This window comes from Dendropsophus ebraccatus, chromosome 1 (assembly GCF_027789765.1).
Source record: "Dendropsophus ebraccatus isolate aDenEbr1 chromosome 1, aDenEbr1.pat, whole genome shotgun sequence".
Taxonomy (NCBI): Eukaryota; Metazoa; Chordata; class Amphibia; order Anura; family Hylidae; genus Dendropsophus; species Dendropsophus ebraccatus.
The window spans coordinates 89,937,721-90,373,860 of NC_091454.1; the positions used below are offsets into that span (position 1 = coordinate 89,937,721).

Here is a 436,140-nt window from a genome sequence, read left to right on the forward strand (position 1 = left end):
GGAGGTTGAAGAGATTGAAGAGGGTACCTATGCTCAATCCTTATTATCTGTTGAGCATGTATTTTTGGGAGTTTTTCACGCCTGCCTCATCTACCTTGTTTACTGAGTTCTCACCGCAATGCTGTGTCAGGCCTAATTTTTGGGAGGTTGAACACCTGCGTCATCTACCTTCTTCACTGAGTTCATACCACCATGTTGTGAGGCATAATTTTTGGGAGGTTCCACGCCTGCCTCATCTACCTTGTTTACTGAGTTCTCACCGCCACGCTGTGTCAGGCATAATTTATTATTAGGATCCTTGTGTTGTCCATTTCGAACCATATAATTTGTGGATATAAACTTGCTGTGGGTGTCCTCTGCCGTCCTTTCATTTTGTAGCTGTTTCAAAGGCAAAAGTCAGCAGCTCGGTAAAGGCAACGTTATCGACTGTCTTTTTTTAATCTTCGATTTCAAATTTCAATTCAAATCAACTTCGATTCAAGTGCTATTTTGCAGGGCTGTCAAGTCACCTATTGTATCTCCAAGATACACTCCCCAGCTAAAAGAAACAGACAGTGAAAATAGTGGATCCTAATTTAGGATCCTTGTGTTGTCCATTTCGAACCATATAATTTGTAGATATAAACTTGCTTTGGGCGTCCTCGGCCGTCCTTTCATTTTGTAGCTGTTTTAAAAGCAGAAGTCAGCAGCTCAGTAAAGGCCACTTTACAATTTTTCAAATTTCAAATCAAATCGACTTCAATTCAAGTGTTATTCAAACTCAAATGCTACTCAAATTCAAACTCAATTTTTTTTTTTTCCCTTCCTTTTAAACTTTTTATTTTATAAATTCACATAATACACTAAAGGAGGATATCTCAATTTTTAGCATAATACAATCTAAGCGGCATATAAATATTCATCTACCTCCTTACCAAAATCACATAAAAACCCACCCCCCACCCCGCGAAGAGAGAGTCCGGAAAAAAAAAAAGAAAAGAAAAGAAAGAAAAAGGACATCAGCTAATAATACAAGCTATACCCATATCAGCTAGGAATGGTTTGCCCCTCTAACTTCAACCACCCCTCCCAAATCTTTTGATGCCTTCTAACCGACCTATCAGATGACCTCTTGGCCAGACTTTCTTCATATCTCCTTCCCAAATCCATAAGAGACCACCATTCCTTTAGCGCCGCCATCTTAGGGCCCATCCAGTACCGATCGATTATAACTTTGATAATTACACAAGCCTTGTTAATCAGGGTACCCCTTCCCCCATAATTTGGAAAACCACACAGGATTAATCTCCAAGTGTCCACTTCCACCTTTATTTTTAGTTTCTCTCTAAAGAAATTAACCACCCCAATCCATAGATCTTGTACCCTATCACACTCCCATAACAAGTGCATAAAATCTGCATTTTCTTTACCACATTTAGGACAGTTTGCATCCCCCCTCCAACCCCTATTTGCCAACCACTGAGGGGAATAGTACATCTGATAGAGAATTTTCAGTTGGATTACACGATGGGTTTGGGAGAAGGTCACATCTCTAACATTTTTCAGGATCAGCTCCCACTCCATTTCACCCAACACCCAACTCAAATTTTAATTCAAACTCAAAATTAAATAAAAAAAATAATAATAATTCGGTCACCAGAACAGAAGCGGTGGGGAGAAATGGTGAGTGACATGATACTGGGAAAATTACCACAACTTTTAAAGTAGTCAGGGGGTGTCATGCCCCAGCCCTGGTCAGTTTAGTAACTTAAAAAGACAAGTCAGTTATTAAGGGGGGGAGGATGGGAGCAGTCAGCTTGTCAAGCACTTGCAGGGGAACACTCTTCAAGGCCTTTCACTTTTGTCGCATGTGTCTTGCCCATCTTGGCCTGGGTCAGCACTATTGTCTTGAGGTTGACCACCAGGCTGTTGCCCAGAATTTGGCGTAATGGTGCGATTAGGCAGCCTCAGAGGCATCCATTCATGTTGCCCCTGCTGTTTCCTGTCCATTTCCGTGGTGTTTCCATAATTTTCTGCCGAGCTTGGGTCCCCTGCAAAAATGCTCAAGTTTTCCATTGACTTCAATGGGGTTCGTTACTCAAAATGAGTACCTGAGCATCAGGAAATATTCGTCTCGAGTAACGAGCACCTGAGCATTTTAGTACTCGCTCATCACTAGTCATCACTAGTAATCCCACAGATCAATGTAAAAAAAAGGTATGGGGAAATCAGGGGATAAATGGGGAAAACAATGCTGTCAAAATTTGGTGGCATCAGGAAAGGATTAAAAGTAGCATTAGCTCAGATATCATCTAGAACATGCTACTCTGTTCTAAAACATCTAAAGGGGATATGAACATGTTGAACAATAAATAAATTAAATGGCCCATACAAAAATGGCTCAATTGAGTATTTTTTTTGTAAAGCATGATGCTTGAGTATCAGCTCCTTTTTACATCTTTCTTGTGAAAGTATGTGGAAAATACCCAGAAATAAGGAACATGTTTAGATAATAAAAATGCACTATACATTGTTGATGCAAAGCTATTTTTTTTTAGTTTTAGGAAAAGTATTTAAAGGGAATCAAGCACCACCACCTATGAAAATCCGTTGCACTATTCACAAAATGGATATGCTAATGAGCTTTCTTGGTGAAACCAGGTGTGTGTGTGTGGGGGGGGGGGGGGTCCAAAGCCCCCTGTGCATCACTACCTCTGTGCATGCCTTCTCATAAATATGCATGACTGGCTTTGGAGATTATGTGCTCTATAACAATTACTGCACATGTGGTGTCTTATCATTACACAGAACAACTGAGAGATTTGGGAAGGCCAGGACCTACATAGCGTGAAGAGCCAGTCATGCATGTTTATGAAGAAATGTGTGCTGCGGGCAACAGTAGTGGTACACTGAGGGCTTGGAACTGTGTACCAAGCTAGCTTAATAGCGTTTCCATTTTTTTTAATACTTTGTGAATAGCATAACAGATTTATATAAGAATGGAATGGCTGTGATCAGTGTCACAGTTTCTCCACATACTTAAATGTCAGTTTAAGGACTGGTGATGGTAGATTCCTTTCAATGGCATTGTGGCATTCAGTATGAGCCAGTACTGTATTGCATGTGCGGAAAGTGACACCATAATATCATACTATTGTCATAATATGAATATTTCCTGCCATTCTTCTACTGTACAATTCTAATTCTGTCAATTGCAGACTCAGGCTGGGTTCACACGCTGTAACTGTGCGGCTGTATTTTTTATGCGGCTGTAAATGTGCGGGTGAAACTCCGGCCGTGGGAAAAAATAGACATGCGGCTCAAAACATACGGTCATTTACTTGGAAATCTGGTTCAACTAAAAATAACAAATAAAATGTTAAGAAAGTGATGCAAACACCTCTGGATGCATCTGGGAAAGCAGGGAAACAGTTTACATGAATTGCTATTACCGGGGTTTGCGATCCTCTGCAGTATAGCCGATGTCTCTCATGGTTAATATATTGAATTAATAAAACACATTTTCTGTCTAATAAAGTCCCTTTTATTGTTCAATAATTAAATGTAAACGATTCCATCATTTTGCAATTAAATATACTGTTAAAATAAATATATATATAAATAAATGTATATTTATATATATATTTATTTTCTGACAGTATATTTAATTGCACAATGATGGATTCGTTAGAATTAAATTATTGACCAACGAAACTGAATTTATTTAAACGAAAATGTGTTTTCTTAATTAAATATTAATTAGTACAGGAAACTCCATAAGCCGGTAATTCATATGCCGTCAATAGAGCATTCTGTACTAATCATCACTTAACTTTAATGAAAACATCAAATGTTTCTTCTAATTATGTTATGACAATAGCATTATTAGAAGAAACATTTAGAATTATATGTGCGCTCAGCTGATTGGCTGATCGGCTGAGCGCACATATAATGAGCCGGTCCGCAGTACAGTCACTTCATTGTGCTGCGGACCAGCGAAGAGGACACATCGGGGTGAGTATAGAGCTCTCCCCACCCCCTCCCCAGCACTGCACCCCTCCCAGCAAGGAAGGGGGGTCACTTAACCCCTTCCTTGCTGGGATGGGTGCAGTCTGACATCAGTCTGGCCCCCAAGGGGTTAAGGGGGATGCAATACATCCTCCCTTAACCCCTTGGGGGTCAGACTGTAAGCAGCGATCTGTAAAGATGCTGCATACTGTAAGGTGCACAACACCGCTCACAATGATGGGTGTTGTGCTCCTGTTTGTGTGTTTTTTGTGTGTTTCTCCCTTTTTGTTTTTCAGATATCGGTATCCTGGGGATTACGTCGGATTCCATGGACTACGTCGATGACCAGCGTTTTTTTAATGTTTTTTTTAATAAAATGGTCAATGAGGGGTGTGGGGGTGTTTTTATTTGAAAAAAAAAATTTGTAAACTTGTGTCTTGTCTTTATTTCTTTACTTTATAGACTTAATAGTGGAAGCCGTCTAATAGACGGAATCCATTACTAAGTCGGGGCCTAGTGTTAGCCGGTATAAAATGGCTAACACTAACCCCCCATTATTACCCCAGTACCCAATGCCACCAGGGGTACTGGGAAGAGCCGGGTGCCAGTGGTCCCGGAGCGTCAAAATTGGCGCTCCTGGACCGGGCGGCAGCAGGCTGGTAAGATTTAGGCTGGGGAGGGCCTAAACCAATGGCTCTTCCCACCCTGGTGTTACCAGGCTGCTGTCGTTTGGTTTTTAACCCGGCTGGTTATAAAAATAGGGGGGACTCTATGCGTTTTTTTTTAATTATTTATTTATTTAAAAAAAAAAAAACGCATAGGGTCCCCCCTATTTTTATAACCAGCCGGGTTAAAAACCAAGCGACAGCAGCCTGGTAACACCAGGGTGGGAAGAGCCATTGGTTTAGGCCCTCCCCAGCCTAAATCTTACCAGCCTGCTGCCGCCCGGTCCAGGAGCGCCAATTTTGACGCTCCGGGACCACTGGCACCCGGCTCTTCCCAGTACCCCTGGTGGCATTGGGTACTGGGGTAATAATGGGGGGTTAGTGTTAGCCATTTTATACCGGCTAACACTAGGCCCCAACTTAGTAATGGATTCCGTCTATTAGACGGCTTCCACTACTAAGTCTATAAAGTAAAGAAATAAAGACAAGACACAAGTTTACAAATTTTTTTATTCAAATAAAAACACCCCCACACCCCTCATTGACCATTTTATTAAAAAAAAACATTAAAAAAACGCTGGTCATCGACGTAGTCCATGGAATCCGACGTAATCCCCAGGATACCGATATCTGAAAAACAAAAAGGGAGAAACACACAAAAATACACAAACAGGAGCACAACACCCATCATTGTGAGCGGTGTTGTGCTCCTTACAGTATGCAGCATCTTTACAGATCGCTGCTTACAGTCTGGCCCCCAAGGGGTTAAGGGAGGATGTATTGCATCCCCCTTAACCCCTTGGGGGCCAGACTGATGTCAGATTGCACCCATCCCAGCAAGGAAGGGGTTAAGTGACCCCCCTTCCTTGCTGGGAGGGGTGCAGTGCCGGGGAGGGGGTGGGGAGAGCTCTATACTCACCCCGATGTTGTCTCTTCGCTGGTCCGCAGCACAATGAAGTCACTGTACTGCGGACCGGCTCATTATATGTGCGCTCAGCCGATCAGCCAATCAGCTGAGCGCACATATAATTCTAAATGTTTCTTCTAATAATGCTATTGTGATAACATAATTAGAAGAAACATTTGATGTTTTCATTAAAGTAAAGTGATGATTAGTACAGAATGCTCTATTGCCGGCATATGAATTAACGGCTTATAGAGCTTCCTGTACTAATTAATATTTAATTAAAAAAACACATTTTCGTTGAAATAAATTCAGTTTCGTTGGTCAATAATTTATTTCTAACGAATCCATCATTGTGCAATTCAATATACTGTCAAAAAATAAATATATAGATAAATATACATTTATTTATATATCTATTTTTTTTAACAGTATATTTAATTGCAAAATGATGGATTCGTTAGAAATAAATTATTGATCAACGAAAGTGTCTTGATTACAAAGAAAATGTGTTTGATTAATTTAATATATTAACTATTAGAGGCATCGGCATTCGGCATCATTGCCGGCTATTTTTGAAGTACTCCGTACGGACCGCCTGTCAATCCAAGGCCGCATATTCAGCCGCAAACAATGGTCTTGTTCATTTTTTACGGGTCCGTTTACGATAGGGCCGTAGATTCATACATAGTGTGCACTGTGCAGCCGCATATCCTATACTTCCAAGCATACACACGAACCACCAAAAATACCGCCGCACAATTACAGCCGCAAATACAGCCGCACTCTTACAACGTGTGAACCGAGCCCCCAGCTGTACAAAGACTAGCTGTCTGTGGTGTCAGTATAATGAAGCAGTGTTGCAATGGACATGGTGAGCCTCTAGAAAATAAAGAAGGGGACTATTTGTTGAAAACAACTCCTTGGTAGTGCTGAGCAGATCAGTCAAAATGTTTGGGTTCGGCCACGTTGTTTGCGTTTGATTCCCCACAACTGCTGAAGTTGGATGCCACCCTAGTGCTGCCGGGAAAAGATGGATGTTTTCCAGGACTCCCTGGAAAACAGCCTATGGCTGTATCCATGTTTTCCAGGACTCCCTAGGACTGCATCCAACTTCTGCAGCCATGTGGAATCATAGGCTAAGCGTTCAACTTTGGATACTGTTGCCGGCCCCGAACATTTTATCAGATCTGCACTACTGACAACCATATGTGCAGCTATAATTTTACAGCATATAATGCAAAAGATGTACCCAAAGCATCAGTATTAAAGCGTAACTGTCATGTTTTTTTTTATTGCAGAAATCAGTAGTATAAGCGATTTTAAGAAAATCTGTAATAGGGTTTATCAGCCAAAAAAGCCTCCTTCTGTACTCAAGAAGCAATCTCCCAGCCTCCCCCCTGACTTCTTATCTTTGCATTATCAGGCAAACACGTCTTCATTACAGAGAAGCCAGTGAAGACTGGTTCTGCTCTCTCCATTGTAAGCCTATGAAGGGGGGAGGGGCTGAGGGAGATGAGGGAGCAGGAAGAGGTGACATGAAGGTCAGCTGTTTGTAGACTCTCTGGGCACCTAAACCGCAGGATTCTGGGGTCAGAAAGGTCAGTGCTTATCTATGAACTTACTGAGAGAAGATTGCAGGGTGTTGTGCTTTGCAAGACTGCTCTGTGCTCAGTCACTCCTAACAGCCCCTCCCCTCTCCATAGCCACATAATGGACACAGAAATCCTTTTTCTTCTGCAGTGAGGGGGGAGGCTGGGAGATTGCTTTTTCAGTACAGAAGGAAACTCTTTTGGTACATAAAACCTATTACAGAAGTATCAGCATGAATAGAAGGAATAATGGAGTGCACTCACCGGAATAATCTTCATGGCTTTATTTTCTCAAACAGAAAAACATATAGGACCTAGTGCATACACGGACAGGGTGAACGCTAGGAGACAAACAGCGCGGTGACAGGCTGTTTCGCGTGTAACCGCGCTTCTACGGACCTCCCCTTACAACACGTCATGTGCTATACAAATAGACAAGAGACTTAATGACATGCAAGACACCTGTGAAATATAAAAACTCAAAAAAATACAAAAAATGTGAACCAAAGTACATATAATACATGCAATATTAAAAACAGTACAAACTGCAGAGCATCAAATTAAAAAGCTACGATCCACCCTTTCAAAAAAGCTACGATCCGCCTGTCACCGCCCTGTTTGTCTCCTAGCGTTCACCCTGTCCGTGTATGCACTAGGTCCTATATGTTTTTCTGTTTGAGAAAATAAAGCCATGAAGATTATTCCGGTGAGTGCACTCCATTATTCCTTCTATTCATGCTGATACTACTGTGACTGTTTTACGCTTTTGGGAGTTCTTTTGCACCACCTTTTTGGAATATTGTAGCAGCAGATCGTTTCCACCTATTATATTTCCTGTAGGCCGTCTTTTTATTCAGTAGTCTATAGTGCCGCCCGCCTCTGCTTTTGTTTTAAAACCTATTACAGAGTTTCTTAAAATCGCTTGTACTGTTGATATTTAATGTTTTCAGAAAAATGACCCTAAAATGACAGTTACGCTTTAATGTGTGACACAAATGCTTTATAGCAGGTCATCTGCACATTATTCCTCTCTTCACATTGTGTAAGACTGATCAACATGGTTAATGGAAATAAGAGATAAATAAATGAAGGCCAATGTTTCTGTAGAAGGCCGGCCAGAAGTGGCAGTCATGCTACTCAGCACAAGTTCTGTGTAAGATCTGACTTATGCAGCTGGGTCACAGATGAAAATTATGTAAAACTCTCTTGTATTTAAAGATGTTTAACATGGTTTAAAGGAAACCAAATCACAATCAGAAAAGCCATAAACCTATATATATATATTGTAATAAAAGTAGTGCTGTTTCCAAATATAAGTCATCATACTTGGTTTTCCTCATCTCCCCGAAACTCAACATAGTACATTTTCTGCGCTGTAAGTAACATAACCTTATCTAGACATGAGGGTGTTCCCCAGCTCCAAATTTTTCACCAATGGCGTGAAAAATCATCTGTACTCTCTGAGCTTGATTCTCTTTTCAGGAGCCTGCTGTGTCACAGAGGGGCCACCCATATGTTTCCCTCAGTGCTGACGTCTTGTCTAGAATAAAATAAAAAAACAGAAAAGTGCAACAGAACACTGCAAAAGCAAAGACATATGGCAAATATAGATATTTAGAATTGCAAAGCTGCTATAGAAAAAATAGGAAAAAAATTACTAATGGCATTTCTAAATGGCATTAACAGAAAAGTTCCTGTATCTGTGTCACAGAGGAGCCATCCCATACCTTTTTCTCAGCGCCAACATTTCAGGAGCGGACATGCACGGTACAGGAAACAAAGGGCAAGGATTGGAGGCCGATGTTCTGGGCATGTGTGGTCCAGGGAAGACGCCAGCGCTAAGGGGAAATGTATGGGACAGCCACCATGTGACGCAGATACCGGAACTTTTTTAGTAATGCCAGAAATGTCATAAGTAAATGGATATGTACACCTTTACACATACATGTACACTTACACAAATCCCTGCATATGCTGTATACAAGCGCTTACACACAAATGCCATCAAGAAGCTAAGGACCACCCACATGCCTAGAAAAGGTTAGGCTGCATTTTTCCTATCAACATAGCCGTTTTTAATTGGTTACTTTTAATGGACAAAAAAACACTATTTTTGTGAACGTTTAAAAAAAACGCACCCATTTCTATCTGTTTTTTTTATTTTTATAATGGAAGTCAATTAAAAATGGATCCAGACGGATGGCACACAATTGCATCTATCTTTTCCATAAAAAGTAACCATTAAACGGATAGGAAAAACACAGTGTTAACCCAGCCTTAATTTATATACAGTGCTGGAAAGTTTTTCAAGGGAGATGAGAAAGGCTGATTACTATCACTTATATATTTGAAACCAACACTGCATACTTTATTACAGTATAAATATAAGTTCATAACCATTTTGGTGGTAATTGTTTTTTTTTAAATTGCTATAAGCGAATGCCGGTGGCATGCCGGTGCCGTGGCCCTTTTTTTCTTTTAACCGTAGCCCTGTTCCTGCCCACGGTGCTGCTCTTTTCCTGGGGACTGGCCTGGCCTGCAGTACTGGAGGTGGGCCCCCCACCCCCAGTGTGATGTTCTGCCCTCAGCTTTGTGACGTGGCTCCGTTAAAATCAATGGAACCGCATCACAGAGGGGAGGAGTTTTGTCACACTGGGGGTGGGCCTGCCTCCAGTTCTTCAGGCCGTGCCGGTCCCCAGGAATAGACCAACGCTGTGTGCAGGAAGCAGTGCCAGTCTATTGATATAAAAATTTTAAAGCAATGTACCTCATGGTATATTCGCTTGAAAAATGTAACATCCTTGATTTACATTAATGTTATGCATACCTAAATGTTGGGTTGGGGTAGAAGTATAATTACAGACACTACTGTAAAATTGTTGTTTCTGATGTGTGCAATATCTGCCACTACTTTTTCAGACGTATAATAGCATTTTTCAGATGTATAATAGCAAGAAAGATAGTATATTAAAAAGTTGCACACCTGTTTGTGAAGGTATGTCGAAATGCTCAGGACACATTTTAGATGTTCCACAATAAAGAATGTATAAACCACACATTTAAGATTATTCCCCTTGGCACTCTCTAATGTAAACCAGGGTTCTGATGCGGTGCATAGTAGCCATTCTCAAAGCTGTGCTCTGCGTCTGCAAGTCCAGCAAACAAAATGTATTTCTTGAAAAATAGCTGGGGCAGTCACTTCCAATGCAAAAGTGTATGTTCCATCAATTGGTCACAGATGTAAACAATACAGGCAACAACTGTTTCACGCTACATGCATTTCATCATAGCCTACACGTCATTTCCACTTGCATTTCCTTATACAAGTCTTAAAAACACATACATAAAAAGTATTGTAACACATATTAATAAAGTTACATGCACGTTACAAAAACCACTTAATAAAAACATAGAAACAACAGTATAACATAGTGTGACATAAATACAGCTTATAGGAACATGTTATCAATAATGCCAGTTGCCGGTAACTATACCCCAAACCTTTACCATTGCGTACTGAACATGGACGTGTTCCACGAACGACTTGAAAAGGGGTCTAATGGTTTTGCCTAAAAAAGAATAGACTACAATCACAGATATATATACCTACAAAGAAAATCCTTTAAAAAATCAAAAACAAAACAATTTCAGATAATTCATATATTTTATAGACAAAACAAATCCCCCCATAAAAACACATACACTGGAGTCAAGTTAAAAGAACAGTGGAGTCAGGACAAAAATGGTATCTCCGGGGTGTGGCTAAATCATGTGGGACATAAATATATCAAGACTTACTATCCACCATGTAGACAGATTACATGGCCAAGAAAATCCAATGTCCATTGAATGCTATAATCACCCACAAGTTACACCTATCTTCTCATTCAAACCCTCATACTGACCCAGTGGCCATGGGTCCTGGCTCCACCACCTCCACACTTCTATCACAATCACAGATAGCCTGGTACCCTGTCAGGGTGTACATTTATGCCCATTTGCACCAAGGCCCAGGCTAGGGGGGGGGGGGGGGGTGTAAATGTAGGTGTACGTGGTTGTTAAGGGGTTTACATAAATTAAAATATAATAGGAATGTATTACTGTATTGTAGAACAGTGATTTTATATTTATGCCTTATCTATTTATACCCAGAACTATAACTATAACAAGGAAGCATCCTCTATAGAGAGTTGACCGAAGGATTTAGGCTATGTTCATACAACATACTTTTTATGAAAAGAACGGCCATTCTTTTCGTAGTGAAATGGGTTGCATTGAAGGAAAGGCAAACAACGGCCATTGTTCACAATGTATTGAACAATACATACATTTGCTATGGCCATTAAAATAATTCATTTCAATACAACAACGGCCATTGTTTAACACTCAATACAACGGCCATTGTTTTTAATTGCCAAACAACGGCCGTTGTCCGCACCTTGTGTGAACATAGCCTTAGGGTACATTCACACATACCGCATTCACAGCGGTTTTCACGCTGCGAGTTTGCAGCGAAACCTGCAGTGAATCCTTGTACTGTGAAATTCAATGGGGCTACATACCCGCAGTTTTTGCCTTCCTCTGGACTTCCATTTTTGAGCCTTACAAGCTATGTTAATAAGTGTTATTCTTTACAATCCAAGTTTAAAATTCATTATATATATGGTTTATGCCAATGTACAAACTTTATACTCAAGCTTGGTCACTGTAGCAGACAAACTGAACCTAAAATGTATTTATAAATGTATGTATAAGTATGCTGTCAAAGTGTTTCTGAGAAGTAGATCTCAGTATTTTCAGTCTAATGCATAATTAAAGTACAGCGTAATTTAAAATGTTAGTTACACCTACACAACCATCTATAAATAGCAGTTATCCTGCAAACATACATAAAGGCTTTAGTATTTACCTATATACTTTACTGGCAGTTTTCCACTAGTGCTATAATTGAGCATGAATTATTGTTCTTGGTTAATTTTAAATATTTTAAAGATGCTTGTGAAATGGCAATTGCCTATTTTATTAATAAAATAATATAAATAAATAGCATTGTGATTTCTTACAATACCTTGAAATTTTTTTCACTACAGGATAAATTATCTAGTATGGTGTGATAATTCCTTCACACGAATGAATATTGTAATTCCATGCCTGGATATTGCTTAAAGGGGTTATATTTGTGTTTAGTGACAGTAAGGCTAGGTTCACGCTGCATTTTTGCTGTCCATTTAAAATGAATGCAATAACGGATGGTAAACACAGATTCAGCTGTGTGCCATACTGCTTTCCATTGACTTACATAATAAAAAAAAGGATTGAAACTTTTTTTAACGTACACAAAAATGACTATTTTTTCTGAACGCTAAATTCAAACGTACTGAAATAGATACAGTGAAACGGATGCAAAAGCATCTAACCTGCTGACCTGTCCCTATAGCACACAGGGCACTTAGGATAAAGGTAAGCTTCTCAACTTTTTGTGTACTTTGTAGTTTAATCCATATACTAATGCTGCGATGTGGTGATCCGACCTGGCTGGCTTGGACATCACTCCAGAGCACCCGTTGAATATACATTAGAAGGGGTGGGCTGGCCGGAAGCAGATTGATGCAACGAGGGCTAAATTCCCACCCCCAGTGCCCCAAACTGGATTAAACAAAAAAATTACATGAAAACAGGACGAAGATGAAGGCATAAAACTTACTTTCATCCCCAGCGCAGTATATGGACATATTAGCAGGTTAGATGCTTCTAACCTGCTGATAGCTTCCCTTTAAGTAGGTCCTGCTCATCATGCTCTTACATGACAAACTTTCCTGTTGCTTTCCTCTCATCAACTTTGTACTCAAGACTCAAACCTGTCGTTATGTTCCCATAGCTCATGTGGCACAGAGGATGAAGGTATTCGAAAGGAGGGGGTAATATGAGGATGAGGAGACATGTATCATGCTCAGTTGGTGTGAATATGAGGGTAAGGAGATGGCAATCAGTGTCAGGGAGGTTAAAATATGCGGCTAAGGGGGTATGATTCAAACTTAGAGAGTGTAAATATGAGGCTAAGATCATGTAAATCGGGCTCAGGGAGTTGTGGATATGAGGTTGTAAGGGGATGTAAATCAGGCTCAGGTGATGTGAGTGTGAATCTAAGGGGATTGAATCAAGCACATTGATAAAAAAAAAGTTTGGGCTTGCTACTATATCATAAGGAATTGAGATCCAAGGAGGTGGATCACATGTGGCTTACAAGTTTTTGTCTGCAGATGGTATACGAAAGGGAGAACTATAAAGTATATGATAATGAGGCATTTTTGCAGGTACAGTGGTACCTTGGTTTATGAGTAACTTGGATTGAGAGTGCTTTGCAAGAAGAGCTCACAGTTTTTCAAAATTGTAACTTGGTTTAAGAGCATTGCTTTAGTTTGAGAGCTCCCTGTACTGGGTGGGAGGTGGGAGGGGGGAGGGGCATGGTCTGCTTAGCCTGGTCTACAGCACTGTACTCTGAGCCAGGAAGTCTTCCTCATCTTCCAAATCATAGCAGATCCACTTTAGGCTGGGTCTTACATCAGGGGACAGGACTGTGGAGGTAATCTCGCCATCCCCTCCTTGGTTGAACTTGATGGACATGTGTCTTTTTTCAACCGTATTAACTATGTAACTATGTAACTATATAGTTGTAACCCCTCTCTCTCTGGACAGAGAGTGCTGATATACTATGGCCACATCTGCCCTGCTCATTCCTTCATGCTACCTACAGTCTCTGTCAGCCCTTGTGTTTCCTCTCTATTTCTGCTATAATCTGCCTGCAGTTAAACTCAGCTATACACACTGCAGCAATAATGTGTTTTCACTTACACTCCGCTATTCGCACTGTTGTATAGAAAAGTTTTAGTCAATGTCCTCCTGCACAGCTCTGTGATTCTCACTTCCTGATAGGTCCATTCTGAGCACCCCCTTTCTCTATTGCTGTCATGTGACCACACAGACCTCTGTCAGCAGCCCTGTCTAGCCTGTTGTATCTACAAACAGCAGCTGTTTTTCAGATTTATGTAATTACTGTACATTATACACCACATTCTGATTGCTATACTGTACAGTAACTTATAATATGACATATTCAGCTGTTTCTAAATGTTTGTTACATTTCTTTTACATGTTATTCAGAATTTAAAAAAAAATCATTATTTTGGGGTGTGGAACAAATTGTTGGCATTTTAATAATTTCTTATGTGAAAATTTACTTTGGTTTAAGAGTGATTTGAATTACAAGCACAGTCCTGGAATTAATTATGCTCGTAATCCAAGGCACCGCTGTATTTCTGCAACTATCTGAATGGGGTTTGATAAAAATCCATGTGCATGCTACATTATTAACATTTATATGTTTGGAATAGATTTTTAGTTGCTGAAACATTTTGAACAATTCTGTTGTGTTTGTGAATATATAATAAACGAAAGCCTCTTACCATTCTTTTATATCCATGCACATGAGTTTTGTCCAGAAAAGTGTTCTGTTTCAACATAGCAAAATCAAGAAAAACAAAAATCAGAAAAAAAAAGTACATGCAGTCTTAGGGTGGGTTCACACTGCGTTTTTGCATTCCGTTTAACGGATCCGTTTTTTTTAACGGACTTAAAAAAAATAGTGTCAGCAACGTTTTTGCGTCCGTAAAAAAAACAGATCCGTTTTGATCCCTTATTTTTCTAATGGAAGTCAATGGAAAAACGGATCAAAACGGATGCAAACAAATGCATCCGTTTTTGCAATCCGTTTTTCATCCTTTTTTTCAAAAAACGGATGAAAAAAACGGATTGCAAAAACGCAGTGTGAACTCAGCCTTATTAGTAATTTGTTGTTATCTAGAACCAATGTATAGAATGATACTTAAAGTCCTTTGAAAGTTATTTAATGAAGCATTAGTACAACTTACATAGTTACATAGTTACATAGTTACATAGTTAATACGGTTGAAAAAAGACACATGTCCATCAAGTTCAACCAAGGAGGGGATGGAAAACTTAGTTAGTATTATAGTATGAAAAGTAGATTTACCACTAATGGAGCTTAGTGAATTAATAAAAGGCAAATAAGGGAAGTTTCAGTAAACATTATCAATTATTCCCAGCACTAACCTCAGGGAATTAATGCCATTTATCCCTTGCTCATAATTAACAACATTTTAAATAGTATTTTTTTTATATTTTATCCAAAGGGATACAATTTATGTGGTAATTTTACAATTGTCAGGTTATATAGGAAAAGCACAATTAAATGAGCGCATAACATTTATAGTTACAGCAGTCCATCTGTACAATGACCATTGTCTATTTATAATCATCACTCACCCCATTTTTGTAGTACTGCAATTTTGACAGAAGATCTACACTCATGGCTATTGTACAGAGTGAGTAAAAAGTTTTAGAAACAAACTAGAAAATTACATGTCTGAATACCCCAGTAAGTTATTGGTGAGGGGGCCTTTACAGAGAGACATTTATCTGACAGATTTTTTAAGCCAAATCCAGGAATGGATTTGAAAAGAGAAATCTGTCTTTTCTTTATGACCTGTTCTCCGTTTATAGTCTGTTCCTGGCTTTGGCTTCAAATATCTGTCAGATAAATCTCTCTACGTAAATGCACCCTTGGCCTATGTCCAGAGCATGGCGGGCTTATTGATCAAAGGCAAGTTTTTTCAATGGGAAGGTGGTCATGTAGTATATCAAAGACCAATATTGTCTCAGAAATCAATTGCAGCAATCAGATGTTCAATATCTTTTGTGATTTAAAAGTTATCACAGAAAGTTTCAACAATCAGGAACATGCACAGCTATTTGACTTTGAATTTGACTTGAATTCAATATGTTTTCCATGGCACTGATCACAGATATAAAGCTACTTTTTGTGTTGATAACCTAATGTCCCCATTATGGGCTTTTAAGTGTGTTTGGTGTCTTTTTGTTACAATAAAGTATGTGTGGACCCTGAAAAAGGGTGTGTGCCAAATTTGTGTTCTACATCTTTTTCTTGGTTTGGTTTCTGAACACCCAAAGTTAACCACACAGCTGCCTGTGCAGTAAAACAACAAACCCCTACATACCTCACGCACTCCCCCCTTCCAGTCCGTACTCCTGTGTTGTCCTTTCTTCTTCCAGTGACATCCTGCATCCCCCTTTGCTCTGTGATCAGCTGGCTGGAGAACTAGACATAATTGGAAAACGGAAGAACAACTCAGGAGCACAGACCAGTATATATGACAACTGCAGCGCTAGGAGGGATGGCGCTTTAAATATCAGGGTTTTTTGTTTTACAGCACATGGAGACTACATGGGGCTTTCATGGAAACTGCTTGAAGCAGTAGCGTAATTTGGTGGGGGCAGAGGGGGTGGCCGCTCCCACGTCTACATAGGCAGGGGGCCCACTAAAGATTTCGCCAGTTAATGCTGTCTGCAATAGCTATTGCTTTTGCAGACAGACTTAACAAATGTTTATAGGCTGTAGGTGGCCACTGGCCAGCATCCAGTAAATACAGACCCACTGCTCCTGGGGGGCCCACACGGCTACCGAATGCTGTGCCTGACCATTTAACTTTATGCTTTTGTATTTGAGGAGAACATACATTTGAATGCAGCAGGGTGATTGACAAGATGATGAGAGCATTGGCTCTCCACCCTGCTAATCACTGAGGGACATGAGTGATGTCACTCGTGCACTCACAGAGCAGGGAGACAGTCGACATCAGCTTTTTTTTCTATAGAGGAGGAGACCTATGGGGTGGGTGGGACTAATAACCACTGAGTCCTGTTACCATAAATAAGATCCTCTTTACTAAAGGAACACTTAATACACCAGCTGGCAATAGACCACTGACTTGACTGGACAGAATCTGTCCTGAGAGCTTCAGAGGTAGAGTAGTAGAGTTGAACTGGTTGCATGCTGAGGAGTAGAGTAAGTTCAGAATAGCAGAGTAGCTCCTGAGAGTTTAGGGTAGTGGTACTGTGCTCTGACGGAACTTTAGAAGTAGAAGAATTAGAATAATTGAGAGTACTTGAGAACAGAAGAATACTTGTGCATGTGTTTCGACCTCTGTTGTGATACCACCTATTGCCCTGCAGTGACCCGTCCTAACAAGGTGACACAAGCCCCAGTCCCTGTTACCTGCGTTGAGCAAGGGTGCCAAGATTACCTGGTTCCACCTGCGCTACAAGATAGAGTACGTAGGCTTGTAGCAACTTTGCTCTATCCGGATCAGTTCCTGTACCTTTAGAGACGTGGGTTGGGGCGATCCCTAACTTGTCCTCTCTCCTGTCATTTAGCACTGTATAGTTTAAATAAGTGTTGCTTGGATGAAAAGAGTCTTTGTTTCCCATGTACGTCCATCCACTACCACACTCCAGACTAGACTACATGTGTCTCTACACTTCCTCTTCCCATCTGACAGCTTCCTATAGGGTGTGTAACAACTCCTGTGAGTGGTGGAGAAGAGAGTGCAAAAAGAAAGGAGAATAAAGCTAGGTGAAGAAGAAGAATAGCTCTCATTGGTGCACAGATCACAAACAAACAATAACCCCTTGCTTACTACAGCTGTGCAATATACAAGTACACATATACATACTAGCGACATCTAGTGGCAAAACCTAGGCATAACTTCATTACCACTTTGCTTTTGAGTACAGGCTTTTGCGAGGGGTGTACAGACTGGTGGGACACCGCACTTGTTAACTGAAAAGAGTTACCTAATTTGGAGATACAGTCTACTCACGGTGGTGGTGGAGGTGTCTAACCACCAGGAGGATAACCAGGGAGATTACTGCTGGGGGAGGGGGATGGCTGCATGGAGAATACATACCAGGGGAATAACTTACATGAGATGGTGCTGGAGGGGATGACTACATAGGTGATACTACCTGTGGGGGGGATCGCCTGCACAGAGGGGAGTCTAACTTCTATATGAGGGCACAGAGGGCCCTTACTACTACTACATGGACACAAAGGGAAATATTACTATATTGGGGCACAGATGGCCTAACTACTATATGGATGCACAGAGAAGCTGAACTTCAATATGAAGGTACAGATGGGCCTGGCCACTATATGGGGGGCACTCAGGGAGGGATAATCTACTATGTTAAGGTATAGATAATAGCTCTTTTACTATATGAGAGGATGTTACTTTGCTTCACAGTGCTATATATTGGTGTTGTTGCTGTCGCTGTCAGAAGACAGAGAAGGTGGCATTGGAAGAAGTGGTTGTCCATAATCCAGGTAATAATTACTATATCATAAAGGGGAAGGGTGGATCCTAAGATCTAGATTCTGAATGGTGGCCATACACATGTATTATAGGGAATTGTATAGCTGTCATTTACCTCATATACTGTTATTTTTGGAATTGGTCTTGGAATTGTACGATGGAGGGTCTTTACTTTTACCCTTTAAGGCTAGGTTCACACTATGTATCTGTGCAGCTGTATTGCGGGCGGTAAATCATCGGCCGGATTTTTCCGGTTCATGCGTACGCTGGAAAGTATACGATATACGGCTGCACAGTGCACACTATGTATGAATCTACGGCCCTATCGTAAATGGACCCGTAAAAAATGAACAAGACCATTGTTTGCGGCTGGAAATGCGGCCGTGGATTGACAGGTGGTCCGTACGGAGTACTTCAAAAATAGCCGGCAATGATGCTGAATGCCGATGCCTCTAATAGTTAATATATTAAATTAATAAATTTTCGTTGTAATAAAATCAGTTTCGTTGTTCAATAATTTAATTTTAACGAATCCATCATTGTGCAATTAAATATACTGTTAAAATAAATATATATATAAATAAATGTATATTTATATATATATTTATTTTTTGACAGTATATTTAACCCCTAGACGACCCAGGACGTAGGGTTACGTCATGGAAGTCTGTCCCCAGACGACCCATGACGTAACTCTACGTCCTGGGTGTTTCTCCCGCTATGAAGCGCGCTCCGGAGCGGAGCGCGCTTCATAGGAGTGGGGGCCGGCTGCAGTGAGCAGCCGGGACCTCACCGGTAATGACGGTAATGACGCGACCGCGGCGTTTAAGTGTAAGTGACAGGGAGAGTCCCCTGTCACTTACCGATCGGGATCCCCGCAGTCCGATCTTCACAAATATGGTATTAATAAAAACTAGAGATCATGGCGGAAAAAATGACACCCCATACAGCCCCGTAGGTGAAAAAATAAAACCGTTATAAGCGCCACAATAGGCCCATTTTATTAATATTTAATTGCCCAAAAAAAGGATTTCATAAAAAAAATACATATATAACATTAGAGAATCTGTGTAACCTGCATGTGGTTGTGTTCGGGCTGACCTATAGAATAATAGTATCATGTCGCTGTTACCATATAGTGTATTACGTAGACACAGGAACCCCCCAAACATTACCATATTCCATTCTTTTTTACGATTTCACCTATTTATATCTTCATAAATAATATATTTGGATTTACATCATACATGTTATGGTAAAATGAATGACGCCATTACAAAGTACAACTGTTCCTGTAAAAAACAAGCACTTACATGGCCTTGTAGATAAAAAACTGAGAGTGCTAGAGCTCTTAGAAGGGGAGGAGGGAAAAACGAAAGCACTAAGATCAAAATTTGTGCGGTCCACTGGGTCATTTTGGGCCTGGTCCTCAAAGGGTTAATTGCACAATGATGGATTCGTTTAAATTAAATTATTGAACAACGAAACTGATTTTATTACAACGAAAATGTGTTTTATTAATTAAATATTAATTAGTACAGGAAGCTCCAGTAAGCCGTTAATTCATATTGGCGGCAATAGAGCATTCTGTACTAATCATCACTTTACTTTAATTAAAACATCAAATGTTTCTTCTAATTATGTTATCACAATAGCATTAATAGTAGAAACATTTAGAATTATATGTGCGCTCAGCGCACATATAATTAGCGGGTCCGCAGCACAGTGACTTCATTGTGCTGCGAACCAGCGAAGAGGACACATCGGGGTGAGTATAGAGCTCTCCCCACCCCCTCCCCAGCACTGCACCCATCCCAGCAAGGAAGGGGGGTCACTTAACCCCTTCCTTGCTGGGATGGGTGCAGTCTGACATCAGTCTGGCCCCCAAGGGGTTAAGGGGGATGCAATACATCCTCCTGTCGCTTGGTTTTTAACCCGGCTGGTTATAAAAATAGGGGGGACCCTATGAGGTTTTTTTTAAATTATTTATTTTAAAAAAAAAACGCATAGGGTCCCCCCTATTTTTATAACCAGCCGAGTTAAAAACCAAACGACAGCAGCCTGGTAACACCAGGGTGGGAAGAGCCATTGTTTTAGGCCCTCCCCAGCCTAAATCTTACCAGCCTGCTGCCGCCTGGTCCAGGAGCGCCAATTTTGACGCTCCGGGACCACTGGCACCCGGCTCTTCCCAGTACCCCTGGTGGCATTGGGTACTGGGGTAATAATGGGGGGTTAGTGTTAGCCATTTTATACCGGCTAACACTAGGCCCCGACTTAGTAATGGATTCCGTCTATTAGACGGCTTCCACTACTAAGTCTATAAAGTAAAGAAATAAAGACAACACACAAGTGAAAAAATTTTTTTATTCAAATAAAAACACCCCCACACCCCTCATTGACCATTTTATTTAAAAAAAAAACACCAAACAACCGCTGGTCATCGACGTAGTCCACAGAATCCAATGTAATCCACAGGATACCGATATCTGAAAAACAAAACACACAAACAGAAGCACAACACCCATCATTGTGAGCGGTGTTGTGCACCTTACAGTATGCAGCATCTTTACAGACAACTGCTTACAGTCTGGCCCCCAAGGGGTTAAGGGAGGATGTATTGCATCCCCCTAAACCCCTTGGGGGCCAGACTGATGTCAGACTGCACCCATCCCAGCAAGGAAGGGGTTAAGTGACCCCCCTTCCTTGCTGGGAGGGGTGCAGTGCTGGGGAGGGGGTGGGGAGAGCTCTATACTCACCCCGATGTGTCCTCTTCGCTGGTCCGCAGCACAATGAAGTCACTGTACTGCCGACCGGCTCTTTATATGTGTGCTGAGCCGATCAGCCAATCAGCTGGGCGCACATATAATTCTAAATGTTTCTTCTAATAATGTTATTGTGATAACATAATTAGAACATTTGATGTTTTAATTAAAGTAAAGTGATGATTAGTACAGAATGCTCTATTGCCGGCAATATGAATTAACGGCTTACTGGAGCTTCCTGTACTAATTAATATTTAATTAATAAAACACATTTTCGTTGTAATAAAATCAGTTTCGTTGTTCAATAATTTAATTTAAACAAATGCATTATTGTGCAATTAAATATACTGTCAAAAAATAAATATATATAAATATATAACAGTATATTTAATTGCAAAATGGATTCGTTTAAATTTAATTATTGAACAACAAATGGGGCTTTATTATAACGAAAATGTGTTTTATTAATTAAATATATTAACCATGAGAGGCATCGGCATTACTTCAGAGTATCGCAAACCCCGGTAATAGCGATTCATGTAAACTGTGTTCCCTGCTTTCCCAGATGCATCCAGAGGTGTTTGCATCACTTTCTAAAGATTTTATTTGTTATTTTTAGTTGAACCAGATTTCCAAGTAAATGACCATATGTTTTCAGCCGCATGTCTTTTTTTTTTTCCACGGCCGTAGTTTCAGCCGCACATTTCCAGCTGCATAAAAAATACAGCCGCACACATACATAGTGTGAACATAGCCTAAATCTGTTAAAAGAATACTAGGTGCTCTTTATGGAGGCCTTTATTCCTTTTTTGGAGCAGCAAGTATAGCTTATCATAATGTGGTGCCCCACTATTAGTGTTCTTTGCACCTGTCAAAAAGCTTTCTCTCAGGTTAAATGGTGGATGAGGTATTTACAGTTTCCCCACTAGGTGTCAGTGGTTTTTTTAGTTATATGTATTGCACAGATGAAAGAAGGTCATGGGTTATTTTGTTTATTATCTCAAAAAAATTTTGGGGTGTGAGCGCACACTAAATAATAAACTATTCTATGGAGTGCAGACAACCTCAGCAAAAAAGTTAAAGACACAAAACAAGAAAAAGAATCTGAGGATAATGAAGTACTGCACATCCAAAAATATATATAAACATGATTTTATTGTACAACAGATAAGAGAAAACACACAGAAAAAAAACCAGAAAGGCTGTATACAGCAATAAAAACCCAACTCTAAGGGGGGAGAATACAATCAATCACCCCACCAACCGGGATCCCCCACATGAAAGAATATCACATGCCTAAATAGCAGGCATCCCTCCCATAAATCCCTACGGTAAACGGTACAACATGCACAAAAAAGAACATCAATACAATATATCAAAATATATATATATACATGTATGGTATATGTGCAAAAAATGTACAAACCGAATAAAAGACAGGAGGAGATGAGAGTGACCCCGGTACTAACCCTACCCCACGCGTTCCGTCAGCACACTGCTGACTTCATCAGTCCCCTGATGAAGTCAGCAGTGTGCTGACGGAACGCGTGGGGTAGGGTTAGTACCGGGGTCACTCTCATCTCCTCCTGTCTTTTATTCGGTTTGTACATTTTTTGCACATATACCATACATGTATATATATATATTTTGATATATTGTATTGATGTTCTTTTTTGTGCATGTTGTACCGTTTACCGTAGGGATTTATGGGAGGGATGCCTGCTATTTAGGCATGTGATGTTCTTTCATGTGGGGGATCCCGGTTGGTGGGGTGATTGATTGTATTCTCCCCCCTTAGAGTTGGGTTTTTATTGCTGTATACAGCCTTTCTGGTTTTTTTTCTGTGTGTTTTCTCTTATCTGTTGTACAATAAAATCATGTTTATATATATTTTTGGATGTGCAGTACTTCATTATCCTCAGATTCTTTTTCTTGTTTTGTGGGTTATTTTGTTTATACCATGTGTTTCATGCTGATCAATAGGAGGTGCTCTCTTTATCTCAACCTACCCTGGCTCTCTACACAAACTCACCCCCTGAAGGAGGAGTTAGTCAGTTCTATGCGGGAGGAAGTGAAACAGGCAGTTGAGTCTAGCCACAAAAATGAGCAGATGCAGTAAGAGACTAACAGTTCTTTAACAGCAACTACTATCTTCACTATGCAGTGCTAAGAACACCCAAGGGAGTACTCACCAAGGAATACCCTGACCCACGCCAGGAACACGTCAGAAAAGAGCAGGGCAGCATCCTGAACAAGATAGGAACTAGCCTCAGTAGGACAAAGCAACTGTAAAAGTACCCTACTGGGATGGGTTCTATGATACCAGAGGGCAGAAGGCGGTAAGACGTTGCCTATATGTGAGTAGGAGTATCACTTCACAAAGATTTATCTTCTAAAAAGTTCTGGCAGAGTACTCCACTCTCAACTCTATTAGCACCACTACAACTCCCTTTCTTAATTCTCTCAAGCACCTCCTTCAAGAACAACGGTCAAGCACTCAAGTGTGTCAAGATTTATTTACTTATGAAACTGTGTACTGTTATACTGAAAAACCTTACAGTAAAGTTGTTATATTTTTGTACTAACGGGACACTGTCATCCTCTGTCTGCACCGACACCTATGCACACACTACCGTACACCTTGGGTTATTTTTTTCCCCTTTCTGTGGGTGGCAGTACTGACAGTCCAGGTGGGTCATTTGCCACTCAGGACTGCCATGACAAGAGCCCAAGGGATCCACAACAACCCGGCAGGTTACTGACCTTTTGAGGAACACAGCCAGCCATACTACAAAAAGCTGGTACCAACATCACATCTGTGAGCTGGACTAGCAGTGGCATCACGACATATAACATCACTGGCTGAGGCTGAGGCTAACTACCATCAGCAACCTGGTAGCACACCACAAGAAATGCCGAAACAAGTAGAAGTCAGCACAGTCCTGAACTATAAAACAGAGGAGGCCGTGACCAACATTGAAAAAAAAGAGTTAAAAACCAAAAGTTATTGATGTCCATGGAAAGATAAGGGATCCGTTGGCCATAACCCTCTATGAAAAAAAAAAGAAAAAGAAAAAAAAGAAAGGATTCAGGAGGTTTGGCTCTTTATTTAAAATAAGAAAAGAAAAGTCCAGGACCAGGAGTGAAATCAGGAAAGAAAGACGAAAAAACCAAACAAGTCAACCAGTGGCTTGAAAGGAGGAGAGACAGAATTAGGGAAAAAAACAAGAAAAAAGACTGAGAAAAGCAAGAAGTCATCATGGCTGTGCTGCCGATGAGACCAGGATACACACCAGCCATGGACTTATGAGCTCATTTCATATACATGTAGGTTACCATCTAATAAATCTCATACATGTAAATTCTGACTTATTGCCATTTCTTTTTCAGCCTCACTCTTTGGATTAGAGTGCTGTGATTCCTGCATTTATTACTGCTGTACTTTTCTCTTGATTGATTGGCACATGTCCTGTGCTATGATATTAAATAGCTTATCAACAGTAGCATAATTTGGTGGGGACAGATGGGGTGGCTGCAGTAGTGGATTATAATAGGGGCGTTTTGGGCGGCAGCCCGGGGCCCTGAACTCCTGGGGGGCCCATGACCACCCAAAAAGACTTATACTTTCAATGGTGTACTGTCTCCTGGCTACACTTCTGCCATGATTTGAAAAAAATCACTGTTTTTTTTATGGCAATTTTGCACAAATGCAAAATCATGACATTATCTATCCTGTACTATGAACGCCAGGCTAGTGCCGCCATAGTTACAGTGGGGTGGGGGGTAAAGTTAATCCGCCCCTGGGTGGCTGCTCCCAGGCCCAAACAGGCAGGGGGCCCACTGAAGATTTCGCCAGTTAATGCTATTGCTGACAGACTTAACAATTGTCTACTAGCTGTAGGTGGCCCCTGGCCAGCACCCAGTAAGTATGGGTCCCCTGCTCCTGGGGGGCCCACACGGCTACTGGATGCTGTGTCTGACCATTTAACTTTATGCACTCGTATGTGAGGAGAACATACAGTTGAATGTGGCAGGGTGATTGACAAGGCTCCCCACCCTGCCAATCACTGTTGTGGCCACAAGAGGCAGTCCCTCCATTAGGCCGATTTGGCAAATTATCGCTCTGTGTAGGTTTCTTTATGTTTAGGTTTCTTTATCACTCTGTGTAATAGGGCCCTAAGAAAAATGAAAAGAGTACATCCCCCCAAAAAATTACTTTTTAACGAAGAATTGGTAAACTATTTTATTAACAAGCAGAGGAATTTAAAGGGTGTTTTAAAAGAAAAACACAAGAAAGGCCATTAACTGCTGTTTGGCAGGGTGCCAACACACCTGCCAAACTTTTTTGCACTGCCATGGCACCCCAATGTAAACTATGTACTGAGCTGGAAACCTCAGCCTGTATATACCAATTTTAGCCTTTGACTGGTCCACCAGAGAACCAGGGAATCCCATGATGATCCTGAGCAAAAGTGGGTCCCAGTGATGGCATCAGAACCTGAAACTGGGCAAGTGCTGGGGGTCCACTGGGCCACAGTGTGCTGCTCCTGGCTCTTTAAGTGCTCCTAATGAGCGCTTAGGGGTAAATGTGAAGCTCTGATTGGCAGAGCAAAGAGCCATTGGCTCTACACACTGCCAGTTACTCTTGTTGCTGCAGGTAGCATTATGCTTGTGATCACAAGAAGCCACTCTTCTCCCCAGCACCCTGATGCTTGATTGACGTCACTCATGTGCCTGCAGAATGGGGAGGAAGAAGTGATGCCAGGGGACCATGCAGCCAGAGGAGTACAGGTGTTTTATCTGTTTGTCTTTTTATTACAAAGGGGGATGCTAACTACTCAGGGGAGGAAACGAGAATAACTACCAGCTGGGATTACCTATAGGTTCATTTAAAACACTAACCTTTATATGATTTTTAGTTAAAAAATAAAACCACAGTAGTTTTACAATTAATTTACTATTCACGGCCATCACCATTATACCATTATATATAGGGATATATGTTAATGGTTCTAAGTATTGCACCGTACTTATTGCACCATAAAAACTTTATATTGCACCATTATTACATATATTGCACTTCACCTATGGTAGTCCATGCTAAAACATGTCCAATTATTTTCCATTTCATATCTCTGAATAATGAAAATCCATGTAAAAAAAATTTGTGAAAAACTAAACTGAAGATGTTTTTACTTACTTTATGTTCACTTTAGTCAAAAGCTCTCCAGATATGATATCACATGCATGCATGCATTCTTTAGCAAGCAATCCTCAGGGGCCTTACAGCTACAGCTGATGGCTGCACTACTGGGAACACTACCTACTGGGGAGCCTACCTGCAGAAAGAGACCCAACTACTACATTGACACAGATGGGGGCCTAACTACTATATAGGGCAACAGATAGGCCAAACTACTAAATGGATGCATAAAGCATAACTACTATATGGAGGCACATAGTTGACTAATTACTGTATAGGGAAACAAATGAGTATATTGATGCACAGAGAAGGCCTAACTAATATATGGAGGCATATAGAGGCCTAACTACTATATGGAGACACAGAGGGGATTAACTTCTATATAAGCATAGCTACAATATGGGAAAACAGAAGGTCCTAACTACTATATGGAGGCACAGAGGGTTCTTACTACTTTATGGAGACTCAGATATAACCTGACTACTATAAAATGGGCACTGTTAATGTGAGGAGCAATACTGACATTTGTATAGTAAATTTTATTTCCTAATGGTATGGTGGGATTGGTCACTATCTAGTGGTAACGGCAGTGGTCAAGTTGTGGTAATATTTTTATCCTATATACTGGTATATAATGGTATTACTGATTCTTGTATACTGGATTTGGTCAGAAACAGTATGATTGTATGGTGATATGTTTATGATAATATGTTAATTACAACTACAATTACAAGCATTTAATTCCTTAAGATAGGGTTTTGAAGTCAAATGAACAGGCAACTTTGATCACTGCTGGCACTGCATAAAGAATTATTAATGGACTTTCGGGCTGATGGTTTTACTTTTCCTAAAAGATTGTAAACCACAGATTACAGCCATTGGAGTCTCTACAGATTTTTATGTCATCACCATTGTCCTCCCAGAAATTACAATTCCCAGAATAAGCTTCATAAGATTAAAGAGGATGTACCATCAGGTACATCCTCTTTAATCTGACCCAGGGATAGAACGGCGCGACCCACGGGGAAGCCACGACCCGGTTCACGTGTATGGCACCGTTCTATCCACGGGTCCCGTGCCAGAGCTGGCCTGCCCCCCCCCCCCGTGGGAGGAATCCCCCGCCCCTCTATGACGCAGCTCCATTGATTCTAATGAAGCCGCGTCAATTCCCTCCCACTGGGGGCGGGCCGGCAGGCCTCCTGTGCTTCTGCTCCGGCCCAGGACCTATGGATAGAATGGCGCCGTACACGGGAACTGGGCCGCGGTTCAAAAAACGGACCGCTGCATCGGCTTCCCCGTGACGACGCCGTTCTATCCCTGGGTCGTATTAAAGAGGATGTACCTGATGGTACATCCTCTTTAAGGCATTCTGAGAGTTTTTTTAAATATCAAGTCTTCCAGTACTTATCAGCTGCTGTATGTCCTTCAGGAAGTAGTATATTCTAGTCTGACACAATGCTCTCTGATGCCACCTCTGTCCATGACAAGAACTGTACAGAGCAGTCGCAAATCCCTATAGAAAACATCTCTTGCTCTGCAGACTGGAGAGTATACCACTTTCTGCAGGACATACAAAAGCTGATAAGTTCTGGAAGACTTGAGATTTTTTTTTATTTTTTTCTAATTCTTTATTTTGGAATTCACAAGAAAGAAGGAACAGCAACAAACCATTTACTCCTTTAAGCAAAGACAATACAGCAAGTATGAATATATGTTCCCTATATGTGCCTTTAAAAAGACAGAGGTGAGAGAATAAGTATATATATATATATATATATATATATATATATATATATATATATATATATATTATACTCTCACCTCTGTCTTTTTATATATAGTGTCGGACTGGGCCACCGGAGATCCTCCGGTGGGCCCCTCCTCCACTCCCACAGCCAAGGATGATGCTGCCTGTCCTCAGTGGGCCTCCAGCTGCAGATGGATAAATACATGGTTTTGACGAGTCTGCCCGACTCTAAGGAGACAGCCCCGGCAAAACCATGTCCTGGGTAGTCCCGGGAAGCTCCACCCCCGCCGCGGGTAGTCCTGCCCCCTTTCGGCATTCACGATCTCACTCAAGCAGAGCAGGGAGAGGAGTCACTAGGGCACTAGAGGAACCATACAGGTGAGGTAAGTATAGCTGTTTTTTGTTTTAAATACAGATGGAGGGGCTGGAGAATGATAAGGGAGGTACTGGTATGCTGATGAGGGGCAAAAGGCTGAGAGGGATACTACTATGATGATGGAAGGGCAGGAGGATGAAGGGGGAAGGAGGATGATGGAGGGGTAGTAATATGATGGAGGGGCAGGAGGATGAAGGGGGTAGTAGTATGATGGGGTAGGAGGATGATGGATGGGTAGTAATATGATGGAGGGGCAGGAGGATGAAGGGGTAGTAGTATGATGGAGGGGCAGGAGGATGAAGGGGTAGCAGTATGATGAAGGGGCAGGAGGATGAAGGGGTAGCAGTATGATGAAGGGGCAGGAGGATGAAGGGGTAGCAGTATGATGGAGGGGCAGGAGGATGAAGGGGTAGTAGTATGATGGGGTAGGAGGATGATGGATGGGTAGTAATATGATGGAGGAGCAGAAGGATGTGAGGGGTAGTAGTATGATGATGGAGGAGCAGGAGGATGATGGGGTAGTAGTATGATGATGGGATAGTAGTATGATGGGATAGTAGTATGATGATGGAGGAGCAGGAGGATGATGGGATAGTAGTATGATGATGGAGGAGCAGGAGGATGAGAGAGGTAGTAGTATGATGATGGAGGTGCAGGAGGATGAAGGAGTAGTAGTATGATGATGGATGATATGGTCAGGAATAGTGTGATGGTATGTTGAGAGGTACAGTGTGGTGAGAATATATATTAGTTCTGTTTTGGGGTCACTTCCACACACTGAGCCCCCACATAACTATGTATTCTGATCTCCCACAAAGCATTCAGTGTACAATACACAGCTGCAAGCACTACAACTCCCAGCATTTACTGATAGTCTGCATCCCTCAGGATATGCTGGGAGTTGTAGTACATATGAGCTGCCACTGTAGAGACATATAGTGCTGGGCCATGAGGGCTGATGGTTGTAACAGATTACAGCCACCAGAAACTTCTGCACAACAATCAATTATTAAAGGTTTGTTCTGTCTGAAGCTACAACTCCCAACATACCCTTCATTAAAGCTTCATAAGTGTAGGGTATTCTGAGAGTTATAGTTCGACTGAAAACATGTCATTCACAAGGGAGTTGTTGCAGATCCAGATGAATCCAGGATAGGGCAGGGTCAGTATGCAGCTTTTTACCGATTCTTCTTCTTTGGTGGGCCCCAAAGATCATTTCCTCTGGTGGGCCCCAGGTGTCCATATCACATGGCCCTGATAAGAGGAAAATTTAAAATATATAACTTTTCTCAGTCCTTGAATCAATCATTTCTTTTTCTAATACAGTGACCATCACCAGAACAGGGCTGAGCAAGCTGGAAGCCATGTGATGCGCTCCAGCCAATGAAAAGGCTGCTGGTGCGCATGTGCACCAGCAGCCTTTTCTCTCCCATTCACTCTCAATGAAGACGCAGAGGAGGAAGAAGACCCGGACCGCTCCCAGCTCTGACATCACCCGACACCAGAGAAGAGGACCGTGACGACCGTAATAGGTAATGTATATATTTTTTAACTTCCGGGGTGGGGGGTCGGGGGTCGGAAAGTGGGGGAAGGGGGCCAGACCGGGTATTTAACCACATTACAAAGTTATATAACTTTGTAATGTGTGTTAAATAAGCCCAAAAAAATTTTCACCGGAGTTGTCCTTTAAGAAAGCAGAGAGACAAATAAGGCTGAATTCCCACGTTCCGTGATCCTGACGGATCACGGACGTGGAGTGCATGTATCGGAGTCCCCCCGCGCCCGGACAGCATCTGTAATTAGATGCTGGGAGCGGGGGAGACTGTATTCATAAGCGCCGCGCTGTAGTAACTGTATTCATAAGCGCTGCGCTGTAATGAATCAGTCTCCCCTGCTCCCAGCATCTAATTACAGATGCTGTCCGGGCGCGGGGGGACTCCGGTACATGCATTCCACGTCCGTGATCCGTCGGGATCACGGAACATGGGAATGCAGCCTTAGGGGAAATAAAGGGAAAGGAGGGGAGGGGAGGACAGGGATAGGAGAGGGGAAAGGGGTAGGTGAGAAGCTGGTACCCTGATACCGATACTGAATGTCAGGATACCGTAAAGTAAAGACCTCCAAACACTAACCAGGACGGCTGCGCAGGGAAGCAGGCCAGTCGGATGCTCAATCCCCCGGGCCGCCGATCCTCCGCAAAGTCTCTCAACACGCGAGTATAATTCTATCTTATACTCACGTCTTGAGTGACCCCCGGGAGGATCGGCGGCTTCCTGGGGAATCGCGCATGCGCAGGAAGCAGCCTGTCTCAGACGGGCCTGCTTCCCTGCGCAGTTGTCCTTTTTTAACTGTCCTTTCAGTCGTCACTTTCTTAATTGTCCTTTGAACTGTGTCCCAGAAAGATTCTAATACCAGTCAGGACAAAAAAAATATGTAGGTGTGTACCTTCAGAAGCTCCACACCTCCAGCACATAGGATCCACATTTGGCCAAATTGCATGGTTTGGTAGGTACTCTATGCCACCAAGTGAATATTTTTGGCCCTGCCTCCTGATAGCTAGAACACATGGACAACTTATGAACCAGGGTAAGTATTCTTTCCCATTGTGGTGCAGTGAACGTGAGATTCAGGTCCTTCTCCCATTTAATAGAGAAAGCAATAGAGAGTATGTTAAGGACAGCAAATGTAGTAGTTTAGCTTTTCCCAAACAAAGAAACTCAACTGGTGTTTTAGATGAGGTGTATGCTGATGCTAAAGGCAAGGTGTTCAGAAAGTTTCTCATTTGTGTGATTCTTCAAGGACCTCGGGGGCAGGAGGCAATAAAGAGGGATGTTTGTGCAGGATTGTTCCACCTTGACCCTTGGTTTGGTATCTGCATGTCTGCACCAGTCTATGGCTCTGGTTAACAGGGCTGCCTGATTGTAATGGGGAGGTCCAGAAAGCCAGGTCCAGGGACTTAGGCCAGAATAACAACAACCATTTAAGACGTGACATTTTGTTGTCCCATATACATTTTATTTGTAGGGATGCCACAGATCTGAAGAAGGACACCGGTGTTTGTGGGTATGCACTGAAAAGAGTAGAGAAGTTTGGACAAACAGTCATTTTAAAAATTGCATATCTACTGAACCAGGAGAAATAACCCCTGGACCACACATCGTTTGAATTTTAGATAACAATGGGGGGAAATTTAAAGGGAACCTGTCAGCCCGCCCGACCCCCGGTTCGGCCCCGGATACTTAACCTTTGCTGCAAGTCCTGCTCCTGGACCTGGTTCCGGGATGGAGATATCGCCGTCAGCAGCATGCGTGCACGCTCCAGAGATGAGTCCGACGCCAATAGAGAATGACGGCTCCAGTCATTTTCTATGGGCATCGGACTCATCTCTGCTGATTAGCATACAGCGCGCGCTCACCTTCCAGTGCCGATGTCTCCGTGCGGGGACCAGATCCAGGAGCGGGACTTGCAGCGAAGGGTAAGTATCCAGGGCTGCACCAGGGGGTTGGGCGGGCTTTGTGCCGCAATGCCAGGTGACAGGTTCTCTTTAAGGAGTACAATTTAAGGGGGTCAGCTGGGAGGTATATGCCCAAATACTCACCTCTTGGACCCATCGAAAGCGAAAGGAGCACCAGAGCTCAGACACCACCCTAATTGGAAGACCCACCCAAGACACCACCCTAATTGGAAGACCCACCCAACCTGGGCCCCTAACCCCCCCCCCCCATGAACATATTGCCACCTGGTCCCTTGCTGTTGCCCTAGCCCCCCCTAAACATATTGCCACCTGCCCCAATTGCAGCTGGTTCCACTGCCAGCCCAGCCCCCCTCCACTAAGCCCTCAATGGTCCATGTTCCGGTCCCAGCACCCCCCATTTCCTAAGAAAAATAACTTAAATGTTAAAATGTCTCACACAGACACAGGCTGCTCCTGAGCCGGAGGCGGTCGCTGCTGCACCTCTTCGTCATGGGCGGCGCAGACTCAGTCAGCTCACATCACGTGACTCACGTCGCCAGCTTCTTCACAATGCAGCGCCGCGTCCCGCCCACCTGGAGCAGCGTAGTAGTAATACAGTAGTAACTGCACTGTTTGGTGTCATGTGCAGTAAAGTAAGGAGGTATGTGGGTCCCGTATGTAGGATCCTGTGCTGTGCCCCCCATATAGTAATAATGTCTCCATGCTGTGCCCTCCATATAGTAATAATGTCTCCATGCTGTGCCCTCCATATAGTAATGTCTCCATGCTGTGCCCCCATATAGTAATAATGTCCGCATGCTGTGCCCTCCATATAGTAAAAATGCCCTCTGTCCCCATAATAATGTCCCCTGCCATGCCCCCATAGTAATGTCCCCTTCCCCCATAAAAATGCCCCCAGTTCTCCCTCAACACAACACAATAGAATAAAAAAATAAAATCATACTCACTAATCTGGGCGGGGGACGGGTCCTCTTCTCCCTTGTGTGCGCCTTGTGGATCCACCAGCAGGCATGATGACGTCATCGCTCTGCGTCTGCTGGTGAGATCGCATCCACGCAGGGATGAGACTAGAATGGAGTTGTTAGAAGAAGGTCCTCCCCCTGGACTCTGTATTCTAGCTTCTTCACCATAGAGCAGGCCAGAATGGAGTTGCTAGAAGGAGTTGCCAGACATTATTACAATCAGGAGGCATTACATGTGGTATACCAGGGGGAACTACAACTCCCAGCATGGCCAGCCTGTAATTATGGGAGATCGGAGGAAATCACAGGAGGAGATATAATAGGACTACAACTCCCAGCATGGCCAGCCTGTTATTATGGGAGATCGGAGGACATCACAGGAGGAGATATAAGAGGAGAACTACAACTCCCAGCATGTCCAGCCTGTTATTATGGGAGATCGGAGGACATCACAGGAGGAGATATAAGAGGAGAACTACAATTTCCAGCATGGCCAGCCTGTTGTTATGGGAGATCGGAGGACATTACAGGAGGAGATATAAGAGAAGGACTACAACTCCCAGCATGGATAGCCTGTTATTATGGGAGATCAGAGGACATTACAGTAGGAGAAGGACTACAAATGCCATCATTCACAGTGGAGGTTTAGTGAGCCCCGCCCCCTCATGTCACATGACAATGATCACAGGTCCTTCATCCATTAGCATCCTCTCCCGTTCTCAGCCCCGACCCCTTATGACATTAACACAGGTCCTTCCCCATTGCTCTGCAGAAAACATGGCAGGTCCTTCTAACAACTCCATGCTGCCATGTAACAACCTGCATACTAATAATGTGGGCGGCATGGCCCCCCCCCCCGGAGCTTCGGGCCCCGGGCGCCCGCCCAAACTGCCCACATTATAATCCGCCACTGATTAACCCTGATATGGAGTGTGATGAAGTGTGATATAGTGCCTGGATCCAATCCATAAAATCGTGTCCCAGATATTCATGATATCTGGGAAATGGGGCAGTAATTACAGTAATATGCACATGTGTGGAATCCAGGGGCAACTCCCCAGAGCCAGAGACTGTGTTAAAAGCCTTAAAAGAGAAGTCCGGGATCCTGGTCCCCAGGCCTGATCTGAGCGGGGTCCCACTGACTGGATGAGCAGGCCTGACACGTCACAACCCGTGTCCCTGCTTGGATCAGGTAGCAGCCAAGGGAACTGTATTTGGAGTGAAGGACAGTGGAACCCAGCTCTGGAGCCAGGGAGGTAGGTGAATGCTGTTATATTTAGCCACCTCCACCTGGCTCTTCTGAAAAAAAAAAAGTCTGAGCCAGGACTTCTCCTTTAACAAAATAGAGAGCCAATTGGGATTGGAACATCTTATGATATGCTATGGAAAAGCCATCAGGACCCTGTGCTTTCCCAGTTTGGAAATCCTAAATGGCCACTAGTAGTTCCCCAAAGGAGATGGGCCGCTCCAGGGCCTCTGCCACCAATGCCTCAATACGAGGTATGCCGGAGTCATACAGATATTGCCTGATGCTTTCTTGAAAACCTAGTGCAAGGGAGTCAAACTCAAATACACAGTGGGCCAAAATTAAAAAATTGGACAAAGTCGCGGGCCAACCTTGATTACTATTGAAGCGCGAATGCAGCGGTCCTGGCACTGTCAGAGCAGCATGCGGTGTTACTTGCACTGTCAGTGGTCTAAGTCTCCCAGCGCTGTTCACTATGATAAATGACATGATAAATTGATTTGGTATGATTAAACCCAAACCCATGTAACCATGTAATAGCCAACCCCCCAATATTGCCCCATGTTGTAGCCAACCCAACCAAAATTTGCCCACATATTAGCCAGGCCTCCTAATAGTGCCTTAATAGTAGCCAGCCCCCCAAGTGTCCCATATAGTAGTCAGCCCTCCCCAATAGTATCATATAGTAGCCAGTCCTCCCCGTAGTCTCATATAGTAGTCAGCCGTCCCCAGTAGTCTCATATAGTAGCCAGCCCTCCCCCATAGTCTCATATAGTAGCCAGCCCTCCCCAGTAGTCTCATATAGTAGCTAGGCCTCCCCCATAGTCAGGGCCGTATTAACACTTGCTGCTGCCCTAGGCACTAAACCTGAAGACGCCCCATCTTCACGCACCAATTGGCCATACCAGGCCTGACCAATACCACCATAGCCCCCACCCCCCTGGAAAAGACACCAGATTTACTGGCAAGTCTGAACAGGAGGTGAGAGACTAAAAAAATAAAAACAAAAAAAAATGTTTTTCTTTCCCCCTGCTCCCTGGTGCTGCCCCCCTGCAAGGTGTTGCCCTAGGCACCGGACCACGGGTGCCTAGTGGTAAATACGGCCCTGCCCATAGTCTCATATAGTAGCCAGCCTTTCCAATAGTCTCATATAGTAACCAGCCATCTCTTATAGTCTCTTATATGGTAGCCAGCCCTCCCCAGTCTCATATAGTAGCCAGTCCTCCCCCATAGTCTCATATAGTAGCCAGCCCTCCCCCAAAGTGTCATATAGTAGCTAGGCCTCCCCCATAGTCTCTTATATAATAGCCAGCCCTCCCCAATAGTCTCTTATATAGTAGCCTTGGCGGGCCAGATGTAATTCAAACTCTGAATTGCCTGGCGGGCCAAAAATAATGGCACCACAGGCCAGATTTGGCCCGCGGGACAGAGTTTGACATGACTGACCTAGTGGAATCTATAGAGTAGAGGTTGGCATAAAAATTTCTGATGCCCCAGCAATATCTGATGGTAGGTATAATGAAGTGTGTGGATCTGGATGTATAAGGGGGATATATGACCGCGTTTGTTGTGTCTGCAAGGCCCTAGGGAACGCTCTCCTTGGTTTGTTGCCATTCTCATAAAAATATCTTTTACATTTAGAAAGGCTTGCTTTCTCATTATGCAAAAGATGTGATCTTAGCTCTTCCCATTTTGACTGAAGCACTCCTATGGATTTAGGTGTCTGCATCCTCTTATGGTCGACCTCAAACTCTTTAAGTTGGGCCAAGACTTAAAGGGGTTGTTCACCAAAAAAATGTTTCAAATCAACTGGTGCCAGAAAGTGCCAGAGATTTGTAATTTACTTCTTTTAAAAAATCTCAAGTCTTTCGGTGCTTATCAGCTGCTGTATGTCCTGCAGGAAGTGGTGTATTCTTTCCAGTCTGTCACAGCGCTCTCTGCCGACATCTCTGTCCGTGTCAGGAACTGTCCAGAGCAGTAGCAAATCCTCATAGAAAACCTCTCCTGCTCTCCAGACTGTAAAGAATACCACTTCTTGTAGGACATCAGCTGATACTGGAAGACTTTAGCTTTGACTGTCCAGGCATGATGAAAGTTGTAGTTTTGCAACAGCTGGAGAGCCAAGGTTCCCTACCCCTGCCCTATCATATGCTGAAGTAGGAATTCCTGAGTCATAAATGGCTATACATTATTCATACACGTAGAAATGCCATCTTTTATGTGATCCTTTAAAATATGACGCATACTTTTCATATCTGAAACTGGAGAATTGTGAGATTAAACATTATAGCAGGAAACCTGTTCAAAAATGACAGGTGCTGTTTACATTGTTCTGTTATATTGTGAGCACTGGTGTATTTCCCAAACAATAACTATAGGAGTGTGTATGACCCAAATAAATACAAGGCCTGAGAACATAGATGAAAGCAGTACAACCAGTTAAACTAGTCATATCAATACAAGCAAAAAGTTATATTAATAGTTAATTCTAATGAGCCTTATTGTGACAAAGGCTCATTCAGGTAGACATGGTTTCACTATGTGAAGACTAAAGGCAAGTCAGACAGTATAGATATTCCGTATGGATATAAATTTAGCAATATAAATTATGATTGTGCTAATTAATGCAAACCAAGAAAAGATGGACTGTAGCACCAGATATCCCTACAAATCCTCTGTGACGTCTGATGATAACATAATGTTTTTATACGGTACTTTTTAATCACACTTCAAATAATTTTTTATAAGTACAGATATATTTTTTGTTGTTTAACAATGTTAGCTAATATATAAAAGTTTCATCTCTGGCATACACCATGGAAAAGACGCAGATTCTTATATTTTCCGTGGCATATGGCAGCTGTATCCCCCACTCGCCTAATTGGGGGGTTGCTGCAAAGTGGAAAGGAGGTTTGGCCTTTTCCTGTGCCTAATTTATCATGGTTTAGGAAAATCTCAAGAGCAGGTGTAAATATCTGCGCATGTCCTGCATCAGGGGCAGGTCCCACCAACGTGTGGGCAGTGGACACTAAGAGTAAATGGGGGCAGGCCATTATTTACGACTGGCGTACAAGTACACTAGTCTTGCTAAATATCCCCCTAAAACTGGAGGTGCTTACACATTTAGGTTTTGTGATGTAGTTGATGAAGCCAAAATCATAATACGAGAGCAATCATAAAGTACAGGTACTACTTCTGCTCTTTTGTTAATCCACTACTGGTTTTACCTTCAAGACTGCATCTGACAACCAGATTAAAACCTGAACAGGTGAGGGTATCCTAAGGCACTGTTTCCATGTGCATGAAGACACATGCATTTGAAACCACGTTGCCTTGGTTTCATCAATGGTCATTTAAAGTTGTCGGGATTTTCATCATTACCCCGCAGCCATTGGAGAAAAAAGCATGCAATTCGATATATATAATATATATATAAATATATATATATATATATATATATATATATATATATATATATATATATATAGCACACTCATATATATATATTAATCACACTTCATCTTATACAAATCTCCATATGTGTGTGTGGATAACTGGAAAATCTGCTGAAAATGATATATAAATAGGAGAACATTTTGATTTGTGTAAAATAATAAATATATTACAGTATTAAAAGTATAAATAACACAAAGAAGTACGAAATGTAGGCATTTCCAGGTGGTATTTTAACTGCTAGACTAGTAGGGTGTTCTATAGAAAGCAGCATAAAAGACATTGGTGGTGATATAACAACAGCATTGTGCTGTGAAGCGGGATTTTACAAAGATGAATAGCTAACATATAAATGAGCCATGCTGTTCCGCTAGCTTATAAAAAAAAAAGCAATATAATTAAGTACTTCTGATACTATTGAAGACAATGCAGGGATGTCACATGGAAGGAGGAAACAAGACTTTGGAATCTCTGTATAAATAAATGGACTGTGCAGTATATGAGATAACCTTCTAAAAGCTGCAGGTAGCCATAGCTTATTACACTGAAATATCATTCAAGCAATGAAAAAATAATATCACTCTGCAGAAGGATGACCTCTTGCTGCGTCTAGTTTAAAGACCCTTAACGTGCATACATATTTAACGTATTTATGTAAACTACACCATTGTCTAGCTGCTAAGGTTTACACATTATCAATCTCTATTTTAATTTTGAGCTAAAGTGGCTATTATGACAAAAGTGTAATTGTCACATGTGTATTTTAAGACTGTAGTAGCAGTGTATACAAATGTGTCTGAAATGCAATAATATAATTTCTACAAAATACAGTATGCATAAAACAGCTGTACTTTTTCCTAAAATGTCAGGGAGTATGAAGCAAACTCAGGAGCTTAGCCTGATCTCAATTGGCCACTTTAAATGGGCAATGGGCAATAGAGACCACAGCATCTAAGCCATGAGACATAGACCCCCTTTGTGACCTAATTTGTACCACACTAGGGGCCCAGCGATTAACATTGTGGCCAGAAACCTTCATGTATGCAATGTTATTAATCACCTTAAGGGTACGTTCACACTCAGTAAATCAGTCGGGATTCCACTGCAGAACTCTCCACTACGGAATCTCGCCTGTCTCAGTGTGACATGTCATCATATGTACATAGTATATGAAAGGGGAAATAATATTATATGATGTTCCAATATGACCATTAGGAGAAATTGTTTGGGCTTCCCATGGTAGTGGGTCATGTTCACAAACTGCCTTTTTTTTGGTAAAACAAAGGCCACTATTTTCAGTCTTCAGTGATTTCCATTAGAGTCCATAGAAACAATGGCCACTAGTTAACACAAAACATAGAAAAATGGTCATTGTTCACAGCAGCCATCAAATTAATGTTCAGGACATTTATTGGCGGACATTATTTTAAGTCGTTCACACACAGATTTGTTTTTCCATTTCTGGAGCAATAAATTATTATTATTATTATTAGTTATTTAAAAAGCACCCTTAATTCCAGAGCTCTATACAAGCAATAGGGGTAACAAACAGGAACAATACAAGATCAAAACACATTACATGAAGGCAAATGGCAGACTGGTACATGGGGGAAGAGGAGCCTGCCCCACCTAGCACTTCTGGTGATGTGTTGTAAATGCATCCTTATTGTTCATGTGCAGAGCACATAGAAGAGATGTCTGGTGAGCGCTTTCACTATGTGGATGCTGCCGATGCTTTAGAGCATGCGTGGAGGACACTGTTTTGATTCTGCAACTGTACCTACCATGGGGTGTATCCTTGTGGTAATCGGTCATGAAGACTTGACAGAATACCTACAACATCAAGATATTACTGATTGGCTGAGCGATCTAGCAAATCAACACGCACATCAGCAGACATGTCCCATGTAATCATTGGCTAAGCAGTTCAGTGAATTAATACACATATATATTTTAAGCAACCATTGGTATATTGGTTTAGCAAATCAGGACTCATTATAGACGTATTGGACCTGTCAGCAAACAATAGGCTGGGGGAGGTCGAAGCTAGGCCGCACATACTATAGGCTAACAGGGTGTATAATTGAGCTTTTTACACCCATTGGATTGTTTGTGATGCCACAGATTGGCTAATTACTATGAGTGGTTTGGGGTGGAGCTTATCTATGTAAGACAGCCTAGGAACATCAACACATTGATAGCTATGCCTACTGAGGATGTTACGTATAGCAATGAAACATGTTGAAGGGTCTATATTTAGTATTTTAATGAAAAACACAGTCTCTCAGCAGCTTAGTTTAGAAAAATATTGAATTTTGGTGCACACCTCACCAAACAGGTCTAGGCTGGCTTCAAATATCCAAAAAATGCAAAAGAGCACATCCAGCAGAAATCCTTAGGGTTTATTCACACACCAATGCAACGTTTCGGCATAGTAGCCTTTTTCAAGCAGCCTTTTTTTTAGTATTTTAATAAGCTACTCCTTTAGCTCAAGATTATATACCTTTACTACCAATGCAAATAACTGGTGTATCATTAAGAATTAGTACTTACCGTATGAGCCTAGGGAGTATGTGTAAAAGTTTTCAGTTTAGTCATTTACACATTTTAGATTATACAAAAAGTGAAGTTTTGGTTAGATCCCTAAGGGGGCTCTATTCCCCAGGTTTTTTTCTGTGGGATTGATGAAAGTGGTCAATATTGGACCCTTGTCCTTCGACTAAGGTTTATGTGTATTTCAATTATATATTTATAGACTTCTGTGTGTAGCTAAGGTATAGTTGTTTTAAAGAACTTATGTAGTCAAAATAGTCTTTACATGTTGGTGCTGTGGGCTCTGTTTATCCACATTATGACTTTGAGGCTATGTTCACACTGCGTATATTTGAGGCTGTATAGCAACCAAAACAAGGAGTGGATTGAAAACACAGAAAGGATCTGTCCACATAATGTTGTAATTGAGTGGATGGCCGCTATTTAATGGTAAATATTTGCTGTTATTTTAAAACAACAGCCATTGTATTGAAACAATGGAAGTTATTTACCGTTATATGGCGGCCATCCACTCAATTACAACATTATGTGAGCAGATCCTTTCTGTGTTTTCAATCCACTCCTGGTTTTGGTTGCTATGAGGACCTGACATGAGGACCAAATACTGCCTCAAATATACATAGTGTGAACCCAGCCTAAGCAATCGGTCTTCAGAGGAAAATGGAGGCATAAACAACAAGGATCAGCTTTATTGAAATCTTAAGCATTACATGTCATTTACCTAAGCATTAGCCTCATTTTTACAGTAAGATAGAAGAACATTTCTTAAATTTATTTTATAGGTATGAAACCTTTTACAACAGTTTCTGATGAATACAGAACTGTGGTAACTTGTATAACATCAATTTATTTAAGGGTCCTTGTGATAAAAGCTATAATCTTAGCCTGTCAGTTACAACTAAATAAAAGTAGTTCTGAATTCTGACTTTGAATAATATTTTAATCAGATGAATACTCACATTTGGGGCCAAAATGTGGATATTTTATGCAAATGATGCCTATAATTACCACCAAAAAAGCCAATAAAGACATTGGGGGACATTTATTAAGTCCGGCATTTTCTGCGCCGGACTTAAAAATGTCCCTGCAGCTCTGACACTACGGAGATTTATGTAGAGGCGCACTGCCTCTACATAAATCCTGTGCGGGCGAGTTTGCGCGCCAGGAAACCTACGCCAGCTCAGAGCTGGAGGTGGGTTCCTGACTATCTTATTGCGAATAAATTGATGAATTGAGCGGACTCTGAATCGGCGAACCCCCCGCCACCATTCCGCCCCCTCCACACCCCCTTCCCACCTACTTGGCATACCGGGCGGAAAATGGCCAGATGCAAATATTTATTCGCAAAACGGCTATTTGCAATAAATTTATTCTCATCTAGCCATTTTCCGCCGAAAAATCTGACACTTGCAACTGTTGTTCAAGCATGTTTCCTATAAGCTACAAGCTTGAAGTATGAAATGTCAACAGAGTATACTGCTCCATAGTGTGCAAGCACTACACCATCTCCACAGTATGATCCATCAGGGAATCAACCCTATACTCAGCCTGTAAAGATCAACATCCTCAGATACATCAAAGGGTGTAAAATATAGACTGGTGTACACTGCCCACAGCAACCAATCACAGCTCAGCTTTCATTTTACCAGAACTAAAAGCTGAGCTGTGATTGGTTGCTGTGGTCTGTTTACACCAGAGTATATTTTACACCGTTTGATAAATCTCCCCCTAAATGGTTAACTACAAGGCCACCACTCACTTTCAACCCTTCTTACAAATCTCAGGCTTTACCAAATATAAACATGCCATTATATTAAACCTTTCAAAAATGGTGAAACATTTATATATAAATAGCCCCCAGAGCCCCCCCGCCCACCAGTCACGTCATGCATTGGTTATGTTCAGTTAACACACTAACAAAAGTATACTTTTGTAGCCATCCCAACATGCACATTACATCTAAGTTCACACATTAGCAATATGATATTGTTATTTTGTCAAAATGATGTTATTATATGAATAGCGGCCGTTGTTTGCTGTTAAATGACAGCCGTCCAAAAAAAACAGCCATCATTTCGAGGGTGTGTGAACAAAGCCTGTCTGCTTTTAATGTTTGTCAAAATAGAAACAGAGATGGTAAACACTTGCTAAACAGTTTTCTTAAAGATGTTAAAATGTGAAATTAAAGAGGTTCTTGACAACCAAAGTATATACTGCATGTAATTGCTTCCTAGAAAATTATAGGACATAATGTCCTTGTGTGGTTCTTCCTCTTTTCAAATATTTAATTTAGTTGCAGCCCAAGCCAGTATGTTCCTTATTTATTATGTTGGGTTCATTATCTTGTATGTATTGTTTCACTGATGGGACCATAAAAGTCAATGCCATAAGGAAAATAAAGACACACTCAGAAACTTGCATATGATGATGAAGAACATACATACACAGACAAATAAATAGACATTTTTCGGGTAACAATCAAAATCTGAATGTTATGGCTATTTTCCCACACAGTATTTTGGGCAGTGTTTCTGTCAGTATTTTGGTCAATATTTGTAACCAAAATCAGGAGTGGAACCGATAAAAAAAACTATAATATAAAGATGTGCACAGGTTCTGTGTTTTTAACCCCTTAAGGACTGAGCCAATTTTCATTTTCCCGCTATTATTTTTTCCTTGTGTTTAAAAGGCCATAGTGCTTCCATATTTTGGGCTACAGACCCATATGATCCCTTATTTTTTGAGACACCAATTATACTTTGCAATTGCTGACTTATATTTCCATAAAATATGCTGCGAAATTAGACAAAAATCATTTGTACAGTGAAATTTTTTAAAAAAAGGTGCAATTCTTTTTATTTTCAGGGGTTTTGTGTTTATGTCGTTCGCCCTATGGTAAAACTGAAATGTTATCCTCAAGTCAGTACGATTACAATAATATGCAACTTTTGTAATTTTTATTTTAGTTGATGGCTTTTAAAAAATTAAAACCTTTTTTAAAATATAAATAGTTAAAATTGCTCTATTCCCATCGTTATAACACTTTTATTGTTTGGTCTATGGGGCTGTGTGAGGTGTCATGATCTGTTCTTTCTTTCTTGATTGCGTATATGCGACTTTTTGATCACTTTTTATAACATTTTTTGGGGGTTTGATCTAAACAAAAATGTGCAATTTTGCACTTTGGCCGGTTTTTGCGCTTACACAATTTACCGTGTGTGATCAGGAATGGGATCTTTTAACAGATTACGCACGTGGCGATACTAAATGTTAATTTTTTATTTATTTAAATTTTTTACTTAAACCGATCAGCCGTATTGGCTAATACACCCATACACCCGGCCCCTGGCTGCACATAGCAACTAGGGGTCACGCGCTGCAGAAAGGGCTGGCACCGGAAGCCCTCTCTGTTTACCCATAACGGCCACAGGATGAGTATAAATACTAAGACAAATACTGTGTGTGAACATTTCCTAATGCTATGTTCCCACAAAGTATTTTTTTTGCAACCAAAACAGCGGATTGAAAACACAGAAAGGCTCACACTGAAATTTAGTGGCTGGCTGTCATTTAATGGCAAAATAATTGCTGTTATTTTAAAACACTGGGCGTTATTTGCCAATAAATGGCGGCCATCCACTCCTGGTTTTGGTTGGAAAAATACTGACCAAAATAATGTGTGGGAACAAAATATACATGTAATTAATGCATAAATCTCAAACATGAAACCAAGTAATATTTTTCAATGTTTCAGTAATTACACATATAAGTTTCTATAAAACCAAATATGGATTTCGCTATATAGAGTGTAAATTTTATATATATATATATATATATATATATATTTTTTTTTTTTTTTTTTTTTTTTTTTTTTACTTTAATCACCTTCTCTGTAGATATTATAGTAGGACCTGAAGAAGAACTTCACCCACTAGTCTTCCTCTCTAGCTGGCTCCGGATTCTTAATTATTCAAGAGAAGTAGGATACGTTTCTCCATCTATGCATCTACTGCCTAGGTCTTAACAAGGTTACAGTGAAGAACCTGTATCCCCTGCCCTTGATCTCAGACTGTGTGACTGAAAATTTCAAGTTACAAGTTGGGCCCACGGTTTCTTGGACCATTTATGGTGCTGAAATGCATCAACTAAATTACCCACAAACTCTGTCTTCCACCATGACTCCTTTTGTTACATATATAGTGTACACTTACTGTATGATTACATGATTCTATCTATTAGGCAATTTTCCCCCAATGTCTTTTTATGTGAAATAGGAGAAGACAAAAAAATGGAGAGCAAGCTTCGGATCACAAAAGTACATACTTGTTTCAACTTTGATCAACAGAGAAATGGACTCACAATTTGGAGGGGAGCAGGTAAACTCCCCCCACCGATCTTATCCATCCTACCAAGGCATTCAGTGGTGGTGAAGTTGCCGTTCAGAGTGAAGGAGTATATCGTTGTATACACAAACCTGGTGGGGGGGGTATTTTACCCTCTCTCCTCCAAAGTGTGAGTCCATTTTTCTGTTGTTCAAATGCTGAAACAAGTATGTACTTTTGTGATCCGAAGCTCGTTGTTCATCTTTTTTTGGCCGCTTGCACCCGAATAACGGCCATTATTTTTAAAAACAACTGCTGTTATTCCAAAACAAGCCTGTTATTCCTAAATGTGGGAAGGTTATAAAGGGGTAAAATTAAATGAATAATTCATGATAGTATTTTAGCTGTACCTTAACTCCTTTCCGCATCAGTCAGTAAATGTACATCCTGATGTGGAAGGGGGGGTTCACAGAGGGGTCGTGGCGACCCTGCTCTGAACCGCTGCGATCCTGGGTGTTATCTGTAGCCCGGGACTGCAGCTATTAGCGGGCGGGGTCCGATCGCTGTGGCTGCTAAGTATACATTTAATTGCAGCTGTCAAAACTGACAGCTGCATTTAAATGTATGATGTGCCCCTATCCCTGGTGTCTAGTGGGGGGATCTCAATGCCCCCCACCACCACCGTGATGTGATTGTGGAGGGGAGATCCCTTCTCCTTACCGGGCCTGGGCTCGATATAGCAATCGATATATCTGGTCTACTGCAGACCAGAGTAATACAGCAATGATCTAATCGATCATTGCTGTAATAGGTATTCTGCTGTGATCTCTATGGTAGATCACTGCAGTAATAATAAAAGTCCCTCAGGGGGACTGAAAGTTAAAGTATACTGTAAAAAAAAAAAAAAAAGTGTTTTTATTAATAAAAAAATCCCCTCCCCTAATAAAAGTGTGAATCCCCCCCTTTTCCCATTTTATAAATATAAATAAATAAACAACCATATTTGGTATCGCCATGTGCATAGTTGCCCGAACTATTAAATTATCCCATTCCTAATTTCGCACGGTAAACAGTGTAACCAAAGTACAAAATTGCGCATTTTTTGTCACATCAAATTCATATTCAGAAAAATTGTAATAAAAGTGATCAAAAAGTCGCATTAAAGCAATTAAGGTACCAATAGAAAGAACCGAATATGGCGCAAAAAATGACACCTCACTCATAGACCCATAGACCAAAGGATAAAAGCGTCATAAGGCTAGGTATAGAGCAATTTTAAACACATTCAGTTTTTTTTTAAAGGTTTTAATTTTTTGAAAGCAGTCAAATAAAATAAAAGAACGAATGGTCTAAACACAAAACCCCCCAAAATTGAAAACAAATTCCTTTTTTTTTTCCAATTTCACGACACAAATAATTTTTTGTCTGGTTCAACAGCATACTTTATGGAAAAATTAAGCCTGCCATTGTAAAGTACAATTAGTGGTGCAAAAATACAGGCTTATGTGGGTTTGTAGGTGAAAAAATGCAAGTGCTAGCGTTTTAAACACAAGGAGGAAAAAACACAAAAACAAAAATTAACCTGGTCCTAAAGGGGTTACAGCTGTGTCTCCACATAGTTGCTCCCACATGCATTTGAAACCATGCCCTTCTTTCTTTCTCCAAAGGCCATGTGGTGTTACCGAAATCCCTGGCAACATTGCATAACCATTGAAGAATGTAAAGGGCCATGGTTTCAGATGCATGCATTTGCATGCACGTGGGAACACAAGCTAATGCTGAGAGGGATGATTTGTTTGTTGCATCAGTGATTTTACTTTCTTATTCCCATTGTTGATGTAAAAAAAAAACATAAAATACAACAATTGCCATGACCGAAAACATGAACTAGGAAGAAATTGAGATCTAGGTGATAAATACTTCTGTCGCACTTGTAACACATTAGAGCAGTTTGTTACTGAAACTGTAAAATGTTTTTATACAAAGTTTTCTAACATTAGAAATGATGGTTTTTGTGTTGTAAATCATGTCAACCTCTTATGCCTCACAATAGAAAAAGTGCTTAAAATAGTAATCATTCTGCTCTTCTTTCTTCTCATGCCTATCAGTCTGTTTTTGGATACTGCTTGAAATACAGTGCAATGGATCCAGGGCTGTTTTTGCAGTCAGACACTCGTGGTCTAGGGCCTGCTCCTGTATTTGTCTGTTTTGTAATCTCCTGTTTCAGCCCTGATAACTCTAATTTTTATTAATTTTGCATCTTCATTCAATCCATTATCTCCAGTTCTAATCATTAAATGCAGGTTTTTCTTATTACTGCCTGCTGGTCAATCTATTCTGCTCTAATGTAAGTTTATTAGGCATGGCAAATATACACCCACTATGATTGTCTACTGTTTTATTATTTTAGTAGTTGCTGGAGACAGATTAGTTTTTTTGCCAAAGGAATGACAGATTTTAGTTGTATCAGGCTGTTGGTGTGGTTTCTACTTCCCAAAATTTTTAAAGAACCATTAACCTCTGTGCAAATGCTTGCGATATTGGTTTTGCCATTTAGTGTGTCTGTGCTATCTGTCCTGCTTTGTTGGTATAGCAAGCATTTACTTTGTTACCCTTGGTCTGCTGTTAGCTTGCTCTTGTCATTGTCTATCCTTTTTGAGTTTTTCTATATATATTCTATAAAAAGGCCATGAAACAAATATAATCAAAATACAATGCTTTATTCAATGATTTAAAGTGACTCTGTACCCACAATCTAACCCCCCAAACCACTTGTACCTTCGGATAGCTGCTTTTAATCCAAGATCTGTCCTGGGGTCCGTTTGGCAGGTGATGCAGTAATTGTCATAAAACATTACTTTTAAAATTGCAGCTCTGTGCCCTATGGGCCTATCTGTGCCCTAACTTTGCACTACCCCTCCGTCCCTCCTTCCCACCCTCCTCATCATTAGGAATGCTCCAGGCAGATTGCTTACTATTCCCCACCTGGGGCAGCCCGGCACATGGGCTGGATCATTAAGACACCTGTGCAATGTTCAAACAGAAGTAAATGTTCAAGTGGCATTCCTAATGATGAAGAGTGTGGGGAGGAGGGACGGAGGGGGTGGTGCAAAGTTAAGGCACAGATACTCCCGTTTGGCACGGGGCTGCAATTTTAAAATTTATTTTTTATGACAATAACTGCATCACCTGCCGAACGGACCGCAGGAAAGATCTTGGATTAAAAGCAGCTATCCAAAGGTACAAGTGGTTTGGGGGATCAGATTGTGGGTACAGAGTCACTTTAAATACATGATAAAAAAAAGGAGACAGAACCTAGTAAAAAATGATTCTTCACACAGGATGCAATATCGCAGCAGAACAACAGTATCCAAGAGGATAGACAAAACAATGTAATGTACAAACCCCCAGCTTTTTTAGGATATATGTTGTTAAGCCTGGGCAGGCTTGTGGTAGTAAATATAAGGAATATATTTGCGTTTTTCTATAGAATTGTGTCGGCTAGCATATATGGTTCTTGCCTGTTAGTGGTTTGCATGAATCAGTTTGTGAGTACTACTACCCTAGTTGTTCAGTCATCCTGTATATTATATGCTCCTGTCCTGCTGAAGCCACCTTCAGTGAGTGGTTACTTAATCATCCTGCAGGTATTATTGCTGCAATCATCTTGGTGAGTAGTTGTTCTTTATTTCAAATTTGTTCACCCTTCTTGTGTGATTACTGGTGATCTGGTCTACCCTTTAGACCTGGGGGGCAAGAGAGTACAGAGAGCCAATATAAAGACCAGGGAAGGCAGCTGCTTATGGTGAAGCCCCTGGTTCTGCAACCTGTTAAAAAGTTAGAAAAAATATTTCACACTGTTTGAAATATTTTGGAAGATCACTAAGGATTTATAGTAAGAAGGCTTCTACAATGAGACAGGGTATTTTCAGTCAGGCAAAAGATGCCCCAAAAGAAGCATGGCTTTCATTTCCCAATGCCCTTTTACTCGGCCCAATGGAAGCAGCAAGCAAGCGCCAACTAGTGAAGATTAACACAAAGTATGTGATCAGTTGACAGTTTTTTGCTTGTCACCTGATCGCTGGCCCTCTAACACTCGCCTTTTTACATTACCCTGCCTGCCAATAATCAGCCTAGGAACCTAAGGACCCTTAGTCTACTTATTTAAAAAAGACAAAAAGGCAAGAAAATAATGGATAGAAGAATTTCACAAAACATCTTTGTAGTTTATAAAACCTTTGGGAAATGGATCATCATTTTATTTATGCATTGACGAACAAAAGTCAAACATTTTAACCTTTCTAGTTGTGGGGTGGAAGGGAACTTTTGTGTTCTGAAAAATGTTAAATAAAAATTTTGATTAAAAAAAAAACAAGAAAGTCAAACATTTTTGCAAATTGCTTCATTGCAAGTTTACACTGCTCACATCTATCGATATTGTTTCTGTATTTTAGCCAGTCACGGCTTAACAACTGCGATTTTACTTTGTTTAAAAAGGCGCAAAACCACTCCAATTCAGACCACACTAACATAATAACGTCAAAGGCACATGGATTGTGTGAAACAGCACATCTCCGCAGTTGCTCCAAATTTATGATAGTTCCTGTGCCATTTTGATCAATTTGATAAAGACGCCGTACAGCCAAATATAGACATAAACACATTTAGAACTACTTTGAAAAATTCACCCTTTATGTTTTTGCTTTCTGGGTATAAATGTCAATGAATAATAACTATTTCTAAAGTCCCAGCTGTAACTCAATATATACAATAACAATGAGAAAAGCAAATAAATAATCAATGATTTAGTTTCATGTCTCCGGTAATGCAAAAAAGGTATAATGTAAAATAACTTCTTTTATCCTCGAAATTCTGCAACAAGACAGCTTGTCTTAATCTTATTGTTTTATGGTTGGCGGTGTTCAATTAAATCCTACAGCAGACATAGAGAGCTGGTTAAAGTACAACCCAAGCAAATGAATAGAAATCTTTACCATCTTTAATGACCTTTAATGCAAAGCAAATTAATTATTTATAGGGCCTGTAGACTGAGAAGACAGCATTGTCATGTAGACAGTTAAATAAGAGACCGTTTAACTGCTCAGCTCTGTGATCATCGTAGAGCTCTATCCCCAGTGGGATTAATGCAAATCACTAAAGAATAAATATCTCACCTTTCAAAGCTGAAGTACTGACTGCTCCACATTTTAAAGGAGATATATAACCTGGATTTCTTTTTTTTTTTTGTGATTAGAGCCAGATACTAAAACATGTTCTTTTTCACTAATCTGTTTCTATTGTTATTATTTTTTATTTAATTGTTAATACATTATTATGAGGTCTGCTATCTTGTCTTAACTGTTTAACAGCATATATTGATGTTCTTTGCAGCAGGACACAATGAACATCTATTCTTTGTATGAATCACATTTGTAAGCATGCTCTGTGACCTCTGTGACCTGTGCAGAAGTCATTCTATGGGGAAGGGAGGCCAAGATTATATTGGTTTGATCTATATACTAGTGTAATTTTTTCAATTCTTTTTATTATATTTTATTAAGCTTATACAGTACTGTAGACATCACTTTACAGCACCCACCTCCTATAATCACAAACAGAACAGGAAGTTTTAGCTTAGTTTAGTTCTTTATTTTATTATTTATATTTTAAGATATTGATAAAACAGAACATGTCCAAAGATGGGCTACAAAATGGTGGACAGTCTGAATCATAAAAGCTATCAGGAAAGACATAAGGATCTAAATCTGTATAGTCTGGAGAAAAACAGGGAGAGGGGGACATGACCAAAACCTTTAAATATGTTAAAGTGTTTTTAATAAAAAAAAAAAAAAAAAAAAGTGAACTGAAGAACTAGGGGACACAGTGGTTAGCTGCGGGAAAGCAATGTGAGAAAATATTATATTACTGAAAGAGTAGTAGATGCTTGGAAAAAAACTTCCAGCAGATGATGTTGGTAAATCTATAATAACTGAAGTTAAACATGCCTGGGATATGCATATATCTATCCTAAGTTAATAAGAAAGGAAATACTAAAACGACAGACTAGATGGACCCAGTGGTCTTTTTCTGCCGACAATCTTCTTTGTTTCTATTATTTATTCTGATTGTCTTTTTAGGGTATAAACCCACACACCGTATAAGCAGCGTATTTACTGCTGCGATACGCAGCAAATACGCAGCAAAAACGCAGCAGATTATATCTAAATAACTGAACACAGCATCAAATCTGTACGAACAAATCTGCTGCGTATTTGCTGCGTATTTGTTGCGTATCTGCTGTGTATACGGTGTGTGGGTTTGTACCCTTAAGTTGGGAAGGAATTTTTCTCCCTGTGATGGGGTAATTGGCACCTGCCTCATAAAGGCTTTTGCCTTTCTGTTGATCAACACAGTAAGGTTTCTGTAGGTTGAACTTGATGGACTCTTTTTGTCTTTTTTTTAAGGTTATTTTACTATGTTACTATATAGTGCCAACATTTTCCACAGTGTTACACAGAGATTGTCATAAGTGTTGGTTTCTGCCTAGAGCTAATTGTACTTTTGTGCACCACCATAAACATACATTAAAAAAAGAGCATTAGATTATACAAAAAGATATGTTTATTATCATTTACTCTTGTCATGCTGTCATTGCCTTCATAATGATCCCTTAAGCTGATGTCTCTATGTCTGCCCCCTCTCCTCTGTCCCCTGCCCCTGTTACAATCTTGTGACAGCGGCAGGGGAGAGAGGAAGGGGGCAGAGCTCACAGCCTTCCCTCCCCCCAACGGCCTCTGTAGCCTCTGTTTCCATGGCTACATCGCAGAGCCCCGATGGACAGCGGACAGAGAATTCTCCTTCTGTAGAGGGAGAATTCTCTGTCAGGAGCCCTATAGATGCTGCGGTCTTGCTTACCGCAGTATCTATAGGGTTGACTCTCAGCACCGGAGCGCGGCTCCGGTGCTGAGAGTTGCGTCGGGTCCCTGGCTATCAGTGATAGCCGGGACCCGCCGCGGATGACAGGTGCAGCTCCTGCACCTGTGTCATCCTGGATTGTAAATTAACGTCACTGCAACATCACGCATAGGCTGCAGCGAGGTTAATTCACAGTGCGGCGGCGGGAAGAGTTTAATAACCCCTTGCTTTTGAGGAACAAACAGTAAATGTAAATTGCTGTTAGGGCATGATGTGGAGGCAGGCTCAACTATAAATAATTACACTACAGTATTCTTAATATTTGACCTAAAATCTGTAGCTAGTAGTAGTTAATTCATAGATTAAATGTAGAAAATCTTCAAAGTAATTTATCTAAGCATGCAGTATTCATAAATTATGGAAGTAAGGATGCACCTAAAGTAACTTGTGACATCTTTAACTTCTAATATAATAATGCTGTCTGTCTTGATTAATCTTTATGGATTATGTTGAAATTAAACCCACGTCTAACCTCCAAACTCTGTAGCAATCCAAAAAATGCTAATTTAAAATAGGCATGATCATATGTAAATCCATTATAAAAGTCTACTCGGAGACATCTAATTACTTCATTACTTAAAACTTGTTTTGGTATAAATCCAGTACTGCTCAGTAATAATTAAGATACATAAAATTGCAGCCTCTGCAGCACTTGGAATTTCTCCTTGACATTCATTTCCTAATGTCATAAGAGAAGTGATAGCAGGTGTAAATGGCCAAACTAGTACATTACCTTCTGAATGCCCTAGATAGGAAATTACAGTGGGGAAAATTAGTATTTAATACACTGTCTATTTTGCAAGTTATCCAGGTCTGGAGACTAGCTAGTCCACTTCAGGACCTTGAAATGCCTATTACAGAGCTACTCCTTAGATGCCTTGGCTGTGTGTCATTGGATGCTCAGTAAATGGATGGATGCCCTGCTGTAGCCTTTAGTAACCAGATGTTTTGGTTATCTTAAAGACACAAAAAATCTTTTAGAAGCTTTACAATAATTTCTTTCATATGTGGGTGACAAGTAACATAGAAACATTACATTCTTGTATTCCACACAAACTTGCTGTTGAAGCATCATGTCTGTTCAATACTTGCTGAAACACAATTAGGGTACAAACCCACTTGACGTATTTGCTACGTGAATCAGTCTTAAAAATAAGCAGGCAAAATGAAGGTTGGCTTTATACGATAGTTCTGCGTTAAAATACGCAATTGCGTATTTTTGAAGCGTGAAGCTTGTTGTTAGCAAAGCATCAGTTGTTAAAATACGCAATTGCGTATTTTTGAAGCGTGAAGCTACATGCGTTTTTCGCACAGGTTGTTAACAACTGATGCTTTGCTAACAACAAGCTTCACGCTTCAAAAATACGCAATTGCGTATTTTAACGCAGAACAATCGTATAAAGCCAACCTGCATTTTGCCTGCTTATTTTTAAGACTGATTCACGCAGCAAATACGTCAAGTGGGTTTGTACCCTTAGGGAGATTTATCAAACATAGTGTAAAGTAAAACTGGCTCAGTTGCCCCTAGCAACCAATCAGATTCCACCTTTAATTCCTCACAGACTCTTTAGAAAATGAAAGATGGAATCTGATGGGTTGCTAGGGGCAACTGAGACAGTTTCATTTTACACCATGTTTGATAAATCTCCTCCAATTTTTTTAGGTTCCATGATGTCTTTTACCTCCAATATACAGGAGCATCTATGGGTGCTAAATAGTGATGAGCGAACATGCTCGTCCGAGCTTGGTACACGTTCGAATATTAGGGTACTCAATGGTAATCGTTACTCAGACGAGCATCTCGCAATACTTGAGAAAAACTTGTTTCCTGTAAGTTTGGGTGCAATTTCTCAGCCAAACAACATGTAGGAGACTCTTTGGTACATCCTGCGATCACGTGGGATCACGCAGGAAGGGTTTTCCCTACGGTCACAAGTGGCAGCTTTGTCCTTATGGTGTCGGCGCTACAGTGACAGCAGAATGGGGTCTATATACAACTTGGAGAGCACACAGGAGGTCTATATACAAGTGGGGGAGCACACAGGGGGCTATATACTACTGGGGGAGCACACAGGGGTCTATATACTACTGGTGGGGCACACAGGGGGTCTATATACTACTGGGGGAACATAAAGGGGGTCTTTATACTACTTGTGAGGCACACAGGTGGTCTATATATAACTGGGGGAGCACACAGGGGTCTGTATACTACTGGGGCAGCACACAAGGGGTCTATATAATACTGGTGGGGCACACAGGGGGTCTATATACTACTGGGGGAACCACACAGGGGGTTTATATACTACTGGAGGAGCACACAGGGGTCTATATCCAAGTGGGGGAGCACACAGGAGGTCTATATCCAAGTGGGGGAGCACACAGGGGGGCTAAATACCCCTGAGGGAGCACACAGGGGGCCCTATATACTAGTGGGGGAGCACACAGGGGGTATATACAACTGGGGGCAGCACACAGGGGGTCTATATACAACTGGGGCAGCACACAGAAGGTCTATATACTTCTGGGGGAGCACACGGGGGGGGGGCTATATATAACTGGGGGAACACACAGGGGTCTATATACTACTGGGGGAAGCAAACAAGGGGTATATACTACTGGGGGCAGGACACAAGGGGTATATACTATTGGGGCAGCACACAAGGAGTATATATTACTGGCGGTAGCGCACAAGGGGTATATGCTACTGGGGGCAACACACAGCGGTCTATTGTTTTGGAACGCGTGTCGAGGGGGGGGGGGCCAGACGTAACTTCGCTTGGGGCCCCAGAAATATCAAGACCGCCCCTGGTCACTATTACCCATGTGTTCATGGACAGTGACATCCCCAACCAGCTCAACATTGTTAGAAATAACCAGATCCAACATGGCATCACTTCTAGTTGGCTCCTCCACAAACTGGCCCAGAAAATTATCCTGCAGGAGGTTAAGAAATTCCCTCCCCTTTGTGGTTTTAGCTGAACCATGCTCCTAATCTATATCTGGGTAGTTGAGGTCCCCCATTACCACTACTGTCCCCTCCCGGGCAGCCCGCTCTATTTGTCTATTCAACTGGCCATCTACCTCCTCAGTAATATTGGGGGGTCTGTAGATCACACCAAGAATAATTTTTTCACTCTTTACCTTCTTCTGTAGTTCTACCCACAATGCTTCCACATCATCACAGTCATCCCCCACTTTTACACTCACTTTAATATCATTTCTGACATACAGATATACTCCTCCTCCCCTTCTGCCCACCCAGTCCCTTCTGAACGACGCAAATCCCTGAATATTGACAGCCCAGTCATGTGAGGAGTCCAGCCATGTCTCAGTCACACCAACCACATCAATGGACTCCTCCAGAACCAAGGCCTCCAGTTCCCCCATCTTGCTGGATAGACTTCTGGCATTAGTAACCATACACTTTATATAACCATCGTGTTTAACCGCTTCATTATAAGAAATAGGATTTATTACTGTGCTGTGGCTACAATCATCCTCACTGTTCATATGAATCTCCCTATCCACTGCTCTTATCCTCCCCGCACAGGACCTTCTCCTCCCACCTTAATGTTCTGTCCCCTCTCTAACCTATCCGCCACTATATTACACACTACATTGTAATCCCTCCACATCCCTAGTTTAAAAACCCCTCCACCCCTTCCAGGATTCTCTCCCCCAGCACAGCGGACCCCCTTCCATTCAGGTGCAAATTATCTGCGGAAAACAGTTTGTACCCCAATGAAAATTCAGCCCAGTGCTCTAAAAACCCAAACCCTTCTTCTCTACACCACAACTTGAGCCATGCATTTAACTCCCTAAGCTCCCGCTGTCTTTCCTGCGATGCCGATAGCAGCGATTGTTTGGCCAAATCAGATGACCCTGCCATATAAAAATCTCGGCCGCGGACGCTCGGCTCACATGCATGCTGGAAGAGATTAGGGACAGAGCTGCTGCTTGTCAGGGAGAGCTTTAGGGAGGGTACTAGCATTTCAGTAGGCCGGGAATACTAGCGAAAGAACCAATCAGCCCTTGTAAGGGCTTCAAATCGTTTTTTATTTAAATTACTGCAGACTGCTGGCTGGGACTTGCAGTGCAGCTACCACGATTTCAGCAGCACACTGTGGTGATCGGCTGCTGGCAGAAAGGGGACATTAGGTATTGCATATAGACCCCTAAGAAGTGCTCAGTACTCTTTTATGATTTTGTGGCTGGTGGTGCTGCTGTCATAGATTGTATTGCTGTGATTTGTAGTACACCTGCATAGAACTTCACTGGTCATTGTCCTGTGTAAAAGGTGCCATAGACCACAGACCACCACTTACACACAGACTCTATACTCCTAGTGTGACACTGACCACCAGTATATTTACTTATTTCTGTATTTCTTACTGAGGGCATACCCAAGCTCACTGCAAATTGCCCTGTGTTAGGGGGTGTCATACAGTGATACCCTATGTAGGGGGTTTCACACAGTGTATAGGTGCAGCCACCAACAGATTGTATTCCACAGCCTCCAAAAAACTAGTGTGACCACCAGTTTATTTTTTTATTTCTGCATTTCTTACTTAAGGCATCTCCAAGCTCACTACTGATTGCCCTGTATAAGGGGGTGTCACACAGTGTATAGGCGCAGCCACCAACTCCAAGCGCAGCGTTTAACTGTCCCTACAACAGACCTTTGAACGGAAGTGCAAATACACTGCAACTCACCCACATGCACAAGCCCTAAATGTGCATATAGGCAAACTGTTGAACAGGGAGATGCTGCCCTGTTGGCTGGAAGAGAGCTTTTAGTCAGCCTTTCAGGCACTGGCACAGTTCAAAGGAACAGAGAGTGAACATGTTGGATCCTAATTAAGCATCCTTGTCTTCTCCATTTTTTGATAACACCGATAACTGGGAGTTCACCCTCCTTTCTTACGATTTGACACCACTAGTGCCAGAGGACGTAGTTCTGTGGGCCAAAAAGCGGGGGAGAGGAGGGGTGAAGCAGGCAGCTTGTCAATGGGCAGGGGAACACTCTCCAAGGCTTTTGATAGTTTTAATGGCACCCCAGCAAGTCTATAGGCCTTATTCCACAGTAACGATTATCGGCCGGATCCGCCCCATTTGGCCCGATTCGGCCAATTATCGTTCGGTGAAATAGAGAGAACGATCAGCCGATGATCGTGTCATCGGCTGATCGTTCATTTAGGGCCAGACCTAAAATCATCGTTCCCCCACCGCGCATCGCTACGGTTAAATCGTGGTGCCCGGCGGGCGACCGACGATTTGAGAAGAAGCAGCAGCATCATACATTACCTGTCCAGGCTTCTTCTCCGCGCTGTCTTCATCCCCGGGTCCCGCGCGCTCTATCTTCTGAATGGCCGGTCAGCTGACGGAGCGCTCAGCCAATCACAGGCCGGGACCGCTGCGGCCTGTGATTGACTGAGTGTGGCCTGTCAGCTGACCGGCCATTCAGAAGATAGAGCGCGGGGGACTCGAGGAGGAGACGGAGCGGAGGACAAGCCCTGCAGCCAGGTAAGGTATTGCTGCAAGGGCTGCAAGGACATCAGCAACGCTCGCTCAATGATCATCGGGCCGTGGATCGGGACCTCCTCGGCCCATGAAATAGGACCCTATGTCACCAGTCCCCAGTCTAGACAGAGTAGGGGGTAGGCCTTCAGAAAGATAGTGAGGGAGTACCTTGCTGACCATATAAACGTATACAAGCTGTGGGTAACTGCAGCTATATAGTATATGCCATCCTCTTACACAGGGCAATAAGCTGTAAGCTTGGATGTGACTGCAGTCATAAATGAAGAAATAAGAAAATATACTGGTCACACTAGTTTCTGGAGGTTGTCGTATACAATCTGTGGGTAACTGCAGCTATATAGTATATGCCACCATCTTTCACAGGGCAATTAGCATTGAGCTTGGATGTGACTCACCACTTCTCCCCACCGCTGATTCGATTTTGAGTTTGAGTTTGACTTGAAGGTGCTGGGCTGCCCTGCCCCTAGCGTGTTGTCAGAGCGGGTCTTTAGTGCAGCTGGTGGCATCATATCCACACCCGCCTGTCACGTGACAGCGCTGACAGGCTGACATTTATTAATTTTCTTATTTCTTAATTTCTTATTGCAGCCATATCACCCTGTGTAATTAGCAGTGAGCTTGGTTGCGTGTGACAACGGGTGGAACCTGGTGGCGGCTCTGCAACTCGGCAGCCTCACACATGTACCATGCCTGGCCCACGTCTTCAAACCTAGTGTTGCTGCGGTTCCCTAAAACCTACCCAATTTGGCTGACTTAATCACCAAGGTGCACCACATCTGTGCACATTTCCGCAAGTCAACCAAGGAAAGTTACCCCAACTGCTACAGTCAAATTCAAAGTTAAATTCAAACTCAAAACAGCGGTGGGGAGAAGTGGTGAGTCACATGATGCAGGAAATGTTACCCCAACTGCTACAGTCAAATTTAAAGTCAAATTCAATTTAGCATGCTTGTCTTGTCCATTTTGAACCATATTATGTGTGGATGTCATCTTGCGGGTGTCCTCTGCCATCCTTTCACCAGTACCTTCTACCTTCTTTGGATGTTGTAGCCGTTGAAGGAAGGATTGGCCAGGTCTTTTTAATGAAATTCTGGGGCCTCTTAAGAAGACTGTATTGTTATTCTTCGTCCCTACCTCCAAAGATATGCCTCTCATGCACAACTGCATGAGGGTGTGAGGCTAAATCTAGCCATAATCTGGCTTTTTTTATTGGATGATTGTATTGTCCATCTTGGTCTGGGTCAGTGGTGTCAGGCTAAGTTTTTGGGTGGTCCATATGCTACCTATGTTTGAATGGTTCTCTGTTTCCTCACTGGCCATGCTGTGTTAGGCTCAGTTTTGGGGTGGTTCATATGCTACCTCTGTTTTAATGGTTCTCTGTGTCCTCACCGCCATACTATGTCAGGCAAATTGTTTGGGTGTTTCATATGCTACCTGGGTTTGAATGGTTCCCTGTGTTCTCACCACCATGCTGTGTCAGGCTAAATTTTTTAGCACGTTGCCTTCAGTTGGTAGCTTTAGGTGGTGCTCAAACTGTGGAGCAACACCTTCTACCTTCCTTGGATGTTTTAGCTATTTTGAAGGCAGGATTGGCCAGGCCTTTCACCAGTACCTTCTACCTTCCTTGGATGTTTTAGCAGTTTTGAAGGCAGGATTGACCAGGCCTTTCATCAGTACCTTCTACATTCCTTGGATGTTGTAGCCGTTTTGAAGGCAGGATTGACCAGGCCTTTCACCAGTAGCTTCTACCTTCCTTGGATGTTGTAGCCCTTTTGAAGGCAGTATTGACCAGGCCTTTCACAAGTACCTTTTACCTTTCTTGGATATTGTAGCCTTTTTGAAGGCAGGATTGACCAGGTCTTTTTAATAGACAGGCTACCGCACTTGCCCTCTCTTAGATACTCTTTAAAGGATTAAGACTATGTTCACACTACGTAAAGCTATGGCCGTAGTTCTCGCCGCAGAACTACGGCCGTAGTTTTGCGGGGTGGAACATAACCTTACTTTCAATGGGATCCCGGCCGGAGCGTACACACATCGTATACGCTCCGGCTGGGATCTATGCGGCACTGCAAAAAACTGACAGGTCAGTTTTCTGCAGCCGGAATTCAGTGAATTCCGGCCGCAGAAAGACCTGTCAGTTCACACAGTGAAGCGAGCGGCTCCAGCTGCTTGCTTCACTGTGTGCTATGTCAAGCTCTGATGCGGGCGCACGTTGATGCGCCCGCATCAGAGCTCCGCGGCAGAAAAGTTAATCCGGCCAGAGACTCTTACGTAGTGTGAACATACCCCTAAAGTGTATTCGTTTAAATTCCAGGGACTCTTAAGAAGACTGTATTTTTATTCTTCGTCCCCACCTCCAATTATATGCCTCTCACGCACAACTGCATGAGGGTGTGAGGCTAAATCTAGCCATAGTCCAGCTATTTTAATTGGATGATTGTATTGTCCATCTTGGTCTGGGTCAGTGGTGTCAGGCTAAGTTTTTGGGTGGTCCATATGCTACCTGTGTTTGAATGGTTCCCTGTGTCCTCACTGCCATGCTGTGTCAGGCTAAATTTTGGGGTGTTTCATATGCTACCTCTGTTTTAATGGTTCTCTGTGTCCTCACCGCCATGCTGTAACAGGCAAAGTGTTTGAGTGGTTCATATGCTACCTGTATTTGAATGGTTCCCTGTGTTCTCACCGCCATGCTTTGTCTGGCAAAATTTTGGGGTGGTTCATATGCTACCTCTGTTTTAATGGTTCTCTGTGTCCTCACCACCATGCTGTGTCAGGCAAAGTGTTTGGGTGGTTCATATGCTACCTGTATTTGAATGGTTCCCTGTGTCCTCACCGCCATGCTGTGTCTGGTTATATTTTGGGGTGGTTCGTATGCTACCTCTGTTTTAATGGTTCTCTGTGTGCTCACCGCCATGCTGTGTCAGGCAAAGTGTTTGGGTGGTTCATCATATGCTACCTCTGTTTTTTTTTTTTTTTGGTATTCAAATGCTTTATTAGAAAACATCATCGGGTACAAACCTAAGTGTACATTAGTAAGGCATGTAAACAGTACATAGAGAACAACGTTATGCGTCTATGGATCAGGTTGTTACATAAATAACGCTGTGCTGGATAATAGTACGGAGTCCCCGATATAGGGGTCATGATGCATAGGACCCTAGCGGGTGAAACAGCGGTAGTATCTTTTAAGACACAACGTCGTAAATCGACTAGCTATATACCCAAAGCAAAAGAACTAAAACACAGCAAAACTGAAGTTGGGAGTAAAGTACAGTAGAAAGAAGAAAAGGTAGGAGATACCAGCACAGTCCCCGGAAGGGGTAGGGAAGGAGAGAGGGCCCGGTCTATGTAGAATCCACTAAGAGAGAGAGACCATACATGTTTGGAGTTCAGCAGTTCTAGATGCCAGCCGGAGGCGACCCGTAGGAGCGGTATTGGGGGGTGTCCATGAACGCCATCCATAGCACCCACATGGCCGTAGTGGTTGGGGGCGCGCCCATATGGTCCGCCCTGAGCTCCTCCATACGATGGAGGTGCTGAATTTCTGCAAACCATTCAGACACTGAGGGTGGGGTCTCCGACTTCCATTTCCTAGGGATCACGGTCCTGGCTGCCAGGAGTAAGAAGCGAGTGATGCCCTTTCTACACTGCGAGAGAGTGCCCGGAATTATTGAAAGTAAGTAAGTGGAGGGTTGATTTAGAAGGGACACCCCAGCTATCTCACGAATCAGTTCTGCAACTGCCCCCCGAAAGCTTGTTAACTTTGAGCATCCCCACCAGATATGGCTCATTGTACCCGGGCTTTGCCCGCATCGCCAGCACAGCTCCGAAACCGTCGGATAATAGGAGTGCAGTAAGGTCGGCACCCTGTACCATCTCGCCATCACCTTGAAATTAGTCTCCTGGGCCTTGCAAGCCACCGATGCCTTATGGCAGAGAAAAAAGGCTTTCTCCCATTCGATTCTCGAAAAGGTCTGATTCAATTCCAGTTCCCAACCCACCTGGTACGGTAACTTGACATCCGGAGAAGGCTGCGTCAAGAGGGTATAAACCAGCGAGACTACATGGGAAGGCGCTTCCGTCAGTGCACAAAGCTCCTCAAAAGGCAGCAGGTCTCTATGTAGTCGCAGCGAGCGAATTGAAGTGTTATAAAAATGCTGTAGCTGCAAATACTGCCAGTCATAGCGCTGTGAGCGATCAGGTTCAGGAATCAGCGTCTCCAGGGGCAGCAGAGCTGAAGCTGTAGTTACCTGGTGAAATAGAAACCTACTGTCCAATGAGTGCAATAAAAAGTCCGTACCAAGTGAGCCGGGAGGGAAGTCAGGGTTATTGAGAATCGGTGTAAAGGGACCATCGGGGGTAAAAAGCAGTGTCCGGGCTTGCTTCCTACGAAAGATAGACATGGATGTGTGAGTAATTAGGGGTATGCGTCTCAGCGTCGCAGTAGACCATGAAGCCGGACGCACCCATAGAGCAGAGGGGAGGGCATATCTTGAGAGGGATTGTTCCAATTGTACCCAGAGTTTGGTCGAGGAGTGGTGGAAAGCATCCAATGTCCGAGCTGCAGCTGCCGCTAAATAATACTTATAAGGGTCAGGAAGTGCTAAACCACCATGCATCTCTGCCAAGGTCAGGGTACTTCTCGCTATTCTTGGGTGGGAACTCATCCAAACAAATCGTGAAAACATTCTGGAAACTGCTAAGAAGAAGGCCCTAGGAAGAACGATAGGTATCGTCTGAAACAAATATAGTAGGCGTGGGAGTAGGTTCATTTTAATAATATTTATCCGCCCCAACCAAGAGAAATCTTTACGGTCCCACTTAGCGAGGTCACCTTTTAAACTGGCCAGGAGTGGGGCAAAATTTAAATCATGTAATCGGGATAAGTCTGCTGGGACATGGATGCCCAGATACTTAAAAGAAGTGTCGGACCATAAAAAAGGGAAGCGGCGGCGCAGCGCAGAAATTTCATCTCGCGGGAGAGTTACCCCCAAGGCCACACATTTGGTGAGGTTGATTTTATGATTGCTCACGATACCAAATTCGTGCAGGGCAGACATGAGGGCTGGCAGGGAGGCACCAGGATGCGTGACATACAGCAAGAGGTCGTCTGCAAATGCAGAGCACTTGAAATGCAGGTCCCCCACCCGTATTCCTGTGATGTCAGCATCCTGGCGGATGGCCTGTAAGAGGTGCTCCATTGCCAGGACATACAGTGTCGGGGACAAGGGGCATCCATGTCTGGTGCCGTTTCGTATAAGGAACGGCTCCGATAGGGCTCCATTCACTCTAAGCTGTGCCGAAGGGTTGCTATATAGGGATAAAATCCGATGGATCATCATTGGCCCCAGACCCATGTTGCGCAGCACACCCTCCAGGAACGGCCAGCCCACCCGGTCGAAAACCTTCACTGCATCTAGTGAGAGCATCATGCAGGATAGCTTGGTGAGACGAGCGTGATGAAGCAGAGAGAAAGTTTTCAGCGTATTCTCTCGAGCGTCCCAAAAAGGGATAAATACCACTTGATCCGGGTGGATTGTACGTCACAGGAGGGGCGCCAATCTGTTGGCCAATAACTTTGCATAGATTTTCGCGTCCGTGTTTATCAGGGAAATGGGCCTGTAGCTAGGACAGAGGTTAGGATCCTTTCCATCCTTTGGGATAACTACTATATGCGCCCGCATGAATGATGGGGGCAGGGGGGATGTGGGTGATATGTTATTGAGGGCCGCTAGGAGGCATGGTGCAAGTGTCTCTTTCAGGGTTTTAAAAAATTTGGCCGTGTAGCCATCAGGGCCTGGGCTTTTGCCCGCCGGCATCGCCTTAAGAACGCCCGTCAATTCCTCAATAGTAAAAGGGTCTTCCAGGGTTGCTAGGCAATCGGGATCTAAGTCAGGTAATTTAGTGCGAAGAATATACTCCTGCAACTTGACTGGCGTGGCTTCAGGATAGGGAGTTAAATTATACAGAGACTCATAGTAGGCTCTGAATGAGGCCAGAATGTCAGTTGTGTAACGCTGTATTGCACCGTCCCTGCCCTTGATAGACTGAATATATAGGGCCGCTCTTTTATCTCTTAGGGCTCTGGTCAACATTCTACCAGCCTTGTTTCCCTCGGCATAGAACCTGCTCATGCAAACCTGTCGAAACCTCTGTTGCTTCTTATTTAACAGGGATGTGAGTTCGTGTCTAACCCGCAATAAGTCTCTATATGTCTCCTCCCGCAGTGTGGCCTTGTGTGCAGTCTCCAGGTCATGTAACTCAGTCAGCAAGCGCTTCAATTTGGCCGCCGCCTGCCTTTTAAGACGCGCCATGCCTAATAAGTACCCCTCTTAGGACACATTTTAGGGCGTCCCATTGCATCTGAGGGGAGGTAGAGTCATTTACATGGTCTACTTGGAAATTTTCTATCGCAGCGCGCAAATCAACCAAGCACCCCAGGTCCCGCAATAAAGACTCGTTCAACCTCCAGTTGTATGCTCCGCGAGGCAGGTCTGGCATGGCAAGACTACACAGTATTGGAGCATGATCCGAATGAAGGATGCTGCCAATGGAGGTGGAGGAGACTCTAGGCAGGAGGTAGTGGTGCACAAAGATATAATCAATCCTACTGTATCTGTCATGTGGAGTGGAGTAGAAAGAGTAATCTCTTTCAGTAGGATGCTGCAACCGCCACACATCACAGAGCTGTAGGTTGTGAAGGGCCTTTCGGATCCCATTCAGCTTATTATGGGATAAGGAGGAGTGCCCTGAGGAAGTATCCAACCGTGGTTCAATAGCCACATTAAAATCCCCACACAGGATAATGTTCCCCTGAGCGTAAACGGTGAGGTCATCCAGGACTTTAACTAAAAAGCTTTGTTGATTTCTATTAGGGGCATAGACGTTTGCCACCGTATAGGGCTGGTCGGCTATGAGGCATCTTATAAATATGTACCGAGCTTCGGGGTCCACCTTAGTGTCGAGAATTTGGCAGGCTAGGGACTTATGAAAAAAGACCGCCACCCCCTTGGTCTTACTACTAGGGCAGCTGCTGTGGTGCCATACAGGGAAATAACGTGATGAAATGGTAGGCATACTGGCCTGACTAAGATGCGTCTCTTGAAGGCATAAGATCTGCGCTCTCTGCTTGTGCATAGTGTATAGGACCTTGGCTCTCTTCTCCGGAACATTAAGTCCCTGAACATTCAGGGACACAATATTCATCAGCGCCATGGCCATGGGTGGTAGCAGGTAACGGGGCGCCCAGGAGGCGGGAGGGGACTGTGCTGGTGGAAAGGAGGGGAAGAGTTAGAGGGATAGAACAACATCAAACATACAGAAAAGCACCTTGAAAGAGGTTGCAAGGGAACTAACCATATCAGCAACAAGGCTGCCATTAACAGGCGGTGGGAACCCGCCTCTGTACCTATTGGGGGTGGGTACATATTGGCTAACTAAATAAAACAATCTAACTGGGCAAGATCTACGTCGGGCTGATATTAGTAAAATAACAGAAGTACAACTCAATGGAACTAGGGGTAGGCAAATCGAGAAGTATCGTGGGGCTAAATCCTACACTATGGAGGACTATAATACTATCATCATTATAACGGGTCAAGAAATGACATGCAAGAGGGGAACCGGATTGCCAGTGCGGGTGACAGGGTCCCATTATCAAGCCTCAGAGTCCGATCTGGAGGCACTGCGTCGTCTGCGGCGTGTCCGCTGTGGGCGAGGCAAAGCTGCAGTGACCTTCTTCTAGACGTGGAGGGGCCTGCCTGCCAGGCAGCGATATTGGGGTCTTGCAGAACCAGCTCCCAATCGGAGAGAGACACCTCGGGAAGATCAAAGGCAGTCAGAAAAGCCCCCAGGTCCTCCGGGGTACGCAGCGTGGCCGTGGTCTCACCTAGACGTGCAGTGAGGGCAAACGGGAAGCCCCATCTGTAGGGGATGTTCCGAGATTGCAGGTGGGCAAGAAGTGGTTTTAGGGCCCCCCGCAGCCGCAGCGTGCGTCGTGACAAATCCGGGTAAAATTGCAGTTTGGCGCCATCAAAGTCTATTTCCGACTGTAAGCGTGCCTTCCGCATGATCTCCTCTTTCACTGCATAAAAATGCACTCTGCATATCACATCACGGGCCTTGCTGGGGTCAGCGCTTTGTGGCCGTAGCGCCCTGTGAGCCCGATCGATTTCCAGTGGGGCAGTAGGCGAGTTTCCCAGTAGCATGTTAAATATACCAGTGAGCGTAGAAAGAAGATCAGGAGGGCGAGTAGCTTCCGGCAGACCTTTGATCCGAATATTGTTCCTCCTATTACGGTTTTCTAGGTCGTCTAGTTGAGAATAGAGGTACTGTTGCTGGGAGGCCTGAGAAGATACCTTCGCTTGCAGGTCAGAGAGGGAGTGCTGTACAGAGGCTTTAAACAACTCCAGGTCCTGTACTTTCGCTTGTAACGAGGATATGTCCGCCTGTACAACGCCTAGGTCTTTCCTCCATGCACATTTCAAGTCAGAAGCCGTTGACTCTAGGTCTGTTTTAGATGGTAATAGAGTTAACAGGGCCTGCAGTTCTGGGTGCGCCCTCAAGGTGGCGGCAGCCTCCATGTGTTTCATGCTGAAGATAGGAGCAGGTGGTTGCTCAGGGAGAGATATGGAGGGGCCTGGTAGTTGTCCCACAGGGCTGTCAGTCATGGCCAATGGTGACCCTAGGTTGCGGCTCTGCGTAGGGTGGGGACCACCAACTGGCAGGGTGATCAGGGGTGATGCTGTTGTGTCTGCCTCTGAGACCGCCACAGGGATGCTGGCTGTGCAGTGCTTATGGGGCAGGGATTGCTCTGCTGCAGGTTCTGTGGTGGGTGCCAGCGTTGGAGAGGCAGGGGCTGCTGCAAGGCCCAGCAATGGAGGGGATTGCTCCTCTGCACTGACCCCCGCTACAGTCTGGTGCGCCCCCGCGCTTGCTTGGGTCTCCCCCCTGTGAGCCCGTACCTCCACAACCTCCGTTCTGGCAGTCTCACCCTCTGCGTCCACTTCCGGCCGCACAGGGAGCAATGGCGCCGGTCCGCCGCGCACTTCCGGTTCGGGCTGCTGTGCCGCTGAGCTCCGGTCCTGGCCGCCTCCAAGTCCCCGACACCTGCTCCCGGGTGTAGCCTCCGCCTCCGCCACCAGCAAGCTCCTCCGGGCTCCGTCAGTCTGGCTGCGAAGTTGGCGCTGAATGCTACCTCTGTTTTAATTGTTCCCTGTGTTCTCACTGCCATGCTGTGTCAGGCAAAATTTTGGGGTGGTTCATATGCTACCTCTGTTCTAATCCTTTACTGTGTGATCACTGCCAAAAAATTGCCCATAATTTGGAGTAATAGTGCAATTTGGCAGCCTCAGAGGCATCCATGCATGCTGCCCCTGCTGTTTCCTGTCCATTTCCGTGGTGTTTTCATCCTTTTCTGAGGTTGACAGGTTTTTAAGGTACCAGTGTCTATACATAACACCATAAAGATAGTAAGGCCCTCGCAACGTAATAAGAAACAAAAGACAAGTACAAATAGGGCTATGCGTAATGAGATAATTTATTGGCTGCTGTTAGTTAACAATCACTAATATTCAGCAAGGAAAATGAGTCTCCAAATAGAACTATATACAATTATGTACAAAAGATAGTGGGTTGTCCAGGTTAATCACAACCAGTATCTGTTTGTCCTGTTCGTCTCTAAAAATGGCAGCTGAAATCGCAATGGTCCGTATAGCGTCCAGTCAGCTTAGTCATAGTGACCCCTGTCGGTCAAAAAAGCAGGTTTGACAGGTTTTTACATGAGCTTCCCTCTACCGAACTTGGGTCCCCTGCAAAAATGCTTGAGTTTCCCTTTGACTTCAATGGGGTTCGTTACTCTAAACGAGCACCCGAGTATTGGGAAATATTCGTCTCGAGTAACGAGCACCCAAGTATTTTAGTACTCGCTCATCACTAGTGCTAAATTCTCCCCGGCCATAGCTAACTTATATGTTGCTTGGTAAGAGGAGATATATATCTACAACACAGACATTCCCTTTTGTCAAAGTCTAGTCTGGTACAGTCGCTACATAGATGTTGTTATCATGGTATGGACATCAGGAGTAGCGGCCATACCAGACTTTGTAGATTACTGTAATAATAATCCCCTGGCTTTGAGAATTACTTTTGAATAGCATAAAAATATGACAACATACTCCACACAGTATCACTCCGTACATAAAATCATTGAAAAATATTTACCTGTTCTATATCAGGATTGTAATTTAAAATCTGTTTTATAAAAAAAAGATGTAAATTTTCTACAAGCAGACCACCCACTTTAGGTACAATGTTATCCCCTTTACTTATAGCCTCAGATAAACAAACTCCAACATGGCTTAACCCTTAGACGACCCAGGGCGTATAGTTACCCCATGGAAGTCTGTCCCCAGACGACCTAGGGCGTAACTGTACGCCCTGGGTGTTTCTCACGCTATGAAGCGTGCTCCGGAGCGGAGCGCGCTTCATAGCAGGTGGGGGCCAGCTGCAATCAGCAGCCGGGACCTCACCGGTAATGACACGCTGTAGCGATCGCGCTGCCGCGTGTCATTAACTCCTTTAAGTGTAAGTGACAGGGGGAGTCCCCTGTCACTTACCGATCGGGACCCCCGCAGTGTGACTGCGGGGGTCCCGATCGGTAAAACGGGCCGCTGGAGGTCTCTCACCTGCCTCCGTGCGGTCCGATCGGCGCTCTGGTCACTGAGCCTGCACAGGCAGGCTCAATGAGCAGATCGCCGATAACACTGATCAATGCTATGCCTATGGCATAGCATTCATCAGTGTAAAAATCCAAGTAGTGAATGTAAAAGTCCCCCAAAGGGACTTCAAATGTGTAAAAAAAAAAAAAAGTTAAAAACACTAACACACTACCCCAAAACCCCTCCCCCAATAAAAGTTGAAATCACCCCCCTTTCCCATTATATAAATAAAACATATAAAAATAAATAAATAGATAAACATATAATATACCGTAGCGTGCGTAATTGTCCGATCTATTAAAATATAACAAGCGTCATTGCGAACGGTAAACGGCGTACACGAAAAGAGGGGAAAAAGTGCGCGGATTACCGATTTTATGTTACATTATATATATTAAAAAATTTATAAAAAGTGATCAAAACGTCCGATCTTCACAAATCTGGTATTAATAAAAACTAGAGATCATGGCGGAAAAAATGACACCCCATACAGCCCCGTAGGTGAAAAAATAAAACCGTTATAAGCGTCACAATAGGCCCATTTTATTTATAATTAATTGCCAAAAAAAAGGATTTCATTTAAAAAAAATATATAACATTAGACAATCTGTGTAACCTGCATATGGTTGTGTTCGTACTGACCTATAGAGTAATGGTATCATGTTGCTTTTACCATATAGTGCATTACGTAGACACAGGAACCCCCCAAACGTTACCATATTGCATTCTTTTTTGCGATTTCACCAATTTATATCTTCATAAATAATATATTTGGAATTCCATCATACATGTTATGGTAAAATGAATGACGCCATTACAAAGTACAACTATTCCTGTAACAAATAAGCCCTTACATGGCCTGTAGATAAAAAAACTGAAAGTGCTGGAGCTCTTAGAAGGGGAGGAGGGAAAAACGGAAACACTAAGATCAAAATTTGCGCGGTCCACTGGGTCATTTTGGGCCTGGTCCTCAAAGGGTTAATGTGAAGGGCAATTACATTTGTGGAGGCGTGAGATGCAACTGTTGCAAGTGTATAGTGCAGATCCAAACAATGCACAGTGTTGTGGAAAATGTGAAACATAAGATAAGGTCTTATATAAACTTCAACACAACATGGCTAGTCTATCACATTAATTGTACTGCATGTAACATTGGGTTTGTGGGTTGCACAAGTAGACGTTTGAAAGACAGGTCAAGACAACTCAAGACAACATATCTACGATGCTACCCACTCCAATGCCAGAAATCTATCTAATGTGTACTTGCCCGATTACTGGCTGTTCTGGACAATAACTGCTTTGTGAAATAGCTCATGTCGTAAAACAGCTATCAGCCGACATGCACGATCTCGGCTGATCGCTGGTTTACAACAGGAACTCAGCTGTGGTCAGATTTCCAATAAGCCTAAGACTAAGTGAGACTTCCTGTCTGTAGCGTTATGGAGGGGACTATTGGAAAGTAAGATCACACTGCGTTCGAGGCTCCATTTGGAGCCTCCATTGCAGAGTCTGTTTAAAATGACAGGACAAGTAAAATGCTACATGCAGTATTTTTTGTCCTGTTACACTCTGGTAAAAGGATGGACAAGAGCAGAAAATCCAACAGACCCCATTAAAGGGGTTATCCAGTGCTACAAAACATGGCTTTTCCCCCTACTGTTGTCTCCAGTTCAGGTGTGGTTTGCAATTAAGCTCCATTTACTTCAATGGAACTGAGTTTTAAAACACCACCCAAACTGGAGACAACAGTAGGGGGAAAGTGGCCATGTTTTTGTAGCGCTGGATAATACCTTTAAAGTCAATGGGATCTGTCGGAGTCCATTCATGTCCATTGGTGCAGCTGTCCGTTTAGCTTAGATTGTCAGTTTGCCAGCATTTCTGCCTCAGTGTAAATCTAAAAAGAACTGGAAGAATGGCCAACATGGTGGACACAGGGTAGTGCAGACATAAGTTTATTTAAGTGCAGAAGGATAATTATCATACAAATACATTCAATTTTTGGCATAAGGCTAAGGTACTGTCAGGGAGGATACCCTATTATGCCTTGCCTATCATAGAAGGGAAACAGCAGGGTCAGGCGTCCCTTTGCCAAATGGGAGATAACCCCTTCCCTGGGACACCGCCGCAGGTGTATAGTCAAGATGAAGCAGGAGAAAAAGAGGTTAACAAAAGGTAAGTATGTAAAGATATGTAAAGATACAGTAGTCCTATCTGGTCTGGTGATTGTTTGTCAAAGAATAGTCACTCAGGACTGTGGTTTTTACAGGGACACTCTGGGAGATGGGGGCAGTCAGGGGATGCTGTTGGTGGCAGGGGATGATGCCGGGGGAGGGGGGGTGGATTGCTGTGGTGTATGATGTCGGGGGTGGAGGACAGGACTGTGATGCTGTGGGCTGCAGGGGATGAAGTCCTGGAGGGGCAGCAGTCAGGGGATGCTGCGGGGGACGGGAAATTATGTCTGGGGGGGAGAGGACAGGACAGGACAGGGATGCTGCTGGCGGTGGGGGTTGATGTCCGAGGGGGGGAGAACAGGATGGGGGATGAAGTCTGGGGTGGCAGCAGTCAGTAGATGCGGCAGGCAGTGGAGGATGATGTCTTGGGGGGGGGGGGAGATTCCTGCAGTGGCCGGTGGCTGAGGAGAAAAAGAAAAACTAGGTGACATGTTAATTCAAAATTTTACTTGTGGTGTAACGTAGGCCCGAGGCATTATGTAAACAGTGTACTGTTTCTTTAATTTATGCCTGACTAATGATTTTCTCAGAAGAACAAGTCAATGTTTATTTCCTTGGTAATGGAAAACCTTGTTATGTGTACTTGAGTCATTATTTTGATATGCTGTATCTTATGTATATGGTTGTAAATGTACATAATATACATTTGTTTTTGTTGCTTGTTATACTAGCTAATGGTTGGTTGTGCCTGGACAGAATGGCAATGGGGGATTCTTGCCTCATTCACCGTGCTGCTCATCCACATGTAGGGACTTGCTGGAGAATTTACAGAAGAAACAAGAGTCCAAGGCAGCGCTGCAAAATAAATTCTTTATTTACACCTGCAACATTTTGGTACAATAAGGTGTTGTACCAAAATGTTATAGTGGTGAATAAAAGGGATTTATTTTGTGGAAGTGTTGCCTTGGACTTTATTCTCTTGTAGTGAAGAGGACTGTGGCACAGACTGGACCCTCGGAGAACTAACAATGGAGGGGACTTTAGGATGGGTAAGTATTTTGTATTTTTCTATGCAGCCAGTGCCGTTTAGTAAACAAGACTCCATGCCCTGACAAACCCATTAACCTGGAAACTGTCATACACTTTGTGATGATTTTTGTGTTAAAATTGATGTTCTCCATGACTGTTTACAAAGCACTGAATAACTGACAGCTCCTCCATAGTTAACAGCAACCAAGACCTTATTTTCTATTTTTTTAAAATACAAGGTATTAAGATTTGCTTCTTGACTACCAGCAACATACAGAGTAGATAGACATGCCCCTAAGCAGTACAATGATATTCAGACATTAACAGCTATGTACAATATTATATTAACAGATCATTTAACGGGAAGGAGCATAACAAATGATCCTAAATGTAATTCTGCTCTGCAGCATCTGATTTATTGATAGGCATCATGAGGTTTCTGTATCCGCAGCAACAGCAGGGGTATGTGACTTAAAGCAGATCATTGTAAAGATCTGGTCTATGACAAGTAGGTGTAAACAGAAAATGTGCAGGGAGCATAGCTTAATAATGTAAGCCCATGGGAAAATCTTTTAAGGCAGTTTTCCCATGAACTATTATCACAATGAAAAAAAATCTCAAACTTTGTCGTAGTGGATTTATTATGGCCAAAACTTGAAGCTTGACAGGTATTTATGTAGACAGTACTTAATGGTAGACTACAATGGTAGTCTCCTTCCCATGCACTAGTAAGTGTCACAAGTTGTCATTAAGGCCACAGGAATACTACCAGTTTTTATAAATACTATACTGTTAGCAATCAGTTTTATGTCAAATAGGAAAAGCATTGACATCTTGTTAACCCATTTTCCCATACAAGATGTTTGGCAAAGTAGCTCCACATATTTAAAAAATCATAACTCCTAAATTTTTCCATAAAATGCCATATGAGGGTTTGTTTTATGCAGGACCAATAGACATTTTTTAATGACTCACTTCACTATATGCACCTAAAAAGGCAAAAAAGTTGACAGGCACCAACAATAAATAAGTAAAGAGGTGCAAACAATAAACCTCAAGGTATACTAGCATCGATCAAACATACAAAACAAAAAAGTTGTATGCCCATGGAGGCTGCGCTCAACATAACTAATTAAAAATCAATGAATGACATTAAAGGTCAACTCCGGCATGACCTAAAATAAAAAAAAAATAACAGACACCATCTCTCCAGTGACAATCGCCACTTGAATCTCCCGCCGGCCGTGACCTCCGGCCGCCGTCTTCAGAACTCCCTCACTTCCGGGATCAAGTAAAGTGAATGGGAGAGAAAAGGCTGACGATGCGCACCAGCAGCCTTTTCATTGGCTGGAGCGCATCACATGGCTTCCAGCAAGCTCAGCCAATCAGCAACTGAGATAAATACAGGTTAAAGACAATTAAAACAAGACTTACCACAAGGGAAGTAAAACTCAATACATTGAATCTCCCCAGAACTCCAACACCAATCCTTACTATAAGAAGCAAATATACTTAAAGGACAACTACGGCCAAAAGTATTTTTAAATATGTTATTACTTATGGAAAGTTACACAAATTCCTAATGTACATTAATTATGGGAAATGCACATAGAGGGCTATTTCCCTTAATTTAGTAGATCATGGAGTGTTGAAATTCTCTCAAAATTCGTGACGTCACGAATCAGGGTGTAATTCCTATGGAGTGTCCAGAAGGGGGGTGCACTATATATAGAATTCAATGAGTACAATTGACTTATTATATATAGTGCGCCCCAGCTGGACACTCTATGGAACCAATGGCTGTATATGCATAGTATAAGCAGATGATTGGGAAGTAGTACCAGGGTTATCCCCATCACCACCGATGCCGAGCCTGCCACTGCAGTTCACCTGATCCTGGAGCAGCATTCCGGAGCTCCGGATCACTATTCCCACCGCGGCCTACTTCCTCTCTTAGACCGGGGCCTCAATTACAGCAACGGACCCGCCCGGATCCCCTGCGCCGCCGCTGATGCCTGCCCCTGCTGTTACTCAATGCTTACCTCGTGTAGGCTGGGTCCGCTGCTGTAATTGAGGCCCTGGTCTCAGGCCTACTTCCTCCCTGAGACTCATTTACAGCAGCGGACCCGCCCGACACGCCGGAGCTGTGGCCTGCAATATTTGGGTGACATGACACTTTACCTTACTGCACTTCACTTTTTTGCGAGTTAATTGTCTTTAGCATTTCAAAAATTGCACTTTATACTTCCGTACAGCATGTATTTACACATGTTTTCATTACTAGTCTAGTAAGATTGATATTTATGTATACAGTGGTGCATTGAATTACGAGCATAATTCGTTCCGGGACTGTGCATGTAATCCAAATCCACTCTTAAACCAAAGCAAATTTTCCAATAAGAAATCATTGATGTGCAGACAATTGGTTCCACGCCCCATGTAAAACTAATGAAACAAAAATTTGGAAACAGCTAAATATGTCATATTATAAGTTCGGCAATCAGCATGTGGAGTATAATGTATAGTAAGGGCATATACCTGAAAAAACAGCAGGAGTTTGTAGATACAGGATGGAACATACTGTACATGCAGCACTCTCTGTCCAGGGCAAGAGGGGTTACAGCTATAAAGAGATTACCTCCACAGTCCTGTCCCCTAATACAAGCCACAGCCTGAAGTGGATCTCCCATGATTTGGAAGGTGAGGGAGACTTCCTGGGTCAGCGTACAGTGCTATAGACCCTGCAATGCAGACCATACCCCTCCCCCACTCCCCGTCCCACCCAGTACAGGGAGCTCTTAAACCAAAGCAATACTTTTAAACCAAGTTACAATTTTGAAAAACCCACTCCTGACCAAAAGACTGATGGAAATACTATGTGTAAACATGGCCTTGGCATGTAATACAGCCTACAACTCAAACTTACCATATTTGTTAAAGGAGATCTGTCACCCCCCAATGCTGGGGTGAAGGCCTCCCGACCCCCGCTAGAGACCCTTATACTTACCCCTTCTCTCCAAGTCCCGCGTCTGGATCCGGTCCCGGGACGGAAATATCCCCGTCGGAAGCCCGGCGCACGTGGTCCTGAGATGAGTCCAACTCCCATAGAGAATAAAAAGCTCCATTCATTCTCTATGGGCGTCGTACTTATCTCAGGAGCGCGTGCGCCAGGCTTGATCTCTAAAAAAGAGGATTGGTGTTGATGAAGTAACTTTTAAGGATGGTAAAGTAACAAAGCTTTTCTTCAGGAAAATATTTCAAGTCAATGACATGACAGGCAAACTGTCCAGATCTCAATCTAAATAATATTTATGATGAAAATGAAATTAAAATGTAAAACAATGCTGAGAATCTGTCAATGCCTCTTCAAGAAGCATGGAACCAGCTTCATGCAGAACACTGATTATCATTATAAAAACTGCATTGTCCTCCAAATGCTTTAAAAGTAATATACTTGTACAGCTTGTACAGCTTGTCAAGTCATCATAAAAATGAAAGTCTGTCTGTCTGTCCGTCTGTCCCATATAGACTTCCAAACGCCTGAACCATTTGACCCCAAATTTGGCACACAGAAATATTGGGTACCCGGAAAGGTTTTAGCGAAGGTCCCGTCCCCGCCAGATGTACAGGAGGGGAGGGGGGGGGGGGAAGAGAGGCGCCTTATAGAGATGAATTGGAAAATCTCCACACTGCGCACACATAATTAGCTGCAGCTCTGCCCAGAGAAAACGGCAGTTGGGAGCCTTAGCAACCAATAGAATTACTACTTTCATTTTCACAGGGAGTTGTGGTTGTTAGGGAAGCTGCCTCACAATAGATCCACAGAAATAAGTGGTAGACCACCTACTCCATCTATACAGTACAGGTATACAGGACCCCCTACTCCATCTATACAGTACATGTATACAGGACCCCCTACTCCATCTATACAGTACATGTATACAGGACCCCCTACTCCATCTATACAGTACATGTATACAGGACCCCCCTACTCCATCTATACATGTATACAGGGCCCCCTACTCCATCTATACAGTACATGTATACAGGACATTACAGGTATACAGGACCCCCTACTCCTACTATACAGTACATGTATACAGGGCAGTATTACCAGCTGCTGCTGCCCTAAGCACTAAACCTGAGGTCACCCCATCCTCACACCAATTAGCATCAGGATTGGTAGGTAATAGCTCCAGACATCATATTTAACACCGCCACACCAGACCTAACCAATACCGCCATACTGTGACTGGGTAACACCTCCATACCAGACCTGACCAATACCACCATACTGTGACTGGATAACACCGCCACACCAGACCTGACCAATACCACCATACTGTGACTGGATAACAATGCCATACCAGACCTGACCAATTCCACCATACTGTGACTGGGTAACACCTCCATACCAGAACTGACCAATACCGGAACACTGTGACTGGATAACACCGCCACACCAGACCTGACCAATACCGCCTTACTGTGACTGGATAACACCTCCATACCAGACCTGACCAATACCGCCATACTGTGACTGGATAACACTGCCACGCCAGACCTGACCAATACCGCCATACTGTGACTGGATAACACCGCCATACCAGACCTGACCAATACCGCCATACTGTGACTGGATAACACTGCCATACCAGACCTGACCAATACGGCCACACTGTGACTGGATAACACTGCCATACCACACCTGACCAATACGGCCACACTGTGACTGGATAACACTGCTATACCACACATGACCAATACCGCCATACTGTGACTTGATAACACCGCCATACCAGACCTAACCAATACCGCCATACTGTGACTGGATAACACCACCACACCAGACCTGACCAATACCGCCATACTGTGAATGGATAACACCACCATACCAGACCTGACCAATACCACCATACTGTGACTGGATAACACTCCCACACCAGATCTGACCAATACTGACACACTGTGACTGGATAACACCGCCATACCAGACCTGACCAATACCGCCATATTATGACTGGATAACACCGCTATACCAGACCTTACCAATACCGCCATACTGTGACTGGATGAATCTGCTATACCAGAACTGACCAATACCACCATACTGTGACTGGATAACACCTCCATACCAGACCTGACCAATACCGCCATACTGTGACTAGATAACAGTGCCATACCAGACCTGAACAATACTGCCATACTGTGACTGGATAACACTGCCATACCAGACCTGACCAATACCGCCATACTGTGACTGGATAACACTGCCACAGCACCTCCACCAACTCTATACTACAGGTATACAGAACCCCAAACTATACACTACAGGTATACAGGACCCCAAAACTATACACTACAGGTATACAGGAACTCCACCAACTATATACTACAGGTATACAGGACCCTCAAACTATACACTACAGGTATACAGGACCCCCGAACTATATACTTCAGGTATACAAGACCTCCACCAACTCTATACTACAGGTATACAGCACCTCCACCAACTCTATACTACAGGTATACAGGACCCCGTATACACTGACACTTTATACCCAGGCAGCGCCGGGTACATTTTCTAGTATATATATATATATATATATATATATATATATATTACTCTATGGGGGAGATTTATCAAACATGGTGTAAAGTGTAACTGGCTCAGTTGCCCCTAGCAACCATTTAGATTCCACTTTTCATTTTCCAAAGAGTCTGTGGAATGAAAAGTGGAATCTGCTTGTTTGCTAGGGGCAACTGAGCCAGTTTCACTTTACACCATGTTTGATAAATCTCTCTCTCTCTATATATACATACATCTGACCACTACTTTTAGAGCAAAGTGGTGGTCAGTAACCTAGAGAGTGAGCTGCGGTGGGAGGGAATAACAGGAGAAGAAAATAAGTTTGCTAAATGAATGTACTTGCAAAATATTTAACTTAGTCAGCCCTACATGATTAACTGTCACGGCCGCGGCGGCTTCCCGCGTTCCGGGTTGCCGCCGCGACCGCCTCCTGTCCCGTGCAGCCGCCGGGGTCCTTGTGTAGGGACCCGGCGCTGCTGCTGCTTCGGCCCCTGGGGCGCCTCACCTCTCCTCCGTGCATGTCGCGGTCTGTGCCGGCCGGCGCGCGCGTCCCCGCCTCCTAGGGCGCGCGCGCGCCGGCTGTCTCAGATTTAAAGGGGCAGTGCGCTCCTAATTGGTAGTTGCACCCAATCACTCCCCTATAAATCCCAGCATGCCCTGTCCCCTGTGTTGGAGCCTCTACATGCTTCCCATAGCGTTTGGCCCAGCTCCCTGTTGTTCCTGTGTCCTGTCCGTTACCTGGTCCCTAGTCCCTGTTCCTGAGTCCTGTCCGTTACCTGGTCCCTTGTCCCTGTTCCTGGTTCCTGTTCCCCTGTCACTCTACCTGTTCCTGTGTCCAGCCAGTCACGTGCTCTCTCATCTGCAGACTATTGCCTGTACCATCTCCTGCCACGCCTCGCCTGCCGACACCAGCAACCAAGCCAGGGGTAGCGACCTGGGGGTCGCCTGCCGCAGCAAGTCCATCCCGCCTTGCGGCGGGCTCTGGTGAAAACCAGCGGCCCCTTAGACTCCGCTCCCTGGTGAGGTTTGTGCCATCGCTGGTGCCGGTCCAGTGGATCCACTACTCCGGGCGTTACAGTAGGCTCCAACCATGGATCCCGGCGAGGTGCCAGATCTCCGTGACGTCGCCAGAGTGGTCGCGCAACAGGCTCAACAAATCCAGAAACAGTCACAGCAGATCCAGCAACTCACTGCCGCCTTACAGCAGCAGACTACTGCCCAGCGCACACCATCTCCTGACGCTGCTTCTTCACTCCGACTGGCCCTCCCAAGCAAGTACTCTGGGGACTCTAAGTTGTGCAGAGGATTCCTGACTCAGTGCACCATGCACATTGAACTTTTGAGTAGTCAGTTTTCCACCGAGCGCTCTAAAGTGGCTTTCATCATCAGCCTATTAGAAGGTAGAGCCCTGGCCTGGGCCACGCCACTGTGGGACCGTGATGATCCTGTTGCTGCCAATCTCCGGGCCTTCCTATTCGAGTTTCGCTCCGTCTTTGAGGAACCTGCCCGTGCTTCTTCAGCCGAGACTGCTCTCCTCAACCTCTCTCAAGGCAGCTCCTCTGTTGGTGACTACGCCATCCAGTTCCGCACCCTGGCAGCTGAATTGGACTGGAACGAGGCCGCCCTATTGGCCACCTTCAAGAAGGGCCTGTCTAGTCGAGTGAGAGACGTGCTCGCTGCCCGAGACCTGCCTACCTCCCTGAACGAACTCATTCTACTGGCCACCCGAGTTGATACTCGTTTTTCGGAGAGGGAGGAGGAGGTTCGGCATGAACATTTACTAACCCATTCCCGTCGCCATCCCCAGCTGGCGCCGGTTTTCCAGAATCCTGACCTTTCGATGTCCCAACCCTCTCCTGAGATTCCTATGCAGGTGGAACGGGCTCACCTGACGCCTGATGAAAGAATCCGGCGCCTGGAGCAGAATCTCTGTCTCTATTGCGGTGGTTCCGATCACTTCCGGCTGGGATGTCCCCTACGTCCCCAAACATCCGGAGGACGCTCGCACCTTGGTCCGGTGGGACAGGTGTCCCTAGGTGCGAATGCCACCATTCCAAGTCTGTCTATGCCAGTTTCCATCCGGACTCCCTCAGGACAAAATCATCAGACTACTGCCTTCCTCGATTCTGGCTCAGCAGGCAGTTTTATTGCGGCAACATTGGTCCAAAGATGGCGGCTACCCGTGACCCGACTAGCCAGGCCCCTGACTATCTCCTCGGTCACGGGCGAAATTCTTACCGACCGTGTGTACTACCAGACCGCATCTTTAGTCCTCCAGGTGGGTCCTTCACATCAAGAAGAGATATCCTTCTACGTCCTGCCCCATTCTTCCCCCGTGGTCCTCCTGGGACTCCCGTGGCTACAAGAACATGCCCCTCAGCTGGACTGGAGAACCGGGGAGATTCTCAGTTGGGGTCAGGACTGTTCCCACCAGTGTCTCAAGTCACCTCAGACCAAGTGTATTATGTCATTTCCTGTCCCGGCCAAGCCTCTATCCGGCCTACCGGCAGAAGACCAAGACTCGGCGGATGCCTTCTCTGCCGAGGTGTACCCTCTCCCCGTACCCAAGACTAAGGTCGTGTCCTCTCACCACCGGAAGAACTTACAGAAGGTCCTCGTCCACAGACCCACAGTCCCTTGCCACGTTATACCGCCTGATCGCCTAGTACCAGTCGTCACCTCCACTCTTCAGAGAGTACCCCCCGGAAAGACTCATGTTCACCCTGCGCTTCTAAGAGGTATTTTGAAGTGGGGACATTCCTCGTTGGAGGCCGGGCACCCTGGAGTCCGTAAGACCGGCCAACGAATCTCTCGCCACTACTGGTGGCCCAGCCTATCCCAAGATGTCAAAGACTTTGTGGCTTCCTGTGCCATTTGCAGGCAAGAAAGAGGGGGAGGCCAAAGGGGGGGGGTACTGTCACGGCCGCGGCGGCTTCCCGCGTTCCGGGTTGCCGCCGCGACCGCCTCCTGTCCCGTGCAGCCGCCGGGGTCCTTGTGTAGGGACCCGGCGCTGCTGCTGCTTCGGCCCCTGGGGCGCCTCACCTCTCCTCCGTGCATGTCGCGGTCTGTGCCGGCCGGCGCGCGCGGCCCCGCCTCCTAGGGCGCGCGCGCGCCGGCTGTCTCAGATTTAAAGGGGCAGTGCGCTCCTAATTGGTAGTTGCACCCAATCACTCCCCTATAAATCCCAGCATGCCCTGTCCCCTGTGTTGGAGCCTCTACATGCTTCCCATAGCGTTTGGCCCAGCTCCCTGTTGTTCCTGTGTCCTGTCCGTTACCTGGTCCCTAGTCCCTGTTCCTGAGTCCTGTCCGTTACCTGGTCCCTTGTCCCTGTTCCTGGTTCCTGTTCCCCTGTCACTCTACCTGTTCCTGTGTCCAGCCAGTCACGTGCTCTCTCATCTGCAGACTATTGCCTGTACCATCTCCTGCCACGCCTCGCCTGCCGACACCAGCAACCAAGCCAGGGGTAGCGACCTGGGGGTCGCCTGCCGCAGCAAGTCCATCCCGCCTTGCGGCGGGCTCTGGTGAAAACCAGCGGCCCCTTAGACTCCGCTCCCTGGTGAGGTTTGTGCCATCGCTGGTGCCGGTCCAGTGGATCCACTACTCCGGGCGTTACATTAACTATATTGTTAAAGCCACTATGTACCCACTTTGTGACCCCCCCCCCCAACTACTTATACCTTCTTGTAGCTGATGAGAAGTCCTTTCTGCTGGTATGTTTATCAATGCTGGATGTGCTTTCCTGAGGCCGAAAATCATACTTTAGTTGAGCTGTAGCCGTGTCAAAGTGGCGTGACCTAGAGTGATCGTGCCCTAGGCCAGCACCGCCTGTGTGGTGTTGGTCTCTGTCTCCCCCTGCCTCCCGTTACGCCCTCTGTCCGCCTGCACAGTTTTAACTGTAAGTGCGCATGCGCCGCCTCCTGACGCGACCAGCCTTCTCCGACCAGCCTGGTGCATCATTGCGTAACGGCGCATGATTAAAGAAGAGGACAAGCTTTTTCCGGCAACAGACGTCACCATGGTATGCGGGGGGGGGAACCAAAGAGGCGAGGACCTGGCTACGTCATTGCAGCGGCGCCAGGGGGTCCGGAGGCGGCGCATGCACACTCACAGCTAACACTGTGCGGGCGGACAAAGGGCGGAACGGGAGGCAGGGAGAGATGGAGACCAACACCACACAGGCGGTGCTGGCCTAGGGCACGATTGTTCTAGGCCACGCCTCTTTAACACGGCTACAGCTCAACTAAAGTATGATTTTAGGCCTCAGAAAAGCACAACCAGCAATGTTAAACATACCATCAGAAAGGACTTCTCATCAGCTACAAGAAGGTATAAGTAGTGGGGGGTGGGTGGTCACAAAGCGGGTACAGAGTCTCTTTAAGATAGGAATAACCCTTTAACCACTTATGTGTCTTGCTGTATTTAAACATACAAATTAATTAAAAGTTTCATATTATAACAGAATTGACCAATCACTTTTGCATTCTTGCTTTTATTGTTATAATCTCCTTTGACCCTTTTAGCCATTGTAACACAGTACATTGTGAAACAATCTCTCTGGGGGTTAAATTCAATTAAAGATGATTTTTAACACATTTTCCAAGAGCCGCAATGGCAGAAAATAATAATTGGACGTCGGCTGTATCAGTCAGGCTAACTAGTAGGAAAACAATTATGCAGATGGCTTACCCTATGTCCTCCCTGTTTAGAGTTTCATCCTTTTGTTATTTTGTTAAATGTTATGTTCTAAATTCCCTTCTTGTGTAATCATCTTACTGTAGCTTTGTATGTTTTACACACACGAACATGATAAAAAAAATGAATAATTATATATATATATATATATATATATATATATATATATATATATTTATATACATTTTGGATTTGAGACTTAGTATTGATTTTTTTATGCTGCCAATGCCTAATTTAAGGTATGTGCTGAAATATATCTTATTGAGAACACTTGCTCTCGATTAGTCATATTTAATTACATTTATATTGTTACTTTAATTATAGTCATTCTAACATAATGATCTAACATATTGAAATTACACAATCACCATGGAAAAACATTTGCCTATCTATCCAGTATGAATTTAGATATTTTACAGTAGTCTGACAAAGACAGTACTTATGGTGCACTTTACCAAATAGGCATATCATTTAATACAGTGTATTTAAAAAGCAAATATTTGGCATTCTCCTCAGGTGCAAAATAATATATAGAGATGAGCGAAGCAAATCCGATCCAAAACAAGATTTGCTGCAAATTGCGCTGTCAATTTGATTTATTCTATTAAGTGAATTAACAATGATCAGTTAAAGAAATTCACTAAACATGGCAGCCCCAATGGTGGCTGCATATGTTAGCTTACAGTTCTGTCTTTTGGCAGGAGCAAGGGATTATTAAGCTAGTGTGCAGGTGAACACCAGCCAGCTGGGATTGTTGACTGGGTCCTTCAAAGTTCATGCTCTATTGCAGACAGTAGCCAATCCCGGAGACAGCAGTCAACTGATGAGTCATCCTGAACCCCTGGCGCAGGGCTGAGGGGGGCGCCATCGGGATGGGTGAGTGAAAGATCTACTTACCCATCAATGCATTCCTGGTTGCTGCGCCCTGCACTTTAAAGCTGCTTTTAATCCAAGATTTGTCCTGGGATTCGGCAGGTGATGCAGTTATTGTGCTAAAAAACAACTTTTAAACTTGCAGCCATGTGCCAAACTGCTGTGGCCTAGAGTATCTGTGCCTGTAACTTCGACCCACCCCTCCTTCCCTCCCTTTTCAACACTTTTCCTAATCCTCTGCAGTGAAAACTACACAGGTGCCTTAACGATCCAGCCCATGTGCCGTGCTGACACAGGTGATGAACAGTAGAAAATCTGACTGGAGCATTCCTAATGATGAAGAGGGCGAGGATGAGGGACAGAAAGGTTGTGCCTTTGCATAGTCACTCTAGGCCACGGCAGTTTGACACAGGGCTGCAAGTTTAAAAGTTGTTATTTTAGGACAATAACTGCATCACCTGCCAAACGGACCCCAGGACAGATCTTGGATTAAAAGCAGCTATCCGAAAGTACAAGTGGTTTGGGGTGGGCAGATTGTGGGTACAGAGTCACTTTAACTACAAAGCGCCCACAAAAGCACTTGTAGTTAAATACATAAACTGGCCATGTCAGCGACTCTGATGACTGCAGTCACCAGACTGCAAAAACCAGAGGCCGCTCTCCCCAGTGGTCCGGCGGCGCTCAAGTAACGTCACTCAAGCACTGCTTCTGCTTGCAGAGAAGAGCAGAGGGAAGGAGAAATGCAAGCTGCAGCCAGGTGAGTAGAGATCTTTTTTTTTCTTTGATGAACGATGCCTACATGAAGCACAGGGGAAAGGGGTGGAGGAAGGGGGTTGTTGGTGGGACGTCAGAGTTGGGGGTGGCTACCTACAGGAGCTCAATGGGGGATTATTTACAGGAGCCTAGCATTTATTTTGGGACTACCTGTAACTACAGGGGCCTGATATTTACTTGGGGACTACCTACAGGGGCCTACTGGGGAAATACCTACAGGGGCCTACTGGGGGACTGCCTACAGGGGCATTACATTTATAGGGGCATTAACTGTAGGGGTATAACATTTGCAGGGGTTTAACATTTACAGGGGGACTACCTAAGGGGCATAACATTTAAAGGGGGACTACCTAAGGGGCATAACATTCACAGAAGGGCTCCTTCAGGGGGCTACTTGGAGGCATTAAGGGATTTAAAGAGTAACTGTCAGGACAGATGCTGCCGAACTAGCAGCAATGTCAATTCCTAATCTGGAAGTCTGTGTATCCTTGGAAATGTACCACATGTGATCCAATGGAGGATCCATGCATTCTGATCATGCATGGTGCTTTACCAGGGATACACAAACTTCAGGCTTAGGAGTCAACACTGCCACTAGTCTGGCAGCATCTGTCCTGACAGGTATGCTTTCACTACTAAATGAATGCACAGATGGGAATTTACTTCGTTATTAGGGACACAGAGGGGGTCTCCCAAATGAATGGATATGTAAAGAGGGCCAAATATGGGTGCAAAGAGGGGACCTAGGTGCTTTATGGAATAAAAAGGGACCAAATTAGTATATGGGGGCTCAGAGAGAACCTGTTATATGAGGACACAGAGGGGACCTAGGTACCCTATGGGATAAACCATAGGGACCTAATTAGTATATGGGGGCTCAGAGAAAACCTGTTATATGAGGACACAAAAGGGACTTGACAACTCGATGGGATAAACCATAGGGACCTAATTAGTATATGGGGGCTCAGAGAGAACCTGTTATATGAGGACACAGAAGGGACTTGACAACTCGATGGGATAAACCATAGGGACCTAATTAGTATATGGGGGCTCAGAGAAAACCTGTTTTATGAGGACACAAAAGGCACTTGACAACTCGATGGGGTACAGAGGAGGCCTAATACTATATGTGCTGAAACAAGGAAACTAATATGCTTCTGTGGCAGATTCTCAGATTCCCAGATCATGGCCCAGGACAGATGGAAAAGAAAAAGTGTGTGACTCCAATCAGAGATGACGTCACTTGAGTCACTAGATATGTCACTTTCATCAATTTTACAGTGTGGAGCTTGTATGTACCAGTATCTGTATGGTACCAGTAAGTTGTAATATCAGGGAGGTATAACCACATAAAGTGAGACTGGTCAGATTTCAAAAATGGGCTCTGGTCCTCAAGGCACTATCTAGACCGGTCCTGAAGGGGTTAACACTGTATATTCTGAACAGGATCCTGAGGAATTTTTCATCTTCAATCACAGTTAATAATCTATAATAACCCCTTCATGTTAGCAATATGTTTATATACATTGCAACTGCTGTAAAGGATAATCCTACAATAAAGGAAAGTAGAAATAACATACTTAGCTGTGACATTGCATTGCTATACACCTCCATCCCTTATGAAGTGGCACTATAAGCACTGGTGCATTTTATGCTGATATACTGTATAATACCCACTCTTCAGGCTATGTTCCCACACAGTATTTTTGCTCAGTATTTTGGTCAGTATTTTGCAACCAAAACCAGGAGTGGATTGAAAACACAGAAAGGCTATGTTCACACACCGATTTGATGTCTGCCATTTAACAGCAAAATAATAACCATTAGTTTGAAACAACAGCCATTGTTTTAAAATAATGTCAGTTATTTGCCGTTAAATGGCGGCCATCCACTACATTTTGAGGCTATGTTCACACTACGTAAATCTACGGCCGTAGTTCTTGCCGCAGAACTACAGCCGTAGATTTGCGGGGTTGAACATAACATTGTTTGCTATGGGCTCCCGGGCGGAGCGTACACACATCTTATACGCTCCGGCCGGATCCCATGCGGCGCCGTAAACAACTGACAGGTCCATTATTTGCGGACGGAATTCAATGAATTCCGTCTGCATAAGGACCTGTCAGTTCACACAGTGAAGCGAGCGGCTCCGGCCGCTTGCTTCACTGTGGGCTATGGGAAGCTCTGATGCGGGCGCGTGCTGATGCGCCCGCATCAGAGCTCCACGGAGGAAAGATCATCCGGCCGGTACTTAAGTACCGACCGTGATGATCCGGGCTGAGCGGGTCACGGAACGGCCGGTCTCATCCGTAGTGTGAACATAGCCTAACAGTGTGTGAACATAGCCTTTCTGTGTTTTCAATCCACTCCTGGTTTTGGTTGCAAAATACTGACCAAAATACTGAGCAAAAATACTATGTGTGAACATGGCCTACAAGAGTTTATAATACAGGTCACTTTTAGAGATGAGCGAACCTCGAGCATGCTCGAGTCCATCCGAACCCGAACTTTCGGCATTTGATTAGCGGTGGCTGTTGGAAGCTGGATAAAGCCCTAAGGCTATGTGGAAAACATGGATATAGTCATTGGCTGTATCCATGTTTTCCAGACAGCCTTAGAGCTTTATCCAAGTTCAGCAGCCCCAGCTAATCAAATGCCGATTGTTCGGGTTCGGATGGACTCGAACCCGAACCCGGTTCGCTCATCTCTAGTCACCTTTCAACCATTGACACATAGCCATTTTATAATTGATTCTATTTCAAATTCTTTTTTCAGGTTTGTGGGGTGAATATGGGATGAAATCCCTTCCCTTGTAAACCTGGTAATGTCATGGTATGGAGAGAAGGTGATATTTTCTACAAATAACCCACTTTGAGAACAGGCACACTGGTGAGACAGGAAGGTGGTGTGTCTCCCATTCCAGATTTCATATTGTATATCAACAATGATTACAATCTTCAATTCACCTGTATGGATCCCATACTTCTATTGGTAATGCGTACCACAATCACAATCCGCACTAGGATTACGGATGAAAATAAAAAGGCACTGTGGATAGTTTAATGTAAACCAATGTGCTCTAGGCCCTATTCCACGAAACGATTATCGGCTGTATTTGGCCGATATTGGCCGTCACGGCCGATAATTGTCCTGTGGAATAGAAGGCAACGATCAGCCGACATCGTTCATGTCGGCTGATTTTTGCGTCGTTTGTCTTTCAAACATTTTGAAAGACAAACGACTGTGATAGCAGCGATATGGTGCCGTCGCCACGTGGGATAGGAGTGGCAGCAGCAGACCACCGCTATCCCTATGGGCTGCCCAGACGATCGCAGCTCCCTGCGGCCCCCCAGTACTCACTAGAGACGAGCGGACTTTTCGGATTTCTGGTTAATGCAGCGGGTGGATACCTCCTAAGGAACGCCTGGAAAACTGGGATACAGCCAATGCCAATGGCTGTATCCCAGTTTTCCAGGCGTTCCTTAGGAGATATCCACCCGCTGCACGGAGCGAGCAGACAGCGGGAATCTGACGCCAATCAATCTGGTTCTCACAAACCAGAAATCCGAACAGTCTGCTCATCTCTAGTACTCACCCACGGGTGCTCCTTTAGTTACGTAGCAGGAAGGGGGCGATGTGGTTAATTTTTTAATGACACAGCCTATTTTGGCCTTGTGGACACAGCCAATCGTTGGGTTTTTGTTTTTCACTTCTCTTTTCATTTGTTTTTTGTTTTTTTTGGGAAAATCAATTGTACTTTGTAAAGACACCTTTTATTTTCCCATATAAATATAGATTTGGTGGCTCTGAACTAGATAAAAGACAACAATGCAATATTTGAGGGTTCCATTTTTGCACAGTGCACTTTACAGTAAAATCGGCATATCATCTTCATTCTGTAGGTCAGTCCAATTACAACAATACCCATGTTTACATAGCTTTTGTATTATTTTACTACTTTACAAATAGGTGAACAAGAAACCCCCTTGAGAACAGGTTCTTGTACAGTAAGCAGCTGCGTGCAAGGCATTACCACTCTATACTCTCCATGGACCGAGCACTTTGCACTCAACACATGGAATGTAAAATCCACAGGTTTGCAGGGCTTACCAGGACTTGCCCAGGATAGTCATTTGCTCGCACTATCATTATTTGAGATGGTCCCGGAAAATTTGTGTTTGTTGGCAACTATAAATCACATGACCATATCACATGATCAAAGGTTTTTAACTCACAACAAGCATGCCCACACAGAAAGGGAGAAAGGAGGAAGGTAGATAAAGCGAAAGGGAGTGTGTGGCTGTATTACCAGCTGCTGGTGCCCTAGGCACTAAACCTGAAGACACCCCATCTTTACGCACCAATTAGCATCATGAAGAAATGGGAGCCTGGTTTCGGCCACATGCATTTCTCTACATGTAGAAAAATCGTCTGAATCACATTTTTCATGGCTGTTAACTGCTTAAAACATAAAAAATTCACAATTGGCAGATTGGTAGATTGGTAGGTAATAGCTCCCGACGTCACATTTAACACCATCACACCAGACCTGACCAATACCGTCATACACCCCCCCTTGAAAACACACGAGATTTACTGGCAAGTCTGAATGTTGTTTTTTCCCCCTGCTCCCTGGTGCTGCCCCCCTGCAAGGTACTGCCCTAGCCACCGGACTATGGGTGCCTAGTGGTAAATACGGCCCTTTAGTGTATCTCATTCAGTTAGAGGTTGTGTTTTGAAGTCTTGACTCTCTGTTGCACTAGGGCTATAGTACTTGGGTCTGTTATACTGGACTCTTATATATATTATACTGGAGCTGTAGTACTGGGGTCTATTATACTTGGACTGTAATACTGGGATCTGTTATACTAGGGCTGTAATACTGGGGATCTATTACACTGGGATGTTAATATTGGATCTGTTGTTCTGGACTCATATATTGAATCTGTAATGGTGGGGTCTGTTATACTGAAGCTGTAATGCCAGATTCTATTATACTAGAGCTGTAATACTGGTGTCTATTATACTAGACTCCTATATAAGGATCTATTCTACTGAATCTGTAGTACTGGGGTCTGTTGTACTGAAGTCTCTTATACTGGAGCTATAATACTGGGGTCTGTTATACAGGATCTGTAAAACTAAAGTTTTTGGTATACTGGGGTACATGGGGTATGGCAAAGATATACACTTCATATACACTATATAAGAGGTTAGAGTTTTCCTGCAATAAAGCTGTGTGTAAGCATTTTGGGTAGCATACATTTTATTGTAGCCCCATGCAGTAACAAAATATGATTTAAAAAGGTTGTGCACCCCTGCACTATGGTATTGATCTCCATGGAAAAATATTTAAGTGCAGTCATTGTTTTTTCAACTGTTTAAGGTTATTCTACATCAGACAGAACACAGAAAACCAGAATAATCATAATACTAAAAGCTACTGTTCTGCATTAAATAGTCTTGAAAGGTTTTTTCTTTTAGCAGCAAAGCTATTATAAAAGAAGAAAGAGACAGATAGAACATACAGTTAGCTGCTGAAAATAGGCTGCCCAGGTGTGCTCTTTCTAATAGAGTATTATTAGCTTAACTGCTTTGACTATATATATAAATGGAGCTGTTCAAGATCTTATTTGCATTGTCAAACATATAAAACAACGATGTAAATGTTTAAAATGCTCCTGGTGTGTTATGTAAAACATTACCTGAGCACGATTAGCATCCCTGTGATGTGCGAACACACTGGTTATTCAATCTCTTGTACTAGCTAAAACTGTTTGGGGCTATGTTCCCACTATGTAAAGAAAAAAAAAAAAAGGAAAATTCGGCAGCTAAAATTCTTAAAAATAATGGTTGTTACTTACAAATTATAATGATCATCAATGGAGTCAATGGAAGGACGACTGTCAGTGTGCACAATGTATGCAATAACGCCTGTTATTTGATGCGGCCGTCAATATTATGTTCATGCCATTTATTTGCGGCCGTAAAATGTTTTGAGATTTGTCTGGCAACAAAGCCAAATATTAGCCACATAACATAACATGTCACTCACCAGCACTGGGCCTTTATATATGGATGATTTAGCTTTTAGGCGTTATACACACATCAGAGCCATGTGCACTGAGCCGCACTGCTTCCGTATGCTGCTGTACATGCTCTATTGGGCACTGCATGTACAGTGCTATTCTCCTCTAGAAGTGTGAAAAGAATGTCCCTGTACATACACTACCCAATAGATAATGCCATCATTTTTTCTTAGCTGTGAAAAAAACAACAGATAGAAATTATGTAACACAATAAAACTCTAATAAAGCCTAATTCTAGTTTTAGCAAGCAGTCAGAATATGAAAGTAAGATGAAAATTAGAGCTAGTAAAGAGCACATCTATTGATTATTACTGATAGATCAAATATATAAACCAAAGAGCAGAGATGGGAGGCATGCATGGAAGCTGATGGTGGTTGTTGTGAGGGATCCACTGTCTGGAGATGTACTTTGAAGTATTGTCTAGTGAGGCCAACATCTTTTTTTTTTCCCAAAAATATTTTATTAGATTTCATAAAGTAGTCAGGCAGAGAAATAAATAAATAGGGTAAAGTGACAATTATAAAACCAAGTTATTTAAGATAATGTTACTGAGAAGTCCAAAAGATGTACAGTACCTTCCAATGATAGTCCATTAAAAATTTCCAGAGTGGAGATGACCTTCAAGTAGAACCTTCGGAAGAACTCTAGGTATAAAATCTTGATAATGGAAGATGTATGATATATACAGGGCCGCTTTAACCAGAGGGCACATGGTGCACGTGCACCGGGCCCACTGGTTAAAGGGGCCCCCCCGAGCAGGCCGGCCGTTGCTATGTGCGACCAATGCGGTCGCACAGGGCTCCGGCCACCAGCCTGTCAGGGGGGAGCGCCATGGATGGGTAATCTACTTACCCCTCCATGGCGCCCCCTGCAGGGCCCCCCCGTCCGCCGCTGCCCCCGCTCGCCCGCTGCTGCTGCGGCGCTTCAGCGCTGCAGCAGCAGCGACACTGACAGAGAGAGAGCCATTGGCTCCCTCCCTGTCAGTCACTCTTGTGGCCGCACTTCCTGCGGTCACAAGAGGCCGCACTCTCCCTCTAGCGCCCGACGTCACTGGAGCGTCGGCGCGAGGGTAAGGGGAGTGCAGCCTCTTATGACCGCAGGAAGTGCGGCCACAAGAGGGAAGAGAAGAGGAATGCTTGGACCTAGGTGAGTAACAGTGTTTGTTTTTTTCAATGTTATATGGGAGGGGGAGCTATATACTATTGGGGAGCACAGGGGGCTATATACTATGGGGGGCGGCTATATACTATGGGGGAGCACAGGGGAGCTATATACTATGGGGGAGCACAGGGGGCTATATACTATGGGGGGGGCGGCTATATACTATGGGGGAGCACAGGGGAGCTATATACTATGGGGGGGCACAGGGGGCTATATACTATGGGGGAGCACAGGGGGCTATATACTATGGGGGAGGACAGGGGGCTATATACTATTGGGGAGCACAGGGGGCTATATACTATGGGGGGGCACAGGGCTCTATATACTATGCGGGAGCACAGGGGGCTATATACTATGGGGGAGCACAGGGGGCTATATACTATGGGGGAGGACAGGGGGCTATATACTATTGGGGAGCACAGGGGGCTATATACTATGGGGGGCACAGGGGGCTATATAGTATGGGGGAGCACAGGGGGCTATATACTATGGGGGAGGACAGGGGGCTATATACTATGGGGGAGGACAGGGGGCTATATACTATGGGGGAGCATAGGGGGCTATATACTATGGGGGAGCACAGGGGGCTATATACTACTGGGGAGCACAGGGGGCTATATACTACTGGGGAGCACAGGGGAGCTATATACTATGGGGGAGCACAGGGGGCTATATACTATGGGGGAGCATGGGGGGCTATATACTACTGGGGAGCACAGGGGGCTATATACTACTGGGGAGCACAGGGGAGCTATATACAATGGGGGAGCACAGGGGGCTATATACTATGGGGGAGCACAGGGGAGCTATATACTATGGGGGAGCACAGGGGGCTATATACTAAAGGGGAGCACAGGGGAGCTATATACTATTGGGGAGCACAGGGGAGCTATATACTATGGGGGAGCACAGGGGGCTATATACTATTGGGGAGCACAGGGGAGCTATATACTATTGGGGAGCACAGGGAGCTATATACTATTGGGGAGCACAGGGGGCTATATACTATGGGGGAGCACAGGGGAGCTATATACTATTGGGGAGCACAGGGGGCTATATACTATTGGGGAGCACAGGGGAGCTATATACTATTGGGGAGCACAGGGAGCTATATACTATTGGGGAGCACAGGGGTCTATATACTATGGGGGAGAGCACAGGGGGGCTATATATTATGGAGAGCACAGGGGGGCTATATACTATTGGGGAGAGCACAGGGGGCTATATACTATTGGGGGGGAGCACAGGGGGGCTATATACTATTGTGGGAGAGCATAGGGGTCTATATACTATTGGAGAGCACAGGGAGGCTATATACTATTGAGGGAGAGCACAGGGGGGCTATATACTATTGTGGGAGAGCACAGGGGGCTATATACTATTGTGGGAGAGCACAGGGGGGGCTATATACTACTGGGGAGAGTGCACAGGGGGGCTGTATACTAATGGGGGAGCGCACAGGAGGGCTGTATATAACTGGAGGAGCACATGAGGGGCTATATACTACAGGGACACCTTAAAACTATGGAGGCACAGAGGGGTGTAACTATGTAGGAGTACAGAGGGGTGTAACTACTGTATAGGGGTACAAGGGACCTAACTACTGTATGTGTTGGAGCCTAAAATATTTGTCTGGCAGATTCTGGAGAGAAGATTCACAGCCAGGAGAAGACTTCAAGGTGGCCCAGGCTGGATGGAGAGAAAAAGAAAAGGTGACAGACTCTGATCGGAGAAGACGCCCCCGGTGAGTCACTGGATGTAACTGCACTCTGTTATAGGGTTGTAGTGTTAGGGGTCATGATGTGGCGGTATTATGTAATGGTATCATTGGTGACATCTTTCTGTTTTGTTTAGTGCAGTTTTTATGTAATATGTAATCACTGTGTGGTGGAAATAGTGTTATAAGGTAACTACTGTATGTATTGGGGCTCTTGATACAGTGTGGGGGCAAATTCAGTACATTATACAATGTGCCGAAAGGGAAGGGGGGGGCCCACTCTTGAGGGCTGTGCACTGGGCCCACCAATGTATTAAAACGGCCCTGGATATATATATATATATATATATATATATATATATACACTCACCAGCCACTTTATTAGGTACACCATGCTAGTAACGGGTGGTCTTCTGCTGCTGTAGCCCATCTGCCTCAAAGTTGGACGTACTGTGCATTCAGAGATGCTCTTCTGCCTACCTTGATTGTAACGGTTGGCTATTTGAGTCACTGTTGCCTTTCTATCAGCTCGAACCAGTCTGCCCATTCTCCTCTGACCTCTGGCATCAACAAGGCATTTCTGCCCACAGAACTGCCGCTCACTGGATGTTTTTTCTTTTTCGGACCATTCTCTGTAAACCCTAGAGATGGTTGTGCGTGAAAATCCCAGTAGATCAGCAGTTTCTGAAATACTCAGACCAGCCCTTCTGGCACCAACAACCATGCCACGTTCAAAGGCACTCAGATCACCTTTCTTCCCCATACTGATGCTCGGTTTGAACTGCAGGAGATTGTCTTGACCATGTCTACATGCCTAAATGCACTGAGTTGCCGCCATGTGATTGGCTGATTAGAAATTAAGTGGTACGTGCAGTTGGACAGGTGTACCTAATAAAGTGGCCGGTGAGTGTATATATATATATATATATATATATATATATATATATATATATTGTGGACATGTCACGGGAAAAGTGCTCGAGGGGGTGTACATCTCACCCAGGTTAATACGGAACGTGAGATGGTGAGTCCAGGAGGCGTCTGTGCTCAGCAGTGTTATGCTGCTGAGCTATTATTTATTATTGCCGGGCCTGGACTTACATGGAATGGCAGATAGGTTTTGGTAGTGGGATTTGCCATTCCCTCCCCCCCGATCCAGGTCAGGTTTTGGGGTCAGGTGTCTCTGGCCCTAATCAGCCTGACAGAGAAAAGCCCTGCAGAGGATCCTTGGTTTGCTCTCAGCCAGAAGTGAACAGCCTGCAGGCTGGGTTTGCTGCGAGCAAAGGATACTGTCGCTGCTGGGGGCTTACTCAGCGACTCTGCTTACCAAGTGCCAGATAGGTGACCGGTTGTTAGTAAGTGCCCGGACGGGCAGGACCTTTTGTTTTGTTTGTTCTGAAAAGCACGGTATTGCTATTTTTCTGTTATGGACTGTTTATGATACAAATAAACACCAAGCTGTTTGTTATAAGTCCAAGTTTGCTGACTGAACTGTGTCCAAACACACCATCCCCCGGGAAGATCCCTACAATTGGTGCTGCGGAGCGGGCAAAACGGTTGCTAGGGGCAACGGTGTGCATCAACTTGGCTACAGCTGCTTATGTCCTGGGTGAAGGCTGCGGCTTCACTCCAAAAACAGCCAAGCAACATGGAGGAGATGATGAAGCAGTTAATGCAAGTGAGTTTGCAGCAACAACAAGCTCTAACAGACGCTAACCTGCGCCATGAGCAAGCGATGGCTCAACAACAGAGACTTATTGAGCACCTGATAGCAAAGCAAGAGGCGTCTGCAGGTGCTAATCCCCAGCTGGTGGCAGCAGCCACGCCAGAGACTTTGTCTGTGAAAAGAGCCGTGCAGCGTGCGCTGCAAAAGATGACTGCTGATGATGATATTGAGGCCTACTTAACTGTCTTTGAGCGGGTGGCTGAGCGAGAGAAGTTACCCTCCACTGAGTGGGCAGAAGTGATTGCGCCCTATTTAACAGGCGAACCTCAAAAGGCCTACTATGACCTCAGTGAGCAAGAGGTCAAAGACTATCCTCGGCTAAGAGCGGAGATACTCGCTCGACTAGGAGTTACTGCTGCTGTCCGTGCCCGGAGGGTCCGCAACTGGAGCTACAGTCTGGACAAGTCAGCGAGGTCCCAGATGTATGACCTGATCCATTTGGCAAGAAAGTGGTTGGAGCCAGACACCTCTACTCCTGCCCAGATCCTAGAGAGGGTCGTGATGGATCGCTACCTCCGTGCCCTTCCTGCTGATCTACAACGCTGGGTAGGACAAGGTGACCCTAGGAGTGCCGACGAACTCGTCAGCCTTGTGGAGAGGTTCCAGGCGACCGAGGACTACCTCCGTGATGTTCCTGCAGCACCGTCACCTCCCCGGAGTGCCAGATCTGTGCCATCATCTGGTAAGAGACTTCCATCTATTGGGGGAGTGTGGAGGGGTGCTGATAGAGGGAAGAGCGCTCAGGAGATGTCTCAGGGGAAAAAGACTGGTGATGGTCCCCGGTGGCTAAGTGGCCCTAAAAAGGACTCCCTGCCAAGGAGACCAGGCCCTATCCAGTGCTGGAGATGCCATGAGACGGGACATATGTCTGCCTATTGCCCTCTTACCACTGAGCCCATGGAGTGTGACGCTAGCCGGCGTCAGTCGCTATTTGCGGAGCCGTCTTTTGTTGCAGTCACTGGACTAGAGACTGAACCACAAGTCTGCAACATTACTGTAAATGACTTCCCTGTTAAGGCGTTGCTGGACTCAGGAAGCCTTGTCACCTTGGTGCATGCCAGCCTGGTGACTGGGGACTTTGTGCCAAAAAGACATATGAGTGTGGTATGCATACATGGTGATACAAAGGTTTACCCTATAGTACTGGCTAATGTCGGGACTGAACTAGGCACGGTACAATATGAAGTGGGTGTGGTTAAAAACCTTATGCATAATGTGATATTGGGGCGTGATTTTCCTTTGTTCTGGGCTCTATGGGGAAAACAACAATCCCCTGAAAGGAGTGAGGAGACCCCTAAGTCTATTGCATTACCCACGGTAAATGCTAAAAATGTACAGGATGAAAATGATGCTTTTCCTTTGCAGGTCCTGGCTGGTGAGGAAGAGGCTCCTCCCACTGCGCAGAATGTTCCAGACTTAGAGGTGTCTAGGGATAATTTTGGTACTGCACAATTACAGGACCCCACTCTCAAAAATGCGAGAGAGCAGGTCACTGTTATGAATGGGGTACCTCAGGAACCAGATGCTGAGAAAAAATTTCCACATTTTTCTATGACTAATGATCTCTTATATAGAGTCACTAAGATTAATGATGAGGTGGTGGAACAGCTTCTGGTGCCTAAGTCGTACCGGCGTCAGGTACTCGACATGGCCCATAATCATGTCCTTGGGGGCCACTTGGGGACAGATAAAACACAGGAGAGAGTCCTCCAGAGGTTTTATTGGCCCGCGATTTATGCTGACATAAAAAAATACTGTGAGTCGTGCCCCACATGTCAGCTTAGCGCTCCAGTGTCGCATTTTCGCAGTCCTTTGGTCCCCCTCCCCATCATAGAGGTACCTTTTGACCGGATCGCAATGGACTTGGTGGGTCCCATTGTAAAGTCGGCTAGGGGACACCAGTACATTCTAGTTGTGTTGGACTACGCGACCCGCTATCCTGAGGCTGTACCCCTAAGAAACACTGCCTCTAAAACAATTGCACGGGAATTGTTTTATATGTTTTCCAGGGTGGGGATCCCCAAGGAAATCTTGACCGACCAAGGTACCCCATTTGTGTCAAAGGTAATGAAAGAGCTATGCAAACTGTTTAAAATCTCACACCTACGTACCTCTGTATATCACCCACAGACAGACGGGTTAGTGGAGAGGTTTAATAAAACCCTGAAACATATGTTAAAAAAAGTGGTGGAAAAGGATGGTCGTGATTGGGATCACTTACTACCTTATCTAATGTTTTCTATTAGGGAAGTACCCCAAGCGTCCACAGGGTTCTCTCCCTTTGAATTAGTCTATGGTCGTCACCCTAGGGGTTTGTTGGATATAGCGAAAGAGACATGGGAAAGTGAGTCCACCCCATACAAGAGTGTTATAGAGCATGTAGCACAAATGCAGGACCGTATAGCCACTGTAATGCCCCTAGTAAGGGAACACCTCCAGAGGGCACAAGAGGGCCAAAGCAGAATTTACAATCGTTCTGCAAGAGTCAGGACATTTAGCCCAGGTGACCGGGTCCTCATACTTGTTCCCACGGTAGAAAGCAAATTCTTAGCAAAGTGGCAGGGTCCCTATGAAATTGTAGAGAAGATCAGTGAGGTCAACTACAAGGTACACCAACCAGGTAGAAGGAAGCCTTTCCAAGTTTATCACATAAACTTGATCAAGCCCTGGAAAGACAGGGAATCCTTGGTGGCGACAAAGCCTGTTGGTCATCTGTCACCACCAATCCCTCCGGTCAGGATTGGTGACACCCTATCAGTGTCCCAGAAGCAGGAAGCTAAGGAGTTCCTGCAGAGAAATAAAGACAAGTTTTCTGACCTACCAGGGCGTACGCATCTCATTAGTCATCATATTGAAACTGAGCCTAGAAGCAGAGTAAACCTTAAGCCCTATAGGATACCAGAAGCACGGAGGGAGGCGGTATCATCCGAGGTAAAACGTATGCTTGACCTAGGAGTCATTGAGGTATCCCAGAGCGAGTGGTCCAGCCCGATTGTGTTAATCCCAAAGCCCAATGGAACTTGGAGGTTCTGTAATGACTTTAGAAAGTTAAATGAGATCTCCAAGTTCGATGCCTACCCCATGCCCAGGGTAGATGAGTTGATAGAAAGGATGGGTAATGCCAGGTACATAACTACCCTTGATCTCACTAAGGGCTACTGGCAGATCCCACTCACTCCTAAGGCTAGAGAGAAGACTGCATTCTCCACCCCTGATGGGCTCTTCCAATACGTAGTGATGCCATTCGGGTTACATGGAGCCCCTGCCACTTTTCAGAGGTTGATGGACTTGATTCTGCGACCACATCGTGATTACTCCGCTGCCTACCTCGATGATGTGGTCATTTTTAGCCCTGATTGGGAAAGTCACCTCTGTAAGGTCCAGGCGGTGTTAGATGCCATAAGTGATGCGGGGTTAACCATCAATGCAGAGAAGTGTGCACTAGCCTTAGAGGAGGCCAAATACTTGGGCTACATTATTGGGAGGGGGTTAGTGAAACCACAACTAAATAAAATTGAGGCAATACAGAATTGGCCTCAACCCCTCACAAAGAAACAGGTCAGAGCTTTCCTGGGTATTACGGGCTATTACCGAAGGTTTGTGCCGAATTTTGCTTCAGTTGCAGCCCCACTAACTGACCTGACAAAGGGTACGAAGTCCGCAATGGTGACATGGACTCCAGAGGCTGAGAAGGCTTTTCAAAGCCTTAAGTCTGCCCTATGCCAACAGCCTGTGCTAGTTACCCCTGACTTTAGGCGAGAGTTTTTGGTACAGACAGACGCCTCTAACACAGGGTTAGGCGCCGTCCTCTCACAGGTCGTGAATGGCGAGGAGCACCCGGTGATGTACTTGAGTCGGAAGCTATCCCCGGCCGAGAAAAACTACGCCATTGTGGAGCGAGAGTGTCTGGCAGTGAAGTGGGCCCTAGAGTCCCTGAGGTACTACTTGCTAGGCAGGAAATTCAGGTTAGTGACAGACCATGCCCCCCTAACATGGATGAAGCTAAACAAGGAGAAAAACGCAAGGGTGACTAGATGGTTTTTGTCCCTACAAAACTTTAATTTTACTGTGGAACACCGGCCAGGGAAATTACAGGCAAATGCGGACGCCCTATCAAGGGTACACTGCCTGTGGGGACAATACGCTCAGCCCTCCGGTCTGAAAAAGAGGGGGGGGATATGTGGACATGTCACGGGAAAAGTGCTCGAGGGGGTGTACATCTCACCCAGGTTAATACGGAACGTGAGATGGTGAGTCCAGGAGGCGTCTGTGCTCAGCAGTGTTATGCTGCTGAGCTATTATTTATTATTGCCGGGCCTGGACTTACATGGAATGGCAGATAGGTTTTGGTAGTGGGATTTGCCATTCCCTCCCCCCCGATCCAGGTCAGGTTTTGGGGTCAGGTGTCTCTGGCCCTAATCAGCCTGACAGAGAAAAGCCCTGCAGAGGATCCTTGGTTTGCTCTCAGCCAGAAGTGAACAGCCTGCAGGCTGGGTTTGCTGCGAGCAAAGGATACTGTCGCTGCTGGGGGCTTACTCAGCGACTCTGCTTACCAAGTGCCAGATAGGTGACCGGTTGTTAGTAAGTGCCCGGACGGGCAGGACCTTTTGTTTTGTTTGTTCTGAAAAGCACGGTATTGCTATTTTTCTGTTATGGACTGTTTATGATACAAATAAACACCAAGCTGTTTGTTATAAGTCCAAGTTTGCTGACTGAACTGTGTCCAAACACACCATCCCCCGGGAAGATCCCTACAATATATAGAATTGTGCAAGAGTAGCTAAGCAGAACATAAAAACTACAACTCAACTAGAAGAAACATAAAAAGAACACATGCGACCAGCCTGTCCCTCTATAGTGGAGTAAGATATGGTAATGCTCATTGGTGATAAGTTCCTTAGGTAGGAGGTTCGGTTACTTTAAGGTTACCCAAAGTACCAGCGGCATCTGCTGTCAAGTACCATTTGGTATGTTTGAATTCATTAGAGATTGTATTTTAGAAATGGGCAACATCTCAGTCATTACTTATCTCCACTTGGTGAAATAATGTTGTAAAGAAGCATTAGGATAACATAACGCATTAATTTTTTCCAAATGTAGTAGGTGTTTAAGCGTAGTTTTTACCTCTGCGATAGTACAGATAGAATTCAGAATTCAAATACAGGTAGAATTCACTGCCTAAGAATATACCTAACCGCTACTAGTAAGGTAACATGAACACCTTGTGGTAAAGGAACATACAGTATTTGTTATCCTCATTGGTTGCTATGGGATAGTAATGAAAAATACAAGGAAAAGGATCGTCAGGTAATTTAATACCTCAAGTGAAGTCAAATTATTGTCTAATTTCATTCCAATATTTATGGGGTTTGGGACGTTTCCTGAGTCTATGAAGAAGATGTGCTTTTCGCAGGAGGCATTTAGGGCAATGTCTCGAAAAAGGTTCAGGAGCATTCTTCCATGACCGATTAAACACGTTGTTGCCTTATGGAGAATTTTTAAATGCATTTCTCTCCATTGTTCATTTATCATGGCCAATCTTACTGCTTTTAGACCTGTAAAAAGTTTGTGATGAAGTCGAAGATCAGGAAAGTCAGCTTCACAGGATTTAAAGACTTGTAAATTAGTTTTTGGTTGGTCATGGTGTTTAACAATATGGTATATTTGCCTCAGGAATAGGTGAGACTTGTCAGATAGTAAAAGTTTGTGAAAAGTCACAGAATTTAATGTGTTATTATAATTGTGTACTTGAGAACGACAGAAAGTTTTAATTCAGTTATGTTGAAGAATATGAGATGAGGGTAAAGAGTATTGGCCTTGTATTTCATCCCAAGACATCAGTTTAGCGTCATCATCTCGTAAAATATCCCCAACATTTCATTACCATTCTGTTTCCAATTTTGAAACAGTTCGTCCGCACAACCCACAGAAAAAGAAAGCGATTCCCAAAGAGGCAAAATTTCCTAAAAATGCATGGGGAGATTAAAGGGGTTATCCAGTAAAAATCTTTTTTTTTTTGCAAATCAACTGATATCAGAAAGTTATACAAATTTATAATTTACTTCTATTAAAAAATCTCAAGTCTTCCCATACGTATTAGCTACTATATGTCATAGAGGAAATGTTTTTTTATTTTCAGTCTGACACAGTGCTCTCTGCTGACATTTCTGGCCGAGACAGGAACTCTTTCTCAGAGTTCAATGAATCCCCATAGAAAACCTTTCCTGCTCTGGACAGTTCCTGTCTCGGCCAGAGATGTCAGCAGAGAGCACTGTGTCAAACTGAAAATAAAACAATATTTGTGTCCCTCAAAAAAACGAATCTGTTTTGATCCGTTTTTTTTTTACAATAAAAGTCAATGGGAAAACTGATCAAAATGGATGCAGACAAATGCATCGGTTTTTTTTTCATCAGTTTTTTGCAAAAAACGGATGAAAAGAACGGATTGCAAAAACCCAGTGTGAACCTAGCCTAATACGTATGGGAAGACGTGAGATTTTTTAATGGAAGTAAATTTCAAATCTATATAACTTTCTGACACCACATGATTTAAAAGAGAAAGATTTTTGCTGGACAACCCCTTTAAACATCTTCCTAATAGTTTTCCAAGAGGCAATTGTATCCCTGGTGAGATGATTACGCCTAGTTGGACTATGCAAAATATTTGAATGCAGGAGGCCAGAAAGAGAAAAGGGAAAGATTAGAAGAGAAGTGAGAAGAGTTTTGTATCCAATCTTTGTGAATGAATTTGTTGGAATGTCTTTCCCTGAGCCACTGTCATTTTGCATAATTTATACTTCGTGTAGTGTACAGGAGAGGAATATTCACAGTAATGTCCATTTCAAAACTGAAAATCCTGATGATTTCTATCCAGTGCAGTCTCGGGCAGACCGCATGGATAGAATTCAACATGTTGAAAGGGACATCACTGCTTTAATTAATGACACTAGTTATGCTAATGTAACATTACAATGTATCCAAAATTTCTTAGAGATGTACAGTCGTATGGGGACATTGTGATTTATAATGTCAGATAAGGGGGTTAAGTAACAGTGATGAAGAGATCTGATAATGTTGCCCAAAATGAACAATTGTTAAATGATGTTTCCACATACACTAGATTGACATATAATCCTACCATCAAATATCAACAGGAATTACACTGCTTAATTTTGTTTGGTGAAAGTATGGGGATCAGGCCCGGACTGGCCATAGGGCAGTTCTGGCAAATGCCAGAAGGGCCGCCCCCTCCGTGGGCCAGTCCGGACCCCCTCCATACCCGACTACTTCCTCCCCCAACTCCTGTAACCTCCTGATGCTGCCCAGCCAATCACACGGCCCTGCAGCATCAGGAGGTTACAGGCTGTCTTTTTACTGACAGTGCAGTGCGGCCTCCTCTTCTTCCTTTCCCGGGAAGCCCCACCCCCTGCTGCTACTGTCGGCCCTGTCACTGACATGCAGAATGAGCAGGCATCGGCTGGACCTGCTCATTTACATGTAAGTTCTGGGTCCTGCAGAGATCACATGACCTCCCCTGCAGAGATCACATGACCTCCCTCACTGAAGGCCCGGAGCCAGGGGCAGCGTCTGTGTGACTCTCCTCCCCCCTGTCAGCAGCAGTCGGGACAGAGGAGGAACCATCATCAGCAGCAGCAGCAACAGAGTGTGTGAGTAATGGAAGCACTGGGGGGGTGTTATGTATGGGTTCTGACTAAATCACTACTGCACCCACAGACCACTACTACACCCACCATTATGCCCCCAGACCACTACTACACCCACCATTATGCCCCCAGACCACTACTACACCCACCATTATGCCCCCAGACCACTACTACACCCACCATTATTCTCCTTAGACCACTACTACACCCACCATTATGCCCCCAGACCACTACTACACCCATTATGCCCCCAGACCACTACTACACCCACCATTATGCTCCTTAGACCACTACTACACCCACCATTATGCCCCCAGACCACTACTACACCCACCATTATGCCCCCAGACCACTACTACACCCACCATTATGCCCCCAGACCACTACTACACCCATTATGCCCCCAGACCACTACTACACCAACCATTATGCTCCTTAGACCACTACTACACCCACCATTATGCCCCCAGACCACTACTACACCCACCATTATGCCCCCAGACCACTACTACACCCACCATTATTCTCCTTAGACCACTACTACACCCACCATTATGCCCCCAGACCACTACTACACCCATTATGCCCCCAGACCACTAGTACACCCACCATTATGCTCCTTAGACCACTACTACACCCACCATTATGCCCCCAGACCACTACTACACCCACCATTATGCCCCCAGACCACTACTACACCCATTATGCCCCCAGACCACTACTACACCCACCATTATGCTCTTTAGACCACTACTACACCCACCATTATGCCCCCAGACCACTACTACACCCACCATTATGCCCCCAGACCACTACTACACCCACCATTATGCTCCTTAGACCACTACTACACCCACCAAAATGCCCCCAGACCACTACTACACCCACCATTATGCTCCTTAGACCACTACTACATCCACCATTATGCTCCTTAGACCACTACTACATCCATCATTATGCTCCTTAGACCACTACTACATCTATCATTATGCCCCCAGACCACTACTACACCCATTATGCCCCAGACGACTACTACACCCACCATCATGCCCCAGACCACTACTACACCCATTATGCCCCCAGACCACTACTACACCCACCATTATGCCCCCCGACCACTACTACACCCACCATTATGCCCCAGATCACTACTATACCCATCATTATGCCCCCAGACCACTACTACACCCACCATTATGCCCCAGACCACTACTACATCTATCATTTTGCCCCCAGACCACTAATACACCCACCATTATGCTCCTTAGACCACTACTACACCCACTATTATGCCCACTAAAACATTACCTGGTAATGGCACAATTGCGCAGACAGAAGAAACCTTGTGGCAGCTGTGTAGCCATGATATATGTTGTATATGTCTGAGTACAGAGCTGTGTGCGGTGTATGTCTGTGTACAGAGCTGTGTGCGGTGTATAAGTCTGAGTAGTGTGGTGTATATGTTGTATATGTCTGTGTACAGAGCTGTGTGGGGTGGATATGTTGTATATTGCTGAGTACAGAGCTGTGTGCAGTGTATATGTCTGTATTTGTATATTTCATATACTATGTATTTATGTGCTCTAGTACAGTTCCTATCAATACCATTATGGGGTAGAGAAGGTTTTCTGATCCCTTTTTATTTGATGTTTTGTATATGAGGGTCACAGGGGGCCTTTCTATTATATGAGGACATAGAGGGAACCTGGCTCTAAATACTACAAGGGGCATAAAGTGGGCGCTGTAACAGTGTGGAACAATATAGATGGGGAGTTTGTATAGAGGTGATGATGGTACTGGAGCTAAGAGCCTATAATGTTTGTCTGGTAGACTCTGCATAGATGATGCATAGACGACCCCGTACGGTAAGTGGGCCTGTGTGCTTTGAAATGCCAGGGCCGATTTTCAGTCCCAGTCCGGCCCTGATGGGGATTATTACTAAGAGACAAGCCAAATTCCTTAAAGCGACTCTGTACCCACAATCTGACCCCCCCCAAACCACTTGTACCTTCAGATAGCTGCATTTAATCCAAAATCTGTCCTGGGGTCTGTTCAGCAGGTGATGCAGTTATTCTCCTAAAAACAACTTTTAATCCTATAGCGCTCTGTCTAACGGCCGGGGCTTACATTTGTATATGCATTAGGCTGGCACCACCTCTCCGTCCTTCCTCCCCACCCTCCTCATCATTAGGAATGATCCAGGAACATTTACTGCTGTTAGAGCTTTGCACAGGTGTCTTAACGATCCAGCCCATGTTCATTATGCACACAGGTGAGGAATAGGAAGCAATCTGCCTGGGGCATTCCTAATGATGAGGAGGGTGGGGAAAAGGGAAGGAGAGGTTGTGCCAGCCTAATGCATATACAAATGTAAGCCCCGGCCGTTAGACAGAGCGCTGTAGGATTAAACGTTGTTTTTAGGACAATAACTGCATCCCCTGCCGAACGGACCCCAGGACAGATCTTGGATTAAAAGCAGCTATCTGAAGGTACATGTGGTTTGGGGGGGGGGGGGTCAGATTGTGGGTACAGAGTCGCTTTAAAGGAGAACTCCAGGCAGGGAGATTTTTTCAAAAGTGCCAAGAAGGGGGAGGATGAAAAAAATAACATGGACTTAACTCTCCAGCTCCAGTGCTGGTGGCCGTATACCGCCGCTTCCTGGTTAGAGAGGGGACCTGGGATGTGATATTCCAGGCCTGCTCAGGAAGCCAGTGGCTGTAATGGGGTCCCGCTTCTGCTGCTGAATGCCTGAGCTGGCTTAGAACGTCACGCCCCAGGTCCTCCCTCTAACCAGGAACGTCCGAGGACTGGAGTGGTGGTATGCGGCCACCATCACTGGAGCCAGGGAGGTAAATTGATGTTATTTTTTTCATCCTCCCTGGCACTTTTGAAAAAAATCTCCCTGCCTGGATTTCTCCTTTAATGGTACAAGATCAGGTAACCCCAGTCATGTATGCTCTACCAAAGCCGCATAAGGGTGTATTGCCACCCCCAATGTGTCTGATTGTTTCTAATACTGGCTCACTATAAGAATGTCTCTCTTTATGAGTGGACTGTTTGTTGCAACCCTTGGTAAATCTCCAAGATTCCAGGGATGTATTGTCATCTTTCAGAGACATCATCTGGCACTGGTTGACTTGCGATGTCACCTTATTATACACTTGCATCTCTTGGAATGTAGCCTTGAAAGCTCTTGAAATTCATTTACATTAATATAGGCCATATACTAAAAAATTAAACCTATTCTTTGTGGAAGCTACTTAATTCTTTTTAAGTCATAATTGTTTCATGTTTAATTGCACATTTTATGTTTAATGTTGCGGAGTCTCAATGGGGGCAAAACACTCTCCCTCGTTGGCTAACCTTACCATGTCTTTTGGGTAATTAAAGCACGTTTATTCAGTTTCCAATACATTTTCTGTGCATGTGCAGTGGTACGGGAGATTCGTCGATGACATCATACTTATCTGGAGTAGTGATGTGTCTCCTGTACTACTGTTCATGATTTATTTAAATTCTAATACATGTAACTTGAGATTCACACATAACTTTGGATTTACAGCCATTAAATATTTTTTCCCATGTTTTCTAAGCCCACATTGGGCAATACTTTACTGAGGGGTGACAATAATCATTCTAGTAGACTGAATGGGCATGGCTTGGATACAATTTGCCATGTCGGCCCACTGGTTTTAATTGTGCTGGTAGTAGTGAATAAAGTCTTATTAATGAAAGCAGTCCCACTTGTAAATGTATCCGTAGGACAGCAATACAAAGATTGCTTTGTTGCCACACGCATATGTGATAATTGAAGCCAAAATAAAAAGATGAAGGCATTGGATACCTGTGCTCCGCGGCACAGGAAACATCTGTGTTGTTGCATCTGATCTACTCATGCATAGTAGATGGATGTGTCTGGAAATAGTTTCTCTTTGGCTGTCTGTCTGTGCAAATTCACAGGAAGGCTTTTCCTGTTCAGCCCTGCACATGTAAACTGTTCAGTTCTACATAATTCATATTATTTATTTCAGTGTCATTTTACATTCAGCTGCTCTGTTTCAGCAGTGCATTGGTTAATCCAGGGATGTTTCTTCTAATTTAGGAGAGTAGAGCTGGAAGTGTCAGGAAACAGTATATTATCTGTCCATTAAATGTAAGTGCTGACTCAAATCCTACCCTAGTAAAGGGAAATGACAAAGCAGAAGTGTTCTTAGCAATTCTGAACCTCTGACACAACATATTTCCCCTTTTCAATGGCAATAGTTCCATGGCATGTGTATTACTAGGTCTCGTTTAACCATTTCATTACTGGAGAATGTATGACTAGCTTTCCAGTTATGAGCACATTTATCAACATTTCCAACTCTTAGAGTTAGTTCACATTGCCATTTGTGCATGCAGTTTTGCAATGTTTAATGTGTAAACTAAAAAATCCAAAAGGATCCAGTGTAACAATAAAATACAAAATTTTTCTTTATTTAAAAAAATCCATCAAAGTGAGCAAGCCAATGTGCAAAATCAATGGGTTTCTAATGATCCGGAGGGGTTGATTTTGCCCATTATACTGATATACAGCTATTTCTTATTCTCTCCATTTTATGGGGTGGGACTAGAGATGAGCGAACCTGGAGCATGCTCAAGTCGATCCGAACCCGAACTTTCGGCATTTGATTAGCGGTGGCTGCTGAAGTTGGATAAAGCCCTAAGGCTATGTGGAAAACATGGATATAGTCATTGGCTGTATCCATGTTTTCCAGACAACCTTAGAGCTTTATCCAACTTCAACAGCCCCAGCTAATCAAATGCCAATCGTTCGGGTTCGGATGGACTCGAACCCAAACCCGGTTTACTCATCTCTAGGTGGGACCAGAGCAGGGTCATTTGCCAGCAGTACCCACTAATAGATGTCTTTTCTATGCCTCTCTGTTATGTTACAACATTGGAAGCATTGGAGAATGTACACTGGTCTAAGTTAGCACTGTGCTGCAATGGATGGCATCTGCTAAGAAAAAAGGGGGGTTATTGGTGAAGTGGATTTGCAAGGTCCTATGTAATAGGAAACAAACAGCAGCAGGATTACAGCAAAGAAAGGAGTTACATCACAAAAGCAGCAATGGTCTACTTTAAAGTGAATGTACCATCAGGTTAATTATTTTGTTTTTTTATTTACATTAGGTGCTCGGTACTGGCATCCTGGTTCCTTTGCCATCCACTGACCCGGCTCTATGCACTGGGGACAAGCCTGCTGCCCCTCAGAGTGACGATTTCCCTCCCCTCTGTGATGCAGCTCCATTGATTCTAAAGAAGCCACCTCACAGAGGAGAGGGTATATGGTCACACTGGGGGGGCAGCGGGCACTCCGTCAGTGCAGAGCCAGGCTGAATGGTGCCTGAGCATGGGAATCGGGCAGCGTTTCCAAAAAAGGACTGTGCCAGGGGTATTCTTGTGAGGACGCCAATCGCCTAATGTAAAGAGAAAGCGATGTACCTGATGGTACATTCTCTTTAAGCGGTGAACTGCTGATAATTATGATGACTAAAGGGAGAGGGAGAGTGGATAACATTCAGTGAGCAGCACTGTGTTCATAGTAGGAATACAAGTATTTACACAAGGGACGCTGCCCAGAAGTTTATGAATGGTCAGAGGTAAAAGGAAAGCCTTGATTTTACCCTTCAGGAATAGTGTGGACCCTCTGGAGGAGGAAGATGGAAGAAAGTATGAAATGACAGTGACCATTTAAAGCAGGGGTGGGGAACCTTTTCCATGTCGAGGGCCGGTCGGGCCTTAATAAAATCATTCGAGGGCCGCACTCAATGTTATACCGTGCGCGGCAGTTAGTAGCGGGGGTTTGCAGCACCCGAACAAGGCAAAGTATTGTTCCCCTAATGCCCCTGCTATTGTAGTTAACCCTCTGTGATGCCCCTTGTACCTGATTTGAATCCTTAGTGATGCCCCTGGTAGCCTAGTTAACCCCCCAGCCATGTCCCTGGTGGCCTAGTTAACCCCCCCAGTCATGTCCCTGGTGGCCTAGTTAACCCCCCAGTCATGTCCCTTGTGGCCTAGTTAACCCCCCAGTCATGTCCCTGGTAGCCTAGTTAACCCCCCAGTCATGTCCCTTGTGGCCTAGTTAACCCCCAGTCATGTCCCTGGTGGCCTAGTTAACCCCCAGTGTCTGCCCCAAATGAAAAAAATAAACATCCCACTCACCTTTCCTCCGCTCCCACGCTGTCCAGGTCCTCTTCTCCCTCCTCTCTTCTGTGCCGGTCTTCTCCTGCAGGCGGCGCGCGATGAAATGACGTCATCGCGCGCGGCCCGCAGGAGTCAGAAGACGTGCGCCGCTCTGCGCCGCGCTGGTGAGGCAGGAGCCGGCATACAACACATCTTCCTGTGTCTGTGCCAGCTCCTGCCTCACCAGCGCATCGCACGTCACAGGAGGGCAGGAGTCAGAAGATGTGCACCGCTCTGAGGGGAAGGAGCCGGCACTCACAGCATCCTCCTGGCAGCTGTCACAGACATAGGAGGATGCCGTGTGTGTCGGCTCCTTCTCCTCCAGAGCGGCGCATGTCACAGGGGAGCCGCGGGCCACATCCGGAGGTGTCAGGGGCCGGATGCAGCCCACGGGCCGGAGGTTCCCCACCCCTGATTTAAAAGGTCCCCGTGGTTTCAACAAACTTTGCATGAATCATTAGTACAAGCTAATAAACTAACAAAATGGAAACATGGTGCCACATTCCAAGATCCATAGCTTTCCTTTTCTCTTGATGAAGCTCGGTTTGGTTTTTCTTTGCTTTTTTTTACAGAAAAATGTAGAGTTTTTAATTAATTTTAAACATATATAACTTTTTGATCCCTTTTTTGTTGTTTTTTTCTAAAACAAATTGACAATTGACCTATTCTTTATTTCTTTATGACATTGTTTGTGCTGTATAAATTATTCTATAATTTTATAGCATATGGATCCCTACTCATGGCAGTCTCTCTTTAAAAACAGCCGAGTAATAAAATTCTATCTATCTATCTATCTATCTATCTATCTATCTATCTATCTATCTATATATATATATGTGTATGTGTATATATATATATATATATATATATATACAGTTACAGTGGTACCTCTGTTCTGGAACTTAATTGGTTTAGGAGGGCAGTCTGAGAACCAAGCAGTGTCTTCCCATAGGAAATAATGTAAATGTGTTTAATTGGTTCCAGCAGCCACCAATAATTACCTGCAGCATCATTTCTTGGATTGAAAAGTGCCCAGTATAATCTCTACAGTACATTACAGAACAGCACTATACTGTACAGTACATTATACACAAGAAACATTTAACAAAACCAGCAATTATAGTACAGTAGTCACTAACTCTTCACATACTTTACTGTATAGAGTCCCCCACCCCCCATCCCAGTACTGTAACAGATGGGAGATGGTGATGCACTGACTGTACTACTACTGTTCTATATATGCACTCCAGCAGTCTTATATAGTACAGGATGGGAGATGGTGATGCACTGACTGTACTACTACTGTTCTATATATGCACTCCAGCAGTCTTATACAGTACAGGATGGAAGATGGTGGTGCACTGACTGTACTACTACTGTACTGTATATGCACTCCAGCAGTCTCATACAGTACAGGATGGGAGATGTTGGTGCACAGACTGTACTTTATATGCACTCCAGCAGTCTTATACAGTACAGGATGGGAGATGGTGGTGCACTGCCTTTACTACTACTGTACTGTATATGCACTTCAGCAGTCTTATACAGTACAGGATGGGAGATGGTGGTGCACTGCCTGTACTACTACTGTACTGTATATGCACTTCAGCAGTCTTATACAGTACAGGATGGGAGATGGTGGTGCACTGACTGTACTACTACTGTACTGTATATGCACTCCAGCAGTCTTATACAGTACAGGATGGGAGATGGTGGTGCACTGCCTGTACTACTACTGTACTGTATATGCACTCTAGCAGTCTTATACAGTACAGGATGGGAGATGGTGGAGCAATGACTGTACTACTACTGTACTGTATATGCACTCCAGCAGTCTTATACAGTACTGTATGTGAAGCCTCACCAGTGCTAAACTCACCAGGTACAGCCCTGATCCAAAAGCGCTTAAATAACAAGCAAAGTTGGAATTCAGATGCGTTTGAACATCGGGATATTACTGTACTTCAAGACTGGGTGTCAGAAAAGTACCGAGCAAGAGTTTAAGATCTGAAGCAACCTTTCCTTGAAAGGTTCCTACCTACGTCACACCAATCCATCTTCCTGGAATATACTGACTGCATTCTAAGGCTAAATGTAGCTCTGCATTTTCGCAGAAATCGTTGTTACCACTAGAGGGCTCTGTACACATGCTAATGTTTTCACAATTTGAAATCTACTGCACTAAAATTCTTGTATTCACTACTGTCCTGGGTTCTGTTTTTGATGGTAGGAGTAGCCCTGTTAACAGCAATGGCAAATGTTAATTAAAATGTGATAAAAATAACTTAAAGGGGTTGTTCACCAATATTCTTTTTCAACAAAACAATTAATGCCAGAAAGTGGCAACAATTTGTAATTTAATTTTATTAAAAATCCCAGTACTTATCAGATGCTGTATGTCCTGTAGGAAGTGGTGTATATTTTCCAGTCTTATACAGGGCACTCTGCTGCCACCTCTGTCTGCGTTAGGAACTGCCCAGAACAGTGGCAAATCCCCATAGAAAAAACTTTCCAGACTGGAAAGAATACGCCTGCAGAGCATACAGAAGCTGATAAGTACGGGAAGACTTGAGAATGTTAAAGGGAACCTGTCACCCCCAGTACCGGGGTGACAGGCTCCCGACCCCCCGTTAGAGACCCCTATACTTACCTCATCCCGCCGGGTCCCGCTTCTGGATTCGGTCGGGTCCCGGAGATCTCAGCCGCTGCAGCCCGGCGCGCGCGCTGAGAGATGAGTCCAACACCCATAGAGAATGACAGGAGAGTCCAGCGCTCCGTCATTCTCTATGAGCGTTGGACTCATCTCTCAGCGCGCGCGCCGGGCTGCAGCGGCTGAGATCTCTGGGACCCGACCGAATCCAGAAGCGGGACCCGGCGGGATGAGGTAAGTATAGGGGTCTCTAACGGGGGGTCGGGAGCCTGTCACCCCGGCACAGGGGGTGACAGGTTCCCTTTAAATAAAAGTGAATTAGAAATCTCTGGCACCATTTGATTTGAAAGATTTTTTAGGGGGTGTTTGCATCTCAGCTAACATCGTTAAACTTGTAGGAATTATCAAGATAAATATTTTTGAAAATACATTCATTTAGCAAACTTACTTCCTTCTCCTGATATGCTGCTCTTTCCCTCCCATTGTGAACAGCTCGTTGTCAAGGTTCCCAAACACCTCTCTGCTCTAAAAACAGTTGTCTAGCTACCACTGCTTAAAAAGCATCGCTGGAATCCAGGAGGTAGGGGAGTTTGCTGAGCCTCCGGGGATACAGTTTATGCAGAGATGTGTCCTCTTTAAAGAAGTCCCGCAAAAAATTTTAATAAAGTATTGTATTGCCCCCCAAAAGTAATACAAATCACCAATATACACTTATTACGGGAAATGCTTAGAAAGTCCGTTTTTCCCTGCACTTACTGCTGTATCAAGGCTTCACTTCCTGGATAACATGGTGATGTCACGACCCGACTCCCAGAGCTGTGCGGGCTGTGGCTGCTGGAGAGGATGATGGCAGGGGGACCCTGAGGGAAACAGGGCACTGGAGGGACACTGAGCATCCCCCTGCCATCATCCTCTCCAGCAGCCACAGCCCGCACACCTCTGGGAGTCGGGTCATGACATCACCATTTTATCCAGGAAGTGACATCACCATGTTATCCAGGAAGTGACATCACCATTTTTATCCAGGAAGTGAAGCCTTGATACAGTAGTAAAATGGTAAAATGGTGATGTCACTTCCTGGATAACATGGTGATGTCACTTCCTGGATAAAATGGTGATGTCATGACCCGACTCCCAGAGCTGTGTGGGCTATGGCTGCTGGAGAGGATGATGGCAGAGGGATGCTCAGTGTCCCTCCAGTGCCCTGTTTCCCTGAGGGTCCCCTGCCATCATCCTCTCCAGCAGCCACAGCCCGCACAGCTCTGGGAGTCGGGTCGTGACATCACCATTTTATCTAGGAAGTGAAGCCTTGATACAGCAGTAAGTGCAGGGAAAAACGGACTTTCTAAGCATTTCCCGTAATAAGTGCATATTGGTGATTTGTATAACTTTTTGGGGGCAATACAATACTTTAATAAAAATGTTCGCCGGACTTCTTTAAGATAAATAATGTAACATAATTAGAGCATCACATAGCTTTATTTTATCCCAGGAAGGAGTCACACATTGTGGCAGATTTAACAAACCTTAAGGCCCCTTTCACACTAAGGAATTGGCTCCGAAATTGTGTGCGGAAACCACCCACCACCACCACTGCACGCGGAATCTGCGTTGAATCCTGCCTTCAATCTGTTTGAATGGGAGGGCTTGTGTGCCTCCGCTCAAAGAACTGACGTGTCAATTCTTTGAGCTGAGAGGCGCAGAGAGCAGAAGTGCGTGAGACCTCCCATTGAGATAACAGGCGGGATTCGAGCCAGAGTTTCGGACAGAATCTCTGTGCCGATTTTGTAATGTGAATGGGCCCTAAAAGTAAATCACTGTTGCCCATAGCAACCACAGTTTTCATTTGTTCAAAGACGTTGAAATGAAAGCTGATTGGTGGCTATGGACAGTTTTAAAGACTCAAAGCTTATTGTCCTGTCTTATATGCTGGTTTTATGATACACAACTGTGAGTGGTTCGGCAATTTAGAGCAGTGCATGCCCTGTGACTGTGTACACAGAAAGCACGTGATATGACAGTATGAGAGAGTGTTTGCATTTCTAAATTACAGCCCAAGTATAAGCTGCCGCTCCAGACACGGCCGACAATAGAGGCGCAGTCCGCGGTCGCCTATTCCTGGCAGGATCCCTTCTCAAAGATGGCCGCTCGCTCTGTATGAGCCGGAAGTTGGGCGCCTTAACGAGCGACGTTTTCCGGACGCTCGCTCTAATGTCAGCAGCTGCCGGGCGGGAAGTCTGTGCTTGTTTGTAGACAACATGGAGAGGTAAACCGGGGAGCGGGCAGCCAGATTCCGTGGGTCGGTTGTGTGTCTCAGGGCAGACCTGGTGTATGGCGGGCTCCTGTGCAGACAGCACACATGGGGCCCAGTACAGCTGCCATGCTGCACATAGAGCATGTGCCGCTTAGCATAATGTATGACATGTCCTGAACTATCACAGACTGCCGCGGACCACACTGAAGGCGTTAGCCTATGTATCTGTGACAGGCAGTCTTATTCGGGGCTGCAGTTGGCTTCATATTCTGTCAGTTTCCTCAGAGACAGGAGTGCCACAGATCAGGCGCCCAGGGAACGGGCATGGCACTGAAGAAGGGCTTCTCTGCCACCATCTGTGCCTATACCAGCAAAGGGATGATGGCTGTACTGGCAGGGGCAATGCAGAAGCAAATGGCCTATTGCTTAAAGGGGTTGTTCACGAAATACTTATTTTTTCTTTCAAATCAACTGTTGCCACAGATTTGTAATGTAATTCTATGAAAAAAAACCTCCAGACTTCCAGTATTAGCTGCTGTATGTCCTGCAGGAAGTGGTGTATAACACAACGCTCCCTTCTGCCACCTCTGTCCATGTCAGAAACTGTCCAGAGCAGCAGCGAATCCCCATAGAAAATCTCTCCTGCTCTCCATACTGGAAAGTCTACACCACTTCCTGCAGGACATACATCGGCTGATAAGTAGTTTTTAATAAAAGTAAATAACCGCTCTCTGGCACTTTGTGGCTTCAGTTGATTTGAAAGAATCACTTTGTATATTGAGCACTGGTTATTCAATAATAAGGTAGCTTTTGAACTTAGTGATTTCCCCCCCTTTCCATGAGTTTGTTTGTCGTATACATAAGTTTTATTTTACAGGACCCATTTGGATGCGTCCCCCGTTATTCGGGAGGCTGAAATCTCCAGAACAGCTAGGCGCCAAAGTTCCCATCAAAGATTATCCTGTATCCTTTAAAAATGTGTATATAAATAGTAGTGTTCCTTTGGGTGAGATTGTAATGCACAGTCACGGGTAGCCCATGGATGTGCCGTCCACAATCATGGACCGTGAACTTGTGAAAGGCATTAAAGTCTATGGAGCACAGATTGCAAAATGGACCGTATAAGTGCATTTCCAGCTCCAGACAAATGCATGGACTGTGGCATTCGCAGTTGTGTGCATTGGCTAATAGCCTTTAAGGGTTGCTAATTATTTTTATTGCTTTGAATCTGCAACTTCAAATCTGCTGCAGATCCTGTACGTGAGAATCTGTCAGCACCCAGACCCGACAATGCTGCGCAATATAATTTCTTCTACTGTAATGAAGAGTCAGAGGAATTATAGTGTAGTACTCGTGCTATGCTCTGACACTCCTCACCATTCCTTCCTCCTCCCTCTTCCCTGAATATTTTGCTCCATTGTGAACAGAGCCAACTACTAACCTGAGTTTATCAGTTTGCTTAATAGTGTGTTTACACAGACAGATTTATCTGACAGATTTCTGAAGCCAAAACCAGGAACAGACTATAAACAGAGAACAGGTCATAAAGGAAAGACTGATTTCTCCTCTTTTCAGATCCATTCCTGGCTTTGGCTTCAAGAATCTATCTGTGTAAACGCACCATAAAGGGCACCAATCAGCGGCTCCCTGCAGATGACTACCTCCCCGCCTCTGCCTGTCGCGCCCAGGTCATTTAACTGCTTTTTTAGGGGGGTATACAGCTCCTGCTGCAGGCTGCTCAGAAGCTGTATACAGGGGTCCAATGAACCATATCAGCCCAATTGAACTGATTGGTTCTCTTTAAAGGTGGACGTTACCACAAGGCGGTATTTCCACATTTGTGTACATAGTGTACTATTTTTTTAATTGTGATCCCTGAACTGAGTTGTTTCTTTGACATGCAAGATTTAAGAGATTGAATATGTATTGGTATAAAATCCTCCTTGTCTATTCTGTTCATTGTCCCCATGCGGTCATTATGGTTTGACTAGAACAGATCCACATCTACCAAGTGTCAGATTAATATGTTTTCCTTGATGGCTTGCCACAGCTAATGACAGCTGGAGTGCATCTAACCCAGTCAGACCCTCCATTACTTCTAGGACTCCTGCATCTCTTCTGCGACAGAACAGTAAGTAGTTTTGTTTAAAATTGTATGTAAAACAACAATCCCCCTTGTTTACAGCTCATGGTCTTGGTGCTGTATATGGTATATTTCTCCATAAACTATTATCCCTCTTAGATTAGTTAAGTATATAATATTAGATTTTATATAAAACAGGGTATTTTATATATAACAATAGTAAATCATGCTAAGGATTTCTTTCTTACAGTGACTCCACAGCCCTGGAACACAGCTAGACCACCAGATGTGTCTGCAATTCTGGGTTCAGCTGGCAGATCCCCTCGTTTAGTCCAGACTCCTGGACGCCTGCTTGATATTTCTGCGGTGGGTGGTTTCTGTGACTATTTGTCCCAAAATTCATGTTTATGCTTTCACCTTAAAGAAAAGTCTCATGAAATAGAGGTCAGGGGGGTGCAGGAACATAATAAAGTATACTTACCCATCCCCATACCTTTGTTGCGCCTCTGTCTGGCCTCGCTGGCTGTCATTTTCGCCTTCAGCTGCAATGTCAATGCCTTGCCGATTGCTTGCTCAGCCAGTCATTGAATGGGGTGTTGTTTCGCCCTGGTCAATGATTGCCTGAATGAACAACTGATCAGCTGGGGGAGCTGAAGGAGGTTTTGTGTTTGTGGCTATCAACTGGACTCTGGAACAGCACAATGGGGCATGAGGACTGGTAAGTATACCCTTTTTCCTGCACATTTCTGTCTTTTTTTTTTTTCATAGGAATTCTGCATTAATCGTTAATAGCAGTTTGATTCTTTCTCTCTTTGGTGAAAACATGATTGTTCCTTATATATCTTATTTTTGTAGCTTCCTAATCTGGATGATAGTGCATACACAGCCACTTTTTCCCCTCAGCGAACCAGTGCTTTTACAACATTTGATAGTCCCAGCTTTACTGAAGACATCACACTCAGTGCGGTCATGATGAGAGAGGAAGATCCAGGAGAGGCTGGTAAGAAGCAAAGATATATTTGGGCCACGTTCACACAAAGCAGGTTTCCAAAGGATGTTGTGTGTTTATGGCTAAAGTGCATTAAAGTGACGCTGTCACCCCCTTTGTGCATTTTGACATCTCTACACAGGTGTAAAGGGTAAATTTAGCGTTTTTCATCCCTTATTTCATATCATACGTCATGGTGATTGTTCAAGTAAAAAGTGTCCTTTTATCAACTGCAGATTGCATTAAGTGGCAATTGGCCCCTCCCCCTTGACGCCCATTGGTTGGCCAATGTAAAGGGGGTGGGGTCTAGACCTTTCGGCCAGCCTGTTCCAATGGCTGGCGAGGGGGCGGAGCCAACTGTGGCGTTGTGGGTGGGGCTAAGTGGCGCTAATGCAATCTGCAGTTGATAAAAAAACACTTTTTACTTGAACAAGCACCATGACGTATGATATAAAATAAGGTATGAAAACCACTAAATTTACCTTTTTACACCTGTGTAGAGATGTCAGATTGCAAAAAGGTGGTGACAGTGTCACTTTAAAGAATAACTGTCACAGGAATCAGTGTAGAATTCCAGCAAAGAACGGCTTGCTAATCACATTTCCCTGGTTGTATTACATGATGGCTTTGTTCTGTGAATGCTAACCAAAAAAAATAGGGATACACACGGCCACAATACTGGGTGCACAGTCTGTACAAATAGAATCAGCAATACAAACCAAAAAGAGAAGATTATGTAAAAATAGCCACCCCTCAGGAAGTACGAGAGGTGTACGGAAGACCCCCTGCTAAGCACAGCTGACATGGGTGTCTGTACCTGGATGTTTTGGTTTTTTTGTTTTGTTTTTTTTAAAATATCACCTCATTGGTACCTGATCGCCAGGGACCTGCAATGCATTTATCGGTATACAGCCATGCTGAGGCTATGGCTGTGTACATAGCCTGTCAGCATAATATATTGCATCATGACATTTAGGGCTTGGCAGTATACCGTGAAAATACCAATACCGTCACTGGTGTCGGTTAACCGACCAACTTTTCCAGGATGGTATCTGCGGTATTGGTCGCTGGAGAAGCAGGTAGCACGGACCGCAGGGGTCGTGGGAGAGGGTGATAGCGTTGCGAGTGCTGCAGCTGTACAGCAGGTTCAGGGAGGCGCAGCGACACTATCACCCTCCCCAGCGGCCCCTGCGGTCCATGCTGCGACCTGCTTCAGCGACCGTGGAGCTCCATGTGCAAGCTGCCGGGAGGGGAGCGTGTCTGCCCGAGCTGAGTGTGGTATGAGCATGTACCCTACCCAAGTCATCCCCAGGAATTCTCCAAAGAAGTAAAATTTGTAAATACTCTGCAGGGAGTGTTTGTGTGTGTGTGTGTGTGTGTGTGCGGTGGGGGGGGGAGGAGATGTGCTGCATGGGTATGCTCTGCAGGGTGCTCTTGTTGGGGGGGGGGGGGGAATGTTCTGCAAAGACCTGTCATGTAGGATGATATGGGACAGTGTTGTAAGTCAAGGGTTTGCAATGAATGAATGAGAGTAGCGAAAAGTTCTGAATACTATCATCATTTGTGAGAATGCTCTGCCAGGAGTTGTCACATGTGGGAATAGGATTATGGTATCCATGTGTAAACAGAGTGCAGAGGTGACATCCTGTACAGTTATAGGATTATTACTATCGGTGTAGAGAGGTGATGTCTTGTACGGTAACGGGGTTTACTTTCCTAGTCTACACTGCTCCTACAACTGTAGTATGTACGTAGCTGCGTACCTGTGTATACACGTTCAGGTCTCTGCTGAGATAATGAATATAGACTAAATGGCACAATCTTGTGTTGATGTTCAGCGAGTTCCTTATTTATTTTTTTGATTTATTGAAACAAAATATCGCCAGCTTGGCACGGCCAAGTGGGTGTGGCTTGCAAAAAGGGAAGTGTCATAATTATCACTCAATTGTTACCGCGGATACATGTACGATTAAACACAATATTGATTTAGGCCAATATCGCCCAGCCCTAATGACATTAGTAGAATCGCTGATGAAAGTCCCCTTGTAAGACTTTTTAAAAAGATAAAAAGATTTTTGATAACCCCTCTATACATTAATTCCCCTTATAAAATGTAAAATAGCAAAACTTGTACATATTTGATATTGCCACATCCTTTGTGAGTAGTGTTAAACAGACTTTCAATGACTCAGGGCTGCATCCAAGTTTTTCAGCGAACAGCGAGTGAAATGGCGAGTGTACAGGTTTGGGGAACATATCTGAACTATTCAGCAAATTTACGCAACACCAAACTATTTTTTTTTCCCGCATGGTGAATGCTGTCAAAATTTAAATACAAGAATGGCAGAACTTTGTTAATCCACCTCCCAAAAAACAAGATTGGAACAACAAGCCCCCCCCATCCAGCTCTGACAAAAGAAATAAGTTTTGTCTTGGATTGTTCAGACTATTTCTATTTATTATTTGAACAACTTTTAGCAGTAGGCTAATTTTTCACTAACTTAGGAAAACCATCCACTTATTTATTAACTTTTTTTTACATAATGGTTGTGATTTCAGCAACAATGAGTCTGTATGAAGAGTTCCTGAAGTCCTTTCAAAAGCTTCCTTCCAGTGCGGTTTTTGATCTTGTAGGAGAGTATGAAAATATGTGCAGTGAACAGGTAAGCTTTTTAATTTATGTAATGTTGTGTATTTACGTTCTCATTTCATGTCACTGGAGGACACAGAAGATCATGGCTATAGGCTGCTACCAGTAGGAGGTGACACTAGGCAGAGAAAGTGTTAGCTCCTCCTGCACAGACTACTCCTCTCCTGCAGGAACCAATCAAATCACTTGTCAGCTTGGTGTACGTAGGAGGCAAACACGCGAGTTTCTGGTAGCTTCTTATGTTTTCTTTCAATTCCACCATGCTATTGAGACCCTGACAGCAGAGCTCTGCTGTCACCTAGCAGCCTAATGATCATCCAGGTACCAGCTATAATTGACCTAATAAACGTTTTATTCTTGCCTTGCCATGCTCCCCTAGTGTCGTCTTTTGGTGCCTTTGGGCCCCCTGCTGAACGTTGCTGAGACAGACTTGTCTCGGCAGTGACAGTCTGCTTGGCCAATCACTGATTGAGAGGGGACAGCGCTGCGGCCAGTAATTGGCTGAGCAGGCTGTCGCTGCCAATGATGGTAGCGTTCAGCATGGAATCCGAAGACACCGGGGGAGTGTGGTGAGGTAAGAATCCGCAACAAAGAATGGACACTTAAATGATGCACCCCACAAAAGATAAATATGTATATACACAAATTACTTTATTGAGAAACCCTAAACACCAACATGATGATGGACATTAAAAAAAAAAAAAAAAAATCAGTGTACCAGTATATGCCAAGGAAACACTGAGCAAATAGAATTATCCGAGTAGTAAAACACAGAAGTGTAACTATACTATGGTTATGCAGATAATATACAAACAATTAAATATCAGAGTATAAAAAAGTGGTAAACTAGGGACCAGGTGGCTGTCCAAATAGTAACTCCCAATCATAGTCATGTAGGAACCTATATAAAGTGCAATAGTGCTAAAAATATATAACAAAGAAACCTAATGTTGGCTTCTCCTAGTTTACCCCTATTGCTTGCATACAAACTGATTAGCTCAGTCCCTCAGGAGGGGTATAACCTGTGTCGCATGGGGCTTACATTTGTACTTTGCTCACTGTCGCCTCCTAGTTCCAGCAGCCTATACCCTTGATCTTCTGTGTCCCCAATGAACTTGACAAGAAAAGGATTTTACAGTGAGTACTCACAAAATTTAGCTTTCATGTTGGTGGTTTAGGTACAGGTTAGTAATGAGTACAGAATACTCGTGCCAACATTATACAAAACTAGAAGTAGCAGCATGGCCTATTAAAGCAATCCCTAATTCTGTGTTTAAACTTTAGATTTCTTTTATAGGGTTTGTTCAGTTTATTTATTTTTTGCTGATTTTAAAAAGTACCTGCCAGGACAGCTGCTTCCGGGTCAGCTGTGAAGTTTGCTTCCAGTTAGCCTTGATAATGACGCATATTTCCTTGAAGCGTGGGTGACCTTCATTGGATCAGAATAAGGTTACATGCATTTCCATCACACACAGTTCGTAACCAAGAATACCCAAACATCTGGATTGAGTCTACTTTTCCACTGCTGGATGGTGCATTGGTATACAGTCAAAGTAGTGCTGCATAAAATCTTTTTGCCACTAACAGTAATTCATAATTTTGGATCTAAAAGTCCCCTACACTTGTATCCTTATCTGACCATTCTTGGCTAGTGCTTTTTTTTGCCCTTAGGGCCCTATTACACTGAGCGATAATCGGAGGATTTTCGCTCCAAGTAATAGACAAATGATCAGCCGACCACAAGGATTATTGGTTTAGGTTTGGACCTAAAATCGTTGGGGGCCGACCATGCATCACTACATGTAATAGCAATGCATGGCCAACAGCTAATTGCCCAAACACCTTGACACCTTACCTCTCCCACTCTTCTCTCCTGTGCTCTGCAGCTTCCTGGTCCCATCGTCTGCAGCTTCTGAGCTGACAGGCTGCTCAGACACTGCTGCTGGGACCGGGAAGCTGAGGAGCACAGGAGAGAAGACCGGGAGTGGGGAGAGGTAAGGTATCAGGTGTTTGGGCAAGGGCTGCATGGATATCGCTACCTATGTCCATGCAGCCCTTACGGCCTGATTATCAGGCCATGTGATAGGTCTAGTAAACAAGTGGCAATCTAGCAGATTGGTGCTTGTTTACTAAAATTATCCTGTGTAATAGGACCTTTAGAAGACTGAAAACTGTCCCTAAAGGATTTTGTAATTCAGTAACTGATGAGAATAAGGCCTCATTTCATTGACCTGTTCAGTGTTTTGCACCAGGAGTAATACTGACAAAATATGGCCATGTCAAATTTTTTTCCTCTATTTAGGTTAGCCTACTGAAAAAGATTGCCAATCGTGTTACTCCAGGACAGCAAAAGTTTTCTAAAACTGCCAGTGTCTTATGGCTACTTAGACAAGAAATGGTAACCTGGAGGTTGATTGCGTCTCTATACAGGTTTGTCCTCTCGCTGAGATTTGCAAGTGTTCTATGCATCTTATTACTCATAAAAGTATTTCAATTCATTTTTCTTTACAGCATTGTTATAGGAGGGCAGCAACACATTTCTTTGCAGTGATTAGCAAAACTAAGGCAGTGTAATAATCCAAGCTGTATAGGCAGCAGGGCCAAAAGTGTCTGAACTCTATCTTACATCCATTCTTGTTGGAACACCGTCAATTTAAACCTTTACAAAGCTGTGGTCAGTTGTGACATTTAGTTTTTTATTTCTGATATAGCAGCCTCACTTGCTGTCAGCAATTGGATCAAAGATTTTTTTATTTTAAGATTAGAGCTTTCTATTTAGGAGGATTGTCTGGTATTAGGGAATAAATGATTGTCGCATCAGTCCAGAGCTATTTTTAGATTAAATCTTTTATTTACTTGTTGAAACCAGTTCATCCTGTGCCATTTGTACAAGAACCAGAACAATAATGCAGCAAGTCCACACTATCTCTTTAATATCCACCTATTAGGTTATCATGACATACGTAAATGTGTTTATAATCCTGCCCAACTTCACCTTTAACGTATTTGAATGAATTTGAATGTTTTTTTCTCCTTGTTCAGTTAAGCCTATTTTAGTATGTACTGTTCCTCTTATCCTTTTAGTGCTATGAAACTCAGTCATATTATATAAAAGCCACTTTACTGTGTAATGGCTTTCGACAACCTTACAATGCTTTCCGTTCACATGTAAACACTCCTTTTTCATTTAGAGACCGCATACAGTCTGCATTGGAAGATGAAAATATGTTTGATATTGTGGTAAGTTGTCTTTTTAAATAACATAACCAAACTAAAACGCATGATTCAAGGTTGTGTACTTACCCAATAGATCTTTTAAAAGTTCAATTCTTTGCAGATCATCTGCTTCCTTTCACACCACTATAGATTTAAGTCTTTTTTTTTTTTTTTTTTTTTTGGTATTCCCCGCCCCTCCTTTTCTCCCCAAGGATAGGCTATTACTACTAGGCGGGTCTCTGATTCCCAGGACACCTACTGATCAGCTGATTAAAATGACGTGCTCCTTGCAGCCTCTTTTCTTACAAAGTACAGTTCTGTACTTTCTGTAGAGATTGTACCTGTTGCATCTTTTCTCATTCATTGCAGTGCAACATCAGATGGACCAATTACTGAATGTACAAAGCTATGTCTGTTAGAAAAGTAAAGAGTCTGTGTTCACATGAGTGCCACAGCCCCTTAAATTAGATGATTTGGTGTAAATGTGGGTCCTCAATGATCAAATGTTGATGGCCTGTCCTTAGAGTAGGTTTTTTATGCAAAAATTTCAGCACCTTAAAAAAAAATTGCATCTACCATTTTACATGTGCAGTTAGCATTGGAATGTTTTTATAGGGATTGGCTTACTTAAAACGGTTACCCAGGCTTACAAAAACATGGCAGCTTTCTTTCCGAAACAGCACCACTCTTCACTCCAATTTGGGTGTGGTTTTGCAACTCTGTTCCATAGTGGTGAATAGAGCTGAATTGCAAAACCTCACCCAAACTGGAGACGAGTAGAGATGAGCGAACCTTGAGCATGCTCGAGTCGATCCGAACTTTCGTCATTTGATTAGCGGTAGCTGCTGAAGTTGGGTAAAGCCCTAAGGCTATGTGGAAAACATGGATATAGTCATTGGCTGTATCCATGTTTCCAGACAACCTTAGAGCTTTATCCAAGTTCAGCAGCCACCGCTAATCAAATGCCGAACGTTTGGGTTCGGATCGACTCGAACCCGGTTCGCTAGTCTCTAGAGACGAGTCATTCTGTTCCTGGAAGAAAGCAGCAATGTTTTTCTAATCCTGGATAACTCCTCTTAAAATGCCTTTTACATAAACCTTGCCAAACTTACTGATATCAGCCAGACCAGGCTATCTGTTATGACATGTCCTCCCTGCCCTGTTTCTCACCCCCCCCCACCCCTTTCCAGACACCATTGTATTGTAGCTTTTGTTATGACTGTCACAGGTAGAGCTCAACTGTTTGGGCACTTACTTGGAAAGTGCTCAACAGTTTATAGACTTTCAATTGTTATGATTTATTTTATTTTTTTTTTCTCTCCTAATCAGGCGCCAAATGCCAGTGAAAAAATGATTATGGACAAACTCTTTGAACGGGATTCACTTGTAAGACAGAGCCAGGTATGGTATTTTGTCTTTAAGGTATGAAATTGAAGTCTGATAAACATTTTATATATTAAATGGGAGACTGAGGGGGCACTATTTATCCTGCAGCAGGCCATGAGTGATAGCGACAGGTGGAGGGGGAATGCTGGTGATTGGGGACACCACCCTGTAGCAGGCCGTGAGTAATGACGCCCGCTACTCCATCCTGGCGATCCAGCCCTGGGCTGGAGCAGTCACTGAACACCAAGGGTCTGCTGCAGTTCTGTTCCATTCTTTTTGGGAACAATTGTATAATGTAATTTTTTTTCCCCAACAGTATCCAAGACGCCAGGATTCCCATTGCAAAATAGCAACCTTTAGGAGTGGACTGGAGAAAGGGTCCTACAGGACCTCTTCCTCTCAAGGCAAATGTTCTGCCTTTTGCAAGCCCCGCTCCTTCTGGCATTCATGGTCCACTACTTGTAGTTCCTCTAAGTCCAGTTCCTCTAAGCCCCCACTTATGTGTTTGGGTTTTCTTTTGTTTTTGTTTTTTCCCTCGTGGGATGGATTCACTTTCAGTTAGTGTCCATGGAGCCAGACAAATTTCTCTAATCGATGGATATCCAGGACACCTGCTTCAAAGTGTGTGTTATATATATATATATATATATATATATATATATATAATATATTAGTGTGTGTTAAGGGTGACCATGACCTTTTACATTAGACGTCACTGTTTATATGTGCAGACTGTGCTTTGGAATTCTCTCTAGGATCTAGTTATCTATATATAATTTATTTTATTTTTTTTTTTTTTTAAAGCTGGTAGTAGATTGGCTGGAAAGCATTGCCAAGGATGATGTTGGTGATTTCTCTGAGAACATTGAGTTTTATGCTAAAGCAGTATACTGGTATGTAATAAAGTGGATGCCATTGGCACATTGTGTTAAAGTAGCATGTAATTATCTAAATACGACTGCCCTTTGGGGCTGCTCCGACAAACATCTGTTTTTTTTGGAAAACTGTCACTGCAGGTTTTAGCCAAAGCCATAGGTGGATTCAGCAGGAAGCAGAAGGTATAGGTCCTTCTCTCCAGACTTGGAGCCTTATTACACAGAGTGATCTGCCGAATCAGGACAATTCGGACAGCTATTGCTGCATGTAGTAAAGACAACGATCAGCTTAAGAGCCGATCATCTGCTTATTGTGATCTTTTAGCAAGTTTAAAAATTATTGCCCGCCAGCCGCACATCGCTAAATTTAATAGTGATGTGTGGCTCACGGCTGATGATGCAAATTAAAATAATAAAGATATACCTGTCCAGGCTCCCCTGGAGTCCTGCTCCCTGTTTCCCGCTCACCACAGCAGTCTCTGAAGTGACAAGCCACTCAATCCATGCCCGCAGCACTGTCCCAAGTCCTGAGATCGGCACTTGCTTACCATGTTAATCAGGCGGTGTAATGTGGCTCTTGCCTTGATCTGGGCAATATACATGTTTTTATGTCTGGATGATTATACTTCTGCACAGCACTATACCATGTACTGATTATCTTGTAAAAAGTCTTGTTTGCTTGGTGTTTGGATTGATAGTTTGTGTCCATTCAGGAGACTGCGAGAGCCCTCTCTGGGAGTGCTTACTGGAGAGAGCCCTAGACTGTTTAGAGATAAGATGGGTTCACATAGTGTAATTGCTGTGTGTCCCAACTATGTATCAGCATCCTGTAAAATAAAGGGTTTTTTAAAGTGTACCTAAGCACACAGCAGCAGGTCTATTCACTTTAATGGCCCAGGTGTCAGCTTGTGGCTACATTGTTTTTGTTTTTTGGTGTTTTTTTTTTTGCTGTACTTGATAACATGGTACACAGAGGAGTGCTGCAAAACAAACTTGCTCACATACAACCCAAAAGAAAGTCCTGCATAAACAACATACAGTGCAACAAAACCATATAGAAAACCGAAAAAAATTGCACAATTATTTAGAAGTAGAACAGTCCTTTATTTACATGTACAAAAAATTGATAAAAACTAGGGAATTTCATGGGAAAAGACACAGATAACACAAGGCCAGAGGGGGAGAAAGATCTGTGTGGTAAATCAATATAAAATTAGAAATTATAAGTGCTGCAATATTATGTATACCAATTGCAACACTACCATCTAGTGGTCACTGAAATTATAGCAATGACAAGTGTTTAACCTGCAATGCAGTGACAGCATAGATGTAGTATAATATGATTTATAGTATAATGGAGGAGAGACTGTTTGTAACCCCCTCAGCGGCCAGCCAGGTAATGAATAGAGCACCACAAGTAAGGCCCTACAGATTCCAATTCCTATGCGACCACAAGTGAAAAACAAACCCAACACTGAGATCTTACCCCGTCTCCACACACACACACACACACACACACACACACACACACACACACACACACACACACACTGATCTGTGCACACTGCAGATTTTCGGAAGATTTTTTTTTTTAAAGAGTCACTGTCGTATTTTTTTTTTTTTGCAGAAATCAATAGTCCAGGCGATTTTAAGAAACTTTGTAATTGGGTTTATTAGCCAAATCTGCCATTATCTGCATGTAAAAAGCCTTTTCCCAGGTCCCCCCCTCCTTCCTCTTTTTCATCCACTCTGAAAAATCTGAAAATTGTGACTTGTTGCAGGAGACGTCCCCTGTCTGTTCTAGGGAGAGGGGAGGGGGGAGGAGGAAGGAGGGAGTTAGCCGGCAGCAGAAAGCAGATAACAGAGGATTACAGGCAAGGAGCTGGGTGACATCTGTAATCTGAGCTCAGACAGGTCACTGGTGATGGTCAGAACAGATAACGGGTGAGGGATTTGTAGATTAACTCTTTGTTGTCCTGTTTTGGTCTTTTCTTTAGCTCTCTCCATAGGAGAACAATGAAGACAGGGGGGAGAGCTTCAAACTGCTTTTTCATGATAAAAATGCATTTTTCGGATAATAAACCCAATTACAAAGTTTTTTAAAATCGCCTGGACTATTGATTTCTGCAAAAAAAAAATTCACGACAGTGACACTTTAAAACTGCCGCTGCAGTTTTTGTGCCAAAAAACAGAAGTGGATCAAAATGTAAAGTTTAAGTCCTCCCTTTATAATTTCCATCCCATTTGAATTCATATCTGGTTTTGGTACAAAAACGGCAGTAGCAGATTTCCAGAAACAAAACTGCTGTGTTCCAACCTCAGCAATGTTGGCTTTATTCTCTTATTTGCTTTATTCCGTAGGGAAAATACCCTGCATACGTTGAAACAAAAAAGCTTTTCAATATTGGGAAGTAAGCGACCATTGGTCACAGAACTGGTATGTATAAACTGTAAGAGCACCCCAGCTTTGCCAACCATGACTAAGGGTGTTTTATCACTAGAAACACATTGGTGTTCCAGTCTGGGTTCACCACAAGATGTCCTGTTTGATTTTATGCGTCACGTGAAATAAAGCTGAAGAATTAGAGCCATGTTCACATCGCTGATCTAGTTTTCTTCATTTGTGAGCCCCAGCTAGAATAGTCATGTAGTTAGGGATGGATGCATGCATCCGCTCCATTCAAAGTATATAGGATTGTCAAAACCAATCGATATCCAGTTTAGGCAATGCTGTATGAGCAGCAGCTGCGCAAATGTTAGTTCGCTAAAATGCATATGTGGAGAACAGGTTAAGTTTTAAGAGTCCCAATCTACTTAAGAGAATTTTATGGTGCGTACGCATTTTCCTTCTTGCATGTGTCATTGACGGACATAGGCTCCTTGGGAATTTCCAGGGAAAGAAACTGCAAAGACAGCAATTGAGGTTGCTTGGGGTACCTTTACTCAGAGATTTCTGACAGAATTTTAAAGCCAAAGCCGGGAATGGTTTTAAAGACCAATCTCAGTTTTTCCTTTTATGACCTGTTCCCTGTTTATTGTGTTCCTGGTTTTGTCTTCAAATTTGTCAGATAAATCTGTGTAAAGGCACCCTTAATCCAGCGCAGATTGCAAGACCTGATAACCAGAGGTGCATGCACTTAAGTTAGTGTTTATAACTTTGAGAGATTTTATAGTTTGGCTAATAAAATGTTGTTGATCCTGCATGGTAAATTGGGGGGGGGGGGGGGGGGGTAATAAATACTAGAATTTCAGATATTCAGTAGTTGTATATGAGAGAGTAATTCTCCCAGTTTCCCAGGACTGGATCTAGCTCTTTCCAGCACCCGGGGAGGAGCAGCGGCCAGTTAATTGGAAGCAGGCATATGAGTGTATTTCAGAGAGAATGAAGGATATGCTGTATGGAGGATATTGCATTCTTTTACACATAGTTAATCAAATGCATTTTTTGCCCTTTGTTGTAGGATCCTGATGCACCCATAAGACAGAAGCTTCCCTTAGATGATCTTGACCGTGAAGATGACATCAGACTTTTGAAGTACCTCTTCACTTTGATCAGAGCTGGCATGACTGATGAAGTAAAATATTCTGTGGAATTTGGTTGCACGGTTTTATTCTTTTCATAATGAAATCTTGGTTGAAATCTAACCTGGATCCCCTTTTTGTAGCACATATTCTAAAGCGTAGTCTTAGGGTTCCTATTACACTTAGCCATTTTAACGATTAACGTTCGCAAACGAGATTGTTTATCGTTAACCTGAAATCGTTCACCATATTACACAGAACGATAATCGTAAGTTACGATCGTTACTATGATCGTTCATTCCTTCTGATCCCAGAAAAACAATAAACAATGTGCAATTACACTGAACGATTAGTGAAAAAATGCGGAACTTGAGCAAATGTGGAATTACAGCGGAATTTTAGGTTCCGATCTAAATCAACGACATAAGAACAATTTTTCGATCGTTGCCTGCGATTACACAGAACGATTATCGTTTAAATTCGAACGATTTAACGATTTTTTGCACGATAATTATCCCGTGTAATAGGGCCCTTAGTTTTAAAGGATCACTTCCATCCCAAATTTTATCTGATACTTATGCTTTGTTAGTTGAAGGAAAATGGATAATCTGTCTTCCATTTGATGCAGTTTTTCTTTCTTTTTTTTTTTTTTTTTCTTTTAAAGAATAACTAACAATACTGTATTCCTTTTGTTAGGCTCAGCGCTTATGTAAAAGATGTGGTCAAGCCTGGAGAGCGGCTACATTAGAGGGATGGAAGCTTTATCATGACCCAAACATAACTAAAGGTGGTATTCATTTTCTTGGTAATCAGTCTCCTTTGCGAGTGTCATTTCCTATGGTAAGGGCTTTCTTGATCATTCTTTCACTGGCTGCAGAGAAATCACATACTCATATTGCACTGGGACTGCATGATCAGTCTGGTGTTTCAGGAGAACCAGACTAAGGGTGCCTCCACAGCGGATCTCACTTCTGCGGATTCGAAGTGAGAACCGCTGCGGATCCGGTATCAATTCACCCCTATGATAGCACATATTCGCAGCAGGATTAACCTCCCGCTGTGAATGTGCTTTAACTCCCTGGTGCCCGCAGCCCCGCCGTTGCGTCCCCCATCCCCGGCGGCGGCACATCTGCTCCCCCACCCCCCCCCCATCTCCCGGCCACATCCCCCCCCCCCCCCCCCCATTACATACATAGTAACATAGTAACATAGTAACATAGTAAATAAGGTTGAAAGAAGACAAGAGTCCATCAGGTTCAACCTAGGAAAATCCTACTGTGTTGATCCAGGAAGGCGAAAAACCCCTATGGGGCAGAAGACAAACGCCCCACCACAGGGAGAAACTCCCCCCCCCCCCCCCCCCCCCCCCCCCCCTCCCCCGACTGCAATGGCAACCAGAACAATCCCCGGATCAACGTATCACCAGAAATCTAATGCCCATAACTTGTAATATTATATTTTTCAAGAAAAGCATCCAGGCCTCCCTTGAACTTATTTACTGAATCAGCCATGACAACATCATGTGGCAGAGAGTTCCACAGTCTTACCGCTCGTACAGTAAAGAACCCTCGTCGATGCTGATGATGAAATCTTCTTTCCTCTAGACGTAGAGGATGCCCCCTTGTCATTGTTACAGACCTAGGAGTAAAAAGACCACTACAAAAATCTCTGTACTGTCCATTCATATATTTGTACATTGTGATCAGATCGCCCCTAAGACGTCTTTTTTCTAGCGTAAATAACCCCAAGCGTGATAACCTGTCCTGGTACTGTAACCCACCCATTCCCTTAATGACCTTTGTTGCCCTCCTCTGCACCCGCTCCAGTTCACCTATGTCCTTCTTATATACCGGTGCCCAAAACTGTACACAGTATTCCAAGTGTGGTCTGACCAGTGATTTATAAAGAGGCAAAACTATGTTCTCATCTTTAGCATCTATACCTCTTTTGATGCATCCCATTATTTTATTAGCCTTGGCAGCTGCTGCCTGGCACTGATCACTAAAGTTGAGTTTACTGTCCACCAATACCCCCAGGTCCTTTTCGGAAGTAGTTTTACCCAGTGTTTTATTATTTAGCACATAACTGTACTTATTATTTCTATGGCCCAAATGCATAACCTTACATTTATCCACATTAAACTTCATTTGCCATTTCTCCGCCCAAGCCTCTAGCTTCTCCAAATCCCTCTGTAATATGATATTATCCTCCTCTGTACTGATTACTTTACCCAGTTTAGTATCATCTGCAAAAATGGAGATTCTGCTCTGTAGCCCCTCTACAAGATCATTAATAAAAATATTAAAAAGAAGTGGACCCAACACTGACCCCTGTGGTACCCCACTAGTAACTAAAACCCAATCTGAATATGTTCCATCAATGACCACCCTCTGTTTTCTATCACACAACCAGTTACTTACCCATTTGCATACGTTTTCCCCGAGTCCCAGCATCCTCATTTTGTAGACCAACCTTTCATGCGGCACAGTATCAAATGCCTTTGAAAAGTCCAGATACACAACATCCACAGCCTCCCCCAGGTCCAGTCTATAACTTACCTCTTCATAGAAGCCGATCAGATTAGTCTGACAGGACCGATCCATCATAAATCCATACTGGTGCTGAGTCATAAGATTATTTTCATTAAGATACTCCAGTATAGCATCTCTTACAATCCCCTCAAATACTTTACCTACTATAGATGTTAGACTTACGGGCCTGTAGTTTCCAGGATCACTCCTTGACCCCTTCTTGAATATTGGTACCACATTAGCTATGCGCCAGTCCTGTGGAAGAATCCCTGTCGTAATAGAATCTTTAAATAATAGGAATAACGGTCTGTCTAACACAGTATTTAATTCTTGCAAAACTCTAGGATGGATACCTTCTGGGCCCGGTGATTTATGGATTTTAATATTTTTAAGGCGTTTCCCCACTTCTTGTTGTGTTAGGCAGGTGAGATTTATGGGAGGATTAACATTATCCCTAGTCATATCGTCTGTTATGGGATTCTCCTCTGTGAATACAGTAGAGAAGAATGTATTTAGTAGATTGGCCTTTTCCTCTTCCCCCTCCACCATTACACCCAGATTATTTTTGAGGGGACCAACATTTTCGGTTTTAAGTCTTTTGTTATTTATATAGGTGAAGAACATTTTGGGATTTGTTTTACTTTCTTTGGCTATCCTTCTTTCTGTTGCTATTTTTGCTTCTTTTATTTGCGTTTTACACATTCTATTCTTCTGTCTATAGTTGCTCAATGCTTCCCCACTACCTTCTTGTTTTAGTTGTCTGAATGCTTGTTTCTTATCATTTATTGCACCCCTTACAGCTGTAGTTAACCACATTGGATTTCTCTTATTTCTACTACGTTTATTCCCATATGGTATGTGTCGTTCACACGATTTACACAGGATGCTCTTAAATATGTCCCATTTCTCTTGTGTACTTTTATTTCTGAAGGCATTGTCCCAGTCTATGTTCCCAAGGTCCTCTCTTAGTTTTTGGAAATTAGCCTTCCTGAAATTTAATGTTTTTTGTAGCCCCTCTGCTAATCATTTTATTGAAGGATAATTGAAAACTTACTATGTTATGGTCACTATTACCTAGGTGACCCCCCACCTCTATTTTTGATAATCTGTCGGGCCTATTGGTTAAGATCAGGTCCAGAAGGGCCCCCCCTCTTGTTGGTTCCTCTACTAGTTGGGAAAGGTAATTATCTTTTACTATTTCCAAAAACACGCTTCCCTTCCTAGAGCTGTAGGTTTCTGCTTTCCAGTTGATATTTGGGTAGTTAAAGTCCCCCATAATAATGACTTCCCCCTGCTTCGCTGCCGCATCTATTTGTCTTATAAGAAGATTTTCTGATTCTTCCACTATACTTGGCGGTTTATAAATCACTCCTATAAGAATTTTATTATTCTTCGTCCCTCCCCTTATTTCTACCCAAAGAGACTCCACATTATCATCACATATATCCTCCCGCAGAATAGGCTTAAGGCATGATTTAACATATAGACAGACCCCTCCCCCTTTCTTATTTTTACGGTCATTTCTGAATAGACTATAACCCTGGATATTAACGGCCCAGTCATAGGTCTCATCCAGCCATGTCTCGCTTATCCCCACTATATCATATTTCTCTTCAACCATTATGAGTTCTAATTCCTCAGCTTTATTAGTGAGGCTTCGAGCATTAGTATACATACATTTAATATATTTGTCCATATTCCCTTTCCTTTTATCACTAGTGACTATTCTAACCCCTCCCGCCGCTGCACCCCCAGTTCCATAATCTAGGCCCAGCTCTCCATCTACTCTGTCTTTACTTACTATATTGTAGTTGCCCTCCCCCCCGGTCCCTAGTTTAAACACTCCTCCAACCTCTTAGCCATCTTCTCCCCCAGCACGGCTGCACCCTCCCCATTGAGATGCAGCCCGTCCCTACCGTAGAGCCTGTAACCGACCGAGAAGTCGGCCCAGTTCTCCATGAACCCAAACCCCTCTACCCTACACCAGCTCTTGAGCCACTTATTTACCTCCCTAATCTCCCGCTGTCTCTCAGGTGTGGCTCGTGGTACAGGTAATATTTCGGAAAATATCACCCATCTCCGGCCCGCCGTCGCGAGCATACATTACCTGCGCGGCTGCAGTGAGGTTCCTGGCTCCGGTCCCGCTCAGCTGATCTGAGCGCGACCGGAGCCGGCAGCCTCACTGCAGCCGCGCCGCCGAGCAGGTACTGTATGCTCTCGGCGGCGGGATGGGGGGATGCGACGGCGGGGCTGTGGGCACTAGGGAGTTAAAGCACATATTCACAGCGGGATGTCAATCCCACTGCGAATATGTGCTATAATAGGGGTGAATGGTACCGGATCCGCAGCGGTTCTCGCTTCGAATCCGCAGAAATGAGATCCGCTGTGGATCCGGTAGGTGTGAGGGCACCCTAAATGCAGTGGGGAAGAAGCTAGTAGATCAGGATTTTCAAAAGTAATGGAAATAGCAGTATTCTGTATAGCCTCAAAAATTTTAACACTGCAAAAGATTGTTCTACTTAAATATTACTTATTGCAGCTGTTTTAGCTTTATTTTAATTTTTCTTAAAGGAGGTGGAGAATTACAGCAAGTAGAGGGTAATCCATATCGTTGTGTGTGGAAAGCTTGCTGCTGGCGTATGGCTGATGATGTAAGTAGCTGTAATATACTATGTGTAGGCATCACCACAGTGGTGTGTGGACGTCGGATTGGAACTCTAATTGGAGATATCAGTCTGTGGGTCAGAGCAAATAAAGAAGTGTTCTTGTTCTGTGAAGCCTGGCCCCTGTACATATATATAGTTTTATTGACTAATAGGTATGGGTCCCATGAATAGTAGTATACAGAGAGGAAAAAAAGGAATGATAGGTGGTGGATGTAAGATAAAGGATCCTGTGTTTTGTCATGGGTGAATTTGCATACAAACAAGTGTCTCTCCTAGGAGGAGCTAGGAAAAGATCCAAAAAAATGTACATAGGTAGGTATGGTCCTCATTGGCCAAGAATATGACCCTAGTATACCCTGCCTATTGTATGAGGGTAGCCACTGGGTCTGGTGGCCCCTTACTCCATACAGGATATCACTATCTCTGGGAAACCGCCAGATGGTGGGAATATTGGTTAATGGTGCGTTCACACCTACAGGATCTGCAGCTGATTTTCTGCAGCAGATTTCATTTAAATAACTGAACACAGCATCAAATCTGCTGCAGATCCTGTAGGTGTGAACGCACCCTTAAGGTAGAACAAGGATTTTCATATGAAAGAGACAAGTTCTGTCAGCATATGTCTCAAGGCTAGTATTCCTTCCTCTGCCCTAATGTTTTGGGAGGCAGGGCATGTGCATGAAGGCCCTATTACACCAACAGATCTAAAGACAGATTATCTGCCGTCAGATCTGCTGGTGTAATTGGGCCTTTAGTAAGGGAGCCCTACATCCTGAAAGGTCATGGCAAGGGAAGGAACGCTAGCCACCTCCAGTACTCATTACACACAGCCAGAAAACTGCCTGATTGCCAAAGGATAAAAGTCTTTGAAGACAGCTAAAAGTGAGTGAAGTTTCAGATTATCTTTACTCCCATTCAAGTGTTTATGCCGTGGCTTGGGACTGTGAGACATATGCTGTATGAGCCAAGATAAGTGGATATCGGCTGTTTCCTCGAGCACTTATGAAACATGTGAATGAGCACCATACCAGCAACCTACTAATTTAAGACTGGTTCTGTTGCCCAAAACTGAGTCACCAAAAACTGCGTGTAGTCAGCACAGGGCACACGGACAGTCATGTTTATCTGTTAGTCTTCTACAGACTTACAACTTCTACAGACAGAGCTTGGTTCCATTTCCGACGGGCTTCCCCTATTTTGTGTCCAATATGAGTCTGTTGCCTGATTATGCCACTTGTATAGTCAATGCACTGGAATATTGTGAGATGGCGACCAGAGAGGTCCTGAGACTTTTATAAATCCGTAAGTTCCGTCATGCCATAGTCTGGTTAAAAAGCTGAGGACAGTAGTTAATGGATGTATATGATGCTAGGATGCTGTAAGCACCCACTTGTTGTCCCCCAAAAGACTGGAGACCTCAGATTTAAGCAGTTCATGCCACCATCTTTATAATATCTGAATAAAACTTTAGATCTGTCACAATTGTCTTAATTATGGACACTATTTTGTATGTTTTTTGTACTGCTGGCCAATTTCCCATTGACTTCAATAAAGCACATATTAAAATGCAGGCGTATTTTTACCTCAAAATTATGGACGCCTTTTTTTTAAAGATTGTGAGTGTGGTGTGTGTGTATATTGGAAACATACGGTTTGTATATCTGTCTTTTTTTTTCTCAGGAGCAGTTCAGCAGATATGAAAGAGCAATTTATGCCACCCTAAGTGGAAACCTCAAGCAGGTAGGATTTTCATGCTTGAACTAGCTATTATGGATGCACGCTTACATAAGCTCACTGTTTTGTTATACAGAAAATGGTGATACAGTAGTTTGTCTAGTTCTCTTTAGTGAATGTTTTTAGAAGCGCTTGCTTTAAAGTGACAGTCACCCCCTTTTTGCATTTTGACTGCTCTCCTCAGGTGTAAGGGTAAATGTTACAGCTTTAATGACTTTTATATTATTCGTCATGGTGCTTTTTCTGGTAAAAAGTGGTTATTTGTGGATTGGTATGTGGGCGGGGCTTCACGGGCTAAGCGCCACTTAGCCCCGCCCCTGTCTGTGGCGTCATCTCCGCATAGGCCCTGCCCCCTCAGCAGCCATTGGAAGGGCCAGCCTAAAGATTGACCCACACCAATGGCCGCTAAGGGGGTGGGGCCTATGCGGTGATTACTTCACTTAATGTGGGCGGGGCGATGTGGCGCATTAGAGACTAATGGTGCGTTTACACGAAACGATAATTGGCCCGATCGTACAATTAACTATGTCGGAGTAACGATTTTTTTTTCATAACTATCAGCGTTTAGACGGTACAATATATCATACGGAAAATCGTTTTGCGAACGCTTAAGCCTATCTCGCACATTGGTTAAATCGGCGAACGACTGTTCACACGGAACGATCTGCGAATTTTTTGCGAACGACTATTTGATAACATGTGAAAGATCAAAATTAACGATTTCTCGTTCCTTGTTTGATCGTTCGCTGCGTTTACACATACGATTATCGTTCGAATTCGATCGTTATCGCGCAAATTCGCACGATAATCGTTGCGTGTAAACGCACCATAAGCCTAAGCCTGGCGCAGTAACAAGCGGATAACAGTACACTTTTTCACAAGAACAAGCACCATGATCAATCTGAAATAAGGTATGGAGACAGCTAAATTAGTCATTTAAACGTTTTTAATGATGTAAAAATTACAAAATGGGGTTACAGTGTCACTTTAAATGTAATTTTGCTACTAAAGTTACAAGGTTACTAGAACAATAAAGTAGATTCAGGTGTGTTATGCAGCATTTGTAAGTTAAATTATTCATTACTTTTTACATATAATACCATCTATACATAAACCTTAGTGGATTTACACAAGAATTTATTTTGACGTGCAGCTACTTCCTGTCTGTGAAACTTGGGAAGACACAGTTTGGGCACATTTCCGAGTAATGGTTGATACTCTGGTTGAACAAGAAATTCGGTCCTCTTTTATCTCCTCAACAGAAGATGATGAATTGCCCAGGGAGTACTTGGAAGCAAAGTAAGGGAAATTTTATGGCTAAGAGCTGTATTAGAGCGCCCAATTGGTAATGCTAGATCGGCACTCGTTTACTAAGCCTATTACATGGTTTGATGATCGTGCAGCACTTGACTTAAAAGTGTAAAATAGTTTATATATACCTCGCCATACTCCCCAGTGTTCCCCTTGCTTCTGCCCACTGTCCGCAGCTGCCTGTGGATCTTTAGAGCCAGCCTCTGAAGTGACAGGCTGCTCAGCCGCAGCAGTCCCGTCTCCGCCGGTTGTTGGCTGAGCGGCTTGTCACTTTGGAGACCAACTCTGAAGGGCAAAAGCGAGGAGAAAGCTGAGGAATGTGGGGAGGTGTATATAAACTTTTTTTTTTTTAAGGCCTCAGATTTATAGGTTGTAATAAGACAATAATCAGCCGATCATTTTATCAGTTAATCACTGTCTTTATTACACAGAGCAATAATCTACCGAAACAGCCTGTTTTGGCAGATTATAGCTCAGTGTAATGGGGTCCTAAGACTGGCAGGCAAAATAGCCTGCCTCTGGTTCTCATTGTACGGCATCGCTTTGTTTTCTAGCTGGACGTTAGAGAGGGTATTTGAGGAACTACAGGCTACTGACAAGAAGGTAAGCCATTTAGTTTACTAAGGGTTTTTTTTTTCTCTTATTCCCACCGCATGTCAGTTATTTTATTCATTGTAACTTATCTTTGTTCATTTTTCCCTTTTCTTGTTTGTTTTCTGTCTCAAATAAAACATTAGCTTTTGTGTGCACTGTAAAGAATCTGGCATGAAACCATCTTTTATTTTATTTTCCCCAGAGGGTGTTGGAGGAGAATAAAGAGCACTACCATATTATTCAGAAGTATATCATTCTAGGAGATGTGGATGGTATGTGTGCAAATATTTGTGGCATATTCATGTAAAAGTATGTTGTATTTCAATACATTTTAAAGCTAGTGGGCACTTAATTACTATTTAGAGCTACCTTATACATTGCAGTATTTTCTTAAAGGGGTATTCCCGTCTCCACTAACAGTTTAAACTTGTAGGGTTCTTCAAGTTAAATATTTTTACAAATACAATTATTTAGAAAACATCCTTTTCCTGATATGTTGCTCTTTCCATCCCGATGTTGACAGCAAGTTGTCGTCTTACCAACCACCACTCTGCTCTAAAAGCAGTGGTTGGACTGATTTGTGTTTACATTGTTCACAACAGCTCAGCTTTCATTTCACCAGTGTCTAAATCTGCACTGTGACTGCTTGCTATGGGGAGTTTACACCAGTTTTACAGTTTGAAGAATTTGGCTCAAGGTGTACATATACTATATAGTGTGTATTATACGTTATACACCTAGACAAAGCTCTTAACAGGGAGGAAAAGAGCGGCATTGCAAGAGAAAAGGCAAGTTTAATGTATTTGCAAAAACATTTTAACTATACTATAGAAGTTTAACTAAGTTTAGTTAATGCTTTCACTTTTACCCTCTAGTGATCTTATGTTTTATGTTAGCGGTTAGCTTGTAACAACCAGCATAACATTTTACAAGAACTGCCAATATTGCAAAGTGTATAGAGCTAGTGTCACTGTCGTTATAACTTTCAAAATCTGAATAAACAGTAGATGTGATATAAAGCAAGTTTGCAATATATATTCATTATTTTTGTTATGCTGTAAAACAAAGCTGAACTTACCAGAAATCCAGGTCAAGTCTCCTGAGGGCAGATTTTCTGACTTGTGCTGGTTGAAAAAAAACAGACTAAACCCAGGAATTCCCGCCAGTACAGAGAGTCACGGCTCAATGCGTCCATCATACACATGACTGCCTTCTCTCTGTGAGTGCTCACATCTGTTTTTTTTGAGAGTCAGGAAACAGGAAGTGCTGTGTTTTCCATGATAACTAAAAAAAAAATAAATTAAAATAGTATATTACAAACTTGCTTTATATCACATCTACTGTTTTAGATTTTGAAAGTTATAACGACAATTTGACAATTTAAGGTGACTAACACCTTCAATAACTCTGGGTCGAATGATTGTTTGGCTGACGGTTAAGTCTCCTGTCCGCCAAGTCCTTTTGCTCTGGCAATTGCTTTTCTCTCCTAGAACGAAGGGGTTGGGCAATGAAATTCCATTACTACCAGCCTGTCTTCACCAACCTCATCTGTCGGTTAAGTCTCAGGAGACCCCCATACACTTTATACTGGTAACTGAACCTGCCATTTGCAAACTAATTTACTTATGTTTAAAATAAAGGTTTAATGGATGAATTCAGTGAATGGCTGTCAAAAGGAAAGAATCTGCTCCTTGGTCATCTTCTCCGTTTCATGACCCATCTCATATTATTCTTCCGAACGCTAGGACTGCAAACCAAGGTAAACGTTCAAAAAAACGTTTTAATTTTGTCGTGTTTAGTGTAGAGGCTTTTATGTCTTTATAGTACCTGTCATCTTAGCCAATAAATCACGTCCTTCTGTTTCTTTCATCAAGCTTTTGAACACCTTAAAGGGGTACTGGAGAAATAAAATTGTTTTCAAATCAGCTGGTGTGAGAAGGTTGTACACATTTTGTAAGCTGCTAGAAAGAAGTGATGTATTTTCTTGTGCGTGTTATGGTGCTCTCTCTGCTGCCACCTTGGTCCGTGACAGGTTTCATGAACAGTAGCAATTCCCCATAGAAACAACCCCACCCCCCCACCCCTTTGGACAGTTTCTATCACGGACATAGGTGGCAGCAGAGAGTACCACTTCCTACAGGGCATACAACAGCTAAGTACTGTAAGAATTGAGATTTTTTTTAATTTAAATCTTTTACAGATCTGTACAATTTATTTGAATACACTTTTTTTTTTTTTTTTTTTCCTCTGGAGTGAGTACTCAAGCACCTATTCCCTTTCCTACAAATAGGGAGAAGTGTCAGACCATAGACAGCAATTCCATAGACAGCAAATGCCATGGAGGTAGTCCTATCGGTGCATGTCAGTAAGCAAAAGCAGGAAAGGAAGGGTAGAGGAGGTTGGAGATGTGCATGCTGCAGGGCAGCATAACCACCTTTTAGTTCTGAGCATAATGTAGCGCTAATGGTTTTTCTTTAATTTTTACTGTAACTTTATAGTTGTGTTTATCTGCCCCTTTTTTTGCCCAATTTTTTTTTGTGATTTCTGCAACTATTGTACTTTATTTTTAGGAGGAAGTATCAGTGGAAGTGCTAAAGACTTATATACAGGTAAAGGTTTTCTAGATTATTGGATTTTTCTATCTATATATTTTGTCAGATTTTAATGTTCTCATTTTACCAACTTATAACAGAGGCACCTGCATTTACCAAATGTTTGTTTATGGTTTCACATATTGACACAAGATTGATTGTATACAGATCAAGGCATTTTTGCAAAAATACCTTAAGGGTGGGGTCTATACAAAATCTTCAGTTTCACAAATTGTGCACAGCAAAGGCAGTAGGAGTATGTCTGCATCAAGTCACATCCTTTGTGGCCTCAGTGATGGAATTTAGATTTCCTTTTAAAGAAGCATGCTTGCACAGTTGCCAAATGGCTCTACAAATTCCGCATTTAATCCTCACTAAAAAAAGTCTCTAGTTACTTTGTTGGAAAACTTTGAGCTAGGATGTCACCCTCATAGACTTGGTCAATAGAAATAGAGATTTAGGGTGCCCCCACACAGCACTGTTTGGCGTTTTTTTATGCCAGAAAATAGCCACAAACTGCCAATGCGTTTTTTTTTCCCTGCTGTTTTTGACTTTTTTTTTTTTTTTTTTTTAAACTTGGACAGTTTTACAGGTCAGGTTAAATGACCCCTTCCTTACTGGAGCAGGTAGCAGTCACTGCACACAGTTTTCTGTGTGCTTTGTCATTTGGGGGGGGGGGAGGCACAGAACGAACCCCCTGTGGACCAGACTGTTCCGTTTCGGCGGGGGGGGTACTATGGTTAACTTGCCCCTTTGTCTTGCCATTGTCACATCAGTTGCTTCAGCCAGTCTGCCAGCCAGGCTCAATGACCCTTGTGGCTAGCCATCTATCTAGTTCATGCTGCAGTTGCTGATTCAGTGTCCCCCATCTTTGAAGAGGCAGAGACTGCCACACTTGTAGCCAGGATCTGCCAAAGAAAGATGTCAGGGTGAGTATCAATAGGGCCCCCCTTCTCCCCCCAGCAATGCACCCGTCCCAGCAAGTAAGGGGGCACTTAACCCCTTCCTTGCTGGAATAGGTACATTGTGACCTCAAAGTGGCCCCCATGGGGTCCTCACTTAACTTTGTGTGTGCCAGACTGAACAATAAGGCCTCCAGGGGGTTGAGTGTGGATAACCCTTCCTTTTTTGACTATGTATTTCATTAGAGTAGTATGTTGTAGTGTAGATGGATTTCCCAATACCATTTCTTCACTGATGTAGTATTTTTAAGTTTAACATTTAATCTTCAATCTAGTTTACTCATTTGTCTAAATTTTGCTTTAGAAACTTGTGAATGAGAAGCAAGTTGGTCTAATTGCCTTCTATGTCAGCCACCTTCCACAAGACCTGGGCATCTCTCAATATGCTGCATTTCTGGAAAATGTCACAGACCCGGGACAGCGCCATCAGTGTCTGCAGCTTGCAAAGGAAGCAGGTTATTACACTCTATTTTACATAATCCCACTTCACCCAATAGGAATTGATAGTTTATGTATAGAATGTTAGTCTATTCCAGCAATCTGTCTTGCCCCATTCTTGGTGATGTCCTTTATTTGTAGGTTTGGATGTTGCAACAATTACTAAGAGAGTAGTCGAAAACACAAGAAGGAAAAATAGAGGTGAATTTTCTCATCATGACTTCACACCAGCTCTGGATTCTGGCACCAATGAGGTAATATAAATAGATAGCTGTAGCTAAAACCAGATTTTCAGCACACAACATGAAAAGACTCATTTATAGAGGTTTCTGCCTTCATTATCTGAATATTACCTGTCTATAATCAGAATGCAAATCATTGAATCAACCTTGAATTGAATTTTCCTTACAGGAGGACAGAGCAAAGATTGATGCGATAGACTGGCTGGTGTTTGATCCTGCGCAAAGGGCAGAAGCTCTAAAGCAAAGCAATGCCATTATGCGGACATTTCTGGGTATACTTTGGTATTTTTCTGCAAGTTGTGCTTTGGGCATTTAAAAAAAATATAACATTAGCATTAAGAAATGGTTTCCCAAATTAAAATCACCTCCTTTTTCACATTTTACAATTAAAAACAAAAGTAAAAGCATATTTTGTATTGCCGCCTGCAGAATTAAATTGTAATGTTTCTGATTCCAAATGTGATGGGCGTAAGTGAAAGTCAATTTATTTATTTATTTTTTTTTAAATCATAGAAAGTAATTAAAAAAATATCACATCTACCCCACAAGTATACCAATAAGTTACAAATCAGTAACTTATCAATCTTCACAAAGACTTCTGAAAATCTAGTAAAATTTGCAATTGCTTTTTAGATAATATTCCAACTCTGGAATGTTTCCTCTATATTGTGGAAGTAGTTTATTCTGGCTTTAGTAAACCAATTTGTTTCTGTTGAATGGGTCACCAGTGCTTTCACATCAAACCATCAGGCTAGTTTGGTTTAACCTAGTGATTGATTCAATTTTTAAAAGTGACATGTTCTACTTTTTATATATTTTTCAGCCTCAAAGAAGCATGATGCTGCAAAAGAGGTATTTGGCAAAATACCACCGGATTCAATAGCAGAGATTTACTCTCAATGGGAGGAGCAAGGAATGGACAGTGCTCTTCCAGCTGAGGATGACAATGCTATCCGGGAGCATTTGTGTATAAGAGCCTACTTGGTGAGGAGTTATCTTGTGAATGGGGTATTTTTCTATTAAGGAAGTTGATTTGTATTCTGTTATTCAAGAAAAGAGTCAACCAGCAGTTGGTTATTGGGGGAGGGGGGTTCTTCCTTATAGCTAACGGTTAATTTTGAAAGGATGCCCATGTTGAAAAAGCAGTTTTATCTGTAAGCATCCTGTTATAGAGCAGGATTGACTTATGTATAGTATTGTGGAAAATTCTTTAGTAGAACAAGTAACTTTGTCATTTTAAACTTCTGCTCATTCCGGATCCAATGGGGATTCATTCTCTGATTGCCCTCACAAAGACAGCTATCAATTACTAGGACTTTGAAGTCCTAAGCCCAGATTGTAACAAATGATCTGTCTTACTGAAACATTTTCTACAAACTAATATATCGATCTGCTCAGCCTTTCCTGTTCTATAACCTGCAGTTTTGTCCCTGCCACTTAAAAATAAAACTTGCAACATGTGAAATGTTTTGACTGATTAGGGTCTGTGTGTTCAGCCTCCAAACGATCATTGGAGTGAACTTGGAGAAGTATGCAGCTGAGTGCTTTTCATAGTCAACTCACTGCTCTCCTCTTGCTACAGGATACAGATTCTATAGCAAGTCTATGGAGTCAGTCTCCTGCAAGGAACCTGGAAGAGAAGGAGTGGGGATTTATACACAGCGACCCCAGTTGCCTAAAACTTTTGGCCACTTTGACCTTTCACATTTACAGTGTGCCTTTCACTTAAAAGACCTTTTAAATGAGTTTTAGGAAGGTCTAGTCTGTTACTATCTTTTCTGTTGCTTTTTTCCAGGAAGCACATGAAGCATTCAATGAGTGGTTCAAGCATATGAATTCCCCACCCCAGAAACCAGGACTAGTGGAACACGCTTCCTTCACAGAGAAAGTAGCTTATGAGCACAAGGAAAAGAAGTATGAGGCAAGTATTTTTGGTTTTATGTGCCAAATGGGAGAAAAAGATGCTTGTGTTCAGTGGTTTGAACATCCTTTTGGTCAGTGTTACAATCTGCATCTTTTAATTTTAGATGGACTATAGTACTTGGAAGAACCATCTGGATGTGTTAACAGTTGATGTAAAAGAGAAGATTTACAATGTTTTACTGTTTGTCGATGGAGGCTGGATGGTAGATGTAAGAGATGTAAGTTATGCTTTACAAATTTCATACCTAATCTTTAGAAATACCCTCACATTTATGGATAGAAGAGCATGAGAAAATTACTGGAGATGAGTGAACCTCAAGCACGGCTGTGCTTTTCCAGGTGCCTTAGGGCTGCATCCAGCTTCAGCCACTGGTAATCACATGCAGAGTGCAATATTTGTTTGACATTCTGACATTATATCCATGTACTTCATATTTTGGATCTAACCCCTTCCCCCAATATGACGTCCAGGGACGTCATGAAAAGCAGTGTCAGAACGCATTGCTTTCCCTGCCTCCCTCCTCTGTCCCTAGGTGAGATCTGGCAGCGGGAGGGGGCTGTCTCACATAGCCTCCTCCTGCTGCCACTGCCCAGAGAGGAGCTGTGCTCCCCCCGGGCAGTTAACCCCATAGACGCCGCGGTCGGTGCGAAGACTCAGCGTCTATGGGAAGATATGCTCCTGCATGACGATCGGGTGCCTGGGAAGAGGCTGTGGCTCATGCTGCTGCTCTCCCCCCAGGCTCCCCTTCTCTGCTGCTGAGCCCCCCATGCAGCCGCCACCTCCCCGTGCTCCCCTGCCCCCTCCCCGTGCTCCCCTGCCCCCTCCCCGTGCTCTCCCACGCGGGTGCCCCCTCCCTGTGCTCCCCCATCCGATCGGGTGCCTGGGAGGAAGCTGCGGCATATGCTGCTGCGCTCCCCCCCCCAAGCTGCCCTTCCTCTTCCGAGCCCCTTTATAAATGATCCCCTATAAATAAGATACACATATTTGGTATTGCCGCGTCCGTAATGACCCTGTATATTAACCAGTTACATTAATTATTCCACCCGATTAACGCCATTAAAAAAATAAACTAACAAAAATGAACATTTTTTTGTTAATCCCGCCCCCTAAAAAATAAAGGAAAAACCTATCAAAAAGTCACATGTACCCAAAAGGTGAACCACTAAAAGCGTCAGCTTATGCCGCAAAAAAAATCCCTCACAACTCCATTGGTGAAAAAATTTAAATATTACTGCTCTTACAATATGCAATACACAGTTTAGAAAGTATGAATGCCATAAACTATTACAAAAGTTAAATATGGATATCACTGGTAATCGTACTGACCTGATGAATAACGATAACATGTCATATGTAACGTATAGTAAACGGCGTACAAAAAAAATGGTGAAAAACAGCTGCTAAACTGTTTTTTATTCGTACCACCTCATAAAAAAAATAATTAAAAAATGATCAGGGTGTCACATGTCCCCCCGATCAGGGTGTCACATGTCCCCCCGAATGGTACAGATGGAAACGTCAACTTGTCTTACACAAATATTTTGGCACCACAAGGCCTCTGTGACATGGTATAATGGCTAAAAAAAAAACTGAAATAAAAAAAGGCCCCAAAATTCCCCAGGCCTCTGTCATATCTAAAGGTCTGTGGTTGAGACAGGTGACTCACTGCGGCCACATATGGGGGATTAAGCGGAATAAATATTTAGTTCCATTTCTCAGTTATTTGCTGTTAGAGGAAAAAAATGGATTCAAATGGAATATCTGCCAAAAAAATTAAAATGTTAAATTTCCCCTCCAACTTGCTTAAATTTCTGCAAAACACCTAAAGGGTTAATAAACTTATGAAAGGTTACTTTGAATACTTTATGGGGTGCAGTTTTTACAGTGGAGAGATTTATGGGGGTAACTAACATAAAGGCCCCACAAATCCACTACAGAACTGAACTGGTCCCTAATGAAATCAGAATTTGAAATTTTCCTGAAAATTTGAAAAATTGCTGCAAAATTTTGAAGCCCTCTAACAACCTAAAAAGTAAAAGGACATTCACCAAATGACGGCACCATAAAGCAGACATGTTGTAGATGTTGCAGTAATAATTAGTTCATGTGGCATGACTATCTTTCTTAGGAAGAGTTTTGAAGATAAACATACATTTTTCAAATTTTTGCGCAAATGTGTTTTTTACAAAAAACTACTGAGTGTATCAACCAAAGTATACCACAAACATAAAGAGGAATATGTCATGAAAAAAACAATCTCAGAATAATCGCGATAGTTAAAAGCATCGCAGAGTTATTACTACATAAAGAGAGACAGGTCAGATTTGAAAAATAGGCCCTGGTCATTTAGGCCAAAACAGGCTGCGGAGGCAAGGGGTTAAACACATCAATAGAAATTGAGTGCATGTTCCATAGGGGGACGCTGTTAAATGGTGGCATATGGTAAAGACCATACCAGATGTGTTTTTAGGGCATGGGTACAATTGAATGTTAGGGAATTATCCTGATTGTGTAATGTACTGCATTCCATAGAACCAGTGCAGTGAGAGAAAGTGTTGAAGATGAGATTAGGAGGTTTGGATTATGGCGCATTAGACTTAGATGATAACTAGAACACAGAGCCTGGGTTGTGTAGCCGACAGACAAGGGGAGATGTTGGAAGGTGTAGCACTGTGTATGGCTTTGTGGTGAGAGGAACTAAAATTTTTATTCTACAATGAATGGGATGCCAGTACAGTCATTGACACATAGTAGAGACATCAATGTAGCAGTAGGATAGACTGGAGAGAGAGGTATTGTGGTCTTGTATAGTGCTCTAGTGAGACCACCTGTGGAATACTTTGTCCAGCTCTGGAGACCACATATACAAAAAGAAAAGTAGAACAGGTCCGAAGACAGGCAACAAAAATGGTGGAAGGTCTTAAGCATAAAACACATCAGGAACAAAATCTTTATAGTCTGGAAGGAAAGGGGGGATATGATCAAAACTGTTAAATATGTTGGTGTGTTTAATTTAAAAAGAAATGAATTCAAGAACAGAGGTTATTTGCAGGAAAGTTTAAAAGCAACATGGAAAAATATCATTGTAATAGGTTTAGGGATGCACGATGCACCGAAATATCGATACTACTATCGATATTTCGGGCAAAAAAAACTATTCGGTACCAGGATTTCCTGGTATCGATACTTTATATAAAGCTGCCTAATAATGCAGCTTAACATAAAGTATAGAGCAGAGAACACAGCCGGCGGATAGCAGAGCGCCGGCCATGTTCTCTGTGTGCCGCCCCCTGGCGTCACTTCCTCCTCCGCCTGCCCCTTCCTCCGCTCACTGCAGGGATAAGTTATAGCCGGCACACAGCGATCGCTAGTGCCTTTCCAAAAGCAGTGGGGGTCGGCTACTGGGTGTAGCAGACCCCCGCTTCTAATTACCCGCAGCCTGTCGCACCTCAGCCTCCTGTCCCTCCTGGAATGCAGCCGGTGTAAGGAGCCGCGTCTAGGGCTGCGCTTCTCAGTGTGAGGTTGGTGAGACTCTGATGCCCGCTCGCCCTCCGTCCATCCGCGGCGCTGTTCCTATGCATATTCATGTATGCGCACACTAAGACTGGTGGCTGCGCTTCCTGACCGGCCTAAGTGTGCACACAGGAGTATGAACGGAGGCCTGACAGCTGGGAGCTTCCTGGAGCTGGGGGGATCGGGGATTTGTAAAGGGAGCTTATTTAAGGTGAAACAGACAGCCTGAACCTCTGCCAGCAGCAAAGGTTAATCTTCCTGGTGGCCGAGGTTCAGGCTGTCTGTTCCACCTTAAATAAGCTCCCTTTACAAATCCCCCTCCCCTCTGCTTTGACAAGCCTCATGCTTTAAGTGTCCACAGGTACAGCAGTAAGTGAGAGCAGGGGATGTGTGCAGACATTGCAAACACCCCTGACAGGAACTGACCTGCCAGGCAGAGTAACCCTCTCCTGTCTGTCCAGACCTGGCAGCCTTCACCAGCTCTCTGCAGTGTGGGGGTTGTAGTCTGTACCCAGTGGTGGATTAAATGTACCCTGGGCTGTTCACCCAACCTGTCCCCCCCCCCACACACACACTACTGCCCCACCCATGCTGTCCCCAATAAACATAATGTTTGGTCCCTTGCTGCACAGAGGATGTCTGGAGAGGAGGGGGCTGATCTTATAGGGGAGGTCGCAGGTTCCCAGCAGCACAGAGGATGTCAGGAAAGGAGGGTGCTGATCTTATAGGGGAGGTCACAGCAGCACAGAGGATGTCAGGAGAGGAGGGGGGTGATCTTATAGGGGAGGTCACAGCAGCACAGAGGATGTCAGGAGAGAAGTGGGGTGATCTATAGGAGAGGTCACAGCAGCACAGAGGATGTCAGGAGAGGAGGGGGCTGATCTATGGGGGGGTCACAACAGCACAGAGGATGTCAGGAGAGGAGGGGGGTGATCTATAGGAGAGGTCACAGCAGCACAGAGGATGTCAGGAGAGGAGGGGGCTGATCTATGGGGGGGTCACAAAAGCACAGAGGATGTCAGGAGAGGAGGGGGGTGATCTATAGGAGAGATCACAGCAGCACAGAGGATGTCAGGAGAGGAGGGGGCTGATCTATGGGGGGGGGGTCACAACAGCACAGAGGATGTCAGGAGAGGAGGGGGTGATCTATAGAGGTCACAGCAGCACAGAGGATGTCAGGAGAGGAGGGGTGATCTATGGGGGGGCGGGTCACATCAGCACAGAGGATGTCAGGAGAGGAGGGTGATCTTATAAGGGGGGGTGTTGTATTTTTTTTCGAGGTATCGAACTAAAAAATAGAGTATTGGTATTGAACTCAAAATTCTGGTATTGTGACATCACTAAATAGGTTAGATATGTTTATCCCAGGCATGTTTAACCCCTTCATGAGAGGTCATTGATGCACGCACATTGCAATTAATGCAATGTTCCTCCTCGCCTTCTAAGAGCCATGACACTTATTTTTCCACCTACAGGGCTGGCTGGTTTTATAAAACAAAATTATGTATAATTAAAAATAAACAGGAGCCCTGTTTTGTTTTTTTGTTTCTTTTTAAATGCTGTTCACTGTAATGTGGGTACAGTGTTATATTTTCCGGACAACTGCACACAACGATGTATAAAGCGTTTTTTGTTTGTTTTTTCTTTACCTTTTTTTATTTTAAACTTTTTTAGGGGGGTTATAAGGGTTTTTTATGCTTTTTAAACACTTTTTACACACTAATTTATTACACTTTACTTTATTTTACCTTCTAAACACTTATTTTACTGTTAACCCTTTGAGGACCAGGCCCAAAATGACCCAGTGGAAATTTTGATCTTTGTGCTTTCGTTTTTCCCTCCTCCCCTTCTAAGAGCTCCAGCACTCTCAGTTTTCTATTTACAAGGCCATGTAATGGCTTATTTGTTACAGGAATAGTTGTACTTTGTAATGGTGTCTTTTCATTTTACCATAACATGTATGATGAAATCCCAAATATTATTTATGAAGATATAAATAGGTAATATGGTAACGTTTGGGGGGTTCCTGTGTCTACGTAATGCACTAAATCAGGGGTCTCAAACTCGCGGGCCAACTGCGGCCCTCGGGACCCTAGTTTGCGGCCCCCACCTCAATGGTAGCTTTCCTGTAAGTGCGGCCCTCATCAGCTGCTCAGCCGCGATTGGCTGAGCTTAACTTTATGCTCAGCCAATCGCGGCTGAGCAGCTGATGACGCGGCAGAGGGGGGCCGGCATCAGGGACGGCTGCAGCTGTTCGGCCGGCCTCCCGAAGACGACGGAGAGGTGGGCGGCGGTGGTGGAGGGGAGGTGTGCGGCGGCGGTCCCTAGCGTCCCTGCTGCACATGCAGCTCCCCGATCTCTGGAGGAGGCGGCCGCAGGGACTGCAAGGTGATCGCATCGCTGCAAGTCCTGGGGCTGTTCAGCAGGATCGGGGGATGCAGTGCAGACCCCCGATCCTGCTTTACAGCCCCAGGACTTGCAGCGATGCGATCACCTCACCCTGCAGTCCCCGCGGCCTCCTCCAAAGATCGAGGAGCTGCATGTGCGGCTGAGAGGAGAGGGCCGGTGCCGGGGGTGAGAGGAGGAGGAGGAGAGGTGTGTGCCCAGCTCCCCCCAGTCCCCTTTGTCATCCCCCCCCCCCCCCCAGTCCCCTCTGAGACCCCTGTGTCGCCCCCCCCCCCCCAGCACCCCCCAGTCCCGTGTGTCGCTCCCAGTCCACTTCTTGTGGAAAACCTGATGCGGCCCAGCCTCACCCAGACTCAAACTCAATTTACCCAGGGGCTGCTGGAGGTAGAGACCCCTGCACTAAATGGTAAAAGTGACGTGATACTATTACTCTATAGGTCAGCCCGAACACAACCACATGCAGGTTTACACAGATTCTCTGTTATATATATTTTTTAATGAAATCCCATAAAATGGGCCTATTGTGACGTTTATAATTTTTTTTCTTCCACCTATGGGGCTGTATGGGGTGTAATTTTTTTCCGCCATGATCTCTAGTTTTTATTAATACTATATTTGTGAAGATTGGATATAGATATACATAATTTATTTTATTTTTTTCATAAAATCGGTAATCCCTCTTTCCCTTTTCCCTCTTTTCGTGTACGCCGTTCGCAATGACACTTCGGACAATTACGCACGCTACGGTGTATTATAGGTTTATTTATTTTTTTGTTTTATTTATATAATGGGAAATGGGGGGGATTTAGACTTTAATTGGGGGAGGGGCTTTGGGGCAGAGTGTTAGTGATTTTAACGTTTTTTTTTTTTATACATTTTAAGTCCATCTGGGGGACTTGTACGTACATTACTTTCTTTTTATACACTGATCATTGCTATGCCATAGGCATAGCATTGATCAGTGTTATTGGCGCTCTGCTCATTGAGCCTGCTTGGGCAGCAGATCGCTGATCGGACCGATCGGAGGCAGGTGAGAGACCTCCGGCGGTCCGTTTTAACGATCGGGACCCCCGCAGTCACACTGCTGTGGTCCCGATCGGTAAGTGACAGGGGACTCCCCCTGTCAATTACACTTAAACGCCGCTCACGCTGCAGCGCGTGTTATTAACTGTGAGGTGCCGGCCCCCACCTGCCAAGAAGCACGCTCCTCTCCGGAGCGCCCTTCATAGTTCAAGATGTACCGGTACGTCCAGGGTCGTCTGGGGACAGACTTCCAGGATGTACCGGTACGTCCTAGGTTGTCTAGGGGTTAAACATGCATTCATTTGATTGCATATACTGATACTATGCCATAGCAAAGCACTCACTGATCAGTACTATCGGCGATCTTTACATAATCTGCCTTAGAGCTAAACCGACAGGACAGAGGTAAGTGGCTTAAAGGAGACCTGTCACCCCCCCCCCCCCCCCCGTGTCGGGGTGACAGGCTCCCGACCCCGTTACAGCCCCCTATACTCACCTAATCCCGCTGGGTCCCGCTTTTAGATCCGGTCGGCTCACGGAGATATCAGCTCCCAAAGCCCGGCGCACGCTGACAGTCCGATGCCCATAGAGAATGACGGAGCATCAGACTCCCCATTCATTCTCTGAGCGTCGGACTCTCCTGTCAGCGTGCGCACCGGGCTTGGGGAACTGATATCTCCGTGACCCGACCGGATCCAAAAGCAGGATCAGGTGAGTATAGGGGGCTGTGACAGGGGGTCGGGAGCCTCTTTAAACATGGTTTCCTTGTCTTACATCAAAATATGTATCACCGGGTCTCTAGGTGCTACCCTAGAACAGCATAGACTTTGGTTGATTTGGAGATTGGGTTAGATAAGGGTCCATCTGCACAGAAAGATTGTCTGACAGATTATCTGCCAAAGATTTGAAGCCAAAGCCAGAAACAGACTCTAAATAAAGATCAGGTCATAAAGGAAAGCCTTAGATTTCTCCTTTTCATATCCATTCCTGGCTTTGGCTTCAAATCTTTGGCAGATAATCTGTCAGATAATCTTTTTATGTAAAAGACCCTAAAATACATGGTTGACACACCTTTAGGTCTTGGTGTTTTCTTGCAACAGCTAATAGGAAATGTTTTTACTTATTTTATTGCATTGACTATATCTGTACAGTGGTTATGGTTACAGTTCTGATTATATAGTTGTGGCTGTAAACCGTATGGCTTGAAGCGTGAGTGCTTTTAGTACATTTTATTTTATTGCTCAAGCTATGTACCTACATTGTACAATATGAGAGCATTGCACATCATTTCAATGACTGACTTGTTTGTATATGTGAAAATTGCCCAGTAAACTATTAAAACGAAACATGCCTAGAATAAACACAATTCTATCCGAAGATAAAAATAAAGGAAATAGGGGCAGACTAGATGGACCTGGTATTTTTCTTCAGACAATCTATGTTCCTAAGGGAGAGTTTAGGAAGGTAAGACATACTGTAAGATGAGAGCAGCAATCCTTTCTTTTTCTGCATTGTTGTGTTTATTAAAATGCTATAATATAACTTAGGATGCAGATGAAGATCCAGAACGTAAACACCAGATGGAACTGCTACGGAGTCTTTGTTTGCCTATGATGTGTTTCTTGCTGCACACAGTGCTACATAATACAGAACAGTATCAGGATTGCCTCCGTCTGGCTGATGTAATATCATCGGAAAATCAGAAACTATATAAGGTAGGTTGTGTCCATCATGAACTGTGTAATTTATTAAAAATCTGTTAAAATGAGTGTCTGTTTTCTTCTAGATTGCATGTACAGTATATCTTTGTGTCCACAGGTATTCTCTAAACCAGAACTAAAGAAACTTCTGCAGAAACTGAGAGAATCCTCTTTAATGTTGTTGGATTTACAGCTTGATCCCTTGGGTTATGAAAATCAGCCCTAAAGTTGTTTTGAGAACTGCTCATCTGTCATCTTAATAGTTTGTATTTTTGTATGAAAAATAATAAATAATGAAGTTAATTTTTGTGTAGTTGTACCTCTTTGCATATGATAAGGCGATTCATTGGTCTGCATTGACAATTCATTGGTCTGCATTGACAATGTATTCTGAAAGCCTTCAGACCCTGGCCTTGTGCTAAAATAAAACTCATTTCAGGTTCTCCCACCCCCAATTAACTTAAATGTAACACAGAATTACAAAAAACATTTTATAAATCTTTGCAAGTTTTATTAAAAAGGACAAAACATTATCATGGAAGTAGCTGTTCAGACATTTTGTATTGTGCCTCCTATTGGGAGACAGTACCAGTAGGTATAGGCTGCTGCCACTAGGAGGCTACACTAGACAGAAGTGACTCCACCTGGCACAGTATAACCCTCCTGCAGACACCAGGCTAACTCAGAAGTCTAGTGTTGGTAGGAGGTAAACTAAAGTAAGAGGTGCATGTGCATCAGGGGGACCATCGGCGTGGGCTCTCCACACCAGACAGTTTCCCCCTTTGGTAGGACCAGTACCCTACTTCAGTGTGAGGTTACCGAAGGGGTGACCCTGTGCGTGCTTGAAGACACCAGACAGTTATTTTCCGTCCCTCGTAAGCAGTCTGTCCTCTAAAGGGGGCAGAAACCAAGAGGCCAAGGCTCTCTTCCTCTCGGTCAACGTCTGTGTTCCTCTGACCCTCCTTTAGACAAACCCACTGCAGGTGGATCCGCATCCCCTTTCCATTTCCTCGGGAGGCCCCCTCAGACTGCGCTGCAGAGGCCAGCTGATCCTCCCTGTATAACTATGAAGCAAACCTTGAGCCCTGCAGTGCGGGACACCGTACACATGAAGGACGAGTTTCTCTACATCAGAAGTGAGGTAGTCGTCAGTCGCCATAAGTGACAACCTTTGGTTTTTCCTAGTCATAAGGATCTCCTGGCCAAGGAGTGGAAGCATCCTGACTGGCGCATCCCCTTCTCTAAGTTTGCAGAGGCTTTGTTTCCTTTTTTTTTTTTTTTTTTTTTTTTTCCCCTGAATTAGTCATGGACGGTGCCCCAATCTGTGGAAATCCCTGTCTCATGCCCCTCTAAGTTCACCACTCTGCCTCTGGCAGATGACTCTTCTCTCACTGACCCAGTGGATAAAAAAAATTGCCTTCTCAATGTGGGCCCTTATTGCGCTGGTTCCACGACCTCTACATGGATGCTTCTCATGAGAACCTGTTTTCTCTAGTCTCTCAAGACCCTTCATGCCTCCAAGTACTTTTGCGACACTTCTCAGGAACTGGCTCAATTATCTTTTTGTTTATAGTTTTGTTCTTACCTTTAACAAAAAGTTGAGGGAACAAAAAACAGAGCGGATGGGGGCAGGAGAAGGGGAAAGAAGAATGAAGTATGAGAACGTGGTATGGTGCCAGGCTTACAGCTAGGCTGCTAGCCTTAATGTATTTTAAGTGGGCCTTAGACACCCTGAAGATCAGTGGTTAAGTACTATGTCATGAGGGCAAAGGGTTTTTCTACCTATGTAATTTGGGCTTGAGAATAGTGAAACAAAGACCTTCTTACACTCGGTAAAGGTTTTTTTTTTTTTTTTTTTTTTTGCCTCTACCTTTTACGTAATTATCTTTTGTCTTTAAAAAAAATAATAAAATTCTAGCACCACATCTGGCTTGTTGGGTATCTTGGGCTTTAACCACACCCTTAAAAGAACCATCTTTGCTACCAGCAACACCACGAGTATTAGTTTCAGAATTGGGCAGAGGCTTGACAATTTGTCGATCTTTATTGAAAAGGTGCTGTGATCCATAGGAGTGTCTAGGTACCAAAGAGAGAGTCCCCCCACTAGGCCCCAAAATAGCTGGGAGTAGGGGGCATGTCCATAGACCATGCCAGAAGTCTGTGGCTGCGGTACTGCATTTGGTACCTTTTTTTTTTTTTTTTTTTTTTTTTTTTTTTTTATTATACACTCCCATGCATCATTTTAGAAAAGGATTCTCACCACTGAGTGAACCTTTGCCCAACCCTCTAAAATTTTCTCCCTAATATCTGTTGCATGTTAACCTCTCCCACTTAAAAACAACTCTGGCCAAAATGTATTTATTATGTTTTAACATAAGCAAAGTCAGACAAATTTCTAATGTATACTAATTATGGAAAATGCACATAGTGCTATTTCCTTCTAATAAACTGAAGGAAATGGCACTATGGGGGAGATTTATCAAACTGCTTGCTAGGACAATTCTACTTTACACCAATCAGACTCCACCTTTTCATTTTTCAAAGAATCCGAGAAATTAAAAGTGGAATCTGGTTGCTAGGGGCAACTGAGCCAGTTTTACTTTACACCAGTTTTGATAAGTCTCTCCCCATATGTGTGCAATTCCCATAATTAGACAAATTCCTAATGTATGCTAACTTTGCTTGTATAAGAACATTAAAAAAAATATACTTTAAGGGAGAAGTCTGGCGAAATTTTTTATTTAAGTATTGTATTGAGCCCCCCCACAAGTTATACAAATCACCATTATACACTTATTACGGGAAATGCACATAAAGTGCTTTTTTTCCCTGCACTTACTACTGCATCAAGGCTTCACCTCCTGTTTGAAATGGTGATGTCACAACCCGACTCCCAGAGCTGTGCGGGCTGTGGCTGCTGGAGAGGATGATGGCAGAGGGATGCACAGTGTCCCCCTGCCATCATCCTCTCCAGCAGCTACAGCCCGCACAGCTCTGGGAGTCGGGTCGTGACATCACCATGTTATCCAGGAAGTGAAGCCTTGATGCAGTAGTAAGTGCAGGGAAAAAGCACTTTTATAAGCATTTCCAGTAATAAGTGTATATTGGTCACTTGTATAACTTTTGGGGGGCAATACAATACTTGTGCCGAATTTCTCCTTTAAATTTGTCTAAAATCTCCACTGGATGAAGCTATCTTTTCTCCTCAGCGCACAAAGCTGTCCCACATTGGAAATTACCTTTTGCCTTCCATCCTCCAAATAGTGCTATCTTGCCCTTGTGATAATTCGGGGAGGTCTCAAAGAGAGAGCCTCAGACATCGAAAAGGCTACAACAAAGGCTTAATGGGACTCCTTAGCTTTGTTTCTCTCCTCACCTTCACGAGGGCACCATAGGAGGATGGGTTGTACCCTAGGGACAGGAAAAAGCACGAGAGGTTAAAAGCCCCTCCCCTTCCTCCCAGCACCAGTGCTTTATCCTGTCCTGCTAGGGCAGACACGAGAGGGGGGGATCCACATGAAGGTGAAGAGAGATCCCCCAGGAAAACAATCTAAAACAGGCAGGGGTCGATCAGGGCCTAGGTCTCCTTCCTCCCCCGTCCCTTTACCAGGAATGGTCCGTCGTCTCATTGAAGACCTCGCTCCGGACCAGGACTCGCGCGGGCGGCCTCTGGGCTGAAGAGGACGACAGTGCGGGTAACCGGTGCGATGATACTCCTACTGCGATGTGATCTGGCGGCCTCTGGAAGTAGGCTGTAGTCCGGCCGGGTTTCCGGAAGTGCGTCATCAAAGGGATGGCGCGATCGGATCGTCTTGTATGGAGATGGATTCCTCCGCTTCAGAAGAGACTGCCTCGGCGGTAACCTCCCTCAGTCACGCTTCCGTGTGCCGATCTCTGCATGCTCCGTACGCTTCCAATGCTAACTGCATCAAGGTCCACTTTATTGACTTTACACTGTTGGTTCACCCTATGTATAATATTATGGGTCACCATGGTTAATATGCACACTTATGTATGCAGGTGTATAAGGGCTGTAAGCTCATGTGTACTCACACTCATAGATTCTTGGCTCTCATATTGCTTTTAGGAGACTAAAGAATCTACAGCAGCATCCACCTCTGCAGGCAAAAAAGGAACGCCTGCAAAGAAATGTGTGTCATGCAATAGCAAGATTCCATCTAATTATAAAAAGAACATATGTGCAGGATGCATAGGGGATATTATTAAGAAAGATAGATCTTCCTTCCTCAAAGACATCAGGAAAATGATGAGGGATGAGATCTCAGCTTCTATAGCTAAAGTACCAGCAGCCTCTCCTTCAGCTACTCCTCCTCTAGCTATACCTCCTCCAGCCATCCTGCCACAAGATATGCCTCCAGCTGTCCTTCCTACACCTCCAGCTGCCCCTATTATTAGAGATGCTACTCCAATAATTCCTCAGATCATGGATCCTGCCCCTGTGGTGCCAGGCTCTACTGATTCAGGATCAATTATATCTATGTCTTCTTCTAAACGTAAAAGACATTCCTCAGCCTCATCGTGTGAATCTGGTCAAATTTCTGAGTCTTTAGATCTAACACCAGATGAAACCGAATACAGGGAGGAAGTAAAAAAATATTTATTTTCCTCTGACCATACCCTACCACTCCTTAGGGCAGTAAGGAGTGCTTTGGGATTTGAGGAAATGCAAGAGGAAGTTACAGCAAAAGACCAGATGTTTCAGGGCCTTAAACCTAAGAAAAAACTGGTCTTTCCTGTACATGAGACACTCCAGTCTCTTATTTCAGATGAGTGGTCGGACCCTGAAAGAAAACTGCAGGTTTCAGGCGAAATTAAAAGGCGTCTCCCCTTTACTGAAGATGATTCAGCTAATTGGGGAGAAATTCCTTTAATTGTTGCCAAAGTAACTAAAAAGACTCTTGGCATTTGAGGACTCCTCACAACTAAAGGATCCTATGGACCGTAAGGCAGAAAGCCAACTTAGAAGATCATGGGAGACGGCATCATATTCAATCAAGAATAATATTGCATCCACCTGTGTGGCAAGAGCATTACATTTGTGGATAGGCCAGCTAGAAGAACACCTGAATAGTGACTGTTCTAGAGAGAGAATTACTAAAGGATGCAACGGCTTTCCTATCGGATGCCACGGCAGAATCTGTCAGATTTGCTGCAAAAGATGGGACTTTAACAAACGCAGCACGTAGGGCTCTCTGGTTAAAAAACTGGACTGGAGATCCCACATCAAAGGCTAAACTCTGTGGAATTCCCTTCGAGGGAAAATATGTATTCGGGTCTGCTCTCGACACAATTATCGAAAAAAATGGCAGATAAAAAGAAAGCAATCCCAGAGAGTAAAGCGCCACAGAAGAAAGAGCAGTTCAAAAAGCCCAGATACCAAGAATCCTATTGGGGCAAAGGGAAAGGAGGCCGCTGGAGCTACCCAAAGGGGGGCAAAGGGAAAAATATTTTTTACAGTCCCAAGCCCCCCCAAGATAAACAATGACACCTGTCCGGTAGGGGGAAAGACTGTCGGAATTCTCAAAAGCCTGGAGCATTATCACAGAGAACAACTGGGTCCTAAATATCATCAGAGAAGGCTACCAGATAGAGCTTACTCACCCTCCCCCAAAAATATTTGTCATCTCCCGACAGTCCCAAGGTCCCCTACAATCAGATTGTGGCAAGTGTACTAAAACTCCACCACATGAAGGTTATTGCCCCGGTCCCTCGGGAAGAGAGAGGGTCAGGACATTATTCAAGTCTCTTCCTAGTGAGGAAGCCAAACGGAACTTATCGACTAATAATAAATTTAAAGCCGTTAAACAAGTATGTGAAATACATAAAGTTCAAAATGGAGTCGATAAAATCCACCACTCCATTAATAGCCAAGAACGCCTGGATGATCTCACTGGATCTCCAGGACACATACTATCATGTGCCAATTCATTCCCAGTCTCAGAAATTTCTAAGATTTGCTGTAATGATAAACAAAAAATTATGCCATTTCCAATTTAGGGCCCTTCCCTTTGGGATATCGTCGGCGCCCAGAATTTTCAGCAATCTTATGTCAGAGGTAATATCTTTCCTCCACATACAAGGCATAAATGTAGTGGCATACTTGGACGATCTTCTAATAGTAGCGGAGTCTCAGGAGAAAATACAGCAAGACTTAGAAAATACTCGCAGTCTACTTCATTCACTGGGGTGGATTATAAATGACAAAAAATCGGACTTGGTCCCATCCCCCAGGAAAATCTTTCTAGGGATCCTCCTGGATTCAGATCGCCAGATGTTGTTTCTCCCAGAAGAGAAAATAAGAGATCTAAGGGAGAAAATTCAGAAGTTCAAAGGGAAGTTACGTCCTTCAGTTCGGAAAGCAATGTCTATTTTAGGATCAATGACAGCCTGCATCCCTGCGGTGCCTTGGAGTCAGGCTCACTCCAGGACACTACAAACGCAGATACTGAAGGTATGGAACAAAAGACCCACAGGTCTCGAAAAGAAATTTTCCCTTACACCTCAGGTCAGGTCTTCTCTCCGTTGGTGGCTTTCCCGACACAACCTGGAGAAGGGAACAGCTTGGAATCCCCAACCAAAATGCATCATGAGAACAGACGCAAGTTGGTTGGGGGGCCCAAGTAGGAACACAGTTTTTTCAGGGTACCTGGAATCAAGAAACTCTGAAACAATCCTCAAACCTGAGAGAACTCAAAGAAGTTCAAATATCTTTAACATCAGCTGTAAATACCTTGAAGGGTGTTCACGTACACATCCTATCGGACAATATGACAACCGTAGCACATCTAAGACACCAAGGGAGTGCGAAGAACAACCGACTATGGAGAATATCTCAACAGATATTCTCCTGGGCAGAAGTCCATCTGTTGTCTCTCTCAGCAACACATCTAAGAGGAACAGAAAACACCCAGGCAGACTTCCTCAGCAGAAACAAAGTCCACCCGGGCGAATGGTGCTTGAAGGACCATATATTCCAGCAACTAGTGGAACGATGGGGCCAACCCCAGATAGATCTATTTGCTACCAGACAGAATCGGAAGGTAAAAAATTTCTTCTCTCTAAATCCCGCAGATCACCCTACAGGAGTGGATACCTTAACACAGAGATGGCACTTCAGGATAGCATACGGGTTTCCACCAATCCCCTTAATCCCCAAGGTACTCCAAAAGATCTGGGAAGAGAGATTGAAAGTAATCCTTATTGTCCCGTTTTGGCCCAGAAGAGGTTGGTTCGGGCTTCTCAAGGCGTTAGCCTTGGAAGACCCAATTCACCTTCCATAAACACCAGATCTATTGATGCAGGGTCCAATAGTACATCCGGAACCTCAGAAATTCCATCTATCTGCATGGATCCTGAAGAGTTGATGCTGAGAAGTAGAGGATTATCAGAAACCGTAATCTCTACACTCATGAAAAGCAGAAAAAAGGTAACCGCATCTATATATCTTAGTGTGGAAAGTCTTTTCATCATGGTGCCAGACTCCTGCGTTTCCTGCAGAACCAAACATAGCACAGATCTTAGACTTCCTACAAGCAGACTTATCTAAGGGTCTCAAACCAGCTACGTTAAAAATTCAAGTTTCTGCGCTATCAGCGATTTACGATACAGACCTAGCAAATCACCGATGGATCAAAAGATTCATTCGTGCGGCTACAAAAATAAATGCTACAGTGCAAAATACACATCCACCCTGGGATCTAAATGTCGTATTGGAAGGACTGACAGGGGTTCCCTTTGAACCTATTGAGGAGGCAAGTCTAAAGTATCTCTCCTACAAAACAGTTTTTCTAGTGGCTATCTGCTCCGCCAGAAGAATAGGAGAGATACAGGCCCTAACTATACGGAAACCTTACTGTACAATTTCAGAAGACCGTATAGTTCTGAAGATGGATCACTCTTTTTTTAACCTAAGGTGGTCTCCAACTTCCACAAATCCCAAGACATTATACTTCCATCTTTTTGTCCAAACCCTAAAAATCAACTAGAGAGGAAGTTTCAGACCTTAGACGTTCGCAGAACAGTTCTGCAATATATCGAGACAACCGCACCTTGGCGTGTAGACGAAAACCTTTTTCTACAATTTCAGGGGAAAAATAAAGGTAAAAAGTCTTCAAAGAGTACCATTGCAAGATGGATAAGAAATGCCATTACACAGGCTTACCAATCTCAAAATCTTCCATCTCCACTTAAAATACGAGCCCACTCAACGAGATCAATCTCAACCACCTGGGTTGAAAGAGCATCTGCGTCTATAGAACAAATCTGCAAAGCAGCAACATGGTTGTCTCCTCATACATTTATGCGACACTACCGGCTGCAACTACAAAGTAATGAAGACTTGTCCTTTGGACACAAAGTTCTTCAGGCTGTAGTCCCTCCCTAAGGTAAAATGTTGGTATTACTCCTATGGTGCCGTCGTGAAGGTGAGGAGTGAAAATAGGATTAGTCCTTACCGGTAAGCTGGTTTCTTCGAACCTTCACGACGGCACCAGTAACCCTCCCTAGTATTATATATGATGTATGATACTCACGTGGTGCTAAAATTTCTGTTACAAAGGCACTGGTGCTGGGAGGAAGGGGAGGGGCTTTTAACCTTTCGTGCTTTTTCCTGTCCCTAGGGTACAACCCATCCTCCTCTGGTGCTGTCGTGAAGGTTCGAAGAAACCGGCTTACCGGTAAGGACTAATCCCATTTTTTGTCATTTACCCTGTGGTAAAACTGACATGTACTCTATGCTTCTCAAATCACTTTGTTTACAATAGGCTATTTAAACAACTTTATTTTATGGCTTTTAAAAAAAAACTTAGAACTCCAAAAAAAAAACAAAAAAAAACTGTTAGGGTGCCTTTACACATACCGGGTCCACAGATGATTTCACCCTGCGCATTCGCAGCAGAATTCTCTGCAGATCCAGTGCATGCTTATCCCTATGAGAATACATACTCAGCGGAATTGACATCCTGCTGTAAGTATGTAAGTTAACCTCCCGCCAGCCGGAGCATATATTACCTGTTCCCTGCTCTGTCTTGTTTTGGGGGTTCCTGGCCTCTGCTCGTCCCTCTCAGCCAATCAGTGGCTGCGGCGGGGCAGTGCGCTGATTGGCTGAGCGGGACGAGCAGACGTCGGGAACCCCCGGAGCAGGGTACAGGTGATGTATGCTCCAGCAGGGGTTAACTTGCATACTTCCAGCGGGATGTCAATCCCGCTTCAAGTATGTATTCTTATAGGGATGAACAGGCACTGAATCCGGTGTGTGTAGGCACCCTTAAATTGCTGTATTACTATCCTTAATGCTTTTATGGCCATTTTTGCTCCATGACCTGTACTTTATTTTTATTACTTGCATGTGACTTTCTGCTCACTTTTTTTTTTTATAAATCAAATTCTACATGTGAACTGAACAAAAGCAGGCTTTTAGGGTATGTGCACACTAAGGAAACACGCGGAGGACTTGCAGCGGATTCTGGGCAAGTATCTGCAGCGGATTTCGCAGTGAGAAATCTGTTGCGGATATGTTATGTGTGAATCTAGCCTAAAACAATGCAGAAGGAAGAACTGCCCCAACACACTACCCCCAATACATTACAGAGGAGACAATCTCTCCAATAGATTATCACCAATAGCTTTTTTAAGGGTGTTAAGAGGATGCTGTGGAACACTGAACACTCATAATTACGTTGAAGATGTTGCTTTCACTTTAAACTAAGATATAAGGTGTGAAGGGCCTTGGTATGAGAGATGATCAAGAACCCAATGGTCACTATGTCTGAGCTCCATAGGTCCTGTGTGCAAATGTGAGATGCCCAACTGCTATAAAGGCCAAATTAGTATCTTGGCTGTCATTCAACTCCTGTAGTGGAATTAGTGAAACTCAATTCCCAAGAAAATGTTATGGGTTTTTTTATATTACACAAACACCATCTGTTGTATTACTGATATCTGAAGCCAAAACTGATAAACTACTTATGGTTATCAATTTAATCCACCACCAATATAAGATGTATAAGTTACAAGTATTTTATACCATGACAAAAAACAAACATTTAAACAAGACCTGTGAGATGGGAGGTTATGCTGCTGGGACATGTAGTACTACAAATAAAGTTAAAGGGGAACTCCAGGTAGGGGTTAAGAATAAAAATGAAACTTCTCCAGAAGCATATAGCATTACTTTCCTGTTTATCCCAGTTTTGAAACTACCGAAAATCCATTTGTTTTTTTTTGGGGGGGGGGGGGGGGGGGTTGTTCTGTATTGTGTTTCTGTCCTTCCTGGTTGAGCAGTTCTCAAAATGCAATGCTTTCCCTCAGCTGATAATCACAGTCAGTAAAATTAGTGCTGCACCTGCTTCTGGCCATTGACAGATAGTGGATCACTCAGGGGATTGGGGGATCCAGCCAAGCCTCCTGTCTGCATCATCAGCCTGTCCTCAGCAAACACACACACAATGTGAGACAGAGGCATGGAATCTTCTGCTCCCTCTGCTCTCCCACCTTAGGAGAAAGAGACAATGTGGATTTGCACAGGGGCCATTTTTTCTTCACTTTCTGGATTTCTATCAACTACCAGTGTGGCAGAACCGCACAGATATGGTAATACATTATATAGACACATCTGTATAACTTAATAGAAAAAAAGTTTTTCTTATCCGGAGTTCTCCTTTAAAGCCCAATATGTATGTATGCCAATTAGCACCTTCATCTGCATAAATATATGTAATAAAGTGCTTGTGAAAAAACCTTCATGTCAATAGTACACTGAACAGGTTAATGCAATATACAATAATACAAATGCACATAAATTACCCTGTTTCCTAGCAAATAAGACATAGTGGAGGATTTACAGGATAGCTTAAAATAAGGCACCCCCCAAAGGTAAGACCCCCATCTTGCTGCTGGGGGGGGGGAGAGAGAGAGGTGGTGGGTTATCTGGGTATGCTGGTTTGTGATGACAACTATCTATAACAAAAAAAAAAAATTACATTTAAACAATTAGTATTACAGTGTCCCACACTTATGTTGGCATCAAGGTCCAAGTCTGTGGGCATATAAAACGCTGGATTCACTGGTCAGAAAGCTCTGTGCTGGTGTGGAGACTTGGTGAGGTAATTGCTGGATGTTGTGCTGTGCACAGGGCTGCCTTTTCTCCTCTCCATGCTCACTCTTGGCTTCTCCCCCCTCCATAGACCATAATCGACACAAAAAAGTTGCTGCTTCTGAAGTGGGGGGATGCTGCAAAGCAGCTTTTTGAGTACAGAATGAGACTTTATTGCTTAATAAAACCCATTGCATTGTTTTTTTTAAATCGCTTGTTTTGGGTTACATAGAATAAGGTGCTATGTGTTGTTTTTCTCATTCATTAGGTATGCTACCCACTATATATACCTAATCTAGATATGAGTGCTGCGGACTGTAGTATAACCACTGCAAAGATCATACCTATGTGGTAGTAAGGTGGTTGTGAGGAGGTATAAATAATCAAGGTTAAGATGAATAGGTGCAAGCCCATGGGTCTTGTGATCATATAGGTCAAAATCCTAACAATTATTTGAATGTATTTTTAATTATGTTAAGATCCTGGAGGTTGCCTTGATGGTAAGCATACAAAATTACCCATGTGTAAATATTGGATATGTATCAGAAAATGTAATTGAATGCCCTATATGTTATATATATGGCCAACCGTAACTAGCCATTATGATGGTATGTGTGTTGGGCTAGAAAATCACCAATGACATTATACAGCAGCCAACCTGGCACACACGAAACCCAGTGTGCCAGGTCTGGTGAAGAAAGAAGAGCTGAGAAGATGGTAAGTATAATAACACCCCCTACGCTGAACAAGCAAGTAAGGGATTAAGTAACTTAACCCCTTTCTTGCTGATCAGTGCACTTAGCCCAGCAAGTGATGGCAGGTGCCAACACTATTCAGAGATGTCTACACATCACTACTTAGTGTGGCCCCTTCCCCACTTGCTTGGCTGAGTGCACTGAACAGCATCACCACTTAACCCCTTTACTCACTGGATTTAGCAAGTGGGGGAGGGGCTAGGCACACATCAATGCCAAGTGTCTTGACACTTGTCAGTTTCAACAGGGTGTGAACATAGTCTCTGTTTTTCAATTCACTCCTGGTTTTGGTTGTAAACTACGTATCAAAAATACTGTGTGGGAACATAGCCGTAAACACTGCTGTTCACTGAGAGAGTTAATGCGTTCACAAGCCACTCTATAAAACTTCCTTTTCATTTTCCAACAAAGAATCAATAAAGCAGAGCCAAACTAGATAGATGCTCTGTAAGTTCTGGGTCATGGCCACTTGTGGCCCAAAGTGCAACTACATTTACATGAGTGGGGTCATGCAAGTGGGAATTGTTGGCATCAAGGAGCTGAGATAAATCCAGAATACACAATATGAAAACATGGTCACACCAGGCAATTTTAAGTTTAGAACATAGATCATGCCGAAAAATATATTTAAAAATTTATTTACAATGAGCTGTTAGAAAAAAAACAAAAACAAACAACACACACCATCAAAAACTGTACACAAGTATAGAGCGTCTACACGCCACAATCAGTTCATCTATATGTCTTTAGATTGATCGTCTTCTTCAAGTTTCTTAATCTCGTTTTTTAAACAGTTAATAGTCTCCCGGCTGGCTTTTAATCTCTCCTTCAATTCAGAGATCTCAAAACTTGTTTTCTTCTTGGCAGCTTCTAATTTTTCCCTGGTTTTAGATTCTAGTTCTGTGACTAAAAGAGCAAAAGTTAACTCATTTCAGATATCACCTAATTTACGTTAAGGGTATGTGCACACTACGGATTCCGAGTGGAGAACTTCAAGCAGATCCTGCAGCTCACCCTCACTTAAAATTATGCCCATTGGCTCCATTCTATGCTCGGACAGATTCAGCTGTCCGCCCCAAGAAATTAACAAGTACATTTTTGGGAGGATTGTGGAATCTGCCCGAGCATAGAATGGAGCCTATAGGAAGGGGCGGAACTTCAAACTGGGGCACATGGCAGCATCTGCTTGACGTTCTCCGCTCTGAATCCGTAGTGTGCACATAGCCTTCTAATGATTTCTTTTTAGGGTAACAATTATGCAATTCTTTTTGTTGATGTTAAACTTACATTCTGTTTCATGTTTATATGCTCCAAGGGTTAATTGGCGGGAAGTAGTTAGAAGCTGTTGCATCATTGCTGTAGGGTCTTGGAAAATCTGCAGTAATGAGGGGAAAAAATAATTCTTACACAAAAAAAAAAAAAAAAAAAGTCAAGGGTTAACACGCACTGTAGTGCGTCAGAGAAGTATACCTGAGGAGGTGTATGTATATCCTGATCATTGCACAGGCAAATGCACACCCACAAGCGATGTCCAGTAGTACAACATAGGGATGTAAACCTGTTCCCTCAAGTCTCAGAAGGTATACAGGAGCAGAAGGCATTAGCTGTATTTTACTCCCCAGACAACCCCTATAAAAGACCCATTTTGTATGGAAGCTGCCAGACCCAGCGATTATGAAGGGTCCCAGCAATGGATAGAGGATAACATGTAATCTTGGGACAACCAATTTAAGTCTTCTAGCAGAGTTTGTCATTCAGTTAACCACACAGCATAAGAAAGGGACCCATAATTGCAGTTACATTTTGGGCTCGTCTTCAATGCACACAGAGGAGCCATGTGCAGGAGGTTGTACATCAGAACATGGACCCCATTGTTTCAATTTATGCTGCCCTACAACACTGTGTGTAACTATTCTTCCCTTAAAGCAATGCTTCTAAGAGCTCTGTTGTAGCATACTATGAATAATTACAAATGTACAGGCCGCATACACCAAGTGCATCACAGGGACCACAAAATTACAACAGAATAAACTAGGTGATTATCAATCTTGTACAAAAAGTTACTTACCATTTCATCATAAAATTCTGAAACAACAGTCTTCTTCCCCAGCATGGCATTTGTGTCTGACTGAAATAACTTCAGCAAATGATACAATGTAACCTAAACACAAAAAGAGTTGTGATTGTGTGTGCTGAACTGTTCATTTAAAAGGGATTTTTTTCTGGCCAGAGTACCCCTTAAATATCAAGGGTTATTCTACATTCTTACCACCAAAAACAGCTAGTCATTAGTGTTACCAGCAGGAAAACCCTCTAATCAGCTAGGAAGAGAGGTTGATCAATGTGTATAACTCCTTTTGGGGTATGCAAAACATAATCTTCAAGCACTTACATAATGCAAGCTAAGCAATTCTACATGGATGCAGGACAGTAAGATACCATTACTCTTAGGAGAGATGCTGCTTTGCAATAAAGCCATTGTCTCTCACTACATTATTTACACAAGGGGGGTATGGAGCAGGCTCGGGAGCTGAGTCGGCTCCATACATGGCAGGAGTCAGCTGATGATCATGCTGACGTCTGTCATTGAAAACTTTAAAGGGTCCTGAGCAAGGGATTTTTACATCCATATGGCCTATATGCAAGGGTTGCCTTAAAGGGGTAGTGCAGTGCTAAGAAATTAGTCACAACATAACACACATTACAAAGTTTTACAACTTTGTAATTATGTTATGTATGTGAATGGCACCCTTCCCCGTGTTCCCCGACCCCGTTCGTGGACCCGGAAGTGTAGTGCATTATACATACCTGATACGTGTCGACCCCCATCCGCTGTCTTCTGACAGTGATGTAATCTTCGGGAAACCGGCTGACCCGCTCCTGCGGGCCCCCCTCTGCCACGTCATAACTGTGCTCAGCCAATCGCAGCTGAGCAGCTGATGACGTGTGCCTCGGGTCGACACGTATCAGGTATGTATAATGCACTACACTTCCGGGTCCACGGGCAAGGGGGAAATTCACATACATTACAAAGTTGTATAACTTTGTAATGTGTGTTATTTTGTGAATAATTTCTTAGCGCCGCAGTAACCCTTTAATGGAACAAAATGTATTGGTTGTTACCAATGCACAGACGCACAGAATTAAGGTATTCCTATATACTACTGTGTAATGAGCTCCTACTTCTCACACTATTAAAACAGTTTAGTCTGACAGTCTATGAAACAACTATATAATACAGTAGTCATCCAGCATTAGTACTCTAGGTAACTGAAAAAAAATACTTACAGGTCTTTCATTTGGATCAATGAAAAATATTTTTATTATTATCTCAAATTCACCCCATCCAGTCTCAGTAATTTCATAAGGTGGCTTAGTAACAACTACAATAAAACAAAAAAAAAAAATTCTTTTTTAATTTTGTCCCTATTTTGCAGTACACAAGTCGGTACATCTTAGCTAAATGTTTGCCCCACACACACGTTACATTAGATTGTGAGCCCTAATGGGGACAGGAGAACCAAAACTGACAAACCTATGTGAACTGTCGCAGAATCAGTTGGAACTGAATAAATAAAAGAATTATTACTACTAGAATGTGTACAAGGTCAAAACCATATAAAACTAAAAGGGCCTCTCTCAGGGCAACAACCTGGTGAGATGCTAAACTGAATGACTTACTACTTACATCTTTCTATGCAGCCATTCCTGATATTATTGATATCCAGGACAAAGAGCAGGAAAGTAGTCCTCAATATTCATGATGATCTGCTCCCTCCACCCACCAGCCAATTGGCAGCTGTGTGTACAGGCAGAGAGCTGTTCAGCAGCAGCCAGTGGGAGTCAGATACTAGGTGAATGGCTGCTGTAACAGCAATCAGTGTCTGTCACTAGTTTACGATGCCCCCAGATAGGACATTATAAACCTAATGACAGATTTACTTTAAGGATCTGTATCAGATTTGATGTAGTGTTAAATCATTTTCTTACAGGATCTCCTGCAGATGTCAATGTTTGTGTGAATGTACTCTAAAATTCATTGTGGCTCAACACCATCTACTGTATTTGAAGCCTAAAGAACACTGGGAACCTCTGATGTTTATGATTTAAGAACATACCTCTTAAAGGATTTCCATAGCTTTCATGCAATTTAAATTGAATTTTCTTCACATATGCAGACATGTCCTAAAAGCAAGTAAATGTTACATATCAAATCTTTGTACAAATCATATTTGAGCCAAATGGATGGAGTGCACTGGAGAATAAAATGCAACCTTTTGCTATTTCGATTTATTGTATTTGTCATCATACATATATAAAAACGTAAATAACGTAAAAACATATATAAATAAAGCATAAATATTGTTACTGGTACCTCATTACGATAAGGTTTGACATAAACAGTCCACTGGTGTGTATGCCCATCTTCTTCTCTCTTCTTACCAAAGTAACGCGCAACATTTCCATAGACGATAGGCTTCACAATTGTAACTCCCTAAACAGACAGAACACGTTGTGAACACAGAGGGTAAAAATTATACATATATATATTCATTCCCAACGCAGCTCATTTTCATGTACCTGTTTTATTTTACCTACAAGCCATAAAACAAGTTGTAATTTTTTTGGCATGCATGAACATTAAAAAGTTTAAATTTTTGAGCAAAAGCCATAAGTGTATCGATTAGCCCACGTAGCCCTTTTGCATGGGCTGATTATCGGAAAGGCTAGGTTCACACTGCGTTTTCAGCATCCGTTTAATGGATCCGTTTTTTTTAACGTCCAGAAAAATAGGGTCAGCAACGTTTTTTGGTCCGTCAAAAAAACCGGATCCTTTTTTTATAATGGAAGTCAATGGAAAAACGGATTCACACAAATGAATCAGTTTTTTGCAATCAGTTTTTCATGCGTTTTTTGTAAAAAAAACGGATGCGTTAAACGGATGCTGAAAACGCAGTGTGAACCTAAGCTAACAAGAATTCCTAGGGACCAATAATTGTCCTGTAAAAAGGGAATGGAGATCAGTCAATGTTTGCTTGCTTGCCGGCTGATTTGATCTTTTGTGCTGATGGTAAAATCATTGATATTGGCCGCACATCGCTTGTTTAGACTGAAAAATGTGCAGCCGATAACAATGAATGTATTTAAATGGCGCACAAACAAAACATTCTTGCACCTGACCACATAATTAAAGAGGTGCTGCAGGCAAACACTTTTTATGTCAAAATGGTAGGGCTGGGCGATATACTGTGAAAATACTGATACCGTCCTAACTCAACATCATGTACAATACATGTAGCTCCAGTAGCGATAATTAAAAGATTATTATGACACGCGCCTTCTGCAAGCCACATCCACTTGGCTGAGCCTGGTTTGGCACTCTGACACTCCGTGCCGGGCAGGGGGCGCCCTGAGGAATATTTATATTAATCCCTCCTTGTCAAGGCACTTCAAACAGCTCATTTCTGAATCCATTTATGGCTCAAAAACTGCAGTGGCAGTACTATCCATCCAATTTCTAAAGAGAGCCCTTGGTCATGCCACATTTTGTTGCCTTGAAATAAATTAGCACATCCAGCTGAGACAAGGATGGGGGTTAATATGGAAGATGGGGGGGGGGGATTTTTAGCTAGCCCATTCATCTGAAAGTGTCATATTCCTGAGTCTACACATCAGCATTTACTTTCTACCATTGCACATACACACTGTACATTGTGGTGTACTATTTTCTGCTACTAATTGGCAATGTGCCTGTGTTGTTAACCATTACTTACATTCACGGTAATATTGCTTAAGACTACCTGATCCTTCTATGCTTGCCTTCTCTCCCTCCCCTCTCACTTAACTTCTCTCCTTTTTCTTGCCCCCCTGAATCCCTAGGGGAATGTGATATCCATCCCTCGGTGTCTTTCCATGTGTTGCTATGTGCTGGACCTTCTTTCAAATTTTATTTTCATTTGTCTGCAAAGATTTGAACACGGTTGGGGGACGAACCCCTCTGATATGCTGCCACACTCAGTATTCATTGACTTGTATTGTATATGCGACCTTGTTTAAGTAATGTTAACGGCTACCTCACTAACTGTAGTTCATATGGTACTCTGTGTTTATACACAGAAGTGTCAGGGCTTCATTCATAGATTGGGTGGGTAGGTCAAATTAGTTTAGTGGCTCAAAAAACTGCATATGTGAGAAGAGCAACTTAACACAGGAATAGATACAAAAGACAGAAGTATCAGACTTTTCCTTTTTGGATCCACTCTTGGATTTGCCACAAAAACAAAAAGGCCATTTTTCTGGGGTTCAGGGGTATAACATTGAGGGTGAACACCAAAGCCTGTGTCACTCTTTCCAACCTGCATGAATGTTATACTGTACTAATATTGGGTCAGTTTGCTACACATTTCCTATTTTTCTGGCTAGAAAATGATCAGCTGCTTCCAGCTCCCTCCCAGCAGTGATCTCCGCATGTGACAGAAGAAAGAATGTAATGGTGGAAGCCCAGGATAGAACAGTGCGGCCCGGCTTTATATACAGCCATACAATCAGTCAGTAAGGATTCCTACTGATATAAGATCTTCCTGCACCACACTAATATTTAGAAGATGTGCATTAGCAGTCTATAGTAATCAGCTTTTAACTAAATTCTGTAATGTATGTATATGGACATCCGCAGGCAATGTGTGGATTAGGTAACTGTATACTGTGACTGCAGTATCTACCATGTACAGGAGGCCAGAATACAGTATTATCAGGCGTGAGCATCCCTTTTTCTATCATCTGAATGGTCTCCTGTTCTGTGACTACAGAAGTGATTACCCATACACTGTGCACCATGGGAGTAGTAGTAGCAGTCAGTAGTCACCCGTCATGGGAGTAGTAGTAGTAGTCAGTAGTCAGCCGTCATGGGAGTAGTAGTAGTCAGTAGTCATGGGAGGAGGAGTAGTCAGTAGTCACCCGTCATGGGAGGAGGAGTAGTCAGTATTCACCAGTCATGGGAGTAGTAGTAGTCAGTATTCACCAGTCATGGGAGTAGTAGTAGTCAGTAGTCACCAGTTATGGAGTAGTAGTCAGTAGGGATGCACAATGCACCGAAATATCGATACTACTATCGATATTCCGGGCATAAAAACGGTTCGGTACCAGGATTTCCTGGTATTCGATACTTTATATTAAGCTGCTGTATTAGGCAGTTTAACATAAAGTATAGTGCAGAGAACATGGCCAGCAGCTAGCTGAGTGCCGGCCATGTTCTCTGTGTGGCCCCCTGCCCCCTAGAGTCACCTCAGTTGCCCGCCCGCCCACCCTCCGCTCCCGACGGCGCCAAATTCAAATAGCCGGCACTTAGCGATAGCTTGTGCCGGCTATTTTACTGTGTACATGCCGCTGTCACACTGACAGCGGCATATAACCCCTCCAGAAATGATCCTGTGGGCAGCAGTCATTTAAGCAGGGAATGTCCATATGCCGCCACAGGTGCAGCGGCGGGTCGCGCAATGCAGCTAGTTGATCCCGAGTGCTCAGTTTAGAAGCGCTGTGCTGCGGGGGATGAGCCACCGCACGTCCGAGTCCTAACGAGCCGGTGACGCTGAGGGCTGTGGTGGTGCATGAGCAGGGCTGCCTTTTTGACTCCTGTGCTCACTTCGAGGCTGACAGGTGCGGCACTGTAGACTTGCAGATGGTTGTGGCCGGGGGGGGGGGGGGAACACTACATGGGAGTGCTGCCCACAGGGCTGCTATGGAGCTCGTCTCCCTCCTTGCATAGTGGTGGGTTTGGGGCACTCTTGAAGAAAAACGGGCTAGGGACCTGGCAAATTAATGTTTCTGGTACGTCCCGCAAGCCCGGCCCCCGGAGCCCACCGCAGGTGGGATACTGACTCTCTCCATGACAAGTTGCCACAATGCAGCCTTCTATGTATCTATCTATCTATCTCTCTCCCTGTCAGAGTCTGTATACACTGTGGCAATCTACTTCATGTACACTGTTCTGACCCTGATGCTGTGTATACCTGCACTGCCACAGTATATACAGGCACTGGCACCTCTCCTTGCCTTCTAGGATTTTTTTGTAAAATGAAAGGATTTCAAAAGAGAATTGTCCTTAATGTTATTTAAAAACATTGCAAAACTACTGCCCCCCAGCATACCCCAACAGCTGAAACATTGCAAAACTACTGCCCCCCAGCATACCCCAACAGCTGAAACATTGCAAAACTACTGCCCCCCAGCATACCCCAACAGCTGAAACATTGCAAAACTACTGCCCCCCAGCATACCCCAACAGCTGAAACATTGCAAAACTACTGCCCCCCAGCATACCCCAACAGCTGAAACAGTGCAAAACTACTGCCCCCAGCTTACCCTGATAGCTGAAGTGTTATTGCCTCAACTATAAAATGATTGCATTCCTGATATTGCGTAGTAAACAGTGTAATTGCAAAAAAGGCCAAGTTCAAATTTGCTGATTTTTAGTGAAATCACATCTCAGCATTATATTTCTAGAGTTGTGTTTTTCTTGTTTTTTAATTCTTTATTAAAGAGAACCAATCACGGGCAAAAAAGAATTTTTTTTTATTCCCTAATTAGATGTAAATCTTAATTTTAACAATATTTGTAAATATAATTAATTAATTTTAAAGCTGCGTTTTTAAAATATTTCTGTTTTACTTTCCTGCCTCGCGCCGGCTCTTTTCAAAAGAGCCGGCGCGAGACAGGAAACTCCCGTCATGCAGAGCGGCAGCCATCTTGATAACGTCACTTGCGTTCCACCGCTGGAACGCAAGTCACGTCTTCAAGATGGCGCCCCCCCCCCCCCCCCCCCCCCCCGGCCTAGCTACACCAAACAAGCGGATTAGGTAAAGTATAAGACTGTAAAGGCAGTCTGTATCTTCATGAAGTCTATTTATGAAGATACAGACTGCCTTTGCAGTCTGTATCTTATGCCTTACCTACTACTCTGTGCCGGTGCAGCAGGGCCGGCGCCGCCATCTTGATTACGTCTTTGCGTTCCACCGCTGGAACGCAAGTTACGTCATCAAGATGGCGGCGCCGGCCTTGCTGCACAGAACGGAGGATTAGGTAAAGTAGAAGATACAGACTGTAAAGACAGTCTGTATCTTCATAAATAGACTTCATGAAGATACAGACTGCCTTTACAGTCTGTATCTTCTACTTTACTTACTCTGTTCTGTGCAGCAAGGCCGGCGCCGCCATCTTGATGACGTAACTTGCGTTCCAGCGGTGGAACGCAAAGACGTAATCAAGATGGCGGCGCCGGCCCTGCTGCACCGGCACGAAGTAGTAGGTAAGGCATAAGATACAGACTGCAAAGGCAGTCTGTATCTTCATAAATAGACTTCATGAAGATACAGACTGCCTTTACAGTCTGTATCTTCTACTTTACCTAATCCTCTGTTTCTGTGCAAGCAAGGCCAGGCGCCGCCATCTTGATGACGCAACTTGCGTTCCAACGGTGGAACGCAAATGACGTCATCAAGATGGCGGCGCCCGGCCTTGCTTACACAGATACGAAAGAGTAGGTAAGGCATAAGATACAGACTGCAAAGGCAGTCTGTATCTTCATAGATAGACTTAGGGAAAGATATACTTTAATATTAGGGACAGTGAAATTTAGATGATAGGTTCTCTTTAAGTATCGAATTGGTATTGAGTATCGAAATAAAAAAGTTGGTATCGGTATCAAAATCAAAATTCTGGTATCGTGACATCACTAGTAGTCATTAGTCACCCGTCATGGGAGTAGTAGTAGTAGTCATTAGTCACCCGTCATGGGAGTAGTAGTAGTAGTCAGTAGTCACCCGTCATGGGAGTAGTAGTAGTAGTCAGTAGTCACCCGTCATGGGAGTAGTCAGTAGTCACCCGTCATGGGAGTAGTAGTAGTCAGTAGTCACCCGTCATGGGAGTAGTAGTAGTCACCCGTCATGGGAGTAGTAGTAGTCAGTAGTCACCCATCATGGGAGTAGTAGTAGTCAGTAGTCACCCGTCATGGGAGTAGTAGTAGTCAGTAGTCACCCGTCATGGGAGTAGTAGTAGTCAGTAGTCACCCGTCATGGAAGTAGTAGTAGTCAGTAGTCACCCGTCATGGGAGTAGTAGTAGTAGTCAGTAGTCACCCGTCATGGGAGTAGTAGTAGTCAGTAGTCACCCGTCATGGGAGTAGTAGTAGTCAGTAGTCACCCATCATGGGAGTAGTAGTAGTCAGTATTCAGCGGTCATGGGAGCAGTAGTCAGCTGTCACTCTCCTTGGGCTGTCAGGGTAAATGTAATAGGGCAGGCGGCTTATACTGCTACCTCCCCCATGTCCCCACTATGCAGTAGTATATAGATAATAGCTTGTATACCACACACTGACTGGGGCCTCCATTGTTCACACCAGGACATGGAGGCTGCACACATGACCCCTGCCTGGCTCCTCGCTGATAAGAAAGTGGTTTAAACTGAGCCCAAGTCCCCATGGCAACCACATAGAGCCCACGGGTAGGCACACAAGCCCCTGGCACAGCCGTGTGGGGAGTCCAGGGCCCTTCCAGAGCCGGCTACATAGGAGAGTCAGGGTCCCCTCACCTTAACTCTCCCTCCGGAGTCCGGGCCGAATTCAGCCATCCTCTTGAACATATTGAAGCAGGAGGCGGCCGGGGAGGGGCAGGAGCAGCTCACGGACGAGCCAGCGCCACTCACCACAGGAGACAACCGGACAGCGCCTACAAGATAGCGCGCACCGTACAAAGAGCTGCGGCAATTTCAGCGCAGGGAGCCGTGAGCTGAGCGCTGATACAAACCTTCTGCGGCACTCTAAACCCTCCTATTTTATTGTGAGAATGGTACAGTCCAGCCAGCCAGCCACTACAACTAGCGCGCCTCGTGACGGAAGAAGGGGGAGGGGCGACGGAGGGACGTACGAGCTAGATGAGAGACAATACGCCGGAGCGTTCCATCTCTGTGCGGACACAATGGTGGGAGACTGGGGGAATAGTTGCTCTCATCTTACAAAGAAGGGGGTGGCATCTGGTTACCATGGAAAACTACAGCACTTTCCTATCCAGTGCAATTTTAACCCTTTAAGGACATGGCCCATTTTCGTTTTTACGTTTTCGGTTTTTCCTCCTTGTGTTTAAAAGGTCATAGCACTTGCATTTTTCCACCTAGAAACCCACATGACCCCTTATTTTTTGCGTCACTAATTGTACTTTGCAATTACAGGCTGAATTTTTGCATAAAGTACACTACGAAACCAGAAAAAAATTCAAAGTGTGGTGAAATTGAAAAAAAAAACGCATTTCTTTTATTTGGGGGAAATGTGTTTTTACGCCATTCGCCCTGGGGTAAAACTGACTTGTTATGCATGTTCCTCAAGTCGTTACGATTAAAACGATATATAACATGTATAACTTATATTGTATCTGATGGCCTGTAAAAAATTCAAACCGTTGTTAACCAATATACGTTCCTTAAAATCGCTCCATTCCCAGGCTTATAGCGCTTTTATCCTTTGGTCTATGGGGATGTGCGAGGTGTCATTTTTTGCGCCATGATGTGATCTTTCTATCGGTACCTTGATTGCGCATATACGACTTTTTGATCGCTTTATATTACATTTTTTCTGGATTTGATGCGACCAAAAATGCGCAATTTTGCACTTTGGGATTTTTTTTGCGCTGACGCCGTTTACCGTACGAGATCAGGAATGTGATTAATTAATAGTTCGGGCGATTACGCACGCGGCGATAGCAAACATGTTTATTTATTTGTTTACTTTTATTTAAAACCTGGGAAAAGGGGGGTGATTCAGACTTTTATTAGGGGAGGGGGCTTTTTACTATTAACAACACTTTTTTTTTTTTTTTTTACACATATACTAGAAGCCCCCCTAGGGGACTTCTAGTATATACACTTGGATCTCTCATTGAGATCTCTGCAGCATAGATATGCTGCAGAGATCCATGAGATCGGCACTCGTTTGCTTTCGGCTGCTGCAGCCGAAAACGAACGAGTGCCGAGCCGAGGACGGCGCCATCTTGGACGCGTCCCCGGCCGGCATCAGTAACGGAGATCGCTCCTCCGGGACAAGGTCCCGGAGGAGCGATCTCCCCCACTAGACCCCAGGGAAACGTTGCCTCCGGTAATCGGAGGCAGCTGTCAACTTTGACAGCTGCCTCCGATTAGCTAATTAGCGGGCACGGCGATCAGACCGTGCCCGCTAATAGCAGCGGTCCCGGGCTACTCGCGGCACCCGGGATCGCGGCACTTCAAAGCGGGGCCGCCGCGCGGCCCCGCTTTGAAGTGCAAGTGAGGACATATGACGTACGCATACGTCCTATGTCCTTAAGAGGTTAATTTTTTTTTAGTAAAATTGATTCATGAAGGGTTTCAGTATAAGTCCCCATTCACACATTCAGATTGGCTCTATGTTGCCACACAGTATGTTTGCTCAGTATTTTGGAACCAATACTAGGAGTGGATTGAAAACACAATAAGGCAATGTTATCACACTGCGGAGATTTAGTGGATGGCCTTCATTTAATGGGAAATAATTGCCGTTATTTTAAAACAACCGCCATTGTTTTCAAATAACAACCGCAAAAATACTATGACATATCCACTGTTGGGAATCCTATCCCACCTACAAAACATGGACGGTAATTGAGAAATTGTGGCTGGCTCCAATACATCCAAACTCTTACGACTGGTCCCCAGAACCCCCTTACCCTGCCCTCTTCTTTTATACTGAGCACCATTCAATTTACCAGACACATATGGTCTACATGTGCAAAGACGTTTGGCCGTTACTCCCCACATTCCCCTTTGATTTCCTTTCTCCTTACTCCCTCTTTAGGTGTAAAGGCCCTATTCCACGGAACAATTATCAGCCGTATTCGGACGCTACGGCCAATAATCGTCCCGTGGAATAGAAGGCAACGATCAGCCGACATTGTTCATGTTGGCTGATCGTTGCTGTCGTTTGTCTTTTAACCATGTTGAAAAACAAGCGACTGTAATAGCAGCGATCTTCTGCCGTCGCTTAGAGGAATAAGAGCGGCAGCAGCAGACCGCCACTATCCTCTATGGGCTGCCTGGACAATCTAGCAATCACACGGGCAGCTCCCAGCGGCCCTTCCTGCACTCACCCGCTCGCTGCCTCCGTGTGTAAGAGCAATGGCAGCAAACGGGGAAAAAAGGGCAAACGAGTGCTGACAGCGCTCATTTGATCGGCACAGTCGGCCCGTGGAATAGAGCCTTAAGCATGAATCCCCTGGGGGTCTGTGCCTGGTCTGGCGAGGGTCTCTTTCAGTTGGCGGACAAAGTTGACCCACTGACGCATACTCTCCTTTGACAAACTGAGAAAAATATTATTTTCCCAGATCAGAGCACTTGACATACTTGAGTATACACCACTAGAGATGAGCGAACCTGGAGCATGCTCGAGTCCATCCGAACCCGAACGTTAGGCATTTGATTAGCGGTGGCTGCTGAAGTTGGATAAAGCCCTAAGGCTATGTGGGAAACATGGATATAGTCATTGGCTGTATCCATGTTTTCCAGACAACCTTAGAGCTTTATCCAAGTTCAGCAGCCACCGCTAATCAAATGCAGAACGTTCGGGTTCGGATGGACTCGAACCCGAACCCAGTTTGCTCATCTCTATACACCACTATACACAGTCTGCCTTTGGTTCTGCCACAGTCTCCAAGCCTACAGTTTTCGAACAATTGACTAGGGCTGGCACATCCACTGGGAGCCTCATATCCAGCTATATATTCCCTATTAAACTCACCTGTGGGAGACTCGCCAATCCACCACAAATACATGGACAAATAGGAAGCCATATTGTCCAGGACAATATCCCTGGATCTGTGGCAGATAATATGGTGCAGGGCTGCCTCTTCTTCACCATGCACTAATTGCAGGGAAACTCATTATAAATTTCTCATGAGATTGTATCATACCAATAACATCATGTCTGACCAAGGGAGCAAGACTCCTGAAAGCTTACAATTAAATATACTCGGTTAGCCTCCAAAAGGTATCGCCTGATTTCTTCACTATTCTCCTAAAACTATGGGAATGAAGTCTACAAAGTTACTGCTCCAACTTGTTAGTGCAGCTAAATCACTGATACCTCACTGGTGGAAGAAGACTTCTCTCCTATCCTTTTTGGACATGCACTGTGCTATGACTTGATATGATGTACATTAGAGATGAGCGAACCAGGTTCGGGTTCGAGTCGATCCGAACCCGAACGTTTGGCATTTGATTAGCTGGGGCTGCTGAACTTGGATAAACATGGATACAGCCAATGACTATATCCATGATTTCCACATAGCCTTAGGGCTTTATCCAACTTCAGCAGCCACTGCTAATTAAATGCCGAAAGTTCGGGTTTGGATCAACTCGAGCATGCTCGAGGTTCGCTCATCTCTAATGTACATACATTGGTAACACCAGTCAGTAAGGCTTGCACATTATGCCGGGTCATAGCACAGTACAAGCTATATTGGCTGTTGGTAACTGTCAGCAAGGGGGTGAGCAGGAGGCCTCATACACAGCGTCTGTCAGTAGTGGGGCAGCGGGATACATGCAGGTTAGAACTTGGAGGCTCCAGTTTCATGCTCTCCACAATCATGTCTATCATAATGCTTAATTTACCCTCACGTGTGAAGTTTTTAGTAAATTAAAGCCATTGCAAAAATTATGTTTCTTTGCTCCCAGGGTCCTTATCAAACCTGAAGAACAGGATCTTATGCAATTTCCTCTATGCAGCTCGTTCAGCAATCCCCAGACATTGGAAAACTCAGTCGGGCCTTCCATTGCAGAATTCTGAGACATTTGCAGGATGCAGGAGATTGTAACTGAGGCGCTTGACTGCTCTGAGAAATTTGATGCCATGGTAACAAGTTATGGAGTCTTCTGTATTTTCTGATCTAATCCATTGATTGAATAAATATGCTTGCGGGTTACCTGAAGCCCTCTGATAACCCTCTTTTTGTGCCCTGTGATCTTTATTCTTTCTTCTTTCAGCATCTAGTCCTTCTATATCATAGTTAGGGTCCTATTAGACAGGCTGATGACGGCCTGATCAATAATGTAAACGAGCGCCAGTCTGCTAGATCAGCACGCTTTATGGTGCGTTTACACAGACAGATTTATCTGACAGATCTTTGAAGCCAAAACCAGGAACAGACTATAAACGAATCAGGTCATAAAGGAAAGACCGGGATCTATCCTCTTTACAAATCCATTCCTAGCTTTGGCTTCCAAAATCTGTCAGATAAATCTTTCTGTGTAAACGCACCCTAACTGAGCCTATTACACGACTCGATTATCATTTAGCAAGGGCTGCACGGACATCGTAAGCAATGTTCATGCAGCCCTTGCCCTAAACTGTTATACATTACTTCTCCATGCTCCCAGACTCCTGTCTTCTGCTTGCTTCCCAGCACCGCACGCTGCAACTTCTGCTGTACGCCGCTCAGCCAATTTCTGGCCATGGTGGTCCCGGACAGTGATTGGCTGAGTGGCCTGTCAGCTCAGAGAAACAGCAGAACGCGGTTTCCGGGAAACAAGCAGAAGGCAGGAGGAGACCAGGAGCGTGGAGAGGTAATGTATGAACAGTTCAGTCGTTGGCCGTCGCCACACATTATTATTACACATAGCGATACGCGGTCGGAAGCCAATGATTTTAGGTCTGAACCTAAAGAAACGATCAGCCGATGATCGTTTCATCGTCTGATCATTGTCTCTTTTACACGATAGAGTGATAATCGGCCGGATTGGCCTCATTCGGCCTGTTATAGCTTCGTGTAATAGGCCCTTAGAGGAATATATTGTATTCCCTTTTTACCTTACTTTTGTTCATCGAGCATTTACATTTGATGTAATTAGCAGTGTTCTTTTTTTTCTATCTTATTAATATCATAGTGCTTACACTCTGGAAGGGCAGACTATATGGACCAAATGGTCTTTTTTTCCCGAAAATCATCTATGTTTCTATGACATATAACCATACAATGTTGTTTCTTTGGCACAATATGAACTTATAACAAAAAGATTATACATGAAATAGGAAAAAAATGTCTGGAAAGTGTCACATTTGCATTGTAAACAGTGGATTTATGTATCATGTAAATATAGTTGGTCACAAACAACATTTCCCTCAAGGTAGATCTATACTGAAAAAACTTTGGTCATGCTGCTGAACTCCATGTAAGTGAATAGGACTGAGATGCAATACCACACACACCCTGAATACAGAAGTGTTGATGTTTTTGAAGGACGTGGCCATGTTTCTGTATGCCTGGAAAACCCCTTTAAGGGTGCCTTCACACGTACCATATCGCTGTGTATTTATCTCTGCGAGTTTCTCTCACATAAATCCACTGATTGCTATCAAGCCAATGTATGTGTATTCTCACTGCGTGTTTGGTGCGATTTGTACATGCAAGTTTTGATCTTCATATGATTTTCACAGGCGAGTTCAACACCACAAAAACGCAGCTACTTTCATGTGAGTTTGATGCGAGTTTTGTGCGAGAAATAAGCAGCGATACGGTACGTGTGAAGGCACCCTAAAGGAAATTTGTCAGCTGCAGTTCGGGTTCCAAACTGCAAACACTGTTAGATAGCGGTTAGATCAAGAAGACACACTGTACCTTTTCTATATCTGTCTGTGCTTCCAGAACGTAGGAAAAAAGCTTCTATTCGAATGCAAAGAGTCAGAGGCTTTCCCTAACCTCTGAAGTATTGAGCACTGTAACGCCTCCTCAGTCCCCCTCCTATCCCTATCCCTGCTTTGGACTCAATTTCCAGCTGTTAATCAAGCAGTAAGGGCGGGTTCACACTACGGAATTCTCGCGGACAATGTCCGCGGAATTCCGTCAGCTGTCCGCCCGCACATCTGGGCGCCTTTTCGCCGGCGCCATAGACACCATTCTATGGCCCGGCGTATTCCGCTATACGCTGAAAGAAGTGTCATGTCACTTCTTTTAGCGGATCGCGGAATACGCCGGCCCATAGAATGGTGTCTATGGAGCCGGCGGAAAAGCACGTGCCCGTGCGGGCGGACAGCTGACGGAATTCCGCGGACATTGTCTGCGAGAATTCCGTAGTGTGAACCCGCCCTAATAGGGACGGGAGGGGTGCAAAGAAGCGTTCTGGCTAGCTGCACTGCAGGAGTTTGGGTACTCCTCGCTGACTCTCTGCACCAAAGAATAGAAGCATTTTTGTACTTTTGGAAGCACAGGTGGTTATATGAAAGGTACCAGGTGCCAGCAGTAACTGAAGTTAAACATGCCTGGGGTAAACATACATCTGTCCTAAGATAATAATTATAAAGGAAATTAAATAAGGGCAGGAACAGGTGGTCTTTTTCTGCTGACAATTAAAACAAAAATGTGTAAAACTCATGGTGCGTTTACACAGACAAATTTATCTGACAGATCTTTGAAGCCAAAACCAGGAGCAGACTATAAACAGGTATCAGGTTATAAAGGAAAGACTGGGATCTATCCTCTTTTCAAATCCATTCCTGGCTTTGGCTTCCAAAATCTGTCAGATAAATCTTTCTGTGTAAACGCACCCTCAATGTGCTCTTTACAAACAACAAAATAAGCATGACTGTTGGCAATGGTGCACCAGAAAAAGGGCACTGTAGTAGGTAATCATCTAAGCAGAATATATTTGTGATATATTTGTATCTGTATTATTATAGAAGATCAATGTGTTCTTTAGAAACAAAGGTTGTCATACGGTATAGTCATTCTCTAGAGATGTATTTTAGTAAGTTGAGCATTGTTTATTGTTTTTATGTACAGTTAGATGTCATTTTAGCATGATAGAAATTAAACATACACAATGGGAGATTTATTAAGTCTTGTGCAGGGGAAATATACATTTGTTGCCCATAGAAAAAAAAGACCATGTTTTAGTATCAGGCTTTAATCAGTAAAAAAAAATCTAGGCGATACATGCCCTTTAAGCTTTAGTCATTGATTATAAAATATACTGAGCAAAAGCTGTGCAAAAATGAAGGCTACTATAACTCTTAAAAATTTAGCTGGCAACCTCTAATCCACCCAGACAAGTCTTTGCCCTCGCAGTGGTTTCTCCATGCTACCCTGTAGAAGAAATAAGTTTCAATCATTTTAATACATGCAGCAGTTTTATTAGGTGCATAGTATACAGTATCTTAAATAATTAAAGGGTTTATCAGAGAAAGAAAAACATTTAAAGATGGTCCAGGTGCCTTAATAAAAGAATACTACTTGTTTCCTTGTTGCTGTCATTGCTCACCACTTGTCAACACTTTAGGGTCCATTTACACAGATTATTTGACAGATTATATGCCGAAGATTTGAAGCCAAAGCCAGGAATGAATTTGAAAAGAAGAGAAATCTCAGGCTTTCCTTTATCACCTGTTCTCTGTTTATAGTCTGTTTCTGGCTTTGGCTTCAAATCTTTGGCAGATAATCTATCTGTGTAAATGGACCGTTATGCTGGGTTTACACGGAACGATTATCGTGCGAATTTGCACGATAACAATCGAATTCGAACGATAATCGTACGTGTAAACGCGGCGAACGATCGAACGACGAGCGAGAAATCGTTCATTTTGATCTTTTAACAGGTTCTTAAATCGTCGTTCGCAAAAAAATTCGCTGATCGCTCCGTGTAAACAGTCGTCGCGCGATAGTCCGGCCGCCCGCCGCTCACAGCCCCGCCTGCCGCCCGGCCCCCCGCTCATCCGCAGCCCCCTGCGCCGGCTCGATCGCTGCCGCCGCCGCTCTGATCACCACCCCCGCCGCGCCGATCGCTACCCCCGCCGCCACTCTGATCGCCGCCGTCGCCGCCAATCCGATCGCCACCCCCGCCGCCGCCGCTCTGATCGCCCCCGCCACCCCGGCCGCGACCATACGTTACCTGCTCCGCGTAGCAGGTCTTCCACATCTCCGGCTCCCCTCTTCAGTGCACTGATTGGCTGAAGAGGGGAGCCGGGAATTTTAAACGGCTCCTCTTCAGCCAATCAGTGCTCCTCTTCAGCACTGATTGGCTGAAGGGGAGCCGTTTGAAATTCCCGACACCTCTCTTCAGCCAATCAATGCAAGGCAGGACTGATTTGCTGAAGAGGAGCCGTTTGAAATTCCCGGCTCCCCTCTTCAGCCAATCAATGCAAGGCAGCACTGATTGGCTGAAGAGGGGAGCCAGGAATTTCAAATGGCTCCTCTTCAGCCAATCAGTGCAGCCGGGCATTGATTGGCTGAAGAGGGGAGCCTGGAATTTCAAACGGCTCCCCTTCAGCCAATCAGTGCTGAAGACGAGCACTGATTGGCTGAAGAGGAGCCGTTTGAAATTACCGGCTCATCTTTTCAGCCAATCAATGCGCTGAAGAGGGGAGCCGGGGATTTGAAGACCTGCTACGCGGAGCAGGTAACGTATGCTGTGGGCGGGGGGGCCGGGCCGGGCTGGGCCGGGCTGCGGGCGCGCGATCGCAAAACGATTTTTTCGTACAATATATCGTACCGTCTAAACGCTGATCGTTATAAAAAAAAAAAACGTTACTTCGAAATTGTTAATCGTGCGATCGGGCCAATTATTGCTCCGTGTAAACTTAGCATCACTCAGTCAATCTCTGACCACAGAAGTGTCCCACCCCTACCAGTGAATGATTGGGCATTTCCTGCGTGTCAACATAATAATGGGCGCTAGTACCAGGGCTCCTTTAGAATGTTAGTGGTGAGGGATCAGGCAGATGAATTATTATTTTTTTTTTTTTAGGGCACTCTGTCCTCTTCAAAACCTTTGCTTAGACAACCACTTTAAATTTGCTAATGTCAAAGTACTGTGTCCTTGTTGCAATTACAGTCTGCCCTAGGGCTTGTCAGTAATTTTTGGGGCGCAGATGTCCATAAAACTATGGACAGTTCGAACAGCCCAATAGAAAACAATGAGCCCTACATTTGTCCATCATTGTGGCTAAGCAATTACGGACAAACTTACAGGACGTGTAAATGTAACCTTAGACTGTTCTTTATTTTGATAACACAACAACTGAACAATAGTGTGTATGAGTAGTTATTCGCTGAAAGCTGTTACAGTCAGTGTTCCCTTTAAGCTGCGAGGCCATACAACCTAAAGAGGAGCCCTGCTCACTGCTGCCCACTCAGCTCGGGATCTCTGAGCTGCAGCTGGCAAAACTCATTGTATCTGCCTACTTCTCCAGACACAGTCAAATGGAAGAGCGGGCGCTCTAAGTACCCGTCTGCCATTCATTCTCATCAACTGCAGGAACCTCAGTCCTGCAGCCTATGAGAAGCAGGAATGAGATTGCCCAGTATTGGATGGCACAGTGCTATGATGTCATAGACTAAGGTACTGACTTTACTGTGTTACGTTTTTGGTTTGTCCAACTTTGCTCTAATATTGCCCAGCTCTATTGCCATTCTGCTCAGCAGTGGCTGCAGCTTGCAGGAAACTTTGGGTATAATGTCACATTAGTATGTGTGGAGAATCATGATATGACACAAGTATGTGTGTGTTAACTGTGGTTTTACAGCAGTGCATGCTTGTTTTGATAAGCTGCAATGTATTATAATGTATATACTGTGTGTATAGGCTCGGATCTGTATGGATGATGTCAATAATGAGTATTCATAGGCTACAGCCTATTCTGATAACGTCATTATACTGTGTGTAGGCTGTAGTATATAGTGACGTCACAATGTTTGCATAAGTTTATATGCTGCACTTGGCCATGACCACACATCTTTTTTTTAGATGTTTGACAGAGGTGTTTTTAGACGGACGTCATCTTAAACCCAAATAACGGCCATTATTCCACAAGTAACGGCCATTGTTTTAAAATAACGTCTGTTATTTGGGCTCAAAATTATGACCGCCTAAAAAAAATTATGGCTGTCCAAAGAAAGATGTTGTATCGCCTTGGCCTAATTGTAAAGATAACAAAATAAAGTGTTTTATGGAAGTATACTGACGGCAGTACACTTGTCTATGTCACATAAATATGTTTTTGTAGACAAGGATATAGTGTAATGTCACATAAATACAACTCTTTTTTTCAAGAAATAGTGTTAAGCAGTATACTCACCATGCACTCATACCATTGGGATCACTTACAACACGCTTTGCGCATTTCACAGATTCAGTTATATCATCAGACAGTAATGCTGTTAAACATTATAAAAAATAGAATTTACAAGTCCCATTATGGTTGTAGTAAATGCTCTAATATTTATAATCTTACTAATATAAATTTGCATCTATCTTTATTTGCATAATATTGCCTGATAGTAGCCAAAATATATTCAATTACATATATTATTAATGAGCGTACAATTTGTACTGAAGTTATTTTATTTATCCTATTTATCTGTCATAGCTGTGGTCTGTGGTAACTGGCCACATGGCACACTATCACAATTTGTGAACCCAGCCTTATACAGGCTTACAAAAACATGGCCACTTTCCTCCAGAAACAGCACAACTCTTTACTCCAGTTTATGCTGGATTTGCAGCTCATACTTTTTATGCTGTGTCTGTCACTATGTGGTACAGCTCATTTTTTTTCTACATTATAAGCTAGGCTAGTTTTGTTATATTATCTGTACATATAAAGGGATATTCTGAATTAATTCAAAAACAAACGGTTGTTTGTTAGGGCTGTAAAATAATACACTACACTGTACTCCCTTTGCCTGTCCCAGTATCGGCGCTCTGGCCTGCTGTTTCAGTGACTGGCTGCGGTGTATTTAGAATGTCATCAGAAGAGCCAAGACAGTGCTTCATCAGGGTAATTAAACAAAGATGGAACATGCAAACACTGGATGAGGCAAGGGGAGTCTATGTTATGTATGTCTTTTACTTTTAGCACATAATATACTGCTGGGAACAGGTGGTAGTTTATTGTGTTTAAAGTAAAAGAGGCAAAACTTCTACAAGAGTCTTCTGCTCTCTGTTACTTTCTTCCGTCCCATATTGTACAGTACTGTATAAGATCATGTTATTAGTCCTATTATTAAAAGAAAAAAAATAGTAGTCTCACTTTTAACTCCTTACCTTGGCAGTTGATGTTGCAAGCATTGTGAGATCTGGGGGTTTTGTAATCATTACACCACCATCGACTGTTTATCTGAAGAATGCCATAGTCAGTACTGTTGTCACCTCGGTTGAAGTTTATGCTGGCTGTGTTAAAGGAGCTCTCGTAGAATGCAGTGCAAACCCCTGCAGTGATTTTAGTTTCAAGAACAAATGTTTGAACCATATATAATTATCTTAATGGAAAACCAACAGCAGGTTGGAAGCATCTAACCTGCTATGTCATGTCTCTATAGTGCACGGGGCACTGAGGTTGAATGTAAGTTTCTTACCTTGATCCTCATTGCTGTTTTTTGTGTACATTGTAGTGTAATCCATATGCTAATGAGGGTAGTTTGGTAAGAAACTTACCTTCATCCTCAGCACCCCATGCGCTGTGGAAACATAAAAGGTTTGATCCTTCTAAACGGATGTTAGTTTCCCTTCAAATATCAATTATAGCATAGGCACATAATATTACTACTAATAATCACAATATTTGTAGTATTTTTCTGCACAAGCCAGTTAAATTTATTTCTTTAACTATTGTATCAGGGTTAGGGCTTCATTAGGTATTGCAGGCATACAATATATCAAGGAGTGGTGTCTTTAAAAATAAAAATAAATCAATAAAACACAACCTGCCACTACACCCCGCAGTTGCCATCCCAACAGCAATCGATCCCTGCTGCTCAAGGCTTCCTTTACGTTTTTTTTACTTGAGGAAATGCCCACACAGCCAATTTCTTGATAAGACTGGCATTTTCTTAGATATATATATATTTTTTTAGAATAAAGCTTATTAACAATCTCCTAGGTGCAACAAGTGCAAAATGGTGCAACATTTGAAGTGGAATTTATTAAGACTGGCATACTCATACACCAGTCTTAAATAAAGCCCCGCCCCCAAGCACCCTGGCAGATCTACAACAGGTGCAGAAATGTACACCAGCACTGGAGCAGGTATAGATTTTTGCCATGAATAACATCTGCTAGCAAGTGCAAATAATGAGAAATCAGGTGCGCTCCCCTACCTGCCCATCAGGTGAACAGGGTGTAAGTCGGGGAAAAGGGGCAGATTTTTACTAAGAATTTATAGAAAAAAAATTATATTTTTAATAATATCTGAAAATAGTCCATAATAAAAATTTTCAAAAAGAAAAATTTAAACCAGTGTAAGGGCCAGGATATGGAGATGCAAGGCAATATTTTTTAGCAAAACAAAACTCTATAAATTGTTTATCATTGTAACCTTACCCACAGAATAAAGTTTACATGTCTGTTTTACCACATTGTGAATGGCATAAAATGGACCCAGCCCCGGTATCCAATATTGCTGTATTATTCATTGTAAGTAATAAAAAAATAATACTTCATAACCACTTGCAGCTGCGGTGACGCAATTCCCTTCTGCAGGAAAATGTATTTAGCAGACTAAACAAAAGAGACCTGACCTGCATTGAAAGGTGAAGGACAAGTGAGTTGGTAGAATGTATATATACTTACAATTTGGTAGACTATAACCTTTGAAACCATCAAGTCCCATCACTTTCATTTGCTTTGCAAGTTCACATCTTTCAAACGTTTTCCCACTTGCAATTGCAAGTATGACAAGAAGTCCTCCAAAGATAAGCACCTTCATGGTTAAACTAGGAGATTGTGTGGCAGTAAGTTAAAATGTCCTTTATATAAGGGCAATGCGATGCCACTTCCTTCTTTGTAGACAATGTACAAGGTACTGTCAGGAAAGCTAGTTTATCTAGTTCCCCTAGTCTGAGTGACATGGGAATTACCCACAAATATGCTTTTACTATTCACATTTAGCTTTCACATTTGTATAAAATTGTTAACAAGAAAAAGAAAGAAAGAAAATGAGAGAAAAGTGTAATACTAGTAATATTAATATGGATCGTACACCTGATGCAGCAGGTAATCCAGCAGCTTATCAGTGACACATATTAATAAATTTAACAATCATGCCCCTGATGTACAGTGACAAATGTAATTTGCCAATAGCCATATATCAAAAAGAAGCTGATATAAAAAGTATCCACAATTCAAAAGAACAAAGGCAGAAATGAGCAAATCTACAGTAGGAATGAAGTGAATGGCTTCATTCTTATCTGTATTCCACTCATCAGGCTGCGGGCTTTAAAGTTTGCTCTGTCGCTTCTCCCCGGGTGCTGGGAAAAGATGGATCCTGTACTGGGAAGCTAAAAGTTACCAGGACTGGATGCATCTTTTCCCAGCACCCGGAAAGGAGTGGCAGACAGTGGAGCAGTCTTCAAAGCCTGCAGCCTGACAGGCAGAATGTAGATAGAAACAAAGTGATTGGCTTCATTCCTACTGTAGATTCGCTTATCTCTAAACAAAGAGATAAAATTCTTGAAAGTAAACAGTTTAATAAAGAAATACTCATGAAACCTACAAATAAATTACAGTACGCATAAGATGTTTCACAGGTGGTAAATACACAGATATAAAAATAGATGATATTGAACCTTTAGGCCATGAACACACGTCTTTTTTTGGCCGTCTGATGGCCGTTTTTTGGACGGACATTATTTTGCGGCTAAATAACGGCTATTATGTCAGAACAATGTCCGTTGCTTTGAAATAATGGCTATCCAAAATGGTCATTGCACCTAGCAAATGACGGCCATCCAAAAATCTAAGTAATCCTTGAGACAGGTTCATTTTTTGGACGGATGGCGGAATCTGTCAGTGCCTAGAATGGAGTCTGTGGCACGGGTGGAAATGCGTGCAGCCGCCAGAGTCCGAGAGTGGGTGCGAGCTGCGGAATCCGCAACTGTTTTTTTGTTGGCATTCTGTAGTGTGTGCGTACCCTTAAAGCCGTACTCCAGAGGAAAAATATGAAAATCGACTGCTGTCAAAACATTTTACAGATTTGTAAATGACTTTATTTAAAAAATCTCATGCCTTCCAGTACTTATCAGCTTGAAAAAGAACTATATTGCTGCTGCTGCTTCTTCTTCTTCCTTACATTCAATGCCTGATAACATCCACACAGTCACATGTTCCCTAGTAGCCAATAGAAGATGTAGAAGATTTTGCCTCACTGACATATAATACAGATTTCCACAACATTGTCATAGTAACTGAGCAGTTTTCGTTACCATTATAAGATTGCTGTGGATGTTATTGTTAAGGAGTCGGTAATGAATTCACTCTTAAAGGGCTGATACTGAATACACTCTTAAAGGGCCGACACAAAAGTCATTTTTAAAGTTTTCTTTTAAAGAAAATCACTGTTAAGAAGGGGCACTCTTTTCAAGCACTATGTATTTTCTCCTTGAAGTGCTTATCTAGTTTATTATATTAGTTTCTACTTTCTGGATTAAAGTGGAACTAAGTTCTAATGCATGCCCCATACATGACTCAGTACTGCTTTCAGTATAATTTGAGTTAATTTGAATAAATATCCACAAGCCATTGACGGGAACAAACTTGATGTATGGATTTCTTCTGCAGTCTGCAGCTGTAATTTACTTCCTGCTTTGGGGCTTTGTGTAAGAAGAAACGTTGACAGGACCTTTGTAAGGGTAGCTGCATATGGAACTGCCTGGGATTTTCCTGGCCTGGGAGTGGCAAAAGCCTATTCACCCAATAATCGGCCTGTGTAAAAGAGCCTTTATCTTCCTTGAACCGTAAAAGAGCCTTTAGTAAGGGTGACGGGTCAAGACACACATTGGCATGAACCTCTCACTTCTTCCTAGTGGACTATATTCCAGTGAATTTTGAGCTTCTCTACAAAACTCAGCTTGTAATTATTTTCCTAAGGTACTGTATAAGACAACTGGGCATATAAGACGAGCCCTGACTTTTCCTTAGAAGATTTTCAGGGGTCAAAAGTCGTCTTATATGCTGGAAAATGTTAACCTCTGCCTGATCGCAGCAGGGCTTACCAGCTGCAGCCAGTCACCCACTTCTAAATTATAGGGGAAGATTTATCAAACATGGTGTAAGGTGAAACTGGCTCAGTTGCGTCTAGCAACTAACCAAATTCCACTTTTCATTCCTCACAGACTCTGCCTGAAATGGAAGGTAGAATCTGATTGTTGCTAGGGGCAACTGAGCCAGTTTCACTTTACACCATGTTTAATTAATCTCCCCCATAGTCTGTATAGATTATAACTTAGAAGTGGGTGACTAGCTGCAGCTGGGGAGCCCTGCGCAGTCAGGCAGGGGTTAACCCAAGCAGTGCTGGGGTTCGGGAGAGCCTGCAGTGTAGTCCCCCACACCCGCCGACTCCTGCTGGCATTGTCCCATCCCCTCTGAGCAGGACCCCGAATAAAAAAAAAACAAAAAAACATGAACTCACCTGTCCCAGCAGCTGCTCGTCTCATCTTCCCAGGGTACAGAGACGCTGCCTGTGCCAGAACTCCCCACCAGGGCCGCTTTAAACGGAAGGCAAAAGGTGCACCTGCACTGGGCCCACTGGTTAAAGGGCCCCCCGAGCAGGACCGGTCTTGGCTATGTGCGACCAGCGGGGGGAGGCGTCATCGGCTTGGGAAAGAAATTAATCTACTTGCTCATCCATGGCGCCCCCTGCAGGCCCCCCCCCGCTGCTGCGCTCTGCACAGTAACTATGAGTGCTTGTAACGAGCGCTCATAGTTACCTTGCAGCAGCACTGACAAGGTCAGTCACTATTGTGGCTGCAGCGGTCACAAGAGGCCGGACTCTCCTTTTGGTGTCGGCACTTGAGTGACGTCACTTAGGCGCCGGCGCCAGGTCAAGGGGAGTGCGGCCACAAAAGTCAAGAGGAGACGCGTGGACCCAGGTGAGTATAAGTGTTTTTTTTTTTTAAATGTTATATGCTATATGGGAGGGGGAGCACAGGGGGACTATATACTACTGGGGGAGCGCACAGGGGGGCTATATACTACTGGGGGAGCGCAAAGGGGGGCTGTATACTACTAGGGGAGCATAGGGAGGCTATATACTACTGGGGGCAGCACACAGGGGTCTATATAATACTGAAGGAGCACAGGGGGGCTATATACTACTGGGGGAGCGCTCAGGGGTCTATATCTTACTGAGGGAGCGCTCAGGGGTCTATATCCTACTGAGGGAGCGCACAGGGGTCTATATCCTACTGAGGGAGCGCACAGGGGACTATATACTATTGGGGGAGCACACGGGGGCTATATACCACTGGGGGATCACACGGGGGGCTATATTCCACTGGGGGATCGCATAGGGGGGCTATATACTACTAGGGTAGCCCACAGGGGTCCATATACTACTAAGCAAGCACACAGGGGTCTATATACTACTGAGGGAGCGCACAGGGGGCTATATACTACTAAAGGAGAACACAGGGGGTCATTATATCAATGGGGGAGCGCACGGGGGGCTGCATACCACTGAGGGAGCACACAGGGGTCCATATACTACTGAGGGAGCACACAGGGGTCTATATACTACTGAGGGAGAGCACAGGGGGCTATATACTACTGGGGAGAGCACAGGTGGCTATAAACTACTTGGGGAGCGCACAGGGGTCTATATACTACTGAGGGAGTGCACAGGGGTCTATATACCACTGGGGGAATGCACAGGGGGGCTATATGCCACTGGGGGAACGCACAAGGGGACTATATACTACTGGGGGAGGACACAGGGGGCTATATATTACTGGGGGAGCACGCAGGGGGGCTATATACTACTGTGGAGTGCACAGGGGGGCTATATATTACTGGGGGAACACGAAGGGGGGCTATATACCACTGAGGGAGCGCACAGGGGGGCTATATACCACTGGGGGAGCGCACAGGGGGGCTGAATACTACTGAGGGAGCTATATACTACTGGGGCAGCACACAGGGGTCTATATACTACTGGGGGAGTGCACAGGGGTGCTATATACTACTGAGCAGTGCACAGGAGTCTATATACTACTGAGGGAGTGCTCAGGGGTCTATATACTACTGAGGGAGCCCACAGGGACACTATATACTACTAGGGGAGCGCACGGGGGGGGGGGGGGGTCTATATACCACTGGGGGAGAGCAGGGGAGATCCTGAAGACCCTTCAAGGTAATATACTACCAGGGTGACAACCCTGTCCTGGGGCTGTAAATGGGGAAAGTGTGTGTTACTACAGATGGAGCGGTATGTATTTCTGCATTGTGGTGGAGCAGTATTTACTGTGTGCTGTGGTGTTGAGTTATTACAGGTGCTGCAATATGTATTTCAGCATTGTGATGTTGGGTTACTACAGGTGGAACGGTGTGTTATTCTGCAGTGTGGTATTAGGTTAGTTCAGGTAGAACAGCTGTACACCTTGAGAAGAGGAACAACTGCACTCTCTCCAATGGGGTAATTGGCATACACCTGCTGACTCTATGAACAGCAGGGGGGTTAATCACCATCAGAATGTGGACAAGAATATGGAGTGTTCCATAACTTGCTCAAGATAAATCAGCTACAGAACAAACTTTATAGCTTTGGGTATGACGCAGGTAGTCCCAATATGGTCTATCTGCAAGTCCTTGTCATGATGTAAGAGGGATCTCACGTTCTGCATATCCGGGGCATATTGTGTTGGATATGCTAGAAATCAGAACAGTGAATATGAATTATAAAAAAGGGGTGGGGCTTGTGTATTTGCAGAGGCACCTGGAAAAGTACTGTATATATTTTTTATATTTTCAGGCATTGTTTCTTAATGGCTGAGGGGGAAGGCTGCATGGTTAATGAAGTTCTGCCCAGAGGGGCTGATTTAGTCATATGAGATGAAGCCCCCTCAACACAGCCCTTTAAGGAATTTTCTATACCCAATTCCCTGAGGAGGATGGACTCTACTGCTAAGTATCAGAACTTTTTTTTTATTTCATACCTGTTTGCTAGTACTGTATGTCTTTTGTTAATCATCTTTTGTAACCAAGTACTGGACATTTTTATGCATTAAAGGACAACTCCCACGAAAAAATTCTTTTTGCTTATTTAACACACATTACAAAGTTATATAACTTTGTAATGTGGTTAAATACCCGGTCTGGCCCCCTTCCCCCACTTTCTGGTACTGTCAGATTAGTGTGCAGAATTCCTGGCACTGTCAGTGGTGTGCATCTCCCAGCACTGTGCACTATAATAAATAGCTATGACATGGTTAAACCCAAACCCCAATGGTAGTTACCCATTATTTCCCCCAAGCAGTAAGTAATCTCATACTTAAGCCCTGTGCAGTAGCCAACCCCTCCTATAGTGTCTCACATAGTAACCAGCCCTCCCAACATTGCCCCACATAGTAGCTAGACCTACTATTGGTGCCCGACATAGTAGCCATATAGTAGTCAGCCCTCCCAATGGTGACACATATAATAGTCAGCCCCCCAAATGTCCCATATAGTAGCCAGCACTCTTAATAGTGCCCCATATAGTAGCCAGCCCCCAATAGTGTCACTTCTAGACAACCTCAAGATACAAGCTCCTCCTCCCTCATCTCTGCAGCCTCAGTTAAGACTACTAACGACATTTTTAATGATCTACCTGCCTCTGACACGCTGTTAACAATCTCTTCCTTTAAAGAGCTCCTGATGTTGAGAGATACTATTCAAGCCGGCTTTGAGCATACTATTCTCGCTATAAAAGACTCTGTACAAGCCGTAGAACAAAGAGTACAACATGCAGAAGACAATAGCTGAAGTTATTTATGAATACCATATTCACACTTGTGTTGTTTGGCGGCAGCTTTCTGGTACATGAGGCAATATGGTTTGATCAAATTATACACCAACATCCTGGCGTTGGTTTTTAAATGTAGCCGAGAGGCATTAGTGTCAGCCGTGTGATGTGCAACAGCTCCTTTCTCTCTATGTCGTATTTTACTTTTCTCCCTTTTCTGAGCAGTTGACACTCCTCTTTGTAAGACCCATGTGACCCCAATTAGCAGGAAGCACCTTTGCACACATGTCAAGTACCTCCTATTTTTCCCATTCTACCTGCAGGAGCAATGGTGAGTAGCACAACCATATTCACACTTATATTGTTTGGCGGCAGCTTTCTCCACCGGTGGTGCCTGCTGGGTTTTGGAGGCGCCCCTTCGGCTTGGTCCTGTAACATTGGGGTTGCAGGGCATTCTATGGTCTCCCTTCCCTGCTTGTGCACGCTCTGCGGGGTTGGCGGTCACTGACCGACACAATGTGGAGTTAGTGTAGGGACTCATGTGAACCAGGAGACCGGCATGTGGTACATGAGGCAATATGGTTAGATTAAATTATATACCAACATCCTGGAGTTGGTTTTTAAATGTAGCCGAGAGGCATTAGTGTCAGCCATAAGTGTGATGTGCAACAGCTCCTTTCTCTCCATGTCGTATTTTACTTTTCTCCCTTTTCTGAGCAGTTGGCACTCCTCTTTGTAAGACCCATGTGACCCCAATTAGCAGGAGGCACATACATGTCAAGTACCTCCTATTGTTCCCATTCTACCTGCAGGAGCAATGGTTAGTAGCACAACCATATTCACACTTGTAATGTTTGGCGGCAGCTTTCTCCGCCAGTGGTGCCTGCTGTTTTTTTTTTTTTTTGGGGGGGCCCTTGGGTTTGTTCCTGTGACATTGGGGTTGCAGGGTCATTCTATGGCCTTCCTTCCCTGCTTGTGCACGCTTTGCGGGGTTGGCAGTTGCTGACCGACACAGTGTGGAGTTAGTGTAGGGACTCATGTGAACTAGGAGACCGGCACATGGTACATGGGGCAATATGGTTTGATCAAATTATATACCAACATCCTGGCGTTGGTTTTTAAATGTAGTCGAGGGGCATTAGTGTCAGCCGTAAGTGTGATGTGCAACAGCTCCTTTCTCTCCATGTCATATTAATGAATATAATACTTTGCTGGACGTGCATTGGTCTTTGGAAGCTGAGACGCAGCATTTACGCAATATACTTGCCCCCCTGGACTACCGCTCCAGAGGTAATAACCTCAAAACCCCAACATCTGAATTACCTGAATTTGTTCGTAGTTATCTTAAAGAACTGCTACCAACCTGTGCCTATGACGAACTTGCCGTTGATTGGGCCCTACAAATCCCTAGACCTAAACATATCTAATCTAATGCCCCACAAGACACCCTAGTACACATTCACCATCTACATGTCAAACAGGCTTTCTAGCAGCAATCAGGCAACGTGTGGAACCCTCTGGCAAATTCGGCAAGATCTCAGTATACTCAGAACTATCCTCAACGACTTTGAATTGATGCAGATCACTCAACCAGGTCACTACAACTCTGAGGAACCATAGCATATCATACAAATAGGGTCTAAATGTTTTGGTCTTATACGCAAGCACGCTATCACACATTGGTCTGTAACTATGCCTAGTTTGTACATGAACATGATACCATAATCTATGCTTATATTTCAAAGGCCGGTTCTTCCTGTGTACTCTTAATAATGATCCACCATGCACATCATTTGTTTGTTTGACTGCTTGTTGGATTGTATGTTACAAAAATCTTTAAAAAAAACTCTTCAATAAAAAATTATTGAAACATTAAACAAACCTAGTTGGTTTTGTAAAGATTGCATGACCAGGTGGCTTACTTTACCATGTGGGTGTGTCCGTTTGCGAGGGGAACACATTGGGGTTCTCTGTCTCTCCTATAATGTAACAGAAGGGTGGTGGCAGTAAAGTCTTGTGTTTGTGTCTAGCAGTAGCCAGTGGGTCACATGTATGACAGGGGTCGTAGGTTCCCGACACATCAAAGTTTTGTGTGTCTGGCAGCGGCTGGTAAGTCCTGAGACAGAAACGTTTCGTGTTTGTGTTTTGTGCTTGTGTTTGCGACAAAGTGGGTGACTGGGTGTACTAAAGGCATCAAGTGGCGATTTAACAGCACTCGAGAGCGTAATAAAAAAATTGAAGTTTAGGGATAGTGCAACCAAGTTAAACCCTGTTTCCTTGTCACGTATTGCAGTGGGCGTGGTTGAGGTTGGCCGCTGGCTAATGACAGTTTACTACAGGTGATGTATTTCTGCAATCTGGTGTTGGTTTCGTAAAGGTGAAGCAGTATTTATTTCTGCACAGCAGTTTTGGTTTGTTGCAGGTAGGAAAGTAATTATTGCAGCCCTGTGGTGCTGGTTTTGTACTACTAGGGGATATTATGTGCCCAAAATGGCAGTTTTTGGAGTTGTGTTGCAGTATGTGTTTGTTGGTGGGGCCCTTCATCAACATGGATTGCCTGGTGTGAGGAGCAGGTACAAAAAGTTTGATAAGCTCTGCTCTAGGGGCTCTGTTTTAGGAAGAAGGTTAAGGTGGAGAAACTGCATGGCACGTTTTTTTGTGAGGTTGAACAAAAGATGGAAGGGTTCTCTATGCTGGCAGTAGGAGTCAGAGCATGAGAAAGTGGCAGGGATGAGAGGGCAGTGCGGGGAAGTGAAGTGGCTCTTTGAGAAAAGTTAGCTATTATGTGGCAGTGCTCTTTGAGGTGGATAGAACAAAACAGAAGTACAAGGAGTCTTGTCTGTGGGATAAGTTATGGAAAGTACAGAAAACAACAGTGAGGGGGCAATGGGAATATTTCACTTGAATGTGAAGTATACAGTAGATGTACTAGGGCTTTATATGGGAGACAGTTGATGACAGTGTCTTTGTGGGAGAAGGCGGGCACATTCCAAAAAGTATATTATACTGTATATCATTTTCCTGAAACTGCTGTCTGTACCCCCTGCCAGTCATTCACTGACCTCTGTACTTCCAATCTTTACAGCAGGTTCTTCTTCCTTTGGGGAGGAATGGAAGAATGCTTTCCTCTTTTCCTGTCCACCATTTTCCTCTTACTTACTTGGTCATTCATGTTGCCAGGCTGCAGCCTTAAGAGTCTTTTTTAAGGGATATTCCAGCAAAAAATGTTTTCTTTCAAATCAACTGGCGCCAGAAAGTGTCAAAGATTTGTAATTTACTTTTATTAGAAAATATTTAGTCTGCTGGTACTTATGAGTGTTGTGAGCAGTTTCCTTACAATCGGGCCCCTCATTATTTTACATTGGTAGATAGAACAGGCTCTGTAGTGGAGCATTTTCTGTTAAACCATGAGAGCCTAAAGCTCTAATATGGTAGGTAAATGGATTTACAGACAGGCCGATTGGTGGGCAATGGCAGCATCAGACACCCATTCCTTTTAGCTTGAAAGCTTATTAGGTGCCAAAATTAATAGTAATGATAACAGGTAGAATTGGGGGGGGGGGGGGGGGGCACCTGATAAGACTTTAGGCTCATAGACTGTCAGCTAAGCTGTCTCCCCTAAACAACTCAACAGGGGAGAATACTGAGGTTAATGCCCTGTGCACAGCAGTAATGACAGCTCTTTGACAGCCCTCCAGCATAGACTGGAACAATGTCGATAGACAGGACATTTCATTTGTTAGCAGGGCATAGATCCGGAGTTCACTTCCCTTGGGGAACTCTGTCAGGCGTGGTAGTTGATCACAGGATTTTACACTTACTGTTTGATCTTTTGTCTTATTTAACATTTATTTATTATTTAACATTTCTGGCAGGTATAGCTCTGCACTTCAATCATCACTTGTAGTGTAATACTTGGATATATTTAGTTTACTACATGAAACTATAATACAGTATACTTAATCCTATTGATTCATTCTTTTTTTGTACTGTCTTTTTAATTAAGTTATTCTGGCAATATAGAGGGAATTTATCATTTATGATTTACAACTTAGTTCCCGCTAAATATTTTTGTTGGTGTTCTGGTGTATAGTTATTGTGCAACTGACCCATGATTTCATTGCTACATATTAGAAAAAATATTGCTTAACATTTTGTGCAATTACATATAACAGAATATTTTCCAAGAACATTCGAGTACTGTTTGAGTCAGAAGGGGAACAGTAAGACAGTTACGAAACACATAGCTAAGTTTGTGGACAACAAATATGTCTTTTAACCCCTTAGGGACCAAGCCTATTTGGACATTAATGACCAGGCTCTTTTTTCAAAATCTGACCTGTCTCACTTTATGCGCTTATAGCTCAGTGATGCTTTAACGTATGCTAGGGATTCTGAGATTGTTTTTTTCCTAACATATGGTACTTTATGTTAGTGGCAAAATTTGGTCACTGTCTTGTGTGTTTTTTTTGTGAAAAACATCAAAATATAATGAAAAATTTGCATTTTACGAACTTTGAAATTCTTTGCTTCTAAAAAAAGAAAGTCATCACATAAATTAGTTAGTAAGTCACATTATCAATATGTCCTCTTTATTCTGGCATAATTTCGTAAACATATTTCACTTTTTTAGGGTGTTACGGGGCTTAGAAGTGTATCAGCAAACTATAAAATTTTCATAAAATTTCCAAAACTGATTTTTTTTTAAGGTCCAGTTCTTTTTTTTAAGTTGATTTAGGAGGCTTGTATACTGGACATACATAAGTGACCCCATTTTGGAAACTAGACACCTTAAAGAATTAATCTAGGGGTATAATGAGCATTTTAACCCTACAAGGGCTGGAGGAAAGTATTCACAATTAGACTGGAAAAAAAATGGAAAATAGAAATTTTCCAATAATATATTTGTTAAGATTAAAGTATCTCATTTTCATAATAAACAATGGTACCCCATATGTGGGCGTAAACCACTGTATGGGCACACAGCCGGGCTCAGAAGGGAAGGAGTGTCATTTTAGTTAAAGGCAATATGTGAGTGTTTACTGGCTATCTGGGGTGGTAATGGACAATCTCAGGGTGTTTACTGGCTAGCTGAGGTTGCGACAGGCAATCTGGTGTGGTTATGGGCAATCTGTGCCAATCGGGTGGTTACGGGCAATCTGGGGGTGTTTACTGGCTATATGGGGTGGCTACGGGAAATCTGGGGTGGTGATGGGAAATCTGGGGGTGGCGACGGGCAATCTAGGGAGGTTGCGAGCAATCTGGGGTGGTGACAGGCAATTTGGCATTTTTGGGTCTGGACCTGTGATATGGGGGTCGCAGGGCCGTTTCATGGCCTCCCTTCCCTGACTGTGCACGCCTGCGGGGGTGGTGGTCACTGACCGGCACAGTGTGGACTTAGTGTAGGGACCCATGTGTATCAGATACCTGAATGCGGTACATGGGGCAGTGTGGCTTGATCAATTCATACACAAAATTCTGATGTTTTTTATGCAGCCGAGGCACTAGTGTTAGCCATAGGTGTGAGGTGCAGCGCTTTTCTCTCCTGTATTGCATTTTGCTTTCTTTCTTTCCCAGTGTTTTTGCACTCCTCCTGGTAAGACCCACATGACCGCAATCAGCAGGAGACACCTGAGTGCACATGCTTTTAATCCCTCCGGTTTGTTCCATTCTATCTGCAGTAGCTATGGTGAGCGCAATACCTCATGCAGAATCGTGCTGTTTGGGGGCAACCTCCGCCGGAGGTGCTGGCCGGGTTCTGGTGTGGCATTTTTGGGTCTGGTCCTGTGATATGGGGGTCGCAGGGCCGTTCCATGGCCTCCCTTCCCTGACTGTGCATGCCTGCGGGGGTGGTGGTCACTGACCGACACAGTGTGGACTTAGTGTAGGGACCCATGTGTATCAGATACCGGCACGCAATAAATGGGGCAGTGTGGCTTGATCAATTCATACACAAAATTCTGATTTTTTTTTTTATGCAGCCGAGAGGCACTAGTGTCAGCCATAGGTGTGAGGTGCAGCACTCTTTTCTCTCCTGTATAGCGAGTAAAAGAATAGTGGTTGTCACATTCGTTTTCAGATGCTACTTGGAGCGAGACAGCGTGTAGCAGGCACAGTTAGGTGATTTTAGATGGGAAGGACCCCCAAATGCCCTTGTTAGGGCTAAAATTATAGATAGCAGAGCTTCATCCCACATATATACAGCTATTAAACCAGTTAGCAGCACATCAGTGTGTTTAGATGGCAGCTGGAGTGCACTGTGAGGAATAGGCTGCTGTTTATCTACTCGGTGAACACTTTAGATATCTGGTATGCGGCTGTTTTGCCTTCTGTGCGTAACATACACGTGCCTGTTGCCTGAAGGCATTTCTAAACAATAATATATTGGGTATACGGCTGTGTGCAAAAAAACAAAACAAAAAAAACATTTATTTACATTTACTACTATTTTGCATTCTGTAACAAACCGTAGGAACGCCTGTTGCCTGAAGGCATTTCTAAACTATCAGGTATAAGTGCCAAAAAGAAATACAATTTACTACTACTGTTTTGCATTCTGTGGAACGCCTGCTGTCTAATATACATGTATAACCTTGCACCCTTTCCCTGTTTTTTCCCCATTCTTATTCACTCTGGGTGTCTAAAACCATCTAGTCTGGGTCCAATCTGAACATGCTCAGCTCCCACTCCCTCCTTTGTAGTCACAGAACATGTGATCTCTCTGGAGCTGGTTTAGCTGTCTATTAACTTGATAACCTGACCCCTAGGAGACATTATCTGAATCATCTCTGAGTCCCTGTGCTGCTTCCATAGACTTACATTTGTCCCTGAGCCTAGGTTTCTGTAACTTGAAAAGTTTACATTTACGGATTTAGTGATCTTTAAAAGCTGCTCACCTAATTAATCATCTCTAAAAAGTCTGCTGCTGGGTTTACTGCACACAGCTCTGAATGTCCCGCCCCCACTTCCTGTATTTGTTCTAGGCCAGTGTTTCCTAACCTTTTCCACTACGGAGCACCCCCTGCCAAATAATGTTCTTCAAAATACAAGAAATGCCATTTAGTGACCCACAGGTGACGTCTTCAATCTAAGTTGTTCATTTTCCCTTTTCTTCTCTCTCTAAGCCAGACTACCATGACATTTTCTTCCAACTACAATTCATCTCCTCAGTACCTGTGTGATAAACATCAAAGAGTCCATTTTCTGACAGATTATCTGCCAAAGATTTGAAGCCAAAGCCAGGAACAGACTATAAACAGAGAGCAGGTCATAAAAGAAAGCCTGAGATTTATCTTCTTCTCAAATCCATTCCTGGCTTTGGCTTCAAATCTTTGGCAGACAATCTGTGCAAATGGAGCCTTAGGCTCCACACTTTTCAGGCAACTTTTTTCCCTTTGTCCCACTTTAAAGGTTTGTTAATTCTGCTGCTTGGTGTTATGTGCAGTAACATGAGAAGGTATGTGGGTTGCCCCCAGATAGTACTAATGCCCCTTAATGTGCCCCTCAATATAGGAATAATGCCCCCTCCTGTCCGCCTTGCTGCCCTCCATAGTAATATTGTACCCCATGCTGTTCCTCTCATAGTAATACATCCCACCCCCCCACTGTAGTCTTCATAGTAATAATGTCCCCCTGCTGTGCCCTCCACAGTAATAATGTATCCCATGCTGTACCCACATAGTACTAAGAATCCCCCCCCCCACACACACACACACACACAAATGGGAAAACAACAATCATCATACTCACCTCACGAGACTTTCTTAAGACCCTTGAGAAAGTCTTGTGACAGAGACGGAACGCGTGGGGTTTCTCGGACCCCGACATGGACTCCCCCCCTGGGGATATTTGATTTATTTGGCTCCCATATCTTTCCTTACCCTTCTTGTCATTATTTTTTGTTTTGTGTCCATAGAGCTTAGTCATTTATACAGACATTATTGGTTATACTCTGACATTATTACACTATTTTTGTTGTGAGTCAACACCATTAGCCATAGAAGGTTCATAATATTTATACATGTCGGTATGTCCTGGTTCCATGTCCATTTAACATGGGCATGTGTATGTTGTGGTTTTAATTGATTTTATCATGTATGTTTTGCACTTTGTAGTTTTTGTGTACTAATAAAATCTGTATCATTTTTTACTTTCACATACAGTCTATTCCATCATTTTGGGGATGTGCCACCACTGTATGTGTGACATGGCTTTTTCTTTGTTTATTTATACGCTTTTTTTCATGTCATATTGCGTTGAGCACCCCACTTTACAGATATAGTAGTGCCTTGTCCTCTATTTTGTTTTTCTATTTACTAGCCAGGAGAACATAAGCAAAGTGAATATGTTTACAACAGCTTTACACATCACCAGCGTATACATTGTGTTCTACACAGTAGTCTCTTTCAGTGCTTCTCAATTCCAGTCCTCAGGCCTCACCAACAGGTCATGTTTTGAGCATATCCCATACAAAGACACCTGTGAGAATACCTGATGCACTAAGTATAATGATGTGAAATACTAGGTAAATCCTCAAAACATGACCTGTTGGTGAGGCCTGAGGACTGGAATTGAGAAGCACTGGTCTCTATAGCTATACATTTAAGGGAAGCCAGTGAAACGTACTTTAGATAAGTTATAGCACATTCTCTTTCAGGAAACTATTTTCGATCATTTAAGCATACACTGTAGCGTAATAAGTGAACATACATATTTTGGGTGTAATTTAACTATTAGGAGAGATCACAGAATCCCCTGCTACACTTCAGCAGCATAACAGTTGGCTTTTTTCTATGTACAGCGCCGTGTATTATGATTGTTTTTTTAGAATAACTTTTTCAAAACATATCTAAGATTATAAAACCTGTCATGTCCCAGGACCTATTTTCATTTACTGACCTGTCTGTTTTATTTAATTGCCTGTAAGTTTGACCCTTCTGTCTTATTGTACCCTAAGCTGTGATGTTATAGCTCCACCCCTCTATCTAATGTTGGCAGCCGTACTTTTCACACCTTGTAACCAGCATTTCTACAAGATTTCTGCCTGGATAAAACTTGGAACCTTTCTTTATGCCTTTGCAATAGAGTTTGCCTATCTGATAAGTGGCTGAAAGAATACAGATACGGGGACTATATCATACACCCCACACTTACATCCAGATCATTAAGTCAGAATAATCCCACTGTATAACGCTCTAGTGGGATCACATGTGGAATACTCTTGTCCAGCACTAGAGACCTTACCTACAAAAAGATACTGATAAAGTAGTAGGGTCTAAAGACTGACTACAGAAACGGTGGAAAGTGTCAGGCATAAAACATCAGGAATTACTTAAAAAGGTACTTCGGGCTGGGATTATTTTTATTGTATGGCCAGGAAATCGGTGGATATAGAGGCTGCCGGTCACTTACCTCCCCGATTCCAGCGCCAGGTCCCGGATCATGCCACCCCGTTCTCCCGTTCCGCGGCCTCGTCTGAGCTGTGGCTTGAGACATTGATGTCTCAAGGCAGGCTCAGCCATTCAGCGGATGTAGCTGGGTCCCGCCTGAACACTCAGACCCAGACTGCTCAAAACTTTTGGCATGTCTCTGATATGTCAAAAGTTTTTATGGTAACAGTGATAAAAAAAAAAAAAAAAAGCTTAAATATCTGTTTCCACATTGAAAAAAAAATCATCAATACTACAGTTATCAGGCAATTTAACTTCATCAAAGTCAACTTTAATGAAGTCAAGGCAATGCTGCACCTCTATACACCTTTAACTCTACTAAATTTTATAACTGTCTCTATTAAAGAAAAGTACAGTTCATTTTAATTTTGTATCAGCTAACTGCAGCTCCATATAAAATATATGCAGCTTACAGATTTTTCATTACAGTGTTTAGTAAGAGAGGTTGTCTAGCTTTTGGACAACAGAGCGGGGTCAACCTAGGAATTTCTTTCTATAAACGCCCTACTTACAGGAGCGATTATCTGCCAAAACAAGCAGATATCTCCCTGCGTAATAAAGACAGCAATCATCTCTCACTCATTGGCTGATCGCAGTCTTTTACATGTCAAAAAAAACAACCACCAATCTCTGTGTAATAGTCGACATGACCGACTATCAAGCGGTGTAATAGGCTTGCTGATCTAGCTGAGTGATGCTCAATATCAGCACAAGTCGGGCCATCTAGTACGACCTTAAAGGAGTAGTCCGGCAGATTATAAAAACCTGCAGCCAGCAAGGGGGAAATTTATTACAAGTACTAACTTAGGGCGGCGGGACCCCCAGAGCTCACACGTCACGACCCAGCTCATGGACTATCCCACCCCAGTCACTGATTGGCTGAGCAGTCAGTTCATCAGCCTGGACAGGCCAAACACCGCCCCCCCCCCCCCCCCTCCTTTAAGTCAAAGTACTCTGTCAGTTTGGATTATTGAGAGCCAGAACTGGACAGATCTCAAGTTAAATGGTGTGTGTAACATGACAATACCTTTTTCCTCACAATAGTTTGGTTTACTGTTGGCCATAACAGGTACCACCTAGGGCTGAATATGCAAAGGAGTAATGCAAAAGATGAAAGACAAGTTTGTTTCTGTACATAATAAACTGCTTGCATTTATTTAGCAAAAGCTTTTATTTAAAAAAAAAAGAAAAAAAGGAAAAAAATTGTGTAAAAAAAGATGAACATTTTAATAGGACTTGGACAGTTTCTTGCACAAAATATTTGTGTTCCTTCTGAAGTAAAAACAGCATTATATAGCATTATTTGAAAAAAAACAAAAAAAAACACATACATACCACACACCAAATGCATTAATTTAAACACTGACTTACTTTATATATACACAAACAAAAAAATAGAGAGAGCATTAAAGAAATTGATTTGGCTTATATGGATAACAATAAATCGTAGTGCAATTAAAATCGATATTCCTATCTTACTAAAAGCCCTCCCTTGCCCACCACCATTCTATTTGCAGATGCCAGAGGTGATGAGATAACTGAGAAAAGCCAAGTTGGCTGTTTTACACCATTTGTGTAACTTCTTATAAGTCAACAGTGATACACTGCAAGCTAACCTGTTTATGTAACCCAAAGGTTATGTGAACAGCATAGCTTGCAGTGCTAGACTGGTTACCCATTTCTCAGAAATCAAATGGGAGCTGCACAAACTGTAAAACTGCAAGCTCCACTGTTTTGGCCACAAGCAAGGGAGAAGGGGCTAGGGAGGCCTTACAGAAATGGGAATATAACTTTAAGGGTGCCTTCACACCTACCGACTCGCAGCGTTAATAACGCTGCAAGTCGGCTAGGTCCTGGCAGATCACTGTCAGTACATACACGCAGCGGTCTGAACGACCGCTGCGTGTATGTAAATCTGCCGGCTGCTTAAACCCTTCTGATGCCGGCCGGCCGCCTCCCGCTCAGCTCTGTATACATTACCTCCTCGCTCCACGGGGTCCCGGCGTCCTGCTCTCCCGCCCGGCCAATCAGTGGCTGCGGCAGGGCAAAACACTGATTGGCCGGACGCGAGAGCAGTACGCCGGGACCCCGTGGAGCGAGGAGGTAATGTATACAGAGCTGAGCGGGAGGCGGCCGGCATCAGAAGGGGTTAAGCAGCCGGCAGATTTACATACACGCAGCGGTCGTTCAGACCGCTGCGTGTATGTACTGCCAGTGATCTGCCAGGACCTAGCCGACTTGCAGCGTTATTAACGCTGCGAGTCGGTAGGTGTGAAGGCACCCTTAGACAGATTATGAATCCAACCTCAGCTTTGTGAAATACAAAAAAAAAAATGTATGTACAGATTAATTAATGGAGTGTAAAGTCTATAAACTACAAAGGGGGGGGGGGGGGGGGGGGGGGGGTGACGGGTGACATATATTAGCTGAAGACACCCACAGTTGGAAAAAATATATGTATCTGACCACTAATGTTATATTCTTAAGTCAGACATTTAGGCAAAGAACCTTTCTAAGTAAAGGATTTACTAACGTAGTGTTTGATCACAAGAGGCCCAATTGCTAGGATCAGTAGAAAGGATGCAGTGTAACTATGGCCTGCTTTAAAAAAAAAAAAAAAAAGACACTGAGTAAAATCAACACCTTAAGGGTGCGTTCACACGTACAGGATCCGCGGCAGATTTGATATCAATGTAACTAAATGACTGAACACAGAATTAAATCTGCGCCATCAAATCTGCTGCAGATACTGTACGTGTGAACGCACCGTAAGGGCCCGTTCACACTGAGCAAAAGTGGTGGCCGCGCCGGACTCCGCTTGAAGTTCTGCCTCTGCTGTTGTATCAATGAGCCACTTTTGCTCAGAGTAAACAGGCCCTTAAAATATGCTCACACACTGTGGATTTTTTACAGTTTATATACAATTTCAGATTTGAAGCATAAAAACAAGCAATAATGAAGTCACAAACATGCAGCATGTTCTTAGCTTTACTTTGCTGTTTTTTTGCGCTTCATACTCATGACAAAAATACAAAATGTGCAGCATCGAACACATGCAGCTAAAAACACAGCACATGTGAAAGTACCCTAAAGGAGGAGTTGTCTGGCATGTTTTGTCCACCTAATAGGACATATGAATGATACCTGCCAGGTGATAAGGCAGCATTACACACAGACCTTTAAAATTTGCAGATCCAAGGACTACCTAGATTATGTCATGAAGCACTGCCTGTGTATGTATTCATAATATATGCAGCTTTATAGTCTCCTTTACTTGAATTTGTAGCAACTAGTCACTGTCTGTTTTAGGAATTTTTCACATTTTATGGTCATCTTGTAAAATGCACAAAAAAGTGTGAAGCAACTCTGAAGTAAAAATCTGAAGGACTTAAAACTGGAGTAAATCTAGCTCATTAGCTTACTCCTACCTCTGTTGGCTCATATCTGCAAAATTGGTTAATAGATGAAAGGGAGATAAAACTAATTCTTTTTTTTCATAGCTGGTAGCTATCCAAAGTTGTAGAATTAATGTTTTCCATCCAAGCTCAGGTGTCATAGAGGCTGTGCTGAGCTGCAGCATTCACACCTCCTTCCTCCCTGCATGATTAATGAGCAAGGATTAATGCACAAAGACTGCATGCTCCAGCACGGTTACCCTATCTGCCAATGTCTGCACCCTAACATGATATACAGCTTTACTTCACTTACTGTAGTTTCAAATGTATTCACTTACATTTACTCCATGTGTTCCTTTTTTATTCACCAGTAGCAAAAGTTTGATAGTCATGTGCTGACAGTTCCTGTTGGAAGTAGTACATTACTATGCTGTCTAGTCACAACACTGAAGATGGTGGTGAGGATTTGACCATTAACACCCACAATAAGAAACAGGACTGATCTGCTGCTAAAAAGGAGAAGTCCGATGAAAAATTTTATTAAAGTATTGTATTGCCCCCAAAAGTCAGACGAATTACCAATATACACTTATTACGGGAAATGCTTATAAAGGGCTTTTTTCCCTGCACTTACTACTGCATCAAGGCTTTACTTCCTGGATAAAATGGTGATGTCACGACCCGACTCCCAGAGCTGTGCAGGCTGTAGCTGCAGGAAAGGATGATGGCAGGGGGACACTGAGGGACACAGGAGGGATGCTGAGCACCCCTCTGCCATCATCCTCTCCAGCCACAACTCGCACAGCTCTGGGAGTCGGGTCGTGACATCACCATGTTATCCAGGAAGGGAAGCCTTGATGCAGTAGTAAGTGCAGGGGGGAAAAAAGCATTTCCCGTTAATAAGTGTATATTAATGATTTTGTATAACTTTTGGGGGGCAATACAATACTTTAATAAAAATTTTCACCAGACCTCCTTTAACTCTGTATTTTAAGGGTTTAGTTACACAACCCCTATTTTACGGGCCATACAGATGGGAAAGCCCTGTACCGGAGTGTTTCCCCGCCTGGCATGATTTATCAATATCACGCTGAAAGCGGGGAATCTCTGCGGCACTGTAGTAAATGAGCCGAGCAACTGCTTCATTACAGTGCCACGGAGATTCAAACTGTTTAAGATAATACAAAAATAAAGGCAGGACAGTTATTGAAAGGAAACTAAGTCATACATAGAACACTTTAACTTTTGTAATAAAACACATAAAACCCTGTGATTAGGCTAGAAATGTCACAGATTTGTAAAAACAAAAAAATGGCAATAAAGAAATCAACATTTACTTACAGTTTGTGTTCCATGGTTTTGTAAAACCAATTCAAAGAGTGATTTTGATTCTTAAGATGAGTAAACAGTTTATTGTTTTTAAACACTTTTAGCATTATAATGTTAGATGACATGAAAACAACCATCTAAAAACTTTTAATACACCCAAGCTTTACCTATAAACTAATAAAGCCAAAACAGTAAAAATTAAGAACACTCCATTCAACGTAACACACTTCACAGTTCAAAGTATAGGTTCTACCTAAAGGACTGTACCACATTTCTTGGAAAATAAATTTAACGTGTCCACATACATGTGTGATATTTACATGGGCAACATATTGGCAAAAATATAGTACAGTTAGGTTAAAAATACTTTCAAGTCTTTAAATCACAACCAAATTTTCTATAAGCATAGTTTCTACAAAGAAAAGCAAAAAAAAAAAATGACTGGATATGTACAAAAACTGTCAGCCGTCTGTTTATGTGGTATAATGTACTAGATATGACAATTTTTCTTTCTACAAAATATATATACAAATAGCATTATAGGTTTCATGCAAAAAACTGAACATTTAAAGGGGCCATCTGTGCTTCTGCTTTGTTTTGTAGAGAGCTGTATCTGGTATATCAGTTCACTTTAACAATGGTCCATGGACTATGTCTCGTACTGAAAGTTATTAAAGCCAGTGAGGTTTAACTACTATCCAGACAAGCCATAGAAAATAGTTATGATGCTTCTAGCGGGGACAGGCAGATCCTTCAGTTCTAATGTCAAACATCGGTTTGCTACAGTATATATTTAGAACATGATACAACTACAGCTTAATGTAGAGAATAGCATGGTCTGAATGATACCGGTCTGAATATCACCTTCTCAGCTGTTAGTACTCTACCAACCTCTGCAACCCCTTTGCTTGTATAATGCAGGAAAAGGGTGCAAAAAGCAGGGACTGTTTTGTTTTTCAGAAGTCATTAAAGAACAATCAATCAATCTGAGGAGATGCAATAGTTAACTTTTTTTTTTTAGAAATTAAAAAGTCTATTTTCCAGTCAATTCACTTTCACTTCAAAAACCTGTAACAAGTGTGATCAATGAAGGGGCAACACAGAATAAGGGCCAAAAATACTTACCTGGCTCTGTTTGACTGCATTTAAATGTTACTTTTTTAGTGACAAACTTTCAGACAATTTACTTTTTATGAACTAAATGATCATACAGACACAAATGCAATGCAAACTCCTTGGCTTACAGTATTAAAAAGTAAAATATTTTTGCCCTAGTTCTATATTTGTGCACATAGCTTGCAGTCTACTACCACAGAGAAGAAAGTTACTGCTGGAAGAACCTGTAATAGCATTCAAGCAGTGTAAAGTTAGGTTCACATTTGTCTTATACAGACGTGTTTTTTTTAAAGTCTATATTGCGACCACAAGTTCCAGCCCAATCATCCATGTGATGAGCTGAATTGACAGCTGTCCATTAAGTCATCAGGCCCATGGATGGATTAGGACTTGTGGTTGCAACACGGATGTAAAAATACATCAGTAGCAGCTTATGTTAACCTAGCCTAAAGGTAACCATGCCACCAACAGTCTTGAAAACTTGTTAGCATATAGCATTCCAATACAAAAAGGAGGTAGATAAGATCTACATTATATCTTTCACAGAAAGAAAATTAGCAGTGGAAAAAAAAAACAAAAACCCACTACCGTATAATGAAGTTGTGGGAGGGACAAAAAAACAATTCCAGAGAATTCAAGAGATTGTAGACATATCCCCTCTCGACAAGTTAGTTAATTAGAGTGGATCTAACCACCAGAACAGGTACCAAACTTCTCACTAAATGGAGCAGTGGGCCGCCATATGTTTCATTCTTTAAAGATCAGACACCTCTGTGGATAAGGGATACGTTTATATCTCTGGAAAACCCCTTTAACTATCTGTTGGACAGAAACTGGAATTTGAAGTTGAATTTAACCAAAGCAAATTTGCAAAACCAGGTGACACTTTCTGATTAATACTCAAACACAAATTTTTAAAACAGTCATAAATGTAAGATGGAATGGTGGCCTATTAGAATACACAATTATAGCATGCACCAACTAAATGGATTATTTGCGTCTCACACTATTTACTACCAAATATAGTATCTTAATATACATGTGAATTACTAAAATTAAAAATGTCCAACAGTGAGGAAACCAACTAACACATACATCTAATTCAGTTATTTTACATGAAAGATGGGCACCCAAAAATTGCAATCTGCAGTTAAAAAAAGAACAAAGAACAATAAAATCTATATATTGCTAAAACAAGCCTTTCCCTGAGGTGTAAACAGCAAATAACTTGAACAGATTTACACATCAGCCCCTTTCAACAGTTTATTACAATACCACATCTTGGAACTGAGGTGGTGTAATATACAAACATCAGAACATGAACATTTTATAATAGGGACAAACAACAATAAAAACAAGAAAGAACTGGACTTTCAATTGCTTGCACATTATACGTTGTCATTGTAATGCATAACCAAAGTTGCAAGAGCTATTAATGTTTACATCACACAGGTTTCAGTCAAATAAAACATTTAAGCAACTTAAAAATAAAAGTAGATCTACTGGTTACCATGTTTGCAGAATTGCTTTATTCACATCTAGATCTGTTCATTTTTATCCACAAGTTCTCAGAAACACTCAGAGTCATGAAGCAAGCTGAAGGCCAAGTGTCTTCTGTGAAGAGTAGTTGTTGATCTTTGAAGATGCTCCTCTTCTGTCAGCTGTAATGTGTTAAAATTTTGTGATGTAGATTTGATACAGTACAAGGCACATACAAGTCTTGTCAGAACAGTACAATACACTTAACGTCTCATTGAATATTACATCTGTAATGAGTGTTTGGCATGAAGGGCTTTACATGCAGCTATTGTATCTCGAATATTTTCTTATACATTTACACAACATTTACATGCATATATGATTGTCCAGTATCACATAGAAGAAAGCATTTTTATCAGATACTAAAACAGTCTTATATACAGTTAAATGTAAAATAGTCAATGTACACATAAAAGTAACAGCTCTAAACATACCAGCAAATACTGGGGGGGGGGGGGGGGGGAAGAGAGATATCTGAACAAATACATTCTAAATGTAGTAATGTACAAAATACCAACAACAACAAAAACTTTAAATGTTTACCAGGATTGTACAAAGGTAAAGATTTAATAAAGGTATCAATAGCATATTGCTTTACAGAACTATTCTTTCAATTAAGATTGTCTTCCTGTCTCTATATAGACATTCAATTATGGATGGATTAATTATAGAACACATCTAGAGAAACAACCCAAATACAACCAGTTTGCTTTTAAGACATTTATACAAAGCAAAATACTAGATAACTTTTCTAAATTGAACCACATCAAAAGTTTAGCTTAAGAAAAAGAACTGACCAAAAATTAAAATACATAGACCCAGATTAATCAAACTGTGTAAAAAAAGAAACTGGTATAGGCTGCCTATAGAAACCAATCATAGCTCAGGTTTCAGCTCTGGTAAAATTTACATTGAGTTGTAAATAGTTGCTATGGGCAATTCATACACTTCGATAAATCTGGGCCAATGTTTTTCTTATTGGATTTAGCTTTTGAGTTAGAAATTACCTGCATGCGTTGGGGACAACTCTAACAAATTTTACTAACTTTATTAAAGCCTCTTATACTACACCTATACATCAAAATCCTAGCACAATGGGATGACAACATAAACATGTGCATACTGGAACAACCTAATTACTTAAATGGCCTGAACTCAATCAACTAGTAACATTCAAGCCTTTTTCCACACATGTTTATGTATTTAACGTGACTCAAAAGCACAGCAAGCCTCTCTTTTATGTACCAGTATGTATAAGTGTATGTGCAGAAAATGGCCCAAATGCAGTTGACCACATTCAGGCCAATAAAATGAATGGGGCAACACCAGTACACGCACATATATTTTGGCATCCCATTTTGACAGGATTCTATGAAACCCACCAAACTCAATCTATTAATTACATAGAAACTAGGTTGTTTCTAATACCCACAGTTGATTCAGAATAGGTGCATTATTCCTTGCAATACATTTTATGGCTATGTTCACACAATGTACGAACAGCTGCTGCTGTTTGGCACTCAAAAACAAGGGCTCTTGTCTTGAGTTTCAATGCATTAAAAATTGCATTGAAATCAATGCACAACGGCTGGAAATAACTGACATGTAATTTATTTCAAAGGACATATCAAACAAAGGCCGTTGTTCAATATACTGTGTGAACACCACCAGTTGTTTGCATTGACTTCAATGCAACACATTTTTACTATGAAAAACAGCCGTTGTTTTAATTTAAAACAAAGGCTGTTATTTTCATAAAATGTACATTGTGTGAACATAGCCTATCAATGGCACAATTACATTCGAACTCACCAAGAATACATAATAAAAGTTCCATAAAAACATACATTTACAAGTATTAATACACAAATATTTGTACAGTGTGCTAAAATCCTGAAAAGATTTTATTTTCAGCAATGCCTCCACTGAAAAGTGAATTAAAAAGAGCACCTTTTTATACAATATCAGTATGTCAGGGCATTATCTACAAGATATTTATTTTGTGTATAAACATAAAAGGTAGAATGTTATAAAATTTTACAAACAGATGATCGTTCCGCACATTTATCCAAATAACTGATCTAAAAAAAATTACCAACTTGCTCAAAAACTATCCCTACTACTTTAAGGCTACCTTCACTCAGCATTTTAAAAATGCATGGAAATAAAAATCACAATAAAACATCAGCTGTTTTAGGGCATAATTTGCAGATCTTTTAGTTTCATTTGGTGTCATTTTATATATGCATTTCATACAGGGAAGATAATGTGAAGATGCAAGAAAAAAAGCCATACCCTAGGCATGCTGCATTTAAGGAAATAAGCCACTGAACCACCATGAAATGTGCCAGAAAAATGTCATTTTTCAGAAGATGACAAGTGTGAATGCAACCTTAAGAGGATCTGTGATAGAGGTACAAGGAGTAGTAAAACATGTACATCGGTGACTAAGGTACTTTACCATGCTGTGTTCAACTACAGTGGCAAATATAACAGCACATTTACAACGAGCTACCAATTTTAAAGTCAGCTTGTAAACACTGTCAGACTGCATTCACACATTCAGTGTTCGTTCTGTGAATCACGGATGACAGACGGTGAATGTCTCTGTCCTGGACTGTTTACCTGGATGGCATGATGAAACAATATCGTGTCAGGAGCAGGGAAACAGTTGCAGCTCTGTCACTGCAGTGCCGTGGAGATTCAAACTGTTTCCCCGCTCCCAGCATGATAGTTACATCATACCATAAGGGGAAACAGTCCAGGATAGACATACACCATCCGTGATTCACGGAGCGATCATGGAACGTGTGAATGCCGCCAGAGAGGCAAAGGCAGCCAGGTAGATACCAAGCAGCAAACAATATTAGTGCACCTTCACTAGAAAAATAGCAAAAATAGATGAAAGAAGAAACATACTAGATAAAAAAAAAAAAAAGACCCACCCCTAGATAAGCACTGCCCCTCGGTGGTCTATCACTAAAGAGGAGGAGGAAATTAACACTTGTTAATTCTTTACAACACATATAACAAAATGTGTGGAAAATCCTTAAAGCGTAACTGTCATTTCAGGGTCATTTTTCTGAAAACATTAAATATCAACAGTACAAGCGATTTTAAGAAACTCTGTAATAGGTTTTATGTACTAAAAGTGTTTCCTTCTGTACTAAAAAAGCAATCTCCCAGCCTCCCCCCTCACATCAAATGAAGCAGGATTTCTGTCTCCATTATGTGGCTATGGGGAGGGGCTGTTAGGAGTGACTGAGCACAGAGGATTTCTGCAAAGCACAACACCCTGCAATCTTCTCTCAGTAAGTTCATAGATAAGCACTGACCTTTCTGACACCTGAATTTAGCGTTTTAGGTGCCCAGAGAGTCTACAAACAGCTGACCTTCCTGTCACCTCTTCCTGCTCCCTCATCTCCCTCGGCCCCTCCCCCCTTCATAGGCTTACAATGGAGAGAGCAGAACCCGTCTTCACTGGCTTCTCTGTAATGAAGACAGGTTTGCCTGATAATGCACAGATAAGAAGTCAGGGGGGGGGGAGGCTGGGAGATTGCTTCTTGAGTACAGAAGGAGGCTTTTTTGGCTGATGAAACCTATTACAGAGTTTCTTAAAATCGCTTATACTACTGATTTCTGCAATAAAAAAAAAAACGTGACAGTTACGCTTTAAGACTGACAATGCTGACTTGTAATTGTTTCTAGGCTGAGTTCTCTGGACACGTCCTGACCAAGAGGTCAATAATTGTTTTTGGAATAAATGAAAAAGTGCCACAGTACATTTTTCTTAAACCAGAATTACCAAATTACAAATAGTACTTGTAATTTGATACAGATATAGTTTATTTTTTCTACTATTTGCAAATAATCAAATTGCAAACTTGCATCAAGAAAAGCAAAATACACTGAAATTAAACAGACTATTTAACAACATACTGGATCTTCCAACACTAAGCGGACAGAAACACAAAGCACCAGCTTGGCCTCCGATGCTTGGAGGGTACCCCCTGCCGTTTTTCTTTTTAATAAAATTACAATGATTTAGAACTGTGCATGAGAATTCTCTAAACCACATCTATTTTGATTAAGGCTCCCTGCCACATACCACTATACTTTATAAGATAAAGCTTCCTGTGTCTCCAGTATGATGCCTAGCACCATGGATTTATATTACGCTGGGTCATTCCCTGGAGACGGAAGATATGGGAGATGCAGTAGGAAGTTCCTGCTAATAAAGTATAGCTGTATGTGTCAGGAAGCCTAGAGAAATGGTTCTAGAAAAACAATTCTGGTGACAAATTTAAAATAGATGTGCAATTTAGAAATGACTATCATGTACAGTGCCACACAGTAGTCATTTCACATAGATTCCCCCCCTATAAGCTGAGTTTTAAAGCTTAACAGTAGACACCCCCCAATGAAGCTAACGCAACACCAACATGCCCACAGTGTCGTTTGTTTCACCCCAGCTCAGCTGCATCCATACAGTCCTTTAACGCAGCTGGGTCATGTGACTACCAGAAAATAGTGTTTTGATGTTTAACAGGGAGGGTTCTGTCCTGTGTCAGCTGACTTATGGTCTTAGTAAGACAAGTTATTTACAATGTCACATTTAATAAATTCTCATGATACACATCCTCTGCACCTAAATAATCTTTTTTTTACATTGCCAAATACATGTATACAGGTTTTGTGGGCTATTAAGGTCTGATCGGCACAATGCCGACACTGTGTCACTTATCGGTGACTGATGGCCTATCCTGAAGATAAATCTGAATAGGCCCAGAAAACCCCTTTTTTACTGTTGGGTATAAAGTGTGTGGCAAAAGATTTGCGCATATCAAAAACAAAACAAAAAATATATATTTTTTTGCATTTATGGTAAAAAGCAAAGTACACTGTATTTATATGTGCAGCATATATGACAGGTTACAAAATAAGAATGGTATAATGCAAAATGTGTTTAATTTTAAAGTTGTAAGTTTAAAGGAACATTGTACAATAAGATTACAATAAAGTTACAATGTATTACAACAACTTAATGGCTAAGCCTAGGACATTAATCGTTTAGTGTATGTGAAATAACAGTAACTTTATAGTTATAGTATTCTATAGCATACACTAGCAGAGTAAAACTATAGTTAAAATTGCAAAGTCCAATTACATAAATCAAAAATAAAAAAAGTAGTAATTTAGATAGCAACACAATAAGGCTGCAAAATAATACATCTTTTTATTCCCACAGAACATGAATGCAGATGTACACGTTGAAGTACAATGGGCTGTCTTTATCGTTTTTTTTTTACTAAAATGGGAATGTTACCATTGTCATTGTTAGCTATGCACCACAATAATGGGAAGCAAGCAAAAGCTAGTAACTGACATTAGTTCTTAACCTAGTTGTGAAATATGGTTTATTTTCAATAAATTTTCAAATGAAAACAAAAAAATCTTTTTAAATATACCACATATGTTCTTAATGTCTTCTGGACAAGACTGGCCATTCATATAAATGTTTTGTACACATTTTTAGGAAATAAAACTATAAACATACAAAAGACTTTAAAAAATTAAAGGAGTATTTCCATCTCATAAAGTTAACCCCCATCCACAGCATGGGGGTAATAAACAGAAACATGGGGGTCTGACTGTTGGGACCCCACAGATTGAGAATTGTGACAAAATTCTCCAGAATGAATTGTGAATACCACACATGCATGACTAACGCTGACTGCACATGTGAAGTGTGCACAAAGTATTTGGGAGAACTATTTTGCCCTCTTCTCAAAATCTGTGGTAGTCTCGGCACAAGGACCTCCTCATACCTTATTACCCCACTGTCCTGTGGAAAGGTGATAACTTCAGGACATGGGAATACCCCTTTAAGTATACGGTAGAAAGCAGACCTCATAAGTGCCATGTTGCCTTATTTACAAAACATCTGTGCATCATATGTATATGAGAGCGCATTCCCAATTTAGCTTTAGATGCCTACCAGCCTCTGATGGACTAGCAGCTCTCCTTAATTATCATAAATAGAAAAGTTTTGCCTGGACTGGTGAGGAAGACTTATGATACTTATAGTTACCATACAGGTTTTGTGCATGTTTACACTATTCTAAAATGTAGCACATAGCTATGCTATTACTTTGTGGTCAGTGAGTGCCTTACTGTGGCCCACCCGTCAATGACAACATTGAAGAGGGCCCAGGGCTGGTTTAGCACTGCAATCCCTTACTAGAGTTCTTCCTGCACACCTGTTCTGTTAGACACAAATCGTGCAGAGGGCACTGTAGCAGCACCTCATTCATTTAGGCAATTTAAATGTTAACTGTAAGGGGCTAGTTTAAGGTGTACCTCCAGGAGTGGGGGTGAGATTTGTGAGACGTTGTGCAGCATTTTTCTAATTTAGATCTATTTTGTATGTTCCTGAGAAACCATTAAACACATTGCAAATAACTATCCCTTATGGGAGAAAAGCTTCTCCCTGTGTCTCCATAGCTCCTGCCCAAGACCCAGTATAATGTAATGCCCTAGAGAACAGCGCTGCACAATTGTGTGTATAGTTAGATAGAAATGGCTAACAAAGCAGCAGTAGAGGTAAACTTTAAACTAAATTTTATGCCAACTGCTTAAATTGACCCTACATCCCTTACAGCATGCAAAATGAATTTCACATTTCTTACCACTTCCACACATTTCATCTGAAGAAAGGACCATTTAATGTCAGAAGTCTGATTACCAGGTAGCAGAGCTGTTAAAGGGGTTATCCAGGTTAAGAAAAACATAGCCGCTTTCTCAAAAAAAAACCCAAATAGCACCGAACCTTTCCCCAGGCTGACTATGATACTATAACTCAGCTTTATTCGCCGTCATGGAGCTGCAATACCACACATAACCTGGGGACATGCATGATGCAGTTTTTGAAAGAAAGCACCTTTGGTTAGCTAATCATCGTAGCTCCTCTAAACTTTACAAGACCCATGTTTTTCTATGTATATGGGTGTTCTGTGTAGGTGTCATGTTAAGAAAAAATGTAAATGCAATTAGTCTTATTTAATTCCGCAAATACTTTGTTTAAAAAAATAAAGGGGAAAAAAGAAATCCTTAATGAATTGAAAAATGTTTAAATTGACAATTGCTCATGCAGTTTTTACCCAACTTATCAGGGTTAAGTGAGAAGGTGACTAAAACATGAAACCTATACTAAATTATTTATGATTAATGTATTTGATGGCTGCTATTGGCCAAACAGATATATATAAAAAAAAAAAACAACAATACAAGGTACCATTGTTTTCAAACAATACAAGGTACCATGGGTACAGATCTGTTTTTATAGATTAAGAGAAATGTTAGTTACAGGAGTTGAGCTTATTTTTCTATAACCTACATCCTGGTGCTTAATGTCATAAGTAGAGTGAATTTACAATAATAAAGTGAAGCCCTTTGTTATCTCTGCAATCCTCTTATCAGCCTTCTGCCTTTTAACTCACTGCCGCTCCTCGCCAGGGGCTTGGAAAGCTGGATCCAGTCCTGGGAAACTAGGAGAAGTTTCCCAGGACTGGATCCAGATTTTCCTAGCACACAGGGGGAAGCGGCATGGAGCAGCAGTCAGTTAAAAGGCAGCAGGCTGATAAGCAGATTGCAGAGATAAAGGGCTTTGTTAGTACTGTAAATGTACCAATGTATTTTGAAAATTACTATCATAATCAAAAATACAGCAATAGTTTCACCTCAAAATTTTGCATCCAAAAACACAGCTGAAAACAAACGTGTGTACATGGCCTTTACTGTTAAATGTTTATGGCATTTTTGAGATTTATTTAAAATCCTTTTATGTTGGGCTCACACATAGTCAAGTAAAAGCAATAAAAAAAAACTGCAGTTTTTGAAAAGAAAATTATATACATATACACACTATATTATTTAGTGTTCTATACTTCCATACCTGCATTTAAAAATATAAGTGTAATCTCTATAAAAATATATATATTTTGTGTGCACTTTTGACTGTACTTGATAAAACTTGAATGCAAAAAAATACCTATTGGTTTACAGGAGAGATGAGCAAATGAGCAAGCTTGGGTTCATGTAAACCCAAGGGTGCGGCATTTGATTATTGGTGGATGCAAAAGTTGGATGCAGCCCTTGGGAGTCCTTGAAAACATGGATACAGCCTATGACTTTTACAGGCAACCTTACTGCTGCATCCAACTTTTGCAGCCACCAGTAATCAAAAGTCACATGCTCGGGTAGCACAAAGAACCCAAGCTAGCCTGATATTTGCTCATCTCTAGTCAGCAGCTTTTCCAGTGTTGACTCCTGGCATCTACTTTGTATTGTCATAGAATGCATGATTATGTAATGCCTCATGCTAATGGGAAAAAAACACCATTCTGTAGGTCTAAAGGTGGATTCATGCATGCAGTTTTTAGTGCATTCTTGCAGCCACAGAAGGTGATACAACAGACGGGAGTCAGTCATTCCTTTTCCTTCTCTTTGAATCAACAATGGACTTTAGCTAGGAGAAGTGTAAGTGTAAATTCAGCTTTAGACTGGGTATACAGATGTAGGTATTCTGTGACAGAAGGCAAGCACCATGCCAGTGTGGAATATAAAAAACAAACTAACACACAAGGTTTAAAAAAAAAAACAAAAAAAAAAAACGTTCTGGTATTTACAAGTTTTCAATGTTACTGATGGTTCCCCATAGCTAAAAGATGAGCCCTGCTTTACAAGGGCCCTGCTTTGTACTGCAGAATGTCAGGACATTCATAGCAGCTAAGGATAAGCCATTAATTTTAAGTGATTAAATAACATTTAGACTAGATTCAAGCATACCGTATGTGCAGCAGATTTCATACTGCGAGTTTGCAGCAAAATCCGCTCCGGATACCTCAGTGTCATTTCGCTGCGAGTATGTAAATGCCGGCCCCCTTAAACCCCCGCTTCCCAGAGCATACTGTACCTGGTCCACGCTCCATCTGCATCTGAGGCTCCCAGCAGTCCCAACAAGCCAATCTGTGACTGGGGCGGGCTGTGCACTGATCGGCTGTGTGGGACCTACGGGGACCGGGAGCCTCAGATGCAGTCAGAGCACGGACCAGGTAAAGTATGGTCCGGGAGGCGGCAGGTTACATACTCAAAATGGGATAACAATCCTACTGCGGGTTTGGAATCACAGTGAAAATGACAGAAAAGGTATGCGCAGTGGATTTCGCCACAAACTCTCAATGTGAAATCTGCAGCGGATACGGTATGTGTGTTTCTAAGCTTTCAAGTTATTGAAGGAAGTTATGAAAAGGTGTAAAAAAAAAAAGAAAAAAAATTCCAACAGCAGCTAATACAGTGCCTGTCCTTTCTTATAGTGTGCTAAAAAAAAAAAAAAAAAAAACTGTACTGTAACTGTTATCTATGAGCTTCAAAGATGACTTTTGTAGTTTTATAGTTTGATAGGAGACCTATCCCAAAAACACTAGCCTACCCTAAGAATTTATTCTCTAAAAGTAAATTAACAAAAATAAAACCCCACACACAAACAACTATATGGGTCTTGAAACCATACCATTTTATACATAACCCAACTCCCTGCAGTCAAAGTGGGGGCCAAACTTTCTGGTATGGACCAAAAATGGCTTTCATACCTAGGGCCTTCCCGTTACAGTACCACAACCCCCAAAGGGCCCTATTACACAGAGCGATAATTGGCTGATTCGACAGATAATTGCTCCATGTAAAATGCTATAAACAGCACATTTAGTCAGAAAGAGCCTGCCATAATTAGCAAGACTTTATAATGTAAATTGCCAGTGGTGGAATGTCAGGCATATTATGGGGAGGCACTGTACATGAAGTGGATTTATCTTTTTCGAAGACAATCAGGTAAAGTAATCCTGGCGATAGGCGTGCTAAGAATAAAAAGTAACAACTCACCTGTTCCTAGAATGCCATTTGTTAATAGATAATTTTCATTGCAAACAGTACATACACTGAATATAAAGGACATAATATTAATCTTACCCTTCAATACGCCAGCCAAAAATTATCCTGGAATTCTCAAGATGTGTCCTACAGATTTTATGTTTCTATGTTTACTGCAAATACTGACAAAGTTACACTTTCCTTTACTCATAAGCCTAAGTCTGTGCCTATAAGTACTTACCAATACACCAATGTTTTAGAATGATTTTTTTTTTTTTTTTAAACAGATTGTTTCATGTTGCAGAGCTTATCTCCTCCATCATTCAGCCTATGATATACCCACCTGCTTAGCGGTGACGATACTCTCTCTCTCTGTCTCTTTCTCTGTCACGATCACGTTCCCGATCGCGATGCCTTTCTCGCTCACGGCTTCTTTCTCGGTAATAGTCATCATGCCGATCTCTGCTGCGAGATTTGTGACGCCTGCTTTTTTCTCGTGACCTACTGTGGTCCCTTTCTCTCGAACGCTCACGTCTTCTAAAGGAAATCACTCAATTAATTTCCCTTAAAACAACCTCTCCCATTACAAAGTAGTCTTTCCCAAACCACAAATGAAAAATATATTCTAGAGGCTGGTCTCCACTACAAGAAAAGCTGCTAAAGTCTGTGAAGTCTCAGATGATCTTCAAATTAAGGAGACTTAGGCTTGTTATGAAATTAATTGCTCCTTTTCTCCTAAATCAAAAGTCTTACAAGATGAAGTTATTATGCAGCCTTTAGTATTCAGCCATGTTTAGGCAAATAGACACTAGGAGAGAAAAAAACCATTCCTTAATGGCCAGTGCATAAGTTGAAACATACAAATGAGCCTCTTGCATTATAGTGTACTTTGTGCTTTCCTACACTAACAAGTGTATACCAATCAAGACAGAACACATTACCTAGACCCTGAACCATACGATTTTGATTCAATTCCATGAAGACAATCCTGTAGAGAACTGATCAGCACTTTGCAACGATCATCGGCAGATACTTTGGATTGCTTAATTAAAGAAATAGCTGTTACCAAAGTTTCTATCGCGCTTCCATAATCACCTGTGTAACAGAAAACAAAAAAAAAAACATTAAAAAAAAAATGCATATTCTGACCACTTCTGTGTTTTCCAACTTGTATATTTTATTGTAAAAATTGCAAAGGGGAACACACAAATTGACCATTACATAGCCGATGTTAGATGTATGTGATCCTCATGCAGCAGTCCCATTTAAAACCACCACTAATTTGAACACAAGGGCATAAACAATGCTTATTCACTAATCCAGTTTTATTTAAGCGTAACCATAATTTCTACCTGGAGGCAGAAAATTCTGTTGCAGTGCAAGTTGAGAACAAAATTCATCCGGCAGCGCCATTGACTGCATTGAGATTGTATATAGTCAATGGTGCTGCCAGATGAATTCCACCCTCAGTGCACGCCCAAACAGATATGCCAGAGGCAGGATTTTACAGTGTATCCCGCTGTCAGCAAGAAATGATAGTTAGGCCCTATTACACCAAGAGATTTTTGCAGCCAAAGCGAGGAATGAATTTGAAAAGAGGAGCTATCCAGTCTTTCCTGGCTTCAGCTGCAAAAACCTGTCAGATAATCTGTCAGATCTGTTGGTGTAATAACACTTAAAGCCCAGTGATACAAGTCATCATTAGAAACTATTCGTAAACTTTAATTACAAGTTGCAGTATTGCTGTACATTTTTTTAAATCATGGTAAACCTGCAAACTCATGATGGCCTTGCAATGTATCCACATTTGACCACAGCCTTAATGCTCGAAGTCTGATTAGATTCCCTGATTAAGTTTGAAAAGCCGTTGAGTTTTCATGTAAACCTTGGCAGAGACTAATATTTAAAAGTAGAAGTCCGAGCAGACCTCTTTTTTTTTTCACCGTTCCGGTCCCTGCCCGCTTCCTGGTCTTAGTGGGGACCCAGGTTGTGACGTGCCTGGTCTGTCCAACCAGTCAGTGGCCAAGGCGGGACCCGACTGGCTAAGCGGACTTGAGGAGTCAGTCACAACCCAGCTCCCCACTCAGACCAGGAAGTGGCTGGGGACCAGATCGACGGTATGCAGCCACCAGCGCTGGAGCCAGAGAGGTGAGAGCATGTTGATTCTTTTATCCTCCTCAGAGGTCTGCAAGGACTTCTCCTTTAACTTGCTTATCAAAGTGAACCTAGTAAAAACAGTTTCTTAATTAAATGGGTCAAACAGTAATTAAGAATTGATGACATACCCTAAGGGTCCATTTACAAAGAAAGATTATCTGACAGATAATCTGCCAAAGATTTGAAGCCAAAGAGAGGAAAAATCTCAGGCTTTCCTTTATGACCTCTGACCTCTGTTTATAGTCTGTTTCTGGCTTTGGCTTCAAATCTTTGGCAGATAATCTGTCAGAATCTTTCTGTGTTAATGGACCCTTATGGCATCACTGTCAGACAGGTGAGAGCACAACTCTCATCACCCACATCACAATCAGATCGAAAGCTGTAGAAGTCTGGCAAGTACCATAACCCTCATTTTTTCGTTTACACTGCTTTGTAATGCACAATGCACAATTTACAGCAGCTAAGAAGAAGCCATCAATTCTAACTGATTAATAAATAACACTTTCAAATTATTGAGGGTAAATTATGAAAAGATCTCAAATAAAAACTTGTTTCCAATAGCAGCCAATCAGGGCAGCATAAACTAGTGAAATAAATGCTCAACCGATTGTTCTATTTCTTACATCATTTTGTTCAGCCGTTCTCCTATTATGCAGGAGAATAGGATTCTTGCCACACCCCTGCCCCCACCCTCCAGCTGCTGGTTGACAGGTGACTGCTTATACACAGCATGGATAGATAACTGCCAATCAGCAGCTGGTGGTGGAGTTTTCTGCTTCTTATGAATATTGAGGACTACTGGGCTCATGCACATAATGGAGAGGACTACTTATTGTCCATGTTATTCAGGAGGATATCTCTGAATCAGCTGCACAGAGCAATGTAAGGGATACAACATTCTGTTCAGCTTCTCTGTCACTAGTTAATGCTACACTTATATAGTACAGCATAAACCTGCTAACAGAGTCTCTTAAAAATATATACATACACTATATATTATACATATATACACACATATACATTATATACACACGCTACACTGTAATTGGTTACTATGGGCTAGAAGACACTTTTTGTAGTTTTATAAATGTGGCACAGTCTTCAACTACACATCTATGTTTAACTATGTAGCGACACCTGTTGTTCAAAAGATTAGACACAATTTAAGAGGCTATACTCTCTCCCCAGCCAACATCTGTACCAGATCTGGGCAGGCACATATGCTCACACTTTGTTTTGTAATACTCGTTACGCATGTCAAGTTACTTTTTCATACTCATGTTACTCATAAGCTGCTGAGGAATGGTACAGAGGAGCATGAAAATGATCTGTACAGCTCGATGTAATTTACACAGAAAGAACTAATAATTTGATGATCACTATTCTGTATTCATTTGTACATGCAAAAAATGACATTCTAAAATAACTACATGCTAAGAATGCCTGGATATTTATTTTATTACACTTTTTATTATTTAATATACCCGCACTGGCATCAGAAACTGCTCTTGAAATGGCACTGCTTGAAATTGCCCTGTTCCGATTCATTATTTCCTCAAATTCCGCTTCACTTAAGGGAGTTCTGACAGAATCCATGTCTCTGTAAGACACAACATGAATGCAGGTACATAAATACATAAATTAAAAATATAAATCTGTATGTTAGATATTTACTTTATTAACCTACCTTCCTGGTGGACCATAATCTACTCTGTCATATGGAGGAGGTCGTCCATATGGGTCAGACGATGGCGGTCCTCTGCTATCTGATGCAGGCATACCAGCATTTCCTGGTGGTGGGAAGAAGTTTGGATTCACATGTGGAGCTGGAGGAGGTCCACCTGGAGGGGGGCCTGCTAAGTGAGGTGGTGGTCCAAGTGCCATTGGGGGACCTGGAGGGCGTGGAGGAAATGGACCAGGTGGAGGAGGTGGACCTTGCTGAGGTGGTGGAGGACCAGGTGGAGGACCATAGACAGGTGGTGGTGGTCCCGGAGGGAGAGGGACCAGGGGAGGTTGACCATATGGCTGTCCTGGAAATAGTACTGGAGGAGGCGGCCGTTCACCCCTGTTTGGTGGTCCAGTCAATGGGGGAGGAAGTGGTTGTCCAGGTGGAGGGGGACCAGGTGGCCCTGGGGGACCAGGAGGACACATAGGTGGCCTTGGAGGAGTCATTCCTAGAATGAAAGCACATTTTACATTCACTATAAAGCAGCCTTCTCCTAATCGCATACAGTACAAGAAGTCTCAGTTTCAGGCTTAGTGGTGAGAATGAAAATTGCAAGATTTTAGAACCATTTTACGATCGAGATAGTAAAAAAGCCCTACATTTAAAGCGTAACTGTCATTTTTTTTTTTTATTGCAGAAATCAGTAGTATAAGCGATTTTAAGAAACTCTGTAATAGGTTTTATCAGCCAAAAAAGCCTCCTTCTGTACTCAAGAAGCAATTTCCCAGCCTCCCCCCCCCCCTGACTTCTTATCTGTGCATTATCAGGCAAACACGTCTTCATTACAGAGAAGCCAGTGAAGACGGGCTCTGCTCTCTCCATTCTATCCTTATGGAGGGGGGAGGGGCTGGGGAGATGAGGGAGCAGGAAGAGGTGACATGAAGGTCAGCTGTTTGTAGACTCTCTGGGCACCTAAAACGCTGGATTCTGGGGTCAGAAAGGTCAGTGCTTATCTATGAGCTTACTGAGAGAAGATTGCAGGGTGTTGTGCTGTGCAGGACTGCTCCGTGCTCAGTCACTCCTAACAGCTCCTCCCCTCTCCATAGCCACATAATGGAGACAGAAATCCTGCTGCTTCTGAAGTCAGGGGGGAGGCCGGGAGATCGCTTTTTCAGTCCAGAAGGAAACTCTTTTGGTTTATAAAACCTATTACAAAGTTACTTAAAATAGCTTGTACTGTTGATATCTAATGTTTTCAAACAAGTAACCCTGAAACGACAGTTACGCTTTAACCAATATGTATTTAATTTAACAGCTATTAAAGTTCAAATGGAAAACAAACCTACATTTAAATAGAAGCAGAAGGCTGGTTAATAAAAATAAAAAAAGAGAAAATATTACTTTACTGAAAGAGTATTAGATGCTTGGAACAATCTTCCTGTGGTTAATAAATACACAACAACAAAATGTTAACTTGCCTGGAATAAAAGTATACCTATTCTAATGCTACGTTTACACGGAACGATTATCGTGCGAATTCGCACGATAACGGTCAAATTCGAACGATAATCGTACGTGTAAACACAGCGAACGATCAACGATTGATCTTTCAACAGGTTCTCAAATTGTCGTTGACCGTTCGCAAAAAATTCGCAGATCGTTTCCATGTGAACAGTCGTTCGCCGATTTAACCAATGTGTGAGATAGGCTTAAGCGATCGCAAAACGAGTTTCCGTACGATATATCGTACCGTCTAAACACTGATCGTTATGGAAAAAAAAAAGTTACTCCGACATCGTTAATCGTACAATCAGGCGAATTATCGTTCGGTGTAAACGTAGCATAAGATACAGTAATAAGAAAGGAAATACTTAAGGGCGACTAGGTGGACCAAGTTGTCTTTTTCTGCTGACAATCTTCTAGGTTTCTAAAAGAATTATTTGGTTGCAGCACTTGTGTACATGCAATGAAAAATAATTTTGTCACTAATAAAATTACGTGGAAACTTACTTTCAGGTAAGTACATGAGAAATGTAACTGCCAAATGGGGCTTAAGTCTTTACAAGGATGTTTCATAATGGATATTCCTATAACACTTTTACGGACTAAAAGAAATCTGGTCTGTTGCGTAAAATAATCTACCTTTTGCACTTACCCGCAAAAGGTGGAGGAGGCCCTCCGGGTCCAGTAGGTCCGGGAAATCTGTCACCACCAGGACCTGCGGTTGGGAACCGGCCCCTGCCTCTGCCACCCGGTGGAAAAGGTAAGCGAGCATTGATACCAGGGGGGCCAGCCTTTCCTTCTCCAGACATTTGGCCAGCCTGTGTGGCTGCAACAATTAAAATACAACAAAAAGTATCTATACCTCAAAACAATGACAATGCTTTACAAATACAAGAGCTTTGCAGGTATAAAATTTGTGTCCAACAGTTGCCTCTGCAATGAGCCCAACTTTGTTATCCTGCGGTGCCTCCCACCATCAGTTTTCACTTCAGTAAAGCCAGCACTTCATTTGTTGAGCTACACTTTTTGTGGGCTGAAAAATTGTTGCTAATAAGAGCTAGGGAAGTCAAAAGAAATCACTCAAAGCTACATGCAGAAAATCCAGGCAGTAATGAGGCTTTGAAAGAATTATGACATAGCCCAGCCTGAGGAGGGTATCAATGGAGGTCCGAAGTTTTCCACACACCGATAAGCTTTTTGAACAGCCTGCAGGGATTGGGAGTGCTGCAGGCTCTTCATCATGGTGTGTTGCCACAGAGATTATCTGACAAATTATTAAAGCCAAAGCCAGGAATGTATTTGAAATCTCAGTCTTTCCTTTATGACCTGTTCTCTGTTTATAGTCTGTTCCTGGCTTTGGCTTCAAAAATCTGTCAGATAGTCTGTGTAAACGCACCATAATGTACATATGCTTCTACTCTGGTTTGTAATTAGCTGTAACATTGCAGCAGTGTAAACATTGACTGGGCTTCAGCATCACAGCAACTTACAACAGCTCATCAGAAAGGGTAGCTGATCACTCTTAGACCTCCACCAATCTAATACTGGAGGTCTATTTCAAGGGTAAGTCATCAATTGTTAAAGACTGAATAACCCCTTTAGTAGTCTGTACATGTCCTCTAAAAGCAGTAATTAAAGGGGTTTTCCAGGCTTAGAAAAACATGTCCGCTTTATTACACGAAAAGCACTCCTCCTCCTCCTCAGTTTGGGTGTGGTTTTGCACTCAGTTCCATTGAAGGTAATGGAGCTGAATTGCAATATCAAACATATCCTGGGGACAGGTAGGGAGCTGTTTTTTGTTTTTTTTTTTAATCCCAGATAACCCCTTTAAGGAAATCAATTCCACAGAAGGGTCATTTATCTTAGAGGAAACTTTACATGAGGGAATTCTAGTAAGTGCTTAGAGCTCCCAGAATACCACTCTCTTAACCAGAGTTCAGCAAAAGGTATATTGGAAGATCACAGTATCCTCTCTAATTCGAAGAGCTTGTCATGTTACAGACATATTTAAAGAGGTTGGCAACTTTACGGTAAAATTGCTCAGTGTACAGTATTAGTAAGTGCACTCACATTACTTACTGACAGCTGCTCCCTGTGTACCTCATAGAGCTAATATCAGACTCCCCTCCTCCAAGCTGTGCTGCTCTGCTCTGTGGTGTTCCTGTCCATACAATGACAGACATGGAGGAGCATGTGACCATGCCCGCCCCCCCAGTGTCCACCACTGAGCCTGTATATGCCTATGGACAACACTTGGGGGGCAGAGCATGGTCACATGCTCCTCCATGTTGACCATCTTAAAGAAAGAATCACCACAGAGCAGGGCAGCACAGAATGGAGGAGGGGAGTCTGGTTTTAGCTCTATGAGGTACACAGGGAGCTGCTGTCAGTAAGTAATGTGAGTACACTTACTAATACTGTACACTGAGCAATTTTACTATAAAGTAGCCAACCCCTTTAATATGAGAACTACTAGCTTCTGAGAATGCCGCTGGCAGAAAGCTGCTTTTGCAGGTGGATGATGCAGCTGGTAGAATGGTCAAGGTAAGGATTTTAACTAAAGAAATCACTTCCAAAACCTATTTCAAACTGTGAAAGTGAAGATACTTACTTTTTCTCGACTGCATTTCAAACTGACTCAGGAACTGCTTGTTGCAGGGAGTTACAGCAGGATTCTGTCCATGTAGTTCTCTTTTGGGCAACAAATCCATGAGTTTCTTTGAGGAGGACTCTGAGCCAACACATATCAGGGCAAACCTTTGTAAATAAACCAACATATGTAAAGATTAATATAAAGAATCACTATAGATAATGGCATACATAAAAACATTCACACACTACAGACATCCATTTGTCGCAATGCCCAAGTCCACGCATCAAAAACCAGATAAATACACAAGGGTAAAGGGTCTACTGCCTTGCAATGCAAACTTAGTGACCTATAAAAGGTTGTACTGCTTCAGTCTGAAGTCATTGGACAGAAGGAAGTTACTAAAATCACCTACTGATCAGTTACTCACAGATAAAAGAGCAATGTGATATAATGGTCTCCTTGCAGTTGACACTAAAGTGTTACTGTCATTTGCCGGAACTTTTGTAACGTCAAACATGTTAAAAAATACTGATCGCGATGCAATCGCGAAATACAGCTAGGGGAGTGCATGCCTCTCCCCAGCTCTCAATCAAACCCGACTCTTTTGCTTCATTACAGTCTATGATGCAGAAGAGTTGGATGTTCAGGTGGCCACAGTATGGAGTGCACTGCCCCAGTGGATTTCAGGAGCTAGACCCACTGTGATTAACTTTTGATAGGTCTTATTTTCCTACCAGGGCCAGCACACACACATTTCGGGCTTATTTACAAGACTATATTTTGGAAATATTACAGAAGACATATATACAGAAGACAGCTACAGTAATTGTTAGTTCTCACTAACATGGTTCAGGAGTTGGGCATCTCTCTCTATGATAAGGATATAGACAGGAATTGCCTTCCCAGTTACTGGCTGAGCAGGTGCCTGTGTGTGGAAATGAAAGGGTTGCTGCCAAGTGTGGTGTGCTCCCAGCTCCTGAGTCTGCTCCATATACCTTTAACAGCACCGTAATGTACCTGTATGTCACGGTGGGTTCTAGCATGCAAAAAACAAATGGTGCCTCAGTCATATTCCTAAAACGTCACCAACTTTATATACCAAATTAGAGCATTTTATACATTTAAGATACACAAAATCAAACATGCTTATTGACAATTTAGAAATTTTCAATAAAATTCTACTTTTTTTTTTTTTTAAAGTTCTGGTTAGTTGAATGTTTCAGCTTACCCTTTTGACTGGCCATTTGCACGATTTTCATAAAACTTTATTTCCAAAATATCATTAACACCCAAAGAGTGAACTGCATCTGTTAAATCTTTATCTGTTGTCCACTAAAAAAAACAAAGAAAAAATAAGTTTGAAGTAGCAAAACAAATGTAATGTATGTAAAAGAATTATACATACTTATTCATAGTTCTAATACTTACCCATGTAAGATTTCCAATATATAAAGCAATTCTCTTTCCAGGATAAGTAAATACAACGCTGGGTGCAGACCCTTTCACTACATCATCAGATACAGATGTTGCAAGGTTGTCCATATAGTCCCGATCTTCAGGAGCATCCCCATTATTTGCAGAGGGGGAAATGACATCCTCATATAGTTCAATCTGCTCATGTGCCCCATATTCTGCTTCCTACAAAGACAAAGGAACTTACAGTTTAAATTACAGACTTGGCAGGAGAGATGGACCAAGATATTTAAATATTCAACTGAAAGCAAAAACATCTTAACCCTTTGAGGACCAGGCCCAAAATGACCCAGTGGACCGCGCAAATTTTGATCTTAGTGTTTCCGTTTTCCCCTCCTCCCCTTCTAAGAGCTCCAGCACTTTCAGTTTTTATCTACAGGCCATGTAAGTGCTTGTTTTTTACAGGAATAGTTGTACTTTGTAATGGCGTCATTCATTTTACCATAACATGTATGATGGAATTCCAAATATATTATTTATGAAGATATAAATTGGTGAAATCGCAAAAAAGAATGCAATATGGTAACGTTTGGGGGGTTCCTGTGTCTACGTAATATACTATATGGTAAAAGCGACATGATACCATTACTCTATAGGTCAGTCCGAACACAACCATATGCAGGTTTACGCAGATTCTCTAATGTTATATATTTTTTTTAAATGAAATCCTTTTTTTTGGCAATTAATTATAAATAAAATGGGACTATTGAGACGCTTATAACGGTTTTATTTTTTCACCTACGGGGCTGTATGGGGTGTCATTTTTTCCGCCATGATCTCTAGTTTTTATTAATACCATATTTGTGAAGATCGGACGTTTTGATCACTTTTTATTAATTTTTTTATATATATAATGTAACATAAAATCGGTAATCCGCGCACTTTTTTCCCTCTTTTCGTGTACGCCGTTTACCGTTCGCAATGACGCTTGTTATATTTTAATAGATCGGACAATTACGCACGCTACGGTATATTATATGTTTATCTATTTATTTATTTTTATATGTTTTATTTATATAATGGGAAAGGGGGGTGATTTAGACTTTTATTGGGGGAGGGGTTTTGGGGTTGTGTGTTAGTGTTTTTAACTTTTTTTTTTTTTACACATTTGAAGTCCCTTTGGGGGACTTTTACATTCACTACTTGGATTTTTACACTGATGAATGCTATGCCATAGGCATAGCATTGATCAGTGTTATCGGCGCTCTGCTCATTGAGCCTGCCTGTGCAGGCTCAGTGTAGCAGATCGCCGATCGGACCGCACGGAGGCAGGTGAGAGACCTCCGGCGGCCCGTTTTACCGATCGGGACCCCCGCAGTCACACTGCGGGGGTCCCGATCGGTAAGTGACAGGGGACTCCCCCTGTCACTTACACTTAAACGCCGCGGTCGCGCCGCGATCGCGGCGTTTAAGGAGTTAATGACACGCGGCAGCGCGATCGCTGCAGCGTGTCATTACCTGTGAGGTCCCGGCTGCTGATTGCAGCCGGCCCCCACCTGCTATGAAGCGCGCTCCGCTCCGGAGCACGCTTCATAGCGTGAGAAACACCCAGGGCGTACAGTTACGCCCTAGGTCGTCTGGGGACAGACTTCCATGGCGTAACTATACGCCCTGGGTCGTCTAAGGGTTAAAATGAATGGTCATTCACAAAGAGTGATGATCCCTGTTATAAGCACATCTCATTTACATAGGGCTATACATGGTTGATAATGATGATTTTATTGGCTGAAAAAAAGATCAGCCAAGATCAGCCATCAAATGTGTGTTACATAGAAATGGGACACCAGTAGATGGAGAAAACAATAGCAATTTAGCCCCACTCTCTTGTGAAAGTAGGCAAGAGAGCATGCTTAAGAAGTGCCCCATACATAGAATAGGGTAGGGCTGGGCGGTATACCGCAAAAATACCGATACCGTCACTGGCGTCGGTTAACCGACCTCAACTTTGCCAGGACGGTATCTGCGGTATTTTTCCTCCCCTCACCCAGCGGCCGCATGCTCTGCTCCACTCAGGCTTCCTCGCGTCCCTCTTCCTCCGCTGCCTGGCCTGGGTAAAACTATTCTGCTGTCTGGGAGGGGGGGGGGAGGCGTGCACCATGTGTGACGCTCGGCTCAGGACACTGATAACAGTGCTGCTGGGGGTAAAGAAGAAGGCTGGAGATCCGACAGGCTGTTTCCAGGTAGCAGCTCCCCCTCCAGTGTGTGCTCATCGCTGCTGCCGGACGGCTCTGGAAGCTGCACTCACAGCGAGCCGTGGCCCCCCCTCTCCCTCACATACAGCGGCTGCAGGGGGTCAGGTATAGGTCAGCACATCCTCCCTCCACCGGGCACCGCACTCTGTCCCGCGCAGGAATCCTCGGCGCCCGTTATCATTTGTCAGTGTTGGAAGCAGCCGCGTGCGACGCTCTGCCCGGGACACTGACAGCAGATATATGTGACAGGGAGGATTCCTGTGCGGGAGAGAGAGAGCGGTGCCCGGGGGAGCAAGGAGGTGCCGACCCCATACCTGACCCCAACTGTATGTGCTGGGGGGGGGGGGGTCAGGGCAGAACAGCAGGTAAAATAGATAGATTGATATGAGAGAAATTAGATAGATTATAGATAGATAGATAGATAGGGAGATAGATATGTCTCATATATCTATCTCTTATCTATCTATCTATCTATCTATCTCTCCATCCATCCCTCCATCTCCTCTCTATCTAGTATCTACTATCTGTATATCATCTATCTCCTATCTATATATCATCTATCTCCTATCTATATAAAATCTATCTATCTATATTAGATCGATAGATTATATATAGATAGGAGATAAAGATATGAGAGAGGAGATATATTATAGATAGAAGATATACAGATCGTAGATAGATACAAGATAGACAGATAGGACTTCTATCGATATACTGTATAATCTATCTATAATATATCTCCTCTCTCTAATATCTATCGATCGTTGATCGATAGATAGCTATAGCAAACAATATAGGCAGCACTGTGGGTGCCAGCAGACAAATCCTAGACCTTGGATCAAATCAGCTAGTAAAAAATACTCTGCAGCACTCTGATGGTAGTACAAATGTGGGAATGTGGATTTATTCCATGAAATGATGTGCAGCAAACTTTATAAGTAAACCACAGGGTTCTGGCATCTCCTATGTCTCCTAAGTGCCACTTGAAAATGGCATAGGAGACGCCGAAACGTCCTGTTTCAAATGGGTGTGGTTTTCAAAAGGGGGCGTGTCAATTATCGCTCAATTTATCGTTACCGCGGCAATATGTACGATAAACCGCGATATTAATTTAGGCCATTATCGCCCAGCCCTAGAATAGGGCCTGGAAATGTTTATTGTGTCTATGTCCATGAGTCTTGCTGTAAAGAATGTCACTAAATATTGTTAAACACTGCTTAGGCAAGATGACAGAAACAGGTTAGGGGTGAAAAAACTGTTCCAGTATCTAGTTCTAATCAGTAAAAAACTAATCTTGGCAATACACTCCCTTTTAAGCTTCGTTCCCACTGAGCAAAACTAGCGGAATGAACATGTTCATTCTTCAGCGCGGACAGAGCAGGAGCGCGCGCCTCCCATAGACTCCCATTATGAGAGGGAGGCTAACGGCATTCTGCGACGGACAATTCCGCCGCGGAATTCCGCTAGTTTTGCTCAGTGGGAATGAAGCCTTTCACATAGGTACTCCAGTAACAAGTTAAAGCGTAACTATCATTTCAGGGTCATTTTTCTGAAAACATTAAATATCAACAGTACAAGCGATTTTAAGAAACTGTGTAATAGGTTTTATGTACTAAAAGAGTTTCCTTCTGTACTGAAAAAGCAATCTCCCAGCCTCCCCCCTCACATCAAATGAAGCAGGATTTCTGTCTCCATTATGTGGCTATGGAGAGGGGAGGGGCTGAGCACGGAGGATTTCTGCAAAGCACAACACCTTGCAATCTTCTCTCAGTAAGTTCATAGATAAGCACTGACCTTTCTAACACCTGAATTTAGCGTTTTAGGTGCCCAGAGAGTCTACAAACAGCTGACCTTCATGTCACCTCTTCCTGCTCCCTCATCTCCCTCAGCCCCTCCCCTCTTCATAAGCTTACAATGGAGAGAGCAGAACCAGTCTTCACTGGCTTCTCTGTAATGAAGACGTGTTTGCCTGATAATGCACAGATCAGAAGTCAGGGGGGGAGGCTGGGAGATTGCTTCTTGAGTACAGAAGGAGGCTTTTTTGGCTGATGAAACCTATTACCGAGTTTCTTAAAATCGCTTATACTACTGATTTCTGCAATAAAAAAAAAAACATGACAGTTACGCTTTAACCTCTTAAGGACATATGACGTACCCGTACGTCATATGTCCTCATTAGCACTTCAAAGCGGGGCCGCGCGGCGACCCCGCTTTGATGCGCCGCGGTCCCAGGTGGCGCGTGTAGCCCGGGACCGCCGCTATTAGCGGCCACGGTCTGATCGCCGTGCCCGCTAATTAGCTAATCGGAGGCAGCTGTCAAAGTTGACAGCTGCCTCCGATTACCGGAGGCAACCGTTCCCTGGTGTCTAGTGGGGGAGACGTTGTCCCGGAGGAGCGATCTCCGTTACTGATGCCGGCCGGGGACTCGTCCAAGACGGCACCGTCCCCGGCTCGGCACTCGTTTACTTCCGGCTGCAGCAGCCGGAAGTAAACGAGTGCCTATCTCATTGATCTCTGCAGCATATCTATGCTGCATAGATCTCAATGAGAGATCAAAGTATATATACTAGAAGTCCCCCAGGGGGGCTTCTAGTATATGTGTAAAAAAAAAAAAAAAAAATCACCCCCCTTTTCCCAGGTTTTAAATAAAAGTAAACAAATAAATAAATAAACATGTTTGGTATCGCCGCGTGCGTAATCGCCCGAACTATTAATCACATTCCTGATCACGCACGGTAAACGGCGTCAGCGCAAAAAAAAATCCCAAAGTGCAAAATTGCGCATTTTTGGTCGCATCAAATCCAGAAAAAATGTAATAAAAAGCGATCAAAAAGTCGTATATGCGCAATCAAGGTACCCATAGAAAGAACACATCATGGCGCAAAAAATGACACCTGACACAGCCCCATAGACCCAAGAATAAAAGCGTTATAAGCCTGAGAATGGAGCGATTTTAAGGAACGTATATTTGTTAACAATGGTTTGAATTTTTTATAGGCCATCAGATACAATATAAGTTATACATGTTATATATCGTTTTAATCGTAACGACTTGTGGAACATGCATAAGTCAGTTTTACCCCAGGGCGAATGGCGTAAAAACACAGTTCCCCCAAATAAAAGAAATGCGGTTTTTTTTTTTCAATTTCACATTTTGAATTTTTTTCTTGTTTTGTAGTGTACCAAATGCAAAAATTCAGCCTGTCATTGCAAAGTACAATTAGTGACGCAAAAAATAAGGGCTCATATGGGTTTCTAGGTGGAAAAATGCAAGTGCTATGGCCTTTTAAACACAAGGAGGAAAAACCGAAAACACAAAAACAAAAATGGGCCCCGTCCTTAAGGGGTTAAAAAAAAAAAAAAAAAATTATATAATATATATATATATATATATATATATATATATATATATATTCTATCTATCTATCTATTTTTTTTTTTTTTTGTTTGTTTTTTAAACAGTTTTGAAACAAGATTCCCTGCGAATCGTGCTATCAATTTGCTTCGTTCAGTAAAGTAAATTCGCAGCGATTTGTTCAACAAATTCACTAAACATTGCGGCAGCACATGTTAGCCCAGTGCTTCTTAATTCCAGTCCTCAGGCCTCACCAACAGGTCATGTTTTGAGGAATTCTTTAGTATTTCACAGGTGATATAATTATACTCATCAGGTATTAGCACATGTGTCCTTTGTATGGGATAGCCTCAAAACATGACCTGTTGGTGAGGCCTGAGGACTGGAATTGAGAAGCACTGTGTTAGCCTACAGTACTGTCTTTTGGCGGGAGGAAAGGATTATCCCTAGTCCCTTACGTCTGTTCAATCACCTGAAAGCCCCTCTGGGATGTCAGTAACCCCCCCTCACGCTCTAGATAGGCCGATTTGCTTCCTGAAAGCGGACAGTTGGCTGTGTGTTGAATATAGAGCAGTATCACAACAGGCATTTAAAGCAGAGCAGGGAGAGCAATAGTGAGATAAAGGGACAGAGAAGATAAGAGGGTGGATTATGGGTTGACTGTGGGCGATTTTCTGTAGGAGCTGTCAAGCCAACATCGAGTGTACCAAGTAACTGAGGGTGCCTGTTGTACATTATATAAAGTCATTGGGACCAGTGAAGATGAATTCCATATTACTGATTCACTGGGCACAGTAAACTCAGTGGGGAAGATTTATCAAAGGGTGTAAAATTTAGACTGGTGCAAACTGCCCACAGCAACCACTCACAGCTCAGCTTTAGGCAGTGCTGAAATGAAAGCTGAGCTGTGATTGGTTGCTGTGGGCAGTTTGCACCAGTCTTCATTTTACACCCTTTGATGAATCTCCCCCAGTGTGTTTTACCAATTCACTGGGATCAGCGTTCACCTTCCAAACTTAGTGGGCGCACTGAACTCTCAGTGTGTTAAATCAATTTGCTTACATCAGTGAAGACAGCGTCTGACTTTACAATTTAGGGTATCTGCACAGTAATTCTCGTGGAAAACTCATCCCCGCGCGCTCCCGCTTCCTTCTCCACAGATTACATTCTATGGTCGGGCAGATTCCACTGTCTGCCCAAAGAATTGACATGTCACTTCTTTGGCCAGATGACGGAATCCACCCGATCATAGAATGGAGCCTTTGTGACAGGGGGAACTTCAAGTGGGAGCGCAGAGAAGCGAGTTTTCTGCAAGAATTGCTCTATGTGCATATACCCTTAGTGGCTGCTGGGAAATAAGATCCTAGTGTCAGTTGAGTGGGTACTCCAAAATTACTGGCACTATCAACGATCTAATAAAATTTATTTTTTCCATTCTAAAAAATCTAAATACAAGCAATATGTCCAAGCAGGTAGAAAAAAAAAAAATCAGGCAATCAAGGAATGGGCAGTGTCAGCGGCCAAGGTGACCGACAGGGTGGTGCCAGTGGAACACAGTCATGGGAGTAGCGTTTGGGTGTCTAAGACGCAATTGCAATTGCCAGTGCAGTCAGCCAGAGAGGTCCTGCTAAGCCTAGCAGCTTCACTAAACCCTGATATGGATTTGGAGGACCTTCTTGAAAAAGCTCCTAAAAGTCAACAAGTTCAAGACAGCGTTTAGACATCCCAGAGAAGTGAGGAGAGCCATGCAAGAGAAGCCTTTGGCCACATTACAGGATCATACTGCAAGGCTCTGGAGGAAGAAAGCTTAGGAGAGGACAAGTTTGTCCCAGATTAGAAAGATAACGTCACAGACCCCCGTGGAATTCACCTTCACAACTGACATCCTTGGTGTCATCATCAGAGGATGAAGCTGGGTCTCTGCTACCAAGCCAGCGTCAGGTCCCATCCAAAGATTCAGAGTTAGACGTAGAGCATGAGCCAAAAGCACTCAACGAACCACAAGACGGCAGTCAAGAAGAGACTACCAATCTGTCTGCTAGGAGGAACTGTCCACTGACATCAGCGGTGTGGCAATTTTTTCATCATGGTGGTGGAAAAGACCATTCCGCCATCTGTAATATCCAACTATAAAGTGGGTCGGGGTTTGGGTCCAAACCCAGGCAAGACCTCTATGAGTCAGCATCTGGAGAGGCACCACCCCACTGAGTGGAAGAACCAGACCCCCCAGGGCACGTGCTAGTCTCCATCAAATTAAAGTCCCCAATAAAACATTCCCCCACATTAATTATTTTTTTCTTTAACATACCAAGGAATTTGTGAAGAATGAAAAGTGGAATCTGATTGGTTGCTTGGGATAACTGAGCCAGTTCACCTTTACACCCCTTTGATAAACCTCCCCCTCATCTTTAAATTTAGTGCCCATGCCAAAACATTTCCAACTTAGCATATATTATCCACACCTGCTTAATAACTCACTAAAGTACAATGTGCAACCGATGCCCCAAGAACAGGACATTTCCCTTCTTGTTAACCATAGCCGTGAGGTTTCAACCTTGGCACTTGTGCCAAAGAATCTTACCATTCATCTGCCTATTTTTGCTGACAGGCATGGTAAGTGGACAATAACTGTTCTTGGGGTTTTTAAGATATCACAAGGAAACAGAGCTTACTGGATGGCTCCTGATAGGGTACTTGTCGTGCGCCGTTTTAATGGCTGTTATGGGTTCTTGAGTGGTTTAAAGCTATATGAAGAGTTCTTGGGGACATCATCCTCTGTGATTATATGCCCCATCTGAATGTGATATAAGTAACTTCTGAAGCTACTACCAGCAGCTATCTGTTGCTGAAAGGCGGGTTACCTTGCCTTATAGTGCATTCATCCATGAATGCTTGCTTTTTGGTTTCTGCTGCTCAAAACCCTCAGCGGATACGCAGCTTTTTTTCAGCCACCTTTCGGTACTATGGGGCAGAGAGATAATACAATGTTCTGTGTGGAACTACCTAGTTCAACACTAAAACTACACATTTCCCAAAAACTAAACAGTACCGGCATAATGATTTGCTGATGGTTTAATGCAGCAGTCCTGGAGCGACATGTGAATGCACCTTTTTTTTTTTTTTTGAGTGTGACCAAAGGGTGGGATAGGAAAAAGCCAGAGGCCCAGATTCCCCAAGGTTTTTGAACACATTATTTCTGCCATTTTCTAAGACAATACAGTACTTAAGAAGGGCCAATGATCAAACAGGCATGTGCTCATTGGGGTAAACGTAGGGCCCTATTACACCAACAGATTATTTGACTTTTTTTAAGCCAAAACCAGGAATGGACTATAAACCTAGAACAAGTAATAAAGGAAAGACTGAGATTTATCCTCTTAACATCCATTCCTGGGTTTGGCCTGAAAATAATCTGTCAGATAATCTGTTGGTGTAATAGGGATCATAGTCTGAATAGTATAGCAATATGTCGCTCTTTTAAATCATTCATATGTTTAAATAAAAAACCCAGGGAGTGGCTCACCCCTTCAAGACACCTTAGAAATTAACAATCTTTTCCAACTTAGGGTTGTTGGAAACTTTGCCACTCTTATTTTTTTTTTCTTTTTAAGATTTACATACATCATTATATATAAGAACCTTGAAAAAATAGCACAGAAGGATATATGGCATTACTTAACTGTTTTACAACAGTACTCGTACCCCATGTAAAAATAGTTAACTTATTATGCATAACATTTTGTATCCCTTTACCCTTACACCATTCCCTCCCCCCTCACCCCCTATCCCCCCCCCTTTCCAGGCCAGGGGAAAACAGAAGGGAGGGAAAAAAAAAAAGTAGATAAAATAAATAAATAAAGCTTTTCCAATCCGTCCCACTTCCTTTCAGATACCGTCTGCATATCTTATTTAATATAATCAATGTAAAGCTTTCTCAAATCTGGACTTTCCTCTATTGCATTCTCCATCCCATGATACATGCTTTTGATAAATTGATATTATGCTACTGGTCCACTGCAGTCCTGGAAGAAAGTGTCACTTTACATCACTCATTTATCAATATTCACTGCTGTCATGTCAGAAAATTTATATTATGCCGCTGATCCATCAAGATCCACTGCTGTCCATGGCAAATATTGAATGATTGACAGGCTGATTGACTTTTTTTAATTGTCATTTTCCAACTTTTGACATTGTACCAACATCATCTGTTGAAAAAACGCTAATCTGTAAAAGTCCCAATATTGGAGCTACTTTTGGTTGGCTGTTTTAATGAGATTCATTTGTATTCATTTCACAAATTTTATCGAATACGACCCAAGATTCTCGAACTGTGCAAAACGAATTTTTAGCTTCTTCACTAATCTCGAGTCAGTACTATGATTCCCATAACGCACAAAAGCGATGTTATAGTCTTTCTGTAGGATCATTTAGCACAAGGTAGCACTCTTCCTAAATGTCTATACAGTAATACATCAGGTTTTTCGAACACTTCAGTATTCGAACAAAATTTCCCCCTGAAGTTTTCTTCGGTACTCCAACATTGTTCAGTATCTGAACAAAATCAGGGGAGGTAAAGTTATTGAGCTGCTCAGGAACCCTAAGGTTACAGGAGTGGGGGTTCGTGTCCCATCTGGCAGGAGCGCATGGCAAATTTAAACAGTCGCTGGCTCCTGCCTCTCTCTCTCTGCTGAAGCACGGGCACCAGTGGCCCTCTGCACCACAGCCACTAACTCCCGCTTCTTTCCAAACTCCGGGGGATAACCCCCACCAGCCTGCCCCAGCTCCTGGCACCACCACCAATTTTGCACAGCATCAGTGGCCAGCGGACAGCTTAGGAGCTTGAAGAGGGGTGACAGGAGCTGAGGCAGGCCAGTGGGGGTGATCCCCGCAGCTTGGGTCGCCGGTGAGAAGAAGCAGAACAATAGCTTCATTAAAAAGTTTAGTATAAAAAAAAAGGTTAGATTTATTAATATGTAATAGGTCTAAATGTACCTTGTAGAGATTGTCAATTTCTATGTTGTTTTGAAGGGGGTGAGCCACTCCCTGGGTTTTGTATTTAAACATATGAATGATTAAACAGAGTGACATACTGCTATACTATTCAGACTGTGTCTGCCCCGATAAGCACATTACTAATACCTGTTTGATTATTGTCCCTTCTAAAGTGATCCTATCCATGACATGGGGCACACTGCGTGGCATGTGCCCATTCTGTTACCCAGCCTACCCCATCAGACCACATAAAGCGCCAGTAACCAGCGCCAGCATACTGGAGGTGACTGACGTCACTAAACGGTTCCATAAATGATATCGGTAGAACAACTTGAATGGAGATTCATCCTATAAGTGTAGGTGATACTTTGGTGCCACAAATCCTGCAGCATTGAATACAAAGCTGTTATTTTAGTATACAATGCAGACAGCCAGCTAACCATCTTATTACAATAGGGATCAACCCCAGCCCAGTGCAGCACTAGTATGACCTACGACTTCTAACATGGAGATATGGTAGAATATACGATGTTATACAGTGACTGTGCAGACTATTCATAGGTCTAGCTTGGGGGCAGCCGCCGGGCCCTTGTTGTTGTTGTGCTTAGGCCTAGCGCACAGCTGAGGGGGCGGGGCCGGGACGCGCGGCCTGCACACACGAGGCCTACACAAAGGGAGCTACATGTCGCCACACAGCGCGCTCCTCCAACTATGAACAGCCGGTCTTGGTCAGTCACAGAGTCCCGCGGACACACTCCCTTCACGGAGCAGCGCCCTCTGTGACACGGTCGCTCTCTTACACATTAGACGCCCCACCGAACGTAACAAAAGACAGCCATACCTGGTTAAACTCCTCTCCCACGTCCGCATAAATATCAATGTGATCCACGCCGTCCGCCATCTTCTGCCGCAACTCGCCCTGCAAACCAGTCACGGAGCGCCGCGAGCTGGGCGACTGTACGGGGAAGGAGAGCCAAGCGGGAAAGCGCGCGTCACTTCCGCTTAGGGGACAGGACGTGCGTAGTTCGGGAGAAGGGAGGGGGCTGGTTTGAATTTGGAAAACTTTATTGAAAAGAGTCAACTACAGAGTCAGTATAGTTTAAACGTGTGTCTCTGCAGTCTAAAGTGTGGCCATCAGGATACCTGGTGTAAGTGGTATCTGTGGTAACATATTTTTAATCCATAGGTTTACCCTTTATGGGGGGGTTTCACTCTAAAGATTTAGCCTAAATAATTTTAAAGCAGCAGGGTACATGAATCTATTACTGATAACCCCCTATAGTGCCGGGGACACTGAGGAGGAAGGTATGTCTCATACCTTCCTCCTTGGCAGCAGTCCCGCGCTGTTAGTTGAGGTAAACTCTGTTCTGGAGCACCCTAAGGAGCACTGCGCATAATTGTCTTGCTCCTTCTAATGATAATCAATGGAGGGGGTAGGCAGTATGACGCGGCAGTGATCCTAACAGTGCTCTGGAGTGGAGTTTACACCGACTCAGGGTATACCACATTACCGACCACCTGCAGCCGCGCGTGTGTCTGCTGGACCCATAGGATTCATTCTATGGTTTGGCAGATTTCACCGTCTACCCGAAGAATGAACCCGCTCATTCTTAGAATGAAGCCTATGGGACCAGCAGAGATTCAAGTGGGGGTGAGCTACGGAATCAGCAGCGGGTGATACGCCAGGATTCAAAATTGTGGAATACCCTAACCGCGTGGGATCGGTGCCAAGGAGGAAGGTAACAGACATACCTTCCTCCTCAGTGTCCCTGGAGCTATAATGAGATTTCAGGAGGTTAGATAGGTCTAACCTGCTGATAGTTCCCCATTAAGCGCCTAAAATTTAAAGTGTACCTCCAAAGTTCACGTTGAATGTGAAGAGAAAAGGTCAGGTTGCCATCCTCACACAAAGTGAGTTCTGTCACTCTAATTAGAAAAGGGTATTGTACAGTTGCCATGGCAACACAACTTTGATCTTTAACCCCTTAAGGACCGGAGCAAATTTTATGAATATGACCTGTGTCACTTTATTCATTAATAACTTTGGGATGCTTTTACCTATCCGGCTGATTCTGAGATTGTTTTCTCGTGACATATTGTACTTCACATTTCTTGTAAATTGGAGTTGATACTTATAACGAATCTTTATGAAAAACCCCCAAATAACGTGAAAAATTGTAAAAAAAAAAGCATTTTTCCAACTTTAAACTTTTTCTGCTTATACAGAAAATGTTTATACCACATAAAATATATATTTAATAGCATTAGCAACATGTCTACTTTATGTTGGCAGCATTTATTAAACTATATTTCATTTTTTTTTAGACAATAGAAAGCGTAAAACATTAGCAGCAAATTTTGAAATTTTCAGTAAAATTTCAAAATCAGATATTTTTAGGGAACTGTTCAGGTTTAGGCTGGGTTCACACTATGTATATTTCAGGCTGTATTTGGTCCTCATGTAAGGTCCTCATAGCAACCAAAACCAGGAGTGGATTGAAAACCCAGAAAGGATCTGTTCACACAATGTTGAAATTGAGTGGATGGCCGCCATATAACGGTAAATAACTTCCATTATTTCAATATAACAGCCGTTGTTTTAAAATAACAGCAAATATTTGCCATTAAATGACGGCCATCCACTCAATTACAACATTATGTGAACATAGCCTTTCTGTGTTTTCAATCCACTCCTTGTTTTGGTTGCTATACAGCCTCAAACATACAGCCTCAAATATACGTAGTGTGAACCCAGCCTTAAAGTGTATTTGAGGGGCCTGTATGTTAGAAAGCCCCACAAAGCACCCCATTTCAGAAACTGCACCCCCCAAACTCTGCAAAAGCACATCCAGAAAGTTTTTTAACCCTTTAGGGGAGTCACAGAAATAAAAGCTAAGTGTGTAAGAAATTTGAAAAATTTTAATTTTCTGTGCAGAGATTTTATTGTAATCCAATATTTTTCATAATTATAAACTTATTACCAGAGAAATGCACCCCAATATTGATTGCCCCGTTTCTGCTGTTTATAGAAATACCCCAAATGTGGCCCTATTGCGCTATTTGACGCAACCACAAGCCTCAGATATAAGGGAGCGCCTAGTGCATTTCAATGGCTCCGTTATATTTGGTCATTTCTGACTGTACCACTTCAGCTTGACAGAGGCTCTGGGGTGCCAAAACCTAAAAAACACCACTAAAGGGACACCATTCAGAAAACTACACCACTCAAGGAATGTAACTAGGGGTGCGGTGAGCATCTGGCGGGAAAAAAGACAAAAGTACTTTTTACACTAAAACGTTGTTCTAGACTTCAATTTTTCATTTTCACAAAGGGATAAAAGGAAAAAAAAAACACAAAACATGTAGCGCAGTTTCTCCCGAGTACAGAAATACCCCACATGTGGACATAAAGTGCCAAGCGGGCGCAGGACGAGCCTCCAAAGGGAAGGAACGCCAATTGGCTTTTGGAAGCTGGATTTCACTGGAATGGATTTCAAGGGCCACGTCGCATTTACAGAGCCCTCGTGCACAAATGTGCCCGTCATCAAGGGGTCCATATCCTCATTGCACCCCTTGTTAGATTCCTTAAAGGGTGTAGTTTCCAGAATGGGGTCACTTGTGGGGGGTTTCCAGTGTTTTGGCAGCACAAGGGCTCTGTAAATGCGACATGGCGTTCATCATCCATTCTAGCCAAATCCAACCTCCAAAATCCAAATGGCGCTCCTTCCCTTGGGAGGCTTGCCCTGCACCCACATGGCGCTTTATGTCCACATGTGGGGTTTTTACGGACTCGGGGGAAATTGCTCTAAACATTTTGTGTGTTTTTTTCTCTTTTAACCCCTTGTGAAAATGATAAATTCAAGGCTAGACCAACATTATAGTGTAAAAAATGTAATATTTCATTTTCACACCACATTGTTCCACATTTGTGCCCGGCACCAGTGGGGTCCATATGCTGACTACACCTCTTGTTACATTCCTTGAGGGGTGTAGTTTCCATAATAGGGTCACTTGTGGGGGGTTTCAACTGTCTTGGCAACACAGGGGCCTTTTAAATGCAACATGGCCCCTCGAAATCCATTCCAGCCAAATCCAGCCTCAAAAAACCAAATGGCGCTCCTTCCCTTCGGAGGCTTACCCTGCACCCGCATGGCGCTTTATGTCCACATGTGGGGTATTTCCGTACTCAGGGGAAATTTCTCTACAAATTTTGTGTTTTTTTTTATTTTTTAGCCCCTTGTGAAAATGAAAAAATCAAGACAAGATTAATGATTTAGAGTAAAAATTTAAAACAAATTACACTAAATGTTGGTCTAGCCTTGATTTTTTTCCATTTCCACAAGGGGTTAAAAAAGAAAATAAACGCAAAGCGTGTAGGGTAATTTCCCCTGCGTATGAAAATACCCCACATGTGGACATAATGTGCCATATGGGCACAGGACAAGCCACCAAAGGGACAGAGCGCCATTTAGAGGCTGGAATGGAGGATGGAGGCCATGTCGCAATTACAAAGCTCCTGTGCTGCCAGGACAGTAGAAACCCCCCACAAGTGACCCCATTCTGGAAACTACACCCCATAAGGAATCTAACAAGGGGTGCAGTGAGCATATGGACCCCACTGGTAACAGGCACATATGTAGAACATGTGCCGTGAAAATAAAAAATACAATTTTTTTCATTTTCACGTCCCAAATGTGACCGTCACCAGGGGGCCATATCCCCGCTGCCCCCCTTGTTAGATTCCTTATGGGGTGTAGTTTCCAGAATGGGGTCACTTGTGGGGGGTTTCTACTGTCCTGGCCGCACAGAGGCTTTGTAATTGCATCATGGTATCCTCTAATGGGAATGGCGGCCATATCTATTTAGCTGGGGAAAAGGGACAATTCTAATTTATTTGGGGGTATTAGGCCAATTATTGGTTTATAAGGTTGAAAATGACAGGTGTCCATCAAATTCAACCTGTGTTGATCCAGAGGAAGGCAAAAAACCCTTGTAAGGCAGATGACAGTAGCCTCATCACTGGGAAAAATTCCTTCCTGACTCCATAATGGCGATCAGAATAATCCCTGGATCAACGTGACCCCTGAAATAGGAATAAGGGACAGAATTTAGATAATGTAAAACCCCAATGACGTGTGGTACGCCTTGAAGCGATCCAGTATGCAGAGGCCGGGGTGATCAGGACAGGTGTCACACTGGAAAATGGTGTACTTCCTGATCCCCCAGTTATGCCGCACTCTGCACTTCTTCTGGGGTCTCCTGTTTTCCAGTGTGGGGGACGTCACCTGGAAAATGTTGTCCTGGTGCGATACGGGGTCCTTCATATCCAGAAGCGCTGGGTCCGCTCCATTGCTGCTAAATATTAGGGCTTTATTACTACTTCTGATATTTTCGGATCGTGCCGCAAGCTACAGTAGCTCGGGCAGCGAGGGACCGGGAAAGGGGGTGCTGGTATAAAAGTTATCCCCGTACAGGTGGTAACCTTTATCCAGCAGTGGGAAGATCAGTTCCCCAACGATCTCCCCACTAACTCCGAGGATGGGGGGGGGGGGTTCATCTGGGGGCTGGATTCAGGTGTCCCTTCCATCATACACACTAAGTGCACGTGCACACTGCGGAATGGCGAACGATAACCCTTTGTGCATTCCGCAGCTGGCACCCACCGGCAGACTGATGCGGGCGCGCGTCTCCGTCCGTGTCATAGACTCCATTCTATGCACGAGCGGATTCCGCTCTCCGTCAAATGTGTTCATTCTTTGGACGGACGATGGAATCCGCCCATGCATAACATGGAGTCTATGACACGGGGGGAGACGCGCGCCTGCATCAGTCCGCCAGCGGGTGCCAGCTGCGGAATGCACAAAGGGTTATCCTTCGCCATTCCGCAGTGTGCACGTACCCTAAATCTGTAAGTGTACACTGAGGTACTCTCACAGAGTTTGCAGAATTTCACGCCATACCGTCATCTCTTATTGGGACGGTACTGGCGGAAAAGACGTGTCTGGGGGGCAGCGTACGCTACGCTACCCCCAGACACGTCACTGGATGATGAGGATGAATGGAGGAAAGAAGGATCCCCCCATTCATCCTCACTGGCTGTTTCGGTTTTGGAGGCAATAATAGCGTATGCGTCCCACACCGAAAATACCCTGGGGGCCATCGTTATACGGGGATTGGTATATGGGGTATGTAAATGTGTAGTGGTGTAGTGTAAAACTTTATTCCGTGTAGTGTAATGGTGTTTTTTACATGTTTTTTTTAACATTAAGTATAAAAAAAAAAAAAAACTATGCCAATAAAGGAGTTGCTGATAAATGCCGCACATAATCTTATCAGCTTATAAACTTATCAGCAGACCGTGGCTGTAGGATATAGGAAAAAACACTCTACGCCAAAAAGGAGGAGTTGCTGATCAGCGGCGCACTTCCAGGCGATGCTGATCAGCACTCAGCAGCGATAGGGTGCGGAAAATAAAAATAAAATAAAAAAATTGGGGGGAAAAAAAAAAACTTTCTTCAACCCTATAGCTACTGATATGTGTATTATATACACTTATCAGCCGCTAGGGGGCAGTAGAACGCCAATTCCGGAAAAAGCCGAAGTTTGACGACGCTGGAGCCGATGATTGCCGATGGGGACCGCCGGAAAAAGACGAAGACGCGGACGAAGACGCGGAGGCGTTTGGAACCCGGAAGACGCGATCGGGACGCTGGATCCGGTGAGTATGGGTCAATACCTGCTCTGGACACCTCAGCTACCTAGCTGAGGTGTCCACAGCAGGTATTTAACCCTTTCATGGGGTACTTATATCGCCGTGATCGGCCGGCCGGTCCCGGCGATCGGGACGTGGCACCGTGGCCACCATTACTTTTAACAGTAATGGCGGTCGGTGCCGTCCTTGGACAGCACCGATCACCATTGCTTTCCGGGCCATCGGGTCACCGATGACCCGGAAAGCTGCAGATCGCCGCCATATGCTGATCTGAATTGATCAGCCAATAGCGGCGATCGTCAGCACGGGAGGGGTTAATCACCCCCCGTGCCGACAAGCAGTGATGGCCTGCTATACATTATAGCAGACCATCTTCCCCGATCGCTGCGTGTGTACACGCAGCGATCGGGGAAACCACGGGCGTAAATGTACGCCCGTTTGCGTTAAGGCACGGATTTTGGGGGCGTACAATTACGCCCGCGGTCGTTAAGGGGTTAAATTGGGTGCTAGCTGAATTTTAAAAGTAAACTTTAAAATCTTACAGTCTGAAAAGTATTCAGCTATATTGGACCTTTTCTAATCAATGATTGTTAAATGGCTTATCCAACCCTACAAACACATGGCCACTGTCTTCCAGAGACAGCCGCACTCTTATCTCCAACTTGGGCGAGGTTTTGCTGCTCAGTTCCATTGAAGTGAATGGAGCTTAAAGAGGTTATCCAATTCTACAAAAACATGACCACTTTCTTTCAGAAAAAACAATGACTCTTGTCTCCAGTTCAGGTGCGGTTTACAATTAAGCTCTATTCACTTCAATGAAACCCCGCCCAAGCTGGAGACAAGAGTGGGGCTGTCTGTGGAAGAAAGTGGCCATGTTTTTGTAGCGCTGGATAACCCCTTTAATTGCAAACCGCACCTGAACTGGAGACAAGAGTCATGTTGTCTCTGAAAGAAAGTGGCCATGTTTTTGTAGCGCTGGATAACCCCTTTAATTGCAAACCGCACCTGAACTGGAGACAAGAGTCATGTTGTCTCTGAAAGAAAGTGGCCATGTTTTTGTAGCGCTGGATAACCCCTTTAATTGCAAACCGCACCTGAACTGGAGGCAAGAGTCGTGTTGTCTCTGAAATAAAGTGGCCATGTTTTTGTAGCACTGGATAACCCCTTTAAAGGGGTTACCCAGTGCTACAAAAACATGGCCACTTTCCCACTACTGTTGTCTCCAGTCTGGGTGGGGTTTTGAAACTCCGTTCCATTGAAGAAAATGGAGCTTAATTGCAAACTGCACCTGAACTGGAGACAACAGTAGGGGGAAAAGTGGTCATGTTTTTGTAGCGCTGGATAAGGGAAACTAACAGCACATTAGAAGCATCTAACCTGCTGTTATGTTCACATAGCGCATAGTTTTGTTACCGTGTTAGGGATATTGTTACATAATTCAATATGCAAATCCCTGCCTCTCCTTGTCAATGTTCACTGACCAATCTGCAGTTATAAGCGCCGGGCTGACGTGCCTTCATCCTCAGCGTCTCTGGCCCTATGGGAATAGAACAGCAGGTTACAGTCTTTACAAAAAGATTTTTTGTTAAGAAATTATCTTTTGGGAAAGAATGTTCCCAAAATAATCCCAAAAACATTCCTTCTCATGGTGCCACTGATCATGTATGGGCATTTTGAACAACAGTCATTATAAACTGAAATGTGCCTGTATGTGTTTGTGAAATGATCATTCATCAGATAATCATTTGTTCAGCCATCACTTCACTTTTATCTAAAGTGTATAAGCACCCATACAGCTATCATATCTCTGAATAGTTTACTGAACCATTTTACACAAAATTATGTATCAGTTTGCTCAGTTCCACATATTCCACATCACAATGCTGCTAGATTGGATAACCTTTTCATGGTCACAGTTTATTACCAATGGTGATAATGGTATTTTCCTGGCTAGCTGAGAGTTATAAGTGTATGTGACTTGGCGGGGAGAGGGTGTAACTAACCCAGGCAGTCCCCTGTAAGCCAAATATTGTCTCACTTAAGTGGAGGAACAAGACCTCTGAAACACATTTGGGGGAATTTACCAAGACACACCCATACGCCGGTCTTGCATAAAGCCCTGCCCCCATGCCCTATGTCAGATTTAGTGAGAGGCACACACCTCTCAGTTAATTCTGTGAATCTGAGGCTGCCACAGGGCACTCACAGATATCTACACCAGCTCTGGAGGCATAAATCGTGATACATAAGGCACGGGAGGAGGCCATGCCTCCTCCCAGCCTTGCAGCTCCTTTTTCTAGACATATAACTGGCGCACTTTTCATAAATGCCCTCATTGAGTTTGGGCTTAATTTTGGGTAATAATGGATGGCTGTGGATTTTTTATGTTATGCACAATATATATATATATAACCCTGTGCCTGCCCGCACCGTGGACTTTTGTGCTGGCACAGCTTCCAACCATTCCTGTAGACATAGGGATTTTTTTTTTCAGTTTCTCAGGTGAATCGACATGCTCTAATGTTAAACCACTCATCTACACACATTAACCCCTTCACATCAGCCATACAGCTATATACGTTCCTGCTGCACACACCCCGTGCAGCAGGAACGCATATAAATGTTTCTAGCTGTTAAGGGGTTTTAATGTGTGCAGGGCCATTTCAATGTGATCGGCCGTGCACATACAGTATTACTGTCCCCAGACCAGGGAATGACAGGCAGCCGCGGTCCCTATGTTCTACAGGGATCGCAGCGTTTAAGGAAGTCAGTGACAGGACAAGGACCTGTCACTGACTGATCGGGATCCCGATCACTAGTAACGGCAGGCGGGAGTAAGATACTTTTCATCTGTTCATCATCTATGTGATCTGTTCATAGAGTCTGCTCTCAGGCATACGGTATGTCCAAATTGCCAAAAATACTGATGAATGTTATGCTTCATCAGTATATGCTATCAGAGCATTGCATGTATAAGTCCCCAATGGGACTTATGTATGCAATACAAAATGTGTAAAAAAATTTAAAAAAAAGTTTTAAAACATTTAAAAACAACATTAAAAAATAAAAAAAAAAATCTAAATTTTTCTCTAGAGATCATGGTGCAAAAAATGACACCCCAACCAGCCCTGTCCCTCTTCTTCATGAATAATCAATGCTGCCCGGCATCCTTCTTTCTCAGCTGTCAGTCAGTGTCTCTGATTGCAGATCAGTCCTCTGTAGGCAGGCTATGTCTAAAAAAAACCCTCAGATATAATTGAAACTCTGAGACCAAGTGTGTTGGTGCTGTGGTCTAGGGGTAACTCACCTGTACAGAGATCTGCCAGCAGTTCATTCTTTGGTTCAAATCCCCTGATGGAATTAAAATAGAGGTCTTTTTTCTTCTTCTCATTATTGTATTATTTTTAAGATTATGTTCACACAGTATTTTTGTTCAGTACTTTGCAACCAAAACTGGGAGTGGATTGAAAACACAGGTTATGTTCACACATTGTTGAAATTGAGTGAATGGCCATCATTTAATGGCAAATAACAGCCATTGTTTTAAAATAACAGCAATTATTTGCCATTCAATGACAGCCATCCACTCAATTTCAACAGTGTGTGAACATAGCCTTTCTGTGTTTTAAATCCACTTCTAGTTTTTGTTTGCAAAATACTGACCAAAATACTGTGTGGGAACATAGCCTTAAAAATGATACAATAATGAAAAGAAAAAAAACGACCTCTATTTCATTTCCATCAGGGGATTTGAACCATGGAATCAAGCACTGGCAGATCTCTAGACAGGTGAGTTATCCCTAGACCACAGCTCTAACACATTTGAAGCCAGAAATGCAATTATATCTGAGTGTTTCTTTCACACATAAACTGCCTACAGAGGACTGATCTGCAATCAGAGACACTGGCTAACAGCTGAGTGAGCAGGAGGCCAGGCGGCATTGATCATTCATGAAGAGGAGGAAGGATTCAGATGGTGTCCACCCCAGGGTTCCTAAAGTAGCTAGAACGCTTTTCGGTACTCAAGATGCAATCTAAGGAAGGAACGAATTATTGCTAATTTTATGTATTTTACAGTTTTTTCTTTTAACCTCTTAAGGACATAGGACGTACCGGTACGTCCTATGTCCTCACTTGCACTTCAAAGCGGGGCCGCGTGGCGGCCCCGCTTTGAAGTGCCGCGATCCCGGGTGCCGCGTGTAGCCCGGGACCGCCGCTATTAGCGGGCACGGTCTGATCGCCGTGCCCGCTAATTAGCTAATCGGAGGCAGCTGTCAAAGTTGACAGCTGCCTCCGATTACCGGAGGCAACCTTTCCCTGGTGTCTAGTGGGGGAGATCGCTCCTCCGGGACCTTATCCCGGAGGAGCGATCTCCGTTACTGATGCCGGCCGGGGACGCGTCCAAGATGGCGCCGTCCTCGGCTCGGCACTCGTTTGTATTCGGCTGCAGCAGCCGAAAGCAAACGAGTGCCGATCTCATGGATCTCTGCAGCATATCTATGCTGCAGAGATCTCAATGAGAGATCCAAGTGTATATACTAGAAGTCCCCTAGGGGGGCTTCTAGTATATGTGTAAAAAAAAAAAAAAAAGTGTTGTTAATAGTAAAAAGCCCCCTCCCCTAATAAAAGTCTGAATCACCCCCCTTTTCCCAGGTTTTAAATAAAAGTAAACAAATAAATAAATAAATAAACATGTTTGCTATCGCCGCGTGCGTAATCGCCCGAACTATTAATTAATCACATTCCTGATCTCGTACGGTAAACGGCGTCAGCGCAAAAAAATCCCAAAGTGCAAAATTGCGCATTTTTGGTCGCATCAAATCCAGAAAAAATGTAATAAAAAGCGATCAAAAAGACGTATATGAGCAATCAAGGTACCGATAGAAAGATCACATCATGGCGCAAAAAATGACACCTCGCACAGCCCCATAGACCAAAGGATAAAAGCGCTATAAGCCTGGGAATGGAGCGATTTTAAGGAACGTATATTGGTTAACAACGGTTTGAATTTTTTACAGGCCATCAGATACAATATAAGTTATACATGTTATATATCGTTTTAATCGTAACGACTTGAGGAACATGCATAACAAGTCAGTTTTACCCCAGGGTGAATGGCGTAAAAACACATTTCCCCCAAATAAAAGAAATGAGTTTTTTTTTTCAATTTCACCACACTTTGAATTTTTTTCTGGTTTCGCAGTGTACTTTATGCAAAAATTCAGCCTGTAATTGCAAAGTACAATTAGTGACGCAAAATATAAGGGCTCATGTGGGTTTCTAGGTGGAAAAATGCAAGTGCTATGACCTTTTAAACACAAGGAGGAAAAACCGAAAACGTAAAAACGAAAATGGGCCATGTCCTTAAAGGGTTAAACCACCTGTTATGATCTAGTGGTATCACTAGGTCAGGAAAGAGATGGGGAAGGCACAGACGGTGGACCCTGAACTTGTCCCTGCTGACTGTCCCTACCTACTTTCCACTATGAGCCCTAGGTGGCTGCGGACAACTGGTCGCCTGTCCCTAACTTTGGATATGTGCCAACATAGAATGCATACAACAAATAGGGATGGTCAAAGAGGCTGAGGTCACAATAATCGGGCAGACGTACCAAAACTAGATCCAGAGAATAGTGAGAAACAAAGCCTATAGGGCAGGTGGAAAACAAGGATAGCCAAGGTAACGGAGCACGGATCAGATAAGCCAAAGGTAACACACAGGAAAATCTGAGGAGGAGCTGAGCTTGCTAGGAGGGAACTAGACTCAATATCCAGCAAAGCATAAAGACACAGGAGACGCTTTATAGAAAAGGTCAGGGACCCGGTTCTGGATGGAATTGGATCACAATCACACAGAAACAGCAAGGGTTAATGGACAAACCAGATGTCACTCACCAATGTTAACTGTGAAGTGACCAGAGGGAAGTCAGATGAAAAAATACAGATTTGGCAGTTTAATCAATTAGCAGAACAGAAGTAGTAAAGGCCCTATTACACCAAATGATTTTCGTCTGTTCTTGGACGATTATTGTCTGTTCCGACGGATCAGAAGCAACATGAGAAAACATAACTTTACTGAAAGAGTCAAGTAGTATACTCAGCCAGCTGGAGCCGCACCCTTCCTGAATACGGTCCTTCCGGTGCAAGGACAGTGTGAGTTCACTGCAGTAGTAGATGCAAAGGATTTCCAGAAACTCGGTACAGTCCAAAAACTTTATTGAAGCTTTACATAAAATCCACAATCGTTTCAATCGCACTTGATCTTAATCATAGAATTTACTGAAAGAGTAGTAGATGCTTGGAAAAAACGTCCAGCAGATGTAGTTGGTAGATTGCAGTAACTGAAGTTAAGCATGCATGGCATAAACATATCTAGGGCGTGGCGAGCCGCGGATGGGAGCAGTCGCAGGGTGAGAGAGCTCCGGACCCACACAGCAAAAGAAACTGACCCAGACCAGCTAAAACTCACCCCACGGTTCCTGAACAAACGGGAGACAGTGAGCGGAGCCTCCGGTCTTCTCTGGTCTCTGACGACCGCGGTCCCTGCAGCTCCAGCGGGCATCCGGAGAGACACGAGAGACGCCGCCGCCTGAGTACTGCAGCCGCGGCCATCTTCCCCAGCTCCTCCGGTCCTCTCGGAGCCAGCGATCCCCCTCCGCAGCCGGTAAGCAGCCCGGCCTGAACTCTAACCTCTGGGCCACCCGCTATTCGGAGGACGGACCCGGGATCCGGCGGGTAGACGGCAGCCCCGGACCCCACGTGCTACGCCGCCATCTTGCCTCCTCGCACGCTGCGGCCTCAGGGTCTGGTGAGTCAGCCTCCCCCCCCCGCTCCTACACCATAGCAGCCCCCGCCTGACACTATGGCCCTGAAGGCAAAGGAGCCAAGTATCTTACCCGGCACCTATCACCTCCGGACGGGCGGAATACCCGCTGGATTGCCCCGGATACTTTAAGCCCCCAGGGAAGGGGCCCTGCACTCAGGCTACAGGCCGCAGGCCAGGTTCCCTGTACTGGGGCGCCATCTTGCCTCCCTGACTCTAACTCCAACAGAGGCTCCACATTACCCGGTCTCTACCTCTTACTCTCAGGGGTGCTGCCTCCCCCCCCTGGCTTTAGACCCAGCAACCGGTACCCTGGACTCTCCCTCCCCTCTTACCCCCCCTGGTGCTGCCTCCATACGGTCCCGCAGACTCTTAAAGGGCCAGCAGCTCATTTCCACATTCATGATGGCCACCCTGAAACCACCTAAAAAAGATAAAAACAAACCTAATGATGACATTGTGGCCGCTTCTGCCAGAACCTCACAAGCAGCTACCAGGTCGGCCGCCCAGCGCTCGTATGGGGGCAGACACTCGGACTCAGACTCTGAAGCGTCCCTTATGGGACCCTCGTCCCCACAGGAGGTACGTGACCTGCTTGCACAACTTCCCACTAAAAGGGATCTGCAATCCCTCATCACTGAAGTAAAAGACGCTTTTAAAGTGGAGATAGCAGCGGTGAGGAAAGACATTCAGCATATCGCACTACGGGTGGAAACCTTGGAAGAGGACCACGACTCTACGCGTGCCTATATCTCCACCTTACAGTCCACTGTGTCAATACAAGCCTCTGCTTTAGATGACATGCAACGCCATATTGAGGATTTGGATAATAGAGGCAGACGCAATAACATCAGGATACGGGGTCTGCCAGAGGCAACGCAGGACAATGACTTGACATCTACTTTGGAAGGCCTCTTTAACATGATGCTGGGAGAGCCTTCCACCCACAAAATTAAGTTTGATAGAGCTCACCGAGCCTTGAGGCCCAAATCTACAACTGGGGCCCCGAGAGATGTAATTTGCTGCCTACATGACTATACGCTTAAGGAGAGTATTATGTCCAAAGCCCGTTCACTTCGGGACCTGGACTTTGATGGGGCTCAAATACAAGTTTTTCCAGACCTCTCTTGGATCACCCTACAGAAGCGCCGACTCCTGAGGCCACTGCTGTCTATTCTCCGAGATCACGACACACCGTACAGATGGAACTTTCCCTTTGGTCTCACGGCCAGAAGAGATGGACGTTCCGTGATGCTCCGCAACTTAGCTGATTTACCTGCGTTTTGTGATGCTCTAGATCTGCCCATCCCAAAAATTTCTGATTGGACTGTAGCTCCCCCACCTCCCTCCCCACCCCCAGTATGGCAGTCATCTGGCCAGAAGAGGCGCCGCCCCCGCTCTGAGGGCTCTCGCTCCCCTCCCGATCCCGTGACTTGAGAGAGCCAACCAAGTGGCTCCGGATCCGTCTTCCCTTCATTTCCCCTATTTTCTAAACTTGGGGCTTTATTAGTTTATGTTCTGGGTCTCAATATACTGTTGTGTTTTTCTTTCTGCATTGCTGTGTGGTAGTGTACTGCTTATCTCACATGTATGTTCCAATGTTCACTGTTTCTTTTTGGTGGCTCCTTCGCTCCTCGTGGGGCAGCCAGCTGACAACCTCTGAGTTGTTTTGGCATAGTTCTTGCCTCACTGCGGACCACTTGGGTCTGTATCTTGGGCTTTGTGCCCTTTCTCCAGTTAGACTCTATATCTGTTGTGTGTTATGTGTTGTTCCATGTTCGTCTCCCTTCTGCCCCTCCCCTCTCTCCCTCCCTCTTTCTAGGATCTTACGTCAGCAGGAGATGTTCCGGAGACTATTCCCATTGAGAGGCCGGAACTGGGTAAGTGGCTACATTAGCATGGTTCCTACCCTATACTGTACCAATGGTTAAATATGTGTCCCTTAATGTAAAAGGCCTCAATTCCAATGTTAAGAGACGGTTACTCCTGAAGGAACTCCGCAACCTCCATGCTGACATAGCCTTTCTCCAAGAGACACACTTTGATCAGGAGGCCACTTTTCGATTTACTCGTCACTCCTTCCCCACTGTCATCTCTGCCTCCAGAGGCAATAAGACGGCTGGAGTGGCTATTTTATTTTCTCAAGCATGCCCCATTCAGGTCACCTCCTCCTTTGCGGACCCAGGGGGGAGATTTGTCATTGTAGATGGAACTCTCCAAGGCCGGCAATTTATCTTTTGTAACATCTATGCCCCTAATCGATCTCAAATACCCTTTCTCCGTAGAGTTTTAAATAGGCTGTCAAAATATCCCCCGGCTCCTAGAATCTTGGGTGGGGACTTTAACTTGCCCTTCTCGGAGCAGATGGACAGACATTCAGTACAAGGCCGACCTACCCCGGCAGATCAAGCCAGACTCTCAACGGAGTTCCGCAAGCTCATTCGTGCTCATAAGCTGTATGACCTATGGAGACTCGATCACCCTACGGAGAGAGGGTACACTTTTTTTTCTCACCCCCATAATTTACACTCCCGCATAGACTACTTCTTTGGTAACATACCTACGGTCAGGCTTCTGCAGAGCGCAACCCTTGATCCTATTTCTTGGTCAGACCATGGCCCTATAATAGTGCAACTTAAGGCTCCCCTGTCCCCTACTAGGCAATGTCATTGGCGCTTAAACGACACACTACTGAAAAACCAAATTACACGAGACTCCATTAAGTCGAGCATATCTAACTACTTCTTAGAGAATGGGGGTTCGGTTTCTTCAGAAGGGGTCCTGTGGGAAGCCCATAAGGCTGTAGTTAGGGGCCATTGTATAGCGGTCAGTTCTCGACAGAAGAGGGATTCTTTGTTAGCGATTCAAAATGCCAAATCCTCCATTGCCTCCCTGGAGCGCCTTTTGGCCCGGCGGCCCTCCCTGGGGGTGCTGCGGAGGCTTGTGGCGGCACGCGCTAGACTTAAGGAGCTTTCACTACATAAAGTGGAGAAACTCCTCATGTACTCTAAGCAACGCTTCTATGAGAAGGGAAATAAGGCTCACACTCTACTAGCACGGATGCTCAATGACCGCGCGGCTGCCCGGTCTCCGCAGGTCCTCAGGGACTCTGCGGGGGCCCTGAGATACCACCCCTCTGACATCTCCTCTATTTTCCTCCAATACTATTCTAAGCTTTATTCTCTCCCGTCTTCCTTACCCTCGGATCCCGAGGCCCGTGCCCGCTGTCTCTCGGAGTTCCTTGTTGAATGTGGCCTCCCGTCTTTGGCTGCTGAGGCACTTGAGGAACTTAATGCTCCGATTACTGCTGAAGAGCTTACGGATGTTCTTAAATCTCTCCCGACGGGGCGGGCCCCTGGACCAGATGGGTTCTCTTACCTCTATTACAAAACTTTCTCCTCAGAACTTTCCCCTAAACTACTTTCACTGTTTAATTCCTTCTTACAGGGCTCTCCTATCCCTACTTCCATGTCTCATTCTTTCATTACTCTTATCCCCAAACCTGGCAAAGACCCCATGGACTGCGCAAACTATAGGCCCATAGCCCTCCTGAATTCAGATTATAAAATATTCACCAAAATACTAGCCACCAGACTAGGCTACTGGCTGCCCTCCCTTATTAATGCGGATCAGGTGGGCTTTGTGCCGGGGAGACAGGGTGGAGACAACACAAGAAGAGCCATTGACCTTATAGATGCGATTAATCAGCAGGAGGACAATGCCCTCATGTTGAGCCTTGACGCGGAAAAGGCGTTTGACCGCCTTGGGTGGGCCTTTATGTTTGAGACCTTGAAGTGTTTCGGCTTCACTGGCTCTTTCATGACAGCGATACAGGCATTGTATTCACGCCCCACGGCAGCACTCAAATTCCCCCATATGACGTCTGAGACCTTCCATCTTTCGAATGGTACCCGCCAAGGGTGCCCTTTGTCTCCTTTGCTTTTTGTTTTGTGCATAGAGCCCCTGGCGGCGGCGATTCGAAATTGTCCTGACATTAAAGGGGTCTCAGTAAGAGGGAAAGAATTTAAAATTATGTTGTTTGCAGACGATGTTCTCCTCACCCTGTCTCACCCGCTCACTACCTTACCAAACCTCCGAGCGTTATTAACTAATTATGGCCGCTTATCGGGATACAAGGTTAATACCTCTAAGTTGGAGGCAATGCCCTTGAATTTGTCTGGGCCTCTGATTACCCAACTTAGCTCCAACTTTAAATTTAAGTGGACTCTGTCCTCTATTAAATACTTAGGTGTTCGCCTCACCCCCAAATATTCCACATTGTATTCTGCTAACTTCCCTGCACTTTTTCGGGAAATACGGGCACTAATGTCTAAGTGGACCGCTCATTATATTTCTTTGGTCGGAAGGGTGGCGGCTGTGAAAATGACTATCCTGCCTAAACTTCTGTATTATTTTGAAACGCTTCCAGTCCGTATCCCCCTTTCCGAACTTAGAAGCCTTCAAAGAGCCATATTTAAGTTTATTTGGGCCTCTAAGAGACACCGTATACCCAGCTCGGTCATGATGAGTAGCAAATCCCAAGGAGGTCTGGCGGTCCCAAATCTCCTCCACTACTACTGGGCCTCCCACCTACGTCAGATCCCAGCATGGTCCAGATATTTGGCTTACAAGAAATGGACGGAAATAGAAAAGATATGGCTGGCTCCATATCACCCTAACTCCTTTTTATGGCACGCCGTACCACCGAGTTTCACCCACCTTTCCCTACTGGGCCCTATACGTTTCTCTCTCCATATATGGTCTACGTGTAATACCAGGTTTGGGTTGACCTCCCCAGCCTCCCCTCTAAACTCATTTTTACTTTTCCCTGACTTTCTTCCGGGACTCCAATCTCCAACTGTCAAACTATGGGGTTCAAAGAACCTCTTCCAATTTGCTGACATAGTCGACCCCCTGACTCGTACTCTTTTTCCACTTGCCAAGCTCATGGACAAACACGCCCTCCCACCATCGGAGAGCTTCACATATCTCCAGCTTCGTCATTTCATGGTGTCTCGCCTGGGGTCCCTTACGGTCTCTAAGCCGTCTGCTTTTGAGCAACTAGTCAGAAGGGGGACTTCGACCTCTGGTCTTATCTCCGATATCTATCGCATTCTGGGTTCGCCCAATGGGGATACCCAGGTGAGACACTCGTATATGGCTAAGTGGGAATCCTGGTTGGGACGGACACTACCTCCGGAGTGTTGGACTACTATTTGGGAGCGTGCTGCCACTTCCTCGATATGTACCACATATAAAGAGTCCCATTACAAGGTGATGATGTTTTGGTACCACACTCCAGAGCTGCTCCATAAGCTTAATGCCTCAGTCTCCCCACTATGCTGGAGGTGTACCAGAGAGCGAGGCTCCCAGTTTCATATTTTCTGGGAGTGTGAACTTGTGCAGTCCTTCTGGAGTGAGGTCTGTGCTATATCATCGGTGGTACTCGGTATTAATATCCCCTGTGAGCCAAGCCTTTGTTTGCTCAACTTATTCCCTAAGACCCTTCGTAAAAAGAGAGCCAAATTATTACTAGTCTTACTAACAGCTGCAAAGTCTCTGATCGCTAAATGCTGGAAACAGCTCTCCCCCCCTTCTATCCAGCACTTCAGGGCGAGGATCGGGGAGCTACGCTCCTTGGAGCGTCTTACGGCATCTTTGAACAATAAAATGGAAGCTTTCGACCAGATTTGGGCTCCTTGGGACTTGTATAGTTCTCCCTCAACATCCTCCAGCGGTATATCCTAGATCCCCCCTCTTCCCCCTACCTTCCTTTCCCACTGTTTCCCCCTCCCCCTTTCAATGTTATGTCTATGTATGTCCTATGTCCGTGTAAATGACTGGATTGCTAAGTAGTTCCTTTTGTTATTCTTTAGCCTTAAATATTCCCTTAGGCAACAATTAGTGATCGGTGTACTAACTGAGAGCCAGGGGATAGATAATGCTATTAGAAAATGTCTATCTCTCCCTCGCATAGGTACTCTAGCTGGACTCTGTTAAGTGCCTTTCCAATTTGGTCCTACTACAAATTGTTCTATGGAAACCTGTACGACTTGTCTAGTCTATTTGACTGTTTGTATATATTGTTAAAAAATTAATAAAAATATACAATTTAAAAAAAAAAAAAACATATCTATCCTAAGATAATAATAAAGAAAATAATATAAGTGCAGACAAGATGGTGTTGATGGTGATGGTATGTTGCTATGTTTCCTTAAGGGTGCGTTCACACCAACAGGATCCGCAGCAGATCCGCAGCAGATTTGATGGTGCAGATTTGATGCTGTGTTCAGTTATTTAAATGAAATCTGCTGCGGATCCGCAGCGATCCGGTAAGTGTGAATGTACCCTAAAGGGGTACTCCGGCGCTGATAAAAAAAAAAAATCATAAACATAGTTTTCCCACTTACCATCCCTCCTGAGTCTGTCTCCGTTTGAATTTCCTGCTGTCTGCAGGTCCCTGAAGCTCCAGTTGGTGGCTTAATTTTTTTCTTTACTTCCTGGTTTCCCATGGTGCACTTTGTCTTCTGTGATGTCTAACTGACTCTGTAAAACTGTTAGATGGCTTACTTACAGCTTGCTTAGCCAGTCAGAGCTGAGCAACCTAAGTCATCTGACAAAGGGAGGCTGGCTAAACAGGGCTTAGACCCGCCTCACTCTTGATGATGTCATTGTCACAAAATGGCTGCCACAGAGCAGCCTGGGGTCAACAGTCATTAGGTAAGAATGAGTTTACTTCACTTCCTGGTGGGGGTTGAGGGGGGGAAAGATAGGGAAGGGGAGCAGATAAGTGATTGAAGCATATTACAAAGTCATATAAGGCTGGGTTCACACTGCGTTTTTGCAATCCGTTTAACGGATCCGTTTTTTTTAACGGACAAAAAAAATAGTGTCAGCAATGTTTTTGTGTCCGACAAAAAAAAAAACTGATCCGTTTTGATCAATTTTTTAAATAATGGAAGTCAATGGAAAAACGGATCAAAACGGATACACACAACTGCCTCTGTTTTTGCAATCCGTTTTTCATCCGTTTTTTTTTTTTTTTTTCAAAAAACGGATGAAAAAAACGGATCGCAAAAACGCAGTGTGAACCCAGCCTAACTTTTTAAAGTGTTTCAGTTACTGGGAAAAAGCTTTTAGCTGGAGTACCCCTTTAAAGTGTTGTGGCTCAGCTAGAATGGAAACACTAAGAAAGGCACATCTGCTAGAATGGCAAACCAGAATGTACTGTGCCCTTTATTCTGTTCTGGCTGGGGGCTGTATGTCAGAATGTTAGGGATCTCGCTGTATTGGTGAATCCCAGTGGCCTAACACTTCACCCGACTCCTTAGTTTTGTGATTAAATAATGTTGTAGCCAATTTAACACCAAAAAGTGTGTTTTGTGCATTCTTTCATAGTCTGTGTTTATTGTGGTTGAAGTTGTTTCAAGTGGAAGCCAGGGTATATCACATATTCAAAAGTCAAGCTGCCAGCATGTCCCTCTATGTGTATATGTTTACATTGCTATATGCTGAAAATAACTAATATATATGCAACCTAAAATCCTTTCCCTACATATTGTAGCCACACGTATCTGTATCTGGCAGTTTTTAACCATATGTGTGATGACCATACCAACAAAAATACACATTGATGCTATAAGAACCCTCATAGGAAGTGCTGAACTTAAACAGAAATTGTAGAGGCAGAAGAGCAGCAATCCTATAGCTGTTAGTAGAGGCATGAGAACAGCAATCCTAAAGTCGATATCAGAGGTAGGATAGCGGCAATCCTATGGCTAATAGGAGAGGCAAGAGAGCAGAAAACGTATTACTAATACCAATGAAAATGGTCCACCCCCACTTCCTGTGTTTATTCCAGATGTCTTTGTTACTAGAGGCATTTTTGAACCTAACAACCAGCAGTGAACAGCTTGTTCAGTGGCAGGAAGACTGTTTATGGGGGTCTCTTTTCTGTTGTAGTATGACTGTCCCTGTATACAAAGTGAGGTCCATAAATACATGCTTTGACAAGCATCATTGTCACTCCCTTTTTGCATTCTGACTTCTCTATACAGGTGTAAAGGGTACATTTTGCAGTTTTTATACCTTATTTTATATGATCCATCACAGTGTTTGTTCCAGTAAAAAGTGATCTTTTATCAACTGCAAATTGTGCTAAGTGGCCAGGACCTCATGGCAACAGCGCCACTTAGTCCCACCCACAGCACCACCGTTGCCCCCCCCCCCCCACAACGTCATAGGCCCCACCCCCTCGCCGACCATTGGAACAGGCCGGGCCAAAGGTCTAGGCCCCACCCCCTCTAGGGCGGCCCATACCAATGGGGCCTTTGTGCAAATAGTACAATCTGCAGTTAATAAAAGATCACTTTTTACTTAACCCCTTCGGGATAAGGCTAATTTTAGTTTTTGCGTTTTCGTTTTTTCCTCCTTGTGCTTAAAAGGCCATAGCACTTGCATTTTTCCACCTAGAGACCCACATGAGCCCTTATTTTTTGCGTCACTAATTGTACTTTGCAATGACAGGCTGAATTTTTGCATAAAGTACACTGCGAAACCAGAAAAAAATTCAAAGTGTGGTGAAATCGCCCTGGGGTAAAACTCTCAAGTCGTTACGATTAAAACGATATATAGCATGTATAACTTTTATTGTATCTGATGGCCTGTAAAAAATTCAAACCATTGTTAACAAATATACGTTCCTTAAAATTGCTCTATTGCCAGGCTTATAACGCTTTTATCCTTTGGTCTATGGGGCTGTATGAGGTGTCATTTTTTGCGCCATGATGTGTTCTTTCTATCGGTACCTTGATTGCGCATATACGACTTTTTGATCGCTTTTTATTACATTTTTTCTGGATTTGATGCGACCAAAAATGCGCAGTTTTGCACTTTGGGATTTTTTTGCGCTGACGCCGTTTACCGTGCGAGATCAGTAATGTGATTAATTAATAGTTCGGGCGATTACGCACGTGGCGATAGCAAACATCTTTGTTTCTTTATTTACTTTTATTTATAACCTGGGAAAAGGGGGGTGATTCTGACTCTAATTAGGGGAGAGGGATTTTTATTGACAACAACACTTTTTTTTTAACTTTTACACTTATACTAGAAGCCCCCCTGGGGGACTTCTAGTATATACACTTTGATCTCTCATAGAGATCTCTGCAGCATAGATATGCTGCAGAGATCCATGAGATAGGCACTCGTTTACTTTCGGCTGCTGCAGCCGGAAGTAAACGAGTGCCGAGTCGGGGACGGCGCCATCTTGGAGAGGTCCCCGGCCGGCAGCACACACAGAGATCGCTCCTCCGGGATAACGTCCCGGGGGAGCGATCTCCGCCACTAGACACCAGGGATAAGCTGAATCCGGTAATCGGTAATCTGATTACTGTATTAGCGGGCACGGCGATCGGACCGTGTCCGCTAATACCCGCGGTCCCGGGCTACAAGCGGCACCCGGGACCGCCGCGGTTCAGAGCAGAGCCCGCTCTGAATGCCCGCACCCGCACGAGGACGTACAGTTACGTCCTTGTGCAGGAAAGGGTTAAAGAAGCACCATGACGTACAATATAAAAAAGGGTATAGAACTGCTAAATTTACCCATAACACCTTTGTACAGAAGACAGTGTCACTTTAAATTCTTTCACAGCACACTACAGTGTCACTTTAAATTATCTGACCCTGACTTGTCATATTTTGTTGGCATCCCAACCCCTCTTTTTGCCAGGTCTGAAAGTTCTGTCCTTTTTTTTGGCTGACATTCTACTCTCCACTGCTGACTGCTTGGTGTCTCTCATCTATGCATACTGGCTTGTTGTTTTTAAAAGGGACAGCATGTGCCAGTTTCTTCACTTCACCCAATATCCAGTCAACACAGGCCTCTTAGGGGACCTTCAGCCATCACCATTCCTGACCAATTAGGTTTATTTGGTCCCAGTACTCGGTTTTTGATTATGCCATTCTGTTTGATGCCTGGCAATACACTATTGTGGGGGATTCTACTTGCCTGTATCTCAGCCTCTCTGTCTACAGAGTCAGTCCTCTCCTTTGGTACTGCTAGTTAGTGCCTTCTGCCCATCATCTATGTGGTAGTTCATATGAACAGAAACTACTCTGGGAAAAGAGTTATTGACATGTTGGAAATACAGCAGACTGTATATGCATGTCTTGTAATAAATATGGTTTAGTAAGAACAGGAATGCAAATGTATTATCCTTCTGTGCGTGAATAAAATACCAATGTTTCTGGGATTTAAAGCGCTGCCAATAGTGATGTCTACAATGTTAAAAATGTACTGAATTCTCATGGGATTAACAAGTTCTCATTGAGACTCATCACTACTCAATTTAAGAGCTGTGTGGGAACTTCCTGGGGGGAATGCACCAAAGTAATAGATTTAACATGCAAAGGATATGGGCCAGTTCACAATAACACATGTAACAGCTTAGACAGGGAAAGGGAGATAATTTGAAGAATACTATACATAAATACTTTTATTCAGTATTTTATACAATTGTTTAAAGTAATGTTATGATTTATGGTTAAAAAATTTTTTTTACTAATAAAAGGAAAAAATTATATAAATTTACTTGTTGGATAGGATTCTAGTACATTTTCTTTTATTGTATAAGATAACTACAGTTATGTACATATGTAACATTACTCAGTCAGAAAATTACATTATTTTAGGTTATTTAAATGATGGAGGTTGTGAGGCATAAAACATATCAGGAAAGACTCAAGGATTTGACTTTGTATAGTCTAGAGCAGTGTTTCTCCAACTATGAGACGGGTCTCACCAGTGTGAAGCCCCTTCGTTGTTGCTGAGGCACAGCAAGGGAGGGAGGCAGCTTTCACAAAAGTGATTGTAAGCCGCACAGTCCCTTCCCTGACTGGAACATTATTGACTCATTTTGTACTTATTTAATGTTATACAGAGATTAGGAGACAAGTGAAGAGTAGACTAAACAATAGTTTTTAAGGCTATATTCACACTACGTAAAAGTAGGGCCGTTGTTGTCATCGGCAACAACGGCCGTACTTTATGCGCCTGTAAACATTGCATATTGATCTATGGGATCCATGGTAAGACCCAGACATCACTTTGGTCTGTAGGGTGAGTTTGAGAAGCGCTGGTCTAAAAGAAAGGGGGGACATTATCGAAAACGTTAAATATGTTAAAGGACTAAAGGTTCAAGAGGGAAGTGTTTTTAGAAAAAAAAAAACTGAACTAAAGAACAAATGGACACAATCAGAGGTTAGTTGGGGGAGAGATCAGAGGCAACATGAGAAAATATGACTTTACTGAAAGAATAGTAGATGCTTGCCTGGGATACACATATATCTATCCAAAGGTAATAAGAAAGTACAGTGATTACTAAAAGGACAGACAAGATGGACCAAGTGGTCTTTTCCTGCCGACAATCTTCTATGTTTCTTAGGGGTAGTCAAGAGATAAAAATGTATTCCCGATTTACAACATAATGGATAAGCGTGTGATTGTGGGTGGTCTAACGTCAGGATCTCTATGACTGCAAGAACGGGGCCCCGTCTCTCCACTTAGTGATGTAGTGGGTCGGTTTGAGCACCCAATCACTTTAATCTGTATGGAGCTGCAGAGTTAGCTGAAGACTGTACTAGGCTCCATACAGAATGAAAAGAGTGGGCAAACCCACCATTCCATTCAGTGATGAGAGTTGTGTGTCCATTTTTGTGATCGCAGGGAATCCAAAAATCAGATCCCCAGCAAGCACACCTTTATCCCATACCCTGCTATTCTCATCCTTGCCACAACTTAAATTTCTATTGACAATGCTGTAGGACATGTAGAACATGTTTATTAGGGAATAAGTTTTATTTTTCTTGTGTGATTTAATGTACCATTTTTTAAACAAAATTCCAACATGGATTTGTTTTTATACCATTCACAATGCAATAAAATTATATCTTAACATTATTCTGTCGGTCAGTAGGAGAAGTCCAGCCATAACAAATTGTTGTCAGGCAGCAGGGGAGAAAAATAGCATGATTGATTTTTTACCTCTCCCGTGCCCGCGATGCGCTGTCTGACCAACCCCGGGACCCCCACTGGAAGGCATTTTCCCCTGAGTTGTGATGACAGCATCCTGCCCCAGTCACTGACTAGCTAAGTGGGCTGTCAATCAGCTGGGTTGTGATTTTGGCTGAGAAGAAGATCCTGGAGGCCATCGGGGGTCCTGGAGTGGCGATCCAGCACTGGACAGATATGGGGAGTTTAAGAGGCGGGATCCGCCGACGTATCATCTCAGGCCCGTGTCAGACACCAGGAAGCGGCTGGGGACCGGAGCATCGCGATGCGCGATGTCCCAGGAAAAAAATGCCCCCCCCCCGCCGGAGTACCCCTTTAAGGATAAACCATATTTATATAGTTTTTGTAATCTGTTACTATTTATACAAAAACAAATAAGTAAATAAATAAATAACTGCTTTGTGTAACTGTGTTTTGATACCCAGAACTTCCTCACTGATGGAGCTGTGTGAAGGCTGTTCTTTTTTCAGTACAAGCTGTCATTTTTATCGAAACTCTTTTAAGGTACATAAAACCTTTTGATCACTTTGTATTCAGTTTTAAGGAAAGGTGAGGTGACCAATTATCAGCTGTTTTCTTTTACTGTGTTAACAACGCAGGGAAAATAATTCAGGCATTTCTGAATATGGCGATATGTTGACTTGTTTTAATTGTTTAGATTTTTTTGTGTAATTAATGGGAAAAGGGGAATTTTCTCACTTTACCTACACCATGGTGTCACAGGAGCAGGGCTGGTTTTAGGCTATGTGCGACAGTGTAACGACTGGAGTCGTGGATCCTCTGTACCATCACCAGCGATAAACCGCACCAGGGAGCGGAGTCTAAGGGGCCGCTGGTTTTCACTGGAGGCCACCGCAAGGCGGGATGGGCTTGTTGCGGCAGGAGACCCCCAGGTCGCTACCCCTGGCTTGGTTTGCTAGTGACGGCGGGCAAGGGGAAGCAGTAGGCGGGAGCAGTAGGCAGGTGACTGAGCAGGTGGTGGTCTTAAGCGTAACCGCAGGTGGTAGAGGCAATGGACAGGAACTACGGACAAGGGCAGCGGACAGGAACAGCAGACACGGGCAACGGACAGGAACAACAGGGAGCTGGGCCAAAACACTAAGGGAAGCATATAGAGGCTCCAACACGAAGAAAAGTGCATGCTGCGATTTATAGGGAGTGATTGTATGCATACACCAATTAGGAGCGTACTGGCCCTTTAAATCTATGACAGCCGGCGTGCGCGCCCTAGGAGGCGGGGACGCATGTGCCGGCCGAGACAGACGGAGACAGGAGCGGGGCAAGGTGAGACGCCCCCGGGGGCCGAACTAGCAGCAGAGCCGGGTCCCTGCAGCGGGACACTGGCGGCTGCATAGGACAGAGAGGGGGTGCGGCGGCGGCCCGTTAGAGCGTTAAATAGAGCGTTAAAAGATGCTTCAAATTGTAATCAAATGTTAAGTACTATATAACCGACTATTGTGCAATACCACGATATTTGTGAGTACTATATGGGGATATTATCAGGGGTGATGATATGTTAAGTACATTTAAGAGTTTTCAAGGTTTACAAATGGCAGAGTACCATAGAAGTTTTTACAGAAAGTTAAGATTTTTTACCTTGAAATATTCATACTTAAATGCCAAGACAATGGCTTCACACATCTCACACGTCCTGCAATGATCTCCCTGTACCAAAAAAACGTAAGTTTGCAGTAAGCTGCTGTTCCGGTGGGATTGACTGCCGCATTACTGTGTCTTTTTTTAGTGTAAATGGCTTTACCAGAGAAAGTAGCTGTAAGAAGGACTCCTCTGATATTCGTAAATATATACGTTAATTCCAGGATGTTTGTCCTTGCTCGGCTAAGAGTGGCATATGTGAAAGGCTATCACTCTGTTGTAGTCACTGCTTTAACCATTTTTCCGGTCTTTGTTCCCTCTCCTGCTTCACCTCAACCACCAACTTTATCATCTCAGCAGCAAGTTGTCTTTTTGCAAAGCTAGCCATACTTAACCCCTTAGTTACCGCAGTGCTGCCTTTTCACGGCGGCCACTAATGGGCTTTATTCCGATGCGTACGCCTTTTAACAGCGGGCGCACCGGAATAAATTACCGCCCGGCGGCGGCTGCAGGACGGGTAATCAGCGGTCAGTGTGACCGCTGACACCCTCCTGTAACTACCCAGAGCGGAGGATTCTCCGCTCCGAGCAGTTTAACCCGTTAAATGCCGCTGTCAAACCATGACAGCGGCATCTAATGGGTCCCGGTGGATCCCGGACGGCGCCGCAGGTCCACTTACATGATCGCGATGTCCCGGGCGCCGTCCGGGGTCCCGATGTCTCCATGGTGATCCCGGGGTCCTAATGAAGGTCCCCAGGGTCACTATGGAGATGCCTCATGCTGACAGGGGTGGCTGTGGCTATTGCCTGTCAGCATGAGGCATGATACAATACATTGCAGTACATCAGGTACTGCAATGTATTGTATCAATGATCTAAGTATTTTACACTAGTGTACAGTAATGTACACTAGTGTAAAAGTAAAAAAAAGTGAAAAAAAATGTGCACCAAACACAACACAGCCCCCCCCCAATAATAAAGATGCATTACATTCCCCAAACACTATAAAACATTACATAAAAGTGATCAAAAACACAAATTATATACATATTTGGTATCGTTACGTCCGTAACGACCCAATCTATAAAACTATATCAATAATTATATCGCACGACACACGCTGTAAAAAAAAAAAAAAAAAAACAGTACCAGAATAGCTGTATTTTATCAATCCACTTTAGAATACGTCATAAAAGAGATCAAAAAATCATATACATATAAAACTTGGTATCAATAGAAACTACAGATCTTCCCGCAAAAAATAAGCCCAAAACCAGCTCTGTCACGCAAAAGATGAGAACGTTATGGATCTTGCAATGCGGCGACAGTTTTTGTGGGTTTTTGCTAGGAAGATGGTTTCTATTGCGTCAAAGCGGTAATAGTTAAAATAAACTTTACAAATGTGGTATCGCCGTAACCGTAGCGACCCAGAGAATACATGTATTATGTTATTAGTGACCGCCGATACGGATTTTTACGGCGATCACTAATGGGCTCTATTCTGCTGCAATCAGCTCTTTATGGCGATGGTGCAGAATAGTGCAGCGGCGCCGGTAATGCCCGCAGCCACCTCCTCTCAGCTATCGGAGGTAGCTGAGGGGTTGGGGCAGAGTGTGGGGTCAGTATAACGGCGGCCACCGGTAACAGACATTGCCAGTGCAGCTGAACGCTTTCATCTCTTCTCACCGTGAATTCACAGTGAGAGGAGATGAGAACATGTCCCCCCCCTGTCCCCAGAATTAACCCTAGTGACCTGGCCACTGACCCTCCCCTCCCTGGGCGTCCATCTGATCCAAGATGGCCTCCGCCATCACTGTGAACAGACTCTGTTCACAGTGATGGATTCCTAAAAATGATCAAAGCTTCATTCTCTCCACCACCACCACCCCAGATTGCCCGTCACCACCCCAGATTGCTCGTAACCACCCCAGATTGCCCGTAACCACCCCAGATTGCCTGTAACCACCCTAGATTGCCTGTAATCTCCCCAGATTGTCCGTATCCACCCCAGATTGCCCGTATCCACCCCAGATAGCCCATAACCATCCCAGACAGCCCATAACCATCCCAGACAGCCCATAACCACCCCAGATTGCCCGTCACCACCCCAGATTGCCTGTCACTACCCCAGATTGCCCGTAATCTCCCCAGATCGCCCGTAATCTCCCCAGATTGCCCGTATCCCCCGATAGCCCATAACCATTCCAGACAGCCTGTAACCACCCCAGATTGCCACAGACTGCCTGTAACTACCCCAAATTGCCTGTAACCACCACAGATTGCTCGCAACCACCCCAGATTGCCCGTCACCACCCCAGATTTCCCGTCACCACCCCAGATTGCCCGCGGCAACCCTAGATAGTCAGTGAACACCACCAGATTGCCTGTCACCACCCCAGATAGCCAGTGAACACCCCCAGATTGCCCATCACCACCCCAGATAGCCAGTAACCACCCCTAGATAGCCAGTAAACACCCCAAGATTGCCCATAACCATCCCATACAGCCAGTAAACACCCCAGATTGCCCGTAACCACCCCAGATTGCCCATGACCACCCCAGATTGACCGTAACCACCCCAGATTGGCACAGACTGCTCGTAACCACCCCAGATTGCCCATAACCCCACCAGATTGCCTGTTGCCACCTCAGATAGCCAGTAAACACCCCGAGATTGTCTATTACCACCCCAGATAACCAGTAAACACCCACATACTGCCTGTAACTAAAATGACTTTCCTTCTCTTCTGAGCCCTGCTGTGTGCCCATACAGTGGTTTATGCCCACATATGGGGTACCATTGTACTCAGGAGAACCTCCGTTACAAATTTTGGGGTGCTTTTTCTCCCCTGTTCCTAGTGAAATTGAGAAATTTCAAACTAAACAAACATGTTATTGGAAAAATTAAATTTTTTTCATTTTTACGGTCTAGTTTTGAATACTTTCCTGCAATACCTGTGGGGTCAAAATGCTCACCACACCCCAAGATGAATTCCTTGAGGGGTGTACTTTCCAAAATGGGGTGACGTTTGGGGGGGGGGTCTATTCTGTAGACATTACAGGGGCTCTGCAAACGCACCTGGCGCTCAGAAACTTCTTCAGAAAAATCATGCACTGAAAATGCTAATTGGCGCTCCCTTCCTTCTGAGGCCCACTGTGTGCCCACACAGTGGTTTATGCCCACATATGGGGTACAGTTCTACTCAGGAGTACCTGCGTTACATTTATTGGGGTGAGTTTTCTCCCCTGTTTCTCGTGAAATTGAGAAATTTCAAACTAAACAAACATGTTATTGGAAAAATTCTATTTTTTCATTTTTACTGTCTTCATTTGAATACCTTCCTCTAATACCTGTGGGGTCAAAATGGTCACCAAACCCCAGGATGAATTCTTTGAGGGGTGCACTTTCCAAAATGGGGTGACTTTTTTTGGGGGGGGGTTCTTTTCTGCTGACACTACAGGGGCACTGCAAACGCACCTGGTGCTCAGAAACTTCTTCAGCAAAATCTGAACTGGAAATGCTAATTGGCGCTCCTTCCCTTCTGAGCCCCGCTGTGTGCCCACACAGTGGTTTATGCCCACATATGGGGTATTGTTCTACTCAGGAGAACCTTCGTTACATATATTGGGGTGAGTTTTCTCCCCTGTTCCTCGTGAAATTGAGAAATTTCAAACTAAACAAACATATTATTGGAAAAATTCTATTTTTTCATTTTTACTGTCTTCTTTTGAATACTTTCCTCTAATACCTGTGGGGTCAAAATGGTCACCACACCCCAAGATGTATTCTTTGATGGGTGTACTTTCCAAATGGGGTGACTTTTGGGGGGGTTCTATTCTGCTGACACTACAGGGGTTCTGCAAACGCACCTGGCACTCAGAAACTTCTTCAGCAAAATCTGAACTGGAAATGCTAATAGGCGCTCCCTTCCTTCTGAGGCCTGCTGTGTGCCCATACAGTGGTTTACGCCCACATATGGGGTACCATTGTACTCAGGAGAACCTGCGTTACAAAATTTGGGGTGCATTTTCTCTCATGTTTATTATGAAAATTAGATACTTTAATCTTAACAAATATATTATTGGAAAATTTCTATTTTCCATTTTTTTCCGGCCTAATTGTGAATACTTTCCTCCAGCCCCTGTAGGGTTAAAATGCTCATTATACCCCTAGATTAATTCTTTAAGGTGTCTAGTTTCCAAACTGGGGTCACTTATGGGAGTTTCCAGTATACAAGCCTCCTAAATCAACTTAAAAAAAGAACTGGTCCCCAAAAAAATCAGTTTTGGAAATTTCATGAAAATTTGATTATTTGCTGATACATTTCTAAGCCTCGTAACACCCTAAAAAAGTGAAATATGTTTACGAAATGTAGCCAGAATAAAGAGGACATATTGATAATGTGACTTACTAACTAATTTTTGTCATGTGCCTTTTTTTTTTTAGAAGCAAAGAATTTCAAAGTTCGTAAAGTGCAAAATTTTAAAAATTTTCATTATATTTTGATGTTTTTCACAAAAAACACACAAGACAGTTACCAAATTTTGCCACTAACATAAAGTACCATATGTTACGAAAAAACAATCTCAGAATCGCTAGCATACGTTAAAGCATCACTGAGCTATAAGCGCATAAAGTGAGACAGGTCAGATTTTGAAAAATGAGCCTGGTCATTAAGGCCCAAACAGGCTTGGTCCCTAAGGGGTTAAACTGAAAATAATAATAATCAATACTTTTACCGAAATAAGATGAAATTAATGTCCAAGCTCAAAAGGGTGACGTGCGAAAGCACAGACAGTACCGGCAGCAAACAGATAGATGAAATGATATAACTATCTTTGGTAGAAATGTATGGATATGTATCTTTACAATAATAAACAGTGTAATAAAGCAAAAAAATTAAGATGGCTATTACAACAAGTAGGCGTGCGGATAGTGACTACAAAGTTTATAAATGTTTACCCATGGAGCTTAAAAGCTGCACAGTGTAAAGGTTCGAAGAATTGTTGGTTGAAGATCTTCTACTAGAGCGTTCTGAACCTCGCCACAGCAATCTTTTCAGTTTATGCCCATAAACAGCCTAGCAGTCTCACTATTTATGCAAAACAATGCTGCGATCACCACCAATTGGACTCGCTGTGAGGTGGGCTCAATCTAATTAACTTAATCTGTGGATTGTAGGAGTCTCTCAAGCTCATAAGGAAAAAGTGAGAATATATATTAAAGAGGTACTCCGGGCTAGGGGTATTTTTAGTGTATGGCCGGGGAGCGAGGGGATATAGACGCTGCCGGTCACTTACCTCCCGGGTTCCAGCGCCTGGTCCCGGATCGCGCCGCCCAGTTCTCCTGTCCCACTGCTGCTTCCTGGTCTGAGCTGCGGCTTAAAACGTTACGTCTCAAGGCAGCTCAGCCATTCAGCAGTCGTAGCGAGGTCCCGCCTCGGTCGCTAAATGGCTGAGCTGCCTTTAGACGTCACATCTCAAGCCGCAGCTCAGACCAGGAAGTGGGGCGGTAGAACGGGGCACCGCGATCTGGGACCCGGAGCTGGAACCAGGGAGGTAAGTGACCGGTGGCGTCTATATCCACCCCCGGCTGTACACTAAAAATACCCCTAACCCGGAGTACCCCTTTAAGTATAGGCTATAGGCCGAGCCCAAAGGAAGGTCAATGCCCAATGTATCTTTAAGTGCTCTTATAGGATATATTAGCTCTTTCTCAAGACATGCGATACCTCAAGCTGTAAATACTTATATTTATGTGGGGATTCTGCAACCAAGATCATATGATTCCTCCATGTCCTGATTGGAAGGTACAATATGTGGACTTAATCCACCATTTACATTTACACTACCGTTCAAAAGTGTGGGGTCACATTGAAATGTCCTTATTTTTGAAGGAAAAGCACTGTACTTTTCAATGAAGATAACTTTAAACTAGTCCTAACTTTAAACAAATACACTCTATACATTGACTCTATAGACTCTTGTTTTTGGTGCAATATCTACATAGGTGCATAGAGGCCCATTTCCAGCAACTATCACTCCAGTGTTCTAATGGTACAATGTGTTTGCTCATTGGCTCAGAAGGCTAATTGACGATTAGAAAACCCTTGTGCATTCATGTTCACACATCTGAAAACAGTCTAGCTCGTAACAGAAGCTACAAAACTGACCTTCCTTTGAGCAGATTGTGTTTCAGGAGCATCACATTTGTGGGGTCAATTAAACGCTCAAAATGGCCAGAAAAAGAGAACTTTCATCTGAAACTCGACAGTCTATTCTTGTTCTTAGAAATGAAGGCTATTCCATGCGAGAAATTGCTAAGAAATTGAAGATTTCCTACAATGGTGTGTACTACTCCCTTCAGAGGACAGCACAAACAGGCTCTAACCAGAGTAGAAAAAGAAGTGGGAGGCCGTGTTGCACAACTAAGCAAGAAGATAAGCACATTAGAGTCTCTAGTTTGAGAAACAGACGCCTCACAGGTCCCCAACTGGCATCTTCATTAAATAGTACCCGCAAAACACCAGTGTCAACATCTACAGTGAAGAGGCAGCTGCGGGATTTTGGGCTTCAGGGCAGAGTGGCAAAGAAAAAGCCATATCTTAGACTGGCCAATAAAAGAAGAAGATTAAGATGGGCAAAAGAACACAGACATTGGACAGAGGAAGACTGGAAAAAAGTGTTGTGGACGGATGAATCCAAGTTTGAGGTGTTTGGATCACAAAGAAGAACGTTTGTGAGACGCAGAACAAATGAAAAGATGCTGGAAGAATGCCTGACGCCATCTGTTAAGCATGGTGGAGGTAATGTGATGGTCTGGGGTTGCTTTGGTGCTGGTAAGGTGGGAGATTTGTACAGGGTAAAAGGGATTCTGAATAAGGAAGGCTATCACTCAATTTTGCAACGCCATGCCATACCCAGTGGACAGCGCTTGATTGGAGCCAATTTCATCCTACAACAGGACAATGACCCTAAACACACCTCCAAATTGTGCAAGAACTATTTACAGCAGAAGCAGGCAGCTGGTATTCTATCGGTAATGGAGTGGCCAGCACAGTCACCAGATCTGAACCCCATTGAGCTGTTGTGGGAGCAGCTTGACCGTTTGGTACGCCAGAAGTGCCCATCCAACCAATCCAACTTGTGGGAGCTGCTTCTAGAAGCGTGGGGTACAATTTCTCCAGCTTACCTCAACAGATTAATAGCTAGAATGCCAAAGGTGTGCAATGCTGTAATTGCTGCAAAAGGTGGATTCTTTTACGAAAGCAAAGTTTGATGTAAAAACAATGTTATTTCAAATACAAGTCATAATTTCTAACCATCTCTTGACTCTATTTTCTATTCATTTCACAACGTATGGTGGTGAATAAGTGTGATTTTCCATGGAAAACACAAAATTGTTTGGGTGACCCCAAACTTTTGAACGGTAGTGTACATAGTAATTTCTCATAAAAGACTGATCCCCAGGCCAATGTCTTTTCATATAAAAGCGTTTTGTTTATTGAGGTTCAGTATCTATTCTATTGGGAGGTAAAAGGACACCTCCAATATCTTGTCAACAAACAGACGATATGGAGGAGGGATGTCTTCAAATCCTATAAATAAAAAGACATGCTGTGGGGACCAGTTTATACCAATAGGTATTACCTCTGCTTTTAGGTTTTTATATTCTTGCCAGTATGTCTGGATTAAAGGAGCACTTGAAAAGAAAGACTTCTCTTAAATAGATTATCACATCTTTACCACTCAAACATGCTACTGCATTCCTGTCTGATTGTACAGTGAAATCTGTGAGAATACTTGCTAAAGATGGTGATCTGACCATTTCAGCCAGAAGAGCCACTAAAGCCTAGGGGTTGGTTCAAAGACACAACATTCAAATTCAAGCTTTGATGTGTTCCCTTTAAAAGGAAATACATATTGGGACAGCCAGGGCCTATTTACCACAAGGCATCCGTGGTCCGGTGCCTAGGGCAGCACCTTTTAGGGGGGCAGCACCAGGGAACAAGGGGAAGAAACAACTTTTTTTTTTTTTTTTTTTTTTTTTTTAGTCTTTGACCTCCTATTCGGACCTTCCAGACTGGGTGTCTTTTTTTTTTTTTTTGGGGGGGGGGGGGGGGGGGGGTGGGGGGGGGAGGGATATGATGATACTGATCAGGTCTGATGTAGCGGTGTTAGCCAGTCACAGTATGGTGGTATTGGTCAGGTCTGGTATGGTGGTGTTATCCAGTCACAGTATGGGGGTGTTGTTCCGGTCTGGTGTGGCGGTGGTAAATGTGATGCTTGAAGCTATTACCTACCCATCCCTGTGGTGAGAATTCCTTCAGACAATATGCAGACGGCTCTAATCATTGATTCACTGTGGAAATTTGTTTTAAGCAGTTAAAAAACATGAAAAACGTGATTCAGACAATGTTTCTACATGTGGAGAAATGCATGTGGCCGAAACCACGCTCTCATTTCTTCTCCAGTAGTCATGTGTTGTTTCCAGGACTATTGGCCATACGCCTATCGGTTACCACGTGAGGGTCTGGTATCAGCTGCATGTGGTGTCGTACAGTAAATGTGGGAACACGGCCTAAGGGCCCTATTCCACCGGACGATTATCGTTCGCATAATCGTTAATGATTAACGATCTCAAACGACCGCTATTGCGAAAGGCCTGAAAACGTTCACCCATTTCCATGGAACGATAATCGTTACTTATGATCGTATTTGCGATCATTCTTTCTTCGCTATTGCATTCGTATCTACTGCGAACGACCGAACGATGTGTTATTCAGTGCGAACGATTTGCGAACAAGCAACGATAAAAATAGGTCCAGGTCTTATAAAGCGATCAACGATTTCTCGTTCGGTCGTTAATCGTTGACTGCATTTCAACCGAACGATTATCGTTCAGATTCGAACGATTTAACGATAATCTGAACGATAATCCAGTGGAATAGGGCCCTAAGACTGATCAGATATCAATATGATGTTCAGAAACTAGAAAATCATGCTGCTAATTGGAACAGCAGTGGACAAATGTTTAGACAAATTTTGGAAGGAAACCATTTAAAAAGAGAAAGCCTTTTCACCAGCCCAGAAGCCAGGAAAGCTTTAGAAACAGGGGTAAAAGTGGATGCTGGAGTTACTCTAAAAGAGAAAAGAAGAATATTTTTTACAACCCCAGGCCAAATCAAGATAAACAATGGCAACATTCTAGTAGGAAGGGAGACTAGTGAATGTCTGTTGAGCCTGGAATTCCATCACAAACGGCTAGTTAATCTTAAACGTCATCTGGGAGGCATATAGAATAGAATCTGCCTTCTGCCCTCCCAAGAAGTTCACAGACATGCAACTGTTGTCTTTACTTCTCAAGGCTGAGCTAGGGGAGAAAGTGATAACGCTCTTCACCATGTAATCGCAGCTATTTGGGAAAATGTTAATGCTCCTGAGGACAAGATACTAGCTCTCAACTGGTGGTTAGACAGACAAATCTAAACAAGAAGTTAAGCTGGAATCTTTAGCTAAAGGTCCTGATTTATGCAGATGAGAGCTGATCAGGTTGGGGTTTTGGCAATCAGCAGCTATAGATACTCAAATCAGTACAGTTGTCTGTAGTCAAAAGATGCTCACGTGGACATCTTTTCAAACAAATCTATATAACATCCTTTTGTTCTCTTTTATGGATGTCTTTTCCAACAAGGATATCAGGGCAGTTCCATAGACAATCCCTTACAATTTCTGTCCTTCTCTCTATATACATGTCTTAAAGGGGGAATATAAAGACTGGCCTAGTTTTTAGTTGATAATTATGGGGCAACAGTTAATTTGATCAATTTTGACTATGCATGTACACTAGATTTACTATTGCTTAAATTCGAAAATCCTATCTGGGTCACTACTTCCATTGAGGAGGCCTGATTGAATTTTGTACCTCAGAATTTTAATTGTTGGTAGGTATAGTACATTCTTAAAAATTTGTCTTCCTATTTGAAGTTTGCCTTGGTTAAAATTGCACAACCGCATTTTTGATTGGTCCCCTGGGGAATTGGTTAAATGGATTTCCAAAAGTTTTTCCAAATAATTATCTGCTAAGACCTGATAAGGACATCCTAAGGTCCAGGCAGCAGTGTACTGGGCACATCCCTCCTCCTTAAATGTATTACAATGATTTCTAGGCTTTTCCTATTACTATAGAAAATGTGTTAGATGGTTTCAGTAATTGCCAAGCCACTTATGGACATGACTTTAAAAAAAAAAGGACAGGTCTCCTTTTTTTTTTTTTTTCTTCTAATTCAACAACGCCAGGTACGGTGTAAACAGGAATTACGATAATCAAGATGAAAAGAAACAGGTACATTTTATGATGCAACAATGTACTCAAAAACAAACAAGAAAATATCCAGAAGGGCCTTGGCCCAAACCTGCAGTATAACCGACAAGAGAAGAATAGGGGTGGCAAAAGGGAAAGAGCAAGAGAAAAAGAGGGAAAGGAAAAGAAGGAAGGTGGATGGGATGTGGGAAGAGGTGGAGGAAGTAAAGTGTGTGTGTGGGCGGGGGGAACTGGGAGACCTTTCAATGGACTATTAGGGCCCTATTACTATAGTCAGGAATGCACTATAAACAGAGAACAGGTCATAAAGATAGGACTGAGATGTATCCTCTTTTCAAATCCATTCCTGGCTTTGGCTGAAAAAATCTGTAAGATAATCTGTCAGACATCTTTTGGTGTAATAGGGCCTTTAGAGTCTTAAATTCCGAAGTATCAGTAAACTGGTCCCAGCAGTACTACATCTGAGAGAAGCGGGCAGAGCAGTCATGTAACTGAGCCGTCAGGTCTTCCTGACAGTGCAGCCAAAGTAAAATGGAAGGAGGGTCGGGACAGCGCCATACAGACCCTCGCAGCATTGATCAAGTGTCGCAGTACAGAGTGGCAATATGTCTTAAATCGTATTTCCGAGATATGCAGGAGGAAGAACATTGGAGTAAAGGGTACCTGATAATACGTGAAGGTAGAGGCTTAATGCAATACTTCCTTCCTGAAAGGCACCAGCTTAGGACAACTCCAGAACGTGTGTAGGAGAGTGCCTTCCTCACTGCAATTCCTCCAGCATAGTGGCGATACCTCTGGCCCGAGCCCATAAAGATCAACTCAAAGGAAGTTAGGGAGCAAGCAAAAGAAGAGGGAGATGGGAGAGAAGACAGAAAATGATGTAGTTGACAGGCTCTCCTGAACCCCAGAGGACACTTGTCCAAGAGGTCTGTAAGAGCTGAGAGGGACAGCCACAAGGAGGCCTGAAGAAAAGACCTATCTCTAAAGTTGCCTGCCTTGGACCCTTTACGAAAAATTATGTCTTCCATCCCAGGAGTGAAAACAGAGTTACAGAGGATAGGAAAGAGCAGAGATGGATGGGGTGCTAAAAAGCCAGTGGCAAGGTGATGTGGGAGCAATGGTTGGATGTGTGCCCACAAAACAGGCAGAAAAAGGTGTCCAAGGAGCCACTAGAAGGAAGTAGAAGGGAGACCGGTGAGCTGGCAGCCTCAACCCTGACCCAGAGTTTAGTTTAAGCATGTCTGTGCCCTACCTCTTGCCTCCAGATGATAGAGTATGGTCCTGGCCAGGCGGGAAGGTTTGTGAGCCCAAATTAGTTTGGTAAGCAGAGAGGAGACTGGTAGGATTGGTAAGTAGCTAGTTCAGACAGCAGGTTAGGTAGAGAGACAGTAGGTTTACCAAGGAAAAAGAGGAGATCGTCTAGATATGCCGCAACCTTGTGTTTCTGGCCCTTGAGAGGTGCTCCTGAAACATCCGGGTTACAGCACACAAGGTATAAGAAAGGTTCTACAGTAGAAATAAAAATAAGGGTGGAAATGGGACATTTTTGCCGGGTGCATTTGGAAATGGAGAATGGCGTGGAAAGAAGACCATTAACAGAGACCAGCGTGGATGAACAGGAGTACAGAGAACCAATACAGACCAGCATATTTGGACCAAGACCGAGATTGTTAGGAGCAGCCAGCTTACTCTTTCAAAGGCCTTTTCAGAGTCAGTGGAGAGAAGCATGGCCGGGAGGCAGGAACAAACAACATAGTGCATCATGTTAATTGCTCTTGTCGTGTTATTCCTTGCCTCACGGGTGGGCATAAAACCGACCTGCTCAAGGTGAATACTATCCTGGAGGAGAGGGCTTAACTGAGAAGCAAGGATCTTAGCAAATAGTTGAGATGCAGGTTCAAAAGGGAGATGGGGTGATAGTTCAGAAAGAGAGACACATCTTTACGAAGTGAGTCGGGAGGAATTGTGGAACCACTAGTAAGGGAATTGAATACAGAGAGGAAATAAAGAACGGGGGCAAAGGTCTTGTAGTAGGGTAGGGTGAAGCTGCTTGGGCTGGATGCCTTACTAGAGGCAGGTAGGGACAGATCTCCTTTACTGGCAACCTGAAGCCATCTCTGCATTTAAAAAAAAAAGAAGAAAAAAAAATGATTGAAGCTCCATTTTTGATCCAGTTAGATTTACCAAGACCTTTTCTTGTTAAAGTTGTCATGTCTATGGGTCTAGGTATCTATGGGAGCAGTTTTGTCAGAGGAAACCCCTTTTCACACTCAGCTCAGAAAACTACTGACAACAAATGTAATTTTTGGGCAGCTTTCAACCTTTGCAAACGTTAAAGGCAGTAGGTGTGGCATGCTATGGTATAACCTATCGTACAATTCACCTGTCAGGTAGGGTTCTGGGAAAACAATAAGACAAGTGCAGCCCTGCACTGGCACCGCCCCACCTAAGATGGCGGCGAGCAACTGGGCAGCGTTCCCTACACTGAATAAAGTGCAACACAGGACAGAACAAGACAAACAAACATAACAAAGAATGGTCAGCAGAAATGGGTCAGCAACAACTGGGCAGCTAAGGTACAAAATCAGGATCCGTATGCAAAGTCAGGGAACAAAATACAAGGTCAAAATATCAGAAGCTAGCAAACAGAGAAACGCTTGATCCAGGCTAAAAGCTCTTTCACAGGCACTAGACTGGGATGAGGGGCTGGGATATATAGTGGACAAGAAACTAGGTGCTGACAGCTAACTGGCCAGATCAGCTGTCAATACGAACACAGGCAGAAACAATCAGTGAACAGACCACCGCAATAAAAGTGCAGGGAGGACTAAGAAAACATTGACCGGAACACAGAAGACACAAGCAGAGAACACAGTAGAACCAGGAACGGATGATGGCCAAAAGCGCAGTCTTCGGCGCAGAGGTCGAATCTTCCCAGCAGAGGGTGGCACTAATGCCTTTTCAGGCGTGATCATGACATCACCTTAAACTTTGGGTTTTAGTCACAGCTTTTGGATGAGATTTGTAACAGTTTCATCAATTATGCTGCCACTGCAAATTACAATAAGTTTGTAGAAAATCCAGATAATACCATCACACCATGACAGTGCACTTATAGCCAGTGACTCACAGGTGATGTCTTCTCTGATTACAGTAGTTGACATTTCTTTTTTTCTCATCTGCTTTAGCACCAGGAGTGGCTCCTGTTGGGAAACCATCAAAACCACCATATTAACTGGCCCTATAAGTCAATGTAATGACGACAGAAAAACCAAGCCCAGGTATCCATCCACAGACAGCTGTTTTGGGGGCGTTGCCCCTCATCAGTGTGGAGCAGGATTCTCAAGGAGACATGCCAAAGATAACACTGGCGGCTGCTAGTTAAAGCGCTCAATACGGTTAAATCCTAGGTGCATTGCTGCCTAGGAAATATGAATATGCAAAAAAAAAAAAGAGCCAGTGGAGCCTCATTTAAGATTCTCAAAACACAGGACTAGTAAGATATTCCTCCGGCAAGGACCCAGCCAAGGGGTGGCTCCCCTATAAGTGGCCCTATAAGCCAATGTAATGACAAGGGAAAAACCAAGGCCAGGTAGCCATCCACAGACAGCTGTTTTGGGGTGTTGCCCCTCATCAGTGTGGAGCAGGATTCTGGCTAGGTGGGAGCATTAGCTAGTAGCTATAAGACCTTGGTTGGGTCCTTCCCGGAGGGATATCTGCCTAGTCCTGTGTTTTGAGACTCTTAAATGAGGCTCCACAGGCTCTTTTTTTAGCTAGCCCCCCACCAGTAAGTAGTATACCCCATGTAGGTAGTTTCCCTGGTAGATAGCCTTCTCCAAATGATATCCTCAATGTAGGTAGTCCCCCCTGGAGGTAAACCTCTTCACTCCTGTAGTTATACCGCCATATTTGGGCATCTGCCCTGTTTCTAGCTGCCTCATCTGTGGTAGTTAGCCTGTAAATAGTAAACTTAATAGTATCCCCAATGTTAGTAATCCCCCTCTGTGAGCAGTTAGTTCCCCCCCTATGTAAGCGTGTGTGTCCCCCCTCCCCAACCACACTTATCCGGCTTCTGCATGGTCCACCAATGTCTTCTCTTACTCCCTGCTCTGGAAGCACTTCAGTGATTTCAAATGAGGGCCAGGGAAGTTCTCCTTAGGAGCATTGACAATTAAAGGTCTAGGGGCCGCATCTGACAGCTGAGGGGACCCCCCCAGGACCAAGGGTACCCGATAAGGGTTCACTGGGTTCTAATGCCGGCCCTGACCTAGTCATCCTTAGCTAAACCTGTTAAGAGAATTCAGTTTTGTCTGGCCATCCAGGTGTGTGTTAATGGTACTAAAATGTATTGACATTGCTGGTGGCCTACTATGAATGTTAGGGGCTATGCCAGCAAGGAAAATTTGTGCCCCTCAAAAATCTGTAGAAGTTATCCCAGAGGGGCATGGCTTTATCTAACTATGCATTTTATCACCAAATTTCCTTTATCCCAAGGAAAAGCAATGGGTTGGGTGATCCTTAGTAGATTTTGAAAGATGTGTCATTTTATGGTTTTTAAGGGTTTGCCTAATGCCAAGAAATTGTGTGTTATTCATTTATCGCACTGTCCATGGAATCTCCGAAAATATAACATCTGATAGAGGGGTACTATTTGTGTTGAAGTTCATCTGAAAACTAGTCTTTTTTATCTGAAAACTAGTAGCCAGATGAAATGGTTAACTGGAACAATATTTGCAGTGTTTTGTCTCAATTAATTATTAATCAGTCTGACTGGGTGTTGCATTTGTGTAACAGGCAGCAGATGTGGATCTGCTCTGCTGCTGAACCGGTTTGGCTTTGGGTCACACCAAGGTGCGGAGTCTAAGTGTCCTGTATCCCACTACCCTTTTCCCGCTCCAGGATGTGGAAGCTAGACTTCTGTGAAAAGAAGACTTCAAGTCGTTCCATAAGCGGGGTTCCAGTAGCAGCTGATCTCCAAGAACCAGACAGTGCCAGTCTAGGCCAACAGAGAACAGGTTGAATAAACTTAAGGCCCTATTACACCAAAAGATGTCTGACACATTATTATGTGTGAACACAGCCTGAGCATTACTCGCATTACTCGCATTAACTTTGTTCTCTATTTAGCATACCCTAGTATCCTGATTTCCAGCCTTTGTTTGACCTTTCCTTTTTCTGACATTTTAGACCTGACATGATCTCCTGGTATTGCTATACAAGAAGAGAAGGTGGGAGCTACTAAAAGTCTCTAAATGGGATGCTGCCAATGTCCTTATACCAGAACATATACCAAACAAGACAGAAAGACAAAGAATGGCGCACCCGCAATATGATAATGAATAAATCTGATATCTTTATTTTCAAAACACATAAACAAAACAGCAAATGGACATACACTTAAAAACACCTAAAAACCCAATCCGGGTAAACCATCACAGGGAATACTCGTAATAATATACGTGTCCCTCTAGCCGCAGCCCCAATAGCAAATAAATGTCAGGCCCTGTATCCTGTCTAAACAATTGAATCGGAGACCCTGACTATTCAAAGTACATATGTCCTAAAGTGCACGTGCTCACAAAAATGACATAAACTAATTCATAGACAAATAAACAGTCATGTATGAAATATCAATACTGAAAATCATGAAAATCCCCCCCCAAGAAAGTGACCAAGTGCATAACCTATCCTATCATTTCAAAAAGTCAGGGTCAAAGCCATACAGAATAATCACATATCACCCAGGGCTCTGAGATGGGGCTCCGGTCTGTAACCCTACGCGTATCGTCACCTCACGTGACTTCGTCAGGGGTAACGGTTCAACATTCAATACATCATTTTATACCCATTTGCCCCCCCAAAAAAACTTAAATAAAATTGCATACAGGTGTCCATTACCATGTCCACTGAGGGAGAGCGTCCACCGGCCCCCATCATGGCGGATAGCGGCGTGCGTATCACACGGTGCGCATGACCAGAAGTGCGTTCCACCACGTTATCTCCGGAACTCAACCATGCGTTCCATCCGGAATCACATGTCTGCACATGCGTTCCACCAAATCACATGACCGCTATACGGTGAACACATGATCACATGTCACATGATCGCTATACACTCTACGCTACTCACATAGATAATACCGTACATTACATGGGTGATGTATAAATAATACTGGCGAGATAATAAACATAACTTATCCAACATATAATTCTACCAAGTCACATAATCACTACATTACAACCCTCCTATAAACATCGTAAATTGCGCTACTCACATAAGTAATATCATAATAATATCCTAAAATCATAAACCATACTTAAATAGTATACCCCACCTATCTCTAGCATTGTGACCAGAATCCCAAAAATATATAACTCTTAACACACATGCTCTATCCACCTTCTATAACATAGTGACAAGAATTCTGTATATCTATACCAGTGAGGATAATAGATCATGTAGAGCTCATAGACAACATCTTTTACCCTTTATTTTATAATAGATCATGTAGAACTCCTAAAAGCCATGCTTTACCCATTGTTATATCAACCATAATAGATCATTGATTACACATAGGAGCCACGTATAACGTACCACATATAACGTACCCTTAAATATACACATGATTTCCATTTCCAATATAATACCCGTGTATGTATACCTCTATGTAATACCGTCAAACACCATCAAATATAGAGGGTTAACTACCTATCACATTGCGGTCCCATCAATATACTAATGTGGGATACAAACCATGCCAATGGTGTATGTCCAGGTTAGGACTCCAATACCATAAATAAAGTAATTATACATAATCACATAATATCTCTATGTAACATGCTTGGACACACCACATCTATCATTCAGCCACCCATGCTTTACCCATTTATTAATTACTGGGGGTTATCTACTTATCACATTATGGGGTCCCATCGATGTATTCATGTGGGGTAAATACCATACTCGTGGTGTATGTCCCGATTAGGACTCCAATACCATAAATAAAGTGAATATACATAATCAAACAATATCTCTATATAACATGTTTGGACATACCACATCCTATAATCCCTCTATAACATGTTTGGACATACCACATCCTATAATCCCTCTATAGTACACACACCATATTTCAATAGCCTTTTATACAAGGAATAAACATAGATATCATTAGACTGCCACCTCAAGCCCACAGACATCATATATGGTGTACTCATGGTGTGTGTCCACATCAGGACTCTGATACCCCAAGTCTACTGAATATACATAATCCAATAATGTTTGCATTGTCATAATATCATCCTTATATGAGATCCACATTAGGACTCTGATACCCCAAGTCTACTGAATATACATAATCCAATAGTGTTTGCACTGTCATAATATCATCCTTATATGAGATCTTTATATCTCTATAATCTCCATCACTAAGCTATCACATGAAGTCAGCAAACATGGTATATGATGTACTCGTCCCCATTAGTCCCCATTAGGACTCCGATACCATAAATCTACTACATATCTATAACCAATAATATTTGCATTATCATGATACCACCCTAATATAACATCATTATACCTCTATATTCACTATATATCATATGGGCACAACACATCCCACACTATCATAATGGTGAACGCACCGTGCTCAAATACCCAGTTATATAATATAAAACCGCCATATTGGACCAGTGGACATAAATGCTCCCCCTCAATGGACATAGACACCCAAACATAATATTCAAACAAAAAATATATATTATATACATGATCCTTATGTTCTTTGGAAAAATAATTCAAATCCATAATAAATGTTCGCCCTTCACACATATCTGGCCCGCATTTGTCTCCTCAGTCACGAGTCTCTAGTTCCATGCTGATCTCTGTGCCTACTGAAGATACTATCCTCCTTCTTTACTTTCTTCTGTAGAGAGGCCCCACAAGTACCATCGCATATCACTCCTCATTGTTCTTGGACATCCTTTACAACTGTAATCTATATATTTTGAGACTTCTGAATATCATATAAATAAATAAGTAAATTCCCAATGGCCGGACACACATTATCCCTTATCCGTATCTATATAATAAGATCCCCTAAAAGAAAAAGAACACATATAAATAAACAAACCAACAAACACAAAACACTTGCCGCCCACTGCAAATTAAATTATCCACCGCAAATTCAATCCACTGCAAATATAATCTGAATGTAATAGCTACTCTCCTAATTATGTGAGTGAATATTAATATATTAATCTCCACGTGAAGTGACAACCAAAAAGTAATAAATAGGTTTACAATTTATGTAAATAATCTGTGTATCTTATTATGTGTATATATCCTAATAATAATACCATTGTGTATACTTAGTGATAACCCCTATATATAAAAAAAAAACAAAAACCTTTTATTTTTAAATTAATATCCAGTGTCAACAGCCAGGGAAAAATCCCCCATTTTTACTCACCCAGAAAGCCTGTAAACAACAGATCCTCATTCATGCCTCTTGGGGCCTCAGATTTTAAATTAAATATCCATCTTGATTCCATCCGCAGTAACGCATTTTTCGTCTCTCCTCCACGTATGTCCCTATGTAGCCTTTGGAGTCCATATACCTTCATTCCCGTGGACCTTCCCATATGCGCTCTGAGGAAATGAGAAGCCACTGATGTCAGTACCTTTCCTTCCCCTGCATCCCTCCGGGCCAATGATATCGTTGAAACATGCTTTTGAATCCTTTTCCGCAATTGTTGTCCCGTTTGACCTACATAAATCTTGTGACATGAGCACGTAATGGCATATACCACTTCCTTAGTCTTGCAGTTAATGTAGTCCTTAAGATCAAATTCCTCTCCAGTATTCCAATTTTTAAACTTCTTGGTGGGTTCCATCAAGTGACAGATTGAACACTCACCACATGGATATGAGCCATGATACCTTACACCCCCATCAGTTCTACGTGTTGGCTTTTGAAAATGACTCCTAGTCAGCTTATCCTTGAGAGTTGGAGCTTTCCTTGCCACCATCAATGGTTTCTCCGGGATCATTCGTGCTATCCTACCATCAGTCTGCAGGATATCCCAATGCTCCTCAAAAATTCTTCTTAATCCATTCCACTGGTTGTTGTACGTTGTAATAAACCTAATTTGTTCATCTTTCGGTCTCCTTTTAGGTAACAAAAGGTCTTGTCTATTCTGCTGACAGGCCCTTTCATAAGCTTGAGACACAACTCTTCTGGGATATCCCCTATCCCGAAATCTCTGAGTCAGACATCTGGACTGCTCCTTAAAGTCGATTTGCTTTGTACAGTTCCTCTTCACTCGGTAGAATTGTCCCACTGGTATCCCTCTGAGGACATGTCTCGGATGGAAAGAGTCATAGTGTAGTAAACTATTTGTCGCCGTAGGTTTGCGAAAAAGCTTTGTTGTCACACACTTATTTTCGATTCCAATCCTCAGGTCCAGGAAATCAACCTCTGTAGGAGAAATGGATGATGTCAGATGAATATTCAATTCATTATTGTTTAACCCCAAGTTGAATTCCTGACATTCCTCCTCTGTACCCGACCAAAAAAACAAGATGTCATCGATAAATCTGTACCACTTGATGACCTTGCCAAAGAGTTCGCATGGGTACACGTGTGCCCCCTCCCACCACCCCAAAAAGAGGTTGGCATAGGAGGGGGCACAACGTGCACCCATAGCGGTGCCAGACGTCTGTAGATAGTATCTACCATCAAACACAAAGAAATTGTGCCTCAAGACGAAGTTTAACAGGCAATAAATGAAAGAATCAAACTCTTCATCTGCACCAACCTTGGATCGCAAAAAGAATTTCACTGCCTCTGTTCCATGTTCATGTGAAATATTCGAATACAAAGACTCCACATCACACGTTACCAATAGTGTATTAGGTGGCATTCGTCCATCTCCAAGAAGCTGTATCAAATGACTTGAGTCACGCAGGTAGGATGGCAACACGTTGACCAGAGGCTGTAAGAAGAAGTCAATAAACATACATGCCTTCTCATTCAGGCTCCCAATTCCCGATATAATTGGCCTACCGGGTGGTTCCATCAAACGCTTGTGGACCTTTGGCAGCATGTAAAATGTCGATGTGCGGGGAAATAACACTCGCATAAATTGGCTCTCCTTTTTAGATATTACACCCTGGTCCACAGCCGAATCCAGAAGACTCCACAATCGTTTTTGAAAAACCTGAGTAGGATCTGAGGGTAATCGTTGATAATATTTGGAATTGGATAACTGTCTCTCTGCCTCTTTGATATACATATCATATGGCCATAGCACAATGTTCCCACCTTTGTCAGCTTCCCTCAAGATGAAGATGTCATTATTCTGCAAACGTTTCAATGCCCGTTGTTCCTCCCTATTCAGGTTCCACCCTGAAAAAGAATTCCTCGGTAATTTTTCTATCCTCAATTTTACCATATTGAAAAACATTTGCACTGCAGGAAAGATAGACAAGGGTGGAGCAGTTTTAGATTTTATCCTACCCGGAAAGCGACTAGGACGTGTTTCCCCGTCATTTTCCTGTAGCAAATCCAAAAGATCTGTCAGCACATGTCGATCATTATCCTCAAGATCTCCCATCAGATCCGGCTGTGAATGTAAAAGTTTTAGGACCAACTTCCTGCAAAACAAATAAACATCCTTTATTGCCTCAAATTTGTTCAATACATTCATTGGAGAAAAGGTTAAGCCACGTCTTAATAGATTAGTTTCAAACTCATTCAATACATACGAGGATAAATTGATGATTTGAAGATCATTAGTCGGAACTATATCAGTCATGGAATTGAGGGGAGCAATGGACTCATGGATGGTCAGTGTTTGTGAGGTTTCTTCTGCTGGCGTCCCGGGGGAGTGGGGCCACGATGAAAGGGCCCTCGTTTCTTGGGATTTACGGGTCCTACCTCTTTGCCCTCTGTGCCCCCATCTGTGTCGCTTGCCCCGGAAGATAAAAAAATCACTCCCACTAGCTTCCTCAGTTCTATTCCCATCCATTGTTCCTTTCCTAGAGCCCATCGCTCTCTTCCTCCCTCTTTTATTCTCCTGATGTTTCCATTTGTACACTGATTGTTTCTCATAGTCCTGTCGATCTCTATTGAATTTCCATTTCTTCCCTTCTATGATTTCTTTCTCATATTTGTCAATAGTACTCTTCAATTTTTCCTGAAATGGCTTTACCAAACGCTCCTGATCAAACGTACCTAGACGCAATTCCAACCCCTTTAGCTTCTCCTTTATTTCTGTAATCAATGCTCTATCATGCTCAAGCAACATGTTGGTTATTATTTTGGAACATTGCATCAGGCCTGTTTCCCATGTCTCCTTAAACGTGGGTGTCACCTCCCACGCTGGAAAGATCTGTACCCTCAGCCCTTTTGGGAATATGGCACACTTAGAATACTCCTCCAAACTCCTGATATTCCACCATAACCGAGTGATGTGCTTATGGGCTTCTGTAATCTCTCTAGCAAGATCATTAAACTCTTGGTCTCCACTTGTCTCTACACTGGAACTAAAGACATTTGCCAACCGACTGTTCCACAATGCCTCGCGGGCCTCCATACTGTAACCTGGCCAACTCTAAACATATATCAACCATAAATTTGTGTATACTCCAAAGAACAAAATAATAAGATAGCCTGCTCAACCAACCAGAAAAGGAGTGTGACTAGCCCACTTCATACCACAACACTTGCTATACAAGAAGAGAAGGTGGGAGCTACTAAAAGTCTCTAAATGGGATGCTGCCAATGTCCTTATACCAGAACATATACCAAACAAGACAGAAAGACAAAGAATGGCGCACCCGCAATATGATAATGAATAAATCTGATATCTTTATTTTCAAAACACATAAACAAAACAGCAAATGGACATACACTTAAAAACACCTAAAAACCCAATCCGGGTAAACCATCACAGGGAATACTCGTAATAATATACGTGTCCCTCTAGCCGCAGCCCCAATAGCAAATAAATGTCAGGCCCTGTATCCTGTCTAAACAATTGAATCGGAGACCCTGACTAATCAAAGTACATATGTCCTAAAGTGCACGTGCTCACAAAAATGACATAAACTAATTCATAGACAAATAAACAGTCATGTATGAAATATCAATACTGAAAATCATGAAAATCCCCCCCCCAAGAAAGTGACCAAGTGTATAACCTATCCTATCATTTCAAAAAGTCAGGGTCAAAGCCATACAGAATAATCACATATCTCCCAGGGCTCTGAGATGGGGCTCCGGTCTGTAACCCTACGCGTATCGTCACCTCACGTGACTTCGTCAGGGGTAACGGTTCAACATTCAATACATCATTTTATACCCATTTGCCCCCCCAAAAAAACTTAAATAAAATTGCATACAGGTGTCCATTACCATGTCCACTGAGGGAGAGCGTCCACCGGCCCCCATCATGGCGGATAGCGGCGTGCGTATCACACGGTGCGCATGACCGGAAGTGCGTTCCACCACGTTATCTCCGGAACTCAACCATGCGTTCCATCCGGAATCACATGTCTGCACATGCGTTCCACCAAATCACATGACCGCTATACGGTGAACACATGATCACATGTCACATGATCGCTATACACTCTACGCTACTCACATAGATAATACCGTACATTACATGGGTGATGTATAAATAATACTGGCGAGATAATAAACATAACTTCGCCAACATATAATTCTACCAAGTCACATAATCACTACATTACAACCCTCCTATAAACATCGTAAATTGCGCTACTCACATAAGTAATATCATAATAATATCCTAAAATCATAAACCATACTTAAATAGTATACACCACCTATCTCTAGCATTGTGACCAGAATCCCAAAAATATATAACTCTTAACACACATGCTCTATCCACCTTCTATAACATAGTGACAAGAATTCTGTATATCTATACCAGTGAGGATAATAGATCATGTAGAGCTCATAGACAACATCTTTTACCCTTTATTTTATAATAGATCATGTAGAACTCCTAAAAGCCATGCTTTACCCATTGTTACATCAACCATAATAGATCATTGATTACACATAGGAGCCACGTATAACGTACCACATATAACGTACCCTTAAATATACACATGATTTCCATTTCCAATATAATACCCGTGTATGTATACCTCTATGTAATACCGTCAAACACCATCAAATATAGAGGGTTAACTACCTATCACATTGCGGTCCCATCAATATACTAATGTGGGATACAAACCATTCTCATGGTGTATGTCCAGGTTAGGACTCCAATACCATAAATAAAGTAATTATACATAATCACATAATATCTCTATGTAACATGCTTGGACACACCACATCTATCATTCAGCCACCCATGCTTTACCCATTTATTAATTACTGGGGGTTATCTACTTATCACATTATGGGGTCCCATCAATGTATTCATGTGGGGTAAATACCATACTCGTGGTCATGCGCACCGTGTGATACGCACGCCGCTATCCGCCATGATGGGGGCCGGTGGGCGCTCTCCCTCAGTGGACATGGTAATGGACACCTGTATGCAATTTTATTTAAGTTTTTTTGGGGGGGCAAATGGGTATAAAATGATGTATTGAATGTTGAACCGTTACCCCTGACGAAGTCACGTGAGGTGACGATACGCGTAGGGTTACAGACCGGAGCCCCATCTCAGAGCCCTGGGTGATATGTGATTATTCTGTATGGCTTTGACCCTGACTTTTTGAAATGATAGGATAGGTTATGCACTTGGTCACTTTCTTGGGGGGGGATTTTCATGATTTTCAGTATTGATATTTCATACATGACTGTTTATTTGTCTATGAATTAGTTTATGTCATTTTTGTGAGCACGTGCACTTTAGGACATATGTACTTTGAATAGTCAGGGTCTCCGATTCAATTGTTTAGACAGGATACAGGGCCTGACATTTATTTGCTATTGGGGCTGCGGCTAGAGGGACACGTATATTATTACGAGTATTCCCTGTGATGGTTTACCCGGATTGGGTTTTTAGGTGTTTTTAAGTGTATGTCCATTTGTTGTTTTGTTTATGTGTTTTGAAAATAAAGATATCAGATTTATTCATTATCATATTGCGGGTGCGCCATTCTTTGTCTTTCTGTCTTGTTTGGTATATGATCTCCTGGTATTGACCTAGCCTGCCTAACCTGTATTCTCTATCTGACTTTCTAGTTTTGGTCCTTTGGCTTGTTATCTGGGTTTTCTCCTTTCTTAGTGGTTTTGCTCATATATGTCCATTTGGTGGTGACCCTACCTGTCTGGCCTGTTTTCCCCTCCTGTGCAGCCTCTCTTCCCTTACTCCTAAGCCTGCCTGGGAAACATATGCTACATCCAACTTCTTCAGCCACCGGTAATCACATGATAAGAGTTTTACTTCACTTCACTCTTTTTTTTGTGTGTGTCCCCCATTCAATATGTTAGTGTAACGCCTGGAATAGTGGATCCACTGGACCGTCACTAGCGATAGCACTAACCTCACCAGGGAGCGGAGTCTAAGGGGCCGCTGGTTTTCACCAGAGCCCGCCGCAAGGCGGGATGGACTTGCTGCGGCAGGCGACCCCCAGGTCGCTACCCCTGGCTTGGTTGCTAGTGACGGCAGGCGAGGCGTGGCAGGAGCAGTAGGCAGGAGATGGTGCTGGCAGAGGTCTGTAGGCGTAACCGCAGGTGACAGGCTGAACACAGGAGCAATAGTGTAACAGAGGAGCAGGAACCAGGAACCAGGACTAGGGACCAGGTAGCGGACAGGAATCAGGAACAACAGGGAGCTGGGCCAAACGCTATGGGAAGCATGTAGAGGCTCCAACACCTGTAGTGGGGCAGGGCTGGAATTTATAGGAAGTGATTAGTGCAACTTCCAATTAGGGGCGGACTGGCCCTTTAAATCTGAGACAGCCGGCGCGCGCGCGCCCTAGGAGGCGGGGACGCGCGCGCCGGCCGGCACAGCGGGTGCCAGGAGCGGGGCGAGGTAAGGCGCCCCCCAGGGCCAAACTCGTAGCAGCGCCGGGTCCCTGCACATGGACCCCGGCAGCTGCATGGAGAGGTCGCGGCGGCGGCCCGGAGCACGGGACGCCGCCGCGGCCGTGACAGTTAGCAGGTCTTTAGAAAATTTGGGCTCTGCATCCTAGTCATCCAGGTCTTTCACCAAGGTCAGCAACATCACACTTGTACTGAAAATGGCTGCGGACAGATGGGTATATGACACAACCCATAACCTTTTTTCCTAGTGTGCAAGCACAGATGAAAACATGGCATAACAGGTACAGTGCATAAAAATAGTAGATGGATTATGCTATGGATCTGTTGGATTTAAAAGAAAAAGGTGAAGATTAGGGATGGTCCAAACCCGAACGCTCGGCATCGGATTCCCGCTGTCTGCCCGCTCCGTGCAGCGGGCGGATCCAGCGGGAAGACCGCCTGGAAAAATGGGATACAGCCTATGGCTATGGCTGTATCCCATTTTTCCAGGTGGTCCTCCCGCTGGATCCGCCCGCTGCACGGAGCGGGCAGACAGCGGGAATCATTACCGAGGGTTCGGGTTCGTACGAACACGATCCGAACTCGGTTCGGACCATCCCTAGTGAAGATGGCTACAGAGGTAATTGTCAAGGTATGATAGTAGATGCCACCTTAGGCCCCGTTCCCACTAAGCAAAGGTAAGCAAAGCCGCTAGCCTCCCGCTCATAATGGGAGTCTATGGGAGGCGCGCGCTCCTGCTCTGTACGCGCTGAAGAATGAACATGTTCCGCTACCTTTGCTCAGTGGGAACGGGGCCTTAGAAGAACTGAAGCAATGATGTCCTCTTTAACCCTTTAAGGACCAAGCCAATTTTCACTTTGTTCCTCAAGTCGGTACAATTACAATGATATGTAACTTGCATAACTTTTATTTTACTTGACAGCTTTTAAATAATTTAAACCTTTTAAAAGAAAACTAAATGTCCCTAAAATCGCTCTATTACCATTCCTATAACGCTTTTACCAATATACAACAACTATAACGCTTTTATCCTTTGGTCTATGAGGCTGTGTGAGGTGTCATTTTTTGCGCCATAATCTGTACTTTCTATCGGTACTTTGCTTACGCATATCCAACTTTTTTGCGCTTACTCCGTTTACTGTGCATTATCAGGAATGCAATAATTTAATAGTTCAGGTGATTACGCATGTGGTGATACCAAATATGTGTATTTATGTATTTATTTTTATTTATAAAATGGGAAAAGGGTGTGATTTAAACTTTTATTAGGGGAGTGGACTTTTTTATTGATAGATAATTTTTTTTTTTTACAAATACCTTAATTTGACGTACCCTGGGGGGACTTCTAATACAACTGCAGTGTTCTCTCATAGAGATCAGTGTAGTATATGTTATACAGCACTGATCAATTAGATCAGTGCTGTAATGCTCTTGGCTGCTGCAGCCCAGATCTGTAGATCATTGCGCTGGTTTCAGAAAGTTATATAGATTTGTAACTTACTTCTATTTAAAAATATCCAGTCTTCCAGTACTTATTAGCTGCTGTATGTCCTATAGGAAATCGGGGACAGGAACTGTCCAGAGCAGGAGAGCTCTGGACAGTTCCTGTCTCGGCCAGAGATGTCAGCAGAGAGCACTGTGTCAGACTGAAAAGAAAACAACACTTCCTGCAGGACATACAGCAGCTAATAAGTATGGAAAGACTTGAGATTTTTAAATAGAAGTAAATTACAAATCTATATAACTCTCTGAAACAAGTTGATTTGAAAGAAAAAGATTTTCACTTTCCCTTTAAGCACTTAAATGAGCATGATCATAAAAAAAAATAATTATCTGATATGTCAGAGAGACCGCGACTAATCAGGAGAACGAGCCAGGAGAAGTCTGCAAGTAGCACATTTACTCCCAGCTCTGTGTCACGTGAGCTTTCATTGCAAGTTTATGGGGTTAGTCTAGGTTGCAAACACAAAGCGGGGAGAGGAGCGGGCGGCAGCGTGGTCATCACCCCGCTTGTTCTTCTGACCAATAAATGACAGGTGCTCTTTAAATATATGAAAAGAGTTATGATAAGTTCTCAAGTCTGATTTATGTAGAAAACAAGAGTACAAAAAGATGGCAATGAAATTGTAGATAAGAATGTGTCCTATATTATAGGTATATTAGGCCCCTTGGGCTTTGTGCATATTTCTCCAAATGAATTGGGTAAAGTGGTCCAGGAAAGGCTTCCAGCCGCCAGTGTTGATGCCCGGGATACTCCCAAAGCATGGTAGGGCCCATCTATCAGAATATCAGGAAAAATAAAAAGCTTACAATCCCAAGGTCCAGTGCTGCTAAGAATTAAACTTCAGATTTCAGCAGCAAATAGCTAAAAATGTAGTTGCTTCTATTATGAGAATAAAAACAAGAAGAATAAGTAAAAATGGATATTGCTTTCTGGGACACTTCCCTTCCTCAGATCCTTTATTTGTTTACTCACCCTGGGGGACATTTCCCCATTTTCCATGGCGAACGCCAGCCGTATTGTAAGCTTTTTGGGATTGTAAGTTTTTTACTACTGATGAGCGAGCATGCTCGTCCGAGCTTGGTACTCGATCGAGTATTAGGGTACTCGATGGTACTCGTTACTCGGACGAGCATCTCGCGATACTCGAGAAAATCTCATCATCCGTTTTCTGTAAGTTTGGGCGCTATTTCTCAGCCAATAAACATGCAGGAGACTCTTTGGGACATCCTGCAATCACGTGGGACCCATACATGTCGATAGCAGCGATTGGTTGGCCAGATCAGATGACCCTGCCATATAAAACTTGGCGCCGGCAGTGCTCGCTTCAGACGTATACTGGGAGAGATCAGGGACAGAGCTGCTGCTTCTCAGGGAGAGGGTCAGTGTAGGATTTAGCGTTCCAGTAGGCAGGGAATACTAGCAATACAAACAAACAGCCCTTTTCAGGGCTTCAAATTGTTTTTTAATAATATTACTATAGACTGCTGGCTGGGACTTGCAGTGCTGCTACCACGATTTAAGCCAGCCCACTGTGGTGATCAGCTGCTGGCAGAAAGGGGACATTAGGTGTTGCATACACACCCCTAAGAAGTGCTCAGTGTACTCTTTTTTTTTATTTTGGGGCTGGTGGTCCTGCTGTACTACATTGGATTGCTGGGATTTGTAGTACACCTGCACAGAACTTCACTGCTCGTTGAACGGTGGTATCCCAGCGTTTGTCTAGGTCCAGCCACTACCAGATTGTACCGTACAGCCCCCCCTAAACTAGTTGGTACTACACTGTATTGCTGGGTTTTGTAGTACACCTGCATAAAACTTCACTGCTCATTGTAAGGGGGTATCACAGTGTGTGTCTAGGTCCAGCCAATACCACATTGTACCATACAGCCCCCCCTAAACTAGTGGGTACTACACTGTATTAATGGGATTTGTAGTACACCTGCATAAAACTTCACTGCTCATTGTAAGGGGGTATCACAGAGTGTGTATCTAGGTCCAGCCACTACCACATTGTACCGTACAGCCGCCCCTAAACTAGTGGGTACTACAGTCAAATTGAAAATTGAAAGGGTGCTGGGGGTAGAAGGCTACTTGTTGGCTACTGCTGGGCCTTAACTGGCATCCATGTTGACTACTGCTGGGCCTTTACTGGCATCCATGTTGACTACTGCTGGGCCTGCCCTTACCTTCCTTGTCTTGTCCATTTCAAACCATATTATCTGTGGATGTCATCTTATCTTACGGGTGTCCTATGCCATTCTTTCACCACTACCCTCTACCTTTTTTCAATGTTGTAGCCATTTTTAAGGCAGGATTGACTAGAGCAGTAATGGACATCCATGTTGACTACTGTTGTGCCTGTCCTTGCCTCCATGTTGGCTATTGCTGGGCCTTCACTGGCATCCATGTTGACTATTGCTGGGCCTTCACTGGCATCCATGTTGACTACTGCTGGGCCTTTACTGGCATTCATGTTGACTACTGGTGTGCCTGCCCTTGCCTCTTTGTTGGCTATTGCTGGGCCTTCACTGGCATCCATGTTGACTACTGTTGCTCCTGCCTGGCCTCCATGTTGGTTACTGTTGCTCCTGCCTGGCCTCCATGTTGGTTACTGTTGCTCCTGCCTGGCCTCCATGTTGGTTACTGTTGCTCCTGCCTGGCCTCCATGTTGGCTACTGCTGCTCCCGGGAGTTTTCTGTGTGCTCACTGCCATGCTAGGTCTGGTATAATTTTTGGAAGGCTGACTGGCTACCACTTTCACCTTGATCACTCTTTCCTCACCGCCATGCTGCGTCAGGCTGAAATTTTGGGCTGATTCATGCTATGCTACCTCTGTTTTAATTGTTCCCTGTGTTCTCACTGCCATGCTGTGTCAGGCTGAGTTTTTGGGTGGTCCATATGCCTACCTCTGTTTTAACCAGGCTATTGCACAGAATTAGGCATAATGGTGCCATTAGGCAGCCTCAGAGGCATGCATACATGCTGCCCCTGCTGTTTCCTGTCCATTTCCATGGTGTTTCCATAATTTTCTGAGGTTGACAGGTTTTCACACGACCTTCCCCCTACTGAACTTGGGTCCCCTGCAAAAATGCTCGAGTCTCCCATTGACTTCAATGGGGTTGGTTACTCGAAACCAGCACTCGAGTATCGGGAGATATTCGTCTCGAGTAACGAGCACCCGAGCATTTTAGTACTCGCCCATCACCCATTTTTTTACTTTTTCTGGAAGTCTGATTTACAGCAAAGCTACACATGATGATAGATATCTCTGGGGTCTTCCTTTAGGGTCTGTACAGCAGAGTGTAACTTTGACAGGGGGCTATAGTTTTCTACTACACTGCCACCAAGGTCCATAGCTGTACTTAAATTTAAATGTGTGATTGGTGCCCAGTGAGATGCTATATCTTTTTCAGTGAATGTACCGCTAGGTACATTGCTCTGTGTTTTTTGAATTAACAGACCAGTGGTGCGGTCCTGCTTTTGCTTCATGCTGGGCCAGTGCTTGGTAATAGACCAGCGACATGCATGGGAACGGGGCAGCGGTTCAAAAGAAGGACCGCACCACTGGCATCCCCGCACTGGCAGCAATCTGTTAATTTAAAAAACACAAAACTATGTACCTAGTGGTACATTCGCTTTAAAATATTAAGTTATGGTACAATGACAAATAATTAATTTCAGCAGTCCTATTGAACCCCCCCCCCCCCCATAATATACTCAATATAATAAAAACTATGTAAACTTTACTTTAGTCAAAGAGGTTTCAGAAAATGTGAATTGGCTCGAGCAGAATTATACACAGTTACTGCGCTCTTAAATATTTAGACCTAACCTTTAAATGTTTACTCTGGCAATGTTTTAATAACAGTGAGTCATTGAGATACTCTGAGAAATGGGGGGTAACAACCTCAGGATGAGAAATCCAAACTCACAGAGCACACAGCTCAAAGAATGTTTAGAGATTTCTGGTAATGAGGCTTAATACCGGTTGCATTGTAAAAAAGTGTCTACAGATAAATGCTTTCCAGCCACTATGCTCATATATTTTCTCACTCACTGAGGGTGCGTGCACACTACAGAATTCCCGCGTATAACCCGCGGCAGATTCAGTTGCTCATACCCGCACGTGGCGGCGCGCATCTCCACTAGTACCATAGACACTAATTTATGCACGGGCGTTTTACACATTCCGCCAAAAGATGTGACATGTGAATTCTTTCGGCGGAAAGCGGAATCCGCCCGTGCATAGAATAGTGTCTATGGCATGGGCATAGATGCGTGCCGTCGCCTGTGGGTACGAGCGAAGGAATCCGCCGCGGGTTATATGCGGGAAATTAGTAGTGTGCACGCACCCTGGCCAAGTATTGATGTCCTCCGTGCAAGGACCATCCCGAGGCTGCTTGCTCAGGCTTCCTCAGGCTGGGTTCACACTGCGTTTTTGCAGTTCGTTTATTGGATCTGTTTTTAAATAATTACTTTTAGGCTATGTTCACACGCTGTACACATAACGGCAGTTCCGCGTGGAACAGACGGAATTCATGATCATCGCGTTAAACGACGGTCGTTCACGCAGAACACCCGTTGTTTGTACAGAGTGTAAACAGCCAAAAAGTAATCATAAGAAAAAATGTCTGAAAAAACGGATTTTCCCATAAAATGGATCCAATAAACGGACTGCAAAAACGCAGTGTGAACCCAGCCTTTTTGTAGACAATTTAACCCCTTAGCATCCCATGACGTACCTGGTACGTCATGGTGACGCGGGGGGAGTTCAGAGAGGGGTCCCGCCGGGACCCCGCTCTGAACGGCGCTGATCCCGGCTGTGATCTGCAGCCAGGGGGTGCCTCTATTAGCCGGAGTGGGTCCCGTTGCCGCTCCGGCTAATTAAGCATCTAAATGCAGCTGTCAAACCTGACAGCTGCATTTAGATGCTTAGCTCCGTGCATCCCTGGTGTCTAGTGGGACGGATCTCCCTCCTGCGATGCGATCGTGATGGGGAGATCCGTGCTTCTGACCGGGCTGGGACTCAGCGTCGCAATGACGCTGATCCCAGCTCGGCAATACATTGCTATGGCCTCCAAAAAAATTCCAAACTGCTAAATTGTGCATTTTTGGTCGCATCAAATCCAGAAAAAATTAAATAAAAAGCGATCAAAAAGTTGCATATGGGCATTTAAGGTACCGATAGAAAGTACATGTCATGGCGCAAAAAACGACACCTCACACAGCCCCATAGACCAAAGGATAAAAGCGCTATAAGCATGGGAATAGAACGATTTTAAGGAGCATTTTATTTTTTAAAAGCCATCAGATAAAATAAAAGTTATACATGTTACATATCATTGTAATCGTAACGACTTGAGGAACATGCATAACAAGTCAGTTTTACCCCAGGGCGAATGGCGTAAACACAAAACTCCCTGAAATGAAAACAAATTCCTTTTTTTTCAATTTGACAGCGCAAATGATTTTTTTCCGGTTTTGCTGCATATTTTATGGGAAAGTCTGTCATTGCAAAGTACAATTGATGTCTAAAAAAATTAGGGCTCATATGGGTCTCTAGGTGAAAAAATGCAAGTGCTATGGCCTTTTAACCCCTTGCCGCAAAATGACGTTTGGGAAACGTCATGTAAAGCAGGTAGTTCCTGCAACATGACGTTTCCCAAACGTCATGTCTTCCCTGCCTCCCCCCGCTGTCCCTAGGTGAGATCGGGCAGCGGGAGGAGGCTATGTCACATAGCCTCCTCCCGCTGCCTTTGCCCGGAGGGGAGCCGTGCTCCCCACGGGCAGTTAACCCCATAGACACCACGGTCAATGCGACCGCAGCGTCTATGGGGATATTTCTGGATTGGGAGGCGATCGGGCGGCGGGAGGGGGCTGTGGCATGTTGCCTCCTCCCGCCACCACTACAGATCCTCCCCCGGCAGTTCCCTGTTCCCCCTGGTACTGACGGATCGCCGCTATCACCGTTGTAGTGGCGATCCGCCAGTACCGGCCATTACCGGCGCCGCCGCTGCATTTCATCTCCCCCCACTGTGAATCCATGGTGGGGGGAGATGAAATAAGTATTAATCAGACCTCAGATCAGCCCCCTAGTGGCCGATATCTAACCCCCCCCCCTCCCCGGGCGGCCATCAAATCCAAGATGGCCGCCCCCATCGCTGCGAACAAACGATGTTTCCATCGCAGCGATGGAAATAAAAAAATGAATGAAAACCCCATGCTCTCCGCCACCAGAGGTAGCGGAGAGCATGGGGCAGTGATCGGGGACCCCCCTGTGGGGTCCCGGAACAGGCGATCGGCGGTATATACTATATACCGCTGATCGCCTGTTCCCAGTGCTGCCAGCACTTTTTATCCCCTGTCACCATAAATCATTGGTGACAGGGGATAAAAAGTGTCACCGTGCCCCCCCCCAAGTCGCCCCCCCCCACCCCCCCAGTCACCCCCGTCCCCCAGTCACCCCCCCCCCCTTCCCTACATACGTTACCTGATCCTGGAGCTCCGTCCTCCTCGACGTCCTGACTGCTTCTGATGTGCGCATGCACGTCAGAAGCAGTTAGCTCTGGAAATTTAAAGTGACAGAGACCAATTTGGTCTCTGTCACTAAACTATGATTACTGTGATAGAAAATATTACAGTAATCATAGTAATATAGTAAAAATGAAAGTGTAAAAAGCACAAGTGAAAAAGTGTAAATGTGAAAAAGTGAAAAACATACAAATAAAATAAAACACACTTTTTATTATAGTAATAATTGCGGTTTACTCCCAGTATTGCGGTTTTCTCCTGTAACCACCGCAGGTTGCCCGTATCCGCCCCAGTTTGCCCGTAACCACCGCAGGTTGTCCGTAAACACGCCAGATTACATGTAACCACCGCACGTTGCCCATAACCACCACATCTTGACCGTAACCACCGCCTCTGACCACCGCACGTTGCCTCTGACCACCGCACGTTGCCTCTGACCACCGCACGTTGCCCCTGACCACCGCACGCTGCCCCTGACCACCGCACGCTGCCTCTGACCACCGCACGTTGCCATTGACCACCGCACGTTGCCTCTAACCACCGCACTTTGCCTCTAACAACCGCACGTTGCCTCTAACCACCGCACGTTGTCTCTAATCACCGCACGTTGCCTCTGACCACCGCAGGTTGCTCCTGACCACCACAGGTTGCCCCTTACCACCGCACGTTGCCTCTAACCACCGCACGTTGCCTCTAACCACCGCACGTTGCCTCTAACCTACGCAGGTTGCCCCTGACCACCGCACGTTGCCTCTGACCACCGAATGTTGCCTCTGACCACCGCACGTTGCCCCTGACCACCGCACGTTGCCTCTAACCACCGCACGTTGCCTCTAACCACCGCATGTTGCCTCTAACCACCGCACGTTGCCACTGACCACCGCACGTTGCCTCTAACCACCGCACGTTGCCCGTAACCACCCCAAATTGCCAGTGACCCTCTCCAGATTGGCTATAACCACCCCAAATAACATGTACCCATCCCAGATTACCTATAAGCGCTTCAGTTTATCCGTAACACCCCACGTTGTCCGTTACCACCCCACGTTGCCCGTTACCGCCCCATGTTGCCCGTTACCACCCCATGTTGCCCGTTACCACCCCACATTGCCCGTAACCACCGCAGGTTGTCCGTAACCGCCGCAGGTTGCCCGTAACCACCTCCAGATTACCCATAACCACCTCCACATTACCTGTAATCTCATTTTTTTATTGTATTTTAGTAACTGTGCTATTCTAATAACTATTACTAGCTGCGGTTTTGCTCCAGCAAATTGGCACTCCTTCTCTTCTGAGCCCTGCTGTGTGCCCATACAGTGGTTTATGCCCACATATGGGGTACAGTTCTACTCAGGAGAACCTGCGTTACAGATTTTGGGGTACGTTTTCTCTCCCATTCCTCGTGAAATTGAGAAATTTTTAACTAAACGAACATATTATTGGAAAAATTCGAGTTTTTCATTTTTACTGTCTAATTTTCAATACTTTCCTCTAATACCTGTGGGGTCAAAATGGTCACCGCACCCCAAGATTAATTCTTTGAGGGGTGTACTTTCCAAAATGAGGTGACTTTTGGGGGGTTCTCTTCTGTGGACACTACAGGGGCTCTGGAAACGCACCTGGCGCTCAGAAACTTCTCCAGCAAAATCTGCATTAAAAAAGCTAATTGGCGCTCCTTTCCTTCTGAGCCCCGCTGTGTGCCCATGCAGTGGTTTATGCCCACATATGGGGTACCTTTTTACTCAGGAGAACCTGCGTTGCAAATTTTGGTGTACTTTTTTTCTGTTGTTCCTCGTGAAATTGAGAGATTTCAAACTAAACGAACATATTATTGGAAAAATTCAGGTTTTTCATTTTTACTGTCTTCTTTTGAATACTTTCCTCTAATACCTGTGGGGTCAAAATGCTCATCCTACCCAAATATGAATTCTTTGAGGGGTGCACTTTCCAAAATGGGGTGACTTTTGGGGGGATTCTATTCTGCTGACACTACAGGGGCTCTGCAAACGCATCTGGTGCTTAGAAACTTCTTCAGCAAAATCTGCATTAAAAAAGCCAATTGTCGCTCCCTTCCTCCTAAGCCCCGCTGTGCGCCTATATAGTGGTTTACGCCCACATATGGGGTACCGTTGTACTCAGGAGAACCTGCGTTACAAATTTTGGCATACTTTTTTTCTCACGTTCCTTTTGAAAATGAGAAACTTTAATCTAAACATATATAATATTGGAAAATTTTTATTTTCGATTTTTTTACGGCCTAATTGTGAATACTTTCCTCCAGCCACTGTAGGGTTAAAATGCTCATTATACTCCTAGATTAATTCTTTAAGGTGTGTAGTTTCCAAAATGGGGTTACTTATGGGGGTTTTCAGGATAACAGACTTCTAAATCCATTTAAAAAAAGAACTGGTCCCTAAAAAAAATCCTTTTTGGAAATTTTATGAAAATTTTATAATTTGCTGATACATTTCTATGACCCATAACACCCTAAAAAAGTAAAATATGTTTCCCAAATTATGCCAGAATAAAGAGGACATATTGGTAATGTGATTTAGTAACTAATTTATGTGCTATGACTTCCTTCTTTAAAAGCAGAGAATTTCAGAAGTTCATAAAATGCTAAATTTTCAAATTTTTCATGATATTTTGATGTTTTTCACAAAAAACACACAAAGTAGTGACTAAATTTTGCCACTAACATAAAGTGCCATATGTGACGAAAAAACAATCTCAGAATCGCTAGCATACGTTAAAGCATCACTGAGCTATAAGCGCATAAAGTGAGACAGGTCAGATTTTGAAAAATGAGCCTGGTCATTAAGGCCAAAACAGGCTTTAGAGGCAAGGGGTTAAACATAAAGTGGAAAAAGCAAAAGCGCAAAAACGAAAATTGGCTTTGACCTTAAGGGGTTAAAGTGTAGCCTAGCTTTAAAAAAAAAAAAAAAAAGTAACGGTATTAGGCTATATTCCCACACAGTATTTTTGCTCAATATTTGACAACCAAAACCAGGAGTGGATTGAAAACACAGACAGACTGCGGGGGACATTTATCAAGGGCTAAATTTTGGTGAATAATTGCATTTTTTACCCATTTTTGGTCTAAGTTCTACTTATGAACCAGTATTCGACAGGTGAATATTTTAAGATGCAACTTTTTTTTAATCTGCCTGTTTTAAGTATTCACCAAAAAGTTTGCATAATCCGGGATTAGCGCCCAATTTATCATTTGCGACTTATTAAAAAGTCGCATAAACAGGCGCAAGCTTATGTCTGGTCAGAACCAGGTGAATAAAACTGCGCAATTTTTTCATAGTTGCGCCTTTTTGAGCCTTATTATTTAGATGCATTTACTATGGCAGTGCTACATGTTAATGAATCAGTCACAAGATATTGGAACAAAATACACACAAATCCCTATTAGAATAGTTGCACACATTAGACTCCTTAGTAAATGTCCCTCTATGTTCTCACACTGCTGAAATTTAGTGGATTGCTGTTAGTTAATGGCAAAAAATTGCTGTTATTTTAATTATTTCAATCCACTCCTGGTTTTGCTTGCAAAATACTGAGGAAAAATCCTGTGTGGGAACATAGGCTTAAAGGGGTAGTGCGGCGCTAAGAAATTATTCACAAAATAACACACATTACAAAGTTATACAACTTTGTAATGTATGTTATGAATGGCCCCCTTCCCGTGTTCCCCGACCCCCGCCCGTGTACCCAGAAGTGTAGTGCACCTTCCGCGTCATAACTGTGCTCAGCTGCGATTGGCTGAGCACAGTTATGCTCAGCCAATAGCGGCTGAGCAGCTGATGACGTGGCAGAGGGGGGGCTGGCATGAGGGACGGCAGGAGCGGGTCGGCCGGCCTCCCGAAGATGACGTCTTTGACGGGGTCAGTCAACACGGATCCGGTATGTATACTGCACTACACTTCCCGGTACACAGGCGGGGGCGGGGAACACGGGAAGTGGGCCATTCACATACATAACATACATTACAAAGTTGTATAACCTTGTAATGTGTGTTATTTTGTGAATAATTTCTTAGCGCCGCACTACCTCTTTAAAGTGATTTGGATGGCTTCCCTTGTAATTATGTTGCATTTTTAAATAAATTTGTACTCCTGGTTTAGAGACCCAATTAGTAATTATGTCCGTAATTGCAGTCCCGCAACTATGAACAGGATTCAGATGTGTATCCGTCCGTCTGCATGGACCTATTGGTTGTAATGACTACTACCCATGTGTAAAAGTATCCATTTAAATAAATGGGTACTATACTGTCAGCAATTAGGGATCTGACTGTATAATACTGATGTGTAAAGGGGCTTTAAAGGACTTCCATAAAGTCAATGTTTTACTTACTGCTGGACTACAATCTGAACTATCTACAATTGTGAAAGGTGCCTGTCCCCTTGTAAATAGCATATAGTTTCTTAGTAAGGAGGTGTGTGTATACTCTCATATTGTATGAAATTAGAAAGTAGTTGAAAAGCAATTTTAGTGCATCAATAAAGCAGTTTTAGTGCGTCAATTTATTCTGTAATGTTCCATAATACAGCAGATCATGTATATGTAGCCAGACAGCCATGGACGTGGGCTGCCCTCTTCTGAACATGTTGAAACATACATGGTGAGTTTACAATGAGGTATCATCATCGTCATTAGTCATGCTGCTTACAGTGTGTGATCCGCCCCTCATTCACATAACATAAGGCTCACACCCAACCCTAGGAAACTATTTGGTTACACAGAGAGTGCGGGGGTCACACTGTGCACTGTAGGAGACCGCCGCTAGGGGCAGCAGAGCGCTCAGCGAGTCCCAGGAAGCAGAGGAGCCGGGGCTGGGGTGCTGCAGACTACCAGAGCAGCCTGGACAGCAGGGATCTCCCGGGACCGAGGCAAGCTTCTGCAGGGCTGTCACTGCCACTGGCTGGCCATGGTGCTGCTGCAGGTAATAGGACCGGCTGCCTAGAGCGCTCTGCTAAAGTTATTCACCGGCCAATGGCAACTTTCTAACTCCTGGCTACATGCTCTTTAGTGCAGCAGTGACATCAGATTAGATGGCTCAGTTAGATACTTGGTCTGTGAGCCCCTGTATGTTTCAGTACTATTTAGTCGTTTTTCCTTATGGTATTAGGGGTGACATGGCTTCTAAGTGTAACAGTCCTAGACACTGAACTGTCACTGGGAATAGATGTTACTGGGGTCATGGAAGATTCCTGTGCTTAGCTCCCTCAATCACCACAATATGTTGTTTCTCATTTTTTTTGTCATGATTATTTTTTTTCTCCATTGCATTTATTTTATTTTAATTTTTTCATGTTAGAACCAATATAAGTGGTGCAAAAGGGAAATAAGCCTATAACAACAAGATACAGTTTTAGTAACTGTTAGGCTATGTTCACACAACGTCAAAATTAATAAAAAGGCTTCCGATTTTCATATTTAACTGACTGCAATGGCAATGCACTGAAGTCAATGAGAAGACGGACGTCCAATGCACACAATGTATTGAATAACGGACGTTTTTGCCGCGGACGTCAAAATAATGAACATGATGATTATTTTTGTGCGTCTTTTGCAAACAGCGGACATTTTTATTAGTAGTTCGCACACAGTTTTTCTTTTCTCACCGTTCTTTCTCCGTTTTTACTATTAAATTCAATGGACTTTTCAATTAAGCCGCATCCAAAGGCCAATTAGTAACCCCAAACTAGAATAATGTACAAACACCAGTTATTGCACTACAGGGAGGCCAGGCTGCTAAATGACGTCTGTTATTTTAGCCTCAAAATAACGAACATCATTTTAAACGGAGCTGAAAAAACGTAGCGTGAACATAGCCTTAGACACTAGAATTAACTAACATATAATTTTATGTATGGCGATAGGATTGTTATAATGCTTCATGTAAAAGGTATGCATGTTGGTAACCGTGACCTTTAGGCTTTCTTTACACATTCTTCTTGCATACTTTCTTTTTTCTCCTGGAAAACCCTAGCTTAATGATGTAGCTTTTGTTGCATTTTTTCCCCATAATAGTATCTACTAATACATAGATTTTTTTCGTGCAGCATTTTTTACTTGATTTTTTTTTACTCATTAAAAGGTACTACACAACATTAGTTGCAAAATTGTGCATCACACATTGTTTTATTTTTTTATGCCAGTGTAAAGAAATATATTCATACGAATAGCAAGAAAAACATTATATTGAGGCTTGAAATTACAAGTAAGCAGCCATTATATGAAGTGTATAATGCTAATGCAGCTATGAACACCTTTGCACTGACTTTTTATTTCGTATTTGTTACCTGAGTAAAAAATATAGGTCAATGAATAGTCTTCATCAGAATGTCCTACTGTTTGGCTGCTATTCAGAGAGGATACGATAAATCAGTCGGTCAGATAGACTTTCTGATCTCTCAGTGTCAGGGTCCATTTACACAAAAAGATTATCTGACAGAGTATCTGCCAAAGATTTGAAGCCAAAGCCAGGAATGGATTTGAAAAGAGGAGAGATCTCAGGCTTTCTTTTATGACCTGTTCTCTGTTTATAGTCTGTTTCTGGCTTTGGCTTTAAATCTTTGGCAGATAATCTGTCAGATAATCTTTCTGTGTAAATGGACCCTTAGAGATGGCAGAAAGGAGGTGTTATACTGAATCTGTGATTAGGGGGGAGAGAACCCTTAAATGGTAGCTCGCAACCACTGTAGACAGAGACTAAAGGGCCTATTACACGGGTCGGTGAGAGGAGCAAACGAGCGCTCTCAGCGCTCGTTTGCTCCTCGTTGCCCGCTCGCTGCCGCCGCTATTCAACGCGGCTGCAGCGAGCGGGTGAGTGCGGGAGGGGGCGGCGGGGAGCTGCGGGGGGGGCTGCCCGGGTGATCGCTGATCGTCTGGGCAGCCCATAGGATATAGCGGCGTCTGCTGCCGACGCTCCTATTCAACGGAGCGACGGCAGCAGATCGCTGCTATATCAGTTGAAAAACAAGCGACTGCAACGATCAGCCGACATGAACGATGTCGGCTGATCGTTGAACTCTATTCCACGGGACGATTATCGCCCGTAGCGGCCGATATCGGCCGAATACGGACGATAATCGTTCCGTGGAATAGGGCCTTAAAGCAAATACAAGGCAGTTTGCAAGGGATAATTACATGCTCTGCATACAAGTTTAAAGAGAAAATAGAACTCACATAGCAAACTCTAGAAGCGAAACTGAGCAATTAAAAAAAAAAGTCATTTGGAAAAAAATGTTATTTGCTCCACAATAAGTACCCAGGAAGAATAAATAAAATGCTTTTCAAAAGTGTCCATAGCGTTAAGGGTATACTCCAACAACAGGTAAAAGATATCTATGCTGCAGAAGCATATAGTATCGCTTACTTATCTCCCCCAGCTCTTAACCCCCCCCCCCCAAATCCTGCCTACTCTCAGTTTTCCACCAAAAGCTGTTGCAGAATATCTAATTGCACTGCAGACTATTGCATAATCAGTGAGGTTACAGCACCTGTAATCACACACAATGTTTTTATTGCATTTTTGCTGCAATTTTCCCACTACTTCGCTGCATTTGTGGTAAAATAGCTTGATTTTGCCAAATAGCTGGGAAATCCCAATAAAAATTATTTTAAAATGCATAAAAAAAACGCCATGTATGAACACAGTTTAGGTGACCCTAACAGCTTTCTGGGAAATTGTAGTTGATACATGTGTTTGAGATGCTGTAATGTAATAGGATTTTATAATATAAAAGATTGCCATGGATCATCACGTGAAATGCACATGCTAATGTCCTGTGTATACTCTGTTATAGGTTGCTGTTTCTCTTATGTGGCTCGGAGTTCTCTTTGCACAAAATCTAGATTTTTCCTACCACAATTCTGCACAGTTGGAGATGGTTTTGAAGGACTTTAATTCAAAATACCCTGCAATTACATATCTTCACAGTATTGGGAAGTCAGTGGAAGGTAGGATTACGTCATTTTTATCTTTGCGTGCCTTGACAAAGTGGGTTAGTATACATTTATATAGAGATATTGTACCTACACTTAAAGGGGCTGTCCAGTCCTTTCTTAAAACAAAAAGGTATTTAAAGGAGAAGTTTGTCGAAAATTTTTATTTAAGTATTGTATTGCTCCCCAAAAGTTATACAAATCACCAATATACACTTATTATGGGAAATGCACATAAAGTGCTTTTATCCCTGCACTTACTACTACATCAAGGCTTCACTTCCTGGATAAAATAGTGATGAGGGATGCTCAGTGTCCCTCCAGTGCCCTGTGTCCCTCAGTGTCCCCCTGCCATCATCCTCTCCAGCAGCCACAGCCCGCATGGCTCTGGGACTCGGGTCGTGACATCACCATTTTATCCAGATAGTGAAGCCTTGATATAGTAGTAAATGCAGGGAAAAAAACACTTTATAAGCATTTTCCATAATAAGTGTATATTGGGGAGTTGTATAACTTTTGGAGGGCAATACAATACTTAAATAAAAATTTTGGCCTGACTTCTCCTTTAAGAAGTTTATGAAGTTATTCAGCTTTAAAAGCTTTGTTGGTTTATGTTCAGAGGCTGGAAGCCATGCCTTATCTAGTGGTTTACCTAGACTGCCATTTTAAACAAATACACCTCTAGGTTGAAGCCCTATTACACAGAACGATTATTGGCCGCACTTGTCTGATATTGGCCGTTACGGCCAATAATCGTCTTGTGTAATAGAAGGCAATGATCAGCCGACATGAAAGATGTTGAAAGACAAACGACTGTGATAGCAACAATCTGCTGATGTCGCCCTGTGGAATAGGAGCGGCGACAGCAGACTGCTGCTATGCTCTATGGGCTGCCTGGATGATCTAGCGATCACCCGGACAGCCCCCCCACACACACAGCTCTCACAGCCTCCCCTGCACTTACTTGCTTGCTGCCGCCGCGTGCATTAGCGGCGGCAGCGAGAGGGGAACGAGCGCTTGTTTGCTCCTCTATGTCGCCCCATGTAATAGGGGCTTTAGGACAGCTTTTTGGTAGATGGATGCTTTCATGGATGCTTTCATTCTTTGACAGCAAGCAAAGATCTTGAACCTGATAATAAATTGAGGCAGAATGTATTGTAGAAATTTTGCTTATTTCAGTCTAATGATTATGCTTATTAACATAATGCTAGACAGCCACTTTAGAGGAACTAGACTATAAAAGTATACTTGCACATATGTGTTATGTCTTGTAGAGATACTGTATTGTAAAGAACAGTGGTCTTAGGGCCCCATAGACATTAGACATGTGTCAGCCAAAACCCCAGTTTTGACAGAATCAGCTAGCCACCTGATGTGTATGGGGTCTGACAGATGGTATTTGTGTAGTTTTCAGGCAGAGACCAAAAGGCCTTATTACACAAAGGGACTAACCGCCATATTTGACTGGTTATCGGCCATTGCGGCCACTAGTCACTTTGTGTAATGAAAGGCAACGATCAGCCAACATGCACAATGTCATCTGATCGTTGTCTTTGAATGTCTTTCAACATGTTGAATAGCAACGATCTGCTGCCATCGCTTTATGTAATAGGCGACAACAGACCGCCACTAACGATTGCCCGGGCAGCGATGACAAGAACGGACGTTGTTTTCAATTAACAACGGTAATTCTTGTCATAAAAAAATGTGTTGCAATGCAATCAATGCAATCAACAGCCTTTGTTCACACAATGTATTAAACAACGGCAGTTGTTCGCTACAGCCGGGGAAATAATTAACATGTCAATTATTTCCATCCATTCTGCATTGATTTCAACACAACTGTCAGTGTTGAAAACATTGTTTTTAAATGCCAAACAACAGCCGTTGTCTGTACTGTGTGTGAACATAGCCTTAAGGTATAAGATCCTGCTTGAACATTTGCACTTTGCATTGTTATGTGCTGCAGATTTTCTGCATGCACACCTTTCTTACTTAGGATTTTAAATAGGTGCTGGGGAGCGTGGTAAACTAATTCAGGTTTCCTCTCAAGCTGCAGAAAAACAGCCAAAATTATAAACACATAAATACACAGCCAAGTTGGATGTTCATGTTAATGGGGTTTCTGGAGAGGTAGCTGTTATCTTATACGTATGTACATACAGAAACAAGGCCGTTCATGATCGTTCATGAGGCTCTTTGCTGCAATCAGTTGTCAGATGAATGTCCCCTATTACATGGAAAGATGTATGGCCAATAGCCAATGATTTTTAACCACGCAAAATGACCCATTCAACCAGTGAACAGGCATTTGCTCATCTGTCGTCTGATCACTGGCCCCATTACAAAGGGCAATATCGTCCTGTTTGGCCAAGAATTACCTTGTCTTATACAGCTCTTAAATGGGTCATCTTTGGGAGCAGAATACATCTGCAGGCTGCGCATCGGCTTGCCAATGTTTCAAGCAGCAAATCTCGGAGCCACCCAACAATTATCAGTATTGCAAGCGCTACCTGCAGTCAATAGCAGGGCTGTGTGGTCAACACATGACCGTGGATCTGACTTATGAAACACCTGTTAATAACCTTTGTTCAGCCGAGAAGGATAGATTTTTAGTTTTACATCCCTACATTTATGAGAGTGAAACAGGTGAAAGGTGACAGCTGCTATAACAACAGGCTTACTTTTGTGCACATTGAGTGTCTTAGAAATCAGCACCTGCATGGTGTACAGTGCACAATGACCTGCATGGAATTTATTTACTTACTACTCTTACATGTTCACAATAAGTTGTGCACTTTTGGTATATACTCTTTGAAATGAATACCCTGCGATTGTCCTTAAAGGGCAACTCCAGCGAATTTTTTTTTCTTTCAAATCATTTGGTTTCAGAAAGTGACAGAGTTGTAATTTACTTCTATTAAAAAAATCTCATCTTCTAGTACTTATCAGCTGCTGTATGTCATAAACAAAGACATAGATATAAAGGACATACAGCAGTTGATACGTACTGAAAGATTTGAGAATTTTAATAGAAGTAAAGTACAAATCTCTGTCACTTTCTGACACCAGATGATTTGAAAGATTTTTTTTCCCACTGGAGTTGCCCTTTAATGTCATTGGTATATCATAATCAATCTCTTGTATGTTTTTTTTTTTAAATCAGCTGTCTTTTTATTGAAGAATGACTCATGAAACAATTACATAAATGGAGAGTTATGCCAGATATCAATAAGGATTTATACAAACATGGATAAATATTAAAGGGTTAAATAGTATATTGAGTAGATGTAAAGAAAAAATGAGTAGAGAAGAGAAGCACACAGATGGTTGGGTTGGAATGACCATGATGGGAAGAAAAAATATAGATAGTATAAAGATAGGGGCACTTACCCCTATCAACCCAGAGCCCAAGAACTGCTTTTAGTGGCATCATATTAGCATAACAAATTTTTAAAGGGAACCAATCAGCACAAATAGGCTGGGTTCACACACTGTATACTTCAGGCAGTATTTGGTCCTCAAGTCAGGTCCTCATAGCAACCAAAACCAGGAGTGGATTGAAAACACATAAAGGCTCTGTTCACACAATGTTGAAATTGAGTGGATGGCCGTCATATAACGGTAAATAACTGCCCTTATTTCAATATAACAGCCGTTGTTTTAAAATAACAGCAAAAATTTGCCATTAAATGCCGGCCATCCACTCAATTACAACATTATGTGAACATAGCCTTTCTGTGTTTTCAATCCACTCGTGGTTTTGGTTGCTATACAGCCTCACAAATACAGCCTCAAATATACATAGTGTGAACCCAGCCATATACTGATATGGTTCCCTGCTGTACAGTATAGCTCTGCCGTGCAGTTCCCAGAAGCTACCAGCCACGCCTGCTTTACAGCAGGGAAAAAGTGGTTTTATTGCACCAGAGAGGCGCAGCAACTAGTCATCTGGGCAGGGAGCCACCTATGACTAGTCACGGCTCCCCACAGAGATGACTAGTTTCCGCCCCTCTACCATCCCTTTGAGGCGGAATAAAACTACTTTTACCCCGCTGTAAAGCTACTTCTGCAGACGTGGTGGCTTCAAGGGGCTATACTGTACAGCAGGGAACCATACAGCACTTTACAGCATCACACCATTTAAGTGACTTTATTATTAATGATTTTTTTTCCTGTGCTACTTTCTAGTCTAATCCAGGAACAGTTCTTGACTAGACAGAGAGTAAACACTGTATCAAACTGAGTGATCAAGACCCTATGGGGAATCACTGTGTTGTTTTAGGTCCAAAATTCTGTGCAGATTGAAACTGTTGGTTCAATATTTAAACCGACTCTGTACCCACAATCTGACCCCCCCAAACCACTTGTACCTTCGGATAGCTGCTTTTATTCCAAGATCTGTCCTGGGGTCCTTTGGGCAGGTGATACAGTTATTGTCCTAAAAACAACTTTTAATCTGGCAGCGCCGTGTCTGACGGCCGGGGCTTACATTTGTATATGCATTAGGCTCGCACACCCTCTCTGTCCTTCCTCCCCACCCTCCTCATCATTAGGAATGATCCAGGCAGATTGCTTCCTATTCCACACCTGTGTGCATAATGAACATGGGCTGAATTGTTAATACACCTGTGCAATGCTCAAACAGCAGTAAATATTCCTGGATCATTCCTAATGATGAGGAGGGTGGGGAGGAGGGACAGAGAGGTTGTGCCATCCTAATGCATATACAAATGTAAGCCCCGGCCGTTAGACACAGCGCTGCAGGATTAAAAGTTGTTTTTATGACAATAACTGCATCACCTGCCGAATGGACCCCAGGACAGATCTTGGATTAAAAGCAGCTATCCGAAGGTATAAGTGGTTTGGGGGGGAGACAGATTGTGGGTACAGAGTCGCTTTAAAGGGGTTATCTAGCACAAATGAAAAATCTATGATATTGCAGAATCACAACAGTGCTGTATACTTACCCGACCTGTTCTGCCACAGCTGCTGCCTCCTGGTCCTCCTTCTGTCCACCAAAGTTTTGACAACATCCACTGACATGTCACTCTCACCAGAAATGGCCATTCAGCTTGGTTTATAGCACAGTACAGATGTTTTATTTATTTATTTTTTCTTAAATGTATTGAGTATAACATTTTATAATAGAATAGTTAAGAAAACAAACAAAGACACCACCACCAACAAAAAAAGCATTATTATATTTTATAGAAATAATGTGAGGGGGCAACCTTATCTTAAATCTCAGGGTCTTAATCGTGTAATGGTATTTCTAACACTACAGCTATGAGAGGAAAAAAGGGAGACCCCAGAGAACCGGCTGTTAGTAAACAGACTGCTGTTGACATTTATTGTAGAAGTGGCACCTCCAGCAGCTATGGAAAAGAGCTTCTCAGACTTTACAGCAATGAAATGGTGGGGAATGCTTAATGTATACTTATTAAAAAGACTTGTACTTTAGGAAAACAATAAGTATAAATAAAAAAAACAATTAACAGATTTGACAGAATAAACATAATTTTTTTTTTTTTACTTCTATATATACAATAGGTAAAAAGAAATCAGATCTGGTGCTAGATGCATAATCTTTTTTGTCCTTTCATAGCAAACTTTTTAGTTCTTTTTTGTTATTGTCAGCATCATTTATAGTTGCAGAACATCTATTGGGGATGGATACAAATGGAAGAGACCACATAAAACAACTAAAGTGGATATGTAACAAAATCAAAGGCATTAATACAGATGGCTGCCAACTAAAAATATAAGTAGAATAGCCTAACCATCAAAGCTAGGATATTGTGATTTTTCAAAGCAACAATATATAAATGACAGAGCTCTGAAAATGATGCATTATAGAAAATCTGTTATGGGCAAAAACAATGTACTAAAAGATATTGATGTGGTAAGCCTTTTGTGTAGTGGGCAACAAAGTATTAAGACTTTATCTGAAGCAACCCCAGTACAGACAGCAGGAGGCACAATGGAGAACAAAGAAAAATAATTCTCACGAGACAGAAGGTGTTACAAATGTGAGTATTTAGAGAACAGTCATAAATATTAGTTGGTAAAATCAAGACATATTGGTCAATGTGTAACAGCTAGACCAGAAATGAGAATAATTTACTCTTATCAATTGTAGGACCTGGCTCTATGAAATGCAGTAAACAAACATATTATACAGCTGGTACATTTTTTTTTAAAATTATTATTCTGCTTATATCCTATTGTTTAAAGTGGACCTGTTAGCAGATTTATGATTACTATGGAGTGTACTATAAGGAGTGCAATGGAGTATACTATAAGGCTTCTTACCCTGAATAAGGAGCTCTATAACTCTTATTTCAATCTATCACCCCAGGACTGAGATAAAAGCTTAAAAAAAAAGTTTTGCAGATCAGGAGATAAAGGCCAGGAAGTGTTTAACTGGGCTGCAAAAGCTCAGCAAAATTCCTGGAACTAAAACCCCTATGCCTATATCTAAAAGCCCACTCTGCTTAGATTCACAGGCAGAACATTGATAGGCTCTTGCATCCTATTGAAATGCCCTGTGGACTGTATTTCAGAATATACATAGATCTTAACCCTTAGAAAACCCGGCCAATTTTCATTTTTGTGCTTTCGTTTTTTTCCTCTTTGTGTATATAAGGCCATAGTGTGCGCATTTTTCCACCTAGAGACCCAGATGAGCCCTTATTTTTTTAAATTTTTTGAGGGGGTGGGGTGGGGGGTTATGCCGTTCGCCCTAGGCTAAAACTGACTTGTCATACATGTTCCTCAAGTCAGTACGATTACAACAATATGTAACTTTTTAGAAAATTAAAACCTTTAAAAAAAAAAAATGTTCCTTAAAATTGCTCTATTACCATGCTTATAACCCTTTTGTTTTTTGTCTATGGGGCCAAGTGATCTGTACTTTCTATCGGTACCTTGTTTGCATATATGCGACTTTTTGATCGCTTTTTATCACAATTTTTTGGGACTTGATGCAGCCAAAAATGTGCAATTTTGCACTTTGGAAGTTTTTGGCGCTTACGCCATTTACCGTGCGAGATCAGATAGATAGATATACTGCATAGATCAATGAGATCGGTGTTCTATTTCTCTCGGCTGCTGCAGCCGAGAGCAATAGGTTACCGAGCCGGGATCAGGGCCATTATGGCCCAGACTGCCGTCTGGGTAAGGAGCAGGGATAGCTCCCTATCCTCCAGGTATGGGGGAAAACAGGCATTTAGATGCAGCTGTCAAATTTGACAACTGCATTTAAATGCCTAATTAGCGGGCACGGTGATTGGACTTTGTCCGCTAATAGCCGCGGCCCCGGGCTGCATATAGCCCCTACTCCCCTAGCGGCACTATGACGTACAGTTACATCATGGGTCGTTTAGGGGTTAAGCCAGAAAATAAGCTGCTGGCAGTTCTGAAGTATTATGCTCAGAATTAACTTTTAATATGTTGCTGCCCTAGTGCAGAACCAAACAAACAGCCTATTCTAACCTCTCTGCGCTTTCCCAATGTCCTCCTATGTCATCTTCGGCCCCTGGCTAAATGATCCACTTCCGAAACGGGATTGCCTAGCAGCAACAGCCCGCTCAGCCAATTACTGACTGTGTTGGGCAGGCTGCGGAGAACGCTGCAGAGACGAGTCTGTCTTGGAAGGGGAGGCAGGATTGTTCAGACTGGGCCGAATAATGGCATTGAAAGACACCAGGGGATCATGGAGAGGTATGAATTTCTTATGTTTTGGGTAGCAACATATTAAAAGTTAATTTTGTAATACCCCTTCAAACATTATATTGCTTTATCTAAAATTGTGTGTTTCGGCCCTCTATGTACATCAATATACTAGTTAGGCCCCCTCTGTTCATCCCTATAGTAGGCCCTCTCTGTGACCCCATTTAGAAGTTAGCTCCCTCTGTGTCCCCATAAAGTATAAGTCCCCCTCTGTGACCCCATATGGTAGTTAGGCCCCCTCTTTACATCCATATAGTAGTTAGGTACCCAGTAGGTAATATCCCCCTGCAGCTATATAGGTATCCTTCTCTGTAATATAAAATCAAACAAACACCAATACTTACCTGGCTCCTGCACAGTCAGCTGCCTTTTAGGAGCACTTACAGTTACAGGATTAGGTATAACACCCAGCGGTTGAGTGGGCCTCCTCAAAAGCGGGGGCCCCAGCACTTGCCTGGGTTTGCTGAGTGCTGTTATCAGCCCTGGGTAGTCTAAAGGACTAATATAAATGACCGGCATATAGAGAGCAAAACCCCCATCAATTGATACTGATTAATATTTTTCAAAACACAATTGTGTGTTTGTGTGGCTGCACTTGCCAGTGGTCATCAGCAGATCAGCACATCAGCAGACATTCTAAGGGTGCGTTCACACCTGCAGATCTGCAGCAGATTTGATGCTGTGTTCAGTTATTTCAATGAAATCTGCTGCAGAAAATCAGCTGCAGATCCTGTAGGTGTGAACGCATCATAAAGAAGAAGAATGTGGCAGACACTGACCAGCCTGGGAACTGCCAGCTGCAGCAAGTGGGACAGGTAAGTATACACCACTAAGCTCCTTGCAGCCCTGACTGCATGGTAAATTAGCAGTTTACACTTGACAACCCCTTTAATTACATCATGCGATAGACTGAGTAGTGTTGCTAGAAACATTATCTGTTCCTTTAGCTTAATTATTCATGTCTTAAACCACTAGAAGGGAGTTTTAGCTTGTGAAGTTACTTGTCTGTCAGCCTTGTCACTGAGTTTACACCATTGTCATGCTTGATCGCAGCTTGAAGCGGTAATTATAAAAAGGGTTTTGTGTGATTTATTTGTTTTAATTACATTCCCATAAGAAAAGAGATGGTATTTCTTAACAGTACAATTGTAATACCACAGAAATAGGGAAAGGCTTGATAAAGGGTCTGTCTGAGGAGAAAATGGCTTTTAGGGCATATGGACCTGTCCTACATGTCATGGTTCAGGCTTAACTTCTGTGTGCAGAAGCAACTGCTGGTGAGGGTTCAGGTTGCAGTGGAAATCCTAAATCCTAAACTAACTCTGTGAGTTCTATGCACAAACTCTGTTAAGAAAAATAGTGGTGGCCGTGGACAGAAGTTTGGAAGCCTGAAACATGACAGGTACACTTTAAGAAATAGCAGTTCCTGTTCTGATGGACTAAGGGTCCATTTACACAGAAAGATTATCTGACACATTATCTGCCTAAGATTTGAAGCCAAAGCCAGGAATGGATTTTAAAAAAAGGAAAAATCTCAGGCTTTCCTTTATGACCTGATCTTTGTTTATAGTCCGTTTCTGGCTTTGGCTTCAAATCTTTGGCAGATAATCTGTCAGATAATCTTTCTGTGTAAATGGACCTTTAGCTCAGCCGTCACTAGCGATGGCACTAACCTCACCAGGGAGCTGAGTCTAAGGGGCCGCTGGTTTTCACCAGAGCCTGCCGCAAGGCGGGATGGACTTGCTGCGGCAGGCGACCCCCAGGTCGCTACCCCTGGCTTGGTTGCTAGTGACGGCAGGCGAGGCGTGGCAGGAGCAGTAGGCAGGAGATAATCGTAATCACAGGTGGCGGACAGTACTCAGGAACAATAGGAAGGCAGCGGGCAGGGACTAGGGACAAGGACAGCGGACAGGAACAAGGAACAAGGACTGAGGTCAGGAACAACAGGGAGCTGGGCCAAACGCTATGGGAAGCATGTAGAGGCTCCAACACCTGTGGTGGGGCATGCTGGGATTATATAGGGAGTGATTAGTGCAAGTACCAATTAAGGGCGGACTGGCCCTTTAAACCTGAGGCAGCCGGCGCGCGCGTGCCCTAGGAGGCGGGGACGCGCGCGCCGGCCGGGACAGACGGAGACAGGAGCTGGGCGAGGTAAGGCGCCCCCTGGGGCCGAACTAGTAGCAGCGCAGGGTCCCTGCACATAGTCCCCGGCGGCTGCATGAGGCAGAGGGAAGTTGCGGCGGCGGCCCGGAGCACGGGACGCTGCCGCAGCTGTGACACTGCCCTTTTATTTGAATCAGCTAATTACTAGGGAAGAGTCCATCAAAAGAGGGTGTCTTGTGTAGACAACCCATTTTCAGGGGTACTCCAGTGGAAAAAAAAGTTTTGTAGTTTTTTCCAATGTCAGCAACTGTTTAGAGGAATAGCAAACCCATAAAGCAAACCTCATTTTCCTTGCCCTTTATTTGACAGCACATAATAGGGTAAATATCATAAACAAATGACAACTATCTGGTAGTAATAAAGAACAGTTAATCAAGAGGAGGAGGAAGAAGCTCCAAAGAAAAAGTCTCAGGCATATTTTTTTCTTCTATCCTACCAAGTTATGTCTCTAGCACACCAGGGGTGTTCCTGGTTCAGCAGTCCCCCAAAATAAGATTGTGTGGCTAAGGGAGTCAGCTGGTGGGTTCTTGCCTGCTCTTGGGAGATTATCCATCACTGGCTATCGGTATGGTAACGTTCTGCCCCTGTCATGCACACATAAGCTATTGGACACTGGGGCTTTCAGTGTGGTCTAGAGCTCTTTGACTGCAGGAGTCTCTACAAAAAAGTAGATAATCATAATGTTCCTGATTGGGTAAGGGTCATGCTCCAAGAGCTTCAAAGCAGTACACGTATGTGGTCTAGGACTAACTCTTCTGCCAGATCATGGGCACATTTTTACTGTGTAGCTCGGGTCTCCCACTTTCTGTCCCAGCATTGGGCATTCCATGTGGTCAGCAGAAGGTATGGTTTTTGTTGCACTGGTTGGCCTCTCTGCTTTGATTGGGTAGCTTTGTCCAACACATGCTTCCTGCACACCCTCCCCTTTTTCTTCTCCAGTGGCATGTTTTTTTAGTGTCAGGCAAGCTGCTGTGTACTCTAAAGCCCCTTTGACTCTACTTTAAAGTATTTTTTGTCTCAAATCTTCTATTTTCCTTAGATGAAAAATTAGCATATGCCTAAAAAAGGAAAAGAAAGGAAAAGCACAGACATTGCCATGCTTGAGAGCAGCGAGTGCAAGATGACTCTCTATTCAATTTCTGCTGGTCTTTGACAGCCCCTTCTTCTGATTAAATTTTTCAGGATCAAGTGCAGAACTTCTTTCCTTGGCTTAACCCTTTAAGGACATGGCCCATTTTCGTTTTTACGTTTTCGGTTTTTCCTCCTTGTGTTTAAAAGGTCATAGCACTTGCATTTTTCCACCTAGAAACCCACATGACCCCTTATTTTTTGCGTCACTAATTGTACTTTGCAATTACAGGCTGAATTTTTGCATAAAGTACACTGCGAAACCAGAAAAAAATTCAAAGTGTGGTGAAATTGAAAAAAAAAACGCATTTCTTTTATTTGGGGGAAATGTGTTTTTACGCCATTCGCCCTGGGGTAAAACTGACTTGTTATGCATGTTCCTCAAGTCGTTACGATTAAAGCGATATATAACATGTATAACTTATATTGTATCTGATGGCCTGTAAAAAATTCAAACCGTTGTTAACCAATATACGTTCCTTAAAATCGCTCCATTCCCAGGCTTATAGCGCTTTTATCCTTTGGGCTATGGGGCTGTGCAAGGTGTCATTTTTTGCGCCATGATGTGATCTTTCTATCGGTACCTTGATTGCGCATATACGACTTTTTGATCGCTTTATATTACATTTTCTCTGGATTTGATGCGACCAAAAATGCGCAATTTTGCACTTTGGGATTTTTTGGCGCTGACGCCGTTTATCGTACGAGATCAGGAATGTGATTAATTAATAGTTCGGGCGATTACGCACGCGGCGATAGCAAACATGTTTATTTATTTATTTATTTGTTTACTTTTATTTAAAACCTGGGAAAAGGGGGGTGATTCAGACTTTTATTAGGGGAGGGGGCTTTTTACTATTAACAACACTTTTTTTTTTTTTTTTTTTACACATATACTAGAAGCCCCCCTAGGGGACTTCTAGTATATACACTTGGATCTCTCATTGAGATCTCTGCAGCATAGATATGCTGCAGAGATCCATGAGATCGGCACTCGTTTGCTTTCGGCTGCTGCAGCCGAAAACGAACGAGTGCCGAGCCGAGGACGGCGCCATCTTGGACGAGTCCCCGGCCGGCATCAGTAACGGAGATCGCTCCTCCGGGACAAGGTCCCGGAGGAGCGATCTCCCCCACTAGACACCAGGGAAACGTTGCCTCCGGTAATCGGAGGCAGCTGTCAACTTTGACAGCTGCCTCCGATTAGCTAATTAGCGGGCACGGCGATCAGACCGTGCCCGCTAATAGCAGCGGTCCCGGGCTACTCGCGGCACCTGGGATCGCGGCACTTCAAAGCGGCGCCGCCGCCACTTTGAAGTGCAAGTGAGGACATATGACGTACGCATACGTCCTATGTCCTTAAGAGGTTAAAGTGTGACTGTCGTTTAATTTTTTTTTTCCAGAAATCAATAGTACAGGTGATTTTAAGAAACTTTGTAATTATGTTTATTAGCCGAAAAATGCATTTTTATCATGAAAAATCAGTTTGAAGCTCTTCCTCCTGTCTTCATGGTTGTCTATGTAGAGGGGAGGGGTGAAGGGAGATGAGGCACCAAAACTGGACAAAGAGTTAATTTACAGCTACATCACTGGGCAACCTCCTCTTAAGTCAGCACTGACCTCTCCGACCTCTGAATACAGCTTTCATGCAGCTCCCCGCTGTGTAATCCTTTGTTCTCTGCTGCCTACAAATCTCCCTCCTTCCTCCTCCCCCCTCCCCTCTCGATAGAACAGACAGGGGCATGTCTGATGCAACAAGACAAAATTTCCTGATAATTTGCAGTGAATGGAAAATAGGAGGCGGGGGGGGGGGGGGGGGGGGTCTGGGAAAAGTCTTTTTGAATGCAGATAATGCCATATTTACCTAATAAACCCAATTACAAAGTTTCTTAAAATCGCCTGTACGACCGTGAGTGAATCTTTAAGATTCAACTTTCTGAAGCCTTTATGGAGGTCAAGTCAGCTTATACAGGTGTTCTCAGTTTGACCACCTATGTATCTCAGCCTGCACCTTCTACTGCTGTAGATTCTTCCCCAGAAAGTTTTATGGTGGTTATGTCAGAAAGGAAACTTTTTTTTTTTTTTATAAATCTGATTCAGGCACTACAGAAGATTATTTTCTAAATAAAAACAAAATTCCTTCTCTAATCATTCTAATAGAAATACTTTTATAAGCAGCGCTGGACAAATATTTTGGTGTAAATGCCTGTTTTACGAATAGTTTATTCGCATCAGGACCATCAACAATGCTTGTGCCAGAGGGGCAGGGAGGGGGCGTAATAGGGGGTGTGACCACACACCGAGGGGACACTACCTCTGCGTACACTACCTCTGCGTACACCTCATGTAACATTTTTCCAGCAGAAAAATGTAATTGAAATCTAAGCTATCGCTTAGTGGGTGTAGGTTTCATTGCTTAAGCACGCAGTGGCTCCAGTGCACACAGGATTTATGTAGAGGCATTATTACATAAATCCTGTGAACTGATTTGTACTGTGCTGCCCAATTGTTGTGACCTGGACCATTGACTCTTCTTTATTGTGTTTTGTTTCCGCCGCCCAGTTGCCCGCTGCCATTTTAGGGTAGATTGCGGCAAGTAGGTAGGGACAGTGGGTGGGGCTGAGCTTAGGGTCCACTGTCTGTGTCCGCCATCTTGTCTTTCTTAGCGACCAGTCCTCTTGTCTTTCTTAGCGACCAGTCCTGACACTAATGCAATTTTCCTCAATCCAGCAGAAAACGTATGTAGACTTCTAGGTGCGTTGTCTTCTGCAGAGACTTGTCAATGTCTCACATTTTTGGACCATTATATCATCAGAAACACTTTATATCGTAGTCATTAAGATCAGTGGTGACAGCCTTGTAGAAAGACGATTACCTTGTGACCCTGGACCTTAACTAATTGCCTAACTGCACAATCCTATCCTTGGAAAACTACTTATCCTGGTAGCCTTACAATTACCTCCAATTTATGTGCCATTGCTGGCCTGTCATCTGCTTCTTATATATTCATAAACGTGGCTCAGCTCACAACTCATGGGGTCTATGTCATGCCCTACATGGATTACTGGTTTGTCAAGACAGAATTGAGAGAGATCCTTCTCCATTAATAATCAAACGTTTAGCGACCATGGTTTTCTAATCAGTGTGAAGAAATTACAGCTGACGTCGGCAAATGGGACAGGCGCTCTTAAGAGTCTTAAAAAAATGATGAACGATTGCTCATGCGTCACCAGGTCAAAGTACTGACACTGATGATGGACAATTGCTCCTCAGTATACTAAGTGAACATGCAAGGGTGGACCAGAAACCCCCAAATTTGCAGGACCGAGAAGTTTTGCTAAAGAAGTATCTGCCATAACATCAGGACAGTCTATTGATCACCAGAAAAAAGGATCTAGTCTACGGGGACATTTATTAAGTCCGGCGTTTTCTGCGCCGGACTTAAAAATGTCCCCGTTGCTCCGAGACTGCGGAGATTTATGTAGAGGCGCACTGCCTCTACTTAAATCCTGTGCGCACCGATGCACGCAGCAGAAAACCTTTGCCAGCTGAGAGCTGGAGTAGGTTTCCTGACAATTTTTCCGCTAAAGAAATGCTGAATTAAGCAGACTCTGAGTCCGCACCCCTCGTTCCACCCCTTCCACACCCCCTCTCTGCCCCCCTGCCATACTGGGCGGAAAGGTGCTACATGCAAATAATTTATTCGCAAAACAGCCATTTGTGAATAAATTTATTCACATCTGGCCCCTTTCCGCAAAAAAGTGTGCTTTTTTTTACTTTGATACATGTCCCCCTTTGTGTTCACTCTGTTTTCCTTCTTCATGAGAGTGCTCCCAAAGATTCTTCAAGGGCAAACTAGGGCCAGTGTGGTCCTGCCCTTGTGGCCTATGCAGAAGCTTTTGGGTGTGGGTGGTTCAGAAGGGTTCCTCTTTGTTTAGATCTTCTGTCACAAGAGGAGCTGCTCCATTCAGCCTTAGAAAAATTCCATCTCTTACCTTGGTTGCTGACAGGAGCATGCTAACAAGATCTCTTTGAAATCCTCTTAAAGTCAAGAAGACCTTCCATGCTTAAAGTATGACATGGCTAAGAAGTTTGCAAATCGTGCGCATAAAAGTGCTTTTCAGTTTCATCCTTGTTGCATTATTTTAGAATTCCTGCAAGAAGGTTTTAATAGGGGTAGGGGTCTTAAAAAAAATGTATGTTTATCATCACTTGGATAAAAGATTTTTCAGAGAAGTCAAAAATTTTTGGGAAAAAATATTGACCAAGAAATTGTTCTTTTGGCTTTCATCCAAAGAGGATCACAGAAACAAAGAAGGAAGATCCAGACAGATCCAGAGCCTTCAGGAAGCCAGAATCTCTGTTTGTTCAGTTCCAGGGTCATAATAAGGGCAAGCTTGGGTTTGTCAAAGTATATTAAAGTGGTTAACAAAAACATGGCTATATTCTTGCAAAAACAGCAACACATCTGTTCCCAGGTTGTGTGTGGTATTGCAATTTCTTCTTTAGTTACTTGAATAGAACTGAGCTGCAAAACCACAACCACACTGAGGTAACGAGTGGTGGGGTTTCTAGAAGAAAGTGGCCATGTTTTTGGATTACTCCTTAAGCCTACATGACCATGAATCAGTCGCCTCTAGAGTGAATTTATGAAGTTTCCTATTTAACTATTGCTTTCTAAATCCCTATTTTGTGTTGCTGAGGAACAACATGGAAAGTTAAAATTTACTTCATTCCATTAGTCCTAAAGCAGGACAAGAATCCCTTGATTTAAATGTTTATTGTAGCTTCAGGCTATGCTCCCACACAGTATTTTGGCCAGTATTTTGCAATCAAAACCAGGAGTGGATTAAAAACACAGAAAGGCAATGTTCACACACTGTTGAAATTGGATGGCCGCCATGTAATGGCAAATTGTTACCATTATTTTAAAACACGTTATTTGCCATTAAATGACGAACATCCACTCAAATACCAAGAAGAAGAATAAACAATGATAATTAGTTTCTCACAGATGATGCTTTCCCCAACTAGAATTGTTCTCCTTCCTCTCTCCATAGTTTGCTGTCCAGATGTCATCAAAAATACTGTGTGGAAACATAGCCTAAATCATGTCTTTTTTGTTTCAGCCTAGTAGGAGTAGGCAATAAATGTTACACTTTTGTGTGCAGCTTCTAGACTAGTGGAAAGAAGAAGAAATTTTGGTAAGTCAATTTTTTTGTTTGGGACAGTGTCATAGATGTGTCAACAAATATGCCAAAATTACTGTCCACGATTCTGGTTTGAATAATACATTATTTAAATATGGTTGATTTTATCCATCAGCCTGTTACACAGTGAAAAATCCAAGAGTTAGATTTTTTTAAGGAAGAGTTAGCAAAGGTTTTAGTAAATCTGGGTAATTGTTTATTGTTCATTATTTCACTATAGAGCATGAATGTCAAACTTTTAGGCAAAAACACAGAAGTCAAACATGCCACCGTGTCATAAAAATGCCACTCAATATTAGTTTTAGTTTTTTTAAACTGTAAGTGAAAACACATAAAGATGCACTACAGAGGAAATCTAAAGGCAACGTGTCCCCTTAAATCAGGTGTTGTAGAGACCTTGGATAGTTTGAGATATTCATACTCCTATTTCACACATCAGAGATTTTTCTGGGCCCCAAATTCTCCCGCTATTTTTTCTCTGTCATCCCTGGAAAATCCTCCGTAATTGCATCCATTTCCGTAAAATGTGAACAGTACTAATTTGCTTAGATTTGATCTGTGTTTTTTTATGGACGTCATGGATGTGACATCCGTGATGTCTGTAAAATATATGGATCCCATACCGTACCGCAATCACAATCCACACTAGGATATGTCCTTTTTTAATGTAACGGATTACAGATCAAAATAAGACGGACTGTGTGAATAGCCCAATATAAATTAATGTGCTCTAAGTTGAACCGTGCTTACAGATCCACAAACCGGACAACTTTACAGGAGTGTGCTACAATAGGAAGAGTATTATTTGCAATTCAGCTCCCAAATGGGTTCATTTTGACAGATTCCAGTTTGAGAATTAGGCTATGTTTACACTACGTAAAAGTACGGCCTTTGTTGCCGATGGCAACAACAGCCGTACTTTTACAGCGGTGGAACAATGCCTGTTGTTCTATGGGATCCCGGCCGGAGCGTACACACATCGTGTGCGCTCCGGCCGGGATCCCATACGCCGCCGCAAACAACTGACATGTCAAACAAAAAGACCTGTCAGTTAACAGTGAAGCGGGCGGCTCCGGCCGCTCGCTTTACTGTGGGCTATGGGAAGCTCTAATGCGGGCACGCGCTGATGCGCCCGCATCAGAGCTCTGCGGCCGAAAGGATCATCCGGCCGATGCTTAACTACCGGCCGAGATGATCCGGCCAGAGACCGGCCATTCTGTGACCCGGCCGGGGTCACGGAACAGTCAGTCTCTTACGTAGTGTGAACATAGCCTAAATGTTTTCCTGTAAAATATATTGTATACTTTCAAAGTAAACACTTGATTCTGTTCTCTAGTCTATACTGTTTGGTTTGTGCTCACTAGTGTGAACTGCTAGTGTCTAAAAGTAGCACAGATATTTCCTGTTTGTGTCCTGGTTATGTATGTTTGTTCCTTTTGTGCAAGTTTCAGCAACAGACATTCTTTTATAATTCCCTTCCACAATCCCCCCTTTTTTTGCAGCATTTTTCCCCAGTTTTTTGGTGGGTAAAATTTTTGGAGTAAATGCCACTGATAAAAAAAACAAAACACCAGAGCACCACAAGTAAAAATACATTGTTGTTGTCTAGCTTATGTTGCACTGTAATCAAGAAAAAATGCCAAAAATGTAGCAGTTTGCACAACCCCTATTTAAGTCGGTGGGAGCTATACAAATACCATTTTAACGATTAATCATGACAAATGTAAAAAATCGTTTGAGCAGGGAAAAAAGTTTTATAGGTCTAAAAGGGAAGAACACCATAGCTACAGCATGTTATGTTTTTGAAAAACGGCAAGTGAACCAAAAAGCAGTCACAGCAGATATCGGGTTATCTCTCACCCATCTGTAGGTTAGAAGTCTCTCCTGGTATATAGCTGCAGTATCAGCAGCAAAGCAGTGTCCACACCAAGCTGCTTCCAAGTTCCACTCCCATCATACTAGCTAGGGTTTTAATCCACCTGCACCTGTGGGGAGATCAGCCTCCAGGTTAACCTCTTAGTAGCCGAAGAGGAATATACCTGCCTTGCCAGATTAACCCATTCAACCTGCTACACATACCTCCCTCCGGCTCCAGGCCATAGGTCTGGACACTTCCTCCTAGCAGGCAATGGACCCTTGAAAGGGCATCCGCATTCTGATGATTCCTCACAGATCTGTGCTCTACCTTAAATTTATATTCCTGCAGAGCTAAGAACCACCTGGTCACTCTAGAATTACGGTCTTTATTCTGAGCCATCCAAGTTAGGGGTGCATGGTCTGAAACCAACCTGAATGGTCTACCAACCAAATAGTACCTAAGGGCATCTAATGCCCATTTTATGGCAAGGCATTCCTTTTCCACAATGGAATAGTTTTTCTCTGCTGATGACAGTTTCCTACTGAGATACATTACAGGATGCTCTTTCCCATCTACCATCTGTGCCAATACGGCACCTAAGCCTACCTCTGATGCATTGGTTTGTACAATAAATTCCTTCTTAAAGTCAGGGGCTATCAGTACCGGCTGTTCACACAGCACCGACTTCAACTTAGAAAAAACCTTCACTAAGTCAGGAGTCCAGTGAATGGTATTAGGCTTAGACCCTTTTGTTAGGTCAATAAGTGGTGCTGCAAGGATGGCAAAATTTTGCACAAACCTTCTATAGTATCCCACAATACCTAAAAATGTCCTGACTTGTTTTTTAGTAGTGGGACAGGGCCAATTTTGAATGGCCTCAATTTGATTTAGTTGGGGCTTTATCACTCCTCTGCCAACAATATAGCCAAGATATTTGGCTTCCTCTAAGCCTATGGCACATTTTTCAGGATTGGCAGTGAGTCCGGCCTTTCTGAGGGAGCTAACCACATTCTAAACCTTGCCTAAGTGACTGTCCCAATCTGAGCTGAAGACTACAATATCATCTAGATATGCAGCAGTATATTTTTTATGAGGTCTCAAGACCTTGTCCATAGCCCGTTGGAATGTAGCTGGTGCCCCCTGTAGCCCAAAAGGCATGGTAACGTACTGGAACAAACCCTCAGGGGTAGAGAAGGCCGTCTTCTCTTTGGATTCCTCAGACAGAGGAATTTGCCAGTAACCTTTAGTGAGGTCTAAAGTTGTAATATACCTGGCTGGCCAAAGACTTTCTATCAATTCGTCAGCCCGTGGCATGGGATAGGCATCAAATTCAGAGACCTCATTTAGTTTCCTAAAGTCACTGCAGAATCTCCAAGTGCCATTGGGTTTGGGTACTAGAACAATGGGACTGGACCACCCACTAGAGGATTCTTCAATGACCCCAAGCTCAAGCATTTTTCTTACTTCCCCTGTAACATCCTGTCGCCTGGCTTCCGGGATTCTATAAGGGCGTACATTAACTCTGACATGGGGATCTGTCCGGATTTCATGTTTTATCACATCTGTCCTTTCTGGTATTTCTGTAAAGAAATCCCTGTTTCTCTGGAGGAACTCTTTTACCTCTTGTTGTTGGGATGGGGACAGAGTTTTAGCCACCTTTACTTTATTTATCTCACTATCACCTTCTTTTTTAGTGACTACCTCTGCAGACAGTGACTCCCTCTCTTTCCAAGGCTTGATGAGATTTACATGGTGAATCTGGTATTATTTTCTTTTACTTGGCTGAAACACTTTATAGTTTACTGGACCCACTTTCTCCACAACTTCAAAGGGTCCCTGCCATTTAGCCAAAAACTTGCTCTCTACCGTTGGTATGAGCACTAGGACTCGATCACCAGGGTTAAACTCTCTGACCTTGGCTGGTTGATTGTATACCCTACACTGGGCTTCCTGTACCTGCAACAGGTGTTGTTTGACCACTGGCATTACAGCCTCCATTCTTTCCTGCATCTGGCTCACATGTTCCACCACACTTTTGTAGGGACTAACCTATTGTTCCCAAGCTTCCTTGACTATATCAAGCAGTCCACGGGGACGACGACCGTAAACCAATTCAAACGGTGAAAAGCCTGTGGAGGCTTGTGGGACTTCATGAATTGCAAAAAGTAAATACGGTAACAGCATATCCCAATCACGGCCATCCTTACTCACAACCTTTTTCAGCATGTTTTTTAGGGTCTTGTTAAACCTTTCAACAAGGCCATCTGTTTGATGATGGTAGACAGAAGTACGCAAATGTTTAATGTGGAATAGTTTGCACAATTCTTTCATTATTTTCGACATGAAAGGTGTACCCTGGTCCGTAAGAATCTCTTGTGGCAGACCCACTCTAGTGAACACCTGAAACAGCTCTCTGGCAATTACTTAAGAAGAGGTATTTCTCAAGGGTATAGCCTCAGGGTAACGGGTGGCATAGTCTAAAATGACCAGGATATATTGATACCCTCTGGCTGATTTGACTAGAGGGCCCACAATGTCCATTGCTATACGCTCAAATGGGACCTCAATAATTTGGAGTGAAACTAAAGGGCTGCGGAAATGGGGCATTGGAGCATTTATCTGACATATAGGGCAAGAATTACAAAATTCTCTTACTTCATTATATACACCGGCCCAATAAAAATCGCTGCAATATGCGCTCCAGTGTTTTTTCAACCCCTAAGTGACCTCCTAACAGATGCGTGTGAGCCAGTTCAAGGACCTTGCGCCTATATTGTTGAGGCACGACTAACTGCTCAATAACCTCATCATTTGACTTATTCACTCTATACAGTAGGTCATTGATCAACACAAAATATGGGTAACACAAATTTGCCTCAGAATCCTGGGGCACACCATTCAAGATTTTTATATTTTCAAATACCTTTTTAAGGCTAGGGTCTCTCAACTGAGCAGTCCCAAAATTGGTCCTTGGAATTCCCAAGTCATGTATGTCCTGCTCGGAGAGAGAGTCTTCAGGCTCATCACCAGCTAAAACACAAAATGGAAAAGGAACAATTTTACCATCATTAGAATTATCATCATTACTGTGAACAGATAAATCTTCCTTACATGAAGCCTGGACTGTGTCTACAGATCTCAATGTTTTTTCCCAGAGTTGCCAGAACAGGGGAAAGTCACATCCCAGAATCAGGTCATGTACAAGCCCAGAAACAACCCCCACTTGGCAGGTCACAGTTCCTATGGAGGTTTCCACTGTAACCTGAGCACAAGGGTATTCCTTGGTGTCCCCGTGCACACACTGCACTGACATTTTACTCTCAGGGTGCACCAATGTATATGGGAACTTGGCCTAAAGTAGAGTGACCATGCTGCCTGTGTCCTAGTACTGGCTGGCCACCTATCCAGACATCACAACTGTGCCGAGAGTCTTTCATCATGGCACTGGCAGAGTTTACAGCGTGCACTAACATAGACTGGCGCCTGATGACATTGCAGTCCATGGGCTCCTCCGGCTGTGGGCACTGAGCCGCAATGTGACCAACCTCATGACATCTCCAGCAACGAAGCTCAGGGGGTTGGTTAGGTGAGAAGACCCTGGGCAGAGGGCCAACATTAGATGGAAAAACCTGTGGAGCAGTAAACCTTGGACTTTTGCGGCTCTCCACAGCATCCCTTGGTCCCCAGCGTATCCGGGTATTTCTCTGAGGTGGTGGAACCCCAGAATTTTTTATAGTACGGCTTTCTGTTACATAATGTCTTTCCAGAGCGCACATCATTTGCTCAGTATTCTGGGAATCACTCTGCATTACCCAGTGTTGCAAGTCTCTAGGAAGGGCACAAAATAGGCGTTCTGTGACCACACGATCAACCACATCCCATGCAGAGAGTCTTTCTGGCTCAAGCCATTTATCAATCAAATTAATCATGTCATGCACTTGAGACCTTGGGGGTTTTCTGGCATCATACCACCACTGATGTACTCGTTGAGAACGGACAGCCAAGGTGACCCCCAGCCGTGCAAGTATTTCCACTTTAAGCAGAGCATAACTTTTTGCAGATTCTGTTGACAAATCACAATAAGCTTTGAGTGGTTCACATGTAAAGAATGGAGCCAGAACCTCAGCCCATTGTGACTCCCAGCCCAGTTCGCTCAAACAAAGCAAGGTAAGCCTCAACATCCTCTCCTTCCACCATCCGTTGCATTGCCCTTTGCACCAACTTTTTGGGGTTGTCCTTGGCAACAGTTGGAAGAGAGGTCTGAGGGACAGGTCCAGTCACTTTCAATGCTGCCAGTTGTTTTATGAGTAGGTTATTGGTTTGTTGCTGAGCCTGCATGGCCTCAGCATGAGCCTGCTGCTGCTGTAGGTTAGCTTGCACAAGCTTCTGGACTAGCTGCTCCATGTTTGTGGATTGCATTGACACCAGATTAACAGATTTCACCCAGGACATACACTGCTTGCTGGCTTTTAAAGCTGTGGTTCCTCTAAGCAGCTGAGAAGTAGCACAGATAATGCCCACAGCATACCTCCACCATATGTAGCAGCTTGGGGTGTGAGCTCAGGTAAAGATACACTCTAAACGCAGGTATCTTGTCACCCAGACGTGTCAGCAGCTTTATTTCCAAGCATAGAGACTCCAGAAACAAAACACAGCTTTCTTCAGCAGAAACAAGTCTTTCAAATGGCATAAATAAAAGTTCACAGAAATCATACAGTCCTGTACAGTCTCCTGGAGTACAGTCACAGCAGATATCGGGTTATCTCTCACCCATCTGTAGGTTAGACGTTTCTCCTGGTATATAGCTCCAGTATCAGCAGCAAAGCAGTGTCCACACCAAGCTGCTTCCAAGTTCCACTCCCATCATACTAGCTAGGGTTTTAATCCACCTGCACCTGTGGGGAGATCAGCCTCCAGGTTAACCTCTAAGTAGCCGAAGAGGAATATACCTGCCTTGCCAGATTAACCCATTCAACCTGCTACAGTATATATTTGTCAGTTGTCACATTTTGGTTGGAAGACCTCTGTAAAGGGGGAGAGCAGGAAATTTCTTTTACCACGTGCTGTGTGTACTTAGGCACACAATTTGGGAAGACCCAGCAGTGTAGATAGGGGTTCAACACAGGAGAGGAAAACACATCAGTGCTCCCCAATCCGAGTAACATGTTACTGCAGATCCCCATATCCTATACAGTTGTACAGAGTCTGCAGAGTGTAGTAATAATAATAATAATAATAATAATAATAATAAATGTATTTACATAGCACCAACAAATTCTGCAGCTCTTTTTAATTCTGGTGGTAAATAAACATAATAATCTGGTGGTAATAACATAATAACCAGATATTACAGAATAACACACTAATTATTAAAACAAGAGGATGAGGGCCCTGCTCACAAAATCTTATAATCCATGCCAAATGGGGTTGAGACAATAGGCAAAAAGTCCTTTATTTGTATAATTGTCCAGCCATCGTATATATATATATATATATATATATATATGAACCAGGTAGCCTGTATGTGCGGATATGTTCAGATGTTTAATTTCTACAGGTTGCCGTGTCGCTTCGCTATCCTCTCTGACCTTACAGCTGAAAGAAGCACCAGGGTGCAGAAGAGGGAGACTGGAGGATGCACAGCATACAGTATAAGTAATGCTGTGCATCTTCCATTAGTTTGCATGTGGTGGCCAGTCAGGCTTCTGGGCCACCCTGACACTGCAGGACCCAGCTGTAGTCAGTTTGCCATTAGGCACTTGTCATCCTGTGCCTAGGGCAGCAATGTTGAGCGGGGCAGCACTTTGAGTAAAAAAAAAAAAAAAAAAAAGGATGAGTACTTTTGATGTAGCTGCTACTGCCATGTACATATGGCCCTGGTTGTAGTTATGTTGCTGGGTGGGCCCCATTAAGTAAATAGGGTTTGTAGATTTTTATATGGTTTATACAACATATATGTATGTGATAAAGAGACACATCTGGTGTAATATAGTTATCTATTAAATAGGCATGTCAGGAAAGGTCATATGTCCTCTTGGGCTATGTTCCCAGAATGTAAATATAAGGGCAAATAACAGCGATCATACATTGATCAAACATTGTGGGAACATAGCCTTAAAATGGCTCTTGCACTGTTATTTTAAATGTTCCAAAATAATAACATAGGCATAGAATAATGAATTAACAATGGTCTATATAAGGAAGTACATTTTGTATTTACACACACGTTTTCCTGGTAGAAAGCAATAATTTTATGATTCTGATGACATCCAGGAAGTTCCAAAATGACACTAGAAGCAAAGAATTCCTTTTATAAGAATACAAGTGGTCTTTCACTAGGTTGGCTGCAGTAGGCATCTAAAGTAAAAACATTAAGCAATCACGTACAGAATGAAAGAATAACCTATATTGTGTGAGTGGGGAGGGGGGTTATTAGTGCGCTGCTTCTTTACCCTTGACATTTCACCTTTAGTGGAGAGAAAATTCCATTACATTCAAATGTACAAGCCAGTACAAGCTCTGCCTGCTAATATAATTATACGTTCAGTGGTACCTTGGTTTAAGAGCAACTTGGATTGGGAGTTTTTTGCAAAAAGAGCTCACAGTTTTTAAAAATTGTAACTTGGTTTAAGAGCATTGCTTTGGTTTAAGAGCTCCCTGTACTGGATGGGAGGGGGAATGGGGGAGGGGATTGGTCGACATAGCGGGGTCTACAGCAGTGTACCAGGAAGTCTCTATCACCTTCCAAATAATAGCAGATCCACTTCAGGCTGAGGCTTGCATCAGAGGACAGGACTGTGGAGGTAATCTCTCTATAGCTGTAACCCCTCGCTCCCCAGACAGAGAGTGCTGCAAGTATGTGCCCACATCTGCCCTGCTCATTCCTTCATGTTCCTTCAATTATTTCTTATGGTAAAATTTGCTTTGGTTTAAGAGTGATTTGGATTACAAACACAGTCCTGGAACGAATTACAGTATGCTTGTAATCCAAGGCACCACTGTATAAGCAAATATGAATGTCAGCACATTCACTGAGACAAGTTTTAGCTGCTGCCTATTAAAGTCTATGGAGGGGGCAGGTGGAGGAAGAGGGAACTGCTGCACATAGAACTCCATAGAGATGAAGGTGGTAGCATGAAGTATCTTCTACAGAGAGAGACAGTGAGATGCACAGAAACCCCACTATTGATTTTAGTAGGTGTTTTACTGTCTCCCCAGTACTGAAGTCACAGCAACACTGCTTGACAATACTGTATAATGTCCTCCATGTTGCTTCTCCTCTATGTGTGTGAGATGGAGATGGGATATGTCATAGCCATTGTTCTTTGCCCAGTCAGAAGCTAAGTTAAAGCGTAACTGTCATTTCAGGGCCATTTTTTTGAAAACATTAAATATCAACAGTTCAAGCGATTTTAAGAAACTTTGTAATAGGTTTTATAAACCAAAAGAGTTTCCTTCTGGACTGAAAAAGCAATCTCCCAGCCTCCCCCCTCACTGCAGAAGAAGAAGGATTTCTGTCTCCATTATGTGGCTATGGAGAGGGGAGGGGCTGTTAGGAGTGACTGAGCACAGAGCAGTCTTGCAAAGCACAACACCCTGCAATCTTCTCTCAGTTCATAGATAAGCACTGACCTTTCTGACCCCAGAATCCTGCGGTTTAGGTGCCCAGACAGTCTAGAAACAGCTGACCTTCATGTCACCTCTTCCTGCTCCCTCATCTCCCTCGGCCCCTCCCTCCTTCATAGGCACAGAATAGAGAGAGCAGAACCGTCTTCACTGGCTTCTCTGTAATGAAGACTTGTTTGCCTGATAATGCACAGATAAGAAGTCGGGGGGGAGGCTGGGAGATTGCTTCTTGAGTACAGAAGGAGGCTTTTTTGGCTGATAAAACCTATTACAGAGTTTCTTAAAATCGCTTATACTACTGATTTCTGCAATAAAAAAAAATATGACAGTTACGCTTTAAGGGAAGGCTGACAGAGCGATTGCTGATAAATGCAGGATATAAGTCATATGATGGCCACATATAATGTTATTCGTCAAGTACACACCCAGTGGCCTATTCTGTCATCTGAAATGACAGATAAGCAATGCGATCTTGTTTCACAGCTGTATTTTGCTGTTCATATTACTCCTGGTACCATATAAAGGATATGTCAACTGGGACATCCCTTCATATTTTAAAAATATCTGATCAATGCTGATAGAGCCTGGGTGCCGATACATATTGAGGCAGAGCCATCAGGATAACCACATGCAGATTAGCACTACAGAAATAGTAACACCCAGTTGTGCCTACATTTTAGAGTAAACAGGCAGCATTTTTATATATATTATATAAGTGATAGATAATGTGTTTTTAGGCACCTATTCACACAGTATTTTTTCTGTTGCTTCAAAATGCATGAAAAAAATATTTTTTAATTCTAACATTTTTTTTTTATGTAACATGCTTCTGTAATGGCCCAGAACAGTATTTATTGTCAGGCGTCTGGAAATGTATTGTTGCTATTGGCAACCTTAGATAGTCTGTATTAGGACCTATATATTTGCTGCTCTTCCTTAGCTCTCTTGTAGTGGTATTGTTTTCTGCTATATATTTATTCAATAACTTGTTATGTATTAATTGCTAATAATACAAGTGTTGAGCTTGATCAGTGCTCCTACCCTGCAACCTATCACACTCTAGTGATTGGCCAGGGGAAAGCTAGCTCCGCCCACCTTCTACCCAGAGGGGCTGTGCGGTCTCCTCAGTGACAGTTGGTAGTCTGGCATTGCCAGAGTCACATCTAACCTCCCTGCATCACCTCAGTAATCCTGTCAGACTCCATCTTCAACCCCCTAACCTGTTTCCAGTCAGCCATAAGGACTAATACGTGTCTTCAAAGTCTCAGCAGGACATCCTCTGTATTTATTAGTGCCTGCTGTTGGATTGGTGAAGTGATAGAGGGTCTCCCATTCACCGTCCACATCTTCCTGGCTTCCAAGTCAGTGTGTCCATGTGTCTTCCTCCTACATGATAGTGAGTCTCTTCAGTAACTTCAAGTACCTATTCACACATACCTTATAAAGCTATAAAGTCTCTGGAACAGGTCTGTCTCTTTGAAATCCTATTTATCCACCAAGTCTAAGCTATAGTAACCAAGGTAACCCTCCCCCTGAAGCAAATGACTCTCATCAAGCCAACAGTTTGCCATCATCAGATGCCCCTGTATTGGATTGTATATAGTTATCCTTCAAGTAAAGTCTTGATATACTTTCACCGCTATTGTGTGAAGACTTTTATTAAAAATTATATGTCCCTGTGTGTATGCTGAAGAAGTTAAAGCGTAACTGTCATTTCAGGGCCATTTTTTTTAAAACATTAAATATCAACAGTTCAAGCGATTTTAAGAAACTCTGTAATAGGATTTATAAACCAAAAGAGTTTCCTACTGGACTGAAAAAGCAATCTCCCAGCCTCCCCCCTGACTTCAGAAGCTGCAGGATTTCTGTCTCCATTATGTGGCTATGGAGAGGGGAGGGGCTGTTAGGAGTGACTGAGCACGGAGCAGTCCTGCACAGCACAACACCCTGCAATCTTCTCTCAGTAATTTCATAGATAAGCACTGACCTTTGTGACCCCAGAATCCTGCGTTTTAGGTGCCCAGAGAGTCTAGAAACAGCTGAACTTCATGTCACCTCTTCCTGCTCCCTCATCTCCCTCGGCCCCTCCCCCCTCCATAAGGATAGAATGGAGAGAGCAGAACCCGTCTTCACTGGCTTCTCTGTAATGAAGACGTGTTTGCCTGATAATGCACAGATAAGAAGTCAGGGGGGGGAGGCTGGGAAATTGCTTCTTGAGTACAGAAGGAGGCTTTTTTGGCTGATAAAACCTATTACAGAGTTTCTTAAAATCGCTTATACTACTGATTTCTGCAATAAAAAAAAAATATGACAGTTACGCTTTAAGGGCCCCAGCACCCTCGGACCCCACCGTGATAGGAAGGTTTCAGAAGGTGAGCCCTAAGGTTGCACTACACCAGCAACACAATACCCTCAGCATATTACCATAATACCACCAAAGGGACATGATAATTTTTCTTGGCGTCACGCATAGGACACTATACTTCCTTAAGGGAATATTGCCATACCTAGAGCATACTAACCAATATTTATCAATCTGCTACAAAAACTTTTAGAAAAAATCAAACACTTGCCATTCATGTATGATCAGTTGAAGTCAACAAAATATCCTGTACACTTGTTGTTTTTTCTTTCAGACCAGTAGTGGACTATATTAGGTCCTTTTCGGGTGGTAGCCTGGGGCCCTGAGCTCCTGTAGTGCCCATGGCCACCCAAAAAGACTTATACTTTCAGTGGTGTATTGTCTCCTGGCTACAGTTCTGCCATGATTTGCTAAAAATCACTGCTTTTTACCGCAATTTTGCACAATTTAGCTAGCTATAGCAGCTAGTGCTGCTATAGTTTCAGTGGGGTTGAGGGCCCAGGCTCGGTGAACAGCCCTGGGCCTATAGTAAAGTTAATCCGCCCCTGTTCCAGCCAACCATGTAAGAGGAATTCTCAAATGGCCAAGCACATTTTCAGAATACAATAGTCTGTATTTGGTCTTTGGGAACAATGGAATAAGTGACATGCTTATTTATTTTCTGTGATGTCAATTTCAAATTCACATTATTAAAATGTGCACTGCACATCACATTGTGAACTCCTTTGTTTATTCCCATTGAAAATAATGGGAGACATATTTGTGAAAATACAGTGTGTACATGCCCCAAAGCGGCAATTTCTGTAATCGTAAATGATTCCTGTGACTAAAGCATTTTCTAACTTGCAGAGGTAACTACACAGTAATATCTTGTACAGTAGCCGAGGCTTCTACTCTGCTTTCACACTGTCGTATAAGTTACCATTTAATGAGAGAAGTAAACTCTAGACCTTTGTTCGCATTCAGTATGGCAGATATTAATCTGACCTGTACCACTACCTTCATCAATGTATCAAAGTGAGCTTTGTGCTGTAACCCATTTCTTAGCTGCTTGTTCTGTGGCTAAGTTAAAAACAAGCTTTGTAGTTAGAATTTTTTTGTGTGGGCCTCCTCTTGTGTCTTGTTTTAACATAGAGAGACATAGTCACTCACTGTGTCCTTGTGGCCGCCTGGAATGCAGGTGGCAAGATGATGATGATGACAAGTCAACTAGCGACTTGTGTCCTGCGTCAGAATAGCGGAAGGCCCATCTTCTTCCCTGGGCCCTCCCTCGGAACTCACAGTGATGGCAAACATATGTACAAAAGATAGAAAGATACTAGTCCTTAAAGCGTACCTAAATTCCTCGTAGCAAAGTCAGTAGCAGTCAGCTCACCAGACCCTCCTCTCAGGGCCCTATTCCACGGGATGATTATCGTTCGCATAATCGTTAACGATAAACGATTTCAAACGACCGCTATTGCGAAAGGCCTGAAATTGTTCACCCATTTACATGGAACGATAATCATTACTTATGATCGTTCTTGCGGCTGTCTTGTCGTCGCTATTGCGTTCATGCTACTGCGAATGATCGAACGACATCTTATTCAATGTGAATGATTTGCGAACGAGCAACGATAAAAAATAGGTCCAGGTCTTATTAAACGATCAACGATTTCTCGTTCGTCGCTTAATTGTTAACTGCTATTAACTGAACGATTATCGTTTACATCCAAACGATGTAACGATAATTCGAACGATAATCGGCCCGTGGAATAGGTCCCTCACTCCAGTGCTCGGACCAGCCCGGAACACAGCTTGCAACAGAAATCCAAAGACACATCCAGCACTCAGGACGGAGTTAAGTTTGTATCAAAACTTTATTGCAGAACCATCAGGGTCACAGGGGTAAAAATAGCAGTTGACACATTTTGGCCGAAAAGCATCAACTGCTATTTTTATTCCTGTGACTGTGATGGTTCTGCAATAAAGTTTTGATACAAGCTTACCTCCTGAGTGCTGCATGTCTCTTTGGATTACTAAATTTCTAGTAGGTTTAATAATCAATACTAAAATATATAAAAGTAGATATAAACCATTGGGCCCAGATGGCGTGATAACATCAATACATAAACAGAATGGACATCGATATGCAAATAATCAATCCCCCATGTGTTGTAAAGAACGTAAACATGAATAGCGATGTAAGTAGATGCTGATTATATCAGACTAAAGGCCCTATTCCACGGAACTTTTTCGAACGATTATCGTTCATAAAATCGTTCAAACGACCGCTCGTTAACGATATTCGTTCTGTGGAATAGCTGTAAACGAGCAAACGACAACAGCAAAATCGTCGTTGAGTCGTTTACTATTTTTTTTCAACATGTCGAAAAAAAATTGTTGGTCTTTCAACAATAATTCGCTAATCTTTTCGTTGAATAAAAAATCTTTCAGTCGTTCTTGAAATGTCTACCTACATTTCCCCACGTTTTAAACGACCATGTAACGATGTAACGACCGCAAAAAAATCGTTACACTACAGTTCACGTTCCCACACGTATTATGTGTTATCGTTCGCTTAAAAAAATCGTTAAGTGCTCGTTAACGAGCGGTTGTTGGAGCGAGTCTATGAACGATAATCGTTCCGTGAAATATGGCTATTAGTCTCTGGTCCCTCTCTTGACATATGTAATGAAATATAGTACACATGGAAGTTCATGAAATGTCCTATGAGTGTTTCATGAACTTCCATGTGTACTTTTTTCATTACATATGTCATGAGAGGGACCAGAGACTAAGTCTGATATAATCAGCATCTACTCACATCGCTATTCATGTTATGCTCTTTACAACACATGGGGGATTAAATATTTCCATATCTATGTCCATTTTGTTTATTATCTTAATGTTGTTTTAAAATAACAGTAATTATTTGCCGTTAAATGGCAGCCATCCACTCAATTTCAACAATGTGTGAGCATAGCCTTTCTGTGTTTTCAATCCACTCCTGGTTTTGGTTGCAAAATACTGACCAAAATACTGACCAAAGATACTGTGTGGGAACATGGCCTAAAGGCCCTATAACACGGGCCAATGGTGAGGAGCAAGTGAGCGCCAACCTGTCAGATCAGAGCTTGCTTGTTCCTTATTCTCCGCTCACTGCTGGGGCCATTACAAGCATCGACAGCGAGCGGGTCAGCTTATCGTTGCCTTTTAACAGTAGCTATTACACCAAGCGTTTATCAGACGATAATGGCTTGGTGTAATAGGGCCTTTAGCCATGTTATTATTAAACGTGAAACATTTTGGCCAAGATTTAAAATTGCAAATACACCATAATTTTGGCTTACATGACTTGCGCCAAAGTTTACACACTTTTTCAATGGGTCTGACAAAGGGCAGTACCCTCTGTAAAAAGTTCAGGGTGGCTTTGAAAACAGGGGCATGGGCTACATGCACCAAAATGTGTGGTAAAATGGTGGTGCACAATTAAAATATGTTGTAGGCAAATAGACTAAACTTAGACAAAACTGTCTTTAGATTAATTAGCTGAAAAATCTGGTGCATTTGAAGTCTATCCTATATATTAGTTTGTCTAAAAATTAGGCAATGCTAGTAAATTTGAGATTTTGGGATAGCTTTACTATTGCTCTTGCTTCAAAATTCTGGCCCTTTGGCCCAGATTTAGGGTCATAGCAGGAGGACACCGGGAGAGCATGGTGAGGTGAGGATAAGATGTTTATTTTGTTTTATCAGTATATCATTGCTCTGGCTTAAAGTGTCACTGGTATAACTATGTCCCAATCATTAGACTCTTTGAACCAGGTCTCTGTTACAGCAACAAGGTCCAAATCATCTCTAGACATAATGGCCGTCAGCTCACAGATCTTGTTTCATAAGCTGCGAGCATTCTTACACATTGCCCGAAGATTACTAAGCTTCATAATACCTTTATTCCCAACTTCATCTACCGCACCAACAGCATCTTCCTTACCACCAATAACCGCACCAACCATTGCATCTACAGCATCAACAACTGCATCAACAGCACCAACCACTGTGTCTACAGCACCAACCCCTGTGTCTACAGCACCAACCACTGCGCTTTCACCAATCCGGATACACTTATTTGTCTTTACTGGTCGGGGACAAAAATCCTTCTCCTCTATTATACTTCTGTTCCCTTCATCTAGTTTAAATGTCTGTCCAAAAACAATCTGAATTCCTCACCAAGTACCTGTGTACCTATGTGTGATGGGTGCAAACCATCCCTCTTAAACATCTTCTTTTTGCACCAATTGCAAAAGCTATGACTAACAAACCCAAAACCTTCTGCCTTACACCACTGCCTTAACCATGCATTAAACTCTGAGATACGACATGCCTTGTTGTTCTGATTACAGACCGGCAAAACCTCTGAAAATGTCACAGAATCCGTTATCTTGCCCAGCTCCAGACTAAAAGTTTGAAATTCCTTTTTAACCAAATCCACATCTCCTTGGGACAATTCATTGGTTCCAAGATGAACCACCAGATCAACCTTGCTATCTATACTAGCAGCCTTCACAACGTTCACAATCCGTCTCCTATCCCTCCAGACAGTAGCACCTGGGAGACATCTCACCTCTCTAATTACATCCTCCTCCTGTCCTACCACAACACCTCTAACAATCGAGTCACCAACAAGAAGATGCCTTCTTTCCTTACTAACCTTTCCTTCTGCCCTCAGTGGCCCATCCAAAACAACATCCCCATTGGGAATCACCTGAGCAGCCATGTCTCCAACAGCAACAGCATCTCTATCTATATCAGCAAGAACACTAAAACTATTCTGCACAGACAGGCCAAACGTGCTATGCTTCTGCTCTACAGCTCGCAGCCTACCTGAACCAACTGTTTTCCAAACCGCCCTTTTTACTAATAATTATCATGAAAACACAGCACTTCCTGTTTTCTGACTCTTCTTTTTCTCAAGAAACAGAAAACAGACAGAAAACAGTAAGTCCAGTGTTTCCCAGGCCATCTGAGCGCTCACAGAGGGAAGGTAGTCATGTGACTGATGGAAACTTTGAGCCGTGACTCTCTGTACTGGTCGAAATTCCTGTGTTTAGTCTGTTTTTTGTTGTTTTTTTTTCTTTTTTTACAACCAGCAAATGCTCCTTCAGGAGACTGGACCTGGATTTCTGGTAAGTTTAGCTTTGTTTTCCAGCATGATAACAACAAAAAACATAGGGGGAGATTTATCAAAGGGTGTAAAATTTAGACTGGTGCAAACTGCCCACAGCAACCAATCACAGCAGAGCTGGAAGCTGAGCTGTGATTGGTTGCTGTGGGCAGTTTGCACCAGTCTAAATTTTACACCCTTTGATAAATCTCCCCTATAATGTATATTGCAAACTTGCTTTATTTCATATCTACTGTTGATTTAGATTTTTAAAATTGTAACGACAGTGACACTTCTAATGGTGGGCCCTATCAATTTCCCTAGCATAGTATGATAGATCTCACAGTGCTTATTGTTTACTTCTTTTATGTGGCCAGGAACCTGGGATCAAGTTATAATCCTCTCCCATAGTTTACATTTCCTGCCCGCCTCGTAGTATATAGAATTTCCCCCCGAGGGCTAGAGTGATCACGACTCATCTTAGAGATATAATAAAGTAAAATACATGTATTGCTGGAACTTAAGACATTTATTTCAGTGGTTGACATTCTAAGTCAGCTGTGGAGATAAAGGATTTGACAAAGGTGTGGTCAGAGGTTACAGGAATGAGCAGTCTGAGATCTCTGGTTTCATTCTTCATTTTTGTTTAAATATTGCTGGGAAACAATACAACAGAACAATCTTTTTATTTTTTTTTGCAATTAGTTTGCTAGTTTGCATTTCAGTGTTCAATACTGGAACTAAAAGGGGTAGTGCGGTGTAAAGCATTTATTCACTAAATAACACACATTACAAAGTTATACAACTTTGTAATGTGTGTTATTTAAGTGAATGGTCCCCTTCCCCATGTTTCCCCCCACCCACGCTAGACCCGGAAGTGTGGCGCATTATACTTACGTATACGCTGTCGACCCCAGACGCCATCTTGGGACAATGATGTAATCTTTAGGAGGCCGGCCAGACCGCTCCAGCCCTCCCATACTCCAACCCCGCTCAAGCGTGTCATCAGCTGCTCAGCCACGATTGGCTATGCTCAGCCAATCGTGGCTGAGCAGCTGATGACTCGCTGGATGAGGGCCGCCATGAGGGAGGGCTGGAGCGGTCTACCGACCGGCCTCCTGCAGATGACATCATTGTCCCAAGATGGCGGCTGGGGTCAACAGCGAATAGGTAAGTATAATGCTCCACACTTCCGGGTCTAGTGTGGGTCGGGGGGAAACATAAGGAAGGGGGCCATTCACTTAAATAACACACATTACAAAGTTGTATAACTTTGTAATGTGTGTTATTTAGTGAAAAAATGCTTTACACCGCACTACCCCTTTAATACATTCATTTCAGTGGATCACATCCTAAGTCAGGTGTGGGGATAAAGGATGTGACAAAAGTGTGGTTAGAGGTGACATGAATTAGGAGAATCTGAGTTCTCTGGTTTCATTCTTCATTTTTGTTTGAATATTGAAACCTGGGGGAAAAAAACTGCAGAAAAATATTTCCATTTAGTATATTTTTGCTATTTTGCTGGGTTGCATTGCAGTTTCTAATGCTACAATGATATTCTATATCTCTGTGAAATCAGTTATAGGCTCGATTCACACGTTGTAAGAGTGCGGCTGTATTTGCGGCTGTAATTGTGCGGCGGTATTTTTGGTGGTTCGTGTGTATGCTTGGAAGTATAGGATATGCGGCTGCACAGTGCACACTATGTATGAATCTACGGCCCTATTGTAAACGGACCCGTAAAAAATGAACAAGACCATTGTTTGCGGCTGGACATGCGGCCGTGGATTGACAGGCGGTCCGTACGGAGTACTTCAAAAATAGCCGGCAATGATGCCGAATGCCGATGCCTCTAATAGTTAATATATTAAATTAATCAAACACATTTTCTTTGTAATCAAGACACTTTCGTTGATCAATAATTTATTTCTAACGAATCCATCATTTTGCAATTAAATATACTGTTAAAAAAAATAGATATATAAATAAATGTATATTTATCTATATATTTATTTTTTGACAGTATAATGAATTGCACAATGATGGATTCGTTAGAAATAAATTATTGACCAACGAAACTGTATTTATTTCAACGAAAATGTGTTTTTTTAATTAAATATTAATTAGTACAGGAAGCTCTATAAGCCGGTAATTCATATGCCGGCAATAGAGCATTCTGTACTAATCATCACTTAACTTTAATGAAAACATCAAATGTTTCTTCTAATTATGTTATGACAATAGCATTATTAGAAGAAACATTTAGAATTATATGTGCGCTCAGCTGATTGGCTGATCGGCTGAGCGCACATATAATTAGCGGGTCCGCAGCACAGTGACTTCATTATGCTGCGGACCAGCGAAGAGGACACATCGGGGTGAGTATAGAGCTCTCCCCACCCCCTCCCCAGCACTGCACCCCTCCCAGCAAGGAAGGGGGGTCACTTAACCCCTTCCTTGCTGGGATGGGTGCAGTCTGACATCAGTCTGGCCCCCAGGGGGTTAAGGGGGATGCAATACATCCTCCCTTAACCCCTTGGGGGCCAGACTGTAAGCAGCGATCTGTAAAGATGCTGCATACTGTAAGGTGCACAACACCGCTCACAATGATGGGTGTTGTGCTCCTGTTTGTGTGTTTTTGTGTGTTTCTCCCTTTTTGTTTTTCAGATATCGGTATCCTGGGGATTACGTCGGATTCCATGGACTACGTCGATGACCAGCGTTTTTTTAATGTTTTTTTTAATAAAATGGTCAATGAGGGGTGTGGGGGTGTTTTTATTTGAATAAAAAAATTTGTAAACTTGTGTCTTGTCTTTATTTCTTTACTTTATAGACTTAGTAGTGGAAGCCGTCTAATAGACGGAATCCATTACTAAGTCGGGGCCTAGTGTTAGCCGGTATAAAATGGCTAACACTAACCCCCTATTATTACCCCAGTACCCAATGCCACCAGGGGTACTGGGAAGAGCCGGGTGCCAGTGGTCCTGGAGCGTCAAAATTGGCGCTCCTGGACCGGGCGGCAGCAGGCTGGTAAGATTTAGGCTGGGGAGGGCCTAAACCAATGGCTCTTCCCACCCTGGTGTTACCAGGCTGCTGTCGTTTGGTTTTTAACCCGGCTGGTTATAAAAATAGGGGGGACCCTATGCGTTTTTTTTTAATTATTTATTTAAAAAAAAAAAACGCATAGGGTCCCCCCTATTTTTATAACCAGCCGGGTTAAAAACCAAACGACAGCAGCCTGGTAACACCAGGGTGGGAAGAGCCATTGGTTTAGGCCCTCCCCAGCCTAAATCTTACCAGCCTGCTGCCGCCCGGTCCAGGAGCGCCAATTTTGACGCTCCGGGACCACTGGCACCCGGCTCTTCCCAGTACCCCTGGTGGCATTGGGTACTGGGGTAATAATAGGGGGTTAGTGTTAGCCATTTTATACCGGCTAACACTAGGCCCCGACTTAGTAATGGATTCCGTCTATTAGACGGCTTCCACTACTAAGTCTATAAAGTAAAGAAATAAAGACAAGACACAAGTTTACAAATTTTTTTATTCAAATAAAAACACCCCCACACCCCTCATTGACCATTTTATTAAAAAAAACATTTAAAAACCGCTGGTCATCGACGTAGTCCATGGAATCCGACGTAATCCCCAGGATACCGATATCTGAAAAACAAAAAGGGAGAAACACACAAAAAACACACAAACAGGAGCACAACACCCATCATTGTGAGCGGTGTTGTGCACCTTATAGTATGCAGCATCTTTACAGATCGCTGCTTACAGTCTGGCCCCCAAGGGGTTAAGGGAGGATGTATTGCATCCCCCTTAACCCCCTGGGGGCCAGACTGATGTCAGACTGCACCCATCCCAGCAAGGAAGGGGTTAAGTGACCCCCCTTCCTTGCTCGGAGGGGTGCAGTGCTGGGGAGGGGGTGGGGAGAGCTCTATACTCACCCCGATGTGTCCTCTTCGCTGGTCCGCAGCACAATGAAGTGACTGTACTGCGGACCCGCTAATTATATGTGCGCTCAGCCGATCAGCCAATCAGCTGAGCGCACATATAATTCTAAATGTTTCTTCTAATAATGCTATTGTCATAACATAATTAGAAGAAACATTTGATGTTTTAATTAAAGTAAAGTGATGATTAGTACAGAATGCTCTATTGCCGGCATATGAATTACCGGCTTATGGAGTTTCCTGTACTAATTAATATTTAATTAAGAAAACACATTTTCGTTTAAATAAATTCAGTTTCGTTGGTCAATAATTTAATTCTAACGAATCCATCATTGTGCAATTAAATATACTGTCAAAAAATAAATATATATATAAATATACATTTATTTATATATATATTTATTTTAACAGTATATTTAATTGCAAAATGATGGAATCGTTTACATTTAATTATTGAACAATAAAAGGGACTTTATTAGACAGAAAATGTGTTTTATTAATTCAATATATTAACCATGAGAGACATCGGCTATAGTGCAGAGGATCGCAAACCCCGGTAATAGCGATTCATGTAAACTGTGTTCCCTGCTTTCCCAGATGCATCCAGAGGTGTTTCCATCACTTTCTTAACATTTTATTTGTTATTTTTAGTTGAACCAGATTTCCAAGTAAATGACCGTATGTTTTGAGCCGCATGTCTATTTTTTCCCACGGCCGGAGTTTCACCCGCACATTTACAGCCGCATAAAAAATACAGCCGCACAGTTACAGCGTGTGAATCCAGCCATAGGCTGTATTCACACACTGTCAAAATAATGGCCACCATTTAACGGTAAATAATGGCTGTTGATCATATACTAATGTCCATTATTTAACGTTCAATATCGTCCGTCCCCCAAAAAAATGGACGTTGCAGATTGCAACATTTATTACCATGTGAAATAATTATTTTCTATAGAACAATGGCCACAGTGTATACACTTTGTATACACTACAGCCACTATTCAGTAAACAGCAGCTGCACAAAGTAGCATATGCACACAATGTAAAGTACAGTTCCAGCTGTACTTTACATTGTGTGCTATGGTTAATTGGAAAGTATGCACACCCAAATGAAGTGATGTTCACCAGGTCCATACTGTAGTACCGCCCGGTCGAACATCACAGACGGCTTATGGCCACTGTTTTTACAGTGTCTGAACCCAGCCTTAGGCCATGTACACACACTGTATTTTTGCTCAGTAGTTTGCAACCAAAACCAGGAGCGGATTAAAAACACAGAAAGGCTATGTTCACACAATGTTGAAATTTTGTGGATGGCCGTGGATGGCCAATAATCGTCTTGTGTAATAGAAGACAACTATCAGCAGACATGAACAATGTCAGCTGATCATTGTTTGTCGTTGTCTTTCAACATGTTAAAAGACAAACGACTTAGATAGCAACTATCCTCTGCAACCGCTCCGCATAATAAGTGAGGTGGCAGCAGACCGCTGCTATCTTCTATGGGCTGCCTGGACAATGTAGCAATCGCTTGGGCAGCCCCCCCGGCTCGTACCCGCTCGCTGCCGACATGTGTAATAGTGTCGGCAGTGAGCGGGGAACGAGGAGTAAGCGAACGCTGACAGCGCTCGTTTGCTCCTCTGCATCGCCCTGTGTAATAGGGGCTTAAGACACATTGCAAAAGACATGGCTGCACATTGCAAAATCTGCTATATCAGTCAGGAAGAGTCACATTTGTTTTGTTTTATTTGAAATTTAAAGTTTTATTTATTTTCAATAAAAACAACAAACAAAGGACGTTGAGTCCTCATTGAAACATAAAACGACATAAAAAAGCAATGACAAGGCATTATCCATACAGTGCAAATTGAAGATAAATAGCCAAGTAAGTACAGTTGGTATCCGACACATTCAAGAGAACCCGTCACAAAATAATAAGACTGCTTCCCAGATGTGTCTACTCCCACTGGATGCGTCCCTTGCCATGACAGCTCGCATTGAGTACAATTAAAAGATGTTGGGTAGGAGGAGAACAGTAACCAGGAGGACTCAGACTATAGGCACACTTGTTCTAACCTGTCCTTCCGTCTCAGATGTTGGCAGTAGGAATGATGAACGCCCTAAATGTGTAGCAGAATCCCATAACAGCAGGAACTAGTAAATTACATGTACTTACGAAAAATGGCTGAAGGAAAAGACTTGTCATGAACAGTTAGACATACACCAAACACAGTAACAGAAGGAGACGAGGACAAGGAGACAAAAAAAGAAGGGGGGGGGAGAGGGGGTTTCTCTACAACAGCTGAATAATATGTGGTCACAGCGACACAAGGTGTGGAGGACATCTCGGCTGCGCCCACCGCTAAAGGCCCTATTCCACCAACAGATCTGACGACAGATTATCTGCCAAAGATTTGAAGCCAAACCCAGGAACAGACTATAATCAGAGATCAGGTCATAAAGGAAAGACTGGATTTCTCCTCTTTTCAAATCCACTCCTGGGTTTGGCTTCAAATCTTTGACAGATAATCTGTCGTCAGATCAGTTGGTGGAATAGGGCCTCAAGGCGGTGAGGTTGGGTAGCGAGGGGGGAGGACAGCCCCCAGGTCGAAAAAAGAGAGATGTTCAAACAGCCGCGGTTCTGTATAGGTCGGTGGAGCGGAAGAGCAACCATGAGCTCCAGGTTGCCGTGTATTTCTTCACAGCCGTTGGGGTGACCACAATAAGATTTTCCATGTCATGAATTTGGGCAATTTCAGCATACCAATCATCTATCGTAGGGGGCTCTGTGGATCTCTACAGTCGGGGAAGCACTGTTTTTGCTGCCTGCAGGAGGTGTCTGGCTAAGGACTTCTTGAATCTGGATTGGGCAGTGGGAAACATATACAGCAACACCGCTTCCGGGGTATTGGGAATAAGGATACCCGTGACATCGTGTATAGTGTGTGAGATAGTCGACCAATATCCTCTTAGCCGCAGACATGTATACCAGATATGCGTCATAGTCCCCTCAGCCTCCTCACAGCACCAGCACACATCAGGTACCGTGGGACACCACTTTTGGAGAAGAGCAGGAACACGATACCATCGGGAGATGATCTTATAACTAGTTTCTTGCGATTTACAGGCCAGTACAGCCTTGTGCGAGAGAAAAAAAGCCTTAGACCATTGTTGTGGTGTAAAACTTTTTCCCAACTCCGACTCCCAGGCAGAACAGAACGATGGCAGGTGCTGGGAGCCTGAAGACAGTTGTTGTTGGTATACCACGGAGATGATGTGCGGAGGGCAGGGAGAGGACACGCATAAGTGCTCGAAGTCTGTCAGTTCCCGGTGTAGGACATGTGTGCGCTTGGAGGTGGAGTAGAAATGTTGTAACTGGGCGTATTCAAACAAATGCCTTACAGTAGGTGGGGTCGCACCCAGGATCGTTGGTAGAGGTAAGAGCGAGCCCTGTTTGAGAACCTGGTAGAAACGGAGGACTCGGTCTGCGGGGAACCCTAAGAAAGATGAAGAAAGGCCCGGTGTAAACTGTGGGTTGTGTGTTATGGGGGTCAGTGGTCCGAGCCTACACAATAAAACATGGAATTTGCCCGCCAGATGTAGAGCGGCTAATGTATGTCGAGTGACGTAGAACAAGGCAGTGGCGTCCTGTAAAGAGGGTGACCAGGTCCAAGGGAGGGTGGAGAGGGGTCTGGGGCATTGTGCTTGCGCAAGTTGAACCCATAACTTAGAGGTACAATGGTGGACCATGTCCAGTATACGAGCGTGGACACAGGCCAGGTAGTACAAACGGCAGTCTGGCAGACCAACCCCGCCTGCAGCCTTGGATCGAGATAAGGTCTCCCGCTTAATCCTGGGACGACCCGCGGACCATACGAAAGAGGTGAAGCAGCGCTGCATACGTCTCCAGAAGGAAATGGGGATGTGTACTGGGATGGTCTGCAATAGATACAGGAGCCGAGGCATTAAAGTCATTTTCAGGATATTGATTCTCCCGAACCAAGAGAATTCCCTCTTGGTCCAGGTATCAAGGTCCTTAGTAAAACGAGCTAACAAGGGGAGAAAATTTACCTCAAACAATTGGGAAAGAGTGGGGGGGATTCTGATACCCAGGTACGTGATGCCCTACACAGGCCAAGCAAATGGGAAATTGGACTGGATGGTGCTAACCACTACGGGATCTAGAGACACGTTCAAAGCTTCCGACTTGGAAAAATTGATTTTAAAATTGGACCAGGCTCCAAATTGTTCCAACCTAGCCATCAGGGCGGGGAGGACAACATGCGGATTCGTGACGTATTTGAGGAGATCGTCCGCAAAGGCGGAGCATTTATATTCCGGGTTCCCAACACGAATACCCGTGATGTCTGGGTCGGAACGAATAGAGGCTAATAGATTCTCCATGATTAAGGCGTATAGGAGGGGCGACAATGGGCACCCCTGCCTAGTCCCGCTAAAAATGGGAAAGGGAGCAGAAAGTGTGCCATTCACCTTCAGTTGAGCCGAAGGGTTCTTATATAAAGCCAGTATTTTAGCGAGGAAGGAAGGGCATATTCCAATATGTTGCAGGGTTTGTGTCAGGGAGGACCACGAGATCCTGTCGAATGCCTTTTCGGCATCCAGGGTAGTGGCGTGGGGCGGGAAAGGAACAGAATCCGAGATAGAGTTAAAGGCTAAAAGCAGGACAGGAGAAAGAGATTCCGAGAGGGCTTTGTAAAACTGGGCAGTCAGGCCATCGGGTCCTGGGCTCTTCCCTCCGGGTAATTGTAAGACCGCGTAGGCGAGTTTGTGTGCAGCAAACGGCTCCTCCAAATCCTCTATGGCCTCAGTGGGGAGGCGTGTCGCAAAGGGTGGAGGAGAGAAGGGCCCAGGAGTCACGGCTCGGGATGTTGGAAGGTGATATAAGGCAGAATAATATGTGTGAAAAGTGGATGCTATGTCTGAGCTGATATGCGTGAGTTGGTGAGCAGAAGTTCTGATGCAGCCAATGTGCATTTGTGCCATTCGTTTCTTCAAAGCTCTGGCCAACATGCGCCCACAATTATTGCTGTATTCATAGAATCTACTGCGGCACGATTGAAGAAGTTGCCCCCAAGACGCTTCAAGGAGGTGTTTGACCTCTTATCGGGCTACTTGTAGGTCCCGCAAAAGAGGTAGGGACAGGGCTCACTTGTGGGCCAGCTCTAAGGAAGAAACCTTGGCAATTGCTTTTTGCAGGGAGGCGGCCTTCGCCTTTTTGAGCCTGGACCCATGTTTTATAAGTACTCCCCTGAGCACACATTTAAGTGCCTCCCACTGAATAACAGGGGAGGTTGTGTCAACTTCATGATCAGAGCGAAAGTGCGTGATAGTTTGCTTCAAATCAGCTAAACACACTGTATCTAGAAGCAAAGACTCATTCAAACGCCAGGACCACACAGTTTTAGATAGGAAAGGTAGAATAATGCTAAGTTTACACAGAGCGATTGGCCCGATCGCATGATTAACGATTTCGAAGTAACGATTTTTTTTTTATAACGATCAGCGTTTAGACGGTACAATATATCGTACGGAAAAATTGTTACGGCGATCGAGCCGGCGCAGGGGGCTGCGGATGAGCGAAGGGCCGGGCTGCGAGCGGGGGGCCGGACTTTGGGCGGCGGGACTTTCACGCATCGACTGTTTACACTGAACGAATTTTTTGCGAACGACGATTTAAGAACAAGTTAAAAGATCAAAATGAACGATTTCTCGCTCGTCGTGCGATCGTTCGCTGCTTTTACACATACGATTATCATTCGAATTCGATCGTTATCGTGCAGATTTGCATGATAATCGTTCCGTGTAAACCCAGCATAAGGGAGCAAAATACAGGGGCGTGGTCAGACCACAGTATATTGCCTATAGAGGCAGTTGCCAGCCACGGCAAGGCACTATGTTGAATAAGGACGTGATTAATACGGCTGTATGTCCCATGGGGATTAGAAAAGAAGGTATAATCCCGGTCAGCTGAATGCAAGGCGTCATAAAGCTATAATTGGAGCAAAGCTCTTTTGGCTTTTTTTATGGCAGCATATGAAAAGCTAGAGTGGCCGGTGGAATTATCCAAGGATGGGTCTAAGGTGAGGTTAAGATCCCCACAGAGGAGCACGGTCCCTCTGACCAAGGGGAGGGAAAGATCAATCAGGTTCATAAGGAAGGTAATTTGGTCGTGGTTCGGAGCATTTGACACGGCAGGGACTTATGTATGGCTATGGCTACGCCTTTTGTTCTGGAGTCATGGTTATTGGCAAAGAACCATTGTGTATAATGTCTATCACGAATGGTGGGTGCGTGGCCTATTTTAAAATGTCTCCTGCAAACAGAGTATGTGTACCTTCCGGCGGTGGAAATGATGGAGAACCTGCGATCTTTTCCGGGGCGTGTTCAGTCCCCTCGCGTTATAGGATGCTATATGTAGGTCCGCCATTCATAAGGGACGCCGTCAGGCGCAGCCGAGGATCCCCAGGGAGTGACCGGAACTGTTACAAAAATAATCAGAGTGGGGGAGACATAGACGGACAGGGGTACACACAAGTACAACAGCAGTAAAGGCAAAACTGCAGCGCATGCTGTAATAACTCTAAACTGAGTACTACCAGACCTGGGAATGCCCAGGTTGAATTTCCCACCTATTGGGGGGAAGAGACAGCCAGACATGTAAATGCAAAGACCCAAGGCTCTCTCACAGACCCAGATGGTGAAGTGCAAACAATACCTAGGCATAAATCGGCTAATAAACATTGAAACTGATCAAACAATAACAAGGGATAGCAATAACTACTAGATACTGTAGACATGTCACAGGAGATGTGTTCGAGGGGGTGTACATCTCACCTAGGCTGATGCATAGTGTGAGATGGTAAGTCCAGGAGGGATCTGTTGCTCAGCAGTGTTATGCTGCTGAGTTATTATTTATTTTTACCGGGCCTGGATTTACATGGAATGGCAGGTAGGTTTTGGTAGTGGGACTTGCCATTCCCTCCCCCCGATCCAGTTTGGGTTTTGCCATCAGGTGAGCAATCAGCCTGAGAAGGTAAGAGCTCCACAGAGATGCAGGTGGGAGCTCTCAGCCAGGGTGAACAGCCTGCATGCTGTGTTTCCTGGGAGCAAGGAGTTCTATCACTGCTGGGGCCTGTTCACACCCCGCAATACTGCCGACTGAAGTGTCAGAGAGGTAACCTGCTGTGTTAGTTAGCGCCCAGACGGGCAAGACCTTTTTGTTTTGTTCTTAAAGCGCAGTGTTGCTATATTTCTGTTATGGACTGTTTATGCTGCAAATAAACGCCGAGCTGTTATTTTACAAGTCCAAGTCTGCTGTGAACTGTGTCCAAACACACCATCCCCCGGGAAGATCCCTACAATTGGTGCTGCGGAGCGGGCAAAACGGTTGCTAGGGGCAACGGTGTGCATCAACTTGGCTACAGCTGCTTATGTCCTGGGTGAAGGCTGCGGCTTCACTCCAAAAACAGTCAAGCAACATGGAGGAAATGATGAAGCAGCTAATGCAAGTGAGTCTGCAACAGCAGCAGGCTAATATGCAGCAACAACAGGCTCTGACAGACGCTAACCTACGCCATGAGCAAGCATTGGCCGCACAACAACAGGCATTGGCCGCACAACAACAGGCTCAGGCAGCCGCTAAACAGGATCAGGCAGCCGCTAATCTGCGCCATGAACAGACAATGGCTGCACATCAACAGGCAATGGCTCAACAACAGAAACTCATTGAGCACCTGATAGCAAAGCAAGAGGCGTCTGCAGGTGCTAATCCACAGCCAGTGGCCGTAGCCGCGCCAGAGACTTTGTCTGTGAGAAGAGCTGTGCAGCGTGCGCTGCAAAAGATGACTGCTGATGACGATGTTGAGGCCTACTTAACTGTCTTTGAGCGTGTGGCTGAGCGAGAAAAGTTACCCTCCACTGAGTGGGCAGAGGTCATTGCTCCCTATTTAACAGGCGAACCTCAAAAGGCCTACTATGACCTCAGTGAGCAAGAGGTCAAGGACTACCCTCGGCTAAGAGCAGAGATACTTGCCCGACTAGGAGTTACTGCTGCTGTTCGTGCCCGGAGGGTCCGCAACTGGAGCTACAGTCTGGACAAGTCAGCGAGGTCCCAGATGTACGACCTGATTCATCTGGCAAGAAAATGGTTGGAGCCAGACACTTCTACTCCTGCCCAGATCCTAGAGAGGGTCGTGATGGATCGCTACCTCCGTGCACTTCCTGCTGATCTGCAACGCTTGGTGGGACAAGGTGACCCTAAGAGTGCCGACGAACTTGTCAACCTTGTGGAGAGGTTCCAGGCGACTGAGGACTACCTCCGTGATGTTCCTGCAGCACCGTCACCTCCCCGGAGTGCCAGACCTGTGCCGTCAGCTGGTAAGAGACTTCCATCTATTGGGGGAGTGTGGAGGGGTGCTGATAGAGGGAAGAGCGCTCAGGAGGCGTCTCAGGGGCAAAAGACTGGTGGTGGTCCCCGGTGGCTAAGTGGCCCTAAAAAGGACTCCCTGCCAAGGAGACCAGGCCCTATCCAGTGCTGGAGATGCCATGAGACGGGACATATGTCTGCCCATTGCCCTCTTACCACTGAGCCCATGGAGTGTGACGCTAGCCGGCGTCAGTCGCTATTTGCGGAACCGTCTTTTGTTGCAGTCACTGGACTAGAGACTGAACCACAAGTCTGCCACATTACTGTAAATGACTTCCCTGTTAAGGCGTTGCTGGACTCAGGAAGCCTTGTCACCTTGGTGCATGCCAGCCTGGTGACTGGGGACTTTGTGCCAGCAAGACATATGAGTGTGGTATGCATACATGGTGATACAAAGGTTTACCCTATAGTACGGGCTAATGTCGGGACTGAACTAGGCGCTGTACAATATGAAGTGGGTGTGGTTAAAAATCTTATGCATAATGTGATATTGGGGCGTGATTTTCCTTTGTTCTGGGCTCTATGGGGAAAACAACAATCCCCTGAAAGGAGTGAGGAGACCCCTAAGTCTATTGCATTACCCACGGTAAATGATAAAAATGTACAGGATGAAAATGATGCTTTTCCTTTGCAGGTCCTGGCAGGTGAGGAAGAGGCTCCTCCCACTGCGCAGAATGTTCCAGACTTAGAGGTGTCTAGGGATAATTTTGGTACTGCACAATTACAGGACCCCACTCTCAAAAATGCGAGAGAGCAGGTCACTGTTATGAATGGGGTACCTCAGGAACCAGAAGCTGAGAGAAAGTTTCCACATTTTTCTATGACTAATGATCTCTACTATAGAGTCACTAAAATTAATGATGAGGTTGTGGAACAGCTTCTGGTGCCTAAGTCGTACCGGCGTCAGGTACTCGACATGGCCCATAATCATGTCCTTGGGGGCCACTTGGGGACAGATAAAACGCAGGAGAGAGTCCTCCAGAGGTTTTATTGGCCTGCGATTTATGCTGACATAAAAAATTACTGCGAGTCGTGCCCCACATGTCAGCTTAGCGCTCCAGTGTCGCATTTCCGCAGTCCTTTGGTCCCACTCCCCATCATAGAGGTACCTTTTGACCGGATCGCAATGGACTTGGTGGGTCCCATTGTAAAGTCAGCTAGGGGTCACCAGTACATTCTAGTTGTGTTAGACTACGCGACCCGCTATCCTGAGGCTGTACCCCTAAGAAACACTGCATCTAAAACAATTGCACGGGAATTGTTTTATATGTTTTCCAGGGTGGGGATCCCCAAAGAAATCTTGACCGACCAAGGTACACCATTTGTGTCAAAGGTGATGAAAGAGCTATGCAAACTGTTTAAAATCTCACACCTACGTACCTCTGTATATCACCCACAGACAGACGGGTTAGTGGAGAGGTTTAATAAAACCCTGAAACATATGTTAAAAAAAGTGGTGGAAAAGGATGGTCGTGATTGGGATCACTTACTACCTTACCTGATGTTTTCTATTAGGGAAGTACCCCAAGCGTCCACAGGGTTCTCTCCCTTCGAATTAGTCTATGGTCGTCACCCTAGGGGTTTATTGGATATAGCGAAAGAGACATGGGAAAGTGAGTCCACCCCATACAACAGTGTTATAGAGCATGTAGCACAAATGCAGGACCGTATAGCCACTGTAATGCCCCTAGTAAGGGAACACCTCCAGAGGGCGCAAGAGGGTCAAAGCAGAATTTACAATCGTTCTGCAAGAATCAGGACATTCAGCCCAGGTGACCGGGTACTCATACTTGTTCCCACGGTAGAAAGCAAATTCTTAGCAAAGTGGCAGGGTCCCTATGAAATTGTAGAGAAGATCAGTGAGGTCAACTACAAGGTACACCAACCAGGTAGAAGGAAGCCTTTCCAAGTTTATCACATAAACTTGATCAAGCCCTGGAAAGACAGGGAATCCTTGGTGGCGACAAAGCCTGTTGGTCATCTGTCACCACCAATCCCTCCGGTCAGGATTGGTGACACCCTATCAGTGTCCCAGAAGCAGGAAGCCAAGGAGTTCCTGCAGAGAAATAAAGACAAGTTTTCTGACCTACCAGGGCGTACGCATCTCATTAGTCATCATGTGGAAACTGAGCCTAGAAGCAGAGTAAACCTTAAGCCCTATAGGATACCAGAAGCACGGAGGGAGGCGGTATCATCCGAGGTAAAACGTATGCTTGACCTAGGAGTCATTGAGGTGTCCCAGAGCGAGTGGTCCAGCCCGATTGTGTTAATCCCAAAGCCCAATGGAACTTGGAGGTTCTGTAATGACTTTAGAAAGTTAAATGAGATCTCCAAGTTCGATGCCTACCCCATGCCCAGGGTAGATGAGTTGATAGAAAGGATGGGTAATGCTAGGTACATAACTACCCTCAATCTCACTAAGGGCTACTGGCAGATCCCACTCACTCCTAAGGCTAGAGAGAAGACTGCATTCTCCACCCCTGATGGGCTCTTCCAATACGTAGTGATGCCATTCGGGTTACATGGAGCCCCTGCCACTTTTCAGAGGTTGATGGACTTGATTCTGCGACCACATCGTGATTACTCCGCGGCCTACCTCGATGATGTGGTCATTTTTAGCCCGGATTGGGAAAGTCACCTCTGTAAGGTCCAGGCGGTGTTAGATGCCATAAGTGATGCGGGGTTAACCATCAATGCAGAGAAGTGTGCACTAGCCTTAGAGGAGGCCAAATACTTGGGCTACATTATTGGAAGGGGGTTAGTGAAACCACAACTAAATAAAATTGAGGCAATACAGAATTGGCCTCAACCCCTCACAAAGAAACAGGTCAGAGCTTTCCTGGGTATTACGGGCTATTACCGAAGGTTTGTGCCAAATTTTGCTTCAGTTGCAGCCCCACTAACTGACCTGACAAAGGGTGCGAAGTCCGCAATGGTGACATGGACTCCAGAGGCTGAGAAGGCTTTTCAAAGCCTTAAGTCTGCCCTGTGCCAACAGCCTGTGCTAGTTACCCCTGACTTTAGGCGAGAGTTTCTAGTACAGACAGACGCCTCTAATACAGGGTTAGGTGCCGTCCTCTCACAGGTTGTGAATGGCGAGGAGCACCCGGTGATGTACTTGAGTAGGAAGCTATCCCCGGCCGAGAAAAACTATGCCATAGTTGAGCGAGAATGTCTGGCAGTGAAGTGGGCCCTAGAATCCCTGAAGTACTACTTACTAGGCAGGAGATTCAAGTTAGTGACAGACCATGCCCCCCTAACATGGATGAAAATAAACAAGGAGAAGAATGCAAGGGTGACTAGGTGGTTTCTGTCCCTACAAAACTTCAATTTCACTGTGGAACACCGGCCAGGGAAATTACAGGCGAATGCTGACGCCCTATCAAGGGTACACTGTCTGTGGGGACAAAACGCTCAGCCCTCCGGTCTGAAAAAGAGGGGGGGGATATGTAGACATGTCACAGGAGATGTGTTCGAGGGGGTGTACATCTCACCTAGGCTGATGCATAGTGTGAGATGGTAAGTCCAGGAGGGATCTGTTGCTCAGCAGTGTTATGCTGCTGAGTTATTATTTATTTTTACCGGGCCTGGATTTACATGGAATGGCAGGTAGGTTTTGGTAGTGGGACTTGCCATTCCCTCCCCCCGATCCAGTTTGGGTTTTGCCATCAGGTGAGCAATCAGCCTGAGAAGGTAAGAGCTCCACAGAGATGCAGGTGGGAGCTCTCAGCCAGGGTGAACAGCCTGCATGCTGTGTTTCCTGGGAGCAAGGAGTTCTATCACTGCTGGGGCCTGTTCACACCCCGCAATACTGCCGACTGAAGTGTCAGAGAGGTAACCTGCTGTGTTAGTTAGCGCCCAGACGGGCAAGACCTTTTTGTTTTGTTCTTAAAGCGCAGTGTTGCTATATTTCTGTTATGGACTGTTTATGCTGCAAATAAACGCCGAGCTGTTATTTTACAAGTCCAAGTCTGCTGTGAACTGTGTCCAAACACACCATCCCCCGGGAAGATCCCTACAATACTAAATATTGTTCATGACTCAGGGGAGGCGGGCACGGGAACCAGCAGGGTGGGAGAGTGCGAGGCGGGAGCCGGGGCATGACGTGGGCTGTTCCGCCTAGAGGATCGGGGTCCTCCGGATGTGGAGGTGGTAGATCGAGGTGACAGAGGTCTTTTGGCATTCCTGGAGGAAGACAGCAATTAGGGCCACTCAGGTATGGTGATGTCGGAGATGTTGAGATCTTGTAGGAATCCCGGGATGTCCTCCGGTGCCCGCAGGGTAAGAACTCGACCATTCAGGCGAACAATGAGGGCAAAGGGGAACCCCCAACAGTAGGGGATATTGCGATCACGTAGAATGTCCAGCACCGGGTGGAGGGCAGCCCTTTGAGCCAGGGTGTGTCGGGAAAGGTCCTGTAAGATAAGCAAATGCGCTCCTCTGTAGGTGACATTACGTCGGCGTCGGGCTCTCAGAAGCATTTCCGCTTTAGTGGAGTAAAAGTGGATGCAGCAAATAACGTCCCTGGGTCTCTGGTCGTCTCGGCTAGGGGGCCGCAGTGCCCTGTGCGCGTGCCCTATCTATCTCGATGTGCGTATTGGGGCGGTTGTTCCAGGAGGTCATTAAAGATGGTGGATAGCACAGCAAACAGATCAGAGGAAGGCACGGATTGCGGGAGACCGTGGATCCTGAGGTTGTTGCGCCTATTGCGATTCTCAATATCGTATCGTAGCAGATAGAGTAGTGGAGGTAGTCTCCTGCGCAGATTAAAGTACATCCACTTTGGAGGAGACCGTTGTGAGCTCAGCACGAAATTGCGCAAATTCATGTTTACATCCATTTAGCAGCTGCTTGGCCAGAGTGGAAATGTCGGTTTTAGTAGGAAGGGACTGGGTGAGAGTCCTGAGATCCGCTAGAGACACTGGTCCATTATCCTCCAACACTGAGGAGCGGCCGGGAGTCAGTGGAAATGACAAGTCAGGGATCCCGGAGGTCGCAGGTTGGGAGCAGATCCTGAAAATAGGGGGTGGTGCCCTCAACGGAGGGGGGTACTTCTGGCAACCTTCTAGGGGACAGGAAGCGTTTGTGAGGTGACACAGTGGCCGGTGCATGGATGAGGGCAACTGTGTGGGTTGCAGCAGACGTCGTGGCATGCGGGGGTGAGCTGCCCCATGAGGAACCCGAGGACCAGTGGGCAGAGGAGGCAGGGGAAAGTCCTCCTTGTTGTGCAGGTGGGGGTAGAGGCCGGGGGGCCCCCAGCTGATTCGGCCTGACACTGGGGGTGCAAACCAGGGATGGGGATGTCGCCTTGGGAGCGGCGCGGAGGCAGCGCCAAAGATGGGGGAGCATACTGCAGGGCCGCTGTGGAGGGAGGAGGTACCTGCTGGACACTCAGCTTAGTGTCCGCCTGCTGCTGTCGCTCCTCCGGTGAGTTCTGAGGGTGCTGCACGCTGCCCAAGGTGGAATCAAGATGGCCGCCAGAGCACATGGCGGATTGTGCGGGCGGCTAGGAGGAGGTCAGAGCGATCGTCCTCTGCTGCTGTGAATAGGTATCGGTGCCGGTGGGGACAGTTGGAGGGTGTCGGCACTCAGTGGCGGCCACAGATGACCGTGTGCGGGCTGCGGTGGGGGGATCTGGCGACTCAGGAGTATGGCGGCGGCCATGTTCTGTGTCCTGTGGCCCCGTCTCCTGCGCTGATGCTGGCGGCTCCGGGTGAGTGAAATATGTCCCGATATCCCCCCGGGGGGATGCAGAACGGGTTGAGGAAGGTCCCCTGGTCTTTTTTGCTGTTTTCCCCATGATGAAGCGGCCGATGCCAGCAGATTAGGGTCTGGGTCTGGAGGAGCTCAGGCAGAAGCGTCCTCACACGATCATAGCTGGTCACGCCCCCCCCCCCAGGAAGAGTCACATTTGTATTTGTATGATTAGAAAGGCTTTCTGCTGAGTGTAACAAATATGGTATTTAAGTAAATATTGTTAAGAGGATTAGCTTGGGTGGGATTCTGTTACTTTTTAATTGCATGAAGAAGCAGGGAGTGGTAATTACAGACTAGAACAGTCTATTACATGGGTATCCATCATTTGTTTAAAAACAGTGGGATTTAAAGTAAAGTTCTATTATGTCATTAAAGATGTCTGTACGCATACAGTAAGGTCAGCAATCGACTGAACTTCCTGATCAACAGAAGCCTCATTGAGCAAGCCTAAAAAAACTAATTGGTTAAAGAACAAATTAAAGGGGTTGTCCAGGAAAAAATGTATTAGATCCTTTATAGCTCAAACCTTCCCCCCCCCCCCCCCCACACACACACACTGCCCGGGTTTCCTACTGATCTGCACAACCTGCTTTCATCTTAACCTTTTGCCTCTTCCGCCTGTTTTGGCCTTAACGCCCGGGGCCTATTTTTCAAATCTGACCTGTCTCTCTTTATGTAGTGATAACTCTGCAATGCTTTTAACTATCACGGAGATTGTTTTTTCGTGACATATTCCTCTTTATGTTCGTGGTATACTTTTGTTGATACACTCAGTAGTGTTTTGTAAAAAAAACACTTTTGTGCAAAAATTTGAAAAATGTGTTTCTTTATACTCAAAATCGCTGAGAAAAATAGTCAATCCACATAAACGTATTATTACTGCAACATCTACATCATGTCTACTTTATGGTGATGTAATTTGGGGAATGTCCTTTTACTTTTTAGGATGCCGGCGCCGGCAGGGAAGGGGTGCCTAGGGGGAGCTTAGCAGCGGCACAGCATCACCCGATCTAAGGGAGGAAGCAGATCTCCCCATAGACGCCGCGGCCGTGGCGTCTATGAGGTTAACTGTCAAGGGGGGAGCACAGCTCCTCTCTGGGCAGTGGCAGCGGGAGGAGGCTAAGTGAGACAGCCTCCTCCCGCTGCCCGATCACTGCTAGGGACGTCATGATGGAGTCTGGCACTGCTTTTCATGACGTCCCTGGATGTCATATTGGGGGAAGAGGTTAATGCGTACTAAGTGCCTACTCAGACGATCACTGACTAAGGGAAATATTACATGGCCTAATATTCTGGATAAGTGAGGACCATTTTGCTACTCTGTATCCACAATCTGCCCCCTCGCCCCAAACCACTTGTACCTTCAGATAGCTGCTTTTAATCCAAGATCTGTCCTGGGGTCCGTTGAGCAGGTGATGCAGTTATTGTCCTAAATTGTCCTTACACCAATTTGACTTCTTGTCCCTGTGTCAAATTGGTGTGGCCTAGAGTGTCTATGAATTAGGCTTACCCGGCCTCTCTGTCCCTCCTCCCCGCCCTCTTCACTATTAGGAATTCCCCAGGCCGGATTTCTGCAAATCATCACTTTTCTGAACACTGCACATGTGCTGGATCATTAAGTCACCTGTGCATTGTTCAGACAAGAGATGAATGGGTGAAATCCTGCCATTGACATTTCTATAGATTAATAGGTCGGGGAGGAGGTACGGAGGGGCAATGCAAGCCTAGGGCATAGACACTCTAGGACACGCCATTTTGACACAAGGCTGCAAGTTTAAAAGATGTTTTTTTTAAGACAATAACTGCATCACCTGCCAAACGGACCCCGGGACTTTTAATCTTGGATTAAAAGCAGCTATCCGAAGGTCCCAAGCAGTGTCCCATCTCAGCCACTGAGCAGTCTGATCCTGCTTTGCCTCTTCATTTCAGGAGCAGGAAACATAGATGAGTAGTACTTTTACAACATGCCCAGCAACATATAAAACATTTTATTATGCACAAACACCTCTTTATGTCACTTTTCAAACCTTGTCAAGTTGCACATCGGTGCAGCGTCCGCTGAATTGCGGCAGCTACATGAGGACCAAGGCTTATAGGGTTCCTCATGTTGTTTTTTTTTAAAAAGTCTACGAGAGTCCAGGTGATGAGACTCCCACACATCTCTGTGCCCATTCATGTGCCTTCGTGAGTGGTCAGTTTTGCTCAGTTTTGTACTAATTTTCAAAAAGTTCCTAGACTTTTTATGTACATCTGTAATCAATACACTGCTTCGAGCAGAGCTGAGTGGTGACTAGCAACACAAATGGACGTAGTGCTCAGCAGAGTGCAGCTACCATTTAATTGGCCTCAGTGCCCAGATTCCCACAGATTAAAACTTCAAATGTGTCACTATGATTTTTTAGACTTTAGGGTATAAACCCACACACTGTATACACAGCGTATTTACTGCTGCGATACGCAGCAAATACGCAGCAAATACGCAGCAGATTAGATCTAAATAACTGAACACAGCGTCAAATCTGCACCATCAAATCTGCTGCGTATTTGTTGCGTATCTGCTGCGTATACGGTGTGTGGGTTGGTACCCTAAGGGTAGAAACCCACTTGACGTATTTGCTGCGTGAATCAGTGTTAAAAATAAGCAGGCAAAACGCAGGTTGGCTTTATACGATTGTTCTGCGTTAAAATACGCAATTGCGTATTTTTGAAGTGTGAAGCTTGTTGTTAGCAAAGCATCAGTTGTTAACAACCTGTGCGAAAAACGCATGTAGCTTCACGCTTCAAAAATACGCAATTGCGTATTTTAACACAGAACAATTGTATAAAGCCAACCTGCGTTTTGCCTGCTTATTTTTAACACTGATTCACGCAGCAAATACGTCAAGTGGGTTTGTACCCTTAAAGGGAGTCTGGCAGGAGACTTGTGCTGCCTAAGCCTTAAATCCCAACATACTCCCTTGTTACTAACCACTATGAGTCGGTGTGTCATTTCAGAGTAAAGCTTAGTGTAAAACCAACCTAGCAGTTCCTCCAGCTTCTTTCTGCCTAACACAGCTTGTTTTAAAGGTCTTTAACTATTGATGTATAGGGAGAAACTTGTCAACCCTGTTTGTTGCTCTAAGGAAATTGCAGTATTAGACTTTTTGACAAATTAGTTCTAACTTTTTTCCTGACTTTTTTTGTGAGAGGAAAAGGATTAACTCATTTAGTAAGTGTTATTTTAAAAGAGCAAGGAGTGGTGGCTGAACGCCCAACAGAATTGGTTTGATTATTCCCTGTGAAGCTTGTTAAAACTCATTTGGACACTTAAAAAAAAACTAATAGACTGTTCATTATGAGCATGAAGATAATAATAATAATTGTAGGTTTATTGCTGGGAACATGTCATATATTACTCACAGACATTTAGGACCTTTACGAGTACATTCACACATCTGCTATTTTTGTTGACATTTTCATTAAAGTGGACCTGTCGTTATAACTTTTAAAATCTAAATTAACAGTAGATGTGATATAAAGCAAGTTTGCAATTTACATTCATTGGGGGAGATTTATCAAATATGGTGTAGCATGAAACTGTCTCAGTTGCCCCTAGCAACCAATCAGATTCCACTTTTCATTTCTCACAGACTATTTGGAAAATGAATCTGGAATCTGATTGGTTGCTAGGGGCAACTGAGCCTGTTTCACTTTACACCATGTTTGATAAATCTCCCCCATTATTTTTTTTAGTTATCATGGAAAACATGGCACTTCCTGTTTTCTGACTTTCTGTTCTCAAAAAACAGGAAACTGAAAACAAGGGGTCCTGTGTATCCCAGGCCATGTGAGCACAGTCATGTGACTGATTGACATGTTGAGCTGTTACTCTCTGTACTGGCCTGGAATTCCTGTGTTTAGTCTGTTTTTTTTCAACCAGCACAAGTCAGAAAATCTGCTTTCAGGAGACTGGACCTGGATTTCAGGTAAGTTCAGCTTTGTTTTACAGCATGATAACAAAAAAAAAATAATGAACGTATATTGCAAACTTGCTTCATTTCACATCTACTGTTGATTTAGATTTTGAAAATTATAATGACAGGTACACTTTAATTTGTATGGCCCCATTTACACACCCATAGGTGTTACATGTCTGTGCTGGGGCCATTATACAGGCCGCAGTTCACTTATGAATGAGTCTGTATAATCACAGATGGCTACGGATGCACATCAGTTGTGCTGACCACAGCTGCAGGTCTGCAACTGCAGACAGCCCTATGGACATGTCAACCTGGTGTCATGCCTGTGCCTGTTCAGACCTCGGAGTACTCCATGGTTTGTGGTATACGGCCGACACTGAGCTCTTAGCCACAATTTAGTATTTGAATTATGTGTTTCATTTGTACCAGTCTGAACACTGTGTGAACACAGCTAATTGCTTCTGCTCTGGTAAATTGATTCTCTACCCCACCACTCTCTTTCATGCTGAGTTCCCTCTGGTCATTAAACAGTTAACCTTTATTTTGCCTGTGATTGACGTTCTGCTTTTCCACTCATCCTTTGCTTTGTAGTGTGTGTCCTGGGTGCCTGGTATAAGCATGAGCTGCACCAGGTCCCTGGTGTCCTATAAAGTGTTTTGGCCCTATTCCACGGGTCGTTTTAGAGGAGCAAACGGGCGCTATTAGCGCTCGTTTGCTCCTCGTTCCCCGCTCGCTGCCGCCGCTATTCAACGCGGCTGCAGCGAGCGGGTGAGTGCGGGAGGGGCGGCGGGGAGCTGCTGGGGGGGCTGCCCGGGGGATCGCTGATCGTCCATAGGATATAGCAGCGTCTGCTGCCGATGCTCCTATTCAACGGAGTGACGGCAGCAGATCGCTGCTATATCAGTCGCTTGTTTTTCAACATGTTAAAAAACAAGCGACTGCAACGATCAGCCGACATGAACGATGTCGGCTGATCGTTGCACTCTATTCCACGGAACGATTATCGTCCGTAGCGGTCGATATCGTCCGAAAACGAACGATAATCGTTCCGTGGAATAGGGCCATTTGTCCGGTAGTCTTTGCTAGCTATTGGACTCTCTGAGCGTGCCAAGCGTACCCTGTATCTGTATCTCTATACCTGACTATTCTGATCTCAGCTCTTTTATCTCTGACTACAGTTCTGTATCCTGACTTCGTACCGCATTTTCCATTACATTTGACCCCGGCCAATAAAACCATTCCTTGGTCTTCATTTCGTGTTCTACACGAGGCGAATATTAGAAAACGTCGCCCAGTTGCCTGCAGTCACCTAGGGCTGTCTTGAGGCAAGCAGGTAGGGACAGCTGGGGGGAACCAGTCCAGGGCTCAGTGTCCGTTTCCTTCTCGTTCCATTCTCGATCATCCAGTGGCAGCCTAGAGGACACTGGTCTAAGTGTTGTATAAATCTATTTTGGTTTACAAAATAGTATAATTTTTTTTTTTTATTCCCTTTCCCTTCCAACATATCATTATTTTCCTGTTGAGTCAAACCTGCAGGGCGCCATTCTTTTATTTTAACTTCTACTCCTAATGTATTTATAGAAGAAGAGGAGTGTCATGAGGATGGCAGTGAGAGGGCCGGAAATCAAGACAATCGATTGGTAATTAAAAGAGAAGGTGTTGTATGGATGGGAGGTTGGAAGTGGAGGAGCCTGACCGCCCGGAAGTGGCTGCTGTTCATTATACGTGAGCGGTGGGACCTTTTGGACTGGTGGGGCCAGCTGCTCATGGGACCTGGGGGACCGGGTTCATGGGCAGTTGGGATGAATGAAATACAGCCTGTTCTTCCCTGGTGAAGCCCTTGACAGGGGTATATCTGGTGGAGGTAAAGAGCTAGAAGAGTGGATGAAATCAACACGCTGAAATGGTAAATGCAAAGATTATTTTCTCTTTATTTATTTGTGTTATAGAATGGTGGCATTGGGTGGGGATGGATTTTGACCCGGCTCCATGGCTCTTCGCCTCTCGGTGTCGGGGGGGGGGGGGGGCGCGGCTGACCGGCGACCTGGGGGTGTGAATGGGATATAAGTGTTAGTATAAATTATAGAGGGTGGAGGGTAGGATATAGTTGATAGGAGTAGAAGTTAAAATAAAAGAATGGCGCCCTGCAGGTTTGACTCAACAGGAAAATAATGATATGTTGGAAGGGAAAGGGAATAAAAAAAAAAAATTATACTATTTTGTAAACCAAAATAGATTTATACAACACTTAGACCAGTGTCCTCTAGGCTGCCACTGGATGATCGAGAATGGAACGAGAAGGAAACGGACACTGAGCCCTGGACTGGTTCCCCCCAGCTGTCCCTACCTGCTTGCCTCAAGACAGCCCTAGGTGACTGCAGGCAACTGGGCGACGTTTTCTAATATTCGCCTCGTGTAGAACACGAAATGAAGACCAAGGAATGGTTTTATTGGCCGGGGTCAAATGTAATGGAAAATGCGGTACGAAGTCAGGATACAGAACTGTAGTCAGAGATAAAAGAGCTGAGATCAGAATAGTCAGGTATAGAGATACAGATACAGGGTACGCTTGGCACGCTCAGAGAGTCCAATAGCTAGCAAAGACTACCGGACAAATGGCCCTATTCCACGGAACGATTATCGTTCGTTTTCGGACGATATCGACCGCTACGGACGATAATCGTTCCGTGGAATAGAGTGCAACGATCAGCCGACATCGTTCATGTCGGCTGATCGTTGCAGTCGCTTGTTTTTCAACATGTTGAAAAAAAAGCGACTGATATAGCAGCGATCTGCTGCCGTCGCTCCGTTGAATAGGAGCATCGGCAGCAGACGCTGCTATATCCTATGGGCTGCCTGGACGATCAGCGATCCCCCGGGCAGCCCCCCCAGCAGCTCCCCGCCGCCCCTCCCGCACTCACCCACTCGCTGCAGCCGCGTTGAATAGAGGAGAAAAAAAAAAGAAAAAAAAAAACTTTGTAGACAGGAGAAAAAAAATAAAAAATTGTAAAACCAGAATGAGAAAAGGGAAAAAAAAAAAACAAAAAACTTTGTAGAAAGGGAAAAAAAAAAATTTGTAAAACCAGAATGAGAAAAGGGAAAAAAAAAAAAAAAAAAAACATTATGAGAAAAGGGAAGAAAAAAAAAAAAAAAAGAGGAAACAACCATCCAATGTCCCGACCAGTGGACCCCTTCCCCCCATCCCCCCAATTTTACCTGCCATATTTGGAGAATCAAACAATTTGTCTATTTTACCAAAGGTTTTAACACTTTCTTTCCCTGGACTGGTTCCTTTGTTAATTTTTGGTCCCATCACCTGCAATTACCAACACTTATAATCTTCCTAGTCCTCTCACCAAAAAAAAAAAACAAAAAAAAAAAAAAACACCACCGTTAATAGAGTTAGATTACAGAAGAAGCAGCTCAGTATCACGATAACACCCAGCTATTTTATCACTGCCTGTAAGATAATGGCATTATAGAAAACCTCAGTCATTTAAGAAAGACACAGTTCCTCAGTTAGCACCAATAGAAATGTAGAGATATCCAAAATAGTGCTGTGAGGGGAATACGAGAGCCATATGTAAGATACTTTGATTGTGTAAATTAACCGCTTGATAGGGACTGTATTCCTCGGAGATAGAATATTTTCTTACTGCCACTGTTCTAACTTTATACTAACACTGGAAAGGGAGGAGTGGGGTCACAGACTGCTGGACTGTCTTCATTGAAGTGAGAGGGGTGAGACTGAGAATAGCGGCGATCATTGTAGTATCCTCTACCTGTTTGGGAACAATAACAATTTTGTGAACACAAAATAGTATAATTACTTGTCCCAAGTTCCTAACCATGATTACACCAGTATTAATTACAATTTTTTTAGTCCCCTTAGGGACTCGTTTAAGCAATTATTTTGTTGCGTATACAGGTCAGTGTAATACATAAGTAATGTACTGATCTGTTCAGTTGGTGATCTACTAGTACATCCTGCCTGTGTCAGACTTTGATTGAAGATCTGTCATAGCAGCCACAGAGGCCTAAAGAAGGCCTTGACTTTAGCATCCTATTAGCATTAGCTTGCCCTGTGCCATTTATTGATGGTGGCAGTTTGCTGCTCAAATCAGCCGGCAGCCACAGTGGGCTCACCATACCTATTAATGCTGTCATGATATATAGTTATGTCATGGTGCATAAATAGGGTATTTCTGTCTGTTATCCCTTGTTTAAAATTGTAAACGTTTAGCAGCCCTATAGGGAATGAATAGAATGCAGGCTAAAAAGAAAGAAAAGTATAAAGGAAAGACAGATACTTCACCTGTCACCTTGTAACCAATTCTGACTTTGGCTCAAAACTTACATCAAGAACTGCCACAAGAATTGCATGTGTCATTAAAGTGTACTTACAACATTGGTCTCCCATCTGAGTCTCTAGGTGTCTGACTGAACTTTTGTGGAAAAGGTGGGAGACCAACGCTGGAGGTACACTTTAAACTTAATAGATGTCAATAGGGCTTTACTCAATAGGGCTTAATAGATGTCAATAGGGCAAATATAAAACACAATCAAATATAATTAACTTTGTTGATAATCTGGAGACACAGAGCCTTTATTTGGCCACACATTGCAGCCCTCCACGAGTTATCTGCTGTAGTTATCTTTATACCTGGGGACTAAAGGTAACTTGTGATCACTTTTATGTTGATAGAATCGTGAGTCATCAACAGACTCAGACTAGCCCACCAGGGAATTAAAGAATCTGCTTGATCCCAAGCTAGAGTGGCCTACTGTGCAAGCATCAGCAGTTAGCTTCTTGGAGGGCGCACTTGGCTGTCAGTGCAGTAAGTGTCCCATTAAGTGCAAGTGCTCCTGATGACCGCTCACAGTTAAATGAGGCACTGTGACTGAGCGAGAGGGAGAAGAGAGCCTGGAGGATCGCAGAGCTGCAGGCCTCAAAATATGCTGGGATTTGAAGTACAGAAGAACAGACAATCTTCTGATAACTTCCGTTACTGTAGCAAGATTAACTGATGGACCGGCAGGACTGATGGTTGTAAACCAAAGATTGCAGCCACTAGGAACCTTTACAAAACCACCATTTTTTAAAGGGTTACCCCTCAGAAACTACAACTCCCAGCATACCTGCAAAGAGATTCATTTGTATAGGACATTCTGAGAGTTCTGATTATTCACAAGGGAATTGTGGACACAAATACAGATTAATCCAGGATGGGACTGGGTGAGTATGCCATTTCTCACTGGTTCTTCATTGGCGGTTGCCTGGGATCATTTCCAGTGGTGGGCTCTAGGTACAAAAGTCCAACACTGGGCATCAGGATGGTCCCGGTGGTCTTCCCTGCCCCACCAACTATGATTGATTGATCTTTCTGATTATCCAAACAGAGAGATCTATCTGTAAAGCCTGGTGGGGCAGGAAAAAGCCTCCTGAGACCGGCACAATGGCTGTGTAAAAATTATGACAGGTTCCCTTTGAAAACTATGTACAACTGACATGCAAACTGCTTTGTGTGTATATTTTTGTCATAACCGCTTTAACCAGTAAGTCATGCTATGGAATGTGTAATGATGTCATTTGTTGTGACAGCACAACATCGAGGAACTATATTTATATTCAAAAAGCAAAAAGCTCTATTGTCTGCAATTGCCAATGGTTGTAAAGGTAAGCCTCTAGTCACACCTGTGTTGGAGCTTATGTTGAGAGAATGGAGCAGATTCACTATTCCATTGCAATGCTTTGGAAACTTAGATGAGGCAGTCTAAAAGCCCTATTACACCAAACGATTACTTGGCTGATTACCGGCCGTTTCAGCCAATAATTGCTTGGTGTAATAGGACATGTTAAAAGGCAATGATCATGCCCAATGTCAGCTGATCGTTGTCTTTCAACATGTTGAAAATGACACGATCAAGACAGCAATGGTTTGCTACACGTCGCCCGTGTAACAGAAGTGGCAGCAGCTGACTTCAATGGGCTGCCCGGACGATCTAATGATCGTCTAGGCCGCCCCTCCCGATTGCTGTCTTATAACACAGACAGCTAGTGGGGAACGAGGTGAAAGCGAGCGCTGACCTTACAGGTCTTTAGTCCAAGAGACTAATTGGTAGCCCCCAAAAAACCTATATTAACCTCTTTTGAAATAATGGGCATACTCTTTAATAAATCATAGCAAAAACATGAAAGCTAATAGGAGACACATACTGGTTAAAACCACGTGGACACTGCCTAAGTAGAGAAGAATCGAATGGCAGTAACAATAGCTCTATATCATATTGGCCACCTGCACATATGTATATAGACTTGTGTTGTAGCAGTATAAACCAGTTGCAGACTGGCTATAAACCTAGGCTCATACCCATGCTAGCTAAAATAAAATTGCTCATACCCCCTCAATATGCCTGGTTCCTTGACATTCACATGTTTCATAGTGCTGTCCATAGCCGCAGACCCATAGCTACAGACAGCACTGTAGACGTGAATCTGTAGTTGTCTGCAATGCATCTGTGTCTCAATTGCAGGTCTGTATTAGGACCTGTCAGTTTTTTTAAGGCACGGATCACTGTCCTGTAACATGTACGGAATGTGTAAATGCATAAATCTTTATATTGTTTAAATTTAAATGATAACTGTCCTAATTGCAGGCAACAATCAAAAAATCGTTTGCATGTTGACCGTTGATTTAGATCTGTTCCTAAAATCATTGTTAACCGTTCGCTATTCGTTTGCTGTAGTTCCGCATATTGTTCACTAATTGCTCAGTGTAATTTCACATTGTTCATTGTTTTGCTGGGATCAGATGGAGTAAACGATCGTAGTAACGATCGCAACTAACGATTATCATTCTGTGTAATATGTTGAACGATTTTAGGTTAACGATAAACAATCTTGTTTGTGATTGTTTATGGTTAGTTGTTAAAAACGCTTTGTCTAATATGACCCTAACTTATAGAACCTTACTGCTAGGGACCACAAAGTATAATTCTCTCTTTTCACCCTGCAGTAACACTATCTTCCTTTTTGCACCACTCAGTTATAATGCATATTGGGGGACATTTATCAAAATACACCCGTGGCATATGCGACAGAGAAAGGGCACATTCTCCCCTTTTCTGTGGAGTACGCCAGCCATATCCCCCACTCACCTGATGGGAGGGCAGAAATGGCGTGGCAAGGCAGAGGTGTGGCCTCCTTCCGTGCCTCATTTATCAAGGTTAACATCTGCAAACAGATGTAAACCAGGCAAAAATTTACACCTGCTTCGCTGCAGGTGTAAATTTGGTTGCAATTCCTGCGCCAAGTGCTTAACTTGCCGGATCCACTAAGAGGCATGCGCATCTGGCGGGGGAGGGGCCAAGTTTAACACTACAATTACACGGAGCGATAATTCGCCCAATTGATCGTTTAACAATTTTGAAGCAACAATTTGGTTTTTATAACGATCAGCATTTAGATGAATAAATCGTAAGAAAAATCTTTTGAAAATTCGTAAGAAAAATAGTTATTGCGAACGTTTTTAAGATCGCTTAAGCCCATCTTTTACAAAGGGTAAATCGGTGAAAGACTGTTTCCACAAAGCGATCTGCGAAATTTCAGAGAACGACGAACGACGATTTAAGAATATATTGAAAGATCAAAATGAATGATTTCTCGCTCATCGTTTGATCGTTTGCTGTGTTTACACAGTATGATTATCGCTCAAATCCGATAGTTTATGCGACAATTCAAATGATAATCGTTCCATGTAAACGCAGCATAAGACTGTTGTGCTATTATGCCGATCTTATTTTAATCTAACTGAGTTAGATAGCTTTAGTAAATCAGTGCCACTGTGTAGTACATAAACATAACATACAGCAGAAGGCAATATATATTACACACTGCATCAGCATTCCAATAAAGTTATGTGTGTTATTCAGTAAGCAACACTAAAATTATAGGGGTGGGGGATTGGAAACAAGGGGAAAGGGAGGGAGAAATTAGAGGGCTGAGCTTTTGAATGTTTACATTTCTAATATGTTCTTTCCTATTTTTCTGTAGGTAGAGATCTTTGGGTTTTGGTTTTGGGGAAATACCCAAATGTGCATACAGTTGGAATTCCAGAATTCAAGTATATTGCAAATATGCATGGGAATGAGGTATGTGCCCAGTGAAGATATCTAAAATACCATCAGTTTCTTGTTTTATTTATAATTGTAAATGTAATTATTCATCAGTTGTACCATAATTAAGGGATGTTTTGTTGCAGGAGAACCTGCTGACTTCGGAAATTTTACTCTTCACCCATAAATCTATTAATATTTGTTTTAGTTTCAATGCCCCTAAAGTTTATAATGTTTTGTGCTTTGCTAAGGAAGTCAGTGTTATATGCATTGTGGGTCTGAATAGCTTTTGCATGCAAGGGTTAGTTTCTCAAGCTATTTAGGCTAATATCTAGTAACAGTGACATCTAGTGGGTAGCTGGTGGAATACACCTTACCCCTGATATTCTATTTTGATGCATTAGTTAGCACTGTAGCAGCAATACAGTGAAGCGGAACTACTGGGGATAACTGCCAATGCATTAGAATAGACATTAGAGAAGGCTGAGTATAAATAGCGATGAACACTCAAACCTCAACTAATACTCTCTGTGACATGCCAAACACTTTTTAGAATAACAGGGACACTGTATTGATCACTGACTATTTTGCTATATTTTCACTATTGCACTCAATGTGAAAGTCAAAATCTGCATGCAAAGTATTGTTGTGGATTTTGCTGTGGATTACTCATTAAAGTCTGTGAATTACAAAAACATTTTTTGCGTAATCAACATCGGCAATAAAAAAACAAAACACAAATCCACATGATTTGCTACAGATTTGTCCTGTGGTTTCCCTGTGGACCCATGTGGAATTGCCTAATGGCTGCTAAAAAAGCCCAAAACACAAATAAAGGCCCAGATTTATCAAACTGTGTAAAATAGTAACTGGTGTAAACTGCCCACAGCAACCAATCACAGCTCAGCTTTTCTGCTCTGATAAAATAAAAGCTGAGCCGTGATTGGCTACTGTGGGCAGTTTACACCAGTTGCTATTTTACACAGTTTGATAAATCTGGGCCAACATAATATAGAAGTTTTAAATCTTTTTTTTCCCCCTTATCTAGGCAGTGGGAAGAGAATTAATGCTCCATTTGATTGACTACCTACTGACAAATTATCAAAAGGATGCCAACATTACGCAATTGATTACCAATACCAGAATACATATTATGCCTTCAATGAACCCAGATGGCTTTGAAATGTCAGTGGTTCGGGATTGTGACTCTGTTACTGGCAGGCAAGTAACCAAACAATTTCTGCTCAAGTGTATGAATGCAAAGATAGAAATTGTGTACTTCTATTTACACATAACAAGTGTTCTGAGAATAAAAAATACATAGCAGTAATAAAAGGATAATAAAGATAAAGAACCAATAAATGATTTTGCATTTGCAAATTATTATTTCCACCATAGTAATAGTACAGTTGTAGAAACATGTAGGTAAACGAGTATTGTTAAACTGTACAGTTGTGTTGGATGAAAAAATGATTAGGGTTAAGGCTTCCAAATAGCTCCTATGTACCTTAGCCAATTCTACCAAGAGGGTCCACTACAACCTTTATGAAGTGAGCATGGACCCTTACAGAATTAAGATAATTCAAAGGATCAAAGTGATATTACCATGCAGACAGTCATTAAAATAAAACCTTTATACATTGCTACCCAATGTGAATCATGTGTCCACAGACCATGAAACACTTGCTAGAGGACTGGTCACCACTCTTGTCCTGTCCATTTTAGCAAATACATTTAATTCCCATGAAATAAAATGACCTATTCTTATAGCTCTGTGAGGTGCCGTTCCTCTGTTATTCTTTGTAGAAATCTATGACAAAATGACCTACTGGGCGTTACCATTTGGGGGCGTGTGTCTGACATTATCCAATCAGAGCTGATAATACCAGACCATATATGGTGATACTTTTCTAGTAGAAATAACAGAGGAACAGCGCATCAGAGAGCTATAAGAAAATATGTTCCAAAATTGTTATTTAATAGTGCATGTATTTAGTACGAGAGACATGCCAGGAGTGATGGAGGTATTTAAAATAGGTAGAAAGGTGATATGGTAAAATAGTGGCGCACTCATTATAGGATTTCATGGGAAATATATTACTGTGTCATACCACATATACTAAATGGCCACTTTATTTGACACACTGGCCTTTTCACAATTGCAGCTTCCTTGTATGGAAAGTTTACATGTGGCCATGTAGAATAGGAAAATTGAGTGACACAAGCAACTTTGAGGTCTTTGGTGACAGAATTTCACTGTAGGGTTTTCTCATGCAAAATGCTCATCAATAAGTGATAAGCTATCCTGTGGATTGCCATCCGTACCTTTAAGGTGCCCCCAGACACTGCTTTTTGTGCCATTTTTCTGGCCTTTAAAAGGCACTCCAAAGTGCCAAAGATTATCTTGGTGATTTTTTCAGATGTTTTTGACTTGAGGTGTGAGTGGCCTTTTTTGCCTTGGTGTTTTTAAGATGAACAGAAGAAATTCCATTGAACTCTATGGGAGAGAAACGCCTTTGTTTGCAGAAAAAAAAATGCAAACTCGGCATGATCTGTTTTGGAAAAACTGGCACAGAGCCAAAAAAAAACGCCACAAAAAAATCCTGGAAAGTATGGCATTTCATGAAATTTCATTGACTCACAGCTAGCATCTGGCCACCGCATTTTTGCTTAATAAAAAATGTAGCCAGTGTAAAACCAGCCTTAATATATTTTTACACATTAAGGCTACGTTCACACTACGTAAGTTTCCGGCCGTAGCGCGTTCCGTGAATAAGCGGCCGGAAACTTACGTAGTTTGCGTACAATGGAAAGTATACGATCTACGGGCGCACAGTTCACACTACGTACGAACTTACGCCCGGATCGTATGCGTCGCCGTAAAAAATAAACCAGACCATTGTTTCCGGACGGAAATGCTGTAACTTACGCCCGTAGCGTAACATGCGGTCCCGTACATAGTGGTGATTTCTTCATTTTGCTAGCTTTTTGTTCCGATCCAAAAGGTTCTGTGGGGTGTCCGGGGCTAGGCGAAGATTTCCAAGTAAAAGACCGCTGTCAGATCGCTACGAAGAGCGCTCGGGAAGCGTAAGTACGCTACGGGCATAAGTTCGCGGTCCGTACGTATCCGGCCGCAACTTGCGTAAAGTCCCGGCCAGAGTTTGATACTTATATGTCCGGCCGCGAAAAATATGCGGCCGGACATATACGTAGTGTGAACCTAGCCTTAAAAAGCATTTGTATTTTCAGCTTCTATCTGTAACTTCAGATTTCTATTAATAGGTACAATAAAAATGGCTATGATCTGAACAGGAATTTTCCTGATGCATTTGAAGAGAACACAGATCAGATCCAGCCGGAAACACAGGCAGTTATGAATTGGATTAAAAGTGAAAGTTTTGTGCTTTCTGCTAACTTCCATGGTGGAGCTATGGTTGCCAGCTACCCATATGATAACTCGTATAACGGTAAGATGCTGCTTATCAGTGTCCCAAATAACTATAATATACAATGAAAGGACGGTGTCTGTACCTAAAGTGTCACCGTCGTTATAACTTTCAAAGATGGGATATAAAGCAAGTTTGCAACTCACAATTATAATTTGTTTGTTATAATGCTGTAAAACAAAGCCAGGTCCAGTTCCCAGAAGGCAGATTTTTAGTCTTGTGTTGGTTGAAAAAAAGAGACTAAATTCATGAAGTTCTAGCCAGTACAGAGAGTCACGGCTCAGTGTGTCCATCAATCACATGGCTGCCTTCTCTGTGAGCGCTCAGATGGCCTGGGAAACACAGAACTTCTTGTGTTTAGAATCTTAAGGGGAAAAAAAGTCTTCACACAGGAAGTACAGTGTTTTTCCAGATTACTTAAAAAAAAAAATTTTATTGCAAACATGCTCAGTGCTTTACTGTTGATTTAGAAAGTTATAACGACAGTGACACTTTAAGAACAGAACAGTATTTTTCGGAGAAATGTGTTTGTACATGCAGTTTGCAAATTTCTAAGACCAGAGCCTGTAAGTACTAAAGGTAATTTACTAGAGCATATAACTAATCTTAGCATCTCCTTTACAGTACCTCCAGATGTTGATGTATTGACGTACCTAGCTGGACTGTACTCTAAAAATAATCTCCAAATGTCCAGTGCCAATTCTTGTCCTGACTCGGCTGGTTTTGCTAATGGAATCACAAATGGTGCTGTGTGGTACAAAGTAAAAGGTGAGTCACCAGCTTTTTCTATTATATAGCATTTTTATCCTTTATTTTTTGTGTAAGATACTCAAGGAAGCAGATACTCAGATAGCTTGTGCTAAAAAAAATAATGCACATAAGGTAGTGATATTTGCCCTAACCTTTCCACTGCCATGGACCTTCAGCTTGGATGAGCATGCATGTTCATTTAAATGGGGAGAAGACAATCTATTACCAAAGCAAATAACTGAACTTGTTAAAAGGAAACATGCCAGTCCTTGTTTTTACCATCATCTGCCTTTGTGTAAGAATTGGCATCCATATTAAATTGTCTTTAGGGCTATGTTCCCGTATAGTATTTTTGCTCAGTATTTTGCCACCAAAACCAGGAGTGATTGAAAACACAGAAAGGCTTTGTTCCCACATTGCTGAAATTTAGTGGATGGTCGCCATTTAATGGCAAATAACGGCTGCTAATTTAAAAGACTTACCGTTATTTCCCATTAAAGGGGTTATCCAGCGCTACACAAACATGGCCACTTTTCCCCCTACTGATGTCTCCAGTTCAGGTGCAGTTTGCAATTAAGCTCCGTTTACTTTAATGGAACTGAGTTTCAAAACTAGGGATGGTCCGGACCGAGTTCGGTTTCGTACGAACCCGAACCCTCAGTAATGATTTACGCTGTCTGCCCGCTCCGTGGAGCGGGCGGATCCAGCGGGAGGACCGCCTGGAAAACTGGGATACAGCCATAGCCATAGGCTGTATCCCAGTTTTCCGGGCGTTCCTCACGCTGTATCCGCCCGCTCCACGGAGCAGGCAGACAGCGGGATTCTGCTGCCGAGCGTTCGGGTTCATACGAACCCGAACCTCGGCAGGTTCGGACCATCCCTATTCAAAACCCCACACAAACTGGAGACAACAGTAGGGGGAAAGTGGCCATGTTTTTGTAGTGCTGGATAACCCCTTGAAATGACTGCTATCCACTAAGTTTCAACAATGTGTGAACTAGACCTTTCTGTGTTTTTAATCCACTCCTGGTTTTGGTTGCAAAATACTAAGCAAATATACTGTGTGGGAACATAGGCTAGGACCTGCTGATGTTAATCTACTATTTATGGACTGTATTATGCAGCATTTCTATTCTGTTCAGTCCCATAGCAAAAAACTGTAGGGGCCCTCCTCCCCCACGTGTATGATGCCAGGAGAAGCTGAAAGTCTTTAAATGTTCACTGGAGTTTACTGATACAGCTGCACAGCTGTATGAGTACTTTCCCGCAAAAATGTAAACAATGTCTTACAGCCTTTCTGGCATCATATTGATGCACAACGCTGGAATTGCTGCATGTTTATTGCGCAGCTTCACAGCGCCAGCGGCAGAGCACTGTCCATGGTCCGGGGATTGGACAGTGCAGCTGCCAATGCCAGAAGAGCCTTCCGTTAGTACCATGGAGGCAGATCATGTGATCTATCAAGGGGGACCTGGGTTGCCCTGCCCGCAGGCCCCATAGTAGTAGCAGTTGGTCTGCCTTCATGGTAGCTACGCCACTGTGTTCAGGAGATCCATTCTTCTCAATGCCTATTTCATCAAAATTGGGGAATAGATGCTAGTACATTTTAGGAATGTTTCTCTTCTCCCTGTCTACAACATATCAAAAGTTGTTGTTTTTTATATGTCAGTTGCTATTTTTATTATGCTTTCTTTAAAATGCAGACAATTTCAGAGTAGACCATAGCTGTTTGTTCTAAAGGGGCCTGTTATTATTTCATGCTGCCCTTGGTTTGGCAGTACAAGTTCCCATAGTAGGAACCATTCCTTCCAAAAATAATATGAAGGCTGTGAGACCAATCATTCACACTACTGTTTCAAACTTCCAGCATATATTACATAGAAATAAATTTAGGAAGACTAAAAGGGGTACTCTGGCCATTTTTTCTATATATAATGCTGCTCTTGCATAAGCAGTAAATTATTCTCATCTTACCTCAGGGTCCTTCTGTAGTGTATTTGGGTCTCCCGCTGAATGCTCCCATCGCTACCTCTGAGACAAACTCATTTTGGCAATGATAGCTTGTTAAGACAATCATTGACTGAGACGGCACAGCGCTGCGACCAGAAACTGGCTGAGCGGCTGTCACTGCTGAGACGAGTCTCAGAAGTAGCGAGTAGTGTTATACAAGGGACCATAAGACACCGCAGACGAACGCCCAGCGGGCATGGTTAGGTGAGAATTGGATGCTTCTTATTTTGTATGCAAAAGCAGCTTTACATTAAAACACAGTAAAAATTTTTAACTTTTGTAGCCTTGGATGTCCTGAATCTAACTGTTTTTGATTGGTGCTAGTCCTCTTCCCGTTCCTGAGCTATGGGGATTTTACCATTTGGTTGATTCATCTGAATAGTCATGTGAGTGGGAACCTTATCTTAAAAAGCGGTGTAAATGCTAGACCTAGGGGGTGTGATACTGATTCATGATTTGGTCCCCCGGCCGCCTTCTGGTCTGAGCGGGGACCTGTGACGTTTCAGTCTCGCTCAGCCAGTCAGCAGCCCTAGCGGGGTCCCGCCTCGACCCTAGAGCCAGTGAGGTAGGCGCATGTTGTTATGTCCAATCACCTCCTTCCTGACAAATGTCCATTGTTGAACTTCCCCTTTAAGGGTAGTATATTTCAGTTACAGATTTGTTGGACTATTATACTAGATTAGTAAAATATAGTCCCTGTATCATCATAATACATTGCTTTAAAGCGTAACTAAATTAATAAATACCAGTAGTACAAACGATTGTAAGAAATTCTGTAATAGGTTTTATTAAGCAAAAGAGTTTGCTTCTGTAGTTAAAAAGCTGTTTTTTTTTACCCCCCTCCCTCACTTCAGAAGAAGCAGGAGTTCAGCTCTATGGAGAAGGGGGGGGGGCGGAGAGTGAGCACAGAGGAGAAAAGGCAGTCCTTCAAAACACTACATCCTGCAATCGTCTTTAACCAAGCTCCCAGTTAAGCAGTGACCTTTCTGACCTCTGAATCCAGCGTTTCTTCCCAGACAGTCCCCAAACTGTACAGCTTCTTGTCTGCTCACTCATCCCCCTCCCCCCTTCATAGGTTATAATGGACTTCGCAAACCCGTCTTCCCTTTGCTCCTTTGTAATCAGACTTTGCCTGATAATGAACAGATAAGAAGTCACTGGGGGAGGCTGGAAAATAGCTTTTTGCGTACAAAAAGAGCTTTTTTTTTTGCCTAATAAAACATATTACAGAGTTTCCTAAAATCGCTTGTATTATTGATTTTTGCAAATAATTTAAATGACACTGACACTTTAAAGAGTTCATGGCAAAGCAATAAATATATATATATATATATATATATATATATATATATATATATATATATATTGAAGACTGTGATGCCATCATAGTTTTGTTACTGGTAGGTTTGCTGAAAATTAAATTTTCTATCAGCAGATAACAGGCTGCTTTGTGACATTTTGTAATGTGTGTCTCATTCACATAACGCAGGCTGATGAATTTCCAGGGCAGTGGTATTTTAATAGTTCTGTATCAGTATTACTGCATCATTCATGTTAATATAACACATAGCAAGTTATCAGTAATGTGTTTTGGTTATTAGAATAATGGTGTATTCACACTATGTTTAGCATATGCTATGGAAAGCTCCTAACAGGTATACCAAATGTATCCACAGTGTCCTGGTCACCTTACGGATGCCAAAATAGTGTTCTTTCAATATATTTTAATCTGTATGGAATGGCATAGTCATCTATACTATTCAAATTTTTCTTTAGTATGTTATATATTATTTATATTTACAATAGGAGCGTTGGACTGACATATGTGACCTCTGACCTACATTCCATAGGCTTAGATTTAGAAGCAGCTTAGAAGTGGGAGAAGACTGAATAGATAATAGATAATAACAAATATGGAATGAATTGTTAGTCTCACCATGGGCAACAACATATGAAAAGTTATGTTGGAGCAGAGCACCCCTTTAAAATTAGTTCTGTATTATAATCAACAAAAAGGAATATAATCATCATTACATTTTCTTTTCTCTTATATACTAAACAGTTAAACTAAAATTTCTAAGAACTTGAATGACTGTAGGGATTGGAGATCATGTAGGAAATAATGAAAGGCTTAATGTTTTGTGTGTTTTGAGCATGATGTTAATATATGTATCTGTTTAATATATTTTTAATACATCACCCCCACCCTTCATGATTCCAGGTGGTATGCAAGACTACAACTATATCTTCAACCAGTGTATGGAAATCACTCTTGAAATTTCATGCTGTAAATATCCAGATCCCTCCACACTTCAGGGGTTTTGGAATGACAACAGAGTGTCTGTTATAGAGTACATGAAGCAGGTCCATATGGGTATGTAAAAAATATCAATGCTAATGATGGTAAATAGAATTATAAAGAGCTACAAGTTTTTGGTTTGACATCTGGTGGCCTAAAGTGGCCTACAATTCTGTGCTAATCTCAGTATTTAAAATGAGGTACCCTGTAGAGCAGGGATAGGGAACCTTCGGCCCCCCATTTGTTGCAAAACTACAATTCCTATTGTTTGTAAAAGTCTTACCAATCAGTTGTATTCAAAAAGGACTTGTAATCTGATCCATCGCAAGGTATAATCACATCACACTAAATAGGTGAAAGAAAGGGCACAAGGTATGATTATCCCTATTTTACCCTAACAGGGAGATGTGCGTACTACCCCTGCTCGCTCAGGGTCTATGGAACACTCGACCCCTACCCCGAACTACCCCTTGGTCTGCCCTAAAACAGATCCTAACAATATTATTATTAGTGCCCTATGTGCGACTCCTAGGAATCAGGGGATGCGAAGGGGTTGAAGGGGTTTTTCAGCGCTACAAAAACATGGCCACTTTTTCCCCTCTCTAACTTACTTCAATGGAACAGAGTTTGAAACCCCACCCAATCTGGACACAAGAGAGAGGAAAAGTGGCCATATTTTTGTAGCACTAGATAACCCTTTTAATCACAAACCACACCTGACCTGAAGACAAGAGTAGGCCATTTGGCAAAATTGGCCATGTTTCTGTAGCACTGCATTGTGTGTAGCCTAGTGGTTTCTAGTTTGACCTGCTGTGAAATATTATTTAAAACTAAAGAAATACCTAGAGGGCACAGTCACATGTAGTGGTTACAGTGTTTTTAGCTTATTCCTACTTTTCTTTGCATTTGTAACTCATAACAAAAGACAAAAACACATAAGTGGGATTTATCAACCAAAAAAGTGTCCAAATGCAAATAAATTTATTCGCAAACTGCCAGTTTGTGAATAAATTTTTGCATCAAGACATTTTCCATCCAGTGCGCCTGAAAGAGGGTGTGGAGGGTGCGGAACAGGGGGCGCGGACTCTGGGTTCGCTCAATTTATCATATAGAGGTAGTACGCCTCTACATAAATCAGGGAAGCGTCGGCGCAGAGAACGCCGGACTTAATAAACGTCCCTCACAGTGTCAAGCACACTGCAAACACCGTATGTGTGGCATATGAACACCCTAATTAACACCTTCAAGTTTTCCAAGCACTAATGGCAGGCATGGAGTTTGAGTGAACATGTAAAATGGAACACATTCTATGTGGAATGCATTTATGATAATTGTACTGTCCCTTCTTTTCTTGATCTGGTAGGAATAAAAGGACAAGTGTTTGACATGAATGGGCAACCCATTCAAAATGCTATAGTTGATGTGCTGGAAAGAAAACGCATATGCCCTTACCAAACTAATAAAAATGGGGAGTATTACCTTTTGCTTCTACCAGGCGCATACACATTCAATGTGAGTAACAAAAATGTACACATACAAAATGATGTTCATCTACAGTGGTTGTGGTTATGGTAGTAGTATTGACATGGTTGGGTTGATGGGTGCATACAGAACAAGAAATAGAATAACTGTCAGCAATGAACCCGTTCTGTAATGTGTATGATCTAACATGATGCACCAACTTTACTATCTGCAACTTCATTTTTCTGTCATTTAGGTTACAGTGTTAAACAAATCAATATTACAGAGCATAACCATACCAAAGAGCTCAAGCCTGGCTGCATGGATCTACAATTTCAAGTTCAGTGAAATGACAAGCACGCCTACTCCAACAACATTGTGTCCCGTAACTCAAGGCACTAACAGTAACAGTAACAGTGCATTACAAGTATGCCTGGTGACAGTCTTCTTGAGAACTGTGTTGGTGCTATTACATAACACACTTTAGAGTGCCAAATAAAAGATTAAGTTATAAATTGGTTGGAAATCACTCCAGGGGCTACAAATGTCAGATATGCCATGTAAACTTATACAAAACTATGTTGCAAAAACCTTTACTCTGCATATAAGAAAGTAAATATTTTTGGTCTGCATAAAGACAATAAAGACAATAAAGATATTTTATATATATTATCTGTTCCATACAAGTGGAATTTTATTTTCAATAAAAAGGGTTTCCCTTATGCTGCGTTTACACGTAACGATAATTGGCCCGATCGTACGATTAACGATGTCGGAGTAACGTTTTTTTTTTTTAATAAAGAGCAGCGTTTAGACGGTACGATATATCGTACAGAAAATTCGTTGTGCGATCGTTTTGCGAACGCTTAAGCCTATCTCACACATTGGTTAAATCGGCAAACGATTGTTCACACAGAATGATTTGCGAATTTTTTTGCGAACGACGATTTGATAACATGTTGAAAGATCAAAATGCGCGATGTATCGTTCGTCGTATGATCGTTCGCTGCGTTTACATGTACGATTATCGTTCGAATTCGATCGTTATCGCGCAAATTCGTACAATAATCGTTACGTGTAAACGCACCATTAGATTATGCCATCAATGCTTCATCATTAGTGGCCTGACCCCTTGAAATCCAGCCAGCAGACTAATTTCTCCCCACCAGAAAATCTCAATTAGGGTATGTGCACAGTACGGATTACGAGCGGAGAACTTTAAGAGGATTCTGCCGCTTGTCCCATAGGCTCCATTCTATGGTCAGGCAGATTCCGCCATCCACCCAAAGAATTGACATGTCAATTCTTCAGGCAGATGGTGGAAGCTGCCTGAGCATAGAATGGAGCCCATAGGACAAGCTGGGGCTTGCGGTGGAGGCTGTTTGAAGTTCTCTGCTCGGAATCTGTAGTGTGCACATACCCTTAAGGGCCCTATTACACCAACAGATTATGACAGATTTTTTAAAGCCAAGGCCAGGAATGGACTGTAAACAGAGACATAGTCATAAAGGAAAGACAGATGTTTCCTCTTTTCAAATCCATTCCTGACTTTGTCTTAAAAAAAAATCTGTCAGATAATCTGTTGGTGTAATAAGGCCCTTAGTTAGGAAAAAAAGTACCTGTTGCAATAATCTATATCATAAAATGAAAGTCTGTCCCGTATAGACTTCCAAACGCCTGAACCGTTTGACCCCATATTTGGCCCACAGATACATTGGGTGCCCGGGAAGGTTATTGCGAAGGTCCCGTCCCCGCCAGATGTGCAGGAGGGGGAAGAGCGGCGCCCCATAGAGATGAATGTGAAATCTCCACACTGCACACACAGGTGATATAATTAGCTGCATGTCTCCAGCAGCAAACGGCAGTTGGAGCCTTAGCAACCAATAGGATTACTGCTTTCATTTTCACAGGGAGCAATGGTTGCTAGGGCAGCTGCCTCACAACATCCACAGTGATAACTGGTAGACCCCCTACTCCATCTATACAGTACATGTATATACAGGACCCCCTACTCCATCTATACAGTACATGTATATACAGGGCCCCTACTCCATCTATACAGTATATGTATACAGGACCCCCTACTCCATCTATACAGTACATGTATATACAGGGCCCCTACTCCATCTATACAGTATATGTATACAGGGCCCCCTACTCCATCTATACAGTATATGTATACAGGGCCCCCTACTCCATCTATAGGCTGCATTCACACTACGTATATTTCAGTCAGTATTGCAACCAAAACCAGGAGTGGATTAAAAACACAGAAAGGCTCTGTTCACACAATGGTGAAATTGAGTGGATGGCCGCCATATAACAGTAAATAACTGCCATTATTTCAATAATACAGCCGTTGTTCTAAAATAACAGCAAATATTTGCCATTAAATGGCGGCCATCCACTCAATTTCAACATTGTGTGAACAGATCCTTTGTGTTTTTAATCCACTCCTGGTTTTGGTTGCAATACTGACTGAAATATACTGACTGAAATATATGTATTGTGAACGCAGCCATACAGTACATGTATACAGGGCAGTATTACCAGCTGCTGCTGCCCTAAGCACTAAACCTGAAGGTGCCCCATCCTCACTCACCAATTAGCATCAGGATAGGTAGGTAATAGCTCCACACGTCACATTTAACACCGCCACACCAAGCCTGACCAATACCGCCATACTGTGACTGGATAACACTGTCATACCAGACCTGACCAATAACACCACACTGTGACTGGGTAACACTGCCACACCAGACCTGACCAATACCACCATACTGTGACTGGATAACACTGCCATACCAGACCTGACCAATACCGCCAAACTGTGACTGGGTAACACTGTCATAACACACCTGACCAATACCACCATACTATGACTGGAAAAAACTGCTATACCAGACCTGACCAATACCACCATACTGTAACTGGATAACACTGCCACACCAGGCCTGACCAATACCACCTTACTGTGACTGGATAACACTGCCATTCCAGACCTGTTCAATACTGACTGGATAACACCGCCATACCCCCCTCGAAAAGACACCAGATTTTCTGGCAAGTATGAACAGGAGGGTACTGCCCCTCTGCAAGGTGCTACCCTACGCACCAGACCATGGGTGCCTAATGGTAAATACGACCCTGCAGGTATACAGGACACTACAGGTATACAGGACCACAAAACTATACACTACAGGTGCACGGGACCTCCACCAACTATATACTTAAGGTATACAGGAACTAGACCAACTATATACTACAGGTATATAGGACCACAAACTATACACTACAAGTATACAGGACCTCAAAACTATACACTACAGGCATACAGGACCTCCACCAACTCTATACTACAGATATACAGCACCTTCACCAACTCTATACTACAGGTATACAGGCCCTCACCAACTATATACTACAGGTATACAGGACCCCAAACTATACACTACAGGTATACAGGACTTCCACCAACTATATAATACAGGTATACAGCACCCCCACCAACTCTATACTACAGGTATACAGGACCCCAAAAGCTATACACTACAGGTATACAGGAACTCCAACTATATACTACAGGTATATAGGACCCCAGACTATACACTACAGGTATACAGGACCCCAAAACTATACACTACAGGTATACAGGACCTCCACCAACTCTATACTACAGATATACAGCACCTTCACCAACTCTATACTACAGGTATACAGGCCCTCACCAACTATATACTACAGGTATACAGGACCCCAAACTATACACTACAGGTATACAGGACTTCCACCAACTATATAATACAGGTATACAGCACCCCCACCAACTCTATACTACAATTATACAGGACCCTCAAACTATGCACTACAGGTATCCAGGACCCCCGAACTATATACTACAGGTATACAAGACCTCCACCAATTATACACTACAGGTATCCAGGACCATCAAACTATAAACTGCAGGTATACAAGACCTCCAACTATACATTACAGGTATACAGCACCAACTATATACTACAGGTATACAGGACCCCCGAACTATACAGTACAGGTATACAGGACCTTCACCAACTGTACACTGCAGGTATACAGGACCTCCCTCAACTATACACTACAGGCATACAGCCCTTCCCAACTACACACTACAGGTATACAGAACCCCCCCAAATATACACTATAGGTATACAGCCCCCCAACTATGCACTACAGATATGCGAGACCCCTAAAAACTATACATTGTGGGTATACAGAACCCCTCCAACTATGCACTACAGGTATACACTAATTCCACTGATTAACTCAGATGAAACAATACCTTTAGCTTGGCCTCCTGGGCACCTTAGAACAAATCTAATTAACACACCGACACTTTATACCCGGGCAGCGCCGGGTACATTTTCTAGTATATAAATATTTTTTATTATACTTTAATTAGATATTTTACCCATAATGTGTTTTAAACTTACCCTGTAATTTCTAATACCAGGGGGCGCTCTCTGCATTATTTTTTATTCACTTATACTGGCCGAAATCTCCACTAAAGAAAGTTGATGCTGCTCATTAATACTTGGCATGTGTAGGGGCAAGTGAGAGATGTAGCCTGTTCAACTTCCGCTGACAAGCTATGTCACTTGAGGAGTAAAAGAAAAAATCTACAGTGCATTTTATATTTTATATGGACCTACATTATTATTATAATTTATTCATAAAGCACCCTTGATTCCAAAACAAATACAAGAGATAGGGGTTAACAAACAGGAACATTACAAGATCAAAACACATTACATAAAAAGGTAAATGGCAGACTGGTACATGAGGAGAGAGGTCCCTGCCCACGAGGACTTACAATCTAAAAGCCCTATTCCACCGGACGATTATCGTTAGCATAATCGTTAACGATTAACGATCTCAAACGACCGCTATTGCGAAAGACCTGAAAACGTTCACTCATTTCCATGGAACGATAATCGTTACTTATGATCGTAATTGCGATCGTTTCTTCTTCCGTATTTCTTCGCTATTGCGTTCGTATCTATTGCGAACGACCGAACGATGTCTTATTCAATGCGAACGATTTGCGAACGTTTTGCGAACGAGCAACGATAAAAATAGGTCCAGGTCTTATAAAGCGATCAACGATTTCTCGTTCGGTCGTTAATCGTTACTGCATTTCAACCGAACGATTATCGTTTAGATTCGAACGATTTAACGATAATCTGAACGATAATCGTCCGGTGGAATAGGGCCCTAAGGCTATGTTCCCACACAGTATTTTGCAACCAAAACCAGGAGTGGATTAAAAACACAAAAAGGCTCTGTTCACACACTGATGAAATTGAGCAGATGGATGCCATTTAATGGCAAATAATTGCTGTTATTTTATAAGACAACAGCTTGTTGTTTTAAAATAATGGAAATTTGCCGTCAAATGACGGACATCTACTTAATTTCATCAGTGTGTGAACAGAGCCTTTCTGTGTTTTTAATCCACTCCTGGTTTCGGTTGCAAAATACTGTGTAGCCTATAAATGTAAAAGGCTACAAAAATACCCCATTCTCTGGGAAATAATTAAAAAGTCAGAATCCTGTCTATAATATACATCTGGGAAATTGCATAAAAAATATAAAATCAATAAAAACTCTCATCCAGACATTGAAAGTACTTTGATATATTCTGCTTTCCATCACTGTATTCTGCTTAAATATTCACAAAACTAAGTTACACATCTCCAATAAGAGTCAAAAGGAAATTATGATGACCATGACAGTTGAAGAGTAATTACTGTGAACTATGATAGATGCTGCTGTTGGTCTGCTCCATAACTTTCCTAGGGCCAGTGAGGATACTAGATCAGAACTAACTACAACTGGAGAAAGACCTATGGCGATGAGGCTGTATTTGATTATTTGCAAATAATTACCACCTGGAACCCTAATATAGTGTACCATTCAGTGTTTGGATTGCAATAAAGTACTGAACAAGATCCATGGAGGGGAATATTTTGGTAAGACCTTATGCACACGACTGTAGCATGCCTTGTCCAGTCACATACCATGCACACAATAAAAGCAAAGAAACCTGGACATGTTTTTGTGATCCCAGATTCAGGCACATGCATGATTAGAGCTCATAACACAAGTGCAGCCCATTGACCTATTTGTATCATTGTGCTTTATGAAATGCATAAATAGAGTGTTAAAAGAGCTCATGACACAAATTGGAAAAAAAATGACCAGCAAACAATATTAAATAATTTTAATATATAAATATATTAGATGTTACAGTTAATTACAGTGCATTTTAGTTACATGTTCTACACAGAGAGTGAGAATGTACACATCATCTCTTAGGACTTGGACATTTTTCACAGTGCAAAAAATAATCATCAAGGTGCTAAAAGCTACCACAACATTATTTCTGGCTCTACTCTCTGGCTAATACAGCAGGAGAATCACTGCTGGCGAAGAAGAGATGAATTTTAAAATAAATAACTAAAATGAGAATTAGAAAATATTTCACCAAAACTGTAACGGCCTTATACCACACTATAATAAGTCAAGGGGGGCAGTACAGAGAGGAAAGATAGTAAGAAACTAATATGATTTACGCAAGGAATGGGGAACCCTTGACCCTCCAGCTGCTGCAAATCCACAATTCCCATTATGCCTGGACAACCAAAACTTTGACTGTCCATGCATGATGGGAGTTGTAGTTTTGCAACAGCTGGAGGGCCAAGGGTTCCCTCTCCCCGACTTATGCAGATAAGTATCACTAGCAGTGCGTGTACTAAAAAGGTAAGTAAGGTTTAAGCAATCATTTTATATAGTGGTTTTACAAAACCACACAGGTATGGCTATTTTAAAAAAATAGAGCAATTGCCTAGTCACCAAACATGGCCATTTATGCAATCCATGGGTGCACCTGATCCACCAGAATGCCTGCTCAGAACCCTCTATGAAGTCCATGTACCATAGAAATGCAAATAGGCAAGGGGTACATGTGGGAGGGGACTATTTTAATTTTTATTCAATTTGTGGACTTGTGGTCAATGTTGTCACCTTTAAAAATGTCTAGAACTCCTTTTAACATTTCAGGAATGATGGTATCCTTTTTAATCAAATGGGAACAAACTGTAGTACAAAGAAGAGAAGAAATTCATAGTCATAGAGACATGTCAAAAGTTTTGAGCGGTCCGGGTTTGAGTGTTCAAAGGTGTACCCATCGGGAGAAGACCAGATGCAGCAAATCCACTGCCTTTTAGTTAGAAAAGAGCTCCATTATAAATCAGACTCTTTTCTAACTCAGAGCAGAGAGATGCGCTGCAGCATGTTCTCCCGATCGGTATAGGTCTGAACACTCAGATCCAGACCGATCAAAACTTTTGACAGGTTGTTTTTTGTTTTGTTTTTTTAAACATTGAGACTGCGGATTTCCCAATGATACTGTGAGTGTTCATATTTACCAACAATAAGTGCATTAGGTTGAGTATTATAATGTACTGGAGTGGCACCTAGACATTGCAGACCACTCTGCCAATAAATTGTAAAATCTAACATTGGAACCTAAATCTTTCACACTACATCTTAAGACTGAGAATTAAACTATTGCAAGCTTAAGAGACGAAAAATTCTTCATTTTTACCAAATATAATAGGATATTAGCCATTGAAGTAATCAAAGAACTTTTATAGTATGATCAATTACTATAAATTATGGAAAAGCTTCACTTCACACAGAATATCAAAAACATACAAACACCAAAACAGGGTAACAGAACTTCAATGAACAAGCCTTTCTAAAAGAGAACAAAAATGATCTCAGATTTCATTACAACAGGACAAATGATTACTAGAAAAATGGAAAAAAAATCCATTTCCAATGCAAGCTTTCTCTCACTCAAAAACTCAATCAATATTTAGGAGAAAAAAAAATATGGTGTGTTCTGTATAAATTGTTTTTTTTTAGAAGCCTTATAAGGGGTATATTGAGGAGCAATTGAAAGCAAACATTAGGACATTTGGGTAAGGATATGTTTGAACACAGTGAATTATGATAAAGTAGTGCAGCTTTTTAGTACAGTGTGTGTGTGTATATAGAGATATATATTTTTTTTTTGAACGCCTGCTACAGAGAGTCTTTTGGCTGTGTTCACACATAATACAACACTTGCTTTATACACTAACTGAGGTAATTTCTAATTCTCAAGACATAACCAAGGATAGAGCAAGACAAACATCTACTTTATTTAAGGTGGACCTCCTTTAGCCCAGTACTGAGCCTATACATTATGAGGTATCTGCTCACTACTGTATAGAAGTTCACTGCAGGCAGATGATCTAGCTCAATCACAAGGTAAACTTGTGTTCAAGGCACTAAGGTTTTATACTCTGCACAGCATACATCGGTCATTAATAAAAACATATATTGCTACCTCATTCTAGGAGAGCTCAGCATTCTGCAAACGATTTATCAACTTTCTTTTGTCAGGACTTTTTCCTGTTTAAATGCCACCACTCTGGTGGATCTGTATTGCAGGTAACTGGTTAAAAGCAACAAACACAGCCAACAGAAAGTTCATTAAACTAATGGCAAACACCTTAAGGGTATATTCACACGGACGGGCTCGCAGCGAGATTCTCGCTGCGAGCCCGGCAGGTCCTGGCAGTTCCCATACACTACATACTTGCTGCGGTCTAAACGACCGCAGCGAGTATGTAATTATACCGCCCTTAACCCCTTCTGCTCCCGGCCGGCTCCCCCGCTGTAAGCATACTTTACCTGTCCTTGCTGCACGGGTCCGGCGTCCTGCTCTCCCATCCGACCAATCAGTGGCTGCGGCTGGGCAACACACTGATTGGCCGGACAGGAGAGCAGGACGCCGGACCCGTGCAGCAAGGACAGGTAAAGTATGCCTACAGCGGGGGAGCAGAAGGGGTTAAGGGCGGCAGAATTACATACTCGCTGCGGTCGTTTAGACCGCAGCAAGTATGTAGTGTATAGGAACTGCCAGGACCTGCCGGGCTCGCAGCGAGTGCCCGTCCGTGTGAATATACCCTAAAACACCTTAAAAAAGGCAAGTTATAAGGGCAATTGTGCCTCTTTATACAATGTAATATTAGTTTCTGAAAGGGGTCTTGGGAAAATTAACATCCCATTCCTCTATTAATAGGTCATTGGACTCTTCAGTGTCATTAGATAAATTACTGAACATCTGAAACTCATTGACCAGACATTACTGTTAAATCTGGTGCTTTTAACCTAAATAAGAAATGAACATGCTTAGTTTGTGCTACATTTGATGAGTGTTGCAAAGGTTATCATAACCCCTAACCAGAAATTCAGTCCCTATAATGTTGATCAAGGTGCTGCAGCATATTCGTTCATGTGCCTGTTACTCAGCAGGCCCCTCTACCGATAAACACCCCCTTCTGATTTAGAGTACCTTATGAAAAATCTCTACTGTGTGCACCTGTTTACCCTTTGAACAATGGGTTCATCTTCCATTGAGCATATCTATTGTGACAGGAACTGCTTATTTACAGTGGTGCACTAACTCAAGCTGAACACCCCAGATGCCTGCTAAAGTACCACAAATGCTTGTCTTTGACTATAGGACCAGTTTTAATGCTTTTAGAACTTTCGACAAAAGACTAAAGACTACTATAAACTGGTGATATTGACTCCTAAAGTCTATGTAGTATTTTGTCTGCTCTTGAGCACAGATAATGATGGAAAATTAAAGTTCAATTCTTTTCGGCCCCACAGTGATATTAAACTATTTAGTTATGTGCAAGTGCTTCCAAAGGCTACTGTAGTAGACAACTGCAACAGTCCAATATCACAAGATAATTTATATGCTGATAGTCCCTTCCCTACCACTTATATATTGTAAAGAGTTCAATAATTATTTGTAGTTCTTGCATTTCTATGGCATATCCACTGATAGGGCCTGACTTTTAGCTGAAATAGGTTAAGACTATCATCTGAATTGGCTGCCTGCATACAGGGCAAGGCTTGTTCCTCTTCTTAAGCTTTTTTGCACAGGTGAAACATGCCATGAGGTGCCCTGTTCTGCCATGGACAATGCATCCATTCTTCGGCCTAGTCTGGCAGATTACACAAGGTTCAACACTAGAAAGTGGAAGACTCTGTTCTGAACCTTCCTCGTGAGCTTGTTCACCTTCCCTGTACTCCTCCTGACTACAAGATGCAACGCTTCCAGATGTAGAGGGCTGAGAAAAATCTTCTGTTTCCTGGGATTCAGAGCTTTGTATTCCCTCATCCTCTTTTCTTGTAACAGCTAAATCTTGTGACTCTGTTGTTAGTTTTGCTTTCTTCCCATCTGGGACATCAATGCCTTCATCTTCTAGAGAATCCTCCATCTCTTTTCTTTTCAAAGACCGGTTCTTCTTTTCAGTTTGGTCTGGAAGCCAGTCTTTACGAAGAGACCAACATCTTTTACAATACCTTGGAATAGGAGGATTCATCTCATCACATTCTGTACACTTCCAGTAATCCTGTAAAATAGTATTGAAAAATTATATTTACAAAATTTCTGGAGAACACCAATGGACCCAAAGAGCAAACTACTTTATCATTCAGCCCCTTAGTGACATCTACAGAACATTTTAAGGGGTTGTTGATAAAAAAAAAAAAAAAATATATATATATATATATATATATATATATATATATATATATATATATATATATATTTTAACAGTAAGAAGATAAATATTTCTATTCCTAGCAATTGATTAAACATGTCAGCAGTAGCACCCCCTGCTATCCTTTTTTGTGCTGATCAATAGGGAACAACACCTTCTGATGGACCAACAATTTCCTTTGCTGGCCTTCTCACCATGCACACTGATACCTTTGCATCTTAGTGCACTCCTCAGTACAATCCTGTATATGTAAAGTGAAAAGGTAAATTGTACTACACAGAGATCCACAGAAATATTTAAGGAAATTAGATCCCACAGCCCTATGCATTTGTGGGATGTCTGCAGCTGTGTGTAAGGGACTTTTTTCTACATTGGTCAATGTAGGGATACAGGAAAACAAAGCTGCAATAAAAATAAAAAAAAGGTAAATATCCAGGGTCAGACTGCAATGAACTTCTGGGAAATACAGCAAATTCCCGATGAAATGATTACACTAAGCTTCCCCACAGAAAGGGATAGCACCAGAGCTGCCGAGTAGCAAAGAAATAGCATAAAAAGCATGACCATTACAATGGAGAGTGGCTGTTTTCACATAGACTGTGTTAGAATAGCAGTGGGTGTTACTTTAAAGCTTTATTTTTCCTAATTTCATGGGAGAACCCCTTGAAGGCGAGAGATGGTGAGAGATGGTGCAGGCAAAGGAAATAAACACATACCATCTGCATTAAGTGTCAACTGTGTATTACAACTAAAGCTCTATAGTAAAAATACTTACAGCTTCAGAAATTTCAGTATCCTCATCAAAAGAGTCACCCGATTCTTCAGCTTGATATATAGTCACCTGATAAACCTGAAAAGTCAAAAATTAAAATGGGTTTATCAAAACGTAATAGTATTCATTAAACAGCCTTCCTCTACTACCCTAGGAAAAATCTCAAAAAAAAAAAAAAAAAGCTAAAATTATGGCATACAGAGTGACCTTACTGGCTTATTGCTACAGTTAGTTATTACAAGCATCTAAACTTCTCTGCAGCCAGCCAAAGCTTGGTGCCTTTGGTGCTTAAATAAGCCATTAAAGTTGCCAAAGAAGGGCCTGGTCTGGCAATAGAAGACAACACACATGTTAAGCTGCCCTACAACTGTATTCTGGTGGGCTTGGATTATTAGTTTTGAAAAATAAATATTTAGAATTATGTACACCATCACTAATACTACCTCAATATCCACGCTCTTCAGATTTTTTCCTCTATTATATTTAAAATGGGATCTCTGGGCTAAAATGACTGATTGCCTATGCCATCCCCAACACCGATGACCAGTCGGGAAGAGCTGTCATTGTGTAGTGGCCCTGCTGTGTTACTGCAGCTCCGAATGAAAGCAGAACTGCAGCAACCAAGCACAAAAACTAAACAATGAACAGTGCACAGATGGCAGGCCTGGTCACTGTGTAGTCTATGTAGTATGCCAAGCATTGGCATCTTGAGGATAGGCCATCAATTACGTCAGACGAGAAAACCCCTCTATTGTGTATTATCAGTATATATTAGCATAAAGATCACTTAGTTGTTTTTTTTTTTAAATCTTCTATAGGCTATTTCTCACATTTCCAATGGCTGCATGACACTGCTGTTGATACTGGAGCTTTACCAGTCACAATAAGGAACAACATTTATAAAAGGGCTTATGTTGCCATAAATATAAGATGGCTGAAATTGCTTGATTTACCATTTCATGCTTTGACATTACTGTGCAGATGACTGCATGCAATCTGAGTGAAGGCACAACTAACATAAGGACCTTTCACTGTGCATGGTTGGCATGGCTAGCCGTATTAGCCAAAATCAGTTGATGATTGACAGTGCATCTATTTTATATATCATATACTTTTCATAGCAGCGGTGCAAGGGAGTGTTGTTAGATTCACTTGAATGTGTCAATGTTGCAGTTCCTTGAACCAGTGCTACCAACCAAGCAATTGCATGAACGAGCAGCAAAAAACATTGAAAAAGGCTGCAGCATTTGCATGAGTGTTACTTTTATGTTCCAGAGACTGTACATGGTTAAGGACATAAATGCTTTCTTCTGGCAACAATGCCATAATTGCCCATGGTTTCTGTCCTGTATTGCACGCAAGTGAACAATGCAAAGCTCCAATACCACATTCAACCTGTGCACATGTGGGGCACTATATTTTTGAAAGAAAGCAGCTGTGTTTTTCTAATATTGAATAATTTATGAATCTACAATTTTCTGTCCAAAAGTTATGATAGAGACACTTTCCATTTCCATACCTTGCAGACCGTGCTTAGTCTTCTACAATGGAAGCTGCTGCTGGCAATCTGTAAGTTCAGTGTGTGTGGGAAGAAACAGGCCTCACTGCTTTCCCACTCACATCTGATCACATGGCAATGATAAGAAACACTGAAGAATGAAGGCCACTCACTGAAATGCATTGCTGAACTGCATTTCAGTGAGGTAAGGGGTTTCTGATCATCTTCACAACCCAAAACTCAACAGACCAGGCTTACAGCAGCCTAAAGAAGCAAGAGAGGAAATACTGCAATGAAGGCATAAAGATTTAGAGGTCATGTATATAAAAAAAGAAAAGAAATAATAATCAGTAAATAAAGCTAAATGATACTCGAAATCACAATGCCTTCACATACATCACATAGAAATGTGCTTCTCCAATATGTCTTCAACAGTAATGCCGCAAGATATCCTGCTCTCCAGCCTCAAGAGATGGAATTTTATCCTACAGATCAGACATGTAAGTATGAGATATTCCTTACATGTATCACACATTTTAAACCACTTTCATTACCAATATGACCCAAATTAGCAGGATACACCTGTGCTCACATGTCAGTACCTCCTATCTTTCCCATTCTATCTGCAGCAGTAATGGTGAGTAAAAGATCATATTCACACTTGTGTTGTTTGGTGGCAGCTTGGTGTTTTGGGGGGGGGGGGGGGGGGGGGGGGCACTTTGGGTTTGGTCCTGTGACATTGGGGTTGCAGGGCCATTCCATGGCCTCCCTTCCCTGTTTGTGCATGCTTTGTGGGGTTAGCGGTTGCTGACCGACACAGTGTGGAGTTAGTGTAGGGACTAGAGATAAGCAAACCGGGTTCGGGTTCGAGTCCATCCGAACCCGAACGATCGGCATTTGATTGGCGGGGGCTGCTGAACTTGGATAAAGCCCTAAGGCTATGTAGAAAACATGGATATAGTTATTGGCAGTATCCACGTTTTCCAGAGAACCTTAGAGCTTTATCCAAGTTCAGCAGCCCCCGCTAATCAAATGCCGCACGATCGGGTTCGGATGGACTCGCTCATCTCTAGTAGGTGCATGGGGTAATGTGGTTTGATCAAATTATATACCAACATCCTGGTGTTGGTTTTTAAATATAGCCGAGTGGCATTAGAGTCAGCTATAGGTGTGATGTGCAACAGCTCCTCTCTCTCAATGTCGTATATCATTACCAATATGGTCACAAACTGTGGATCTGCTGTGAACTTGTCATTGAGAATTTACAGTGTATATATACAAATTTCCATCAAGTACATGACTCTACTTTTTCCAGTCTGAATTACATATCTCTTTGAGAGCTAGACAACAAGGGTGTGCACTTAACTGCAGCAAATGCAGGATCAGCGATATCCATGCATGGTATACGGTGCATTTATTAACAACTTACAAAAATACAGGAAAAAAAAAAACAACTATTTACAATACAGATCTATGTACACTGTTAACAAGCAAGCAATCTTACCTCATCATCTATATCATCATCTGTTGGGCTTTCTTCATCTCCACTAGGGCTATAATCATCTGAATACACAGATTCAACCTCAAACTCAACACTAAACTGATCAGAATCAGAATCTGGCTCCAACCAATCTGAGTCACCACTTACTGAGCGTGCCTCATGATCCTAAAGAAAACAGAAAAAATATACATGACTCAGACTTACATAATATGCCATAAACAATGGGGGAGAATTTATCATTGTTTAACATATGGATTTTGATGTAGAAAAGGCACACATTTTTGCAGAAACGCTTCATCACACAAAAATAAGTCATCTCTAGGTATTGCTTGCCTGTTTCCTTCGGGTTGGCTGATTTTAGTAGCTGGAAAACAGCTTGGTAGAATTGCAATAAGTAGTGCTCAGTTTTCATAATAAAAAAAAATTATACCACTTACTAGTGGAATGTCCACTGCAATTCTGTATATTTATGATTTCTACATAGGGTTCACACAAAGTTCAAGCAGACATGCATAACTGTTGAGTGCCATTTATTAAACAACCTATTAACAGGAAAACTAACTGGCTTTTATATATATATATATATATATATATATATATATATATATATATATATATATATATATATATACACACACACACGCGCTTGTTTTAAATTTTTCTAAAATGAAATGTCATTTATTGCATATTGAAAAACTATCTTACTTCTGATTTGATTAGTAGGTAAATCTACAATAATGTAAACCTGCCTGGGATAAACATATGTCTAACATAAGATAAGAAAGAAATTACTCCTTTTTCTGCCAACAATCTTCTATGTTACCATTTCCAGGATCTGTTAATAAATGAAAATATCCTAGTTTAAAGTCAGATCACTCAAAGTATTAAAGGGGAACTCCAGCATTCCCAAAAAATGTAAGATGCACAAAAAGCATAGCTTCTGTCTTGTAGTATTTGCCCACCACTGGCTCGATCTGCTTCCACTTTACACAGTAAACACAGCATCCATCTATCCCTTCTCTCTGTCTATTTATCTACACAGATTGGAAAAAGAGATGTGAAACAAGTTTCTCCTTTCCCCTCCACTACTCAGAAGAGGCTGCTGTTTTTGCCGCTCTTGGCCAGGTGATCACTGTGTGTTGTCAGTTGTGGGCGGGGTTACAGCACGCCTGGCAACAGAAGAGAGAAATCATGTGACCTCTGTCTCAGAAGGGAGGGAGAGGACAGAGCAGTGGAGTCAGAGTGGACCAGATCAGGAGGATTTTCAGCAGCTTCAGGGTGTGAGTCGGAATGTGCTGCAGACAAATGGTCCAATTCATCTACTAGAAGCCTGTTACAAACAAGCTTAGGTTATGGGTGGGGACAGGTCTGATGGATGAACAGGGTTAATTCTTTCTACCCCTAATATTGGGTCTTAAACTGGTGTAAAAAAAATTATACAGATTACTTATGTTATAAAAAATCCAAGCTTTCCAATACCTTTCAGCTGCTGTGCGTCCTTCAGGAAATGGATTTTTCTTTTCAGTGTGACACAGTGCTCTCTGCTGCCACCTCTGTCTGGTTCAGGAACTGTCCAGAGCAGGAATGGTTTTCTATAGGGATTTGCTACTGCCCTGGACAATTTCTGACTAGAGATGTGCGAACCGGGTTCGGGTTCGAGTTGATCCGAACCCGAACGTTCTGCATTTAATTAACTGGGGCTGCTGAACTTGGATAAAGCTCTAAGGTTGTCTGGAAAACATGGATACAGCCAATGATTATATCCATGTTTTCCACATAGCCTTAGGGCTTTATCCAAGTTCATCAGCCACTGCTAATCAAATGCCGAAAGTTCGGGTTCGGATCGACTCGAGCATGCTCGAGGTTCGCTCATCTCTATTCTTGACACAACACCTGATAGGTAAGGAATAGAGGTGAACGAATCGCTCATCTAATTGTTTGATCAGCGCTACTTCGCCCCTTGCTGCTCCATCCTGGGTTCGGAAAAAAGCTGGTTCCAGTCCTGGGAAACTGGGAGAAGTTTCACATGATTGGATCCAGCTTTTCCCGGCATCCTGGGAGGAGTGGCAGGAAGCAGAGCAGTGCTGACAGGCAGGTGACTTGATGAGTGGAACCCTGATTAAACGAAGGGCTTAGCTCAACTCTAGTAAGGAAGGTTTGAGTATTTTTTTTAAATGTAAGTAATTTACAAAACTGTAAATTATTCTGAAACAAGTTGATTTAAAAACATTTAATCTCCAAAGTACTTCCTTAAAATAGTCCTGTAAGATAAAAAGAACCAGGGGGCCCAGTGAGATTGACCCATTATAACACCTGCAGTGCAGCTGCAATAATACCGTACAAGAATATGGAACTCCACCAACCAGGGGATTGATAACCCTGTGACCATCACATGACTGGGCCTCCACTAATCAAATGCAGGAAGGTCATGTGATCAAGTGGCGAATCAGGAAGCAGCACAATCTTCCTGCTTCCTTTAGCAGCCAGTGTCCTTCTGGGTTTAAGCTGTACCTGAAGAGAAGAACAGCGCCAGCAGCCAAGCACAGTCCACAGGGCTGCCACCAGGACCACAGTACCCCCACCACCAGGATCTCAGTCCACTAATTGAACCAGGACCAAGTTAAAGTGTAACAGCAAGATAGGAGTTAATTGACCCAGTCACTGCTGGGCTGTCTGTATCTGAAGCTCACGTTCTGATTTCCCAGCCGGCACTCCTGTTTACCCTGCAGCTATCAGCTGAGGAAAGAGATCGCTCAGGGAAATAAGAATGGGAGTTTTAGATGCAGACAGCCCAGCAATGAAGGGGTCAACTAACTCCTTGCTTGCTGGGCCAAACTGCAAGCATGTAAAGTTCACATTCTGATCTCCCTGGTAGCACCAAAGTGCTAGATATACACGACAAAAACGTTTTTTTTTTATGATATTTACCTTGGCCACTAATACTCTACATTGTCTGCTTCTAACTATTCCTGCTGTGGCCCTATTACACCAACAAATTATCTGACAGATTTTTTTAAGTCAAAGCCAGGAATGGATTTAAAAAGAGGGAAAAATCTCAATCTTTCATTTATTACCTGTTCTCTGTTTATAGCCTGTTCCTGGCTTTGGCTCAAAAAAATCTCTGTCAGATAATGTGGTGTAATAGGGCCCTTAGAGTACTATTACACGGAACGATAATCGGCCTGAATCGGCCGATTATCGCACCATGTAATAAATACAACGATCAGCCGATTACAACGATCATCGGCTGATCGTTGATATAGGTTTGGACCTATTTTCATTGGGCGCTGACCTCCGGCAACTGACTATATACATTACCTATCCACGTTACAGGGATGCTGCTGCGGTCTTCTTCTCCCCGGGCCCTGCGCGCTCTAGCTTCAGAGACAGGCCACTTTGAAGTTAGAGCGCGCGGGACCTGTGGAGAAGAAGACCGCAGCAGCAGCCCTGGAGCGTGGATAGGTAATGTATATAGTTAAGCAACTATTATCGGGCCGTGTAATAGGCCCAGTAAACGAGCGACGATCTAGCAGATCGCTGCCCGTTTACAGGTATTATCTGGCCCCCATCGGCCTGTGTAATACCATCCTTAGACTAGGAGCTAGAAGTACAGTATAAGGGTTGCTTCTGGCTGGTTTGGGGTGGATTGTGGGTAGTGAGCGGGGGCAGGGCCACTCAATGAAGGAATTCCTAATATAGATTCACCTCTTGCTGACAGCTCATGCATAGATGTAGGAGAAGCTAAAGAATGCAGATGCTTCTACAGCAGCATCTGTGCAGGGGCTTTCAGCAAAAGGTGATCTATATTAGTGATTCCCTGCACACTCCCTCTCTGAACAATAATGTTAACAGGTGTCAATCTGCTAGATTGGTTCTTGTTTACTGAGCCTATTGCACGGCTCAATGATTGTTTAGCAACAATGTTAGTGCAGCCCTTGCCCTAAACTTTTACACATTACCTCTCCCCACTCCCGGTCTTCTCCTGCCCTCTGCTTTCACTCCCGGCGCCGCGGCTGTAGCTCAGAGCAGCCTGTGTTAGCTGACAGGCCGCTCAGCCAGTCATTGGCTGGTATTGCTGCAGACAGTGATTAGCTGAGCCACCTGTCAGCTCAGTGACAGCTTTGAAGCTACAGTCGCAGCGCCCAGAGTGAAAGCAGAGGGCATGAGAGGATCGGGAAGGTAATGTAAAACAGTTTATTCATCGTTCGCTGTCAGCCAATGATTTTAGGTCTGGACCTAAAAACATGACCAGCCGATGATTATAGTCATGGCTAATCCTGGTCTCTATTACACAGAGCGATAAACAGCCGAAGCAGCCTGATTCGGCCTATTATCACTCTGTGTAATAGGGCCCTAAACCATCACATGGTGTAAACAACTCTATATGTCCTAAAGGACTGTCTGAAAGTGATAGATCTGTACACACCACCACCAGCAATGAACAAGACTTTGTTCTCATCCAGTAGCAACAAAGATATTGTGAAAATGATGGGGAACTAAAACAATACAGACAGTTGCAAAACCATTTTCATACAAATATACTTGTATTAATCCTTTCCTGCCCCCTTGAGTTCCTCAAAGTCCCTACACAGATCTTTGCTAACAATGCAATGTCACAATATGGTGTCTATCGCCCTGTACTGGCAAGAACTGACATTTAATACCATGCAAAACATACACACAAGCAAGTTCGCTCATAAGAAATAATTGAAGAGCAGACGATTAATTCCATGACCAGATAATAAGATAGGTAAGGTGTTCTGTATTAATAAAGAACACTATCAGTAAAAAGGGGTTAGTTAACAGAAAAGCAGCGGTGATGTAGACAAGCAATGGAAGAGATGGAAGGCATCCAATCACCAGCAGAGTTTATCAGGTAGCAGTGGGTTAAAGGACAACTCCAGTGTCAGCAAAAAACCAACAAACAAAAAAAAAAACACTAACACAGACCCTATACTTACCATCCCTCCTACATTGATCGGCATTCGAAAATCCCACCGGTCGCGGTCCCAGTCAACCCCATCCACGTCTTCATCTTCTTCCTCGCTTTTGGGGTCCCACGGCATGAATGAGAGCGAAAAGGCTGCCGATGCGAGTGCGCACCGGCAGTCTTTTCATTGACTGGATCGCATCACATGGCTTCCAGCTTGCTCAGCCTATCAGAGCTGAGCAAGCTGGAAGCCAGTTGATGCATTCCAGCCAATGAAAAGGCTGCCGGTGTGCACGGCCTTTTCACTTCCATTCATTATAAAGGAAGACGCCGAAGAAGAGGATGACCAGGCCCGCCCCCGCTTGTGACGACATAGTCACGGAATGCCCGCAGGAGAAGAGGACGGGGTCGACAGTAAATATGTAAGTATGTTTGTTTGTTTTTTTAACTTCCGGGAAAGGGGGGGGGGGGGGGGGGGGGGGGGTTTGAGAGGCGGAACAGCTCCAGGCAGGTTATATAACTTTGTAATGTGTGTTAGTTAAGGGGGAAAAAATGCGCGAGTTGCCCTTTAAAATGAGAGGGCTCACTACCCAGTACAATATCGGGATAGGGACACAGGGCTGCTCATATAAGAAATCTGGCTTGTTGACCAAGGTACAATTATTAAGCTGGTCTTGCAAAATGCTATCAAACCCAGTTACTTGTAATCCATGGCTTTACTGTACTACTACTGTTTTTCTTACAATTACAAAAACATAAATAGGTTGGTACTTTCAATTTTCTTATTAACTGTAAACTATACACAATAAAATCTTTTCTTCATTAAAGGTACACATTAGTCTCTATCATAATTCTTACATTACCCACCTGAATTTCCTCTAGGAGCCCTGACTAAACAATATAAAGCTATATGGTTAGCATATGGTCATCTAGTAGCCTTACTTACTGCATTAGAAGAGATGTCTGTTGAATCACTGCTATTCCTATCACAACGTAAGCCACTTATCACCCACCAGGAAAGGCTCTCATCAAAGGTTAATGAAATACTGTCTGACTTATGTCTCTTTCTCTGATGCTCAGATGGTTGGCCATTTGAAGAATTTTCTTCTATGCAAAGTAAAAAAAAAATATATATTCTCCATAAGCAACTAGTGAAATAACACACCTTTGCTAAGCAGTGCCACTAGTGCCATACTCTAATGTGTAAAACAAAGCAAATTACCAGATTCACTGTGAGTTTTCCTAGGGGATGATGCAGATGGAGTGATCTTCTCTTGTAGTTCCTCAGCTGAACCCTAAAATAAAGTATATATAAATTATGCCACTGCCTATATATTCATCATTTATGTTCATAATTCATGGAAATCACTATGAAGCAACTATGAAAAAGTTACCTGTGTACAGCTCTCTGTTTGTGAAAAATTACTGGATTCTTTCTCAAAAGTTTCTATACAGCCAGCTGCAAGAGAAGATTTTATTAGGCAGGTAATACTGTGTGGCATACATCTTTATAACTTATACTAGATAAGGCTTAGAATTTAAGCTTAGGGTATAAACCCACACACCGTATGTGCAGCGTATTTACTACTGCGATACGCAGCAAATACACAGCAGATTAGATCTAAATAACTGAACACAGCATCAAATCTTCACCATCACATCTGCTGCGTATTTGCTGTGTATACGGTGTGTGGGTTTATACCCTAAAACAGAAAAAAAATCTTAGCTGTAGTTATTTAAGTTTTTTTTCGGGATTTATACATTCCTGACCAATGCCTAAAAGGATATAAATCACAACATGTCTGTATAGCCCGCCTAGATTAGACTGGGCCCAAGCTGCACCACAACCCTATAGATAGTGCTGCACAGAGTGATGGACTAAGCCTACCAATGTCCAAAAGTAAAACTAAAAATAATGCTGAAGAAATGTACACACAAAACCATATGTAAAATCACAGCCTCTCTGGCGCAACTCACCCTCTGCTAAAGGTCAAAAGAACATATAGAGCCAGGAGTAGTCCCCACATGCAATCAAGTCCCCAGTGGGTGCTGCATGCAGATTGTGCTGTAAAGAAGAGGATGCTATAGATATCTTCAAGAATAATGCAACTGTACCACAGAACTAAGGTCCATGCACTAATCCATCAATCAATGCTCACTACCGTATACCAGTGCAGACCCTGACCAGTGTATGAGATAAATATCTAAATCCTGGTCATATGCTGGTCAGGGTCTGCACTGGTATAGTGTAGTGAGCATTGATTGATTGATTAGTGCATGGACCTTAGTTCTGTGGTACAGTTGCATTATTCTTGAAGATATCTATAGCATCCTCTTTACAGCACAATCTGCATCCGGCACCCACTGGGGACTTGATGGCATTTAGGGACTACTCCTGGCTCTATGTTCTTTTGACCTTTAGCGGAGGGTGAGATGCGGCAGAGAGGCTGTGATTTTACATATGGTTTTGTGTGTACATTTCTTCAGCATTATTTTTAGTTTCAATGTCTAAAAGTGCTGACACCCAGCAACCCTGCCAATTGGCTGTTTGGCTGAGCAGCAGCTCTGGCATAAACACAATGAGCAGGGCAGAGACTGGGCACTGTTCACTGTACAGTGACAGTACCAGAGTACTGTACTGTAGTTCTCATGCTCATGCAATCTAACCCATAGATAGGTGCTGTATGACTTCTGCAAGAAAGCAGCCATGTTTCTCAGCCATGTTTCTCTGAACTATTCCTTTAAAGGGAACAAATCACGCCGAAAATCCATCTTAAGATAAGGAAATGTGCTGGCACATCACTCAGCACGTTTCCCAAACATCCCCCTGTAACCTCTGTGCCCCCTCCATCAGTCAGTCATGTTAATTTGAAGAAGTCCTGCGCTGTATGTAAATTTCCGGCAAGTAGTCACGGTGGGCGTATTTAGTCATGGTGGGCAGAATCAGTCACAGGTCCTGGGCGTCTGTAATGGCTGTAATCATGCCCAGAGGGGCGTGATTAAAAAGGTCTGCCTTCCATCCACGTGACCGGGCGGCTTGCGTTTCACGCCCAGGACCTGTGACTGATTCTGCCCACCATGACTAAATCCGCCCACCGTGACTACTTGCTGGAAATTTACATACAGCGCGGGACTTCTTCAAAGTAAGATAACTGACTGATGGAGGGGGGCACGGAGGTTACAGGGAGATGTTTGGGAAACGTGCTGGGTGATGTGCCAGCACGTTTCCTTATCTTAAGATGGATTTTTAGCGTGATTGGTTCCCTTTAAAGAAAAGCATTGTGCTATTTAGGACAGTCCATTTTCTAATCACACAGTTAGTATCCTCAGTACCCTACATAATGCCTCAATCTAAATTAACTGATTTTATGTAGCCAAAATTTTACCTTCAGAATCAGCAGTCACCAGATTTTTAGAAATCATTGCATACAGCCTCCTAAAAACAAAAAGATCATGTTTTACAATTAGATGTGGTCTATACCAGCACTTAGTGTTGCTTTTACAGTAATGCCATACGAATTGTGCAATATAACAAGATCAATATCATTATTACAACAGCACCTACTTGTGAAAAGCTGTGCCCTCATATGCCCAATAATCTACACATTAATAAACACAAACCCATGAACAACTTGCCCTGCATGATGTTGAGAGGACTGGATCAAAGATTACAGATGTGACTACATCAGATAATCATGAAGATGTAGACAATTTTATTGTTTGCATGTGATGCAAGTTAGGTTGCTCTTACACACAGCCCCATCATTGGTGGCTAGCACTGTGCTAATGATGATTGCAGACTGGACCAGATGGTACATTCACTTGACGGTTTAAAGTGAATAAACCATCTGGTACATGTTTTTTTCTATTTTCTTCTCAACCTTGCCAAATTGAAGCGAAAGTTTTTTTTCTACCTCTTCACCCTTAGCCACTCAGCGCCAGGATTCTGGTGTCAGGGTCCTTTTTTTGAATTGCCGCCCAGTTCCCATGCTTGGCGTCAAGTCTTTCCTCGAGCACCAGCCCAAACCCCTGGGGGCAGGCCAGCCGCCACACCTCCCAGTGTGACAAAACCCTTTCCCCTCTGTGATGCAACTCCATTAGAATTAATGGAGCCGTGTCACAGAGGGGAGGGAATATGGACATACTGGGGATGGGCGGCGGCGGGCCTGCCCCCAGTGCTCTGAGATGGTGCTCAGGAAAGGACTGGCATTTCAAAAAGACCACATGATCACAAAGACATCTTAGATCTGCAAAATAGGCCTTCAATAGTCTAACATTGCCATCTGTTTACTTCCAGCACAACTGCATGCACAGGTTTCATTACTGTAACTGGGTCATGTGATCACCAGCCTAACCAATAGTATTTAATGTGTCAGAAGAAGTGCTTGACTTGTAAACTATGCTACCTATTAGATCCCATCTTGCTGCTCACAGACCCCTCCACTCCCCACTCAGCTCTATGTATATTTTACTATGCCTAAAAAACCAGGACATACTGTTGTTATCCACTTCCCCTGAGGCTGTGTTAACATTTTTCCTGTGTGATTTTCCTATTTTACTGTGATTGCTCAAATGGTTGTGAAAATTGACAATCGATATGGAAAAGAAACAGCCAGCCTGAAGACTTGAAAAAAAAAAAAAAAAAAAAAAAAAATATATATATTATATTTTATATATATGTAAAAAAAAAATTGTCAATTGCCTTGTGGCATTTTCTTACTAAAAAATAAATAAATAAATGAACGAATGAAAACGCACAAAAAACTGATCTCATTAGTGACAAGACTCCACCCCATTCCCTGCAGAGGCTTCATGGAAAATGTAAGCAGCGCTTACAGCAAATACTTGCTACATCAGCTAAAACTGGTAAGCAAAAGCATACACACGAACCTCTACATTAAAATCAATTGGTGTCAGAAAGTGCCAGAGACTTGTAATTTAATCCTATTTAGAAATCTGGATTCTTCCTGTACTTATCAGCTGCTGTATGTCCTGCATGAAGTGTATTCTTTTCAGTCTGACAAAGTGCTCTCTGCTGCCACCATGACAGGAACTGTCCAGACCAGTAGCAAACCCCATAGAAAACCTCTCCTGCTCTCCAGACTGGAAAGAATACACCACTTCCTGCAGGACATACAGCAGCTGATAAGTACTGGATCACTGGATTTTTAAATTGAAGTACATTACAAATCTCTGGCACTTTCTGGCAACTATGTTTCCGCTGGAGTACCCTTTTAAAGCAGCAAGTCTAAGGGTACTATTACAAACAACGTTTTTTTGATGACTAATAGAGATAAGCGAACCTGGAGCATGCTCGAGTCCATCCAAACCTGAACTTTCGCCATTTGATTAGCGGTGGCTGCTGAAGTTGGATAAAGCCCTAAGGCTATGTGGGAAACATGAATATAGTCATTGGCTGTATCCATGTTTTCCAGACAACCTTAGAGCTTTATCCAAGTTCAGGAGCCCCAGCTAATCAAATGCCGATCGTTCAGGTTCAGATGGACTCAAACCTGAACATGTTCGCTCATCTCTAATGACTAACGATAAACAATCTCAAAAGACTACTATGGCAAACAACCCAAAATCGTTTGCTCAATTACACGGAACAATAATCGTTACCTATGATCGGTCTTGCAGTCGTTTTGTCGTCGCTATTGCTATGACTTCTTATTACACCGAACGATCAAACGATAAAAATAGGTTTGAATTCTAGCAAACGACCAACGAGTTCTCGTTGTCTGCTATTACACAAAAAAATCGTTTAAATCCGAACGTGTAATACTGCCCTAACTCCAGTCTGCAATTATTAATCTAGCGCAAAGGCTAGTGCTATATATAAGAGCAGCCCTAACACTTAAAGTGACTCTGTACCCACAATCTGACCCCCCAAACCACTTGTACATTTGGATAGCTGCTTTTAATTCAAGATCTGTCCTGGGGTCCGTTCGGCAGGTGATGCAGTTATTGTCCTAAAAAATACTTTTAAGCCTTAAGCTCGTGCTAAACGGGAATATCTGTGCCCTAACTTTGCACCACCCCTCAGTCCCTCCTCCTCACCATTAGGAATGCTCCAGAGGAGGGGCTTGCATGGCGGGCTGAGAAGACGCACCGCGCTGAGCTCCTGCAGCCCTGACTAAAATCCTGACTGCCATCCTGATACCCGGCAACCAGAGTGGCACCCAGAAGCTGCCCCAGGTCCCCTGAACGTACCGGAAAGGGTCTGGAGTGTATGCCGACAACTAGAACGGCTCCATCCGGTCCTGTGCCTCTGCGGCCTTCCTGCTCCCTGGCTGCGGCCGCCATCTTCCCTGCTGGAGCGCGCCGGACGGACTCGGCATCGGCTGTCCGGGTCCTCGCTGGGCCGTTTTTCCTGCTGCTGAAGAAGACCGGAGGTGGGCTCTGTGGCGTCCGGATCCCGACTCTCCTTTGGAGGGGTCCTCCCGGTCCAACGGACCCGCCGCCATCTACCGCGAGCCTCCGCTTCTATCCTGCGCCCGGCAGTCTGTCACGTGACCGGCATCGCTCCGGAGCTGCGGTCGTCGCAGACAGAGGGATCTGAGGCGCTGGTGAGCAGGCTGGAACCTGCTGTCTTCCCCGATACCGAGTAGTGGCCGCCATCTTGAGACCGCGTGCAGCAGAGGCTGAAGGGGACAGTGCGGTGGTGAGTGGGACTGCTGTCCTTAGTGTGCAACTGACGTGCACATATAGTGTGCTCCTGTCCTGTGAGGCCCCGGACTGCTCGAGCTTTGCTGGCCCAGTCAGGTAGCCACTTGGCCCCCCTGTTCCCCTGCCTCATCATTATAGTGGGAGAGACTGAGTGCCCACCTGCACGCTGCTACATAGGTGCCTGGTGACCCCAGCTATTGCCCGGTGCTGTGTACTGTATTGTGCTGCTGTAGTCTGCTACCCATAGCGAGTGACTGAGACCGTATTCCTGCTCCCTCTGCTGCCTGGGCAGTGCGTTTCAGATGAGAGGGAAGAGAAGTAGCAGGCGCAAGACTACACAAGGCGTGGACAATTCTGAGCCGGCTACTGTGGCTGCCTTGCATCCCGAAATTGACATGCATGCGGCTGAGGATGAGGCCGCAGGCTCCTCGAAACCTAAGGCGCAAATCGGAGCCAGAACAGCGCAGCGACTTGGGCAATTCTCTAGACCACATTCTCCTGAAAACTCACCGTCATCCCCGCTGTCTCTGTTTGAGGGATCTCCGAGCCCGTCGCCTCAGATGTCGCCGGCTGACCCCACTCAGGAGGCTTCTCAAATGGATCATAAATTTGCGGAAATCTTACAGGCCATTAATGTCTGCCAATCTACCCTGACGTCCAAAGTTGACGACCTAAAGCAGGACTTTACCATCATTAAACATGATCTCCAGAAGCTTCGGGAGCGCACTTCGGAGGTCGAAAGGCGCACCTCTGATCTGGAGGACACTCTGCGCCCTATCCCGGCGCAAATAGCAGACTTACAACGTTTGGTCTCACTGGCAGCTGACCGCTCAGATGACCTCGAAAATCGGCTGCGACGCAATAATATTAGGCTGGTGGGTCTCCCGGAGCGCTCTGAGGGAGCGGACACAGTCGCCTTCTTAGAGAATTAGCTGAAAGATATACTGGATCCATCGACCTTCTCCCCCCATTTTGCCATTGAAAGGGCTCATTGGGTCCCCTCAAGACCGGCTCCGCCTGGGGCTCCCCCGAGACCGCTGTTGGCCAAACTCCTCAATTTCAGAGATAGAGATGCTATATTAAGGGCGGTCAGGCTCAAGGGAGAGGTTATCTACAACAACACGAAGGTCTCCTTCTACCCTGACTTTTCAGTAGCGGTTCGGAAACAAAGGGCAAACTACACGGAAGTCCGCAAGATCCTTCGAGAAAAAAGGCTTCTCATATGCAATGATCTTCCCGGCCAGACTGCGGGTAGTTGATGGACAGACCACCAGATTCTTCAACAACCCTGATGATGCTCTTGCTTGGGCACGGGCCGCAAGAGGGGGAAGAGTCGGGAGTCCGAGGCCTCTGAATCCGTGACCGTTACATGGGGCATAAATAATGCTATAACGAAATGTGCCTTTCTGTGTAGCTAGGGGTAAAGCTAGACTTAATAGTTAGGAGCTGTAGGAGCTAAGTATAAGTATATGTTTAGTTCAATATCTCCTTTTCATGTTAGCTGGTTGTGTTAGCTGACTCACTCTACTCTAGAGTTGTTGGGTATAGGTCTACACGAGTTGGGATTAGTGCTAGACAGGGTTCAGGATACCCCGTGGTATTCTATAGTTAGGAATGTTGTTGTTGTTTTGTGTTCCTCTATTAACGGTTGTTTTTTCCTTTTCCTTTTTATACATGCATAGGTGGAAGTCCTTGTCTGTGTGTGACTGGTGTGTGTTTGGTCTGCGACCTCCTGCTCCTCCTCCCGGCTCCAGGTATTTTGGGGTGGCGCCGGTGGTGCTGCCTCCCTCCTTTGGACGTGTATCCTGATGGCGGTCATTAAGGTATTGGCCTGGAATGTCCGTGGCCTTAATTCCAAATTCAAGAGAGCCGCTGTGATGGATTTCGTGAAGAAGTACAGCCCCCATGTGGTCTGTCTTCAGGAGACCCATCTCACTGGACAGAAAGTGTTAGCCCTGAGGAGGGCATGGATAGCGCATGGCTACCATGCCTCCTATTCTAATTACTCCCGTGGGGTTTCGATCCTGGTGGCCAAGTCGCTCCCGTTTACCGCTTGTAGGGTGGAATGTGACCATTATGGCCGCTATGTGATACTGCACGGGACGGCGGCTGGCTTTACGTTCACGTTGGTAGCTGTGTACGTCCCTCCCCCATTCCAAATCTCACTCCTTGAATCTGTCACTTCTATAATCTCCACGTTCCCTTCAGCCCCCACACTAGTGATCGGGGATTTTAATGCAGTGCCCAATCCCTCCCTGGATCGTATGTCTGGATGTGATCCTGCTAGTGGGTCGTTGACTTCCTGGTGTGATTCATTCGGCCTACACGATATATGGAGGTTAAAAAATCCTTCTGCTAGAGTCTACTCCTGTTACTCGGCCTCACACAAATCTTTATCCAGGATTGATTTGGCTATGGGGTCTCCAGATCTCCTTCCGCTGGTCTCTGATATTATGTATACTCCGAGAGGTATATCTGACCATTCAGCTATAGTTGTGGTCCTTCGGACTCAGCCTGCACCTCAGTCTAGACTGTGGCGTCTCCATCCGGCCTGGCTGCAGACTCCAGAGGTGACGGACGCAGTTCAGAGGGCCCATACTAATTACTGGGAGATCAATTCCTCTCACCCTAACCCTCATGTTAGATGGGATGCGTATAAAGCGGTGATCCGGGGGGCGTTCACATTGGGAATTGCTACTTTCCGGAAAAGACTACGCGCCCGGGAGGAAAAATTGGAGGGGAGACTGGAGGAGGCCGAAACTCGGTTCACCTCCGATCCAACGGAGTCTCACAGACGCGCATGGCTCCAACTACAGAGGGAGCATGTTCTTTTGCAAACTGACAAAACCAAGCGTCGTGTATTGTCCACTCAGGCCTCTGTGTTTGCCTTTGGGGACAGGAATGGTAAGCTCCTGGCTTATTTAGCCCATGCTGAGAGCCCATGCGCGTCTGTGCCCTGTATCTCCACGGGGGCTGGTTCTTTAATCTCTCATCCAGTCGCGGTGAATACTATCTTTAGAGATTACTATGCTGACTTATATGATACTCGTCTCCATTCTGATGGGGAGCATATTAAGACCTTCTTGGACTCTCTCCCCCTGTGGAGGCTGTCCGTGGAACAGGCGGCCGCCTTGGAGGCCCCCATCTCTCTGGAGGAGGTGGCCTCAGCTATCGCCTCCCTCCCTCCGGGTAAGACCCCGGGGTTGGATGGACTGGTAAATGATTGGTATGGAAGCCAAATAGAACTTCTAAGTCCGCATCTCCTCTCACTATTCACCGAGGCTTTGGAGATGGGTTCTCTCCCTGCTAGTATGAGAGAGGCCTTAATTGTAGTACTCCTCAAACCGGGGAAAGATCCCTTACTCCCTGACTCATACCGCCCCATATCTCTTCTCAACACTGACATTAAGGTCCTTGCCAAGATACTCTCCAATAGGCTGCGTGGAGTCATCTCCTCCTTAGTACACCCTGACCAATCCGGTTTTATGCCCGGTAAGGCTACGGACATTAATGTCAGAAGGTTATTTCTTAACATAGATGCCTGTAGACTGGGGCGTCGTGGTTCGTTCTCTCACTGGACACAAAAAAGGCATTCGATTCAGTCGAATGGCCTTATCTTTGGGAGGTGTTGAGAAGGTGCAATGTGGGCCCGGTTTTCCTGTCCTATATCCAGTTATTATATTCTGACCCCATAGCCCGCGTTAGGACAAATCTGGATGTCTCTGCCCCCTTCCCCCTACGTAGGGGCACAAGGCAGGGCTGCCCGTTGTCCCCATTCCTGTTCGCACTGGCCATAGAGCCCCTGGCTGTGGCAGTTAGACAACTAGTCTCTATCAGAGGGATCCCTCGTGGCTCCTTGGTGGAGAAAATCTCCTTCTATGCGGACGATGTCCTCCTCTATCTGGCGGATGATGGTCCGTCCCTCACTGCATTGTTGTCTCTATTGCAGCAGTTCGGGGCTTGCTCTGGGTTGTGTGTGAACTGGGATAAATCGCTCCTCTTCCCCCTTCCAGGTTCAGTGTCGTCGCCTCGGGCTTACCCTGTCCCCATCACTGTTGTCCAACAATTTAAGTATTTGGGAGTGGTAGTCTCCCAAGACGTCTCGGATTATAAAAAGTTGAATTTAGATCCCCTGCTAGCCCATACCGAGACTAAGCTGAAGCTGTGGGCGCCTCTCCCCCTCTCGCTTCTCGGGCGAATCAATATTGTTAAAATGATCTACCTCCCTAAATTCACCTATCTATTTCATAATTGCCCCACCCCCCTGTTGCTCTCTTACTTCAAACAACTGGATAGTGTCTTGCGGGCCTTCTACTGGCAGGGACAGTCCCCCCGCTTCAGCCTCCTTACCCTACAGGCACCCAAGGAGTGCGGTGGACTGGCTGCTCCTAATTTCTATGCTTATTATCTTGCCTCCCAGTTGGTTTATGCCCATTGGTGGCTGGACTTGGACTATAGCAACGCAGCCACGTCACTGTATGGGGCTCTAGCGGGTTCATATGAAGGACTGGCGAATTCGCTGTACAGATATAAAAAGCCGGGTGATGCTCCCCTGCTTCCGGTGAGGGCGGTGGTGGTGGCGTGGGCTCAGTCCCAGAGGAAATTGACTGATGCTACCTCTTGGTTGTCACAAAAAACTCCTCTGTGGTTGAATCCCCATTTGCCGCGCTTTGCCGGACACCCGGCGATGAGATATTGGACAGATAGGGGATTAAAATATCTGGGACAACTATTCTCTGGGTCGTCTGGGCTCCTGTCGGCTCGGGATCTGCAAACATCGCTGAACTGCCCTCCAATCCATCCATTTAGATACTTGCAGTTGGGACAGTTGGTGCGGGCTGAGTTTGGGACAAGTACTGTCTCCCTAGCGGAGTCTACTCTGGAGACCTTGTTGCGAACGGAGGATCTGGATAAACCCCTGACTAATATCTACGCCCTTCTTCAGTCTGTGAGCCAGAAACCATATGATAAAGCATATACTAAATGGCTAGCGGATATCCCTGAACTCACGGCTGATGACTGGGAGGATGTTACGGATTACTTTCTGTCCTCTGTTGTGAGTGCCCGAGATATTCTGATACAGTTCAGATTTTTGCACCGGGTCTATTACACCCCGGCCCGCTTGAAACTGTTGGGAATGGCATCTGATGACAACTGTTTCCGTTGCCAGAGTGACACGGGAACTTTCTTACACTCTGTGTTTTCGTGCCCTAAGGTGCTACCTTTCTGGTCCTCGGTACTATTGTTTTTACACCAACATTTTGAGTTTCCTAGGATTCTATCTCCCCAGGTATGTTTACTGGGTGTTATAGATACCGTGGTTTTTGGTACGTACCGGCGTCTTTTTTTCCGGATTTTGTTATTTTGTGCCAGGAAGGTGGTGATTATGGCATGGAAGTCTCCTGAAACCCCGTCGCTCTCGCAATGGAAAACGCTAGTGAATTCCTATGTTCCCTTGTATAGGGTGCTGTATCAAAAGAGGAACTGCCCAAAAAAATTCGATAAGGTCTGGTTGCAGTGGCTGGCGGTACCTGATACTGCTTCCCCGGTGCAGGTTTGATTGGAGGGACCAGTTCCCCCGCGGGGGTTGGGATGGGGGGGGCGGGTAGGTTGCAGTGTGTGGATGATGAATGAATGTGTTTGTGAGGTATGGTTTGTTCTGTTAGTAGTGAGGCTTAGGAGTTGGGTCGCTCCATTCCTGCTAAACTCAGCTGATTGGGCTGCTACGAAGGACAGAACTTAGTCCTGGCCTTGAATATCCTGTTATACATACGGACTGTCGGCTAACAGGTTACGTTTTCTCTTTCAATCTCGTACATACCATCTGTGCAAAGCTGTAATGCCTACATGTACAATGTGCGACCCCGGGTCTATGGACAGCCTCTAGTTGGTTGTGTGAAACGTGCTATGTTATTGGATTGTTATTCCTTAAAATTGTAAAAATAAAACCTTTTAAAAAAAAAAGGAATGCTCCAGGCACATTGCCTCCTATTCCCCACCTGTGGCAGCCTAGCACATGGGCTGGATCGTTAAGGACTAGAGATGAGCGAACCGGGTTCGGGTCCATCCGAACCCTAACAATCGGCATTTGATTAGCGGGGGCTGCTGAACTTGGATAAAGCTCTAAGGTTGTCTGGAAAACATGGATACAGCAAATGACTATATCCATGTTTTCCACAAAGCCTTAGGGCTTAATCCAAGTACCGCAGCGACCGCTAAACAAATGCCGAAAGTTCGGGTTTGGATCGACTCGAGCATGCTCGAGGTTCGCTCATCTCTATTAAGGACCTGTGCAATGTTCAGCATGGAGAAAATGTTTCAGTGGCATTCCTAATGATGAAGAGGGTGGGGAGGAGGGACAGAGAGTGCAAAGTTAGGGCACAGATGCTCCCGTTTGGCACGGGCTTCAAATTTAAAAGTATTTTTTTAGGACAATAACAGCATCACCTGCTGAACGGACCCCAGGACAAATCTTGGATTAAAAGCAGCTACGAAGGTACAAGTGGTTTGGGTGGGATAAGATTGTGGGTTCAGAGTCACTTTAAATTTCATTTAAAGAAAAAACAAACACCTTCTGTCACAGAATTCTGGCACAATTTGTGACAAAACAAACAAACTACTGCACATGCTGTCTTTCCACCATGTCTAGCAAAGTAACCTGGGTTAAAGTGTACCCATCGTTACAACTTTCAAATTCAACAGTAGGTGTGATATAAAGCAAGTCTACAATTTACACTTTTATTTATTATCATGGAAAATACGGCACTTCCAGAGAGTCTAAACAGTGGAGGTCCCGTTTCCCAGGCCATCTGAACGGTCACAGAGAAGGCAGTCATGTGACTGATGGACACATTGAGCAGTAACTCTCTGTACTGGCTGGGACTTCATGCGTTTAGTCTCTTTTTTTTCTAACAGACTAAAAGACTAAAAAGCTGCCTTCAGGAAACTGGACCCTGATCTCAGGTAAGTATCATTTTGTTTAAAAATAAATAAATAATGAATATTGCAAACTTGCTTTATATTACATCTACTGCTGACTTAGATTTTTAAAAGTGACAATTTAAGATGCAACACAGAGTCCCGGAATTGTGGCACAAAGTAAGCCAGTGAATATGTGGTGTAAACTTAGACTAAACAGTCTAAACAAAATGTGCCAGATTTGCTGAGGCTTTCTGGCTTATATTGTGCCACAATTCTGGAAAATTGTGTTGCATCTTCTGCTAAGCCTCTTTGCCAGACGTGCTGGTGAGTGTTAAAAATAAATGTGGTGCACCTGCACCAGTTGTTTTTTTTTTGTTTCAAAATGTGGCAGAATTCTGGCATATTTTCAATAGTAAACCACACTTGGCATAATACAGCAACCTGAATATGGCCTGAAGCTGGGACCGGAAAATCGCCTACCTAAACAGTCCAAAAATATTACATCATTAAATAAATAAATAAATTATTACTTACAGTGTCTGGAAAATATGCACAAGAAGAAATGGAAGAAAATAAGAGAACACAGCATAAAAACATTCTGCCTAAATTCTTAAAATAGACTGGGATTTTTTTTTTAATTACATAGCAAACCCTATTTGAAATGAGAAGGCAGCTCAGATCATAGTCAGTGGGACAGGTCCCATATCATTGGGGTAAATTTTTCTAAAAATAATAACTCCCTTCTATGAAAATGACAAAATATTGTTACATATAACACATCAGTTACCTGGGTTCTTTTACAGAGAAGTTCTGTACCCCAAATAGTTCTCCAAGAGGATCATTAGAGCAGTGGACAATATGCTGTTGCTTCTCGTCATACAACTGCTTGGCCATTATGTACTGACCAAGATGGTAAATAACCTATAGCGCAAGTACGAAGACAATGTAATGAACTACACATTATAAAGGAGATCATGGAAAACGCACTCATTGTATAATCATAGCGTATAATATAAGGTTTTTAATGCCCACCTCTTTCATTGTGAAGGTTTCCTTCTTGGCACCAGCAGATTTCAACAGGCTTAGCAGAGAAGGATTTGGTTTTACCTTAAAAATAGAGTAAAGTATTAGCTATAAACACAGACCCACATTTACTAAGACTAGTGTTTGATATGCCAACCCAAGTGCTAAAGTGAGCACATCAGTGTGTCCAGAACCAAGGATAATGACAAGCAGCTGCGATTGCGGCATTTAAGGAAGTCAGTGACAGGTTATGCACCTATTACTGACTGATCGGGACCCCCGCACAGTGAACAACATAAAAAGGAAAAAAACTGGATTGCTGATTTTTTTTATTATATATCAGGGAAAAAAAATAATAAAAACGGATCCAAATTTTTCTTTTACACCATTATGATACTAATAGAAACTAAAGAAGAAATAATTTTCCCCAGACAGCCCCTTTAGAGAATTACTGTCACTTAAAAGTATCTTTTCAAATGCTGAAACCCTCACCAATCTCTAAACATAGCTGGGAGAAGCACACAGCAATGCACTATACTCCAATGTTCAGCACCTGATCCAACTCACTAGAGACCAAGCTTCTCCCAGCTATAGTGAGAATTCAGGGGGTCTCAGCACTTGTGATGTGTGTTTTTAAGATTTTTAAAGTGTCACGGTCATTTAAAGTTTCTTTGCAGAAATCAATAGTCCAGGCGATTTTAAGAAACTTTGTAATTGGGTTTATTAGCCGAAAAATGCATTTTTATTATGAAAAAGCAGTTTAACCCCTTCGGGACCAGGCTAATTTTGGTTTTTGCGGTTTCGTTTTTTCCTCCTTGTGCTTAAAAGGCCATAGCACTTGCATTTTTCCACCTAGAGACCCACATGAGCCCTTATCTTTTGCGTCACTAATTGTACTTTGCAATGAAAGGCTGAATTTTTGCATAAAGTACACTGCGAAACCAGAAAAAAAATTGTGGTGAAATTGAAAAAAAAAAAAAAAACGCATTTCTTTTATTTGGGGGGACTGTGTTTTTACGCCATTCGCCCTGGGGTAAAACTGACTTGTTATGCATGTTCCATAAGTCGTTACGATTAAAACGATATTTAACATGTATAACTTATATTGTATCTGATGGCCTGTAAAAAATTCAAACCATTGTTAACAAATAGACGTCCCTTAAAGGAGAAGTCCGGCGAAAATTATTTTTTTATATGTTATTACTGATGGAAAGTTATACAATTTTCTAATGTACATTAATTATGGGAAATGCTCCTATATGCTATTTCCCTTAATTTAGTGTATCAAGAAGTGTTAGAATTCTCTCAGAAGCAGTGACGTCACGACGAAAGGTGTAATTCCTACGGAGTGTCCAGCAGGGGGCGCACTATATATAGAAGTCAATGAGTACCATTGACTTCTATATATAATGCGCCCCTGCTGGACACTCCATTGGAATTACAATGGATGTGTATGTAATGTAATATACAGTGTTTTTGATTGAATACATTTATGAAATACTTTGGGGAGCAAGTGTCCTTGCTCCCCAAAGTATTCCATAAATGTAAGCAATCAGTACATCACAGTAAGCCCGCCGCTACCGAACGCCCGCCACTGCCGCCGCTGTGGACTACTCTCAACTACTACTCTCCCCACCTGCTCATAGCATGTGCAGGTGATGGGAGAGTAGTAGCCGGGTTATATGGCTGAGATCGCCGCCGCTCATCACTGCAGCCATCATCCCCCTCCGCTCCCCCTCCTGCTGCTTCCTTACACTATCTAATGGCTGACTCCCCGCCCGGCCGCCGCTCTCCGTTCACACGTGCCGGCGGCCGGGCAGGAAGTCAGCTATCACAGAGTAAGGAAGCAGCAGGAGGGGGGAGCGGAGGGGGATGATAGCTGCAGTGATGAGCGGCTCCCCCTGCGCGGCATCGCGGCGGCGATCTCAGCCATATAACCCGGCTACTACTCTCCCATCACCTGCACATGCTATGAGCAGGTGGGGAGAGTAGTAGTTGAGAGTAGTCCACAGCGGCGGGCGTTCGGTAGCGGCGGGCTTACTGTGATGTACTGCTTGCTTACATTTATGGAATACTTTGGGGAGCAAGGACACTTGCTCCCCAAAGTATTTCATAAATGTATTCAATCAAAAACACTGTATATTACATTACATACACATACATTGTAATTCCAATGGAGTGTCCAGCAGGGGCGCACTATATATAGAAGTCAATGGTACTCATTGACTTCTATATATAGTGCGCCCCCTGCTGAACACTCCATAGGAATTACACCTTTCGTCGTGACGTCACTGCTTCAGAGATAATTCTAACACTTCCTGATACACTAAATTAAGAGAAATAGCAGTATAGGAGCATTTCCCATAATTAATGTACATTAGAAAATTGTATAACTTTCCATCAGTAATAACATATAAAAAAATAATTTTCGCCGGACTTCTCCTTTAACCCTTTGAGGCCAAGGCCCAAAATGACCCAGTGGACCGCGCAAATTTTGATCATTGCGCTTTTGTTTTTCCCTCCTCCCCTTCTAAGAGCTCTAGCACTTTCAGGTTTCTATCTACAAGCCATGTAAGGGCTTGTTTTTTACAGGAATAGTTGTACTTGTAATGGCGTCTTTCATTTTACCATAACATGTATGACGGAATTCCAAATATATTATTTATTAAGATATAAATAGGTGAAATCGTAAAAAAGAATGGAATATGGTAATGTTTGGGGGGTTCCTGTGTCTACGTAATGCACTATATGGTAAAAGCGACATGATACTATTACTCTATAGGTCAGTCCGAACACAGCCATATGCAGGTTACACAGAATCTCTAATGTTATATATATATTTTTATGAAATCCTTTTTTTTGGCAATTAGTTAATAATATTATGGCCCTATTGTGACGCTTATAACGGTTTTATTTTTTCACCTATGGGGCTGTATGGGGTGTAATTTTTTCCGCCATGATCTCTAGTTTTTATTAATACCATATTTGTGAAGATCGGACGTTTTGATCACTTTTTATGATTTTTTTTTTTATATATATATATATATATATATATATATATATATATATATATATATATATATATATATAATGTAACATAAAATGGGTAATCTGCGCACTTTTTTCCCCTCTTTTCATCTACGCCATTTTCCATTCGCAATGACACTTGTTATACTTTAATAGGTCGGACAATTACGCACGCTACGGTATATTATATATTTATTTTTATGTTTTATTTATATAATGGGAAAGGGGGGTGATTTCAACTTTTATTGGGGGAGGGGTTTTGGGGTAGTGTATAAGTGATTTTTTTTTTTTTTACACATTTGAAGTCTCTTTAGGGGACTTTAACATACAGTATTTTGATTGCTCACACTGTACAATGCTATGCCACAGGCATAGCACTGATCAGTGTTATCGGCGATCTGCTCATTGAGCCTGCCTGTGCAGGCTCAGTGTAGCAGATCGCCGATCGGACCGCACGGAGGGAGGTAAGAGACCTCCGGCGGTCCGTTTTAACGATCGGGACCCCCACAGTGTCCCGATCGGTAAGTGACAGGGGACTCCCCCTGTCACTTACACTTTAACGCCGCGGCCGTTTAAGGGGTTCATGACACGCGGCAGCACAATCGCTGCAGCGTGTCATTACCGGTAAGGTCCCTGCTGCCGATTGCAGCCGGCCCCCACCTGCTGTGAAGCGTGCTCCGCTCTGGAGCGCGCTTCATAGCCGGAGAAACACCCAGGACGTAGAGTTACGTCCAGGGTCATCTGGTGACAGACTTCCATGACGTAACTCTACGTCCTGGGTCGTCTAGGGGTTAAAATCGCTCCATTCCCAGGCTTATAGCGCTTTTATCCTTTGGTCTATGGGGCTGTATGAGGTCAATTTTTGCGCCATGATGTGTTCTTTCTATCGGTACCTTGATTGCGCATATACGACTTTTTGATCGCTTTTTATTACATTTTTTCTGGATTTGATGCGACCAAAAATGCGCAATTTTGCACTTTGGGATTTTTTGGCGCTCACGCCGTTTATCATGCGAGATCAGGAATGTGATTAATTAATAGTTCGGGCGATTACGCACGCGGCGATACCAAACATGTTTGTTTATTTATTTATTTACAACCTGGGAAAAGGGGGGTGATTCTGACTTTTATTAGGGGAGGGGGCTTTTTACTTATAACAATATTTATTTTTTTTTTACTTTTACACTTATACTAGAAGCCCCCCTGGGGGACTTCTAGTATAAGTGCTTTGATCTCTCATAGAGATCTCTGCAGCGGGGACAGCGCCATCTTGGAGTGGTCCCCGGCCGGCAGCAGTAACGGGGATCGCTCCTCCGGGACAACGTCCCGGGGGAGCGATCTCCGCCACTAGACACCAGGGATAAGCTGAATCCAGTAATCGGATGCAGCTGTCATGTTTGACAGCTGCATCTGATTACTGTATTAGCGGGCACGGCGATCGGACCGTGCCCGCTAATATCTGCGGTCACAGGCTACAAGCGGCATCCGGGACCGCCGTGGTTCAGAGCGGGGTCGCCACGTGGCCCCGCTCTGAACGCCCGCACCCGCGCGAGGACATACAGTTACGTCCTCGTGCGGGAAAGGGTTAAAGCTCTCCCCTGGTCTTCATTATTCTTTATGAAAGAGTTAATTTACAGCTACATCACTAGCTATCTCCTCTGAAGTCACCACTGACCTCTCTGACTTCTGAATAGCTGCTTTCACACAGTTCCTGCTGTGTAATCCTTTGTTCTCTGCTGGCGACTAATCTCATTCCTCCCTGTAACACCCTTCCCACTCCATAGGTTACACAGGGTCCGACTAATGTAAAAGAGTCGAGATTTCCTGATAATGAGCAGTGAATGAGAGAGAGGAGGGGGGGACCTGGGAAAAGTCTTTTTGAATGCAGATAATGGCATATTTGCCTAATAAACCCAATTACAACGTTTCTTAAAATCGCCTGGACTATTCATTTCTGAAAAAAAAAAAAATAATAATTAAACGACAGTGACTATTTTTACCCTCCAACTCCCCAATGCTTTTCGGTTATTTCCATATTTCTACCAATGGTATAATACACAACTCACCAGAGTCTCTTTATCTGTTGTCATGATGGCGGAACGCTCTAAACAATCTGTTTGGGGGGAGGATACATTCATATTGCACACTTGCCTGTAAAGCCAAAAAATAGATTTAACCCTGATCTATATTAGACTATAGCAGCAATATAATACCTGATCAATTCTAGTGTAATAAGAGTATAATATGCAGAGTGACATATTACAGAAATAGAGCACATTAACATGATAAATAGATAAAACAATGATATGTCAATGTAATCTCTGATCAATTCTAGTGGAACATAATATGAGGGGATAATATATTAGGTAACAACAATTATATGTAAGTAAGTTAATATACAGAATGACGTTACACAAATACTGCCCATCATAAATAGTGGACATAATACTGGAGATGCTATAGGCAGCCTAGGAGAGGGCATGCTGTACAGCTATAATCCCTGGTCAGGTATAGTATATGAAGAATAAGGGAGGGCATGCTGTACAGCTATAATCCCTGGTCAGGTATAGTATATGAAGAATAAGGGAGGGCATGCTGTACAGCTATAATCCCTGGTCAGGTATAGTATATGAAGAATAAGGGAGGGCATGCTGTACAGCTATAATCCCTGGTCAGGTATAATATAAAGCAGGATAAGAGATGCCATGCTATCCGGCTGTATCCCCGGTATATATAAGCAGGATAAGAGATGCCATGCTATCCAGCTGTATCCCCGGTATATATAAGCAGGATAAGAGATGCCATGCTATCCGGCTGTATCCCCGGTATATATAAGCAGGATAAGAGATGCCATGCTATCCGGCTGTATCCCCGGTATGTATATATATATATAAGCAGGATAAGAGATGCCATGCTATCCAGCTGTATCCCCGGTATATATATATATATATATATATATATATATATATATATATATATATATATATATATATGCAGGATAAAAGAGATGCCATGCTATCCGGCTGTATCCCCGGTGTATATATATATAAGCAGGATAAGAGATGCCATGCTATCCAGCTGTATCCCCGGTATATATAAGCAGGATAAGAGATGCCATGCTATCCGGCTGTATCCCCGGTATATAAGCAGGATAAGAGATGCCATGCTATCCAGCTATATCCCCGATGTGTGTGTGTGTGTGTGTGTGTGTATATATATATATGCAGGATAAGAGATGCCATGCTATCCAGCTGTATCCCCGGTATGTATGTATGTATGTGTGTATATATATATATATATATATATATATATATATATATATATATATATATGCGCAGGATAAGAGATGCCATGCTATCCGGCTGTATCCCCGGTATATATAAGCAGGATAAGAGATGCCATGCTATCCGGCTGTATCCCCGGTATATATAAGCAGGATAAGAGATGCCATGCTATCCGGCTGTATCCCCGGTATATATAAGCAGGATAAGAGATGCCATGCTATCCGGCTGTATCCCCGGTATATATAAGCAGGATAAGAGATGCCATGCTATCCGGCTGTATCCCCGGTATATATAAGCAGGATAAGAGATGCCATGCTATCCGGCTGTATCCCCGGTATATATAAGCAGGATAAGAGATGCCATGCTATCCGGCTGTATCCCCGGTATATATAAGCAGGATAAGAGATGCCATGCTATCCGGCTGTATCCCCGGTATATATAAGCAGGATAAGAGATGCCATGCTATCCGGCTGTATCCCCGGTATATATAAGCAGGATAAGAGATGCCATGCTATCCGGCTGTATCCCCGGTATATATAAGCAGGATAAGAGATGCCATGCTATCCGGCTGTATCCCCGGTATATATAAGCAGGATAAGAGATGCCATGCTATCCGGCTGTATCCCCGGTATATATAAGCAGGATAAGAGATGCCATGCTATCCGGCTGTATCCCCGGTATATATAAGCAGGATAAGAGATGCCATGCTATCCGGCTGTATCCCCGGTATATATAAGCAGGATAAGAGATGCCATGCTATCCGGCTGTATCCCCGGTATATATAAGCAGGATAAGAGATGCCATGCTATCCAGCTATATCGTGTGTGTGGTGTGTGTGGTGTGTGTGGTGTGTGTGGTGTGTGTATATATATATATATATATATATATATATATATATGCAGGATAAGAGATGCCATGCTATCCGGCTGTATCCCCGGTATATAAGCAGGATGTCATGCTATCCGGCTGTATCCCCGGTGTATATATAAGCAGGATAAGAGATGCCATGCTATCCAGCTGTATCCCCGGCATACAATGCTGCAGCATACGGGAGGATAGCACGGTGCGGGGCTCTTACCTGGCGGGGCGGTAAAGGTGCTGCAGTGCGGGCTCCGGGCCCCCGGACAGTGCTGGCAGCAGCCTCCCTCCCTATAAGAGGCAGCGGCGGCGGACATGTCGGGACTAGCTCCGGGAGGCGCACTGTGCATGTCTGAGCATGACCCGGCACCGCGCTGACTCACCACCTGCTACTCACCAGTCACACCGGCCCGACCAGTCACCCAGGCGGGGGCCGACCACCGCTCGGGGGGGGGGCACCACACGTCACGTGAGCGGCGGCCGCCAGTATCGCCAATACCGGCCCCACAATAACGTCCAGACAACAACGTAGTCGCTGTATTCGTATTCAGCAGCTCCGCGCACAGTTGGGGGTCGTCTATGTACATACTATACTACTGGGGGCACGCACCCCCTCACACCTAATGGAATCGAGTAATCTAGTTCCGACCGCTTATAGAGACAACAGCTGATAGCGCTGACACCCCGTGTGTGCAGTCACGGGAACAGTGGGCTGGTAGTCGGTCACACGGAGATGGCAGATAACAGCGGGCAGTAGCCTACACCCAGCAGCATACACACAGCCGTATACACGCATCAGGCGCTCATATCCAGTGCGGCCTACACTAGCCGCGGCCATACAGGCCGCCCAGGCCTCCTCGCTGTCCCACGTCACAGCAGGCCGCCCACCGGTCTCCGTCACCCACCTCAGATCCACGCAGTCCTCGCCCGCCTCCATCTCCTCGCTTCTCGGACCTCGGTTCTTTAGTTTACCGTAAAACGACGGCAAATCAAACCCCACGAACGTCCGCCATCTTCCAGCATGCGCTGTGCGCCACCTCACGGGCTCCCCCTGCAGGCAGACTGTATGGCAGTGCCGGTGGTGGAAATAACTGCAACCTATGCTGTAACATTTTGCTGCCCACTTTCTTAGAGTAGTTTACAAAAAAATCTTACAAATCAACTGGTACCAGAGATGTGTAATTTACTTCTATGAAAAAAAAAACTCAAGCCTTCCAGTACTTATCAGTTACTGTATGTCCTGCAGGGAGTGATGTATTATTTCCAGTCTGAAGAGCAGGAGAGGTTTTCTATGGGGATTTGCTCCTGCACTGGACAGTTCCTGACATGGACAGAGGTGGCAGCAGAGAGCACTGTGTCAGACTGGAGAGAATATGCCTTTTCCCGCAGGACATACAGCAGCTGACAAGTAGTGGAATATCAGATTTTTTTTTTTTTTTTAAATAGAAGTAAATAAAAAATCTCTCACTTTCTGGCACCAGTTTATTTAAAAGATTTTTTTTGTGAACTACCCCTTTAAAAGGGTTATTCCAAAATTAACCATCTGTTTACAAGATATGGGTTTACTGGATGATTGTTGGGGGTCTGGATGGTGGGACCCCTGCCCATCACAAGAATGAAGACAATTGTCTTCTCTACAGCTTTATTTATTCTCTATGGATCCTCCAAACATAGCTGGGTTCAATATTGGCAATGTTCACATTCTCCATAGTTAAATGGGTTTTCCAGCAATTATATTTATATGCTGCTGCTGTTATATGAAATCTTTCTCTGCACTCCCCCGGTGTCCTTTTGCTGTGTTTCTGGGTCCTCCATTGACCGCAGCTGCCGCAACATCTGAGACAAACTCGTCTCGGAAGTGACAGCCCACTTAGTCAATGCACTGTGGTGCTGTCCCATCTCGTGATTGGCTGAGCAGGATGTCACTTCCAAGATTAGTCCGTTGCGGCAGAAAGGGACCCGGAGAAGCCACAGGGGGACCCCGGGGAGCGTAGACGGCAGCCAGCAACATATAAAAAGTTTTAAAATGCTGCATACCCCTTTAATAAACAAATTAGTTGCAGAGCCAATGTTCTGCTGCTCCATTCATTTAGGGGACATTGGACCTTATTTGTGTGATAACCTGTGGGTAGGGGACAACTTTTAGGCTGGGGCTAGATGGCAATTCCCAGTTGTCTATCAGAAATGTCTGGTGCGTCCACCTATTGAGGAATACAGTGCAGTTATTTTATGTTATACACTTTATCTAATGGAGAAGGGGATGGTGGGGGCTGGTGGATAAATGTCATGTCAGGCCAAGCTGGTGGGTACTGTTACATATTTATCAATCCAAGAAGTATCCGTAGCACTCAAGCTCGTAAAATCAAGATCCTTTATTTATCACGAACACATATACATCCAAAAGATACACAATTGGATTGATGTACTGCATGTCCAGCAAGCTCCTGGATTTTGTTTGCACCGCTCCGGATCCTATAAGACACTTCTCTACAAGGTATGAACCACAACCATTGAATGAGCATAATTATGGTCGAGAGGTGAACCTACTCTTTACTTTTGGATGTTACATATTTATGGTGATTTATGTTATTCAGTTATTATTGCTTCCTCAGAATGGGGTTTTACCAGAGATGAGCGGGTAGCACTCAATTGAGTAGGTATTTGATCAAATACTACGCTATTTTATCACCCGATACATACAGCGATTATATCTGTGGCTAGCAGCCCATCAGTGTGTTCTCACAGTGTGAAGAATAGGCTGCAGTTGAACTACTTCCTCATTCATTGTCTGTTGATATATTAGCAGGTTGAGCTTTTCGAGAGAAGAAAGTGAGGATTTTAGAAGACTGTAGGCAGGAGAAAACAGACAGTCGTGCATTTGTTGCTGCGACATAATAATAATAAAATAATAATAAAATAATATAACATGTAAGACAAAAGAACCAAACATCTAGAAACAGCAGAATATGTGATATTAGAAGTTACTGTACAGTAATGGAGAGGATGTGAAACACAAGGGCTGACAGAGACTGCAGGGAGCATGAAGGAATGAGCAGGACAGATGTGGGCCCATACATGCAGAACTCTCTGTCCGGGAAGAGAGGGCTTACAGCTATGAAGAGATTACCTCCACAGTCCTGTCCCCTGATGCAAGCCCCAGCCTAAAGTGGATCTACCATGATTTGAAAGCTGAGGGAGACTTCCTGGGTCAGAGTACAGGGCTGTTGACCACACTATGCAGACCCTGTCCCCCCCCCCCCCCCCCCCCACACTCCACCTCCAACCACGTACTGGGAGCTCTTAAACCAAAGCAATGCTCTTAAACCAAGTCACAATTTTGAAAAACTGTGAGCTCTTAAACCAAAACGCTCTTAAACCAAGTTACTCTTAAACCAAGGTATGACTGTATATTGTCACATATCACAGCACAGTATATAGCAGTTTCCTCTACATATCACTCTCTGCATTTTGGCGGAAGGCGGAATCTACCCGTGCATAGAATGGTGTCTATGGCATGGGTGGAGACGCACACGGCCGTGAGCGGGTACGAGCAATGGAATCTACCGGAACTTATCCATGTGGATTCCGTAGTGTGAACCCACCCATATAGAGTACAGTATATAGAGTATACAGCCTTATACCTATATACTATCCGTATATCATATTTAGCCATATAGCCGTCAACTGTGGCCTGTTGGCATAAAGACAACTTCCACCAGTGTGGGGCCTACTGGGAGCAGGAGGGAGAAGTGACAAGTGTTGAGTGAATACTTGGCCAACCATAACGCTGTCCTCCCCAATCCTTCTTCGCCCTACACTGAAAGGGTGTTTAAGCTGGACACATGGCTGGAACTGTACCTCTACACCTAGAAGGTGCTGGCCTGTCCTGACGCCACTGTTCTCTCTGAGACTGTATTCATCGCAGCCGGGGGCATTATCACAGAAAAGCTCAGCTGCCTGTCAACTGACGGTGCTGACAGGCTAACGTTTATCAAAATGAACAGCCCCTGGATTAACCCAGACTTTGTATATGTAAGGGTGGGTTCACACTGAGGAATTCTTGAGGAATTGAAGCAGAAAGTTTTCTGCTTGAAATTCCTAGCCTATTAAGCTCTGGCAGGAACGGAATTTGAGCGAAATTCAAGCAGAATTTAAGCCCCATTGACTTCTATAGGTTTCTTCTAGCGGAATCCGGCAAAAGAATTGACATGTCAATTCCTCAGGCAGAAAGCTGGTACGCGGCGGAATTTTCATCGTGGAAATTCCGCTGTGTGAGCAAATAAGCGGAAAGCCCATTAAAGCTAATGTACATTCACAATGTTCATTCCTTACAGGCGGAATTCCGTGCGCATTTTGTAGCGAAATCCGCCTGAAAATCCAGGAGAATTCCTCAGTATGAACCCACCCTAAGGGCGGGTTAACACTACGGAATTCTCGCGGACAATGTCCGCGGAATTCCGTCAGCTGTCCGCCCGCACGGGCACGCGCTTTTCCGCCGGCCCCATAGACACCATTCTATGGGCCGGCGTATTCCGCGATCCGCTAAAAGAAGTGACATGACACTTCTTTCAGCGTATAGCGGAATACGCCGGCCCATAGAATGGTGTCTATGGGGAAGGCGGAAAGGCGCCCAGATGTGCGGGCAGACAGCTGACGGAATTCCGCGGACATTGTCCGCGAGAATTCCGTAGTGTGAACCCGCCCTAAGGGTGGAAAACAGCAAAACTTTAAGTTGCTTGTGTGTTCTCAAGGTCTGACAGACAATTCCAATGTACCCTGATCAACCCAACCAAGTTTATGAAGCGCATGGTTCAGCTCATTTGCTCCTCCTTAAAGGATTAGTCCGGGCAAAATTATTTTTTTTATGTTATTACTGATGGAAAGTTATACAATTTTCTAATGTACATTAATTATGGGAAATGCTCATATACTGCTATTTCCCTTAATTTAGTGTATCAGGAAGTGTTAGAATTCTCTCAGAAGCAGTAACGTCACGACGAATGGTGTAATTCCTATGGAGTGTCCAGCAGGGGGCGCACTATATACATATATATATATATATATATATATATATATATATAGACATAGAAGTCAATGAGTACCATTGACTTCTATATATAGTGCGCCCCTGCTGGACACTCCATTGGAATTACAATGTATGTGTATGTAAATGTAATATACAGTGTTTTTAATTGAATACATTTATGTAATACTTTGTGGAGCAAGTGTCCTTGCTTCCCAAAGTATTCCATAAATGTAATCAGTACATCACAGTAAGCCCGCGGAACCCGCTACCGAACGCCCGCCGCTCTGGACTACACTCAACTACTACTCTCATCACCTGCTCATAGCATGAGCAGGTGATGGGAGAGTAGTAGCTGGGTTATATGGCTGAGATCGCCGCTGCCACTGATGCCGCGCAGGGGAGCCGCTCATCACTGCAGCCATCATCCCCCTCCGCTCCCCCCTCCCCTGCTTCTTCCTTACACTATCTGATGACTGACTCCCCGTCCGGCCGCTAGCACGTGTAATCGGAGAGTGGCGCCCGGATCCCGGAAGAAGCAGCAGGAGGGGGGAGCGGAGGGGAATGATGGCTGCAGTGATGAGTGGCTCCCCTGCGCGACTGCAGCAGCGATCTCCGAGATATAACCCAGCTACTACTTTCCCATCACCTGCTCATGCTATGAGCAGGTGATGAGAGTAGTAGTTGAGTGTAGTCCAGAGCGGCGGGCGTTCGGTGGCGGCGGTTCGGCGGGCTTACTGTGATGTACTGATTGATTACATTTATGGAATACTTTGGGGAGCAAGGACACTTGCTCCCCAAAGTATTCCATAAATGTATTCAATCAAAAACACTTACATTTACATACATATCCATTGTAATTCCAATGGAGTGTCCAGCAGGGGCGCATTATATATAGAAGTCAATGGTACTCATTGACTTCTATATATAGTGCGCCCCCTGCTGGACACTCCATAGGAATTACCATTCGTCGTGACGTCACTGCTTCTGAGAGAATTCTAACACTTCCTGATACACTAAATTAAGGGAAATAGCAGTATAGGAGCATTTCCCATAATTAATGTACATTAGAAAATTGTATAACTTTCCATCAGTAATAACATATAAAAAAATAATTTTGGCCGAACATCTCCTTTAATCACCGGCTTAATGGGCCATTAATAAAAAAATTTTAAGGCAAAACGACACAAGACTCAACCCAGGGGTGTGCTTGAAGAGTTGACTTAAAATGGCTTTAAATTATTATCAGGCCTCAACCCAGGGCGGTCAATTTAAATTTCTTGAGTTGACCTAAAGGGGTTCAACTTTAATTTATGAAAGGCTCAACCCAGGGTTCTAATAAAAAAAAAAAAAAAAAATCAACTATGACTGCATCCTGTGAGCCGCAGATAACTCAATAACTTGAGTCTTTACTAGACTAAACAGGGTCGGGACATGACAACCCCCTCACATGACTCACCGCTTCTCCACAAATCACTCGTGTGGTTTGTTCTAACTTGGATACAGTACCCACAGTATTTTTTTTTCCCCTTCCCTGGAAATTTCTGCTTTTAATCTGCCTCATGTAAATTCCCAAGTTAGCTCGGCCCTGTCACACACCATATCACTTTTTTTAAGGGCCTTTTTTTTTTTACATAGATTTTATTGAAATTTTGGTAGTTGCACTTTGCGTGTTCGGTAGTGTACACCGTGTAATAATAACGGCTTATACGACTGTATAAGTGTAAGAGTGCTAACACACACAACAGATGCGCAGTGTATTTATCTTTGTGAGATTCTTGCAAAATAATACGCAGCGATATTGGTGGCCATTGCTTTCTATGGGAAAGTAAACTCTGTGCGGATTCTAAACTGATTTTCTACATAGGCACGTGCGATTTTCAGGCACAAAAGTCAACCTGCGAGTTTCCGGCGTATTTACTGAGATAAATACGCTGCACATCTGTCGTGTGTGTTAGCACCCTGACACAGAACGAGACAGACAAACAAACACAATACAGGAGAGTCAACAAGCCAAAGTCAGAACCAAACGGGCAACGCAGTACAAAATCAGGGAACAATCGGATAGTCAAAGGTCAGACGGGAGGTCAGGTAACAGGTCGAGCAACCAGAGGAATTAGGAACGGGGATCGCAGAAATAGACAGGGGGACCTGGGATCAGGGTATGAACCTTAATAACCAGCAGGGAAGGATTGGCTCACCTTTCTTTTATGAGGATCCTCAAGGTTCCAGACAGGCAGAAAAATATGTCAATCAAAAGACTCGCTCAGCTGCAGCAATCGAGTCTGGCAGAGCTCAGTGTAACTCCTGCATTGCCGGAAGCTGAGAAGCAAGCGGGTGTGTTACACAAAAGCAAAAACCAGGTCCAGTTCACACCAGGCTACTGCACATTCCTGACAGGTTTTGGTCGTTGTTCAAAGCTCTCTACTGCTTGAGTTCATTGTTTTTTATCTTGTTAATTGTTTCTGTTTGCCTCTTTTTCAGGTCACTCATGCTTGGACTCCCTTCGAAATCTTGCATCTTGCCAGCCCAGGGATTTCACAAGACAACATTAGTGCCGCTGTATATCAGTGGTGGTCACTCAGGTTACTACTCAACCTGGAATGACACAGTGCGCAAATCACCCTCAATGTGTCATTTGCACACACATTACAATATCTCCACACCAAGAAAGATTGAGCCCTCTATGGGGGAGCTTTGCATGGGGGGCTGCAACGGGGAAGAGCTGCGGCCCTGCTGGTTTTAACCTGCCTTTCCTGTATGGACTGTCCTCTACCTCTTCCTGACTTTTGCAGTGCTATGCATTCCTCAACATCCCCACAGCTTTAAAGAGGACCTGTCACCCCCCCGTTACAGCCCCCTATACTCACCTGATCCCACTTTTGTATCCGGTCGGGTCACGGAGAGATCAGCTCCCGAAGCCCGGCGCGCGCGCTGACAGGAGAGTCCGACGCTCATAGAGAATGAATGGGGAGTCTGATGCTCCGTCATTCTCTATGGGCATCGGACTCTCCTGTCAGCGCCCGCACCGGGCTTCGGGAGCTGATATCTCCGTGACCCGACCGGCTCAGGAAGCAGGACCCGGCGGGATCAGGTGAGTATAGGGGGCTGTAACGGGGGGTCGGGAACATGTCACCCCGGCACGGGGGGTGACAGGTCTCCTTTAAAGGGGTAGTGCAGCGCTAAAAAATTATTCACAGAAAAACACACTTTACAAAATTATACAACTTTGTAATGTATGTTATGTCTGTGAATCGCCCCCTTCCCCGTGTCCCACCACCCCCGCCCGTGTACCCGGAAGTGTGTGATGCATTATACATACCTGATCCGTGTCGAGCCCGTCCTCCATCTTGTGCCAAATGTCATCTTCGGACGGACAGCCGAATCGCTGCCGCCGCCCCCCCTCCGCCGCGTCATAACTGTGCTCAGCCGCGATTGGCTGAGCACAGTTATGCTCAGCCAATTTTGCGACTGAGCCGCTGATGACGCGGCCCTTTGGCACAAGATGGCGGCCGGGCTCGACACGAATCAGGTAATGTATAATGCACCACACACTTCCGGGTACACGGGCGGGGGTGGTGGGACACGGGGAAGGGGGCGATTCACAGACATAACATACATTACAAAGTTGTATAACTTTGTAATGTGTGTTATTCTGTGAATAATTTTTCATAAACATAAACACTGTGCCAGGTCGGGTCACTCACTAAGTCGCAAGACAATTTTAAAAAGGACATGTCTGACCACATCTCACACACATTCACACACTATGATAGTTAGGGGTGGGTGCTGTTTGATTTCCTCCTTGCCTATGCCATCTGCGGTTGTCAAAGGTAACGTGATTTAAAGGGGGTGCATGCAAATGTATCTTTTGCTTTAAATTTGGCTTTCAGTCCATGCTAAGGTAGAAGAAAGAAGGTTTCCAATATAGAGGTTATATTGTATTTGGAATGTATTGTAGACAAGCTGTGATAATACTGGCGTAATACTGCGACTTGGGCGTGTTAGATGCACCCAGGCATGCTTCCCCTGCTGTCCCAGTTGCTTTGCAGAGGTGTTTGCCTAAATTACCTAAATTCGATCACTTGGAGTTTACCAAGTAACAAGCATTTTATTCCCATAGACTTTAATGGGGTTTGATATTTGATCCAAATAGTCGAACATTGCGGTCTGCTCAAATGGAATTTCAAGCTTTCGAATATTTCACTCCTCCCTCATCTCTAGGTTAAACAGCAAATGACGTGATTTACAACCAGTAATGTAATTTATATTGAAAATGAGTCAGAGGCTTAGATATGACCTTGTAGTTCTCTAACCTGTATATCTATGTACACATGTCCGGACAGAGTTTCCGATGTAGTGAATATGCACATCCTTATAGAAACTAAACTCTTGTACACCATCCTACATCTGCTCATCAAATCTAGTGACACTACAGATGTCTTTTTTCGTTATTACTAATGGATAATTTCAGATTAGAAATCCTGAAGCTGCAGGCAATGTGACTAAGGGTCCATTTACACAGAAAGATTAGCTCAACCCTGGCTCCCAGCGCCAATCCCACCCCTGCCAGCTGCAAACTGTGGCAGTGAGCAGCATACTGTCCCGGACTCCTGATCGGCTGGGCATCGGCAGCAAGGGTGGGGGTTGGCTGAGCGGCACGGGGAGATGCTTCCTCGGTGAGCTGGATTGGGGGAGGCGCAGGGGGGCGAATACAGATGGGGACAGACTGGGCAGGACAGAGTGGTGCTCCTGGACCCAGGCAACGCCCCAAATGCTCTAAATCCCTATATTTGCATAGGGGCAATTAGCTAATTAGTAAAGAATGGGGAGACGCAGAGGAGCGGTTATAACTTCTATCAGCTCCTAAGGTAAACAGTTTCTGCGGCATATCAGCAGGTTCTCTCAGAGCAGAACCTACTGATAGTGCCACTTTGAGGGCCCAAGTCACACAATGGAAAGCAGACCTGTCCAACATTCTTCTTCCACTAAATACTGGGAATAAATTTCTAAGGGCTCTATTACACAGAATGATAATCGGCAAAATCAGGCTGATTCGGGCAATTATCGCTCAGTGTAATAGAGAAAACTATCAGCTGATGAAACAATCACCAGCTGATCGTTTCTTTAGGTCTAGACCTAAAATCATTGGGCGGGCATTACTTCAATAGTGATGTGCTGCCGACAGCTGATGAGTGTAGCATAAAATATTAACTCACCTTACCATGTTCCCTGCTGTCCTAGGAGGCTTCCCCGCTGTTTGCAGCTCTGCCTTCTGTTACAGTCCTTGCACTGACAGGCCGCAGCCGCTCAGCCATTCACTGGCTGAAACGGGGCTTGGCCACTCAGCCAATCACTGGCCGAGAAAGGCTGCCAGTCTCTCAGCCAATCAATGGTCGAGACAGGCCGCGGCCAGTGATTGGGCCTGTCAGTGCAAAGACCAGAAGATAAGGAAGAGATGCAGACAGTGGGGAAGGCCTCAAACGACACCGGGGAACATGGTAAGGTGGGTTTATATTTTATTATTTTACACCAAAAGCAACAGCTGCGCGGACATCGCTAACAATGTCCATGCAGCCATTGCTGCCCAATAGTCGGCGTGTGTAATCAGGGCCATATTACCAGCTGCTGTTGCGGCGGCACTACACCTGCAGACGTCCCATCTTCACTCACCAATCAGCATCAGGATTTTCTAGTTTCTGAGCATCATGTTGATATCTGATCAGTCTTAGGCCGCGTTCCCACATTTACTAAATGTCACCACAGCAGATGTCACAGCGTGCTTTTTCACATCCCTTAGCCCTGTAAAAAAAGCACACTGTGACGTGCGAAACAGCTGTAGCCTGTATGCTTATCCACTCAACTTGTGTTGCCTCAATATGGAATAAAGAAACTACATTTCTGTACGTTTGGCGAGTGCCTCTGCTGCTTGTTTCTGAATTGAAGCTGTTGATCAGTCATGCTTATTTAAATGTTCCCTGTTGACTTTCAGTACAGATGAAGTCATGTTACACAACTTTTTTGCAATGTTTCTAAAAAACAAAAACAAAACTTGCATTATGCAAATGATACTTACCAGCTAAAAAAATACTTACATATGGGGCCCTCATGCACTTCCGCTTTGGGTTGGGAAACATAAAAGCTGCAAATTTTTGTGGAATTAAGTGACTGCGCAAATATCTATGAGAAATCTACATAAAACAATCTAATGCCTGCCAAACCCACTGTCAGTGCTTGATTCCGCTGATGTTAGTATAAGGTGTAAGGGGGAGGGGGGCGGCACTGGAGAGGGGGATTTACTAACTGCCAAAATAACATTTGTAAACTTTAATAACTCTTAATTGCCCCCATTGAACCCACAGAAGTTGGAAGGGTGGGGAGTAAAAGGTATTATAATAATGCATCACAAGTTGATAAAAACCTGAACACGACACTTCTTAAAGAGAATCTGTTAGCTGATAAAGCACGCTAATATAACAATCTTCACTCGCCCAAGAAGGCCCACAATTACAGCCATGGCAGGCTGACTAGTTGTGATAAGGCGTCTGCCCCAATGATTAGTTAGCCTTTATTTACATATGATAGGTGCTGGATTAAAAATGCACATAAATTAGGAAAGTTCATCCAACTGTTTATGTAGCCATAAAAGAAAAACAAACAAACAACAAAACTCATTGTTTGGCCAACCTTGTAAAGGAAGATACTGCTGATAAAATACCAAACGCTACACAATAGGAGACAAACAATCTTTACACAATCCTTCCTCCTCCATATAGTGTAAATTGACCCTAGTCATATCGATTATCAATACGCATTCTGCCTAAATAAGATAGTCTGTGAAAATCCATCAGGAATAGAAACAGAGAAGAAACTCCTCATAGAACACACCCCAAAAAAGGACAACAAAGTAAAAAAAAAAAAAAAGTTTCAGATCACCTTTTCAGTCCCATGTAGAGCTCAGCTCAATAGCCCTACAAGAAAAAAGCCTAGTGAGCCGGAGGAAAAAAATCCTTTGTTCTCCTTGCCAACTTATGTGGGATCAATGTGCCAATACAATGAATAGGAATGAAAATTCAGCCACTGCCGAATAGAATTGCACATGCTGTCCTCCAGATAAAGCATTGCTAACAATACATGCACCGATACACAAGAAAGACCAGAGGACAACATTGGAAGTAGACAAACACATTGCAGACTCAATATTTCATGACCTGTAGTTTAAAACTTATGTTCTATGAACTAAAGTCTCTTAAAGTGTTACTTACTGTCACAACCCCCCCCCCCCCCCAAATGGTGTGTTTACACAGAGATTTACTTGACAGATTTTTTTTTTTTAAGCTGATCGGAGGTCCCGGGGCGCCGTCCGGGCCCCCGGGCTTATCATGGATAAGCCATCCTGCTGACAGGGGTGGCTGTGCTACTGCCTGTCAGCAGGATGGTCACATGATACGATATACTGTACTGCAGAAGCAGTACAGTGTATTGTATAATGTAGTCTAAGTCTTACACTAGTGTACAGTATTGTACAATAGTGTAAAAAAGTAAAAAAAAAAATGCACCAAACACAATCCCCCCCAGCCCCCCTCCCCCATAATAAAAATACATTACATTCCCCATACACTATAAAACATTACATGAAAGTGATCAAAAACACAAATCATATACATATTTGGTATCGCTACGTCCGTAACGACCCAATCTATAAAACTATATCAATAATTATATCGCACTACACACGCTGTAAAAAAAATAAAAAAACAGTACCAGAATAGCTGTATTTTATCAATCCACTTTAGAAAATACATCATAAAAGAGATCAAAAAGTCATATACATATAAAACTTGGTATCAATAGAAACTACAGATCTTCCCGCATAAAATAAGCCCAAAACCAGCTCTCTCGCGCAAAAGATGAGAACGCTATGGATCTTGCAATGTGACGACAGTTTTTGTGGGTTTTGGCTAGGAAGATAGTTTCTATTGCGCCAAAGTGGTAATAGTTAAAAAAAACTACACAAATGTGGTATCGCCGTAACCGTAGTGACCCAGAGAATACATGTATTATGTTATTAGTGACTGCAGATATGAATTTTTACGGCGATCACTAATGGGCTCTATTCTGCTGCCATCAGCTCTTTATGGCGATGGTGCAGAATAGTGCAGCAGTACCGTAATGCCCGCAGCCCCCTCCTCTCAGCTACCGGAGGTCGCTGAGAAGTTGGGGCAGAGTGTGGGCTCAGTCCCGGCCAGTCCCCGCACCGACGATCGCCGTTATTACCAGTATAAGGGCGGCCACCGGTAACGGGCACTGCATGCTTTCATCTCCTCTCACCGTTAATCCACAGTGAGAGGAGATGAATGTTCCCCCCCCCCCCGTCCCCCTCGGAATAACCTTAGCGTTCACAGTGATTAATTCCTTAGGATACAAACACACTTGCCGCATCGGCAGCAAGTTTCTCGCTGCGTATTCGCAGCGAGACACGCTGAAGATCCCGGCCCTGTGTTCTCAATGGCAGACAAACTCGCAGCAGGGATATACATCCCTGCTGCGAGTTTGTCCAAAGGCCGACCCGTTAACCCCCTGGCCGCCGGAGACTATACATCACCTGGTCCCGACTATACATCATCTGGTCCTTCACTGATTCCCAGCACGTCCCACTCAGCCAATCAGTGCGCTGCCCCACCGCAGCACTGATTGGCTGAACGGGCCGTGAAGACGTTGGGAGCCCGTAGCTGGGATCAGGTGACGTATAATCTCCGGCGGCCGGGGAGTTAACGGGGCGAGCTGCGGACAAACTCGCAGTAGGGATGTACATCCCTGCTGCAAGTTTGTCTGCCATTGAGTACACATGGCCGGGATCCTCAGCGAGTCTCGCTACGAATACGCAGCCAGAAACTCGCTGCGGATACAGCAAGTGTGTTTGTACCCTTAAAAAAAGATCAAACTCTCATTCTCTCCA

The 436,140-nt window shown here is 43.4% G+C and overlaps 6 protein-coding genes across 16 annotated transcripts; 2 read left to right on the forward strand and 4 right to left on the reverse strand.

Annotated features, from left to right (window-relative positions):
* The first annotated feature begins 112,259 nt into the window (after positions 1-112,259).
* Positions 112,260-151,010, forward strand: NUP107 (nucleoporin 107). The gene is made up of 28 exons (XM_069974936.1): positions 112,260-112,364; positions 113,230-113,315; positions 114,403-114,483; positions 114,686-114,801; positions 115,291-115,435; positions 117,983-118,086; positions 120,376-120,503; positions 121,265-121,313; positions 122,619-122,690; positions 123,480-123,568; positions 125,912-125,987; positions 127,012-127,125; positions 127,769-127,859; positions 132,175-132,254; positions 133,950-134,009; positions 135,157-135,302; positions 135,869-135,917; positions 136,111-136,180; positions 137,549-137,667; positions 138,479-138,517; positions 139,766-139,916; positions 140,041-140,153; positions 140,311-140,413; positions 140,965-141,125; positions 141,937-142,062; positions 142,169-142,282; positions 150,555-150,722; positions 150,826-151,010. Exons 1-28 carry the CDS (start codon positions 112,357-112,359, stop codon positions 150,931-150,933), a joined length of 2,766 nt encoding a protein of 921 aa, XP_069831037.1. The 5' UTR covers positions 112,260-112,356; the 3' UTR covers positions 150,934-151,010.
* A 12,187-nt stretch (positions 151,011-163,197) lies between these two features.
* Positions 163,198-173,362, reverse strand: YEATS4 (YEATS domain containing 4). Of its 2 annotated transcripts, none has more exons than XM_069955858.1 (7): positions 173,158-173,362; positions 166,951-167,070; positions 166,694-166,760; positions 165,864-165,958; positions 164,644-164,736; positions 163,863-163,950; positions 163,198-163,481 (listed from the first exon to the last, which is right to left on the reverse strand). In XM_069955858.1, exons 1-7 carry the CDS (start codon positions 173,206-173,208, stop codon positions 163,312-163,314), a joined length of 684 nt encoding a protein of 227 aa, XP_069811959.1. In that variant the 5' UTR covers positions 173,209-173,362; the 3' UTR covers positions 163,198-163,311. The 2 variants fall into 2 exon arrangements, with proteins under 2 accessions (XP_069811959.1, XP_069811953.1); XM_069955852.1 differs by lacking the exon at positions 173,158-173,362 and adding an exon at positions 172,935-173,063.
* A 6,999-nt stretch (positions 173,363-180,361) lies between these two features.
* Positions 180,362-186,396, reverse strand: LYZ (lysozyme). Its single transcript, XM_069955861.1, has 4 exons — positions 186,184-186,396; positions 184,660-184,824; positions 183,692-183,770; positions 180,362-180,704 (listed from the first exon to the last, which is right to left on the reverse strand). Exons 1-4 carry the CDS (start codon positions 186,317-186,319, stop codon positions 180,632-180,634), a joined length of 453 nt encoding a protein of 150 aa, XP_069811962.1. The 5' UTR covers positions 186,320-186,396; the 3' UTR covers positions 180,362-180,631.
* Positions 186,397-209,123: 22,727 nt separating this feature from the next.
* Positions 209,124-240,019, reverse strand: CPSF6 (cleavage and polyadenylation specific factor 6). Of its 6 annotated transcripts, none has more exons than XM_069974974.1 (10): positions 239,859-240,019; positions 228,431-228,640; positions 228,231-228,334; positions 227,021-227,166; positions 225,062-225,235; positions 222,928-223,414; positions 222,725-222,840; positions 220,025-220,178; positions 219,427-219,617; positions 209,124-209,278 (listed from the first exon to the last, which is right to left on the reverse strand). In XM_069974974.1, exons 1-9 carry the CDS (start codon positions 239,916-239,918, stop codon positions 219,431-219,433), a joined length of 1,638 nt encoding a protein of 545 aa, XP_069831075.1. In that variant the 5' UTR covers positions 239,919-240,019; the 3' UTR covers positions 209,124-209,278; positions 219,427-219,430. The 6 variants fall into 6 exon arrangements, with proteins under 6 accessions (XP_069831075.1, XP_069831067.1, XP_069831082.1 ...); XM_069974966.1 differs by having other exon boundaries at positions 219,427-219,620; XM_069974981.1 differs by having other exon boundaries at positions 219,427-219,620; positions 222,731-222,840; positions 225,062-225,238.
* Positions 240,020-240,132: 113 nt separating this feature from the next.
* CPM (carboxypeptidase M) lies at positions 240,133-381,631 on the forward strand. 3 transcript variants are annotated; one of them, XM_069955863.1, is made up of 9 exons: positions 265,048-265,126; positions 307,441-307,594; positions 370,978-371,075; positions 372,088-372,260; positions 374,322-374,506; positions 375,110-375,253; positions 379,467-379,619; positions 380,908-381,056; positions 381,262-381,631. In XM_069955863.1, exons 1-9 carry the CDS (start codon positions 265,061-265,063, stop codon positions 381,490-381,492), a joined length of 1,353 nt encoding a protein of 450 aa, XP_069811964.1. In that variant the 5' UTR covers positions 265,048-265,060; the 3' UTR covers positions 381,493-381,631. The 3 variants fall into 3 exon arrangements, with proteins under 3 accessions (XP_069811970.1, XP_069811964.1, XP_069811965.1); XM_069955864.1 differs by lacking the exon at positions 265,048-265,126 and adding an exon at positions 304,374-304,571; XM_069955869.1 differs by lacking the exons at positions 380,908-381,056; positions 381,262-381,631 and adding an exon at positions 240,133-240,165 and having other exon boundaries at positions 379,467-379,627.
* An 8,356-nt stretch (positions 381,632-389,987) lies between these two features.
* Positions 389,988-423,206, reverse strand: MDM2 (MDM2 proto-oncogene). Of its 3 annotated transcripts, none has more exons than XM_069975003.1 (11): positions 423,064-423,206; positions 420,083-420,167; positions 414,999-415,073; positions 414,754-414,887; positions 403,763-403,812; positions 401,771-401,835; positions 401,599-401,671; positions 401,323-401,483; positions 395,450-395,611; positions 392,451-392,525; positions 389,988-391,525 (listed from the first exon to the last, which is right to left on the reverse strand). In XM_069975003.1, the coding sequence occupies exons 1-11, from the start codon at positions 423,093-423,095 to the stop codon at positions 390,965-390,967; spliced, it is 1,473 nt and encodes a 490-aa protein (XP_069831104.1). In that variant the 5' UTR covers positions 423,096-423,206; the 3' UTR covers positions 389,988-390,964. The 3 variants fall into 3 exon arrangements, with proteins under 3 accessions (XP_069831104.1, XP_069831121.1, XP_069831112.1); XM_069975020.1 differs by lacking the exon at positions 423,064-423,206 and adding an exon at positions 422,556-423,042; XM_069975011.1 differs by lacking the exon at positions 423,064-423,206 and adding an exon at positions 422,379-422,537.
* Positions 423,207-436,140: the final 12,934 nt, after the last annotated feature.

Excerpts from the sequence above, each read along its gene's own strand:
- NUP107 (XM_069974936.1), top strand. Across the intron at positions 118,087-120,375 it reads AAAATATGTGCAGTGAACAG|GTTAGCCTACTGAAAAAGAT; the intron begins GTAAGCTTTTTA and ends TCCTCTATTTAG. Across the intron at positions 137,668-138,478 it reads CGCTAGGACTGCAAACCAAG|GAGGAAGTATCAGTGGAAGT; the intron begins GTAAACGTTCAA and ends CTTTATTTTTAG.
- CPM (XM_069955863.1), top strand. The coding sequence starts at position 265,061 with ATGGAGCTGTGTGAAGGCTGTTCTTTTTTCAGTACAAGCTGTCATTTT. Across the intron at positions 265,127-307,440 it reads TTTATCGAAACTCTTTTAAG|GTTGCTGTTTCTCTTATGTG; the intron begins GTACATAAAACC and ends ACTCTGTTATAG. Across the intron at positions 379,620-380,907 it reads CATGAAGCAGGTCCATATGG|GAATAAAAGGACAAGTGTTT; the intron begins GTATGTAAAAAA and ends TTGATCTGGTAG.
- MDM2 (XM_069975003.1), bottom strand. The coding sequence starts at position 423,095 with ATGGAGGCGGGCGAGGACTGCGTGGATCTGAG. Across the intron at positions 420,168-423,063 it reads GAGGACTGCGTGGATCTGAG|GCAAGTGTGCAATATGAATG; the intron begins GTGGGTGACGGA and ends TTGGCTTTACAG. Across the intron at positions 414,888-414,998 it reads AAACCTTCACAATGAAAGAG|GTTATTTACCATCTTGGTCA; the intron begins GTGGGCATTAAA and ends CTTGCGCTATAG.
- CPSF6 (XM_069974949.1), bottom strand. The coding sequence starts at position 239,918 with ATGGCGGACGGCGTGGATCACATTGATATTTATGCGGACGTGGGAGAG. Across the intron at positions 228,641-239,858 it reads TGGGAGAGGAGTTTAACCAG|GAAGCAGAATATGGGGCACA; the intron begins GTATGGCTGTCT and ends TTGTCTTTGTAG. Across the intron at positions 225,239-227,020 it reads TGAAATGCAGTCGAGAAAAA|CAGCCACACAGGCTGGCCAA; the intron begins GTAAGTATCTTC and ends TTTTAATTGTTG.
- YEATS4 (XM_069955852.1), bottom strand. The coding sequence starts at position 173,048 with ATGGGGACTTGGGCTCAGTTTAAACCACTTTCTTATCAGCGAGGAGCC. Across the intron at positions 167,071-172,934 it reads GAGGCCCCAGTCAGTGTGTG|GGAGTTACAATTGTGAAGCC; the intron begins GTATACAAGCTA and ends CTGTCTGTTTAG. Across the intron at positions 165,959-166,693 it reads CTATGGAAATCCTTTAAGAG|TTGTTACTAAGCCACCTTAT; the intron begins GTATGTTCTTAA and ends GTTTTATTGTAG.
- LYZ (XM_069955861.1), bottom strand. The coding sequence starts at position 186,319 with ATGAAGGTGCTTATCTTTGGAGGACTTCTTGTCATACTTGCAATTGCA. Across the intron at positions 183,771-184,659 it reads TTGCAACATCAACTGCCAAG|CATTACTGTCTGATGATATA; the intron begins GTAAGGAGTTAA and ends AATGTTTAACAG. Across the intron at positions 180,705-183,691 it reads CCCAATGGTATGAGTGCATG|GGTAGCATGGAGAAACCACT; the intron begins GTGAGTATACTG and ends TTTCTTCTACAG.